Here is a 576716-nt window from a genome sequence, read left to right on the forward strand (position 1 = left end):
TCATGTCAACTGCACGGCACCCCTGCAACACAGATAGAGCCTTTTTTCAGACAGCCTTCCAACGGCAGCTACGTTATAATATGTGACCACAGCTGTTGTGGCATGGTGCCAGGAATAGCCTATCTCGTGAGCGTTACTTCCAGGGTCATTTGCTGAATGCAAGTATTGTATCCATGATTAAATCAAAAAGAGACTAGCTCAAGTTACTTTAGGGGAGGGGGAAGACTCTGATATGTTTTGTCACGGAGTGTGAACACCCAGCAGGTGTGTTCAAAAAGCCCTCACCCACCAACCTAGTTGGTGGCATGCTTCATCATCGGGCCCACCCAGTGGCACCTAGCGTGCCCCGGGTGTGCTTCAACGCCTGACTACAGCGGAGCTGGTATTTTACTGAGTGTGCGGTGAAGATAGTTAAGGAAGTGATGTTAAAACGGCTGAACGGTGGTCCCAGTACCCGAAGGTAAAATTAGACTTTAATACCTGGGCCTCCGTCAGCGGTTAAAAATAAGGCAAGGGGATGTAAGGGGCGAGTTACGACCTCTCACATCCAATGGGTCAACATGTTTCAGCCAGTGCCTTATGACTAGACTGGCTTTCTTCAGGACCTAAAATAAGTGAGTGCAAATTACCTAGTGGGGGTGTAGAGGAGACTATGTGTCTACACGCCCTAAAGTGTATCTACGTGTGAGAGGGGGATTCCCTTCTCAAGACCACCTGTACACATAACATGGAAGGACAAAACAAAAACACACAGGGAGAAGGTAGAGTCATTAGGATGTACAGTTTTACGCACATCTGATGCCGTCACTATAGCGAGTGCTGGTGGGCTATAGGCGGCTATGGTGTGATGGTATTGGTGGTACCATCACAGTGGGAATCGCACTGATAACTCGGGAGTGAGGTGATTTAAGAGACGGAGTAAAACAGGGTGCATTAGTGAAAATGCGGCGCAAGGAGGGATTCTTACGCAAGTTATTTGCTCAGTCTGACCTCAAGGTTGGGAGGTGGCAAAGGCTTGACCCTGGGGGGACAAACATTTACCATACTGATTAGGGAGACCTGTTAGGAAAGAAAATAGCGCTTACCAGGAGTCGTGATGGTGGTTTCTCATACTCACAGTACTTCTGGGTTGAGCCTGCTCTGGACCTGTAGTGCCTCCTTCGCATACCGGTGGGGAATGAGTGTTTTCCCAGGTCTTAAGTAGTCTTGTTAATTGGTCTAATTAAGTGCACCTGTGATGTGGAGGGCAATGGTGAAAAGACTCACAGGCCTGAGTCATGCTGCCTGGAGTAAGTATGGGCGCCTTAGGTGCGCGCGCGCTCTAGCGCCCTGTCGCGCTGGGAGGCATCGTTATGGGCCACTGGGGAACCACCCAGGCGCTCGCGTCTATAGTTAGCGCATGCGCGATAGGTCCAAGTGCATGCTCCTCAGGGGAACAGCCTGGAGGGTAGTGTTAGTTGTACGCGCATGCGCATTATGACCGGGCTGGTCTGCGCATGTGCGGCGTATGACGGGTGATCGCCCGCGCATGCGCGGTGTGTTGTTCACCGGGCACATTTGTTCTGGTCCATTGAGTGGACCTGGGGCATATAAATAATTTCGTTTCGTCCATTTCATGGACGTCGGGCATATAGAAACATTTAGACAAGTGTATTGTGAATAAATGGGGGACAATCTTTAGCAGTTTTCAGGAGAAAGACTGCTTAGAGGACGTAGTCGTTTCAGTGATACTGCGCCCAACCATATGTAGTTTGATGATGGGGGTAGTGTGATTACTGACGGGTCAAAGAATTCCACGGGATGGCATCATTCAATCCCTGGGTGGATGTGGAAAGGCGGTAGATCCACCGTTGTTCAGCCTGCAGTAGTTTTTGGTCATTGTCCATAGCGCCTGAGGTGATCTGCTCTATCACCGTCCATGATAGGTCATTTGGTGTGTGGCCTTCGGTGATGAAATGGTTGGTCATCTTGCTTATGTTCTTTTTGCATCTGATGGTACTGCGGTGTTCGGTTATGCGGGTTTTTATTTTCCGTGTGGTCATCCCAATGTATCGGAGTCCACATCTACATGTAATTAAGTAGATGATATTGCGGGAGTTGCAGTTAGTGTGGCTACGTTGGGTCCACATCTTGTTTGGTTCCAAATCCAAGGTTTTGGTGTGGGAGGTGAGGTGGCACACGCTGCAGTCATTGCACGGATAGTGCCCGCTGACATTGGGGAGGCCCCATATGTTGCGGAGGGTGTTGGTGGCAGGTGGGGATGGTGGTCTGGGACGGGTATTGACAAGGCGGTCTTTTAGATTGGAGTTTCGCTTGTATGCGAATCTTGGAAGGTCCCATTTCCTCTGTCCTGAAGTGATGATTTTCCAATGTTTTTTTATAATTTTCGACACCTCATTCGATGCTGTGTTATAGGTCGTAACGCAGGTGATGGGTGGGTTATCTTGGACTTTGGTGACAGTCTCGAGGAGGGCCTCCCGATTTTGGTTTCTTGCTCTTTTCTGTGTTTTGTTGATGATTGGTCTTGGATAGCCCCGTTGTGACAGCTTGTTGGTCAAGTCCATAGCCTGTTTTTTATAGTCAGAGATGTTCGTGCAGTTCCTGCGTATACGCAAGAACTGTCCATAGGGCAGGTTCTCTCTGAGGGGGCGTGGGTGGAAACTGGTAAAATCAAGCAATGAGTTCCTTGCTGTCGGTTTGTAGTACGTGGTAGTGGTCAGAGTGCCATCTTTGGCTCTGATATCCAGGTCTAGGAAGGGGAGATGGCTGTTGCTGGCCGTGCTGGTGAACTTGAGGTAGGGGTCCCTGTTGTTAAGCCATGTCAAGAATTCGTCCAGGTCGGAGTGGGAACCTTGCCAGACCACCAGAATATCATCTATATACCTGCGCCAACTCAGGATGTGGTTGATGTAGGGGTTGGTGTCTGTAGTTATGTGGCACTCTTCAAAGTGGTGGACGTATAGTCCCGCCACGCTTGGAGCGAAGACACTGCCCATCGATGTCCCGTTGGTCTGTAAGTAGAGAGTGCCGTCGTACTCAAAGAAGTTTTCTTTGAGTGCCAAGGTTGCGCATGACAGTATAAAGGCTCTTGGCGTGTGGTGTTCCCAGTTAGCAGCCATAAGGATGTCATGGAGTACTTGGAGAGTGGCATCTTGTGGGAGGCTGGTGTAGAGGCTCTCCACGTCTAGACCCACCAGCAGTTGTGTGGTAGGGTTGAATTCCTTGTTGTTGAGGACTTGTAAGAGATGCTTGGTGTCCTTGATGTATGTCGGGGTCGACTGTACCAGGGGGTTTAAGAAAAAGTCGCAGTAGCGTGACAGTGGTTCCAATAGGGAGTTGATCCCTGATACTATGGGTCTTCCAGGAGGGGGAGTGACCCCCTTGTGAACTTTAGGCACAGTATAGAAATATGGGGTTCTGGTGTTCTGTGGGCATAGGTAATCTGCTTCCTGTTTGGATATGTGCTCAGCGTCCGCTGCCCTTTTGACCAGTGCGTGGATCGTGGTCCTCAGTTCGTTAGTGGGGTCTTGTTCCAGCCGGCGATAGTTCCTGTTGTCGCTTAGTAATCTGCGGCACTCAGTGTCATAGTCCTGCTTGTTTTGGAGGACAATGCCTCCTCCTTTGTCCGCCGGTTTGATAACGATCAGGGGGTTGTCTTGCAACCGTTGTAGAGTCCTCCTATCCTCCCACGATAGGTTGTTGAAATGGTTGGTAGGTTTTAATCTCTCAATATCGTTGTACACGGCCTGTTCAAACGTCACGATTTCGGGGGGAATGGCAGAGGGAGGTGGTACAAACGTGGATTTTGGTCGCAGACCAGTGATATTGGGATTGTCGTGGACTGGTTCTATTTCTGGGATTGGTTTCTCGAAGAACGACTTCAGTTTCAGTTTCCGGAAGAATTGCGCCAGTTCCACATGTAATTTGAACTTGTCGAGTCTTGTTGTCGGAACAAATGATAAGCCCTTCTCAAGTACCGACTGTTCTTTGGGGGTCAGGGGTGTGCTAGACAAGTTGAAAACCAATGAGTCTTGTTGTTTTTGGGGAATCATTGTTTGCTGGTTCCCGCTGTGCCCTCTTTCGCCTTCTGGCGTGTATTCGCGCTGACTGGGTTCTCCTCTCCGCCCCAGTGTACTTGCGGTTGTTGTGGGTTTGTTCTTCTTCTGCCCCGTGTTCTTCTGCCCTGTCCTAAAAAAGGAATGTGTTGTCCCTGGTGGCCTGTAAATAAGGGCATTGGTCCAGGAGGGTACATGGGCGGGAATCCAAAGTAGGGGTTTTGCCTCGGGCCGTAATTAGGTGGGAAACCGTGGAATTGTCCAGGTTGACCTCCTTGCCAGTTGTTCTGCCAACGCTGTCCACGTCTGCCGCGTCCTCCTCGTCTCGCCGAGCCAGTGCTGGAATCGCTGGACACGGAGCTGTCATCTCCGGAGGTGTTGGACATACTGGTGTTTTTGTTCTGAGGGGTGTAGTCATCCTCTGAGTATGGGTAGACTTTGGCGTAATTGAATTTCTTCAAATCCTTGTCGAATTTCTTTATTTTTGCCTGAGTCAAGTATTCTTTATATTCGTTTATGTCTTTATTCTGGTCATCCAATTTCTTTTTGTAGGCGGTTATTGTGGCTTTAAAGTGACTTTCTGGCAGAAGAACACGGGGCAGAAGAAGAACAAACCCACAACAACCGCAAGTACACTGGGGCGGAGAGGAGAACCCAGTCAGCGCGAATACACGCCAGAAGGCGAAAGAGGGCACAGCGGGAACCAGCAAACAATGATTCCCCAAAAACAACAAGACTCATTGGTTTTCAACTTGTCTAGCACACCCCTGACCCCCAAAGAACAGTCGGTACTTGAGAAGGGCTTATCATTTGTTCCGACAACAAGACTCGACAAGTTCAAATTACATGTGGAACTGGCGCAATTCTTCCGGAAACTGAAACTGAAGTCGTTCTTCGAGAAACCAATCCCAGAAATAGAACCAGTCCACGACAATCCCAATATCACTGGTCTGCGACCAAAATCCACGTTTGTACCACCTCCCTCTGCCATTCCCCCCGAAATCGTGACGTTTGAACAGGCCGTGTACAACGATATTGAGAGATTAAAACCTACCAACCATTTCAACAACCTATCGTGGGAGGATAGGAGGACTCTACAACGGTTGCAAGACAACCCCCTGATCGTTATCAAACCGGCGGACAAAGGAGGAGGCATTGTCCTCCAAAACAAGCAGGACTATGACACTGAGTGCCGCAGATTACTAAGCGACAACAGGAACTATCGCCGGCTGGAACAAGACCCCACTAACGAACTGAGGACCACGATCCACGCACTGGTCAAAAGGGCAGCGGACGCTGAGCACATATCCAAACAGGAAGCAGATTACCTATGCCCACAGAACACCAGAACCCCATATTTCTATACTGTGCCTAAAGTTCACAAGGGGGTCACTCCCCCTCCTGGAAGACCCATAGTATCAGGGATCAACTCCCTATTGGAACCACTGTCACGCTACTGCGACTTTTTCTTAAACCCCCTGGTACAGTCGACCCCGACATACATCAAGGACACCAAGCATCTCTTACAAGTCCTCAACAACAAGGAATTCAACCCTACCACACAACTGCTGGTGGGTCTAGACGTGGAGAGCCTCTACACCAGCCTCCCACAAGATGCCACTCTCCAAGTACTCCATGACATCCTTATGGCTGCTAACTGGGAACACCACACGCCAAGAGCCTTTATACTGTCATGCGCAACCTTGGCACTCAAAGAAAACTTCTTTGAGTACGACGGCACTCTCTACTTACAGACCAACGGGACATCGATGGGCAGTGTCTTCGCTCCAAGCGTGGCGGGACTATACGTCCACCACTTTGAAGAGTGCCACATAACTACAGACACCAACCCCTACATCAACCACATCCTGAGTTGGCGCAGGTATATAGATGATATTCTGGTGGTCTGGCAAGGTTCCCACTCCGACCTGGACGAATTCTTGACATGGCTTAACAACAGGGACCCCTACCTCAAGTTCACCAGCACGGCCAGCAACAGCCATCTCCCCTTCCTAGACCTGGATATCAGAGCCAAAGATGGCACTCTGACCACTACCACGTACTACAAACCGACAGCAAGGAACTCATTGCTTGATTTTACCAGTTTCCACCCACGCCCCCTCAGAGAGAACCTGCCCTATGGACAGTTCTTGCGTATACGCAGGAACTGCACGAACATCTCTGACTATAAAAAACAGGCTATGGACTTGACCAACAAGCTGTCACAACGGGGCTATCCAAGACCAATCATCAACAAAACACAGAAAAGAGCAAGAAACCAAAATCGGGAGGCCCTCCTCGAGACTGTCACCAAAGTCCAAGATAACCCACCCATCACCTGCGTTACGACCTATAACACAGCATCGAATGAGGTGTCGAAAATTATAAAAAAACATTGGAAAATCATCACTTCAGGACAGAGGAAATGGGACCTTCCAAGATTCGCATACAAGCGAAACTCCAATCTAAAAGACCGCCTTGTCAATACCCGTCCCAGACCACCATCCCCACCTGCCACCAACACCCTCCGCAACATATGGGGCCTCCCCAATGTCAGCGGGCACTATCCGTGCAATGACTGCAGCGTGTGCCACCTCACCTCCCACACCAAAACCTTGGATTTGGAACCAAACAAGATGTGGACCCAACGTAGCCACACTAACTGCAACTCCCGCAATATCATCTACTTAATTACATGTAGATGTGGACTCCGATACATTGGGATGACCACACGGAAAATAAAAACCCGCATAACCGAACACCGCAGTACCATCAGATGCAAAAAGAACATAAGCAAGATGACCAACCATTTCATCACCGAAGGCCACACACCAAATGACCTATCATGGACGGTGATAGAGCAGATCACCTCAGGCGCTATGGACAATGACCAAAAACTACTGCAGGCTGAACAACGGTGGATCTACCGCCTTTCCACATCCACCCAGGGATTGAATGATGCCATCCCGTGGAATTCTTTGACCCGTCAGTAATCACACTACCCCCATCATCAAACTACATATGGTTGGGCGCAGTATCACTGAAACGACTACGTCCTCTAAGCAGTCTTTCTCCTGAAAACTGCTAAAGATTGTCCCCCATTTATTCACAATACACTTGTCTAAATGTTTCTATATGCCCGACGTCCATGAAATGGACGAAACGAAATTATTTATATGCCCCAGGTCCACTCAATGGACCAGAACAAATGTGCCCGGTGAACAACACACCGCGCATGCGCGGGCGATCACCCGTCATACGCCGCACATGCGCAGACCAGCCCGGTCATAATGCGCATGCGCGTACAACTAACACTACCCTCCAGGCTGTTCCCCTGAGGAGCATGCACTTGGACCTATCGCGCATGCGCTAACTATAGACGCGAGCGCCTGGGTGGTTCCCCAGTGGCCCATAACGATGCCTCCCAGCGCGACAGGGCGCTAGAGCGCGCGCGCACCTAAGGCGCCCATACTTACTCCAGGCAGCATGACTCAGGCCTGTGAGTCTTTTCACCATTGCCCTCCACATCACAGGTGCACTTAATTAGACCAATTAACAAGACTACTTAAGACCTGGGAAAACACTCATTCCCCACCGGTATGCGAAGGAGGCACTACAGGTCCAGAGCAGGCTCAACCCAGAAGTACTGTGAGTATGAGAAACCACCATCACGACTCCTGGTAAGCGCTATTTTCTTTCCTAACAGGTCTCCCTAATCAGTATGGTAAATGTTTGTCCCCCCAGGGTCAAGCCTTTGCCACCTCCCAACCTTGAGGTCAGACTGAGCAAATAACTTGCGTAAGAATCCCTCCTTGCGCCGCATTTTCACTAATGCACCCTGTTTTACTCCGTCTCTTAAATCACCTCACTCCCGAGTTATCAGTGCGATTCCCACTGTGATGGTACCACCAATACCATCACACCATAGCCGCCTATAGCCCACCAGCACTCGCTATAGTGACGGCATCAGATGTGCGTAAAACTGTACATCCTAATGACTCTACCTTCTCCCTGTGTGTTTTTGTTTTGTCCTTCCATGTTATGTGTACAGGTGGTCTTGAGAAGGGAATCCCCCTCTCACACGTAGATACACTTTAGGGCGTGTAGACACATAGTCTCCTCTACACCCCCACTAGGTAATTTGCACTCACTTATTTTAGGTCCTGAAGAAAGCCAGTCTAGTCATAAGGCACTGGCTGAAACATGTTGACCCATTGGATGTGAGAGGTCGTAACTCGCCCCTTACATCCCCTTGCCTTATTTTTAACCGCTGACGGAGGCCCAGGTATTAAAGTCTAATTTTACCTTCGGGTACTGGGACCACCGTTCAGCCGTTTTAACATCACTTCCTTAACTATCTTCACCGCACACTCAGTAAAATACCAGCTCCGCTGTAGTCAGGCGTTGAAGCACACCCGGGGCACGCTAGGTGCCACTGGGTGGGCCCGATGATGAAGCATGCCACCAACTAGGTTGGTGGGTGAGGGCTTTTTGAACACACCTGCTGGGTGTTCACACTCCGTGACAAAACATATCAGAGTCTTCCCCCTCCCCTAAAGTAACTTGAGCTAGTCTCTTTTTGATTTAATCATATATTAACCGGGGACATGGACTAGCTTTCTGGTCCTACCTCTCTCTCTTGATTACGCAGCAAGTATTGTATCCAAACAGCAAACCAGACAAGGAGGCAGCAATATGGCCTTCTCTGAATATCTCTTCTATTCGAATTGATACTTTAAGCAGAATGAAATCCATTCTTTTACAAACAACTGTGCCTTTAACCTCGTCCAAAGAGACGCATGATCTGCAAGTTGCAAGGACAGCGGCAGAGATACATACATTATTATCAACCAATTGCCCCGTGCATTTCGCAGAAATGTTAGGTCAAATTTTAAACATGTCTGATACCAGTGGCATCGCACATGTATTTAAGACAATTTTTTCGGGACTATTAGCACCCTTTGAAGCAGCCCTGAACATCTTCCCGAATTTGGTGCACTCTGTGTTCGGTGGCTTGCCTCTTCTGTTGGGACTCGTAGCAGGAATTTTATTTTTGTTCCTTCTGCTGCGATATGGCAAATCCAGCGACAAACAAAACTCAGGCTACCATGGAAGAAACGATCCTTGTGATGAGATGCCGAGAAAGAATGACTAAAGTACTCGGTTTAGCTCGACTAAGAGATCTGAATACCACATGGTTTCTTTCATTCAGACCAATCTGGCAAGATTGCATCTTACCTGTTCTACGATGCCTGCTATGCGGAGAAGAATGCGTGTTGGACGTCTGTCTTACACTACCATCAGCAGTACCTTTGGATATCGATACTTTGCTTGGTTCGGTAATGGCTCATGCAATGTGTTGTCCCCAGCGGCTACCTATTCTGATGACGGCATTCGTTGAGACTTCACCATTACGATTAGGTGACGGTGAGGTACGAGATGAAAGCGGCACACAGGTACCACCTTCTGTGACCATTGCTGATCTAAACAGCGACGACAGCAATGCCTCTCATGTCTGCACTATTTCTGCTTTTTCAAACTTGGTGGAACTTTCCCCTACTGTTGTAGACGAATTCTTTGCAGCCCTATCTGAGTTAATGTTCTCTCCTAACAACGAGAATAACTTTAAGCACACAGCGTTCCCTGAACACTGAATTCGACCTTCAATTTTTAAAACAGAGCTTCTAAAAAACTGTGAAACTATTTTTTGCCCTGAAAGCGAAATTATTTTTCCCCGTTCCCAAAATATTTACATATTTTTTGGCACATGATACTCCGCTTAAAGTAGAACTATTCTTAGATAACAAGATTTCTATTTTGAAACTCTAGGGACAATATTTTGATTCAGCCTCTAGCACATGTACAATCTTGTATAAATATGTCATGAAATGGTCTCCACCTTCTCTTCTGTATTAAGAGACATTTCATGAATGCAATTTTCGTGATTCATTCAGCCAATATTTGAACGTACTATATTTGCATAATCTGAATGATATCATTGCTTGAAAAGCATACAGTATACTACTCATTTTTCATGTACATACCATTTCAAATGCATTTTATGTATTTTGGGGTGGGCTGGAAAACACATGAATAGTTATATGTTTAATATTGCTTAGTATTTAGTAATGATGGACATTATACGCGGAGTGGGTGTTGTGAACGTATCTAGGCCCCTATTTAGATATTCCCGATTTATGCCCTTATGTGGTTATAACATATCATATCCTTATAAAGGCATAAGAATCATATCCATATTTAGTCATAGCCAATGCAGTCCAAATACGGCAAGGCTACTCCCATAGACTCCTAGAAAGTACAACGCGTTCTTTAAACAAACCAAGCCTCCAGCAGCCCGGGAATTCCCCCCTGCTTTTGTTTTGATTTGTCCAAGAACTCCTGGAGTCCTGAAAGAACTGTAAGTTCTTAGTGACGTCTTATGTCCAACCTTACGTCAAACTAGTCACCTTACAGGTATAAATATACCAACAGCTGCCCTAGCAAACACACGGCGGTTTGGAGCAGATCAGCTGTCTACTTGTCCGACGCCCTGCTATGGCAAGTGCCGAAGGAAGCCGACCCTCCCATTGACGCACTGAGAGAGACGCTGTCTTTTCTCCTGCCGAGAAATCCAGCCCCAGTGTTTCCAGTCACCCTTGCGGGTTGCTGGGAGATCGAGTCCTGAGAACGAGATACAAGACCTCCTTCATTCTCTAACCAAGGTACGGAGCTGATTAGATCCTCAGAGAATTCTTGATTCAGATTCTTGGCAAAACTATCTTAAACTGCAGCTCATTTACTCCTTCTCATGTACTAGGCTTAGGTTAGGTACCCCGGGGTAGGCGTATCTTAGAAGCATCAGTTGAGTACGTTTAGTCATTGTTTTATATATGTATATATTTTATCTATTTTAAACACGGTATGGCTTAGAAACTGTACCATGCTTTTACAGTATTATTTCATAATACTTCTTTTACTGTACGCACTTTACTTTATAACAAGTATTGCAATTGTGGCAACTCACTTCTCTTGCATGAGAAAGAAGACTGTTCAATAAATAACCACTTTTATTGAAAACGCCCGTCTCTCTTTTTCGCTGCGCTTCTGGTGAAACTAAGTGTGCACGATTGACTGAGTGAAATAGTTATCTATTGTTTCCGCGACTTTGGAGATATACTCCTTATTCTGGAGGGAGCAAAGTTGTCATGTTTATGTGGTTGTCAGAAACTAATCCCTTCTTGTCTATTCAATAAAGTTAACTCCTTCCTGTTCACTCGAGAAAGTTTCTAGTGACCTCTGAGCTAGCTGGCATTCATAATTAAGTCTAACATATTCAGTAGAGACCTAGTCGACCTCAGTCCTACGTCTAAACTATTGTTTATGTTATTCCAATGCGCAGAGCCTATTGGGAATATAGGAACTACACTACACAATGTCCTCGAAGAAAAGAAGAAGAGTGACAGCCCTGTCACCCCGAAAACCGGATAATCACAGGTGGGCTGAACAGACCAACAAAGGGAGAAGACCGAGGACTCACAGCCAGCCAAGAGCACACTCTGACACACCAGACAGCCACCAAGGCGGACCGACATCCCTGGATACAGCCTCATGGATGAACCGAACGTAAGCCACAGCAAGCACCAACCGCACCTCATCCTAACGCTTCCCCAGGCGACCGTCCATCCCGAGCATCGACGCGGCATCCCTGCTCCTGTCGCAGATGCCACGGGTGAAGATCAGCACAGAGTGTCCGTCCTCGCACCACCTCAAGAGGGAGTCGGCAGTGGCCCCAAGCCAGGCAAGAGAGGATCCCCACACTCTACGTGTCAAGCCGCCACAGACACTCCACCTCAGCAAGGTGGAGGCACATGGCTGCCAAGTCCCTACTGACATCCAACACTCCCTAGAAGACATCACCACCTGTCATCCCGAGTCACCACATGGCTGGCAAGCACCATCACACAAGCCATCATCACCTGCGTCAAACAACACCACTACCAGAGCACAAGTGGACTGGAGTCCTACACTGTTGCCACACCCGCCGACCAAAAGAAATAAGAAGCCACCTGGGAACCTAGCCTACTCCGGAACTGCAGCAGCGAGTGCAAGTCTTGGCCAAGACTCATCCACCCGTGAGAGTTGTGCATGTGACTCAGTAACGGCTCCTCAGCGGTCCTGCAGCTGCCCCCAGATGGCACACAAGCAGCCCCCCCAGCACAGCCCTCCTACAGTCCTGCCGCAACTCCGACAGCGGGCCTCCCCAGGCGGGAGAGCGAGAAGAGACTTTGCCCCACCGACAGGTTTCCAGTCACAGCCAACCAATTCAACAAAGATAGTCGGCCCAGCAACACCTCTGTGAAGTCTCACTTTGGGACTCCATCCATGTTCTCGACGTAACCCACTAAATGGAACTGTTAGAACTTACCACAGACCATCGCCGACGTCAGCAAAGTGGAATCCTGGCAAGGCCGCAAGACATGTCATCGTCAGCAAGCTGACGGTATGCAGCGGAAGTCTCCGAGCCAGCAGTCGTGTCCTAAGCCCTCAGGTTAAACTACGGGTGCCCGCCGAGAAGGTTCTGCTGCAAGCAACGTCACCAGCTCAGGTCTGCTGTCATCCTGCCACCTGACTCTATCTTATCTTATCTTAAGTGCAATTTGTATAGCGCACTAACACCAAAGCCTTCTTGGCGCTTTAAGACAGAGTGAGTGAGGGTGAAGCGTGAGTGGCGGGGTTTTAACCAAGGGGAGGGAAAAGGTGAGTTTTAAGCAATTTTCTGAATAGAATTCTCTATAGACTGATGGGCCCTGTGGTATTCAGTTAACTGTTTGTTTTATCCCCACAGGTTGGACTACCATTTTTGTTTGTTCCTCAATAAAGTTGGGGAGGAATGTAGTATCCTGCGAGACACGTTCTAGTGTCCCGCAGGAAGTTGTAACGCCAGCCACTCCCTCGAGGGCTGGGCACACTGCACCCCCACACCCATCCATCACGGGTGCCACGAGTGACGTGGCCCCGTCAATAAAAGAGCCCGGGTGCACGTGCTCGAGGCCAGTTTACTACACTACAGACCCAGGTGTCCGTGTCTGTCTTTGCTCGTCATGTGGGCCTGAGGCCCAACACCACAAGCATCACGAGACCATATTTTGATTCACCACTGGGTGTCACTATTGCACCGCTGTCTGCTCCCAACAAGCCGCCTGTCAGCATTCTGACAGCTTTCCCTTAATTATGTCAGGTAGCTTTGGAGGTCCAGACTTGCACGTTCTCTCGAGTATTCCTAAAAGGAAACAAGTTTCTCAAGGAGCGCATGGCTGCTAAGAAAAGTTTTCAATTTGGGAAGGCAAATGCAGGGAATAGGTGTCTGTAGTTCCTCACAGACCACCATCCCGACATTCATAGGCAATCACAGAGGTTCAGAAATGAGTTGTGCCAGGTCATTTTGCGACCCTCTGTGAAAGGGTAGTTTTCGATGCAATCTTGTTGTACAAAGGTCCCATCCAAATAGCATACTCGTTTGTACACAGGTTGGTTTGCACCTTGCTTCTTCTGGTTGGTGGACAGGGATTATCCCACCAGACCTTAGCTAGCGTCATACCTTAAATAGCCACTGGGTGTCTCTCTCGTTCCAGTGTTTGGCTGCGACTTTGGAAACCGCAGATGCTTGCATTAGTTCTGCAGCGTCAGAGTTAGGAGGGGTCAACCTCCCCTGGTATCAACCTGACCATGTCACACCCCAGTAAAACGTTTTTTCCGCAGCACCTATCAACATCCGCAAGTTCCGCATAACGTCCTCTGCTCTACATAGCCAGAAGTGGATTAAGAGCAGCTTCCTGAACTCAGAGCAGGCAGCTGCTTGGGGTGTGACAGCTGCAGGCAGCTGGTCACAGCAGCGGGCCTCTATTTCTCATGCATGATGCTCCACACCCTGCACGCGCCTACACCAATTCCAGGTGAGGGTCAGATTTACAAAGGAACCCCATTTTACGCATAGCACAATTTACACAAAGTGTGTCTCGGTTTGTGCAAAGTATGCATTGTGTGCCCAACCTACATTGCACACACACATTCATATTCATAATGTGCGATATTTGCACGAGTGGGCGTGTCCAGGGATACGGTGGCCCATTAGCAGGCTCCATCCCCTGCTTCCGCCCTCTCCCGAGCCTCCCTCTTCCCCCACCTCCAGTCATGCCCTGGAGCAGGGGCAATTTAAAATGCCTCCAATTGTGCTGAAGCATGAACATTTTTGTGCTTTAAATGGGCAAGTACTGTTGGATACTCAGTACTGCACTTCTTTAATATAAAAGGGAGAGTACCTGTACTTCACAGCACAGCTGCAACACATTTAATGGGAGTGTACCGGCACTTCCAAGGAGCAAAAGGTACTGTATGTAGTGAGTATCTGCACTTCTATATTTCATCTTAAAGCATTACCTAGTGGACAAAGAAATGACATCTGTCATAGTTCCATGGAAGGACCCTCTATAGGGCTCAGAGAATGCGCTCCCACAATCACTTGGATGATGTGAGCAGATCCCTGCCCCAGTGGCGGCTGGCATCAACGGGAAGGGCTCGTGCTAAAACAAAAACAAAAACCAAATCCAAATAAATGGGCATGCAGATATGAACTTAAAATATATTATAAGTACGCTGGGGCTTTGGAAGCCCAGTGGGGGACCCCCCGGCCAGTGGGGGACCCCCCGGTGCGGAGACTGTGGAGGCTGACGTCAAGTCCCACCTGGTTAGATTGCGGGCCCTGGTTCGAGGGCACCTTCTACCCAGTTGGGAGTGGTCCGGGGGAGCTCCAGTGGTATCCAAGTGGGACTACGTGTGGTCAATAGAACCGGCCCTACCTTGAGTGGATACCTACCATTGCTGGCTATGACGCGGGATAAAGGCAGTGACGGGGCCACAAAACATGGGCCCATTGACAAATTTCCTGGCGCCTCCGGTGGGGGAGCAGGAGCGGCAGGAGGGCAACAGGACTCCAGGCCGGACAATGCGGCTTTGATAGCCGCAATTACTCAGTCCCGGGATATGCTGGACGCGAAAAGAGGCGCGATGGGATCTGATGTCATGTTATTGCGCCAGGACCTGCAAAATGCTGTGTCTCGCATCACAGAGGCAGAGACCCGGATCTCAGGGGTGGAGGACGATGTTGCGACCCTGAAGCGTAAGGTGGCCAGTATTCAGAAGGGCCTGGCGCTCCGAGCCGAGGATGCAGAAGGGCGGGCCCGGCAGAACAATTTGCGTTTTGTAGCATTCCCGGAGGGCTGTGAGAAGGGCAACATGGAGGGCTTCTTGACACAGTGGCTGGAAGGTTGGCTTCCCCCTGATACCCTCTCCAGATGTTTTGTGATAGAACAGGCTCACAGGGCTCTCATGCAAAAGCCGCTGGAGGGGGCTCGCCCGCGGCCTGTGATTGCCAAACTGCTGAATTACCATGATCGTGACATTATTTTGAAACAGGCCACAGCTAAGGAACCCCTGCCCTACGAGAACCATCGTATCCTGATCTTTCCGGATTACACGCTTTTGGTGCAGCGGCAGTCATTCATGGCCGCCAAGGCCCGTCTCAGAGATCTTAAACTTCCTTATGCCCTGCTCTTCCTGGCCCACCTGCTGGTGGTGTTTCAGTCCTGCACTTACTTCTTTGACACTCCGGAGGAGGTATTCGAGTGGACCGACGAAACTGTGAAGGTGAGGGTGCATACGCCGCCGGGATTGGAGTCGGATTCATCTCTGAGCGAGGCACAGTCACGGGCTTCCCAAGGGACGCGCAGGAAGGGGAACTGGCGATCCCGGTCCAGGGTGTGCTCCGCTTCTGGTGATGCCTCAGGCCGAGGGAAGGAGGCTCCTGAGCAACGGACAGTGGACCCTTGACCCTTGACTTTGGTATTTAACGGACAGGAGGGGGTTGGTGTGTTATCTATGCATGGGCTTAGGTCAATGTGCGCTGCGGTGTGGTGGAGGGAGTTGTGATGCGGGTGGACTCCCCCTTGGCCTGGGGCCGGCTGAGGGTGGGCCTGGGTGACATGGGCTGTTGGTTGGGGATCCATTGGCGTAGGTCACCTCAGGTCCCTCGTTGGGGGCCGAGGGGCTCCATTGCCGCGACAGATACTTCAACAGTTTTGAGGTATGGGGTGGGGGTTGGGGATTGTGGGGGGTTTGTTCGTTATTGGGGGGGTTGTTTTGGTTGGGCATCAGTCACATGGTCGCAAAGGGTTCCGCACATCTACTATGCACACGCCTGTATGGCCCAGTGTCCGGGCTATGCTCCTGGTCGCTCCCCGATGGCAGTTCAGGCAGATAAGGCTCTAGGGCCCCGTGGTTCTCTTTGTATCCTCAGTTGGAATGTACAGGGAGTTCTGGATAAGATTAAGAGGGGGGCAGTGCTGCGACAGGTGAAGAGGGCTGGAGCCGATGTACTTTTGCTACAAGAAACCCACCTACTGGGTACCAAGGCTCTGTGTTTGCAGCGATATGGCTATCAACAAATTTTCCATACAGGCTTTGCTAGGGACTCTAGGGGGGTGGCCATACTAGTGCATCGCAGAATCCCTTACGTTCATTCAAAACAGTGGATCGACACACAGGGACGATACTTGTTTATCAGGGGTTTGGTTGGGGAGGATCCTTTGGTGTTGGGATGTGTGTATGCCCCGCCCCCTCTACAGTGGTCGCTGGTTGAGAAACTGTTTGCAGTATGGGCAGAGATCCCCGATGCGCTGTCGGCAGTGGGAGGAGATTGGAATGATGTTGTGGATGTGCTTAGAGATAGGTGCAGGCCTGGGGGCAGTCCGGCCGTAGGCCATTCTACCAAATTGTGCGATATGATTAAGGGCTTGGATTGAGTGGACACATGGCGGCACTTGCACGGTAATGGGCGGGAATACACATTTCTCTCAGCTGTCCACAAATCCTTTTCTAGATTGGATTATCTTTTTGTCCCTAGGGAGATGGTTGGTAGGGTAGAGTCGGCGGACATACTGCCGCGTGGGCTTTCGGACCACTCCCCCATCTCGGTTGATATCCGTTTGGGCAGGGGGCAGCAGCCGTTTTGCTGGCGCCTCTCAGTGTGGCACCTGCAACAGGAGGACTATCTGAGGTGCATGGGTGAGGCAATTGCTGAATACTTAGTCGAGAATATGGGCTCACTCATCAGTGCCGGGACGCTTTGGGAAGCACTAAAGCCCATGTTACAGAGGGGTGGATATTGCTTGGTGTGCAGCAGCCCGGAAGAGGCGCAGGGCGGACTTGGTGCGGACCGAGGCTGAGATAGAAGCACTGGAGCGCCAGAGGTGCATCGCGGGTGAGGGTTAGGCGGTGGGGCAGTTGCTCCTGGTGCAGCAGTCTTATGCATCTCTTCTGATGGATGAAGCGCGGCAGATATGGCTTGTGACGCGTAGTCGGATATATCAGTGGGGAGACAAATCAGGTACAATGTTGCACCGGCTGTGTCAGGGCGCATTCCAGGCGCAGACCATACTGGGGATACTGGACATGACGGGAGTCTTGATTACGGACCCGGAGGTTCTGGCTGAGAGCTTCGCCGCATATTATGCGGACCTATATGCCCCGAAAGAGTGCCTACCTGAGGAGATGGTGGACAGGTTTATAGCCAACCTGCCGCCTAGAGCGGCGTCTGATGAGGTGCGGCAGCGGTTGGAGCTTACGCTGATGGATGAGGAGCTGGGCACGGCCCCGGGGGAACTTAACTCAGGGAAGGCTCCCGGACCGAATGGGTTCCCCAGTGAATTTTTCAAGCAATATCACCTGCAGCTGGGTCCGCACTATAGGGCGGTGTTGGAAGAGGTCAGGGACCAGGGCGGCCTCCCCCCAGATTGGAGACACGCGGAGGTGGTGGTGTTTCACAAGCCGGGCCGACCCCCTGAACACCATGCTTCTTATCGCCCAATTTCTCTCTTGAACGTAGAGGCCAAAGTTTTGGCCAAATCGCTAGCAAACCGGCTCCTACCCCATATTTCAGCGCGTATCCACCCAGATCAGGCTGGCTTTATGCCCCAGAGGGCGACCAGGCACAACATTCGGCGTGCGCATGTGGCGGTGGCAGTGGTTCGCCGTACGGGGGAGCGGGCTGCGCTTCTCCTGGCGGATATGGACAGGGCATTCGACTCGCAGAGTTGGGTCTATTTGTTCACGCTCCTGCCCCGTCTTAACCGGGGGCCCCGGTTTCTGTCCTATTTGCAACTTCTTTACTCTGACCTGACGGCTTCGGTTCGAGTGGCGGGGGCAATTTTGTTCAGGTTTTCCATCGGGCGTGGCATCCGGCAGGGCTGCCCGCTCTCGCCATACCTCTTCGCCCTGGCTATGGAGCCACTGGCGGCGTGGGTACGCATAGATGCGCAGTTGCGTGGGTTTGAGTGGGCACAGGGGCCGTCCGACAGGATCGCGTTTTATGCAGACGTGTCCTGTTCTTCCTTAACCGATCTCAACAGGTGAGGGCCGCATCTCTTGGAAATCTTGCAGATATTCGGAGAAATGTCGGGGCTGTACATGAACTCTTGCAAGTCCACCCTATGGGTATTGGGGAAGCGCTCAGGAGTGGGGGATTGGGCATCTACACTGCAGGTGGCTGTGGGGGGCATTAAATATCTGGGGGTGTTTTTTTCTGAAGAACCCACAGTCTCCTGGGAGCGGAATTTAGCACCGGTCTGGGACTGCGTTCGGGCGGATCTCAGGACATGGTCCCGTATGCCACTGACGATTTATGGCAGGCCGGCCATTTTCAAAAGGGTGGCCCTACCCCAGCTACTATATAGACTGGAAAACCATCCATACCCCATCCCGCTCAAATGGTTCCGGCAGGTAAACTCTGTACTGGGGCAGTTTCTCTGGGAGGGGGGCACTGTACGTGTGGCGCTGCGCACCTGCTTTCTATCCACGTATTGTGGAGGGTTGGCGACTTCCGATATCCTCTCCTATTATCAGGCCTCTCATCTTCTGGTCTTGAATGAGTGGTGGTATGGAGACAGGGGGGACCCAGCTTACGCTCTGGAGCGCTACCTTATGGGGTCTCATACGTTGCACACTATTCTTTATGCGGCACCGTTGCGGAGGGTACTGCCATCGGCCACGCAGGTCGTAGTTCAAATCTGGAGACAAGCTCTGCGCCGTATGGGATGGTGGAATACCCTGACAGGCGAAACCCCCCTGTGGAACAATGGGCAGTTAACTGGGCACGCGACGCTACAGGGCTTCCGGGGATGGGACAGCATTGGCATCTCGACCTTACGGGATGTATTGTCTGGCACGATGCTTAAGTCCTTTCAGGATCTTTGCAAGGAATTTAGTATGCCCCGCTCTTAGTTCTTTAGATACCTCCAATTCCGTCATGCACTGTCCCCCAGCTTAGAGGGTCTGGAGTCCCTCCCTGAGTTTAGCCCCCTAGAAGCGAAGGTGTTCATGGGGGATTTGAAGACGAAGAAGATATCACGCATATATCAGTCACTAGTCACACATTGTTCCCCCACACTGCAGAAGCTCCGGGAGACTTGGGAGGAGGAAGTGGGAGAATTGGTAGAGGAAGATTGGAGAGAGGCATTGGCAGCCCCCAGGGGTGCAGCCATAGCGATGCGCCTACGTCTAATCCAATTTAAATACCTACATAGGGTTTATTTCACCAGGGTTCCGCTGTGGCAGGTGGGAATGATTGCCTCGACGGAATGTCTTTGATGTGGCGGGGAGGAGGAGACATTTCTACACACAGTGTGGAGTTGTGGATCTCTAGATCGATTCTGGAGGGGGTACTGGCCTGTTTGTCTGAGGTATTGGAGTGGGAGCTCCCACGTTCGTCACAATTTGTTTTACTACATGTGATGGAAGGGGTCGGTGGCAACGTCTACAAGAGGCATTTGCTGCAGCTAGGCCTCACATTGGCCAAGAGAGACGTGGCCAGAGCGTGGGAAGACCCACGGGCCCCATCTGTGGCGGTGTGGAAAAAGGGGTTAGATTTTTGTATGGGGCTGGAGCAGCCAATTTTTGTGGCCCAAGAATGCCAGCGAAAGCATTATATAATTTGGAAACGCTGGGCTGACTATAGGGGCCTGTGGCTTGAGCCTCCGGTGGAACCAGAGGACCTCCCGGGGATGTGATGGGGGGCCTTGACTGCAGGTGTGCAAGGGCAGCTAACTAGGTGTGTTGTGTGCGGGAACAGGTGTGAATTGGGGGGGGGGGTGGGAACAGGGGTGGGGGAGTTGGATGGAGGGAGATGGGGTGAGGGGGTGGTTGGGAGGGGGTGATGGCTTGTTAAGCGTTGCTTTGTTTATTTTTGCTGGTTCTTGCTTGTAAAACGGGTTAAAAAGTTGATTGCATTTCAGTGGATGTCATGTTTCTAACCTGCAGATGCCTCTGGTGTGCAGAGCCCTGCAAAATCTGTGCAGTCTGTCAATAAAGTCTGTTTAAAAAAAATATATTATAAGAAAACACTTACGTGACAACAGGACCTACTGCTCCGGACCTCGTTGCGCTGCAGCCCGGCCACCAGGAAACTTCCTTGACCAATCAGTGCACTGCCCTCACTAGCATGAGCGCAGTGCCCTGATTGGAGGGAGTGGCCTCATTCAGCACTCCACAGCACTCTGGAGGCCTGCACTAACTCCAGCTGGGATTAGAGGTTTCAAAGTGCGTATGTCTGGCTGGCTGTCGAAAGGGCTGGCCAAAAAGACATATGCACTTTGAAAAGTGCACATACAAGCCATCCTCCTCCCAGTCCTTGCTGCTGTCATTCACCTCAACATCATCTCCTACGCCGACGACACCCAGCTCATCCTCTCCCTCACCAAGGACCCGCATACCACCAAAACCAACCTCCAGGAGCGAATGAAGGCCGTCGCTGAGTGGATGAGGAGCAGCCGCCTGAAACTGAACTCAGACAAGACAGAAGTCCTCATCCTCGGCCCCACCCCCTCTGCCTGGGACGACTCCTGGTGGCCGACCACACTGGGAACAGCACCAACAACCACGGACCACGCATGCAACATAGGATTCATCCTCGACTCCTCCCTCTCCATGTCGAAGCAGGTCAACGCCATCTCCTCCTCCTGCTACAACACCCTCTGCATGCTTAGCAGGATCTACAAGTGGATCCCGACCGAAACCAGAAGAACTGTGACCCAAGCCCTCGTCAGCAGCAGGCTGAACTATGGCAACGCGCTCTATGCAGCGACTGCAATGCAACCAGAACGCCTGATCCTCAACACCCCTCAACGCAGCCACATCACCTCCCACCTCAGAGACCTGCACTGGCTCCCCGTCATCAAGAGGATCACCTTCAAGCTCCTCACCCACGCACACAAAGCACTCCACAACACCGGACCAGCATACCTTAACAACAGACTCAACTTCTACACCCCTGCACACGAGCTCCGCTCCGCCAGCCTCGCCCTTGCCGCCGTCCCACCCATCCAACGAACAACCTCCGGCGGCAGATCCTTCTTCTTCCTTGCCGCCAATAACTGGAACACCCTGCCTACCCTCCTGCGGCAGATCCAAGACCTACTCACCTTCAGAAGACTCCTCAAGACCTGGCTCTTCGAGCAGTAGCAAACAAAATACAGGTGATGCCAAAGGTAATTCAAATTGAAACGTAATTATTTGGGACACAGACACCGTTAATTATCTGCCTCCACCAAACATATTTATACTGATTCAATCCAGTGTTACATTTCTATGTTCATCTTATGGCAAATTTTTCTAAATAAAGAAAAAATTTAAAATGAAAAACCAAACACATAAATGATATATATTCTCTTTATGTATTAATCCATAAAGAATCGTTTTGAGATCTTCAGTATTTCAATCATACATATCAAAAGAAACACACAATATATTTTTTTATATCAATTAATTTTCAACAGGACATATGTTATGTTATTGTCATTTTTATTGCGCACAGATGCTCCAGCGAAAACTTAATCAAAACTTAATCAAGTTCAACAATCATTTACCCTTGTTCCGTGGGTTATGTCTGAAGCCCAAAAGTTGGTAACAAAAGGAAATTTTGGTAATTTCTTTTGACAACCTTAATTCCTTTTTCGAACACCAAAATTCTATATAGGAGTCAGTGAAGTACCACTAAACGTTTTTTGTGGCTCCCAAAGTCACTCTGAGCTCCTAAGGAATATATCCATTATTGCTTTGTAAATCAAAAGGGTGTCGAAATCAAATGACAAACTGTCGGCGCGTTTCGGCCTGTCAAGCAGTTTCAGGCCTCATCAGGACAATGGGCAAACAAAACACGACATATTTTGCCGCATACACAACTGATGGAAGTCCCAGCCTAGTTTCAAGATCGTATGTACAACTATATGTAATACCGAGGTATTAAACGGCCAATATCCATTTAGGCGGTATACCCTTAAATCCAAACAGTGTGGCCTCTCCGAATCACATGGTCCACCGACGGATCACTTTTCGAGGAAAGCGTCAACCGATCACGCCAAATCCAAATCTCCAGCACTAACACGGAGTATTACCGGAAGGGACGTCCCAAGGCAACCCCCGCAGCACCCCCGCCCTTCAGCGCCTTGAGACCCTCACAGGTATGTAGTGCGCTTTACAAATTCACTGATTGATTGATTGATTGATTGATTCAGCAGCTGCCCCGCCCCCTCCTGATGCTCGTTCAGAATGAGAGGATGTTAGGATGAAAAGTAAAATGGTAATGATGAATTATCATTTTATTTTTCATCTTGGGACAATTAAGTGGGGCGGCGCTCCTCCGCTGCAACAGAGGAGCCGCCTCTGCTCGACCCCTTCCTCAGGTGACTCATGGAAGTGAATGCGTACTACGGTAGAGCTCTCCTGCGACTGTGCGACGCAAGGCGCGGCAGGCTGTGCATTAGTGCCAGGTCATCCACCACATCATTTCGGTGCAAGGCCAAACTCAACCTCCAGAATCAGAATATGGTGGGGGAGGGGCGTACGCCCAAAGCAGAACAAAACAAATGCCAAAGTACTTCGACACCCACATCCGTACGCAAAATGCACCATAAAAAACATAAAAGGACCCACCTGTCTACCGTGCAGTATAATCCATCTCTAAACAATACACTAGTCTGTACTAACCTCAAGGCCGCCATCCATCACTAAACAATGCACTAATCCTGTCCCTGGAGGACAGAATAAAGTTGGAGGGTCTGACCAGGCGATAGTCTTTGTTTTTATTACACTGCACTCTTTACACTCTGCTCAGCACACCCACACCATGGACTCTCATAGGGTAATTTGAACATCCAGGAGCTCCTCTTACTACAGGAGTTGTGGCCCACACCTGGTGCGAGGGGCGCACTGTGATGAGGCACACCAGCTCAGGGTGGGCGAGGGTTCTCGTCCTAAAGGAAGTTTTCCTTTCCTTCTGTCATAAGCGTTGATTGGCAGGAGGCTCTCCTACATCCAATAGAGATTCTTGGTGTCAGGCACGGGTACATTGTTGTGTTTGCCTAGATTCTTATTATATATAGAACAATATTCGATTTCATTAAATCAAACACAAGATTGTTTGGCACATTGCACATTTGAAGGTGCTCGCATGTGTGTTAGCGAAGGGAAAGGAGGCTCAGTGAAATAAATGATTTGCCTCAGATCACACAATTTAATCAAGCGGGGAAGCTAGGATGAATTCCAGGTTTTCTGATGTCACATTAAGAAGTTCAGCCACTAGGTAGCTATATTTTTTCTCTTCTTTTTGACATACATAGGTTTATGCTTTATTTGTAATTCTCAGTGCATGAGGTTAGAGTTTTGGTGGCAGGCAGAAGCTACATGAAAGCTCGGCTTGTTTTGGGCTCGAGACTCCAGGGGACCTCGGGTTGATCCCGAGTCGGGCCGCAGGCTCTAGTCTGGCTCGAGCCTTCAAGGGCTCGCCCACCACGAAGCTGCACGTTGGATACTGAGCAGTATTTTAAGCAAATCCCCACTGACTTCCTACTCTCTTCGGATAATTGTGGAGTATCACACATGAGCCAGGCGCCTGGGGTCAACTAAGAACGCTGAAAGTGGTTTCAGACTCACTGGAGCTGGACCATCTCCCGAACAGATGGGGCAGACGGCTTGCCTGGCAGTGCCCGCACACCTGCGTGTGTTCTTGGTGTGAGTCGGCCCAGCTGTGGCAAGCCAGTACCTAAAGATGTGAAGTTTCATTATTCGTTTATTTTGTAAAGTGTGAACCAGAACCCGGTGGCGCCAGAGAGCTTTACAGAAGTGAGAGGTTCTGCCTGTTACATACAGTATTGTATAGAGAATTTATATGCCAATGTGGATTATATAAAGGGTACAGAGGAGAGGGAATCTTAAATTCAGAGCTGAAAAACAATACTTTGGGATTATGACACAGCGCAGCAGGGGAAGCATGGTACAGATGAATTTACATTTTATTAAGTTCAGAAACGTGTGCACATATGTCTCGCGTGGGTGTCCGAATATTGAAAGAAGGCTGTGGAAAACCACAGTCTGAGTGGAGCACAGCTGTAGACTGAAAGTCTCAGGAAGGTACTCAAATTAATCAAAAAACTCATGAGCTCTAAGGCATATTAGTTTATCATACCAAAATTGATCATGTTTCATATACACAAAGTATAACTCAACAATATTTAGAGATGTGCACTTAATAACAATGCATACGTAAACTTGAAAATAAAGTTCTACAATCATCATCAAACCTCACATATATGAATTAATACATTCAGCAGATCTTTCTCAAAAACAACACACTCCCAATGCATTTCGGGTTCAAACTTGAACCATTCTTCAGGGGATAAATGTAACACGTGTGTAAAGGTTTTGATTGTACATCTGCGTCCTCCGCAGGAAACCTACAACACAATGGAGATGCAATGCAAATTACAGTATGGTCAAATAGAATTTGCACTCTACAAAATGTAAAATAAAATAGGATGAAGTACAGAAAGGCCAGTGCAATACGTAGTAAGTAGAAGGTATAGCTCCTGTTGAAAGCATCATTATGTGATTAGATGGTGTAAATCACCAATGTGAGTATTCAAATGCCTCAGTGCTGTCAGTACAGTACGGTGTCCGGGCGCCGCAAAGGGGCGCCTCGCTTAGATAACGGGCCAGTGGTGTCACGAGACGGGAGCGGCTCGAGAGCTACAACAGGAGGGCGTCTGGGCCCACCCACGACACACTGAGGAGGCTGTGGAAGCGGAGAGGGTGTGGGGGCTCACCTCGGCATTGCACCCCTCTTTTTATTATTTTTTATTTTTAAACAAATTTTTATTGAGTTTTGGTAAAACATCTTACAGCCATGCATCATAACCGGGCCTTCAAAACCACAGTCCTTATCAGGATAAAAGCAACAGTTGCCCGCACCCTCTATGCCTCAACATTTCTCCCACCCCCCTCCCCCTCTACCCCCACCCCCCTTGTCAGTGTACTCCCTACCGCTTCCCCCATAAAGTAGCATAAACCTTTGTGCGGTGGTGCCCAATTCCTTCCAAGACATTCACAGATGCAGCCGTCATCCAGTCGGTGATCCAGAAAAAGTGCAAAATATGACATGGCGCCTCAGCAGGCATTCGCTCCCTGTCAGCAAGAATACGTAAACCCTCCCATGCACCAGGGTGCGCGGACCTAGCTGTCTGCAGCCCCCGTGTGTACCCCCGCAGTCCCCGCCCCAGTCTCCAATACCTGGCTCGCCCGCGCATCCATCTCATCACCCCCACCAGCTTCCACCATTGACTGAAGGTCCGCCACCAGCGCGCCCCATGCCCTGGCCACATCTAGCGCTTTGTCGTTAGAAGTGCGTATGGCTAATTGTAATCTAAGAGCCCCTTCACTATTCGCCCATTGCTGGAAACTCCCCCGCCACCTCATGAAGTTGGGGCCCCCCTTGGACTTCCAGTGCATTGTGAGCTCTCTTTTGGCCATAATCTACCCCAAATCAAAGAATTTACTTGTAATTTTTGTGGCTGGCGTGTGTGGGAACCAGAGTAAAAGGCAAGCCCCCATATCCATGTCAACTTGACGCCCCGTGATCTCATTCAAGCAGGCCATGACGTCAGTCCAATATGTACCGAGCCCCGCGCAGGACCAAAACATATGGCCAAAGTCAGCTCCCTCCGCGTTACAACGAGGACACACTGAGTGTGCTCCCCCGAAGATCCGTTGAATTTTAACCGGCGTCAAATAAGCCCTGTGTAGCGTGAAATACTGGACCAGCTGAAACCGAACATTCCGCGTTTCTTTCCAGTCCCGGCGCACGAGCTGAGACCAGGTCGCCTCCGGAATCTGCCGGCCGAGGTCTCCCTCCCAGCGCTCCCGCAACCTATCTAGAGGCGGCGGTCCAGCCATTGCCATTCTCCTGTACAGGCAAGTGATAGCCTTGAAAGTGCCAGCGGACATCGTAATGTATTGGCAGCCCAGTGACGTGGGGGGTTCCGCCAGGCCCAGCTTCCAGTGCCTCTGGATTCTGGACACCAAAGCCGCATGCAGTAAAAAGTCACCCCTCGGCAAATCAAAGGTGTTCTGTAATTCGTGGAACGGCAACAGAGTACCATCCCTATACAAGTCCCCTATCATGTGGACCCCACGTTCCTCCCAGGTGGCCAACGCTGACCAATCTCCGCCATGAGGGAGGGCAGTACACATGCCCAGAGGGATCTCCGGGGCATACGGGGTGGGAAATCCCGCTCGTTTCTGGCTACGCAGCCAGTATTGGCGAAGGGTACGCTCCTCAAGAGTGAGCTGGTCCAGCTGAAGCCTCTGTTGGAGCACTATGAAGGACAAAACATGGTGCTGTATAACTCTGCCCTGTGGGCCATCCGGGCCCCTAAACTCCCGCGCCACCGCCTGCGTGAGCCATTGCAGCTGTGCCGCCAGATAGTACCATTCAAAATCCGGTACTGCTAGACCTCCTTCCTCCTGTGATCTGAGTAGGGAGTTCAAAGCCACACGCCTCCTACCAGAGCCCCAGATGAACCCTATCACCATCGAACGCAGGGTCCTGAAGAAGGAAGTCGGAATCCACACCGGTAGTGTGCGAAAGAAGTATAGCAGTCGCGGGAGGGCCACCATCTTCAACAGCGCTATTCGTCCAGCCACCGACAGGGGAAGGGTACGCCAAAACCCCACACTGCCTCTAATGCCCCTCAGCGCTCTGCCCACATTACCCTCATATAGGAGTGAGTGGGTGTGGTAAATATAGACACCAAGGTACGGTAGGCACTCCGGTTCCCAGCGCAGTCCCTCCAGCTCCGCGGGCTGGGCGCCACGCGGTGTCAATGGGAATAAACAGGTCTTGGACCAGTTAACACGCAGCCCGGACAGTTCACCAAACTCCCGAAGGAGGGCCCGTGCACCTCGCACCGAGGTCTCCGTATCGGCCAAGTATAGTAGAAGGTCATCGACATACAGGGAGATATAATGCGGGGAGCCGCGCAGCAGCACCCCCCCCCCCAAATATTGCCCCTGCCGGGCTCGTGCAGCCAGAGGCTCGATCGCCAGTGCGAAGAGAAGCGGGGACAGGGAGCAACCCTGTCGGGTACCTCTTTCCACCGAGCATGCCGCAGATATTGAGCGGCCCGTACGGACCCTAGCAGTAGCAGAGTTCGGCATTGCACCGCTCGCCACTTGTCCCATAGGTAGGCATTTACGGGCGGTTACATTTATGGGCGGCCCTATCTGAAGCCGGAGGTCTTTCGTGGGGTGCACACCCGCTTTGAGGCCCCGGCTCTTTCAGTCTTGCACCAGTCTCCTGGGGCAGGTCTGATCGGTCATGTGGGAGACAGGGAGACCCCACTGGAGGATGGGGTCAGGAGGCTGCTTCCAAGGCATGGCTGGACAGGGGAACCAAGAGCAGCCCTGCAAAAATGCTCACACCTACGCCGTTCCCTCCTTGCACAATCGCTCTCTTTCCATCCATTCTCTCTCCTTCTCTCTCGCTATCTCCCTCTCTGATCACCTTCCCTCTCTCTCCCCCTTCCTCTCTTCTTCTCTATTAAAGCCTACCGGGTGTCTGCTGCAATTAACCTCAGGGAATTGGGAAAAGTGACGAGTCAGCAGGAGTGGCCCTGGGCTATCCAAACCGGCCTCTGAGGACTCCAGCCCTCCGGGGAAATGGCCGGGGGTGGGTGAAATAAAAGGTCTGTCTGGCCCTGCTCCAGGACTGGAGCCTGTCCGGGCCTGCTCCAGGGCTCCGTGGCCTGTCCAACCCTGCTCCAGGGCTGCGCGGCCTGTCTGGCCCTGCTCCAGGGCTGAGGCCTGTCCGGCCCTGCTCCAGGGCTGCGTGGCCTGTCTGGCCCTGCTCCAGGGCTTGGGCCTGTCCGGCCCTGCTCCAGGGCTGCGTGGCCTGTCCAACCCTGCTCCAGGGCTGCGTGGCCTGTCCGGCCCTGCTCCAGGGCTGAGTGGCCTGTACGGCCCTGCCCCGGGCCTGCGTGGCCTGTCTGGCCCTGTTCCAGGGCTGGGGCCTGTCCGGCCCTGCTCCAGGCAGCGTGGCCTGTCTGCCCCTGCTCCAGGGCTGGGGCCTGTCCGGCCCTGCTCCAGGCTGCGTGGCCTGTCTGGCCCTGCTCCAGGGCTAAGTGGCCTGTACGGCCCTGCCCCAGGGCTGGGGCCTGTCTGGCCCTGCTCCAGGGCTGCGTGGCCTGTCTGGCCCTGCTCCAGGGCTGGGGCCTGTCCGGCCCTGCTCCAGGCTGCGTGGCCTGTCCAGCCCTGCTCCAGGGCTGATTGGCCTGTCCGGCCCTGTTCCAGGGCTGCGTGGCCTGTCTGGCCCTGCTCCAGGGCTGGGGCCTGTCCGGCCCTGCTCCAGGCTGCGTGGCCTGTCCAGCCCTGCTCCAGGGCTGAGTGGCCTGTCTGGCCCTGCTCCAGGGCTGGGGCCTGTCCGGCCCTGCTCCAAGGCTGCGTGGCCTGTACAGCCCTGCTCCAGGGCTGCGTGGCCTGTCCAGCCCTGCCCCAGGGCTGCGTGGCCTGTCTGGCCCTGCTCCAGGGCTGGCGCCTGTCCGGCCCTACTCCAGGGCTGAGTGGCCTGTCCGGCCCTGCTCCAGGGCTGAGTGGCCTGTACGGCCCTGCCCCAGGGCTGGGGCCTGTCCGGCCCTGCTCCAGGGTGCGTGGCCTGTCCAGCCCTGCTCCAGGGCTGAGTGGCCTGTCTAGCCCTGCTCCAGGGCTGAGTGGCCTGTCTGGCCCTGCTCCAGTGCTGCGTGGCCTGTCCAGCCCTGCTCCAGGGCTGCGTGGCCTGTCTGGCCCTGCTCCAGGGCTGGGGCCTGTCCGTCCCTGCTCCAGGGCTGCGTGGCCTGTCCGGCCCTGTTCCAGGGCTGAGTGGCCTGTACGGCCCTGCCCCAGGGCTGGGGCCTGTCCGGCCCTGCTCCAGGCTGCGTGGCCGGTCCAGCCCTGCTCCAGGCCTGCGAAGCCTGTCCGGCCCTGCTCCAGGGCTGAGGCCTGTCCGGCCCTGCCCCGGGGCTACACGGCCTTGTCGGCCCTGCTCCAGGGTTGCGTGGCCTGTCCAGTCTTGCTCCAGGGCTGCGTGGCCTGTCTGGCCCTGCTCCAGGGCTGGGGCCTGTCCGGCCCTGCTCCAGAGCTGCGTGGCCTGTCCAGCCCTGCTCCAGGGCTGCGTGGCCTGTCTGGCCCTGCTCCAGGGCTGCGTGGCCTGTCCTGCCCTGCTCCAGGGCTGCGTGGCCTGTCTGGCCCTGTTCCAGGGCTGCGTGGCCTGTCCGGCCCTGCTCCAGGGCTGAGTGGCCTGTACGGCCCTGCCCCAGGGCTGGGGCCTGTCCGGCCCTGCCCCAGGCTGTGTGGCCTGTCCAGCCCTGCTCCAGGTCTGCAAGGCCTGTCCGGCCCTGCTCCAGGGCTGAGGCCTGTCCGGCCCTGCGGCTCCACGGCCTTGTCGGCCCTGCTCCAGGGTTGCGTGGCCTGTCCAGCCCTGCTCCAGGGCTGCGTGGCCTGTCTGGCCCTGCTCCAGGGCTGGGGCCTGTCCGGCCCTGCTCCAGGGCTGCGTGGCCTGTCCAGCCCTACTCCAGGGCTGCGTGGCCTGTCTGGCCCTGCTCCAGGGCTGGGGCCTTTCCGGCCCTGCTCCAGGGCTGCGTGGCCTGTCCGTCCCTGCTCCAGGGCTGAGTGGCCTGTACGGCCCTGCTCCAGGCTGCGTGGCCTGTCCAGCCCTGCTCCAGGCCTGCGAGGCCTGTCCGGCCCTGCTCCAGGGCTGAGGCCTGTCCGGCCCTGCTCGGGGGCTGCGTGACCTGTCCGGCCCTGCTCCAGGGCTGAGTGGCCTGTACGGCCCTGCCCCAGGGCTAGGGCCTGTCTGGCCCTGCTCCAGGCTGCATGGCCTGTCCAGCCCTGCTCCAGGCCTGCAAGGCCTGTCCGGCCCTGCTCCAGGGCTGAGGCCTGTCCGGCCCTGCTCCAGGGCTGAGGCCTGTCCGGCCCTGCTCCAGGCTGCGTGACCTGTCCGGCCCTGCCTCAGGGCAGCGCGGGCTGTCCGGCCCTGCTCCAGGCTGCGTGGCCTGTCCGGCCCTGCTCCAGGGCTCCAGAGGCCTGTCCGGCCCTGCTCCAGGGCTGCGCGGCCTGTCTGGCCCTGCCCCAGGGCTGCGAGGCCTGTCCGGCCCTGCTCCAGGGCTGAGGCCTGTCCGGCCCTGCTCCAGGCTGCGTGACCTGTCCGGCCCTGCCTCAGGGCAGTGCGGGCTGTCCGGCCTTGCTCCAGGCTGCGTAGCCTGTCCGGCCCTGCTCCAGGCTGCGTGGCCTGTCCGGCCCTGCCCCAGGGCTGCATGGCCTGTCCAGCCCTGCTCCAGGGCTGCAGAGGCCTGTCCGGCCCTGCTCCAGAGCTGCGCGGCCTGTCTGGCCCTGCCCCAGGGCTGCGAGCTGGCCTGCGGGTTCCTTGGTCCTCAGCCCTCCCAGTAGTCTTGAGGGAGCTGCCACAATGTGCACCAGGGAGATAACGTCCCTGGGAGCCCTGCCAGCCACTCGAGCCATAGATATAGGTCGAGGGCCTCTCTCCAGTGCCACGTGTGCAGTTTTAACCAATGCAAATGGAAGGTCGTGCTCTGCAATGAACTCTTTGACACCATTAAATATGAGATCTCTGTCTGCCCAGCTCTCGCAGAGGGGCTCAGACCTGATGGCTTGGTACAACTGGGGACTGGCATCGAGCCCTTTACCAGGCCTGACCGTAGCTCCTGGTGAAGCCCTACAGAGGGCAGAAGAGCAGGCGTCGTGCCCGGTCTGTGGCCCCCGCTGGGCCCCGGGTCCAGTGGCGCAGTAGCTGTGCGTGTCAGCGTCGAAGAGGTATTTCTTTACTGCTCCCTGCGGCAGTCTGTCTTCTCTGTCATCTCCCGGGACATTTATTACAGATGTGTATTTTATGTCTATTTTCCTTCGTCTTGTAATTATTATTATTTTTGTGCGTAAATGTGCATATTAGAATAAGCACACATTTTATTTAACTTGCTCATTAGATTATTCTAACTGCATAGCTGCCAAGGTTTCAGATTGCTTACGTGTGACATTTTCATAATATCAGTGTAATTATCAGTGACATTCAACAAATATGAGTGACACTTTCTCGCAAGCAAAATCAAGCGATAAAGACAAGAAAAACATATAAACATTAATAATTACACCTATTTGACTAAAGAAAAACTAAAACTGCTCCAAAGCACAAGGCCGTTGTATTTAATTTTGCAGACACCCAGCCGAAAAACGTGGTATTGGCTGGGTGTCAGGAACATGAGTTACAACTGCCCTGAAAGTTTGTCATTAACAAAAGCAATTGAAATGCTCCAAGAATCAGTTTGTTGCAGGAGCCCGTCATTTCACTTTGATGATGATGAGTGAAATGTGCTGATGGTAATACTGCATTTTGGGGTTTGTATGCCACAGGGAGGCTGGCTGGCACAGATTACGAAAGGAACTACTTTTACAGGAAGGAATTGCGACGTGTAGGCAGTGTGCAACAGTATTCATGTCAATTGCATCTAACTTGAATACATGATGAACACTACAGATCGCAACCAGAGAACTTCAAACTATTTAAAAAAAAAAGACATTTCTGACCTCTTCCTTACTGCGTATTCAAGCTTCCACGCGCTTTTCTGTGAGATGTGCAGTTGCCAAGTCTCTGCTGTGTATGAAGGCTCTCTTTCTAGGCGACGGCTCGACTGCTGTGCCCTGAGCTCTTACAGCAGAGGCCTAGCTGCAGTTTGGTTTGTCTGTAGATCTATAGGCCTGACGTGTCTGACGATGCGAGCAGGACTCTGCATCGGACTTTTGAGTATTCAGGGGAGTTGTTGGCACAAAACGTGTTACAACCTGCTCTGCTCCTTACGTTTGGGTGCTGCATGCTTTGTCATTTCAAGGCGCAAGCATCAGAGGTTCGCGTTACTCCTGGCAGACTCCCCGCGCCGATCATCTCAGTGTAGCGCCGCAGCCAGGTGGGCCATTATTCTATCACTGACAGTAGTATGCGACGAATGCTGAGTCGGGCTGCCCTGAACGCCGCTGAGTGGTCTATAATAATTATTAGTTTATTCGCAGCACGCAGCAGCTGAGACAGCACACTGGAATCATGTCATTGGCATGCCTGCACTAGGAATCCCCCGCCGCTTCTTCTCTGGCGACATCACTAGTTGCTACAGGACCGCGTGAGGTCACATCCGGATTTGTGGGCTGGCCCTGTCCCACGTGTTTAATGGGCAGAGTGTGGGCTGGAAGACAGCCTGGCGCACGGCGCCGCGGCGCGGGCGGCCCGGGTATTAATTAATTAACGCAGCCAGGCTGGCAGGCGGCTGAGGCCTCAAATGCAACATTGTAGCACGGCAGCCTCTCAGCCAGCACTTTCAGTGACTCACAGAGCTGAGGAGCACAAGAACTTATTTTAACTGTTTATGAGCCACCCTGCCGGAGCTGCTGGCAGCAAGTCTGGAGCATCAAAGCCGGCGCGCTAGCACCATCGCTGGAACCAGTTTCAGTGACGTTAAAAATGCGTGACAAAGCATTTCAGTGCGGTGTTGCGGAACACCACACTGAAATGCGTTAGTGTCACACGAGAGGCGTGACACTTGGCAGGACTGTAACTGTTGCTGCAGTGGCAACAGCGTTGGCACAAAGATCTGGGTACCATTTTTAGGTCTTGCCGAGGCAGCGCATGCGTTGTTGATCTCGACACATCACATCAGCTTCGAGCCCACACGTCACACACATTCCAGAGAGGCGTGTGCATCCCAATTGGGGGTGTACATCCAGAACTAGGCCACTCAGGAGCCATGCTGCCACCTGTCTAATTTTGCTTATTTTTGTTGTTGTTGTTGCAGTTTTATATAGCGTGAACTCTACCGAGGTATTGGAGCGCTTTACATGAGCAGCAGTTACATTACAGAAGGTCACATTATTTTTTACGTCAACACACAACCCCAGGGGTATCCAGGGGAAGGAACTATAGGCTACGGGGTCTCAATGGTGAGCTGGTCTCCAACTTACTATATGTACATAAATTAAGCTGCCCGAGAATTATATTCAATTGCATAACAGTGTCTTTCTTAGCACTACTTAATAGGAGTGGTGGACATACAAAAATGTAACAGGTTGTCCTCACACACCACCAGGTGCCATGCTTCATCATAGGACAACCCTCACTCTCCAAAAACCCGGTTTGATGGACAGTGGGCCTACATCTGAAGACAGGGAGACACTTCTAAATTAGAATGGGCCCATGTAACCAGTCTGCAATTGGGTATCCAACAAGACCGCACCTTCGACTGACCCATTTTTAGGGTTGTTTGAGAGGAGGTCAGGGAGAGGTCCACTCTCTACTTCCTGAGCCTCGTCTGTGACCATCAGCATGGTCACTTCATTCCTGTCATGATAGGGTTAAATGCGGTTTCCATGGATGACCCTCTTGGGGTTCCTGCATGTGCCAAAGTCCAGCAAGTAGGTGACCTCCCCTTTTCTCTCAAGGATAGAGTAGGACCCAGTCTATTTCTCCTAGAGTGCCCTAGGGGCCAGAGGCAGCAAAAAAACATACATTTTGACTGGTTGAAACTCCACCATTGCAGCCTTCTAGTCATACCCGAGCTTCTGGAGCTCTTGGCTGGCCTCAAGGTTTTTGTTTGCTTTTTTCATATTTATTTATTTATTTATTTATTTGTTGGTTTGTATAGCGCTTGAATCGACTCCAGGTGGAGTATCTCTGCGCTTTTGGAGCCAGTTTGACAGAGGTTTTAACCTGAAAAGAAGCTAGATCTCATTTTTAAACAGTACGGTTTTCAGTTGCCGCCTGAAATTAAGATGTTCTGTACACTGTCTCAGGGACAGAGGGAGTCTGTTCCATAATGTGGGTCCTGCAATAGATAATGCTTTGTTCCCGTGCCTCGCTTTTCTAGCACAGGGCACCACTAGAAGCAGATTATTGCTTGACCTTAGCGATCGAGTTGGAATGTAGGGGACAAATTTGTTTTCAAAATATGCGGGTCCTTGTCCATGTAGACATTTATGTATCAGGCAGCATATTTTGAATTTGGTTCTTTGCCGGATGGAAAGCCAGTGCAGCGCTCAAGGAGGGGCTTAGATGGAGTTCTTGGCGGGACATTGAGAACTAGGCGGGCCGCCGTGTTCTGAATGACCTGGAGCTTAGCCAGCACGCCTTCATTGGCAGTAAGCAACAGGCCATTACAATAGTCAATCCGACTTAGAACAAGTGCCTGAACTAACGTTCTCCTAAAGGAATCTGGTAGCAGAGGAAAAACCTTACCTAGCAGGCTGATGGTGTGGAAGCAAGAACCAGAGATGTAATTGATATGTTGTTTTAGAGATAGTTCTTGATCCAGACGGATCCCTAGGTTTTTCACTATCTGTTTGGGTTCGGGGGCTGCTCCCAGGTCATGCGGCCACCAATCCGGGGCCCATAGCATTCTGGCTTCTCCAAACAACATGACTTCAGTCTTACTGACGTTACACTGAAGGCAGTTGGAGGACATCCAGTGTGCCACTGCCTTCATACCTGATGAGAAGGAGTTTCTTACTTCAGCGGAGAGGCTTTTGAAGGGGAAGAGGAGCTGCGTATCATCAGCATAAGATACTGGGATGAAGCCATACTTGCGCATCACTCTTGCCAGTAGATGTTAAAGAGGGTCGGGCTTAGACAGGAGCCCTGTGGCACCCCTTTTGTTATCTCCACCTCCGCTGAGCGATATGCACCCATGGTGACACTCTGGGTGCGATCGGATAAGAAGCTCCTTAACCAGGCGAGGGCTTTGTTCTTAATACCAGCGTTCGACAACCGCTCAGTCAGGATGGAATGTGACACGGTGTCGAACGCCGCTGACAGATCTAAAAGAACCAAGATTACTGAGAAGCCCTTGTCCTGGTACATGTGCAGGTCATCAGTGACCGACAGAAGGGTGGACTCAGTGCTGTGTTTTGGCCTGAAACCTGACTGAGAGTAGTCCATATACTCAGCCATCCTGGAACGTAGGACAAGCAGGTAATCCACAATATCCTGCGTAGGTTCTTTGAGATGTCTCTCCAATTCTTCCTTCACAAGACACAATGGTCCCCTTACCGGGTGACCAAACAGACGTTCAAAGAGGGAAAACCCTGCTCCCTTTTGTGGCACCTCTCTGTAAGGAAAAAGTATGCATGGTAGCAAGACATCCCATTTCCTTCTGAACTTTTCTGGGGGTCCACCAATCATACATTTCAAGGTCTTGTTAAACCTTTCAACAAGCCCATTCATCTGCAGATGGTCTGGGGTAGTGAACTTCTTAGTCACCCCACACTCAGCCCACATGTATTTTAACCCCTTCCATGCAGAGGACGTAATTGTTACGTCCTTGGCTGTGATGCTGCTTTGCCAAGGACACTATTACGTTCTCTGCACACCAGTCAGAAATTCCTCTGCTGTAAACAGCATAGGGATTCCCTTTTTTTCTGTCAGGCTCGGGAGCTGGAGAAGAGCTTCTCAAGCTGCTAGAGGTATTTATTTTTCAGTGTAGTGAGGAATGGCATGCATGGTGGCCTATGTCATTACACTGAAAGTGAAAGTGAAATGAGCTGATCAACTAATTTCACTTTCAGTGGCTACATGCTTTCGGGGCTATCTCAGCCCGAGCATGTATGCAAATAGGAGCTGGTACCCTTCCCTAGTGGATCTCTGCTTGGGGATCGCCGCAGGAGGATAATCCCCAAGCAGTGATCCACCTACTAGGTACCAGGGAGGGTGAAGCAGCCCCTTGGCCAAGGGCTTTTGCTTCCCCCCACGTTTCTGGCATTATGCAGTTTTTCTGCCCCCCGGGGGGCTGATGGGGCCAGTAACCTCTAATCTTCCCCCTGGGGGGGGGAGGGAGAGCAGAAAGCACAGTAGACACCAGGGATTATTTTTATGTTGACTATTTAGGGATGGGGCTGCCCTAAATGGGCATTATAATACCCCAACCTCTCCCAAAATTGGCACGGTCTTTCTGCCCCTCCCCGTTGTAGATGGGTACAATAGCCGGATCTGCCCCCCAGGTGGGCAGAAAAGCCCACTAGGCACCAGGGATTATATCTTTTTAATAGTAGAGGAGTGGGGGCTTCCCACAATGGGCATGCCAATGCCCTCACCCCCAACACAAAAGAACAGTCTTCCTTACCCCGTGAGGCAGAAGGGGTTAGCACCCCATATCTGTCCCTGGGGGGGTAGAACGCCCACTAGACACTAGGGATTCTTTTTGTTTTAGATTTTAGAGGTAGGGGCTGCCCTAAATGTGCACTATAATGCACCCACCACTCTGAATAATGTCCACAGTCCTTCTGCCCAGCTCCTGTTCTACCGCCCAGAGGCAGAAATCCCACTAGGCACCAGGAATTATCTTTTTTTAATAAAAGAGGGGTGGGGCTGCCTACAATTAGAATGCCAATGCCCCCATCTCCCAACACAAAAGTGACAGTCCTTCGGCACCCCCAGGAGGAATATGATGGCAATTACCCCTGATTTCCCCACTGAGAGGCCAGAAAGCCCACTAGGGACCAGGGATTATTTGTTTTGAATATGTAAGGGTGAAGGCTGCCCAAAATGGTCATGCCAATGCTCCGCCCCAAACAAAAAAGGGACAGCCTTTCTGCCTGCCCTGGAGGGCAAATGGGGTTATTATCCCCGATCTGCCCCTGGGGGGCAGACAACCCACTAGACACCAGGCATATTTGGCAGTAGCCCGGATCTGCCCCCCTTAGGGGGGGGCAGAGAGCCCACTAGGCACCAGAGATAGGTTTATGGGCATTTCAGGGACCGGCCCCTTAGGCAAGGGTTGCCCCCTATTTTTGTGAACACATTTTGGCTGCTTCTGCCCCCGTTGGTGTAGATCAGCAATATGTTTAGGAACATCTTCTCCCAAGGGGGCAGAAAACCATTATACACAAACAAAAGTTTCTGTGTGTGTGTGTGTGTGAACTGGAGTTCGGCTGATGGTCTGTGTTTACTGGCTTTTGGCTGGCTGTATTTTACTGGCAGTATGTGTGGACTTGTGCTTAGCTGGTAGTGTGTGTGGACTAGCACTTAGCCGTGTGCGTGGACTGTTGTTTGGCTAGCAGTCTGCATAAATGGCATATGTCTGGCATTATGCGTGGACTGTTACTTATCTGGCAATGTGCGTGGACTTTCTCTTGGTTAGCAATGTGCTTGGATGGTGTTTGGCTGGCGATGTGCATGGATGGCACTTGGCTGGGGGTGTGCGTGGATGGTGCTTGGCTGAGGGTGTGGCTTGTGTGGTTCCTCAAGCATTTTATTACCCAGAATTCCCCACAAACCTCAAATTGTGCTAACAATTCACTCTTTCCTCACATTTCTGTGTGGAAAATTCGTCGGATCACTGCGCTGGCACAAGGTTTGTACCACCCAGCTTTTACCTTAGTCTCCTAAAAAAAAAATACCTCACTTGTATGGGTGCCCAAAGCAGAGAACCTAAATACCTATGCAATGAAAAACTGAGGGGGAACCAAAGTGAGTCCAATAGGGCAGTTTCTTCATACCTTTTTAGGCTGACAGGGCTTTGGGCAACCATACAAGTGAGGTAACATTTTTATTGGTAAACTGAGGGGAATGCTGGCTGGTTGAAAATTTGTGCTGGTGCAGTGATCTCACAACCTTCCCACTCAGCACTGTAAAGAAAAGGTGACTTTTTAACTAAATTTAAGGTTTGCAGGGGATTTTTGGAAGAAAAGCATTGGGGGATCCATGTAAGTTACACCTCCCTGGACTCCCCTTTGTGTCTAGCTTTGAGAAATATCTGGGTTTGGAATGTTTCCCAAAATGGCTGCCTTGCCCGGGACCAATAACACAGATGCCCCCTTGCAAAACAAGGTCGTTTTGTGATAGATAATTCTGATGACTCCACAATATGTTTTGGAGCCTTTTGGACCCTTTCCTGTCACGGTACTTGGCCCACCCACACAAATGAGGTACCATTTTTATCAGGAGACCTGGAGGAACACTGGTTGGTAGGAAAATTGTGTTGTCCCATTGCTCCCACAAATTTCCCACACAGAAACGTGAGGAAAATGTGATTGCTTTAGCTATATTTCAGGTTAGTAGGTGATTCTGGGTAAGAAAACGTTGGGTGATCCACGCAAACCATAGATCCCTGAACTCCCCCGGGTGTTTAGTTTTCAGAAATGTCTGGGTTTGGTAGGTTTCCCTAGATGACGCCTAGCCAGAGACCAAGAACGCAGGTGCACCCCCCCCCCCCAACTGCAAAACCAGGTTGTTTCATGATAGATATTTCTGATGTCTCCACAATATATTTTGAGCCCTTCCCTGTCATGGCTACTTGGCCCAACAACATAAGTGAGGTACCATTTTTATCAGGAGACCTAAGAGGTATGGTTTGCGTGAATCCCCCAATGTTTTTTTACCCAGAATCACCTGCAAACCTCAAATTTAGCTAAAGAAATCATATTTTCCACATGTTTCTGTGTGCACACATTTCCTACCACCCAGCGTTCCTCTCAATCTCCAGAGTAAAATGATACCTCACTTGAGTGGGTGGGACAAGGGCCTGCTACTGGGAAAGGCCTAAAACATAGAGATTGAGGGGATGGCACAGCGAGCTCAAAGCGCTATTTTTTTTAATGAGTTTTTAGGGGATTTAGCATTGGTCACCCAAACAAGTGCGGTATCATTTTTATCAGGAGACCAATGGGAACGCTGTGTGGTAAGAAATTTGTGCAGCTGCGCTGATCCCAGCCAGAAATGTAAGAGAACTGTGATTTTTTTCAGCTAAAATTGAGGTTTACAGAGGATTCTGAGCAGGAAAACATTGTGGGATCCACTCAAATCACACCTCCCTGGACTCTCCCGCATCTCTAGTTTTAAGAAATGTCTGGGATTGGTAGATTTCTCTAGATGGCCTTCGAGCCCGGGACCAAAAAGGCAGAACCAGGTTGTTTCATGAAAAATAATGTTGATGTCTCCTCAATAAGTATTGGGCCATTTCCTGTTGCAGGCACTAGGCCTACCCACACAAGTGAAGTACCATTTTTATTGGGAGATTGGGGGAATGTTGGGTGGGTGGCAGTTTGTGGCTTCCTGCAGACTCCAGAGCTTCCCATCACAGAAATGTGAGGAACATGTTGGTATTCTTTTTACAACATTTGAGGTTTGCAAGGGATATGGGTAACAGTACCCGGTGAGAGCCACAAAGCCACCACATCCTGGATTCCCTGGGTGTCCAATTTTAAAAAATGTACAGGTTTGCTAGGTTTCCCCAAGTGCTGACTGAGGTGGGGCCCAAAATCCACAGCTGGGCATATTGCAAAAAAAGTGTCTGTTTTTACTGGAAAAATGTGATGTGTCAATGTTGTGTTTTGGGCCGTTTCCTGTCACGGGCACTAGGCCTACCCACACAAGTGATGTACCATTTATATCGGCAGACTTAAGGGAATGCTAGGTGGGTGGAAGTTTGTGGCTCCCCACAGATTCCAGAACTTTCCATCACAGAAATATGAGGAAAATGTGTTTGTTTTGATTTGCAAGGAATTCTCGGTAACAGAACCTGATGAAAGCCACACCAGTTACACCATCCTGGATTCCCCTGGGTGTCTAGTTAAAAAAATGTATAGGTTTGCTATGTTTCCCTGGGTGCCGACTAAACTAGGGTCCAAAATCCACAGCTAGGTGCATTGAAAAAAAAGGGCCAGTTTTCACCCCAAAAATGTGATGTGCCCAACTTGCGTTTTGGACCTGTCCCTGTCGTGGGCACGAGGCCTACCCACACAAGTGAGGTACCATTTTTTATTGTGAGACTAGGGAGAATGCTGGGTGGGTTGAAGTTTGTGACTCTCCACAGATTCCAGAACTTTCCATTACAAAAATTTGAGGAAGATGATTTTTTTTTAACTAAGTTTGGGCTTTACAAGAGATTCTGGCTAACAAAACCTGGTGAGAGCCAAACAAGTCACCCCATCCTGGATTTCCCTGGGCATCTAGTTAAAATAAATATACAGGGTTTTTTTAGGTTTCCCAGGGTGTTGACTGAGCTAGGGACCAAAATCCCCAGCTAAACACTTTGTAAAAAAAAGGGTCAGTTTTCACTGCAAAAATGTGATGTGCCCATGTTGTATTTTGGACCGTTTCCTGTTGCGGACACTAGGCCTACCCACACAAGTGAGGTACCATTTCTATCAGCAGACTTGGGGAAATGCTGGGTGGCTGGAAGTTTGTGGCTCCCCACAGATTCCAGAACGTTTCATCACAGAAATTTGAGGAAACTGTTTTTCTTTACAAAGTTTGAGCTTTGCAAGGGATTCTGGGTAACAGAACCTGGTGAAAACCATACCAGTCACCCCATCTTGGATTTCCCTGGGTGTCTAGTTAAAAAAAAGTACAGGTTTGCTGTGTTTCTCTAGGTTTCCATGTTGCGTTTAGGACCGTTTTCTGTTACGGGCACTAGGCCTACCCACACAAGTGAGGTAACATTTTAATTGGCAGACTTTTCATCACTTAAATGTGAAGAAATGTACCTTTTCTTTACAAAGTTTGAGCTTTGCAAGGGATTGTAGGTAACAGAACGAGGTGAAAGCCACACCAGTCACCCAATCCTGGATTCCCCTGGTTGTCTAGTCTGAAAAAATGTATAGGGTTGCTAGGTTTCTCTAGGTGCCGACTGAGCTAGGGCCCAAAATCCACAGCTAGGCACATTGCAAAAAAAATGGTTCAGTTTTCAGTGGAAACATGTTATATGTCCATGCGTTTTGGGCCATTTAATGTTGCAAACACTAGACCTACCCACACAAGTGAGGTATCATTTTTATTGGGAGACTTCGGGGAACACAGAATAGTAGAACACTTGTTATTACTATTTAACTTTCTATGCATTTCTGCCTTCCAAATGTAAGACAGTGTGTAAAAAGAAGTCATTTTGAACAATACCCTCTAATTCACATGCTAATACGGGTACCCACAAATCCAGAGATGCACAAATAACCACTGCTTCTAAACTCCATATCTTGTTCCCAAATAGCCAAAAAAGGGCATGGCATGGGGGAGGCCTGGCAGCGAAAAGGTTAAGTATGCAGAACTGAAGTTTGTACCTAAGCCGGGTCTGGTGGCTCAGTGGACTAATGCATCCACTGCAGGGCTCTGTGTTCAACCTCATTGTCACAGGTTCAAATCCCGGCGGGTCCACTCAGCCTTTCATCCATTTGAGGTTGATAAAATGAGTACATTTGAGTTGGGTAACAATATACATCTGTTATTTCAGTGCCAAGATGCCCCGTTGCTGGGGTGAACATGCGCTTTACAAATACACTTGTTATGTGTGTTTGTCTGATACTACCTCCTTTGGAAACACAACCCTGATAAAAATACCAAGGATAGGCTTAACCACTGCAGGAGCAGTAGTAGTCCTCAGGGGAATGGCCTAAGGATATCTGGTGGCATGATCCACTACCACAGGTGTAAATCGGTTTCCTGATGCTGTCTGGGTGTCAAAGAGGTCAACAATGTCACTCCCAAACCTCTCAAGTATACCCCAACCACTGTAAGTGGAATTAAAGGGGGCTTTAGGTGGCTACCCGTCTTTCAATTGACTTGAAAGGTGGCACAGGTGTTACAAAATTTCTTCACCTTGTGAGACATCCCTGGCCAGTAGAATTGGTTAAACAACTTAATCCAAGTTTTGGTTTGGCCAAGATGCCCTGCTAGGGAAATGTCATGGGCAATGTTAGGAGAAATACTCTCCTGGTAGCACCAGATTCGGGGTCTCTGGCCTCTGTACAAAGGAGTTCCACCTCCAATAGGTCCTGTGGAACCACTGACACTTCCCTTTTTCTGTTCAGGCTTCCTTATAGAGCCCCTCTGGTCCCAATAGATCTGCCATGTAAGCCCATGCTCCTGGGACTCAGTTCCCTCTGGGGCTGACAAGTAGGGGTGGGCAAAGAACTCTGCTCCACCGGTGGAGTTTGCAGAGTTTTACCCAGTCAGCGCGGAGTTCCCAAAAACTCTGCGAAGTGACACGGAGCTGAGTTTCTTTTCACAAGCGGCTCGCCAACGTTAAGTTGGCGAGCACTTGCGAGTAAAAATAACGTGTTAGACCTCCTCCTGGTGAGATTTCTCATTGCGGGCAGTAGCAGCAGGTCACGACTGCTCATGTTGAGAAATCTGCCATTCAAGTTGAGGAAGCTGCCGCTCGAGTAGAATGTCTACTTGAGTGGCAGAAAGCAGCAGCGCCCTCTGGCATGAGACGTAGTGCAGTTAGTGCTTATTTTAGAGTGCAGGACAAACCCCTGTCGCTAAACATCAGTGCAAGCAGCACTACTTAAAAGACTCCACGCTGGTGGACCTCCGCAGAGCATGGCAGAGTTTTTCTGGCACTTTGCTGAGTTCCGTGGAGTAAAACTCTGCGAACTCCGCCCAGGCTTACTGACAAGTCTTCTCCCTGAGGAGAGGGTACTTGATCTGGTGTCTGTATAGAAGATGGTTTCCCGGACTTCTTTCCCATTCTCTTGGAAGGTTGGTCCATAATTTCAGGCTCCAACACTTGTTTTTCACTTTGGGTTCTACACTGTGCTCTTGTTTCTATACAGACCCATTCAGGTATACCCAGCATGGCTGCATGGGTTTTTCTTTCTTCTTCAGCCCCTGCTGAGGATGCCAAATCATAGCCAGGCAGACACTGTACAGGTAATTGCAGACAAAACCACCACCTTTTTGTGGCCAGTAACCCTACCCCATTCTAAGGACACCAATGCCATTAGATGCAACTTAGCCTGATTTGCAGCATTAAGGACTGTATAAGTCTCTCCCAGCAAGTACTGGTCTGAGGACACTAGTAGCTCAGTCACCAAGGTGACACTGGCACCAGTATCTCACAGAGATTCAACTCTAACCTCATTTATATGTCTCTGTTGCCTGTTTTTTTCCATAATACTGGTCCAGGCAGCCAGGATAGCTATATCCACTCCACCCTCTATGATCAGAGTTGTCGTCGCAGGCTCTCAGACATAGTCAGTGCCCACCTGTGGTCCCATCTGGAGACTTACCAATACATTTAATGCAGGTGTGCTAGAGGCACCCTCTTTGTTTTTACAGCTAGGGTCTCCAGTTTTGTGTCCAAGAGCCTTACAATCATGACACCAAGCCTTTTTGGGATCCCAGTTCTTCCCCTGGTACCCATCCTTAGGCAGTGAAACATTACTGGGCCCTCCCTCCTGAGTAGGTATTTGATGGCATTTAGATGACTCATTTGGGTTTTTACCTTTTTGGTCACCATATTTCCCCTGGGGGTATTTTTGGCTTCTTTCATTTGGTGACCCCCCATCATTGGTAGTTCTGGTTATCCTTATTTTGACCCAGTGGTCTATCTCCTTCCCCAACTCTTGAGAAAAAAGTAGATCTAGTCTACATGGTGCTGATGTAACTTCTCATTGTAACAATTACTCAACAGATGCTATTTCATGATTAAATTGTAAAGCACATCATAATCATGCACATTGTTACCTGTTAACCAAACACCAAGGGCATCATTAGCATGACGGGCGGCCTGCTCTGGGAAATGGGACCGCCCGCAATGCATGCGGCGGTACCGCACATACAATTAGGATGCGCCCGCCACACTGGTGGGCGCATCCTGCATTTTTAACATTGCGGCGGGCGGTGCTAAAAGCCCTGCACGCCGCAATGCCAAAAAAGCAAGTTGTGCAATTGAATCAATAAAGTGACAGGCACCGCGCAGTGCCTGCCATGTTGTACATGCAAATGCAGGGGGGTACCATAGGTACCCCCCATGTGCACTCCCAACCCCCACAATACTTGGGGGCCCGCTACGGGCCTCAAATGTGAAAGACCGCATGCCTTTCCGTGGTGGCGTTGCCGCCACGGAAAGGCACATCCCCTCAAGCATCCTGACATGAATTGCGATGTCTAACAGACACTGCCTCCATATTAAAACCTTTTCCGCCTGGTCGATGAGTCGATGAGATGGTGTTTCTGTCCGCCGGGGTCCCCCCCGCCATAGTAATGTGGCCGGGGTAATTGGCATTCGGGCGGGAGAAAATGTCAAGCGGATTGCCACCGCCTTGCGGGCGGTGGCGATCCGCCCGACATACTAATGGGCCTCTTAGTGTTTTCACTTAAACGCCTACAAATTCAACTCAGGACTGACTCTGGGTTTTTCGAGTCTCCCTGAATTTAATCTTGTATTCTTCAGGGGTGAGTCCAAAGCCCTCCATCAGGGTACCCTGCATGAGGTCATAAGACCCAGCATCTTCCTCGTTCCATGTCACAAGTCTATCCCTGCTTTTACCTGAAAACAGTTCCCATAAGAGAGATCCCCAGTGCATTTTGGCTACCTTTCTACTGATGCAAGCTCTCTCAAAAACACTAAACCACTTGGTGATATCATCACCTTCTGTATATTTAGGGACAATCACTTTGGGATTTTAGCGTTAAAAGCTTCCTCTTTCTCCCTAGTTATGATATTGCTGACACTAGAGATGGGTCCTAGGCCCATCTCTTTTCTCTGTTTGACTTTGTCCAGGAGTTGAGCTTCTAAAGCCAACCTCCTAGCCAATCTTTCTTGGACAAGCTCCTGAGGGAGCTTCTTCTGACGCAGGAGTTTCCACCACCTCCTCAGCATCTTCATATCCTAAGAGTTTCCCCTGGGAATCATCTTCATCCACTGGATGATCTCATATTCTGCCAAAAGCTTCCTACGCTTATCTTTGGTAGCATGCAAGCCAGTTTCAAGTCCATAACCCTTAGAGAAGGCCCATAGCTGGGAGTATGACAACTCTTGGGGGGTCATTAGGATGGCGGGTGGACTTTGCCCGCCAGCCATCCTCGTGGTAATAGGGACCGGCCGCCATAAGGGCGAGGGACCCATCACCAGCATTAGGATGCGCCTGCCACAGTGGCGGGCGCATCCCGCATTCCTACCATTGTGGCGGGCGGTGCACTCAGCACCGCCCGCCACAATGACAGGAAAGCATGCTGTGCACTTCCATGCACAGCATGGCAGGCAGCGCACGGTGCCTGCCATGCCGTGCATGGAAGTGCTGGGGGGTACCATAGATACCCCCCATGTGCACCCCCCACACCCCTGGAGTCCCTGGGGGCCCGCAACTGGCCCGACATTGAAACATGTCCATCATAATATGGCTGGCGGTGTCTGACAGACACCGCCACCATATTATTCCTTTTCCGCCCCGGCCACAAGGTGACCGGGGCGGAAAAGCGGCGGATGGTCTTTCCGTCCGCCGAGGTCCCCCCCGCCATACTAATATGGCGGGGGAGGAACTAGTGTGGATGTCGGGCGGATTGCCTCCGCCAGGCCGGCGGTGGCTACCGCCAGTCTGGCAGAGGCAATCCGCCCGACATCGTAATGGGCCCCTAGGTATGGTGTCAGGTCGAGCTACTGAGTTTGTCCCGTGGGTTATTCATGTTTGCAATAAAGTTCAGACCTTTTTGCAAAGTAAAGAAAAATCGTAACACTTGTCCTAACTGAAGTAAGATTTTTAAATTCTAACAATTGGTTTCAGGGACTTAACCAAGGCCATAACAGTTAATTTAAGAAATTTGGAAAAATAGACCAATCAAAAAATACAACTGGCTAAAGGCAATTTTTGGATTTATTTGTGTGGTCACTTATTGACAAAGTGGTATCAGCAAACACAAAGTCGTAGACCCAACTGATGATCCACTAATGTAGTTAGCAGGTTCTCTATATAGTGTACTAAAATGAAGTTGACTGTGCAGAGAGTCCAGTGGGCGCCAAATTGGTACACAGAGTAAAAGTAGATAATACTAACACTCTAGTTGTGGTAGTGTGGGTGAGCAGTTAGGAGTATCACAGGGTAGTACTAGCATTTGTTGTGCTCACAGAAATAATAAATGACACACAAACTGAAGAATAAATCTGAGACCAATTTGCAAAAATAATACAGATTTTTATATAATTTTTAAGACAACGAATTTTATTCTAGAGCAAATACTTTTTAAGATATGAATTTTGAAAGTTTGATAAATAATTAACAGTTGTGTGTAATTGCGCACAATGATAATTTATGGGAGAAAATTAAAAAATGCATATAAAACTCCACAGTCGGTTCTTGGGGGCTTCCCTTCAGAGTTGAAAATCGGCAGCAGGCCAAGGTGCAATGTCCCGGATTCGGCTGGGAGCAGGGTGCTGATGTTGTTGGTAGCTGGTGCACTATGAAGAAGGGTGTCACCAAAAACAGGCTGCACAGGAGGATATACAGGTAAGTCCGGGGGACCTCAAATGAGGGATCGAGTTGCAAGTGCCTCAGGACCATGGGGGTTCAACTGGTTCATCGGTACCCAGGTCGGGCGGGCTGGGTGCAGAGCAGATAGGTCAGCCGGCCTCTGGGTGTCAAAAGGTCTTTGCAGTTGGGGTCGGCAGGTTGCAGGGATAATTTCCAGACAGCTGGGTCACTCAGGAAGTGGGTCTCAGAGGTCCAAGCTGTTATTCTTTCTCACCTGGACTATGGGAACGCCCTTTACTTGGGAGCTCCCCGAATCACTATTCACAAACTCCAGATGATCCAGAACTGTGCAGCTCGCCAGCTCCTCCAGATCCCGCGCAGGCAATCTGCGAAACCAGCACTAAGGAGCCTTCACTGACTCCCTATCACGGCAAGGATACAGTTCAAGGCCATGTGCCTGGCTCACAGAGCCTTTCGAAATAATGGTCCAGCCATTACCCACTCCCTTATCACTCCCTATCATCCTTCCAGAAACCTTCACTCCAGCTTCTCCTATATCGCCACCCCAAAGAAAATACGAAGAGCTAAATTGGGCGGGTGCTCTTTCCCCTTTAACAACACTAACCACTGGAGCACCCATCCTTCCAATCTGCAGAAGGGGCCTAATCTGCTGGCATTCCGAAAACTCCTGAAAACCTATCTCTTCAAGGTCTTGCTTTAACTCCTGTGCCTTGTCTACCTGTTCCTGTCTTCAGCGCTGGAGGCCTCACGGTAGACCTGCACTATACAAATACAAATTCATTCATTCATTCTCGATGTCACTTGATAAGTGCTTGCTTCCTGGGCAGTTGGAGTCTGGATTGGACCCCTTGTCTCGTTTGCAGGTAGTCTGGTACCTCGGGTATTGCTACGGCACAGATCCAGTAGGTCCTGGTGTCCTCTCATTTGGTTGGGAGACAGATCTGACCTTCCAGAGCTAGTGTACCTCTTCCTGCTTGGGTGCTTTGTTGGATTCGCCGGGTAGCAGCAAGTCGGTAAACTGGACTCTGTTGGTTCTCTGCTGGAGTCTGCGGATTGCAAGGGAGTAGGTCCTCTACTCCAAGGGAGTTCTCTGGCAATTGACGAAGGGCTGGAGGTACTCTGGAGTTCATGGAAAGCCTCACAGTAGCAGAACAAGACAGCACATCATGATTTTTGATTCCTTAAGGTAAGCAGGCAGGGTTTTGTGTGAAAAATTCTGGAGCAGGTACTCCGTTCTTGGTTCAGCAGCTCTTTTTCGTCTGTGTCTTCTTTGTCTCCATCAATCTAAAGTTCAGGGTCTAGGGGGTGCCCTGTAAATACTAAATTTACAGGCGTTACTGGGGGAGACAGGTGGTAGCCAATGGGCTACCTACCTTTTGGGTGTCTACACCCTCTATGTGACTACTTCTTTCGGGGAGCGGACACAACCCTGACCCTAATTGGCTAATTCCTTCTCAAACAAGATGGAGGAAACTGAAAAGGTGGTTACGTATCACCTGCCCCTCCTTAGGGGTGGTGCAGGCTGAATGGGGACCCAACTCCTCTTCTAAATAATATTCCTGCCTGTCCTCCCGCCAAATGTGGAGCAGGACAGGGGGGTTGGCATCCTCCACTATCTGGAGATGCCTGGGTTGCATTTCAAAGGCAGCATCACCTTTGAAGATTCCTGTCGTGGAATGCCTTCCTGGCCGGGAGGAGGTGTGAAGAACCTCTGCCCAGAGCAGGCTTTGTTCCTAGCCTCTGAGAGTGCAGGCTCTCACCGCATGACGTCAGAAACACGTCTAGTGGTGACAGGCTGGCTAAAACTCATCAGAGACCACACTAGTCTTTGGTAGGTTTTCAGGTGCCCTCTGTGTGCATTTATCAATGAATCCAACACTGGCATCAGTGAGGATTCATTAAGACAAGATGCATGGTACCAAACATCTTAGGGTAAAGTGAAGGCATCATGGAGCTGGGGAACTCGTAATGATGAATGCCCAGCCCATGTACTCTCTATGGCTTCCCTGTGTACTTATAATATCTAAGAATGGACTCAGACACTGAAGAGTCATATATGGTGAAGTAGATATGTTCACACATGGGATAGGGTGCACCCGAGCCATAGCACTGTAAGGCCTGCAGTAGAGGTGACTTACCTATACCTGTGTGTGCCACGTCGACTGTTCGGTTTTCTCTGCACCATGACATGCAGCCTGCAATGGCAGTTTGCATTATCTTGGTGCTGCAGCCCTAGTGGACCCTCTTCAGCACCAATGCCCTAGGTACCAGGGACACCATTTACTAGGGAGTTACAGGGGTTGCTGAAGTTGTGCCAATCGTGGTACAGTTTTAGGGAAAGAGATCTGGCACTGGGGACCTTGTTGGCAGGGCCCCAGTTACTTTCAGTCGACATCACATCATGCACCAAACAAAAAGTGGAGGCTAACCATGTCAAAAGAGGCACTTTCCTACACAAGAGCATCCTTGAGCATCTTTTCATCCTGCATCCCCAGCATCAGGGCCCCTTCTTTAAAGTCTATGGCAGTCGTGATGTAAAGGCTGGAGCTGGTCTAAAAAACACTTTTGTGGCCAGGTAACTGTTCAAATCTACCCCATTGGCCCTGCAGAACGTCATCCTGTTGGATTTGGTCACCAAAGCTGGGCTGAAGTAGCTGACCTAACTTTCACAAACTTTTGAAAAGTGTCTAAACTTTATGTTGACCAATGCTTGTTTGTGGTCAAAATTAAACGTGATAACATCTTTGAAAAAGCATATCTCTCTAACACTTTGGACGATTTTGCTCATCCTGCACTCTAAAAATTTCTAACAATACACTCTATTTTAATAAATCAGAGCCTTGTTTCTTTTGTGATGTGTGGCTTTCATATTTTGTTGTTTGGTACTGTTAAATGATTTACACTGTGGTAAATAAATAAATAATTACCGGTACTATTTTTCTATGCATTAACTGAAAAGGATAGCTCAATAAATAAGAGGCAGAAATCCGTGGTATCTGAGTCATACGGGCTTTAATTAAGTGGCTCGAGCCAATGGACATCGGGTTCCATCACCTGCTAAGGCTCAGGAAGGGACAAATCTCGACCTCGATCTCAACATTTCATTGACAGCATACAATATATATAGTAAAACAGTACAGTTGCATTGAATACAGTAGGCGTAACAAGTGACAAACGGAAGATAAGAACATATGGGCGTAAAAAGAAGGCGTGCACAGGGCGTGCACGGAGGTGTGTGATGTAGACGTCACGGAAGTGTCATAAGTGGGTGTATACATGGAGGGGGCTTCATGGGCAGCTGGAACCTTTAACCTACTGGTGCGCGCAAACGGGTCATGACGTGTAACTGGGGAGAGCTGGGGGCCCTGACTTCTAGCACTAGAAGAGGAGACTAAAGTCTGGGATGTCAGAACGACCTGTACCTATAGCGTATCTGATATCTTGTGTTTGGAGTACATGTTGCTTGATTCTAAAAGTCATCAGGGCAAAGGCTACTTGTCACTAGTGCTAGTGTGTGCATATATTTCTTCATGTATTGCATGAACTATGGATCTTCTATGGGTATTAATTCAGTAATTCGCTTGCATGGAGACAGGAAGACTAGACTATAGATGAAGATGTTTATGCGGTTCGTTAGCTAGGAATGTGAAGCCGGGGAGCTGAACAGATAACTGTAGGCATAACATATTTTTGGCAGGCAGGCAGGCAGGCTAAGCCGAGCCCCGCGCTGCTTGGCAGGAAGTAAGTGAAGGGTCAGGGATGCGGGCGGGGCTGCATCTCTCGGAGTGCTTCAGGAGACTTGAGGCTTGAATCTGGTGTCCGGGCCCAGTGAGGCCTAGAAACGGGTGCATCTCGATGATTTAACGTGCACAATGTAAAGACGTTGGCAACATAGGCCTAAAAGCCTAATTCACGTTGCTTTCAGGAGGACTGGATAACTGACATACTAACGTGGGACGCAACTGTAAATGCGTCTTTATTCGGTCATATAAAGGAAATATGCATAGCGATCATGCACATATAACATATGATAGGGAACACGTAGGGACACATAACAGGGCAAAATTCGATTTTCCTCATTCCCTCCTTGTTCCCTACGTTCCCTTCAGGAAACATTAATATTCATAAGACCATCTATCTGTTCATACAGCATCATTTGCTCGTCTTTTATCTTTTGGGAATAGGACTTTGGACGTGGAATACAAGATGTAGCGCACAAGCCGCAAATCGCCGGGCCACATTGTAAACAGAGACAACAACTGAATATGATCATTACTACTACTCCTAGGAATGACAGTACTTTCCATCCCCAGGCAGATATTATACTCCAGAGCCAACCGGACCAAGTCCAGGTGCCTGGATTCTGGTGTAGCTGATGGGCTATTTTATGAAGTCTAGTTATTGCTGAATACACAGACGGTGCGTTATTAGAAATGAAAACGCAACAACTAGATCCGATGACTCTACAAGCTCCGCCCCTATCGGCCAGTATGACGTCAAGAACAAGGCGGTTCTGAAGAACAACAAATCTCATAGCAGACTGTTCTTCTGTTAAGTTACCTAGGGCGGAAGTAGTCTTATTCACTACTGCTTCAAGGGTTCTGGTTAACCTGCGTATTAATTTACTATTCTGAACAGGACCTTTGAAGAAAAAGAAACCTTTATTGAAATCTGTATACTGTTCTAATGCAGTTTCAGTCTGATCGACAATTGGGGACTCGATCTCCCTTCTATGTCTGACGTGTACTAGATGTGTATTTCGATGATAATCGGATGGGGCTAGGAAAACTGGTGGCAGTAGGAAGGCAATGTAACATGTTCCATCCCAATCTAGGGGCAAACGTACATATGCGGTCTGACCACATACAAAATAAGAATGACGTGAAGCTTTGAAAGTAGATTTCCCACTGTCACTATACTCGACCACAGTAGTACAATCACTGTGTCCTAGGTGTACTGAACCATTCTTTCTGACACATAATTCGCCTTTCACTGGTAGAACTGTTATAGAAGGCAAGTCTGGAGTGGTCTCGGACTGAACATTCAAAACCATGAGGTTAGAGGAAAAATTACCTAGATCATATACTTCATTTTCTAGATCTAACCCTGTCCTATGGGAAAGACCTTCCTTGTCTGGGAAACATGTTCTATTCATAACTGTATTCAGAAGGGACTTATCGTCTAAGGATGACGTTAACGTAAACCATGCTCCACACGAGCCATTGTGTGAAAACGGATAGGGAAAGAGTGGCGGAGCTCCCTTCACGGTCTGGTAAGGGGGGAGTCGACCACATACCCAGCAATTTGTGGCATTGCTGGTCTGATGTGAATAGTGTAACATACGAATAAAAGTATTGTTGCGCATTGCAAGTCGATAGGATAACTCGTGAGGGGGTAGTTCACTAAATGTGTGCTCTACAGTATCATTAGAGGAAAAGTGTACATGTGTACCAAGAGGAGGAAAGAATACATGTAGCATATAACTTATACATGTGATCGTAAGACTCAGAAATAACATAAACAATAACGTAACAACACATCTGCTTCGCAGACTTTTACAGTATTTCATTTTCTTGAAATTTCGTCTATCTCTCTCACTATGTGGGTCTATCTTATACATGTCAGGAACCTGTCTAACCGCTTCACCCGAGAGGGACTTAAACAATTAAACGCTGTCTGACTTACTAGACCTCAATTTGAGTTTATACTCCTGCTGCGGAGTTTTCTCTAACAGGGGAAGTTTAGAGTCAGTATCGGGGCAGTCCTTGAAAAAAGTCTTTGGACGCAGTCCATGGAAACGCTTGATGTGACTGGAGTGGAGCCAGCCTTTTCTTCCTTCCAGTTTTACGGCGGTCCTTGTGGTCATCAGAACGAGTTTTGGCTCCTTCCAGCGGGGCTCCAGGGGGCTTGAACGATCGAAGTTGCGAATCAGGACAAGGTCACCTGGAACGACCTCGTGCGGTTTCACCTGGGTGTTGTCTGGAAAGGCAGCCGCGACCTGTGAACGACAAGAGAGTAGTGCAGACATCAAGGAAGCTAGGTAATCTGTCTGCATATTACTGTCAACATCGGTGATTTTACGTGGCATAGGCGTACCCCACATGTTTGGGGGATGACCAAACACTACTTCGTAAGGTGACAAACCAGATCTGGAGTGGGCGACCATTCTCATATAGAAGAGGGCAACCGGCAGGGCTACCATCCACACCTTTCTCTGCACAGACCTTCGCTATTCGTATTTTCAGAGTTTGATTGTGTCTCTCGACGAGGCCAGCTGCCTCGGGATGTCGTACGCAATGGAACTTCCACTGGTACCCTAACAGAAGTGATACTTGTTTCATGAGTTCGGACGAGAATGGCTGTCCGTTGTCTGAATACACGACCCGAGGTAAACCATAGCGTGGGAAGAACTCACGAACCAACTGCTTGGCAGTGGTCGCGGCAGTATAATCTGAGACTGGATATGCTTCTGTCCATCTGGATAAAGCGCATACAACTACGAGGACATACTTGAAACCTCGGGATCGATCCATCTGGATATAATCCATCTGGAGGACTTCAAAAGGGTGGTCAGGAGGATGGAATCCACCTTGTTCCACGGGGACACCTTTACCTGGATTGAACTGACAACAGATCATGCAGGTACGCACTTTCTGCTTCGCTGCTGCTCGTAAATGCTTGTTAAACCAGAGGTTCTGGATGCTGTCTAACATGGCTTTTTCTCCTAAGTGTGCTGGACTATGTGCTGTGTTAATAATGACTTGAACCATAGAGTCGGGGAGAAACCATGTGGCTTTTCCCTTCGTCAACCATCCCTGATCTGTCTGGACCCCTCCTTGTTCAGACCATTTCTTGATTTCATCTGGAGTAGCATGTGTCTGTATGTCTAGTACGTCTTGTGTAGGGTCCTTAACTGTCATACAAGTCGTCTGGTCTGGAACGTCTGTCTTTGTCATGTTAACTGGAGTGTCTGGAATCTGAGCTGTAAGCTTGGCTGTTCGATCTGCCAGGTCGTTACCCTGGGAAATGGTGTCAGTGGCTTTCGTATGTGCTTTGCACTTCATAATGGCTATATCTGTCGGTAAATGTATTGCTTCTAACAGAGCTTGAATGAGGGGGCCGTGCTGGATCTTGGCTCCATGGGAGGTCATGAAACCTCTTTCTTGCCAGAGGACTCCAAAGTCGTGTACGACTCCGAATGCATAACGTGAATCTGTATATATGTTTACTTTCAGGTTCTTGGCTCGTATGCAGGCTTGGGTCAGAGCGATGAGCTCTGCTGCTTGAGCAGACAGGGTGTCAATACGTTGTGTTTCTATAACTTCAGTTTCAGTAGTCACTGCATATGCAGCTACTAACTCTCCTGTATTTGTTCTCATACATGAACCATCCACATAAAGTGTCAGGTCTGGGTCGGGTAATGCAATGTCCGTCAAGTCTTGTCTTGGCTTCGTCATGGTGTTAGTAACTTCCACACAGTCATGTGTGGCAGGATTCAAGGTAGTCGAGGGTAACAGTGTAGCAGGATTTAATATGTTACAGCGTCTGATCTCTATGTGTGGCTGAAACAGTGTCAGTTCATATCCTGTTAGACGTGCAATTGTCAAGTGCTGAGTCTGTGTTCGGTTTAAAAGAACTTCCACGGAGTGTGGAACTTGTACTGTCAGGAATCACTTTGTCTGATAGCTAGAGCTGTGGCTGCAACTGATTTGAGGCACGCAGGCAAAGCCTGGGCTACCGGATCTAATGTGCTAGAAAAATAAGCACAAGGCTTGTGTTGTCCTGCTTGGTCTTGTGTGAGAACAGATAATGCTGTACCATCACGTTCAGTGACAAAAAGTGTAAAAGGTTTACTGTAGTTTGGTGTCGCTAACACAGGTGCATTACATAAAGCTTTCTTTAACTCATTGAAAACAAGTGTATGTTCCTGGGTCCAAGGGAGGACAGTCGATGTCGCTGCCTCCTGTGTTGTTAACTGTATCAGTGGCTTGGCTAGATATGCGTACTGAGGAATCCATTGTCTGCAGTAAGAAGTGAGGCCGATAAAAGCTCGTACCTCCTTCTGTGTTTCGGGCTGTGGAAGATGTGCTATTAACTGGATACGGTCAGGTGTCAACTGTCTACCCCTCTTGGACAGCAAGTGTCCAAGGTATAGCACTTGCTGGACACAGAATTGCAGTTTGGAAGGGGTCACCTTGTGCCCCATTTCTGCCAGAAAATACAGGACTGTCAGTGATGCACGTTCGCAGTCACGTTCTGTACGGGCTGTGATCAGTAGATCATCAACGTACTGGAGCAGGGCAGTGTCAGTTGGCATGCGAATACTGTCTAGTTGTCGTTTCAGTGCTTGACTGTAAATACTGGGACTTTCTGTGAACCCTTGAGGTGCACGTGTGAATTTATAGCTTCTTCCATTTAAACAGAATCCGAAAAGGAACTGGCTGTCTGGATGAATGGGGACACTAAAGAAAGCATTCTTGAGATCAATGACAGTAAAGAAAGTAGCTTCGGAATCAATGGCAGTCAATAGGGAAGAGATATCTGGAACAACTGGGTACTGGGGTATGATACATTTATTAAGTTCTCGAAGGTCAATTACTAGTCGATAAACTGGAGGTGCATTTGGGTCAGTACGTTTAAGAATCGGGATGATAGGAGAATTACATACATTGGAGTCAGTTTCTACAACCACTCCTTGAGCGATAAGCTCGTCAATGATTTTTGATAAGGCTGTTACAGCCTCAGGTGGCAACTTGTATTGTCGAATTCGGGGTAGTACAACTCCTTGCTTCAGAGTGACACGATATGGTGTAATGTGCATACAACCTACATCAGTTGGACCTTGCGCCCATAAATGCTGTGGTACATTCAATAATCTTGGATCAAAATCTCTTAACACATAATGTCCTTTAAAATCACGTAAAAACAGTCTCACTCCTTCCGGAGAACAACAAATTACGGCACCTAATTCTTTCAATGTTTTAATACCAAGTACGTTTTCTGGACATGATTTCGTAAGTAACAAATCTGTAGTTCGGGACAATGGACCAACTTTTAAGGAAACTGGTTTCGATATTACGTTAACAATAGGCTTTCCTGAAAATCCCAGGGAAACATTTCTTGAGCCTGAGAGTGGAGCCCCTGGAACCTCGTCATGACTGATGGTAGTCCTACTTGCCCCTGTATCAATCAGAAATTTTCTGTCTTTCCCTAATACCTGACTGTGTACATAGGGACCCTCTTGATCTACAGGAACCTCGATGAGAGGCAAGCCAACCTCCCTCTCTAGGCTGTTTCATGAATACTGCTGATATTCTGGATAATCTGACTGTGCATACTGGTACATCTGCTGTGTAACGTGTTGTGTGGCAGCTATAGGCTGCGGTACTGTTACTGTCTGTTGTGCGTTCTGCGGTGGTTGCGTATTCTGCGGAACATGTTCCTGTCTTGGAGGACGCGGTCTCTCTTTCGTCTTACCAGTAGCTATGTTGTGTTTCAGAACTGCACATTCGTTTATATAATGACCTGGCTGTTTACAGTAATTGCATGTCCCTTTAACGGGAGCTGCAGAATGACTAGTTTGATTCGTACCCTTCTTCTGACTATCTGCTGGAACAGACTGTGCCACTAGTACTTTCATTTTCGTATCTTTCATACGTCTCCTTTCGTGTTCTTGTTCTTCTCTGATTCGGTTCTGGTGATACTGTAACATCTGTAGCATTTGGGACGGGGTATTAGCTTGCCAGGTACTCTCGACTTTCAGTACTCGATTTTTGACTTGTGGTAAAGAATTTTCTACTAATTTGGTAACAAAAAGATGGGGATACGACTCACTACTTGTTTTCAAGCCGCTATTAATAATGAAACATTTCTCAAATCTGGAATAGAAATCACTAGTGTCTTCGTCTTGTTTCTGTTTACAGGCTGAGATGGCATCCCAGTCTTCCTTTTTCGTGGCTAGTAATCTTGGCAAGACTTGTATTAACAACTCGGGCAATGCTTTGGCTTTTTCCCCGAGACCGGTACCAGGAACTCGTGTGTTATCTTCATTCTCTAATGCTGTCCAGTCAATCTTTTTCTCTCCCACCTCCCATTCTTTTTCTTTGAGTTTTTCATATATGCCCGCAGGCAACAGGACCTTCAACATTTTAATGATATCAGGATACGTGTATTCTCCCATACGGAGCATGTCTTTTAATTCACGGTGGAACCCTGCTGGATCTTTATCGTGACAGGGCACTAACTGTTTCATTTCCAGTAGTTCTATTTTCGTTAAAGGGGTGTAAACAAAAACGCGTTCGAGCTCACCCCCCGTTCCCTTAACAGGATGCACTTCTCGCAAAGGATTCTGTCTATCTATGTAGAATGGGGGTGGAACAGGAACAAAATGTGGAGTCAGAAACGTTCTGTATTTATGACGTTGTTCTAAGATGACATTAATCAAATCAGTACCTAGGCCTCTCCACCGGTTTAGGAGTAACTCGTCCAATACATTATATAAAGGACCTGGATCAGAATGCTGACTTTCGTACAGTGTAATGAGGTGCTGGATCATGTACATACCCACCAGTCGCTGTTGGTCTGGGGGAAGCTTCAGAAACATTTGGGCCACTATTTCGTCTGGAAATGTGGTAGAATCACTAGTCCATTGGACTGCTGACCGGGCTAGTTCCTGTTCATGCATGGTACTAAGCTCACTGTAACCTATTCGTGGTTTCAAAATTCTATCAGTCGCTTGGAATGAATGCTCAAGAGAACACTGTTCTGGTACGGGAGGAAGAAAAGCTTTCTTGCATTCTAGGCGTGTGTGTCTGTCAAAAGGTCTCGTCCTACCTACGTACGCTATTCTGTTTGGATTCTCGGTATCTATATCTTCGTCTGAAGTATCGTTCTCTTTCTCGGCTACTCTCATTGCTTTCTCCCTTTCGTGTATGTCTAGAATTTCTTTACGAATCTTTCTGTACATGGTTTCTATACAATTTTGTTTACTGTTTTTCCTTCTGCTATATTGTCACTCCATCTTGTCAGGACTTTCATCTCCTCTTTGTTTTTATCAGGATGATCTTGTTCTCTTATTAAACAATTTATCAGAAACTGCAAAATCATACCTTGAATCTCCACTTTCCTGTGTGCCATAGCCTCGTGAATACTTTCTGGTTTCTCCCCTGCTCGGATGAAATGATATATTCTGTATAGATGTTCCTTCATATCTGGCATGGTAGTCAAAAAGTTTGCAACTCGTCGTAAACGTACGGAATATAATATCATGTGATCTTCGCCTGGCACTGGATCATATCTACAATCAGTAAGGTACTTTTTGAGGGCTTCGTATGTAGCCACTTTTGGCGTGCGCTGTAATGCTGCTTCTCTTAGTGTCGTTCGTTTTACTTGAGGCGGGGTGACAGGAATACCTCCCCCTGCTCCTCCTGAACCAGAATCATCGATTAATACTGAGTGTGCCGTTGCTGGTAAAGTAACTGGTAAAGTAGGCATACGTAATGTGGGTTGGTCCTGGGGTACTGGCGGATTAGAAGGATTCCCGGGACCACTGGCTGGAGGAACAGTAATTACGTTATTAACAGGGTGATGAGGTTGAACAGGCGGAGTAGGATTCGGATTTGCATATTCTGGGACAGCGTCGTCTAAATAGGAAGAAAGGAAGATTTCAGCTGCGGTCGGTTTATGACGTAGCTTAGTCGGGACCAATGGTGGCGGTAAATTACAGGGTGTTTCCGGGGTCACCTTCGGCAAACCCTCGGCGAGAAGGGGATACATACCTTTAATAAGGGCATTTCTTTGTCTGTCTGACTGCTCTGCTCTAACTCGTTCACCTTCTTCTAGTAGTTCCCTTTCATGGGCTTTTCCTGAGGATTCCCTACTTAATTCTGCTTTCCTGAATTCTTTTTCTGTTCTTTTATGCGATTCTTTACGCCACAATTCTATGGCATCCTTCTGGGATTGTCTGGCTTTCTTTTTCCATAATGCTTCCTCTACTCTTATGATGCACTCGGCATCCCAAGTTCCTGAAACAGGCCATCTATATTTCTCTTCGAGATCTTTGGTATAATCCACCCATAAGTCTAAGTACAGTATGGCATCTAAGCCATGTTTATGATACATGAAATGTCCAGGACTGTCCCTAGGAGGGACAGGAACTGATTCTTCGAGTAACCCTTTTCTGGTTTTTATCTGACGTAACTTTGAAAACAGAGGCATATTTGAACGGACTCGAACTTGAACACAATACACAATGAACACAGTAATGCAATAGCAAAACAAATCATTCATACCACGACATCAATACACATTAATAACAGTTCGAACAGATACTACCTAGTACATTAAAAACATAACACATCAAAAACATAATACTGGAACTTCTCGAGAAGCTATGCCAGGGAACAGACTTACTAGAATTACTGGATGCACTGCTAAAACAGTACAGAACATACCGGTCTCCTAAAGAGACACGTCATACCGTATCCACCTAGGTGAACACGTCGGACCGGATCTGTGTACCCAAACCCGTCGGACCGGGCACAAATTAATGAACCCGTCTAGATACTTTCCCAGTAACGGTACTCACCAGGAAGCAAAACTGAAGGCCTCGGACTGGACTGCTACGACGTCTGGTTACTGCTACGCACTACGCATGCACCTCGGGCTTCGGAAACAGGTGGGCCTCAGGATAGCTCGGACCTTTGTGGAAAAGTAAATTTTGCCATGTTATATGTGCCTACGTGTTCCCCATCCTATGTTATATGTGCATGATCGATATGCATATGTATCCCCTATGATCGATTAAAGACGCAATTCCAGTTGTGTCCAACTCTAGTATGTCAGTTTCCAGTCTTCGTGAAAGCTACGAGTATCAGGCCTATGTAAACCTATGTTGCCACGTTTTACAGTGTGCACGTTAATTCAGTAAAAAGTCCCCGTTTTCTAGGCCTCAAAAGGGCCCGGACACCAGATTCAGCTCCTGTCTCCTGAACCCTCTCCGAGGAGCAATACAGCCCCCACCTGTATCCCTGACCCTTAGCTTACTTCATGCCTCGCAGTGCCCGGCTCGGCCTGGCTCTGCCTCTCAGTCTGCCAAGAGTATGTTATGTTTCTAGTTATCAGTCCAGCCCTCCTTCTCTGCATTCCTAAGCTACTGCATCGCATCAACAGTTTCCGTCATGATCTAGCCTTTATGTCTCCATGTAAGAGAAATACTGTATTAATATTCATAGAATATTCCCTGCACCCGCACTACATGTAGAATTATGTATGCACCAGTCTTAGTGTCTGTTAGCCTTTGCCCTGATAACTTTTGGATTCTATCAACATGTTCTCTAAACACCAGATACTAGATATGCCCTGGGTACATGTCGCTCTGACACTCCAGACTTTTCGTCTCCTCTTCTAGCGCAGAAGTCATAGCCCCCAGTCCTCCTGGTAACACGTCATTGTCAGTTTGCGCGCACCACTAGGTTAGAGGTCCCAGCTGCTCAGGTAGCCCCCTCTATGTTTCCACCCCTTTTATAACATATTCTGTTACGTTTGCATCACATGTCTATGTATCCGCCTTGTACACACCTCTTGTTACACCCACTTTATGCCTTATCTTTCGCGACTGCTACAAACTCCGCCTACTGCTACGCCTATTGTATTGAATGCCATGAAAATGTTTTAACTATATATACTTGTGCACTGTTATTAAAAGCTAGCCATTCCTTTGTCCCTGCCCCAGGCAGCTGCCATCCCATCCCCGTACAGGCTGTCCTGTTCCAGTCCTTTATGCTTAATTAAAGCCTGTCAACTCTAGCTACCTCGTATCTTGACTCTTATTTATTGAGCTATCTATTTGTATGAGTATCCTGAAAAATAGTACAGGTAATTAATTATTTATTTACCACATAATGGCGCCCGAATAGGGACTTGCCCTTTCCCCACGCGCCGGAGAAGCCACGCAGGCCCCCTGATCCTCTGCAGCCGTGACGGAACCATCCTGCGCAGCGGCAGATATTTCTGCCTCAAAGTATCCCTCAGGTCCACGGAGGAGACGGAGGTTGCGGTCCAGCATCCAGACGAGGCGGTGGAGGAACGCGGCGAGTCCCGACCAGAGCCCAAGCCGAGAGTCCAAGGTCCGAGGTATCCGGAGGCCCACCTGTAACTGAAGTCCGAAGTTCGTCCGTCCGTCGTCGTAGCAGTCCAGTCCAGTCCGAGGCCTTCCGTTCTTGCTGCCCGGTGAGTACCGTTGCTGGGGTAGTATCTAGACAGGGTCAATTAATTTGTCTCTGGTCCGTGGGTTTGGGTACACAGATCCAACACGAAGTGTCCACTTAGGTGGATGCGGGTCCTGACGTGTCTCTTTATGGGACCGGTAAGTTTCGTACTGTTTCAGCAGTGCATCTAGTCTGTTCTAGTAAGTTCTGTTCTCGAGAAATTCATGTGTTCTGTTCTCAGTATTTCAGGTAGTATCTTGTCCGAACTGTTATTCTAAATGTTATTTCATGTGTTTTCAACGTCGTGGTATGAATGATTCGTATTGCAGTTATTATTGTGTTCATTGTATATTGTATTGTGTCCAGACTCCAGTCTAGTCATGCCTCTGTTCTCAAAATTACGTCAGCTAAGAACTAGAAAAGGTCTGCTCGAAGAAGCAGTTCCTGTCCCGCCTAGGGACAGTCCAGGTCATTTTATGTATCATAAGCATGGCATAAGTGCCATATTATATCTAGATTTATGGGTGGAGTACACCAAGGAATTAGAGGAAAAGTATAGATGGCCCGTATCAGGTACGTGGGATGCCGAGTGCATCATGCGAGTAGAAGAAGCATTATGGAAAAAGAAAGCCAGACAGTCACAGAAAGATGCCATCGAGTTATGGCGCAAAGAATCTCATAAAAGAACCGAAAAAGAAATCAGAAAGTCAGAATTAAGTAGAGAATCCTCCGAAAGAGCCCAAGAAAGGGAATTAATCGAAATAGGTGAACGAGTTAAAGCCGAACAGTCAGACAGACAGAGAAATGCCCTCATTAAGGGTATGTATCCTCTTCTTGTCGAGGGCTTGCCAAAAGCAACCCCGGAAGCACCATGTAATTTTCCGCCGCCATTAGTTCCGATTAAGCTACGTCACAAACCGACCGCAGCTGATATTTTTCTCTCGTCCTATTTGGACGACACAGTCCCAGAATATGCGAATCCTGCTCCGCCAGCTCCTGTAAATAATGTGATTCCTGTTCCTCCAGACACCGGGGCACCTGTTGCAGTACCTGTTACGGTACCCCCGGTCCAGCCTACAGTACAAGTACCCGCTACATCAGTCACTCTCCCAGCCCGTACAGTACCCGTCGATGATTCCAGTTTAGGAGCCGCGGGGGGAGGTTCTCCTCGTACCCCGCCTCAACACAGACGTATGACGCTACATGAGCTAGCGTTACAGCGTACACCCAAATTTCAGTCCGTTGCAGATATCAAGCGAGCACTTACCGAATGCCGTTATGATCCAGTCCCAGGCGATGACAATATGGTTTTATATTCATTGCGTGTAAGACGGGTGACCGAGTATTTGGACACCCTACCGAATATGAAAGAAGATCTAGACAGAATATATCGTTTCATCCGTACAGGGGATGATCCAGAAAGTATTGGCGAAATCATGTCTCTAAGGAAGGCTGAGACCCAGCTCATGCTATTAAAGTTTCTAATTAATTGTTTAGTAAGGGAACAAGATTGTCCGACTGAAGATCCGACCGAAATGAAAGTCCTGACAAGGTGGAGTGATAATATAGCCGAGGGTAAACACAGGACCATCAGTAGTATAGAGAGTATGTACAAGAAAATACGTAAAGAAATAATAAGGTTACACGAACAACGCAAAGAGGCACTAGTAAGCGAGAAAGAAAGTAACTCTGATACTGAAGAAGCAGAAGACGAGAATACCGCCAGAATAGCGTATGTAGGTAAATCTAGATTTCCAGACCGACATTCACGCCTAGAACACAAGAAAGTCTTTCATCATCCAGCACCAGAACAAGGTTCTCTAGAACAAGTATTTCAAGCTACCGATCACATTCTGAAATCACGAATCGGTTATAGTGAACTTAGTACCATGCATGAACAAGAACTAGTCCGATCAGCAGTCCGATGGATTACTGATTCTACCACTTTTCCAGACGAAATAGTGGCACAAATGTTTCTGAAACTGCCCCCAGCCGAGCAGCGACTGGTGGGTATGTATATGATCCAGCACCTCATTACACTGTATGAGGGACAACATTCTGATCCAGGTCCGTTACATGATGTTCTGAACGAGTTACTCCAGTATAAATGGAAAGGTTTAGGTACCGATTTAATTAGTGTCATTCTAGAACAGCGCCACAAATATAGAACGTTTCTGAACCCGCATTTTGTTCACGTCTCACCTCCAGAAAGTAAACCATTTTACATAGATAGACAGCATCCGTTACGAGAAGTACACCCAGTTAGGACACCAGATGGTGAAATGCAACGAGTATTTGTTTACACCCCTATCACAAAGATGGAACTCTTAGAGATGAAGAAATTAATTCCCTGTCACGACAAAGATCCAGCAGGGTTCCATCGAGAATTAAAAGACATGCTCCGAATGGGAGAATACACGTATCCAGATATAATTAAAATGCTAAAGGTCCTGTTGCCCGCAGGGGTATACGAGAAACTCAAGGAAAAAGAATGGGAGGTGGGAGAGAAAAAGATAGATTGGACGGCTTTAGAAGCTGAAGACAAAACACGTGTACCAGGTACCGGTCTAGGAGATAAATGTAAAGAATTACCTGAGTTATTGATACAAGTTTTGCCAAGGTTACTAGCCACGAAAAAGGAAGATTGGGATGCAATCTCAGCCTGTAAACAGAAACAAGATGAAGATACTAGTGATTTTTATTCTAGATTCGAGAAATGTTTTATTATTAACAGTGGTTTGAAGACAAGTAGCGAGTCATACCCTCATCTTTTTGTTACTAAACTAGTCGAGAATTCAAGCCCACAAGTTAAAAATCGAGTTTTGAAGGTCGAAAGTACCTGGCAAGCTAATACTCCGTCACAAATGCTCCAGATGCTCCAGTATCACCAGAATAGAATCAGGGAAGAGCAAGATCATGAAAGGAGACGTATGAAAGACACGAAAATGAAAGTATTAGTTGCACAATCTGTTCCTCAAGACAGTCAGAAGAGGGGTCCGAATCAAGCCAGTCATCCTGCAGCTCCCGTTAAAGGGACCTGCAATTATTGTAAACAGCCAGGTCATTTTATAAACGAGTGTGCAGTTCTGAAACACAACATAGCTACTGGAAAGACTAAAGAAAGACCACGTCCGCCTAGACAAGAACAAGTTTCACAGACTTCTCAGTCACCACAGAATGCACAACAGACAGTTCCAGCACCGCAGCCTATTGCTGCAACACAGCATGTTACACAGCAGATGTACCAGTATGCACAGTCCGAGTATCCAGAGTATCAGCAGTATTCATGAAACAGCCTAGAGAGGGAGGTAGGCTTGCCTCTCATCGAGATACCTGTAGATCAAGAGGGTCCCTATGTTCACAGTCAAGTATTAGGGAAAGACAGAAAGTTTCTGATTGATACAGGGGCAAGTAGGACTACTATCAGTCATGACGAGGTTCCAGGGGCTCCGCTCTCAGGCTCTAGAAATGTTTCCCTTGGATTTTCAGGAAAGCCAATAGTTAACGAGATTTCCAAACCAGTTTCTCTAGAAGTTGGTCCATTGTCCTGAACTACTGATTTGTTACTTACGAAGTCATGTCCAGAAAATTTGTTAGGCATCAAGACATTAAAAGAATTAGGTGCAATTATATGCTGCTCCCCAGAAGGTGTACGTCTGTTTTTACGCGACTTTAAAGGTCACTATGTATTACGTGATTTTGATCCAAGATTACTGAATGTCCCGCAGCATCTATGGGCACAAGGTCCAACTGATGTTGGTTGTATGCACATCACACCCCATCGTGTGACTCTCAAGCAAGGTGTAGTCCTGCCACGAATCAGACAGTACAGATTGCCACCTGAGGCTGTAGCAGCCTTATCCAAAATTATTGACGAGCTCATTGCTCAAGGAGTGGTTGTAGAAACTGACTCCAATGTATGTAATTCTCCTATCATTCCAGTCATGAAACGTACTGATCCAAATGCACCTCCAGTATATCGATTAGTGATTGACCTTCGAGAACTTAATAAATGTATTATACCCCAGTACCCAGTAGTCCCAGATATTTCTTCCCTATTGACAGCTATTGATTCTGAAGCTATATTTTTTACAGTAATAGACCTCAAGAATGCATTTTTCAGTGTTCCAATTCATCCAGACAGCCAGTACCTTTTCGGTTTTTGTTTAAATGGAAGGAGCTATAAATTCACACGAGCTCCTCAAGGTTTCACAGAAAGTCCTAGCATTTACAGTCAAGCACTTAAACGACAACTAGACAACATTCACATGCCAGCTGACACTGCCTTGCTCCAGTATGTCGATGATCTACTGATCACAGCCCGTTCTGAGCGAGCTTGCGAGCGAGCGTCACTTACAGTTCTGTATTTCCTAGCCGAGATGGGGCACAAGGTGTCCCCTTCGAAGCTTCAGTTCTGTGTCCAGCAAGTGATCTACTTAGGCCACTTACTGTCCAAGTGGGGTAGGCAGTTGACACCAGACCGTATTCAGTTAATAGCGAGTCTTCCACAGCCTAAGACACAGAAGGAGGTACGTGCTTTTATTGGCCTTACTTCCTACTGCAGACAATGGATTCCTCAGTATGCATTTCTAGCAAAGCCACTGATACAGTTAACGACACAGGAGGCAGCCGTATCGACTGTCCTCCCTTGGACATCTGAACATACATTTAGTTTTAATGAATTAAAGAAAGCCTTATGCCAAGCACCTGTTCTAGCTACACCGAACTACAGTAAGCCTTTTACACTTTTTGTCACAGAACGTAATGGTACTGCATTATCTGTTCTCACACAAGATCAAGCAGGACAATACAAGCCTTGTGCTTATTTTTCGAGCACATTAGATCCAGTAGCCCAGGCTTTGCCTGCGTGCCTCAAGTCAGTTGCAGCCACAGCTCTAGCTATTAGACAAAGTGATTCCATAGTATTAGGACATTCCCTGACAGTACAAGTTCCACACTCCGTGGAAGTTCTTTTAAACCGAACACAGACTCAGCACTTGACAATTGCACGTTTAACAGGTTATGAACTGACACTGTTCCAGCCACACATAGAAATCAGACGCTGCAACGTTCTAAATCCTGCTACTCTGTTACCGTCAGTTACTTCAAATCCCGCCACACATGACTGTGTGGAAGTCATTAACACTATGACTAAGCCAAGACAAGACCTGACAGACATTGCTTTACCTAATCCTGACCTGACACTTTATGTGGATGGTTCATGTATGAGAACTAGTACAGGAGAACTAGTAGCCGCGTATGCAGTGACTACTGACACTGAAGTTATAGAGACACATCGTATTGACACCCTGTCCGCTCAAGCAGCAGAGCTAGTCGCTCTGACCCAAGCCTGCATACGCGCCAAGAACCTGAAAGTAAACATATATACAGATTCACGTTACGCATTCGGAGTTGTACACGACTTCGGAGTGCTCTGGCAGGAGAGAGGTTTCATGACTTCTCATGGAACCAAGATTCAGCATGGTCCCCTCATTCAAGCTCTGTTAGATGCAATACATTTACCGACAGCTATCGCTATCATGAAGTGCAAAGCACATACTAAAGTTACTGACATTATTTCCCAAGGTAACGATCTAGCAGATCGAACAGCCAAGCTTACAGCTCAGACACCAGACATTCCAGTTAACAAGACACAGACATCCACTCCAGAACAGACTACTTGTATGACAGTTAAGGACCCTACACAAGATGTCATAGACATACAGTTACATGCTACTCCTGAAGAAATCAGGAAATGGTCCGAACAAGGAGGGGTCCAGACAGATCAGGGATGGGTGACGAAGGGAAAAGCCACATGGTTTCTCCCCAACTCTATGGTTCAAGTAATTATCAATACCGCACATAGTCCTGCACATTTAGGAGAAAAAGCCATGTTAGACAGCATCCAGAACATTTGGTTCAATAAGCATTTACGAGCTGCAGCCAAGCAGAAAGTCCGTACCTGTATGATATGTTGCCAGTTCAATCCAGGTAAAAGCGTCCCGGTGGAACAAGGGGGATTCCAGCCTCCTGACCACCCTTTTGAAGTCCTCCAAATGGATTATATTCAGATGGAGCGATGTCGAGGTTTCAAGTATGTCCTCGTAGTTGTATGCGCTTTGTCCAGGTGGACAGAAGCATATCCAGTTCCAGATTACACAGCAGCGACCACTGCCAAGCAGTTGGTTCGTGAATTCTTCCCCCGTTATGGACTCCCTAGGGTCGTGTATTCTGATAACGGCCAGCCATTCTCATCTGAGCTAATGAAGCATGTTTCCCTTTTGTTAGGGTACCAGTGGAAGTTCCATTGTGTACTCCATCCAGAAGCAGCCGGTCTCGTAGAGAGACATAATCAGACCCTGAAAATCCGTATTGCTAAGACATGTAAAGAGAAAGGTGTGGACTGGCTAGTTGCCCTGCCGGTTGCTTTATTCTTCATGAGGATGGTTGCACATTCCAGATCAGGTCTGTCCCCTTATGAGGTCGTATTCGGCCGCCCCCCAAATATGTGGGGTACACCTAGACCCCGCAGTATTACAGATGTTTCCAGTAATATGTTGACAGATTACCTAGCTTCCTTGATGTCTGCCCTACACTCTTGTCGTTCACAGGTTGCCGCTGCATTTCCAGACAATACTGAAGTAAAACCGCATGAGGTCCTTCCTGGGGATTTGGTTTTAATACGGAACTTTGATCGTTCAAGTCCGCTGGAGCCTCGCTGGAAAGAACCGAAACTAGTCCTTCTGACCACCCGTACGGCCGTGAAGTTGGAGGGCCGTAAGGGTTGGGTCCATCTGTCTCATGTCAAGAAATTTCACGGACTCAGAAACAAGACTTTTAATGACATTTCTACAGACATTTCCATTTCAAAGGACTACCTGAAACCAGACTCTAAATCAGACATTCATTCAAATCCAGAACTAAAAATTCCTCTGTTAGAGAGAACTCCGCAGCAGGAGTATAAATTAAAACTCCGGTCTAGTAAAATAAGTCAGCCAGTTTAATTGTCTAAGTCCCCCTCGGGTGAAACGGTTAGACAGGTATCTGACATGTATGAGATAGACCCCCATAGTGAGAGAGTTAGTCAAAACTCTATCCGATGTATCGTTTTTCTAAGTTTTCTATTGTTTCTAAGTTTGATGGTTACCTGCACCAGTTATGCATTTCATTTATGTTTTCCAATTCCGCATGTAAATAAGTTTTCTAATGCTACAGTAGAGCACACATTTAGTGATCTGCCTCCTCACGAGTTATCCTATCGTCTTGCTTGGAGAAGTGTGGCTCACTGGTTAGAGGCGGCAGACCTGTAAGCAGAGAACGGCCCGGGACCAGGGTTCGATTCCCGACACGGCAGGGTCGTGGACCAGGGTCAGCGGACTCGATAATTCTCACCTCGGTGCCTACTCTAGTCAGAAACCACACTCGGCAACTCTGGGCATCAGCTTGCCTCATCTTCACAACAGCCCCCCCAGACTGCCGGGGATGCTTGGTCCCACCTTAGAGATACCCATGAGGGACCATCTCTCAGGGTGAGCCAGGACGGGTTCCCCAGCGGTCGAAGCGTGGAGATACTCCTCCGGGAGTCGATTCCTAGCGCTATATAAACCCACAATTATGCGCAATAACACATTCATCAGAATGTTACACTATTCACACCAGACCAGCAATGCCACTAATTGTTGGGTGTGTGGTCGACTCCCCCCTTTCCAGACACCGAAGGGAGTTCTGCCACTCTTTCCTTATCCGTTTTCACATAATGGTTCGTGTGGAGCATGGTCCATGTTAACGTCATCTTCTAATGATATGTCCCTCCTGAATAGAACATGTTTTCCAGACAAGCAAGGTCTCTCCCATAGAACAGGGTTAGATCTAGAAAATGAAGTTTATAATTTGGGTAATTATTCTTCGAATTTTATGGTCCTGAATGTTCAGTCTGATACTACTCCAGACTTACCTGCTATTTCAGTACTCCCAGTCAAAGGCGAATTATGTGTCAGAAAGAATGGTTCCGCACATGTAGGACATAGTGATTGTACTACTACTGTCGAGTATAGTGACAGTGGGAAATCTATTTTCAAAGCTTCACGTCATTCTTATTTTGTTTGTGGTCAGACCGCATATGTTCGTCTGCCCCTCGATTGGGATGGAACATGTTATATTGCCTTCCTACTGCGACCCGTTTTCCTAGCCCCATCTGATTATCACAGAAACACACATCTAGTACACATTAGACATAGAAGGGAGATTGAGTCCCCAATTGTCGATCAAACTGAAACTACTCTAGAACAATATCAAGACTTTAATAAAGGTTTCTTCTTCTTTATAGGACCTGTCCAGAATAGTAAGCTAATACGTAGATTAACCAGAACCCTTGAAGCAGTAGTGAATGAGACTACTTCTGCTCTAGGTAACTTAACCGAAGAGCAATCTGCTATGAGATTTGTCGTGCTCCAAAATCGTCTCGTTCTTGACGTCATACTGGCCGATAGAGGAGGAGCATGTAGAGTCATCGGATCTAGTTGCTGCATTTTCATTCCTAATAACGCGCCGTCTGTTTATTCAGCTATAACCAGACTTCATAAAATTGCCCATCAGTTACACCAGAATCCAGGCACCTGGACATGGTCCGGTTGGCTATGGAGTATCATATCTGCCTGGGGATGGAAAGTATTGTCATTCCTAGGTATTGCAGTAATGATCATATTCAGTTGCTGCCTCTGTATACAATGTGGCCCTGCGATTTGCGGCATTTGTGCTACCTCTTGTATTCCTAGTCCTAAGTCCCGTTCCAAGATAATTCGAGACGAGCAAATGATGCTATATGAAATGATAGATGGTATCATGAATATTGATGTTTCCTGATGGAAACGTAGGGCACAAGGAGGGAATGTGGAAAAGTAAATTTTGCCATGTTATATGTGCCTACGTGTTCCCCATCCTATGTTATATGTGCATGATCGATATGCATATGTATCCCCTATGATCGATTAAAGACGCAATTCCAGTTGTGTCCAACTCTAGTATGTCAGTTTCCAGTCTTCGTGAAAGCTACGAGTATCAGGCCTATGTAAACCTATGTTGCCACGTTTTACAGTGTGCACGTTAATTCAGTAAAAAGTCCCCGTTTTCTAGGCCTCAAAAGGGCCCGGACACCAGATTCAGCTCCTGTCTCCTGAACCCTCTCCGAGGAGCAATACAGCCCCCACCTGTATCCCTGACCCTTAGCTTACTTCATGCCTCGCAGTGCCCGGCTCGGCCTGGCTCTGCCTCTCAGTCTGCCAAGAGTATGTTATGTTTCTAGTTATCAGTCCAGCCCTCCTTCTCTGCATTCCTAAGCTACTGCATCGCATCAACAGATTCCGTCATGATCTAGCCTTTATGTCTCCATGTAAGAGAAATACTGTATTAATATTCATAGAATATTCCCTGCACCCGCACTACATGTAGAATTATGTATGCACCAGTCTTAGTGTCTGTTAGCCTTTGCCCTGATAACTTTTGGATTCTATCAACATGTTCTCTAAACACCAGATACTAGATATGCCCTGGGTACATGTCGCTCTGACACTCCAGACTTTTCATCTCCTTTGCTTAATTAAAGCCTGTCAACTCTAGCTACCTCGTATCTTGACTCTTATTTATTGAGCTATCTATTTGTATGAGTATCCTGAAAAATAGTACCGGTAATTAATTATTTATTTACCACACCTTGCTCTCTCGGCTTGGGCTCTGGTCGGGACGATCCGCCTTCCTCACCGCCTCGTCTGGATGCCGGACCGCAGTCTCCGTCTCCTCCGTGGGCCTGAGGGAGATTTGAGCAGGAAAACCTGCAGGTGCACAGTAGGGGTCCGTCACGGCTGTAGAAGGGTCAGGGGGCCTGCGTTACATCGCCGGCGCGTGGGGAAGGGGCTCGTCACTGTTCGGGCGCCATTATGTGGTAAATAAATAAATAATTACCGGTACTATTTTTCTATGCATTAACTGAAAAGGATAGCTCAATAAATAAGAGGCAGAAATCCGTGGTATCTGAGTCATACGGGCTTTAATTAAGTGGCTCGAGCCAATGGACATCGGGTTCCATCACCTGCTAAGGCTCAGGAAGGGACAAATCTCGACCTCGATCTCAACATTTCATTGACAGCATACAATATATATAGTAAAACAGTACAGTTGCATTGAATACAGTAGGCGTAACAAGTGACAAACGGAAGATAAGAACATATGGGCGTAAAAAGAAGGCATGCACAGGGCGTGCACGGAGGTGTGTGATGTAGACGTCACGGAAGTGTCATAAGTGGGTGTATACATGGAGGGGGCTTCATGGGCAGCTGGAACCTTTAACCTACTGGTGCGCGCAAACGGGTCATGACGTGTAACTGGGGAGAGCTGGGGGCCCTGACTTCTAGCACTAGAAGAGGAGACTAAAGTCTGGGATGTCAGAACGACCTGTACCTATAGCGTATCTGATATCTTGTGTTTGGAGTACATGTTGCTTGATTCTAAAAGTCATCAGGGCAAAGGCTACTTGTCACTAGGGCTAGTGTGTGCATATATTTCTTCATGTATTGCATGAACTATGGATCTTCTATGGGTATTAATTCAGTAATTCGCTTGCATGGAGACAGGAAGACTAGACTATAGATGAAGATGTTTATGCGGTTCGTTAGCTAGGAATGTGAAGCCGGGGAGCTGAACAGATAACTGTAGGCATAACATATTCTTGGCAGGCAGGCAGGCAGGCTAAGCCGAGCCCGCGCTGCTTGGCAGGAAGTAAGTGAAGGGTCAGGGATGCGGGCGGGGCTGCATCTCTCGGAGTGCTTCAGGAGACTTGAGGCTTGAATCTGGTGTCCGGGCCCTGTGAGGCCTAGAAACGGGTGCATCTCGATGATTTAACGTGCACAATGTAAAGACGTTGGCAACATAGGCCTAAAAGCCTAATTCACGTTGCTTTCAGGAGGACTGGATAACTGACATACTAACGTGGGACGCAACTGTAAATGCGTCTTTATTCGGTCATATAAAGGAAATATGCATAGCGATCATGCACATATAACATATGATAGGGAACACGTAGGGACACATAACAGGGCAAAATTCGATTTTCCTCAACACTAAGGGCCTCTTTTAATTGTTTTTGGCACAGGGCAACTCCCATGGAACACCTTTTTGATGCAGAGTAAGGCAATGCATCGGTTTGTGCGGCCTTGCATTATTCCATATCTATGAGGCCATGCAAAGCCATGCAGGGTGGTTTTGCATCACCGCATAGATATGATTGAGAGGCATGTGCCACCGAACAATCAAAAAAAGTGACGGTTCGGCGGTACAGGCCTCTTGTAACTAGTCCCCGAAGTTCCTTTGTTCAAGTCTTGCTGCTTGAATGCCATAGATACTAAGGGTTAGGCTTAAGGTTGTTCAAAAGAGCCTGACCAGACTCAATAAAGGTTTTTGTGAGTGTATTCCATGATAAGGCCAGACGGCTATAACATATAATACACCCAAATCCTCACAGTTAGTTGAAGGTGCTACATGAGAACATTCATGAATAAATTATCCAAAAAGTTGTTCATATGGTAGCATCAGTAACAATGTGTGCTATTTCCTGCAACAGTGGCTAGAGACCCAGTGTCGGCCGGCATGGCTCGCCAGCGGCGGGCGGTTGCGGGGGACGCGAGGAGGGATACAGCGGGTGGGGTGTAGCAGGGGGGTTGCACAGGGGAATAATTTTAATAAATCAGTGCCTTGTTTCTTTCGTGTTAATACTCCCTAACTTTTGAATACATGTTTTCCTAATGTCCCTAATAAATGTTTAGATTACTATAATGGCGCAAGGTGACTGGGCCAATGTTTCTTTTTACTTGCCCAGTTCTGCAGCCATTTTTTGATCAGATATTTCGTTTTATAACCCAACATTACTAAAAAGGGTGCTACCAGATTCACTGGTAGTTCTTTTTCGGCTGCTCGGCAGCAATGGGGCTTTTTTGAGGAGTGAACACAAATTTATTTTTCTAGCTGTTTCAATAGCAAGATCACTATTCTACAATTTTGTTAAACTTCTGGGTGCCCCTCTTTTGTTCAATGGCAAGGTAAATTGTCAAAAAAGAGTGCAAATTGAATAACTTTGTTGGGTTTTGGCTGTATAATTGGGATATTATGAGGGATTAGGTTTTTCATGGTTGTGTTTTTGTGTATTTATGAACTATTATCTGTGTCAAATACTTTTTACATTGCCTTTTTGTAATCTATTGTGAAGAAACGATTGAGTGGCTAATATATCACCCAAATAAAACACCATATCCAGAAAATAAATATGGTTGCATACGCGTTATTATTATTATGTCTTTTTAAATTCTGAATGAACTGTATTGTGAATTGCACTTTGCACAACTCATTATCTAGATGTTCAGTTGAATACACTTGTGACTGGTGCTTGTTACTCTGCATTACAGCCTTGCGCTTCCGAAATAAAGACAACAACATGGCGATGCTTCGACTACAGCTAATTTCCTGTTTCACTACCGAGAAGCCCCCCTGTCCCCAGAGACGTTTTAAGGCATGGGCAGAGTGAGCTCGGGCCCAGGGCCCCAGGGTTTTGAGGGCTCCCCTGAGAGAGCCTGCTCTGTTCTGCAGAGTCTTGCCCTGATGACCTTGAATCATTCTTAAACAGATTGTTTTAAGTACTGTTTGGCTTGAATTTATTTTTAATGTGGGTAATGTGTGAGAGTCTATTACAGATCTCTTTCTGAGAAATGTTGTGTTTATGTTTCACACAACATCCATCATTTTTAGTTCAAAACAGGACCTCACATATGAGAACTATGAGGGTGTCAGGGAGACTATTTGCAGTAACATTAGTGAGCTGCTGCTACTGCGTTACAATATTAAAAAAAATATCACTTTCCCTGAATATTAGATGTGCACAAATTTAGAATTTGGAGGAGTGCCACTGTGCACTGTACGTGTCCCGGGCATTGAAAGTGCTGAAATCGGATCATAAATTTAAATCTGTTCTGAACAGGGGTACCGAATTGGTTTAGCCCAGGGCCCCCAAAATCCTTAAGATGTCCCTGCCTGTCCCTCTGTCCCCGCCCCTCCTCCCTGAGTGTATCCAGCGCCCTCAAGGGACCGGATATCCCTTTGTGATCCTCCTTGCGGCAGCCGCCCACAGACGTTACATCTTTGTTAGCTGACACATTTGCTTACTTTCACATTGAAATTGCAGAAAGTAAACATTTCTTGGGTTAGCAGGCCGCAACCGGACTAATGATAAACAAATGACATGTTAATTTACACAGGGTGAATGACACCAAGGGGCAGATTTACAAGCCCCTTGCGCCTGCTTGTGCCGCCATTGCGTCACTTTTTTTGACTCAACGACGGCACAAACAATGTGGACAATTTACAACATGACACATCTAGGGAGATGCGTCACGTTGTAAAGTCCTGCGTCACATTATACCTGTGCCAGGTATAATGTATGCAGGCTAGGCGTTACCACGCAAAAAGCCATGTAGAACTGATGCAGTGAAATTTACAACATTTGATTGCATCACTCTACACATTCACGTCAAACTCCCTATGCCTGCTTAGACCAGGCGTAAGGAATGACGCAGGGCTTTTTGTATAGGACTCACCTATCTGTTGAGGCACAGTGCTGGAGTTGCATCACTTTCATGAGCAACTCCAGCGATGCATCACTTTTGGGCCAGCAGATGTGTCAGTATTTCTGACACATCTCTTAATCCTTGGGCCATGGTGCACTGTATTGTAAATACAGCGCATCCATGGTGTCGCAAGGACATTTGGCACTGGTGCAAGGAAAGTGACGCTTCTATGCAGATGCGTCAGTTTCTTGTAGATCTGCACCCAAGAATTAATAATAAGGCAATATTGGCAGGCAAGAGGTCAAGGACAGCCAAGCCACTACAATTCTGTTTAAAAGGAACGGTAATCGGTAACCCTCTCTCCTGGAGGACTGGACTACATTTAGATTAATGCTTATTATATTTCCGCTGCTTTTTGCTGAATGAGCTGCTTGCATATGGTGCCAGGTTCCACTCCTATATGGAACCTGATTAAAACTGTTTTCTGGGTCCAACCCTGAGACCTCCATCTATTCTTTGGTGCCACCAGGTGAGAAGCTAGTGCTGTCACATACGACCAGCACGTGCCAGGCTCGCAGGTTACCCGCTGGTGTCAATAATCCACGTAATCCACCTGGCAGATGCTAACCCCAACACCGTAGGCCTAAGACATCGAAGTAAGGAAAAAGCATGCTTAGCGCGTACATGCCAACATTTTAGAAGAAGGCAGTGAGAGATTTAAAAATAATAATCAGGAGAATGTATTTCCCTTGTTCACTTCTATTGAAGGAGAGGCAATTTAAGGTGGAAGACAGTCAAAAGGAAACAATTTTTGAAAAATTTGGTGTCTCCCGCCTGAATAGAGTCTAGTGGCATGTATGTAAGTGCTCATTAATTTTAAGTGAAGTGGAACGGGGCTTTGAAAGTGTGAGGCCTGGAGTGGGGGGCAGAGCTTGGAGGCTTTCAGACTTTCAGGGCCATATGTAGGAAGCCTTTTTGAGTTCGTAAATTTGCCAATTCGCAGAATTTGCCCGTTTGCGAACCCCAAAAGGGTATTTCACATGTATCAAAATCAAATTGCGATTCGGTAACCTGTTACCGAATCGCAAAAAGTGTTTTGCGATTCAGTATTAGGAAGGGGCGTGTTTAGGGCATTCCTTCCTAATACCGAATCGCATCGGTATGTATGAATGTTATGCGACCAAAATGCGGTCGCAAAACATTTACAAATGGGACCCCTTCCCTTTTGTGAATGTTTGTAAAGGCATTTTTAAGAGCAGGCAGTGGTCCCATGGACTGCTGCTTTACAGAAAAAAAGATTGCTTTATTTAAAAGCAGTCACAAACATGGTGGTCTGTTGACCTCAGCAGGCCACCATCCCTGTGATCTTTGCGATTCCTAGGTGGTCGCCAATTGAGATCTACCTCATTAATATTAATGAGATAGGTCGGTTTGCGACCCACTAAATATCGGTATATGAAACGAATGGAGTTTCATTCATTGGACATTGCGATTACCTGAAGGCGATTCTCATGGAATCGCAATTAGGTAATCGCAATTTCCAATTTTGATACATTTGGCCCTAAGCCTCCACACACAAAAATAGGAAACCCTCTCTCTGCAGGCAGTGCTGGGGTTTCCAGCTCACAGTGTGAAAAAGACTGTTCGCTGGGTGAAGAGAGACATTATAGTGTGGCACATGATTGCAGTGTTTCAGTTGGCAAATTTGCTTCTGTTGACGATCTGAATCTAATAGAAACATGCATGGGCAAAGCCAATAGGTCAGGCTATTTTAAAAGAGAACATGCGTCTTTATTGTTTGCAGTTTACTGGTGTTATTGCATGAACAGGTGAGTGGATGAATGTGAAAATTAATGTAGGAAATAGTCAATGGTTTAATGGGAAAGTGATTTTAAGGACAAATGAGTGACTGGCTCCAGTCATTGATAATTGATGGGAGTGAGTGCAACAAAGCCCACAATATATATATATATATATATATATATATATATATATATATATATATATATATATATATATATATATATATATATATATATATATATATATATATATTCACTGAAAAAACCATAGGTTAGAGACCATATATAGTTAGCTGGACATTTTATTGACATAAAACCAATGAAATTCCATATATAGTTAGTTGCACTAACTATATATCGCGCACCCGCAATCCACTGCTGATGATGTCACATATTACATCATTCATGACATGGTCAGTGACATCACTGATGACATCACTGATGACATCTCAAATGACATCACTGATGACATCACTGATGACATCTCAAATGACATCACTGATGACATCATCTAGTGTCTGTGTGTTTTTGTAAAGTTTAAATATGTTTTACATATTGAAGAATGAGTGGATGTATGGAAGACTGAGTGTGTGTGTGGCTGGCTGGGAGGTGTGTGACTCTGTGCATATCAATGTGTACTTGTATCAGTGATTGTATAAGAGAGTAAGTATGTGTTAGTATATGTGTGAAAAGTATGGTGTTCTGTGTTTAACTGTATAGATGAGGAAATCGAAGTGTGATTGATTCTTCACAGGACTGACTAGGTGTATGAGTGCATATGATAGTGTTGTAATAATGAGTGACTGTATGTATGAGTGATTGTATGGGTGAATGAGTGAATGTGTGTGTAGACATAGGAATCAGTGAGTGCGTATGTAGTAACTGGTATTGGTGTGTCATGATGTCATCAGTGATGTCATTTGAGTTGTCATCAGTGATGTCATTTGAGTTGTCATCAGTGATGTCATTTGAGATGTCATCAGTGATGTCATCAGTGATGTCACTGAAGTATGGTGTTCTGTGTTTAACTGTATAGATGAGGAAATGGAAGTGTGATTGATTATTTACAGGACTGACTAGGTGTGTGAGTAACTCCATGGATGAGTGGCAGTGTGTGAGTGTCTGCATAGGTGTATGAGTGCATATGATAGTGTTGTAATAATGAGTGACTGTATGTATGAGTGATTGTATGGGTGAATGAGTGAATGTGTGTGTAGACGTAGGAATCAGTGAGTGCGTATGTAGTAACTGGTATTGGTGTGTCATGATGTCATCAGTGATGTCATTTGAGATGTCATCAGTCATGTCATCAGTGATGTCATTTGAGATGTCATCAGTGATGTCATCAGTGATGTCACTGACCATGTCATGAATGATGTAATATGTGACATCATCAGCAGTGGATTGCGGGTGCGCGATATATAGTTAGTGCAACTAACTATATATGGAATTTCATTGGTTTTATGTCAATAAAATGTCCAGCTAACTATATATGGTCTCTAACCTATGGTTTTTTCAGTGAATTTTCAAGGTTTTGTAAATGCAAATTCCTAACTATATATGGTCTATAACCTATGGTTTTTTCAGTGAATTTCATTGGTTTTTTAAAAGCTAATATCTATAGCTGTAAAATATATTCTTTATTACGTGACGTATCACGTAGCCACGTGAGACGCCTCATGATGCGTCGCATAACCGTGACGTATCGGCTCTGCAGCGCAAACAAAACCCGTAACGTAAGCGTGCTGGAGCACGCTTACAGATATATATATTTTTTTAACCTTAATTAGACAAAATCCACACGTGCACATATCTTGAGGCCTTGCAAAGGCACATCAAACAAACAGTCCCTCCAATTTTGCCAAGTTTGCTGGAAATCTATTCCCTTAATTTTTTTTTTACTGTTTCTCTTGGTTTTCCCCTTGTTACGCTTACCGGGACGCTACCCGGTACGCGAACCGGACGCTCCAAAAACACAAGATGGCGGACTCCCGTTACGCTGCCGGTTAGCTGCCCGGTTCGCGTACCAGGAAGCGCCTCTACCACGAAAAATCGCGGGGGACTTTAATATCCCCCTCATCAATCCTAGGGGGTCAGGAGGGGTTTACCTTGCCCCCTTTCCTTCATTTCCCCCTTCTTTTTTCACCACATCTTGTCTCTCGAACCTACCGAGAGACAAGATGGCGGCCGCTCCGGACTGTTTACAATGTTGACAGCTACGCTGCCGGTTAGCTGCCCGGTTAGCTGCCCGGTGAGCTGCCCGGTGAGCTGCCCGGTTCGCGTACCGGGACGCGCCTCTACGGCGTAAAATCGCAAAAATTTGTTTTTTTTTATTTTTTGCCCCGCGGGGCACTTTAATATCCCCCTCATCAATCCTAGGGGGTCAGGAGTGGTCTACCTTGCCCCCTTTCATTCATTTCCCCCTTCGTTTTTCACCACATCTTGTCTCTCGATCGTACCGAGAGACAAGATGGCGGCCGCTCCGGACTGTTTAGAATGTTGACAGACACCGGAGAGCCAATCAGCTTCGCTTCGCGAAGTTCCGTTACGCGTCAGGTACGCGAACCGGGGCGCTAACCGGAGCGCTGTCACAGATATATATATTTTTTAAACGTTAATTTCTCAAAATCCACTGGAGCACATATATTGAGACATAGCAAAGGCACGTCGGGCAAACCATATCTACAATTTTGCCAAGTTTCATGTAAATCTATTCAGCCGTTCGAGCTAAAAGTGAGTCCAACCGCCCTATGGAAAAATGAATGGGAAAAACGCGTTTTGGGACCCCCCTTTTTTCTCAGCCCCCCCTTAACGAACCCCCCCAAATTTTCAGGGGCTGCTCAGAAACAAAATGTGCCATTTTCCTGAAAATTTCAGCCAATTCCGTCCACAAACGCCAAAGTTATTAGACATAGAATTTTCAGAAATCCCATAGAGAAAAAATCCTAACTATATATACCCACTGGCTATCGCCAGTAGGTAATATACATATATAAACATATATAATCTGCATATCTATATAAATATAAATGCATGCATACATATACATATCTGCATACATATGCATGTTATTTACATGAAAGTTTTAAAAACACTAATAAAAGCAAAGCTAAAAAGCAACCTCATTACAAATAGAATGGCTTTAACTTAAACGAGGGCGAGATCTATTGCATTTTCAATGCTTGTTTACTTTGGTTCTATCAAGAAGGCATTCAGATGTGTCACACATTTGCCATAAATTCTGAATGTTAGCACTCTAGTTGCTCATTAGATCACTGTAGTAAAGCTAGTGCTCACCAGGGAAGTCTGCTGCTAATCATGGTTTGCAGCCATTTTCCCGCATTTTTTATCCCGCAGACTTTCAGTCCGCATACCATTATCCCGCAAGGTCATTGACCTCGCATACCATTATCCCGCATTTTTTCAAAACGCATGTGCATTTATCGCGCATGCCTTTACAAAGAATTAAGTTTTAAAGGCATGTATGGTAAATGCATTTGCGTTGTGAAAACCACGATGACGAGAGAGGTAAGTGGGTTTGTGTTAATTTTTTCGTGGGTTAGTGATTGTGTAGTGTAGTGTAGTGTTGTGTAGTGTAGTGTTGTGTTAGTGTAGTGTAGAGTTGTGGTGGTTGTTTAGTGTAGGGTCATGCTGGGGGTAGTGTTTTAGGGTTTAGGGTTGTGTTGTAGTGTTTGCGTAGTGTAGGGTCATGCTGGGGGTAGTGTTTTAGGGTTTAGGGTAGTGTTGTAGTGTTTGCGTAGTGTAGGGTCATGCTGGGGGTAGTGTTTTAGGGTTTAGGGTTGTGTTGTAGTGTTTGCGTAGTGTAGGGTCATGCTGGGGCTAGTGTTTTAGGGTTTAGGGTAGTGTTGTAGTGTTTGCGTAGTGTAGGGTCATGCTGGGCGTAGTGTTTTAGGGTTTAGGGTAGTGTTGTAGTGTTTGCGTAGTGTAGGGTCATGCTGGGGGTAGTGTTTTAGGGTTTTGGGTAGTGTTGTAGTGTTTGCGTAGTGTAGGGTCATGCTGGGGTGTAGTGTTTTAGGGTTTAGGGTAGTGTTGTAGTGTTTGCGTAGTGTAGGGTCATGCTGGGGGTAGTGTTTTGGGGTTTTGGGTAGTGTTGTAGTGTTTGCGTAGTGTAGGTTCATGCTGGGGGTAGTGTTTTAGGGTTTTGGGTAGTGTTGTAGTGTGTGCGTAGTGTAGGGTCATGCTGGGGTGTAGTGTTTTAGGGTTTGGGGTAGTGTTGTAGTGTTTGCTTAGTGTAGGGGCATGCTGGGGTGTAGTGTTTTAGGGTTTTGGGTAGTGTTGTAGTGTTTGCGTAGTGTAGGGTCATGCTGGGGGTAGTGTTTTAGGGTTTTGGGTAGTGTTGTAGTGTTTGCGTAGTGTAGGGTCATGCTGGGGGTAGTGTTTTAGGGTTTTGGGTAGTGTTGTAGTGTTTGCGTAGTGTAGGGTCATGCTGGGGGTAGTGTTTTAGGGTTTTGGGTAGTGTTGTAGTGTTTGCGTAGTGTAGGGTCATGCTGGGGGTAGTGTTTTAGGGTTTAGGGTAGTGTTGTAGTGTTTGCGTAGTGTAGGGTCATGCTGGGGTGTAGTGTTTTAGGGTTTTGGGTAGTGTTGTAGTGTTTGCGTAGTGTAGGGTCATGCTGGGGGTAGTGTTTTAGGGTTTAGGTTAGTGTTGTAGTGTTTGCGTAGTGTAGGGTCATGCTGGGGTGTAGTGTTTTAGGGTTTTGGGTAGTGTTGTAGTGTTTGCGTAGTGTAGGGTCATGCTGGGGGTAGTGTTTTAGGGTTTAGGGTAGTGTTGTAGTGTTTGCGTAGTGTAGGGTCATGCTGGGGGTAGTGTTTTAGGGTTTAGGGTTGTGTTGTAGTGTTTGCGTAGTGTAGGGTCATGCTGGGGGTAGTGTTTTAGGGTTTAGGGTTGTGTTGTAGTGTTTGCGTAGTGTAGGGTCATGCTGGGGGTAGTGTTTTAGGGTTTAGGGTAGTGTTGTAGTGTTTGCGTAGTGTAGGGTCATGCTGGGGTGTAGTGTTTTAGGGTTTGGGGTAGTGTTGTAGTGTTTGCGTAGTGTAGGGTCATGCTGGGTGTAGTGTTTTAGGGTTTAGGGTAGTGTTGTAGTGTTTGCGTAGTGTAGGGTCATGCTGGGGGTAGTGTTTTAGGGTTTAGGGTAGTATTGTACTGTTTGTGTAGTGTAGGGTCATGCTGGGGGTAGTGTTTTAGTGTTTAGGGTAGTTTAGTTGTTTAGTGTATGCTAAAGGCATATTCGTTCTAAAAGTTTTCGTTATTTTAATTTGCGGCCTAATAGTACATGCGGGATTTTTTTTGCGGATTGATGGTATGCGGGATTTCGTCATATATTCGCTAATCATACTTTCTATGGCAAAATGAACCCCCTCATTTTGTTCCTTTTTAAATTAAATGTTTTAAGAGTTACCACTTTATTCCAATCAAGATGGCTTCAGGTGTGCCATACCTTTGTAATAAGTAGGACTGTTAGCACTCTAGTTGTTCTTTAGAACACTCTGGGACATTCTGTCATTGGGCTATAGTTGGGCTACATCTGGCTGATATTTGGGCTACATTTGTTTTTTTTTGTCTCTGGTGGCCATCTTTGGGCTACATTGGGCTACATTGGGCTACATTGGGCTACATTTGGGCTCCAACATATATATAGCCCAATGTAGCCCAATATATATTTTTCAAAGTTAATTTTCGTAAAAACCACTGGAGCCTATATCTTGAGACATAGCAAAGGCACATCGGGCTACCAGTCCCTACAATTTTGCCAAGTTTGGTGTAAATCCATTCAGCCGTTCAGGCTAAAAGTGAGGCCAACCGCCCTATGGAAAATTGCATGGGAAAAACACGTTTTGGGACCCCCCTTTTTTCTCGGCCCCCCCTTGACGAAACCCCCCCAAATTTTCAGGGGCTGCTCATAAACAAAATGTTCCATTTTCCTGAAAATTTCAGCCAATTCTGTCCTCAAACGCTAAAGTTATTCGACATAGAATTTTCAAAAATCCCATAGGAAAAAAATCCTAACTATATATACCTACTGGCTATCGCCAGTAGGTAATATATATATATATATATATATATATATATACAAAAAAAATAAAATAAATATATATATATATATATATATATATATATATATAATTATCCCCATCGTGGCAGTTCAGGAGGGGGGCACAGTCCAGTCAAGAGTGTCTAAGAAGTACCACAGTGGTGTTTTGGGTCCTTTTCCATAGATCTTCCAATATGATGATGGCAGTATTAGGACACATCTGTCACTACACACTGCCACCACTTATGTTCAGTATGGAATTGGTTAGAATTGAAAACTTTCAATAAAGAAACCATAAAAAAAATCTAACCATAATACACGCTAGGATTTGCCCATCACTCAGTAATCCGCAGCACAGCATATGGAAAGGTCAACAGCTGCTAAAGATGGATCTTAACAGTGCTACTTGAGCTGATCCCACAGACTGGATCATGGAGGTGGCCCTCGGCCCTGCAGGATAACAGAAGCTGTAATGTTAAAAACCTATCCACAATGTGGGGCAGACTTATGTGTGGCAAGCCACCTTTTGAATAGCCTATTGTGGTGTCCGTGCTTACATCTCCATGCCCCTCTTGTCTTTAGATGCTTTCTGAGAGGGAGCTGTGGAATCAGTTAACAGGAAAGACAGACCAGGTCCAGGTGATCTTTTCAGATGGGTTTCTTAAGAGACAAGGAGATCCCAATCAAATGCTCCAATGGCCTCAAGCCTTCTCCTCAAACATTTGAATACCCACATTCCAATATCATTGCATTCCAAAGAAACATAAACATAGAAGAAATGCAAGTAATATAATGTGAAGGGTGCCAGTATTGGTATATATAATTACCACACACCTCAACTCTACAACAAGTTAACCTTTTCCATGCGTCAAATGACCCTCGTCACGGTGGGCGTGTGCGTCGGATGGCCGGGGGCTGTCCGATATGTGCACGCATCAATATCTTGCACCGAAAGCGGTTAAAAAAGATATAAACATAACATTCTGGTTGGAAGAATAACAAAACAAAGTCCCACTGTTTCTTGTTACATCAAACCATAAATAGTCAAATGAATCAAGGATATGATCTACTAGATCACATCACTTCATCTCTCAAGTACTCAGGAACTCATATAGCTCTGTGCAACTTTCTTCTTGTTAATCCCTTGTTAGTTTTAGTTTCATTGGTTTTTGTCATTCCACTGTAAATACCACTTAATCACAAGCCTTCCTGCTATTCATAACTACTCCATTGAAGTTCCATCCTCGATGACCTTCTGTCTCAACAGTATTGGTGAATTGCTTAATAACCCAAAGAGGTTTTGAAAGTTTACCACTTCCATCCTTGCCCACTGGTGTTTTGATCAGCATCCAATCACCATTGGAAATGGTAGTCTTTTTCACAGAATTCCTTTTATCAAAGTGTCTTTTTCTGTCTCTAATTTCTCATACACCAGTCTTCTTGCATTACATTTTCCCATAACCTAAGCTCATATTCAGTTGCCCATGTCGTTTCCACAACTGTGCTACGAGACCTGCCATGGAACAACTCAAAATGAGTGGTATGTGGTGTAATTCTGTATGTCTTAACTCTTTTATGTATCTCAGCCCTCCAATTCATGATGTTCGCCTTAGCCAAGTTGATGATTTCCTTTAACACTCGATTAAATCTTTCGAGCATCCTATTAGTCTCGGGATGATAGAGCTCACATCTCTTGGGCTTTATACAATGCTCTTCAAGGAATTTTTCCATCTAACCATTGGCACACCAATATCCATGAGTAAAGTTTCAAGAAGACATCCCCTACCAGTGAGTTCCTTTCGAAATGTTGACAAATGCATGGTTTCTCTACCCCTTGTGACACATATCTCTGGCCACTTAGAAAACATGTCTTTGACCACTATAATAAACATTTCTTGACCTTCAGCATAAACTGGTCCCACAATATCAAGAGGAATCTCTTTCCAAGGACCTGTGGGACAATCCCTGATTACCATGGGCTGCACTCTAGGTTTCACCGCCTTTTCGCTTACTGCACACTGCACACAATCTCTCGCCAATATCTCAATTTGTAGATTCATACCCGGCACCCAATACGAGGATCTTAACCTCTCTTTAGTGTTGGATATTCCCTGATGGCAAGTGTGAGCTAAATGAATTAATTACTCCTTGACAGTGATAGGTGGAACTAATCTTGTCCCTCTAGACCTCAGGCAATAATTGGATGATAACTCATCCTTCACCGACCAGTTTTTCTCACACACCTCACTGCTTTTTTTCTTGGAAACCCTGCAGTTACAGATCAGATACATAACTTTTTTAAGAATCTCATCTGACCCCAATTCCACTTGTTTCCACCTCTCTTCTGAAATGATTTTATCTGCCCGAGATCCCAACTGAAAAGCACATTTTTGATTAGAAATTCACACCATCATGGCTACAATATGCTAAAAACGATGTATCAGTTAAGATCACAAAAACAACAATTTCAGCCTTGAAAAGAAAAATAAACTTTCCCTTTAAGACCGAGTAGTAATCACGGTTCTTTCCTCTGTAACACACTTCCCCTTTACTGAATAGTCAAAACACTTCCCCTTTAAGATTGAGAGGGGAAGTGGTCTTTTGCTTCTTTTCTCAATCTGGCAAAAGACACGTATGACACGAGAGGCTCCAACCAGAACATGGGACAGCGCGTTGTTCATTGCAAAAGGAGGATGTAAGACTTAACTTCAACAGTAAGTGTTAAAAAGTATGCCTTTATTCTACTCTAGAAATTAGGGGGAAATTGCCTCTGATATGATTAGTATCTTCTTGACTTTTGATCCTTCTGAAAGGCAGACGTTGATGATTCTGCTTTTTTTGCTGAAAAACGGCAGACTCCATTGTCAAAGATAGCCGCCTTCATGGTCTAAGATGGTGACTTCCATTACCTAGGATGGATTTGGGGGAAAAGGTAAACAAGCTGGACAGGCTAACTTAAATGGATACTATAGCTACAATGGAACCTGTCCTATATGTGTTTAAAATCCTAAAACTAAAAGAAAGGAGCCTAAAAGCAAGTGATTAAATAATAGAATTATGGAGGAAAACAGTCATAACATTTCTGACATTCCTGGAACAATTTCTAAGCCAAATAGTTAATAAATGATCACTGAATGTGTTTTTGGTTGATCTTGCTTATGATACATATTCATTATACATTTACAGATAAAAGCACTTGCCATAAATGTGCATTTTCATGAAATATCAATTCATCACTTGTTACATGTTCAATAATACATGTCTTCAAACTGAAATTAAAACAGGGTCTCTCTGCTGAAAGACATGAGCCTTACAACATGGAGAAGCAGTAGATTCACACATATCAACCGTTTCATCAAAATGTTGTATTTGGAACATGAGGTGATAGTGAAGTGCAATAGTGTGACATCGCAGCGGGCCGTAAAGGCGGAGGGAATCTCTTCGATCTGGAGAGGATCCTGCTGGAAGGTGTAAGCCAACTCTATGGAGATGCTGCCTCAAACTACATTTCACTGGGCCCCCAGGAGTTCAACAAAACTCTTGGTCTCCCGCCTCTAGGAGTAGGGCCCATCAGCCCACAGATGAAGGACACCAGTGGCACCAACCAGTGCCTAAAGCATCCCAACCTGTTTCAGGCCCACAGGAAGAGGTGGCCCTGTGGACTAAGCTACAAACTGAGCCTCTTCAGCCCCTTTTATATCTCATGCGAAGAGGAGATGATAACAATGCGCTGACGCATTGCCTTGGCCCATCAACATCGGGGCTGCCGTTTTTAAATTGGCAACTCAACTTAGGGGACCAGCCCAATGGTAATGCTGTTCTCTTACTGCCCCACAAGCAACCTGGACTATATCCCACCTCTGTATTAGGGATTTGCTGAGAGAAGGAGCTGTTTTCCAGTATCCCAAAGGAATGGACATGTTGTTACGGCTGTTGGGTGGGCAGCTATTAAGTATCTCTAGAAGCATTTGTTGAATGATGAATAATGAAAGCTTCTATTCTTTTGGTGTCAAATGCATCCAAATTGTTATTGATGAAAAATGAATATATATAGTAAACACTATTATCAAACTTACTAACATGCAGGCAGCAGGTGAGGGAATACAGTTCATATTATCAAGCACGGCATTAACATTATTTCCGCTTTAGCGGCTGAAAACTGCAGCTAAAGGAGCGATATTGGGCTTGATAATACGCCATAGAGAATTCCCATAGAAGCCCATGTTCACACCAAAACTTGGGCTTCTATGGGAATTCACAAGGGTGTATTATCAAGCCCATTATCGCTGCTTTAGCTGCAGTTTTCTGCCGCTAAAGCGGCAATAATGTTAAAGCTGTTTCTTGATAATATGCCCCACAGTCTCCAGGAAATAACCCTGGAATATTGGATATTTCAGCTAAAGTTGTGAACCATTCAGAGTTTGAGGTGTAAGTGTGTGCACCTTTTGACATCACCCATGGATTTAGTATTGGGGTCTTTAATTTCCGAGGTTGATCACCTCTTTCTCCTCTGCTTTCTCCTGTTGCCACACTATAGTTCTGTTCACCTCCTAGAAGGAGATGATACAGTCTCCAGCCATAGGGGCATATTATCAAGGGCCTATTGCCGCCTTAGCTGCACTTGTTTTCCGCTAAAGCGGCGATGATTTTATCCCACTATTAGCAAGCTGCAGCAAACGGGCCGTAGCGTGAGTTTTGGGGCAATAGCAGCCGTTTTTTTGTCTCAAAGCATGTTAGCAATATTTATCGCTAACCGCAGATAGCACTCCTTTTGTTATTGCTGACCTAATTTTATCGCCGGACTTTTGAGCCGGTAAGGGAAGCTATCGCCTGTTAGCAGCGTGTTGGTAATACGCGCTAACACAGCGATAGTTTCCCGCGATAGACTGCTATAAGACAAGGCGGGCTAACTGCGGTTAGCGATAATTATCGCCTTTTCTTGCTAATATCCCCCATAGTACTTCCATATCAGGTGGGATGTCTACATAAGGCTTTGTTCTGGGAAAGGTCTAGATCCATGGTAAGCTCACCTAGAAAAACGATGGACATTGAAATTAGACAGGGCACCCCGTCTGCCAGGCAGCCCACTGATTTCACCCAGACAATCCGATATTGTGTGAAACACAGTGAATCCATAAGAGTTAGCAGGTCTGTAAAATTGTCTGAGTGTGACCATGAGAGGCAAAGGAAGGAAACTGTCACTAATTAAGATATCATCACAGTGCAACCAATATGGCCACATGGGAATCCACTCGACAAATAAGTTTAGTAAGTTTTAATTATAAATTTAGAAATAGGTCAATGTAACTCAATTTCAATATAATCATATAGAAATACAGAAATGTCAGAACAAGTCCAAATCTCCTGAAGAGCTGTACACTATAGTACAAAGCAAATGACTAACTCTAAAGTTATGGTGCAACCGATCAGGGGAAAAATAATTGTCCATTAAATGTCATCAGATGGTTCTCCTTAAGAAGCATGAGCAAACTTATCTTTCCCTACACTATTCTAAAGTGGCATCCTTATTCTGAAAAATTCCTGTAAAGGTACGTAAAATAAGGAAAGAAAGGTGCCAGCAGTCAGAGTCTGTAGTAGAAGTACTCACACAAAGAGTCTAGTAGCTTAAAGCCACTCAAACAGAAGCATAGGTCTGTTCTCTGTAAAAGCCTAAGATGGACTCTCTCTCCCTCACTAAGTACAGCACATAATATTAACTGCAGTCGAGCTGACACTCCCACGTGGCTTCTTCTTTGGTAATTTTCTAAAGCTCTGGCACAACTGGATACTTTCACACCTTTCCCACATCGATAAATTGTAATCTTCTCTCGTCCTTGGTCATTCCTCTCCTCTCCCATGAGAACTCCTCGCCTCGCTAGTTACTGTGATTCCCTCGGCTAACTCCTTCTCAAACCTTGCTATCTAATAAGACAAAACTTCTTTACTCTAAATAATGAAGCTTATCCACACCTGCAGTGGAAACAAAATGAGACAAAGCATTCCACCGCGATGATTCATTCTATTTATACGTATGAATGCCAAATACTCGTTTGCACACATCCTCGTTAATAATCCCACAATGAGAAATTTTGTGGTAATTTCTCCCGTCACATCAATATGTAAATTGTCACGTAATCTTTGGTAATCAGATTCTATGAATGAATGTTTCAAGGTGGGGCACCTTACATATGCAATATCCCACTCCCATTAGTACCATTCTTTACACTGAAGATATTTGAGTGTTGACTACATATGATTATAATGCACTCCTAAGTTATTTCAGATAGGATCAAGATTACACTTCTGTAGGGCCAACAGTCTTCCTTTTGTTGGAGTATCCTGGCTGGGAGCTATCTGGATCCTCACACCTCAATAAAATGGAGGGGAAACAAAGGCACGCAGCTTGTTATCACTTCACATGTACTTAAGAGAGTTATGCTTTTGGCTTTGTTCAGTCCCTGGAAATAACAGATATGTAAGACTCTAAGAATGGCAGATGTGCTGCTCTGTCCCAGTATGCACACAAATACCAATTTAAATACCACTGTTTTGTTTTATATTTTTTATAATGCTATTCATCCCAATGCAGAGCACTTTACTTCACATATACACATTATGCATTGACAAAAAATAATATGTGTGTAAATCAATGTACAGGATGTGTTAAATAAGACAATGAGGATTATAATGTGTAGGCGTCACATGCCCTTCATAGCTCACTGTGCCATATTAGAAGGATTTAAATTTATGAACTGCAAGTAACAAAATTATCTTTGTGTCAAAAGCAGTAACCCACTTACCCATTTACGTAAAATAAAAATCTGTCATCTGCATGTTACATGCTGTGCTTCGCAGGAGACACATTAACCATCTATGCTACTTTGATTCAAAACTGGGGCTGGACAAAACACAGATCTCATCAGCAAATGTATTAACCTCCAGAGTTATTTTACCATTATTATTACCCCCTGAGATTTACCGGGCACACAAAGATCTCTGCAGCAGGTGCCTTAGCACCATAAGATATTTTAAAATGCAGACTTTGCAGCCAATTGAACAGATTTACTGCCACATTTCTCCTTGCGGCCGATGTCTTTGTGCGAGAGTTTAAAAAAACCAAATGGATACGTTGAGGTGTCAGGGTTGCGCCACTTTTTTGGCACAACCCTGACTCAAAGTCTCACTTGTTAAATCTTGTAATGCACTCATGTGTACTCGTGTTAGAACTGCTAAACATATGTCTGAGGTGTTAAGATCTGATGTCACTTCTTGTAATGTCACTTCCTGTGAGGTCATGGGCTGTGATGCCACTCTCTGTGATATCACTTCCTGTGATACCATGTGCAATGCCACACACTGTGATGTCATGTGCCATGATGTCACTTGCATACTGCCTAACTTGGTTAGTACCCCACTTGTTGTTTTAGGCCTTGTGCACTGGTTGACGTTATTTGTGTGATGACCAAAGGTTGAAGTGGGTGAGATCTACGGGGAACGCCATGCCCATGCTTTTTTCATTTTAGGAAAACAGTTCTCCGGCTTTTTGTTGAAAACACAGCTGTTCCTTAATGGTTAATGTCCACCCTCAGGTGCCTCTGTCCTGAAAGGGACAGGATGACGGACTCCTCTGCTGTGAAACAAAGAGAGACAGAGAGCTAAAGAAGCAAGCCTTCTCATGAGGGTGATGCTACCTGAAAGAAATGCATACGTGTTCAATTGGTTTTTCAGCCAATGGAAAGACAGCTCAGGTGACACTAGGGTCTATAATTAATGTAGTCGCTTGAATCTTCATTCTGGCAAATATTTAGGGGCATATTATCAAGAAACAGCGTTAACATTATCGCCGCTGTAGCGGCTAAAGCGGCAATAATGGGCTTGATAATACGCCCTTTTGAATTCCCATAGAAGCCCATGTTCTGGTGTGAACATGAGCTTCTATGGGAATTCTCTACGGCAATAATGTTAACGCCGTGCTTGATAATATGCCCCTTATTCTTTTTGAGAGATAAAGTATGGGCATTAGGAGCTGAGTTCTGGAGTGACTCCTTTGACAAATAAACATTTTCTGCACTTGCTACAGTCTGATTATGTATATATATATATATATATATATATATATATATATATATATATATATATATATATATATATATATATTTCGAAAGCACTTGTTTTTATTTTTAACAGTAAATTATTTTTCCACATTTTGAAGTAAACTATTTATACAAAGTGTAATACAGTTTTAAAATAATGCCTTACATATTCACTGTGCTTTCTGTCACACGCTGGGACTTTGTAGCGCTATAAATACACTAAATACACAAACAGGGCCCGTCCGGACGTTTATTCCGGAGAGAGAGAGAGAAGAGAGAGAGATAATGGATGGGTGGGTGGAAAGAGACAGAGTAAAGAGAGGAAAGGAGTTGGCTGTTTTGATCATTTGGCCAAGTCTGCCTTGGGTTCCCCACTTTGGCCCTGTAAACAATCGTTATTCCCCGCTGCACCACCCAGGATTCATCGATGACATTAACCAACTGAGGTCAGAGCTTCGTGAAATAAAAGAGTGAATTTTACACCAGTTCTTGAACGTCCATTTACTTTTTATTTACGATGTCTCCGCTATTTTAGATACAGTTACCTGACGGGTAAACACCAACACAATAGTTACAGAATACTTCGTCTTTTTTAGCCAAGGCCCAGTCCTCTCCACTCACTGGCCCTGCCACCATTGATGTTAGGATCACTGTTCCCATAGCTTTTTTATGCTGGTCATGACAATGTGTGATTCTCGGGGGCGTCGAACATGCACCAACAGTGTGTAGGTATATTTGTAAATGTCGTTCCTGGCCTTTGCAATAAAAAAAAGGAAATAGGGAAATCTTCACTTAGAGGTTTGTGAATTCATTGATTTCTGACTGCCGTCTAGTTTTAATTTTCTAGCTGATGGCGAATGCCATAGAATAGGAATAATCACACAATGCCACAAGGGGGTGCTATAGTGCAACACAAACCATTGTTATTTGGCAGAGCGGCACGAGAGACCTCTCACGGAAAACGTATGTGCGCCGCGTTTAATTTGTGCCGGTGATTCCAGATGTGAGTTTGTGAGTACCAGCGCTCATTTGGGGGTCGGGACTTGCATTTCCACCCGAGCACTAGAGAGAAAAACAGAACAAATGAGAAAGGGCAGGGTTCTAAGAGTCTTGTCGGTGCTCATCACTGGCAGTTCTAAAAACCAGGGGGCAGATTTACAAGCCACTTGCGCCACTTTTGCGTCACTGTTCCCACGTTAAAAGTGACGCAAAAGAGGCGCAAGGGGCTTAGACTGGTTCCATTCGAGCCTACTCTAGTTTTGCCCTCACCCTCAGAGTGAAAAAAAATCTTAATTCTACAGCTGTACCACCCTTCACCGGCCTTTGATGTAACTTCAAGGAGACGCGTTATAGTTATTTCACAGTGTCATCACTTTTAAGGTAAAGCATTTTTAATATATATAACACAGTTGCTGTTACTTATTTTTATGAAACTAACAACCATTGACAAAGTCAATAGTTCTGGCTGTTTTTAGGTGTAATGTAAGTCGTTGTGTTATATATCAGGATCATGCAATAACAGAAAGAGAGAGCAACATCCAGTCGGGCGGCACGGAATGCCAAGCACAGATGAGCAGTTTACCAGTTTAAACCAAACTCTTAATTACACTGAACACACCCCTTTGAGAGAGAGAGGCACTCCCCTATAGTTTGTCCATCCCATTTTTAAATCTACCTGAGAACGTACTGCCTAAGTGCAATTGCGAGGGGCTTGTTCCACCTACTATTTCCACTGTATTCCGCAGTGTGCCCTAGTCCCTCTATTAGTTATTAATCATGCTACAGTCTATAAGTAATCCCATTCAAAGGGGGAACAAAATGAATTACTGTGGTATGGCCTACCAGAAAACTTGCAAACTTTTTTTTTTAATATTATTAGAATTAGGTAGTGAGTTTACATCAAATAAGGGTTTTAAAGAGCAACGTGCCATTTGTAAAATCAACTCATAGCTTTACAGTCAATAAGAACGTATTTTTCACATGGCTCTAGATACTGATATGTAAATGTGCCAGCACGAATCTTACTTTGATTATTCTTCATTCCAAGCGAATCATTCCTAAATTGATAAAATGGTGTGGTACGAAAACCCTTACTGTGCACATTTAGCTAACTTACCCACTGCAATTTCAACAAACTTTAAGAATTTTCCAGTAAATCATAACTCTTCTCCCTGCAAACCTGCCGATTGTCTTCTCTGCAGTAATTACAGAGGCAACATGCCGGTGTCTTACTCAATCTTTTCCACGCTGGAAGGTGACTTCGAAATGGAAAATAACCAACCGGAGCCTTAAGAGCTTTAGCTTTGCATTTAGTCGTTCAGACCTCCAGATAGTTCTGGGGTTTTAAATGGCCATAAATTGCAATCACAATCCACGCGTGGGACCTTTTCACTAGCGCCCCTCTGACCAACAGTGATGACACTTTTTTACTACTCCCATTAATCACTCTGTTAATGCAGGTTGCAATAGAGGTCGGACCCACAATTGTTCTGCATTGAAAGTAGATATGCCCAAATCAAAATATACATGAGCTTTCTCATTTTTTCAGTCGCTTCTACCTCCCAGACGACTGCCATACGGGTTGAGTTACTATCAAGTCTCAGTTTACGACCACATTTCAAATATGCCCCTAAAATATTTAAATGTTGTCTTCTATGGACAATCTCTAGCTGGCTTTGTGCTGACAACGCCTGCTGTGGGAGATTAAATAGGCAAAGATATGCCCCTACCGCAAGATTATCTATAGTTTTATCGGCCTGTCCTCTCAAAATCACCACGTCACATGTCAGAGATGGAACATGTTTGGCTATCATGACTTGTAGTAAAGGCTTGAGTGACAGGCCCTAAAGGGCTTTCCTCAGGGAAGCAAACTCACAATTAAGGAGTTATTCCTTCTTTGTATCGCAACACACTGGTTCTTAAATGAGCCCCTTGCGTCAAATATTACCCCCAAGTATTTGTACTCTTGTACTGACTCCAGCCCAATCCCTTCTATACAGAATTTTGGGGTGGCGTACTATTCCCTTTGTCACTAGCATCATTTTTGTTTTGATTAGGTTAACTTTTAGCCCGCGTGATGAAGCGTACAGAGCAGTTGTGCTAATTAACCCCCGAAACCCCACCTTTTTGTAGCTAAGAAAGATATTATCTTCAGCGTACAAAAGGTGGGATACCTTAAAGCTGGCCACAGACGGGGAGTGCGAGTTAATGATGTTCAGATCAGGAGAAATATCCTCAAGATACAAATTGAACAAGAGAGGGGCCAAGACAGCTTTGTTTTAGGCCATTCTTTGTTGGTATTTTTTTCAAAATTGTTGTGCCTTGACCCAACCTAACTCTTGTCCATGTATCTGTGTACAATAATTGTATCCCTCTGAGGAGATTAGAATAAATTCCCCATTTTGATAGCTTAACCCAGAGGATAGTCCTCTGCACCACGTCAAAAGCAGATCAAAAGTCAACAAAATACAAGTGTAGATTCATTGAGCTTGCTTGTTAAATACTAAGTGCCAGCATTTGGATATTGATTGATGTACCAAGACCCTTAATATACCCAGTCGGATTTCTAGGCAGCAGATTTTTAGATTCCACCCTGTACGTGAATTAGCCCAGCAAACATTTAGCGGAAAACTTGGCCTCACAATCCATAAGAGCTAATAATCGATAATTGGCAGGGTCCGATGTTTGTTCAGCTTTGTAAATATTGGCCAGTATTGATCCCCTCCAGCTATCAGGAACTTCTTGACTCATCAGGATATGATTAAATAATGTTGTCAGATTCTCCCCCCAGAATTGCATGTGCTCTTTATAAAGAGCTTGAGGTAGGCCATTCCGACGACTGTTGCTGATGATTATTTCCACTGTTCTAGGACGGATCACCCTAGAGAGGTCTTCACTGGTGTTATTTTGTCTGGCTGTTTTTAAAGATCCGGTTACAATGACTGTACCCCAGTACATGCCGTCCAGGTGTTTGCTCTAGGTTTTTTCTATAATATTTAATGTCGAGCGTTGAAATTTCCTGCTGTTCAATTTATTTTTCTAGCTTCCAGAATTCTCTTTAGTCTTTGCGTTTAGAGGCATGGAGAATTTTACACCAGTACTGGTCAAACTCTATTTTCGTTTGGGACCTTGCTGCTTTTTTGTATAACATCCTTAGTTTTGGTAAAGTCTCACTCCGACGCTTGAAGATGGGTTGATTCTCAATACCCTCAGAGCATTGTTCAATTTTTTTTGGCTAATGTAAGTTGCACTGAGATGTTTCTTGGAAACCAATTCACTATTATTGTTCTGGCTGATTGGCGGGTGGCGTTTTCCTCTAATAAGAGTGTTGAGAATTGCTACCAATAGTCCAGAGGACTTTGACATGCATCTTGTAATTTTTCCCACAAATCTCAGGCTTGGTGTTCAACTTTCTCAATGCTGGCTACCGACCACTGCAGTTTTAAATAATTTTGGACTGTGGCAGAGCTCTACTGGTACATAATAGTGATAATATTTATCATAATAAAGATATTTTTCTATGTCTGCTAGTATCGTTCACGACAGAGGCAGCTCGATGCATACCTTAGCAACCCGCGCAACGCCCAAATTGTAATCGTCAGTGGGGGAGCTTACCTGCACCAGCTATGTGAACGTCCGCCTTCTCCCGTTCCATTCCAAAGCCTCTGAGATCATCTGCGGCATACCCCAAGGATCCTCCCTCAGCCCGGCACTGTTCAACATTTATATGGCTCCGCTGGCACACGTCGTCCGACTGCACGACCTCAACATAATCTTCTACGCTGACGACACTCAACTGATCCTCTCCCTCACCAAGGACCCCATCACCGCCAAAGCCAAACTCCATGAAGGAATGAAGGCCGTCGCCGACTGGATGAAGATCAGCCATCTGAAGCTGAACTCGGACAAGACGGAGGTCCTCATCCTCGTTTCCAACCCCTCAGCCTGGGACGACTCCTGGTGGCCAACGGCACTGGGGGCAGCCCTGACCCCCACCGACCACGCTCGCAACCTGGGAATCATCCTCGACTCAACGCTCTCAATGACCAAGCAAGTCAACGACGTCTCCTCCTCCTGCTTCAACACCCTCCGCATGCTCTGCAAGATCTACAGATGGATCACGACAGATACAAGAAAGACAGTCACCCAGGCCCTCGTCAGCAGCAGACTCAACTACGGAAATGCCCTCTACGCGGGAGCCAAGACCAAGCTCATCAATCGACTACAGCGCATCCAAAACGCCTCGACACGACTGATCCTCGATGTACCACGACACAGCCACATCACCCCCACCTGAGAAACCTGCACTGGCTCCCTGTCAACAAGAGGATATCCTTCAAGCTCCTCATTCACACACACAAGGCACTCCACAAGACCGGCCCAGCCTACCTCAACAGACGGCTCTCCTTCTACACCCCCAACCGCCAGCTACGCTCTGCCGACATCTCACTCGCCACCGTCCCGCGCATCCGAAGAACAACCACCGGCGGGAGATCCTTCTCCCACCTCGCCTCCATGACATGGAACACCCTCCCACTGAGCCTACGACAGACCCAAGACCTGCTGACCTTCAGGAGGACACTAAAGGCCTGGCTGTTCGATCAGTAGCGGCCCCCACCTCCCCCCCAGCGCCTTGAGACCCTCGCGGGTATGTAGTGCGCTTAACAAATGACTAATTGATTGATTGAACAGTGGCAGGCGGTAAGCATTGTTGGCACCACTCGGAGGCCTGCAATTGTATCCAGATTTTTTTTTTTCATTGGAACATATTTATGATAAAACAGGAATATGTGTTAATGGGCGAATTCTGTTATAAATCAGTAATGTTATAAAAATGTGCAATACAAATAAATATTATAATGCACACTACATTAAAGGTAGACCTATGTTCAAATACAATATAAATTAATTTACTGTTGTGGTAACGCCACTAGCTTAATCTTTTAGTACATTCTCTCATTTGCCCTCCACTTGGTAGAATTTATTTTGTTTACCTATACCCATTTGGAAATATGGAGTGTGAAGCCAAGAGAGACTATTCAAAAACGAAAAAACGGAATAAAGCAGTTTGTGGTCATTCACCAGAGCACGTGGTATACATAATATGGTGAATGGCGATTTAGCATTTGCATGAATGTACCTAGGCAATTGGAATACCATATATCACTTTAGCCAACAAACTCAACATGTAAAATATGGTGCATGAATCTGAAATTTCTCTTATTTATATGGAGCACGCCTCTTTGCTTTCCTCGAATTCTGTAATACCGAATGAATGCACCCCACTACTGAGCTTGCACATTGCTTTTATGCGTGGATAGCAGCTGGGCTTCGGGTACCTAGTGATACAAAAATACCTGAAATTCAAAATATCGAATACATAAGCTCTAAAACTATGATATCACTCATTTAACTTATAAAAAATGAAGTCATTGCAAAAGTGTTTGACATATTTAAATATGTGCGCATACTGCTACCAAATCTGCGATACACATAAGAAAGTTGTAGGAATATTCCATGCTAAGTAAGGTGAAGGAAAAATGGACTGGAGGACAAGGGGTAAGGGAGGGTGAGATGGGATCCCATTATCCTTTGAGTTTTCATCAGAGTGCCCTGGGAAAACTTCTCAATCACTGAATGAGCCCACCCTCCGTGTGAAGGTGCTTGGGTTTCCTGGCACTGATACGTAGTTGCAAAAAACAAAAAAAAGCGCCAGCCGGTAGGAAATCCCAGCTTGGATGGCTTTGGGAGGTGGACTGCGCTGTCTTCCCAGCAGTTGGGCCTCAGTGTATGTATAACTAGCGTACCCGTCGCGCGTTGCTGCAATCTCCGAAGAAAGAAAATTTAAGGAAACCCGTTATGATAACATTCAATTTACATTGTGTCATTTTTATTGAAACTTATTCATTTCAATATGGAAAACATTTTAAAGTGTCGTTTTAATTCTCTTTATTTATTCGAGTGCTTGTGGATACACGATTTGTTGTTTTTCCGTCTGGTGCGTACATCAGTATTCAAAAGATTATGAGGGCCCTGGGGGGCCGATATTTTAAAAAAAAATTATGCCAGAAACCTTCGCGGGAGTGTACGCAACAACTTCCCAAAGTTTCCTGGCGATCGGAGGAATGGTGTTTTAATTCTATTTATTTATTCAAGTGCTTGTGGATACACGATTTGTTGTTTTTCCGTCTGGTGCGTACATCAGTATTCAAAAAATTATGAGGGCCCTGGGGGGCCGATATTTAAAAAAAAAAATTATGCCAGAAACCTTCGCGGGAGTGTACTCAACAACTTCCCAAAGTTTCATGGCGATCGGATGAATGGTGTAGTAATGCATAAAGGACAGACAGACAGACAGACATACTTTCGTTTATATATATATAGATTAATAGCCCGCATTAAGGAATTAGATTGTGGAAAATACATTAACACCTGTTCAAAGCCCCAACTGTGCCCCGTTTAATTGTGTTCAATTCAGTAAACAACGAAACGGGTGTCCTGGTTGTCTTGAAAAACGCCCAAAGAACAGACAAGATTTAATTAAAAGTATGAACAACGCCATTTATGAGGAAAGACTCGATTAGCTGGTTATGTCGGTTTATTTCCCATTAAGAACAGGATACTGTGGCATTTGATAACACTGCATAAGCATACACATTGCAATGCAAAGAACCCGTGATTGCTGGCAAGACAGCTGAGAGAGCGCAAACTGATATAAATATATGAGTACATCACATTTACCTATAGAGAGCATAATTCATGAAGAGAAATGCCATGAGTGCTAATAGTATATGAAATTATATTCTAAATGTATAGCTAATATAGAGATTTAAGTAGAAGTGGAACTAATACAGAAATGTGTGACATTATATGATTTTATTAGACGTGATTATTTTGAATCTATGTCGTGTAGCTGTTAACATATAAGATGGTCTGTGGTAAAACGCAGAACGTGGTAGGCCTCAGGGCCAGAGCTGGAGCTAAAAGGGAAGGTGTTTCTTTTCACGACACAGATTGTTTAACGTTTTTGGTCATTGCATTAATGGGCCATGATTTAGAGTAATGTTTTCTAAATAATAGAATAAGAGTTTTAACATGCTTTAATTAAATGAAGAAATTGAATGCTATAACCATAATGTGAAATATTGTAGGCCTGAAATGTTTTAGCATTGATTTACACGTACATGTCTGGGCTGAGAAATGTTGCAAGCTTTTTAGAAGTCTATGAGAGTTGGGTTCTTGGCGGCAGATATCTGTCTGCAACAGGAAAGGGGGGATCCAATTATAAGTGAATGAATAGAGGCCTGTTCAGTAGACGGCCCAGACATGGAGGAGGGTTCTGGAATGTTTAAGGGGTATCAGCGGGCCGGAGAAGAGACTGAGAAGCAAGGTCAACTCTAACGTCTGAGGCCCAATACAAAGCATCATGGAAAAAGCCTGAAGTTTTGCACCACGTGAGAGGCGTTTCGCAAGGGGCGTCTCAAATGTTGTTGACTGTTTTGTATTAGGGACAGCACCCTTGGGTGGAGTTAGAGCAGAGACCTGAGGACCCTTTAGAGAGCGGATGGGTAGGCAGTGAGGGGTCATGATTGGAGAACTATAGGTTTTCACCAAGAGACTTAGAGTGAGTGACTTCCCTTGGGGGTCATTCACTGCTGACACCTTTGTTAGGTTGGGATTTGGTTAAGTAGGGATACCATCTAGAACAGGGTAGGGACGCCTAACCTGTGTTTGTTTTCCTCCAACCTAAATGAAGGAGAGATATGCGTCTATGCTGATAGCTTTGCTATTTTTAGAACTTGTGTTAGTGATTTCTGTTGCTCGTCTGAGGGCTTTTCGAGAGCACATGTATGTAATTGGACCTGTGTATCTCGTGAATCTCATTCTGAGATGCTTGTATTTGCAGCTCATTATATCTTTACAATAAACTTTTGGAACCTAGAAGTTGTCCGTGATCTTTAAGAGTAGAGTCCTTTATTGGGTGAACTAACTTGCAGATAGGTGTACTGTTTCCTTCCAAGACAGGCAATAAAGGTTCAGTCGACCAGATCGAGGTTTGGATCAATAGATATAAGGTATCGATCAAAATCTCGCCCTTTCAGTTGGTAGCTATAGAGGATGGTTGCCTTCTTGAGGACGGTGACCTAGGCCAGGTTAGCTTACCCCAAGGCCCCTAGAAATCGATGATCGGAAGAACAGCCCGCAGATGAAGATCCGGATGACGTGAGACAGAAAAAGCAGCAGTATCGGTCGAGAGTGAGTATAAAGGGTTATGCGTGTTAGATTGCGGTGTTTTTGTATTGTATCTATGTTGTAATGTCTGGCGGAGTTGAATGTCTGTAGAGTGACTGTGGAACAGGTTGTGAGCGCGCGCAACCGGTGGAAATCTTAAGTTCAAGGAGAGCTTAAGTGGTTCGGGTGTATCGGACACCCAGAGTAATTGTCAACTAGTGTGAAGGGGGTCATGAGGTACCATTGATCACCCGAGAGACCGAGATAGGGGGAACGTAAGAGTGAGTGCGTGAGTAACGGACGCTGGTCGGAAGTTACTGTGTGTGTAAGTAACCTATCAGAGAGACGATAGACATCTCGTCAGTTGTGTTGACAATTACAGATAGACTGTGGACGTACAGTCGAGAGAAGTGACCGCTTGGTCGGAAGTAGTCATTTTTCAGTGTATGAATGGGACGCATGCATAACCGGGAGACGAGTTGAGAAAGGAGGGGTGCTGCTGCGAAGCGGAGAAAAGAGACGTCAGGTGGTGTCGCGCAGTGATTGGCTGACCGGAGAAAGACCGCGCTGTGATAGGCCAGCTAGCGAACACGTCATACAGGGTCGCGACGTGATTGGCCAACAGGAGAAAGACCGCGCTGTGATAGGCCAAGCTAGCAAAGCCGCGACAGGATTGGTGGATTGTCATCAGGAAGTAAACAGAGTAGCGAGGCTGGATTTTGTGCGCATAATTATGAAGTGTTTTAAATGGTTGAAAGCGCTGTTTAAGAAAGAGAGGCGAGGATCGTATGAAGGGGAAGAAGCCCCGCCGGAGGGTACGCCAGCTCGTTATATGGCAGTAAATGTTGGGTTGCATACGATCCTTTGGATATCAGAGTGGAGTAAGATTACTGAAGGAAACGAGGAACTGACGTTCCCGAAGTACGGGACGTTCAGATTAGAGGTGTTACATCGATTGAAATCAATCATGACCTCAAAGAGACCCTTGCCTAGACCAACCCAGTTTGAAGCCCTTGAAGCATGGCTTAGGGCAGCGCATGAAAGGAATATGAACAGACGACAAGAAAGGGTGAAACGCTCGGTAAGGGCAGTGCAGGATGCCAGGTGGGATGCGGATGCTAAAAGATGGAGAGTGCATAATTTGGAAATAAATAAACTGTACCCAGTGTTAGAGGCGCCAGTAAATAAAAGCCCCCTAGAAGAAGATGATGAGAGCGAAACAGAGGACAGCCTGATAAACAGATTACTGACAGACAGGCCACCCCCGTATAATAGAGCAGGGGGAGAGGTCGAGAATACTGAAGGAGGAAAGGGGGGCAATGCAGGAGAGCATAGACCGCTTCCCAGTTCAGAGTGGGATCCTGAGCCAAAGAAAGAGTTGCTCCAGCCTAGTCAGGTGCAACAGGTAGTCGGTAGGTTTGTGGTACAAAGAGCGCCGGAAACGGAAAGCGCCACATCCTACCCATTACCAGATGCACTACAGGTACCTGTTACCATAGGTCCTATAATATCGATATATGACCAAGAGAGAGCAAAAGGGGAAGAACGGAAACGGAAAGACAGAGAAAGAGCAGAGCAGGCAAGGAGGAACGATACCACTAATTCCCCAAGTCAGATGCCGATACCCAGAGAGTGGAGCACCCCGATGCACACAGCAGGGGACCCAGGAGGAGATCCTGGGGGCCCTAGATGGCCAATGGATCTGAGGGGATCTGGACGAAAATCCTTTCAAGAGCTAAATGAGTACATGAAGCAGTGGGATGAGGCAGTGAAGGCTCAAAAGTGCATCAATGCTGCAGAAGCAGAAAGGGAAAGTCAGGACAGCAGAGCACGAACTCACTGCGGGGCTGGGGAGAGTAGCCCGGAGTGGGACTGTAGAGGGAGTAGGGGAGTCACCCATTGGGCCCGGAGTGGAGGTAGAACAGACCTGGAGAACGGGGGCCCCGGGAGTGGAGGGGTGGCGTGCCCAATACTCAGTGAAGGGGAGAGGAGGGCGCAAGAGTACAGGAACAGCTTTAAATGTCCACACTGTGTGCCCGGCACCAGAGAACTGAATGGGAGTTGTGAGAGGTCGCACCATAGTCCCTGTGATGACAGAAATGAGCGCAGCCCAGGGAATATGGGGAACCAGGAAGGATCGTATCGGATACTGAGCGATACGAGGCAAAGGGAGTGTAGCGACCAGAGGGAAATTAACAGAGAGATGTGCGGTGAGAGGAGAGAAGAAGACGAGAGTAGGCAGAGAGAGAGTAGGGATAACAGGCCCGTGTTCCATCACCTTCCAAGATCGGATGGCCGAGCATGGGACCTGGAGAGATGGGAGCAAGGGAGGCCACCCATTAATTCTCCTGAGCCCAAACGCAGAGCTCGAAGTTGGGATGGTAGGGAGACCAGTGAGCCCCCTTCAAAAGACATATTGCGAGCTGAGATAAAAGCCAAGAGACTTGATGTCTCCAGCTTAAGGTCAGATCTGGATGACATGGTAGATGGTACCCTGCCTTTAGAAAGAATGGAAATGTATGAACAGGATGAAATACTGTATATGGCAAAGGACATCACACGAAAGGCGAGAGCAGTCCATGAGAAGTTAGTCGAACTAGCAGGCAAATATATGGTGGACTTGTCAAGAACCAAAGCATTACAGGGTAACCACAGGCTACATTACTCAGATCGAGATCTAGACGAGAGGAGAACGATTGGGCTGAAAACACACATAAGGGAACTGATTACTGGAATAAGGACATGGAGGGCACTAGATAAATGGGAAGAGAGGTGGTCCAAGAAAGGGACCGGCAGAAGAAGCATGATTGGTATAACACCAGGACAGCAGGGAATAGAAGCTTACCCTTTGCGTGAAGTTGCCAATGGGAGCTATGTACATGTCCCTTGGAGTAGGGGAGATTTAGCTGCTTTTACCACATCTTTCCCCAAGTTACGAGAGAGCCCCGTGGAGTGGTACAAGCAAGTCGAGAGGTTTGTAAAGATCTCAAAAGTCCTATGGATAGATCTGAACACGCTGTTTGACATTGTAGTACCAGGAGATCTGTGGACAGCATGCAAGGTTAGCGCTGAGTGGCCCACAACGGAGCCAGAGAGAGATGCTAGGACTAATGGGCCGTCCGAGATCGTGATGGCAAAATTCGAGAGAGTGATGACTTGGCTGAAAGAAAAAGTGCCAATGCAAGACATAGATTGGGTCAGAATAGACAGAACGAGACAGGAACCCAAAGAGACAGTTCATGAATATTACGAGAGATTGCTGAAGGCGTTTAAACAGTATAGCGGCTTGGATGTAATGGATCCAAAGGACATAGGGCAATTCGTGTCCAAGTTCGTCCTGGGACTGAGACCGGATATTAGTTTGATGATTCAGCAACACTCGATTTGTTGGCAAAGTAGACCCCTAGATGAAATACTGAGATATGCCAGGTACTGCTGTGATGAGGTAGACTCCAAGGCTAAGAAACTAAAAGAGAAGCTGATGGTGGTACAATTGCAGACAGCCGGAAAGGGGGGACCGCAACAACAGCAGCAAGGGACAGGTACAGGAGGTAAGAAGCAGTACAGTCAGAACAAGGGTAATGAGGAGAGTACTACCTTTAGACCCAGAGTAGACATAGCTACCTTGAAGAAAACGACTAGGTGCCACCAGTGCAACGAGTTGGGGCATTGGAAACGCGAGTGCCCTTACAATGTAGAGATCGGAGAGCAAGAGATAGAGGAGGAAGAGGTCCGGAGCGCACCTATGAGAGGGGCGACGCCATACCAAGGAAAGGTGCTCAAAGGGGGGGGGGCTCCTCCCCGAGCCCAGTTCCCGCAACCTCCTCGAGTAGGGAGTATGGGTAAGACCTATAGACAAATGCCCCTGTTTATGGAAGGGGAAGAATGCTATTATGTGGACCCATTAACCGGACAGAGAGTGGAGAGAGAAGACTGCACCCTCGGGGCAGCCTTAGAGGTAGATCAGAGGGGACCCTATGTTGAAGCAGAAGTAGCAGGGTGCCCTACGACGTTTCTGGTGGACACAGGAGCCACTAGATCCACGATCAGATCAGCTGCAGTTCCAGACCTGCCTATGTCTGGAGAGACCATACAGGTGGTAGGGGTCGCAAACAGGAGAATAACCAGCCAATTGACAGAACCGGTACAGGTGAAAATAGGGAAGTACAGCGATGAGCACCAATTTGTGGTTTGCGATTCAAGCCCTGTGTGTCTGCTAGGAAGAGACCTGTTGTGCAAATTGAATTGTACTATATACTGTACACCTCAGGGAGTGGAGGTATTGACCAATGATGATGACGCAGATTTCAAAGTTGCAAACTCTAGAATATGCGTGGAACTGTACCCTACTTTAACAGTAGAGGAGCTTCCCTGGGACTTGAGAGAGACAGTGGCATCAGAAGTATGGGATTTCACTGGGGAAGAGATTGGATTGGTCAAAGGGGTGGACCCAGTGAAAATTGTAGTGAAACCGCATGCTGAGTTCCCAAGAACACCCCAATATAAATTGACTCCAGAAACGATTGCAGGCATAAAACCCGTGATCGAGTCCATGATTAAACAGGGAATACTGAAAGAAATCGTGGGTAGTCCATGCAACTCCCCGATTATGGGTCTGCAGAAACCCAATGGGAAATTTCGGATAGTACAGGACCTGCGAAAGATTAATAACATAGTCGTTTCATGTTGTCCAGTGGTACCGAATCCATCAGTGATACTGTTTCAGATTCCATTCCAAGCAGAGTGGTTCACAGTGATCGATCTTTGTCAGGCTTTCTTTTCGATCCCTTTGGACGAAGATAGCCATTTTCTTTTCGCATTTAAGCTGGAAAATCGCGTCCTAACATGGTGTCGTATCCCTCAGGGGTATACAGAGAGTCCATCGATCTTTAACCAGCTTTTGAAGAAAAATCTTGAAAGTCTAGTGCTGCCCCAGAAGTCAGTTCTGGTCCAGTACATAGACGACCTCCTTGTGGCGTCAGAAACAGAAGAAGCTTGCAGAGAAGACTCCATTGCTTTGTTAAATCACCTAGCTGCCAATGGGCATAAGGTGTCCCCGGGAAAATTGCAGTACTGCCTGACAGAAGTGCAGTACTTGGGACACAGAATTGAGAAAGGCAAACGAAAAGTGTCACCAGACAGGATAGAGGCGATCATGAAAATGAATGCGCCTAAGACACAGAGAGAGGTCAGGATGTTCCTAGGGATGGTGGGTTATTGCCGACAGTGGATCGTGAACTTTTCACTGAAAGCAAAGCCCTTGCAAAAACTGACGCACAAAGAGGTGAGTGATCCGGTACCATGGGACAAAGACTGTTTGATGGCGTTCCTACAGCTGCGAGAGGACCTGTGTCGCGCTCCGGCATTGGGAATGCCTGATTACAATAAACAATTTTTTCTTTACTGTTGTGAGAGAGAAGGTTGCGCGTTGTCTGTGTTGGTCCAAATCCATGGGAATGCCCGTAGACCAGTTGCTTATTTCTCGGCTACTTTAGACCCAGTAGCCGCAGCGTTGCCCGGATGTCTCAAATCCGTTGCTGCAACGGGTGTCAGCATTGAGAGATGTGAAAATATTGTCATGGGGCACCCGTTAGAGGTGTGCGTGCCACATTCTGTTGAACTGTTGATGACCAGGACCAAAACACAGCATCTGACCAATAGCAGGCTCACGCGCTATGAGCAAGTTATTCTTGCTGCAGAGAACGTGACCCTCAAGAGATGCTCTGTTTTGAACCCTGCTACCTTGATGCCACTTCCAAATGATATAGATGATGATGATGAATGTACAGACCATGACTGTCTCGATGTGACTGAACTATGCACCAAACCCAGACCCGACATCGTAGATGAGCCACTGACCGACCCAGACGAAGTTTTCTTTGTCGATGGCTCATGTGTAAGAGACGAAGTTGGGCAGTTGAGAGCAGCTTATGCTGTTTGTACAATTGAAGGAGTTGTGGAAGCAGGGTGCCTGGAAGGAGTAAACTCCGCTCAGGTAGCCGAGATTATTGCCCTAACACGTGCTTGCTTAGCAGGCAATCAAATTCGAGTCACCATCTACACCGACAGCCAATACGGGTTTGGGGTAGTTCATGATTACGGGCAGTTATGGTCTCAAAGAGGGTTCATGACTTCTTCAGGCTCTCCCATTCGCAATGGAGAGTTTGTGCGCTTGTTGTTAGAAGCATTGCAATGTCCAGCAAGTATCGCAGTTGTAAAGTGCATCGCACATACCAAAAATGAGGACTTTGTTTCGAAAGGCAATAGATATGCTGATGAAGTTGCGCGGTATTGCGCAGAACAAGGTTACTCTTTCACAGAGGTGGATGTGGGTGGAATAAATGTAAGAACTGAATTAGCCATGATACTGGAAACTGTTGATACTTGGGATGAACTGTCAACCATGCAAGAAAATGCTCCTGATTCAGAAAAGGAAACATGGGAAAAGGCAGGATGTGTAATGGGTGAGACTCATTTTTGGGTCTCAGCAGACGGCAGAGCAGTGTTGCCCAATGAGATGGTGAGTCCAATGGCTAGACTCATACATGGTCCCGTACACTTAGGGAGAGATGCTATGCTGAGAGTGTTCAGACAGACTTGGTACAATCCTAAGTTTAGAATAGCAGCAGAAGCAGTGTGCCAGCGTTGTGTGACCTGCCAGCAGCTGAATGTAGGGAAAAGAACACCAGTTGCACTAAGTCACATAGGAAGGTCTGGAGGTCCATTCAACAGAATGCAGATAGATTTCATTGAAATGCCAAGATGCAACCGCCTCCGCTATGTCCTGGTGGTTGTTTGTGTGTTCTCCAGATGGGTTGAGGCATACCCTACACGTAGGTGCGACACCCTCACAGTGGCTAAGTTACTGCTTAGAGAACTTGTCCCTCGGTTCGGGGTGCCGGCCTTTTTGGAATCAGATAGGGGAACACATTTTAACAGCGAGCTTGTGAAGATGATTTGTGTTGCACTGAATATAGACCAAAAGCTCCATTGCAGTTACCGACCAGAAGCCTCAGGAATTGTGGAACAAATTAATGGCACGATCAAGTCCAGAATAGCGAAAGTTTGCTCCTCAACGACCCTGAGTTGGCCTGATGCCCTGCCATTAGTACTCATGAGCCTTCGTAGTACCCCAGACAGAAGAACAGGGTTGTCACCACATGAGGTGTTAATGGGGAGAGCAATGAGACTGCCATCTATTCCAGCTACTGCACTGTTAAATATCACAGATGATATGATCCTGGACTATTGTAAGGGGCTGTCTGACGCCATGCGTTCTGTGTCCCTTCAGGTGCAGGCTGCAGAGGTTCCAGCGTGCCAGGGCCCTTGCCATGACCTGTATCCTGGGGACTGGGTCCTGGTGAAGAAACATGTGAGAAGAAGCTGCTTGGATATTCGTTGGCGTGGGCCCTACCAGGTCATCCTGATCACAAGTACAGCTGTAAAGGTGGGAGGCCTGCCCAACTGGATACACGCGTCGCATACGAAAAGGGTTCCAGCACCTCTGGAAACAGCTCCTCTCTCGGATGGACGTCCAGCTGAGGACCAAGAAGCCATAGAGGGGGCTAGCCAAGCTGTAGAGGTGCCAGTGGAAGCAGGGAACGAGTCTGACCAAGCTGAGGACGGTCAGTACAACAGCGAAACAGAAGACGCTACAGAAGGAGAAGACAGCTGGGAGTACGAGTCTGACCCTGACAGGTCTGAAAGAGAGCGAGAACAGACCAGAAGGAGAAGGAGTAGAAGGGCACGTGGAGAAGCAAATTGGCCGCAAAGGAGAAGTTCTAGCCTGAGGTCAACTCCAGAAGCAACCCTTCCTCCGATATCAGAAGACTCAGACCCAGAAGAAGGTGCTCAGGGCGCTGAAGCACCAGACCGAAGAAGGTCAAGAAGAGTGCGTGTGCCTAACAGAAGATACTCCACACCTGAGTGGACATATCTGGCGACAAATGTCTGTGAAACCGGAGACAGGGAGGATCCGAGCGGTGGTGGTGTCCAGTTCTGAGCCCATTATCACCGTGGAAATACAACTGTTGGTACCCGGTGTCGAACAAGAAGGGTCACTAACATTCGTGCTCCCCAGACCTCCCCGCCTCAGCAAGTTAAAACACATGTTTCTTACAGAATTGAAATTCCCCGACTTTGGTACCACGATAACAGCACATGAAGAGCATACTCTTCGCATGGAAATATTGAACTATGCTATTGAAGCTGCAACCACAAATCTAATAGTCGATTGTTAAAGGACTTTGTAAATAAAGCAAGCAGAAGAAAAGAAGATTACCTAGCGCCCAGGAAGCAGAGAATTTTAGGGAACCCCTTGAGTGGATGGAGAAGGGCTAGGGTTGTCTTTTTGAACTGTGAAAGGACTTTTTGCGAAAAAGGCTGTCAGCCTCCAGCTGTGTGGATTCTAAAGACAAAAAAGGATTGAAAGAGACTGTAAAGGAACGAGAGGAAAAGAACTTTTTTTTGCAAAGAGAAAGGGAAAAGCTAGATTGTCTGACGAAATGGAGGCCGGCACCCCGAACCGCAGAGCTAAATGTATAATAGGTACACTAATAGTAGGAGTGATAATATTAATAGCTTTAGTGGTAACAATTTCTTATGTAAAGGGACATGAGGAAGAGGTAAAGGTAACTGATGCGAATTCTGTAGTAACACTTACACCCACTGTTGCAGGTGAGAAAAGGGAAAACACTCAAGAGAAAGCGTTATTGGCTGCAGAAGCTCGCAGGTTACATGTAGACAAGTCCCAAGGAGACTTTAGGTCAAATGCTTATGCTAAACTTTTGTATGAATACGTGGATGCCATGGAGGTTAAGGATTGCTACGTCTGCATGCAGTTGCCTGCGTCTGTAGATGAAGGAATTCGATATCATCACCTCCCTCTGACATATGGCATTACATGTAGCTTATTGCTTAGTATATTTTATGAGAGAGATAGTTTTGAATACTATTTCTCCAATTATGATTCTGTGTTGCCAGAAGTCCCGAATTATAAGCAGATGAATAAATGGGATTACTGGAAGAGTGAAGACAGATTGGCCAAATTCTTCATTCCTTGGATTACCTTAGATACTTCACATGCCCGTAGAAATAACCTGACATGTAAGGTGTCCGAAGTCGAGAAAAAGTTCATAGGGCAGGTGGATGATCGTTACAGGAGACAAAAGATTTTGAAAAAATCAGGACAAGGGAAATTAGATTGGACCGAGGAAGAGAAGTCACATAAGAGAAAGGGTAGTAGTGGTCCAATAGCTTTAGATAAAGCGCAGAAAGGAAAGTTATGTCTTCACCGAGCCAAAACGTATTATGAAAATGTATACGTGGGTGAAGTTGACTGTGAACATGCTTTTAATTTAGAGTACTACACTAAGGATTTCCTGAAGGGAATGCAAGTAATTCCAAATGTGTATTTTGTATGTGGAAGAAATGCTTACGTGAGACTACCTGACAACTGGTATGGATCATGTTACTTGGCAATTGTCTTCCCCAAAATATATCATGCACAAGACTTATTGATCATTGAGGGCCAGACATCATCGAGGGGAAGGAGAGATTTAGGCGATGCAGAAATGGTTGGAGATGTCTTTGGAGCTATGTTCCCTCTTTTGGGAATAATCCTTAATGATGTTAAAATTAGACGACTGGCAACAGTTGTCGACAGGTTGTCTGCCAGCACTGCTCAGTCCTTAATGCTGGTAGAAGGAGAGATGCAATCGATAAGGGCTATGGTTCTTCAAAATCGGCTTGCATTAGATGTCTTATTAGCAAAAGAGGGCGGAGTCTGTAAGGCTTTGAAGGTTCAGGAATGTTGCACTTACATTCCAGACCTTTCAAAACCCCTTGAGAAAGTTATTAAGAACATAACTAATATACACAAAGAGATCGAAGACTTGAGTAGAGAAAATGTCTGGGAAAAGGTGGGCCACGGAATGAGTGCAGTTGGAGGGTGGTTTTCCACCTTAGGCAAAAGCTTTATTTGGTATATCCTAAAGCCTATCATCATAATATTGATCTGTGGGATAATATTGTGGGGATTGGTGAGGGTATTCAAATGGTACAGAGCAAGAAGGTCAGAAAGGGCCCAAAGAGAACAGTTGCAGAGATTGGCTGCCATACAAGATAATCAGTACAGGAGCCTGAGAGCTCTGGAAGCGCAGAGAATGCCAGCAATAACTGCAGTTTAAATGTTAGTGATGACCCCGAGAGGTCATCAAAGGGGGGAACTGAGAGAGCGCAAACTGATATAAATATATGAGTACATCACATTTACCTATAGAGAGCATAATTCATGAAGAGAAATGCCATGAGTGCTAATAGTATATGAAATTATATTCTAAATGTATAGCTAATATAGAGATTTAAGTAGAAGTGGAACTAATACAGAAATGTGTGACATTATATGATTTTATTAGACGTGATTATTTTGAATCTATGTCGTGTAGCTGTTAACATATAAGATGGTCTGTGGTAAAACGCAGAACGTGGTAGGCCTCAGGGCCAGAGCTGGAGCTAAAAGGGAAGGTGTTTCTTTTCACGACACAGATTGTTTAACGTTTTTGGTCATTGCATTAATGGGCCATGATTTAGAGTAATGTTTTCTAAATAATAGAATAAGAGTTTTAACATGCTTTAATTAAATGAAGAAATTGAATGCTATAACCATAATGTGAAATATTGTAGGCCTGAAATGTTTTAGCATTGATTTACACGTACATGTCTGGGCTGAGAAATGTTGCAAGCTTTTTAGAAGTCTATGAGAGTTGGGTTCTTGGCGGCAGATATCTGTCTGCAACAGGAAAGGGGGGATCCAATTATAAGTGAATGAATAGAGGCCTGTTCAGTAGACGGCCCAGACATGGAGGAGGGTTCTGGAATGTTTAAGGGGTATCAGCGGGCCGGAGAAGAGACTGAGAAGCAAGGTCAACTCTAACGTCTGAGGCCCAATACAAAGCATCATGGAAAAAGCCTGAAGTTTTGCACCACGTGAGAGGCGTTTCGCAAGGGGCGTCTCAAATGTTGTTGACTGTTTTGTATTAGGGACAGCACCCTTGGGTGGAGTTAGAGCAGAGACCTGAGGACCCTTTAGAGAGCGGATGGGTAGGCAGTGAGGGGTCATGATTGGAGAACTATAGGTTTTCACCAAGAGACTTAGAGTGAGTGACTTCCCTTGGGGGTCATTCACTGCTGACACCTTTGTTAGGTTGGGATTTGGTTAAGTAGGGATACCATCTAGAACAGGGTAGGGACGCCTAACCTGTGTTTGTTTTCCTCCAACCTAAATGAAGGAGAGATATGCGTCTATGCTGATAGCTTTGCTATTTTTAGAACTTGTGTTAGTGATTTCTGTTGCTCGTCTGAGGGCTTTTCGAGAGCACATGTATGTAATTGGACCTGTGTATCTCGTGAATCTCATTCTGAGATGCTTGTATTTGCAGCTCATTATATCTTTACAATAAACTTTTGGAACCTAGAAGTTGTCCGTGATCTTTAAGAGTAGAGTCCTTTATTGGGTGAACTAACTTGCAGATAGGTGTACTGTTTCCTTCCAAGACAGGCAATAAAGGTTCAGTCGACCAGATCGAGGTTTGGATCAATAGATATAAGGTATCGATCAAAATCTCGCCCTTTCACAGCTACCCCCTCGCCCCCGCAGGAAATAACTGTCTACACCAGGAACAGTGCCACAATTACACAAAGAGATAAAACCTAAGAAGCTTTTGCAGACTTTCCAAAGAGTTTATAGACAAAAAACATTACCTTCTTGATCTGATGGGATTCGCATATACATTGATTCGAGGGTCATTTTTAATATGTGTGAAGTGAATGAATGCATGTGAGGGAACTGGAACAAAAGTGGGTAGGATTCTTTTCAATCATTCCTTCTCATTAACAGTGAGGAAATCTTAGTACTTCCATGGTCCACAAATACTCAACGAGAGGTTAATTAATCCTAAATGTATGCTTATATGCCGGGTGGACAAGTTTTAACTTAAGTACGCTGCTTTTTGAGGTCTTCTTATGAACTTTTTTTTACTTATTTATTAACTTATTTGTACATAGTATTGTTGTATATGATGTGATACCTATGTCTTTTATATGGTTTTTAAGCGATAATAAAAGCTTTTGACTGACTGACTGGCTTATATGCCAGGTGGACAAGTTCAATTTAGGAAAGATTTTAAATTGTACATATCTTTTCTCCGATTTTTTTTTCTGCATGGGAAACTTGTTTCCATTTGCTGTAATTCTTTCTCATAGCCCTCCAGTAAAACAGAGCTGATTACAATGAAAATGGACAATGTTCAAACATCTTTTGGAGTAGCTCTATATACACTTTGGGACTTATTTACAAGGCCCATTACGCCACTTTTGCGTCACTTTTCCCATGTTAAAAATGACTCAAAAGTGGCACAAGGGCCTTGAAAATCTGCCCCTTTATGTTTGGGCTATCAGGGAGAACCTCTAGCCGTCCACTCTAAGCAGAAAAGCTATAGACGTGGTAGATTTTCTACTCTATAAGTGTAATTTACTCGTAGGGCCTTGGTACGAGTGGCCCAGAGCCCTTGGCACTAAATATTACGTCCCCAGATATTATAATGTTCAATAACTATCACGCATTAAAAGTTCCGCTTGTTAAATGGGGTGTAATATGCGGATTTTGGTGCTTTTAGCACCAAACTCTACATCTCTCTATATTTTCTGGGCAGATTTCTTCCAGTGAACTTTGTCTGGTTAGCACTGCCAAAATTTATCAGGGGATGTGGATTTAATCTCACCCAGTACTTTCCAGGTGCGATAAAGTCCACACAACTCCAGCGGCGGCCAGCTCGGATCGGGGCAGGAGGTGGGGCAGAAGGGCGTTCAGGGGGTTTAAAAATATATAAAAATCACTTACCTGATGGTGCGTCTCTCTTTCCTGTCTCCTTCACCGTCTTCTCCCCAGGGGCCAGAACAGAAAGCACCCCCTGAGCCATTCACAACACTAGTGATTTGTAAGCACCTAGGCTCCCCTGAGTCAATCATAATGCTGCAAGGCAGCGTTGTGATTGGTCTGAGCATTGTGGTTCGGCGCTCAGCCAGGGAATGGGAGCCTGGGCATGTTCTCCGCGCAGGCTGTAATGCTGTCTGCATGGAGAACATGCAAAGTGTGCATAAATGTTTGGCCGGCCTTTTCGGGCCGGCTAAACATTTATGCCCATCGGAGCAGCCCCGCCCCGCCTGCAAACCTGCCTTAGCAGGAAAACAAAATGATAATAACCTCGCGTTATTATCATTTTATGTTTACTTTCTTTCACTGCTTCAAAGCAGTGGGGCAATGCTCCTCCGCCTTTGCAGTGGAGCCGCCACGGCACAACTCATAAATCTGATACATGCAGTAACAGAAGTTCTCTAAACATGTTCAGAATTGGCATCTCTAAATAACCCCTAATTCTGCAACCCCAATTTACCTTGTCATTTGTATTATTGCCTGACACAGTTTTAAAAATGCCAAATATGATTTAGAAAAGATTTTAACAACAATAGGGTATTGCAGGCTTCTTTCTTGCACCGAGATCGTATCTCAATTAGATTGCTCGCTGTAGAGTGAAAAGGGTGAAGTTAGTAGTACTCTTAATTTATTCAGAATGAAATTGAATTCTAACCAAGATTATTCTCGATATTTTCAAATTTGTGCATATCATTAAGTCGGGAGGGCAAAATATTGCAATTTTTCTGAAAATCAGAATTACACAGATTGGTTTGTATTAAGCTGGAGTTATGGTATGCACAACATGACTCATCCCAAGTGCCATGCTCAGTAGACCACATTGCCAATGTCATAGGAATAAAAACGCTGTCTACCAAGAGTAAAACATGGTGGGAGACGTTAGTTATTGTAGGATCTGTGTGTTTCAAACCATAATTTGGGGTTTTAGGGGTTTGTTATATAAATTTATATATAGAGAGAGAATGCATAATGGTTAAGTGATGTATTCACGTTTTTCCTTCAATACATATTTTTCACTCTGATGTATTTTCAATTTCTCTGTTGTTTTATTGCAATTTTCGCACTTGTACTGTAGGGGTAGCAAGCGCTATAAAATACAAACCACTTTCCCTCTTCTATCCAGCCGCCTATCCTTCTCTATCCAAATAACTGAATAACAAACATATCCACTACTCAAATTACTTCATATTTCACTATACTAATTTTCAACACTAATCCTTTATGGGTTCCAGAGTAGCTTGCTACTCGCCAAAAAAGCGATTCAACACCCCATCAGGGGTAACTGGCGCTATATGAATGCAAACTTTCTTCCCCTTCTATCCCTCCGTTATCCTTCTCACTCCAAATAACTGACTAATATCCACCACTCAAATTGCTTTCATACTTCACCATACTAATTCTCCAATAATCCTTTATGGGTTTTCGGAGTAGCGTGCTATTCGCCAAAAATAAAGCGCTTCAACACCCCATCAGGGGTAACAAGCGCTATATAAATACAAACCTTTTTTCCTCTTCTATCCTTCCGCTATCCTTCCGAATCCAAAACACTGACTAACCTATCCGCCACTTAAATTACTTTCATATTTCACTATACTAATTCAACACTAATCCTTCATGGGTCCCGGAGTAGCGTGCTACTCGCCGAAAAAGCGATATGATGCCTCGTCAGGGGTAGTAAGCGATATATAAATGCAATTGCAAGACAATAGCCAATTTGTGGCGCAGGTTGTTCATGTAATGTAATATTTAAATTGAAACTGGTCATTTGCGGCTGATGGTCACTTTCCAAACTATTGCCAAAACTGAATCTTGTAACCATATGATATAGGGGGACCGATACTAAGGAGTAATCTATAACAGCATTGGATTTTACCGAGAGATGTGATGGCTGTGCTGGAATGTCCGGAGACATTCGGCCATTCAATACTTGCAAGCCCAAATGCTCTAGGTTGCTTTCCGCTTCCTTCCTCGTTGTGTCCGACCGTTGTTTAAAAACTTGAATAGGCGGAATATGCCAAATGTGGTCGATACTGTCCATTATTTGATCCCTAGGCGTGACCTGGCAAATTTTCATATTAAAATCACCAGACAAGAGAACTAAGGCCGCTGGATTCATTGAACGTTGAGATGAGTTGAAATTCAATATCATTTCAATTGATTCTTTTTGTCTAGTTGGATGGGGATACATATAAATGTTTATTATCAACAAAGGTGACACATTGATTCCCACACACCACACTTTGCAGTACCTTCACGTGCTGGGGAAAGGAAGACACCTCACGTGCTGGTCCGTAACTATACTTTGACAACACACGGAGGTAGATCTCACCCGACTTCGACTTTATTGGGAGGGAGCCCTGGGGAGGGCGTTTACAGATAGGGAGTGGGCAGCCGCCCGATGCAGCCCGACCCACACCCCCATAGCCACAGATTCAAGCAGATACAATTTTTCCTATTACATCAGGCCTACCTTACCCCAGCCCAAATCAACAAGTACTTCCTCCGCATAGATGCGGCCTGTCCCCGTTGCTGGCAATTAGATGCCGACATGCTTTGGGGCTGCTCTGTTCTGACTGACTACTGGAAGACTGTGACGGTCACCTTCACAACTTGCACCTCCTGCACCATTCCCTTGACTTGGGAACCCCATGATCTGCACCTCTTCAGCAGAAACAAGAAATATTGAGCTGCCACACGGTTTCTAGACCTGGGTCTAATAACGGCCAAACGGTTGATCACCAAGCGATGGAAATCCCCTCTGTCGCCCCACCCACTTGTTTGGCGCCGAACCCTGCTTAACTGGGCGAAAGCAAAGGGTGCGGCGCTCCGTAGAGAGGACCTGCTTGCCATTCGTATGTTCCCCCTGGCACCTCAATGGGACGCAATGCTCTCCAAACTCCTAGGGGTGGACACTGACTCAGGGAACCCGACTACACCCCAAAGGGTTATCCCTCAGGGTATATCCCCCACTGGTGTGACTGCAGACTAACGTCAACACCTGAACTGATTTAGCCCCTCTGTCTCAGAGTCCCTCTGCCACTATGTCTTGGCGGTCTTTGCCCCCCCCCCAGCTACATTGGATGCGGCAGTCCAGCCAGAACTGCCAAGCCAGGTTTTACCTGAACCAGAAACAAGCATCCTGGGACCGGACTGGGGGTGAGTATCTGAAAAGTTTCAGTGCTCCTTCCATCATCTCCTTGTGGCAGGGTGTGCCCAGACGTTGGTCCAGGGAAGACATGGCTTGGCAGTTCAGTCTGGACTGTTCCCATGAGGCACAGGATCAAGACTGATTTGTATATAGCTGGGTCTGAACTGGGGTGGCGAAGTGAGCTAAAGAACGATGAAAGATTCAACACAGATCTGTAACTAGGGGTGAGTGTCTGAAAAGCCTCAGCGCTCCGGCCATCATCTCCTTGTGTTTGCTTTCAATGATAATACACCTCAACTGTGACCGGGATGACCTTGCCTGGTTTAAAGATTGTGTTTGGCTCCTTGCCTCTTTTGTGTTTTTCTATAGCGTTTAAACTATTAATCACTCCATCCTGGATTGTGATCATCTCCAGTTGCGATGCCCTTAGCTCTCCACTGCTCTTGTTTTGTCGTGCTCTGATGCTTTTTGTCGCCCAAGATTCCCATTGAAAGGAACCCTTTTTTATTTTTGGCCCATCAGTGGAGACAGGCACTTTGAGATCTGCCAGTACTTTAACTCCTTAGGCGCTTATGACAAGCTCAGCTCGTCATGAGGCACTGTGGAGCTGTGCTCATGACGAGCTGAGCTCGTCATAACGGCTGCGGAATGCCCACACAAGGATAATTCCCCTCCTGTGCGGGGTGCTCCATTGAGTGGGCGGAGTCGTCATAAGCACATCTCCACTGTGCTGCATGACGAGCTGGGCTCGTCACGAACACTGCACGCGGCCCCCCTCCCCCCTGCGCCGCAGGGGAATTAGCCCTACGGCGAAGGGGCTAAAAGCTTTGTTATGGTCTAAGTGTGAATCATCCCGCAGGTGGGGCTGATTCGGGCTTCGAAGACCGCTTGTGTGAATACCCTTATTGTAAGTAAATAAGGCATCAAATGGATTCTTTAAAAAGTCAAATTTTCTACACGCGTTTCTTTGCTGGCTGTGGTTAGATGCTGGAGCTTCGGAGAGAGAATATACAAGCCCTTCTTCTTGTTTTACCAAGCCTGGCTCCCCCTCTGCGTCCGCTTGAGAGACATTATTTGAGGCTGAACCATTAAGCTGCTTCTGTCTCAGCCCAGTGGCTATTAGCACTCCTCTTGCTCTCCCTGAGCGCATGATGGAAGGATATCGGTGTTGGTAATCTTTATGCACTACTATTGGTGATAACTAGTTTTATGGTCTCCTTCCCGTTGGTCTTAATTGCTTGGCTCTGCTTAGTTTTACCTTATCCTTTCTGCTCTAAGACTGTCTCCCAGGCCTACTGGGGGCTTACTGGGGACCATTGCCTGCAGGCTCCTTCCAGCGCTTCAAGAGATCCCACTTAGGCAGAGACCAAGGTTAAATTCCTATAACTCCCATTACACCCACTGCTGAGAGACCAGGTCACACTAGATTGTAAACTGGGATGAGGACCAGGGCTAGTTGTGAGGAGTAAAAAAGAACAGAACTGCCACAGATCGGCAAGAAAGACAGATAGTATTGAAGGCCTTCTTACTTCCAGGCTCCCGCAAGGGTGTTAGGTCCTTGCTGCTAGTACAGCGTGGCCTATAATATTGCAGAGCAATGGCCGATGTAGCTGGAGTGCAGCTTTACCAGTGGAGACCTCTGAAGCTGCGCTGGAGCCTCGAATATTGCAGAACAATGGCTGATGTAGCAGGAATGCAGTTGTAGCAACTGTTCCTGTAGCTGAGGAGACCTCTCTGGAGTTGCGCTGGGTCTCTGGCTGGGACAGTTTTTTCTTCTTTTTTTATTTTCTGGCTCCCTTGCTCCCGCTGTACTGGCTGGACGGACGAGTGGCGCCCAACCAGCGAGACCGCAGACCGCACCTGAACATGGTCGGGCTGCCTTCGCGGACCGCCTGTGTCTCTCACTCTGCGGTCGCCAACTATCAGGGGCCTCACTCGTCCTCGTCCATGCACCCGCTGGAATTGGCAGCAGGGGCGGCTCTAGGCTCATGGCGGCCCTGGGCTGGGAGCGTAGGTAGGGGACCCCGGAAGAGGGGGTCGGGCGGGACGGAGAGCGGAGGCCAGTGAAGAGGGGGGGGTCAGGGTGTTTGGAAGTGGAACAGAGCCGAAGGCCGCCAATCCCTGCCAGGGGCCGCCACGCAAATATGTATCCATCCTCAGAGGATTATTATTTTAAGGATATATATTGGCGTGGTGGCCATTGGGGTTTGGTGGCCCTGTGCAGGTGCACAGCTTGCACATGCCTAAGGCCGCCCCTGTTGGCAGACATCAGACAGCTGCAGCGTGACCCACTAATCTGTGAAAGCAGTGCAATGCATCACAGGCTATGGGTCTCGGATCGCAGGACTCAGCTGCGAGGAGAAAGGGGGCTCAAGAAGACCGTTCGCCTCAGCTCGCTCCTCAACTTGCTCCACCCCGCGTCTCAGTCTAGCAAACTTAACCAGTTGGTTAAAGATATGGACTGCAAATGCATTGTGCTTTGCACGCGTGCCTTCATATCCCATCCTCGTCACCAAGTTTGTAGTGAGTACACCACAAATTTGTACTTGCTTCTGATACATGTATTCAGTACAATTGAAGGGAGAGCAGAACACACATCCTTCATGCAGGAAGTTTGCAGCAACTACCACTCCTTGCCTACAAGTTCTAAACAGAACAGTACATATATCATTAGGAGTGACCAATAGGCATTCATCCCTAACAACAACCTACCTAGCAACACCACATATATAAGTAAAACACTGGTTACGTGGCTACGAAAATCTGCTTTCAGTTCTCTCTTCTGGCATCTGGGGACTGGAGGCTTTTCCTCGCCATAGACGGATCCCCTGGTTTGAACCTGAGTTTGAATTTATTTTTAACACCTGTTCCTCATCCTGCAGAGACATTTTGAGGCCAGTCTTGGTCTTTATAAAGGATATTATGATAGCAAGCCCCAGAGACAAACATCAGAGATTCCTCTGTTTCCCTAAGGCACAGCTTTCCAAACTTTTAATGTTGGTGACACACCTTTTAATGAAATTTTTTTGAGGGACACGGTAACACGAGTGAGAAAAAGTAGTGGGCAAATGGTGCATTTTCAAGCAAATTTGAGAAAGCAGGAAGGTTAATAAAGCAATTGTTAATCTGGTCCAAGAAAGCCAGTGACTGGCAAAACTGAGTGTAAGCAAGGTAAGGTTTGTGCATGAAACAAGAATATAATCATGCATACATGCCCCAGTGATTTACGGCACAAAAAGGGCAGGTGCACAACCTGTCAACCCTTTCAACCACGCACAAAGTCCACCGGCTGCCTTGCTGAATATGACTTATACAAAAATCCATTCAGGAAGGGGGAATTGTGAGTGATAAAACAATCATGCAACTTATCAACCGGTCTCTGCGCATTGAACTCAGGTGGGACCACTTTCCTCCGTGCAGCGCGCCAAAAGGCAACAGAAAACAAGACGAGTCATATGTTTTCCATTCAGCACCCCCTCAATTACTTGAGTTTCTCCCATATTTCATCTCCCCTTTCAATGGCCGACTCCACTGAACCATCCCACAAATTTGTCTGCGTGGTTCTCAACCTTGATATTTTGTTAAAGCACAAAGTGACCTTTGATGCACGTGTCACAACATTTATCAGATGGCTACCACCCCAGGCATGCTAAAATAATTATGCTTATCACCTGTTTTTTCTGATATGAGCCATTGCATTTTCTGAGAGTGACTATACCAGCTACCTTGACATTGGCCTCTCCTCTGACCTCGTGAAGAAACAGCTGGTCCAGAATACAGGAGCTACGTCCATCATCTTCCTCCTCTAAGTCATCGATCGCGGCCAGCCAGCAACATTTTGGGGCATATTATCAAGGGGGTTTATCTCCGCTTTTTTGGCTTTAAAAGCCAAGAAAGTGGAGATAAAATTATCTCCCTATTACCTAGCTGTCGCTAACACCAGTTAGCGACAGCTAGGAGGAGATAGCGACCATCTTGGGCCCCACTTTGCATGTCAGTGATATTTATCACTAATGACATGCAAAGTGGGTGTGCCAAGATGTTAGCGACTGGAAACAGTCGCTAACATTGCTATCTCCTATTACCAACTTTTGGAGATATTCGCGCTAAGCGCGAATATCTCCAAAAGCTAACACCTGCCCCTGAGCAGTTCTTAGCCATGTTATCCAATGGGAGGTGGATAACATGGCTAAGAGCATTAGCTCAGTAATGCATGAATATCGCTGACTTTTCAGCGATATTCATGCATTGCGGCCGTTTTTTATCGCATTTGCGATAAACCTTGGTAATACCAAGGTTTATCTGCGATAAAAATGGCCGCAGCTCAGCGGTAAAATTTTGTCTCTAACCAAGCAATAGCGATAATTATCGCTATTGCTTGGTAATATGCCCCTTAGTGTCTGGCATTTGCTCTTAGAGTTGAAATCTGTGCACTATGCGTTACCCCAAGACCTCTCTTGGACCCAAGATAAAATCCAGTCTTAAACATAGAATCAGCTGACCGCTTTCCCTCACAACCCTTGGATAACAACATTACTATCTGCCTCACAAGTCTTCTAATCTGCTGTTTAAATCCCTCCACTAATAATTCTCCGACACAATCTTATGTTTATGTGACAAACCTGATGACATTTTTTCTTCTGCACAATTTCTGATACCTTATCAAACACGTCTGATAGATAGAAAGACACTTACATTTAAATAAAAACAAATACTTCAGCCACAGGCATGCCCTTTTAGATTGCTTAGCCCCCCAGCTCCAATCTGATACTAACTGATTTATTTTCATTAATTGTACCCGTGCTCTAGAATTCACTTCTGGATAACGTCAAGGAGGTGGATTTTCTTCTCCGTGCAGAAAAAAATAACTCTCCACTTGGAAAGGTGCAACTTTCAGAATTCCTTTTCATGGTCGGGACACTGTGTTTGGATCTTCCATCCTGTTTTGTGCAGGTCTTCTGTTATTTACCCCTATCCAGCATACAATGAAGCCACAGGAGTGGAATGTAGCGACAAAACCCCGACGGTGGTAATTTCTGCCACCCCTTTAGTAGGAAGACTCAAAGGGAAAAGCAATAGCTGGGTTCGCTTAATCAAAGAGATGATAAAGGTGTTGTATTCTGTTGGAGCTAGATAGGTAGGGGAGTATGTATATTCTTCTATCTGTTCTGCTAAGAGAAGCATAACGTTTGCTATTACCATTTCCGAAGACACAAAGAGAGGACCGAATAAGGTAAAAAACAAAAGCAAATACTTCTGTAACTGATTGGGTGCCGGGCAATTTCATAGGCACTCGAGCCAAAATTAATCACAAGTCTGATTAATCATCTGTGATCAGCCTATGGAAAAAAAATTGTTTTGCTAGGTGCAGTCTGTGTACAAAAGAACCAGGTGTATGTATGTAACACGAGCACAGACAAGCAACATTAGTAGTTTGGTGAACAATGCAGCTTAAAAGTCATAATTGCCTAGCACATCAGTTTTTTCATATATATATGTACAGCACGCCTTTCTGTCCCACCAGGAAGGCCATTCGGGGCAATTTCAATTGTCACAGCGAGTTTGCTATATATGTCCTGACTTGCACCTGTGGTCTGCGATATGTGGGCAGCACGAAGCTACAGGTGCATGTCAGGATTTTGCAACACTTGCGTGCAATAGTAAACAACGATAATACATACCCCGTGGCACGCCACTTCAAATCAACGCATAATAATGATCTGTCCCAGTTGACTTATTTCGTTATAGATGTAGTGGCCCCTCTCAATCGGGGAGGTGATAGACAGGGACTTCTTAGAAGAAGGGAGACAGAGTACATAGTGGAGCTGGATCGCAAATATCCTAATGGGCTTAACACAACTGAAGATTTGCATCATCTTTTATAAATTGTGCGTAATATGTATATAGTGAGATGCATTATATAGAAAATATCCAACATGAAATAAATCCTGATGAGGATTTTTATTTTCTTTGTTCTTCAAGGGCCGGTATGGATTCAGGGACACAGTATGCAACATAAGAAAAATAAAGGCAGCAGGTTGTACATATGGGGAAGTAATCATGCAATCATATCTATCAAGATAATGAACTGATAACAAGCTGAAAATTCGGTTAAACTCTCTTCAAACGACTATGTACATATTAAGAGAAAAAGTCACGTTTTTGTTAATTATTAAACACAAAGATTTTTTTGTGCTTTGTTGTTTTTTTAAATGTCTCAATCACTAATATATGTATTATCACTTAGGGTTTGAGTATGGAGTATAGGGGAAATGTGAAAAGAGTCAATTTATGATAAATAGTTTTTGTTCTCATATACCTAACACATAAGACCTATCGTCAACACCTTTTCTGTTGTATATATTTGTAGATAGTGTCTATATGCTTATAGTAATGTAGTATATGTAATTATGTATATATAGGAATTACATGTTTATATATATATATATTTTTCTATTTGTACATACAGTATGTTTTTATGTGGGGTTGTTGTTTGGATTTGGTCTGTAGGAGGTGCTATTATAACCCTTGTATGATGGATTGGACAAGGAGTGTCTTATGAGAACAATTTGGTTTATTCATGCATTCATGCAGTTATATATTTTCTTCTTTTTTCCTTTTCTCCTACATATTAATTGTAAGGATGGTGGGTGTCGTGAAGTATTTTATTTATGTTCATGCACCATGTGACTCACTTTGGAGGTGGAGCACTGCAAAGGGAAAAAAATGTATTTAAAGGTGTGCTGACCAGGTGTATGGTGTGTGATCAAGAGCACGAGTTGCTCGAAACGCGTCGCCTGAGAGGAGAATAAAATCTACCTTACTGCAGCCTGGGGTCCGTGTCTTCTGTTGCTGAGTGTCTGCAGTGCTGAGGACTTGGTTTCTATATGTATATATATATATATATATATATATTTGTGTGTGTGTGTTTTTATAATAGTCCACACTAACCACATTAGCAGGAACCGGATGGATGTCGTTACAACGCATGCTTTTTCCCGCATGCCTTTACAATGCAGGTTTTACAACGCAAGTCGTTACAATGACTTGCGTTGGGGGGCGCTGGATAGTGAATATTTTAATTCACTATTCCAACTCCAGTCCCCGTGGATAGTAGGGAAGGTTTTGGATAGTAAATTAAACTATTCCCTATCCTACAGCGCCCTCCAGCGCAAGTCGTTGTAACGACTTGCGTTGTAATTCCTGCGTTGTAAAGGTACTGCGTGGAAAAAGTTTCGTTGTAAAGGATGTTTACCGCAGGAACCCCATGAGAGTGTAGTTCGGAGTCCCACCCATGATGGCAGACTTTGGGCCTGGGAGACATCTTATGGCACCGGTAGGGGGCTTTGTGGCATCTTGAATTAATCCTTCTCTGCGGTGCATTGAGCAGTTGGAAGGTTAGGAGGAAGCATGCTTTTGGGTGGTAGTGCGGAAACTCAACATTGAGGCACGGATGAGTAAAGCCAGTGCTGTTCAGCAGGGCCACAAAGCAAGGTGTCTTCTGAAAACGGACCGACAGATGCATGATGACCGATAAGAGAAAGATGGTAAAGGTATGAGGAAATATTTAAATGAATTTGTTTTTAATAGGAGAGCGCTTTTCCGTTCAGTTATTGCAGTAGGCTCCCCATGAGCCTTTTAAATAATGAACATGAAGTTCAAATATTGTTTGACGTATTGGCTACTGTCTTAGGTTATTATAAGGTTTTTCTACTTGTTTTCGCCAATTTTAACTCATTTCAGTTCGATGGCACATGTAAAAAAATTGGGAGTTATTTTAAAATTTGGTGTTAGAATAAAGTAAAATTATTTCGCATAGCGAAATTTGTTAACCAATCATAGCTTCTCCAAAATAGCTGCGAGTTGAAGTTTCAGTGAGCGCGCAGGAAGTTAAAGTACACCAATAATAAATATAATCGAGAAGCCCTGGGTTCTGCCTTCTGCGCGCCTGGCCTTGTATTCATGCTGTCTGGTTCCCCGTCGGAGAGGAGCCGGCGAACAGAAGATTTAGCGATTTAAAAGTGCCCCAAAGCCTCACTACTTACCAACCGAGTGCCTGGGATGGTGGGGTGAAGGCGGCTCTGATATCACGGTGTCCCAGAAAGGCCGCGGAGTGGGGGGTGGGGGTCAATACTCAGTGGAGCTCTTGTCCACGAGGCTCCGCTCTGCAGCTGCCCTGCCTTCCGCCTTGCACGTTGCGATAACTGAGTGAGGGGGCTCAAGTCGCATTCCCCTAAGCAGACAACATCGCGTCGCGTGACGCACCTATGTGTGGGTCGCGACACAGTAACACGTCGCGCCACACAGTTTGGAAAGCTGTGCCCTAAGGAGTTAAAAATACGACACCCGTTCTTATAACATTCACCTGTAATCTGAATCGTCACGTAAAGGCCGGATACTTTTATGTACCTGTGGCAGGTGTCTGTGGCTACAGCGGCTCGTGAATGCGATTCTGCACCGTGACATTCAGCAAGCGAGTCTCCGCCAAGATTTAGTTTTAAAAAACGAGACAACTGAATGTTAATGAGTCACCAAATATATCGACTTCATAGTAACCCTGGCGAAGTCCTACGCTATGCTAGCGAAGTTTGCACTACTTTGCACTACGTGAATTGCACGTAGCACAGTGCAAACACGTGTAGCGTAGCGGTCGTTTTTTGCTTGCTCGCGTTCCTCAACGTCAAGTTGGCGACCGCGAGTAAGCAAAATGACATCCCGGTGAGACTTTTTCCTTGTTCGCGATCGCGAGTGTGGAAAATAAACCTCCTGGTGAGATTTCCAACACGGGAAGGTCAGGTTTCTCATTGCGAGTGGTCGCGTATGCTCCCGACCGCTCGCGATGAGAAACTACCAGTCCGTGTTGAGAAAGCTGCTGCTCGAGTAGAAATCCACTTGAGCGGCAGAAAACGACCGCTTGCACTGTGCAAGATGAGGTTTGCACTGATTGTACAGTGCCGGATGCTTGTCCACACTGTGCAATCAGTGTGAACAGCATTTTGCACAGTGCACTACGCAGTTCGCGTAGCTATGCGTAGCTTGCGCAGTGCGGCTGCGGAATGCCCACACAGGGATAATTCCCCTCTTGTGCGGGGTGCTCCATTGAGTGGGCGGAGTCGTGACGAGCTCAGCTCGTCATAAGCACAGCTCCACTGTAATGCATGACGAGCTCAGCTCGTCACGAGCACTGCACGCGGCCCCCCTCCCTCCTGCGCCACAGGGGAATTAGCCCCGCGGCAAAGTGTGAATTCAGGTGGGGCTGAATCAGGCTTCGAAGGCCGCTTGTGTGAATATCCTTATTGTAAGTAAGTAAGGCGTCAACTGGATTCATTAAAAGATCAAATTTTCTACACGCGTTTCCTTGCTGGCTGTGGTTAGATGCTGGAGCTTCGGAGTGAAAATATACAAGCCCTTCTTCTTGTTTTACCAAGTGCACTTGGCCTAGCTACGTGTAGCACTACTACGCAAACTACACCCAGGGTTACTTTATAGCCAATGGTTTTACAGGCTGTTCTGAGGAGAACTGGAATATTCAAATCCTTCAGCATCTTTAATTCCCGGGGCACATGTCATTCACAGCAAATACTGAGCTTATATCAATAGTGCGCCCCTCCCAGAGCTTCACAGATCACTGCTTCCAGTCCGACAGCCGGCCCCGCCGCCTGAGAATTAGTTTAAACACACGGAGATTGCCTTTCTGATTAGAAGTGATGCCATGGAGCTCCTGGTACCAGCTGCCCGTGGGGCAGATCCTGGGGACCTGGCCAACTGTACCACCCTTTCCAAGTCTCCTTGGGCCGCAAGGTAAACGTTAGTGTACTACTGGCCATGGATAATGGGCATAGGCTACTGGGCATGGAGAATGGGCATAGCCCACTGGGCATTTAGAACGGGCTTGGCCTACTGGGTATGGAGTACTGGCATAGACTACTGGGTATGGAGTTAGAGATGGGCTAAGAGAAAAAGTGACAGATTGATAAGTATCCCTCCGATATGGAGTGATATATAGTTTCAAGTTTTAAGTTTATTGTATGATTACTTACATTCATTACAAATTACATAGAGAAAGAGTTTCACAATAAAAACCATGTACATATATAGATGGGTATATCCCAAAAGCTTTAAGTGCCAATAAAAGCTGTAAATGGTTCAAATAGCATCCTTCTACTATTGGCCTTTGTCATTATTTTATGGCAAGATGTGTGATTTTCAAGGCTAGTGTGGCCCCCACTTGTGAACCCTTCTCTCATCTAAAGTGTTGGTTTATCCTTTTACAACACAAGTATAAGCATAACCTAAAGGATGATGTGAAGGAAGGTGGGAATGTGTGGAGAGGAGTATGGATCTCCTACACCCACCACTATTACCATTATATTCAGCAAGCATCTTGGTTTTTGGCACAGCCTGTATGTATCATCAGTCCTCTAAACGAGTCATACAAAAATATATCTTCTATTACTGGAGCTGGCCCCTGTCAATTGTATTAAGAAATCCTGATTACAGGAAAAAACAATATGGTAAAAGACTGCGTAGGAATATAACACACTTCTAAACCTGTTGCATTGCACTCTATGTACAGCATGCTCCTTTCGCTAGATGTCTACCTGCCCCCGAGCTGCTTATACTAATGGTGGCCACAACCTGGCTGTGCAAAGGGTGAGGGGCTTCTGTACCCTCCAATACTAATAGTGCTTTCGGGCAACATTATGAGTTATTTATAATGCAGATGCCATCCGGAAACGTTCTCAGAGCACGATATATGCCATAACCAACCAATTCCTCTCCAACAAAGGATGTACAAAAATCTCTCTTCTTCTGAAGAGATTTAATGTAAAAGATGGCATATTTCCCCTTTGCAGAAAGAAAAAGTGTTTAATGGTTGTTTTTAGGTTGAGCCTGGGCAGCGCTGGTGCTGCTTTGCGAGGCATGCTGTAATCTAGACTGTACAAAAGGGGGTGGTGATGGACGGAGCATCTGAGCCAATCAAACACTCACACCCAGTCAAAAGATCTGGGTTTGATCCATCACCGTTCTTTAGCCCACTCTGCCACCCCAGTTCAGACATGGCTATATGCAAATCAGTCTGACTCTGTGCCTCATGGGAACAGTCCAGCCCGAACTGCCAAGCCATATCTTCCCTGGACCGGAAACAAGCTTCCGAGGACCGGTTTCTGGCATACCAGCCGTCTTCATCCCGGCTTGCTTGAATCCAGTGGCAAAGTGAACAAGGGACTCACGTCTGAGCATACCCTGTCACACTTATGGCGGTCAAAGCGGTACAAAAGGGGGTGGTGATGGACGGGGCATCTGAGCCAATCAAACACTCACACCCAGTCAAAAGATCTGGGTTTGATCCATCACCGTTCTTTAGCCCACTCTGCCACCCCAGTTCAGACATGGCTATATGCAAATCAGTCTGACCCTGTGCCTCATGGGAACAGTCCAGCCCGAACTCAAATGAAATGAAAAGAAAAATTGCACTTGTATAGCGCGTAACTACCCGGAGGCCTCGCAGCGCTTGTGACTGATTGCTTAGCGCGGGCTCAGGGTAGTTCAGTAGGCTTTAGCAAACAAGTGCGTTTTCAAAGTTTTCCTAAAGGACATATAATTGCTGTTTCCTCGGATAGGGAAAGGGAGGGAATTCCAGAGTCTGGCCGCAGAATGGGAGAAAGAGCGGCCGCCCCAGCGGGCTCCGTTGACTTTAAAGGAAGTTGACAACTGGAGGGTGCCAGAGCGAAGGGGGCGAGATGGAACATAAGGCGTGACTATGGAATGTAGGATTGCCGGGCCTGCTCGGTGAAAGGATTTGTGCAGAATGCACATGGCTTTGAATTGCACTCTTGCGGCCATTGGGAGCCAATGGAGTTCCCTTAGGGCCTTCTTTGCTGACTGCCAGCGAGGCAGGTTGTAAAGTAGGCGGGCCGCACTATTTTGGGTAACCTGAAGCTTCCGTTTAACGGAAGCCGGGGCTCCCATATAGAGAGCGTTCCCATAATCCAGGCGGGAGAGTATCAGGGCCTGGACCATGACCCTTCTCGCCTGAAATGGGAGCAGAGGGAGCACCTTGCGGAGCATCCTCATTAGCCCGAAGCAGGTGGTGGCAGTCTTGGTGGCTTGGACCGAAAAGTCGAGTGATTTGTCGAGCCAAATCCCAAGGCTCTTTATCTGGGACTTAGGGACAGGGGGCAGGCCCAAACATGGTGGCCAGATGGATGCAAGGGTAGACAGGGGGGGGATTACCCAGTAGAATGATATCTGTCTTCTCCCCGTTGAGTTTCAAACAGGAAGATTGCATCCAACTGGCGACAGCCTCTAGACAGGGACCTAGGGTGTTAGACGATCCCTCCGAGTGGTCTAAAGAGACCACCAGTTGGGTATCGTCCGCGTAGGTGACAATACGCACACCAAAGGGATGGACTATCCTGTCTAGGGGTTCCATGTAGGCATTAAAAAGGGTAGGACTTAGGGAGGAGCCCTGGGGGACCCCGCACCTAAGTGGGTGTTTGGGAGAAGCCACCTCAACCTCAAAGACCTGAAAGAATCGTTCGTTCAGGAAGGATGTCAGCCATTCCAGGGCCGCGCCCGACACGCCCATGCCCGCCAGTCGTTGTAATAGCGTGGCATGGTTAACCGTGTCGAACGCGGCGCTGAGGTCCAATAAGATAATGGCAACCTTTCCTCCCTGATCCAACACGGCTCTTGCTTCTTCCGTTACTGCTAGAAGGGCGGTTTCGGTTCCGTACTGAGGACGAAAACCTGTCTGGGAGGCACGCAACAGACTATTGGATTCCAAATAGTCCGTTAAGGTGTTATTAACGTGCCTCTCAAGCAGTTTACTCAGCCACGGAAGTAAAGAAATAGGGCGGTAGTTGGCCAAGTTGCTCTGGTCCAGGGTGGGCTTTTTCAGCAATGCAACTGCCAAGCCATATCTTCCCTGGACCGGAAACATGCTTCCGAGGACCGGTTTCTGGCATACCAGCCGTCTTCAGCCCGGCTTGCTTGAATCCAATGGCAAAGTGAGCAAGGGACTCACGTCTGAGCATACCCTGCCACACTTACGGCGGCCAAAGCGGTACAAAAGGGGGTGGTGATGGACAGAGCATCTGAGCCAATCAAACACTCACACCCAGTCAAAAGATCTGGGTTTGATCCATCACCGTTCTTTAGCCCACTCTGCCACCCCAGTTCAGACATGGCTATATGCAAATCAGTCTGACCCTGTGCCTCATGGGAACAGTCCAGCCCGAACTGCCAAGCCATATCTTCCCTGGACCGGAAACAAGCTTCCGAGGACCGGTTTCTGGCATTCCAGCCGTCTTCAGCCCGGCTTGCTTGAATCCAGTGGCAAAGTGAGCAAGGGACTCACGTCTGAGCATACCCTGCCACACTTATGGCGGCCAAAGCGGTACAAAAGGGGGTGGTGATGGACGGAGCATCTGAGCCAATCAAACACTCACACCCAGTCAAAAGATCTGGGTTTGATCCATCACCGTTCTTTAGCCCACTCTGCCACCCCAGTTCAGACATGGCTATATGCAAATCAGTCTGACCCTGTGCCTCATGGGAACAGTCTAGCCCGAACTGCCAAGCCATATCTTCCCTGGACCGGAAACAAGCTTCAGAGGACCGGTTTCTGGCATTCCAGCCGTCTTCAGCCCGGCTTGCTTGAATCCAGTGGCAAAGTGAGCAAGGGACTCACGTCTGAGCATACCCTGCCACACTTATGGCGGCCAAAGTGGTACAAAAGGGGGTGGTGATGGACGGAGCATCTGAGCCAATCAAACACTCACACCCAGTCAAAAGATCTGGGTTTGATCAATCACCGTTCTTTAGCCCACTCTGCCACCCCAGTTCAGACATGGCTATATGCAAATCAGTCTGACCCTGTGCCTCATGGGAACAGTCCAGCCCGAACTGCCAAGCCATATCTTCCCTGGACCGGAAACAAGCTTCAGAGGACCGGTTTCTGGCATTCCAGCCGTCTTCAGCCCAGCTTGCTTGAATCCAGTGGCAAAGTGAGCAAGGGACTCACGTCTGAGCATACCCTGCCACACTTATGGCGGCCAAAGCGGTACAAAAGGGGGACTGTTCCCATGAGGCACAGGGTCAGACTGATTTGCATATAGCCATGTCTGAACTGGGGTGGCAGAGTGGGCTAAAGAACGGTGATGGATTAAACCCAGATCTTTTGACTGGGTGTGAGTGTTTGATTGATTCAGATGCTCCGTCCATCACCACCCCCTTTTGTACCGCTTTTGGCCGCCATAAGTGTGGCAGGGTATGCTCAGACGTGAGTCCCTTGCTCACTTTGCCACTGGATTCAAGCAAGCCGGGCTGAAGACAGCTGGAATGCCAGAAACCGGTCCTCGGAAGCTTGTTTCCGGTCCAGGGAAGACATGGCTTGGCAGTTCGGGCTGGACTGTACCCATGAGGCACAGGGTCAGACTGATTTGCATATAGCCATGTCTGAACTGGGGTGGCAGAGTGGCCTAAAGAACGGTGATGGATCAAACCCAGATCTTTTGACTGGGTGTGAGTGTTTGATTGATTCAGATGCTCCGTCCATCACCACCCCCTTTTGTACCGTAATCTAGACTGTGGCTTGCAGCACCTCCCACCGTTTCCATTTATTCCTGTTCGTGCTCTTCTTACATGCCTGGTTTTGATTCATTTGCATGCTTAATTAGTCCTGCCTTTTCATGTTTCGGACCCTCCCTGCAGACTTCCCCTGCTACATGTGGTGTTACCTTTTTTCAAATCCACCTTCCATCCTCCACTATTTTTGGGGGAGGGCTGACTGAGGCTTCTGTATCAGCATGGCGCCTGCTTCCCGGACGCCGCACTTGAATTTTCCAAGGTTAATTTTTCTTATAATCAGTACGACTGCCGCCGCACAGAGTTGTGTCTTTTTATTTTATTGTCCATCCTCTCCCTAATCACTGATTTCCCGCTCTATTTGGCGTCCCCCAACCACCTCCTGCACGTCGTTCTATTTTGGAGCTTCCTTTTTGTCCAACCTTTGACCCTTATACAAAGAAGTACTGGGGCAGATTGTTGGCAAACATAGCAGAATTTTTTTTACAATTATTAACCATCACTGTCACGACAAGCATCTAGAATTTCCATTATTTCGGAACTTCTCACTTACAGGTGTGCAAGTCTTCACCCAACTCCCCCTACCGCTGTACTTAAGAACACCTCTATCACGTGAGAGTGATGCGTGTTTACTCTGCAAAGTGGCCGTGCTGTTCGCCTAATCACTATGCATTACAGTCAGCTGGTCTCCTTCAAATAAGATGCATAGCCTAATCAAATTTGTTCCCAAAAATGGCTGTTTTGTGTTGCAACCTTGTTTTTCGAGCTTTTGTTACTGCATGAAACTGAAGCAACAGGAGCTAATCAGCAGACACCCCCTCACCTCAACCGGTGCAGACCGACGTCCTGTCAAGGGAATTTGTGTGTTGACTGGGACGAAAATTCACAAGCTTGTTGCATGTTTGTAGGTTTGGAGTGACTACAACCTTCACACACATTTTGTTAAAGCGAGACAGGGTTTTACTTATGCTGGCCGCTAAAGGAAAGCAGGGGTACACTGTGCCTACATTAACATTTCCTTGTCTGGCTATTGCTCTCCAATCGCTCAAGTTCTCTTTCAGTGAAGCAAGACTGGGCAGGTAAGCAAAATCACATTTAAAATGCCCATCCTGCTTCCTGTTAACTCTACCTAACATGAAGGCATCCACACAGCTTTACTTTCCCTTCAGAGTCCTTCCGGCATCTCCGCTCGCCACTTGTTGTCACGGTGACATTTCAAGCTTGACTCCTACATTCTTTTTTTAATACATTCGGTTTATTGATAACTTTTCAGGGTACATTACAATTCGTACAGTTCCATTGCCTATATCAGGAAAAATAGTTTCCATTTATAAGAGTAAACACCACATTTCCATCACATTACAAGTGTTTTACAACATTCAGCCACTCCTCGTCTATCCCATCCACCATGCGGCCCCCCCAATCGGGTTCTCACATGGCTCCTCCAATAATTGTTTCATTTGCCCCAGACCTGGTCCCACTTCCTGGGACAAGCCCTGCTCTCATACACTGTTTTCTCCACTATCATAGACCAATCAAGGTCCTTCATCCAATCCTATGGTGTTGGTATGTCCGGTGCTCCTCACACCTGTGCTATATTGCTCTTGGCAATTACCAGTCCCAATGTTACGCAGGTTCGTTCTTTGGTACTGAGGTCAATAGCCTCCCACGCATTTAGGAGGCACCATTTTTGGGAAGGAGCCCTTTCTACTCCCAAAACTTCACTCAAGCTATGGACAATGGCTGCCCAGTACAACAGCATAGATGGGCATTCCCACATTATGTTATAATATGTGACATCTTGGCCACACCGTTGCCTACAATTAGGGTCTGTCCCGCTATACATTTTAGCCAAAGTTTAACAGGAGTAGTATGTTCTATGTCATATTTTCAGTTGTAGTACTCAAAATCTGGTCGATATGGCCACTTCTCTTGGGGATTCCAAAGCCTCCTGCCAACCCTTGTAGTACAGGTCACCTCTATGTGTTTGCCACTGTTATCAGAGCCTAAAGAGGGGGTCAGGGAAGTTGTTGATTAACTTCAGGTAGGTCAAAGATATCCCTCTGCGGTTCATATGATCACTCAGGATTCTATCCTCTAATGGGGAAGAATCAGGGAGTTCCGTACCTTGGGGATGGCTGCCCAAAGTGCATGTCTGATTTGGAGGTAGGGAAAAGTCTCTGTGACAGATAGTATGTATTCCTGCCGTAGTGTTGTGAAGGGAATCACCCCCCCTTGACCACATTTTTGCCTACACAGTATATGCCTATCAGGTCCCATTTGTTGAAACCGGGGATTCTGCTCATGTTACCCAGACTTTCGGCCTCCCAAAGTGGAGTGATCTGTGTTATTTTGTTGTTCCATCTCATATGCTCCTGGACTGTGTGCCAAAGTTGGACTGTGATTTTTGTTGTGCCCGAAAGTTGAACATGTCGGGGAGAGATGTAAAGTGCCCTGGTATAGCCCCCTCCCTAAAACATATCTGTCCATTCTATATTCTGATTCGTCCAGCAGTCGATGAATACGAGTGGCTGATGGCCACTCGTTGTGCTGCCCAATAATATTTCCGAATGTCAGACAACACTATATCCCCATCTTATCACCTCGTATTAGCTTCAGGTATGCTATCCTTGAAGGGTTCCCGTCCCAAAGCAATGTCCTCTGTTCACTTACTTTTGTCTTTAAGTACTTGGAGGGGATTGAGAATCGCGTGTTCCGCAGTATATAGAGAAATTGAGGGAGAGCCATCATCTTGAAGAGGGCAGCTCTCCCTAATAGAGAGAGTGGTGAAGTCCTCCAGTGACCACGTCGCTCTGCAAACTCTGAAGTGAGGGTAGGAGATTACGATGGTAAAAAAGATCAAAGTCAGTAGTGATGTAGACGTTAAGGTAGTGGAAGCCCTCCGTCACAGCTTCCGCCTCACACTCTTTGGGAAGTGAAGGGAGCACTCCATGTAATACATATATGGTGGACTTCGACTAGTTAATGTTGTAACCCAAATATTTGCCAAAGTTGGTTAATATGTTAAATATTCTATGTATCGGCGTTTTGGGAGATGCTAGATAGAGAAGCACACCATCAGCATATAAGGATATTCTATCTTCCCAATTCTCAATCCAGCGTAAGCCTTCGTAAATTAAGTGTAGTATTTCGTTCCGGCATTAAGCCAGATTGATTGGGGTGTACCAGCTTTGGGATAATCTGGATCAGGTGAGTGGCGAGTAGCTTGGCTAGGCTTTTGACTTCTGATATTAAGCAGGGAGATGGGATCGTAGGATGTGCAGCTATCCCTTGATTTGCCCTCCTTCTGGATCACCACTATAGAAGCTAGATGTTGGTCTTCCAGAAGTTTCCCTCCATTCGACTTTAAGTACATATTCTTAAGGTAGGGGGCTACATCGTTGGCTGCTAATTTATAGAGCTCAATCTGGAAGCCATTAGGCCCCATCGCCTTCTCCGATTGTATGCTTCGGATCTCCAGGGCCACCTCGTCATCCCTTATGTGGCCCTCTGTTATTATTAGGGTCCTCTGAGCTGAGGGTTGAAGGGGAATGTCGGCTAGCAGCTCTCTGGCGTCCTCTCTCGTCGATGTCCCCATCAGCGAGTAGATGCGGCGGTAGTGGGTAGCAAACGCGTCTGCTATCTGCTGTGGGCCACTGAGTGCCTCACCTGCCTCTGTGATGATAGTGGTAACCATTCTGTTGGCTCACTCCCACCTGTCAGGCCAGGCGAGCAGTTTCCCTGCCTTGTCTCCTACATCATATATTTTATGCCTTCTGGCTATGCAATTGGCCTTCGCCGCATCTGTTGCTAGTTCTCTATACTCTTTCCTTTTTCGATTTAGGGTATGTTTGCCCTCAGCTGGGTTACTGTCTGTCAGTTCTACATCCAGTTATAGGAGTTCTTTTATGAGAGAGTCTCAAGTGCGGCTCTCTTTTCCTTTTTTCACCCCACCGTTTAAGAGATGGCTTGCCCTCTGATCACTGTTTAAAGGCTTCCCATAAGGTCTGAGTCAATCAAACCCACCCCACATTTTCACTAAAGTAACATTTCATGGCCCGGAGAAAACCTTTTCTCACCAGAGGGATTTTAAGGCACCATGGGTTGAGCAACACTCTCCCCCTTGGTCATGGCGCTGCTTCCGAGTAGACCACCCGAATCAGCAAATGGTCCGACATTCCCCTCGCCAGTTGATGTATCTCCCAGAAGCACACTGCTGGATCTGCGAGGGTGAGTACATAGTCTATTCCTGTAGAGACTTTTGTGTGCCCCTGAGTGGAACATAAAGAGCTGTGCTTCTGGCTATGAGTTTGCCACTGTTCACCAACCCCATGGCGTCAAGAAAGTTGGAGAGTCGTGAGTTAGCACGCAATGGGTTTCGCGGCAAGTACCTGTCCTTCTGATCTGATAGCGTACCATTAAGGTCTCCCCCGATCAGGAGTCCCCCTTCTGGAAAGTCTAAAATCACATCACCTATATCTTTGAAGGCCAGTGCGTATTGAGCTGGGGGGACATATATCGTCATTATAGTAACTGTCTTGCCATTCCATGTCCTGGACACTGGCGCGTATCTGCCTTGTACGCCCACACCAGTGCAGTCGATGGCCAGGGGGAAAGCTTTTCGCTGGAGTATCCCCAATCCTCTAGATCCTGTGGTGAAGCCCGCATGCACTACCAATTTGTATCCCAACGGTCTAGGGCCTTACAGGAATTACCAACCAGATGAGTCCCTTGGAGTAGGACCACAACTGGGGAATGTAGCCTAACGCACTGGAGTACTACTCCTCTTTTTAGCCTATCTCCCAGGCCATTAACATTCCAGGAGAGAAGTCTCAGTCCGGGATCAGTATCAGTGTTTCCCATTATCGATTTGGCATTCCCGCCGCCCACTCCTGCCCATTCCGAGGTATGGTCATGCGGTAGGAGTACTAGGTAGAGTGTCAATCTTAATTTCAAGCGTTTTATGAGGCATGGTGAATTTAATGAATCGTACCCTTGTCAACCCCTTCAAACTCATTTCTGACATCAGGGAGTGACTGGTCTTCCCTTTGTGACCCACTCCCTCTGTATCATGAAAGTAACAACAGTATTTACTTATTGTACCCCCTCCCTGCCACCCTGCAATATGAGTTTGAAACTACCCACTTGCCCCAACTATGCAGAGTGCCTGTCTCCCTATCCCATTCTGAGTCATGGCCAGAGCTTCTCAGTCAAAAACACACGAGGGTCCCTGAATATGAATGCTAAGGGGAGGAAGCAGGGAAAACACTGTAGTCAAGAACAAGAACCCCCCCCTAGAGCAAAATATAAAGAAAGGCAAACACTCTAATCTTTAATTCAAAACATCATCATTGTCCCACACAAGGAATATTGATTTGAAAAACATATGTCTATTTATTGTTATTTTCTGAAATTTTTCATTTGAAAATGCAAAAGCAATAAGGACATAAATGTATATACATACTCTATTTACATTTCAAAGACAAATGTGAAGCATGCCCACTCACAACTTCAATGCAATCACCAATCACACTCATCCAAACCATCATCAATCATACCACTCAACAATATATACAAAAATCACAAATTATAAAAAATTGACATTCATATATATACACCATTTGAAAACTACTTACAAAAAAGAAGCAACAAAACAACAAGCGCAGTCGCGCGTTTCGGAACAGGACCGATATCAACCAATCCTTCGTCAGGGCGCAAACGGATGCATGTAATTTCTTCTGTAATTTATCAGAACACCAGAAGTATACCAAGAAGTTCAAAACTATAATTAAATAAAATGCTTTTTGTAAAGTTTGCGTTGAAAAATGAAATCCGGGCTGCAGCTTCACATCACATTATTCGAACTATCGTTGTGACCAGGGGCGTAACACAGGCCCCCGCAGCCCCCGCAGTGCAGGGGGGCCTCGGGCTCCAGAGGGCCCCCTCGGCACTGCACCCTGCCCAGAGAGCTCCTGATTGAGCCTGGAGGGGGCCCCTCTGCATGCCGTGCAGGGTGGCCCCCTCAGTTTTCATTATGCCAGTGGTTGTGACTTTCCTCCCTTGATTTAGAACTACCATCTTTTGAGCCGAAATTCAGGCCTTCAGTGAAGCACCTTTTTGTCATTGTGTATCGCCTATGTCTTTCACTTTCTGAAGATAGGGATATGATCGAATAATGTGATGTGAAGCTGCAGCCCGGATTTCATTTTTCAAAGCAAACTTTACAAAAAGCATTGTATTTATTTATAGTTTTGAACTTCTTGGTATACTTCTGGTGTTCTGATAAATTACAGAAGAAATTACATGCATCCATTTGCGCCCTGATGAAGGATTGGTTGATATCGGTCCTGTTCCGAAACGCGCGTCTGCGCTTGTTGTTTTGTTGCTTCTTTTTTGTATGTTGTTTTTAAATGGTGTATATATATGAATGTCAATTTTTTGTAATTTGTTTGTGATTTTTGTATATATTGTTGAGTGGTATGATTGATGATGGTTTGGATGGGTGTGATTGGTGATTGCATTGAAGTTGTGAGTGGGCATGCTTCACATTTGTCTTTGAAATGTAAATAGAGTATGTATATACATTTATGTCCTTATTGCTTTTGGATTTACAAATGAAAAATTTCAGAAAATAACAATAAATAGACATATGTTTTTCAAATCAATATTCCTTGTGTGGCACAATGATGATGTTTTGAATTAAAGATTAGAGCGTTTGCCTTTCTTTATATTTTGCTCTAGGGGAGGTTTTCTTGTTCTTGACCAGAGCTTCTCCCCTACATTCACTATCGATATCATTGGGGAACCTGATTGTATTACCTAGTTGCATTGTGGTTCTCCTGTATCTCTGTACAAGTCAGTGTCCCTCTTCCTTGTTTGTCGTGGGACTCACCTGTGCCATATTAGTTCCTTGGAGCCAGCAACTCAGTTATGGACGAGAACAGTTGGCCATCCGAATTAGGGCCTACCCCTAACCCCTCGGAGCAAGTGAAAAACCTGGGGGTTAGATTAGATGTCAACCTGTCCTACGAACACCACACCAGAGAGGTTGCCGGCAAGTGCTATGGCATCTTAAAAAGCCTGCGCAAAATCTTGGACCTACTCCCCGCAACCAGCAGGAAAACTCTGATTCGCACTCTTGTTGCGCCTCACCTAGACTACGGCAACTCATTGTATACGGGCCTGAGTAAAAAAGGACTGCACCGATTGCAGTGTGTACAGAAAACGGCCGCTAGGCTGGCATTAAATCTTTCCAGGAAGTCCTCAGGTAGCCGTGCCCTGGCCACGCTTCACTGGCTCCCCATCCGTGAGCGCATTACGCTTAAAACAATGTGTCTGGCCCACCGCATCGCGCAGGGTAAGGGGCCTGCATACCTTCAAAAATTACTGACCATGTATCGGCCAAAGCGACATCAGAGATCCTTTGGTAGCATGCTTTTACAGGCTCCTCGTATCCACCTAGCTCATATGGGTGGCCGATCATTTAGGTACCTGGCCAGTAAACAATGGAATTCGCTACCAATTGAACTCCGTATGGAACAATCGGAGATGAGATTCAGACATAAATTGAAAACATACCTATTCCCAAAATAGGGTGCAGCTCTCTGGTGCCCCGGGCGTTACCTAATGCTTTGAGGCTGGCTAGGTCCTTCTGTCTACACAGTGCGGGGACACACTGTTTCTTGTGTAACCAGGCGCTTTATAAACTTGTTATTATTAATATTATTATTATTAACAGTTCATTCCTGTTGTTCCTCCTCTCCAAGATTCTCTCGCCTGGTGCCTTGCATCGTCTGGTTCCTTGTGCCAGTGGTCTTTTCAGCTGTCTGTCATGCTGGGCCTTGGGGCTGCTCCTCCCCACCACCCTCCACCCTTCTATCCACTCCCACACTATCTCCGGTGTCTCAAAAAACCACGGCTTGCCCTCAGCCTCGATCCTTAATTTCACAGTGAAGAGCATGGAGTATTTCACCCCCCTGTCATGCAGTACTTTTTTACTTCACTGAACGATCTTCTTTGCTTCTGAACCCTGACGGTGAAGTTAGGAGATAAAGTTATGGTACTGTGGTCATATTTTACCTGCAGTGCTCTCATAGTTGTATGCAGGATAATGTCCTGGTCACAGAAATTGAACAGGTGGGTCAGGATGGGCCTCAGTGAGGCCCCTGGTTTGGAACCCGGTGTGCCCTTTCCACCGAGAAGAATTTTGAGAGGCTTCGTAGCTGCAAATGTTGTGTTATCAGTTCCTCCGAAAAGGTCTGTTGCTGGTCTTTCTGCACGATCTGGAACTCCGATGATCCAGGACATTATTCTACTGCAAACGCCCCTCATAGTCGTGTAGCTTCGCTTCTAGAACTTGGCTGATGGTTTTCAGCTCTTTGACTTCTTGCTGTAGGATCTTTGAGTCTCCATGGAGCAATGTCGTGGTGGACTCTACAGTGTTGAAATTGTCTCTCATTTTTCTGAGGTCTGCTCTGAGTAGCGAGATCTCAGATGTGATAAAGTCCATCTGTGTTCTAGTGAAGTGCGCACGGCCATGACCACTTCCATGATGTCTTTGAAGGTAGGGTCTTTGGACTCTTTGGTTGGGCCACGGCTGGAGGTTGTGATGGCGCCGTGCCGTTGCCTCCAATGATTGGTATTTATACATCGTAAATTTGTCAAGTTTAGCTTTGTGCACTCCTCTCAGTTCCTTCCCCCAGTCACCATAATCAATTGGGAGGATTTTGCTAGTCCAGCTGCTGCCCCGGGATTCTGGGGGCACTTACCACCCCCTGACCATGGGGGCAAGCCCTCTCCACGTGGCCTGTCAGGTTTCTCCCTGGTGGGGGGGGGGGCGGTCGGGACCTGTGTTGAAGTTCCACTGCCTATGTGCCACCTTCCAACTTCTTACTATGTTTGTGGTCTTTCAGTGGAGCAGTGCTGTTCCATGCGATGTTGGCCATGGCCCCCGGGCCGCTGTTTACAGACCTCTTCACCCAGTGGGGCCCCTGTTTAAGTGCCTCTTGGGTGGTTCTGCCATCTTGCCGATCCTTTGTATCATTCCACTGGTTGGGGAGGTAACAAGCCCGCACCTGATCCCTCTGTAGGCTTTTGTCTTTACCTTATGCCCAGCAGGGACTCCACTCTACCACAATAAATGTAGGCGTGGCCCAGGCGCGCAACACCCATTTGCCTCAAATGGCTTCAGCCCCCCCATCGTGTGTGGCAGCCCGGGATGAGACACTTCCCAGCAGGGTTGGATTGGGATTAAAAAGCGGCCCGGACACTCATAAAAAAATCGGCCCATATTTGCATAATGCCTTTCCTCAAATCACTGCTTTCAGCATAATTTTACATAAAGGGGAGGGGGGGTAAATAAAAAGGCACGCATCAGTTTACACTAGTGTAACACACCTGAAAACAATTGAGGCCACTTCTGCTCAGGCCCCCTGCCCCACTTAGTATGCCTACATTAATGGGAGGCCCAGCGAGAGAAAAAGGGTGACACCTCTACCTGTTGCTGCTATACGGGAGGTAATGAGCGCCCATCTCCCTCCAGAAAGGCCACTCAGACACCCACTGGGCCGCTGGCGGTATAGTCGAACAACAGAGACACCGCCCAAATCGGCCCCCAGGCTGCTCAAAGCAGCCCTCAGCTGGAACTCGGACCCCGGCTCCTCGGGCATTGCCCGAATGCCCCCGTTACCAATCCGACGCTGCTTCCCAGGCCCGATCACAGCCGCAACTGAGCACTTCACAGGTCTTTAAAAGACTTTGTGCATGTTAATGGGGCTTTGTTTTTGTTTCACCCCTTCTAAGAGCCCCTGCGGCTCGACTCTGCCGATTGCCTAAAGATTCAGCCCCCCCGCCCGAAATTTTTTCTTAGCCCCCCGCCGAAATTTGACTCTAGTTGCGCCTCTGGCGTGGCCTACCCTTCAGGCCCGCAACACTGCCGGTCCCTCTCAGCTCCTTAGTTTCAACCGGGCGTCTGTGCCACCACCTCTGAGTTGGGGAAGGTCTCCTCCAAGGCCCGTATCTCTGTATCGGCTGGTCAATTGCACTGATCAATTGAACTGTCGGGTGGGAGCACCAACTTCAATTGTTGCTCCCTCTATCGAGACTTCGAGTGGTCCCCAAGAATTGCCTCACAGCCACCAGGAACATTTACCGCCTGCATTGGTACTCCTCCTCCACCCGGCTGCTGGGTAACCGCCTTGCCTGCTTATCGAAAGCGACACAGGTTTGCTCTCAGGGCAGCAAGGTAGGCTCTACGCCGGCCTCCGCTGTCAGATCGGGGTTTATTTCCTGCGTCTCCGGCCGTTGCTATCTCTTCTCTCTCGGAGCCCCACGAGTAATGGAGTGGGGCACTATGGGGCAGATTTACAAGCCCCTTGAGCCTCTTTTATGCCGCTGTTGCGTCACTTTTGTGACCCAGCGGCAGCACAAAAGATGCGCCATGGTGTGGGGTATTTACAACGTGACGCATCTGGGAGTTTCGTCATGTTGTAAAGCTCTGCGCCAGAAGTAGGCATTCCTACGCAGGGGGGTCGTTCCGGCGCAGGAACGCCTCTTAAAAGTGACTGAGTGAAATCTACAAGATTTCACTCAGTCACTTTTGAGCCCATGCTGCGTCAAACCCCTGCGTCTGCTTGAAGCAGGCGTAAGGATTGACGCAGCATTGTACAGATAGGGCCCCCAGAGCATTGCTGGAGCTGCGTCACGCTTGCGACAAAACTCCAGCAATGCGCCGCCTTTACGGCACAGATGCGTGACGCATCTGTGCCGTTTTGCCCCATTGTGCGCCGCATTGTAAATGCGGCGCATCCATCGTGGCAGAGCTGTGGCGCACAATAACTGGCGCATCCCTGCTGATATTAGGGATGCACCAGTTATTGTAAATCTGCCAGTATGTGTCTGATGATTCTTTGCCCCTCATCGATTGGGTTTGCGTTTCTCCCCTGTCCACAGGCGCCACGGCTCGGCCCTTGGTAGGTCTAGGTCACTCGAGGTCCCGGTGCATACATCCCGGCAGGCCTCCGACAGCAATCACGCCGTTTTAGACTTCAGGGTTAAAAATCTGCTCCGCTGCCATAGTTTCACCCAAAAGAGGGCTCTGAGGTGTCATTCTGGTTCTCGAGATTACGGATATGCTGTCGGATTACGGGGGGATTGGGCGTTGTGTCGGTGGAGCCTCTCTAACTAGCTGCCATCGAGGCTTAGCCTCGTCCCCCGGACTCCTACATTCTTGTGTCCCGGATGTGATATGTAAGTGTGCACTCCCTGGGGCTCTGTAAAAGCAGCAGTGAATGTGTAAGGAAAAGCTGCAGTCTGAATGTACGACCACGGTGTCTGCGCCAGCGGACACCCAATGTGATCATGTCTCCAGGAGCTCCCTAAATGCTTTTGGAGGTAGGTTTTCCTGATATTCGCATTTTACAGTACTCCCTCGAAATTGTTAACTTCACCATAAATGAAACTTAAAGCAAGTGGAACTTGAGCTCAAGCATGAAAGCCAGCATTGCTCTGGGTCGGGAGAATTTGTGTTCATCTTTTTTGCATTTCCTTTCTCACTTTAAAATATCTGTTTCTCCTATATATAGGTTTCAGAAACTTCCAACCCTTGACCGTTTGTCACAAATTGTGTTTAAGAAACCTCTGCACTCCACTTCCAAACGTCTCTACCTGTCTGCCTCATACATTTTTTGTTTGTTTTGTTTTTGATTTAAGGGGACTGGTGCAGTCATGTAGAAGCTTAATGACATATTGGACAATGTGTTACAGAGGTTGCGATGAATAGCCCTTCTGTTCTGTTAAGCTGGGGACATAATTGTTTATTTTTGTTCTAGTTTTTTGGTTATGTTGTACAGACTAATGATTATAGTTAAATGTCATGCTTTATTGTTTACTCTTTCCTCTCTTCTTGTTTCCTCCTTTACTATTCTTATACTCACTGCCTATCTGAAGCTGTGGTGTGAAACAGTGCAGGAGGTCAACCATCTTGGCTTTAAATGGTTCAGGGGATGAGCAAAATGAGTTTGTGTTCGTTCTCCTCCCCACTTCACTGCCTCATTGCTTTTATGTCTTCTGTCTTGTGACCAATGTCCTGCTACTTAGTTGTGGTGCCACCTCCCTTGACGGGACGCATCATTACAGAAACCTGGATGGACAATGCGTCCGATCCAGATCTTGTGGTTGCTGTACCACAAGGATACCGAGTACAAAGACAGGATAGACTCAATAAAAAAGGCGGTGGCTGGCAATATTCTCCCGCAACCTCTTTCCGGTCAGAACATATCAAATTCCCTCTTCCACCTGTGAAGCTGTTCACTTCTCCATCTTATTAACTCCGTCGCAAAATTTCAAAGGAGTTCTTCTATACAGACCCCCGGGATCACGTACAGAATTCTTGTCTACTCTTAACACATTGTTAGAACCATTAGTTATAGAGGACTCATTTACTGTACTTGGCGGTTTTAATTTTAATTTGGAAAAATTTGAAAACAAGGAAACACACACCTTACTGACCAATATGGAGACCATGGGGTTTGCCCAGTTAGTCACATCACCCACACATGAAGCAGGCCATGTATTGGATGGTATTTTCTCCAATTCTAAGGATATTCTCATCCAAGATATCCTACCACTCCGTGGTCCGACCACCATGCCATTTTTTTCAAAATAGTAACCAAAGGACCCCCCATTAAGAAGGTAGTGGAAATTAATCACGGTGTATTTAAGATCTGGAAAGATATAAATAATACACATCTATCAGCACTCCTAAACAAAACCTGCCCTGTTATTTCCACTGACCCCAACATAGCTACTGAGCAATTCAGGGACTGGATAAGCAACGCCATGAACCATCTGGTGCCTAAGAAAACCATCTCTAGAAACAGGTCTTCTCCCTCTGCCCCGTGGTTCTCGGCCACTCTAAGAGAACAGAGACAGAGGTGTAGAAACTATGAAAGACACAGGCGCAGATCGTACACCATGGGAAAAAAAAAGCGCTATAGAGAGGAGCTCGTCAAGTATAAAAAGATGATTATGGAGGAAAAGAGAAAGTTTTATACTGAGCAGATTGAAACAGCAAAGAACTCCCATAGAGAAATGTATCAAGTTGTGAGGCAATTATCCAGAAGAGCACCGGATGCTGCTCCTTCTCCTTCACAAGCGCTGACTGATGCCTTGGCCATACACTTTTTTGAAAAAGTCAACAACATTTATCTAGAGTTTTCCTCTAAAGTTAATACTTATACTAAGTCACCCAGTATTAACTCCCCTGACCACGGTCTACTGCAATTTAAAGAAGTTAATGAACTGCATATTGCGGACATCATCAAAGCAATAAAATCGGGCTCTGCCCTCGACCCTTGCCCTCCCAAAGTGCTTTCCTTGGTCACTAATTTAATTACGCCGGTGATAACCCAGATCTGTAATGCCATGTTTGAGAGTGGGATTTACCCAGCCTCATTGAAAAATACTCTCCTGAAACCGCTCTTAAAAAAACCTCATCTTGATGTAGAGGAATTGAAAAATGATAGACATATAGCCAGCCTGCCCTTTCTAGCCAAGGTGGCAGAGAGAGCGATGAACACGCAACTTTCGGAATTCATCGAGGAGTATCATCTGTTGGACGACACGCAATTCGGTTTCCGTAAGTTTCACGGAACCGAAACTGCTCTTATCAAAGCCACAGAGGATATCAGAATAATTAGAGACCAGGGAGGCACTGCAGTGCTTATACTGCTGGATTTGTCTGCAGCCTTTGACACGGTCGATCATACCATCTTGATCGACCGTGTCTCGGCGATGGGCATTCAACTTAGAGCCAAAGATCTGCTTGCCTCTTTCCTGTCGGAGAGAACACAGGCAGTTAGCTTGGGGCCATTTCAATTGGCTGAGCTGACCCTTCCATGTGGTGTCCCTCTGGGCTCATCCCTAAGTCCGACACTTTTTAACATCTATGTGTCGGACTTAGCTAGAGTAATAAAATCTTATGGGATGGGCCTTACCTCCTATGCCGACGACACACAGTTGGTGTTAGCCATAAATAATGACGGAGACAGGGTGGCAGAGTGTTTCCAAGAAGGCATGCTGGCCATCAAGGATTGGATGGCCAGTAATTGCCTTAAACTTAACTCCGAGAAGACGGAGGTAGTCATTTTTGGGAAACTATCTCCAGTCTGGTCTATCTCTGGTGGCCTTCATCAATGGGATCCGTACCTAATCCGGTCTCAAAGGTTAGGAACTTGGGAATAATATTTGACGACAATTTAAACTTTGTCTTCCATGCCAACCAAGTTGCGTCCACAGCCTTCTTTAAACTCAGAATGATAAAAAAAGTAATTCCATTTTTGCCAGAAAGTGCAGGGAAAACACTGGTCAGTACTCTGGTAATGTCATCACTGGACTACTGCAATGGACTGTTTGCAAATGCACAATGCAGGGTTATCAGAAAAAATGCAGACGGTCCAAAACGCAGCTGCTAGACTGCTTTCAAGGACCCCCAAATTCCAACCAATTTCACATGTCATTCGAAATTACCACTGGCTGGCGATTAAGAATCGCATCAAATTTAAGACCCTATGTTTAACTTATAAAGCTGTACACAATCAAGGCCCACAGTACCTGTCAAAACAGTTAGCCCCATATTGCCCCACGAGACAACTTAGATCTACGACGGCTCATCAGCTAGTGGTACCCCGTATTAAGACAGTGTCCTGGGGAGACAGACGCTTCATGGTGACAGCAGCTAAATTTTGGAATGCTCTACTACTACAGATTCGCTCCACTCCATCATTGCTTCAGTTTTCGCAAAATGATAAAAACATGGTTGTTTAATCAGTAAACTTAGCCTCTATATCCAGCACTGAATCTGTAGCGCCGAGACGCCTAAGGGCATTTGTTCGCGCTCTATAAATTTCAAAAATAAATAAATAAATAAATAGATCTCCTGGCTATTTTCTGTAATATGTACCTAGGCACACAGTGTGACTTCACTTTAGTAACCCAAGACACAGCTGTGGAGAATAATCTCCGGGGAATGGCAGGCTCCCATCATAACTGATTGTAATAAAAAACACCAAAAGCTCACACGTCCACTTCTATGCAATCGTCCAGCACAAGGTACTCTCATACACAACACTGCTACAGCTTTTGTATTAGTTTTTAGGTCTCGAGTGTATGAAAGTGCAAGTTGTCTGCTTCTATAAGACCTATGGTGAATTTACATTGGGCTTAGAGCACATCCATTGATTACCATCTTTGAGCTTTATTGTCACTGTGATTAACTTGCTTTTTATTCCTAGACCTGTGTGGGTTTCCCTTCCTCTTAGGTGTTGCCCCTCCTCTGGAGGATAGAATAGCCTGTTACTTGTGCACTTGTGCACTCACTTTTTTGAAAATTACACTTTCTGTTTTTCTAAGCACTCCATGAGGATGCATGTATTTTACAGCTAACTCTCTTGTGTATTTCTATCACCTTCCTCTGTAACAGCCCACACTGCATCAGTTTCAGCTTCATGACACTTATAATGTGGAAACATAGGGAGAGGCAGTGTTGGTGATTTAAAATCGCGTTTTTATGAAGTGTTATACCACATTATCTATTTACAACGCCAATAGCTCACAGTTTCATAGATGCCAGGCAGACAGATTGGATTGCAAATGCTTGTTTTCCTGTCGCTACTGGGACGCTCCACTCGTGGAAGGGAAAACAATTAAACAAATGCACGTTTTACAGCCTGCTGCAGGACTCTGGACAGCGACGACAGCTCGGTGAGACTGAGAGTCCCGCAGGGGCCCATTGCTAGGCCGCGCGCAGGGACCTGTCTTCACCATTTATCACGTTCTGCCTTCTGATGCATTCCTCGGGTCTGCGGCGCGCGTGCACGTGAAACCAGCTCCTCTGATGCCAAGCTGCCCGCAGAAGGGCGCTTTGAAAGCAAGGGCAGCTCAAGCACGCGCTCGAGGATCTGAAGCCGGAGTTTCTTTTTAAAAAGTAAGGCCGCTTGTTTGTTTTTTTTAATTACTTGTTTTCCTTCTTCATACGTGCTCAATGGAATTGGGCTTTGTGATGCGCCGTTATGCGAATTTACTCGCAGTGTATCTATTAGGTAACGGGCTGTCTTATCAAGCATCGCTAGAAAGCAATATCTGCTGTTTTCTGGACAAGGAACAAAACAATTATGAATATTATCTATAAAGCCTGACCAACTTCAGTCAGATTAACATATTTATTTGCCTGTGGCCTAGTTTTTCCCCGTTTACTATTAATTTAATGCAGTCATTTATGCTGCAAAACACGGTAGATTTAATTATTGTACTATCTTTTTAAAACTCGACAGACTTCAAAGAATGGCGTGAAGTGATCATGTCTCCCTCTGCGGATGCCACTGGTTTCATCCTCACGCTCTGCGCAGCGACATCATGGAAACTCTCCTAGAAGCAGCCGGACCTGTTTGGCGCCTTTGCTGGTCCCTAAGCCAGACTGTTCTGGAGACAGGGAGGCAGAACGAAGAAATTCGCAGGTGTTTGAAGGCCGGGCAGGCCCTCGAGGTAGGAACAGACGCCCGCGATCCCGGCCAGGCCCAATCATTACTTCCAGTGGTGAATAAGCAGACTGAGGGAGTGGGTCAGAGGCGGCGATGAGGCACGTGGCCCTGTTAGGACGCGCATCACACAGCGCGAGCCACCGAGTGCTAGAGCGGTGCCCAGGAGAGTTCATCAGAGAGACGAGGGAAGGAGGCTGACCAGAGACGTTTTAAGGCATGGGCAAAGGGGTCTCTGGCCCAGGGCCCCAGCCTTTCAGGGGACCCCCCATAGATCTGGCTCTGATCTCCACACAGTCCTGCCCTGCTGACCTTGAATAATTAGCAAACATACATTTTAAATACCATTTTCCTTTAATTTGTTTTTAATACAGGTAACGTGTGGGACTCTATTACATTTTGTAGAGAAATGTTGCGTTTAAGTTTTTTAACATCTATAAAAAAAAGTTCCTTTTAGCTCAAAACGGGACCTCACACATGCGAATTGGCAGTGGATCGTTGAGATTATGTGAAATAATATCAGTGTGATGCTGCTATATTACAATAATGAAAACATACATCACTATCCCTGAATATTAGATGGAAACACATTTGAAATTTGGACCAGTCTGCCTGCCTAGTGTCAGTAACCTTGTAAAAGAAGTTATGAGAAAGCTGACATTTGATCATAAATTTAAAGCTGTTCTGGCCTGGGGCCCCCAAAATATGTTTGGCCCAGGGCCCCCAAATCCTTAAAATGTCCCTGAGGCTGACTACCAAGAGGACACTGGCCCTGCTGTCGCTGCTGCTGGCGTCGTCGCTGTTCGTGGCATAATCATAGGTACGGAGATTTCCTTGCCACTTTTCATTAATAAGGTGTGTTTTTGGCAGTCTTTGACTTTACAAGAATGTTGTGGGAGAGGAACCACAAGCAAATGTGAAATGCCTTCTGTTAATAACTGGATGGAGCATGGCAGTGTTTGAGGAGATATACATGGTCGGATTGGGAAGGCGGGCACTCGGGCATTGCAGGATGGGCCGGTGCCTAAGGGTGCCACGTGGATAGGTTTTCTAAGCGCCTCTGCGACATTCCTGCCCTACCAGGTTATCGCACTTCAGCCTTTGAGGGGGATAGTGACGGAGGGGACGAGGTGGGGGGGGGCTAGCATAGTAAGTGTGACAATGGTCCTTACTGGGGGCCAGGTGTAGCTCCTTTTGTTGGGCTAATCTTACCTCGGCCCCGTGGGGCCGACTTGGCCAAGAAGCAGTATCTTGCCCCTGGCCCCTCCCCTGCCAGGCTATCACATTCAGGCAAAGGTGGATGGTGGAAGGTGGGAATATGCAGGGGCCTCGCTGGGGGGAGGGGCAGGTGATTTTCTGGCTATGGGCCATCTACATATCAGCCCTCCCCCCCTGGGAGCAACAGCAGCTGTGTCCTTTTTCTTGACCCCTTCACTGTAAGGCGCTCCCCTTGAGCCTATGGAGAGCTGGTGAGGCATTGAAGTAAGAGGAACCTTCCTGGAGGGTGTGAGTGTATTTGCATAGGCCTCACTGTGATGGAACCTTTATTGAGCTTTTATTAAACGAGAGAGGAGGTGGCGTTACAGCCAAACCTGCTGACTTTGGGAGTAAGAAACCAGGTTCCAGACCAGCGTCGGCTCAACATCCTGTGATCCTGGGCAAGTCACTTAATCTCCCGACACCTGAAGTACAAGCATTTGCAATGCATTAGGTCTCGCATTTCCAAGTGTTTAAGCTTTTGGCATTGTAAATGACAATGCTTTTTATTTATTTGTATTGATAATTAACATATAAATAAAAGGCATTGTCATTTACAGTGCCAATAGCTAAAACTCTGGAAAATGCAAAACCTATTTTATTTTAAAGAATCAGCCACCATTGTCCCACGTTGCTTGAAAAGTGAAAGCATGCATGGCACGCTGAATGTTGCAGTAAAGCATGTAGTGCTTGCAGTAGAAGAAATTAAAGAAAATAGTGCTTAGAGAGTAAGTAAGATGTACCTGGGAGGTACTCATGGGAGATTGCAAATTAAGACAAGGGGGTACTAAGGAAGGACTAACAAGCCTATAATAAATCAGAAGCCAGCATTTATGAAGGACAATGACACAAGCCAATGACAAATATGGGTGGATAGTGGGTGGAGCTTCAAGCCCAATACATGAATACAGCATGCCTTACTGAGCAGCGCATGCGCTGCCCAGGCTCGACATAAAAAGGCATGCATATCCAGCTCCCAAGTCAAGCTAATTACACCTCTCCATTCAATCTTCAGGCAAAGTATAAATTAGGCGTTATGAGGATCTAAGATAATAATTAGCGCAATGTTTGAATTTACCCATTTCAATAATTAGTAGGGCTTTCGTCCCCCTTTAAAAGAGAATCGCTTATCTAAGTGATCGCAGACAAACATTCAAAGTAGTAATTAAGGGTAATGTATTCCTAATGCCACTATCATTTTACTATCATTTTACAAATGTTCTGCACTAGTTTGGCTTCTCAATAAAGCCTCAACTCATACTAGTCCAGTTGTCTTGTCTGTGTGCTAATTCAGGGGACAATATAATGGGAACCCACATAAACCTGCTATTTTTGGTAGGTAGTTTTGTTTCCAGGAAACTTGGGGGTGAAGTTTACAGGACAGTTGTTTGTTTTCACAACTCCAAACGATAAATTGGTATTTCTGCGCTTTGTGGGGACGAAGGGAAGTCAACCGGGCATGACTAAGAAAAGCCTGGTGACACAACAGCAGTGGGAAAGGATTGCTTACTGGCGGTGGAAGTTCTGAGGTAGGGTACTTCCTGTAGCCATGGTCTTTGGTTCTCAGTCTTTTTGAGCCACCACAAAATGTCAGCCAAACAACAAGGTAAGATGGGTTATTGTCACATAAGGCCCATGGCAAGATAATTTAATTTGAATTTGACTTTGGCAGCTACTGGAAGCTAATGTATGCCTTGCAGTATGGGTATGAAAAGGCTGTACTTTTGTTTGCAGAGTGTATAAGCCTTGCTGATTAGAAGACAGGGTTTTATTGGAAAAGGGTGTGGGAGATAAAATAGTGTTGCCATAGTTTGAGCTAGATAGTACTATCTATACAGTCCCCATCTTTCTAACTTCAGAGTTCCCTGTGGGGGGTGATAAAGTGATAAATGAGACATTTTCAAATACTTTATACAACAGCATTCAGATAATTTACACCCTACTCTTCAAGCTGGTAATCCATGGCAATTTCCTGTCACCCGGTAAGAGTTGACTTACGCCTTTATTAATCTTTTCTATACATTGTACAGTAGAAGCAGAGGGAGAGTTTGTAGTTCTCATTTGGTGAAATACACGTTTACAGGCAGTTGTTCTTTCTTCTGCATGCAAACCTTAAACTCGAACAAGGTGGAACACCTTTTAATCTTTGGCATTCGAGTAAAGGATGTTTTAGGCCTACATTAATACGTGCACCATCTGGTATTTGCAGATAGAAGAATTTAAATTGATGCGTGCTGGAGCTACTTGCTGCTGACCCAATGCAAATTCATTCTATGCTTAAGTAAACCACTCAAGTGAACATCTGAGACAAAAAGACAGCAAAGATGTTCTGCCTTCAAATGTAGATACCTAATCTCCAACGAAAAAACGTCAAACAATTATTGTTTGCTTACCTCTATCGTCTTGCTTTTATTTTTATAATCCCTTCTGTGATTCAAGCCGATCTGCAATCATTGGCTTACATCACCATGTCTATCCAGAATACACTGCACATGATATCAAGCTGACACAATCCATTGTTGCAACACAGAACCTAGAATTAATGGCAAGAATAGAAGCAGAATTTACTTACAAACAGCACCTTACATTCCTGGTAGAATTAGTATGGGACCGTAGGCAATTGTAGATATTTAAAGTTTTATTTATTTTGAGTGAGAAGGATTCTATACAGCCCAGTGTGTGGTGCGGGCATGGTGGTCGCAAAAAGTGCCTCGGTCTTAGAATGTATGTTGTACACTACTCTGAAAGAGCAACACTGCACTTTCAGATTTAGGGTTGCACCTGCCTCCATAAACATGAGCTTATTGTGAATGGAATGTGTTGTCCTTTGCCCTGCACAGTCACAAAAGGTACTACTAACTCGCAGTGAGATCAGCACCTCAGAAATCTTTTTCCATATGTAATCTCAGTTAGCATCTCTGTTTATGCCCACAGCGATAAGTTGCTCAGAAGCACACACATTCGTCTTCATTCCATAGACACAGCAATCCTGTTAGTGTGGTAAAAATATAATGTATGTAAAAGCTTTCTTTTAGCGCCCAAGTTTTGTGTGCAAATCAATTGAGGGAAACTATATGATTTCTACTAAATCAAAACGGAAAATAACTAATTTATGCCAGGAATAATCGTGAACATGTTTTGGGGAAGCAGGGCTGACATTCCGCGTATGTCATAGGAACGTCTGTGCCACTCGGGAGACAACTGTGGAAGCTTATAATTAAGGAAGTGATAAAAAATAATGTTCTCACTTCTCCACTGATAGCTCGTGTCTGCAAATACTAGGAAGTGTATGCCGAAGACGCCACATGCTATTATGATGGGTGAAAACACCTTGGGGCAGATTTACGAGTCCCTTGCGACACTTTTACGCCGCCGTTGCGTCACTTTTGTGATGCAGCGGCGGCGTAAACAATGCGCCATGTTGCGACTTATTTACAACGTGACGCATCTAGGCAGATGCGTCACGTTGTAAAGCCCTGCGCTACATGAAACCCGCGTCAAGTTTCATGGGGGCGTTCTGTCGCAGGGTGGGTGTTCCCTCGTTGGAAAGCCCCGTAAAACTGACGCAGTGAAATCTACAAGATTTCACTGAGTCAGTTTTACGACGCTGCTGCGTCAAATCCTTACGCCTGCTTGAAGCAGGCATAATGAGTGACGCACCATGGTATGTATGGGTGGACCCTGTGCATTGCAGGAGTTGCGTCGCGCTTGCGACGCGACTCCCACAATGCGCCTCCCGTACGCCACAAGATGCGTCACGCATCTGCCCTTCCTTGCACCATGGTGCGCCGCATTGTAAATGCGGCGCATCGTGGTGGCGCAAGGAGGGAATTGCATGACGCATCGGTTCTGGTGCATCCCTGCTGATTTGCAGAGATGCACCAGAACTTGTAAATATGCCCACTTAAGAGGCTGGGGAATGGGAGCTGTACACGGTGCCCACTTGCCTCGAGGAAGAAATGGGGTCAAATAATTAAAAGGATGTCAAAAGGGCAAGAATTGTTGAGCAGTCCTACAAACTGTAATCATGCACTAAAAAAAATAAGCATACTGCATACAGAACAAATACACCGCATGAATGAGGAAAGAAGTGGAAAACCAATCTAGACTGGCAACCTCAGCAGAAACTACATGATCTTTCAAAGGCCCAGAATCCACCTACTCCTGGTAGGCCAAAGGAAACCAACGTTTTGAGCAGGAGTTTGCACCCCACACCACTCAGGCTTCCAAAGGCAGATGACCACCAGCCAGGCAAACCCTAGCCACGTCAAGGCTTAGACATTATCTAAGCTGGCACCATGCACATAAGAGGGTGAGAGACAAAGAACTTTGTCGTTTGCTCCCATGACAGTGCAATAGCAGGGTGTTCTAAATAATGTTACCCTCCTGCCCTCGCACCTTTATGCAAACCAAATATTGTTCTTAGACAGAGGCGGAGCCTGGTCAGTAAGATTTGAGGGGATTGGTGGGTGAGATTCATTTTGCCCAACAATCATGCTGGCATAAAATGTTAAATACATTAAATGACAAGCCAGGCGCCAGATAGAAGTTTAAAGGGTAGTGGAAAGAAAGAAAGGGAGAGGAATGCAGGTTGGCATGTGTATGAAGAGAGAGAAAACTAGGGAGCATACTACCAAGCCTGGCGATATTGGATTATCGCCGCTTTAGCGTCCGTTTTCGGCCGCTACGCGGCGATAATAATATCGTTCTATTAGCAAGCTGTTGCTAACTGATGTTAGCAACAGCTTTTAGGCGATAGCAAGCGGTTTGGGGCCCGCTTTGCATGTCAGCGATATTTATCGCTAATGACATGCAAAGTGGGCGTACCCAACCAGTTAGCGACTGAAAGCAGTCGCTAACGTCGCTATCGCCTATTAGCAAGGCAGGCGTAGCAATGGAAATATTCACATTAAGTGCGAATATCTCCAAACACTAATGCCTGCTCAGACCAGTTCTTAGCCATTATATCCAATGGGAGTTGGATATTGTGGCTAAGTCCCTGTTAGCGCTAATGTGTGAATATCGCTGGATTCTCAGCGATATTCTCGCATTTCGCCGCTAATGCCTGACATTTTATTGCATTTGAGATAAACGTTGCTAATAGCACGTTATCTCTGCGATGAAATCAGGCGAAGCACGGCGATAGAAAATAGGTCGCTAAGCTTAGTTAGCGATAATTTGCGCTAGTTGTTGATAATAGGCCCCTAAATTTCTTACAAAATACCCAACATTTTTTACGACTTTCAAAACAGAGAAAGCATGTTATCTCTTGTGTGTGGTTATGTAAAATTCCCGTTGAAATCTGATAGACACCTCACCATACATGACTGAAAAAACCTGTACCCAACAATTTATCATAAAATACATTAGTGAGGTGTAACACCCCAAACACCCCCATGAAGCTATGCCCCTGTTCTTAGATACCAGAGTCCTTTGCTCTCTCTCTATCTGTTTAGGATTTTCTGCCAGGCAACCTTCCCTTTCAATACTAGCAGTGGTTGACATTTCAAGGTAAAAGACAAAGGAGTGAAAGGAGACTTACACCATGCTCAACTAACGTAGGAGCATGGCACAGCTGTGGCAATTATGGTTTTGATTGCTCTTAGTGCAGCTTGTCTCACCTGGGAGCCTTGCGTTATTGTGTATTCAATGTGTTTACAGTAAGACACTTTGAGCAAGTGAATCCTGCTACTGCCCGAAAGTACCTGTAACTACCGGAACTGACGGTCTTGATTCACATCACTTAACCTTCGTTTGAGCTACAGGTCAGACACTGGCTGGGGAAATCGGGAGCCCAAGAACCGTGACATGGTGAAAGAAACAGAGAGCAGAGACAGCTGATCCTGTGAAAGGGGGCAGGAAGTGCAAAGGGAGGGTAGCGGCCTATTAAAGTAAATCCAGGATAATTTTTGCTTTTTGCTTCACTGGTTTATGACTTAATGTGGCTGTGGGCCTGCAAATCAGACCCACAGCCTGCTGTTCTCTCTCTAAATTAATGCCAATGCACACTAGGTGCATTACGAATTGGAACTGGTTCACCTTATTGGCCCCTGTAACAGTGTACCCCAGGTACCCAGGGCATAGGTGCTTCCAAGGCCTACCAGGGGCTGCAGCATGTATTATGCCACCCCTGGCCTGGCCTCCATATTTGACACAACTGGCTGATCACTCAGCTGAGGTACGTCGGTGTAATCACCCCTTACTTAGGTATAGTATGTCTATATCTAACTTAAAATGGACACATATGTTCCTATCAGCCACTCCTATGGAAGGCCTCATCAATCCTGGAGGCAGAGTGCTTGGAAATATGTGAGCTGGTACTCTAGCATGAGCTGAGCCTGTCTGCAGCTTTCGGAACCACGTCCTTTAGCTGTTCCATGATACTGCCATACCATATACTCAAGTGCATTATGAACCTCGCGGTTAAATGCTATCTTTGGTTTGGCTTTATCAAAACATGTCGAGTAAGGTGTCATACGAATTGGAATACTACCCCCTCGCCAGTTCTGGCAACGGGGGTAGCATTCCACCCTTCAAGAGGGACACGACATGTACATAACCTGAAACCCGGATAAAGTTAAACATGAGCCTCAGCATCACAAAATGGATGCTGCCACCACAGACACAAGTCTGACCTCCTGCTGCTGGGAGTCCTTCCAGCGAGGGAGGCTTGGACAAAGGGTTTCTTGCCTTGGGAGGTGCTAGCACCACCCCAGACAGGATTTTGTGTTTTGGGTAGGACAGGGCTGAATAGAATGAGACATGCCTGGGGCACACAAGGTGTCCCTGTGCATAAGCCAGTCCAAACCGGTGCTGGGGCTTCCCAGCCCCAGTCCTGGCGCGGGGATGGACAAAGGAAAGAGGGTGTAACCACCCCCCTTCCTGGTCCCACCCAGAGGAGGGACCTAGCAGGTAATCCGGCCCCTAGATTTGGAATAAGAGTAGGAGCTGTGTCCCAAGACTTCAGATCATCCTGAACTCGACTTGAAACTAAGAAGAAAACTGGACTTCGACATTCTGCTGCACAGAAGACTGAAGAGAATCTCCCTGTGGCCAAGGAGTGACCACCCTGTGAATACAGGCACCAACCAGCAACTCGACATCTGCTTTGCCGCCGCCTCCCGCCAGAGCCCGAGCCCAAAGCCCAACAAGACCTGGATTCCCAGACATCTCACAGCCCAATCCACAGTCCCTGAAAAGAAGAGACCCGTGGAGGCATCGAGAGACATGGGACCGGCCATCTTGAAAGACCCCCGAGAAGGTGACTGCGCAGCACCCGAGGCTCAGTCAATGCTGTGCTTTGATGTTTGGGAAGCCCCACCACCGAGCAGCATCTGCACCGAAGATCAGCCCCCCAGCATCTCCACAATCTGCGTGGGGCCCTTTTGCACTTTGCCACTCGACGCGCCATCCCGGCCACTTGCCACGTGGCTAGCGGCCATCTTGGCGATGAAATCTACAAACAACACCACTGGTCTGATTGCTCCAGACTGGCCCTCGCTTCCCTGAAAAGGAGCACCCGCTCTGACCTTGCTGGTCCGAGTAACAAGCTTTCTTCACTTCCTGCGTGGCTTGCATTAGCCAAGGCCTGTTTGCTCCAATCAAGTTGCCGACACCGCCATCAGCTAGAACCTTTGTGGGACAGCTTGTGACCGACTTCTGGACGTCCTCAACCTCTTCCTGTCCACATGGCTACGGAGGCAAGCTACACCTCTTCACCTGTTTGCACCCCACATCGCCTGGTTCCATCCTGGTTCCACGGTAGTCACTGGCTAGTGACTTTGAACATTGTCCCCTCTGCTTTCAGGTCTTCACATCTTCAGATCCACCCTTGGATCCACCGGAACTCTCCTCGACGACCCGCCTGCAGCATCTTCATCTTCAGGCACCATCGACCTGCGTGACGAAACCCGACACTACTTCACACCTGTGCACCCGCTTCCTGTGGGTGAGGTAACTCTGCAACGCCGGTGTTCCTACACTGGTACACACCTCTAGTGTCTAGGTCTAAAGTTTTGTCCCTCTAGGTCAGTAGGAAGGTTCCTTAAACAGTAACTTTATAACTTTTACACACCATTGACATTGCATTGGTGCATGCGTGTGCTTTAAGCGCTGCACCCGAGTCCCGCGGGCCTTTCCCGACTTCTTCACTGTTAGTCCCGAACAGCTCCAGCGATTCCCCAGGCCCTAGGCCTACTTCCTTTCCGATTGGTGGTTCTTATGCCACTATTTTAGTATATGGTTTAGGTGGCCCCTAGGGCTCATCCATATTGTGCAACTTTTGTATATTTAAACTGTGTTTTGTTTTAACGCATTTGCTTCTGTGCTCATAAACAGTATAGGGGATATCTGTAGTAAATAAATATATATATATTTTCAATATATATCTGTGTGGTGCCCTTTCATTTGGTATTCAAGGGGATTGTGTATGGTAAAACAGCTTGCTTCACATGCCTTTACAGAGTTTAGCCTAAGACTGCTTTGTCCACGCTACTAGGATAGCTGGTCTATAAGGTTGACTTACAACCAATCATCATAAGGGTTGCTAGGCATGGTACAAGGTGATCACTAGAACTAGTGAGCATCATATACCAGGCCAACTTCTCGCATTGGTGAGCAGCGGTTGGGATTTGAGCTTGCTGTTGTTTTACCATTACAGTCTTTGAGAGTATCATTTGAAAGATCATACAGGTACCTGTTAGGTACATATAAAACAAGACTAGTATACTTAAGTTCTACTGAACTTAGTTGTTGTAGAGGATAGGGAGTAGCACACCCTGACTACAACTACTAGATAGGTTTAGTAGGTAAACACCAGTGTAGGTAGATTGCAACATATCCACCCACACTAGAGCAATGTCTGGAGCAGAGGGGTCCACTGGACCTGTCCCTGTTGAGAGTGACCCTCCAAAGGCACCATCCAAATTTGCTATGTTAAACTTTAAAGAAATGAGGCAGCTGTGTACCTTAAGAGGTCTCAAGACGGGTCCAAGCCCTACTACAGCACACCTCAGAGAGCTTTTAGACAAGTCTGAAGCTCTAAAGACCTCCAATCCTAACCCAAAAGGGTCTGGAGAAGGAGGCTCTCCCTCTGAAGATGATAACACTGATGCCCCTGTCCCTGTCGTCCAGATAGATGAGGAAAATCAGACCACTGGAGATACTCAGCCTGAGGATGAGGAGGAGGAAGAGGAGGAAGAGGAAAGTGATTCTGATGATGAGAGACTTAGTCAGGTGCCAGTCAGGAGACTTAGCCAGGCTAACTTAAGCCAATTTGGGACTGAGTCAGGGTCAAACCCACTGAGACCCCCAAGTGGACTTAACCAGAAGTCTAGGAGGAGAAGGAATCCCTCAGGTGAATCTGACACTTCCCATGCTTCTAGAGGTTCTCATGGTCACTCCAGAAGGAGAATGACATCCCCTCAGAGGAGGGAACATGAGGCCAAAATGAGAGAGGCTGAGCTTAGGATCCAGAAGCAAGAATTAGAAGTTGCCCTGGCCCAAGAGAAACTTGCTAGAGCAAGACAGCCTAGAGAGAGTGGATTAGGATCCACTGGTGGCAGCACTATCCCTAAGGATAAAGACAGGTCCTATGACAATAGAAACCTGAGTAAGATTGTGCCCCCCTACAAAGCTGGGGATGACATCCACAAATGGATAACTGCACTTGAGAGAGACTGCAGAGTACAGCAGATCCCTCAGGAATAGTGGGCAGCCATCTTGTGGCTCTCCTTTGAAGGTAGAGGCCGAGACAGACTCCTCACAGTTAGTGATGGGGATTCTAGAAACTACCTGGTCCTGAAGAGTGCTCTGATAGATGGGTTAGGCTTAACCACTGACAGTATAGGTTAATGTTCAGAGAGACCCAGAAGACACAGACTCAGGACTGGTCTGAATTTGTTGAATGTGCCACTAAGGCTCTGGAGGGCTGGTTGCTGGGAAGTAAGGTTACAGACTATGAAGGATTGTACAATTTGCTTATGAGAGAACACATTTTAAATAATTGTCAGAACCAGCAGTTGTATCAACATTTGGTTGACTCAGATCTGACCTCTCCACAAGAATTGGGAAGGAGGGTGGACAAATGGGTTAGAACCAGAGTTAAGCAAAAGAACCAGAACCAGAACCAGGGTGGTGACCAAAAGAAAACAGACCAGAAGGGTGGGGAGCAGAAAGCTAAAGACCAGAAGTCTTCAACAGGGCCCCAAACTAATACTGAGGGTGGGTCCCAAACTTCCAAGAAGAAGAAGAAAGAAGGTCAAAGGAAACCCTGGTGTAGTAATTGTAAAAACACCTCTCACTGGACCAGTGAGTGTAAAAAGGGTGGAGCCCCCAACACTGCAGCCCCTAAGGCACCTGCACCCAATAGTACAGTCAGCAGTGTTGGTCCACAAACTAAGGGGGTAGTAGGTATCACCTTGGGAACTGAGGGAGAGTCTTGCCTAGTCAGAACCCCTACACAGGCTGTTCTGATTTGTGATGTGGACATAGATTTGTCCACTACTGTCAGCCCCAGTAATCTGGGCAAGTACAGGCAGACGCCTTTGATTAATGAAAAAGTGGCTCAAGCATACAGGGACACATGTGCCAGTGTCACTATGGTGACACCTAGCTTTGTGGACCCTGGACAATACATACCAGGTGATAATTTGTTTAGTTTTGTTTCATAATCTTTATTTCGGCCAATTAGGCCATAAAAGATACAAATAACATTGCATATGAAACAACAATAAAATTGGAATTATTATAAAACATGTTAAAACAATATATAAAAAAAAGAGAGGAAAAAAAAAATTTAGGACCAGCCATTAAGCATACTACTGTTGTCGATGTCAATACATGCAGGTAACATTTAGCATACATCCCTAGCTAGAAGGTGCCTTCTCTTATACCAAACTGACCTCAGGTACTTAGCTAGTGCAAAAACTATACAGCCAGAAGGGTCAGTCTTGAAAACCCTATATGCAACTGAACAGTTGGAAAACCCCACATTTTTACATAATGGGACAATCCATTTCTTTCTCACTTGTGCATAGGCTTTGCAAAAGAACAATAGGTGTAAGTCAGTTTCATTTTCGTGTTTACACACTGGGCAATGGGTCGGGGAAGATTCGTCCCATTTACTAGTGTAAGCCCGAACCGGCAAACTGACATACCTCCAGTGGAGATACAGCTTCCTGATCATTATTTGAAATATGACATCTAATATAGTTTCAAACCTGTAGCTGTCCTTGGTTATAAAAAAGGATACCGTTAGGGTGCCTGAACCTCTTCCGTGTATGTGTGTTGCAAGTTTACTGTCTTGATACTGGGTAATAAACTGCCTCCGTGTAATCCTAGGGCATGCTGAGAGTGGATCAGACCATAAGTTGGGTAACCCTAGTTTCCCTAATTCTTTCTTTATATAGCTTAACCAGGGAATTTTCCCAACATTTGGTAGGGTAAGAATTTCCTGCAGTTCTAGTCTGTAATTAGCTAACTCTGGTACAGACCATATCCTGCGCCAGAATAATAAAGGCAGTAATCCCATATCTTCGTCAAGGGGTCTCAAACCCAGGTCGAGTCTCATTTGCATCAAGGGAGTGCTAGGAGGAAGTGATAGGAGTTGTCTAATAAATGTATTCTCTGTAGCTACTAGATCGTGATTACACGTGTAGCCCCAGAGTTCACTTCCATACATAGCCGCCCCCCGTGCCTGTGCTCTGTAGATCTCTAGTGAGGGACCCACCGGCCTAAAAGAAGATTTATTTCTAGTGGCAAGCTTACTAATTCCACCTGCTATCTGGCCAATTTTAATTGAGATTTCTCCCGTTGGTGGTCCCACGACATCTTTTCGTTTAGGGTGATTCCCAAGTACTCGAAGGTACGAACCCTCTCTAGCCTGCTTAAACCAATGTATGGGTTAGGGCGAGTCCTAGCTGGTGGATTGAAGACCATATATTTTGTCTTCAAAGCGTTAATCTCAAGGCCATGATTTTTACAAAAAGCCTCGAAACCATTAAGAACTCGCTGGATCCCCATCGGCGACTTGGAGAGCAGCAGGGTGTCGTCGGCAAAAATAATCGCCGGCACCCTGCTGCCTCCAATTTTAGGGGCATCGCTGTTTTCAACCGCGGCCAAGTGGGCAATTACCCCGTTGACGTAGAGGCAAAACAGGGTCGGTGCAAGCACACCACCCTGTCTTACCCCCCTGCCAACGGGGAATTTGTTGGACAGTGCTCCCTCCCTTCCGCATCTGACCTGAGCATAGTTGTCAGTATGTAACCTGACAATCATGTCCAGGAGATGTTGCGGGACTCCCAAGCCAGAAAGGACAGACCAAAGTTTCCTGCGGGGTACAAGATCAAAAGCCGCTCGTAGGTCAACGAATACAGTATAGAGGCTGCCACCCTCCAACTGCACCGTTTTCCAAAATATAGTGGCAAGGCGAAAGACTTGATCTATAGTGGATACCTTACTCCTGAACCCAGCTTGATATGGGCTCAGTACTGAATTCTCTAGCATCCAATCTAGTAGGCGGTCCAAAATCAATCTGGCAAAAATCTTTTGTGGGATGTCAATTAGGCTAATGGGCCTATAGTTGGCTGGGAGCAGAGACGAACCCTTCTTGAAAATTGAAACGATCTCCTCCCCCAGCCAAGTAGTAGGCACCGACATCCCACCAAGAATAGCATTAAATAGAGCCTGTAGATAGGGGGCCCAAACCGTGGGTTCATTTTTAAACAAGTCACCGGGGAGCTTGTCCAACCCTGGGGCTTTTTCTGGAGCAAGTCTAGCAATAGCTGCCCCAACTTCTTCCACGGTAAATTTTTCCGTTTCCAGAAGTTTCACAGGGGTCAAACCTGGGACCAAGTATTAATGGTCACCAACAAGATCTACATTAGGTTGGGCATATAGGTCCTAAAATGGTCCTCCCAGACTTTAGATGCGATATTAGCCTCCATAGCCGGGGTGGGATTAGCGGAACCATTTTTGACAATCTGCCAGAATTTCCGGGCGTCTCGAAACTTGAGCGTGTCCCTCATATCCTTCCAGTTGTCGCTGTCCCATTCAATTTTAGCATTACAAATGAGGAGTTTGTACTCCGACCTCTTTGTTCTGACCATTAAGATGTTATCCTGCTGCTTCATGGCCTCCAGTAGGTCGGCCTTGGCCTTCCTGCAGGCAGAATTATACCACGGAGCACACGTCCCTTTCTTTCTTCCATCCCTTGCCCTCCGCACTGGGTTCAGAACTTCTGCCAGTGTACCACACAGCTTGAGATGAATTACCCAATTTCTCTGGAGTTCTCCTCAGACGGAAATTGGTGTAGGAGGTTATCGACTTTTTCCAGAAGTGGTACAGTCTTTGCATATAGCCTCTGTATCTCCCTAGGATTTCCTATAATTTTGGACCATCGGACTCTACGCCGATTACTAGCCAATATCATGTTCGGATCTAAGAGAATATCACCCCCCTGAATAGACATGGTAAGACCAGGGACCGAGATCTTTAGGATCAGCGCATTGTGGTCACTGTCATCTCGCTGGCTTACCCTAAAATCGATGAGTCTAGACCATTCAGACAGTTCCACAAGCACATAATCCAAACGAGAGCTATGCCCCGGTTTATTATAAGTTGCTTTGGGAGGGATATCTCCACTTAGCCGGCCATTGCATGCCCTTAAGGAATTAGCTAGGGTTAGGCACATAATTTGTGTTGCCAGTGGAGACCAAGACTTCACTGGCAAGCCCAACAGTTTAGGGATTCCCCATTGGTCATCCTCTTCACTAGACGCACCCTCTAAAAATAGTTGGAGAGGTTCGAATTGACAATTAAAATCTCCCCCCACTATGTACGGGATGCCTTGGGGGATGGTACCCAGAAACATTGCCAATTCTTCTATGGTGCTAGAGACCTTTGCTATACCCACGGGTCTAGAATATACATTAATCAAGGCCAGTTTTAAAGCGTTAGGCCATTCCAACAATACGCATTGGACATCAGGGGAATTAGTTACGAGGACCCTCGCTTTGCAACCCAGATGGGAGGCCACCCAGATGAGTAGTCCGCCATAAGGGCGTCCCTTCCCCTTCCAGTTCGCCCAAATTGAGAATGTATCGAACCCTGCCCGACGGTAGTCTTGTCTAGCCCATGTCTCCTGGAAGAGGCATACATCCTGTTGGTCAATAAAAGCCCCCCATTCCGGAGAGTCTAGTTTATTCGCCAAACCTGCCAGATTCCAAGAAACAATGGAAATATGACCCTTGTCCCGTAGGTCTACATTGGGAGAATTATTTTGCCTATTTTCTACTTGGGGCGCAGGGACCCGTTTAGCCAGGTGACAGGTCCGTTCATGGGTATGGGGAGTCCTCTTTGTAGTTTGTGGGGATGATATCTTACTTAACGCAGGGGTAGTAGGCGGTCCATCAAAGAGTGGCCGCTCGCAGTACCCATTTGGTTCCTCCCTTATGACTACAGGATCCGCCCTCTCCTCCTCTGGTCGGTTGGTGAATTTTAGCTGTCAGTCAACCATCTCTAAGCCACTATATCTATTAGTAATTGGAAAGCCTCCCCAATTATCCCTATGTGCAAGATCTCTGGGGGCAGGTGCTCCCCAGGTCCCCCAGTCTCCAATCCTTGCACGGCGCCCTACTGTATGCCAGTCACTATCGTTGTTCCAACCACATGTTGGTCCGCTCCTGGGGGGATAAAAAAAGGAGAGGCGTTTGGTTGTTATCCCCTCATATCTGTCCTGTACGTTCCAGGTACATACATAGTCAGCTGTGTGGGGATCCGCGAAATTGACCAGGATACAATCGCCCTGTACAGATTTTCTCTCATGACCAACCCAGGATACCCTAAGTACCGTCCTGATCTTACTTGTTTGGTTAGGGGGTAAAGGCCGGTTAATGTTGAGCCAGTGTTGTACTTTGTTTTTTAGAGACCAATTGGCTTCCTCCTCGGCCTCCCCTACTTTAGGGACCCCTATCATAACGACCACATAGGGACTTGCCTCAGGTGGCAAGTTTACCACTCGTCTTCTATGTGATCCTCCACCATTGTTATTCTTGTTTGGCTGCGCCATGTGGTCCCTAGTTTGAGTGTTCCCCTCTCGGGGGGGGGGGGTGACACAGGTTTTTGTCTTCAGATCTAGTGTCTTAGCAGGAGCCGAAGCAACCTTAGGTTTTGGATTGGTCACTACTGCTGGTAATTTTTTAGTAGCAGGGGCAATGGGTTTAACTGCAGTTGGATTTAGTCCCCCCGTTTTATGGGATCCCTGCGGGTTGGCTTTTTTTGACACAGCGCACAGGTCAGCTATCTGTTTTTCAATGTGGGCTAGTCTTGACTCTATAGGGGTAAGATAAAGTTTAAAGAGTTCAGCAATCCTGGGTAGGAGGGAAATGTTAACCTCATCATTCCTAACACTGATCCTATCTAGGCTATCTGGAACCTCTGCATTCACAGTGCATAATGCCTCGTTTATAGGGGCGTTCCTGTTGGGAGGAAGGGCTGTTATCTGGTTTGGAATAGAAACCTTAGGAAGCTTTCTCGGTCGTTTGCCCACCTCTCTTACTTCTTTTATTTGTGTTTTTTTAGGGATCGCTCCCTCCCTTTTCCCCTTTAGCTGACTAGCACTCAAAGCAGCAGGTGTGGGTGTGGTGATGGCGGCTAGGTCCGGGCTTATTTCCAGGTCATCACTTGATTGTGAATCTAATGAAAAGTGAGACACTGATAGATCCACCGTTCCCGGCAAACTCTGCCTATGGGCATGTACATCTACATTCGTTATTAGGGAAGTTCCTAGGGGGGCCACACCCTTAGATTTATCGGGGCTTTTGGCTGTAGCAAGGTGGCCCATAGAAGATCTTTTCGCAAAGGCAAGGTCCTGGGGTACTCTACGTTCCATCGATGAGATTTCTTGCTCGATGAAGGAATTGGCCCTTATAATAAAATTATCCAGGGTGCCAGTTTGTGGTAACCCCCCCGCTGCCATTTTACTTCTGAATGCTCTTGTGCACATAATTAATAATAATAAGTAACAATAGTTAACAATAATCTCTAATAAAAACACCCAAATATCAGGCTACGAAAATGTAAAATTTAACAATGATTAAAAGATAATACTGTGCACCTCGGCTTAGACTGAACTTGGGGGCAGAGATTAGGGAGGTGGCCCAGCCCGGCCTTACACGGTCTCTAACGGCCTCAAACGGCCCGCCCTTTGCCCGGGCTTCGCCCCGTGCTCCGTCCCGCGCGCGTCCCGTGTGCGCAGCTAATAGGTACTCCTATATGCAAAAGGGGGGAGGGGGGCAGGAAGATTCGCGGGTGCGCCTGATGGATTCGGCGCTCCGCCTGCTGGGACTCGCAGTCCCGCGCCCGCTGGACAGAAAGATACCAAAGTCAGTCACTGCCCAGTGTAATAAGCCCAGTGGAAATCCTCGCTGGCTCCAGTAACAGAGTTCTCCTCTTCTGGTCAGGAAACTATGTGAGCACAAGACGGCTGTGAGCGGCTCCGGCGAAGCGGGGGCCGCAAGCCGTTATCAGCAGCAGAGGGGGAGGGGGGCGGGAAGAGTCGCAGGTGCGCCTGATGGATTCGGCGCTCCGCCTGCTAGGACTCGCAGCCCCGCGCCCGCTGGACAGAAAGATACCAAAGTCAGTCACTGCCCAATGTAATAAGCCCAGTGGAAATCCTCGCTGGCTCCAGTAACAGAGTTCTCCTCTTCTGGTCAGGAAACTATGTGAGCACAAGAAGGCTGCGAGCGGCACCAGGTGATAATTACCTGGTGACCAATGCCAGCAATGTCACTACTACACATAGTGTGGCAATTGTTAATTTCTCCTGCGGAGGGTTAACTGGCCTAAAAAGAGTTGTGGTTAGTGCTGATCTCCCAGTTGAATGTTTGTTGGGCAATGACCTGGAGAGCTCTCTATGGTCAGAAGTTGAGTACAGGACTCATGCAGAGATGTTAGGGATATCATCACATGTCCTTGCTGTGACCAGGTCACAGGCCAAAAAGTGCCTCTCTGAACCTCAGGTCTTGGATCCTGGAACAATGGACCAAGCACCTTCCAAGAAGAAGAACAGGCGGGTAAAGGCTGTGCCTTCCCAACTGCCTACAAGTGAGGATCAGCCTTCACAGGAAGATGATCTTGAGACCCCTGAAGGAACTGTCCCTGAAGAACTTGAACCGGATCAGGTTGAGTTTCTGGGAACAGGGGGACCTTCTAGGGCAGACTTGGGGCAGGCTCAGTTAACCTGTCCTTCTCTTTAACCCCTCAGACAGCAGGCTGCTGCTGAGGCTGCTGGGAATGCTCAAGGTACCCATAGAGTGTATTGGGATGATGGGCTCCTTTATTCAGAGGGTAGAGACCCCAAGCCTGGTACAACCAGGAGGTTGGTTATACCTCTGCAATTTAGGGGCTTCCTTCTAACCTTGGCCCATGATACTCCTTTAGCAGGTCACCTAGGCCAGAATAAGACTTGGGACAGGCTTGTCCCTCACTTTCACTGGCCTCACATGTCTGAAGATACAAAGGAGTTTTGTCGCTCCTGTGTAACCTGCCAAGCCAGTGGCAAAGCAGGTGGAACAACAAAGGCCCCCCTGATACCACTACCTGTGGTGGGGGTCCCCTTTGAGAGAGTGGAGATTGATATTGTAGGTCCAATGGATCCCCCTACAGCATCTGGGCACAGATTCATACTGGTGGTGGTGGACCATGCCACCAGGTACCCAGAGGCAATTCCCCTTAGGACCACTACAGCTCCAGTTGTGGCCAGGGCCTTACTTGGAGTTTTCTCCAGAGTGGAGTTTCCTAAGGAGGTAGTATCTGATAGAGGTACCAACTTCATGTCAGGATACTTAACAGCTATGTGGAAGGAATGTGGTGTCAACTACAAGTTCACCACTCCTTATCATCCACAATGCAATGGGCTTGTTGAAATGTTCAACAAGACCCTAAAGGAATACATTACCGCAATCGATTAAAACTTGCCCTTCACTTTGGTCCTTCCGCAAGCAACTTAAGACCTGGCTTTTTAATCTGTAAACCCAGCTTCCCCTTCTCTGGTTAGGCAGTGCAGATATTTTTAGCGCCGAGATGCCCTTGGGCCTTCGTTCGCGCTTTATAAAAGCTGTTAATAAATAAATAATAAATAAATAAAGGGTATGATCAAAGGATTGCCAGAAAAGCTCAGGCGAAGATGGGACATCCTTCTACCCTGCCTTCTGTTTGCTTACAGAGAGGTCCCACAAAAGGGGGTTGGCTTCAGCCCCTTTGAATTGTTGTTTGGGCACCCTGTAAGAGGACCACTGTGTTTAGTGTGGGAAGGATGGGAGTTACCTCTCAGAAAACCCAAGCAAGACATAGTGGACTATGTACTTGGTCTCCGCTCCAGGATGGCTGAGTATATGGAGAAGGCATCCAAAAACCTTGAGGCCAGCCAAGAATTACAGAAAGCTTGGCATGACCAAAAGGCTGTCTTGACTGAGTACCAGCCTGGACAGAAAGTATGGGTGTTGGAGCCAGTGGCCCCAGCAGCACTCCAAGACAAATGGTCTGGGCCCCATACTATCATTGAAAAGAAGGTAGAGGTTACCTACTTGGTGGACCTAGGAACTCCCAGGAGCCCCCACAGGGTGCTCCATGTTAACAGATTGAAGGCATATGTTGACAGGGCAGACATGGGCTTGCTCATGGCTACAGATGAGGGGCAGGAGGAAGAGAGTGACCCTCTCCCAGACCTGCTGACTCAGAACCCTGAAGATGGCTCAGTTGATGGTGTGGCCTTAGATGGCAGCCTCACTGAACAGCAGCAAAATGACTGTAGACAAGTTTTGCAGTCATATAGACATATGTTCTCATTGACACCCAGTCAGACTAACTGGTGTACCCATGTGGTGGACACTGGTGACAGTCCTCCTGTGGAAAACAAGATTTACAGGCAACCTGACCATGTCAGGGACTGTATAAAGACTGAGGTGCAAAAGATGCTGGAATTAGGTGTTATTGAGCCTTCAGAGAGCCCCTGGGCTAGCCCAGTGGTTCTGGTCCCCAAACCTCACACCAAAGATGGAAAGAGAGAGATGAGGCTCTGTGTGGATTACAGAGGACTCAATGCTGTCACCAGGACAGATGCACACCCTATTCCACGGGCAGATGAGCTCATAGACAAGTTGGCTTCTGCCAAATATTTGAGCACATTTGATCTGACAGCTGGCTATTGGCAAATCAGGTTAGCTGAGGAATCCAAAGCCAAAACAGCATTTTCTACCCCAGGAGGTCATTACCAGTTTGTGGTGATGCCCTTTGGTTTGAAAAATGCACCTGCCACCTTCCAAAGGTTGGTGAATCAAGTCCTTACTGGGTTGGATGACTTTTGCGCAGCATATCTGGATGATATAGCTGTCTTCAGCTCCACCTGGGAGGATCACCTGGTACACCTGAAGGAAGTGCTAGAGGCTCTGCAAAAGGCAGGCCTCACTATCAAGGCCACAAAGTGCCAGATAGGGCAGAGTAAAGTTGTATACTTGGGCCACCTTGTAGGTGGAGGCCAAGTTCAACCACTGGAGAATAAAATCCAGACCATAAAGGACTGGTCCCCTCCAACCACCCAGACTCAGGTCAGAGCTTTCTTGGGCCTGACTGGGTACTACAGGAAGTTTGTTAAGAACTATGGGTCCATTGTGACTCCTCTTAATGATCTGACATCCAAGAAGATGCCCAAAAAGGTTCAGTGGACAGTAAACTGTCAAAAGGCATTCGATGACCTGAAGAAGGCCATGTGCTCTGCACCTATCCTGAAGAGTCCTGACTACTCAAGAGAGTTAATTGTCCAAACAGATGCTTCTGAGTTGGGAGTGGGAGCTGTGCTTTCACAACTTAATGTAGATGGTCAAGCTTTTATTAGCAGAAGGCTGACCCCCAGAGAGAAACGTTGGTCAGCTATTGAGAGGGAGGCCTTTGCTGTGATGTGGGCCCTGAAGAAGTTGAGACCATACTTGTTTGGCACTCACTTCAAGATTCAGACCGACCATAAGCCCCTCTTATGGCTTAATCAGATGAAGGGTGAAAACCCCAAACTGCTCAGGTGGTCCATTTCCCTACATGGGATGGACTTTACAGTGGAGCACCGCCCAGGGACTGACCATGGTAATGCAGATGGTCTCTCCAGGTACTTCCACTTAGAACATGAAGACACAACTGGTCAAGGTTAGTCTAATGTCCCTGTGTTTGGGGGGGGTTGTGTAGGAGAGTAGGGTCTGCTATCCTATGGTCACCCCAAATGTTTGCTTTTTGCTTCACTGGTTTATGACTTAATGTGGCTGTGGGCCTGCTAATCAGACCCACAGCCTGCTGTTCTCTCTCTAAATTAATGCCAATGCACACTAGATGCATTACGAATTGGAACTGGTTCACCTTATTGGCCCCTGTAACAGTGTACCCCAGGTACCCAGGGCATAGGTGCTTCCAAGGCCTACCAGGGGCTGCAGCATGTATTATGCCACCCCTGGCCTGGCCTACATATTTTACACAACTGGCTGATCACTCAGCTGAGGTACGTCGGTGTAATCACCCCTTACTTAGGTATAGTATGTCTATATCTAACTTAAAATGGACACATATGTTCCTATCAGCCACTCCTATGGAAGGCCTCATAAATCCTGGAGACATAGTGCTTGGAAATATGTGAGATGGTGCTCTAGCATGAGCTGAGCCTGTCTGCAGCTTTCGGAACCACGTCCTTTAGCTGTTCCATGATACTGCCATACCATATACTCTTAAGTGCATTATGAACCTCGCGGTTAAATGCTATATTTGGTTTGGCTTTATCAAAACATGTCAAGTAAGGTGTTATACTAATTGGAATACTACCCCCTCGCCAGTTCTGGCAACGGGGGTAGCATTCCACCCTTCTAGAGGGACACGACATGTACATAACCTGAAACCCGGGTAAAGTTAAACATGAGCCTCAGCATCACAAAATGGATGCTGCCACCACAGACACAAGTCTGACCTCCTACTGCTGGGAGTCCTTCCAGCGAGGGAGGCTTGGACAAAGGGTTTCCTGCCTTGGGAGGTGCTAGCACCACCCCAGACAGGATTTTGTGTATTGGGTAGGACAGGGCTGAATAGAATGAGACATACCTGGGGCACACAAGTGTCCCTGTGCATAAGCCAGTCCAAACCAGTGATGGGGCTTCCCAGCCCCAGTCCTGGCGTGGAGATGGACAAAGGAAAGGGGGTGTAACCACCCCCTTCCTGGTCCCACCCAGAGGATGGACCTAGCAGGTAATCCAGCCCCTAGATTTGGAATAAGAGTAGGAGCTGTGTCCCAAGACTTCAGATCATCCTGAACTCGACTTGAAACTAAGAAGAAAACTGGACTTCGACATTCTGCTGCACAGAAGACTGAAGAGAATCTCCCTTGTGGCCAAGGAGTGACCACCCTGTGAATACAGGCAACAACCAGCAACTCGACGTCTGCTTTGCCGCCGCCTCCCGCCGGAGCCCGAGCCCAAAGCCCAACAAGACCTGGATTCCCAGACTTCTCACAGCCCGATCCACAATCCCTGAAAGAAGAGACCCGTGGAGGCATTGAGAGACGTGGGACCGGCCATCTTGAAAGACCCCCGAGAAGCTGACTGCGCAGCACCCGAGGCTCCCTCAAGGCTGTGCTTTGGGGTTTGAGAAGCCCCACCACCGAGCAGCATCTGCACCGAAGATCAGCCCCCCAGCATCTCCACAATCTAAGTGGGGCCCTTTTGCACTTTGCCACTCGACGCACCATCCCGGCCACTTGCCACGTGGCTAGCGGCCATCTTGGCAATGAAATCTACAAACAACACCATTGGTCTGGTTGCTCCAGACTGGCCCTCGCTCCCCTGAAAAGGAGCACCCGCTCTGACCTTGCTGGTCCGAGTAATAAGCTTTCTTCACTTCCTGCGTGGCTTGCATTAGCCAAGGCCTGTTTGCTCCAATCAAGTTGCCGACACCCCCATCAGCTAGAGCCTTTTTGGGACAGCTCGTGACCGACTCCTGGATGTCCTCAACCTTTTCGTGTCCACGTGGCTGCGGAGACAAGCTACACCTCTTCACCTGTTTGCACCCGACATCGCCTGGTTCCATCCTGGTTCCACGGTAGTCACTGGCTAGTGACTTTGAACATTGTCCCCTCTGCTTTCAGGTCTTCACATCTTCAGATCCACCCTTGGATCCACCGGAACTCTCCTCGACGACCCGCCTGCAGCATCTTCATCTTCAGGCACCATCGACCTGCGTGACGAAACCCGACACTACTTCACACCTGTGCACCCGCTTCCTGTGGGTGAGGTAACTCTGCAACGCCGGTGTTCCTACACTGGTACACACCTCTAGTGTCTAGGTCTAAAGTTTTGTCTCTCTAGGTCAGTCGGAAGGTTCCTTAAACAGTAACTTTATAACTTTTATGCACCATTGACATTGCATTGGTGCATGCGTGTGCTTTAAGCGCTGCACCCGAGTCCCGCGGGCCTTTCCCGACTTCTTCACTGTTAGTCCCGAACAGCTCCAGCGATTCCCCAGGCCTTAGGCCTACTTCCTTTCCGATTGGTGGTTCTTATACCACTATTTTAGTATATGGTTTAGGTGGCCCCTAGGGCTCATCCATATTGTGCAACTTTTGTATATTTAAACTGTGTTTTGTTTTAACGCATTTGCTTCTGTGCTTATAAAGAGTATAGGGGATATCTGTAGTAAATAAATATATATACATTTTCAATATATATCTGTGTGGTGTCCTTTCATTTGGTATTCAAGGGGATTGTGTATGGTAAAACCTCTTGCTTCACATGCCTTTACAGAGTTTAGCCTAAGACTGCTTTGTCCGCGCTACTAGGATAGCTGGTCTATAAGGTTGACTTACAACCAATCATCATAAGGGTTGCTTGGCATGGTACAAGGTGATCACTAGAACTAGTGAGCATCATATACCAGGCCAACTTCTCACACACGGGACTCTTCGTGGTGGCGTCAAAGATCGAATTTATTGACTGCAGCCAGTAACAGAAGTCCTAGAAATCATCACGGTATGAGTTCTCAGGAGACTGCTCAATTTTACAAAGCAAGTCATCCCTTTTTATGCCAAACATTATGCTTCAGGCAAACATTCCTTGTTTACAGTTTAACCAATCACATGTTTCTACAACAAAAGTATTGCATGACGACAAACCCACTTTTCAGTTGCCCAGCCCATGATCAATCATCGGTCAAACCCAACATTCTTCTTTAGACAGGTCGAACAAACCCTTAATAAAAAAGGGCACAACCCAATCGTAAATAGACCATAAAGAAAGGAGCAGAAACAGGTGAGAGTAGGATAAGGCATATTTGTGTGCAATAAAACCTTTACAATGTCTTGTGCTCTGATCCTTAATCTTGATCAGCTAAAGGGCAGGAACTGGTTTAACTAGGTCGGCTTCAGGCAACAGGGTCAGTTCACTCAGGTCAAACAGGAGTCAGCACGAACTGGAGCTAAGGTGTACATGTACTTAAAAGACTTGTTCAGCCACAGTCATCGGCCTATGTGAGGGCAACCACAAAATGGCTGCCATAAACAAAATGGAACCCAAGGGTTCAGAACGAAATCCCTAAATACGTAGTGAATCCATCAGTCTAACATGACGAAAACACTCATACTTGCCGCGCTAACTAGTTACGGTTCGCTAATATCAAATTCATAACGAAACCATGACCTTTATGGAACGGGTTCAGAATTCACGGAACCTCACGCCCTCATTTTGCCCTTACATAGGCAATAACCTAAACTCACGTCAATCTGAATCCAGGTCTATATTCATCAGATCATCAAGATGTTGCTGGAGCATAATCCTATTACCTCTCTTGGGACAGGTCTCCTTGCACACGTAGTAGCACAGAGGCCACATATAGCAGGAGCGCACTGCACACAAAGACAGAACAGGAAAAGAATCGCTAAAGCCATCCCAATGATCATCAGAATCTTCCATCCCCAGGTCGATAACAGTTCCTAAAACCATCCAATCAACGACCAATCTCCTTTATCCACATTTATAGACTCAGAGATCTTATGTAACTTAGAAATGGCCTGGTGTACTGTAGGAGCATTGTCTGGTATGAAAACGCAGCAACTCGATTGGATCACTTTACATACCCCACCTCGATCTGCAAGTATGACGTCTAAAACCATTCGATTCTGTAACGTCATAAGGCGATCCGCGTGAAGCTCAGCGGTCAGATTACTAAGGGCACCGGCAGTTTCATTTATGGTGGATTCAACCACTCTCGTTAATTGCCGTAAGTTTCTACTGTTTGCCATAGGTCCCCAAAACGGTAGGAAACCCTTGAAAAAGTCTCCCACTTCTTGTCCAGTGGTATCTTCCTTACTGAAGACACCCCTAATGACTCTCGTTCTGTGGTAATCTACGGCAGCAGTGTACGTAGGAGGCAACAAATATGCAACATAACATGTTCCCGAAAAATCAGGGGGCAACCATGTATATGCTCTATCATAACAGACAAAATACGTGCCCTTAGCTGCTAAAAACGGTGGGGAAGTTTGGGATGCAAAGACATACGTCTGAGTACAAATACTCTTCCCTAACTGAGCTCTCGGATTCTTGCCTTTCCCTTGCAGACAAAAATGACCACAATGGGGTACAATCCAAATCGGAGGTGACCTTTTTCGTCTCTGCTTCTCACCCAGACTAATACTATATCCGGTTGCATTCCAACCAACATATGCTAATAACTCATCCTTGGGAATAGTCTTATACGTTTCGATATCTCTACTCATGTTTAAAACTTAAGGGCATAAACGAACATAGTTTGAAAAGCCCACAAAGACCCATTCTGACTAAACGGTAAAATCAAATAGGGAACACCTCTATCCGTAGTATGCGGCATAAGACCACACACCCAGCAATTAGTGATGTTCACCACCAACTGATGTTGATGCAATAACTGTATGAATGAGTTATTTACAAATTCTGACCTTCTAATCTGTTCGTGTTCAGGTAAAGTATGAAAAGAATGCAAAGAAGTAGTAGCAGGTAAAGTCGTAGGTTGGAAAATGGGTGCAGAAATCAGTTGAAGAGAAAATACAAACCAACCCACCAAAGCTAACGTCATGCTAAAAAACATCAAAAGACACGTGATCAGAAAACATTTGCTATGCATAATTTTACACAGTTTCTTCTTTAAGTTAATTTTCTCAATGGCTCTCTCAATCTCAAAAAACTCCATCCTCTAACCGATGCTGTTCATGGCGATTGGTTTTCTTCTGCTAAGGAATGCTTCTGTCAGCCCAGGGAACTCCCTTAGACCAACCAGAACCGTCTACCTTGCGTCTTCGGCTTGCACTCTCTAGTCTTTACACCGTGACCCTACAGCTGAACCCGGATGGTGGTTCACAAAAAAAATACCAAAAAAGTTTCTTGGCTGAGAGAGTTCAATTCCTGAGGGAGTTCAGTTCCAAAAATAAAAAAAAGGAATTCATTTATTTTATTAGTCCATTGTTTCTAGGACGTAGATTATAACGCTCTTCTCCAGGCCTCGTTTGAGGCTGAAACAACAGTTCAGGTTCAGTAGTTTCTAATCTTTGAGACACAGGCACAGCTTCTTGAAGGACATCGTCATCTTCTTTCTCGGAGCCTCTCTATACCAACTCTGCATCGCTAAACGGTGCAAACTTCGGCATCCTTTCAGTCTCGGAATCTGCAATACCTTCACGGACCCACTGGTCGTACGGCAGAGGCAACAGTGCTCTCTTACAATGTACGTCGTGGATCCAGTTTTTCTTCCCGGAAATCTTTACTGAAGGCCTCGTAGATAGCAGGACTTGGTACGGTCCATTCCAGCGGGGCTGATCATTCTTAGTCCGCTGAAAATTATTCACCAGGACCAAGTCACCGGGATTGAGGATGTGACCTGGGTCCGCAGAAGCTGGCGACAATTTATCATGAACCTGTTGATGTAAGACATGCAATTTAGTCGTCAAGTCATACAAGTAGTCCACTAGCATAGGGTATTCGATGTCACTAAACTTCGTTGGCCTCGGCACTCCCCAAATGTTTGCCGGACGGCCAAAGACAATCTCATACGGACTAAGGCCTATCCGGGAATGTACTGCAGTTCTAGTCGACAAAAGTGCCAACGGTAAAGCATCAGGCCATTGAAGACCAGTGCTCGCTTGAATCTTAGCCAGCTTTAACTTTAACGTGCCATTATAGCACTCAACTAAACCAGCTGATTGGGGATGATTGGCAGCGTGGAATTTCTGATGAATTCCCAACCCTTCACACACTCTCATCATCACCTTCCCCACAAATTCACTTCCGTTATCACTCCATACCGTCCTTGGCAACCCAAACCTAGGGAAATATTCTTTGACCAGGACTTTAGCAGTGGACGAGGCAGTATTATCTTTTAGGGGGTATGCTTCTACCCATCTAGAAAAGGCGCAAACAACTACAAGGACATACTTTAAATTATTGCACCTTTCCATGTGGATGAAATCCAATTGCAAAACCTCGAACGGATACGTCGGAGGAGCAAAGTGACCAGCTGGAGTTGGGGTTCCCTAGCCAGGATTATACATTAGACACACCATGCAATTCTTGACCACATTCTCCGCACACTTGGGAATTCCAGCATTCTGCCATACTGGAGCCAACAACTTACAAATCCCTTTCACACTGATGTGAGACAAACCATGTGCCATAGTAACCACTGCAAGCACGTACGCATCTGGCAACAACCATCTTTTGTGTTCTGACAATTCAACCCAACAACCAGTCGAATCCAATCTACCCGTAGTTTCTCTCCAAACATTCTTCTCACTTTCAGTAGCTTCAGCCTGTATCGATTTCACACTCTCAATCGTATCTTCGCACATTCCAACATCACCAATCCATCCCGCAGGGTCTGCCACATACATTCGACTCATCAGATTTCTTGCTGTGTCTTTCGCAACTTCATCCGCAAACGCATTACCACGGCCAACATCATCCGTAACCTTCCGATGAGCACTACACTTCACAATTGCAACTTGCTTCGGCAAAGTAAGTGACTCGAGAAGCTCATTCACCAACTGTCCATGCTGAATCTTAGTCCCATGGGATGTGAGGAATCCCCTTTCTTTCCACAAACGTCCGAAACTATGGGCAACACCAAACCCATACTGACTATCGGTATACACATTCACTCTCTTTCCTTCAGACAAAACACACGCTCTCGTTAATGCAATCAATTCCGCTGCTTGTGCTGAATTATAGCTCACTCGTGCAGTTTCAACAACTGTACTTAATGTCGTCACGGCATATCCTGCAGTCATGTCACCATTCGGAAGCTTGTAGCATGAACCATCAACCCATAACGTACCATCAGGATCCGGAAGAGGAGAATCTTTCAAGTCAATCCTACCCTTCGTCTCCTCTTCCGTCCTCAAAAAACAATCGTGCTGTTCCTGACCATCTGTATCCACAGACGTCGGCAACAATGTTGCTGGATTTAATACATTGCATCGCTTAATATGCACATGACTAGCCAAAAGTGTCAACTCATAACCCGACAACCTTGCACTAGTAAGGTGTTGAGTTTTTGTCCGATTTAATAAAGTATCCACTGCATGTGGAACCATCACAATCAACGTATTATCCATCTCCAGTCCAGCAGACAACACAAGAGTATCAAGTTGAGTTTTCAAAGCTTGACTATAATTGGAAGGTCTTTCACAATAGCCTTGAGGAGCGCGTTTAAACCGGAAGCTTCGTCCTCCTAAACAGATGCCAAAAATATCCCTACTCTGCTCAGCAATTGGAATACTGAAGAAAGCATTTTTCAAGTCTATGACTGAAAACCAGGCAGCTGAAGCAGGAATCAAAGTCAACAAAGCAGTAATATCCGGAACAACTGCAAACTGTGGCACGACAATCTTGTTAACCTCTCTAAGATCGATCACAAACCTGTAAACAGGTGGCTGAGAAGAGTCAGTGCGCTTTAGGACAGGCAAAACGGGACTGTTACACACATTACCTCTCGTTTCTTCAATCACATCCTTCTCAATCAAATCATAAATGATTGCTAAAAGCGCTCTTTCACCATCACTAGAAATCTGATATTGGGGAATACGCGGCATTTTAACATTCGCTTTAAGCGTTACAACATAAGGTGGAATCTCCAAAAGACCCACATCATTAGGACCAGTAGCCCAAAGAGTATCAGGGAGAGAACGCAATTCCGGTGGAAGCCGATCTTTAGACAAATACATCGGAGAGATCACTTTTTTACCCAATGTAAGCTGTACTCCCGAAGGAGAACAATGTAATGTTGCATGCAACCTTTTCAACAAATCCAAACCCAACAAATTCTCACCACAACCTGTCGGTAAAATGAGAGGTGCTTCCAACTCACAAGGCTCTATAGAAAGAGACAAGGGGCTAGAAACTGGATTACGAACTGGGGCGCCAGAGAATCCTACCGAAACATTCGTTAAGCCAGACAAAGGTGCGCCAGGCAGTTTAGAGTGCATGATAGAACTCTTCGCTGCACCAGTATCCAAAAGAAAAGGCTCTACCACACCCGATGTGGCTACTGCAACATAAGGCCCACTCTGATCTACTGGAACCAACACTACTCCCTCTCTTTGTCTATGGCTGTCCTAGCAATCATTATAGTCAGCATTCTCACTCTCAACATAATAGTCATCAGCATAGTACTGAGTCGACTGACCAGATGCAATTTTCTGTTGATCAAAGCAATTCATAGAATTTTGTGGGGGAAAGGAACGTTCGTTCTGAGGAAACGCACCACGTCCTCTACCCCTAGACACTTGCAGAAAACCACCACGGCCTCTCGGGGCCGGCATACCACTCGCGCGTTGTCGTAAAACAGGGCACTCATTTTTATAATTACCTTCCTCCCTAAAGTACGCACACTGATTGAAACCCAAGGGGGGTCTTGGAGGAAAATACCCAGCGTTCTGTTGCGGTCTCTGAAACTGTGGAGGTTGCTGAAACTGTTGGCGTTGCTGTGACTCTTGCTGATTCGAGCGAGGCGGATACGCCTGCTGCAAAAGAACCTTTGTCTTTAGGTCTTTAGTCTTTTTCTCTACTCTATCTTTTTCGTCCTTATCCCTATTCTCATAGTACTGTGCAGTCGCCAATATCTGGGCCGACGAGGAAACAGCCCAAGAACTCTCAGAATCTTTCAATTTATTACACAGTTCAGGAAGTAAGTTAAAGACAAACTTATCTATGAGCAATCTTTGTCCACCTTCCGTACTCATATCTTGGCCACTATGATCTATAAATGTCTCTTCAAACCTAGTGAAGAAATCAGATACACTTTCGTCCTTCTTCTGCTTACATGCTGCTAACTTGTCCCAATTTACTCGTAACGCTGGCATCATTGTTTTCATAAGATTTATAATTCTGCCAGGTAGATCTGCCACTAGAGTCTCAGGCTTAGCACCACCAACTTGTCTAGCGTCCGCAGCAGCAATATTGACCCATGAGTCACCTAATTCAATTGCATGATCCTCATGACGAATCTTTTCCCATAGAGGTTGAGGTACTACATTACCCAACAGCATATCTATATCTGCCAAATTTATGATGCATGCGTCAACTGTCTGGGACAATTCTTTGTAATAGCCAGCTGGATTCTTACGGGGATCAGGTAAAGACTGTTTAAGGGCCAAAACTTCTACTCTCTTCCTTGGCACATGTACCCATACTCTCTGAAAATGAGGCAGAACAGCTGGATTAGCGTTTGGGTCCCCTTCTCTCCAAACTGGGGGAACCTCTCTCATTGGATATTGTCGTACCTTTCTCCTAACTGCGGAATCAGGCTCAAACAGTCGCTGAGAAGGGAAATCGCTCCTCAACGCAAGTACCATCGCAACTGCTTCCTCAATTCTGGGACCCACTATCGTCCCTTTCGCAAACTCAGACTGTACATTTAGCAACTCCACTGGGACTGAATCCAAATCATTATCTTCCCATTCCTCATGAAGGAAAGTACACATAACTTCAAAAACATACCTTTGCTTGGGTGCTTCCCACTGCTGGAAAACATCCATAACTGACTCTAAGTTATACCTCGAAACATTTGAAACCCATCTGCGAGCCAAGAGATCTAACACTGCCCGTTCTTCGGGACCAGGTAGCTGACTACGCATTTGGTTACGTGCAGAAACAGGGGTCATACTCAATGACCCAAAGAAAGGAGACAAAAGACCAGTAACAGTATCAGCCATTCGTTGTCGAGCAGAAGGAGAAGCTGTCATAAGGACAGGAGACAAAGTATTTTGAGGTGATAGAAGCGTAGGGTTAGTAGCAAGAGAAGTTGAAGGTACAGGAGAATAAGTCAAAGTAGTTCCAGACAAAACAGATAGCAAAGTCGGCGGCCCCAGAGGAGGCTGTGCCGTAGGAGGAAGAACCAGCTGAGGAGGAGCCGGTAGTTGAGCAGCAACAAGAGGTTGTGCAACTGGAGGTTGCGGAGGTGCCGTAGCACTCTGTGCATAAGGGGGTGGTAGTCTCAACAAATGTGACATCAAAGGATCCTTCTCAGGGTCCTTCGTTACATTCTCAAGAAGAGATGGCAAAGCTGGATAACATTTATCAATAGCCATATTATGTTGCCTATCTGACACCTCAACTGCTTTATCTTCTTCATCCTCTTTAAACTGCCTAGCAGCTTGAATTATCGACAACCCCTTTTCTCTCTTATCTCTTTTAGCTTGTTTTATTTCTCGTTGTATGGCTTCTTTACGCCAAAGGCGAAAGGAGTCAAACATTGCCGGCCGGGCTTTCTTCTTAAATAGTTTAACTTCCAAATTATCTAGAATCTCTGTGTCATAGCTACCATGATGTGGCCATTTTAAAACACCGTCTTTCCTAGTGTATCGGACCCATACTTCATTGAACGTAATGGGACCCACGCCGTGTTTAGAATAAAGTTCATAAGTCGTAGTTCCAACTGGAGGTATCGGACATGAATCCTCCAATCGGGAATCCCTGTTACAACCACAAAAAAATATTCTCCCAATTTTGCTAAAACTAGGCATCTTCGCTCACTAATCTAGCTTCAAACTTCAAGGGATTATCTACAACGATACACTCGTAAATATACGAGACCCTCGGCTTTGGAAATTGCAATTTTCAAATCAAAACTAAGGACCAAACAAACTAAGAACCAAAGAACCAAAATCTAAGGACTGGGAGCGACCCACTTATACTTAACTGAGGTATCAGTCACGCCACCAGAAGACCCGTCTATCGTCTCGCCGTACAAAGCATCACAAATGGGTCCAAGACAGGGCGACAGTCAGGGCAGCAGTCCTTAGTAGCCGTCAGGAAAGCGGGAAGCCTCGCAGAAAAGACCTTCAGTCCACGTTCGACATGCCGGGGTCGATCAAGTGGTGGCCGTCCTCCAGAATTTCCTCACGAAGCTCCTCACGATCTTCAGGCTTGGACCGGTACCGCTGAAGTCGCCCAACGTTGGGCGCCAACTGAAGAACCGGGGGTATTTAAGACCCAGCGGCGCCAGGGGCACGGCCAAAGTCTTCGGGTTCACCTGTCTTAGAATACAGAGACACGGGACTCTTCGTGGTAGCATCAAAGATCAAATTTATTGACTGCAGCCAGTAACAGAAGTCCTAGAAATCATCACGGTATGAGTTCTCAGGAGACTGCTCAATTTTACAAAGCAAGTCATCCCTTTTTATGCCAAGCATTATGTTTCAGGCAAACATTCCTTGTTTACAGTTTAACCAATCACATGTTTCTACAACAAAAGTATTGCATGACGACAAACCCACTTTTCAGTTGCCCAGCCCATGATCAATCATCGTTCAAACCCAACATTCTTCTTTAGACAGGTCGAACGAACCCATAATAAAAAAGGGCACAACCCAATCGTAAATAGACCATAAAGAAAGGAGCAGAAACAGGTGATAGTAGGATAAGGCATATTTGTGTGCAATAAAACTTTTACGATGTCCTGTGCTCTGATCCTTAATCTTGATCAGCTAAAGGGAAGGAACTGGTTTAACAAGGTCGGCTTCAGGCAACAGGGTCAGTTCACTCAGGTCAAACAGGAGTCAGCACGAACTGGAGCTAAGGTGTACATGTACTTAAAAGACTTGTTCAGCCACAGTCATCGGCCTATGTGAGGGCAACCACAAAATGGCTGCCATACACAAAATGGAACCCAAGGGTTCAGAACGAAAACCCTAAATACGTAGTGAATCCATCAGTCTAACATGACGAAAACACTCATACTTGCCGCACTAACTAGTTACGGTTCGCTAATATCAAATTCATAACAAAACCATGACCTTTATGGAACGGGTTCAGAATTCATGGAACCTCAGAACCATGGAAAGAAAGTAGTCTGCAGTAAAGGGGCCAGTAGCCATGAAAGGACACGAATGACGACATGGGCATCATAAGGAGGGACTAAAGAGCCTAAAACCAATCAGAAGGCAGCATTTATGACACAAGCCAATCAAAAAGATGGGCAGAGAGTGAGTGGAGATTTCACAAAGCTTCCACGCTACACTGATTACTGCAGGTTCGCAAAGGGACAGCGCATGCGCTGCAACGGTAGGCTCGACCTAAAAAAATCATTTGATCTTGTGTAGTGTAACAGGTACTCATGTAAATCACTCCAATGCCCTCACCCTATGTAAAACAATAAAAAAAGCAATTAGAAAAGGACAGCAATTCATTCATGTTATCAGTTTCTGCAAGGGCCAGAGCACGATGATTAGAAAGCTCTACTCTTTATATAAAAATATCCAAATTATTTTTTAGCTTGGCTTTTCTGTCTTTGCTTAGTTTAGCTGTTAGTGACTGATAAGTAAAGCAGCATTAGAACATATTTTAAAGTGCTTTCACTTTACATTGACTGTTTAAAATACATACTGATCAAAGGAAGAAATACAGATTTTCGGTGATTTCCTTCATTTATGCACTGGCCAAGATATCAAAATATAGGTTATGCCGGTAAAAAACGTCCAAGTGGCAACCCCCAGCTAGATCTGGTATTGTGACCCTTGGGACAATTTATTTCACCTCGCCCACCTAGCCAAAAACAGTGCTTCTCGTTTTCACCAATCTTACTGATTCTATAGACTTCAAAATGCTTAGGTCATCAAACATTTCTCTAAAAATGAGTCCAATGAGACTAACAAATGATGTTTCATGAATGGGCATGATCCGTGAATATGGACCACTTTTTTTGGGGGTGCCCGGGCCTAATTGCAATCCCAGTCCAACTCTGGAGATAAACAACACATGCAGGTATGTGCCAACCCTCCCGATTCAGACGGGAGACTACCGATCGCAAGGCTAGTCTCCTGCCTCCCAATTCCTGCATGCAAAAACCAGATTCGTCGACAGGATTCTGCCGACAGGGATTAGTCGTGTGACTAGGAGTATGCACTGTCAGTAATCTGCTCCTGCAGGCCAGTGCACAGCATTTTTGTCACTCTCTCTGCCTGGTATAGCGCAATCTCTGTGCTCGTGCCAGGTAAGAAAGGAAAATATTTTTGTTTTTCTGATTTCTGAGTTTGCATTAGCACACTTGCGAATCCCATACATAACAATAGACGCAATTAAGGCCTCGCACTCAATAGAAGTCACTTAGAGAGATAGATTCTCCAGTTTAAAAAAAAGCATCTCCCACTTTCCTCTTCTAAAATGTTGGCATGCATGTATCCTACCACCTTTGTATTCCCTGGCTCAAACCGTAGGGTACAGTATTACTCACGGTACAATCCCCATGGAGACAACACAACATAGTTTCAGTTGTTTTTATTGGAGACACATAGCACAATGGTGCAAGGTTGTGTGCATTGGCACAAGGACCCCATGGCATGTCAGCACTAGAGGAGAGAGCAACTTCAACAGCAACTTTTGTTACTGCACTGCGTGGAAACTTTGTAAATCTGCCCTTTCGTTTTTCCAGACCAAGAACTTTTAGCATATAATGCCTGCCAATACGAATAACATGTAATTACCTCACCCTATAGTTCTCATTGTCTTAATCACCTTTTCTATAAATTGTTTTACATACTTGTATAACTCATTGTCTCTGTATACTATGTTTGTGGTGGGATGAGTAGATCTCTAACATCTGAAAGAGGGGCTAAGGAGAGATGAGGAGATCCATTGGAGGGTGGTAGAGAGGGAATCCTTGAAGAATAGAAGGAGATCATTGTGGTCGGGGCGTCACCAACCCTAAAGCCAGCCCTGGCTGTAGTACATTAATATCAAAGATAAGCTACACAGCAGACAACTTCAGCCTGTTAATATCAGATATGAGTTGCTGGACAACTATATTAGGTGAGCTAATGTTCACCAGAGATACATTATGTGAGTTGACATGGAAGTGAGTGGTTCTACAAAGTGTCATCAAAGTGTACATTAAAGCTTGGGCACATGACCAGTGCTTAATTTGTAAAATAATGAGTGCTGGTGCCCAAAGCATACCTTAGAAGCACACATCTGGCACAGGGCACCAAATACCCAGGTAGTCATCCTATCTCATAGTCTGGAATCCACCTTGGTCCTCTTTAATCCACAGTCAGACTCTCTGTGCCTTTTTATCTCACTCTTGCAGGTTCCTGCTTCCTCCCATGGTGACTGTTTTTTGGTCTTTCTTTTTGTCCATTTTTAGGTTGAAGTCAACCTACCAGACAGTACAGCTGTCTGGTTGCGAAAATATATCTTGTCAGCATTCTGAAAGCTTCCCTATGAGTGCATTATGCCCATTGCTTACAATTGGCTTTGAGGTTTGTAACTCACATTTCCTGGTTTTGTATTTGTTGTATTTCTTTGATTAAGGCTGTCCAGCCTGTCTTTGTCACTTCTGTAGAGCAAACCTTGTTCACCATCGCTCCCTGTATCCTTCCACAAGTCCCACTTTCTGTAAATAAGCCTTTCATTTTTGTGATTATCTTGTCACATTTGCTGCTCATTCAAAGACAGAGATTAAGGAGCCCATTATGATAGCGGGCGGATTGCCCCCGCAAGGCTGGCGGTGGCCACCGCCAGCCTGGTGGGGGCAATCCGCCCGCCATCCACTCTCGTTTCCCCCCCGCCATATTAGTATGGCGGGGGGGACCTCGGCGGACGGAAAGACCGTCCGCCGCTTTTCCGCCCCGGTCGCCTTGCGGCCGGGGCGGAAAAGGAATAATATGGTGGCGGTGTCTATCAGACACCGCCAGCCATATTATGATGTGCATTTGGCAATGCCTTTCCGTGGCGGCAATACCGCCACGGAAAGGCAGGCGGACTTCACTCTGGGGGCCCCGTGCGGGCCCCCAGAGTGAAGGAGAGTAGGGGGGTGCACACGGGGGGTACCTGTGGTACCCCCCTTCATTTGCATTTACAAAGCGGCAGGCACCGCGTGGTGCATGCCGCTTTGTAAATGCAAATGTGAAAGTGCTTTTTCTGCATTGTGGCGGGCGGTGCTGAAAGCACCGCCCGCCACAATGCCTAACATGCAGGATGTGCCCGCCACTGTGGCGGGCATATCCTAATACCACCCCCGGGACCCCCGCCCTTATGGCGGGTGGTTCTGAGTCCCGCTAGGATGATGGGCGGACTAAGTCCGCCCGTCATCATATTGACCCTCTAAATGTCCCACTGTCTTCCGCGGGAGCTTGGTGTTTACTTTTCTTTCTCTGACCTCATAGCAAGAGGATGTTTATGAAAATCTTGTCAGGTACTGGAAAAGAAAAAAAACATTTCTTGCACTCAACAAAAAAAAATAAACTTCAAATATTTCAGAATATATCAAAACTATGAAAACACAATGAAGTACATTCTTTTTGTAATTCGGAAGTGTGGTGGAAACAAACATTTTAATATGATAGAACAAATCAGTACACTTGTTGATGGCATTTTCACAGATTATCATTTGTGCGCTGTATAGTTTAATTAGTAAAATTGTATGTGCAAATTGTCATTTCAAATGAAAATGTGTTTTCTGTAATGGAAGTGAGCTACTACACAGTGCATACTCCAGACTATGCCACTCCACTCTACACCAACTCTACCACTCTCCACTCTACAACACTCTATACCCCTCCACTGTAAGCCACTCCACTCTTTGACACTCTACTCCACGACATAAGACTCCACCACACTCCACACCTCTCTATGCCACTTCACACTAGGCCACTCTACTCCACTGAACAACACTTCACAGCACTCTACTCTACGACTTTCTAGTCTAGGACACTAGACTCTATGACACTCCATGCCGCTCTACTCCAATCTACGTTACTCTACTCTACTACACCCTATACCATTCCACTCTACCCCACTCTATTCCCCACTCCTCTATAACAATCTACTCCACTCTACGCCCCTTCCCTCTATGCCACTTCCCTCTATGCCACTTCACTCTACACCACTCCACGACTTCACACCAAAGCACTCTACTCTACACTACTGTATGACACGTTATTCACTCTACGCCCCTCCACTCTACACTCATCCACTCTACACTTCTTCACTGTACTCCACGACACTCTACTCCACGACACAACACTCCACTCTTTGCTACCCCACTGCACGTGAATCCACTTTACGCGACTTCACCCTACGGCATTCTCCTCAACTTGGCTAAAACACATTGGCAAAACCAACAACTTTTGCATTTTCGGGGCCTATTATATATATATATATATATTATATATATATATATTATATATATTATATATATATATTATATATATATATGGCCACTCCTGCCCCGTTCACTGCTCCTGCTCCATTCATTGCTCCCACCCGGTTACCGCTCCTGGTCATGCCTAATCACCCCTCCTGCCCTGTCACTTCTCCTGCCCCATCACCTCTCCTGCCACGTCTCCTCTCCTGTCTCATTACTTCTCCTGCCTGGTCACTATTCCTGCCTGGTCACCACTCCTGCTCGGTCACCACTCCTACCCGGTCACCGCTCCTGCTCGGTCATCGCTCTTGGCGTTCACTGCTCCTGCCGTTCACTACTCCTGCCCGTTCACTACTCCTGCCCGGTCAGCACTCCTGCCCGGTCACCTCTCCTGCCCAGAACTCTTGCATAGACGGGACCCATTGGCTTTGCCAATGCATGTATGTAAACTTTAAGCCATTGGAAACACAATCATATAAATGGCCCTAGACGGCATCATAGTTTGATCACAAAACATGTAACAATAAACTTCACCTCAGAGAGCATTGAATACAAGTATTTTCCCCTAAACACATTGAGGTCACAGTAACTGCAGCCATAGATATAGGACACTGCACTCCAAGTGAAGAAAACATGCTCCAACTTGGGGTGTGCTTGAATCAAACGATGAAACCTGGATGTCCTTCCTATTTGTAACTCTTCCAACTTAGAGTCAGTATTTTTTTAAAACACGTCCTTGGGCCCTTGGAGTGAGCTGTGATGCCTCTGCAGCTCCCCTGTGCTTGGTGGTGGCCCCGCCTTTCTGGGGCGACCACAGCAGCAGAAACGGCGTTAGTCAGTTTCAGCCCCACGGGCCATTATGGGGCTCTTCTCAAGGAGCTTTTGTATTTTTAATAAGCGTCTCTGGCCGCTTGTTCTCGCTGCACCGCATCGCCTTGTGCAGCTCAGCATTTTTCTTTTTGTGCACTTAGTTTTTCTTTTTTTTTCTTTGGTGTGTCCGGTCTTACCCAGGCATCCCAAAGGCCGTTGCTGGTTGGAAACAGCCCAGGGAGCCCACCCCTGGCTGTACTAGCTGGCAACATTTCCCTCAATGCCCGCAGGAGCCAGCAGTTGCTCTCTTCCTGCCCGCTCTTGGTGACCACCCTTCCCCCCAGACATGGGCACGGGGAGAGGGGGCATGCCGACCACTACTCGGGGATGCGACTCAGCTTCCCCTTCACCAGGCTCGCAACACCCATTGGGCTCATGGGGCTTCAGCCCCCCCCCCCTCGTCGTGTGTGTCAGCCCGGGCGGAGACAGCTTCGCGGGCTGGCGAGCATCTAAATGCAGCCGCACCCGAGTACTTAACAGGTCTTTAAAAGACCTTTTACTTGTAAATTAGGCTTTTGTTGTGTTTTCACCCCTTCTTACAGCCAATCTGTCTATGGTTGGAAGAATTAGCCCCCCCCGAAATATTTCTCAGCCCCCTCCCCGAAATTTGGCCCTAGTTGCCCGCCTGCCCTTCACCGCTGGATTAGTAGGGCCTGGAGTTGGTGGTCCCTGACCCTGGCTTTACTTGCGGGGGCACAACAGCTCTCCCCGCTTCCTTGCAGAAAGGCGGGCCCCGTAGATGGCGGTTCCGGGCCCCCATGGCAAAAATATGGCCTGGCTGGTCAGGGTATGTGTGAAAGGTGTTTGTGTTCGTTCTCCTCCCCACAGCACTACCTCACTGCTTTTACGTAGTCTGTCATGTGTCCAATGTCCTGTTACTTAGAAGCGGTGCCACCTCCCTTGACATGACACATCTCCTGGCTATATTCTGTAATATGTACCTAGGCGCACAGTGTGACTTCAATTTAATAACCCAAGACACAGTCGTGGAAAATAATATTCCGGGGAATGTAATAAATAAAAAACACTGAAAGCTCACATGTCAAATCGTGAAGCACAAGGTACTCATACACAACACTGCTACAGCTTTTGTATTAGTTTTTAGTTTTCAAGCATATGAAATTGCAAGCTGTCGGCTTCGAAAAGACCTATTGTAAATTTACAGTGGGCTTAGCGCACATCCATTGATTGCATTTTTTAGCTTTATTGTCACTTTCATTAACTTGCGTTTTATTCGTTGCCGTGTGTGCAGTGGTCGAAGTGGGGAATAAAAAGTAGGGGAACAGTGGGTGGAGAATCAGGGGGCGGAAATAACCGAACATTTAATCAGTGGGCGGAGTCAGGGGTGTGTCTAGAAATCGCAAAACATACCAATTTTTAGTACGTTTAACATTTCACTGACCAGTTACAGCTTATAACGTTATTTAATTCAAACAATGGATAAACATGTTTATTTGAGGTTTAATTCAGGAAAAAGCAAATACTCATAGGGAATACAGGTTTATGTAGAGCGTGCAAAGTATAAGCAGGAACAATGGCATGGGCGCAAATTCAGGATGGAGAGTGTAAAAATTCAGGACAAGGGGCCACATTTCAGGACAGGAGGCCAACATTCAGGACAAAAATTCGGGGCAACAGGTATGCTCTGCAGTCACATCAGTGGATGTCATGCAGTAGTATATAAATAAATAGGCAAGGAACATAAGTAAAAGTCACTTCTCCTACCCCATCACTGCTCCTTCCCTGTCATTTCCCCTGCCCCGTCACCACTCCTGCCTGTTCACCGCTCCTGCCCATTCAACGCTCCTGCCCGTTCACTGCTCCTGCCCGTTCACTGATCCTACCCATTCACCACTCCTGCTCATGCCTAATCACTGCTCCCGCCCTGTCACTTCTCCTGCCTCGTCACTTCTCCTGCCTTGTCACTTTTCCTGCCCCGTCACTTCTTCTGCCCCGTCACTTCTCCTGCCTTGTCACTTTTCCTGCCCCATGACTTCTTCTGCCCCGTCACTTCTCCTGCCCCATCACTTCTCCTGCCCCGTCACTTCTCCTGCCCCATCACTTCTCCTGCCCCGTCACTTCTCCTGCCCCGTCACCGCTCCTGCCCCGTCACCGCTTCTGCCCCATCACTGCTCCGGCCCTATCACCCCTCCAGCCCGGTCACCACTCCTGCCCCATCACCACTCCTGCCCGGTCACCACTCCTGCCCGGTCACCACTCCTGCAAGGTCACCTCTCCTGCCCGTCACCTCTCCTGCAACCGTCACTTCCCCTGCCCCATCACCTCTCCTGCCCATTCACCGCTCCTACCCATTCACCGCTCCTACCCATTCACTGTTCCTACCCATTCACCACTCCTACCCATTCACCGCTCCTGCTCCTGCCCTGTCACTTCTCCTGCCCCGTCACTTCTCCTGCTACATCACTTCTCCTGCCCCGTCACTTCTCCTGCCCCGTCACTGCTCCTGCCCCGTCCACTGCTCCTGCCCCGTTCACTGCTCCTGCCCGTTCACCTCTCCTGCCTCATTCACCGCTCCTGTTCTTTAACCGCTCCCGCCCGATTACTGCTCCTGCTCATGCCTAATCACCACTCCTGCCCTATACATTTCTCCTGCCCCATTATCTCTCCTGCCCGTCACCTCTCCTGCCCCATCACCTCTCCTGCCCCGTCACCACTCTTGCCCGGTCACCACTCCTGCCCGGTCACCACTCCTGCCCGGTCACAACTCCTTCCCAGTCGCCTCTCCTGCACCATCACTGCTCCTGCCCCGTCACTGCTCCTGCCCCGCCACCGCTCCTGCCCCATCACCGCTCCTACCCGTCACCGCTCCTGCCGTTCACTGCTCCTGCCGTTCACTTCTCCTGCCCAGTCACCACTCCTGCCCGGTCACCACTCCTGCCCGTCACTTCTCCTGCCCGTCACTTCTTCTGCCCAGTCACCACTCCTGCCCGGTCACCACTCCTGCCCAGTCACCACTCCTGCCCGGTCACCTCTCCTGCCCAGTCTCCTCTCCTTTCCTGTTGCCTCTCCTGCCCCGTCACTTCTCCTGCCCCGTCACTTTTCCTGTTGTCTCTCCTGCCCTGTCACTGCTCCTGCCCCGTCACAGCTCCGGCCCCATCACTTTTCCTGCCCTGTCACCGCTCCTGCCCCGTCACCGCTCCTGCCCGTTCACTGCTCCTGCCGGTCAGCACTCCTGCCTCGTTCACTGCTCCTGCCCCGTTCACTGCTCCTGCCCCATTCACCGCTCCCGCCCCAGTCACTGCTCCTGCCGTTCACTGCTCCTGTCCGGTCAGCACTCCTGCCCGATCAACGCTCCTGCCCCGTTCACTGCTCCTGCTCCATTCATTGCTCCCACCCGGTTACCGCTCCTGGTCATGCCTAATCACCCCTCCTGCCCTGTCACTTCTCCTGCCCCATCACCTCTCCTGCCACGTCTCCTCTCCTGTCTCATTACTTCTCCTGCCTGGTCACTATTCCTGCCTGGTCACCACTCCTGCTCGGTCACCACTCCTACCCGGTCACCGCTCCTGCTCGGTCATCGCTCTTGGCGTTCACTGCTCCTGCCGTTCACTACTCCTGCCCGGTCAGCACTCCTGCCCGGTCAGCACTCCTGCCTGGTCAGCACTCCTGCCCGTTCACTGCTCCTGCCCATTCACTGCTCCTGCCCTGTCAGCATTCCTGCCCGATCACTGCTCCTGCCCCATCACCGCTCCTGCCTCATCACTTATCCTGCCCCATCACTTCTTCTGCCCCGTTCACTGCTCCTATCCGTTCACTCCCCCTATCTGTTCACTGCCCCTATCCGTTCACTGCTCTTGTCCATTCACCGCTCTTGCCTGGTTACCGCTCCTGCACATGCCTAATCACCGCTCCTGCCCCAACACTTCTCCTGCCCTGTCACCTCTCCTGCCCCGTCACCTCTCCTGCCCCGTCTCTTTTCCTGCCCTGTCCCTTATCCTGCCCCGTCACTTCTCCTGCCCGTTACTTCTCCTGCCCGATCACCTCTCCTGCCCTGTCACCTCTCCTGCCCCGTCACCTCTCCTGCCCCGTCACCTTTCCTGCCATGTCACCTCTCCATCCCTGTTTCCTCTCCTTCCCTGTCACTTCTACCTGCCCCTTCCCTTCTTCTGCCCTGTCACTTCTCCTGCCCTGTCACTTCTCTTGCCCCATCACTTTTCCTGCCCATTACTTTTCCTGCCCGGTCACCTCTCCTGCCCCATCACCTCTCCTTTCCTGTCTCCTCTTCTGTCCCTTCATTGCTCCTGCCCAGTTGACTCTGTGTATAACATTGACAAATTTCACAGGGTGGCAAGTTCCCCACAGTACTCTGTCTAGGGAAAGCTCCTGTGTAATCACTAACTCAGCATGATATGCTAAAGGCAGAAGGCGGCACATTGTCATTCGAAAGGGGATAATCAGCATCTATCGGAATGACAATGGGCCTGCCCCCAGTCTGTGCAAGCTCAGGGAGGTGCTGCTGTAGCCCCTGGAGTTCAACAGAAAAGTGTGAGCCGCCCCTGGAAGCTGCAAGAAAAAGTTGTTGTTTTTAAGTTGGACTATTCTTGCAGTCCCTGGATGCTTTTTTGAAAGAAAAAAGTAGGGGAACAGACTGAAATAATTTTTTTAAGTAGGGGCACGCCGTGCCCTTCCGATCCCGCCCACTTCTACCACTGCTTGTGTGGGGTTCCCTTCCTCTTATGTGTTTGTCCCTCCTCTGGCGCTTAGCCTCTTTACTTGTGTCTTTGCATTACTCACTTTTTTGGAAATTACACTTCCCTTTTTTTAACCACTCCATGAGGGTGCATGTATTTTCCAGCTATCTCTTTTGTGCCCTTCTTTCCTCTTTAACAGCCCACACTGCATCAGTTTCATCTTCATAACACTTATAATGCGCAAAAATAGGGAGAGGCAACTTTGGGCAATTAAAAATCGCGTTTTTATGAAGTGTTATAGCGTGTTATTTGTTAACAACCTCAATAGCTCAAAGTTTCAGAAATGCAAGACCGATTGCATTGCAAAAGCTTGTTTTCCTGGGCTACTGGATGGTACCCTCATGGAAGGGAAAATAATAAAATAAATGTAGGATTTACATGAATCGCTGCACAAGAGATAGCGTGCTGCAGGACTCTGGACAGTCACGGAAACTCGGCACCCGTGTAACGAAACTTGAGGGGGCGCACCGGCTAAGTACATAGAGGTCCCCCCCACGCTCTGGACCCAGCCAGGTGCTCCCAGCTGCTGAACATACACATAGCCAGAGAGGGCCCCCTGGAGCTCGGGGGCCTCTTGGAGTTGAGGGCCCCCGCACCGCAGGGCCTGCAGCTGTAGGGGTTATTGTTACACTACTGAAGCTCGGTGACAGTCCCACAGGGGCTCAGAGCTAGACCACGCACAGGGTAGGGTGACCAGATTTTTAGAAGTAAAAACCAGGACAGGGCAGACATAAAAGTAGAACTAAAGTATTTAGCCTTACTTTTATGTTTGGCTTGTCCCAATTATTCTTACTTTTATTTCTGGACTGTCCCGATTTCTGCATCGGGGAGGGGGACAGGAGTGGGTGTCTGTGTATGTGTGTGTGTCTTTATCTCCACTATCCTTAAGTAATTTCTCTGCTTCTTTCACAAAGTGCAGTGGGATATCAGGTGCATGTTTCCAGCAGAGGGGAGACTGAGTGGGGAGAAGGGCAGGGGGTCTCAGGGTAGAGGTCCTGATATAGCTAATGTTATGAAAACCCCACCCCTCCTCCCCGCTGCTGGGAGCATGCAGCCGACTTCCCTCTGCCGGCCTGAAAGAAACAGAGAAATCACTTAATGATACTATTCCTCTCAATTGTCCTTTGCAGGCTGTCTTGACCTTTCACCCAAAAACCGGGACACGTATTTAAAATTAAAGAAAGCGTCGGGACACAGGGACAGTCCTCAGAAATCCGGGACGTCTTTTCACCCTAGGACCTGTCTTCACCATTTTCTGTTCTGATGCAGTCCACGGGGCTGCAGCGCACCTGCAAATGAAATCAGCTCACCTGCGCCCTTGAGGATCTGTAGCCGGAGTTTCTTTTTAAAAAGTAAGGCCGCTTGTTTTTAATACTTGTTTTCCTTCTTCATACGTGATCTATTGAATTGGGCTTTGTGATACGCCCTTTTGTGTAATTCACTAATGGTGTCAGGCCCGGCTCCAGGATTCTTTTTTTTGGGTGGGCCAAGGGTGCATTTGGGTGGGCCACTGCGGGCCTACTTTGTAGCTTCTTGTGGTAGCCTACAAGCCCTAGATTACATCATATCTACTTGCAAACAGTCACCAGATCAATTCTGTGTGTATACAGAGCATGTGAGAGAGTTATTTGAAAGTAAGAGCAATGTCTAGACCTAAGTTCAAACCCTCAAATTCCAACAGGACAGGGTTAAAAAAAGGGCTCCCCAAAAAGTACTTATCCACTTTTCTACCATCCCTCACCTGTGCACCTTATCTCACACCTGACCTTCGGCCAGCCACGGCCCGTGGAGGGAGTTTCGGTGGGGCGGAGATGCGGGGCGGGGGAGGGGCAGGGTGGGGGTGCTAAAAACCGGAGTATGGATAATTGAAGGTAAGTAAACAATTTAATAAATAAAACAAATTTCGCAGCGCACCCTGCATCACATTTTGCGATGCAGGGCGCGCTACGAAATTCGTTTTATTAATTAAATTGTTTACTTACCTTCAATTATCCATACTACGGTTTTTAGCAACCCCACCCGCCTCTCTGCCCCACCGAAACACCCTCCACGGGCCGCGGCTGCCTTAGGCCCCAGCCCCATATCAGCCACCATCCAGTGCGACTTTCATTATTCCCATAAAGAACATTAGTAAAATCCCCTTCAAACTTAAAACATTGAATATAGCAGTAAATATAATTAGCACACACTTTAATATGTTCCACAGTTGCCCTAATGACCTGACTGTTAATTAAATAAAAACAGAAAGGCCATAACAGGACATACCTTAGCGCTAGTGCGAACGTCTTTTTTTGGTGACTCACCGATAACCTCTTTCTCCGCAGATACCATTATTACCACTCTTCAACAGTGCCCTTCATCTCTCCGTACCACTCTCTCATATGCATTTTATTTGTTGTATAGCGCTACTCATATCCGTGTAGGGTGTCACAGTACTTTACACCACGCACACATTATACAGAGACAATGAATCATACAAGTATGTAAAACAGTCTATAGGGAATGTAACATAAGCCAATGAGGATTACAGGGTGTAGGAATCACATGTCATCCATGCTGGTGCGTAGTATATTTTAAGTGGGTTTGGGCTGGGGAAGCACAAACTCAGGATTTAAAGCATACCTCAGTGGTTGAGGGTTGGATTTACTAATAAAAATGTATATCAGCCCAAACTCTTTTTAGCAACATTAAAATAATGAAAGACTGGGGATGTTCTAACTATACAGTAGCACAAAAAAGGGAAGTTCTAACTATACCATTCATGTTTGTATGCAGCTCTTTGAAGACAATTCATCGGTCACTGTACAGCTTGTCTGTATTTCAAAATTACCAACAGGCAAAGGATTGCTCTCCAGCAGGATTATTAATAACCAGTTATCTGGACATTTTTATTGTTGTCTTGCATCCATGGCCATGATAATGATGAAAACAATTTTAATGAAGCCCACACAAAGTATGTGCCTTGCTGGGCCTGTCCAGATTTAAAAAATAAAAACAAATAGTAACACATTCACTTACCTACTCCATTGGTCAAACTTTGTGTCACAGCCGGACTGACTACCGGCCAGTTTGGAATGCTGCCGAGCTGGGGGCTGAGTTCACTGCGGTGGGGGCTGATTTCGTTCATGGAGACCTGCGTATGCTTCGAAATAATTAAAGCAAAACGAATTTGGTTCAGCACACGCAGGTCTCCATGAACGAAGTCAGCCCCCAGCTCAGCAGCATTCCAAACTAGCCCCCGCTGTTCCTGCACGACACAGCCTACCTTTCTAAAAGGAGTTGGGTGATTTGGGATGGCTGTGAGAAAGAGCCCAGGCCCAATCAACCAACTCCTAAACCAGGAATTAAAACAAAGTTTGGAGCAAAGTTTTAAATTATAGTGCCCATTTTCTATTGGCCTTCATGCCCTCACTGCGAGTGCCAAGGCTCATGTTTGGGTGGACCTGCCCCCCTCAACCGCCTAGAACCGGCCCTGAATGGTGTATCTATTAGGTAACGCGCTGTCATATCAAGCATCGCTAGAAAGTAATATCTGCTGTTTTCTGGATAAGGAACAAAACATTAGTGGTGTTCCGAGAAACAATTCTGAATATCTAGAAAGCCTGACCAATTTCAGTCAGATTAACATATTTATTTGCTTGTAGCCTAGTTTTTCCCCGTTTACTATTAATGTATTGCAGTCATTTATACTGCAAAGCACTGTAGATTGTATTATTGTACTATCTTTTAAAACTCAACAGAAACAAATTTAAAACAATGGCGTGAATGCCACTGGTTTCATCCTCCAGCGACATCATGGAAACTGTCCTAGAAGCAGCCGGACCTGTTTGGCGCCTTTGCTGGTCCCTATAAGCCAGACTGTTCTGGTGACAGGGAGGCAGAACGAAGAAATTCGTAGGTGTTTGAAGGACGGGCAGGCCCCCGAGGTAGGAACAGACGCCCGCCTTCCGGCCAGGCCCAATACTTCCTCCCTGTGGTCAAGCAGACTGAGGGAGTGGGTCAGAGGCGGCGATGAGGCACGTGGCCGTGTCTTAGGACGAGCATCACACAGCGCGAGCCACCGAGTGCTAGAGCGGTGCCCAGGAGAGTTCATCAGAGACACGAGGGGAGAAGGGCGACTACCAACAGGGCACTGCCCCTGCTGTCGCTGCTGCTGGCGTCGCCGCTGTTCGTGGCATAATCACAGGTACAGCAATGTCCTTGTCTGTGTTCTTTATTAAGGTTTATCGTTGGAAGGCTTTGGCTTTACAAGAATGTTGTGGGAGAGGAACTGCACGCACATGTGAAATCCCATCCATTAATATCTGTTTGGAGCATGGCAGTGTTTGAGAAGGTAAATAACTCATGCATGTATGTGGCAACCCTCCGGATTTAGGCAGGAGAATACCGATTTCAAGGTTAGCCTCCCGATCCCTGCTTAGAAAAACCGGATTCCTCGGCGGGCTGCAGCTGACCGGGACCGGTTTCTTGCGACTTGGAGTATATGTGCACTGGCAGTGACCTGCTCCTGCAGGCGAGTGAGTGCACATTACTTGCCACGCTCTTTGTGCCAGCTATAACGCTTTCTCTATGATCCTTCCTGACAGGTGAGGAGAAACGTATATTTGCATTTCTCATAGGGGATCCAGCAGCAGCACACTTGCAAGTCCCACACATGCCAGTGACCCAGTGCAGGATTCAATAGAAGTCAATGGGAGAAATACATCCTCCCGATTATTATTTTGAAATCTCCCACTTGACTCTTCTAAAATGTTGGCATGTGTGTTTCCTTGTTAGTTTTCTTTAATAAGGTTAGTCTTTGGCAGCCTTTGGCTTTACAAGAATGTTGTGGGAGAGGAACCACAAGCAAATGTGAAATGTCTTCTCCTAATAACTGGATGGAGCATGGCAGTGTTTGAGGAGATAAACAGGGCCGGGTTGGGAAGGCGGCAGTCGGACATTGCAGGATGGGCCGGTGTCTAAGGGTGGCATGTGGATTGGTTTTCTAAGGGCCTCTGATTCATTCTTACCCTGCCAGGTCATCGCACTTCAGGCTATGGTGGGTGGGTTAGCGTGTCAAGTGTGACAATCGTCCTTACTGGGGGCCAGGTGTTGCTCCACATTTTTGGGCCATTCTCACCTCAGCCCCATGGGGCTAGTTTTGACCAGAAGCAGCGTCTTGCCCCTGACCCTCCCCCGCCAGGCCATCACATTCAAGCAACGGTTGGTGAGGGAGGGTGGGAATATGCAGGGGCCTTGCTGGGTGGCAGGTGATTTTCTCGCTATGTGTCACATACAAATCAGCATGGGCGTAGGAGACACTAAATTTCTGGGGGGGACAGGGACAACCTTGTGGACTTTCCAGTGACCCTATACAAATCGCCCATTGTGCGAGACCGTACGCGCGTTAAACGTATACAATCGCATAGTTATGAAGAGAAATATTGAGAAAGGCAGGCAAGTAGTCACAGTCTGCAAGTATGCTTTATTTTTATTTACATTCACAATAAAGACCAAATGGGAAAAAAATATGTATATGAATCTTGCATCTTCATGCACCAAGAAAACAAAGGCGGGACAAAAAAAGGAATAATAAACTAAACGCTCTTAGCGACATTCCTACATCTCAAAATGCAATCGGACAAATTTGAAATTGTTTTTCTTGCTGCAGGAATCTGTTTTAAAATTATTAACTTTATTTTGAAAAGCCAAATAATTTCTTGCGCCGTTCATTGCAGAGTCCATCATCTCTCTTATGTTGCTGCAAAGTGGAGGGCCCTTTGCAAAGGTTGACTGGTCACCTTTCTCATTGCTGCATTTGTATGTTACACTGGTACTAACAAGGCAAAATCTTTGCAGAGACTGGAGGCATGTGTAAAAATGTCAAAATTCACTGGAAGTAACTTATTCCTTAAATTATTAATTGTTCCCCTAAATTAAGAATTTTAACCAAAACTAAAGTCATGTGTTTTTCACATGTCTTATAAAAACACATGTAATGTGTGTCACAGAACATATCCAATCACAACAGGATTTTGGTTTTCTGGATCATTCTATTTTTCCATGTCAGCTGATTTCATTGCTGTTTTAGTAGTAGTAATTCGCCCCCCCCCCCCCTTCCCGGACGATGTCGCTGTCATGTCATACCTGTGAAATAAGACCAATTAAGTACGGAATGGCAAGTTTCACTGTTGTCTAAGCAGCATGCCAATACATTTAGTTCACAGCAGCACCAACCCACATGGCTGGGCTTCACCTTTGGGGCTTTTGGATACAAAGCAAGGGTGGGCAAAGGGACTAAAGTGATGAGCTCAAGAAAAAGGCCAGATACCAAGGAACAGGAAAAAGTGGCTGAATGCCAGCACAGTCCCACTTTCCTTTGCAGTGTAGGGTGTTGCAGTGACAAACAGCCTACAATAACACCAGTGTCTGTGGGGGGGCTGCTTGCATTCTTGGGTCTGTGCTGAGCACCCCCAGCTGCTCAGAGGCCCCAGCTGACGTGGTGTTATGTACTGGAGTCTGTCACCAGGCAATGTCGGGCCTAGACAGGCTGAAAGACATGAAACCTATTGAGTGCAGTGCATTGAAGGGTGAATGATGTCTGTGTGAGTGCAGGGTGAGCAGTGTGCCTGTGTGAGTCCAGGGTGAGTGATGTCTTTGTGAGTATAGGGTGAGCAGTGTGCTTGTGTGAGTCCTGGGTGAGTGATGTCTGTATGAGCGCAGGGTCAGCAGTGTGCCTGTGTGAGTGATGTCTGTGACAGTGCAGGGTCGGTGATGTCTGTGTGAGCGCAGGGTGAGCAGTGTGCCTGTGTGAGTCCAGGGTGAGTGATGTCTGTGACAGTGCAGGGTTGGTGATGTCTGTGTAAGCGCAGGGTGATCAGTGTGCCTGTGTGAGTCCAGGGTGAGTGATGTCTGTGTGAGTGCAGGTTGAGCAGTGTGCCTGTGTGAGTCCAGAGTGAGCGATGTGGATGGATGAATGCTGGCTTAGTGATGTGTCAGGGAAGGGTGAGTAATGGGTCTATGAGTGCAGTGTGACTGTGCCTATGCGAATGCAGGGAGAGAGATGTATCTGTGCAAGTGCAAAGAGACTTGTCTGGCTACTTCCAGAGATGTATTGGCCAAGATACCTCTTTCTCAAATGTGCTTAAGAATGCACTATTTGCCCACTCTTTTTTCAAAATGTTCTCGTGGGAGAACCCCCGAATCCCCCATAGGTGGTTGGGCCTTGCTCGCTGCGCGCGCTCGTCACAGTGCAGTATTTACGCCCCACCACTTTCAAATGTCACCAGCCGCCCCTGCCTTTTAAATGAAAATACACTATGAAAATTACAGTGTAGGCATAAGGTGATCACATATCATTTCACACACTGACAACTCTGAATACACAATGTAATACAGCAATGTCTAGCACCATCCCCTAAATGAATATAAAAAAAAAAACTTTTGACCTAATGTCAGATGTGTCAGTACGAATCTAGTTATACTGAAAACATTGACAGTCTTAACTCTCACAGTAGTTTAAGGAAGAAAGTCTTGAAAATTTCCAAAAGGCTTCTCAGAGTTCTTAAAGAACACTACAGCACGTCAACACAGAGCATTATATAAGTGTCCAATCTGCGGCTGGGCTGCGCCGCGCCGGGCCCGAGAAGAGACCTGCACCTGGTGTGCCCAGAGAACCAAAGGTGTGTGCGGAGCTGCGACTGTGTGAGGTGACCTGGGGCCGCGATGTATACACTCACTGCACTGACAGCATGCCAAGAACAACGGTGCGGGACGCTGCTCACAAATGGACAGTGACAAGAATGACAGAGCAGAAGGTAGCGCTAGCAACCCCAGCCTATGCGTTAAAAACACACGAATGTCCATTTTCGCACAACAATCTCCAAAATCTTTCCCCATCTTCCTACCTCGCAGATATTTCATTCACCCCTTGAAAGCCTTGTAAGCAGCCGTCTGATTAATTCCCAGTCCTTATGAGGTTAGATTTCTCACGTCCGCGCTCATAAAACTAAATCTATTTTGTAAGCATCATTCAGATAATTAGAAAAGTATCACATTTAAGCAAGAATATTGAGCCACAATGCCCGTGAATAGCCGAATTTAGAGACCGGCCTGCAAACACTAGTCTGCGGTGACATTTACACAATTCCAATCTAATAATTACAGAAACACGGCGTGAAAGGGCCCTTTGTTATCGGGAGTTATTCAAAGTGCGGAATTAAGACAGAACATACGTGGGCACAATTTAAACTAAATGTAACGAGGAGAGGGCTTTCACGCACTATAAATAAAAAAAATAAAAAAGCAGCACTGGCAGCAGAGGTGAGGGCGAGGCAGAGCCGAGGCTCAGGCTGCACTCTAGACTCCACTCAGTCACAACTTGTAAACCTCACACCCCCACCACTTTCAGTGGCGTAACGAAACTGGAGGGGGCCCCCCTGCAAAGTACATATAGGGGGTCCCCCACGCATCACTGCCAAGGTGCTAGGTTGCTTATGTGTGACATTTCAATGGCTGAAGTGTGCTTATGCGTGACTTTGCAGTGCCTTATGTGTGACACGTTGAGTGACACTTTATCGCAGGTCAAAGTAGCTGTGCCTGTGTAATAATGTTAATTTCAGAATGTCCTGAGAAACCCTGAAAGAGTGGAGAAAAGGTGTATGTAGGTAGGAATGTGCTTGTTTCCTGCAAAAGGGACAAAGCCTGGTGAGTGTTGCATGTGTCCCAGTCTAAATTATAAAAAATATAAGAAAATACCCCAAGTAGCAGGCTGGCTACACAGGGATTTTGCCAGGATACAACATCTGTAGTAAGCTCTGGTGTCACCATGTGCTGAGTTCAGCCACACATACCTGCAGTAAAAAAAACGCAGCAAGGCTGAGACTGTAACAGCTAGGGGATGGTATGACCAAGACATTACAAACACAAGGAGATGATGGACAGACACTGAAACATTTCAGACACTCACCCCCAGTCACAGATCTGGGTTGAATCCATCATCGTTCTTTAGCACACTTTGCCACCCCAGTTCGGAGCCAGCCATATGCAAATCAGTCTTAACCCTGTGTGTCATGGGAACTGTCCAGACCGAACTGCCAAGCCAGGTCTTTCCTGGACCGGAATCAAGCATCCTGGGAACGGTTTCGGGGTGTCACCCATCATCCGCTAGGTTAGCTTGAATCCAGTGACAAAATGAGCAAGGGACCCACGTCTGGGCATACCCTGCCGGCTGAGGGCAAACAAAGCAAACACAAGGAGATGATGGACGGAGCACTGAACATTTTCAGGGTAACACCCCTCATCAGCCAGGTTAGCTTGAATCCAGTGGCAAAGTGAGCAAAGGACCCACGTCTCGGCATACCCATCCCATTCGGGGTGACAAATACAAAAAGAACAATTGATGGACAGAATACAGAAACAATGTCAGACGTGGGTCCCATGCTCTCCATGCCACTGGAGTCAAGCTATCCTGGCTGAAGGGGGGTGAAACCCCGAAACTGGTCCTAGGTTGCTTGTTTCCAGTCCTAGGAATCCACCCACTGTCATCTCTCATTCACAAACAAACTGGTTGTGTTAATAATGACGTTTTTTTTTCAGGCAATGAAGTTAAATATATAAGGGTAGCACTATAACTGCCTTTCCACTTTCTGCCTCCTTTCCCACCACATACTGGAAGTCATCCACCACCATCCATATCTGGGCTCCCCATCCTCTCTCTCCTCCAGCGAGTCTGTATCTTCATGCCCAGTGTGTCAGCCGTTCAGACCTGGTGCTTTGGTGAGGAGTCAGTGCTTTTGTCACATGAACAAAGTAAATAAACTCTTGAATCTTGCCTCTACAAAGTTGATTGGGGAGACCGAGCCAAAGGGACAGAAAAAAAACAGAAGCACTCCATGAAGGACTACAAATCCTAGTGTGTGAGTGAATTCTATGTTTGATTATTTTTCTATCATTTCTTGTTGCCTCAACGAACACATTAAACAAAATGGTAACCAAAATCTAGCAATAATTGGGGTACATTGGTCCAATCACAGGCTTTTGCCCCAGTGCCACAGCACCTGCTGCACTGATTATCGATGGGCCTGCTCCTTCCTGCAGAATCCAATGATACTGGCCTATGGCCTAGTTGTGTGCGATACAAGTGATATTTGGCAACACCAAGAGAACCCTCATCCCGTGATTTCGGAAACCTTAACCCCTCCTGCCCAGATATCGGATAATTCCTGTCCATTTCATTGGCGCTCTTTTTGACTCACCCTCATATGCAATAAATAAATTGAAGTTTCATTAAAACAACTAGGAGTTTCCCTCAAAACTAGAAAGCCCAGAAGGGTTTGTTGTATGTTTGTGACATGGGTTATTACATCAATGTATTTTGTGGTTTCCCTCTCTGCCACAGCCACAGAACTTTACAGAATGTATTTTACACACGTCACGGTTACAGAGCAGTCCTGGATGTTATCGGCTTGATGAGGATGAGTAGGAGAGACAGCCCCGCTGACATCTGAGCCTGTTTATTGTACATTTGATAAAAAATATCCACAAAAGGCACGCACGGTCCTGCATCACCACAGTCCTCCCTACCCCACAAACACCCATTGGAGTTTACAGATACAACATGCAGAATCTTTGTGTTTTCCCAAAGGCACTGACTCCATTGGTTGTTCTGCAAGGGCTGGGTGACCTGTGTTCATCTGACAGCCTTTCCAGATTTTTAAGGCTCATAGTCTATTTTAGGGGCAGATACAGAACCTTCAACTTTTCACTGAACACAATTCATTGGCCATCCTATGAATATGTGCCAGCTACCTTTTACAGGAACCTTTCACATATGAAAATAAAAAATGTTCAATAAAAAAAAGCTGTGCAATATTGTAGGGGGTGGCTGTTTTGAATTGGGGTGGGAAGCTGTGAAGTATTTCCTTTGCAAATTTCTCAATTCCTGAGAAAACTATCATTATGACCAATTGTAGTTGTATGTTGGTTTTCAAGTTAAAATAAGACATTTGTCAACCAATTAAGTTGCTTAATGGAAAATTAATCTACATGCAATGCACCTTCATTTTTAGTTCTAACTACTGCTTTGAAAGAAATGTTTCCGTTTTGTGGGTAAAATGACACAAACGTTAATGAAACAAGAACCTCCTAATTGGGCAAGTAGGCCAATAATCTGAATCTACGGAGACTTTGCTCATGTAATAAAAAATGCGCTACCCGTGCTTTGATGTGCCTGAATAAAATATCAGGAAATTCTGATATCCAATACTGTCAGTATACAAGAGAATTTCGTTTCAGGCTTTGGCTTACTTGAAATTTTACAGTGTTCTGCTGCTGATTTTCAGCAGAGCCCACTGTGCAGATGCTCTGGGAGCTGCGATGGCTGACCTGCCTAGTTCCTGCTGCTGCAATCTGGGTGTTCAGTCCAGGCTGCCAACATGTGCCCTATGCTCAGAGTTCACCCAACCCTGGAGAAAGGGCTGAGCAGAGTTCTGGGCGCAGCGCTTACCTTCTCACTTAAGAGCTGGCTCTCAACATGCTGCTGATGCTGAGACAGCCGTCCCTGCATCTGGTACACGTGGTCGCCCGGGTGTGGCAGTGACACTGCTGTTAAGTTTCTGGGCTCTCAAGGCACCACCCATTACATCCTGTTCCGTCAGACAGCACGATTCAATCACAGCAGCACAGGGGTCCCGGATTCGAACAAGATGTGACAAAAGGCATGATAGAAATAAAATTGTAACAATCCGGGCCCAGAGAAGAATTCCATGGCAAACATAGTAATCTGTCTCTGGGCCGGCTTGTACACCCCTGGAAACATTTAAATGTGTAAACAGACGAGCTGTGAATGCGCACTTGCCGGAATGACTCTTCAAAGCTCCTTTACAAAGGGACAGGGGCACAAATGCGTGATTATCTTTTTTATTGCAGTGATTCGGGACGTGACTTCAAATGCCTTAGGCATGATGCTTGGCAGGGCTGGCCCACGCTGCCTACCCAGTCTGGTGCTCTTGGGCCTTCCCGTGCACAGTGCTGAAGGGGGCCCCCCTCGAGCTCGGGCCCCCCCTCGCACTGCATGGGCTGCGGGGGTTATTGTTACGCCCCTGACCACTTTCAGATGTCACCAGGCGCCCCTGGCAATGCAGTGTATCAACCCTTGCCCCTACTTACAAGTTAACCGAGCGTCAGAGCGTGTTGCTGCCTGCAGCCCTTCTGTCTTCAAGCCTGCAACAGAGAAGTCCGACGACGAGGTCAGGTCAGCCAGCAAATCAACCAGAGCACTGGCTACAGAGCCACACAAAGAGTTCAAAAGGGCAGTGGCAGGGGGGCGAGTGGCCTCTGACGTCACCTTATGCTGTGACTATCGGATCATTGGCGGCTCACAGACAGGTAACTGGAGAGGCGCCAGGTCAAGTGCAGGGCCATTGATCCGATAGTCACAGCATAAGGTGACGTCAGAGGCCACTCGCCCCCCTGCCACTGCCCTTTTGAACTCTCTCAGCGCTGATGGCCTGCCAATCTCCCTCTCAGGAGGTAGAGGGGAAATTTGTTTGACCCCGCGTCCCCCCACCCTTGTCCCCTGTGTCCCCCCCACTCCAAAATCTGGGGGGGATATGTCCCCCGCGTCCCCCACAGTTCCTACGCCCATGCAAATCAGGCCCCGCCCTCCCCGACCCCCCCCCCCCCCCCCGAGCAACAGTATCTGTGTCCTTTTTCTTGACCCCTTCACTACAAGACCTTCACCCTGAGCCTATGGAGAGCTGGGTAAGAGGAACTTTCCTGGAGGGTGCGAGTGTATTTGTATAGGTTTCACTGCGATGCAACTTATATTGAGCTTTTATTAAAATAGAGAGTATGTGACGTTACAGCCAAACCTCCTGACTTTGGGAGTGAGAAACCAGGTCCCAGGCCACCATTGGCTCAACATCCTGGGATCCTGGGCAAATCACTTAATCTCCGAATGCCTGAAGTAAACATGAATTTGATCTTGTGTAGTGTAACCGGTGCTCATGTAAATCACCCCAATGCCCTCACCCTATGTAAAACAATAAAAAAGCAATTACAATAGAACAGCAATTTATTCATGTTATCAGTTTCTGCAAGGGGCCGGAGCATGATCAGTAGAGAGCACTCTTTATGTAAAAATACCATATTATTTTTTTTAATGGCTTTTCTGTCTTTGTTTAGTTTAGCTATCAGTGACGGATGAGTAAAGCAGCTTTAGAACACATTTTAAAGTGCTTTCACCTTACTTTTGGCGATTTTCTTCATTTTCGCACTGGCCAGGTTATTAAAATACCAATCATGTCGCTAAAAAACGTCCAAGTGGGAACCTAGCCAGATGAGGTAATGTGGTCTTTGGGACATTTTATTTCACATCACCCACCTGGCCAAAAAGCAGTGACTCTCGTTTTCAACATTCTTACTGATTCTATAGACTTTAAAATGCTTAGGTCACCAAACATTTCTCTAAAAATGAGACCAATGAGACCAACCAAATGATGCTTCATGAGTGCTCTCGATCCACGAATGTGGACCACTTTTTTGGGACTGCCCGGGCCTAATTGCAATCCTAATCCGACCCTGGAGATAAGCAACACATGCATGTATGTGCCAACCCTCCAGACTCTGGTGGGGGTTACAGATTTCAATTCTAGTCTCCTGCCTCCCAATCCCTGCATGCAAAAAGCAGATTCTTCGACCGGCTTCTGCTGACAGGGACTAGTCGTGTGACTCAGGGAGTAACCTGCTCGCTCTGGCCAGTGCACAGCAGTTTTGTCACGCTCTCTCCGCCTGCTAGAGTGCTTTCTCCTTACTCCTGCCAGGTAAGACAAAAAAATATTTTTGCTTTTCTGAAGTCTGACCTTGCATTAGCACACTTGCAAGCGCCATACATGACAATAGACCCGAATAAGATCTCTCACTCAATAGAAATCAATAGGAGATATACATTCTCCCGTTTATTTTTTTTAAAATCTCCCGATTTCCTCTTCTAAAATGTTGCCATGAATGTATCCTACAGCCTTTGTATTCCCTGGCTCAAACCGTAGGGAACAGTATTACCCAGGGTACAGTCCCCATGGAGACAACACAACATAATTTCAGTTGTTTTATTAGTAGACACCATAGCACAATGGTGCAAGGGTTTGTGCATTGGCACAAGGCGCCCATGGTATGTCCGCACTAGAGGAGAGAGAAATTGCAACAGCAACTTTCGTTACTGCACTGCGTGAAAACGTTGTAAATCTGCCCCTTCGTTTCTTCAGACCAAGTACTTTTAGCATATAATACTTGCCAGTATGGATAAGATGTGATTACTACACCTTATAGTTCTTATTGTCTTAAGTCACATTTTCTATCCATTGTTTTACACACTTGTATGGCTCATTGTCTGTTCATCCTATGTTTGTGATGGGTGAGTAGTGCTCTAGCATCTGAGAGAGGGGCTAAGGAGAGATGAGGAGCGACATTGGAGGGTGGTAGCGAGGGAATCCTTGAAAAAAAAGAAGGAGGTCATTGTGAGCAGCCCTGACTGTAGTGCATTATGATCAAAGATGAGCTACACGGCAGACGTAAGCCTGTTAATATCAGAGATGAGCTGCTGGACAACTATATTAGGTGAGTTAATGTACATTATGTGAGTTGACATGGAGGTTAGTGGTACTACAGATGTTTACAAAGTGTTCATCAAAGTATACATTAAAGCTTGGGCACATGACCAGTGCTTAATTTGTAAAGTAATGAGTGCTGGTGCCCAAAGCATACATTAGAAGCACACAGCTGGCACAGCTCACCTAATACCAAGGCTGCATAGTCTGAAATCCACCCGGGCCTCTTTAATGCACAGTCAGACTCTCCGTGCCTTTTTATCTCACTCTTGTAGGTTCCTGCCTCCTCCCATTGAGACTGTTTTTCCATCCTTCCTTTTGTCCTATTTAGGTTGAAGCCAAACTACCAGTCTGGTTGCGAAAAGACATCTTGTGGGCATTCTGATAGCTTCCCTGGAAATGCATTCCGCCTAATGCGTACAATTGGCTTTGCTGTTTGTAACTCACATTTCCTGGTTTTCTATTTGCTGGCTTTCTTTGTTTTAGGCTGTCCAGCATATCTTGTCACTTCCGTAGAGGAAACCTTGTTTACCATCGCTCCTTGTATCCTTCCATGAGTCCCACTTTCTGTAAACAGGCCTTTACATTTTTGTGATTATCTTGTCACATTTGCTGCACATTCAAAGACAGAGATCGAATGTCAACTGTCTTCCGAGAGACCTTGGTGTTTACTTTTCTTTCTCTGACCTCAAAGTGAGAGGATGTATATGAGAATCTTGTCAGGTATTGGGAAAGAAAAGTTTTTTTTTCTTGCGCTCACCAAAATTCATACATTTGTAAATATTCATTAATATATCAGAGCTATGAAAACACAATGAAGTACATTCTTTTTGTAATTCAGAAGTGTGGTGGAAACATATATTTAATATGATGAAACAAATCAGTACACTAGGTGATGCCATTTTCACAGATTATTATTTGTGTGCTGTATAGTTTTATTAGTACACTGGTATGTGCAAAATGCAATTGTCATTTCAAATGAAAATATGTTTTCTGTAATGAAAGTGTGCTACCACACAGTGCATACTCCACAATATGGCACTCCACTGTACAACACTCCACTCTACTCCACTCTACTCCACTCTACTCCACCGTATATCCCTTCACTCGAAGCCACTCCACTCTAGGGCACCCTACTCCATGACACGACACTCCCCCACACTCCACGCCTCTCTATGCCACTTTACACTAGGCCCCTCTACTCCACTGAACAACACTTCACAGCACTCCACTCTACGACTTTCCAGTCTAGGACACTAGACTCTATGATACTCCATGCCACTCTACTCCAGTCTACTTTACTCCACTCTACTCCACCCCATGGCACTCCACTTTACCCCACTCTATGTCACTCTCCTCTATAACAATCTACTCCACTCTACAACACTCTACGCCACTTCACTCTATGCCACTTCTTTCTACATGGCTCCACACAACTTTACTCTACACTACTGTATGACATTTTTTTCCACTCTACGCCCCTTCACTTTATTCCCCTCCATTCTATCACTTTATGCCCCTCCACTCTATCACTTTATGCCCCTCCATTCTATCACTTTATGCCCCTCCATTCTATCACTTTATGCCCCTCCACTCTATCACTTTATGCCCCTCCACTCTACACTCCTCCACGGCTTTCTCCTCAACTTGGCTAAAACACATTGGCAAAGCCAACAACTCTTGCATAGAGGAGACCTACAATGCACGTATATTCTTTCAACCATTGACAACGCAGTTATAAAAACTGCCCTTAGAGGACATCAACATTTGATCACAAAACATGTAACAATAAACTTAACCTCAGAGAGCATTGTATAACAAGTATCTTCCCTTAAACACATTGAGGCCACAATAACTGGAGCCATAGACTTCTGACACTGCACTCCAAGTGTAGAAAACATGCTCCAGCCTGGGGTGTGCTTGAAACAAACAATGAAGCCTGACATGGCCTTCCTATTAGTGACTGTTCAGTATTTTTTTTAAACACGTTCTTGGGCCCTTGGAGGGAGCTATGATCCCTCTGCAGCTCCCCTGCGCTCTTTTTTATGTTCTTTGTGGTGGCCCGCCAATCTGTGGTGACCACAGCAGCAGAAACGGTGTTAGTTTCATCCCCCCACAGGTGATTAGAGGGTGCTTCTCAGGGAACTCGTGCATTTTTAATGAGCTTCTCCAACCGATTGTTCTCGCTGCGTCGACTCGTGTCGCGGTTTGCTTTTTGTGCACTTTGTTTTTTTTATTTTCCTTGGGGTGCTCGGTCCTACCCTGGCAACCCAAAGGCCGTTGGGAACAGCCCAGGGCCACACCCCTGTCTGTACTAGCTGGCAACATTTCCCTCATTGCCCGCAGGAGCCAGTAGCTTCTCTTTTACTGCCCGCTCTTGCGGGCAGTGTGCTGAACAACGTGATGACCACCCTCTCCCCCAGACATGAGCAGGGGGAGAGGAGGGATGCCGACCACTACTTGGGAGGTACGACGCTGCTCACTCGTCACCACTCTTTCTAGGCCCCGGATACCTGGCTTAACTTGCGGTGGAGCAACAGCTTTCCACGCCTCCTTGTAGTGATGGGGGCCCATAAATGAGGGTTCCGAGCCCGCATGGCAAAAATCCGGCCTGGGTGCTGGGTGCCTGGAGGTCTGCAGAGGGGGCTGCCGGCAAGCCCTCTCCAACAGCGAGTTTTCAGAAATAATTGTGCGTGGTGACCCCCTTGGCCTGGCGCACACCGAGGGCATTTTTCAAGTTTGCAGAGGAGCACAACGCGCTCTGTTTGCACTGGGGGTCAAAACCTTATGCTGTTTATATCCCGGGCCCTGTTTGGCTGCTTTGCATGCTCTTGGGCTTATTTACCTCCTGGTGGCAAACCCTAGTCACCGGGGCAACTGTTCTTAGGCCTTTTGGCCTCTCAGATGACGAGCTTTAGAGGAAGCGGGTTCCACTGGCTCCCTGCGCCAGCTTTTCCCTTTTTCCTCCTCTGGGACTTGTCTCCTCCTTGGTGTAGAAGTTCAGTTCTTTCCCACATCTAGTCATTAAGGAGTTAAAGGGGACCAGCTTCCATGGCCCTGGGAAGAGCCCCACTGGCTCATGTATCAACTGCAGTCAGAGTCCTTAGTACAGATGGGCATCAGGGGTTTCCTCCTTCCAGTTGCCATGACTGCTACCTCCAGTCCCGGTGTCCAGTAAAAAAACAAATTAAGAACGGGCAGCTCACACACTTACTCAAGGATCAATAGCCAGAATGACTTTTTAAAAAGTAAGAAAAACCAAAGGTGGTGATGGACGGAGCGTTGACAATACAAACACTCACCCCCAGTCAACTGATCTGGGTTTAATCCATCACCGTTCTTTAGCTCACTCCGCCACCCCAGTTCAGACATGGCCATATGCGATTCAGTCTGAACCTGTGCCTCATGGGAACAGTCCAGCCCGAACTGCCAAGACATGTCTTCCCTGGACCGGAATCAAGCTTCCCAGGACCGGTTTCTGGCATTGCAGCCGTCTTCAGCCGGGCTTGCTTGACTCCAGTGGCAAAGTGAGCAAGGGACTCACGTCTGATCATACCCTGCCCACTTAGAGGCACAGGGTCAGACTGATTTGCACATGGCCATGTCTGAACTGGGGTGGCGGAGTGAGGTAAAGAACGGTGATGGATTAAACCCAAATCAGTTGACTGGGGGTGAGTGTTTGTATTGTCAACGCTCCGTCCATCACCACCTTTGGTTTTTCTTTGTTCGCCCTAAGTTGGCAGGGTATGCTCAGACGTGAGTCCCTTGCTCACTTTGCCACTGGAGTCAAGCAAGCCCGGTGGAAGACGGCTGTAATGCCAGAAACCGGTCCTGGGAAGCTTGATTCCGGTCCAGGGAAGACATGGCTTGACAGTTCGGGCTAGACTGTTCCCATGAGGCACAGGGTCAGACTGATGTGCATATGGCCATGTCTGAACTGGGGTGGCGGAGTGAGCTAAAGAACGGTGATGGATTAAACCCAGATCAGTTGACTGGGGGTGAGTGTTTGTATTGTCAATGCTCCGTCCATCACCACCTTTGGTTTTTCTTTGTTCGCCCTAAGTTTGCAGGGTATGCTCAGACGTGAGTCTCTTGCTCACTTTGCCACTGGAGTCAAGCAAGCCCGGCTGAAGACGGCTGTAACGCCAGAAACCGGTCCTGGGAAGCTTCATTCCGGTCCAGGGAAGACATGGCTTGGTAGTTCGGGCTGGACTGTTCCCATGAGGCACAGGGTAAGACTGATTTGCATACGGCCATGTCTGAACTGGGGTGGCGGAGTGAGCTAAAGAACGGTGATGAATTAAACCCAGATCAGTTGACTGGGGGTGAGTGTTTGTATTGTCAACGCTCCGTCCATCACCACCTTTGGTTTTTCTTTGTTTGCCCTAAGTTGGCAGGGTATGATCAGACGTGAGTCCCTTGCTCACTTTGCCACTGGAGTCAAGCAAGCCCGGCTGAAGACGGCTGTAATGCCAGAAACCGGTCCTGGGAAGCTTGATTCCAGTCCAGGGAAGACATGGCTTGCCAGTTCGGGCTGGACTGTTCCCATGAGGCACAGGGTCAGACTGATTTGCATATGGCCATGTCTAAACTGGGGTGGCGGAGTGAGCTAAAGAACGGTGATGGATTAAACCCAGATCAGTTGACTGGGGGTGGGTGTTTGTATTGTCAACGCTCCGTCCATCACCACCTTTGGTTTTTCTTTGTTCGCCCTAAGTTGGCAAGGTATGCTCAGACGTGAGTCCCTTGCTCACTTTGCCACTGGAGTCAAGAAAGCCCGGCTGAAGACGGTTGTAATGCCAGAAACCGGTCCTGGGAAGCTTGATTCCGGTCCAGGGAAGACATGGCTTGGCAGTTCGGGCTTGAATGTTCCCATGAGGCACAGGGTCAGACTGATTTGCATATGGCCATGTCTGAACTGGGTTGGCGGAGTGAGCTAAAGAACGGTGATGGATTAAACCCAGATCAGTTGACTGGGGGTGAGTGTTTGTATTGTCAACGCTCCGTCCATCACCACCTTTGTTTTTTCTTTGTTCGCCCTAAGTTGGCAGGGTATGCTCAGACGTGAGTCCCTTGCTCACTTTGCCACTGGAGTCAAGCAAGCCCAGCTGAAGACAGCTGTAATGCCAGAAACCGGTCCTGGGAAGCTTCATTCCGGTCCAGGGAAGACATGGCTTGGCAGTTCGGGCTTGAATGTTCCCATGAGGCACAGGGTCAGACTGATTTGCATATGGCCATGTCTGAACTGGGTTGGCGGAGTGAGCTAAAGAACGGTGATGGATTAAACCCAGATCAGTTGACTGGGGGTGAGTGTTTGTATTGTCAACGCTCCGTCCATCACCACCTTTGGTTTTTCTTTGTCTGCCCTAAATTGGCAGGGTATGCTCAGACGTGAGTCCCTTGCTCACTGCCACTGGAGTCAAGCAAGCCCGGTGGAAGATGGCTGTAATGCCAGAAACCGGTCCTGGGAAGCTTGATTCCGGTCCAGGGAAGACATGGCTTGGCAGTTCGGGCTAGGCTGTTCCCATGAGGCACAGGGTCAGACTGATGTGCATATGGCCATGTCTGAACTGGGGTGGCGGAGTGAGCTAAAGAACGGTGATGGATTAAACCCAGATCAGTTGACTGGGGGTGAGTGTTTGTATTGTCAATGCTCCGTCCATCACCACCTTTGGTTTTTCTTTGTTCGCCCTAAGTTGGCAGAGTATGCTCAGACGTGAGTCCCTTGCTCACTTTGCCACTGGAGTCAAGCAAGCCCGGCTGAAGACGGCTGTAATGCCAGAAACCGGTCCTGGGAAGCTTCATTCCGGTCCAGGGAAGACATGGCTTGGTAGTTCGGGCTGGACTGTTCCCATGAGGCAATGGGTAAGACTGATTTGCATATGGCCATGTCTGAACTGGGGTGGTGGAGTGAGCTAAAGAACGGTGATGAATTAAACCCAGATCAGTTGACTGGGGGTGAGTGTTTGTATTGTCAACGCTCCGTCCATCACCACCTTTGGTTTTTCTTTGTTCGCCCTAAGTTGGCAGGGTATGATCAGACGTGAGTCCCTTGCTCACTTTGCCACTGGAGTCAAGCAAGCCCGGCTGAAGACGGCTGTAATGCCAGAAACCGGTCCTGGGAAGCTTCATTCCGGTCGAGGGAAGACATGGCTTGGCAGTTCGGGCTGGACTATTCCCATGAGGCACAGGGTCAGACTGATTTGCATATGGCCATGTCTGAACTGGGGTGGCGGAGTGAGCTAAAGAACGGTGATGGATTAAACCCAGATCAGTTGACTGGGGTTGAGTGTTTGTATTGTCAATGCTCCGTCCATCACCACCTTTGTTTTTTCTTTGTTCGCCCTAAGTTGGCAGGGTATGCTCAGACGTGAGTCCCTTGCTCACTTTGCCACTGGAGTCAAGCAAGCCCGGCTGAAGACGGCTGTAATGCCAGAAACCGGTCCTGGGAAGCTTGATTCCGGTCCAGGGAAGACATGGCTTGGCAGTTCGGGCTGGAATGTTCCCATGAGGCACAGGGTCAGACTGATTTTCATATGGCCATGTCTGAACTGGGTTGGCGGAGTGAGCTAAAGAACGGTGATGGATTAAACCCAGATCAGTTGACTGGGGGTGAGTGTTTGTATTGTCAACGCTCCGTCCATCACCACCTTTGGTTTTTCTTTGTCCGCCCTAAGTTGGCAGGGTATGCTCAGACGTGAGTCCCTTGCTCACTTTGCCACTGGAGACAAGCAAGCCCGGCGGAAGACGGCTGTAATGTCAGAAACCGGTCCTGGGAAGCTTGATTCCGGTCCAGGGAAGACATGGCTTGGCAGTTCGGGCTGGACTGTTCCCATGAGGCACAGGGTCAGACTGATTTGCATATGGCCATGTCTGAACTGGGGTGGCGGAGTGAGCTAAAGAACGGTGATGGATTAAACCCAGATCAGTTGACTGGGGGTGAGTATTTGTATTGTCAATGCTCCGTCCATCACCACCTTTGGTTTTTCTTTTTTTTTAAAGTAAGCCAGGTGTTTTTTTATTTTCTCTTTTCTTTCTTCATACCTGCTTTATTGGGCTTTGTGATGCACCGTTTTGCAAATTCACTAATTTAACGCCCTCTCATATCAAGCATTTATACAAAACAATATCCAACGTTTTGTGGATAAGGAACAAAACATAAGTGGTGTTCCGGTCAAACATTTCCGAATATCTGGAAAGTATGATCAACTGCAGTAAATAATATATATTTTTTCCCCGTTTACTATTTATTTAATGCAATAATTTAATACTGTGAACCACTGTACATTTTATTATTGTACTATCTTCCAAATCTCAACAGAAAAAGACTTCAAAGAATGGCGTGAAGTGATTTAGTCTCACTCAGTTTGTTCCCTTCCGCGGATGACACTGGTTTCATCCTCACGTCCTGCGCAAATACATCATGGAAAATGTCCTAGAAGCAGCCGGACCTGTTTGGCATCTTTGCTGGTCCCTAAGCCAGGCTGTTATGGTGACAGGAAGGCAGAAAAAAGAAACTCATTGGTGTTTGAAGGAGAGGCAGGCCCTCGAGATAGGAACAGACGCCTGCCTTCTCAGCCAGGTACAATCATTCCTTCCAGTGGTCAAGAAGACTGAGGGAGTGGGTCAGAGGCGGCGATGAGGCATGTGGCCCTGTCTTAGGACGAGCATCACACAGCGTGAGCCACCGAGTGCTAGAGCGGTTCTCAGGAGAGTTCATCAGAGAGACGAAGGAAGAAGGGAAACTACAAACATGGCATTGCCCCTGCTGTCGCTGCTGCTGGCATCGCCGCTGTTCGTGGCATAATCATAGGTACTGCAATTTCCTTGTGAGTTTTCTTTAATAAGGTTTGTCTTTGGCAGTCTTTGGCTTTACAAGAATGTTGTGGGAGAGGAACTACAAGCAAATGTGAAAATATGTCTCCTAATAACTGGATGGTGTATGGTATAGGTTGAGGAGATAAACAGGGCCTGATTGGGAAGACGGGCAGTCGGGCATTGCGCGATTGGCCGGTGCCTAAGGGTGACATGTGGATTGGTTTTCTAAGGGCCTCAGCTTCAATCAATCAATCAAGGAATTGTAACCGCGCTACTCACCCGCGAGGGTCTCAAGGAGCTGGTGGGGTGGCGCAACTGATGGCGATCGGGAGTTCGTTCCAAGTATTGACCACGATGTATGAGAAGGCTCTTGTGCCTGTCCTGGCTCTTTGGATGCGTGGGGTTTCGGCGAGGGCAAGATTGGGGGATCGGAGGTTTCTCTTGGGTGCGTGGAAGGAGATTCTCTTGTTGAGGTATTGGGGTCTGGTGTTGTGGAGGCATTTGTAGGTATGGGTGAGTATCTTAAAAGTGACTCTCTTCTCGATGGGGAGCCAGTGGAGGTTACGCAAGTGTTGGGTGATGTCTTCATGTCAAGGGATGCCGATGACGAGTCTGACAGCTATGTTATGTATGGTCTGGAGAGTGAGGAGCAGGATTAGTTGATTCTTGCATAGAGAGCGTTTCCGTAGTCCAGTCTGCTGGTTGTGAGTTCATGGGTGATGGTCTTCCTTGATTTGGGGGGGGTCCATTTGAAGGTCTTTCGGAGGATGCGGGGGGTGTTCAAGCAGCTGGAGGAGAGGGTGTTGACCTGTCGGGTCTTCGAGAGGGAGGAGTCGAGTATGATGCTGAGGTTTCGGCGTGGTCCATGGGGGTGGGGGGACCTCCAAGGGCAGTGGGCCACCAGGTGTCGTCTCATGCAGAGTCGTTGGCGTAGGATACTATGCTGAGTCCGTGCTGTCTGACAATGGCGGCGAGTGGGGCCATGTAGATGTTGAAGAGCGTGGTGCTGAGCGACGATCCTTGGGGTACTCAACATTTGATTTCCATTGGTTCAGTTAATTCCTGCCCTGCCAGGTCATCCCACTTCAGTCAATGGTGGGTGGGCTAGCGTGTTAAGTGTGACAATCGTCCTTACTAAGGGCAAGGTGTTGCTCCAAATTTTGGGCCATTCTAACCGTGGCCCCCTGGGGCCGGTGTGGCCCAGATGCAGAGTCTTGCCCCTGAACTCTTCCCAGTCAGGCCATCACATTCAAGCAATGGTGGGGGGGGGGAATATTCAGGGGCCTCGCTCTGGGGGGCAGGTGATTTTTTTGCTTTGGGTCATCTACATACCAACCCCACCCGAGCAACAATAGCTGTGTTTTTATTTCCTTATTCTTGACTGTAAGGTCATCTCCCTGAGCCTATGGAGAGCTGGAGACGGAGTTAAGAGGAACCTTCCTGGGGTGTGCGAGCGTATTTGCATAGGTCTCGCTGTGATGCAACCTTTATTAAGCACTAGAGAGGAGGTGGCATTACAGCCAAACCTGCTGACATTGGGAGTGAGAGACCAGGTTCCAGACCAGCATCGGCTCAACATCCTGTGATCCTGGGCATATCTCTAAATCTCCCAAATCCCAAAGTAAAAATAAATCTGATCTTGTATTGTGTTACAGGTGCTCATGTAAATCACTCCAATGCCCTCACCCTATAATAAAAAGAATTTAGAAATAAACAGCAATGTATTCATGTTTTCAGTTTCAGAAAGGGCCAGAGCATGATCATTAGAGAGCACTCTTTATATAAAAATATCCATTTTAGTTTTGAACATGGCTTTTCTGTCTTTGGGTAGTTTAGCATTTAGTGACGGATAAGTAAAGCAGCTTTAGAACACGTTTTTAAGTGCTTTCACCTTACATTGGCTGTTTAAAATATCATACTGATCAGAGAAAAAAATTCAGACTTTTGGTGATTTTCTTCATTTTCGCACTGGCCAGGATATTAAAATACAGGTTATGTTGGTAAAAAAAACTTACAAGTGGCAACCCAAGCCAGATCTGGTGTTTTGGCCCTTGGGACAATTTATTTCAGCTCACCCACCTGACCAAAAAGCAGTGCTTCTCATTTTCACCAATCTTAATGGTTCTATAGGCTTTAAAATGCTTAGGTTACAAAACATTTCTCCAAAAATGAGTCCAATGAGACTAAGCAAATGATGTTTCATGAATGGGTACGATCCGCAAATGTGGACCAATTTTTTTGGGACTGCCCGGTCCTAATTGTAATCCCAATCCGACCCTGGAGATAAATAACACATGTAGGTGTGTGCCAACCCTCCCAATTCAGGCGGGAGACTACAGATTTCAAGGCTAGTGTCATTTTTTCCAGTTCCTGCATGCAAAAAGATGATTCTTCAACGGGCTTCTGCCGACAGGGACTGGTCGTGTGACTTGGGGTATGCACTGTCAGTAACCTACTTCCGCAGGCCAGTGCACAGCATTTTTGTAACGATTTTCTGACAGCTGACCATGCTTTAGCACGCTTGCAAGCCGCATACTTGTCAATAGACCCGATTAAGCTCTAGTACTCAATAGAAGTCAATGGGAGAAATACATTCTCCTATTTTTATTTTTTTTAAATCCCCTGTCACTTGACAGAGTTTCTTTCCTTGACTGCAGCTTTTGGAGCCAAGTGAGGAGACGACCCTCACGGTCCCGGAGAGTCTTTGTGGAGAAGGTTTGCCAGATCTTTCAGTCCACAGCCTTGTGATCAGCATACAGGCAATACATGCAGTCCTTATGCCTGTCCTCCACATACAATCTCTTCTTCCCACAGGTGGAACAAGCCTTAAAAAGAGCTTTCTTCTCCTTGTCAGACATTCTAGAAGAAAACCTGAACAAATCTGAAGAAAAAACTGTTTAAAAATAGCCAAATAGAGTTGAAGTGAGCAGGGCTCAAAGGAGACTCCCTTAGCACAACGTGCGGTAGAAAATCTGAGGCTCTGCGTTTCTATCAGGAGGGTTCTATGGGGTGAGGCTGATCTGATTGGTTGTGGCTTTACTTTGGTCTCTTTTGCAAAAAGAGGTGGATATGCCACAAAAGGGAATGAGTCCTTGGCCCTTTTCTTTCTCTTTTGTTGCTACTGCTATGTTATTTTGGTTACCTAGACTCCTATTCCGACGACGGGGAATGATACAAGCTTTGGGAATCTATGAAAGTTCCAATACTGGAGGAAGAAAAAAAACGTATTTTTGCTTCTCTGATATCTGACCTTGCATTATCACACTTGCAAGTGCCATACATGACAATAGATCCAATTAAGATCTTGCACTCAATAGAAATCCATAGGAGAGATATATACTCCCTTTCATTTTGTTTTAAATCTCCCGCATTCCTCTACTAAAATATTGACATGAATGTATCCTGCCACCTTTGTATTCCCTGACTCAAACCATAGGGTACAGTATTATTCACGGTACGGCCTCCATGGGGACAACACAACACAATTTCAGTTGTTTTTATATGAGACACCATAGAGCTATATTGCAAGGGTGTGTGCACTGGCACAATGCGCCCATGATACGCCAGCACCAGAGGAGGGAGCAACTACAACAGCAACTTACGTTACTGCACTGCTTGAAAGCTTTGTAAATCTGCCCCTCTGTTTCTCCAGACCAAGTTCTTTAGCATATAATGCCTGCCAGTGCCTGCCAGTATTAATAAGATGTGATTACTACATGTTATAGTTCTGATTGTCTTAAGTCACATTTTATATACATTGTTTTACACACTTGTACGACTCATTCTCTTTTTATACTATTTTTGTGATGGGAGAGTTGAGCTCTAACATCTGAAAGAGGGGATAAGGAGAGACAAGAAGAACCACTGGAGGGTGGTAGTGAGGGAATCCTTGAAGAGAAGAAGGAAGTCATTGTAGGCCTGCCGTCACCAACCCTAAAACCAGCCCTGACTGTAGTGCATTAATATCAAAGATGAGCTACACTGCAGACAACTTCATCCTGTTAATATCAGAGATGAGTTCCTGGACAACTTTATTAGGTGAGCTAATGTTCACCAGAGATACACTATGTGAGTTGACATGGAGGTGAGTGGTACTACAGATATTTATGAAGTGTAAAATAATGAGTGCTGGTGCCCAAAGCATACCTTAGAATCACCCAGCTGGCACAGTGCACCAAGTACCAAGTCTGCATAGTCTGGAATCCACTTCAGGCCTCTTTAATCCACAGTCAGACTCTCTGTGCCTTTTTATCTCCCTCTTGCAGGTTCCTGCTTCCTCCCATGTTGACTGTGTTTTCATCTTTCTTTTTGTCCTTTTTTAGGTTGAAACCGACCTAGGTTGTGAAAAACATCATGTGGCCATTCTGAAAGCTTCCATGAGAATGCATTCCGCCCATTGCTTACAATTGGCTTTGCGGTTTGTAACTCACATTTCCTGGGTTTCTATTTGCTGGCTTATTTTGTTTTAAGCTGTCCAGCATGTCTCTGTTGCTTCCGTATTGCAAACCTTGTTCACCATCGCTCCTTGTATCCTTCCACAAGTCCCACTTTCTGGAAACAGGCCTTTAAATTTTGTGATTATCTTGTCACATTTGCTTCGTATTCAGTCAGAGATCAAATGTCAAACTGTCTTCCGAGAGAGCTTGGTGTTTCAGGGGGCGTCTCCTCCGCTAAGGAGTGGCTTATTAACCTCTGTGCTATTTTAGGATGAGTCAAAACTCTTGCACTAGACAAAACTACAATCCTTCTCCCTCTCTCCAGGAAGAACATTAATCAATGGAGTGATCTTGACATTTTTATTGTTGCCACAACATTGCTGGAGGCAAAGAATACAGCAGCAGGTGCTTTTAAAACCATAATATATGGCTCCCCCACCCGAAGTCAGTGCCCGGTGCGGTGGCACCGGTCGCTCCGCCAGAGAGCCGGCCCTGCATGTAACTATTATTGAAGCATTCTGCTTGTGAAGGTGCCGGTTGTCCTGCCTGAGTTGTGGGCTATAGTGCATGATGTGTTATGGCAACTGTGTGATGTTTATTCTTTGCCAGAGCTCTTTCAACCAAAACTTAAATAAAAGCCAATGCAAATGCTTGTAAACAATGAACGTTTTTCTGGCGGTCTCTTAATGTATTTGCTGGAATTTTCCTACATTATTTCATGCCTTCAGGATGTTATTCAGTTGTTGATCTGCAGTTACCAAGCTGCTGGTGTGGTTGATGGGAATTCACATAACAATGAAAAACGTGGCACTTGTCAGGAGCATAAATGTAGCAATCTGAAAACACTCTGTGCTGCAATAGGTAACTGGTCTGCTCGTTGTTATCTTCCATACGACCAGTAATGTGTAAAATTTCTTTCAGTGCTTGCATATTCATTTAATCAATGGCTTTTTTCAACAGCATATTATTTATATTTCCCACCATTAATTTACCACAAACTTTGATGTCTTTAATGCCTAATGCAATGTAATGGGTAATAACACTTATAAGGTTCCAAAGGCGAGTCTTATTGGCTATGTCAATGCTTGTTATTTATTGTTCTCTTTCTTCATACCTGTTGTATTGGGCTTTGTGATGCGCCGTTTTGCTAATTCACTAATCTTGTATCTATTAAGTAACGTCCTGCCAGATTAAGCTTTGCTGGAAAGCAATTTCTACTGTTTTATTGATAAGGAAGAAAGCATGGTGTTTCGGGAAAACATTTCCGAATATCTGGAAAGCCTGATCAACTTCAGTCAGAGTAATATATTTATTTGCTTGGGATCTACTTTTACCGTGTTTACTATTCATTTAATGCAATAATAAAATACTGCAAAAGACTGTACATTTGATTACGGTACTATATTTTTAAACCAAACAGACTTCAACAAATGCCATGAAGTGATCTAGTCCACTTTGCCCCCCTCTGCGGATGGCAGTGGTATCATCCTCACGTCCTGCACAGCGACATCATGGAAACTGTCCTAGAAGCAGCCGGACCTGTTTGGCGCCTTTGCTGGTCCCTATAAGCCAGACTGCTCTGGTGACAGGGAGGCAGAACGAAAAAACTCGTAGGTGTTTGAAGGACGGGCAGGCCCTCGAGGTAGAAACAGACGCCCGCGATCCCGGCCAGGCCCAATCATTACATTCAGTGGTCAAGAAGTCTGAGGGAGTGGGTCAGAGGCGGCGATGAGGCACGTGGCCGTGTCTTAGGACGCGCATCACATAGCGTGAGCCACCAAGTGCTAGAGCGGTGCCCAGGAGGGGAAACATCCTTTACCACGCGGATTTTACTCCGCTCGGCCTTTAGAACGCGTCCGTTACAACGCAAGTCGTAACCACGACTTGCGCTGGAGGGCGCTAGAGGATTAAAAATAGTATATTTACTATTCCAACACCTTCCCTAGTGTCCACGGGGACTGGTGTTAGAATAGTAAATTATACTATTCGAAATCCGCGCCCCCAACGCAAGTCGTAGTAACGACTTGCGTTGTAAGGAACGCGTTGTAAAGGAATGCGTTGTGACGGTACGCGTCGTACCGTCATACATCCTCCCAGGAAAGTTCAGTAGGAGAGACGAAGGAAGGAGGCCGACTACCAACAGGGCACTGCCCGTGTTATTGCTGCATCTGGCGCAGTCGCTGTTCATGGCATAATCATAGGTGCAGCAATTTACTTGTCAGTTTTCTTTAAAAAGGTTTGCCTTTGGAAGCCTTTGGCTTTACAAGAATATTACAAAAGAGGCTACAAGCAAATGTGAAATCCCATCTCTTAATACCTTGATGGAGAATGGCGGTGGTTGTGGAGATAAATAACACATGCAGGCAGGGGCTCAACTAAACCCGAACTTCGGGTGGGGTGGGGCTAGAACTACCAGTGTTGGTGGTGGGCTACCATTTCGCACAATAGGAACAGAGACAGCAATATAATACAGTTTTGGAAGGCCAATACATTCAGGTTTAATGCACTAATGCATGGAAAAGATATATGTCAATGCTGGTTGTTTCCTGTAGTAGCACATTAATGCCAGATCTTTTGTCTTTGCAAATGCATTCCACTGAGATACCTCGCACTGCTGGAGCTCAGACATTTTCCACCAGATCTGTGATCTTCAGGTGTCAGCAAGATTGTTGGTACTAAGCGAGTCATGTGCATGTCAGAAATGAAAGCGCTGAAGGCTTCCTGGAAAGTGTATTTTCTAATTAAAAGTAGCATGAACTGCATGATAAAAACACGTTTCCAGGGAACAAGAAGATGTGTGTGGGCAAATCTCTGATGTGCCCAATAAAGTGCTCCCACAAACATTGAGAAGTAGACTTGAGGTGTGAATAATAAACAGGAATAAAGAAAATCGTGAGAGCTTATTTCTAGCAGTCACAAAATGAGGTGAGCTCACTATCAGTTGTAAAGGAAGGGGTATCCACAGAGATGTAAAAGCATGCATGTGTTGGTATTTCTATAGCATTGACCTAACCCGAGAGCAACAGAGCATTGCAAGATGCAGGATTATATTCCTCAAGCGGTGGCCTATATTTTTTTGTTACACAAATACTTACACTAGTATCTCACATATTTCCATTTTAGGCACATTGTGATTAAGTAATTTCCTATGACTACACAATTTACAGTCAGTGCCAAAATGAATTCAAATCAAGGTCCTCAGATCGACAGCTTAGCCACTAGACCACATTTCCTTCCTTAGTTGATGATCAGAACTTCCAAAATAGCTTCACACGTTCAATTTCACCACTCCTTCTGAACACTCAGGCCCTGTTGATGTTTTGACATAGCCATTAGGCCACATTCCTCATGCTGTGTTATGAGTGGAATGAATACAAATTTGGTATTTATATTGTATTCATGGGTAGCATCTAAGTGAGTTGTCTCTTCTTTAAAGTTGAGGTTTATCAATTTTAATATATACACTGTGGTTTAAAGTTAAGTACATAAAGAGCATGCATAATGGGTTACTGTGTATTCTGGTTGAATATTACCATTGAGGGGTTCTGGTGATATCTTTGATATCTTAAGTATACAACCAGTTTCCAATTTGTTAGCTCTAAATTAATTCAATAAAATACAGACTTGCACCTAAGCCAAACTTGTACTCAGCCACTGTTTCTTTCTCTCCAAAGGAAAGAAGGTTAGACAAAGGTGCACAGATTTAAATGTGGGCATGCTGCAACAGAAATTCATCGTGGGAAGTAGTGCTGGCAGCCATATTAGTGAAGGAGCTGAATCCATGTAAAAATTAAATTCATTCTTGTTATGGTGAGTATCTGCAGCATAAGACAGTTCTGCAGGATTACGTTGAGATAGCCTGAAGGAGACCTGGGAGTAGGCGCATGCATGCAGGAAAGAGTGTGCATGCCCATAACCCTGCTGCGCCATTCTCAAAGGGTTCCTGTAGCTCAGCTAGTGCACAACGCCTGCCCCCTTAGTGCGGAGCTCATGTTCCTTCACCTGAACACCAAGCCATACACTAACGATTAGCGCACATGCACTAACAGAAGGTCCTACAAGAAATCCCTCTTATTGCACCCTTGAAGCTGACCTGCCTTCACACGCTTCATGGTGTACTTCTCCATCCACTTACTTTGGGGTTTGCAGGATATGTGAAGGGTTTACATTTGATGTTCTACATTAAAACACAATTTAAGAGTTGACTAGACCACCTTTTGCAATTTTAAAACATGGCGGCCAAGCATCTGAATGCTCAAAGAGCTCAACTCAGGCAGTGAACTGGCTTGCCACGATCTATGTCAGCGCAGGGGCTCACCGCTGTCTGTATGAGTATGAGTACGTTTGTATGTGAGTAACAGTGAGTGTGAGTGAGTATGAGTGAGAATGAGCAATTGAGAGAATGTGAGTTAGCGGGATTGAGGGAAAATAGACTAAGGCCCAGATTATCAAAAATGTTACACAGCGCAGCGCAGCACCCAAAATTGCTGTGTTGCATGAGAGGAAGAGCGCAGGAAAGCAATATACCTACAAAGATATGGCACCATCCTGCTCTCTCCCTAGCGCTGGCACACAGTTAGGCTCCAGAGCGCCTCACACACCTTTGCACTATAGTGCAAAGGTGTCTAGCATAGGTTTTGTACTGGAAGGATGCCCTTCCAGGACAAAATACTATTCTTTGACTAACTTTAAAACTTTTCGTACTTCAGATTTGTGCTGTAAAGTCCAGTACACATGCAAAGAGGTAAAATTTAGGAGAAATAAATGGATTTCTCCTTTTTAATGCCTGCTTTCAAGTGGCGTTTATTTTTTTATGCAAAGCACTGTCTGCTATTGTTAGTAAATTAGGTTTTGTGTCAAAAACCATAGGTGGTTACATGGGAACGCCCTTGTATGACCCATTGATGCCGAGTGATGCAAAGCAGCAAATTGCACTGCTTTGTGTTACTTTCAGTCAACTTTCCAGTGCAAAGCAGGATTTGCACTGAAAAGTAAATGAAAAAAAAACATTTTGCGCAGGTTTGCGTCATCCTTTGTGATGCAAACCCGGCACAAATTGGTTATTAAACAAGGTCCAAATGTGAGCGGGAATGAGTAAAAGTGAGGCAAATTTTGAAAATAATGGGGAAGCTCCTTGACGATATTAGACCCAACTACATTCAAAGATCACCAGCCATCAGTGATGCCAATACTAACTGATGAGATGTGGCCTAATGGCCTAAGCTGCCAACTTTGGAACTGGGGAATGAGGTTTCAATCCCAGCATCAGCTCAACATCCTGTGATCCTGGGCAAATCACTTAATCTCCCCATGCCTAGAAAACACATCTGATTTTGTGTTGCCTTTGGTCTGGGTTTGCTGTATATAAACCAAACTGGACAAATAAAAAGCGACAGGTAGCGAGGAACACTTTGCCCAGAGGATTGGGACTGCTACCCACGGCCCTTCTTTGCTATCCATCGACCCCGCCCCTATTTTGCCGGCATCATTTAGCATCTTCTTATGTTTTAGTCAGTACTTGGCACTTTTAGAACCAAAACCACAATTTCCTACGATTCCCCCTTGCTATTGACAGAAAAGTCTGGACCGCTGGATGGTCAATGCAATTAAAAAACGTATTTCTTCACCTTTTAGTATGTATTACCCCTCACAGGAGTAGGAAATGCTATACGAATGCAATTATAAACCAAGACAATTTGGGATTTCTGCCTTATTTGATTGGAAGCACAGGAAGTGCAGCTGCGGTCTCACATACCAACATTAATGGGCAAGCATTCTCTATATTTAAAACAAAGGGTGATCAGTAAAGCACATTGCTTTGCACAATTATAATCCCCACTATGGGGGTTTTGTCCTGGATGTTGTGAATCACCTGTGATCCCTCACCGCCTCTTTTGAACATTCTGCAAGCAGCAAGAAAAGCTGTCTGTCGAAGAAAAGAAAATATTTATTCCAAAGCACTCTTCTCCACTCATACTTTGCCCAGGCTTTTTCTGGGTCAGACACCCACATAAGTCCAGCCCCAGCTACCGAACACAATGAGGGGGGGAGGCTGAAGCCCTTTCAGCCTATTGGGTATTGCACGCCAGCATGCAGGTATGTGCCACCCCCCCCCCCGAATCAGGTGGGAGACTACCGACTTCAAGACTAGGCTCCCGCCTACCAATTCCTGCATGCAACAAAACGATTCATCGATGGGCTTCTGCCGACAGGAACTGGTCTTGTGTGACTTGGAGTACACACTGCCAGTAACCAGCTTCTTTGATTCAATTATAGATCCTTATTTTTTAGAAGAATAACCACCTCACCCTATCCTGTAGGAGGGTTTGTTACTGGTCTTTCAAAATGGATGACCTGTTTTTTTGGGTTACTTTATTGCCATGAGCAACCACAACTGCTTAACAAAACGACCAACACCGCTTACACAATTATGAAAGAAAATCACTGTTGTGTCTCTTCCAAAGATGCCTCTACCACCAAATAGAACCATTCAAAACGATTCCAAAAATGATGCAGTTTATTGAATTGTCATAAGTCGAGACTGAAAGAACAGGTGCTTCTCCAACAGGTTTAACAAGCAGAACTGTTCAATAGTCCTGGACAGGTCACAGTACTCACAGGAGTCTGGTAGAGCTGAAAGATATTGCTCTCAAATGTATAGAGAAGGATGAGAGCCACTTTGTTCCTCAAGTGCCTGCCATATGCAGAAGCCCTTTCTTGCTCCAGAATTTCATACCTGATTCCATTAACTAATCCATCTATAACTTTTGGATCTCTTCCAAGAATATTGAAGGTTGCGAAATCAGTTGCTTAATGGACATTATTGGAAACAATTTGAAGCAATTGATACTAAGTTTGTAAATGTATTATTTCTGCTGTCCCTACCTTTCCGTTTCACTTTTCCTTAATCTAATAGTTTTTGTTCATGGCTTCTTCCGGATGGTGTTCAGCCAGGGAATTGTATTGTGGTCTGTTCTGGCCATTCTGGAGGTGGTGTACCTTTCTATGACTTGTGTGATGGCTTGGGGGCAGTGTTTGAGAAAGTATTTGTTCAGGTAAGTCATGGTTGATTTGGGCGAGGTTATCCATGAGCTTGGATTTAAATGCAGTGAATGTTAGTAGTCTTCTTTAGGAGAGCTTACTTTGCATCTTGTTGCTTGGATGAGGGCCTGGGAGTTTGATTGTTTGGGGAATACTTGTGTGGTCAGACAGCATGACATAAGTTGGTTTAATGATGCTAATCTGCAAGACATTTTGGAGAGTAGTATCGAGCCCGTGGCACTTCGCAACAGATGGGATGGTGGACAAGATGTTTCAATTCAGGCTCTTACATATTCTCAACAATCCTTTTAGGCAAGCGGTGGATTTATCTTCAGCAAGTAATACTAAAGTCACCAGTGATATGGACATTTTTGGATGCGAGTTAGAGTTTGGAAAATAGGAAGACCTGGTAGGGCATAGGTGGACGACAGTCGATCATTGTTTTGTAGTTAGTGGCAGGTACGTAAGGGATGTTTGTGTATCATAACTACTCTTCTTCCATGTTAGATCTGTCTGTTCTGGGTCCCTCTGGTAAGGTTGTGAATGATTGTGGACATGTCTGAAGGCAGATCTTCCATTTAAAAACACCAGGGCCTCAGTTAATATTTTTTAAGAATAAGTCTACACAATATACAAAGGTTTGGGAGTAATTTACTTCCTCAACAAAATGGCAATCACTAGTTGGGTGGATTTCCAGGTGGCATTCTTCAGCACCAGGGGTGTTGAGAGGGACATGGGGGTTCATTGACTAGAAACAAATTAGATGCTGGGCACTATCTGTCTGCCTCCAAGGTTTTTTAACATCCTTACTCCTGATTCCTGCCTTTTTCAATACTTAAAATCCCCTAAAAAGGTTTAACTAAAGCAGAGAATGACCCTGCATTGCAGTCAGTCAGTCAGTCAAAATACTTTATTCAACTCCAATTGAGCCATAACATTTTGCACCAAACCCAATACTTTTACATATAAAATCATAAATAAATACATATTGCTTTCATTAAAAAGGGGCGTGATACAGACTTAGGGATCTATTAGGATGGCGGACGCGGGGCCGGCAGCGGCCATCTGTCCGTGATCGAAACCCCAGAAAACCGCCGGTCACATTAGCAGTGATGACCACGGTGGACCTGGACCGCTAAAATGAGGCCGGTGCAGGGCCAGGCTCCGCCGGCATGATCATGATGCCGGCAGTAGCCAGCCTTTCCGCTGCTGTGGAATCGCCATGGAGAGGCATGCGGAGAATGTCACTGGAGGCCCATTGTGGGTCCCTAATCTGTTGGGGTGGTGGGTGCACTGGGGGGTACCCATGGTCCCCTCCTACATGTCCCTGTACCAGGTGGCAGGCACTGTGCCGTGCCTGCCATGCAGCGCAGGGATATGCAGGACATGCTCCTTTTTACATCGCAGCGGTGCTGCTGGCAGCAGCAACCGCCACAACGTTAAAGGCCGCAAATGTACCGCCGCGGTCGGATTTTGACTGTGGAGCTTACTAATTGTACCGGCAGTTATGCCGCGGTCCTGGCAGGCGGTCTTTTCCCGCTACCACGGCGGTCAGGGTGCTTTCCCAACCGCCATACTAATAGACCCCTTAATATTTACTAGGTATCCTGAAAACTGTTAAAATATAATTTAAAACAGCATATATAATATCTGTGTTCTCTAAGGATAATATGTAAGTCAGAGCTGTCTCATGATTCCTAATTTTCTGTGCTAATGGTAACAGACAAAGGGATTGCCTTCTCTGGGGAGTAGAGAGTGTGCAAAATAAAATAACGTGATTAGTACTTTGATATGTAAAACCATCACATGGACAAGGGGGGAGTAAGGAGAAGCATGTGCCTTGGATTGGAAACGCTACCAGAAAGTGTATTGTTTTAAGACGTAAACTCGTCAGCAAAAATGTTTGCCTTTCATTTAGACTTAACTGTAAATAAAGTGCAGACTGTGCTTGGGGTTGCCGGTATAACTCTATCCGTTTAGGGGGTTACCCCCAGGACAGTGTATCTGGGAATAATGATAAAAAAGAATTTATAAACATTATGAGGGTATCTGGGTTTGGGAAATATTCCGGAGTGCCCATCTTTAGAAAGCTCCATGTTATATACCTGAGCCAAGGAATCTCTAGGCTGTTATCTAAATTCAAACAATCTCAGCATTTCTCTGCAAAATTGGGCTTCTGTGTTTTTCCAAATTCTTGCCCAACACCAACAACAACGGTTGCAGTTTTACATATTCTTCTAAGTAACCCAGCACAACTTCCTCATGACAGAAAAATATAGGGGTACTTTGGGGCACTGCCAGCAATCTCCTAATACATTTATTGTCTATTTTTTTGCAGCATATTGCAATTTGTATATCCCCAGATACCAGCACCAAAAGAAACAACAGACAAACATTTACTTTTAAACACATAAAGCAATTACTTAATTGGCTTATGCCTTATTCTTTTAGATAATGTAAAAACAGCTTCTATCGACCATTGCTCTAATACTTGTTTAAAACTTCCAATTAAAATGTTATTTTTTTTATTTCTTCCCCTCCTAACATAAATGTCCTCATCTTCGCTTTTTTGAGGACACACTTCATAACACATGATTTAGTGTGATTAGTTTTGAGCCCTAGATCTATCATAAATAAATTAAAAGCATCAAGGAGGGATTGGAGTCCATTTGCTGTTCTCACTATGAAAACAGCATTGTCCACATTTAGGAGGAATGGTATTTGGTGTAAATTTGCACTTGCAGTGTCCTTCCCCCTTACACAAATATTTACCGAGCCCATTAATATACAGTAAGAAGAGGAATAGGGCCAACACACACCCCTATCTGACCCCAATATTGGAGACAAATAATTCTGTTAGGTCACCATTCCTATTATAACGAACTCTAACTGATGTTTGATCATGACGCCTAGTGAGCAGTGTGATAATAGCACCATCAATACCCATCTTTGCCATAAGTGGCCATAATTGTGAATGATCTACTGTGTCAAAGACACATGCTAAATCCATAAAGGCTAGATGGACACAGCCTTTTTGTGCCTTTATGTATTTTTGCATTATTAGGGAGAGATTACGGGTCTGTTCTGCAATTCCTAGCCCTGGCCGAAACCTAAATTGAAAGTCCGACAGTGCTTGGGTCTCTGTTGCCCATAGTTCCAATTTGGACAAGATAACCCTGCCCAGAATTTAAACTGTGCTGTCAAGAAGGGAAATGGAACGATAGCAGTGTGGTTGGCCCCTGCCCCCCTTTTTAAAACTTGGCACAATAATAGCTTCCTGCGAGGTCTTAACAAGGGTCCTACTATTCCACTTCTCATGACATTAGTTATTGTGTGGTAAATAAATAATTAATTACCGGTACTATTTTTCTATGCATTAACTGAAACAGATAGCTCAATAAATAAGAGGCAGAATCCGTGGTATCCGAGTCGAATGGGCTTTAATCAGATGGCTCGAGCCAATGGACTATCGGGTTCCATCACCTGCAAAGGTTCAGGAAGGGACAGACACAAGGAAAGGGGAATGGCAGCTGCAACGTCTCATTGACATTATACAGTATATATAGTAAAACAGTACAATTGCATTGCATACAGTAGGCGTAACAAGTGACAAACGGAAGATAAGAACACATGGGCGTAAAAAGAAGGCGTGCACAGGGCGTGCACGAAGACATGTGATGTAAACGTCACAGAAGGGTCATAAATGGGTGGATACATGGAGGGGGCTATCTGGGCAGCTGGAACCTTTAACCTACTGGTGCGCGCAAACGGGCTATGACGTGTAACTGGGGAGAGCTGGGGGCTCTGACTTCTGGCACTAGAAGAGGAGACTAAAGTCTGGGATGTCAGGACGACATGTACCTATAGCATATCTGATATCTCGTGTTTGGAGAACATGTTGATAGAATCTAAAAGTCATCAGGGCAAAGGCTACTTGTCACTAAGGCTGGTGCATGCATATATTCTACATGTATTGCGTGTGCTATGAATCTTCTATGGATACTAATTCAGTAATTCTCTTGCATGGAGACAGGAAGACTAGACTATAGATGAAGATGTTTATGCGGTTCGTTAGCTTAGGAATGTGAAGCCGGGGAGCTGAACTGATAACTAGAGGCATAACATATTCTTGGCAGACAGGCAGGCAGGCCAGGCTGGGCACCGCGCTGCTTGGCAGAAAGTAAGTGAAGGGTCAGGGATGCGGGAGGGGCTGCATCGCTCCTCGGAGTGGTTTCAGGAGACTTGAGCTTGAATCTGGTGTCCGGGCCCCGTGAGGCCTAGAAACGGGGACAACTCGATGAATTAACGTGCACAATGTAAAGACGTTGGCAACATAGGCCTAAAACTCGTTGCTTTCACGAGGACTGGATAACTGGCATACTAACGTTGGACACAACTATAATTGCGTCTTTATTCGGTTATGTGGGTAAATATGCATAGCGATCATGCACATATAACATATAATGGGGAACACGTAGGGACACATGACAGGGCAAAAATTCAATTTTCCTCATTCCCTCCTTGTTCCCTACGTTTTCTTCAGGAAACATCAATATTCATGATACCATCTATCTGTTCATACAGCATCATTTGCTCGTTTCTTATCTTCTGGGAATGGGACTTTGGACTTGGAATACAAGAGGTAGCGCACAAGCCGCAAATCGCAGGGCCACATTGTAAACAGAGACAACAACTGAATATGATCATTACTACTATTCCTAGGAATGACAGCACTTTCCATCCCCAGGCAGATATTACACTCCAGAGCCAACCGGACCATGTCCAGGTGCCTGGATTCTGGTGCAACTGATGGGCTATCTTATGAAGTCTTGTTATAGCTGAATAAACAGACGGTGCGTTATTAGGAATGAAAATGCAACAACTAGATCCGATGACTCTACAAGCTCCGCCCCTATCGGCCAGTATGACGTCAAGAACAAGGCGGTTCTGAAGAACGACAAATCTCATAGCAGATTGTTCTTCTGTTAAGTTACCTAGAGCGGAAGTAGTCTCATTCACTACTGCTTCAAGGGTTCTGGTTAATCTACGTATTAGTTTACTATTCTGGATAGGTCCTATGAAGAAAAAGAAACCTTTATTGAAGTCTGTATACTGTTCTAAGGCAGTTTCAGTTTGATCGACAATTGGGGACTCGATCTCCCTTCTATGTCTGATGTGTACTAGATGTGTATTTCTGTGATAATCGGATGGGGCTAGGAAAACTGGTGGCAGTAGGAAGGCAATGTAACATGTTCCATCCCAATCTAGGGGCAGACGTACATATGCGGTCTGACCACATACAAAATACGAATGACGTGAGGCTTTGAAATTAGATTTCCCACTGTCACTATACTCGACCACAGTATTACAATCACTGTGTCCTAGATGTACTGAACCATTCTTTCGGATACATAATTCGCCTTTCACTGGTAGAACTGTAATAGCAGGCAAGTCTGGAGTAGTCTCGGACTGAACATTCAAAACCATGAAATTCAAAGAATAATTACCTAGATCATATACTTCATTTTCTAGATCTAACTCTGTTCTATGGGAAAGACCTTCCTTGTCTGGGAAACATGTTCTATTCAAAAGGGACTTATCGTCTGAGGATGATGTTATCGTAAACCATGCTCCACACGAACCATTGTGTGAAAACGGATAGGGAAAGAGTGGCAGAACTCCCTTCGGTGTCTGAAAAGGGGGGAGTCGACCACACACCCAACAATTAGTGGCATTGCTAGTCTGGTGTGAATAGTGTAACATTCGTATAAAAGTATTGTTGCGCATGGCAAGTCGATAGGATAACTCGTGAGGAGGTAGTTCACTAAAAGTGTGCTCTACTGTATCATTAGAGGAAAGATGTACATGTGAATCAAGAGGAGGAAAAAATACATGTAAAACGTAACTTATGCATGTAATCGTAAGACTCAGAAATAACATAAACAATAACGTAATAACGCATCGGCTGCGCAGATTTTTACAATAACGTATTTTCTTGGAGTTTCGTCTAACTCTCTCACTATGGGGGTCTATCTCATACATGTCAGGAACCTGTCTAACCGCTTCACCCGAGAGGGACTTAAACAATTAAACTGTCTGACTTGCTAGACCTTAACTTGTTTTTATACTCCTGCTGCGGAGTTTTCTCTAACAGGGGGAGTTTAGAGTCAGTATCGGGGCAGTCCTTGAAAAAAGTCTTTGGACGGAGTCCATGAAAACGCTTGATATGGCTGGAGTGAAGCCACCCTTTTCTTCCTTCTAGCTTTACGGCGGTCCTTGTGGTCATCAGAACAAGTTTTGGCTCCTTCCAGCGGGGCTCCAGCGGACTTGAACGATCAAAATTCCTCACTAGAACGAGGTCGCCTGGAATGACCTCGTGCGGTTTCACTTGGGTGTTGTCTGGAAAGGCAGCCGCGACCTGTGAACGACAAGAGAGTAGTGCAGACATCAAGGAAGCTAGGTAATCTGTCAGCATATTACTGTCAACATCAGTAATTTTACGTGGCATAGGTGTACCCCACATGTTCGGGGGACGTCCGAATACTACTTCATACGGTGACAGACCTGAACGGGAGTGGGCGACCATTCTCATATAGAAAAGGGCGACTGGCAGGGCTACCATCCAATCTACGCCTTTCTCTGCGCAAACTTTTGCAATGCGGATTTTCAGAGTCTGATTGTGTCTCTCGACGAGGCCAGCTGCCTCGGGGTGTCGTACGCAGTGGAACTTCCACTGGTACCCTAACAGAAGAGATACTTGTTTCATGAGTTCGGATGAGAATGGCTGGCCGTTGTCTGAATACACGACCCTGGGCAAACCATAGCGGGGGAAAAACTCACGAACCAACTGCCTGGCAGTGGTCGCGGCAGTATAATCTGGGACTGGATATGCTTCTGTCCATCTGGACAAAGCGCATACTACTATGAGGACATACTTGAAACCTCGACATCGATCCATCTGAATATAATCCATCTGGAGGACTTCAAAAGGGTGGTCAGGAGGATGGAATCCACCTTGTTCCACCGGAACACCTTTACCTGGATTGAACTGACAACAGATCATGCAGGTACGTACTTTCTTCTTGGCTGCTGCTCGTAAATGCTTGTTAAACCAAAGGTTCTGGATGCTGTCTAACATGGCTTTTTCTCCTAAGTGTGCTGGACTGTGTGCTGTATTAATAATGACTTGAACCATAGAGTCGGGGAGAAACCATGTGGCTTTTCCCTTCGTCAACCATCCCTGATCTGTCTGGACCCCTCCTTGTTCAGACCATTTCTTGATTTCGTCTGGGGTAGCATGTGTCTGTATGTCTAGTACGTCTTGTGTAGGGTCCTTAACTGTCATACAAGTCATCTGGACTGGAACGTCTGTCTTTGTCGTGTTAACTGGAATGTCTGGGGTCTGAGCTGTAAGCTTGGTGGTTCGATCTGCTAGATCGTTACCTTGGGAAATGGTGTCAGTGGCTTTCGTATGTGCTTTGCACTTCATAATGGCAATGGCTTTCGGTAAATGTATTGCTTCTAACAGAGCTTGAATGGGGGGGCCATGCTGAATCTTGGCTCCATGAGAGGTCATGAAACCTCTTTCTTGCCATAGGACTCCAAAGTCGTGTACGACTCCGAATGCATAACGCGAATCTGTATATATGTTTACTTTCAGGTTCTTGGCTCGTATACAGGCTTGGGTCAGAGCGATGAGCTCTGCTGCTTGAGCAGACAAGGTGTCAATACGATATGTTTCTATAACTTCAGTTTCAGTAGTCACTGCATACGCGGCTACTAGTTCTCCTGTACCTGTTCTCATACATGAACCATCCACGTAAAGTGTCAGGTCTGGATCAGGTAATGCAATGTCCGTCAAGTCTTGTCTTGGCTTTGTCATGGTGTTGATAACTTCCACACAGTCATGTGTGGCAGGATTTGACGTAATCGAGGGTAACAGTGTAGCAGGATTTAAAATGTTGCAGCGTCTGATGTCTATATGTGGCTGAAACAGTGTCAGTTCATATCCCGTTAAACGTGCAATTGTCAGGTGCTGAGTCTGTGTTCGGTTTAAAAGAACTTCCACGGAGTGTGGAACTTGTACTGTCAGGGAGTGTCCTAACACTATGGAATCACTTTGTCTGATAGCTAGAGCTGTGGCTGCAACTGACTTGAGGCACGCAGGCAGAGCCTGGGCTACTGGATCTAATGTGCTGGAAAAATAAGCACAAGGCTTGTGTTGTCCTGCTTGATCTTGTGTGAGAACAGATAATGCTGTACCATCACGTTCAGTAACAAAAAGTGTAAAAGGCTTACTGTAGTTTGGTGTCGCTAACACAGGCGCATTACATAAAGCTTTCTTTAACTCATTGAAAACAAGTGTATGTTCCTGGATCCAAGGGAGGACAGTCGATGTGGCTGCCTCCTGTGTCGTTAACTGTATCAGTGGTTTGGCTAGATATGCATACTGAGGAATCCATTGTCTGCAATAAGAAGTGAGGCCGATAAAAGCTCGTACCTCCTTCTGTGTCTTGGGCTGTGGAAGATGTGCTATTAACTGGATACGGTCAGGTGTCAACTGTCTACCCCTCTTGGACAGCAAGTGTCCAAGGTATACCACTTGCTGGACACAGAATTGCAGTTTCGAAGGGGACACCTTGTGCCCCATGTCTGCCAGGAAATACAAGACTGTCAGTGACGCACGTTCGCAGTCACGTTCTGTACGGGCTGTGATCAATAGATCATCGACATACTGGAGCAGGGCAGTGGCAGTTGGCATGTGAATACTGTCTAGTTGTCTTTTAAGTGCTTGACTGTAAATACTAGGACTCTCTGTGAAACCTTGAGGTGCACGTGTGAATTTATAGCTTCTTCCATTTAAACAGAATCCGAAAAGGAACTGGCTGTCTGGATGAATGGGGACACTAAAGAATGCGTTCTTGAGATCAATAACAGTAAAGAACGTAGCTTCAGAATCAATGGCAGTCAATAGGGAAGAAATATCTGGAACCACAGGGTACTGGGGTATGATACATTTATTAAGTTCTCGAAGGTCAATCACTAATCGATAAACTGGAGGTGCATTTGGATCAGTACGTTTAAGAATCGGAATGATAGGAGAATTACATACATTGGAGTCAGTTTCTACAACTACTCCTTGAGCGATGAGCTCGTCAATGATTTTCGATAAGGCTGCTACAGCCTCGGGTGGCAACTTGTACTGTCGGATTCGTGGTAATACAACACCTTGTTTCAGAGTGACACGATATGGTGTAATATGCATACAACCTACATCAGTCGGACCTTGCGCCCATAAATGCTGTGGTACATTTAATAATCTTGGATCAAAATCACGTAACACATAATGACCTTTAAAATCTCGTAAAAACAATCTCACTCCTTCCGGAGAACAGCAGATTACTGCTCCTAATTCTTTCAATGTTTTAATACCAAGTAAATTTTCTGGACATGATTTCGTAAGTAACAAGTCTGTAGTTCGGGACAATGGACCAACTTCTAGGGAAACTGGTTTCGATATTTCATTAACAATAGGCTTTCCTGAAAATCCCAGGGAAACATTTCTTGAGCCTGAGAGTGGAGCCCCTGGAACCTCGTCATGACTGATGGTAGTCCTACTTGCCCCTGTATCAATCAGAAACTTTCTGTCTTTCCCTAATACTTGACTGTGTACATAGGGACCCTCTTGATCTACAGGAATCTCGATGAGAGGCAAGCCAACTTCTCTCTCTAGGCTATTTCATGAATACTGCTGATATTCTGGATAATCTGACTGTGCGTACTGGTACATCTGTTGTGTAACGTGTTGTGTGGCAGCTATAGGCTGCGGTACTGTAACTGTCTGTTGTGCGTTCTGCGGTGGTTGCGTATTTTGCGGAACATGTTCTTGTCTAGGAGGACGCGGTCTCTCTTTCGTCTTACCTGTAGCTATGTTGTGTTTCAGAACTGCACATTCGTTTATATAATGACCTGGCTGTTTACAGTAATTGCATGTCCCTTTAACGGGAGCTGCAGAATGACCAGTTTGATTCGTACCCCTCTTCTGACTATCTGCTGGAACAGACTGTGCAACTAGAACTTTCATCTTCGTGTCTTTCATACGTCTTCTTTCGTGTTCTTGCTCTTCCCTGATTCGGTTCTGGTGATACTGTAACATCTGGAGCATTTGGGACGGGGTATTAGCTTGCCATGTACTCTCGACTTTCAATACTCGATTTTTAACTTGTGGCAAAGAATTCTCAACTAGTTTGGTAACAAAAAGATGTGGATACGATTCACTACTCGTTTTCAAACCGCTATTAATAATGAAACATTTCTCAAATCTGGAATAAAAATCACTAGTGTCTTCGTCTTGTTTCTGTTTACAGGCTGAGATGGCATCCCAGTCTTCCTTTTTCGTGGCTAGTAATCTTGGCAAGACTTGTATTAACAACTCGGGCAATGCTTTGGCTTTATCCCCAAGACCAGTACCTGGGACCCGTGTGTTATCTTCGGTTTCTAACGCGGTCCAGTCTATCTTTTTCTCTCCCACCTCCCATTCTTTTTCTTTAAGTTTTTCATATATGCCCGCAGGCAACAGGACCTTTAACATTTTGATGATATCAGGATACGTGTATTCTCCCATACGGAGCATGTCTTTTAATTCACGGTGGAACCCTGCTGGATCTTTATCGTGACAGGGCACTAACTTTTTCATTTCTAGTAATTCTATTTTTGTTATAGGGGTGTAAACAAATACTCGTTCGAGCTCACCCCCCGTTCCCTTAACAGGATGCACTTCTCGCAACGGATTCTGTCTATCTATGTAGAATGGGGGTGGAACAGAAACAAAATGCGGAGTCAGGAACGTTCTGTATTTGTGGCGCTGTTCTAGAATGACGTTAATTAAATCGGTACCTAGACCTTTCCATCGGTTCAGGAGTAACTCGTTCAATACATTATATAAAGGACCTGGATCAGAATGCTGACTCTCATCCAGTATGATGAGGTGCTGGATCATGTACATACCCACCAGTCGCTGCTCGCCTGGGGGAAGCTTCAGAAACATTTGAGCCACTACTTCGTCTGAATACGTGGTAGAATCACTAGTCCATCGAACTGCTGATCGGGCGAGTTCTTGTTCATGCATGGTACTAAGCTCACTGTAACCTATTCGTAATTTCAGAACTTTATCAGTAGCCTGGAATAATTCTTCAAGAGAACACTGTTCTGGTACGGGAGGAGGAAAAGCTTTCTTGTAATCTAGGCGTGTGTGTCTATCGGAAGGTCTCATTTCACCTACATACGCTATTCTGGTGGGATTCTCGTTGTCTACCTCTTCGTCTGAAGAGTCATTCTCTTTCTCGGCTACTCTCATTGCTTCCTCCTTTTGGTGTATACTTATAATTTCTTTACGAATCTTTCTGTACATGGTTTCTATACTATTTTGTGTTCTGTGTTTTCCTTCTGCTATATTGTCACTCCATCTGGTCAGGACTTTCATATCTTCTTTGTTTTTATCAGGGTGATCCTGTTCTCTTATTAAACAATTTATTAAAAATTGTAAAATCATGCCTTGAATCTCGACTTTTCTGTGTACCATAGCTTCGTGAATACTTTCTGGTTTCTCCCCTGTACGAATGAAGTGATATATTCTGTCTAGATGTTGTTCCATATTTGATATGGTAACCAAGAAGCTTGCAACTCGTCGTAAACGTATGGAATATATTATCATACTATCTTCGCCTGATACTGGGTCATATCTACAATCAGATCCACACTCATTGAAATACTTTTTGAGGGCTTCGTACGTAGTCACTTTTGGCGTACGTTGTAACGCTGCATCTCTCAGCGTCAGTCGCTTTGTTTGAGGCGGGGTGATAGGAATACCTCCCCCTGCTCCTCCTGAACTGGAATCGTCAGTTAATACTGAATGTGCGGCTACTGGTAACGTGACCAGCAAAGTAGGGGTACGTAATGTGGGTTGGTCCTGGGATACTGGCACATTAACAGGACCAACGACTGGAGGCACAGTAATTACATTATTAACAGGAGGTAGAAGTTGAACTGGCGGAGGATTCGTATTAGCATATTCTGGGACAGTGTCGTCCAAATAGGAAGAAAGGAAAATTTCAGCCGCGGTCGGTTTATGACGTAGCTTAATCGGGTCCAAGGGTGGTGGTAAATTACAGGGTGTTTCCGGGGTCGCCTTAGGCAGACCCTCGGCGAGAAGGGGATACATACCTTTAATAAGAGCATTCCTCTGTCTGTCTGACTGTTCTGCTCTAACTCGTTCACCTTCTTCTAGTAATTCCCTTTCTTGGGCTTTTTCTGAGGATTCTCTACTTAATTCTGCTTTTCTGAATTCTTTCTCTGTTCTTTTATGGGATTCTTTACGCCATAACTCTATGGCATCTTTCTGGGATTGTCTGGCTTTCTTTTTCCATAATGCTTCTTCTACTCTCATGATGCACTCGGCATCCCATGTTCCTGAAACAGGCCATCTATATTTTTTTCTTTGAGATTCTTGGTGTAGTCCACCCATAAATCTAGATACAGTATGGCATCTAAGCCATGCTTATGATACATGAAATGTCCAGGACTGTCCCTGGGAGGGACAGGAACTGATTCTTCGAGTAACCCTTTTCTGGTTTTCATCTGACGTAACTTCGAAAACAGAGGCATATTTGAACCGTACTTGGACTTGAACGCAATACACAATGAACACAGTAATGAATAGCAAAACAATCACTCATACCACGACATCAAGAACACATTAATAACAGTTCGAACAGATACTACCTAATACATTGAAAACATAATACTTGAATTTCTCGAAGACAGACTTACTAGAATTACTGGATGCACTGCTAAAACAGTACAGAACATACCGGTCTCCTAAAGAGACACGTCATACCGCATCCACCTAGGTGAACACGTCGGACCGGATCTGTGTACCCAAACCCGTCGGACCGGGCACAAATTAATGAACCCGTCTAGATACCCCCAGCAACAGTACTCACCGGGAAGCAAACTGAAGGCCTCGGACTGGACTGGACTGCTACGACGTCTGGTTACTGCTGCGCACTATGCATGCGCCTCGGGCTTCGGGCTTCGGAAACAGGTGGGCCTCCGGATACCTCGGACCTTGCTCTCTCGGCTTGGGCTCTGGTCGGGACGATCCTCCTTTCTCACCGCCTCGTCTGGATGCCGGACCGCAGTCTCCGTCTCCTCCGTGGGCCTGAGGGAGACTTGAAGCAGAAATATCTGCACGTGCACAGTAGGGTTCCGTCACGGCTGTAGAAGGGTCAGGGGGCCTGCGTTACATCACCGGCGCGTGAGGAAGGGGCTCGTCCCTATTCGGGCGCCATTGTGTGGTAAATAAATAATTAATTACCGGTACTATTTTTCTATGCATTAACTGAAACAGATAGCTCAATAAATAAGAGGCAGAATCCGTGGTATCCGAGTCGAATGGGCTTTAATCAGATGGCTCGAGCCAATGGACTATCGGGTTCCATCACCTGCAAAGGTTCAGGAAGGGACAGACACAAGGAAAGGGGAATGGCAGCTGCAACGTCTCATTGACATTATACAGTATATATAGTAAAACAGTACAATTGCATTGCATACAGTAGGCGTAACAAGTGACAAACGGAAGATAAGAACACATGGGCGTAAAAAGAAGGCGTGCACAGGGCGTGCACGAAGACATGTGATGTAAACGTCACAGAAGGGTCATAAATGGGTGGATACATGGAGGGGGCTATCTGGGCAGCTGGAACCTTTAACCTACTGGTGCGCGCAAACGGGCTATGACGTGTAACTGGGGAGAGCTGGGGGCTCTGACTTCTGGCACTAGAAGAGGAGACTAAAGTCTGGGATGTCAGGACGACATGTACCTATAGCATATCTGATATCTCGTGTTTGGAGAACATGTTGATAGAATCTAAAAGTCATCAGGGCAAAGGCTACTTGTCACTAAGGCTGGTGCATGCATATATTCTACATGTATTGCGTGTGCTATGAATCTTCTATGGATACTAATTCAGTAATTCTCTTGCATGGAGACAGGAAGACTAGACTATAGATGAAGATGTTTATGCGGTTCGTTAGCTTAGGAATGTGAAGCCGGGGAGCTGAACTGATAACTAGAGGCATAACATATTCTTGGCAGACAGGCAGGCAGGCCAGGCTGGGCACCGCGCTGCTTGGCAGAAAGTAAGTGAAGGGTCAGGGATGCGGGAGGGGCTGCATCGCTCCTCGGAGTGGTTTCAGGAGACTTGAGCTTGAATCTGGTGTCCGGGCACCGTGAGGCCTAGAAACGGGGACAACTCGATGAATTAACGTGCACAATGTAAAGACGTTGGCAACATAGGCCTAAAACTCGTTGCTTTCACGAGGACTGGATAACTGGCATACTAACGTTGGACACAACTATAATTGCGTCTTTATTCGGTTATGTGGGTAAATATGCATAGCGATCATGCACATATAACATATAATGGGGAACACGTAGGGACACATGACAGGGCAAAAATTCAATTTTCCTCAATTAGCGGGCCCAAATTTGCAGGAGTTGCTTATAGAGATCCATTGGCACTTTATCGGCTCCCCCAGAGCTTTCTCTGAGGGGCTGCTCTCTGTAGCTAAAACAATGTCTTCGATCTCAATTGAGTGGCTCCGAGACATGGCTGTGCTCATATCAAAGGGGAATTCTGAGTCCAAATTGAAGTTCTAGGGAGTGTGACCAAATATTTTCAAAAAATGATTTACCAAAATTGAGGTATTACTTCTTTCTTGTACATGCTTCAAAGAGGAGCACACATTAAGAAGATGTACTTTGGGTGCAGGCTGCGTGTTTGGGATATTTATGAAAAAAACACATGACAAATGCTGGCTAGACCCCTAGAAAGCAGGTAACTCCACCACGGTGATGGGTGCTTACGAATAATAGTTCATTGTGATCTACAGAGAGTGCAGTGTATTGTACCTGCAGTTTCTCAGCGAATAAAAAATTTCACCAGTTGGAATATTTCATTAATATCCACATTATTATAATGTATACGTTTTTTTGAGTCACTCTTTGCTGGTGCTCAGAACTGGCACTGAATTCTAAACACCACCACTTATGCTGCTTATCTAATTTGGAAGTTAGCAAAATTTAGGGGTCGATTCATATGTCGTTAGGAAGGGCTCCAAATCAGATTTGGGTTTGCCTAATCCGATCTGGAACCCTTGTTTCTGACCAAATTGTACACACTTTCCAACGACCGATTATGAGGCCTGGAAGCCGTTAGGGCTGACTGAATCGGTTTCGAAAGGCATTCGGACAGGTCGCGTCTTTCGGAGCTTAATCATACAGCTCTATGGACACGGTTTCCGAGCACGATAGTACGATGACTGATTCGGACAGCCATTCCCATTCGGGTTTCACCGGAATTAATCGGCTGCCGGAATCTGTCTTTGGGGCCCATAGCAGGTTTCACCCCCCTTTCCAACCATGCACAGTGTGGTAGGCACCATGTGGTTCCCCGCACAGGGTACAAGGGTTTCCCCAGCCACCCCTTTCTTCAATGGGAGCCTGTGTTCTCGTTTGGAACACAGGCTCCCATTGAAGTCAATGAGAGACTGGCCGAATCGGATCACTGACATAATATCGACCTCAAAAATATCGAGATACCAAAATATCGAGTCTAAAATATCGAGGGACAAAATATCGACTGCCTATCTTCAAACAGGTAAGTACTAAAATATCGACTCCAAAATATCGACTTACAAAAATATAGACTGTAAAAATATCGATTTTTTTAAATGTCTTAAAATTAAGTTAAAAATAATATATATAAATATATTTAATATAAACTTAGAAATAATTATTAAATAAATGTAATATTAATAAATAATTAATATAAATTAAAAAATTATATCACCAAAAATAATACATATATATATATATATAAAAACATATTATTAAATAAACATATTAATATAATATAATTTAATTTAATTTAATTTCATTAAATTAATTTAATTTAAATTTAATTTTACTTTAATTTTACACTGTACCCCTGTACCCCAAAAACCCAAAACTGACCCTGAACCCTAAAAATACCCCTTTATCCAAAAACTAAAAAATGACCCTGAACCCTAAAAATACCCCTTTACCCAAAAACTAAAAACTGACCCTGAACCCTAAAAATACCCCTTTACCCAAAAACTAAAAACTGACCCTGAACCCTAAAAATACCCCTTTATCCATAATCTAAAAACTGACCCTGAACCCTAAAAATACCCCTTTACCCAAAAACTAAAAACTGACCCTGAACCCTAAAAATACCCCTTTACCAAAAACTAAAAACTGACCCTGCACCCTAAAAATACCCCTTTACCCAAAAACTAAAAACTAAAAACTGACCCTGAACCCTAAAAATACCCCTTTACCCAAAAACTAAAAACTGACCCTGAACACTAAAAATACCCCTTTACCCAAAAACCCAAAACTGACCCTGAACCCTAAAAATACCCCTTTACCCAAAAACCCAAAACTGACCCTGAACCCTAAAAATACCCCTTTACCCAAAAACTAAAAACTGACCCTGAACCCTAAAAATACCCCTTTACCCAAAAACTAAAAACTGACCCTGAACACTAAAAATACCCCTTTACCCAAAAACTAAAAACTGACCCTGAACCCTAAAAATACCCCTTTACCCAAAAACCCAAAACTGAGCCTGAACCCTAAAAATACCCCTTTACCCAAAAACTAAAAACTGACCCTGAACACTAAAAATACCCCTTTACCCAAAAACTAAAACTGACCCTGAACCCTAAAAATACCCCTTTACCCAAAAACCCAAAACTGACCCTGAACCCTAAAAATACCCCTTTACCCAAAAACTAAAAACTGACCCTGAACCCTAAAAATACCCCTTTACCCAAAAACTAAAAACTGACCCTGAACACTAAAAATACCCCTTTACCCAAAAACTAAAAACTGACCCTGAACCCTAAAAATACCCCTTTACCCAAAAACCCAAAACTGACCCTGAACCCTAAAAATACCCCTTTACCCAAAAACCCAAAACTGACCCTGAACCCTAAAAATACCCCTTTACCCAAAAACCCAAAACTTAAATTTAATTTCCAAAACCAATTACTTTTATTTACGAAGTAAATTTTATTTAATGGTCAATTATTAATTAATTAACAAATGTAATTAATTAACATATTTAATTAGTTATTATTAAATTACTCCCCACCCTATCCCCCTATAAACTCACAGCCCACTACAGAAATTAATTTACTAATTATTATTTATTTATTCTTTAAATATTTATAATTACCAATTATATTTTAATTATTTACCAAATAATAATTAATTAACAATTATTATTAATTTACATATTTAAATAATTAAATTTAAATTACTTCCCACCCTATTCCCCTATAAACCCACAACCCGCTACAGAAAATATTTTACGAAAATGTAATTATTGATCAATTAATAAATTATTATTAATTACCAATTTTATTTTAATTAATTGACAATTAATAATTAATTAACAATTACTATTATATTACAGATTTAATTAATTATATTTAAATTACTTCCCACCCTATTCCCCTATAAACCCACAACCCGCTACAGAAAATATTTTACGAAAATGTAATTATTGATCAATTAATCAATTATTATTAATTACCAATTATATTTTAATTAATTATCAATTAATAATTAATTAACAATTACTATTATATTACAGATTTAATTAATTATATTTAAATTACTTCCCACCCTATTCCCCTATAAACCCACAACCCGCTACAGAAAATATTTTACGAAAATGTAATTATTGATCAATTAATCAATTATTATTAATTACCAATTATATTTTAATTAATTAACAATTAATAATTAATTAACAATTACTATTATATTACAGATTTAATTAATTATATTTAAATTACTTCCCACCCTATTCACCTATAAACCCACAACCCGCTACAGATTTATATTACACAATTATTACAAATTATAAAACACTTACCTTATTTTTGATATTTTTGTTGTCTATATTCTATCTAGTCGATATTATGTCTAGTCTATATTTTTGATTCGATATTTTGGCTATTAATATCGATAGTAATCGATATTTTTGTAGTCTATATTATGTCTGGTCGATATTTTGTCTATTCTATATTTTTGCCTCGATATTATGTCCAGTCGATATTTTTTGGTCAATATTATGTCTGTTCACCGGCCGAATGGCATCTGGAAGCATCCAAATCGCTCGGTCAGACTCCTCCTCTCTGAGTCGTCCTGAAAGCATTCCGGAACCGATTCAGTAGGAAAGCTTTCTGAACAACATCAGAATCAACCCCATATTGTTTAATTATTTAAAATACATTTAAAATGAATTATGCCTGCTGCACACGACTTTAAGGCTTTTGGTGGCCTGGAATAGTCTGAATTGTCACTCTTGTAGGAGTGTGATGGTTAGTAGTTGTGTTGGTACTGCCATTGGCAACGCTGGCAGAGAAAATGAGAGGTGCAACCATCAGTGGCTCCCTGAGAAAGGCCCTGACACTTAATTTCTATTGAACAAATTAAGCACTGAGGAAGACATGTGCCAGGAGTTGCTTTCTATTCATATCAGGTTGGTTTGGATGGTATTTTACCAATCCAGAACTGTAATACTGTGCCTGGAGTGGTCAAATACTTTTGTCATTGTACAGCCCACCGTGGATGGCACTGTGCTAATTCTATGCTTCAAGGCTTTGTGGTAGAAACTTGCAAAATACTTTGTCCCTTTCTATCTTGGAGTGGATGGCAATGTGCTAATCCTTTCCTTAAAAACTTTCATAGAATAGCAGACATTTGTGGTGAGCAAATTCAGAGTGTCGCGGGTGTTTTAGGGTGCTCTACATAGAAGTTGCTGTCCACCCAAACTTGGGAACTACCTAGAGTTCTCTGCTTCTTTTTTGTATAATTCCACATGCTCCACCTGCTTAGCAAAATCTTCAAGTGGATTCCCATCAAGTCCAGTAAAATAGTCCCCATGCGCTCGTCAGCAACAGACTCGACTACGGCAATGCACTCTATGCTGCCACCACCCAGAAACTCCTAAAGAAACTGCACAACATCCAGAATGCCTCCACCAGACTCATCCTGAACATCCCAGGCTGCAGCCAAATCACCAGCCACCTGAGACATCTTCACTGCCTACCTATCAGCAGAAGAATGACCTTCAAGCTCCTCCTACACGCCTACAAAGCCCTTCCAAAACACAGGACCTGAGTGCCTCATCCACCGCCTCTCCTTCTACACTCCATTCAGACATCTCCACTCTGCTCATCTGGCCCTGGCCACTATTCCACGGATCCACACGACCACAGCTGGAGGAAGATCCTTCTCCTACCTTGCTGTGAAGACCAGGAACTCCCTGCCTCTGCACCTCAGTCAATCACCATTGCAGCCACAATTCAGGAATTATCTCAAGACCTGGCTCTTCGACTGAACCACAGAACCTTTCCCCCCACCCCGCTCAGCACCTAGAGACCCTCACAGGTGAGTTTATAAGGAACCTGATTGAATGATTGATAATATATGTGGCACTCTATGCCTGAAAGGGTACTGTTTTGACTTATACTGGGTGCTCCCTTATGTCTTGCCAAAGCTAAACCTTTCTGAAGAGCTATAATGATAGCAAAACAGGTGTCAGGGGTTGTTTGTGTTCATTCCAGGTTGGCTTGGATGGTATTTTACCAATCCAGAGCTGTGATACTGTGCCTGGAGTCGTAAAAGGATTTTGTAATTGTACAGATTAGCGTGGATGACACTGTGCTAATCCTATGCTTAAAGACTGTGCTGTGGAAATGGCAAAAGATGTTGTCCCTTTCTATCTCAGGGTAGATGTCACTGTGCTAATCCTATGGTTAAAAACTGTGATAGAAAAGCAGACATGTGAGTGTTGTTGGTGCTGTATGGTGCTCTATACAGGAGCTGCTCTCCAACTAAACTTTTTTTTGTGTGTATATATATATATATATATATATATATATATATATATATATATATATATATATATCTATATATATATATATATATCTATATATATATCTATATATATATATATATATATATATATATATATATATATATATATGTATATTCACTTAAAAAAACATAGGTTTCAGGCCTTATATAGTTAGGAATTAGCATTTAAAAAACCATTGAAATTGCTCCTATATTGTTAGTTGTACTAACTATATTTCGCGCACCCGCAATCCACTGCTGATGATGTCACATATTACATCATTCATGACATGGTCAGTGACATCACTGATGACATCACTGATGACATCTCAAATGACATCACTGATGACACATTGTTTTGCCCTTGGGGGTCCTTTTGGGACCCCCTGAGAAGGGCTAAAGGTTTGGGGGGTCTCTACCCTGCCCCATTTTCGTGTTTTCCACTCTTGTTTTGGGCTCTCTTGTGCCTCAGTTCTCCTGAAAAAGAAGATGGTGGCCAACACTTCCTGGTTTGGACAGTTTGGAATGTTGACAGTCGACTGCCAGCCAATCAGATACTCGCTCGCGCACGTAAGGGTACACACCGTACGCGTACGGTGCGCGTACGGTGAGCGCATATAGATATATAATTTGCTCAAATTCAATTTTCTCAACAACTACTGCAGGGATTTTCACCAAATATAGAAAAGGCACTACTGCATACCTGTCCCTACCATTTTGCCAAGGTTGGTGTAATTCCGTTCGGGCTGTAGCCGTGTCTAAAGGTTCCATAGAAAATGCCATTTGAAACATTTCAAATTCAATTTTCTCAAGAACTACTGGAGGGATTTTCACCAATCATAGCAAAGGCACATCTGCATACCAGGCCCTACCATTTTGCCAAGTTTGGTGTAATTCCATTCAGCCGTTTGGGCTGTAGCCGTGTCTAAAGGTCCCTATGGAAATTAACATGGGGAAAACAAGTTTTGGGACCCCCCTTTTGGCCCCCGCTTCACGAATCCCCCCCGAAACTTTCAGGGAAGGAGCAGAGCGGAGCTGGCCAAAATTCTGGAAAATTACACACAGATTCCTCAATTGGCGCCAAAGTTATTCCCAATAGAATGTTGAGCGCATATAGATATATAATTTGCTCAAATTCAAATTCTCAACAACTACTGGAGGGATTTTCACCAAACATAGCAAAGGCACATCTGCATACCAGGCCCTACCATTTTGCCAAGTTTGGTGTAATTCCGTTCAGCCGTTCGAGCTGCAGCCTTGTCAGAATGTCCCTATGGAAATTAACATGGGGAAAACACGTTTTGGGACACCCCTTTTTTCTCGGCCCTTGCTTGACGAATCCCCCCGAAACTTTCAGGGAAGGAGCGGAGCGCTGCGAGGCGAATTTAAGGAAAATTACAGGCAGATCCCTCAATCGGCGCCAAAGTTATTCCCAATAGAATGTTCGGAATTTCCTATGGTAACTAGGTCCTAACTATATATACCTACTGGCGACCGCCAGTAGGTTATATATATATATAAATATATATATATATATATATATATATATATGTATATATATACATATATATATATATATATATATATATATATATATATATATATATATATATATTACCTACTGGCGGTCGCCAGTAGGTATATATAGTTAGGATTTTTTCTCTATGGGATTTTTGAAAATTCTATGTCTAATAACTTTGGCGTTTGTGGACGGAATTGGCTGAAATTTTCAGGAAAATTGAACATTTTGTTCCTGAGCAGCCCCTGAAAATTTGGGGGGGTTTCGTCAAGGGGGGGCCGAGAAAAAAGGGGGGTCCCAAAACGTGTTTTTAACATTGAGTTTTCCATAGGGCGGTTGGCCTCACTTTTAGCCCGAACGGCTGAATGGATTTGCACGAAACTTGGCAAAATTGTAGGGACTGGTAGCCCAATGTGCCTTTGCTAGGTCTCAATATATGTGCTCCAGTGGATTTTGAGAAATTAACGTTCAAAAAAAGATATATATCTGTAACAGCGGACCAGGCAGAGCTCCAGTTCGCGTACTTTTCGCGTTACGGAGCTTTGTGAAGCAAAGCTGATTGGTTCTCCGGCGTCTGTAAACATTCCAAACAGTCCGTAGCGGCCGCCATCTTGTCTCTCGGTAGGATCGAGAGACAAGAGGAGGCCAAAGCGAAGGGGCAAATGACCATAAGGGGGCATAGTAGATCCTCCCTGACCCCCTAGGTTTGATGTGGAGGTTTTAAAAGGGCCCCGCGGGGCAAAAAAAAAAAAAATAATAATAATCGAACGGCTGAATGGATTTGCACGAAACTTGGCAAAATTGTAGGGACTGGTAGCCCGATGTGCCTTTGCTACGTCTCAATATATGTGCTCCAGTGGATTTTGAGAAATTAACGTTCAAAAAAAGATATATATCTGTAACAGCGCTCCGCTTCGCGTACTTTTTGCGTTACGGAGCTTTGCGAAGATGATTGGTTCTCCGGCGTCTGTAAACATTCCAAACAGTCCGTAGCGGCCGCCATCTTGTCTCTCGGTAGGATCGAGAGACAAGAGGAGGCAAAAGCGAAGGGGCAAATGACCATAAGGGGGCATAGTAGATGCTCCCTGACCCCCTAGGTTTGATTTGGAGGCTTTAAAAGGGCCCCGCAGGGCAAAAAAAATAAAACATTTTTTTGTTTTTTTGCGTGGGGAGCGTCCGGTTCGCGAACCGGGAAACGTTCTGGGGAGCGTACTTTGTTGAAAATTAGTGAAAAAAGTTAGAGTAAAATAATAATTGTGAGTGATCAGATGTAGGGTAGCTCTGAGAAGAGCTTTTGGGTTTATGGTACATTTAGGTACTTATAAGTAGGTACCAATGCACATTTTTAAATTCAGAATGAAAACTCTGTTCCCTTCATCTGAGAAGTGAACTCCATCTGCTCTGTAGATATCTTGCATGTAGTAACGCAAGTTATTGTTGTACAAGGAGCCCATTCCATGGTCTCTCATGTAAGCTGAAACAGATTTGTTTACATGCTTCCTCGACTTCTCAATTTGTGGACAAAATTGGTTCGACCACCTCCATTTCTGTCTTTGGCATATATTTGAATATACCAAGGCAGTCTGAGGAAAAAGTGCCATCAATTGCTCAAAGGTGTCCTTTAAAAGCATTTCCAGACCTACCCCAGTCAAAGTGCCCAAATCATTACCTCCACAGTGCACAATTAACAGGTCAGGTTTTGGCAAATGCATAAAGGTTTTCACCAATGGTATCAATTGGTGACATTTTAATCCTCTGTGGCCAAACCACTTAATTTACACATCTTGTAAATTGAGGTTAGGTAAATTCCTGTTCTCAGCGTACCTCTGAGCCCAATAGATGTAACTATGTCCAACAATCCAGACAGAAAACATGGTGAGAGAAGGTTCTCCTGCAGTCAGATGAAGTGTGGCAATGAAATGGCAGTTGAAAAAATAAGAGTGTAAAATGAAAAAAACTGTGGAGTTTCTGTGTTAATGAAGCAGTAAGAGTGATTGGTGGATTTTGATTACTGAAAACAGAAAGTTAGGGTGCATGGATGAGTTCTTTGAAAGATGTATTTTGAGTGGTGAAGAAAAAATCATTAAATGAAAGAATGCACTGGATATGCAGGTGCACTGAGAGTTCAGAGTTCAATTGCAACATTGTTGTGTGAACTTGCAAACACCAGAGGTCTTCCAAGAGGTGGTTGCTATGCAAAAAAAGCAGAGAGGGCAGAGGGGGGGAAGGGTTTTGATTTGAAAAAAAGTGAGGGAAGAGTTTTGATTGGGTGACATGAGAGATATGTGTGAAGAATTACAGCATTTCTGTGCTTTTGATAGCTGCAGACTCTGGAGTGCATACCTTTTGCTCTGCTGAAGACAAATTGGTGTGTTTCTGAGACTGTTTTGAAACTAAAAGTATTTGCTTAGGTGAGAAAAGATTTCTTTAATTTAGATAGAGAATAGTGTGCTTTAAGGAGAAAATTATGAAGAAAGTTGTGTTTTTCAAATGTTGCTTTGTGTCAAGTGTTTTACAAATAGATTTTGTTTCTTTGAGAAATTGTAATTGGAGAAAATGTGAAGTATTAGTACTGACAGGGTTTTTATGTGCATAGGAGCTGTGGAGTGTTTTCAAATTATGACTTGTAAAACGTTTTTGAGGAAAAGGAATGGTTTTAATATTTATGACAAGGACATAATGGTGTATGCTTCTTTATAAGGCAATTGAGTGTCTCTGATGTTATTTTTTCCAGTTTAATGTAAGACCTTTCCCTGTGGAGCAAATTGCTTGTAAATATGGTCCCACCTCTGCATGGCAAATTTAGATTTTGAATGTTTGCGTTACATAGCCATGTTAAAAGTGACCCAAGCATGCTGCAAAGGCAATCAAAAAACGCTTTCATGTGTCTTAAGGACATTTTAAGTCATTTCCCCATGTGGAGTGTTTTTAAATTATGACTTGAAAATCGTTTTTGGGGAAAAGGAATGCTTTTAAAATTTATGACAAGGACATAATGGTGTATGCTTCTTTATAAGGCATTTCAGTGTCTCTGATGTTATTTTTCCAATATTAAATTAAAAGACCTTTCCCCGTGGAGCAAATTCCTTGTAAATATGCTCCCACCTGTGCATGGTAAATTTAAATTTTGACTGTTTGAGTTACATAGCCATGTTAAAAGTGACCCAAAAAAGTTGCAAAGGCTTTAAAAAAACACTTTCATGTGTCTTGAGGACATTTTAAGTCATTTCCCCGTGGGCAGTGTTTTCAAATTATGAGTTGAAAATCGTTTTTGAGGTAAAGGAATGTTTTTAAAATTTATGTGCGCCATATGCCTCCAAATTTCTTTTTCAGGGGTGCAGCAGGGTGTTCTTGAGAGACCCCTGCACCCTCGAAAAAATTCCAAATTTGCGATGAGCTAATTGCTAATCGCAAATTGCACCTTCATTCCTATGGGTCTCCTGCTCCATGGAAATGAATGGGTAATTTGCAATTAGCAATTTGCTCATCGCAAATTAGGAATGGTAAAGAATCGCTATTTATTCTTTAAAGTTCGCTATTTAGGAAATGCAAAAAACTTTGATGATACATATGGCGGTTCATCTCTAACAAGATAAGAAGCTTAGGGATAGATTTATGATGACTGGCGCATCACCAGGGATGTGCCAGTCATCCTGCGTCGCTGTTCCGACACCCATGGTGTGCTGCATTTACAATGCGGCGCACCATGGGGCAAAAACAGCACAGATGCGTGACGCATCTGTGCCGTAAAGGTGGCGCATTGCTGGAGTTGTATCGCAAGTGTGATGAAGCTCCAGCAAGGCTCAGGGGTGCCCCTGTCGTAGGGTTTCTGTTCTCACACAGAACTAAGCACAGAGGATTGGAACCTCCGCGAATTAGGGTGCCCCAAAACTGACCTTAGTACCCAAAACCACTTAACAAGCTAGCTACAGTGTCACATTGGATATAACAAACTCCCAATCTTTAGACAATTCAGAACATGAACTTACAGTACCTCAGGATACGTGGAACTCATGAACACTCGGTCGTTATATATTCATTACAAACGAGAACATGAGTTAAGAAGAACACATGTGCATTTGAAATGTTTATTTACTAATGCCGTCTTCTCAGGCGTAGTATCTTAGATAATACAAGTACACATATTATCAGTAGCAAAATTACCAGCATAGTTACTAGTAAATAAAAAGCGAATGGTGACAGTATGTTAACATGCTGTAAATGAATAAGAGTTAGCAACACTTATATTTCACCCTCCCTAATACACATATTATATTATTTGTTAAGAAGGTCTCTTTGGGTTGGTTTAGGGCGGGCCCATACCTTAGTGTCCTAGATTTGAAGGAATCACATCAGCATACACCAGCTCTCTCTTCATGTGAACCGCATCAAGTGTTGTGTATGTGTGTTCGGCAAAGCAATATAAAACGCGCCTCATGCCCAGAATTGGCAGAAGCTGCACTTATGTTATGACTATGAAGTCGTGGAGATCAGACCTCATAACAATTCTGTATCGTGTTGTTCTTGAAACTTCAGCACTCGCTGTACAGATATAGTTTAACAAGCAAAGCAGATAGTAGAGCAATAACATATTATTCTCATGTAAACCACGATGAACTACTAGGTTGAAAGCTAAAGCAACAACTAAGTGTCGTGTGCAGAAGTTGCAAAAAAGGAAAAATGGCGTTTAAACCGGTAATGAGCCCATGCTAACTTAACACGGTGTAAAGATATCCAGGATCTACATGACACCCCCCCATGATCCGGAAACGAACTGAATAAGATAATAGAAGTGCCATCTCATGAGAGCAGATTGCAACTTTATATGTGCACGGTCCACAAGGTAAAACATTAAAAACTAGCAAAATTTAATGCTAAAAAAAAAATAAAACAGCCAACTACTTTATCGAGGCTTAAGCCAATAGGCAAGCTAAATAATAAAAACTTGACAAATACGTCAATGAATTGTCAATGAAATGCTAGTACTCAGCATATCAAACATGAAAAAGGTCTATGACATAACTGTGTATGCAAAATAAGCTGCAACAGCCTCCAATAGGAAGTCACCGTCTTCATCCGAAAACAGTTCAGCCATCCAACTTAAAAGCGGAAAAGAACATACGTGCTCTCCCAGGACCGGATCCTCTATCACCATCAGAGGACAGCTCGGTGGGTTTTCAAGAAAGCTCTGTTCCAAGAAAGACTGTGTTGCCGCCAGTAAATTCCAGGGACCAATTAGTCCATGCATCAATGCCACAGCCATAATCCTTTCGCCAGGACAAACCAACTCGTGAGTAATGATAGGACTCATCAGCTGATTAAAGTCGACGTCAGGAGAAACCGGTCCGCAGAGACACAAATCAATGGCCCAATCGAAATCACAGGTCAGGCAGTGAAATACAGGCTGGACACAGGTGAAGTAGGAGAATCGAAAAGATAATCCATATGCCGTGCTTAATATCGCCAACGGCATTGTGCCATAATATTCAAGCATGCGATTGCGGAACAGCGTCAGCAGCTGCAGGGCGGGACCTTGCACAGGAAGGACATCCATATTTAAAAATGTAAAAAAGCACAAGAGCGTCCGCTGCTAATGCAAGTAAAACTGGGAATCCACCAAACAAAGTGGAAAAAATAGAATGAAAGAAAGCAGGGATGACTCCAAAGATTTTCTCAAATGAAGTCACGAGACCACTGCTAACAACTTTAAAAAAATGTGCCAGGTCCTTTGTGGAGGACGCGTTAAAGATAGTCCGAACCATCTCGCTGAAATGCAAAGGCGAATCAGTATTTAAAAGGGCCTGCACCTCTGTACGGGTGTTCGCTATGTGAAGCACGAAAGTTTCACGGGCCGAACTCAAGGCCACCTCTCTCTGAGACAAAAGAGCCCTTATTCTTGCCATGCCGTTGAAATCTGCACCCAAGGTTGGTATTTGTGGCCAGATTGAAAACTCCCTATGTTCATGTGTGGGAGGAAATAGAACATTTCTGCAGCAAATAACCCGTTCACTTACTGTTACGATAAAAGGAATACTTGTAATTAACCCACAACAATCTTCATTATTGAGCATCAAATAACTACCATTTTCCAACAACTTGAACGTGGGGATGATAGCAGGAACTGGCGTGCCTTGCAACACGCAAGCCATATTTGGTCGGTCTTTGTTGTATGAACCGTGTAACTGTATGTGCCTACACATTAGTGAATGATCTGGCGTCTCAGTGCATTCCTCTCCATTCAGATAAACTTCTTGGTCATCTTTGAAACATTTGTATGTGTATGGAAGCGACCAGACCTCATGAAGAAAACCACTACCTAAAGGTTCATAACGACCTATTAGTACATATTTCATACAATTTGAAAACTTATATAAAGCAAAAGGCAGCGTTATTAAACCGTGGATAAGGCATGTTGCAGCATTGGCCTCTGCCACTGAAAAAGGCAAAGATTCTAACCTTTCAATATGTAACATAGAAAAGGAAGCATCACGCATTGACAGCAAGCGTTGTTTGTTAGTCAAATTGAATGGGGCAAATAAAGAAGAAACGTTCATGTATCCCCAGGGAACTTTACAATTTTTCAGAGTTTGAAGGGTCCAAGCAAATTGCAAGAATCTGAACTACGTTGCCAAAGCAGCCAACCTTTTGGATTTATACTGGAAATGTTAAAGGAAGAATTACGGAGTAGGGCCTGTAAATCACTAATGGACAACCGAGTAAAATTACTCCAACCATCATATTCCTCTAACTCCGGGATAGTAGGGGTGTTTAATTTTTTAGAAGTAGCCAATCCAAAGCATGTGGTCTGGGAAATTGTTTCATTCAGAAACAACATATGATTCGGGATGAGACATGCATGGTGCAAAGCCTCAGTGCCTTGTACCTGCCAGGTTTGTGAACCCCAAACTGATGTAGATCCTGGATATCTTTACACCGTGTTAAGTTAGCATGGGCTCATTACCGGTTTAAACGCCATTTTTCCTTTTTTGCAACTTCTGCACACGACACTTAGCCTATGTGCGTCAAGACGTATGCCTGCTTCAACCAGGCGCAGGGTTTTGACGCAGCTTTGTCCTATCTGATTGTAAATGCGGCACACCATGGGTGGCAGAGCAGCGGTGCACATTAACTGGTGCATTCCTGGGGATGTGCTAGTTAACATCAATCTGCCCCTTTACATTTAAGTATGTGCAGGGGACACAGAGTCGGTGAGGCTTATCCAAGGTTAAGAAGAGATGAGTCCTGTTCACTGAAAAATTGGACATAGGCTTCACCTCCTCAGGATCGCTGGACATGGCTAAATAATAGCTGCAAAATGTTACTCTTGTTAAACAATTTTACTATTATAATCTCTGAGATTTGTCTCTTACTCTGCAACATCTCATTGTTGTTATCTTTCTTTAAAGATAAAGACAACATCAACATGAGCGACAATCAGCAATCAGTTGATTTCGACCTCATCATTGAACTCGTAATTGAAACATCAGTGGATGTTGATCCCTTGGATGATTTAAATCCTGAGGATGAAGAAGAACGTGATGAGGATGCAGATTTGTCAGAATTGTATGACATAGGATGGGAAGCTGACGTGCTTGAGCCTATGGAACTATAAACATTTATTTAAAAAATTTATAACAAATAAAAAGTAAAAATGTAAACCGTTTAATTTAAAAATAAAGACACCTTCAAAAACAGGTTATGTGTAGTGTCTTCAATAAAATATTAAAATATGCTCATAAAATTAGATCAGATGCACATATAAAACAGCACAGGTAAAATGAATATAAATTCCATTTCTTTTCTGCTATTTCTGTATTCTAAATTTGCCAAGCACTAAAAAATCTTCTATGTAAAAATGTTAAGTAGTGTGTTAAGTTTTTGACGACTGTTATTGATTTACTGTTGGGTAATAGTGGTTAATAACATGTTTGATTATATTTTACCACAGATTCAACTGCAGATCATTTGAAGATTTCAGCATGCCAACCAAAGAAAGACTGAGAAAGGCTGCAAAACGTCAAAGACAGCAGGTCAATGAAAAAAAGCAGCAGTCCTCTAACAAAAATATTTGTCAAGTCACCAAGAAAGCACCGGGTAAGAGTACAAAAACATTCATAAGAAATATCTGTAGTAAAAAAAATATTACTACAGAAAATGTTTCAGTCCAGAAAAGGAGAAGCAATTCAAACGGAAAGAAAAGGCCAATGAAAAATGTTACTGCTAGAGCAAGAGATAACTCTGTGCATGATAGTAGAAGGAAACAACAGTTTAGGGACATTCGTAAACGAATGTTCCGCAACAGGATAATTGGCAATTTGTTAAAAAATATTAAGAAAGGTGAACAGAAAGTGGTTTTTTATAAGAGTAAAAAATAGTTGAGAAAGTCATTGATCAGGCATTTGAAATTTAACGTAAGTTATTTATTTTGATAATCAATAGAATTAGGAAGCTAAACAAGGCAATTTATGATTTCAAAAGAAATAGTAGATGGAAGAGAATAGTTAATCGTAGTAATTTTTGTGAAGTTTTTTCTGGAGAATGGATGCATAGTTCAAGCTCTGAGGCATTTTTTAATGAGGAGAGTTATTTCCAGGATAATGATTTGGTGCATGCAGTTGACACCAGTGGTCGAGCTTATGAAGTGAAAGATGGTTGTCCAGTTGAAAAAGAAAAACTTGTGACAACAGAGATAGAAGAGGTGTTAGGTAATGAGGTTTTAGGAAGACGTCCTAAGGGTCCTGTGTACACCTGGAAGTGTAGTAGTATTTGCAGTGTACGACAGGATTCCATCAATTTGCTTTGTGATTTTATACGGTCATTTAATAAGAAAAGTTTGAAGCAGAAAATAAAGTTGTTGCAAGAATTAGATCCTTGCAGAGTGAGAGAAGTGACAGGTTTGCATGGGCATTCACTGGCTTGTCTTTCCAGGAGAGTATGCCAGAGTGTTTTTCATCATTTCAGGATGCTAGCAGTGCATCATAATAAAGTGAGGAAATTACTTAGAATGTTGTATTATGCTAAGAGTCCAGCAATTATGCTTAAACAATTATGCGCTGCTCTTTTGCATGGTTCTGAAATAGATGTGAAGAATATATGTGAAGAAATTGAGTTTTGTTACTTTGGAAGTAAAGAGGAGAATGTTGAAATTGACCAAGAAGAAGAGAGTAATGTGGAAGATAGTGTACAGGTTTCCAGTACAGATAATTTCCAGAGGGAAATTGCAACGTTTGAGGTGAAATCAAGTGAGAGGCCAAATTTCACTTGTGTGTGTTGTCGACGCACTTATTATAAGAATCAGACTAAGTTAGTGGATTTATATGCAAAAAGTGAAAGGGAAAATAATAGTGAATGGAAGGATTTTACAACATACTTGATGGTAGAAAATTGTTTTGATTTGGGATTGGATCAACGTGTGTGTACTTATTGTTGTAACAAATTAAATCAAAACCAGATGCCTGCTAGAGCAGTTCATAATAATCTGGAATTGGTTGAGATTCCTTCTGAATTGAAGGATTTAAATACTTATGAATCTATTTTGATTCAAAGTATCCATCCCTTTCAGGCTATTGTAAGAATGGAGCCAAAGACAGGGAAATTGCCTCCATCAGATTTACAGAGAGGATTAAAGGGAAGAGTTGTTTATTTGCCTCTAGATTTGAAGAAAAACATTAACACAATTGGAGTAGAAAAAGTGGAAGAGGAACCTCTGGTTATCTTAGTTAATGGGGTTCCGACAAAGAATAAGAAAATATGGCAAGATTTAGTGGATGTTAGGAAAGTCAAAAAGGCAACATTGTATTTGAAAAAAAAATAATAAATACTATAAAAATGTATATGTTGCAGAAGAGGAAGTAAGTGAGGAAGAGGATAGCGATTTGTGTGCTGGTCAAATTGAGAAAGTAGAACCCTGTACTAGTGAAGAAATATATGAACATTATAGTGTTCATCCTTTGCATTCCAAGGAAGTCATGGGGAATGCTATTGAGTTGTTTCAAATGAAACAAGCCAAAGGGAGTCCCATTAGTGTTTGGGAGGAAAGTTTGGAAGCTCGGTGTTTCCCACAGCTTTTTCCAACAGGTCAGGGAGGAAGATATGATGAGCGACCTCATCAAATTCCTGCTTCTGAATACCGGACTTTGCGATTGTATGCAGGAGATGCTAGGTTTCGACAATGCATTCCCTATTTGTTTCATCTCCTGTTTGAAAGCGATCTGTCTGGACTGTCATATGCAGTGAACCACATCTTGAAAAGTGGTAAACACATGCAAAACATCTCGGCAAGTGACTTTATGGATAAAGTCAATGTCCAAGACAGTATTTTGGATTCTCACCTGATTAATCTCATGGCGTGTCAGCGTGGTACTAATGAGTACTGGTACCGTCGTCATGGTGATTTAAAATGTATGCTGAGGAACTTAGGAACTCCCACATGGTTCCTCACTCTGAGCTGTGCCGAGTATGGCTGGGAAGACTTACTTGAATTTCTACGAGAGGCAAATGCAAACATCGAAAACATCGAATTCAAGACACCCGGAGAACTGTGCTCTTTGGATCCAGTCAATGTATGCAGGTACTTCAATCATAGATTTGAAGCTATGATGTCTTTGTATGTATACTTGTAAAGCGCACTGTTACCTCGTTACGTGGCGTCCTGGCGCTGTATACCGCTGGGGAACCCGTCCTGGCTTTCCATGTGAGAGGGCACCCCATGGTGAAGCCAGGCATCCCCGGCGTTGCTGGGGCCGTTGTGGAGATTAAGCAAGCTATTGCCCAGAGTTGCAGAGTGGGACCCATGGTTAGCGTAGGCACCTAAGCGAGAATTATCGAGTCAGCGGACATTGACCCAAGACCCTGCCGCGTCGGGAATTGAACCCTGGTCCCAGGCCGACCTCAGCTTCAGGGTCTGCCGCTTCTAACCAGTGAGCCACATGTCTTTCATCATGAATAAGAAGAATCCACCTCTTGGAGAGGTGTTGGATTTCTTCTGGAGAAAGGAGTACCAAGCAAGAGGTGCTCCTCATATACATATGCTGCTGTGGATCAAGGATGCACCTAAATTTGGAACGGATCCAGAAGAGTCAGTGATGAGTTTCATACAACAGTATTCTACGTGTGCTGTTCCAAACGCAAAGGAGAAGAAAAGCCTAAGAGAAAAAGTTCTACGTTTCCAAAGCCATCGATGTGGAAAGTACTGTCGTCGTAAATTCCGAAACAAGGACAAGTTCTACACCAAATGTCGTTTCGGCTTTCCACGACCGGTGATTTCTAAAGGAAGAGTAAACAGTTTGATGTCTTCGCTGCGACATAATGTGATGAAGAAATCACCTAAAAACACATACAATTTGAAGAGGAACGAAGAGTCCAAGTACATCAACGACTACAACCCGGTGATTTTGTCCATGTGGAATGCTAACATGGATATACAGTTTGTGGCTGATAACTGTATGGCTGTGGCTCGGTATGTGACATCTTACATCACCAAAAAAGAGAAGACAGAATTGAAGGATATGTGGGAGGACATTTCACATGAAAAGAGCCTCAGCAAGAAGTTGTACAGTTTCAGTCTGAAGATGTTGTCGCATCGAGAAATCGGAGCTTACGAATGCTCTGACCGGTTGTCTTCAGCAAGTCTCTATGCCAAGTCCAGGAGTATCGTTTGGGCGAGTCTTGGTCTTGCTGCAACGCGTAATCGAGTTCTGAAACCTGTGCGGGAAATTGAGTATTTGGCGGAAAAGGAGCCAAACAGTACCGACATTTTGAAGACCAACATGTTGGATACATATTATCCAAATCGAAGCAAACACCTCGACAATGTTTGTCTATATGAGGTTCTTCAAAATTACATATTCAAGAGGAACATCAAAGAAGATACTGAGAAAGGAGTGTATGCTGTAATAGGAAGTGAGGGATGTCTGGTCAAGCAAAGAAAATGCCACTTGGTAAACCATCGAAAATTGAGTGGCGAATCTCCTGAAAAAAAGGAGTTTTTCTATTTAGCACTTTTGCAACTTTTCAAGCCTTGGCGTGCAGAAGAGGAACTGCTTGGAGATTTCCTCTGTTACGAAGACTCTTTCAATGCTGCCAAGGAGACCATAGAATGTCCTGCTTTTCCCAAATATGTAGAAATCTTGAATGCGGAAATTGAGCAGGAAGCAACGATTGCAGCCGAGATTGCCAGAGACAGGACCTGTTATCGAAAATGAAGCTGCCACTGCTATGAATGAAGTGGAAAGAGCCATGGCACATGCTCAGGAGGATGCGGTTAACTTAGAAGAGTTGGAAAGACAACTCAACGTTGAGCAGAGGAAAATATATGACGAAGTTACCATGCAAATTGATCATGGATTAAGTCATGACAAGAAAGAGTGTTCATGTACGTCGTTGAAGCCTGTCCGACTGTACGTGAGTGGAGAAGCGGGAACTGAAAAAAGTTTCCTTATTAAAGCAATTTCATGCTATTTGCAGGAAAGGACAGAGTCATCGCTGTCTTGTGTTGTCACCGCTCCAACTGGACTGGCAGCACATAACATTAAAGGGATTACTTTACATCGTTTACTGATGCTGCCAGTGGAGCATGACAACAGATTACAATATCACAAGCTATCTGGAGATGCTTGTTTTGAAGTTTCAAGAATCTTGAGGAAAATGAAACTTCTTATCATTGACGAAGTAAGCATGGTTTCCAATGTCATGCTTGCGTTTGTGCATTTGAGAATGCAAGAAGTTCTCAAAACAGAGTATGATGTGTTATGTGGTGGCAAACACATCATTGTTTTCGGAGATCTTCTGCAGCTGACACCAGTGAAAGGGCAACCTGTGTTCAAAATGCTCACGCATGAAGATACCAGGAAGTGCCTAGGGAGCATTGGCAACGTCAATATATGGTTAAACTTCAATTATGCTGAACTGCATGAAAATATGCGTCAGGCGAAGGATGAAGTTTACAAGAGTATTCTACAAGATGTTAGAATTGGAAAAGTGACCGAGCATGGGAAAGAAGCTTTACATGCACGATTACTGTCAAATTTATATCCAGAACAAGATGTTGTGCCTGAGAATATTTTTCAGAAAATTACTGAGAAGAAATCTGGAATATGTTTGATGCCAACTCTTGCAGAATGTGCCAAATTCAACAACAAAATGTTGCATTTGGAAAAGCAGGAGATTGTGAAACTAGAAGCTATTGACAGAGTAGAGCATATGGGATCAACAATTATTTTGTCTGAGAATTTGAAATCAAAATTGGATTCATTAGAGAAGACTATATCTAAAACTGCAGGTTTTGAAAAGACTCTGAATGTGTGCTTGAACTGCCGTATAATTTTAAGAAGGAATTTACATGTTGAAAGAGGTCTGGTAAATGGATCAATGGGTAATGTTGTTGATTTTGTGAAATACAGAAATAGAGATGGAATTGAATTTTTAAAAATTAAATTTGATGGCATTGAGGAAGTACAGGTAATTGGTCGTTGCTCTGCTAGATTTTTGCTTGTAAAAGACTTATATGTTCGCCGTAAGCAGTTTCCTGTTTGCTTGGCATATGCGGTGACAATCCATAAATCGCAAGGTTTAAGTGTAGACAGTGCATTGGTGAATTATGGCAGTTCTGTGTTCAAGGAGGGTATGGCATATGTGGCATTGTCACGAGTTAGAACTTTATCGGGATTGTACTTGATTGAGTGTGATGTCACAAACATTTGTGCGGATCTAGATTGTGTTAAGGAATACAATAGGTTAAGAAGAGAGTATGCGCCACATTTGCCTCAATATCCTTTGTTTGAGAAACGTGTGGTAGGCCGGAAACGAAGAAATGTTACAAATACTAGGGAGGTTGCAGCAAAAAGACGAAAAGTCGATGAACCTGAAATTATAAGCAGAAACAAAAAGGATTCTGTTGAAGATGTTGTTGGTTTTCAATTTGAAAACAGTTCTGGTGTCAACTGCTATGCTAATGTAGTGGTTAATGTTTTGTTTTCTCTAGAAAATGTAAAAGAAGAGATTGTGGTCAATTCTGATCAAAGATTTTGCAGTTTGTTAAATTCTGTGTTAGAGAAATGTAGCACAGATAGAACAAAAATAGAAAGTGTGTCTGAAATTCGAAATCTGTTAGACAGATGTTCAGGCCAAACACAATTCTCTCAAAATATTCAGCAAGATTGTCAGGAGTTTTTAATGTATATACTTGATGTATTGCATGCTGAAGGTGTAGATGTAGATCACCTGTTTGGGCTTTCTTATCAATGGCAGCATGACTGAGAGAACTGTAGGGTATCAAGTAGTACTAGTGTAGACTCAGAAAGATTTATATATTTAACTTTGCCAGACAGTAAATCAGTCTCTTTTAATAAACTAGTAAAAGCAGCTGATCACAACATGGAGTGTAGCCAATGTAAATCTGAAATGATGTCCACATTATTTATACGAACATATGGCCAGTATGTTATTTTTGTGTTCCAACGATGTAGGCCTGATGGAACAAAATTGACAACTTTAATTAAAAATTTTGTGGCTTCACAGTTGTCAATATCAGGAAGGACTTTTGTAACTGCAGCAATTATATATCATGACGGTCCTTCAATAACATCAGGACATTACACAGCTTATTTAAAGTCTAGAAACGGCTGGTCATTCTGCAATGATTCTGTTTTAATTTTCAAAAAAAAATTGCCGTATGACCTTAAAAACTCTTACCTGGTGTTTTTAAAACCAAAATTTTAGGGAAAGAATCTCGGGATGTGCTCTGAGGAATTTCAAGAAGTTCTAATGGCTCCTACACGATTTGGCCTTGAGGATAAGTGTAGTACAGAGACATAACTTCTTACCATAACACTGGATGTCATGTTGAAATAACTGCACTTTGAATGAATTCAGAAAAACTGTTTCTTTTTATAAGCAAATTCAAGCAGCCAATCAAAACATGGAGTAGAGGGAATGTAAGTCTGCAATGCTGTCTACTGTTTTATATTGCTTTGTGATTAAAAGTGATGTAGAGAATGTAATAATTGTAGTAGTCATAGAGATAGTGTAAGTCTGCTTCATAGTAAGCAGTATCAGTGTCATAGGAAATGTAGAACATGAGTGAGCAAGAAAGGTAAGATATTAGTAATCCAGGATTGTGAAAATGATCTTCAACATTTTAATTCTGAAAGTTGCGGAAATACAACATGACGGGATTGGCTTACAAGAATTCCAAGAGTTATAAATGGCTCTGACACGATTTGGCCTTGTGGAAACGTGTGGTAGAGAGCGAGAAGTCATTTATTGTATGTAACATGTTTTTGAAAACGATGGAGGTTTTCTTTCAGAAAGTGGCGGGTTGAAAGTAATAACAGCACAACAGAGTGTAAGCTGTTCATAGGACATCCTTCGCCGTCATGGAAAGTAAGTTAACTTTAAGGAGTTCTGAATTCTGATTTGTTATGTTGTATGGGTTTTTTAAACACAATCATTTTGATTGTGTTTTTTTTTCCCCGCTGTTATATGATGAATACCTTCAAGTCACTGTTTTTAGTGAAATTTGATACATTCTGAGAACAGCAAAAATAAACCATTTAACATGTATAATTAATTCTGTTCTGTTTGCATTTATGATGTACATGTAGAACTGTGTAGGAGGCATGGAGAAGGTGAGGCTTCTGTAAGTGTCAAAGTTGTTGCATACAGTGCTCATATTCTACGTAGTCTTTCATATGATAGACTACATTTCCACAATGAGATACCTAAGCAAAAGAAACACAGGTGATATGATTGTGGAATGAGGAAAAAAAATTGCACGTTTTTCAATTATATTACCTGTGTTTCTTAACATTACACATCACATTGTGTAGATGAGGTTTAGGCCTGTTCCTGGAGACAGAGGAGGTCTAACATTTGTCCAAGAGTGCAGTCGACATGACACACTTGGTTGGTAGGCCTGCACATGTATTTTCTTCTCTGTATTCTTCAACACACCTAAATTTCATCTGCAACTCTGAGTAGGACTTACCTGAAACAAATCTGTGAATAGGTTACACCTTATCGGCATCTTGAAACAATGATTTAAAATGTTAGGCTGAGATTTATGATGACCGTGCGCCTCATTTACTCCCCTGTGGGTCACTTTTGTGTAAAACATGCACCATGTTGCAAGATAGGTTTCAGTTCATCTCCAGCAAGATACCATCACTTTGAAATGTATATAATTAGCACTGTGTAGGGGACATGCAGAAGCTGAAGCTTTTCTAAGTGTCAAAATTGTTGTATACACTGCTCAACTTCTGTGTACTGTTTGATATGGTAGACTCCATCTGCACTATGAGATACCTAAGCAAAGGCAACACAGGTAATGTGATTGTGAAATGAGGAAAATAAACTCCACATTTTTCAATTACATCACCTGTGTTTCCTAAGTTTACGAATGACATTGTGCAGATGACGTTTAGGTCTGTCCACGGACACAGAAGAGGTCTAGCCTTTGTTCAAGAGTGAAGTGGACATGACTTACTTCATTAGTAGGCGTTCACATGTATTATCTCCTCTGTATTCTTCAATAAGTGTAAATTTGATCTGCAACCCTGAGTAGGCCTCACCTTAAACAAACCTCTGGATAGGCCACACCTTATTGTCATCCTGAATCAATTATTTAACATGTTAGGGACAGATTTATGATAGGTGTATGCCTCTTTTGCGCCACTGTGCGTCACTTTTGTGACGCAGTCACGGTTGAAAAGATTTGCTATGAGGGGACAAAATTATAAAATGATGAATCTAGGCAGATGTGTCATGCTGTAAAAAAACAATGCCACACGAAACCGATGCAGCAGTCATGCAAAAGATGCACAATGTTGCAAGATAGGACTCACTTCATCTGCATCAAGATACTATTAGTTTAAAATGTATATTTTTAGGACTGTGTAGGGGCATGGAGAAGCAGAGGCTTCTGTAAGTGTCAAAGTTCTTGAAAAACTATTTGTCCTTCAATCTTTTCCCTTGTTTTTTCTAATTTATTAAAAACATGTTTTAATATTTTTCAAATGTTTGTTCTCTCTTTCACAGATTTTTTAGTATAAAAAGAACAAATGACTAACTTAACGACAATTATAAGGTAAATGTTTTGTACTCTTTTTGTTATATTTCTATCACATTTAACTTCTATTACTTCCACTGCTTCATTTCTTTAAGAATCACTTTCCTGCCTTTGCTACTTCCCTCATTCCTTTCTCTATTACTTAATTACTCTACTCCTTCACTATTTTTCTTAGTCCCTCTCTTCTCATACTTCTTCACTCTTGGTCACTCACTCTGTCTCTATTACTTTCACTGTTTCTGAATGATCTAAAATTTTTTTTTTAAAAAGAATAGTAAGTATAAGGGAAGGAAACAGACAGTTATGTTAAAAGAAAGACAGCTATAGGGAGTAAACTAGGGATACTGTTACCCGCAATCCTCTGCTGATGATGTCACTGACCATGTCATGAATGATGTAATATGTGACATCATCAGCAGTGGATTACGGGTAATAGTATCTCTAGTTTACTCCCCTATAGCTGTCTTTCTTTTAACATAACTGTCTGTTTCCTTCCCTTATACTTACTGTTCTTTTTAAAAAAAAAATTTTTTGGGTTCGCTCCCGGTTCGCGTACCGGCGAGCGAACTGGGAAGCGAACCAAGAGAAATAGAGGTTGGCAGAGTTCCAAATATTCTACCAATTTTTTAATAACGGGGAGGTAGTTCTGAAAAGAACTTTTTTTTTATTGTTTTTGTTGTTTTATATTTTTTTTATTATTTTTCTGAACATTTTTTTACTTTTTTTGAATTTTTCTGAACGGTTTTATATTTTTTTTGGTTTTTTTTGGGGGGAGGAAACGAAAACGATTCATTGTAAAGGGCTCAACAGGAGCAACAAAAAAAAAGAATTTATTGTTTGGGGCGTTTCGGACAAACTGGAAGATGATTGTCAATAGCTCTGTTGATCAGAGTGATGCTACTTTCTCTGTAGCAAATGAATCCATTGCAATGTACGCAGATTTGTTTTACTTCCCCAAATCTCATTTGTATATTTGGCACCATCTCCCTGCCCTCTGGTCCCGTCACTTCCGGTACAACAGATCTTCTGGCCATAATAGGGGGATTATCTAGATCGTTACGAAACTGTGCAGCACTGTAGTTGTTAGGATGCCACCTAGTCATATGGCGATGCATTGTGTAGTTTCCGTAACTGTATTTCTTCTCGGTCCCTCTGGACAGTCTATCTTGACATATAAGGCAAGTTACGTATCTTGCATTTACTTTTTTCTGGCCTTTGGGAATTTAAAAAAATTGCCAAATGAAGTTTTCTTTCCGGTGAGACCTCCTGGGCTCCTCAGGAAAAAACACTCTCTTCCTGCTCTTCCTCCTCTTCCTCTTCTTCCTCTTCTTGCTGAATTATAACTTCAGCAGGTGGTCCTCTCTTCCTTGGATGTGGTGGAGGTGGTGGGGAAGCACCAGCTGAAGCTACTAAAGAAGCCATTGCTCACTGGTAACAAAGGGTCTTTCTCTCACAAAGATGAAAGTCAGAGTGAGGAAAGAAGGAGGGGTTTTCATCATTTGGGAAAAACAATAGTTCTCAACCAATGAAAAGTGTTAATTTTAGATTACATGACCTAGTCTTACATCATTAGGAAACCAAAAGTGAAATGAACCAATGAAAAGTGTTATTACCAAGTCACATGACCTGCTGTGTTTACGTTACGCGCTTTGCGCCGCCTCCCGGTTTGCTTCCGTGAACCTGCGCTTCGCGCCTCGGTTCGCGTACCAGTTCGCTTTCGGGTACGCTAACGTAGCACGTCATATGACGTATCACGCGATTACGCGAAACGTCATGTGGACGCGAGGCGTCACGATGTTGTTTTCTAACGCGGCAGTTGCGCTAAAGGAACGTTTACCGGTTCGCGGACTATTTCGCGGCATCAAGGTCAGCTAACGGGAAGCTTCCCGATTCGCGAAGAAAAAAAAATATTAAATTTTTTTTTTATTAATAAACATATAAAATATATTTTTGGATTTAAAGAAGAATACATTTTACAGCTACAGATATTAGCTTTTAAAAAACCAATGAAATTCACTGAAAAAACCATAGGTTATAGACCATATATAGTTAGGAATTAGCATTTACAAAACCTTGAAAATTCACTGAAAAAACCATAGGTTATAGACCATGTATAGTTAGGAATTAGCATTTACAAAACCTTATTTTACTCACACAAAACCATTGAAATTCCATATATAGTTAGTTGCACTAACTATATATCGCGCACCCGCAATTCACTGCTGATGTCACATATTACATCATTCATGACATGGTCAGTGACATCACTGATGACATCACTGATGACATCTCAAATGACATCACTGATGACAACATCCAGTGACTGTATGTTTCTGTAAAGTTAAAATATGTCTTACATATTGAAGAATGAGTAGATGTATAAGTGTCTGGACGAAGGATTTAGTAGGTGCATGACTGAATGTATGAGTGAGTGATTAAATGTGTCTCACTGAGTGCATGGGTTAGTGACTAAACTGTCTTAATTTGTGCATCATTATGTCTTTTGTTCTGTAAACTGCTGCATGTGTTGATCAGTAGCTATATGAGTAACTATATGGGTTATTGATTGATTGCCCAAGTATTTGTATGGGAGACTGAGTGTGTGTGTGGCTGGCTGGGAGGTGTGTGACTCTGTGCAGATCAATGTGTACTTGTATCAATGATTGTATAAGAGAGTAAGTATGTGTTAGTATATGTTTGAAAATGTAAGGTGCTCTATGTTTAACTGTATAGATTAGAAAATGGAAGTGTGATTGATTCTTTACAGGACTGACTAGGTGTGTGAGTAACTCCATGGATGAGTGGCAGAGTGTGAGTGTCTGTATAGGTGTATGAGTGCATATGATAGTGTTGTAAAGATGAGTGATTGTATGTATGAATGATTGTATGGGTGAATAAGTGAGTGTTTGTGTAAACATAGGAATCAGTGAGTGCGTATGTAGTAACTAGTATTGATGTGTCAATGGTTTAAAAAATTATACTCTGTATTTAACACTGGGTGTAACAGAGGTTATATGAAAGTGTGAGGAGATGCATTGTATTGTCACATGAATGATATCATCAGTGATGTGACCAATGATGTCAAATGAGATGTCATCAGTGATGTCATCAGTGATGTCATTTGAGATGTCATCAGTGATGTCATTTGAGATGTTATCAGTGATGTCATTTGAGATGTCATCAGTGATGTAATCAGTGATGTCATTTGAGATGTCATCAGTGATGTCATCAGTGATGTCATTTGAGATGTCATCAGTGATGTCATCAGTGATGTCACTGACCATGTCATGAATGATGTAATATGTGACATCATCAGCAGTGAATTGCGGGTGCGCGATATATAGTTAGTGCAACTAACTATATATGGAATTTCAATGGTTTTGTGTGAGTAAAATAAGGTTTTGTAAATGCTAATTCCTAACTATATATGGTCTATAACCTATGGTTTTTTCAGTGAATATATATATATATATATGTATATGCAGAAAATGTATCCACTAACAAACAATGGGATATGGACGAACTCCTCTGTGAGTTATTCAAAGAAAACTTTATTGGAGCGTTTAGAGTGTCAACGTGTTTCAACTGCTCATGGCAGCCTTGATCACGACAGTGTGCGCCATCTTCAGGGTGCCATAAATAATGGCGTGTAACAAACATAGAAAACATTTGCAGGTTAGGAGAAAAGGTGTGATAGACATTAAACAATTTCAATGATATACACACTAAATGAAATGGTATTCACTTATATCATTTCTTGTAATTCATTATTTCATATTTTCGTTTTTTTCCAATGTGAGACACTAAAATGCATAATGCCACAATAAGAAACTCCTGCTGAATATTTACAAATAGACATCCATTCAAATTTCAGTGCAAGTTTAGAAAGATGCAGCTTGCTAAATGTTTAGATGATGGACAATGTTCATCCCTATAGAAAGTATTTCATTAGGAATTGTATATATAAAAGGCAGGTAAAAACATAAAAGCAATTACAAGTGAAATGCCCTTATCTTCACATCTCATTTTAAAAAAAGTCAGTCTAATATATATATATATAGTGATTCAAATGTATAGATCTAAATTCGCATAGGTTATCCATAAAAGAATCACATAATAAAATATTATAAAAGTTCCTAAAATACAATTTGGGTCAGAATACACAATTCAGTCATACATTTAAAATAGACAGACACGGATCAAGGGATAGCAACCAAAGTCCATCTAAAAGACATGAATATAGTGCTAAAATGTAAGTAATATTAGTTATTTAGCATAAAAACATAGACTGATATAATCTGCCAAGTATGCCCAACTATGTCATTACACTTGAAATAGATTTTATGATCAATTTACAGTACAAGCAGAGATGTGCAAACATCGCAAATGAAAAAACATAGCATAGATGAAAAGGTCAATAGAAAGAGGAGAACCTGATTCAGGGGTATGCAGAAATAGATTGTAGGTGAATGGTAAACAAAAGTAAGTCCTACAATCGTTACCCGTGACAGTGTATTTTAAACACAGTCTGGTACTCCTCGTTACTCAGCCTCGTATGGTAAAACCTCTAACTGTGTGTTGAGTTTGCTATTATGGATGGCATTAGAAATGTAAACAGATACTGTATGGCATAAAACCACATTGTCAAGTTTACAGATAAAGGTAAAGGCATCCTTATAATGAATACGTTTTTTTACCAAAAACAATGGTTGCAATGTTTGAATTCTAAGATCTCTATAAAATGTGCAAAAAAGAATAACGTGCTAACTGCATCGGTTAGATGTACCATCACATGGGCATTTAGGTAACTTCTGGGACCAGACCCCCATTTTAGGGAAAGCAACCATAAAGCGAAAGGTGCCTATTCGCGTTCTAGTAAGGTAGAATCTATGTTATGTACTTTATAATAGAAGCAGATAACTCTGAATGCTTTGTTGTACATAACCTGAAAGATATGTAGACACAGTAGATTTAAGGCTCTCTCTAGAATCCATGTCGCCCACTCTTTTCCCAATAAATATAGCTTTTAGTTCTTACATGCTGTACTGTAGGACACCAGCAGGATCCTCAATACTAATGGTCCCATCCACTTTATTTACAAGGCTCTTTACGTATAGCAGCCATAGGATTTTCCCTCTGTGTTCGAGGGTTAGGCAATCTCTTTGGTACATTTAGTGCCAGCTTTACTCAATATGCTTTGCCAAAGAGTGATGGGACTTGCCTGAATACTGTGAATACTGTGATCACTAGTTCATTGTGAACTATGTATATTGAAGTTGAGTTGGGCACTGCCAAAAGACTGCCAAGGAAAAAGTTCTCCTGTGTCTGTAGGAGGGAACAATTCATCAGGCCCCACAAAGAGGCCGCATAGTTGAGACTGGGTATACTTTTGCTTTTATATAGGGTCAGAAGTTATCTGATAGGTTTTTCCCAATTTTGGCTGCGAATCTGAAGAGGGGTTTTTAGAAATTTCAGTTTTGCTGCTTCCAGCTGTGGCCCCCAGTGTCCACTACTAGAAAAGTGTATGCCCACGTAAGTAACATTTTCAGTTTCAGCAAGCTCCTCCCCCTTAATGTGGTGGGTTCTCTTTTAAGCCCTCCCATTCCCACATATCATGGTAAAAGTTTCCTTTAGGTTAATTTTCTTGTGAAGGCCGTTGGCTGTTCTGGAGCTCAGCACCACATCGCCTGCTTACAGGAGGACTGTGATTGGGCGTTTACCTACACTGGGAGCATCCGCCTTACCCTTTGTATGGACTCATCCACCAAATTGATACATAGCGAAAAAAGGATGGGGGCAAGGACACATTCTTGTCGGATCCCGTGTGTAACCCTGAGGCGTGGAGTGCATTTGCCCCTTGGTCCATAACGTACACATGCAGTTAAATGTGCATACAAGTGTGACAGAAATGTGCCAATCTCTATAGAGGTGCCCATCTTAACCAATGACTGCCACAACTTTGCGTGATTTACCAAATCAAACTCACTGCTCAAATCGTCAAAGCATAAATGAATGTGTCTCTCTGTAGCTAAAGTGTATTTACTGATAAGGAAGAACAAAAGTTACTTACCTGTAAACTGTGGTTCTCCAGTATTGGTGTCTTTCATAGATTCACATGCTTGAATATTCCCCGTCGTCGAAATGGGAGTCCCACGGTACATAAAATAGCAGTAACATATGCATGTATACATGAAAAAATTATAAATAAAATATACATACATATACTGTAATAAAATGTAAATTCTAAAAGTACCATAGAACATAATAGGCCCATTGAAAAGCCTTAGGGAGAACTCACTTTAGTAGCATATTAGTGTCATTATGTGTTGGTCCACATTCCAGCCAATCAGGCTGTAGCCTCCTCTAGAACCTTCTCCTCAGAAGCCCAAGTCCTCAGATTTTCGTAGCACAAGTAAGTAAAAGTGCCTGAGGAGAAGAGAGCCTCTGAGGGGAGGATGAGAGGGTCGCATGTGAATCTATGAAAGACACCAATACTGGAGAACCACAGTTTACAAGTAAGTAACTTTTGTTCTTCTCCAGTATTAGGGGTGTCTTTCATAGATTCACATGCTTGAATAAGAGTAGAAAGCAGTAAATCATCACAGAAGTCATAAAGGAGACATAGCAAGCAAGTAAGGTAATATAGCAGACAATATGCAATAAATACCAAAATATTATTAGAAAAAACCTTTATGACTGGAGGCGGGTAGCAACAGAGGCTCACCTTTACTGGAAAAGATTCCGCAGCACCGCTTGACCTACTGCCGCATCCGTGGTGTCTGTTGATTGCAGGCAGTAATGTTTAGTGAAAGTATGGCTGCTCGACCAAGTAGCAGCTCTGCAGATCTGTCTTAGGGGTACCCCCGCAAAAAGGGCAGCCGAAGTAGACACCGCTCTAGTTGAATGAGCACGAACTGGAGCAGGAAGGGGCTTCCCAGCCCGTTGGTGGCAAAAGGATATGGTAGAGGATATCCACCTGGTTATGGTCTGTTTGGTAACAGGTTGTCCTTTGCAAATTGGGCCATACGCCACAAACAATTGATCTGACTTTCTGACTTTTTGCAGTTCGTTGAATGTAGAATTTGAGACAACGTTTCACATCTAATGACTGCAATGACCGCTCAGCTGGAGGAAAGAAAGTTTTCAGGATTACAGGTTCGTTGAGATGAAAGTCACTGGGAACCTTCGGGATGAATTTAGGATTAGTTCGCAATGTCACAGCTTCATTGGAGAATTGCAGGAAAGGAGGCTGTATGGTAAATGCCTGGATGTCACTGACACGTCTTGAGGATGTCAAGGCGAGCAAGAGAGCAATTTTCCATGTGAGAAATTTTAGACTTGCAGAGTGGATAGGCTCAAATGGAGGTAGAAATAGTTGAGACAAGACCAAATTTAAGCGCCAAGCAGGTGGATGGCGACGGATAGGCGGAAACATCCTAAAAAGGCCCTTGTAAAATTGCTTAATGATTCTCGAGGAACATAGAGATGTGGAACCATCATGGCGGAAGCGGGAAATCGCCGCCAGGAACACTTTAAGAGTTGAGTGTGACAGTCCTGATTTCGCCAGAGATAAAAAGAAAGGTAAAATCTGTTCAGGTTTTGCAGTCATGGGGTCCAAATCTTTGGTGCGGCACCAGACACAGAAACGCTTCCATTTTAATTGGTAGGTTTTTATGGTGGATGGAGCGCGAGCACACGCTAGCACCTCCCTGCAGTCCTCATCGATATTTAAAAGTGCAAATTCATTGTACTCAGGTTCCAGGCATGGAGTTGGAGGTATGCTGGATCCGAGTGACAGATTTGTCCCTGCTTCATTGTGAGGAGGTAAGGTAGTGGATGAAGCGGTAACGGGTCAGACAGCGAGAAGAGGAGCAGGTCCGTGAACCATGACGCCTGGCTTAGTGAGTCCGCCAGAACATTGGCCACACCCGGCACATAAATGGCTGTGAGATGAATTTGACGTTGAATCGCCCAATCCCATATTTCTTGTGCCAGTTGTGAAAGTAGGAGAGACCTCGTGCCGCCCTGCTTGTTGAGGTAGTGCATGCTGGTGGTGTTGTCCGTCCTCACCAGCAAAGTGTGTCTCTGCACTAACCTCTGGAAGGACTTCAGGGCTACGAAAATCGGCAAGAGTTCTAGGCGATTGATGTGCCAAGTACGTTGGGTCGCTGTCCACTTTCCTTTCACAGACATGCCGTCGAGATGCGCTCCCCATCCCTCGAGAGACGCGTCTGTTGTAAGCGTCAGAGTTGGAGGTTCGTCTTGGAAGGAACGGCCCGCAGATATGTTTGGAGGGTGAGCCCACCACTCCAGCGCTTTCTGGATGCGAGGTGTTAGAAGGACCTTGTCCTCGAATGACCCTGACACCTGTTTCCACTGCTTGTCTAATTCCTCCTGTAGAGCCCTCATGTGCAATCTGCAATTGGGGATCAGTTGGATGCACGAGGAAGCCATGCCAAGGAATGATTTGAACATTCGGACAGAAACGTACAGTTTTGATTGTAGGAACTGCACCATCTTTACCATACGGTCCTGCCTTTCATGGGAAACAAACACTTTCCCCTGCGGAGAATATAGCGAGGCTCCGAGAAAATCTCGCCTTTGAGACGGATGAAAGTGTGACTTCTGGCAATTGATTGAAAGCCCCAAGGTTTGGAAGAGGGAGACGCAGACTTGAGTGTGCTGCTCCGTTAGGTGAAAAGTTTTGGCCTTGATGAGGCAGTCGTCCAGGTATGGGTAAAATTGGACACCTTGGAGACGCAGGAAGGCAGCTACTGGGGCTAAGATCTTGGTAAAGACCCTCGGTGCTGATCGAAGGCCAAATGGTAAGACTTTGAATTGGAAGTGTAGCTGTCCGACTGTGAAGCGTAGATACTTCCTGTGTCTGGGGTGAATTGGCACATGGAAATATGCGTCTTGGAGTTCGATCGTTGAAAAAAATTCCCCTGGATTGAGATAATTCAGAATTTGAAGCAAAGTTAACATCTGAAAAGTTTTCGAAATGATAAATTTGTTTAGGGCCCGTAAATCTAAAATTGGACGCTGTTCCCCCGACTTTTTCCTGACTAAGAACAATCGGGAATAAAACCCCTTGCCGCGTTGACCTTGCGGCACAACCTCGATGGCTCCTTTTTTGATCATCAATTTCACCTGGGCCAAAAGTTCTTTGAGGTGAGGTGAGGGTGGCCCCGAAGGTGGACGGGTGGGAGGGAATTTTGTGAACTCCAGGGTTTGTCCTTTGGAGATAACGTCTAAGACCCATTGGTCGGAGGTGATTTCGGACCATTTGCCCAAAGTATTTTGAGATGCGACCTTCAAGATTCACAGGCGGCAGGAGAAAGGAACTGGGACTGTCACTGTTTTTTATTGCTTGAGCCACCTCTGTAAGTTGTTTTCCGTTGGTATGGTCTCGTGGTGGACTGACTTTGGGATTGGTAGGAACCCCTCTGTTGGTTATCGTTGTAGGTGTTGTATGAACGATATTGACCTGATCCTCGAAAAGTAGAGGAACCTCCGCCTCTACCTTGCGCCCCCCGAAAGGGCCGTTTTTTGTACTGGAGGATAGCTAAGGACTTTGCCGTGTCGGTGTCCATCTTTATCGACTCCAGGGCATCATCTACGTGTTTGCCAAACAAAGAATCCCCGTCGTATGGCAAGTCAAGGACCTTTGCTTGTACCTCTGGACGGAAGGTGGTAGACTTCCACCAGCCTTGACGCCTCAAGACTGCAGCCCCAGCCAATTGACGGAAACCCGTGGAGGAGATGTCGAGCGCGCAATCAATAATTTCATATGAAATTATCTCTCCCTCCTGAATAATGGCCTGTGCTTCTGCACGGACGGCATCGGGTATTTGAGGAAGCAGTGCGGCAATCTCGGACCACATCTGGCGGTCGTAACGGGCCAAAATTGCTAAGGTATTGGCCGCTTTAACCCCTTCGACACTCATGACGAGCTGGGCTCGTCATGAGGTAGCCTCCTCGCACGCTCATGACGAGCCCAGCTCGTCATGAAACATGGGAATGAGTAAATCCCAGCGTACGGGCGGAATTCCGCCCGCACTAAAGAGGTTAACAGTGGTAGCTGCCATGGTCGTAATTTTTTTACCTATAGAGTCCAATTTGCGGCCTTCCTGATCCAGAGGAGACGTGAGTGGTGTAGCAGGATTGCGGGATCTTTTCTGTGCTGCTTGAGTTATAACAGAATCGGCCTTTGGTTGTGAAATCAAACAGGCAGGGGAAGTCGGAGGAGCCTTGTACTTCTTTTCCAATCTGGGCAAAACTGCAGGTACAGAATTCGGATGTTTCATTAATTTAAGGCCCTCCTGCCAAATATGGTCAATGATAGGTATTGTGTGGGTTTGTCTTTGCGATACGTCCTTAAAATCGTATAAGAAACATTCACTGTCATCTTGTTGTCCTTCGATTGTGAGATGAAAGCGCTTCGCAGCACGGACCATCAAATTATGGAAATTTGCAATGTCCACTGGAGGCGATGCTAGTGGTGAGGTGGGCGGAGTGGAGGGTGTGTGAGCCCTGTAATCATCCCACTCATCCATATCGACGTCATTGTCGTTGTCACCCGTGTTGTGAGGGTCAGGATCCTCGTTGTCAGTGTCTGGACGAGCACCCCCTGGTGACGCAGGTGCGACAGGTGCAGGTGCTTGAGGAAGTAGTGGTTGAGGTTGTGGAGGAGGAGGTGGAAGCACTGGAGAGGCAGGCGTAGATGGTGGGAATCTACGGTTATAGTCATCGAGCATGAGCTGCAAGTTCGTGACCAAAGACAAAGGTATTTGGGTAACCGGCTCCGAAGTAAGTGGTTCAGAGTCCTCAACTGGAAATAAATCGTTCCCATCTTCGACGTTATGCACTTCGTCACCCTCATCACTATACTCCTGACATTTAATGTTCAAATCAGATGGACTAGATGCCTGATTGAAAATTTGCTCCACCTCTGAATCATTTCCGGATTCTTCCTCACCAGACTGAAACAATTGTTCTGGAAGATGAGTCCCACTTCTCACTGGACTCAGTTGAATGAGAGGAACTGTTCGTAAAGAAGAAGCAGTCACCACTGTAAAAGTGGTAGCTGTGGCTAAAGGTTGATGAGACGACAACGAGCCCGTTGACGTCAATGCGGCAGTCTTAGAAACAACCTGAGGCGTCTGTTTCGTCGTCATTGATGAAAGTGGTGCTGAAATCGAAGGTTTTTTCTTCTTCGTCGACGAAGATTTCTGTTCCGTCGATGGGGCCGTCGACGAGATTGGAGCCTTACTCATCGACAATGATGTAGACGTCGACGGAGTCGTCGACGAAGATATGATGGTCGTCGACGGAAGCACCGTCGACGAAGCAGCCGTCGACGATAAAGGGCCCGTCGACGAGTTGCTTTTGGACGACGATTTGGTGGTCGTCGACGAGGTTCGCGTCGACGATGACTTCTTTAAATTGGAAGCGTAAACTGGACATATTGCAAATATCAGTGTTCACAGTGAAATGGAGAAGGACATTTGATGACTTTAGTTAACATATTTACTCAAAATGTGGAATTTGGACAGTCCCCGCCTGCATTACTACACCTTATGTTTGTGAGACTTGGATATAGGCCTACCAGAAAGTTAAGGCTGATAATGGTTTACAAGGATATGGGAGTATAGCATTTTTATACTGCCTAGAAAGTCCTGCATCGTACGGAACATCTTAACGTAATTTACTGTTTGACTAATAGTTTCTTGAAATCATGCTTTGTCCACCCTATTTAGTAAGCTTTAAAGAATACTCTAGTTTGCATCTATCAGTATTGCTGACTTATAACCCCTTTTCTCTCTCAGGTATGACTCCTGAATATTATCTCCAAAATAGTGTTTGCCCTTAATATTATGGTCAAAATATCATCATTTGATTGGAAAAATGGGGACCCCTACAATATATTTAGTTTGCTATTCGTAGGGAATTCGTGAACAATTTAGGGAAAGGAAAGGTCTAGCAAACTCAATATCTATATATTGCCCTAAAACATATATCTACTACCGAACACTGTACAACATTAAGAGGAAAAATTCAGAGACACTATTATATCCAAAAAACATGTTCTTATTTTATTTCATATTTTAGTTTTTATACTTATTATATTATTGATTTTTTTAGTCTCATTTTTTCTCTCTTGTAAAAATTACATCAGGTTCATATAGGTTGACAATCAATTACACATAGTGAACATATACTGAATAAACAGTGCAAATCAACAATAAAACACAAAACAATATACAAAAGTGCTATACGATATAACCAGTCGGTGGAAAATTAGATGAAGGCAATGCGGTGGAATGGAACTACGCGCGTTTCGGCCAGATGGCCTTCGTCAGGTGACCGTCATTCATACGTTACGAACATAATCACGTGTAACATATACCTAAACAACAAAAAAATAATAATGTATATATAAATTACACATAAATATCATAACAATTAGTGCTGTCTTTTACTTTATGTACAGTGACTGTAGGGTCAGGGATTACGACTATACAGAATGTTTATATATCAAGCTATCTATTTACTCTATGTTATACTATGTTGCCTATTATTTAAAACATTATCATATTATATCAGGTTTATATGGGTTTATTTGTTTATTCATTCCATTGTCAAAACTTAGTTTCTGGTGGATATCTCGTTGTATATCTAAATTGGAACATTCATCCTCATAAAATCCATTTTTATTAAAAAAAAAATTCTGGTATCCAGTATGATGTATCTAACAATTTAGATGCTTCATTTCTACATATTCCCAAATGAAGAAGACCAATAGAAAAAGAGAAGAACAGTGAACAAACCAGGAATAGCTTTGGGTGGTGTAGAGGTGGTATTAAGATTTACCAAGTTATGCAAAAGACAAATATTGTACTTACATAGAATAAGACTGATGTGGCATATAAAATATTTGTTTCCTATGGATGTCAAGTGTCTTTTAGCGACGACGACTCTATTTACAAACTGCAAGACAAGCATACGATTTTATTTATGCACCAGGAGAATTATTTGATTAAACTATAGGCGCTAACAGATCTATCTTATAGATATACCTGATAACTTTTCTTTCAGTTCTCCTTGTTGCTGGCGTTATCTTGGAACGCTCCGAAGTTTAGTTACAATTTTATATATATTCGTGGAGGGTACTTCTGATTGTTTGTATCTATGTTGGCCTTGGAGATGGAGACAAAGTAGATGGCATTTGTATGATAGATTGCTACTATACTTTTTTTAAATCATAAGATATGTTTTAATAATATCTAGTAATGTTCTAATAACCAGTTATAAAACGTGTTGTCTCTGTACTAGTAATTAACGTACAGCGCTGGATGGAATTAAAGCTATACCACTTATCGTTTGAACATAAATTGTCCAGTTTTTTACCCAAAACATTTCTGAAACTTATTTTTATCATACCTTTGATATATCTTCCTCACACTTGTCCTTCTTTTATTGTTCCTAAAATGAGTCACAATGTAGGGACATCTGTTTCTTCTTTGCACTAACGGAAACAGCAGACAGTATTTTACGAGCTGATTATAAATTATAGTTAATACTCCTCGTATATTACGTTTACTTCGATAATTATTACCTTATATTAGTCTTTTATTGATCTTGTCGGGTAATTCATTAATTTGACGTACGCGGAGGGCAGGTAATCTAGAATATAGGATGGGTACAGAGAGATCGTTAGTATTGTCCATACCCGCAACTTCTTCACAGATAAAACGATATGTTGTTTTTGTCTTTAACCTACAACCATACCCTCATTTTGATGTAGCTCTGGTTTAGTATGGGATCTGTTTTAACGTCGTCTCCAGTTCTGTCGGTCAAGCAGTCTAGTTTGAGAGCTCAATATTTATAGGGCAGACGTGCCTTATTAGATTGCCGCTAATAGTTTACAGCTGATCTACGTCTCCACTACGCATTTTTCTGACATATATTCCTATAGACGGAAGTGTTTAACTCCCTACCCGTATGTGCTTCATAGATATGAATGATGGACTAATCAGTAGTCCTTGTTTACAATTGTCGTACTCCAAATGAAATGGAAAATAGACTTCCGTAGTTTGATTTATTTATTTAAAATGTTTAACAGTGGGGGCTATTTTAGCAATATTCTGTTTTATATTGCGATGGCTTCTGATGTTCTCAATTATGGTAGATATGCTTGCAACTTATGTACCAATATCACCAATTATTATTCCGTATTACTACTGTACCTCCACATATCACTACGACCCCATACTATATGTATCTATCTATTTCCCCCCCAAAAAAAATTTCAATCAATTTAATTATAGTTTAACATTATTTATGGCAAGAAAGAAGTCAACGAATCCTCATTTCCTTTCGTATTGCTTTCACATATGTTTTAATCATGCCATAAATTAATTTTCTCTACAGACAAGTCTATATTTTAGATCCAGACAAAAGCAATCTCAAATAATTGCTTGTTGCCAAGGAATTTCAGAGTTTAAACCTGATCTTGCGGTGTCCAGAGTAAAAATCCAATATACTTCGCGTTTTCGGCGAATTTTATCTATATTGATGCCAGGTTTAGCCACAATTTTTTCTAACACTATCCACTGTATTTCTTCTGGTTTGTGATCATTTTCAATAAAGTGAGCTACTAGGGGAGCATTCAATTTTTTAGTTCGAATTGCTGACTTATGCTCAGTGACTCTAGTGCACACTGACCGTGAAGATTCCCCAACATATCCCTTATGACAGGGACAAATAAGTAGGTAGATAATGTTTGTAGTTTTGCAATTAGTCATACCTTGCAGGGGGATAGGGAGTTTATTGAACGTTCATTTTTTTGTCTCTATTGCTTGTGGACAGATTTTACAAGTTCCACATTTGTAGTTTCCTATTATCGGAGCCCCGGTAATTATATTTCTTTGACTTTGGTCTTTCGTTGTTATCATCCTTGATCTGACCACTATGTCTTTTATGTTTTTTTTTTTTTTTATATGCAAAGAGTGGTTTTTGGATTGCTTCATTACTCATTTTGTTGATGTTAAGGATATGCCAGTTAGAGTATAGGATTTGGCGAATCTGATTATTGAGCTGGGAATGTCTTGTTACAAACACCAAACTAGCATCACGCTTATCGTTGGTGCCTGTAAGGAGGTGCTCGCGATCATAATATCTTGCTCTTTTATATGATTCGCGTATTAATCTATGTGGGTAGCCACGTTCTACGAATTTCTCCTTCATTACAACAGCTTTCTCATCATAGTCAATTAATCGGGTACAATTCCTCCTCAGTCTAAGGAATTGACTGAAGGGAATGCTATCATTTTGTGATGTGGGATGAAAGCTGCTGTAATGAAGGAGTGTATTTCGGGCGGTGGGTTTAACGAAGAGGTCCATTATCAGTTGTCCTTCATGATGTTTGATCCTTAAATCCAAGAATTCTATTTCTGAGTTGCTTACTTTTTCAGAAAATTTTAAGTTCGGATCACAGACATTGATCCATGATATGAATTCTTGTAAAACATCTTCATTGTTATCCCAAATGAAAATGATGTCATCGATATAACTTGACCAGTAAAATATCGATTCAAAGAATGGTGCCACCTTGTTAAAGATATATTTTTCCTCAAAATGTGCCACGTAGATATTAGCAATTGTTGGTGCGCATGAAGCGCCCATACTGACTCCTTTAGTTTGTTTATAGAGTTTCCCTGCAAATTCGAAGATGTTATTTTCCAGAATGATGTTAAGGCAGTCTAAGATAAAAGGCATGTTACAGTCAATATTGAACGACTCTATAAACCATTTTGTGGCTTCTATGGCACCCTTACAGGGAATGTTAGAGTACAAACTCTCTACGTCCAATGTCACCATCCATTGTCTATGGGCATTACATTTTGTGCCTTCAAATTGGGTAATCACATGTCTAGTGTCCTGAATATATCCTAGTATTTTTCCAATATGTGGACGCAAGATTGCGTCTAGATATTTCGATATTGGTTCAGTCACACTTCCGATGGTGGTGACAATTGGGCAAAGGGGCGGGTCCTGTTTGTTTTTGTGTACTTTTGGGATACCATATATACTGGCCATTTTTGGATTATCTACATTCATAAACTCATATTCTTTTTGACAGATATCACCATTGTTTAAAGCTTTTGTTATCAATTTGGTGATTTTGTTTTTGATTTTGGTAGTAGGGTCCCTCTGGATATTGGTATAGAACTTGGTGTCGCTGAGCATAAGTTCCATTTTTTCAATGTAGTTGTTTGTATCTAGGATAGCGATTCCACCCCCCTTATCACAGCTTTTTACAGTTATGTGGGTAGATTCCTTGAGTTCCAGTAAAGCTTTGTATTCATCAATGGAAATATTATAGGGAGTATGTGGTATGTATTTAGTGATATTTTGTAATTTGGACATTACAATCTTTTCAAAAATTCCTATTTCAGGATCTATCTGATCTAAAGTTGGAGTGAAGACCGATTTCGGGGCCAGACCAGATTTATTTTGTTCACGAATATCACATTCCCTGTTAGAAAAGAAGCTCTTTAGTCTTATTTTTCGAAAAAAGGTCATCATATCATTAAATAACTCAAACTTATTCAACCCTGAATGGGGAACAAAGGAGAGTCCTTTTGATAGCACAGCAATAGTGGCAGAATTGGTGTTATGGCTGCTCAAATTGAAGATAGGTATTGTTTTTACTGTCTCCAATACCTCGCATTTCTTGTTTCCAGATACCGATCCGTGTTCTGCGGATGGTCCTGGAAATGGGGTTGATATTGACCTTGGGGTTGGTATGATTGGTTTTGTGGATATTGTCCTTGAGGCTGATATTGTTGATTTTGTTGGTATTGCTGTTGAGGCCGATATTGGGATCGATAGTTCGGTCTCCAATTGCCTCTCTGTTGGCGCCTCCCTAAAAAAGGTCTATATCCTTGGTTAGATCTAAAACGATTTCCTCTGGATTGATATGGCGACATACTAGAGTTGCTCCCTGAGTCTGAAGAATTGGAGAAGGTTGAAAAGTTTTTTGATCTAGATTCTCGATGTGTATCATAATCCTGATCAATTTCATCCGGTTGGCCATAAAAATTATCAGCCAAATATGGATATACCTTTTCCCTACTGAAAAACCGTAGGTCTTTTTGTAATTTATCCATTTTTCGTTTAAACAAGTAGTCCCCATATGAGTTGAGATCCATCTCAATGTCCTCTAGCTTTTTTTTGATGTCTATTATTACTGTGGAATTTTTGATCTTATCCTCAAGTACTGTAATTTCTTTAGCTAGTTCATCAAGTACTTCTTTCACAGTTTCTACTATAAGCATCATATGATCCCTGGAACATCTGTTGGAAATAAGGGACCAACATTCTAAAAAGTGCTTTAGATGGACAAATAGGCCAGGGATATTTTTGATTTGAAGTCCCTGGGGGATAACTCCAGCTTTAAGATAGTCTAATATGAATCTACCATGGAGTTCAATTCTTTTACTTTTCTTTTTTAAGGCCAATAGTTTTAGTAACTCTCCACATTGCTCATCATTAGATGTATTTCTATTTTCAAAACTCACAGATGATCCCACCATAGAGGCAAATTCTTTGTCGCTAAACCCATATGATTTTAATGTGGCCATGATAGGGTCTAAACGGTATGATCTAATTTTGTAAGGCAAATGGTAAATGTATTACTTGAAGTAACTTTCAATATATAATAGTAACAGAAAAACAAAAGGGATATAGAATGAAGGAGAAAGGGAATAAATGTAATATAAGGTAAAAAAGAGAATAGAAAATATATGACAGGGTGTAGAGGCTACAACCAACGCTTATGGACAAACTAAATTGGATGACATTAAAGGCAACTAATATAGTAACATAACCTTAACATTGCTAGCTTGGCTGGCTAACTAAATAATTACAATGATGAGGCAAGAATTATAAATAACCCCTCATGGACCGGCCACGAGTATCTATTGATTGGAAAAATGGGGACCCCTACAATATATTTAGTTTGCTATTCGTAGGGAATTCGTGAACAATTTAGGGAAAGGAAAGGTCTAGCAAACTCAATATCTATATATTGCCCTAAAACATATATCTACTAGTGAACACTGTACAACATTAAGAGGAAAAATTCAGAGACACTATTATATCAAAAAAACATTTTCTTATTTTATTTCATATTTTAGTTTTTATACTTATTATATTATTGATTTTTTTAGTCTCATTTTTTCTCTCTTGTAAAAATTACATCAGGTTCATATAGGTTGACAATCAATTACACATAGTGAACATATACTGAATAAACAGTGCAAATCAACAATAAAACACAAAACAATATACAAAAGTGCTATACGATATAACCAGTCGGTGGAAAATTAGATGAAGGCAATGCGGTGGAATGGAACTACGCGCGTTTCGGCCAGATGGCCTTCGTCAGGTGACCGTCATTCATACGTTACGAACATAATCACGTGTAACATATACCTAAACAACAAAAAAATAATAATGTATATATAAATTACACATAAATATCATAACAATTAGTGCTGTCTTTTACTTTATGTACAGTGACTGTAGGGTCAGGGATTACGACTATACAGAATGTTTATATATCAAGCTATCTATTTACTCTATGTTATACTACGTTGCCTATTATTTAAAACATTATCATATTATATCAGGTTTATATGGGTTTATTTGGTTATTCATTCCATTGTCAAAACTTAGTTTCTGGTGGATATCTCGTTGTATATCTAAATTGGAACATTCATCCTCATAAAATCCATTTTTATTTAAACATTTTTTCTGGTATCCAGTATGATGTATCTAACAATTTAGATGCTTCATTTCTACATATTCCCAAATGAAGAAGACCAATAGAAAAAGAGAAGAACAGTGAACAAACCAGGAATAGCTTTGGGTGGTGTAGAGGTGGTATTAAGATTTACCAAGTTATGCAAAAGACAAATATTGTACTTACATAGAATAAGACTGATGTGGCATGTAAAATATTTGTTTCCTATGGATGTCAAGTGTCTTTTAGCGACAACGACTCTATTTACAAACTGCAAGACAAGCATACGATTTTATTTATGCACCAGGAGAATTATTTGATTAAACTATAGGCGCTAACAGATCTATCTTATAGATATACCTGATAACTTTTCTTTCAGTTCTCCTTGTTGCTGGCGTTATCTTGGAACGCTCCGAAGTTTAGTTACAATTTTATATATATTCGTGGAGGGTACTTCTGATTGTTTGTATCTATGTTGGCCTTGGAGATGGAGACAAAGTAGATGGCATTTGTATAATAGATTGCTACTATACTTTTTTTAAATCATAAGATATGTTTTTATAATATCTAGTAATGTTCTAATAACCAGTTATAAAACGTGTTGTCTCTGTACTAGTAGATAACGTACAGCGCTGGATGGAATTAAAGCTATACCACTTATCGTTTGAACATAAATTGTCCAGTTTTTTACCCAAAACATTTCTGAAACTTATTTTTATCGTACCTTTGATATATCTTCCTCACACCTGTCCTTCTTTTATTGTTCCTAAAATGAGTCACAATGTAGGGACATCTGTTTCTTCTTTGCACTAACGGAAACAGCAGACAGTATTTTACGAGCTGATTATAAATTATAGTTAATACTCCTCGTATATTACGTTTACTTCGATAATTATTACCTTATATTAGTCTTTTATTGATCTTGTCGGGTAATTCATTAATTTGACGTACGCGGAGGGCAGGTAATCTAGAATATAGGATGGGTACAGAGAGATCGTTAGTATTGTCCATACCCGCAACTTCTTCACAGATAAAACTATATGTTGTTTTTGTCTTTAACCTACAACCATACCTTCATTTTGATGTAGCTCTGGTTTAGTATGGGATCTGTTTTAACGTCGTCTCCAGTTCAAGCAGTCTAGTTTGAGAGCTCAATATTTATAGGGCAGACGTGCCTTATTAGATTGCCGCTAATAGTTTACAGCTGATCTACGTCTCCATGACGCATTTTTCTGAGATATATTCCTATAGACGGAAGTGTTTAACTCCCTACCCGTATGTGCTTCATAGATATGAATGATGGACTAATCAGTAGTCCTTGTTTACAATTGTCGTACTCCAAATGAAATGGAAAATAGACTTCCGTAGTTTGATTTATTTATTTAAAATGTTTAACAGTGGGGGCTATTTTAGCAATATTCTGTTTTATATTGCGATGGCTTCTGATGTTCTCAATTATGGTAGAAATGCTTGCAACTTATGTACCAATATCACCAATTATTATTCCGTATTACTACTGTACCTCCACATATCACTACGACCCCATACTATATGTATCTATCTATTTCCCCCCCCAAAAAAATTTAAATCAATTTAATTATAGTTTAAAATTATTTATGGCAAGAAAGAAGTCAACAAATCCTCATTTCCTTTCGTATTGCTTTCACATATGTTTTAATCATGCCATAAATTAATTTTCTCTACAGACAAGTCTATATTTTAGATCCAGACAAAAGCAATCTCAAATAATTGCTTGTTGCCAAGGAATTTCAGAGTTTAAACCTGATCTTGCGGTGTCCAGAGTAAAAATCCAATATACTTCGCGTTTTCGGCGAATTTTATCTATATTGATGCCAGGTTTAGCCACAATTTTTTCTAACACTATCCACTGTATTTCTTCTGGTTTGTGATCATTTTCAATAAAGTGAGCTACTAGGGGAGCATTCAATTTTTTAGTTCGAATTGCTGACTTATGCTCAGTGACTCTAGTGCACACTGACCGTGAAGATTCCCCAACATATCCCTTATGACAGGGACAAATAAGTAGGTAGATAATGTTTGTAGTTTTGCAATTAGTCATACCTTGCAGGGGGATAGGGAGTTTATTGAACGTTAATTTTTTTGTCTCTATTGCTTGTGGACAGATTTTACAAGTTCCACATTTGTAGTTTCCTATTATCGGAGCCCCGGTAATTATATTTCTTTGACTTTTGTCTTTCGTTGTTATCATCCTTGATCTGACCACTATGTCTTTTATGTTTTTGTTTTTTTTATATGCAAAGAGTGGTTTTTGGATTGCTTCATTACTCATTTTGTTGATGTTAAGGATATGCCAGTTAGAGTATAGGATTTGGCGAATCTGATTATTGAGCTGGGAATGTCTTGTTACAAACACCAAACTAGCATCACGCTTATCGTTGGTGCCTGTAAGGAGGTGCTGGCGATCATAATATCTTGCTCTTTTATATGATTCGCGTATTAATCTATGTGGGTAGCCACGTTCTACGTTCTAGTCGTCGTCGCTAAAAGACACTTGACATCCATAGGAAATAAATATTTTATATGCCACATCAGTCTTATTCTATGTAAGTACAATATTTGTCTTTTGCCTAACTTGGTAAATCTTAATACCACCTCTACACCACCCAAAGCTATTCCTGGTTTGTTCACTGTTCTTCTCTTTTTCTATTGGTCTTCTTCATTTGGGAATATGTAGAAATGAAGCATCTAAATTGTTAGATACATCATACTGGATACCAGAAAAAATGTTTAAATAAAAATGGATTTTATGAGGATGAATGTTCCAATTTAGATATACAACGAGATATCCACCAGAAACTAAGTTTTGACAATGGAATGAATAAACAAATAAACCCATATAAACCTGATATAATATGATAATGTTTTAAATAATAGGCAACGTAGTATAACATAGAGTAAATAGATAGCTTGATATATAAACATTCTGTATAGTCGTAATCCCTGACCCTACAGTCACTGTACATAAAGTAAAAGACAGCACTAATTGTTATGATATTTATGTGTAATTTATATGTACATTATTATTTTTTTGTTGTTTAGGTATATGTTACACGTGATTATGTTCGTAACGTATGAATGACGGTCACCTGACGAAGGCCATCTGGCCGAAACGCACGTAGTTCCATTCCACCGCATTGCCTTCATCTAATTTTCCACCGACTGGTTATATCGTATAGCACTTTTGTATATTGTTTTGTGTTTTATTGTTGATTTGCACTGTTTATTCAGTATATGTTCACTATGTGTAATTGATTGTCAACCTATATGAACCTGATGTAATTTTTACAAGAGAGAAAAAATGAGACTAAAAAAATCAATAATATAATAAGTATAAAAACTAAAATATGAAATAAAATAAGAAAATGTTTTTGGGATATAATAGTGTCTCTGAACTTTTCCTCTTAATGTTGTACAGTGTTCGCTAGTAGATATATTTTTTAGGGCAATATATAGATATTGAGTTTGCTAGACCTTTCCTTTCCCCAAAATATCATCATTGCCAAAATATTGTGGGAGAGAATAGAGAGGGTATGTATATCATTCTTTTATGTTTCAAAATAATGTTGGTGTTTACAATATAGTATTCTAAAATATCATAGTATTTAATATTCTGTTATTTGCAAAATGTTAATATGAATGAAAAAGCAGAAACATGTAGGCATATTTTGTGAGTCTCCAGGCAAAAGCAATATGAGAAACCACTGGCAGAAAAATATTTATAAATAAGGCCGTTGGCTAAGGGTCATTGCCTCATTGCACAGCCTAATGTTATAGTTCTAAAAGAAAGTCTGAAGCAGCTGTTTTCTTAACATCAGAGTTTTTGTGCAAAGTAACATGAAATGGTTCAGTGTCTCTAATCCACCAAACTCGCAGGTACATAAGCCAGAAGTGTCCATGGTCATATCCCAATATTTTATAGAACCAAAAACAAGTAATATTCCCAGTGTAAACTTTCCATTAAGGGCTCTCATGGACTCAGGCTGTACCAACTCCAAATACGGTTTAAAGATCTTTGAGGCTTTCAGCTTCTAATAAAACTTTAGTCAGCAATCAATCTTGGTGAAGCTCTGGCAAGAATTCATTAAATGTTTCTAAAAGTTATCCTTAATAGTTATGAGGTTGGACTAGGTAATTAGGTCAGAAATTTTCCAGTAACCCGTGCATCATATTGCGTTCAAAGTGTGTTTAAAGTGTTGCTGTGATTGTATTTTTTTCCAACCATTACAAGTTCAACCATCATTCCAATTATATTTGTGCTGTTTGACTAGTCTAGAGTCTACCCCAGTAGAGAAGATGTTTAAGGCTGATTATAAACTCAGTGCTATACAAGCCATCTTTGAGTTGTAAAACGTCCAATGGAGTACCAGAGCCAAGGTGCAATAGAGTTCGGAGGAAGTGATTTTTGATCTGCTGAGGTTTGTTGACCTGTATATGGCTCCATAGTTCAGCCCAGTATGTAGCTGAAGTATCTGTTTTCTAAGACTAGTTTAAATGGGGTTCCTCTAGTATTGGGCTTATAGCGAAGGACTGCACTTGTAGTCAGGCTGATAACAAGGACCCTCTTTTCCCTTTGTTTAAAGCATGACAAGTGAAAATGGCGAGGAGGTTGACTTGTGCACAGTTCATTGGTATTCCCCCTCATCTCACGTATTTGTCTGAACTGGTTTCTGTGGGAGAAAAACTTTAATTACCCCTCATCCATGCTTTTCTGAGATAAGGCTTTTTATCATACTATAATGTATACTTGGCTGCCAATGAAGTATCTTGTGTATGTGTGTGTGTGTATGTGTGTGTGCATGTGCATGTGTGTGAGTGTGAGTGTGTGTGTGCGCACACATGTTAATTATTTTCTTTCCGTGTTTTGAGAGCCATCAGGGTCACTTACTACTAGGGAGGGGTGAAAGTTCTTACACTTTATAATGGAATCTTGATGCCCCTTACCTTTATAGTGGACATTTGGTCTTCAGGGGCATAATTCAGGTCGCTGCAGCGTCTGTGGTACAGGGGGGTCCCGAACTATGCAGGAAGCCCCCAAATTTGGAAGGGTGCCCCCTTTCAGCCACAGGCCAATGAATATTTGTGAGATATGGGAGACTTGTATCCCTCATCACATTCTGCAGGAGGGTGGGGCTATAATTTTGTCATTGCCTTGTGGTACCTTGTGGTGGAGACTTAAGGTCCTTTCCATTCAAGAAGAAACCCTTATAAATATTTGACTTGAAAAAGAGCTCTTGACATCTTAGCCCTGTGTGAGTGACTGATGTCCCTGCTATCCAAACCTTGTATCCTTGATCTTACTCATATCCATAGTCAAATGTTATCTAAAACATTCAGACCTCAAACGTATCTATAGTAAAAGCCCACCCCATTACACCAGTCTTGACTCCACCACCCATGCAAAAAAGAGGAGGACTGCAGTCGCGAAGACCTCTTCCTCCAGAATTTTACCTCCAGCCCTAGTATATGCTTGCAACCTGTTGTAGAGTATGATGCCAAGTAAATGCAAATAAGTCCTGCTGACTGAGCCTAGAGGTTTCTTAATGTTTGGGAAAGTATCTTATTAAAGTATTGAGTGCATTAGATTCCATAGTCTTGGGTGACGTCTTGTGTCTATTACAGTTGAGAACTTTGAGGCTAAGCACTGTAGGGCAGAGCCTCTGAGGTCCACTACTGAGCATTTCATCTTTTGCCAACAGGTTTCTCGAGGGCCTCTGACTTGCATCTTGTCCAGCAATGGATCTCCTAGGATGGTTCTTGAGTGCTCCACGACGGGCCAGCAGTGGGTGCCTCTGTGTCACCTTTTCCTGTTTGTGCATGGCCGTCCTGTACTTGGTGTGCTTGAAGACGGGACTCATGCTCCAGGATAGCGCGATGAGGAATGCCCACCAACAGCATCACATCAAACCTATGGCAGTCTCCATCATGAAGATCCTACGCAACATTCACACCACATCTGGAGGCAACTTAAGTGTTGCTTCTGCCAGTGGATACATTAATGTCTTTTCAAGTGTGACCTCTGCACCTGAGCATCACTACCCTACGGTTCCAGAGAAAAAGACAAGTAAAACTCCTGTTAAATCGGGGGGTGGCTGGTTTAATGGAGTAACTCATTTTTCCCATGCGCTAATGAGTGTTTTGTCAGGGTCGCAACATGAACCAGAAAGGCCCAGCTACTGGCACAATGCCCCCAGGAGGTCCTCCCACTGGGCAGTGTGGGACGAGACGATGTCATCCAACCAACTCAACAAACGTTTACAGAAGGTCTTTCTCAGCTACAGAGCTATGAACAAGTACAACGTAGTGCAGGGGGATCTCAAGCGGGGAAGTAACAGGGCCCAGCCTGCTGGGCATGAGCTGCTTTGCATGCTAAAAGAAAGAGCAAGTGTGGAGGCACTCCAGTCACACCAAGGACCACTTGACACAGTGGAGTGGGCAAAATACCTCCCTGTCCAAAACCTCTCAGAAGAGTTGGGTCCCCTGAAGAATTGTGCTGTGGTCTCATCAGCTGGGTCCATCCAGAGGTCCAGACTGGGCAAGGAAATAGGTAAGATGTGCAGATGAGTTCTGGAATCTCCTGTGAATGCTCCCAGTTGTGAGAACAGGTCTGGGCCACGCAGCCTAATATTTTGCAGCCAAAAACGCAATCTAGATTTAACTACAAAGTCACTGAGCGTGCTCCTGGTCGGATCCCTCTGCCTTGCTGAGTTAAATGCATAGAATTTCCTGCAGGTGTATTTACCACCCATGTTCCTGCAGCTAATATTCCACCTGCACATTATAAATAGATCTTCTGTTTATAGGGAGGCTGGTAAAACGAATCCATGAACAACAGAGCCCTCTGATGCAAAAGGATAGCACATCCAAAAGGGAAAAAAGTTTTCTAGCACAATATAGAAGATTTACTATTGCCCAGCAATTTGATAAACTCCACGATATTGACTACCAACATATCATCAAGAAAGAAAATATTTACCTCCGTATGTATGTCATCTGTGCAGTGCTTAGTAATAGCAGAACTGCAGTATGAAGCACTGTAAAAATATAATAATAATCATCATCATAATAATCATAATATTAATCAGTGTATTATTACAATTATCATTGGTATTATTATTACTGTTATAATTACTTACTAGCACCTATCTTTACCCTCCCATGGATATGACAAGTGTGATTCTAAAAGTGCTCTAATCATACCTCCACCTTTCAATCCCACCCCACCATTCCAGATGCCCATGATGCAGTTTTGAGGTTTAACGGCGCCCCCGTGCTCCGATATGCAGACGATGTGGGAACGAAGACGACTCTCCGTTTAATCAACTCCCAGGTAAGGTGGCATGGTTACTGAAGTGTCAGAAGTAGAACTACAAATAATTTCAAATAACTTCTACTTTATCGTAAAGCTTCATGGAGCTGTGGGAAAACAACCCAACAGGTAGCGTCAGAAGAGACCTTTTAGGAAATAGGCAAAGTAGGCTCTGGCCCAGGGCCCCTATCTTTATAGGAGCCACATTATTTAGTATCACAGCAGCCTCAGGCTGTCTGTAGGTTTCAACCAACCAGTTTAATTACATACTTTCTTTTTTTAGACAACCCAGGCTTCACAGTTAGAACGACCCCCACCTGAGATATAGAGAGGGATAAAGAAAAATACGTTTTAGATTCTGGTTGGATTCTGCAAGTACTTTACCCTTTTAAAGTGCATAGAACCAACTCAACTTCACAGGCCTTTGCCTTTATGCAGCTTGTGCCACTTACTGTGCCGTAAAGATTGGCATTGTGTGCTCTCCCTGTGACTGCATCCTTGTGGAGCTGCTGCCAGACCAGTGTGATAATAGCCTGAAGCCACCTGACTCCGAATACCAGTCCCATGCAACACAGGCAGAGCAATGAACAAAAGCACCCATCAGGACCATCTGCCTGAGTGGTCCTGATAGACTAGCTTCACCACATACACATTTTGGATATGCTTGGTTGGACCACTAGTCTTTCTGCTCTTCTGGCACAGTCCACCTGGAGACCGCTTGCGCCGAGGTAGGGGCTGATAGTAGGCAGTGTATAGTCAATCAATCAATCAGAGTACTTGTAAAGCATGCTACTTACCCGTGAGGGTCTCAAGGCGCTGAGGGGTCTGGGAGCCACTACTGCTCGAAGAGCCAGGTCTTGAGGAGTCTTCTGAAGGTGAGTAGGTCCTGGGTCTGCCGTAGGTGGGTAGGGAGGGTGTTCCAGGTCTTGGCGGCGAGGTAGGAGAAGGATCTGCCGCCAGAGGTTGTTCGTTGGATGCGGGGGACAGCGGCGAGGGCGAGGCTGGTGGAGCGGAGCTGGCAGGTGGGGGTGTAGAAGCTGAGTCTGCTGTTAAGGTAGGCTGGTCCGGCGTTGTGGAGTGCTTTGTGTGCGTGGGCGAGGAGCTTGAAGGTGATCCTCTTGTCGACGGGGAGCCAGTGTAGGTCTCTCAGGTGGGAGGTGATGTGGCTGTGGCGGGGGACGTTGACGATCAGTCGGGCAGAGGCGTTTTGGATGCGTTGTAGTCGTCGTAGGTGCTTGGCTGGGATTCCTGCATAGAGTGCGTTGCCGTAGTCCAGTCTGCTGCTGACGAGGGCCTGTGTCACCGTTCTTCTTGTTTCGGTCGGGATCCACTTGTAGATCCTGCGGAGCATGCGGAGGGTTTTTTAGCAGGAGGAGGAGACGGCGTTGACCTGTTTAGACATGGAGAGGGAGGAGTCGAGGATGAATCCTAGGTTGCGTGCATGGTCGGTGGGTGTCGGTACTGTTCCCAGTGTGGTCGGCCACCAGGAGTCGTCCCAGGCTGAGGGGGTGGGTCGGAGGATGAGTACCTCTGTCTTGTCCGAGTTCAGCTTCAGACGGCTGTTCCTCATCCAGTCAGCGACGGCCTTCATTCCCTCATGGAGGTTAGTTTTGGCGGTGTGCGGGTCCTTGGTGAGGGAGAGGCTGAGCTCGGTGTCATTGGCGTAGGAGATGATGTTGAGGTCATGTTGGCGGGCCACTTGTGCGAGGGGGGCCATGTAGACGTTGATCAGCGTCGGGCTGAAGGAAGAGCCCTGGGGGACGCCGCAGATGATGTCGGTGGCCTCAGATCGGAAGGGCGGGAGGCGGACGCTCTGTGTTCTGCTGGAGAGGAAGGACGTGGTCTAGTCAAGGGCCTTCTCTTGGATTCCGGCTTCGAGGAGGCGTGTCTGTAGAGTGCGATGGCAGACTGTGTCGAAGGCGGCTGACAGGTCCAGGATATTTTGTCGTTGTCTAGTTGGCGCCTGATGTCGTCTGTGGTGGTGATGAGGGCTGTCTTGGTGCTGTGGTTGCGTCTGAATCCGGACTGGGACTGGTCTAAGATGTTGTTGTCTTCCAGGTGGCGGGCCAGTTGCATGTTGATGATTTTCTCCATGACCTTCGCCGGCAACGGGAGCAGGGAGATGGGCCGGAAGTTCTTGAGGTCCTTGGGGTCCGCCTTGGGCTTCTTGAGGAGGGCGTTGATTTCGGCGTGCTTCCACCTTTCCAGGAATGTCGCTGTTTCGAAGGAGATGTTGATGACCTTCCGTAGTTGGGGTGCGATGGCAGCATCTGCTGTGTTGAATACGTGGTGTGGGCACTAGTCTGACGGAGATCCAAGGTTCCACTGTCCAAGTGGAGCCGCTGCTGGGTCAGTGCAGTCACAGCCTAGTTCCATCTTACTCAGACTCCCCGTTTCTCACAGAGGAGGAGTGGTAGTGCAGTAAAGAAAGAGAACCCTCTATATATACACAGGCTCCTAAGGTGAGGCACCAGTCCATTCGCGCCACTTTCAGCAGGTTTGCTCAGGTGTTGGACTTGGCCCTTCTGTCAGGTTCACCCCTGAACTTTTTGACTTTTAATGTTACATCAGTATAATGGTTTCTGGTCTTTGCGCACTTTAGCACTGTGGCGCAGTGTAAAGTGTGTGCGCTCTCTGAGTGCATGTGTGAGATTGGCCTGCCCTCCCATAGGAATGCATGGGGAATGTGTGTGTCCATGGTAATTCCTGATGCGTGGGGAGTGCAAGGTTGAGTTTGGTATATGCGGACTCGTGTGATTAAATGCTGCGCGGTGATGTGTGCAGCTTTAATGTGTCTAGTGTGGAAGTGCCACTTCTAGAAGTTGGCCTGCCTGTGCAGTAAATGTGATTTGACTGTCTGGCTTGTGATTGGCTGGAGCTGTCTGGTGTGCCTGGCTCCAGGAGTCAGGATGGGTCTGCCCCGGTGGTGAATGGGGAGATCTGCATGTTGATGAGAGGGAGGGGCTGCACATGGGACATGAATAAGGCTGGGCTTTCCCTCCACAATGGTGGCTCCGCCCCCTGTGGTGCGACTGATGTCCCTGGCCTGTCCTGTGAATAGGGAGAGGGGCTGAGTAAAACAAAGTGCTCCAGAACCAGCTGCGTCTGGTTTGCCCCCACCCTGCACCCTAGAGACAAAGGGATTTGGTGTATAAAAAGAGGCTGTGACCTCATGTTAAATGCTCTTGTTTCCTGACTTGAATCTACCAGGGGAGTGCTGCTGCTGGGGCCCAGGGGAAGTGTTATACAAAAACGGGTTAACCCAAACAAGTCACTGGGACCGGGGTGCTATATGGTATATTGAAAAAGGGGTCCCAGTGGGAGGTATCTAAAATACACAATAGACTTAGAACAAAGATATCTCATTCATTTTTCTTTTTAAACACACTGTTGTTTAATCACAATGTGTCATTCACAAATGCATAAATTCCTTCAAAAGTGCAATAATAAAGTGCCCCGGGGAGAAAAAGGAGAGGAAGGGAGGTTGTGTGTGAGAGGAGGGATGTGCAACAATTGGTCATACTGCAAGCAAATCTTGTCAACACATACAAGCGAGTAAAATACACTTAAAATTGGCTTCAGAACACTGAGCCACAGAATAAAGATTGAGCAATTAATACTCTGCAGTTACATAAAACACCATACTACCGCCGCTAATGTTTAGTAATCGTAGTGTTGGTTGCGTCGGCTGGTGTATAGTTCTAGCCGTCGACGTTTCGACCCCTATGCATACAGGTAGGTGTACATTAACCTTAGAACGGGGTCTTCATCAGGACAAGGGGGACCCAAGCGGGCGTGTGTTTCTGTGAAATTGAAGTGAAGTCTGTGTTATTATACATATGTAACAATGAATTAAAACCGCGCTCTAGGCGCCACAAAGACCAATAAAACCAACAGTTGAATAATCACCATGGAAAGTTGGGCCATCCGTCTCTCAACAAGGACAGGAGAACGAGAGGAAACCTGTAAAGACAGGATGGAGGGGTACTTTAAGCACATTAATTCAAGTACCCAAGCGACCCCTATAGCGTGGATCAATGACGGTAACTTATGTGTAAATTAGAGTTATCTGGTTCCTTGAGGTCAAATTCGGATAGATGCCATCATGGTCATCTCGGTTCTACAGAGGATGAAACAAACACACAAGGGCGTGTAAACTGCACCTACTACACGCACTAATCAATGGACAAAATACTCCGCCAAGTAATTCCCAATTACTCACTTGTCCACGGAGTTCAAGAAAAAGGGCATCCTATCCCTTAAAATCAGTCTGAATCCATCAAACATACTCCGACACTACAGACAGGGATATAACCAAACCATGCCAGTCAATAAATACTCTGGCTACGTCTATGCATACAACTGGCCACGATATCTAGGGTCAACAGTATAACCACATTGCAGACTTACATGCACGGGCCAATCTGTCGCCGCCGTGCTTCCGGGTCAAGGAACCGCAGCCGCGGTCTTCGCACACTGCAAAAACCAATTGAAAAAATGGGGGCAGTCAGCTAGGCGTTCACTCACTCAATTACAGTATGTATCCGGTGTCACCACACCCCACGGCGTTCTTACCTCTCCGTCTATTCTGAAGGACCAAACCGCATACACGCTCCTCCGTCAGCTAAACTTTTAGAATTAGCCACCGCATCCAGCGATTGTATTGCTGGTGCGATCACGTGTGCTCTGACGTCACGTGATGGACATAGAAAAAAGACTCCATGCACTACCCAAAACTTTATCTATGTGTAGGTGCATCATAACGTAAGAGTGTGTAGCAAAGTTATTTAGTTGTTATGCGCCATATTACTGGGGGAAGCTACGACAAACCATATTCAATATCTTTCCTTTAAAACGTTTTAACAAAGTGGAATTTTTGTTAGCGTGATTAAATTCTGTCTTATGGTACAATTTTGATCGTCACGTACCTCTCGGACAGGAGGGTATAAACGACATCCATAAAATACATTTTGGAAAAAACGACAATATTATTAGGATTATTATTCAGTACATTTGAAAAGCTGAAACACGTACATTATGGTTGCCGTGCACCTCTCATGCAAGAGGGTGAGGCGATAGTCATATAATGTGTCATCCACTGAATAACAGTATTAATCGGGAAAAGATTGCGCTCCCATTATAGACGCCGCGCACCTCTCAACCAGGAGGGTGAGGCGACAGTCACAGAATTCATAGATGTTATTATCAAAGTTTCTAGGCATGAGGGTAACAGAGATATTCATATGATGTATCAAACCTATTCCTGTAGATGTAAAGATACGTTTACCTGCCTAATCTGGCTAATTGAGCGTGGCTACTATCTGCCTCGTTCAGGCCATTGTTGATCGAGTCCAAATTGCCATCCATTTGGACTCACGGATGTTCAAGATTGATGCTATGGGCCCAGTGTTTATTAATGATCTTCTTAATATCATTACTCCTAGTGGAGAAAGTGGTCACACAGATCATACGCTCAAGGGTCTTATGTTCACTCTCTGTGGGGTCAAGTAACGTCGCCTGTGGGTTATACCAGGCTCTCTTTCGGGCTTGTTTCACGAGTCTTCCTGGATATCCTCGTTCAATGAGGCGGTTGGCAAGGTCCTGTGATTCTGTCATATAGTCGATTTTTCTTGAGCAGTTCCGCCGAATCCGTAGGAACTGTCCTACCGGTAGATTGTCTTTGAGGCCCCTGGGGTGGTGGCTTCCATACTGCAGGAGGGAATTACGTTCCGCAGGTTTCCTATATAGAGTTGTTTGCAGAGTGTTGTTTTCGGAGAAAATCGTGATGTCTAGGAAGGCGATCTGTTCTGAACTTGATTGAAGTGTGAACTGAATGTCAGTGCTTCTTTCATTCAACCACACATGAAAGTTCGTCAAATCTGCTTGAGTCCCATTCCAAATACATAGCACATCATCGATGTAACGGACCCAAAGGTCCAAATTCGTGCTGAAGGGGTTAGAATCGCTGAAGATAAACTTTCTCTCAAAATCATCCATAAAGATTGTGGCCAAATCTGGGGCAAAAGTAGCCCCCATCGCCACTCCCTTCGTTTGAAGGAAGAATTCCTCTTCAAACATGAAGAACTTCTTCATCATTGCAATTTGGAGCAGCTCTAGGATGAAATCAGTCGGTACCGGGACTGGTGCGGTTCTTTGATTCAATGCCCTCTCCATGACTTCAAGTGCCTCCTGTTGCGGAATACTAGTGTACAGGGACACTATGTCACAAGTCACTAACAGTTGTCAATTGGGATCGAATGGTCGTTGATCAACCAAATTAATTGTCTGTGTCGTGTCCCGGAGATAAGCTCTGGTTTTATTGGCTATTGGTTTTAGAAAAAGTCAATATATTGGCAGAGTGGTTCAAGCATCGACCCACAGCCTGACACAATCGGACGTCCTGGCGGGTTTTCCATGTTCTTATGTACCTTGGGTAGGGTATAGATTGTGGCCAGGCGTGGATGACTTTGGTTAAGGAATTTAAATTCTTGTTCTGAGACAAAACCCTTGTCCACTCCCCTTTGGGTGACTCGTAGGATCTCAAGAGCCAAGTCTTTTGATGGATCCTTGCCAAGTTTCCGTTAGCTAATTCCGTCCATCAGTTGCCTGTACAGTTCCTCTTTATATTTGCACACATCCTGTACCACGATCGCCCCACCCTTATCTGCGGGCTTGATTATCACTTCCTTGTTGTTCTTCAAGGTGGCCAGTGCTGTCTTTTCAAGTTTACTCAGATTGAATTTGGTATACTTTGGTAGATTCAGGAGTTTGTCTATATCTCGTATCACCACATCTTCAAAACCCAATATTTTATTGCTCATGGCATATGTAGGCGAGAAGAAGATTGAGGGCTCTCTCAGTCCTGTAATCGAGGTCTTTGGTTGTATGGTGGAATTCCTGAAGTACTACCGTAAGCGGATCTTTCTGAAGAACCTGTACAGTTCAGTTTTCAGTTGGAATTTGTTGGGTGGTGATGTTGGAACATAGGACAGGCCTCTGCTCAGAACCTTAACTTCGTCCTCTTTCAATTCATATTTGGAGATGTTCACCATCGGATTGGATGTCCTGGCCCCCTGGTTGAATTCAGGATTTTCTACCATCGGTAAACCTTCCTCCTCGTGGATATCTCCCCGTGGTTCTCTGGTCGGAAAGTCACCTGTTTCTGGGCCCTGCCTCTGCCTCCGTCCCAGTTGGCGGCATTCGACTGTTGTCCCCGCTGCTGTCCACAGGCCCAGTTGTTGCCTCTTCCCCGAGGTGGTCTCCATTGCCCCTGGCCTTGGCCTAAAAAAGGATTCTGTTGATAGGCAAAGTCTTGGTACTGGTAATTATATCCAGTGCTCGGGCCCACCTGTTCCGATTCACTCCCAGAACTGTATGATGAATCGGAGAAGGTGGTGAAATTCCTCTTTCCTCTGTACCCTCCGCTTCCGCGGTTGGTGAACCGCCCTTGTTTGTCTTGTTTATAATACTCGGGCTGTAGGTACGGGTACACGGTCTTCTTATCAAATTGGTGTAGGTCTCTAGCCAATTTTTCTAATTTTTTGGTTTGAGTAGTTACATCGAAATCTTTCAGGGTAGCGTCCAATTTATCTAGAGCATTCTTAGCAATGGTAAGTGTGCTATCACCACTAATCTCCGCTCTTAGTGCTGCAATCTCCCTTGAGAGGACCTGTACCTATTCTGCCGCCGTCTCTACTCCCAGCACCATCCAGTGCCGGGAGCAGTTATTCGCCACAAAACTAAATCCCTCCTTAAACTTGGGCACATCCACGAAGATGGCCGGTTCAATCTTAATTTGCAGGCCCACAGGGATGATATTTTCTTGGAGGTACCTTGTTAGTAGATGCACATGGAGGCGAGTTCTAATACGTTTCTTTTCTAGCCTTTCTAGCCGTGAGATTTTATCGTTTAATGTAAAGTCAATGTTTGGTTCTGTAGTTGAAAGAAAATTATTCGAAGGATTCTGTATCAATTGATTTATATAATCCTCTGTATATGATAATAGTTCGTTCTCAAACATGGTATTGCTTGCCTTAGTCAAGCTTCAAAAAACAACCTTACAGGTGTGCACCTGCTCAGAGAGTGTTATACAAAAACAGGTTAACCCAAACAAGTCACTGGGACCGGGGTGCTATATGGTATATTGAAAAAGGGGTCCCAGTGGGAGGTATCTAAAATACATAATAGACTTAGAACAAAGATATCGCATAAATTTTTCTTTTTAAACACACTGTTGTTTAATCACAATGTGTCATTCACAAATGCATACATTCCTTCAAAAATGCAATAATAAAGTGCCCCAGGGAGAAAAAGGAGAGGAAGGGAGGTTGTGTGTGAGAGGAGGGATGTGCAACAATTGGTCATAGTGCAAAAAAATCTTGTCAACACATACAAGCGAGTAAAATACACTTAGAATTGGCTTCAGAACACTGAGCCACAGAACAAAGATTGAGCAATTTATACTCTGCATTGACATAAAACACCATGCTACCGCCGCTAATGTTTAGTAATCGTAGTGTTGGTTGCGTCGGCTGGTGTATGGTTCTAGCCGAGTTCTTGAACCACTCTGCCAATATATTGACTTTTTTCTAAAACCAATAGCCAATAAAACCAGAGCTTATCTCCGGGACACGACACAGACAATTAACTTGTTTGATCATCAACCGTTTGATCCCAATCGACAACTGTTAGTGACTTGAGACATAGTGTCCCTGTACACTAGTATTCCGCAACAGGAGGCACTTGAAGTCATGGAGAGGGCATTGAATCAAAGAACCGCACCAGTCCCGGTACCGACTGATTTCATCCTAGAGCTGCTCCAAATTGCAATGATGAAGAATTTCTTCATGTTTCAAGAGGAATTCTTCCTTCAAATGAAGGGAGTGGCGATGGGGGCTACCTTTGCCCCAGATTTGGCCATAATCTTTATGGATGATTTCGAGAGAAAGTTTATCTTCAGCGATTCTAACCCCTTCAGCATGAATTTGGACCTTTGGGATAATTTTGGACAATTGTTGCACACCCCTTCTCTCACACACAACTTCCCTTCCTCTCCTTTTTCTCCCTGGGGCACTTTATTATTGCATTTTGTAAGGTCAATGTTTGGTGCTCTAGTTGAAAGAATGTATTGCTTGCCTTAGTCAAGCTTCAAAAAACAACCTCGCAGGTGTGCACCTGCTCAGAGAGTGTTATACAAAAACGGGTTAACCCAAACAAGTCACTAGGACTGGGGTGCTATATGGTATATTGAAAAAGGGGTCCCAGTGGGAGGTATCTAAAATACACAATAGACTTAGAACAAAGATATCGCATTAATTTTTCTTTTTAAACACACTGTTGTTTAATCACAATGTGTTATTCACAAATGCATAAATTCCTTCAAAAATGCAATAATAAAGTGCCCCAGGGAGAAAAAGGAGAGGAAGGGAGGTTGTGTGTGAGAGGAGGGATGTGCAACAATTGGTCATAGTGCAAGCAAATCTTGTCAACACATACAAGCGAGTAAAATACACTTAGAATTGGCTTCAGAACACTGAGCCACAGAACAAAGATTGAGCAATTAATACTCTGCAGTTACATAAAACACCATGCTACCGCCGCTAATGTTTAGTAATCGTAGTGTTGGTTGCGTCGGCTGGTGTATAGTTCTAGCCGTCGACGTTTCGACCCCTATGCATACAGGTAGGTGTACATTAACCTTAGAACGGGGTCTTCATCAGGACAAGGGGGACCCAAGGGGGCGTGTGTTTCTGTGAAATTGAAGTGAAGTCTGTGTTATTATACATATGTAACAATGAATTAAAACTGTGCTCTAGGCGCCACAAAGACCAATAAAACCAACAGTTGAATAATCACCATGGAAAGTTGGGCCGTCCGTCTCTCAACAAGGACAGGAGAACGAGAGGAAACCTGTAAAGACAGGATGGAGGGGTACTTTAAGCACATTCATTCAAGTACCAAGCGACCCCTACAGCGTGGATCAATGACTGTAACTCATGTGTAAATTAGAGTTATCTGGTTCCTTGAGGTCAAATTCGGATAGATGCCATCATGGTCATCTCGGTTCTACAGAGGATGAAACAAATACACAAGGGCGTGTAAACTGCACCTACTACACGCACTAATCAATGGATAAAAGACTCCGCCAAGTAATTCCCAATTACTCACTTGTCCACGGAGTTCAAGAAAAAGGGCATCCTATCCCTTAAAATCAGTCTGAATCCATCAAACATACTCCAACACTACATACAGGTATATAACCAACCCATGCCAGTCAATAAATACTCTGGCTACGTCTATGCATACAACTGGCCACGATATCTAGGGTCAACAGTATAACCACATTGCAGACTTACATGCACGGGCCAATCTGTCGCCGCCGTGCTTCCGGGTAAAGCAACCGCAGCCGCGGTCTTCGCACACTGCAAAAACCAATTGAAAAAATGGGTACTTGAATTAATGTGCTTAAAGTACCCCTCCATCCTGTCTTTACAGGTTTCCTCTCGTTCTCCTGTCCTTGTTGAGAGCCGGACGGCCCAACTTTCCATGGTGATTATTCAACTGTTGGTTTTATAGGTCTTTGTGGCGCCTACAGCGCGGTTTTAATTCATTGTTACATATGTATAATAACACAGACTTCACTTCAATTTCACAGAAACACACGCCCCCTTGGGCCCCCGTGTCCTGATGAAGACCCCGTTCTAAGGTTAATGTACACCTACCTGTATGCATAGGGGTCGAAACATCGACGGATAGAACTATACACCAGCCGACGCAACCAACACTACGATTACTAAACATTAGCGGCGGTAGCATGGTGTTTTATGTAACTGCAGCATATTAATTGCTCAATCTTTGTTCTGTGGCTCTGTGTTCTGAAGCCAATTCTAAGTGTATTTTACTCGCTTGTATGTGTTGACAAGATTTGCTTGCACTATGACCAATTGTTGCACATCCCTCCTCTCACACACAACCTCCCTTCCTCTCCTTTTTCTCCCTGGGGCACTTTATTATTGTATTTTTGAAGGAATTTATGCATTTGTGAATGACACATTGTGATTAAACAACAGTGTGTTTAAAAAGAAAAATTAATGAGATATCTTTGTTCTAAGTCTATTGTGTATTTTAGATACCTCCCACTGGGACCCCTTTTTCAATATACACGGGGCCCAGGGGAAGGCTTGCCTCCCTAGGCCCTGCCTAGCCCCTGGATGCCCTGGATACTGGAGGACTTCTTTTGGACCCTTCTGCCTTGCTGGAGTATTTCCAGGACCTTGAAGAGACTCTGGGGGCTGCCCAGCACCTTGGGTGTGCTGGCTTTCATTTTTTCATGCCCCTAGCTCTCCCTGCGCTTTGTACCCCTCTGGGAGCACTTTATTTTAGCTTTGCAGTGCTGAGCTGCTCTCTGTCCTGAGGGAATCCCTGCTGTATGGATTCCCCCGAATTCAACCAGCGCGGGTGCCCACCCCGCTTATTTCGATGTTTTAACAGCAGGAGCCTACCCTGCATTATGCCTGCACTAATATTGCTAATTATGGGTGCCCACCCCGTTTCTACTTTTTTTTTTATCTCGAGGGTGCCCACCCTTCATTTTGCACAAAGAAAATGACTGCCGCGGCTGGGCCGAACAACCGGAAGTCAGGCGGCCGGACCCCTGGAGCCGGGCGGGACTTCCGCTTTCTTCCAGGAAGTCCCGCCTGCTGCCGCGCTCTGATTGGGGGAAGACTGCCCCGGAAGAAGGAAGTCTTGGAGCCTCACAGGCTCCATCTAAAAAAAATGCCCCGGTCCGAGATGGGGGACCGGGTGAAGACTGGCACGTCGAGATGACGGAACTCTCATGCGGTGAGAGAGCCCCGCAATGACCGCCGCCTGTGTTTGGAGATGGGCGGGCGGGGGGGCGCGAAGCACATTGCCAGTGCCTGCCCCCCCCCTGCACAGTGGAAAGTAGTGTTGCCGCCGGAGCCCGGTAAGGAGAGGGCTCGGGGTTCTTATCTCCGGGTGCGGCCCCCCCGGGCAGCGGGCTGCCCCAGCAGCGGAGGCAGCAGCTCTGCGAGCCAGATGGTTCCACCGATGGGGGCATCATGAATATTGGCGGAGCCAGTACGCTGTAGAGGACTCCCCATTATTTTGAGAGCCTGAGGGCTCACACATGTGCAGTATGTTCGTTCTGAGCCTGCGGGCTCCAACAATGATGGCAATGTTTATTTACAGAGCCCACGAGGCTCCCAGGGGCGTTGGTGTGTTTAGGGCCCCCGGAGGCTCCACCATGGGGGCATGTTTTCTTTCCGGAGCCAGTGTGCTCCATGGGGGCAAATTGATTTCTATCCCCAGTGCTCGCCCTTGGAGCAGAAGTGTTTGTTCCAGAGCCTAGAGGGCTCCAAAATGTGCCATATGGATTTCTAGAGCCAGAGGGCTCCAACGGTTTGGCGCAATATTCTGGAGTGCTAGTGAGAGCCCAGGCCACAGTTTGTCATCCTCAGCTGCCCAGCAATTAGTGGGCAGCTGCACCGTTTAGGCATTCCTTTCTAGGGACATGTACTTTGCATCTAGCAGTGAGACGCACTCCTTCGCCCTATCTTGGCCTTCCACAGCTGCGCAGCACTTAGTGCCAGCTGCAGCGTTTAGGCGCCTTTCTATTGTCCTCAGCTGCCCAGCAAGTAGTGGGCAGCTGCTACGTTTAGGTTTTGGCGCAGTGGCGCAACCTGGACCTTGGTGTGAGTTATGTGCTAATGCTTTGGGTGTTAGGAAATGTACTGTGTGTACTATGTTTTGCACACCCTGTGTTCTGATACCTCTAGACATATGTTTATGCTTAGGAGGTTGTTTTATCTAGTATAGGTTATGCTAGTGTGTTCATGGTTCCCTGCGTGATATATGCCTAAGGTGGTTAGGGTTGCGTAGGAGGTACTTACCTGCTTACCTGTTACCAGTGGTTACTGGTTGTGTGCTACATTTGCTATTTGGTGCTACAATTGTTCTATGTTCTAAGAGATAGTTCTACCAAGTGCTTATTCCTGACAGTGGTCCATGTGGCCCTGTCCTATGTACATAATCCCCTGTAAATTCTGCCCATACCAGTTGGCACAGTGTAAAGTGTGTGTTTATTATCTAATGTGTTTGGTATAATACAAAGGCTATTTTTATATATAAACCTTGTGTGGAGTTTCCTTTTGTGGGGGGCCTGGGATGTTGTTGCTGGGGGTGCATGCGCAAATACTTTACACATTGCCTCCGGGATAAGCCTGACTGCTCGTGCCAAGCTACCAAGGGGGTGAGCAGGGGTTATCTTGGCGGGTGACTTCCTTGCCCTGACTAGAGTGGTGGTTTGAGCCTGGCTTTGGCGCCAGCCTTAGCCAACCAGAAATCCCCATTTCTAACATTGGTGGCAGCGGTGGGATCAGATTTTTGTTTGCACAGTACCACAGCGACAACTGGCTCCACAACAAAACTCTGCATTTTTAGATAGTCACATAGAAGGGGATTATTGTTCTTAAGTTGGTTCTAAAAATGTAATTTCTTTGGAAATGTGTTTCTTGTGCGCTGTGAGTTAGGTGTCACTAGCTCGGGAGGGTAGATCATCCCCTAAGTGCAGTATGAGTTTTCTGGATTCACCAGTAAGGGTGGGATCCAGTGGTGGCAGCAAAAATGTGTCCAGTGCATGTGTTCCCCGTCCAGTTCCCGGAGTAATGGTACCTGTGTCACGTGGTGGTCAGGTTGACAAATCAGGGGCGGTAGAAACTGTTTTACCAGTCTGGGGGGGAGTGTGTGTGGATGAATGGTGTGTTGCACTGGCTGTGGGTGTGAATTCTCTGAGATGGGGAGCTTGCTGAATAATTGGGTGTGAGTTCTCTGAAATAAGGAGCTTGCTGAATACAAGTGGTGTGAGTTCTCTGAAATAAGGAGCTTGCTGAATACTTTGGTGTGGGCTAATGTTTTAGCTCAGACACTTAGGTTCCTTGTGTTAAACTTTTCTCAAGAATGTCCGCCAAAATGGAGCCTGCTTTTGATTTCTGTGGTCTGTTTAGATACAGTATGTTAGAGTGGGTAAGGTTCTGTGAAGAGAGAGACATAGAGGTGGGAGTGATTCCAAAAGGAGTGGCTGAGGTGTCTTCCAGCCCAGCGTGGTGGAAGAGGTTCAGAGTAGCCCAGTTAGGTCCTGGTGTAGGGGCTCACGTCCTGTCTCAGAGGAGAAGGAGTGGGTGGGACTGCATGTCTCCAGGTGCCCGAAACCCAGTCTCAGGGCCTGGATTGTTTCTTAAGGGAACATCAGGTCGGGGGCCTAGGCTTTACTAATAGGTCATTTGAGGAGCATCTCCCAGAGTGTCTGGAGAACGTGGAACCTCTGTAAGCAGGGTTCCAGTAGTACTGGTGTCTGGCAGTACCGCTCCAGTTGGTAGGGTGCAGAAGTCCAGATGGACCAGTGGGTCAGGGGCCAGCCAGAAGGGTTGTGTCGCCGGGGAGTGACCATGGTGATGCCACTTCTGTCCTGAGTGACAGGCAGACTTGATACACGACACATTAGTTATGTGTCACCCTCAAGGAAGTCCTGGTCCGCCAGGCATCTGACCAAAGGGTACGTCCCTTGGTTGGAGAGCCAGTAGCCGGTGGTTCCGGATCTGGACGTAAGGGCAACTGTAAATAGTGTCCTGAAGTTACAAGAAGAAACTTCTGCCTGAAGAGAAGGAACAGAGTAAGCTGTATGGAGGAGTACTGTCCCTGACCCGGGGGATTGGCCTGCAGTGGTTGACTTGCTGCTGAAGGAGAAGAGATAGTCTTAGACTTTATTTTCAACTTGTAGAAGTCCTGGTGTGCCAGGCATCTAACCAAAGGGTAGCGTCCCTAGGTTGGGGAGCCAGGTTCAGGTGGTTGCCTGTCCTGGATGGCAGGCCGACTGTAGCCAGTGTCCTGGCCGGTTTGTCTTCTAGGGGGTACCACTCCAGTTGGAAGGGTGCAGAACTCTGGAAGGGGGTCAGAGGGAGTCTGACCCCTGTGCATCCGGTGAATTTGGATCCCAGGTGGTAGACCAGTTAAGGGAGCTGTGACCTCGCCGTCATAGGCACCGCACTGAGCAACGTCCGCCTCGAGCCGTGCAGCCTCTGCCGCTCGCCGACTCCGTCTCGACGCTGTCATGAGCCGCAGCCTGCGCCCGACTGGCAGGGCACCGCAACGTGCAACGCCTCGCTACACCCTCTTGTGCTGGTCTGACCGCGGTCACTGCTGCTGAGGGAGTAAGGTCCTAAACTGGTGGGAGAGTTGTGTTCTGGAGGGTGCTTCTCCTGGGAGAGTGGGCAACCCCAGAAGTAGAGGTAGGGTGGGGCAACGAAGAGGGTTGTCTATGATTGAACCATAGTAGTGGAGTGCATGAATTAGCTGAAAATAGATAAGAAATTGAGAGTTTGGTTCGAGCAGGCGGCCCGAAATTATGTTTGGCCGGGAGCCCCCAAAATCCTTAAGATGTCTCTGAGTGACTTTGACAAATTGAGGAAGGCGTATGTTATATGCAAGGTAAAATTCAAATGTACTCCACAGCCAAATGCTAAGCAATGCATACAATAGCACAATTGTATATTTGCAAGAAACGTAAGCAAATCTATCTATCTTCTATTTATATATATAAAAACGAATGTATGTCTGTCTGTCTGTCTGTCTGTCTGTCTGTTTGTCCTTTATGCATTACTACGCCATTCATCCGATCGCCATGCAACTTTGGAAGGTGTTGAGTACAATCCCACGAAGGTTTCTGGCATAATTTTATTTTAAATATCGGCCCCCCAGGGCCCACATAATCTTTCGAATTGTACGCACCAGACGGAAAAACAATAAATCGTGTATCCACAAACACTCGAATAAATAAATAGAATTAAAACACCATTCTTCCGATCGGCATGAAACTTTGGGAAGTTGTTGAGTACACCTTCACAAGGGTTTCTGGCATAAACATTTTTTAAATATCGGCCCCCTAGGGCCCTCATAATCTTTAGAATTGTACCCACCAGATGGAAAAACAACAATCGGGTATCCACAAGCACTCAAATAAATGAAGAGAATTAAAACGACACTTTGAAATGTTTTCCATATTAAAATGAATATGTTTCAATAAAAATGACACAATGTAAATTGAATGTTATCATAACGAGTTTCCTTGAATTTGCTTTCTTCGGAGATCGCAGCAACACGTGGCAGGTAAGCTATTATTTTATAAATCTGCTCATTCTGAGTCCTTTGCATAATCTGAAACTGGGTGCATACAGTCTTTGGTCCCAATTTCACATTTCATGTGTGGCATAATTTGTGCTCAATCCCGTGGCATTTCCCTGTGCAGATCCTATTGGTATGTCAAAATCATGTCATAAAGGGGGTAAAACAAATGGTCTTAACGTGCTGGGAAACCAGAACTGCACATTATTCCCCATTTCTACATTGCAAATTCGTAAAACTCAGAATGATCTTTTAAAAGCTTACTTTATGGCCGGTATAAATGTATTGTTCTATATTGCTTTTAATGGTTCTGGTAAAATGATAATAAACAATAAGTAGATGGCTGAGCAGTTTGTGTAATGTCATTATTAACCAAGCTGACATCATTGGCCCATTAGACATGTTATCTGTTATGTACTGATGAAGCTCTGGGCCAACGTTTACAATCCTTAAAGTCAACGGACTTTTGCTGTAGCCTGAGAATGAAAGGGGTTACCGAAAAATTGTAGTTCCATGGACAGTGTGACCAATGTGACTACATATTGAGAGTCTGAGTCCGTATCTTGAGTTTCAAAAAGAATTTATTATAAGCTTAATGCCAAAGTAATATAAATCAATGCCAACGCATACTGTAGATACACATAATTAAGGAAGACCAAATCGACATACAATATTGGTCCTTAGCAACAAAGAACAAATCAAAAGTTCTGTAATTGCAAAACAGAACATTAAGAATAAAATCCTGATGAGTGGATGAATGGTTTGGATCTTCTCCGCATACGTGGGAAAGAATTTCAGAATCTAGCTATCCCTACACTAAGTTAAGAATAAAGGAAGCTATACTAATTCAAAAGCAAAGAAAGGTGTCGGCATCAGAACTTCTGTAGAAGGTCTGGAAACAAAGGATCATGCAGAGAATAAAGCCACATGATCAGAAGTCAGGAGAGATCTGTACCAATGTTAAAGAACAGTAGATGTTTAAGCACCCAGGCTAATGTGCTGCATAGCTAAATACATATAAGGTCCCAAAGGCAAGACCAATTGCATTGCAAATGCTTTTTTTTTTAAATTAGCACTTTCACACCCATTTTTTTTTTTACTGTCCCAAGTGGCGTGCCTCATCAGTATATAACATAATTAAAGTAAATGATGCCCACATCATTCCACTGGAGCACATGAGTTCTGGCGCTTGTGTGCATCAGTGGAATGACACAACTGCCATTGTGCCTTTTTATATTTTTTCGTTTGATGGGGCTTCACAGCCAATAGGCCCTAAAGGCAAGACCTCCTGTCTTAGCCAATGCTTGTTATATTACTCAGTGACTGAAAAGTCCTTGCTTCTTTATGGCAGTGCATGCTACTCAGATGGTCACAATAATGTACATGTTTCTCCGATAATTATTAAAGTCACCTTTGTATTAGAGAAATACATTTGAAGCTTGATTAGAATAGTTAGCTTCACCAGCTAAATCACATAAAATGAGCACTGAAAGTGCTAACTTGAGACAGGTCACAGCCACAGTTTTGGGCTGATTGGTGTCTTAAATAGTTGAAGAGTTGGAGTAGCAGTGCTTTACCACCTTAGACAACGGTTAATGTTTGTCACTGGAGGTTTAGAGGCATGTGTCGGTTTTGACTGGGCATGTATCTGCGTTTGTTGATGTATCTAAAGTAAATAAGCATTGGTAAATGCTTTAGGTTTTGCTTATGTGATTGATAATAAGCTGCTTTTTTGTTGTAAGTTGTAGCTTGGTGAGCAGGTGTGCAATATAAGTTACTGAAACTCTGTGAAAGTGTTATGACTTGTTTATTGAGAAAGACAATATATTGTGCTGTTACTGGTGGAACTATAAACTGGGGAGATTAGCTAAAGGGAAGAGGACAAAGAAAAAAAACATTCCCCCAGACAAGTATGCTTGAAATTGGTGCAGCCTGGGGAGATTAGGTAAAGGGAGGAGGAGAAACCAAACAAGCACAGCGCAGGCGATGTGAGAGCAAAATGTAAAATGCGTGCTTACACAAGGACATTAAATAAAAGACATTGGACGAACTAAAAACATGCAGCCATCAAAAGTATTCTGTTTTTAAAACATTAACCTATCTGACGGCATCTCACGGAAGCCTGAAACTAGCAACAAACTTAAATCCAGTGCACGTTCTGTTAAGTCTAGTCAAGGTGCAGCAATGCACTTAGGGATTCACTATATTAAGAATTAATGGTATAGACGACAGATAAAAGGTCACTATGTTTATCTGCTGACCATGTGGCTAAATGAAAACATGCATTAACAGTGAAAAATGTGACACCAACAGTATTAGTATTCCCCTCGTGAAGTGCTGCACTAATGCTGCACTAATGACCAAAGCACTCACACCTGCATCATCTCGACTGCAGTGAGCGTATGTTGGGCGCACATCGCATATAGTCAGAGCTTTAATAGAAATGCTTTATAAACAAATGAATCTAGCTGCATGTCACTGTCATAAAAATTTCCCTGCCCACCTTTCTATGCAGAACACAGAATTAATAAATCAATGGCACTCTTTAGTTAAAAGCTACCAAGGGATGTCAGTTTATGATTAAGTAACGTTCTGAAAGCAATCCTTAAGAATGTCAGGGCATATTATTGAGGACAGTGTTAAAAGTATTGCCAGCTTGGCGGGACCGTATACCACCTACGTTTCACCAATGGTTAGCAAAGCTGTTGTCTGTCTATAATCTTGAAAAAGCAATTTATACTAAGAAAGGGGCAAACGCTAGGAAAATAGGGAAGGAAATTTGGGAACCTATCCAAAGATGGAGAAATATAGATCCAGGGTAGGATGTATTCATGTTTTTTATGCTTTGACTGTATCTGATGAAGGTTGGCTGCAACTGTAGTGTGATTGCCTACACTGCTCTGATCTGTATAGCTTATGATATGTTATTGGATTATATGATTAGGATTAAGTCGTTATGTTGTTTTAGTGTATATGTTAAAAAAAAAATATTATCTCTTATGCAAATGTGTGCCCTGTACAAACATAAAATGGGGAAAAAACTCTAATAAAAAATATTTTTAAAAAAAAGTATCGCCACTTTAGCGGCAGGAAAATGCTGCTGAAGCGGCGATAATGAGCTTGATAATATGCCCTTGAGAATTCCAATAGAAGCCCATGTTCACACCAGAACATAGGCTTCTATGGGAATTCACAAGGGCATATTATCAAGCCCATTATCACTGCTTTAGCGGCAGTTTCCTGCCGCTAAAGCGGCGATCATTTTAACGCCTTTTCTTGATGTCATGACAACATGTCAGAGAAGCAGAAAACCGTTTGCTGCATCTGTCAGCATTAGCAATATTCACTTCCTTATAAAGAAAATATTGCAGCGCTATGGCAGTGATAACAGCAGAAAACCTGAGGAGTACTGGGCTTCTTGAAGTGGAAGCTTTAGCAATACTGGGTAAACTTGTGAGAAGAAAGGATCATGTAAGAAGCAGTTTAGCAACAGTGGAGCAAATCCTTCTTTGCTCCAGGCAGAGCTGCTCAGATTCAGTCCAGAACAGCATCCATCCTTGATACAAGGGTTATGTGTAGGCACATGGCCATATTTCCTTTGGCACAGCAGGGGCCATTCTTGTTTACATAGGGGAACGCATTGAAAATGCAATAGGTCTCGCCTTTGATTAAGTTAAAGCCATTTGCTTTGCTAATGGTATTGTATAGCAAAGCAAATGGCTTTAACTTAATGAAAGGCAAGACCTATTGCATTTTTAATGCTTGTTTAGGACTTGTGCCCTGGGTGAGAGAGAGGTAATTTAATTTTCTGGCTACTCCTAGGGCTCAGCTCATACTGTTGAAAATGTGTCCCCACAAGACCCACCATAAAAATGGGCCCCACACCTTAAGCCGTGCCTTCCACGCTAAAACACTACCACCTCCCAGCTGCAAAAATATGCCCTTTGCCGATGGCAAGCAGTTCTACCGCCTGCGGGCCATGCTAGCAGGCATCCTACGAGAAAACCTGCAACTGCATTTACGACGTGAAAATTGGAGCACTCAAAGGTGAGGTGATTTGCGCGTGATGGGCCTATTACCACCAGCGCTGTTACAGCCAGCACCCGCCGCAGAGGAACGTAGCAGCCCGGGATCTGGGATGTCATAAGACACAGTGCTGGCGCCCATCCCCGCGATTGACAGCGCCATTACTGTTTCTAGACGCTTGACAGCGCCATTGCTGTTTGTAGATGCTTGACAGCGCCATTGCTGTTTCTAGACCCTTGGTGCATTTACATAGCAGGCGCTCCAGAGAAAATAAAACGTATCAGTGAAAGGAAATTAAATGAGCGATTCTTTTTAATAGAATGGCAAGCACATGTTCCTAAAGTTTTTTGTTTTTTTAAGTAGTTTGTAGAGAATGTAGAGAACAGTACTTGGTACTGGTTCAAATAGTTCTGGTACTATTCACCCGTGGGAGCTTACTGCACCTGTGTCGTTTCAAGGCTCAGCATTATAGTGTGAAGTGCAACACAGCCTACACTTCCTTCCAATGAACTAACTAGCTGCAGACATACGATGCATCAGTGGGCTGTGAAGGCCACAATCGAGCCCTCAGTGGTCCCCTTAGGACCTCGGGTTCTTTCCGGTTGGAAGTCCCTCTGGCAGCACACGGCCGGCTGCAGCTGCACCCTGGCGTGACGTACCCTTCAACCCACCATGTGCAGCTGCACTCGCGAGACGCACGCTATGCATTCGAGGCTGCGATAATCAGCTGTAAACATTTATCTTACAATAAACAGGCTGCTGTGTATTCAGGGCCGCGTCCTCTCCGGGTCGAAAGATGGAGAAGGGCAAATATTTGGAAAGGACTGCACTAACAGATATACACAAACGAATAAAATTTTCTTTATCTGGATAACGCACTATTAGTAATACCTCCACAAGTGTCTAACGTGCACCATGAACAAAATGGCTCTTAATCTGCCAGAGCATTCTGCATCCGACCCCTGTTACTCAAAGTTATGTGGCCTTTTACATTAAGAGACTCGAGGATCCGAATCACAATACAGTTTTTTTATGCACAGCCCGGTAAACAGTTGAAATGTGTGATCACAGTTTAAAAACAAGCGCTCACCAGGCAGCCGTGGTTTATTTTTGCATCGCGCCTTCACTTTAAAGTGAAAGAGAGATGCAAAAATAAACACGCGGCGGAGCTTGTCTTTATGGGGCCATGTGTTTGAAACACATGGCCCTATAAAGATAAGAAAACGTTTGCGACGGGAGGAGGGTGGGTCGGCCGAAAGAGCCTAAAGTATACATCATAAAGAGCGCTTTTCCAATGGCTGGCCACCGTTTAGCATAAATGGTGACGTCAGCCAATGGAAAAGAGGGGCGGGGCTTAAAGCCCTTTACTGAAACTACCCAAAAACATAAAATCTCGTCGAGCGGGCTGCGCATGTGCGCAGCAACGCTAGCCGAGACCTAAAAAAGTGTCCCACTGCAGAAAACAACACGAGGAGGAATTCAAGATGGCTAATACCACAGTCAGTGGTGGTCAGGGAGCACAAGCAAGATGAAACATTTTATTACAAACCGTTAATCAATTTAGGTCCAGTGGACAGAGTGAATTCTGTTAAGCTGAACTTTCCGCATTCCTACTGACCGGGACCAATGTGGCCAAAATATCTCCAGCAGTCATTTTAATTGGAACATTACAAATTGCTTCTGCTGGCATATGGTATGCAGAAATCCAATTAAATTCTATTCATAAAATCCCCTGTGTTCCAGTTGCATCTTGTAAATGCTTCCTAGTGGCAGCAAATTATGTTATTGCTGTCTATTGATTTTTTAACAGAAGTTTCTGCTGTTTTTGTGATACAAAACCCACATGACATAAATGGATTGAGTAGAGACCTTTCGAAACTGATTGAAGAGAATTTCCAGGGGAATGCTCCTTCCTTACTTAGTTTTCATAGAATATTCTCTGTCTAGCATAGGAACAAGCAAGAGTGATACACCCAATGAATACTATTTCTGCCTGGTCAATGGAAAGCACAAAGCGTTGTATCTTTAGACCACAAGCGATGAGTAAAAATATTACATCCAGTTTCAGGCTCTACTGGCCAAGCAGCCGAGGATAGATTTAGTGGCTAGGTAAGAACTACGGCAGAAGAGCATGAGATGGTTAGCGGAAGAGTCTTCAGGTGAAAGATGGAACTGCTTTGGAGAGGCTTACGCTCACAAACTCTGGTCGTTACCACTTTCCACAATGCACAGAGAGAGGCTTCACAACACAAATCAATAAAAGTTATGGCCGTAATTGGCAAGATACTGACCAGGAGTGCATAAAGCGATGCTGCTGTTATGTAGGAGTGTTCATAGACAACATGATGAATGTGTGTATAAAATGTAATGCTGCTGCTATCGAGGACAGAGAGTAGGCAATAATACGCTCGACACAAGTGCACAATGGGCCGGTGTGGTTTTCTGAGAGCGCTCAGAGAGACAACAAACTGAAAACGAGTGCACAAAGCCCTGCTGGAGTCTCTGGGAGTGCTCAGAGACAACAAGCTGTACATGAGTGCGCAATGTTATGATGCATTCATAGGCAACAAGCTGCTCACGAGTGCACAGAGTACTGCAGTCGCTTCCACGGAGAAGCCGTAGGCAACATGCTGAATTTGAGTGAACGATAGTATGCTGGTGTTGCTCTAGAGGACACCATATAGGCAACAAGCTGAACACAAAATAATGCTCCTGCTTTCTTGGAGAAGTCATAGTCAACATACTGAATTTTAGAGCATAATAAAATGCTGCTCCTTTCTGAGAGAATTCATATGCAACATGCTGGGTGAGTTCAGGGTGCCATGCTACTGTTATTGTTGGAGCGCTGAGAGTCAACAAACTGGCTAAGAGCACCACAGACTCTTCAGGGGTACTATTTACAGCCTATTTCAGAATCTGTTTAGGATGAGTTTGTAGGTATGGCAAAGGGGGTACAGGGTACTGGGTGGATAGTAGGAATTGCTCTGCTCATGATGCCAGCGTTCTGAAATAATTTGTTTCTTCGTCTTTTTCAAAAGAAGGTTGAGAATCACATTCAGATTCAGTTTCCTTTCCTAAACCATGTTGGCAATTGCATTTAGATTAAGTTACATGTACTTTTAGATCAACCATTCCATTCCATTCCATAAATGTTTTAATTCGGTGATAAGACCAAAATTAAACTCAAAATAACAAAGACCCCTCTTCATTTAAAATATGTGACACGTTTATCCTAGCAAGAAACAAAAGTTAAAAAATTCAAAACTTCCCAACACAGAAAAACGAGATGAATCTAGCAAGACCCATCCAAGACATAAGTCTCTGAAAACACATAGTCTGCTCGGAGGACTCGTTGACATTTGAAAGCGTTTCCTCCCTACACGTACACCACTGCCTTATGATCCTTTTGAAAAACTATTCAGCCCAACCAACCTCATTTCCCCTCCATCGCTCAAACACTATCGAACAAGTTACTTACCTTCGGTAACAATATATATGTAAGAGACATAGATTAGTTATGGATTCCTCACCTTAGAATTTACCCCAGATGTGAGACTGGATCTGGGGACTCTTTCTTCAGCAGTAGCCCTGCGCGACGTTGGGTGGCGTCAGTTCACTCCGCATTCGTCGTTGGCGTCGCGGTTGCCAGAATGATGTTGAAAATCTACTTAGATGCCGGCCCTGCCTCGCTGACGTCAGTTCTTTACACGACATTCCATGCCAGAAGCGCAGAGCCATGCATGACACTGACCACTGGTGCACAAAACTAGGGCCCTGAAAGGAAATCCCTTACCCTAGAAGTCAGTTCGCAGAACGGGAGGATGGGTGGGGTGGTGAGGAATCCATAACTTATCTATGTCTGTTACAGATATATATTGTTACCGAAGGTAAGTAACTTGTTAATTTGAAAGAGACAGTTAGTTATGGATTTCTCACCTTAGAATAGATACCCCAGCAATACCAACCCCGGAGGTGGGTCTGCGAACCAAGTTCACATCAGAAAGTCCTGGAGAACTGAATGGCTAAAGAAGTAGTCTCTCCGGACATGGCTATACAGGCAGTAGTGCTTGGTAAACGTGTGCAATGAAGTCGACGTAGCTGCATGGCAGATGTCATTGAGGGGGACTCCACATCCCAAAGCAGTAGTGGCTGATGTCGGCCTGGTGGAATGAGTGCGCAACCCCACTGGAGGTTACTTTTTCACTAAGGAGTAGCAGATTTGTATGCAAAGAATGACCCATCGAGAGATGGTTCGGTTTTGCACAGCCTGACCTTTCTTGGCACCCACGTAGCCAACAAAGAGCTGATCATCCACCCTGAATTGTTTTTTGTGATCCAGATAGAATGAAAGTGCACATTTTGTATCCAGAGGGTGGAGCCTCTCCTTCTCTTTAGAAGGATTCAAAGGCGGAAAGAAGGTTGGCAAGGTGATGGTCTGTCCTATGTGGAAAGAGGTAATCACTTTCGGAAGGAAAGAAGGCTTAGTGCGAAGGACAACTTTGTCTGAATGAACAGCCAGGAAAGGTGGTTTTTAATAAAGGGCCTGAAGCTCACTTACCCTGCACTTTGCACCTTCCCACTTGGAGTGGTACCCCCTTCCAGAATTGTCAGGGTGCCTGTAGCAGGTGGCCTGCACAACTCGCCCACCAGTTCAGGGGTTCTATCCTGCAACTGTGATATCCTGAACCTGGCCCTCCAACGTAGGGTCTAAACCCTCCAGTTGAACCGGGGTCAGAGACGAGGACTCCCTCTCTCTACACCCCCTTCCAGATTATTGCACCCTCCCATCAGGGGTGGTACACCTAGAAGACCAACCGGTCAGGACACTGTGTACAGTTGTCCCACCCTCCAGGTCAGACAATACTTGAACCTGGCTTCCTAACCCAGGGACCATCCCCTGCGGGTGAACACTTGCCCGGCGCACCAGGACTTCCTTGGGAGCACATATGCCCCCCCAGGGGTGACACATAAATCATGTATCGTGTGACAATCTGCATGGTGCAGATCTCCCAACTCCTGTCCATCTGACAGTGCATGAAGATCCCCCAGGACAGAAGGGATGTTACCATGGTCGCTCCTTGGTGACTCAGCCCTTCTGGCTGGCCCCTGACCCACTGGTTCTTCCACTGGGGACTCTTTCCCCCTCTCACCCCCCACTCTGGACTTCTGCACCCTCCACTTAACAGTGGTACTGCCAGTCACTAGAACCAATGGAGGTCCACTTATAGACACTCCTAGCTCACCTGACACAGGGAGATCTCCCTCAATGGACGGTCCATCAGGACAGACTAGGCTCCCCGCCTGGTGTTCCCTTAAAGAACCATCCAGGCCCTGAAACTGGGGTTCGGGCACCTTGGGACACGCAGCCCCACACTCACTCCGTCTCCACTGAGACAGGACGTGAGCCCCTACACCCTTCCCACTAAACTGGGACCGAGCTGGGCTACTCTGAACCTCTTCCACCACACAGGTCCTGAAGATACCTGAGCCACTCCTTTTAGGATCACTCCCCAATGAGTGCCTCTTCAGACCCTCTTGCACGCAGCAAGAGGTATGTCTCCTGTACAAGCTCCCTGGGATAAGAGAACTCACACTCCAACAGGTGTTGGCACAGCTTTGGAAAACAGGAACTTACAATATGCTGTCCCACAATTGAATCACACAGCCCCCACAGGGGTTAACCAAACTATCCTTCACCTCTCCATACAGTGCCTCGCACACATACTCCACACCACTCTCTTGAGATTGGCAAGACAGTATCTGACTGTCTCTGTCACTCAAACCACACTCTTCTGGGCAGTCTTCACACTCACATACCAGGACTTCAACCATGGGGGAACCCCTCTCCCTGCACCTTTCATCTAGAGTCAGTAGAGTGTCCACCCCACCACTAGGACCATGAACCCCTGCATCAGTTTCCCCATTTACCTCAGATATACTGTGCACTACTGGAGCTACCTCATGTCCTTGAACCTCCTGGTGTATGTTAACCCCCTCCTTCAAGTCAGGCGCCAAATCTCTGGGTGTATGTACTAATCCCTCCGCATTAGAAAATTCAATTTTGCTGCCACCATCTAAGCTGGACTCCATCTCCAACTCAGCAAAGCTCACTTCCTGAGCTACCCAAATTTCTTCTTCTTGGGCTAAGGCCCTTTTGGCCTAATCAAGCTGTCTCAGCTCCTCATCAATCTCTCTCAGCTTGTGGTCACAAGCCAGAAACCAGTCATCTTCTTCTGTTTCTTCCTCATTTTTAGAGAACTCCTCCTGCTTAGACTCAACTGGCAGTGTTGCCTTCCAGCGGGGTAACGTATACTGAAATAGGGTTGCCCCTGGATCCTCCCTGGACCTTCTCTTCACAAGCAGCCTTCTTTCCTTGCAAAACACACGTAACTCCTTCATTGTGTAGACAAACATGTGCCAGAAGCCGAGTTCCATTTTGCAAAACTAACCGGAGTCATAATATCACAAGTACTTCCAGGAGGACACCAGAAAACAGAAAAACAGTATGTGGCTGAGTTGGGTCTGCACTCAATAGTAGTGTACACCCATCACTGTATATGAGTCACAAATGCAAGTCCAGAATTCTCACCGCTGACCACCAATGTTAGATTTGGGGGTCTCTAGTAGGCAGAGGTAGGTACATTTGACCAAATAGGGACCCTTGCGTCTAGTCAGGGTAAGGGGCTCCACTCCTAAAATAACCCCTGCTCACCCCCGTGTTAGCTTGGCACGAGCAGGCAGGCTTATCTTAGAGACAGTGTGTAAAGCATTTGTGAACACACACAGTAATATAATGACAGCACTACAGATGGATACCACACAGGATGTATATGAAAAATCAATATTTTTATATAGACTTAACACAAGACCACAAACGACAAAAAGCCACAATACTGAACTTTAGAATGGTAGAAATAGCTCAGTTCTCTTTAGATGGTAAATGCGACACTTTACGTTCAATGTACCTTTGCATGCATAACGCTATACAACGAAAGAGTTTCAGGGAAGGTGATGCGTCGGTACCTTACACACAAGAACCGTGATGCGTCGGTTCCCTACTGCTGCGTAGGGGACGGTGATGCATCATTTTTTCTCCGAGTGGGGAGGTGATGCACCGGTTTCTTACTGTGCTTCATTGGCGATGCGACCCACAGCGCCGTGATGCGATGACGATCCGATTCACTGAAACAAAATGGCGTCTTCTTCTTGATGCGATAATGACGAGGCGATGCATGCATGCCCGATGGCGTGCGGCGACTCTGTGAATCCACTGAGCCGCGACAGGCCCTGCGACATGCTTCTCCGGTGATGCGACGGTGTCTGCTGCCACGGCGACACTCTTCTCCGGTGATGCGAGGTGCTACGGTGATGTGCTGCGACAGTGGCAGCAGCGGCACCCTTCTTCATTGATGCCACGACAGCGGCTGCTGTGGCGACATGCTTTTTCCGGTGATGCGAATGCATCTGCTGCGACGGTGACACTCTTCTCCAGCAATGCGAGGCGCTTCGGTGATGCAATGCGACAGCGGCGGCACCCTTCTTCAGTGATGTGATGACAGCGGCTGCGGTAGCTTCACACTTCTCCATGAGTCGGGCTTCCAGCTCCCTGCGACATGCAGTCTCTCAGAAGGCCCAGCACAACAGTAGGCACTTCAAAATCCCAGCAAGGGAATTCAGGGGAGCTGGTTGGGGAAGTCTGTTCAGCAGGAGGCAAGCTCAATCTTCAAGCCCTTGGAGATCCTTTACAAGTTGATGAAAGTACCACAAAGCTCCTTTCTCCTTTCTTTGGCAGTCAGACAACTACTGCAGGCCAATCCCCCAGACAGCACTCAGCTTAGGGATGGGCTCCTCCTTCAGTTTCTCTCTGGTTCCTCTCCTCAGCAAAGGTTTTTCTTGTTTACCAACAGTGATCTAAAGTTCTGGAGTCTGGGTCCCCATATTTATACTAGCAAATCCTTTGTCCTCGGTAGGCAGAGGGTCCTGTACCAAGTCCAAACCAGTTCTGTGCAGTACTGGAGCTCTTTGTTGTCAAGACCCCTTCATTCCTTTGACAGTGTGGGCCAGGGACATCAGACGCACCACAGGAGGTGGAGCCAGCATTGTGGAAGGCAGGCACAGCCCTATTCGGGTCCCAGGTGCAACTCCTCCTACCCTTCTACATGTAGATAGCTCTATTAAGCCCTGTGCTGACTCACCCTGTCTCCTGGAATCCTCGAGCCCCTGTCACTCAAACTCCAGACAAGGAATATACAACCTAGCAGAGGCAGGCTTGGACAGTTAGGCAAGAAAATACCTACTTTCTAAAAGTGGTATTTTCAAACACAGAATGTTAAAACCAACTTAACTAAATGATGTATTTTATCATTCTGAGTTCAGGCTTACTAAACTCGAATTTCTGCCTAGTTCCCTGAGTCAGTTAGGATTATAAGAGGTTGTAATCAAACTGCCCATTCTGGCCTATGGGGAACAGGTAGCCGTGCAATAGTGAAAAATGAAAATGGCTGTAATTCACTATCAGGACATGCCATACACATCAGGGCAAGTCCTACCTTTTACATGCAATGCACCCTGCCCTTGGGCCTTCCTTAGAGGTGACGAATATGTAGAAAAGGGAAGGTTTAGGGACTAGCAAGTGTGTGTACTTCCCCAGTCAACTTGGCAGTACTAGACTGTACACAGGCTCTGCAATGACAGGCCTGATACACACTTTACAAGCTGCTCCGGTGGGTGGCACAATCAGTGCTGCAAGCCCACATGCAGCATTTAATTTACAAGCCCTGGGCACACGCAGTGCACTGCACTAGGGTCTGACAGTAAATCAAATAAGCCAATCAAGGAGTCACTAACCTGTACATCAATTTACAATAGGGAGAGCATATGCACTTTAGCACTGATCAGCAGTGGTAGAGTGCCCAGAGTCATTAAACAGCCAATAACAGATCAGAAAAAATACAGGAGGAAGGCAAAAAGTTCAGGGATGACCCTGCAAAAAGGGCCAAGTCCAATATGCACCATTTGCAACCTGTTCAGAAAAAAACAGAAGACACAGGACCAAGGAATTAGTTTAGTCCAGACTGGAGGAGATTAAGGCCTGAACAGCTGTTTATATACCGATACGGGCACATAAGAGAGGGCATTGCGATTAGAACATAAAAGAACTAAGCATTTGGCTACCCTGGCCATAAGCTGCAGGGTGAAAGATAGACTAGAATCAGGCAACACACCCAGATTTGTAATGCAAGTAGTAGAAGTCAGAGATGTAATGCAAGCCCAGCGGAGTGGGGTCCACAACCGTTCAGAATCCCCCAAGTCAATCAGGGGGGCCCTTAGTGCCCTAAGGCAGATGAATAGCTGTGAGATATGAGAGACCCGGGGGGGCCTTTTCACATTCTGTAGGGGAGCCAAATCATTTTGCATTGTGCCACTGTTTGGAGTAGGTAAAGGTCTGAATTTGTCGGGCTACCAGTTAGGACAATTGGATCCAAAAAGGAAAATCTCGATCTTGTCAGAGTTCTCCATCAAAAAACCGCCATTCATGCACTCAGCTACCATCCATGCACAGAATCCATAAGATCTAATCAAAGCAACAAAGGGAGCTATATATATGCTAAACAGAGTGGCAGTAAGGGGTGATAACTGATGAACACCGCAAGAGAGATTGAAATTACCTAAATGACTGGGGGACAAGAAAACACAATTAGATCACTCACAAAAGATGAATTCATCCCAATGCCAGACCAGCGACCCCAAAATCCATCATGTGAGACTATGTCAAATGCTGAGGGGATGTGAAAAGGGACTGAGGAGTCCGATCCGCCCTGGTTCGATATGATTCTGAAGTCCTCAACTACGGCTTAGAGCACAGTCTTCGTACTATGAAAAGAACAAAAACTAGATTGAGTCTCATATAGCAGCTAGTTGCCTTCCAGATATGCTGTTAACAAATAATTTACATATCTTTGTATTAAATTGGTCTGAAATGGCAATAATGAGATGGGTCTGAAGTTAGAGAGAATATTTGGGCCTATGGAGGATTTCTTGGCAAGGGAAATTATAAAAGCTTGCTTCCAGGTGATAAGAACTTCTGCCTCCCTGAGGGATGTATGCAAATTTCCAGAAGCTTTGGAACTATGAGATCTTGGGCCAGAACTAATATTTGTGGCAGCCCGTAGCAAGAAAAGTACTCAGCTGTACTTTATCTTTGGGCTACAATGTTCAGAAGGTGTGCCAGACATCCAGTAGTTAGTAAAGTGCTCAGCTCGCTGGCAATTATCAGATCCTTCCGGTGCTCCAATGGAAGGTTCACAGGGTGAGCTCCCAGCAAAGTCCTCCTTCCAATGCCACCCTGCAGGGGATAAGGGCCTGGGAAGCACCTGTGAGCTCTGATGGATCCCCTCTGGAGTCTTCAGTGCTGCATGCCGGGTCCAGAACATCGAACATTGCTGATTTTGGCTTTCAGCAACCGATGGCACGGAAATGTGTGCAGCCCTCAAGATGTCGGAGAAGGGCTGTGTCTAGCGGCCGAGAGAGACCCATTGACACCGGAGGCCTGCTGTCGAGAGAGGCCCGGAGCCTGACACTAACGGCAGGAGCGATGGAGTGGCAGGAGAACCCTGCCAGCGGTGCATCAAGGGCAGACCCTGGGCTGTGGAGGTCAGGACACAGTGGTGCTGTGGGTGCTTGAGCCCGGCGGGAGACCTGACTTCGTGTCATGGATCCACGTGTCGCCCCCTTCCCACAGCTGGAGCCCAGCACAAACTTAAGATCAACCCCGGGATCCTGAATGACACCTCTGCCCACCACCACCAGGGCTTCTACCCCTACGGCCATCTCCAGCTTGGGGATCCCTCCAGTCCCAAGATCACCGCCCATGAGTGCAACAGCACCCTGAAGACCTGGCTGAACACCGGCAAGAAGATCATGCTCTGTAAATATGTAATATATAATTCTCCAACCCTAATCACTTATTAAAATGTAATCTTGAGTGAGTTTGCAACTTGTATATATTTAACTCAACCACTAGTATGTGTAATAGATTTTTGTCGTACTACCATTCTTATGTGAGTTTAGAGTTTATCTGTTTGCATCTTTTCTGTTATTCATGTACACTGAAATCCTAATGTAATGCAACTGATTCTATTGTAAAGCTCTCTAACACCTTCGGGTAAAGTTCACGCTATATAAACACACATAAATAAATACAATTCTGACAATCATCCACTAAATTGAAAAGGACCAGACTCAGCAACAAGTCATAACATTAATTTGCAGCTTGGCAACCTCAGTATCACTACTTTGAGGATTGTTCCGGTGTCAACCAAGGGAGGAAGTTTAATGCTAGTGCTGTCAAAGTCCAGTACCAATCTTGTGATATCATCATCTTCAGTAGTTTATATCTACCGCATTGCCTCCATCGATACATGTCTAATGTTTTGTTGGTTCTTTTAGTCATTTTGAAATGTATATATGAATATCTACACCAACATCAATGTTTGAGATTAAATCTGTACATTTACATGATATAAGATTGATATAGGAAATACTGATTTAAAATTATATCATATATTTTTACTACAAAAAGCTCAATTAATAAAATGAATATATTTTTTCTATCATTTATGTGTGACAAGTCTTATCAATGTGGGTTATAATTATCTAAATAATCCAGTTCTCACCTAGTCCTTTATGCGTTTACGTTCAACCGTCTGACTGACTTAGCTATAGACTTTTTCTAAAAACTAGTAATTTTCCCTGTGTATAGCAAGTCTATTCGATATACAGGGGTCCTCATTTTTCAAAATAAAATCATCATCTTCAGTAACAAGACTATTGCTGAGAGAGAACTTCTTCACGCCTTTGGAAGAACATGCAGGAGAGCTGCTGAATGATCCCATTACTCATTCTGTGTCTCATATTGCAATGTTTGCCAAAAGTCCATCTTTCTTTTTCGTGCAGGATTCCAGGATATTGAAATGATCAGCAAAGTGTCTGTAAATGGTATTTCTGCCACATGCTTTGCAAACCCTTTGAAGGGCCAGGCAGTCTCGGGAGTTGGGAAGACAGTATCCATAGCAGGTTTTGCCCCTGTCCTCTTTTGATACTGGGTGGCAAGAGTCGTTGATGCCACATATCAACCCTGATCCACTGCTTGAGGACCCACATCATGGTCAGAATGTCTTCCAGCTTTCTCGGTCTGTCAAGACGTTTTTCTTTGAAACTGGACAGGGTAAAATTAATGTACAGGCGGTGTGACCTCCAGGAAGTGAACTGTTTCTGAAAAATGCATGGCGAGTTTGCTTAGTAATGGTCTAGCCTTTTGCTGAGAGGTACCAATTTGGTCATTTTCCAGTCTAGAAGGAACAGGTGGTGTCGCTTGCACATGAAGGGTTAAGCAGAATTTTGGCTACAAAGAGTTTTGTTCATCAGCAAGTCTTGTTCCCTTTTCTTAATTGATTGGTAGAGTACATGTTTGGCAATTGTCACACTTGTTAGTATACCTGAGTAAAGGTAAACGTAATAAGCCTTTGCAGATGTCTCAGATCCCTACTGGTGTGGGGGGAAATATGTTGCTGTTGATTCCTTTGCATGACCCCCTCACACCAATATCTTCTGGCAATCATGCATGGGTATTCCTGGTTCCCCTGCCTCCTAGTACTGGCGCTGCTGTTGTAACACCTGCTCTTAATCACATATTCTCAACAAACAAAGCTCCAAAGGTTGTGAAATCAGAAAAAATGTCTCCCTACAGCTGGAAAAAATTATGTGTTTGTGCTAAGTTCATGGCCTCCTGGCATGACAAAGTAACCTCAATTAAATGGTTTGGTTGAGTGTTTCATGGTCACATGGAAGAATTGGTACACAGACCTGGAAGCCCAGACATAGGGTCCGATTAGGATGGAGGATTTTCCGCCTCCTCCGGGCCGGCGGAAGCCACATCCGGCCCGGAGGAGGCGGAAAATCCTCTGCGGAGTCACCAAAGACCCACCGCCGCATTACGATGGCTGGTGGGTCTTGGTTTCTGTCCGCTGCTTTTCCGCCGCGGTCGGATAACAACCGCGGCGGAAAAGCTCTCATTTGGCTGGCAGTGTCTATCAGACACCGCCAGCCAAATTAGGAAGCATTAGTAAACATGCTTTTCCGCGGCGGTTTTTCCGCCGTGGAAAAGCATGTGTACTTTTGATTTTGGGGGCCCGTTGCGGGCCCCCAGGGTGTAGGCGGGTGGGGGGTGCACATGGGGGGTACCTATGGTACCCCCCAGTATTTACATGCACAAAGCGGCAGGCACCGCGCGGTGCCTGCCGCTTTGTGCATGTAAATGTTACACATGCACTTTTAACATTGCGGCGGGTGCTGCTTGAAGCAGCACCCGCCGCAATGTTAAATATCCAGGATGTGACCTCCAGGGTGGCGGTCACATCCTAATTTGCACGGAGGGACCGCCGCAGCCCATGCGGACGGTCCCTCCACCTCTGGGATGGCGGAACGGACGCAAGTCCGTCCGCCATCCTAATCGGCCCCCTAGTGTGTTATACCGTACTCTAGGAGAACTTTCGTAACACTCCTCACATTATTGCTGGTTTCAGCTGAACGACGGTTTGAGAGAAAGGTAAGGGCAAGGATTCTACAACACTTCTCATCAACTCTTTGAAGCTGCTCACAAGTGCAACCAAGGTATTTGCTGAGGAATACCAGACTGTGCTGATAAAAGAAGAGCAAGTAGTTCATTTCATCTCTGTCATGGTAATATGACTTGGAAAGATCCCATAAGGGTGCTTAATTTGTAAAAGAATAAGTATCAGTGCGAAAGTTTTGCACAGAAGTAGTAGCCCGCACTATTGAATGTTGCAGTGCCGAATACCAACACTGCATAGTCTTGATTCCACCTCACACTGCTTTCATCTAACAACAAACTCTCTCTGCCCACTCATCTCACTCTTTTAGATTATTTTTCATAACTGCTTTCTTTCTTTGCAGCTGTTTTTTCTCTTTCTCTTCCCCCTCCTTTCCTCATTTTATTTTGTTATTTTCTCTCTTACTCTGGATCAAAGTCTAATGAGGAAAAATGAGTGACAGTTCCCAAACATGAGTACTGGTGGACTCCACCTGCTACTAGAGCTCATATTAAGCTCTGGCAATCCTCCATTTGACCACCATCGATTTCTTATTACCAATGTCTTGAACAGGGGTGGGCGGAGTTTGCGGATTCGGACCTCGCGGAATTACGCGGAGTAGCCCAGTAGAACTTCGCGAAGTTCTGCTCTACCCACTTGGCACGATTTTGAGCAGCATAGGGTCTCAGTGATTAGTGTTTCTTTTCTACCCATGCTCTTCAGACATGCCTTAGCAGCGCCTTAGCAGCGCATGCGAGCCCCATCTTCTCCAGGACAGGGCCAATCCAACGGCAAAGTCGACCATCCCCAAACCTACAGCCCTCGAGCCCTTCTACCATCTCCGCAGCAGCTCCGTCTGTCCCACTCAGAGGCCCGTAGCAGCTCCATGACTTACTCAGTCATCGCCCAGTAGTTGGTGAGTTAAGTGAATTGGGTGGAGGTCAGATGAGAGAGTGGGTCATATAATATTTCATCAGTGCATAGTTTTGTTTGTTTATGCTGCTGATACTGGACACTTCGAGGGCAGGGGCATTTCTCACGCTGGGGCAGGTGTGTTCTGTAATACTGCTGTGTTTTCTACTCTTGCTACTTAATGCAGTATCTCTTTGTATTGCTCATAAGAACTGTTTTAGTATTATATATTATGTTTCTAGCTTGTTACTTACCGTAAGGCTCGAAGAAGGACTAATGCACTTTGCATGACTTCAAAAAGCAGTGTATGATTACCGATCTTGAACTCGTCGTAATCCTGGCTCCCAAAGGAAGGGATTATTGCTTTGCGGTGGATCTGGTGAAACACAGGCTTCCGTTCCTTTCCGCCCTCTTCTAAAAACAGGCAACTCCCGTTAGCTTCTCTGCAAATGACAATACCTTGCCAGGAACCTAATAGTTCAAATTCCGGAGCCCTGAATTTCCGAAATTCATAAGTTTTGGATTGCGTCCCCATCAATGCAAAGTGTAAAACCTTCTTTTAAAAAAAGTAAAAAAACAACTAGTTTCCAGTAGCTTCAAGAACAGTCACTACATATGGCTGTTTCGCCTTCTGGTAAAGTACCCTGAGACTTCATAACAGCCTTGTCACTTGTTATTTGATTTTCATGCATATTGTAGCTTGGTGGAAGACAGGGATATTTCTGCTACCTGACCACAGAGGTTGCTGGAGCTGCGAGGAAGGTCTCTGGGCCTGCAGAGTCAATAACAACAGTGCAAGGGAATATCTGTGGTTAGGGTAGGGGTAGGCGTGGGGGAAAACTCTACCATGCAGCGGAACTAGTAAAATATCCCTGAGATCGAGGTCATCAGCCAGAAGGGACAAGTGTTGTTTCACCTGGAAAGTGTTGAGGTCTTTAGCCAATCTAGGCATAACTTCCCAACACTATAGGATGTCACCACCCCTGTGTGTTCTTTTTGTACATAGCGTAGGTCAGGCCTGCTAATCTTAAACCCTCAATTGTTACTCAGGAATCAAGACTGAGATTTGTCCGTGTATAGTGGCCAAATCAACCAACCCTGCTGATCGGGGTCTGATGTATTATACCATCCATTACGGAGAATGGCATCTAACGTATCCTCACTGTATTTTGTGTATTGTTTCTAATTTTCAAAGGCAGCAAATATGGGAATGCGTGGTATGTTAAAATCTTTTGCTTTAGCCAAACCAAGACAGGAAGTCTGTTCCACTGTTTTAATCAGGAAAATCATTTGATGTGGTATGAGGCATGCTCTAAAAAATAAGCCTCTTTTCCCTGAACCTGCCAATATTTTGTTCCCGCGATAGATTTTGTGTCTTTTGTGTCTTTCCAAAAGTCGAAACCCTGTATAGACAGTTGGTAAATAAAGGAAGCAGAGTAAATCAACTTGGTGTTTGTAAGCATATTCTTCTTTGCAGGTGTAGGTGCAAGTCTATAGTAATAAGAGACTAGGCCTGATGTGTCAAAACCAGAAAAATATGCAAACTCTTGTGCTAATGTTTTCGAACTACCCTTTGGTGGTGGTGTGCAGTGTTCCCATTGGGTGTAATTGTAAACAGCACGTAGAATACTAGCTTTGTGTGAAAAATGGAGACCATAATGTTGATGGCAGGACATATCACCAAAATTACTTGTACAATCATATAATTTCTCATTAGAAAATGCTGCAGATTGCTCTAGTTCTGAAAGCAAATTATGCAGAGTTTCAATGTGTCAATAATCCGAGAATGTAACTGAGGTGATGATATCATTTAAAGAAATCTTAAACAAATACAGGATTTGCAAAAGTTCAGTAGGACCATATGCTTCATACAATACCCTGTCCCAAACTATTCCATCCGGAACTGGAACCGTTGTAATGTTCACCAGGGACAGGTCTCTCAATTCATGGTGCAATTATGCATGAGGTTTGAGTACCAAGTTCACATGTTGGACTGCAGAACATTCTGGGATATAATGTCCTTTCGGAATTTGGAAAAAGACAATTACAAACCAATCCAGAGAACCAGGAAAAGTAATCCAATGGTAACCCTAAGATGTATCCAGGGAGCAACAAGGTATGTATTTTTCAGCCAAAGATAGATGGAATAAACTTGTAGCTTGAAAGGGGGGATGGTGTTGGCAGTTCAGGTTCACTTGGATCCAATGAAAAGTCGTCATAATGCATGAAGCAGCCAGATGCCATTCGGTCTATTTTTTGGCAGCTCAGAGAGGTTTTGTAGAACTGGGAGATGACTTGATCTGTGGCATGTTGACATAGACGTCGTCAAGTTGTCAAATTGAAATTTCTGTACTCGTTGACTGTACAGTTGTCATTGTTTCAATAGGAGGAGTATCATTTCACTATTGTTAAATGCTTCTCGCTGGAAAGTGGAGTCTTCATTTGATAATAAAGCTTCCATTTGAACTTGGTGCACGGTAGCGAGAGGAGATCAGCGGCTACCCAGGAGCCCACGCGGCCTACTGTTGTGAATCGGCTACATAGTGTGGTTTGTTCAGATTGATGGAGACAAACCTTTTGTCTCAGTGACCGGCAAGAGGAGAAAGAAGTACAGTTCTGGTACCTTCGACAGCCAGGACTGGTACAGGCCCAAATTCTATCATGCCCATTGTTTTTCTCTGACCTGGTCCCCAGTCTTCAGGACTCAAGTAGGTCTTGCTGATACTGCTTTCACTTCTCCAACAGTGGTACGTTTCACTTGGACATTGCTTTGTAAAGCTCTGTATTCTTTTAGGTACTGTAAACCATCCAAACCATCATTGAGGTCACATGGAGTTCATACACCACTGTGCTGACACTCTCGAGGTCTGGTACCCACAATCTCACCCCAAACAGGATCTCATATGGCATACAACCCCCAGGGATTTTCCTGGCATGATGTTGAGTGCCCTCTGGATCCCATATAGGGGATTGACCCAACTGCCACCCAAGCCTAAAACCCTAGCTGTTAAGGATTGCTTTAAGTCCTGGTTCTTCCTCTTACTTATAGAATTTGCCTTGGTATGGTAGGGGGAGGAGTACCGCAAGGTCACACCCAAACTTCCCAAGGCTTCTTTGTAAGCCGGAGAGCTAAACACCGGATCCTGGTCGGAATATAGTTTGCCAATTGCGTATGTCCCGATAAAGACTCACAAATCCTCTATAAAAGTTCAAGGCGTCAGCCAAGTGCTGGGGCCAAACTCTTAGGGATCTAGAGCATGAATCTACTGCCACCAAGATGTACTTGTACGCCCCGTCTGAGTGCAAAGGGCCGGAGTGATCCAAATAGACACAAGCAAGAGGGTTGTCTGAGATCAATGAAGGTGTTTGCGGTGGACGTGCTACGGTGGAGCTGTTCATCTGCTGGCAGATGTTGCATTTAAGGACAAAGTCCTTGGTCTATTTAGTGAGACCTGGCCACCAGTAGCGCTGCTTCAGTAATGAAACTGTAGCAGTAATCCCTGCATGTGCTGAACCCAGACCCTCTTGTGCACCTAGTATCAATCCCAATCTGTGATCAGTGTTTGGTGTTACTCTATCCCCCACTCTTGGAATCTGAGCATACAGAATATTTTGAGTACCTAACTTGTAGGAGCACTTGAGTGGAAAGCATTTCGGTGGCGATGAGCTGTTGCGCATGGCATTGATAGTTATCATAGTTGTTCCATCTATTTTTGTCCTAGAACGAGTAATTGCAGCAATGGCAGCAGTTAGCACTGTTGCCTTGGTGGCTTCATCCACTACTGAATTCCCTACAACATGAAAACCAACACGCTGATGATTCAATGTATGAATTACATGAGCCCGTGGCAGGCCTTCTTTCAGCTTCGCCACTTCCCAAAGCATCTGTGCTTGATTGTATAACCCTTCGAATATCGAAACCCATTTTGGCACCAATAGTGAATATATTCATTATAAAACTTGACACATTAAAATGAATCACACACAATAAGTGTGGGGAATTTGTGATTTTTATTTTATAGTGCCAGTATCAGGGCTTTTAGTTCTGCTAACTGCACTGTGCAATCCCCTAGGTACTGTGTGTGTGGTATTCTCGGAAGAAACTTTCCGTCTCCCATGAGCCCTTTTACAGTTGCGCATGCAGCAGAATATTGCTCTTTCGATCCTACGGCAGTTTGAGCAGATCCAGCCATATAAATGATACTTTCATATCGATCTAGAGGCATAATTTCATTTGACAGAGGATACTCTTGTTTGTACTGCAGGAATGCTTGTGTTTGTAATGTAGCTTCAAATCTGTAATCTACATCTGTTGCAGTGAGAGAGTTAGCCCATTGAATCCGTCCCGGACGTAGAACCTTAGGATTCGGAATGCTTGCTTTAGTAACCGCCTCTAGGTTCAGTACTGGGGTAACAACAATTATGTGTTTTCCCTGAGCCAGAGCTCTCTTTCTCATTACTGTCGTCTGTACAGCTGTGTACAGATGTGATTTGTATGTTATAGGTACCGTACCACCTTAATTGAAAGTGATGTAGGTATACCATGTTGGTCCAGCAACTATGCAAATCACCAGGTTAGTAGTGTTGACACGAGTGTGTAAATGCCTTGAAGTGAGCATGTCAGCTTGTACGGAACGGAAAATGTCAGTATGTTCCTGTGTCCAGTGTTGTACTGAAAAATCAGGTCTTATTAAATCATAGGTTGGTTCTACCCTTTCTGTGTAATCCAAAATGTACGTTCTGCCAAAATATAAAAATAAAAAAATTGATTTTATTAATTTTTTTGCAGAGTTTTATATAGCGCGAACTAGACCCGAACCGAATCAGGTATCAGAGCACTTTACATAGCACCAGTTACGTTACATGAGGACGGACACACATTCATTTTAGGCACGGGGAGATTAAGTGATTTGCCCAGAATCACAGGAGGTTTTGGCGTCGTTACCGAGACTCGAACCCAGATCCCCAGGTCCGAGGTCGAGCGCCCTAGCCGTTAGGCCAACTCCTCTCCCCAACTACGGATTTTAGTCTCTTTAGAGTTGTTGGAGGTTGGAGCAATGCACATTTTTCAAAGAAATGTGTTGCTAGGATTTTGCCTTCACTGATAACTCGTATCCTAGAAACAGGACACTGAGGTGGGCCATTTTTTAAGTTAAATTTGTAGCCCAGGTAAGCAAACCCCACAATTATGTTGTTCACTATAGCCAAATGTTCCATTAATTTGTCGTCTGTCAGATAAATATCATCTACATAGGACACTGTCTCCTCATCAATACTTTGAAGTAACTCTGTTACCCGGGCAGAAAACAGCCCAGGGCTATTCTTATACCCTTGTGGCAGGTGACAAAATTGCCAATGAGACCCTTGTGCCAAAAATGGCTTCAAATATCTACTTCGAGGTGCTATATTCTGACAAAAAAAAATCCATTTGCGATATCTAGTGTTGTTTTGTATTTCTTCTGCACGATGTTATGCATTAGTGCGGCACTGTGTGCATTCTGTACTGCAAATGTGCATGTTGACGCATTCAAATGTCTATAACCTATAACAAAATGATGTGAATTATCTGCTTTCAATACAGGAAACAAAGCATTATTCATAGATGAAATGCAAGTCTTTATTACACCCTGGTACTCAAGTTGATCTAAGATCTCTCTGACTTGTTTCATTGCTTCATGTTTAATCGGGTACTGTCTCTGGGGTTGTGAGATAATTTTTTAATGGAGTCACATGATGAGGAGACTCATCATCCCAACCAACATGATTGCAGTACAGAGCAGGCACTAAAGCTGATGCCCACTCCTGCACGAATACATTTTTAACTGATTCTGCTACGAGGTCGGAGAAAGCAGGTAAAATTACTTCTTCCCCCTTTGGGCAATCTATTACGAACTAAGGTGGCCAATCATTTTCCGCCAAAGAATACGGTGACCATGTGTCAGGTCCTCCGAAAAGAGACCCTTCACTTCTCCTTGTATGTCTCCTTCTATCTGAGGCATTTTTCTATGTAAACTATGTGGGACACTTACGCTCGGATCAGGTGTTTCCACCATGACACACTCACTCAGCGCTACTACTTCCAAAAAATCCATTATGATCTGGCGAGCTATTGTGACTTCTGCTGTCCTACATCGTCACGGCCCATTCCCTGTTAAGAAGCAGAGTCCTCAGCAGCCTGGGCATTTCTGATCTTTATCCCTGCTACTTTTTTATTTTTAAATTGAGGTTTCGTAGTTTTTGTTTATCTTCTTGTTTGATGATGTAGTCTGAAGTGTAATGTGTCTCTCTTTTTGGCTCCGTTCACTCTTCTGATCTTTGCTCCCATCGTCCTCTGCTCTCTGAGGTTTTCTCAGATTGACCCTGAAAGGAACGAGAGGAACATGTTTCATTAAACTGATATCTGTTAGGCTTTCTAATGTTATCACAGTTTCTGAGATTGTATCTCTTCAGTGTGCTCCTGTTGAGGAGACCCACTCCGTGATTGTTGTTTATTTTGTTTATTATTTTTTGTGTATTGTCCCATTTCTTCTTGGAAGAATTGGGTGCTTGCTTAGAGTTATCCCTTTCAGAATTACTCTTAATCACTGGTTATCCAAGTCTGGGTCCCAGATTATCTCTTCCCAAGGAAGCGCATGTTTCTGAGATAATTTTAGGTAAGTCCCTCTCCTGTTGTATAGGAGAGAGTTCCCTCAGGCTTTGGTGTATAGCCATCGTGGCTGAATTCCATTTTATGTTACTTAACATAATTGCAGAAACCTGGGCAAAATTGCCTATTAGTTTCAACTCTAAGTGCAGGGCAGGTTCTGCCCCGTACTCATTCTGTAATTGTTTCAATATATCTGATGTTACCGCTAATGAAGGGGTACCATGAGTTCTGGTGTAAACGGCAGCAAAGATTGTACCCAAGAATAGAACACCTCTGTTCTGAATGCTTTGTGTAACTAAACCATGAAGCCACCCGTTGTTGGGAGGCCATGTTGTAATAATTTCATAGTCACTGGCTGTCAGCAATTTTCTGAAATATTTAGCGCATCTGCTTGTACTTCAACGTCCTCTCCATGTTCGGTCATTGTAAACATTGAAAAGGTGTTTTGTGAAAATTAATGTATTTGAGATTTAAGTTTTGATCAATATGGGAATATTCTTTACTTCTTCAAGCTTCATAAAACCTTCAGCCAAAACATAGAACGTACCTACTCAGCTGAGGTGGTTTCCCTATTACTACTACAGATGTCTCTGGTTTAATGTGAATAGAGGGTATCTAAGAAAGCACTACTGAACTACTCATATATGACTGTTAAATAAGTGCCTAACCAACGTTTGCAGCGCCATGTCGTGTAGTTCTTACTAATCCATACAATCTGCGCATTGTTTGGGCAACATAAACTAAGGGCTTGGTGGGTGTCAAGACTGATTCTGGACACCACCGCAAGATATGTTGGCCTATAAACCAGCTAGCTCACAGTGCCACTGTAAACCCCCCTAATCTACCAGGGAGTGAACAGTTTCTGGCAACCACTAAACATGACAACTTTGATTCCTCAGGAATCATGGAAACAGTACAGAACCTTTCGCTCAGTCACTCATGCTCACTTGTTCCCAGAGAAATATACAAAGACTACACAGTCGGACGTTTTCAATAATATTTATTGAACCAATGTCATTCTTTCATAAAATACGTGTGCTGCAAATGAATAGGATTATTTACAACAAGGGGTGGTGATGGACAGAGTCTCTGAATTAAGCAGAGTACTCTCACCCAGTCAAGAGATCAGGGCTAGATCCAACACCGTTTTTTAGCTCATTGCACCATCCCAGTTTCAGAACCTGGCTGTATGCAAATTAGTCTGTCCCTGGCCCAGTGCATCATGGGAACAGGGCAGACCAGACTACAAAAGCCAATTCTTACACTGGGAAGGAAACAAGCTTCCGGGGACCGGTTTCTGCCATTCAAGCAAGCCGGGCCGACGAGGCTGAAATGCCAGAAACCGGTCCCCGGTAGCTTGTCTCCTTTCTGGTGAAGAATTGGCTTGGTAGTTTGGTCTGCCCTGTTCCCATGATGCACTGGAAAATAGCAGGATTAAGGAAAGAGAAAGAAACAATGAAGGGGAGGAAGAAGTCAGGATTAAAAGCATCAGCCCCAACATTGATAACACATAGACCTGTCCAGGCAAAGGCAAAACTTCCCATGCCCCTTAAAACCCCGAGAGTGTCAAGGAAAAAGAAGACGCATCGGGAGGCAACAGAGATCCCTCCCCCCACCCGCATGTCAAGACAAAGAGCAAGGCCAAGGGAGGAGCGGTCTACTAATCAAAGGACGATAAGACCACAGATACATGATGAACCTAATAGGAGAAGCAAAGGTCGGAGAGGAGGAAGAACAAGCATCAACCAAGGGAACGAAATGAATAAGAATCTATGTGAGAGTGTAGAAAATAAATGGTTATTCCTGGACCTGATAACAGCTGGGAGGAAAAGGAAGTTGACAAGAATCACAAATCCCCCAAACAGAGCACAGATCCTATCCGCATTTGCAAAATGCGGCAGCCTGAGAGGGATTGGTACTAAAGACCTCCAGCAGGTTGGTTTCGAAGAAAACAAGCAGGGGAAGGAAATAACAAAAATCACCCTATATTCTGACCTGGTAAAAAGGGCAATCCTGAAAGCCTCAAATGAAATAATGCAACAGGGAATAAGGATTATCCCCGAGTCTGAGACAAAAACTGCGAAAGAAAATAACTTTTTAAAACAGCATGCGGGGCTCCAGAAGAGACAAGTGACCCTCTACAAAGAATCAAAAGGCGACCGAAGTGCGCTGAATATTGTAATCGAAAACTCAGGCAATGTCTCTTCATGGGGTAACTGGTCGTTATATAACACCCCTGAGGGGGAAAGCATTGAAAGAATTACAATGGATACAGAGGAGGAAGGTGGTTTGAGTGACGTCGAATAGGATGAAGGGGGTTCGCAAGAACTAGGTCTCTTAGCTTGGAATGTAAACGGGCTAGGCAATAAACAAAAATGGGAATATATAAAGGAAACCATAATTAAGGTAGACATTGCCTGCTTACAAGAGACCTGGTTATGCGACGATACCCCAACTTTGGTCGGGTATGCCCAGATTAATCAACCTGCCATAAAGAAAAATCGCGGGAGGCCGTCTGGGGGCCTGTTGACATTGGTATCAACAAAAGTAATGAGGGAAATAAAACTGTTGAAGACAAAATGCAAATGGGTCCAAGCAAGTAGGATCGAACTCTTGACGGTGGATCAAAATTATAAAATGTTGATTTTATTAAATGTATACATGCAGTGGGAAAATGGGGAGGAGTATGAAAGAGAAATGAGATTTTCTAAAAAGGATGTAGACTGTATTCTAGAAAATTATCCCGTAGACACATTAATGATCCTGGGAGATTTCAACCATAAACTGAACCCAAAAAAGGCTGACATTTGGAACAGGGAACAGTTAGAGGCATACGGTATAAACCCGGCAAGGTTCCCAGCTGGGGAAATAGCGAGACAAGACCGTGACTTAATAAATATGTTAGGAGGCAGGGGCTTCCATTGTGTAAACGGAAGAACAGAGACTGATACACCGGCGGAAAAAACATTTATCCCAGGGCAACAGAAGTGCCCAATTGACTATATTTTTTTACAGGCCTGGAACTTCCACCAGATTAGGCACTTCAAGGTAGACCAGAAAGAGGTGAGCGACCACAAACCCCTACATATTGTAATAGCGGGGGGCAGGAAACTACAGCGAGAAACCGTGTCTAACCAGGAGGTGGAGTATCCTAAACGAGTGACGACACGTTTAACAGAGGAATTTGTAGAAAAACTGAAGGCCACGCAAATAAAAATGGCCCCCGAAAACTATGAGAATAAAAAACTGGAATGGTTTATGGTAAAACTAGAAGAACTAGTTCAATGCCTTGAGATAAAATTAAAAGGGGATAAGCCGATAAAGGCAAAACAATCAAACCGTGGTAAAGGGTTCTCTGTGGCATGCCAAAATAAAAAAAGAGAGATAAGAGCAGAACAAAGGAAACAAAAAAAGAAGTTTACACAAGAGAGACATGACTACCTAACTAAGCTGAAAAAAGAATTCAAGCAAATGGTACTGGTAGCAAAAAGGTCACACAAAGATAAATGCTGGCTAGAACCTTTAAATGCCATAGAGAATAAAAATCTAAGGCAATTCTGGCAGCTAGTAAAGGCAGCAGCTGGATCATCAGAGGGCGAATTAAGCTGTGTGGTGAGTGAGGCAGCATGGGATTCCTATATAAGAGAATTGTACGGGGCGAGGGGGCCTAGAGAGGAGATGGTGGCCAAAACTTGGCAAGGAATCTCAGAAGATCTTCTAGTTAACTTTAACGAAGAACAAGTCGAGCTCACAATAAAAGATCTTAAGTTAACCCGAGCAGCAGGCCCAGACAACTTACCTGCTATAATTTTGAAGACCGAGGTCAAATGGTGGGCTAGATTCCTCGCAAAGATGTTCCAGGTAGTGCTAAAAGAAGGAGTAATACCCCCAACCTGGAAGGGGGCCATAATCAGGCCGATCCATAAGAAGGGGAGCAAAGATGCGCCAAAAAATTATCGGCTGATTAATCTCCTAGATATTGGAGAAAAAGTATTCGCTAAGATTGTCCTAAAACAACTGAATACATGGGTTGAGGCGCGCCAAATAATCCCCATAGAACAGGGCGGTTTTAGACCGGGCCACTCGACAATAGACCACGGGTTTGCCCTATGGGCGATGGCGAGGAAGTCGACGGAACAAAATGGCAAGCTATGCTGTTGTTTCGTCGACTTCAAAGCAGCCTTTGACTCTGTGGATCGAGTTAGCCTATGGGATACATTAAAGAGGCTAAATATCCCAAAAGACCTTCTCACTATAATAACAGAACTCCATAGGGAAAATTGGGGGCAAGTAATTAAAGACACTGGGGGCTCCCTAACTCCCAAAATACCCATCGCCAACGGGCTAAGACAGGGCTGCGTGCTGGCCCCCCAGCTATTTTCGATTTTTTTGTCAGATCTACCGGCACACCTTGAGGTGGAGGGTAGTGCCAGCCCCAAAATGGACGGAAACAAGATACCCTGCCTATTGTACGCAGATGACCTGGTGATAGTAGACCAGACCGAGAGAGGACTTCAAAGGAAGCTAAATGCTTTCAATACCTATTGTGTCAACAAATTCTTAACCATCAATCTGGACAAAACTAAAACCCTATGCTTTGGGAAAAAGCCAAGCAGATTCAGTTGGTTCATAGGGGACCTCAAACTAGAGTCAGTAGATGAGTACCGATATTTGGGTATCTGGTTTGACAGGTCTTTAAACTGGTCTACTCACCTGGAAACGCAAAAAGCAAAGGCACTCTCCTCCATATGTGGCCTAAAAAGGTTCAATGGGGACTATGGCGAGAAGTCACACCGACCATTACTTAGAGCCTTTGACGCAATGATCCCCCCGCAAGTTTTATACGGCGCAGAGATCCTTTATTTGAGCGGTAAGGGATCTTGGGACATGATAGAGGGAAACTGCATAAAAAGGCTCCTATCCCTTCCTCAATCTGCAATGATACAAGCCATTAGAACTGAATTAGGTACAAAGTCCTGGGCGACATTAACCCAGATGGCTGTGATCAGATTCTGGAAGAGATTAGACGACCCCGAAAGTACAAAAGTAGCTTATTGGTGTCGCAAAGAAATTCAGAAAAGCGAGTTAAAATGGGCAAAGTCCAGCAGGGAAAAATTGAAGGGAATCTGCAACGCACTTGAGATCGATTTGGATCTGAGTTCATATCAAATCCTTATCTCTAAATGCGATCTGAAGCAAAGGGGGAAAGAGGTCTCGAAATCAACTGATATAGGTTACCTAACTAAGAAAAAATCGGTGGCACATATGATAAATGCGTGGCCCCAGGAAAACTGGTTCCCATACCTCGATAGATTACCCAATCGGGGCCTCAGGCAAGAGATACTGAGGCTTCGAATTGGGATCAACCCATGGGTAACAAACAGAGACCTCAATATAAGAATGCTAGATGAGGAAGGTCACTGTAGGTGTAACTTGGGAACCAAGGGTGATCTGATGCATTTCCTGTTAGACTGTGCGGTACTCTTAGAATATAGGAAAAGGTGGCTGCGCCCAGTATTTTTAAAATATGAGGTAAAAACAAGGTTTCAGGCGGCCAGCCTCCTATCTGAAATCCCCTACTTGGATACTGTGATAGCCCTCGGGAAATTCCTAAAGGAGGCCCTGGGTGCGCTGAGGGCCAAAGAATAACTCGCATTACTGTATTTTGATTCTAGCGGAAGGGACTCTTGGAATGATAAGAATGTGTATAGGTTTTAACATTTGCATATATTTTTTGTACTTTTGATAATGGTGTGTATGATATTTTAATGGACAAGTTTTTAAAAATAATAAGTGTATGATTTTATGACGCATACTCCACGCGGCGTTTTACTCACTGTATTGTTTAAAGACTAAGGTCATAATAAACATATATTTTGACTTGACCATGATGCACTGGGCCAGGGACAGACTAATTTGCATATAGCCAGGTTCTGAGCTGGGATGGGGCAGTGAGCTAAATAACGGTGATGGATCAAGCCCTGATCTTTGGACTGGGTAAGAGTGGTCTGCTTAATTCAGACACTCTGTTCATCACCACCCCCTTTTCTGAATCGCAAATGAATAGGAGACAGAAGCAAATAAACGAGATTACAAGCACCAACAGAGTAATCAGTAGATACATTTCTATCATGGTGCTAAAGCAAGGAATATATGCAGGCATATATGTAATGCGTAATCTAACATACTGCAACGATGCTGACCCTACTCTAAGTGTACCTAAAGTGTGTGTAGAGCCAAAAATCCCACAAGGAACAATCCAACCCCATTACCTAATTGGATAGAGTGAAGTACCACGCCTTGGTCTCGAGTTGGACACCCCTCACAGAATGTCAGACCGGTGCGTGATGATTTCTCAGCATGTAGGGTCCTTCGGTGTCAGCACAAGTGCCTCCTCTACCAATCTATCAGGATGCCTATTATTCATAATAAAAAGCAGCCTTCATGATGTGCGCGGTAGATTAGTGATGTCATAGATATGTTGGTAGAGCTGTTGCTCCGTGAAAGAAGATAGGACAACTTTTGTACCTAGTGCGTAGAGAGGCCTAGTACATGATGTTCAAAACATTGTGATAATGTTGTGCGATGCGTAAACAAAGTCGTTTCAGAGAAACAAAATCCAACATTGTTGTGCATAAAAACATGTGCAAAAGGTCACTGCTGAAAATATATTTTCTAGGACAATGTAAGGAATAAACTGCCTCACTACATGGGCCTAACTTGGGAATATAGCAAGAGGAGCACATTCCTTGTCTCCTCATCAAATGGGATGGGGTCAGTGAGAGTTGCTGACCCCACTCCATTCTGGGTCAAGCACCACTGATGGACAGTCAGTCAGTCAGTCAGTAATAATGAAGCTCCCTGGTCTGAGTCTATCAGTGACGCTCTCCCTCGTCATGAGGGAAGGCTCACAGAAACCTTTGCTGGGCTAAGTAGGTCATGTGTACCCAATAAGGCTGTGGTGAAACTTCCCCGTACCTGAAGGGTTGAGAGGGTACCATGTCGGAGTATGATCTCCCATGTTAAAACATTAATCCACAAAAAATACTCCAATTGACCAGCATGTGGTCAGTAGAACAGATGTCTAACTGTAAAATGGGGAAACAAATCTAGTGTAAGGATATACCTAACTCAACCTGAACGGGAGCAAGGAAACACTTTTTGTTTAATTACCCTCACACACCCTAGTGGTGTCATGCTTCATTATCGGGTCACCCTGGCACCTACAGGATGGGGTGTGCTCAACCACAGTGTTGGGAGCTCTTGTGATACGTGAAGACCAGGGGGATTAAAGATTAAAAACCTCAGGCAGGCCCCTGGTTTCCCTTTATTCTTGGGTCTGTAAGGGTTGTTAAAAAATTCTTAAAAAGCGGGACAATGGGAGTGTTATGGTCCTATGACCCTAGTGCCAACATGTTTCAGTCCTGGGCTGGCCGTGTAGGTCCTGGACTTTCTTCAGGGCAAAGATTAACCCCCCCTGGGAGATACAGGAATGGGAGTCCCTATCCTGTCAGTCAAGCGAGGGCAGAGTAGCTGCTCCTCATGTGTATATAAAAGAAACTTGAGCCGTTATGTGTGATTCTCCATCCTCTTTGGGGAGGAAATATGGTCCGCATAGGACCGGTAGGCTAATTTGGGTGGTCTTATTTTAAGGTCCTGCCCGGCTTCTCAAACCTGTTTTGTCCCGGTCCTCCGCTGGTGCCAAGCAATGTAAGGAATAAGCTGCCTCGCTACATGGGCCTAACTTGGGAATACAGCAAGAGGAGCACCTTCCTTGTCTCCTCATCGAATGGGATGGGGTCAGTGAGAGTTGGTACCCCACTCAATTCTGGGTCAAGCACCACTGATGGACAGTCGGATCAGGACTTAATACTGAAGCTCCCTGGTCTGAGTCTATCAGTGACGCTCTACCTCGTCATGATGGAAGGCTCACAGAAAACTTTGCTGGCCTGAGTATGTCATGCCCTCCGGGCTGTGAAATATTTAGCCTGGCAGCCAGGTGCTCTCTCATTTAGTGCATGTACAATTCTTAGCTTCCTGACCCGAACACGAAGAGTGTCTGTTAGGCTGACCTTTGCTCAGCGTAACAGACACTCTTCCTGCAGTGTAAAAAGGTGGAGGGGCAGACCCCGCTGCCTTTAACGACGGGACGCTGATGGTTCAAGTCAAGGCAGGATGTAGAGTCATCACAAAACACTCTGTGCTCAGCAGTGACACCAGTTCAGCTGGAGAGACAGGGCCTCATTCTTCATGGGATCAAAGAGGAGAGAGCCATGAAGAGGAGCAAACGCAACACTGGCCTTCTCCTACAAAATCCTGCTAATTTAATCTAAAAATACTGTACCTAGTGTCTTTAAACATACACAGTAAAGTTCTGTTCCACTTCACCTGCACTTGATTTCCATGTCAGTATTTTGTTGGTCTCTGCAAAGGCAAGAGCCTGATAAATAAACTGTTTTCTAGTGAGACTGCTTAATAATAGGAGTTTTCGGGGCTCAGAATGGCACCACTTGGTGACAAAATGTAGAATACTAATTCTTTCCAGGATGGGAAGTTACTGTAAATTAGTGGAAAGAAGAAAACAAGTTACTTACCTGTGGTTCCCCAGTATTGGTAACTTTCATAGATTCCCATGCTTTGTATCATTCTCCGTCGTCGGAATGGGAGTCTCGGTAACAAAAATACCATAGTTGTAGGTACAAAAGACCAAGGAAAAAGGCCTAGGCCTCATTCTCTTTTGTAGCATATCACCCTGGCCGCCAAGACCTGGAACTCCCTCCCGACCGACCTGCGCCTGACCCAAGACCACCTCTCCTTCAGGAAGAAGCTCAAGACCTGGCTGTTCGAGCAGTAGCAGCACCCCCCCCCCCTCCCAAGCGCCTTGAGACCCTCCGGGTGAGTAGTGCGCTCTACAAATGCCCTTGATTGATTGATTGATTGACCCTCTTTGTGTAAAAGAGACCAAACTTAGGCCTCAGCCAATCAGAAGTGCCTCACCCCTTAGAAACTTCCTGAAGGAACCTCAGTGCCTCAAATTTTCGTAGCCGTTGTGTACTGAGACACCATATCTGTTTTAGGCTGAGCTTTCCTCGGGGAGGTGGGTGGGCGCATGGGAATCTATGAAAGTTACCAATACTGGGGAACCAAAGTTACAGGTAAGTAACTTGTTTTCTTACCCCAGTATTGGAACTTTCATAGATTTCCATGCTTTGTATCAGAGTAGCAAGCAGTTAGCAATAAAACCACATTTTGCATCATCACAGTATAGCAATAGACAACATGACATAAAGATACAAAATGTGAAAGAAGGAAGGTGGGAAAGAAAGGGAAGCTCACCAATCACTGGAAGATGTTCCTCAGGAGAGCCTGTCCTACTGCCGCATCATCTTGTTGTAAGGACTCCAAGCAGTAATGCCTGGTAAAGGTGTGAACGCTGCTCCAGGTAGCAGCTCTGCAAATGTCCTTGATCTGCACCCCCGCGAAGAGGGCTGTTGAAGAAGCCACAGATCTCGTGGAATGTGCTCGAATCTTTCCAGTCAGAGGTTTCCCTGCAGCAGTGTGACAATGCAGAATGGCACTCGTGATCCATCTTGAAACACCTTGTTTAGATAATGGAAGGCCCTTGCTTGGACCCCCAAAGGCAACAAACAACTGTGAGATTTTCCGAAAACCCTTAGTGCGCTCCAAGTAGAATTTCAAGCACCGTTGCACATCCAGCGAATGCAATGCTCTCTCTGCCGGTTGAGGGAAGAACGCTTTCAGAATGACCGGCTCATTCAAGTGGAAGTCTGAGGGAACTTTAGGCATAAACCTCGGATTAGTTCTCATGATGACAGTGTTTCTCTTGAATTGAAGGAAAGGTTCTTGGATAGTCAAGGCCTGCAATTCTCCAAAACGTCTAGCCGACGTGAGAGTGAGGAGGAGAGCCAATTTCCATGAAAGGTATTTCATATCAGAACGATGGATTGGTTCGAACGGGCCCTTCATGAGTTGAGAAAGGACTAGATTCAGATGCCATGTCGGAGGAGGCGGTCTCACTGGTGGATAGACTCTGAACAAGCACTTTAGAAATTGCTTGACAATTCTGGAAGACCACAAGGAGGGCCCAGACCCAGTCCTCCTGAACCTTGATATTGCCGCCAAATGGACCTTAATCGATGAATGGGCTAGTCCGGACTTAGCCAGGGACAGCAGATAAGGAAGGATCTGATGAGGCTTTGAAGCGAAAGGATCAATGCGTTCTTTCTTGCACCAGCAACAAAATCTCTTCCACTTAAGACGGTAAGTCCTGTTTGTAGAAGGAGCTCTTGCCTGAGAAAGGACCTCCTTAATCTCACTTGATATGGGTAGGTTCATAAACTCTCGCTGCTCAGGAGCCATGCAGTCAGGTGTAATGACTGCGGATCTGGGTGGCAAACTTGTCCTTCAGACATCGTGAGGAGATCTAGTAGAACCTCTAAAGGAAGAGGAGGAGCTATCGACAGCAGATGGAGTTCCGTGAACCAGAACTGCCTCGGCCAAGCCGGGGCTATCAGGATCATCTTGCACGGCTCCACCTTGATCTTCCTGAGGAGCCGTGGGATCAGAGGTATGGGAGGAAAAGCAAATGTCCTCAACCATGCTATCGAAAGTGCACTCCCCAGAGAACCTCGATGGGGAAGCCTGCTTGCATAAGACCGGCATTTCTTGTTGATCGGAGTGGCAAAAAGATCGATCTCTGGTCTGCCCCACTGGCTGAAGATCTCCTCCAAAACTCTCTGATTCAATTCCCATTCGTGGCTGACTGAGGATGACCTGCTCAGTCTGTCGGCGTTTTCGTTTAGGACGCCTGGCAAGTGTTCTGCCTTCAGCGAAATCCTCTGAATGATTGCCCATTCCCAGATCCGCTGAGCTTCTCGTGACAATGGACGAGATCTGGTTCCTCCTTCCTTGTTCAAATAGTGCATGGCCGTGGTGTTGTCCATCCTGATAAGCACTTGTGAACCTTCCAGGCGAGGAAGAAAAGCTTGCGGAGCCAGTCGTATCGCCCTGAGTTCTAACAGGTTGATGTGGAGGCGTTTCTCCTGGGGCGACCAATGACCGCTGACATGCAGGTCTTGCACCACTGCCCCCCAACCCTCCAATGACTCGTCCATTGTTACCACTTGTGGGGACTGGTCGCTTACGAAGGATAGACCTTGGGACAAGTTGTCTTGATCTGTCCACCACAAGGCCGCTTCTTTCATCCTTGGAATGACCGTCACTCTGTCCTCGAATGAACCGTGGACCTGCTTCCACTGGTTGTCTAGTTGCTCCTGCAGAGGACGCATCCTTAGTCTGCAATGGGGAATTAGTGGAATACACAATGAAATTACTCCCAGAAGAGACTTGTAGTGGCGTACTGAAAGACACTTTTTTATTTGTAAGTCTTAGGCCAACGCCTGTAATTTCATTCTCCTGTCTGGAGTAGGGAAGGCTCTTGAGAGCTTTGAATCCAAGATGGCTCCCAGGAAGCGAGCCTTTCTGGACGGGACCAGGGAAGACTTCTCGTTGTTCAGAGTGAGCCCCAGATTCTGAAACAAATTGGTACAAGCTTGAACAGCCTCCAGTGCTGCCTCCCTGGACGGAGCTTTCAGTAACCAGTCGTCCAGGGAGGGGAAGACCTGAAAATGGTTCCTTCACAGGAAAGCTGCTACTGGCGCCAGCACCTTTGTGAAAATTCTTGGGGCTGAGCGGAGTCCAAAGGGTAAAACCCTGAACTGAAAATGGCTCGTGGCTACTGTGAATCGCAGAAACCTTCTGTGTGCTGGGTGAATCGGAACGTGGAAATACGCATCCTCGAGATAAAGCGTGGCCATGAAATCCCCCGGGCTGACAAGCTTCAAGATGTCCTGGAGGGAGACCATCCGGAAGGACAGGGTGATGAGATAGGTGTTTAGCTCCCTGAGGTCTATAATGGGGCGCCACTTCTCTAGCGTCTTCCTCACCAGGAAGAACCTGGAATAAAATCCTTGCCCCCTTTGATTTGAGGGGACCGGCTCTATCGCTCCCTTCCGGAGCATTTGTTGGACCTCGAGCCGCAGGAGACACTGGTGTTTTGATGGAATGGCTGCCGGGGGCTTGGGTGGAGGGATTTGCGTGAATTCCAAGGTATGCCCTTTCCGAATGATGTTGAGCACCCAACGGTCCGATGTTATCCTGGACCAGTTGTGAAGGTATTTGGTGACCCTGCCTCCAACTGATGATCTCTTGAAGGAGGGTCCAGTAGGAAGAGCCAGAAGGCCGCTATTGGAGCTTGGACGAATCTCGTCTCATCCAGCCTGTTTTCCCTTATTGTAAGGCCTGGAGTAGTTGGTAGACTGGCCTTGCCGCTGCTGATAAGGCTGACGGTATTGCTGGGAACCTGAGCCCGTGGTGGAATAGCATTGTTGTTGAAAGGAACCTCTGTAGTTACCACCTCTACCTCTGGATCCCTTAAAAGGAGACTTTCGCTATTGAAGGGTCCCCAAGGACCTGGCAGTCTCCGTGTCCTTTTTTATTTCTTGCAGAGTGTCGTCAATGAGTTTGCCGAATAATGCCTCACCATCAAAGGGAAGATCCAGGACCTTGTTTTGGATCTCAGGCCCAAACCAAGTAGCTTTGAGCCATCCTTGGCGACGGAGGACTGCCGCCCCAGCCAATGAACGGAACGCCGTCGTTGCAATATCCATTGCACAGTCAATGATTTCCATCGACGTTGCTTCTCCCTCCTGCAAGATCTTCTTTGCCTCAGCCGTAGACTCCGGAGGCAGCTGGTCAAGGTAGGGGGCGTCATCACACCAAAGCTGGCGGTCGTACCTGCCCAAGAACGCTAGGGCATTAGCCGCTCGCACCAGCAAACTTGCCATCGACGAGAATCTCTTCCCCACATTATCCAACCTCCGCCCTTCCTTGTCCGGAGGAGTTGTTAAGGGAGCAGAGGGGTTACGGGATTTTCTCTGCGCTGCCTGCGAGATCACAGAGTCTGGTCTTGGATGACCCGTTAAGGCTGCCGGTCCATCATCGGGTGCCTTGTATTTTTTATCCAGACGCGGTAGCACAGGGACAACCGTCGCCGGGTTCTTCATGGCTTTTAGGCCCTCCTTCCACAAATGATCTACAATAGGAATGGACCTCGTTGATTTCCTAAAAGGTTCCTTGAAATCATACAAGAAACAATATGTAGTAACCTTAGGCATGGCTAATTTGAATCTTGCAGCAGCTCTTTCCATCAGCTGATGGAAGCCCCCAATGTCCGTTGGCGGGGAATCCGCCGGATAATATATTCATGATATTCAGTATTCGGAATAGAGCCATGATCCGACTGCTGATCCTCATCCAAGGAATCATCATGGGCCTGCTGTAACCTGGAGGAATCCTGATGGAAGGACATTTGAGGCCGAGCGAAAACTGGAGTCGGAAAAGTAGGCGTCACTATTGAGGCTGAAAGCCCTGCAGGTGTAGCAGGCATTGACGGAACCGGAATAGGCCTACTCGCCTTAGATTTATAGTCCTGCAGTATCTTATGCAGATCTTGGAGAAAAGAAGATGACACTGAAACCATTTCTTGCTCAGAATGGTGTTTAGCGACTGGGCCGACTGATGATGATCAACTTCCTCGTGGCCGTATTCGCCCTCAGAGTCAGTGTCTTGGCATTTGACTAGAAGTTGGGAGGAACTATTGGCATAGCTGTACGAGTCCTGGTCATCCTCCTCTGACTCCCCTTCTTGAAAAAGCATGGTTGGTAGTAGGGGAGACACACTCCTCGGAGAAGTCATCTCTGGTGTGATTCGTGTCACTGAAATGGTAATCCTTTTTTCAGAGGACAGTATCGTCGACGGTTCTGGCGTCGGCGGTTGGATACGCGTCGACGAGATCGGGGTCGATGAAGTCGTCGACGATGAAACCGTCGTCATGCCAGCCGTCGTCACTGTCAAAGTCGTCATCCTCGACGCCCTCGTCGACGAGACCGTCGTCGCCGACGTCGTCGGCGGCAAGAGTATAACTGTTGTCGTCGGCACCGTCGTTGTCGGCACCTTTGTCGTCGGTACCTTCGTCGTCGGCACCTTCGTCGTCGGCACCTTTGTCGTCGACGTCTTCGTCGACGGCACCTCCGTCGTCGGCGTCTTCATCATCGACGTCTTCGTCGACTGCAAATTCTCCGTCGACGGTGAAGAAACCGCCGTCGACGGTACCTTCGTTGACGAAACCCCGGTCGACGGGCTCGTCGACGACATCAATCCCGTTTTTGATTTTTTTCGTTGTCGGAACTTCCGCCGTCGACGTCTTCGTCGTCGAGGACTTGGAACTCCTCTCAGAAGACTGGGATGAAGGCTTTTTGAAGGCTGTGACAGTCTTCTCACCTTTAGAAGGCGTTGAAGGTCCTACCCTCTCCTTTACACCTCGGTGAGGAGATTTGCTGGGACTTGGGCTCTCAGACTCACTGGGGGTCTTTTTTGAGGCCTTGGAAGATCTTTCCATAGAAGGAGAAGAGGAACCCCTACCCCTCTTCACTGACCTTCTTAAAGAAGACATCGACGCTGCATCCTCACTGTCACTAGAGACAGTCTCCTTCCTGGATTTCAGCTTCTGGAGCCATGTCAAGAGTCTACCCTCACGGTCCCGGAGGTTCTTGGTCGAAAAGGTGCGACAGATCTTACAGTCCGCAGCCTGGTGGTCAGGATAGAGACAATAGATGCAGTCTTTGTGCTTATCCTCCACAAAAAGCCTTTTCTTGCCACAGGTGGAACAAGGTTTGAAAGGGGCTTTTTTCTTCTCCATTTCTGACATCTTGGAAAGCAGCCAACAATCCTGAAGTGAATCTGAAAGATTCTGAAGAAAAAATCCTGAAGTAAATCCTTTGAAGAGTAGAAGTTGAGCAGAGCTCTAAGGAGACTCCCTAAGCACAACGTGCGGTAGAAAATCTGAGGCACTGAGGTTCCTTCAGGAAGGTTCTAAGGGGTGAGGCACTTCTGATTGGCTGAGGCCTAAGTTTGGTCTCTTTTACACAAAGAGGGTGATATGCTACAAAAGAGAATGAGGCCTAGGCCTTTTCCCTTGGTCTTTTGTACCTACAACTATGGTATTTTTGTTACCGAGACTCCCATTCCGACGACGGGGAATGATACAAAGCATAGGAATCTATGAAAGTTCCAATACTGGGGTAAGGAGCTTATGCATCTTGTGTTGTCTGTGTCAGACTACTGGGTTTTTCTACCTACACTCAAAAGTGTGTTTTCACACACAAGAACCTTGATACAGATATGCATGCATGCAGACACAGAGACAGATCCATGTTTGCACTGCACAGATTTAGACATTTGTTCACGAATAATGCGCTGTAGTTGATCCACACTACTGTCCCATGAACATCAGTAGCTGCGCTCTATAGTTGATCACATTTCAAGTCCCGTAAATATAGACCCTGATGTGCTGTGTAATTAATTGGCAGGTGATGGCCACTGAGAGCCACAGGTTCCTGGACAATCCTCTATATACCGATGGGATTCTGGTGGCTTGGGATCCTGCACCGTACTCTGCAAACCTCAATGAGGTGAGTGGCCTTCGCTTACCTTCTGCTTGAAACCAGTCTAGGATACAAATGCTGTGGTCCAGGCTTTACTCTTATTTTCTTGTAGGTAGCTGGAATAACAGGATTGGGCAAAACAAAAGAAGTTGGATAAAATGCTTCAAATATTCTCAGCCACTTGTAATTACTCTGGGCCGCCTTCTAGACCATTGTGTTGTTCACTTGTGCCAAAACAGACAAGGACTGCCATATGCAAAACAGTCTTGGCTCTACCCCAAAATGGAAGTAGTGCTTGACCTGCTAGGCCGTGGCCCATCTGAACAGAAATGCAAGCAACTCCAGACAAGCTTCAGTCTTGTTAGCAGCAAATAGCAGTTTGAGTCCTATGGCAAAGTAAACTATGGGGCCCACGTCTGGGCATACCAAATGAACTTAGAGTACTCACTGAAAATAACAGAAAGAGATGAATGAAAGTGCCTGAATTAATCTCAGTCGCTGCTTTGTCAAGTGGTGTTACTGCAATAGGAAAAAGCATTAACTCGCAGGCCTCATGTGCATTGGTAGAGATATGCAGGGATATCAGAACGGGAGTGGCTGGTATCCCAGCACTGCAACAGTAGTCAGTGTGGTATGCAGGCATTTTTGCCGCCTACACTGCATCACCTAATTAAGAAGTCTACAGCTAGAGGTGGGGAAATGCCCGTGATCAGGATGGGGAGGGGATCAGGGGCACGGAGGGGGCACCCCCTTAAAAAAAAAGACAAAACGACAGTTACTGAGGGGCAAACACTGGTGTCGAAAGTGTGTCATGTTTGCTCCGCTGTGAAATATTTGCAATTCAGCAATGAGCTATAGATCCTGAATGGAACGTTGAGTGATTATGGGTATCGCAGGCAAAAGAGATGCACTTGTAGCCACCAGATACAATATAGCACTATTTGCTGCCAACTGTTGAGGGTGAGGTGGGTGATAATATGCTTTTGACACTTTCTTGTCCTTTTTGACCATCAGTGGTTTAAGAAGCCAGATTACCCAATCTTCACGCGATACAAGGAATACAGACAGAAGCATCCGAACCAACCATTTTACATCCTACACCCCCAGGTCCAATGGCGGCTGTGGGATATCATCCAGGAGAATGCGGCTGAGCCTATCCAACGGAACCCACCTTCATCAGGATTTTTGGGTGAGAATGGATAGAACAATGCAGGTCATTGCTCATCTGTGATGGCATTGAGGGGTCTTGGGTCTGGGAAGGGCATTATGGAAGTCCCAGCATATGAAGAAGGAGCTGTCTCTGAGAGTTGAGTGTCTCAAGCCTATGAGTAGAGATGGACATCTTGTATGAGTTGGACAGCTTATGTGTGCAAATGATATCTTAGACTAAGGGGAGGAGTTTAGAATCTTGGGTCTGCAGCACCAATGGGGCGATTTTACTGGGACTATGAATTGAGATCAGCATTTTTGAACTATTTATGAGTTCACCATGATGACGGGTAGGGGGAAGGGGGAGTTGGTCTCCAAGTCTTATGAAGTGAAGTTCAGAGTCTCATGTCATTGGGAATTTCAGCATCGCAAACATATGGGAAAGTTGGCTTTGTTCCACTCTGTTAGAGGTCAATGCTAGCTTTCTATGGGCAGGAAGAAGTTTGGTCCTATGACGCTACAGACCAATGAGGCCATTTTTGTAAGAAAGTCGGCACCTCGTGAAAATGGGGTAAGATGAGCGTGTATGATCCTTTGGGGAAGCTGGTATAGTGAGGCATATCACAGTATATGTGCAAAGTTCTGGCTACTGGGCATATGAAGTGGAGGGGCTAATGGGGACAGGATGTCTTTTACCCACAGGAGTCTGGGAATGTTGCAGTCCAAAGCAAGGAGGAAGTTGGATATTAAAAACATTTAGTGGTGGCTAGCATCTAGTGTCATCTCTGGCCTATGGATGAGCAGGGCACAGGGATAGACTGTCACACAATTATGTCCTACAACGTTTGATGCTGCTTTGTGTGAGTGGAGGTCCGCTGTACCGACCACTCCGATGCAGCTTTTGGCCTGTGTAGAGGGGCACATGCAGGTCTTACTCTGTGTGTGTGTGGAAAACAGCTGAACTCGCTTTTGGGTGATGAACCCACTTTGTGTGTATGAGAGATGACTGAATTGTTCCTCCTGATGCCAATCCTTCTGGCTGTGTGTGTGTTTGTTGTGTTTCTGCAGAGAATGTCTGAGCTTTTCGGTAGCTGGCAAGTTTTTAATATGCATTTCTGGGGGGAAAAATTATGTTAGCTGTTTGCTCTAGGTGAGGTTTACATGCCTCAAGAATAACACTTTGTGTGACACTTCATTGAAGCAAAAAGGTGGCACAATGCTTAGTTGGCCAGCCTCATTTTTAGATCTAGTTTGACCAATAGTTCTCATTTATTTTACAATGGGCTGTGGCTGTACCCAGGGGAGTGTTTCTCTCACATCTCACTGCATTTGCTTGTTTGTGGATCATTCTTCTTCCCGTGGAGTACCTGCGTTGCAGTTAATGCATAAGGGACTATTTTACATTTCAATCATAAACTAAATCATGATATATTTAATACTGTATCTCATAAATAAATTGCATATAGATTTTTTTATTTCGTATTTTCACAACAGCAGACTGTATATATATCCCAATGGATACTATCATAGGAACTGAGATCCCCTGGGGCCTGAATACGGATGCTGAACTGCATATACATCTCTAAGTTTCTAAAATCTACTGCTCCGAGTCACAAGACCTAAAGAAAAAAGAAAAGAGGGCAAGGAAGAAACACCTAGACCCCTAGACCTCATGGGGGGGGGCTCCCATGGGGACCTCCCAGTGCCAAAAAAGCATTTTTTTCAAAATGTTTAGGAGGGAGTCACGTTGGATCCACGAATCCTGCTGAAATAAAAAAAGCACCAACTACCACGCTTTGTTTATTATAGGCCCCCGGGTGGGCCAGGTCCCGGGGCATGTGTAAATAAGTAGAAGGGGGCACATGGGGCCCCCCTCCTAGAATGCTTAAAGTTCCAGAGATCACCACCTCCCCATAGCATCTTTCTATATCTATGCGGGGTTGCCCTCGCAGCAACACGAGTGTCCTGGGGGCCACCACCTCTCCGGGGCTAATGTTTGAATGGGCCAGGGGGTCTGCGTGGCCCCCCGCAGCCCTGGCGACCATCACCACCCCTGGGCACACTGTGATTTTTTTTTTAAAGAAATGCGAGGGAGGCCCTACGGCCTCCTCCACTGCCCGAGCACCGTCACCTCCTCGAGGCACAAAAACAAAAATAAAGGGGGTCTGCTGCAGACCACCAGACTTGGTGACCACCACCTCCCCGGGGCTTACCTAACAAAAGAGGGGGCTACACTGCCCCCCTCCAGGAGCTCTGGTTGGCCCTGGGGTCCACCACCCCCCACGGTCGGCTCCAGCAATGTTCAGGGGTGCCCACCCCTGCGACATTATAGTTTGTTATGGTTTGGTGGGAACACCGCTCCTGTCAAGCCATAGCAAACTCGGCTCTGCTTTAGGCAAGCTAGAGCTCACAAATGCTCTCGCTTGCTGAATACTGAGCATTTGTCTGTTTCCCTGCCTGCTGTGAAGCAGGCTGAGAAACAGATATTGCTTTTGGATCCAGGGAGCTGCATGTTCAGCAGCTCCCTGGTCTTAAAGCAATGCCGGCTCCTGCAGGAGACGGGCAGCCGGCAGGGACCGTGCGGGCCTTCAGGCTCCCCTGCGGTCCCCAACATTGGCAGTGGGTGCCCTAGGTTGGGTCTAGGGCACTCACACTACAGGCCGGGCCATGGGGGATGGTGTCCACTGGGCCAAAATTGGCCTGGGAGGGGGACCGCATGGCAGTGAGGCCAGCAGCAATAGGACGAAAGAGCTCAGTACAAGATAAAGAGAGGACGAAATGCAGTGAGGGCTCAGTAACAGGTGCTGATAAAGGAAACATGAGATGATACCATGTCGTTTTTAAACACAGAAAACAGAAGGATTCCAGCAGTGACAGTCTCCCCCCACCATGCAACAGAATGTTGTAGCCTTCTTTACATGCCAGCCTCTTTCTTTGTGCATTCCCCATGCCGACACACTGCACACCTGGCCCATGGGACTTTGGAAGGGATGACCTGTTGCAGGGTCAGGCTGGGACCAAAAATCGACCTGGGCACCAACATATTTGTTGCCCCATTAGTGAATTATAAATCTGAAAAAATGGCCCATGTTTGCAAATTGGGACAGTTTTAAACGTGTTGTATAAGTGTCTTGCAAGGTAGGGAAGGCTGCATGGTTGAGAGTTTGCTGCAGGTAATGTTTGTTTTAATATCAGGGAAATCAACAGAAAACACCAGCCCATCGGACCCTAAAATAGGCCCACAAATAGCCAAAGAAACAGCCCGCACACCGACCTATCAGCCCAGCCCACTGGATGCTGTCTGATTGCCCTATAGGCCAGTCTGACCCTAACCTCTCACGGTCTTCCTCCAGCCATCTTCACAGTGCATATTTTGGCCGCTGGGTTTCCAACTCTATCCCCCATTACCCACCACCGAGTTCATGTCCTTTCAGTATCTTCTTCATTGGGTGGACAGTTTACCATCACCCACAGCTCAATGCTGAAAAAAAATCTTTGCAGCAGGTGCACAGCCTAATGAGCTGTTTTACCATGACTGGGTCTTTTTAGTTTCAGAGTACAAACGCATTTCAGTGACTCACGTGTCAATACACCGAGTTATCTTACTGGGATTCAAACCTGTGACTTTCAAGTAGACCAGCACTCTGCAGTAGGAATATTGACCCATTAAGCTGCATTATGGCTATTAAAGCCTGTAGCAAACAGCTTACACACAGATCTCACTAGCGCTAAGTGACTAGTTTCATAACGCAAGACTCTCACGCTTCTCTACTCCTTTGCTTCTTTATTTAGTTTTAAACTTCTAGGGCAGCAGCTGGTCGTGACACTGCTCTGGGTGGTTGTTGCTTCTTACTGATGCATGTGGTTGTCTGTCTCTGCACTGGGATGCCAGTTTGCAACAGATGTGAGTAGATGGTTGTCGTTGATTTCCTTGATGTGACCGCTTCTTCCTCTGGTCTTGACGGTTGTTCATTGTTGATGTAGGAGGTTTGGTAAAGCACCTACCACTGATTGGTGAGGGAAGCTTGCACTTCTAATACCTATTTGATGCTTGCTCTCTGTGGTTTGCACACGCTATGCGCTCACCCATTCATCAGTCCTTCCAGATACTCACTCACGGATTCATGCATTGGCCACTGGCCCACCCATCCATTCATGCACTCGCTTATCCATGCATTCATTCCATCACTCATTCAGCCATCCACATAAACAAAATGGAAAATCATTTTTTTTGAACAGCCAGACCTCTTGGCTTTATCAATTCTTTGTATATATAATTGCCTGTGGTATTAGCTCCATTACTTGAAGTGGCATTGACCTAGCAAGGGCACTTGACAAACAAACATTGGCAATGCCAATAAGTCTCGTCCTTGCTTTAACAGTAGCGTGGGTGTATAGTAGGTGTAGATTTAAATAGGTTATTGAAAATAAAATTGACTTCAATGTTTTGCTGATTTATTGATGCATGATGGATGTTATGTTACAAGGCATATTTGGTTTGCCAATGCTCGTTTCTATTTTGTAACATGGATGTTATTGGTGAACACAGTAAAATGGTGCAGTTAACAACATACCAGAATTTATTTTAAAGTCATTTATTGTTTTCAAAGCCCATGCTCACCCGTTCTTAAAAACTGAACACAAAAAAAATTGCATCCAGTTTGGGAAAAAGATGTAAGCACCTTGAGGAGAGGCGGTGTCCTGCTCCACCTGAAGTGTGCTTGCTAAACCAGAGAAGCCAGGTTCTAGGTCACATGGGCTGTGTACCTTCTGTTAAATTAGTTTTGAAAGTCAGGAGCAAGTGAGGTTGTGAAAAGGCATCACAAGTGTGGTTCCATCAGGTTATTCTAAGAACAGCTTATTCCTTGGCGGCAACCCTCACATGGGCACAATCGGAAGCGGGTTGTGAGCTGGCTTTTGACTTGCTAACAGTGGTGCTTTCTTCAATGGGGTGTGGGGCCTCACCTCCATGTTTGTTTTGTTACCCCGGAACAGTGGGCCCCATTGCTGCTGCTTGATGATTGACAGCTGCAGAGCCACCTTGAGGTGAAGAGTGCATGTCCGGTTGGACGGGTGCCTTGCTCTGACCAGCCCGACATGCACCCTTGAACTCTTGCCTACCTCCCCAATATAGTTTCATGTGTCTGAGTTAGGCCTAGAAAGAAACATTGGCATTTTACATGAACAAGGGGCGCCCCTACCCTTGCCTTCACTTGTCAGATAGACTTTTGACACTCATTTGCATTTGTGACGATTTGGCTTAATTTCCAGGAAACACCGATCTTGCTGACACGAGTCAACTTCGCCAGAACACAATTGCATTGCCTTGGCACTATGTACAAGGCTTACATGAACTTTTTGCAAATGTGTTTGTTTTTTTTCGTCCCGATGGTGACACAGCTATCTGTAGCACACAAACAATGGCAGCCTGAGCACAATCTCAGCCCAAGACAAGGATGCCTTTTTCTATGAATAAACATCTGTTACTGGGTGTAGTCCGAGGAGGCATTTCTGCTGATATGGAGAGGTCTCTACAGGCTGATGTTTTTAACCAGAAGTTAACCTCTCTGTGAGGGGTGTCCAGCTCGTGACCAAGACGAGGTCCTACATTCTTACCCACCAGGTAAGTGGGTTGGATTATTCAGTAAGGGGATTCTTGGCAGAACATGCACATACACCCTAGACATGTAGGTTAGGGTTCGCATAGCAGGAATACACCAGATTGTCATATTATGTTGTATGATTGCATATATACTTTGTTTCAGCACAATGATGGCACTTTTTGTTTTACCCACTGTCCTGATACTTCTCATAACTCATCTGCTTCTGTCCATTGATCCTTGCAGCTCATCCATACTAATATAATAAAGAGAGAGCCCAAACCTTTGAGGCGGGTAATCTCAGGAACCACAGCACCAATCACAACACCCAATACAGCGTTGGAAAGGGCAGTTGCAGCAGAAGGACATAGGCTATGCAGACGCCCACCATATACATTTAAAAGGTAAAAGAACCGTGCCAGCAAAGTAGTCCCTTGTGGGCGTGTCTGCGTTGTGCTGTGGGCGTGTGCTGGGGGCGTGACAAACGCTGGGGGCGTGTGGTACGTTCCGCCCTTCATGCCATGTCTCATATCGTGTGCTAATCCCACCCTGCTCCCTTTAAATACCCCTGCACCCCTGCACCCCATAATGATAACCCACCCTTACTCCTTAAAATACCCCAACACCCTTAAACACTAACCCATCTTAACCCTATAAATATACTCTGTACCCCAAAACCCAAACCTATCCCTAAACCCTAAAAATACCCCAAAACCCAAACCTAGCCCTGAACCCTATAAATACCCCTGTACCTCAAAACCCAAAACTTCCCCTGAACCTTAAAAATACCCCTGTACCCCAAAACCCAAACCTAGCCCTGAACCCTAAAAATACCACTGTACCCCAAACCCACCCCTGAACCCTAAAATACCCTGTACCCCAAAACTCAAACCTAGCCCTTATCCCTTAAAATACCCCTATACCCCAAAACCCAAACCTACCCCTGAACCCTAAAAATACCCCTGTACCCCAAAACCCAAACCTAGCCCTGAACCCTAAAAATAACCCTGTACCGCAAAGCCCAAACCTAATCCTGAACCCTAAAATACCCTGTACCCCAAACCTAGCCCTGAACCCTAAAAATACCCCTGTACCCCAAAACCCAAATCTAGCCCTGAACACTTAAAATACTCCTGTACCCCAAAACCCAAACCTACCCCTGAACCCTAAAAATACCCCTGTACCCCAAAACCCAAACCTAGCCCTGAACCCTAAAAATACCCCTGTACCCCAAAACCCAAACCTACCCCTGAACCCTAAAAATACCCCTGTACCCCAAAACCCAAACCTAGCCCTGAACCCTAAAAATAACCCTGTACCGCAAAACCCAAACCTACCCCTGAACCCTAAAATACCCCTGTACCCCAAACCTTGCCCTGAACCCTAAAAATACCCCTGTACCCCAAAACCCAAATCTAGCCCCGAACCCTTAAAATACCCCTGTACCCCAAAACCCAAACCTACCCCATAACCATAAAAATACCCCTATACCCCAAAACCCAAACCTAGCCCTGAAACCTAAAAGTGCCCCTGTACCCCAAAACCCATACCTATCCCTAAACCCTAAAACTACCCCTGTACCCCTTAACCCTAAACTATATCTGAACCCTTAAAATACCCAAACACCCCAAAACATATACCTCAGTACCCCAAAACATATACCCCTATACCCATACTTACCTTATCCAAACATTAAAATAAATGAAATGAAAATGAAACTTATATAGCGCGTAACTACCCTGAGGCCTCGCAGCGCTTTAGCCAGGACCGTTCTGACAACAGGATAGGGCGCTAATAAGCTTTTGCAAACAGATGAGTTTTTAGTTGTCTCCTGAAAGTCAGCAGATTGTTGTTCTCTCTCAGGGCAAGCAGAAGGGAGTTCCACATTCTGGCGACATTGTGCGAAAATGAGCGACCCCCCCAGCGGGCTTTTTTTATTTTGGTCGTAGTGGCCAGGTGCAACATGCTGGATCGTAGGGCTCTAGAAGGAGATTAGGGAATGGCCAAGGGAAACATTATGGATGGGCCTGTCTTGCGAAGGGCCTTCTGAGCCAGGCACATAGATTTGAATTGTATCCTGGCTGCTACCGGAAGCCAGTGTAACTTCCTCAAGGCAAGTCTGGTCGACTGCCATCGAGGGATCTGGAAAAGCAATTGGGCTGCACAATTTTGGGTAACCTGGAGCTTATGTATTGCGGCCAGAGGGGCTCTAAGATAAAGTGCATTGCCGTAGTCCAGGCGGGAAAGGATCAGAGCCTGAACCATGATTCTCCTCGCCTGGAACAGCAATAACGGGACTTTCCAGAGCATTTTCATAAATCCGATGCAAGTAGCAGATGTCTTGGTTGCCTGGACAGTGAAGTCGAGTGATCTGTCTAACCAGACTCCTAGGCTCTTTATCTGGGGTTTGGGGGAGGGGGAAGGACCGAGACAGGGGGGCCAAATGGGAACCAGATGGAAGGTGAAGGGTTCCCCAACAGCATAAACTCCGTCTTTTCCCCATTTAATCTAAGGCAGGAGAGCTCCATCCATCTGGCGACCGCCTCCAGACAGGTCCTCAAAGTGCTAGACGACCCCTCAGCATTGTTCAATGATACCACAAGCTGAGTGTCGTCTGCATAGGTGAGTATACGGACACAAAATGGATGGACAATCTGTGCGAGGGGCCTCATATAGACATTAAAAAGTGTGGAGCTCAGGGCAGAGCCCTGAGGCACCCCACAACTGAGTGGCTGTTTGGAAGAAACAACTTCTTCTTCGAAAACCTGGAAGAAGCGTTCCTCCAGGAAGGAAGTGAGCCATAACAGAGCCGCGCCCGACACTCCCATGCCACTAAGACGATGTAATAATGTGGCATGGTTAACCGTGTCGAACGCTGGGCTAAGATCTAATAATATAATGGCCGCTTTTCCTCCCTGGTCTAATACGATTCTGGCCTCCTCAGTAACTGCTAATAGGGCTGTCTCCGTCCCATGTTGGGGGCGGAAGCCCGTTTGAGAAGTACAGAGCAGATCGTTAGACTCAAGATGTTCCACTAAGATGTTATTAATGTGCTTCTCAAGCAGTTTGCTCATCCATGGCAACAGAGAAATGGGGCGGAAGTTGGCTAAATTATTCTGGTCTAGGTGGGTTTTTTTTAAGAGTGCCTTGACCATTGCACATTTCCAGGATTTTGGAACAACACTTGAGGTGATTGAAGAATTTAAAACGTCCAGAATTGCTGGGCGAATTAGCTCCATGACCGAGGTAAGGACAGGTGGCGGTGCAGGGTCCTTAGGAGAGCCAGAGGTGACTTTTGGGATTATTTTGTCCAGCAAGACCGTATCTAAGAGAGTGAACTTTTCCAGTGTACATGGGGGGAGTGTGTTGGGGCTTGCTACTGTTGCAGCCTCCAGGTCAGTAAGGTCATCAGTGAATGAGGAGTAGATGGTCTGGATTTTTTGATAAAAGAAAGATGCTAGGCTAATACAGCGGGCAAGTGCCCCATCTAATGGTGTTTGTTCGGGGGGGTGGGGGGGGGGTGATCAATGACTTTGCTATTCAAAAAATTTCCTTGGGGTCATTGGCGGCTAAACTAATTTTAGGCTCATAAAACTGTGCTTGGGTTGCCTTAATTTCAGTTTTATAGTGCCTGATAGCGGCTCTATAGTCTGTCTTCCTGCCCTGTGTGCGATCTTGTCTCCACGACCTTTCCAATTTACGGCATGAAAGCTTCATGTCCCTCAGTCTCGGGGTGTACCAGAAGGCTACTTTTCACCTTCTTATGCAGTGTAAGGCTTCCTTCAGGAGAACTGAGTCAAGGGTGTTATCAATCCATTCATCAAAGTTGGCACTGGCTATGTCAGGACTGGAGGACTTCGGAAGCTCACGTGCTGCAAGTGAATACCCCCACTCAGTGGAGGGGAGTTTTGACCACTTCCTGCCCAGGTATTTTTTAGGTTCCTGTGCGGAGAGAGGGGACTCTGTGATCCAGGTGATAGGTAACAGATAATGATCAGTCCATGGTAGTGGAATGGGAGGTTCAGTTTTTAACGTATCAATGTTACTGAACACATGGTCCAGGAGCTGACCTTTATTATGTGTTGGGAGAAAACCCTTTTGAATCAAGTCAATTGCTTGAAGATTCAGCCGGAGGCTGTTGGCTGCTAAATCCTGTTGATCATCTAGATGGAGATTTAGATCACCTAAAACGGTGAAGTTGGCCGAGGTAATTGCTAGATTGGCAGTTAGGTCTGCTATATCTGATGTAAATTGACCTGGCGCTCCAGGAGGTCGATAGACCAAGAGGCCCGAGAAGGAGTTTGTGGGGGATAATTCTAGGGAGAACAGTAGGCTTTCACAGGCTGGTAGGATAGTGGGGGTCAGACGGCATTTAAATCTATCTCTAGAGATGATAGCCAGGCCGCCTCCTCTACCCTTATTACGATCGAAATAAAAACATGCTTGTGAGAAGTTGGCCTGATATATGATGCTCACTAGTTCTAGTGATCACCTTGTATCAGTCCAAACAACTCTTATGGTGATTGGTTGTAAGTCAACATTATAGACCAGCTATCCTAATGGTAGCATGGACAAAGCAGTCTTAGGCTAAACTCTTTTGCCATGTGAAGCCAGCTGTTTTACCATAATATAACCCCTTGAATACCAGATGAAAGGACACCACACAGGTTGTTATGAAAATAAACAGTATATGTATTAATAACAAACACCTCTGAACTCTTTATGAGGTCAGAGGGCTAAGCACATGACAAAATTACAATGCAAACCATATACTAAGTAAATGGTATAAGGAAATCGATAGAAGGAATGGAGCTGTCCAGAGGCTGTAGGATCTCTGGGACTACACTATCCTAACTTTAGGTAAGTAATAGGAGGCCCACGGGACGCATGTGCAGAGTGTGAACTCACACGCGAGATGCGTAACAACGTCTATGGACAGTACAGTTCAAGAAAAAGGTGAGTACGGACAATCCTGACTGGTTAGGACTAAAACGACTGTGGAATTTGACACTAGGAGAGTTAATCTACCCTTGAGCACCGAAATGCTCTTGTTACCTCACCCACGGGCTGCGGGTGCATAGGTGTCAAAGTGTGTTGGGTTTCCACGTTGAAGTCTATGGAGCCTTGAAGAAAAGATGCTGCAGGCGACCAGGAGGAAGATGTCCGGTGTGATCCAAGGGTGGATCCGAGATGTTGAAGACCTGAAAGCAGAGGGGACAGTGTTCAAAGTCACTAGCCAGTGACTGGAGTGGAACCAGGAAGGAACCAGATGTCGTCGTCGCGATCAGGTGAAGAGTGGACGCTTGACTCTGCAGCCATGTGGACCAGGAGGTGTCTTCGACAACCAGGATGGAGGCACGAGCTGTCCCATGCAGGCTCTCGCTGTCGGCGGTGTCGGATCCGGATTTGGAGTCAACAGGCCTTGGCAAAGGCAACCCACGCGGTGAGTGGAACAGGCGTCTGGTGCGGACTAGGAGAGTTCGGGGTGCCCCTCTTTTGGAAGGGAGCAAGGGCCAGTCTGGAGCAACCAGACCAGCAGTGTAGTTTTCAAAGTTCGTCATCTAGGAGGTCACTAGCCAGCCGGCAAATGACCAGACAACGCATTGGGCAGCAACCAAGCAGAAGGGCCCCACGCAGATCTCGTGGAGGCTGGAGGGCTGATCTTCGGTGCAGTAGCTGCTCGGGGCTGGGGCTTCTCAATCCCCAAAGCACTTGGTCGAGTTTACCTCGGAAGTTGTGCTGGAAGCGAAGTGCAGTTTCTTTCAAGATGGACGGTCCCACATGTCTCGTCGCACCCACGGATCTCAGCTGTGCTGCAGATGTGAGTTGAGGTCGGAAAGGTCTGGGAATCTGGGTGTCGTCGGGCTCTGAAGTCTGGATCCTCGAGGGAAGACGACAAAGTGAAGCCGCTGGACGCTTGATGGTGCCTGCAGTTGCAGGGTGGACACTCCTTGCCCACAAGGGAGATTTGTTCAGTCTTCTGTTGTAGAAAGTCGAAGTCCAGAGTTTCTTCTTGTAGAGTTTCAGTTCAGGATTAATCTAATTTGGAATGGGACCAGCTCCTACCTTTATTCTCCTAAAGGGGGCTGCACTACTGACTAGGTCCCTCCCCTGGGTGGGACCAGGAAGGGGGGAGGTTACACCCCCTATCCTTTGTCCGGTTTTGCGCCAGAGCTGGGGCAGGGATGCCCCAGCAACTGGTTTGAACCGGTGTATGCACAGGACACCTTGTGTGCCCCAGGCATGTCTCATTCCTTTCAGGCCTCCCTACCTCAATACACAAAATCCTGTCTGGGGTGGTGCTAGCACCTCCCAAGGCAGGAAACCCTTTGTCCAGGCCTCCCTTGCTGGAAGGACTCCCAGCAGCAGGAGGTCAGACTTGTGTCTGTGGTGGCAGCATCCATTTTGTGATGCCAAGGCTCGAGTTAACTTTAACCGGGGTTCACAGTTACATACATGTCGTGTCCCTCTAGAAGGGTGGAATGCTACCCCCGTCGCCAGAATTGGTGAGGGGATAGTATTCCAATTCGTATGACACCTTACTCGACATGTTTTGATAATGCTATACCAAAGTTAGCTTTTAACCGCGAGGATTATAATGCACTTAAGAGTATATGGTATAGCGTTATCATGGAACAGCTATTAGGACTTGGTTCCGCAAGCTGCAGATGGGCTCAGCTCATGCCAGAGCACCACCTCACATAATTCCAAGCACTCTGCCTTCAGGATTGATAAGGCCTGCCATAGGAGTGACTGGTAGGAGTATATGTGTCCATTTTAAGGTTAGATATAGGTATACTATATCTACAGCAAAGGGTGAATACATCACCTTGCCCCAGCTGTCGAGCAGCCAGTTGTGTCTGTTTAGATGGCCAGCCAGGGGTGGCATAATACATGCTTCAGCCCCTGGTAGGCCTTGGGTGCACCTATGCCCTGGGTACCTAAGGTACACTGTACAGGGGCTGATAAGGTGTCCCAATACCAATTGGTAAATGCACCTAAAGTACATGGATGTCAATTTAGAGAGAGAACAGCTAGGCTGTGGGTCTGATTAGCAGGCCCACAGCCAGGGAAAGTCGTAAACCAGTGAAGCAAAAAGCAAAAATCTGGGGTGACCATAGGATTGCAGACCCCACTCTCCTACATAACCCCCCTCCCAAACTTAGGGACATTAAACTAACCTTGACCAGGTGAGTCTTCCTGTTCTAAGTGGAAATACCTGGAGAGACCATCTGCATTGCCATGGTCAGTCCAAGGTCTGTGCTCCACTGTAAAGTCCATCCCCTGTAGGGAAATGGACCACCTAAGAAGTTTGGGGTTTTCATCCTTCATCTGATTTAGCCATAAGAGGGGCTTATGGTCGGTCTGAATCTTGAAGTGAGTTCCAAACAAGTATGGCCTCAACTTCTTAGGGGCCCAAACCACAGCAAAGTCCTCCCTCTCAATAGCTGACCAACGTTTCTCTCTAGGGGTCAGCCTTCTACTTATAAAAGCAATGGGCTGGTCATGACCATCAATATTCAGTTGAGATAGAACAGCTCCCACACCCAACTCAGATGCATCTGTTTGGACAATGAAGGTTTTGGAGTAGTCAGGACTCTTGAGAATAGGTACAGTACACATGGCCTGCTTCAGGTCATCGAATGCCTTCTGACAGCTAACTGTCCACTGAACTTTCTTTGGCATCTTCTTACTTGTCAGGTCATTAAGTGGTGTCACAATGGACCCATAATTTTTGACAAACTTCCTATAGTAACCAGACAGGCCCAAGAAAGCTCTGACCTGTGTCTGGGTGGTTGGAGGAGCCCAGTCCTTTATGGCCTGTATCTTTCTCTCCAAGGGTTGAACCTGACCTCCACCCACAAGGTGGCCCAGGTACACAACCTGACTCTGCCCTATCTGGCACTTGGTGGCCTTGATAGTGAGGCCTGCCTTCTGCAGGGCCTCCAAAACTTTCCTCAGATGGATCAGGTGATCCTCCCAGGTGGAGCTAAAGACAGCAATATCATCTAGATATGCTGCACAAAAGTCATCCAACCCAGTGAGAACTTGGTTCACCAACCTTTGAAAAGTGGCAGGTGCATTCTTCAAACCAAAGGGCATCACCACAAACTGGTAATGACTACCTGGGGTAGAAAATGCTGTCTTGGCCTTGGCATCCTCAGCTAACCTGATCTGCCAATAACCAGCTGTTAGGTCAAATGTACTCAAGAAAGTTGCAGAAGCCAACTTGTCTATGAGTTCATCTGCTCGAGGTATTGGATGGGCATCTGTCTTAGTGACAGCATTGAGACCCCTGTAGTCTACACACAACCTAATCTCTCTCTTACCATCCTGGGTGTGAGGTTTTGGCACTAGAACTACAGGACTAGTTCAAGGGCTCTCTGAGGGTTCAATGACTCCCAATTCCAACATCTTTTGAACTTCTTTCTTTATGCAGTCCCTGACATGGTCAGGTTGCCTGTAGCTCTTACTCTTGACAGGCAGACTGTCACCAGTGCCCACCTCATGGGTGCACCAGTTTGTCTGACTGGGTGTCAGTGAGAACATTTGTCTAAAGGATTGAAGAACCTGTTTGCAATCCTCTTGTTGATGTTCAGAGAGGCTGTCAGAAAAGACTACACCATCTACTGACCCATCATCAGGGTTCTGAGTGAGGAGGTCTGGGAGAGGGTCACTCTCTTCCTCCTGTCCCTCATCTGTTTCCATGAGCAAGCCCATGTTCTCCCTGTCGACAAATGCCTTGAGCCTGTTTACATGAAGCACCCTGTGGGGGCTCCTGGGAGTTCCAAGGTCCACCAAGTAGGTGACCTCTCCCTTTTGCTCAATAATGGTATGGGGTCCAGACCATCTGTCTTGGAGAGCTGCTGGGGCCACTGGCTCCAACACCCACACCTTCTGTCCTGCATGGTATACAGTTAGGACAGCCTTTTGGTCATGCCAAGCTTTTTGAAGTTCTTGGCTGGCCTCAAGGTTTTTAGATGCCTTCTCCATGTACTCTGCCATCCTGGAGCGGAGACCAAGTGCATAGTCCACTATGTCAAGTTTAGACTTTTTGAGAGGTAACTCCCATCCTTCCTTCACAAGACATAGGGGTCCTCTTACAGGATGCCCAAACAGAAGCTCAAAAGGACTGTAGCCAACCCCCTTCTGTGGGACCTCTCTGTAAGCAAACAGTAGGCAGGGTAAAAGGATGTCCCATCTTCACCTAAGCTTTTCAGGTAACCCTTTTATCATCCCTTTGAGGGTCTTGTTGAATCTTTCAACAAGCCAATTGCACTGTGGGTGATAGGGTGTGGTCAATTTGTAATTTACACCACACTCCTTCCACATGGCAGTCAAGTATCCTGACATGAAGTTTGCACCTCTGTCAGAGACAACCTCCTTAGGAAACCCCACTCTGGAGAAAACTCCAAGTAGGGCCCTGGCCACAACAGAAGCTGTAGTGGTCCTAAGGGGAATAGCTTCTGGATACCTGGTGGCATGATCCACTATCACCAGTATAAAGCTGTGCCCAGATGCTGTTGGGTGGTCCATTGGCCCAACAATGTCTATCCCCACTCTCTCAAAGGGCACCCCCACCACAGGTAGTGGTATGAGGGGGGCCTTTGTGGTGCCACCTGATTTGCCACTGGGTTGACAGGTGACACATAAGCGACAAAACTCTTTAGAGTCCTCAGACATATGAGGCCAGTGAAAGTGTGGGGCAAGCCTGTCCCAAGTCTTGTTCTGGCCTAAGTGACCTGCAAGGGGAATCTCATGGGCGCTAAGGTGAGAAGGAAACCTCTAAGAGACAAGGGGATGACCAGCCTCCTAGTAGCACCAGGTTTGGGGTCTCTTGCCTCAGAGTATAGGAGTCCATCATCCCAATATACTTTGTGGGTACCTGTAGCATTCCCTGCAGCCTCAGCAGCAGCCTGCTGTCTGAGGGGTTCAAGGGAGGAACAGTCTAACTGTGCCTGCCTCAAGTCTGCCCTGGAAGGTCCTCCTGTCCCAAGAAACTCAACCTGTTCAGGCTCAAGCTCTTCTAGGACAGTTCCTTCTGGGGTCTTTGGGTCAGCCTCCTGTGAGGGCTGATCCTCAACCTGAGGCAGGGGGGAAGGCTCAGCCTTACCCCTACTGCTCTTCCTCTTGGGTAGTGTCTGGTCCTTTCTTCCAGGATCCAGCACTTGTTCAGCTGGGCATTTCTTGGCCTGTGACCTGGTCACAGCAAGGACATGTGAGGAGAGACCTAGCATTTCTACATGAGTCCTGTACTCCACATCTGACCACAGTGAGGATTCCAAATCATTGCCAAAAAGACAATCTACTGGGAGGTCTGAACTAACTACAACCCTTTTGAGGCCAGTTACTCCTCCCCAGGAGAAATTACCAACTGCCATACTGTGATTGGTAGTGACATTGCTAGCATTGGTCACTAGGTAATCTGAACCTAGCATGATCTGGTCAGGGTCCACAAATGTTGGTGTCACCATAGTGACACTGGCACATGTGTCCCTATAGGCCTGAGCCATTTTTCCATTGATTAAAGGCGTTTGTCTGTATTTGCCCAGAGTACTAGGACTTACAGTAGGGGTCATATCCATGTCCCCAGTACAAACAAGTACTGCCTGAGTAGGAATTCTGACTAATTCAAAACCCACCTCAGTTCCCAGGGTTAACCCAACTATAGCCTTGGGAGGTACACTACCACTACTAACTGTACTAGGGGGTGCAGGTGTCTTAGGGACAGTAGTGGTAGGAGTTTGGCCTTTCTTGATGCACTCACTAAACCAGTGAGTCTTACTTTTACAGTATTGGCACCATGGTTTCTTAGGACCATCATTCTTCTTCTTTTGGGAATTCTGGGACCCACCCTCCTTAGATTGTTGGGGCCCTGTTGAAGACTTCTGGTCATTTTGCCTATTCTCATTATTACCCTTCTGGTCTGCTTTCTTCTGGCCACCACCCTGGTTCTGGTTCTGCTGCTTGACCCTGGTTCTGACCCATCTGTCTGCCTTCTTTCCCAATTCTTGGGGAGAGGTCAGATCTGAGTAAATCAGGTGCTGATGCAACAACTGGTTCTGACAATTATTTAAGATTTGCTCTCTCATAATTAGATTATACAATCCTGTGTAATCAGTAACTTTACTTCCCAGTAACAAGCCTTCCAAAGCCTTAGTGGCACAATCAACAAAGTCAGTCCAATCTTGAGCCTGAGTTTTCTGGCTGTCTCTGAACATTAACCTGTACTGTTCAGTTGCTAAGCCAAACCCATCAATCAGTGCAGTTTTCAAGACTTGGTAATCATTAGCATCCTCATCTCTAACAGTGAGGAGCTTATCTCTACCTTTGCCTTCAAAGGAGAGCCACAATATAGCTGCCCACTGACTCTGGGGTACCTGCTGTACTTTGCAGGCTCTCTCCAGAGCAGTTATCCATTTGGGGATATCATCTCCTGTCTTATAGGAGGGCACTATTTTACTCAGGTTTCTAGTATCAAAACCCCTTTCTCCATCCCTAGGGATATTGCTGCCACCAGTGGGGACTACCCCACTCAACTGTTGCTCTCTGGCAAAGGCAAGTTTCTCTTTGGCAATGGCAAGTTCTTCCCTTTCAATCCTCAGATTCACTTCCCTCATCTTTGCTTCATGCTCTCTTCTCTGAGGGGATGTCATCCCTCTCTGAGAAGATGCCTGAGAGACATGGGTGTGAATAGATCTGTTAGAGCCTCTGGAGTGAGATCTAATTCATCTATTCCCAAGGTTAGGCCTGCTTGAGGGTGGTCTTGGGGTTCCCCCAGTACCATCTTCATGTAGGCTTAAGTTGGCCCTGGTGAGTCTGTTGACTACTACTGGACCTTTGTCTGCCTCATCCCCAGAGGACTCTTCCTCCTCCTCCTCCTCCTCCTCATCTACATTCTCTGTTCCAGGGGGATTGGAGTCAGGATTACCTTCTAAGGGGGGCATGCTCCCATTTGGATTAGAGGGGCCTGGGTTAGAGGCCCTTCTAGCATCATATGTCTCTAAGAGACCTAACAGAAAAGGAGTGGTAGGGTTAGAACCCAGTTTCAATTTCCTGGAAGTACACAATTGTCTCATCTCCTGGAAACTGAGGGCTGCATATCTGGAAAGGACCTGTGGAGGGTCACTAACCACTAGGGGAGTCTCTGAAGTCTCTCCATGGGTAGACATGCTTTCTAGTGAGGTGTAAGTTATGCACCTACCTACACTATGGGTTTTCCTACTGATCCCTTGCTAAGAGTTGTAGTCAGGGTGTGCTAGGCCCTTTCTACTACAACAGCTGGTTCACTAGAACTCAGAGTATTTCTAAGCTTGTTATATGTACCTATGGTACCTTATGTGATCTTTCAAATGATATTTCAAGATTATATTTGGTAAAAACAACAGCAAGCTCAAATCCCAACCGCTGCACACCAATGTGAGAAGTTGGCCTGATATATGATGCTCACTAGTTCTAGTGATCACCTTGTATCAGTCCACACAACCCTTATGGTGATTGGTTGTAAGTCAACCTTATAGACCAGATATCCTAATGGTTGCATGGACAAAGCAGTCTTAGGCTAAACTCTTTTGGCATGTGAAGCCAGCTGTTTTACCATAATATAACCCCTTGAATACCAGATGAAAGGACACCACACAGGTTGTTATGAAAATAAACAGTATATTTATTAATAACAAACACCTCTGAACTCTTTTTGAGGTCAGAGGGCTAAGCACATGACAATCTCTTAGGAAAAATACGATAAGTTGCACAAAATTACAATGGTGCCCTAAGGCACGGCAAACCATATACTAAGTAAATGGTATAAGGAAATCGATAGAAGGAATGGAGCTGTCCAGAGGCTGTAGGATCGCTGGGACTACACTATCCTAACTTTAGGTAAGTAATAGGAGGCCCATGGGACGCGTGTGCAGAGTGTGAACTCACACGCGAGATCCGTAACAACGTCTATGGACAGTACAGTTCAAGAAAAAGATGAGTACGGACAATCCTGACTGGTTAGGACTAAAACGACTGTGAAATTGGACACTAGGAGAGTTAATCTACCCTTGAGCACCGAAATGCTCTTGTTACCTCACCCACGGGCTGCGGGTGCATAGGTGTCAAAGTGTGTTGGGTTTCCGCGTTGAAGTCTATGGAGCCTTGAAGAAAAGATGCTGCAAGCGACCAGGAGGAAGATGTCTGGTGTGATCCAAGGGTGGATCCGAGATGTTGAAGACCTGAAAGCAGAGGGGACAGTGTTCAAAGTCACTAGCCAGTGACTGGAGTGGAACCAGGAAGGAACCAGATGTCGTCGTCGCGATCAGGTGGAGTGGACGCTTGACTCTGCCGCCACGTGGACCAGGAGGTGTCTTCGATGACCAGGATGGAGGCACGAGCTGTCCCACGCAGGCTCTCGCTGTCGGCGGTGTCGGATCCGGATTTGGAGTCAACAGGCCTTGGCAAAGGCAACCCACGCGGTGAGTGGAACAGGCATCTGGTGCGGACTAGGAGAGTCCGGGGTGCCCCTCTTTTGGAAGGGAGCAAGGGCCAGTCTGGAGCAACCAGACCAGCAGTGTAGTTTTCAAAGTTCGTCGTCTAGGAGGTCACTAACCAGCCGGCAAATGACCAGACAATGTGTTGGGCAGCAACCAAGCAGAAGGGCCCCACGCAGATCTCCTGGAGGCAGGAGGGCTGATCTTCGGTGCAGTAGCTGCTCGGCGCTGGGGCTTCTCAATCCCCAAAGCACTTGGTCGAGTTTACCTCGGGAGTCATGCTGGAAGCGAAGTGCAGTTTCTTTCAAGATGGCCGGTCCAACGTGTCTCGTCGCACCCACGGATCTCAGCTGTGCTGCAGATGTGAGTTGAGGTCGGAGAGGTCTGGGAATCCAGGTCTCATTGGGCTCTGAAGTCTGGATCCTCGAGGGAAGAAGACAAAATGAAGCCGCTGGACGCTTGATGGTGCCTGCAGTTGCAGGGTGGACACTCCTTGCCCACAAGGGAGATTTCTTCAGTCTTCTGTTGTAGAAAGTCGAAATCCAGAGTTTCTTCTTGTAGAGTTTCAGTTCAGGATTAATCTAATTTGGAATGGGACCAGTTCCTACCTTTATTCTCCTAAAGGGGGCTGCACTACTGACTAGGTCCCTCCCCTGGGTGGGACCAGGAAGGGGGGTGGTTACACCCCCTATCCTTTGTCCGGATTCGCGCCAGAGCTGGGCAGGGATACCCCAGCAACTCGTTTGAACCGGTGTATGCACAGGACACCTTGTGTGCCCCAGGCATGTCTCATTCCTTTCAGGCCTCCCTACCTCAATACACAAAATCCTGTCTGGGGTGGTGCTAGCACCTCCCAAGGCAGGAAACCCTTTGTCCAGGCCTCCCTTGCTGGAAGGACTCCCAGCAGCAGGAGGTCAGACTTGTGTCTGTGGTGGCAGCATCCATTTTGTGATGCCAAGGCTCGAGTTAACTTTAACCGGGGTTCACAGTTACATACATGTCGTGTCCCTCTAGAAGGGTGGAATGCTACCCCCGTCGCCAGAATTGGTGAGGGGATAGTATTCCAATTCGTATAACACCTTACTCGACATGTTTTGATAATGCTATACCAAAGTTAGCATTTAACCGCGAGGATTATAATGCACTTAAGAGTATATGGTATAGCGTTATCATGGAACAGCTATTAGGACTTGGTTCCGCAAGCTGCAGACGGGCTCAGCTCATGCCAGAGCACCACCTCACATAATTCCAAGCACTCTGCCTTCAGAATTGATAAGGCCTGCCATAGGAGTGACTGACAGGAGTATATGTGTCCATTTTAAGGTTAGATATAGGTATACTATATCTACAGCAAAGGGTGATTACACCACCTTGCCCCAGCTGTCGTGCAGCCAGTTGTGTCTGTTTAGATGGCCAGCCAGGGGTGGCATAATACATGCTTCAGCCCCTGGTAGGCCTTGGGTGCACCTATGCCCTGGGTACCTAAGGCACACTGTACTGGGGCTGATAAGGTGTCCCAATACCAATTGGTAAATGCACCTAAAGTACATGGATGTCAATTTAGAGAGAGAACAGCTAGGCTGTGAGTCTGATTAGCAGGCCCACAGCCAGGGAAAGTCGTAAACCAGTGAAGCAAAAAGCAAAAATCTGGGGTGACCATAGGATTGCAGACCCCACTCTCCTACAATGCTTTTACCATTCATGCATTTACAACGAATTTTGTAGTAAATGTATGTGTGGTAAAAGCATATCAAATGTAATGCCATGCGTTATAATGGCATTGCGGAGTCATGGTACTTTCGTAATGAAAGTATGCAGAGTGATGGTATGCGGAAAGAAAGTTGCGGAATAATGGGTGTTTACCCTCCCCGGTAAGTACATTGGTGGCACGGCGGCCCACATCTCCAGCAACATATTTTTTCACCACCTATTTGAAAAATGCACAGGTCTCTCTCATTGATGGCCAGCACCGACATAAACTTTTAGACACACCTTCCGCCACAAGTTCTAGAATTGCAAACTTTAGAGCTGGGGAGCTACGTTCGAATCTCGGCATCAGTTCAACATCCTGTGATTCCAGCCAAATCGCTTTGTCTCCCCGTGCCTACCACAAATGAATGTGTTCTTCTGTAATGTAAATTATGCTCATGCCATGTTTTTGAGTTCGCGCTATATAATATTGCAAGGAAAAATAAAGTAGGGAAACTCGATTTCACACACTACTGAACGCGCACTCTTAAGTGGGGGAAGAGGGGGTAAGTGGTAGAGGGAGAAGTGATGGACCAGGAGTTAGGGCCGAGTTTAGAGATGGGAGAGTTTGAGGTCGGGGGGGGGGGAGAGAGAGGGGTGGCATGATTCAGAGAATATGGAGAGAAAGAGTGCAGGTCAGAGTAGAGGGCAATAATCCTTGAGGTGAGGATTAAGGTAAAATACCTAGCATAATATTAAGTAGACAACCAAGAGAAATAGAGCATCAAATGAGGATGAGCAGGGAACTCATAAGAAATATGTAAAGCAAAACAATAATATACGTCATAAAGATTATATAAAAGGAAGGATATATCTTATTAAGCAGTCCAGGAGTTAGGGAGTTAGAGTTTGGCGTGGAAGTAAAGCAAGTCAGATAAATACAACAATAAAGTAAATATCTAAGCGATAAATTACTAATGTACATATAATGGCAATATAGGTTGTAGAGGATAGGTCATAAGTCAGTTGAGGAGGGGGTAGGGATAAGATGAGGAATATATTGTCAGTAGTTTTTAGAGAGGTTTGGTATAATAGGGAGGTAGAGGAGAGGAAGAATGAGGCAGAGTGTAATAATTACCAATTTTGATTACATCAAAAATAGGAAGGTAAAGTGGGGTAGCTTCAATAAGAGTGAGGTTAAAAGTAGACTACAAATGGAAAGGTCAAGAAGAGGAGGACAGCAGAGCATGTATATAGAGTATTAATGCGTAACAGAATATCAGAGTTCACAGTATGATTACTGACAGGATTGAGGGTATTGGGGGCGTAGCTTATGTATAAAGTCCTTGTGGTGGAGTCGTTCCAATATGGCCACCCGATTTGGGAGAGTCTTATAGACCACTGCGAAGTCCTATGTCTTTTTCCATTAACTGAGGGTCTCCCGGTGTAGTCCTATTTCACTTTCTAGACAGCCTTTAAAGTGTTTTGGTTTCACAAGGCTTGCTGTTAAGCTTTGATTACAGTGAACAGTGGCGGGGTGGGGTGGGCCCCTCACTCTTGTTATTGTTGTGGTCAGCCATTTTATCAATCTGTGACCAAGCGATGCTGCCAGCCATGTTGGTGTAATGCTGTAAACCGCAAATGTCAGAATAAAGTAAAATAAGTAAAATAAGTAAACCAGTAGCAGTAAGGTGACCACGACGTTTCACAGAAATCGTAGTCTGACCGTTGAGATCTAGCTGCAGGCTAGGTCAGGGACACCTTTTGCTGGACCTGTGCTGTGTGGCAGTGGTTCGTTACCCCTCCGTTTCCCCGAATTTCAATAGAGGGAGTGAGAGCGAGAACAGAAATCTTCGCAGTCTCAGCGTTGTTGTGGGCCGAACGGAGGGGGCGGGGCTTAGGAGCGGCTTTCTCCTCTGAACCAAATGGTGTTTTCACCAGTCAGTCCGACCCCAGCAACCCTCTATCGGCGCTGCGATCTGGGGAGGCAGGTCACGTAGCCGCCGGGAGAGCCTGACACGCTTGGGGCAGACGACAGATACATACAAGGGCCCCCTCCACCTCGGTAGGCGCGGAGACCGGGCGCGAGGTGCTCTCAAAGGACTGCGCCAACACTAAAGTGGTGAGGGGCGAGATCTGCCCCGTAGAAGTCAATCCCGTACCTTGCATCAGGACAGGAGGGGCCAGCTCCCACAGCGCCCAGCCTTGCTGCCAACACTCCAGAGGTTGACGGTTCTCGTTTCTGCCGCAGCGTAGGTCGGCTGCAGCCCCGGGCTATGTCAGGGGTCTTGATCAAGTCGCTCCGAAGGTCGCGTCTGACCGGAATGGGAAGGCTGAGTCCGAATTCCTTAGCGTTCTTTCACCCGATTTTCAGGCGAGTGCCGTCCTGAACCACAGCAGTCCCGTGTCAGAGTCAGTGGGCAGGGGACACAACCAGTCAGCTTAATCTTATCCGATGGTCAGCACAGCATCCGAGGTGACTGCTGGACTGCCTTCAAACTCAGGGGTCCGTAATCCGGTAAGATGAGACTGTTGGTAGAGTGCATCCAGTTACTTTCATGAAGTCGGTTTCTCAGGATGGCATACGCTAAACCGGGATATTTCCAAAAAGGGGATCCCAAGCGTTAGGAGCTTCGACTAAGAGCTCCTACCAGTCGGCCATCTTGCTTTTCCCTTCTAAGCACACCCTCTCCTTTATGCTCCCCCTCCCATGGACTCCCACGTCCCTTCGCCCTCTAACACTCACCCCCTGGTAACCCCCCTTTCCAACATCACACTCTCTGTTACGCACCTCCCTTCCTCTGACTCAAATACCACCTCTCCTCCGATCTCTCCTCGTCCCCTCACCCCACACTCATGCACCCCAAACGTCTTTAACTGCCCCCATACCTCCTCAAACATTACTCCACTCACACACCCCCTTGCTCTCCTCAAGAACCCATAATCTTCCAACGACGCCAATTCCTACTGCCCACACACCATTTCCACTTAACTGCTTGCCCAAAAGTATTACCTCCCCCACATCCACCGCCTATACACTCTCACTCTCCAATAAAGATCCTCCCCCACATTACAACTACTCCCCCCTGCCCCCTCCTGGTTTTCCTCCCCTCACTCCTCACTCGATCCCCCCTCGAAACAATCCTGACCCGTACAACTACCCAACAAATACGGTTCAACCAAATTCAATCCACACATTGATGCCCCTTTACACTGAACCTCTCCTTTCATCCCTCGTTTCAGAACTCTCCTCACTCAGAAGCGCAATCTCTCTCCTCACTAATGCCATCGCCTCTACCCATACCTATTCTCCGATCCCCTCCCAATACACCCTATCTCCGCTCATTAACACCAATCCCAACCAATCAACTCACTACCCCCAAACGAGATTTCCAACATCAACACTCCCCCGCTCGCTAATAGCTCCTCAACCAGTTCCACACCCGCTCAACCTTCCTCAATCGTTCCACTCCACAATGCCATCTCGCCCCCATCCACAACTTGATACTTACCTAACAACATCTGAAATTAAAACTTCCACAAACTTACCTTCCGCCCCCTGTTCACCCCCATCCACTACGCCACTTATTCATCAATCTTCTTACACTAAACACACTACTCATCAATCTACTATCCCAGTTCTCCTAGGTACAAGCAGAATCCCCCTTCTTCCAACTTCCCCTAGACCTCCCAAACAATTGAGACCTATCCCCCCCTGTCTGCCCTGTCCCTCAACTCAACAACCTGACCCCCCTCCCCTACATTGCATGCTGATCAACTGCCGATCTGCCTCCTGCCACGCCACTGAGATTGCTGAAACCATTCTCAGTGAAAACATCGACATAGCATTTCTAACTGAAACCTGGCTCACCGCCCACTCCCGTCCGATCCTCGACTTGCTTATTCCCCCAGGTTACTCTATCATCAAGAAAGATAGAATAGAGCAAACAGGAGGAGGCCTTGCACTCATTTTTAAAGCTGAAAATAACATCTCGCTTGCCGAGTCTCAAGACTCTTCATCCTCTGAATACCTTTGCGCAGATCACTTTATGCACAACTCCCCCACCACTCGGCTGCATACCATCTATCACCCCCCCCCCCCCCGGAAATTGTATCTCTTTTACTGAAGAGATGTCTGACCTTATTATCCAAGCATCTCTATCACACTCTAAGAATATCTTCCTTGGTGACTACAATGTCTACTGGAACAAAAATGATGACCCTGCTGTCATCACATTTAAAAATACCATGGGCACCACCAACGTGACCCAACTATGCCATTCCCCCACTCACAACAAAGGTTCCACCCTAGATGCTATCATAACTAGCAACGATCTGGCCTCCCTCTCTAGTATACTTCCTGTCGACTGGTCTGATCACTACCTCATCCTCTTCAACATGAACAGACCCACTAATCGTCCCGCCCCCATCAACACCCTTCCTAAGAAACCTACACACAACCTTCACCTTATTCCTCCTGGTGAACTGGAATCCACTATTAAAACCCGATTACTTCTCCCCCCTCTCTCTGACAGCACCAATGACCTAACTAACCATTATAACAACTCCATTCTCGAAGCACTTGATGTAATTGCTCCAATTAAACTCAAACAACAAAAAAAGCAACCCTCCCAAATCCTGATTCAATTCTGAACTCAATAATGAAAGCCGGTCCCTTAGACAATCTGAACGTGTTTGGAGAAATCATCCCACCGCTGACAATCTGGTCCTCCTCAGAACTGCTAGAGCCCAATACAAAAAACACATCTACAACGAAAAAGCCTCCTTTCTCCGGTCACAACTTGACCAGGCTACAAACCGACCTAGAGAACTCTTTAGCATTGTTAAAAAACAAACCTCTACTGGCCCTCCTAAAATATCAGCCTCTATTGACAAATGTGAAGAAATAGCCAGCTTCTTTATTAACAAAGTCAATAAGATCGAACTTTCCTTCTCTTCTCTCCCCCCTCACTCCAACCCTCCAACAGACAACACACCCTTCCTAACACTCCTAAGTCACTTTCGTCCACTCTTCCCACTCTTCTCGACCCATCTCTAACCCTTCCTGCCCTCGCACATCCACACCTCTCTCCTAATGGACTCACAACCAAAAACAATGCTTCATGGAGTGAATTTAGTCCAGTTTCAGAGTCATCGGTCATTAACATCATCACCAAACTCAAACCTTCCTCCCACTCAAAAGATCCTCTTCCCGCCCATTTGGTCCAAGACCTCAAATTTACCATTGCCCCTATTTGGACCAATATCATCAATTCCTCCCTTGCCACTGGTTGTGTCCCGGCCTCCCTTCAGCTTGGTCAAATCTCTCCCATCCTGAAAAACACCTCTGACGACCCAAATGAACAACTTACGCCCTATCTCTAACCTTCCTTTCCTCTCTAAAGCCCTGGAAAAATGTGTCTTATCACAACTGGAGAACCATATCCTCGCCTTCAATCTCCTCGATGTTTTTCAATCTGGATTTAGAAAAGGCTGTAGTACAGAAACTGCTATGTTAAATATCACAGACGACATTCATCGCTCCCTTGACAAAGGTGAATCCTCACTACTAATCCTCCTTGACCCTTCTCAACATTCTCAAAGTTCAATTTGGCTTGGAAGGCACTGTACACAAATGGTTCTGCTCATTCCTTCAAAACAGATCACAGCAAATCAAGCTTAGCCACTTCCTTTCTAAACCTCAACCTGTCTCCCTCGGTGTCCCTCAAGGATCTATCCTATCCCCAACCCTCTTCAACCTCTTCATGGAACCACTCACCATCATTCTCAAGCAAGCTAAAATAAGTTACCACTTCTATTCCCGACGATACCCAATTATACTACAAGATCAATTCCCACAACGACATCCTTCACCTCAATGACACCCTGACTAGAGTACAAGCCTGGTTCCATCTCAACCATCTCAAACTGAACCCCAAAAAAACTGAAATCATTCTTTTCACCCCCAAAAACAACACCCTTCCCATCCAAATGTGGATCGATGATATCAAAGCTCTCAATTGCTCCCTCTCCACCTCTAATTCTGTTAAATCCCTAGGCATCAGCATCGACCAGAATCTCAATCTCATCCCCCACATTAAAAACGCAGCCAAAAGTGATCTTTTCACCCTTCTCCACCTCAAGAAAATCAAACCTTTCATTCCAGCTGATGATTACAAAATCATTGTCCAATCGCTTGTCCTCTCCAGGATTGACTATGGTAACGCCACTCTTGCCGGCACCCCTAAAACCCATCTTGCACCGATTAAATCTGTCCTCAATCTAGCTGCCCGACTTATCTCTGACTGCAAAAGATTTGACAACATATTCCCCGTCCTCAAAAATCTTAATTGTCTCCCAATTGAAGGAAGATCCGCTTACAAAACTGATTGTATCACCCATAAAGCTCTTCACCAAAACACCCCCTCCTACCTTGCAACCAAACTAAAAAAATCAGGTTGCTCCAGGTCCCTGAGAAGCACCAACTCCCTTCTCCTGATCCCACCCAGACTAAAATGTCAAAAAACCCAATCCCGTGCATTCTCTGGTTCCTACCATTTGGAACTCTCTCCCCAAAGACCTTCGCTGCAACCCCTCTGACTCCCTTTTCAAAAAAGAACTCAAAGTACTTCTCCACAACAAATATTGGGGTATCTAACAATACTGTCACTGAGCATGTCCACTCTTTTCTCCTCTCATATCCCCCCCACCACGTCTGAATGCAACACTATATCCCTTGTGAACTGTTTCGCCTATCTGTAATTTACCTTCCTTTTATTCCCCCCTTGCAAAATACGTATTGCAATACTGTATCCCGCTGCTAATTCTGCACATATTGTTATTCTATCTTATGTTGTCTATCTCTGTTGTAAAGCGCTCTGATACTCCAGGGTCCAGCAGCGCTATATAAAACCCTTGGAATAAATAAATAAATAAAGTGCATCAGAGGTGCACTGTAAATTAGTGCGTTTCACAGGCCTGTCACAGATAAGAAATGCTATCAAAACGAAATCCTACAAAACAATATACTACTGGCCGGCAGCAATTCATACCCGGACAACGTCGGGACGGGCTGCTAGTATATTCTATACAAGAATCACGTTGTTTCAATAAACATTGAAAACATCCCTCTGTGTATTCTTTGTATATTTCTCTGAGCAAAAGAGAGCACGAGTGTATGAGCAATAGGTTCTAGATATTTTACCATGGTTCCCGAGGGAATAGGGTTGTCATGTCCAGTGGTTTTCAGAAATGTTCACATTCTGTCTAGGTTTAGGGGGCTTATGATGGCACTGTGAGCCAGCTGGTCTATGGGGCAACATATTTTGGGGCGTTGCACAGAATCAGTCTGGCACCATCCCAATGTTTATGTCATTCACAAATGCGCAGTTCCTATTGATTAGTGGAAACTATCTGTCAGTAGGATCCTGGAGGATTGCTGCCACAGCCCACAAGGCTCCAAACGAGAGCTGGCAGCACTTGACCGAGTCAATCCTTGTGCTGCTGTCTTGCTGTTTCCTAACACAAACAGCAAGGGAACAGCGTCTAGATTGGGTAAGGAGTCGCGTGGTGGGACAGGGACTGGAGGGAGGCCACAATTTCAATACTCGTGACCAGCCTGGAGGCAAAGTTACAGGTCATGGGTGTTCAGTACTGAGAGGGACGGATGGTGATTGTTGCAACTTTAGGTGCAGCATATTATAAAGTGCTTTATACTGAAGAGCATTGGCAGAAAGGCGGCACACTACCCTATGGTGAGTACTCGGTTGGAAGAGTGTTGATTTACAATATGGTCTATGCGAGAAGAGATTAAGTGCTGCATTTGATTTACCAGAGAGGTCCTTTCTTCCCAGACTAAGTGCTCCATGAAGTGGAGTGAGAGATAGACCTACAGTCTAAGCTCGACACAAGGAGTGCCCTTATTAAAGACAGCCAGGTTATGTTCTCTATCGAATCTGCCTTTGAATTACAGAGGACCAACTCTAGGTTCCACTGGATGACAGGCATCCATGCTGAATGCTCTTTCGGGTGCTCTCAGGTGCACTATAAACAGCTGCAGGCAGTGTTTTAGACCGCATAAAGGTCAGTAGGAATCACTGTTTCACTGATTAGTATTATGTACCAGCTGAGAACCTCAGCCCATGCATTCTCCAAGGAGAAAGTTCCTTAATATGATAGGGAATTGCACTTTCCCACATTTGTGCATGTCTTTACTGACCAGTGGAGGCCCCTGCTCAATCTGCATGCTTTAATGGGCTGGCCCAGCGAGAGACTAGGTATGACACCTCTGCCTCTTTGGTCAAAGGGAGGTAATAGAGGCCCTTCTGCCTCCGGAAAGACTGCTCAGGCCCCTATTTGGCTGGTGGTGGCATCTGATATGAATGGGAAACATCCTTTACGACGCAACTTTTACCACGCAGTGCCTTTACAACGCAGGTTTTTCAACGCAAATCATTACAACGAATTGCGCTGGGGGGCGCTCTAGGATAGGTAATAGTTTAATTTACTATCCAACAGCTTCCCTACTATTCACGGGGACTGGAGTTGGAATAGTAAATTAAACTATTCACTGTCCAGCACCCCCAACGCAAGTCTTTGTAACGACTTGCGTTGAAAAACCTGCGTTGTAAAGGCATGCGTAGTAAAAGCATGCGTTGTAACAACGTACATCCGATATGAACAGCACAGATGCAGCCCTAATTGGCCACCACACTGCCCGAAAAAGCGACTGACACTGACAGCAGCTGTCCTTCACTCCTTTAGTTTCAAGAGCATAAATACAGCAAGGGTACACATCTGTTTCCCAAGGCACACACACTACCCTTACAAGCCATTTAGGACGCACACCTTTCCATCCATTTGTAAAGGTATATCAATAAATAAAGAAATATGTGAGGTACTCAGCATTGTTATCCCAAAGTCTGTTGTGAAGATCTGAGGTTATACTGAATAAGCAGCTACCCACGTCATTAACATGTAAATGTAGACGTACTTGTAAAAACATGTGAAATCTCTTTATTGTTTTCATAACTTCTCTTCCACAATTGTTTTATTAACCTGCTTGGTTTCACAAATATGCTTGACAATGCACCATTTGCCCACTATTTTTTCAAAACCCCCTTTATGACAACTGGACTCGCTCGCAACCGGCACTCACCACAAACTTTTACGTCACACCACTTGCAAATGTCACCAGCCACCACTGCTTGCTAGGAGAGTATACTGGAAAGAGATCGTTTTAACAACCTTGAATCTAGCAAAAACAGACCCCGGTTAATGATTCAAAGAAGTCCCGAGCTGTACTCTCCAATATGCCTAGTTCATGTTACCATGCCTCACTGAACCTGGCTTGTGGCCTCTCGCTCCTGGGTAGGCACAAAATATGTTTGCCCATATCCTAAAGAGATGCGAGTCAGCGTAACCCTTCCTTGCGAGCCAAAGCTATCCACGGGGGTGTCGATCGACAAATGTCCCTTAAACGTGATTTTAAATACGTTCGTTGCTTAAGGTAAAAAGAAGACAGACAAGTATGAGGGTAATTGACATGAAGACGCATCAACATTGTTTCACTAATACATTTTCATTCAGAAACAATGAGCGGCCACTCTGTGAATGGCATTAAAAAGATCCAAGGAAACTTAAAGTAGCTTTTCATGAAGAGTTTAATGCATGAATCAGAGTTGAAGCACAGCACATCATAACAGGTTCAGGTACAGGTATCATAAAATCAGTTGGCCTGGAATCTGGAACCCAGGATGTAAGATGCAGGCACGCATCATACATTCCAGGCAGCAGATCCAGACAGGGAAAGGCAATGGGACAGAACAAGGCAGAAAGAAAATACTACAGAATGCAACACATCTTACCCCTAAAAAAAAACATTAATCCAGATATCTGCTGGGAACACACTTTTGCCTATTGGAAACTTTAACTCTAGAGGCAACTGAGGAATCTAGATGAACAGAACTGGGAGAGGGTAAAAGAGGAAAAACATCAGGTCTCCTCAGGCAAATACCCTGAGTGGAGGAAGGAGAGAAACGTACATTTTCAGGATTGCAAAACTTAGCTACTCTGCGGACGTTCCATACCCTACCGTCTTGCGTGGCAACGCTATTTTTAAAGACTTTAACTATTTTGATAGGAGGGTAAAACTTAGAAAGACCCTTGACGAGAAAGCCAGGCTTTCTAATTCGTACCCAATCCCCCACCACAAAGTCATTATCTTTAGCTTTCATTTTGGAATCAAACAAGGTTTTCATTTGTAGTTGTTTGTTTTCAACCCGTTTGGCCACAGCAGCAAGGTCACAAACAGAGTTATTTACATCAAGTTTTACATCAAGTTTTTTAATCCACCAGGGACATATATCAGAAGGAGGCTCCCTACCCTTAAGGAGCTTGAAGGGACTAACACCGGTAACAGAGTGGGGGGTGATACGATATGTCCACAATCTTTTCCTCACAACATCCACCCAGTTATCATCCGAAGACTGCACAACATTCAAACAATCCTTAAGAACACGGTTAAAGCGTTCAACTTGGCCGTTTTCCCTAGGCTCATAGAGAGAGGTGGTGTAATGTTTGATACCACAAGCACTGAGGAATTTCTCAAAATCATCTGACACAAGTTGAACACCATTATCGGTGACACAGGTTTCAGGAAATCCTTCCCTGGCAAAGACTTCCTTAAGGAAAAGAATGACCGATTGAGAAGAAACAGAACTGACAAACTTGACTTCGGGCCACTTGGAGTGGTAGTCCACCAGAACTAAAGCATACCGAGCATTAAAAGGCAACTGTTTAAATGGACCAGATATATCAAAACCCACTTTCTGCCAGGGAAAGGTGGGCCAAGACACAGGCTTGAGAGGAGCAGAGGTCACATGAAGCATCTTATCACTGTTAACGCAATGCGAACAGTCTCTCACCAGCCTATCCACCATTTTGTCCACTCCCGGCCACCAAAAGCTCTCCCTAATTAGACGTTTCATCGATGACATGCCGATGTGACTCTGGTGAGCGAGAAGAAGAATCTTCTCTTGTAAGGATTGAGGTGGAATTAATTTACCAGACTTGAAGAGTAAACCAGAAAACACTTCAATTTCCGAAGAAACCTGGCAAAAAGGAGCTATATCTGGAGAAATACCCTTATGGGGTGGCCAACCATTCCTGACAAAATCAAACAGATGTTGGCAAACCACATCCTTGCCAAGTTCAAGAAACCATTCATCTTCCGACAATGAAATAAACTCCTTGGAAACACAATCTCCAACAGAGGCAACCACATCGAGGTCAATATCCATCTTTGGAGACTCCTCACAAGGAAACCTTGAAAGAAAATCAGCAGTCACATTACATTTACCAGGAACATACACAATTTCGAAATCATACTCTTGAAGGCGTGAGGACAAACGAGCTATACGCGCAGTGGAGTTCCATCCACCTCCAGGAGATAAAATCCCAACTAAGGGTTTATGGTCGGTACGTAGTACAAAACGATTTCCCCAAACATAATTCCTGAAGTGCTCAACAGCCCAAATGCAGGCCAGAAGTTCCTTTTCAATTACGGAGTACCTTCTCTCCGTGGGAGACAAAGTCCTCGAGGAGAAGGCAACACACCACTCATCCTTACCTGATGACTGACTTAACACACTACCAATGCCATAAAGGCTGGCGTCAACAGTAATAATGCACTTTTTATTGACACAAAAGGACTTTAAAGTAGGAGCATTAACAATTTCCTCTTTGATTTGTTTAAAAGCTTGTTCCTGTTTCTCTGACCAAATGAATTTAGCTGAACTCCTAGTAAGTTCTCTGAGAGGTTCCATTTTGTTCGCAAAATTTTTGATAAATTTGCTATAATACTCGCAAAGTCCTGCAAAAGAAAGTAACTTTTCCTTGTTGTCTGGGGAAGGAGCCTTAACAATAGCATCCACAAGGTTTTTTTTTGGTACAACTCCATCCCCTGAAAGCGAATGGCCCAAATAGTCTACTGTCTTACAAAAAAACTTGCACTTACTAGCTTTGATGGTCAAACCAAACTTCTCCAACCTGGAACAAACCTCCCTAAGGTGACCATCATGCTCAGAGATATTTTTAGAAAAGACAAGAATATCATCTTGAAAGCATTTGACGTAGACATTCAGATCCCTGAAAATGTGATACATTGCCCTCTGGAAAACAGAAGCGGCTGACGCTAAGCCGAAAGGCATTCTTCTAAACTGAAACACACCATGGGGAGTGATGAAGGCGGTGAAATGTTTTGAGTCTTCCGTGAGCTCTATCTGGTGGTATGCAGACCTAAGGTCTAAAGTGGAGAACACACAGGCACCATCAAGCATACATAACATTTCATTTATGTTAGGTAACGGGTGACAATCTGTAACCAAACATTTATTTAACGCTCTCAGGTCTACACACAACCTAATAGTTTTGTCGGGTTTAATCGCCAAAACAATAGGCGAAACCCATTCGGAGGATTCTACCTCTTCAATAACACCATCTTTAACCATGTTGTCAAGCATGACTCTGAGTTCCTCTCTGACACTGATGGGAACGCCCCTCAACTTCTGCTTCAGAGGCACAGTATTAGGTTTGACTTTGATTTTATGCATAAAACCAGTCAATTTCCCAAGTTTCTCGGAAAAGACATTGGGAAAGGCGATAGATATCTCTTTAGACATGGATGCTAGATCATAGTCCCCATCAGTTATAGCAAGAACACATACAGGATCCTTTAACCTAGGATTTAACGAGATCCCCAACTTAGCTTGGTCCCGCCAACCTAGAACATTCACACCTTTGGACGCTACATACATCTTGATGATAGCTGAATTATTTTTAACTATAATGGGGACTTCTTTAAAACCAATAAAACTGATCTTGGAAGTATCAAAATTGTAGGCATCGATATCAGGTTCACACAAAGAATTCACATCAATTAAGTTACCAAATGACTCCACACAGTAATCATGAGTGATTATGGTCCACGGTGAACAGGAGTCTACCATAAGTTCAAGAGTTTTACCTAGTATGTTCACTGAACTCTTAGGAGGAGGCAAAGTATCTGCAAGTGTCACGTCGAACGAAGATTGTATGGAAATTACAATACCAGACTCTCTGACTAGCAGATCGTCACTCTCTCTCTCCGCAACATAAGACACATTACTATTAGCACGTCTGGGAGTGGCATAGGAAGGTTTCTTGTAATCATTAACTGGCTTAATCGAAGTCTTACAATATTTAGAAAAATGTCCAGTGCGATTACACTTATTACATTGTCTATTCAGAGCAGGACACTGTGGAAAAGAAGCTATGTGATCCGGACTTCCACACCTAAAACAATAAAATTGTTTACCTTTGCCCTCGTATTTGTTAGAACTTTGAGTTTTAACATTCACAGTGCTAACCTCACCAGTGGATGTGGACGGGGCAGATTGAACAGAGGCTTTGTCTAAAGATTTGATCCATTTGTCGGACTGTTCTAATGCTTTAGCTGTACTAATGGCAGTTTCTAAACTAGGATCCCCTAAAATCCATAACTGCTCCTGTACTTTTTTGCTTTTCACATGCACCACTATTTGGTCTCTAATCATTTCGTCGGTTATAAGACCAAAATTGCAATGGAGAGAAAGTGCACGTAAAGCAGTTAAGAAATCATCAAAGCACTCATTCTCATCTTGTACTCTGGTATAAAACTTGAACCTGTTTAAGGCTACACTGGTTACTGGTTTAAACCTTCCCTCTATTCTGTGTACAGCCTCATCATAAACATTAGAATCCCCACCAGATCTCACAGGAGGTAAAGTTCTAAAGACAAGTTGTCCTTCTGAGCCAAGACAATGTAAGAAAATGTTCTTTTTCCTTTCCGCTGACATCCTTTCGCCATCCATGGCTTTAAGGTAAGTAAAGAATTCCTCTTTCCACCTAGTCCAGGGGATGGGTGGATCTCCTTTGGTTTGCAAAAACTTTGAAGGTGGGTCAAATTGCATAGTGGCTAGAGAAAGTAAGGGTACTTCCTCCAATCTTTAACTAATGAAAAAAAATTATCACCAAATAATAATAGACACAAAACGAATAACGTAAATAGGGCTTAACAATAGTTCTTTAAGTGGTACAGTCACCAGTTCGAAGAGAAGAGAGAAATCCTTTCCTTTGAATTGAATGAAAATGCGGCAAAAGTACTTGAAACTGAAATCAAAACGATAATAAAGATAAATCTGTTATTATTTTCCCATCCGGCGTATATATACAGTTTTATTTTACCTTCCGGCGAGTAGAAACGTTTAGGAAGCCTCGACAATGATTCTTATGCGTTGCCGTGTATTCCGTTGTTATGGCAACCAAGATGGCGCTGAGGCGTGCAGCGTGAAGGCAGGAAGAACGCGTCACGTGATCACGCAGCGCGTGATGATGACGCAGCGCGTGTAACGAAGAAGCCTCACAGCGCGCGTCTGCAGAGGAAGTCTCGCGCAAGCAAAGCCTCGCGCATGGAGAAATGTCGAAAAAGGCTTGAAATTGAATAAAAGCAGTTTTATACTTCACCGGATCGCCGGAGCAGAAGCGCAGGAAACATCCGGAGGAGCGCTGAATAAAACGGTAGAAGCGATGCTTTTTGAAGAATCTTTGTAGTTTTCTGTTTTCAGTTGGTAAAACGAAAAGTTTTAAAAATAGGTAGGAAAACACTGGTAGCTCGTAAATTTTCGTAGTTTCGATGTAGAAGCATTAACCAGTGCTGTCAAGAAGAAAAGGTTGATGAATATGTATTACAGGTTTCTTCCTTAGTACGTAGTTTCAAAATGAATAATTCTGCTCCTGTGCTCCAAGGATGGTGGCAGAAATAGTAGGGTTTACCTCGTCGCCAGTAAAAAGATCCAAGGAAACTTAAAGTAGCTTTTCATGAAGAGTTTAATGCATGAATCAGAGTTGAAGCACAGCACATCATAACAGGTTCAGGTACAGGTATCATAAAATCAGTTGGCCTGGAATCTGGAACCCAGGATGTAAGATGCAGGCACGCATCATACATTCCAGGCAGCAGATCCAGACAGGGAAAGGCAATGGGACAGAACAAGGCAGAAAGAAAATACTACAGAATGCAACAGGCATCTGTCAGGAAAGCACAATTTGGTGAAGGCAAGTCCTCCAAACCTGCTGTTACTCTTGGCACCTTAAACTTAGAAGAGGTGATGGTGCTCTATCTCTCCTTCCCCATCAGAGCCTTGGCATTGCACACACACAACTAAATGTTCTGAGGCTGAATAACCTCAAGTGTGCATGCGCAGAAAAAGCAAAACAAGGAAGGCTGTCGGCGTGTGGAACCTCTGGGACAGAACAGCAGGAGCTGTGGGTGAAGCTTGGAGATGGGCAAATGGTGGTTTCCATGGCAACAAGCTTTTATTACAATAACAAAGGGGTGACGGAGGCGAAGGAGAATTTGGGAGGGGCTTCTCATGTGGTGGCTGTATTTGTATTAGGTGGTCGCATGAGTGGTCTTCAATTCCAAATCCGGACGATTACAAACAATTTATACATTTACTCTCAAACCCACTACACACTCTTATATACTTGGGTTCCTTAACATTATTTGTAAAATAAAATACATGTGTGGGACCTGTTGTGAAGTTAGCACACCAGTAGTTGGGAGTGGGAGGAGCTAGGGGGCCAGAGGAAGAGGAGGAGTGGACGCAGGAAATAGTTAGTTAGTGTAGGGACAAGGCAGGGGTAAGACGTGGTGAATAAAGCTCCAGTTTACATGATTACTTGTGTCTGTGCTTATTGTAGCAGGATGCTACAACTGGCGACGAGGGTGGGATAGATGCCAGCCCCACTATGCACAAAGCGCTGAGAAGACGGCCTGCCGAGCAGCTCTGAAAACGCTGCTGGTTGCCGCCTGGAGATCAAAGAAACGAGCGCCAAACTGCGCGAAGGCAAAGCAGTCTGTCGCGCTAAAGATAGCCTCACGCTGGAAGCGTGTGCCCGGTGTGAAGCGCCTGTGTGTGCAGGGATCGGGAGCCTACTCCGACCCTGTGAAGTGCCCAGAGCGGTAAGAAGAGTGTCCCTGAAGTGTGGACGGCGTCCACAACGTGCCGCCAGCAAGCGCTGCTGCGAGAGCTGAAATCCGAGCCCGGGAGACATCGGACGTCGGAAAACCTCACGCCTGATGCGTGAGGTTTGGGAGGTCATCGGCGAAGACAACCGGGAACTGCGGAGGCGAGCCGGGAGCCCACCCCGATCTCACCTGTTGTCCATGGTGACCGTGGAGGAGTGAATCCTGGCGTGGACTGCCCCAGAAGCCGACCGCCGGTGAGTCCTGAATACCCCGAGTGAATGAGCCTGGAGAGCTAGCCTCGTGTGTGCCTGCAGTGACGGCGGCCATCTTAAAGTCAGGCGCCTGAGAAGGACAACCCTGTGCAATGCAACGGCGGCCATTTTGAAGTCAGGCGCTGGGAAAGAAAACAAGCATTGGCGACTGAAAGAAACAAGCATTGGCGACTGAAAGAAACAAGCATTGGCAAAGAGAACAAGCATTGGCGATTGAAAGCAAAAACAAGCATTGGTCAAGTAAACAAGCATTGGCGACTGAAAAGAAACAAGCATAGGCAAATTAAACAAGCATTGGCGAAGCCAAGTGGGTCAAGTGAGATTGCTGAAAAATGGCTGACGAAGACGACGTTCCACTGCTACCAAGTGGATCGCTCTTGCGGGCACCCGCACCTATCAAAGTGACAACGGAAGGAAACATGGGCCCCAAGTGGCAAGAGTGGCTAGAAGAGTTTGAGGATTACATTGAAGGTTCGGATATCACTGACGAAAAAAAGAAGCTGATTGCTCTGCGCAACCTGGCGGGGCGAGAGATAGTCAAAATACTCAAAGACCTTCCTGCCACCGACGTGGATACTTATGTTAAAGCATGCGAGGTTCTAAATAAAAAGTTTCTTCACAAGCGAAATGTAGACTACGAACGCCACACATTCCACTCCGCGAGGCAAGGGAAGGATGAGCCCATGAGTGCATTCATGGTGCGTCTGCGGAGACCAGCCAAATACTGTGAATTTGATTCTTTCTCTACAGATGCCGCCATCAAATCTCAAATAATAGATGGATGTCATTCGGATCAACTTAGGAGGCGCCTGCTGAGAAAAGCACATGGATTGGATGAAATAGAAGAAATGACACGAGCTTATGATCAGGCGGAGAAGTACGCAGCCGTCATGGAAACGGAACACAAAGGGAGTCATGAACAGGTGCGACGTGTGCACGCCAAAGATAACAGTCGAAGAAGCTCAAGAGACAAACAATGGAGGTCGCACACGTCTTCCCGTCAAGAGCAATCAAGATATCAACGTCGAGAACCATGGACGAAGGAGAAACGATCGGAAAGAGTGAGAAAATGCTACCGATGCGGGTATGATTACCGTCATGTGGACAGCTGCCCGGCCATGGGCCAGAGATGCCGGAAGTGTGGTCGAACTAACCACTTCGAAGCAATGTGTGGGGATTACAATAAGGAAAAACGAAGTGGCCACACAGGTACAGCACGAACTGACACACGAAGCAGAGCCCCAAGAATGTCGCGGTCCGACACTCGAAGACACCATGCGCGAGCTGTCCAAGATCAGACGGAACAGTCCTCTGGATCGTCACATTCTAGCAGGGAATCACGTCGATCTCGGTGGGAGAGGAGGTCACCTTCCAGAGAATCCAGACCGTCGTCCCGAGACTCTGCATACACTATTGAATACCTGAATTTGGCAGCAGATCCGGACCAGCTCAAGAGATACCCTCGGCTGGACATCAAAGTTGGAAATCACGACTCAAAGTTTGTGCTAGACTCTGGTGCATCCTTAAACTACATTCCAGTCACCGAATATGAAAGGATGAGTCCACGACCTTCTCTGACATTTGCACCCGTGAGAGTCTTCACGTGGATGGCTAAGAAGCCACTTCCCTGCCTGGGGAAGTTCTCAACGACTCTTACACACGACAACACAACTATATCAGCGGTCATCCATGTTATCAAGGGCCCTGAAGCAGACTGTCTTTTGAGCCTACCAACCGCTGAACGGCTCCACCTGGTAGAAATTCTTTTCAAAGTCAGCGACATCCGAGATGTGACTCGCCTGTTTCCCAGATTGTTTCAAGGATTGGGCAAATTGAAAGACTGTCAAGTGCGACTGCACATCAATGAACAAGTCAGGCCCGTCGCCCAGCACCCTCGGCGGGTACCATTTCATCTACAGGCCGCTGTTGAGGAAGAACTCCAAGATTTGTTAGCTGCGGACATCATCGAACGCACTGACGGCCCGACCCCATGGGTATCGCCAGTCGTCATCGTCCCAAAAAAGGGCACGGCCGACAAAGTCAGACTCTGTGTGGACATGCGCCTGCCCAACACTGCAATAGAACGAGAGCGACACCCGGGGCCACACTTGAGCGACATGATCGCAGCACTTAATGGAGCCACTGTGTTTTCCAAATTGGATTTGAATAAAGGTTACCATCAATTGGAATTGGAAGCGGGGTCTAGATATATCACCACCTTCGCAACCCACCTGGGGTTGTTTAGATATAAAAGACTGAGCTTCGGTGTGTCCTCGGCGGCCGAGATATTTCAAGAAATGATTCGGCAAGTCATTCAAAATATTCCTAACACGCTCAACTATAGCGATGACATCCTTGTCTATGGTTCTGACGTCCGAGAACACGACATTGCGCTCAATCGTGTCTGCCATGCCCTATTGGCGGCAAACTTGACTCTGAACAAAGAAAAATGCGAATTTCACCAGGCCACGCTGAAGTTCTTCGGTCATATCTTTTCTGGTGCCGGCATGAAACCTGATCCTGACAAAATTGTGACCTTAAACAACACCAAGAGTCCCCGAGATGTCAGCGACCTCAGGTCGTTCCTTGGAATGGCCAGTTATTGTGCTCGTTACATTAGGGACTAAGCTACGATCAGCCACCCCCTCTGCATGCTAACCAAACAGGGTCAGCCATTTGAATGGACTCCCCAATGTGAGCAGGCATTCAAGGAAATCAAGAAAGCGGTGGAATCAGCGAACCACTTGTCATATTTCAACCCAAAGCGAAAAACTGAAATAACTGTAGATGCCAGCCCCGTGGGACTTGGAGCGATCCTGGCACAATATGAAAATGACTCAGATCAACGCCGCATCATTGCCTACGCGAGTCGTAGTCTGACTGAGCCGGAACGAGCCTACTCCCAGCCCGAAAAGGAGAGCCTAGCCGTAGTATGGGCATGTGAACATTTTCATGTCTTTATTTATGGCAAACATTTCACTCTAATTACAGATCATCAAGCTCTCATCACCATTTATGGAAACCCAAGATCCAAGATGCCCCCGCGGATTGAGAGGTGGGGCCTACGGTTACAGGAATATACCTTCACTATAATTCACAAACCAGGGAAGTCTGAAAATCCAGCGGACTACATGTCCCGGCATCCTCTTCCATCGTCAGCTTCCAAGTCCTCCATCGCAGAAGAGTACATTCATTTTGTAACAGACCAAGCTCTTCCTCCAGCTATCCCTATGGAGACCATTCGAGAAAGTACAGCACAGGATGTCATCCTGCAGAAAGTCCTTCACAAAGTCCGCAACAATCGATGGAGGCACGATCCTCAGGACGATAATGCCGACTCTCTGACCCAACGTGAACTACAAGCCTTCCGGCACGTGAGTGGCGAACTGTCGGTCACGACTGATGGCATACTGTTGCGTGATCAGAGGATTGTAATTCCTACTCAACTGAGACAAGGAGTGGTTGCTCTTGCACATGAAGGGCATCGAGGAATAGTGTCGACCAAACGAGCACTAAGGGAACGAGTGTGGTTTCCGTTCCTCGATCAACTAGTGGAAGCCACCGTGAAGGATTGCCATCTCTGTCAACTCACTAGCAAGAGCGATCCTCCAGCACCATTACATATGACCACCCTGCCCAGTGGTGTGTGGCAAGAAATCGCCATAGACTTTTATGGACCTCTGTCATCGGGCAAATATGTACTGGCCATCATTGATGAGTATTCCAGATACCCCATTGCCTGTTTTGTGCCATCCACGAACACTGCCAGTACTCTTAAAGTACTCGATGAAGTCTTTGCAACGTGGGGAGTTCCCAAGATAGTTAAATCGGACAATGGGCCTCCTTTCAACGGAAATGACTTTGCAGCTTTTGCGAAACACTTAGACTTTCATCACCGCAGGATTACGCCCCTCTGGCCACAGGCAAATGGGACAATTGAGAGATTCATGGCCACACTCAAAAAGACCTTCCAACATGCCACTGTGGAAGGGAGAGACATGCAAACAGCACTCAATGAAGTCCTTCGAGCTTATCGTACAACTCCTCACGCAACGACTGGCCAATGCCCGGCGACCCTCATGCTGGGACGCCCCATGAGGAATCGCATTCCAACGTGGGATGGAGCCTTAGAAGCATCATCATCTGAGAAAGACCCGCGTGAAATAAGAGCCATTGATGAACGCAACAAAGGAAAAATGAAGGCCTACGCAGACCACCGGAGAAGAGCGAGGTCATTATCATTACACGAAGGGGACCATGTTATCGTCAAGCAGGAAACGCAGAAAAAGACTGACTGTCCATTCAAGGACGAACCATTGGTGGTCACAAGAAGGAAAGGGACTATGGTGACTGCAGAGTCCGAACAGCGGCGAGTCACGAGAAACATCTTGCACTTTAAGAAACTGCCACAAGACACTTCAAGAACCATGATGAGTGAAACGGACAGTCCCAGAGCGAAAGAACCGCATTCAAATGATCATGAGAGCACTGCTCCGATCATTGAGACCCTGAGTACCAATAGTCCGAGAGCCAGGTCACCACGACCTCATCGTGACGTACGTCCACCCAAGAGACTGATCGAGGAGATGGACTGAGAAGTCAGTATGTTTTGTTTGTTCTGTCACAAAGGGGGGAGATGTTGTGAAGTTAGCACACCAGTAGTTGGGAGTGGGAGGAGCTAGGGGGCCAGAGGAAGAGGAGGAGTGGACGCAGGAAATAGTTAGTTAGTGTAGGGACAAGGCAGGGGTAAGACGTGGTGAATAAAGCTCCAGTTTACATGATTACTTGTGTCTGTGCTTATTGTAGCAGGATGCTACAGGACCCTCAGTGTCAAACAAACATGACCTACCCTCAAAGCATTTAAATCTACAAATCATAACACGAGCGCTTTGACGCCTCATGAGGCTAAGAAGCGCTATATAAATGCATTTACATCTGACTTCCAACCTATTTGCTTAGGGCCCGATTCACAGAACTAACTTAAGACAAAATCCTAAACTTACTACTTTTGGTATTCACAGAAGTTAGGATTTCGTCTTAAGTTTGTCTTAAAACAGACTTAAGACAGACTTAAGACAGACTTAAGAGAAAATCCCAACTTAAGTCTGTCTTAAGACAAATTTAAGACAAAATCCTAACTTCTGTGAATACCAAAAGTAGTAAGTTTAGGATTTTGTCTTAAGTTAGTTCTGTGAATCGGGCCCGATGTTGGTAAAGATGAATCCATTCTATTTGAAGTATTAATCACAATTGCCTTGTTCAGAGTAAAAATGGTGTACATGCAGTGCTGTACACCAAATGCGATGCAGTGCGTGCAACGAAATTCGTTTTATTTATTTATATGTTTACTTACCTGCTAAACTCCGTAATCCATACATTACTGCCCCCACCCTGCCCCTCCTCCTCCCCACGTCACCGCCCAGCCAGTACTCCCACTACTGGCCGCGGCTGGCAGTACACAGTGTTCCCGACAAGCTTGGGTACTTCAATAGAGGAAAGAGCCCATTATCCCAAAAAAGCAACATCCCACCATCTAACCAAAGCAGCTCGCCCCACCATGCCCAACACAGTGACAAATCACATATACAAACATTCAGCCAGAACAGATGCCTAAGCCTTTGACTAGACGAGGTTGGCCGATATAGTTTTAGTAAACAAACACGGGTACTGTCTGAAGAGACTTCGCTGAATCGCACTCAATTTTAAAGTGCTGTGGCATTTAGGCACTAGATGGCTATTTGGTCTAATATGATACAATTTATTTAGGTACGCAATGTAAATACACCCGATGAAATAGGAAATTTGGCAAACTGGCTTTATGTAAGCCCAAGGAGCAGTCGAATATGTGACATTTTATAACTGTTTTAAAATATATCGAAAACACCCAGTAGTATTAAATATTTCTTTTAAAAAGAATATTCTGCCCAAAACCATATACTGCAATGGCATACATCAATTTAAATGCCTAAAATCTATTACACATATTCTAGAACACATTCAGAAAAAAATATTTCTCTGCTATGTCACACTTTTGGGGTATATGTACCCCTATTTACTTAAGAAACAGGGACAGCAGTAACAATTTTAGACAAACATAGAGATCCAAAACACGTATTGAAGCTTGACTTTCTTTTTATTCCAAAATTTGACTTCCAGTAAAAGTTCCCAGCACGCGACTTGCCAATACATGTTTCGTCTTACAAAGACTTTCTCAAGGTGATATGAGGCTTGTGTCAAGTGTACATCCGTACAAGGTGCGAGTTCCAATAGTGAACAAGTAATTCACAGGAGCTTTCTCTGATAAATGTATAGAAGGCCGCTCAATGATAGGCCAAAATATGGTAACAATGTATTCCTCCATCAGTCCTGGAAGGTGAAGTATGAGCCTGAGCATACAATAGTAGTTGTCCCAATCATCAAGGAAATTACTTATTCAGAGCCAGATATGATGCATAAGTGGGTCCTCAGTACTCTCCCAATTGAAACATAATATGTAAATCGGACAAGACCTTGATAAGTCCCGACCTTAACGAAAAGAGTCCACACGTAGATTCCTCATCCTCCATATTAAAGTCAGGACGCCTACTACCAATTTTGCCTGCGCTTCAAAGGTCAAGGCATTATGGATCCAGACACCTAAATATTTTACCACCGCCTTAGGCTGCAGGGGTAGCCCCGAGACGAGGGACACCAATGGTTGCCCTAATAGTGGATTCCTCTTCCTAAAAGATGGATTTCGGATTTACTTGAGTTCAGTTGTAGGCAATTGGCCGCCTTCCACTCTGCAACAGCCACCATGCCGCTTTGGAATTTAGCCAGACCCAGAGTAGGATTGTTTGAAAGACAGATCGCAAGCTCTGTAACATCAGCATATGACACCAGCGTGAGCCCCTGGGCTTTCACAACCTGAGCCAATGGTTGAATATAAATGTTAAATAGAGTAGGGCTTAGCGAGGAACGCTGGGGAACACCATGTCACAGAGTGTGTGAATGAAAACTATGTGGGGGGTAAACAACCTGAGAAGATAGCTCAGAGAGAAAGGATAAGAACCAGGCTAGTGCAGCTCTGCCAATACCAATCTCTTGTAAACGCAGAAGTAAAATATCATGAGACACGGTATCAAAAGCTACGTTTAAGTCAAGCAGGATCAGAGCAGAGGATCTGTTTCATCTAGGGAGCCACGGAGATGCTCAGTAACAGCAAGGAGAGCCGATTCGGCCCTGTGCCGTGGTCTGAAACCATTCTGAGAAATGTCCAGAATTTTGTTAGTCCCCAAGAAATTCTTAAGATGGTGTTAATATGTGTCAAAGTGATTTTAGAGAGAAATGGCAGTAAAGAAATGGGATGAAAAGTTTCTGGTTTGGAAGCATCCAAAGCGAGGTTTTTAAGAAGGGAAATAACTTTGGCATGCTTCCAAGAAGCTGGTACAGATGCTGATGTCAAGGAAAGACTTATCAGCTCAAGACAGAGTGGGAAAGACAATCCTGAAATTTAAGAAACAGATCCGGCTTAAGGGGGTCAGCTGGTGAGCCTGATTTGACTTTGTTACAGAGAATCTGTAGCTCTTCGAAGGACAGCAGAGAGAAAAGGTGGAGGCGTGGCAGAGGTAGCTAGAATGAACCTCTAACCTTAAATGATTAGTATAAGACGTAAAGTTGGAATAAATATATTCTACTTTACTAATAAAATACTTTGCCAGTTCCTTGCATTGGACTTTAGAAGCTATAGAGGGCTTAGCCGCAGATGCAGGTTTCCTGAGGCCATTGAGGAGGGAGCAGATTTTTGCAGAGTTACTACTGTTTTTTATTTCATTTGCAACATACTAGGCTCTAGATTTCTAAATCAGTTTATGATATGCCTAAATGGTTGCTCTGTAATGTGTTTTTATAGAAGGATCACAGGAGCGTCTCCAGGTGCATTCAAGACCTTGTAGTTTTTTTCTGGCTGAAATCAGTGTCTCTTTGAACCAAGGGCTGGCATGTGTTCTCTTACTGCAGGTCGATCTGACAGGGCTATACATGTCAAGAGGATGAGTAAGCTAGTCATGGAAGGGACTATTTGCTGCCTCAACACTAGTGGGCACTGGATTCGAAGAAGATCTAAACTAAAAATGTGTTAGAATCGAGCTTGTCCCATGGGTGTTTAGAAATAGGGTCAGAGTAAGAGGGCTGTTTAAGGCCTTCGAAGCAGATGGACATAGAAATCAAAAAAATTATCTGTCTAAGTCACAGGGAGAGGGATATAGACTTTTAACAGGTAAAAGTTGGAAAAGACAGGGTGAAGGAGGTGCCAAGCTGAAAGTGTGGCATCAGAGACACGTTGCATCATCTGGCACACTGCAAGATCATCTAAAAAATTGGTGATATCGCCATCTTAGCAGGCATCCAGCTGAAGATTAAGATCACCAACAATATTAAAATTAGCTGACTTCATGGTCAGTGTGATAGCCAAATTAATTAGAGCCTCCTTAAAGGATTTGGATGGGCCAGTAGGTAGATAAATTAGCAGCCCCAAAAGGTAAAATTACTATTAAGCGCAATTTTAAAGAAAGCACTTTAATAGTCGCAAGTACAGGTCTCTTTAAAAATACTGCGATGCCCCCACCTCTACCGCTACCTCTATTAAAGTTCTTCAAAGCATAGCCTGGGGAAGAGCAAGAACGGGCTCTGCTACGGTGTCCTGGGTAAGCCAGGCCTCCATCAGAAACACATATCTGGGGTCTGATCTTGAATCAGGTCAAACACCTTGGCATGGTGCTTGATGATGGAGCAGCAGTTCAGATTGAGGTGCTTGTATTCTGTGGCCCGGGGGTACAGCTCAATAGTAGGGCCAACATTGCTGGTCTTAAAGCCACAGAGCTTGCAGTGGAAAGCTTGCCCATCTGGGACCCAGCCATGATTATTGCAACATTTAGGGCGAGTTCTGAAAGAATGAAGCTCCATCTGAGAGTAGACAACCTGTGAGCATTTGTAGAGGCATAGTGTTGGTAGAGCCTGCCTCAGGCACTCCTTTGTTATGCCAGTGGTGCGCTCGCTGCACGCTTGCATAAAGTTCCTGGGGGGTTCAACAGGCTCCTCCCGGGCTTGCCTATGATTGGACAAAAACAATCAATCAGTGCGAAGCAATGCCGTCAGGCAGAGATGCCTACAAGGTACTTTATAAAGAGTCAAAAGGTCGCAATACAATAATTAGCAGCAGCGTCTGATAGAGATATTCTAAATCAACAGTCTAAAAAGCACATATAAAACATACATCTAAAAGAAATGCGTTACTTACCTGTAACTGCAGTTATCCAGTATTGGTGTCTTTCATAGATTCACATGCCTAAATCATTCCCCGTCGTCGGAATGGGAGTCCCCGGTAGATAAATAAAGTAATGTCCCATAGACATACAGATAAATAGGCCTAAAGGCCTCACATTAGTAACCTATCTCTGTCCTTTTGTAGAAAGGACCAAACTCTAGAAAATAGCGAATCAGCTGTCACCTCCCTCTAGAACCCTCTTGGAAGGAGCCTCAGTCCCTCAGATTTTCGTACGCACAAAGCTAAGTAGGCGTGTTACTGAGATAAGTAGGTGAGCCCTTCCAGGGGAGGCGGGAGGGTTGCATGTGAATCTATGAAAGACACCAATACTGGATACCTGCAGTTACTGGTAAGTAACACATTTCTTATCCAGTATTAGGGGTGTCTTTCATAGATTCACATGAACAAAGCACATTTCGGATGGTATAGGATATGCAGGTCATTAGATAACAACATATCAAACAAGTGATAGAAACATGCATTTGCAAGCGAGAGATACCACCAAATTATACAATAGAGAAATGTGAATACATGAAAAGGATGGAGGGATGAAAAGAAGGCTCACCTCTACTGAAACAGATGACGAAGTACTGCTTGTCACACCGCAGCATCCTTCATGAGTTCTGTATCCAGGCAGTAATGCCTAGTGAAGGTATGTGGCGACTTCCATGTTGCCACTCTACAAATGTCTATTACCGGCACTCCTGCAAAGAGCGCCATGGATGTAGATATTGCTCTGGTAGAGTGGGCTCGCAGCCTAGATTGCAGGGGCTGCCCTGCCAGTTCATGACAAAACGAAACAGCTGCAGAAATCCAGCGGGATATACTTTGCTTGGTGAGTGGAAGACCTCTTCTGGGTCTACTGTAAGCTACAAATAGCTGATGAGACTTCCTAAAGGTTTTTGTCTTTTCAATATAGAATTTAAGGCAGCGCTTAAGATCTAGAGAGTGCAACGACCTTTCCGCTGCCATCGTGGGATTCGGGAAGAAAGAGCGTAAGACCACCGGCTCGTTGAGATGGAAGTCCGACGGGACTTTTGGAATAAACTTTGGGTTTGTCCGCAAGATTACACTATCCTGCTTGAATTGCAGGAAAGGCTCTTGTATTGATAAAGCTTGAAGCTCACTCACCCGTCTTGCGGAGGTGAGAGCAAGTAGAAGGGCTGTCTTTCAAGAGAGGTATTTCAGGTCAGCCCTGTGTACCGGTTCAAAGGGATGCTTCATAAGCTGGTTAAGGACTGTGTTCAGGTGCCAGGTAGGTGGCAAAATGTTCACAGGGGGAAAGGTCCTGTAGAGTCCTTTTAAAAAATGTTTGACCAATCTGTTAGACCACAGAGAAGGGCCAGTAGGAGATCTTCTGTAACGGGATATCGCCGCCAAATGGACCCTGATGGACGCATGAGCCAGGCCTGAGTTCGCCAGATGGAGAAGATAAGGCAATATTTGTTCAGGAGAGGAAGAGAAAGGATGTATACCTTGATCTCTACACCAGATGCAAAATCTCTTCCTTTTCAAAGAGTGTGCTTTATTGGTGCTATCAGCCCGAGCCAAGCCAAGATTGCTCTACATTCTGGCGGGATAGTCAAGCTTTGAAATTCTCTGAACTCAGGAGCCAAGCGGCTAATTTGAGTGAGGCCAGATTCCGATGCTGGACTTGCTGGTTGCACATCGTGAGTAGAGATGGGAACCTCTTCAGACGCATCGGCGGTTCCAAAGATAGATGGAGGAGTTCCGTGAAGCAATGTTGGCGGGGCCAAGTTGGGGCTACCAGAATGTATGTATGTATGTATGTATGTATGTATTTGAGCTTGTAAAGCGCACTGCTACCCGTCCGTAGGTTTCCTGGCGCTGTATAACTCTGGGGAACCCGTCCTGGCTTTCCCTGTGGGATGGTCCCTGCTGGGAATCCCCAAGGTGGAGCCAGGCATCCCCGGAATTGATGGGGCCGTTGTGAAGATTAGGCAAGCTAATGCCCAGAGTTGCCGAGTGGAACCCCTGATTAGAGTAAGCACTGAAGCAAGAATTATCGAGTCCGCTGACCCAAGTCCACGACCCTGCCGCGTCGGGAATTGAACCCTGGTCCCGGGCCGACTTCTGCTCCCGGGTCTGCCACCTCTAACCAGTGAGCCACACTACTCCACGAATGAGAGTACAAGGCTCCGCCTTCAGCTTTCTGAGGACCCTGGGAATCATTGGAAAAAGTGGAAAGACGTACGCAAAGACGTTGCACCATGCGATCAAAAATGCATTCCCTAGGGACCCTTTCTGGGGATGCCAATTTGCGAAGTGTGGGCATTTGGTGTTGGACCTTGAGGCGAACAGGTCGATCTGAGGAGTACCCCATCTTGAGAAAATTTGATTGAGGATTCCTTGATCCAGTTCCCACTCGTGAGACGTTGTTCTCTGTCTGCTTAGTGAATCGACGAGCACATTGTCCATGCCTGGAACATACTCCGCCCGAAGAGATATATTGTGTCCGATTACCCAGTTCCAAATTTTCTGCGACTCTTGAGAGAGTGTCATTGAGCGAGTCCCTCTTTGTTTGTTGAGGTAGTGCATCGTCGTAGTGTTGTCTGTACTGACGAGCACTAGGGAATTTTTGATTCTTGGAAGGAAAGCTTGCAGGGCGAGAAAGACTGCCCGTAGTTCCAGGAGATTGATATGGAGCCCCTTTTCTAAGGGGGACCACTTCCCACTTATCTGTAGCTCTTGGAGGAAAGCTCCCCAACCTTCCAAGGAGGCGTCTGTCGTGAAGACATGTGGTGTAGCCTGAACCAGGAATGGTGAGCCTTGAGAAAGGTTTCGAACCGATATCCACCATTGAAGGGCCTTGACCATTTGAGGAGTGACCTCCATGCGATCATCAAAAGACCCTGTGCATTGGACCCATTGTTTTGCGAGTGCCTCCTGGAGGGGGCGCATGTGTTGCCTGCAGTGAGGTATCAAGAGGATCCATGACAACATCATTCCCAGTAGGGATTTGAAGTCATGAGCATAGCCAGTGTCAAAAGCCTGTTCTTTCTCTCTTGAGATGGGAAGGCTTTCTTTAGTCATGTGTAGAGAGTTGCACCTAGGAAATTGATGTGCTGCGAAGGTAGAAGGACTGATTTCTCCCAATTGAGTGTGAGTCCTAAATGATTGAAAAGCGTTGGAAGACCTGGTCGTGCCTTCCAAAGATGGAGCCTTGAGCAGCCAGTCGTCCAGATACGGAAAGACTTGATGATGGTGCTGCCTGAGATATGCAGCAACTGGGGAAAGACATTTCGTGAAGATGCGAGGTGTAGACTTGAGCCCGAAGGGCAGGATGCAAAATTGAAAATGTCTGCCTGCCACTGCAAACCGTAAATATTTTTTGTGATTTCTGTGAATCGGGATATGGAAGTAAGCGTCCTGAAGGTCCAGGGACGTCATGAAATCTTCCTCTTCCAGCAGTTGTAAGACCTCCTGGATCGTCACCATGCGAAACGACTGCTTCTTCAGGAATTTGTTCAGGGCCCTGAGGTCCAAAATTGGTCTCCACTTCTTCTCTTTTTTCCGAATTAGAAAGAAGCGAGAGTAAAAGCCCCTTCCTCGTTGAGACGGAGGTACCTTTTCTATTGCCCCTTTCTGGAGAATAAGAGAGACTTCTCGTAGAAGCAGCCGTAGATTTTTGTGATTCATTGGGCGGGGAGGAGTTTGGGGTGGAATATGCGTGAATTCCAGAGAATGGCCGAATTGAATCTATTGAAGGACCCAACGGTCCGTGGTAATCTTTCTCCAATTTGCTAAGAAATTGGAAATTCTTCCTCCAATTTTTGATGAGGGAAACGAATCTGGGACTGGCTGAAGAGACAGGTCATTGTCTACGCCCATTGTTTTTCCGCTGTCCTTTACCACGAAAGGACGACTTGCCATAAGAAGATTGTTGCCCATGTTCCTGGCGTTGCTGATATTGGGGTCGACTCTAGCCTGAAGAGTATGAAGACCTGTATTGATAGTTTCCTCTATAAGTGGACTGTCCTCTTCCTCTAGACCCACGAAAGGACTGGTTCTTGTACTGGAGAGTACCCAGAGCCCTAGCGGTGTCCGTGTCCTTCTTTATATTCTGTAGTGCTTCATCAATTTTGGAGCCAAAGAGCAATTGGCCATCATAGGGCATATCCAATATTTTCGTTTGTACCTCGGGACGAAAGGAAGTTGCTCTTAGCCACCCTTGCCGTCGCAAGACAGCTGCTCCAGCCAGCTGTCGGAAACCAGTTGTAGCGATATCCATCGCACAGTCTATTATTTCTGATGCTGAGGTTTCACCCTCTAGTAAGATTTTCTTTACCTCCTCTTTGGATGTATCTGGTAATTCCGATAGATATGGGGCTATATCTGCCCATAATTGTCTATTGTAGGGCCCCAAGAGCGCTAAGGCATTGGCTGCCTTCACCGTCATTGCAGTCATTGAGGAGAACCGCTTCCCAATGTTGTCTAACCTCCTGCCTTCCTTATCCGGAGGTGCCGATAATGGGGCAGAAGGATTTCTGGAATTCTTCTGTGCCGCCTGGGTCACCACTGAGTCCGGTTTTGGGTGTCCTATCAAACAAGCCGGTGCAGTATCAGGTGCTCTATACTTTTTATCCAATCGAGGTACCACCGGAGTTACGGAGGAAGGGTTCTGCATGACTTTAACACCCTGAGTCCATAAATAATCAATAATGGATATTGATCGCACTGCTTTCTTGAGAGGTTATTTAAAATCATACAAGAAACAGTCTTGTTCTTGAGAGACCATTGCTATTTTAAAACATTGAGCGGCCTTCTCAACTACATTATGGAACCCTCCAATGTCGCCTGGTGGAGAATCTGCGGGCGCAGGCACTGGAGACGCGGGAGAGGGAATTACATAGTCATCCCTGTCATCATGCCTAGATTTAGTATCTTGCAGTTCTCCCTCTTCCTGCTGTTCTTCCTCTTCCTCATCAGAAGTCCTCAAACCGCTCAGGCTGAATATTTAAAGGTGGAGGCTGTGGTCTTGGTGAAGGAGATACTGTAGTAGGTGGTAGAGCAGGAGACTCTGGAAACCTCTGTTTGTAGTCTTGAATGAGGTACCTGTGGTGATGTGTTGTTCATAGTAGCTCGTGACATCAGTCAGTGATGTAATTTAGGGTGTTGGTCATGACAAGTTCTGGGGGATTCAGTTACTGCGTATTTGCCTGGGCTGTGCCAGCTGGGGGTGGCTCTCTGTTCCTGGAATAAACTGCATTGAATCCTCATCACATCGTCTGACAGTCTTCATTTCAATGGCGACAGAGGATGGGATATTCCCTTTCACATTCTAAATCAAACAAGGACTTTGGAGTCTGAATTTCAATTTCATCGTAAGTCCAGCGTTTTTTTTTTGCCTTCACAAACGTGAGTACATCTTCTCTTTTACTAGTCCCAGGCATCTAATTTAAACTTAACAGAGAGCCGTACCCGCCTACATTTATTTATGAACATTCTTCTAAAGTCGATGTACTGCTTCTTTCCGACTTTAATTATTGTCAACGTTGCTTGACACATCCTGATTTTGCTGCAGTATTTGGGCTGTTTCCTGCATTTTGAGGCATGAAGTAACCAATTTGGTGAGGAAATGTATTCTTTTTCACATCTTTAAATCAACTGACTCTCTCACGCGACCAACGCGTTTAATTACGATAAAGTCACTCGCGCACAGACATTCACTCTGCTGGTTGTCCTGACAACGCATCTCATTACGGAAAGACTTCTAACATCGCACTGCACACTGGCTGAGTCGTTCCTCGAGCAGGTTGTTATGACAACGCATGTCAAGCATTTCTTAAGTCTTTTTCACTAACCTTGGTGATTTCTGAAATACCGCGCTGACATACACAGCATCTACAAGTGTGTATCAAGCATTTCCTCTTCATCTCGCAGTGTTGACGTGCAGACGAGCAGACGTCATATCAATTCATGTCATTCAATATGTTTCGTCATATCAATTCATTTTATTTTTTAGTTTGGCATGGTTTTTTTTCTACGTAAAAAGGAGAGGTTTCTATATCCTACAGTGCAATCTAGTGACCGAAGTTTGTATTAAGCCTAGGATTTAAAGATCTCTACGTTTAAAGACTTATACTTCTGTGATACACACACAATTTTTTTTTGTGTATCACTGTGATATATGTGCAAATTCCGGAGAGTATTACTTCTGTGATACACACACAATTTGTTAATTAACCGAATTTTTGTCTATTTTGGTGAAACAACTCTTCTATATTATTTTTTTTTCTCTTTTCTTCTTCTCTTTTTCATTCTATTTTCAATATTTCTTTATCTAAAATCTTCCTTCTTTTATCAATATTATTTCTTTTAATAAAGTATTTTTCACTCTACAGGTGTTCAATTAAAATGCAGAGCGTCATTCCTCCAGCACCTTTTCTACAAGAACCAGGTGATCCACCTCTGGAGTGGAAATTGTGGGTCAGATCCTTTAATGCATATTTAGGTGCTATTGATGGTCTAAGATATAGACCGGAAAGGAAAAAAAATCTCATGTACTATCATTTAGGTGTTGAGGGACAAAATATCTTTGATCACTTACCTCCATATGTACCACCTGAAGGTGAGAATCTGAATGAGTTTGACCAAGCTGTCGCGCAGTTAGATAAGTACTTTAATAAAACTAAGAACTTGGTAGTTCATAGGTACAAGTTCTTTACAAGAATGCAAAAATCTGATGAAAGTATTGACAGTTTTATCACAGCTTTAAAAATTCTAGCTTCAAGATGTGAGTTCGAAAATTTCACATCTCAACTTATAAGAGATCAACTTGTTGCACGGTGTTATTGTAAGAAAACACAACAAAGACTACTCACATGTAAAGATCCTACATTAGATAAGGCTGTTGATATTGCGAAAAGCATTGAGACTTCAATGGATTATGTCAAACAACTTTAAACTGCATTATCTAATTCTACTGTTTCTGGCGCAGTCTCTTCTAAGCAACAAGTTTCAAATACCAAACTTCCTACTCCCTTAAATGATAATACCACTCGAGGTTATGTCAGAAGACCGTATGTGTTTAGAGGTGGCAGAAACTTTGTGCAAAGTAGACAACAATTCAATTCAAGAATGTTTTGTTACAGGTGTGGTTGATCTCAACATGTTTCTTCTTTCAAGAACTGTCCAGCCTCTAATCAGCAATGTGGCCAATGTGGAAAAATGAGCCATTTTGCAAAGATATGTATGAGTGGTAGAAGAAAAAATGTGAGATGTGTTATCAATGAAAGTGATGAGCTTAACCATAATGAACAAGATGTTACTAATCAGGATTATGTTGTTGTAGCCAAACAACATTCTAACAAAGAAGAAACATTCCATGTTCCTGATCCTGAAGTTGATGTTTATATTGGAAATAGTCATATTCAGCTTCTTTTTGACACCGGGGCACGCATCACTATTGTTTCTCAAGAAAAGTTTTTCAAATTTTGGAAAGACAAAAGTTTATTACCACCAGATGTTCTTACTGTGGCTTTCGAAGGCAGCAGAATTGAATTGCATTTGCTAGGTTATTTTTGGGATAACATTACAGTATTTGGAGTAACTATCAAAGGAAAAGTATATGTAGCAAAAAAGGGTGTGAATGTTCTGGGTCTTCTGCATCAAGCTGAATTTCGTTTGACCATTAAACCCGGTCAAGCTAATCCAGTTATGATTGACCAAGACAAAAACCAGAAAAACATCAATTTAGTATCCAATTCCCATATCCCCAGTGTTTGGGAGCATAAATTTAGCAAAATTTTGGAGGATCGCCTGGGTAAAATAACTAATTTTCAACATTTTATTAAAGTGAAAGAAAATGTCTGCCCTGTTAAACACAAATTACACAATGTTCCTTTAAGCATCAGGAATGATCTTTCGAAACATTTACAAACATTGTGTGATCAGGGAATTATTGAAAAAGCAGAGTCCACCCTCTGGCTTAGTCCCATCGTTTTAGCCAAAAAAAGGTCTGGGGATTTGAGAATGTGTGTGGATTTGAGAAGCCTCAATGAAGCCATCTGGGTTGATGGATTTCCTCTTCCTCGCATTGAAGAACTCATTGCTAAAGTTGGGTCATCTTCGTGGTTCACAAAACTAGATCTTAAAGCAGCCTATCATCAGGTTGAACTGCATCCTCAGTACAGACATCTGACTGCTTTTGTCACCCCGGATGGAGTTTTTCAGTTCTGCAGGCTTCCCTTTGGGCTAGCTTCGGCGGCCACCGTATTTCAGAGACTCATGACTGAAATGTTTAATAACAATCCCAATGTAGTAGTCTTTCAAGACGATATTCTTATTTTTACCAAGACTGAAAGTGATCATGATATTGTAATCAACCAAGTTTTTAGCACTCTAGAAAATAGAGGAGTTACTTTACAGAAAAGTACATGTATTTTTAAAGTAAAGGATATTGAATATCTTGGCCACATTATTTCTGAAGAAGGCATCAAACCAAGGCCAGGTTTAATCAGAAGTATTGTAGAGGCGATTGCCCCGCAGAACAAAGAACAACTAATGTCCTTTCTTGGTCTCTGTGAGTTTTATGCAAAATTCATGAAGGATTTTGCCAAAACCACAGAATGCATCATGGAATTACTAAAAAAAGGAAGTGTATAAATATGGTCTGAGAAATGTGAGAAAGGATTTCAGTCTATTAAAGAGCATATTGTCAAAGCTCCTGCTTTACAAGCTTTTGTAGAGGGTAAACAGACAGTTGTCACAGTCGACGCTTGTGAATATGGATTGGGTGCTGTTTTATCACAGTAGTCTGAAGGAAGAGAACACACAGTAGGTTTTGCATCCAGGACGCTTCGTCCTGTTGAGCGAAAATATTCAGTTATCGAGAAAGAGCTTCTAGCCTGTGTCTGGAGCATTGAAAAATGTAAGTCTTATCTATGGGCCAGATCATTTATTCTTAAGACTGATCATCGACCTCTAGTTGACATTCTGTCTGGAAAGAATGCAAAACACACTACAGCTCGAGTAGCTAGACTATCTACAAAGCTTTTAGAATATACATTCAGTGTTGAATACATTCCTGGTGGAAAAAATACTAGGGCTGACTGTTTATCTAGACTACCAATTGAAGATGCAGAAGAGCAGGAATGGGAGAATGAAGTTAAAGAATGTTTTGTAGCTCATATAAGTCAAGATAGTTTATCTTTTGCAGAAGATAGCTGGGTATTAGAGGTTGATAAAGATACTATACTCAAAGAAGTTGTTTCTCTAATTAAAAAAGGATGGCCAAAAGAAAAATGTCTTTCGCCTGAACTACAAATGTTTTGGAAAGTAAATGATGAACTTTCAGTAGAGGGTGGAAAAGTTGTCAGGGGCAATAAACTTTTACCTCCCTCATGTTATCGTGAAAGAGTTGTGTTAGCTGCACATTCTGGTCATCTTGGCTCCACTATTACCAAGAGAAAAGTTAGAACGGACTTTTGGTGGCCTAAAATGGATTCCCAGACAGATGATCTAGTGAAACAATGTTCACGATGTAATAACAGTGATAAGGTACTGATACTTGAAGGTGTAACTAGTTCTCCTGTTCCCCCTCCTGAAAGAGCCTGGCAGAAATTAGGTATGGATTTTTTGGGACCATTTCATGTTCTTCCTTCCAATTCAAAGTATTTTCTAGTTCTCATAGATCATTTGTCTAGATGGGTTGAAGTAGAACCTATTAACATTCCTAATTCTAAATGTGTAATTAACTGTTTGAACTAACTTTTTCTCAGGGAAGGTTATCCCGAAGAGATTCTTACTGACAACAGTGTGCAATTCGTTTCAGAAGAAATTAATTCTTTTCTATGGGCTTGCGGAATTAAGCACACTAGAACTCCACTTTACCACCCACAGAGCAATTGCAAAACAGAGAGGTTTAATAGAGTTGTGGTGGAATGTGTACAAGCACCCTGTAGGTCAGGATGCTGTGTATTTCAAGCTGTGAAAGATTTAATATGGTCGTATCGCACTTCACCTCATGTCAGTACTAAGTTTAGTCCTTTTGAACTTATGAGGGGAAGAAAAGCTCCCTCACAGGTTTACCCTTTCTGGATGGTGAAATCATTCCATCAGGATTGCGACATGAAGTGCATGTGGGATTCTGCCAATATAAAGTCTACTGAAATGTGTTCAAAAAATTGTGAGACCACTACAAGGAAGATACCCCACGAACTTTGTATTGGTGACTGGGTTAAAATCAAGAATCCTGTTTCTGTAAGAAAAGGGTTGTCAACATTTTTAAATTCTCAACAGATTGTGGATATTCGTAAAAATGCAGTCAAATTGTCAAATGGAAATTGGTGGAGCACTTCTCGTGTTCCTAGAGATCCGTGTTTTTCTTCTGAAGTTGATAAAAGTAACAACAAGGTTGTGAAAGGTAGTAGTAACACAAGAATGAGCACACGAATACATAACCGACCGCGATATTTAAGAGACTATGTTTAGTCAAATGAATAGATTCAATGAAAATTTGGTTGAAGTTTATGCAATGTTGTATTCTCTTTTCTATCTTGTTATATCTATTTTTTTAACATTTTTTTTTAGTTATTAAGGGGGAGGTGTGGTGATGTGTTGTTCATAGTAGCTCGTGACATTAGTCAGTGATGTCATTTAGAGTGTTGGTCATGACAAGTTCTGGGGGATTCAGTTACTGCTTATTTGCCTGGGCTGTGCCAGCTGGGGGCGGCTCTCTGTTCCTGGAATAAACTACATTGAATCCTCATCACATCGTCTGACAGTCTTCATTTCAGTACCTTAAGTCAGTAACTAAAGAGGCTGGAAGGCAAACCATAGGTTGAGGTGGCGGATGATATTCCTCCTCCTGATCCTCATCTTCGTCCGAACTTTGGCATTTTACATTAAGTTCCGAAGGACTTGTAGCCTTCTGAAACATGACCCCTTCGTCTGAATCCTCCTCTTGAAGAAGACATGCTGGAGGCAGTGGTTGAACTCTGCTTGGTGATGTTAAAGCCGGCGTTAACGCCTTTTTAGTGATTCTTAGGCATACACATGTGGTTTGAAGGCCAGAATCCATCATCGTCGACGGCACGGTCGTCGACGGTGGAATGTCGACAGGTGTCGTAGAAGGTGAAGTCATCGTCGACGGGGCCGCCGTCGCCGGTGGAGACATCCCTGACGTCGACGATGTGTTCGTCGACGGTATCTTCGCCGATGGTGCCGTCGTCGACGAGCCCTTCGTCGACTATGTTTTGGTCGATGGTGCCGACGTCAACGGTATTGGCTTCGTCGTCGAGGTTGTCGCCGATCCCGTCGTCGGCGAGGCCAGCATCGACGGTGTCTTCGACGTCGACTGTGTTTTCTTGATGGCTATCGTCGACGACAAAGTCTTACCTGCCGTCGATGATGGGGTCGTAGCCGTCGACGAGGATAATGACGATGATGCCGTCGACGTAGAAATAGTCGTCGACGTAGATACATGTGAAGCAGTAGACACAGCTTTTCTCGACGATGAAGATGTCGTTGACGATGCCGTCGTCGACGGTGTCAAAACAGGCTTTTTGAAGGTGTGAACTTCCTGAGAGGAAACCTTCACAGAAGTTGCCTTAGAGAGAACCTCTGTAGACTTCTCTGATGTCTTCTTTTGAGGAGGAGCCGTAGGGCTAGGAGAAGCCACCCTTGGTCTCTTTAGAGAAGATCTTGAAGAGACTGAAAAACCTTCACTTTCCTTAGAAGATTCAAAGTGGTCCCTGTCTTTCAGCCTCTGGAGCCAGATTAAAAGGCGTCCTTCACGGTCTTTGATGGTTTTAGGGGAAAAGGTATGACATACCTTGCAGTCTTTAGAGAATGGTCCGGATACAGGCAATATAGGCAGTCTTTATGCTGGTCATCAACATGTAGACTTTTCTTTCCACATGAACCACAGGATCTAAAAAGACCCTTTTTTGGTGTGTCAGCCATGATAGTATCAGCAGTCACAGAAGAAATAGGGTAAGATATCCAAGAACACTGGAAACCAGTTGTGAAGAAAAATCTGAGCAGAGCTCAGAGGAGACTCCCTTAGCACAACGTGTGGTAGAAAATCTGAGGGACTGAGGCTCCTTCCAGGAGGGTTCTAGAGGGAGGTGACAGCTGATTGGCTCTTTTCTAGAGTTTGGTCCTTTCTACAAAAGGACAGAGATAGGCTTATATCTATTTGTCTATGGGACATTACTTTATTCATGTACCGGGGACTCCCATTCCGACGACGGGGAATGATTCAGGCATGTGAATCTATGAAAGACACCCCTAATACTGGATAACAATAGTTAGGCAAGAGATGAGCGTGTCTGCTCTGCGGCTCGCATAAAGTACCCGGTGAGCTCAACAGGCTCCTCCCGGTCTCATCTCTGATTGGACAAAAACAACTAATCAGCGTGAAGCAATGCCGTCAGGGAGAGATGCCGACACAGAACTTTTAAAAGAGTAAAAGGGTTGCAACACGAGAATTAGCAACAGCATCTGACAAAGATCATCTAAATCAGCAGTCTAAACAGCACATCTAAAATATACATCCATAACAGTAGTAAGGCATGAGACGATCACGTCGATGCTGCAGCTTGCATAAAGTACCCCAGGGGCTCAACAGGTTCCTCCCCGGACTCACCTCTGATTGGAGAAAAACAACCAATCAGTGCGAAGCAATGCCATTAGGCAGAGATGCCGACAAGAAACTATAAAAAGAGTAAAAAAGTCCCAACACAATAAGTAGCAGCAGGGCCTGACAAAGATCACCTGGATCAGCAGTCTAAACAGCACATCTAAAATATACATCTAAAACAGTAGTCACTACCACTTACATACCCATTCACACATCCATACCAACACTCACATGACTACTCACTCACCCATACAGCCAGTCACACAGACACTAACTCTCCAATACACCCACTTATATACACATTGACAGTGCAATACAGCTACTCAAACACCTTCTCACTTACCAATGCATCCACTCAAACAGCCACTCACTCACCCATACACCCACCTACACACCCAGTCATTCACCCATGGAGCCACTCACGCAAGTACTAACTCACTGATACAGCCACTTGCACAACCACTCACCCACCCATACATCTACTCACACAAGCACTCACTCATACAGATACACACTCACTCATGCAGTTGCTCGCACATCCACTTACTTGCCCATACAGCTGCTCACACACCCACTTACTCAACCATACAGCCACTCACCCATTCATACAGCCACTCACCCACCCATACATCATCACACACACACACTCACTCACCCATACAGCAACTCGCACACCCACTTATTCACCTATACAACCACTCACACACCCGTACAGCCACTCAGACAACCACTCACACACATATTTAGACACTCGCACAGTGTTATGTTAGAAATAGTATCACTCATTAGAAGAACAAAAAGAATAGCATTTAAGTTATGCAGTAGCTTAGTATATATCTTTAAACCTACTCTGAAATGTTTACAAAACATATACACTCAATGAATGATGTAATCAATAATGTCATTTGAGATGACATGAGTGATGTCATTGACCTTGTCATGAGTGATGTCATTAACCTTGTCAGGAGTGATGTAATATGTGAGGTCATAAACAGTGCATTGCGGGGCGTACGTTATAGTTAGCTCAGGTAACTATAACTGCTGAATTTCAGTGGGTTTGTATGAGTGAAATCTGAGCCTAACTATAACGCTCTGTAATCATTGGTTTGTTCAGTGAATTTCTAAGGTTTTAAAAAAATTCTATTAAAAATTCTATTTCCTAACTATAACAGCCCTGTAACCTTTGTTATTTGTGTGAATTTCTATGGCTTTTTAAATTGTATTTGCTTAGTGTAACCTGTGACCTTTGAGAGTAGGTGTGTGAGTGGCTGTATAGGTCAATTAGTGGGTGTGTGTGGCTGTATTGCTCTGTGAGTGGGTGTGTGAGTAGTCGTATGGGTCTGTAAGTGGGTATGTGGTTTTGCAGATGTGTGAGTGAGTGTGTGAGTGGTGTATGGATCGGTCAGTGCATGTTAGTAGCTGTATGGATCTGTGAGTGGATGTGAGAGTAGCAGAATGGGTGCATGAGTGGGTGTGTAAGTGTCTTTGTTGGTTTGTCAGTAGCTGTGTGAGTGACTGCAACAGAACAGAACCTCACCTCCTCCTTTATCCTATAATTTCTACCTAACTGAGGTATTTATTTCTGGTTAATTACTAAGAACTACCTCATTAGTTACATGCACAGTGTGTATTCCACATTAGATCTGCATAATGGACAATGAGCAAATATTTACAGTGATCTTGTGTGCGTTTCATAAACATTAAGGATATAAGGTATGTGATGAAACTCAGTTAAGCACTACCCAGGGATACATGGTTTATATTGCAAAGCAGTGTGCAGCTGACAGGGATACAGCATTTATGATATAAACGAGAGAGCCTCTGACCAGGATGCACATCTCTACTGGCGATCAGGAAGCACCTGAGTAGAAAAACCAGTGTCTATGTTGGAAATGGGTCAGCAGAATACAAAATCTCGGGGTTGCAGCTGTTCAATCAGGTATTGATTCAATTGGTCATGAGCTTGAAGGACACTTACAAACAGACACATTTAAAACATTTGTATAAACTACAGAATGTAGACTGCGCACCAAATCATGGAAAAGTGGCATAACACTAATAATGTATTGTACTAATATTGTATTGTATTTGTTTATACTGGAGATTTAAGCCTGTATAACACATACTAAGGCTCACTATAAATGCAGTTAAATTCCATTAGTTAAACTCAGAAACCATGCAATTTATACCATGATTAAATGATTGCATTTTGGGACAGAATCAGTGGATGCTTCCTGGCCCTATAACATGCACCTAACCTACACTATCACAGTATAGCAGCCTGTCAGGACAGGTAAGCCCAGCCTGACAGATGTCACAGACCTGTTATACAGTGCTGCGCCATTTCAACTTCTCCACATAGAGCACAGTCAGAAATGGGCCATCTCGAGCAAGGTGCCAATCTCACAGCAGCAGCAGCATGGCGCAGACCTCGTAACTTCCCTTCCAGGGATGGCATCTGGTGCGCCTCGTCGAGCCTGCTCAAGCGGCATCCGTGCCTCAGGAATGGTGCCTGCCCCTTGCACATGGCAGTCCTAGTTCCAGATTTGCCTTAATTGAATGTCTACGTCCTCTGCTAAGCACACAGTGTAAACCTTCCCCACCATGAGCCACAGCCAGTTCACTTTCTAAATACCTACCAACTGTATCATTCCAACCTCCTTCCTAAATGCTGCAACATTCACCCTTCTAGGGATAGTAGGCAGACTACAAACATGACGTCACTCCTTTTCCTTCCACCCCAGTCCAGCCACATTGACAATTTTGACAGCTCAGGCTTTGCAGAGACCTGTTGGCTTTGTTCAAGGTTGGAATTGCAGAGGAAAACACCACGTGTTTTTTCCTTCAGCAAGCTCAGACAGTTAGGATCATTTGTCATTTACAGAAGTGGAGCTTCAACGGGGGCACCGGCTATGTTTATATTTGTAAGTGCTTCCCGTTGAGGTTTAATTTCTATTAAATGAGCATCAGGGCCACGAAGGAACCGCATCTGCCCATTATCCAACAAGAGTCCACAGTTTTACACAAAATGTGTACCTGACCGGAGTTCTTTCTACTGGTTAATTAGTAAGTGCTACCTTGTTGGGTAAATGTGTAGTGTGTATTTCACACTATAGCTGGGTAATGGGCCACTAGGAAATGTCTCCTGTGACCGTGTGTGTATTTTGGCAAAGTTCTTATTCCTCCTGCGTCTTTAGCCAGAATTCTGTGATAACATGAATCCTCCTATAGAAGAGACAACAAGATGAAAAAGAGGTAAATTACCACCAAACAAGGACAAGGGTCCTTCCTCTTAAATATGAAGTAAGTGCTTCTTTGTTTGATGGAGATGTCCTCCAATGCCTAGGCATCAAGAGCTTGTCACCAAAACTGGTGGAAAACGCCCTGGGGGGACTTTCGGTAAACTGTCTATCATCCTGGCAAAAGGCAGGTAGACCCTTCCATACTACTAAGGTGAACAGGGCAAAATGGACTAAGCTTCCAGGTTGTTTGCACATTTGCATACTTGTAGTGATTTAAAGGGATAACCATGGACCCTGCTCTCACTAGGACAAGACAAGAAAGAACCCACTCGTCATGGTCACTACAGATTGAGCTCCAATAGATTAACGATGGATTTACCTCAATGAAGGTTTTGAGATTCATTTTTAAAAATGAATTGCTTTGCCTTCATCAAGCCCAGAAAGTTAGGATCATTTGTTCTTTACAGAATTGATCCTTCATCTGGGGCACCTGTTTATATTTGTAAATGCTTCCTGTTGAGATTCAATTTTTGTGAAATGAGCTTAAGGTCCAGAATGCCCGCTCAAAACCTAGTGGGGAAGTGGGGCCACATGACCCCCCTTCCGGAGCTAATTTTGACCCTGGGGATCCCATCCCATGGGGCCCGGCCAAACATTAATATGGGAGAGAGGCCTGCCAAATAATGGAAGTGGGTCACGCGGGCTCCCTCCCGGGCTGATTTCAGCCCTGGGGATCCAATGCCCCAGGGCCTGGCCTCTTGCTCCTAGGTGCCCTGGAGCCCACCCATGGCATCCAGCAACCAATGTTGGGGACCACGGGGGGAGCCTAAATACCCTTTGGTCCCTGATGGCTCCCTGCCTCCAGCGGGAGCCAGCATTGCTCTCACATGTAGGGAGCAGCATAAATGTGGGAGCAATTGTGCATCTGTAGAGAAACAGATGCAAACTCCTCTCCCAGTGAGCAGTTTTCCTGTTCCCGCTCACTGGGAGTGGAATTGCTGTTTGCTTTCGGTTGGCAGGAGCTGTCAAAGCTTCCACCATGCGACAGCTATGTCCCGGGGTGGGCACCTCGGGACATAGGGAGCCGGCTCTGGAATGGCGTTACCCAGGGCCATTAGTGGCTCCAAGAGGGCGGTTGTGCTGCCCCCTCCTTTCATTTTCCATGGCCTGCCTCAGGGAGGGGGTGGTGCCTCGGGCCAAGAATGGCCCTCTCCTTCTTTTAAGTTACAAAGCCCTGGGAAGGTGGTGGTCCCTGGGGCCGTACATGGCCCGGGAAAGGGACTGGTCGTCCCCTTCCCTCTGTTATATTCGTGGCCCCAGGGAGGTAGTGGCATCCCGGGCCCTTAAAGGCAACAGAAAAGGGTCTGCGTGCCCCCCTCCTTTTTTAGAATAAAGCCACAGGAAGGTGGTGGTGACCAGGGCTCATACGTGCCTCTAGAGGAGGGCCTCACAGCCTTTCTGTTTTTTTTTTTCATCAGCCTACCCAGGAGAGGTGGCTGTCCGTGGGGCCAAGATTGGCCATGGGGAGGAGGGGTCTTGTGCGTCACCTCCCCTTATTTCAATTGTAATGAAGCAACCTTGAATGTCTAAACAAGCGTGAGAGACCATGCTTGTTTTTTTTTTTACAGGAATTCACAAATCTGTCGCGATTTTACCTGCAAAAATAAAAAAAATACTTTTCTGCCCTGGCAGAGTCCTTAGGGGACCCCAGGACCAGGACTTGGGGGTCAAGATATTCCTACTCTTTCCCATTTTCTTTATTTTTATGTTTTGTTTTGGAACTCGGCTGAGGGTGAGGTCCAAGATGGCTGCCAACAATTCCTGGTTGAAGTGTTGGCAGCCAATCAGAACTTTGCATGAGATCGGAAGGATTTGAAGAGCGTCCGTGCCTCTAGATATACAAATTTGGATTTTTTTAATATCTCAAAAACTACAGAACGGATTTACATCAAATAACAAAAAGTTTACTTTCTGGACTAAGAGATACCTTTCTGCCAAATTTGATGTAAAACGTCCAGCAGTTCCGGCTGTATATGTATTAAAAATCCCTATGAGAATTAACATAGGGAAAACACGTTTTGGGACCCCCATCTTCTTTGCCCCGCTAGATTGATCACCCTGAAACTTTCAAGACAGCAGCTAAAGTGAGCATCATATTAGTTTTGAAAATCTCGTGAAGGTTCGTCAAACGGTGCCAAAGAGTTAATGACAAAACAAAAAATGCCTTTCCTATGGAAATATATATATATATTCCCTCTCTCTCTCTCTCTTGCTCTCTCTCCATTTCAGTGCTCTCTATACTCTGCAGTGCAGTCTTGTCTCACAGACACTTTACCCTCGTCCCGTAGGATGTTCTCACCATCACACACGTCACACATTTTTTTAACAATGCTCTCTTTTCTCTATCAGTGCACTTCACACACTCTTTTTAAGATTCACAGAGCCATTCATGACTAAACATTACCTTTTCTGTAAAGGATGTTTAAACTATGGAATATTTGACCTATTACTCTGAGGAAAAGAGAGAACGATTTACCATTAAGAAATAATTAGAGACACCGTTTCCTTTCCTTTCTTCTTCTTTAGTTGTGCGTGCATTTTATTGAACCAAAGTAGAAAGGCATTTAATACACCTTGGTCACCAGCAGGTAGTTATAGTTAGGATCTAATTTCCATAGGAAAAGCATTTTTTCTTTTGCCAATATATTTGGCGCTGTTTGACAAACCTTTGCAAAATTCTCAAAACTAATGGGGCACTTAGGTCAGCTCCTGTCTTGAAAGTTTTGGGGTGATTCGTCAAGCATGGGCCAAGAAAAAAGGCGGGTCCCAAAACAGTTTTCCTCCATGTTAATTTCCATAGGAAACTGTTGACGCAGCCACAGCCTGAACTGCTGAATGGAATTACACCAAATTTGGCAGAAATGTAGCACTTGGTCCAGAGTGCACTCTTTTTGTTAAATGGTGTAAATCAATTCAGTAGTTTTTGAGAAATTTAAATATTTAGAGATATCCATATATAGATGCAAGGGATCCACAAACCCCCAGTCCGATGCCCCCACACTGCCCTGGGGACCACCACCTCCCCGGGGCACTAATAAGAAAAGTTGGGGGTCTGTTGTGGACCCCAGGGACCACCACCTCCCTGTGGCTTTAAACATGTTGAGGGTAGCTGAGGCCCCCCCCAGGAGTCCTTCATGGCCCTGGGGATCGCCACACCCAGGTCCTGCTCCAGTAATGTCCCGGGGTGCCCCAGGGACATTGCAGTTTGCTATGGCATGGCGGGAGCACTGCTCCCACCATGCCATAGCAAACTCTGCTTTGCTTCCATGAAGCGAAGCAGATTTGCTTTTGGGCAAATGGAGCTGCATGTTTGCAGCTCCTTCTGCTCAAAAGCAATGCTGGCAATCGCAGGAGGTAGGGAGCCGGTAGGGACCGTAGGGGCAGTGTGGTAACCCATGCAGTACCCAATGAAGAGGACGAGCCGTGGGGGAAGGGGTCCCCAGGGCCGCAAATTGCCCAGGAGGGAGTGCCACTCAGCCCACCCCTTTTAAATTTTCTTTTTTTTATTGGAAGGGCCCCGGGGGATGGTTTTTCTGGGACAAGTATTGGCCTGGGGAGGGGGGGGTCCGTGCCCCTCTCCTTTTAAATGGAAAAACAAATTAAGTGGCCAAGCCCCGGGGAATGGGGTCCCTGGGGCAGAAAAGGGCCTGAGGGAGGTGATCCGTTCGGCCCCACTCTCATAAAAAAAAATAGTTAAAAAAACAGGCCTTGGGGGATGGGGTCCCCGGGCCGAATTCAGCCTGGGGAGGGGGGCCACACGGCCCTGTCCCCTTTGTAAAAATTATAAATTTAAAGGCCTAGCCAGGGGGATGGGGCCCCTGGGGCATATATCGGCTCGGGAGGGGGGCCATGCGAAGTCCCTCCCTTTTTATTTAATTAAATATAAAAAAATTGGGTCAGGCCAGGGATGGGGTACCCAGGGACCAAAACACCAAGTGAAAAGAGGCTTCACAGGCCCCTTTCCTAAATTAAAAAAAATAGACGTACCGGCAACTCACCGGAAGCCCCGCCCCGCCCCTATCACCACTACTCTGCACCTTACTTCCTCTTTCTGTGCCTTTCCTCCTCTTTCGGCACCTTTTGTCCTCTCTTGTCTTTTTCTGCACTACTCCTGTCTCTTTCTGCACATCTCTTGTCTCTTTCTGTTAATCTCTTTACTCTTTCTGCACTTCTCTTGCCTCTTTTTGGACTTCTCTTCCTTCTTTCTGCATGATTCTATCTTTCCTGTACTTCTCTTGCTTCTTTCTGCACCCCCCTTGCCTCTTTCTGCACCTCATATATATACAACAGGGGTATATCCAAATGACCCTTTAATACCTGGGTATGGGACGTATTTTTATACAATCAAAAATAGGTATCAAAGGAAACAATACTAAACACTTTGTTTCGAGTAGAGCAAATTTAATTACTCTCTCAGCAATTAACATTATTCATAGTGAATGTATCTACATTAGTCTGTCACACACACAAGGCAATGACGCCTATCCAAGGGAAAACAATTGACATAAATCACAGTGCGTATATACAGTACACACATAAAACAAATAAAACAAATAACAATAACCCTACAATGATTATTTGTACAAGTGTCTCCCTATACTTCTAGAAGAACCACTAGGAGGTAATCTAAAGTTGCAACACTACATGGCAATTCTCCTGATTAGCCTGGTTCTAGTAAAACATAACAGTTCCAAAAAGATCACTATTATTCCACGACTCCTCCACAGAAGTATCGATGAGACCACATTTCGGCCTGATCTTATTTGGCCTCTTCAGGACAGGGTTTAATACCATAATCTTAAAATCAACCAAAGATCATGATACTTTTCTTCCTCTTTCTGCACTTTTCTAGCTTCTTTCTGCACCTCTCTTGCTTCTTTCTGCACTTCTCTTGCTTCCTTTATCACTTCTCTTGCCTCTTTCTGCACTTTTCTTGCTTTTTTCTGCACTTCTCTTGCTTCTTTTGGCACCTCTCTTGCTTCTTTCTGCATCTCTCTTGCCTCTTTACGCACTACTCTTGCTTCTTTCTGTACCTCTATTCTTTCTGCTTTTATCTTGCTTCTTTTATAACTTCTCTTGCTTCCTTCTGCACCTCTCTTGCCTCTCTCTGCATCTCACTCTTTTCTTTCTACACTTCTTTTGCTTCTTTCTGCACATGTATTGCCTCTTTCTGCACCTCTCTTGCCACTTTCTGAACCTCTCTTGTCTCTTTCTGTACTTTTCTTGCCCCTTTCTGAACTCTTGCCTCTTGCTGTACCTCTCTTGCTTCTTTCTACACTTCTCTTGCTTCTTTTTGCACTTTTCTTGCTTCTTTTAACACCTCTCTTGCTTTTTATGCATCTCTCTTGCTTATTTCTGCACTTCTCTTGCTTCTTTCTGCACTTCTCTTGCCTCTTTCTGCACCTCTCTTGCTTCTTTCTGCACTTCTCTTGCTTATTTCTACAAATCTCTTGCTTCTTTGTGTATCCCTCTTGCCTCATTCTGCGCTTCTCTTGCCTCTTTCTGCATTTCTCTTGCTTTTTTTCTGTACTCCTCTTGCCTCTTTCTGTACCTCTCTTGCTTCTTTCTGCACTTTTCTTGCTTCTTTTATCACCTCTCTTGCTTCTTTCTGCACCTCGGGACATAGGGAGCCGGCTCTGGAATGGCGTTACCCAGGGCCATTAGTGGCTCCAAGAGGGCGGTTGTGCTGCCCCCTCCTTTCATTTTCCATGGCCTGCCTCAGGGAGGGGGTGGTGCCTCGGGCCAAGAATGGCCCTCTCCTTCTTTTAAGTTACAAAGCCCTGGGAAGGTGGTGGTCCCCGGGGCCGTACATGGCCCGGGAAAGGGACTGGTCGTCCCCTTCCCTCTGTTATATTTGTGGCCCCAGGGAGGTAGTGGCATCCCGGGCCCTTAAAGGCAACAGAAAAGGGTCTGCGTGCCCCCTCCTTTTTTAGAATAAAGCCACAGGACGGTGGTGGTGACCAGGGCTCATAAGTGCCTCTAGAGGAGGGCCTCACAGCCTTTCTGTTTTTTTTTTATCAGCCTACCCAGGAGAGGTGGCTGTCCGTGGGGCCAAGATTGGCCATGGGGAGGAGGGGTCTTGTGCATCACCTCCCCTTATTTCAATTGTAATGAAGCAACCTTGAATGTCTAAACAAGCGTGAGAGACCATGCTTGTTTTTTTTTTACAGGAATTCACAAATCTGTCACGATTTTACCTGCAAAAATAAAAAAAATACTTTTCTGCCCTGGCAGAGTCCTTAGGGGACCCCAGGACCAGGACTTGGGGGTCAAGATATTCCTATTCTTTCCCATTTTCTTTATTTTTATGTTTTGTTTTGGAACTCGGCTGAGGGTGAGTTCCAAGATGGCTGCCAACAATTCCTGGTTGAAGTGTTGGCAGCCAATCAGAACTCTGCATGAGATCGGAAGGATTTGAAGAGCGTACGTGCCTCTAGATATACAAATTTGGATTTTTTTAATATCTCAAAAACTACAGAACGGATTTACATCAAATAGCAAAAAGTTTACTTTCTGGACTAAGAGATACCTTTCTGCCAAATTTGATGTAAAACGTCCAGCAGTTCCGACTGTATTTGTATTAAAAATCCCTATGAGAATTAACATAGGGAAAACACGTTTTGGGACCCCCATCTTCTTTGCCCCGCTAGATTGATCACCCTGAAATTTTCAAGACAGCAGCTAAAGTGAGCATCATATTAGTTTTGAAAATCTCGTGAAGGTTCGTCAAACGGTGCCAAAGAGTTAATGACAAAACAAAAAATGCCTTTCCTATGGAAATATATATATATATATTCCCTCTCTCTCTCTCTCTTGCTCTCTCTCCATTTCAGTGCTCTCTATACTCTGCAGTGCAGTCTTGTCTCACAGACACTTTACCATCGTCCCGTAGGATGTTCTCACCATCACAGACGTCACACAGTTTTTTTAACAATGCTCTCTTTCCTCTATCAGTGCACTTCACACACTCTTTTTAAGATGCACAGAGCCATTCATGACTAAACATTACCTTTTCTGTAAAGGATGTTTAAACTATGGAATATTTGACCTATTACTCTGAGGAAAAGAGAGAACGATTTACCATTAAGAAATAATTAGAGACACCGTTTCCCTTCCTTTCTTCTTCTTTAGTTGTGCGTGCATTTTATTGAACCAAAGTAGAAAGGCATTTAATACACCTTGGTCACCAGTAGGTAGTTATAGTTAGGATCTAATTTCCATAGGAAAAGCATTTTTTCTTTTGCCAATATATTTGGCGCTGTTTGACAAACCTTTGCAAAATTCTCAAAACTAATGGGGCACTTAGGTCAGCTCCTGTCTTGAAAGTTTTGGGGTGATTCGTCAAGCATGGGCCAAGAAAAAAGGCGGGTCCCAAAACACTTTTCCTCCATGTTAATTTCCATCGGAAACTGTTGACGCAGCCACAGCCTGAACTGCTGAATGGAATTACACCAAATTTGGCAGAAATGTAGCACTTGGTCCAGAGTGCACTCTTTTTGTTAAATGGTGTAAATCAATTCAGTAGTTTTTGAGAAGTATAATATTTAGAGATATCCATATATAGATGCAAGGGATCCACAAACCCCCAGTCCGATGCCCCCACACTGCCCTGGGGACCACCACCTCCCCGGGGCACTAATTAGAAAAGTTGGGGGTCTGTTGTGGACCTCAGGGACCACCACCTCCCTGTGGCTTTAAACATGTTGGGGGTAGCTGAGGCCCCCCCCAGGAGTCCTTCTTGGCCCTGGGGATCGCCACACCTAGGTCCTGCTCCAGTAATGTCCCGGGGTGCCCCAGGGACATTGCAGTTTGCTATGGCATGGCGGGAGCACTGCTCCCACCATGCCGTAGCAAACTCTGCTTTGCTTCCATGAAGCAAAGCAGATTTGCTTTTGGGCAAATGGAGCTGCATGTTTGCAGATCCTTCTGCTCAAAAGCAATGCTGGCAATCGCAGGAGGTAGGGAGCCGGCAGGGACCGTAGGGGCAGTGGGGTAACCCATGCAGTACCCAATGAAGAGGACGAGCCGTGGGGGAAGGGGTCCCCAGGGCCGCAAATTGCCCAGGAGGGGGTGCCACTCAGCCCACCCCTTTTACATTTTCTTTTTTTTATTGGAAGGGCCCCGGGGGATGGTTTTTCTGGGACAAGTATTGGCCTGGGGAGGAGGGGGGTCCGTGCCCCTCTCCTTTTAAATGGAAAAACAAATTAAGTGGCCAAGCCCCAGGGGAGGGGGTCCCTGGGGCAGAAAAGGGCCTGAGGGAGGTGATCCGTTCGGTCCCACTCTCATAAAAAAAAATAGTTACAAAACAGGCCTTGGGGTCCCCGGGCCGAATTCAGCCTGGGGAGGGGGGCCACACGGCCCTGTCCCCTTTGTAAAAATTATAAATTTAAAGGCCTAGCCAGGGGGATGGGGCCCCTGGGGCATATATCGGCTCGGGAGGGGGGCCATGCGAAGTCCCTCCCTTTTTATTTAATTAAATATAAAAAAATTGGGTCAGGCCAGGGATGGGGTACCCAGGGACCAAAACACCAAGTGAAAAGAGGCTTCACAGGCCCCTTTCCTAAATTAAAAAAAATAGACGAACCGGCAACTCACCGGAAGCCCCGCCCCTATCACCACTACTCTGCACCTTTCTTCCTCTTTCTGTGCCTTTCCTCCTCTTTCGGCACCTTTTGTCCTCTCTTGTCTTTTTCTGCACTACTCCTGTCTCTTTCTGCACATCTCTTGTCTCTTTCTGTTAATCTCTTTCCTCTTTCTGCACTTCTCTTGCCTCTTTTTGGACTTCTCTTCCTTCTTTCTGCATGATTCTATCTCTTCCTGTACTTCTCTTGCTTCTTTCTGAACCCCCCTTGCCTCTTTCTGCACCTCATATATATACAACAGGGGTATATCCAAATGACCCTTTAATACCTGGGTATGGGACGTATTTTTATACAATCAAAAATAGGTATCAAAGGAAACAATACTAAACACTTTTTTTCGAGTAGAGCAAATGTAATTACTCTCTCAGCAATTAACATTATTCATAGTGAATGTATCTACATTAGTCTGTCACACACACAAGGCAATGACGCCTATCCAAGGCGAAACAATTAACATAAATCACAGTGCGTTTATACAGTACACACATAAAACAAATAATAAAACAAATAACAATAACCCTACAATGATTATTTGCACAAGTATCTCCCTATACTTCTAGGAGAACGACTAGGAGGTAATCTAAAGGTGCAACACTAAATGGCTATACTCCTGATTAGCCTGGTTCTAGTAAAACACAACACAGTTCCAAAAAGATCACTATTATTCCACGACATCTCCACAAAAGTGTTGATGAGACCAGATTTCGGCCTGATCTTATTTGGCCTCTTCTGGACAGGGTTTAATACCATAATCTTAAAATCAACCAAAGATTATGATCTCTCTAGCGCCGGTAAATATCACAATGACCCGGGTTCCGTCACTCCTCTCAGTCGGTCAGTATGCCCGCTACTATTTTTGCTTCAAGACATCATCCATGCCCAAGACTAATTCCACGGGGTCAGTAGATGCTTCGGAAGCACTGACAAAATCAGCCGGCAATTCCTCGCTGGATCGACGTCTCAGCGTTTGCTGGAGTGTAACAGCCGCTTTCTGCACCTCACGCGCTTCTTTCTGCTCTTCTCTTGCTTTTTTCTGCACTTCTCTTGCTTCTGTCCGAACCTATCTTCTCCTTTCTGCAACTCTCTTGCATTTTTCTGCATTTCTCTTGCTTTTCTCTGCACCTTTCTTCCTCTTTCTGCACTCCTCTTGCCTCTTTCTACACTTCTCTTGCTTCTTTCTGCATTGTTCTTGCCTGTTTCTGTACCGCTCTTTCTCCTATCTGCACCTCTCTTGCTTCTTTCTGTACCTCTCTTGCCTCTTTCTGCACTTCTCTTGCCTCTTTCTGCACTTCTCTTGCTTATTTCTAACCCTGGGCGAAGCACTACGCTACGCTCGCGTAGTTTGCGTAACTTCGCACTACGCGAACTGCGCGTAGCACAGTGCCAACATGCGTAGCGTAGTGCAGCGGTCATTTTTTGCTTGCTCGCGATCCTCAACGTCAAGTTGGCGACCGCGAGCAAGCAAAATGAAATCCTGGTGAGACTTTTTCCTCGTTCGCGATCAGCAACATCAAGTTGCCGATCGTGAGCGTGGAAAATAAACCTCTCCGCAAGATTCTCAATGCGGGGAGGTCAGGTTTCTCATTGCGAGTGGGCGCGTATGCTCGCGACCGCTCATGATGAGAAACTACGAGTCCGCGTTGAGAAAGCTGCTGCTCGAGTAAAAATCTACTCGAGCTGCAGAAACTACAGATCGCACTGTGCAAGATGCCGTTTTCAATGATTGCACAGTGCCGGATGCTTGTCTGCACTGTGCAATCATTGAAAACGGCATCTTACACAGTGCGAACATGCTACTAAGCAGTTTGCGTAGTGCTATGCATAGCTCGTGAAGTACACTTTGCGTAGCAACGCGTAGCACTACTTCGTGAACTACGCCCAGCCCTACTTATTTCTGCACCTCTCTTGTCTTTTTCTGCACTACTCTTGCCTCTTTCTGTACCTCGCTTGCCTCTTTCTGTACCTCTCTTGCCTTTTTCTGCACTTCTCTTGCCTCTTTCTGAACTTCTCTTACCTCTTTCTGACCTTCTATTGCCTCTTTCTGCACCTCTCTTGCCTTTTTCTGCGCTTCTCTTGCCTCTTTTTGCATATCTCTTGCTTTTTTCTGTACTCCTCTTGCCTCTTTCTGTACCTCTCTTGCTTCTTTCTGCACTGCTCTCGCTTCTTTCTGCAGCTTTCTTCCTCTTTTTGCACCTTTCTTCTTCTTTCAGCACCATTCTTCCTCTTCCTGTACTTCTCTTGTGTTTTTCTGCACTACTCTTGCCTCTTTCTGTACCTCGCTTGCCTCTTTCTGTACGTCTCTTGCCTTTTTCTGAACTTCTCTTGCCTCTTTCTGTACTTCTCTTACCTCTTTCTGACCTTCTATTGCCTCTTACTGCAGCTCTCGTGCCACTTTCTGTACCTCTCTTGTCTCTTTCCTACTTCTCTTGCCTCTTTCTGTACCTCTTTTGCCCCTTTTTGAACTTATCTTGCTTCTTTCTGTACCTCCCTCTTTCTGCTCTTATTTTGCTTCTTTTATCACTTCTCTTGCTTCTTTTTGCACCACCCTTGTCTCTTTCTGCACTTCTCTTGCTTCTTTCTGCACCTATCTTGCTTCTTCTATCACTTCTCTTGCTTTTTTCTGCACCTCTTGCTTCTTTCTGCACCTCACTCTTTTCGTCCTACACCTCTCTTGCTTCTTTCTTCACCTCTCTTGCTTCTTTCTGAACCTCCTTTGCCTCTTACTGCACCTCCTTTTTGTTTCTTTCTGTATCTGTCTTCTTTCTGCACCACTTGTGCCTCCTTCTACACTTCTATTGCCTTTTTCTGTACCTCTCTTGCCACTTTCTGTACCTCTCTTGCCTCTTTCTGCTCTTCTATTTCCTCTTTTTGGACTTCTCTTCCTACTTTCTGCACTGTTCTACCTCTTTCTGTACTTCTCTTGCTTCTTTCTGCACCTTCTTGCCTCTTTCTGGACCTCACTCGCTTCTTTCTGCATCTCTATCGCTTCTTTCTGTACCATTCTTCATTCTTTCTGTACCTCTCTTACTTCTCCTTCACTTATCAGGCTTCTTTCTGTACCTTTCTTCCTCTTTCTGCACTTCTCTTGCCTCTTTCTGTACTTTTCTTGCTTCTTTCTGCATTTCTCTTGCCTCTTTCTGTACCTCTCTTGCTTCTTTCTGCACTTCTCTTGCTTCCTTTATCACCTCTCTTGCTTCTTTCTGTATCTCTCTTGCCTCTTTCTGCATGACTCTTGGTTCTTTCTGTACCTCTATTCTTTCTGCACCTCTCTTGCCTCTATCTGCACCTCACTCTTTTCTTTCTGCACTTCTCTTGCTTCTTTCTGCACATCTCTTGCCACTGTCTGAACCTCTCTTGTCTCTTTCTGTACTTTCTTGCCGCTTTCTGAACTTCTCTTGCCTCTTTCTCTACCTCTCTTGCTTCTTTCTGTACTTTTCTTGCTTGTTTTATCACCTCTCTTGCTTCTTTCTGCACCTCTATCGCTTCTTTCTGCAATTCTCTTGCCTCTTTCTGTACCTCTCTTGCTTCTTTCTGCACTTCTCTCGCTTCTTTCTGCAGCTTTCCTCCTCTTTTTGCACCTTTCTTCTTCTTTCAGCACCATTCTTCCTCTTCCTGTACTTCTCTTGTGTTTTTCTGCACTACTCTTGCCTCTTTCTGTACCTCGCTTGCCTCTTTCTGTACGTCTCTTGCCTTTTTCTGAACTTCTCTTGCCTCTTTCTGTACTTCTCTTACCTCTTTCTGACCTTCTATTGCCTCTTACTGCAGCTCTCGTGCCACTTTCTGTACCTCTCTTGTCTCTTTCCTACTTCTCTTGCCTCTTTCTGTACCTCTTTTGCCCCTTTTTGAACTTATCTTGCTTCTTTCTGTACCTCAATTCTTTCTGCTCTTATTTTGCTTCTTTTATCACTTCTCTTGCTTTTTTTTGCACCGCCCTTGTCTCTTTCAGCACTTCTCTTGCTTCTTTCTGCACCTATCTTGCTTCTTCTATCACTTCTCTTGCTTTTTTCTGCACCTCTTGCTTCTTTCTGCACCTCTTGCCTCTTTCTACACCTCACTCTTTTCTTCCTACACCTCTCTTGCTTCTTTCATCACCTCTCTTGCTTCTTTCTGAACCTCTTTTGCCTCTTACTGCACCTCCTTTTCGTTTCTTTCTGTATCTCTCTTGCTTCTTTCTGTACCTCGTGTGCCCCCTTCTCCACTTCTATTGCCTCTTTCTGCACCTCTCTTGCCACTTTCTGTACCTCTCTTTCCTCTTTCTGCACTTCTCTTGCCTCTTTTTGGACTTCCCATCCTTCTTTCTGCAACGTTCTACCTCTTTCTGTACATCTCTTGCTTCTTTGTGCACCTCCCTTGCCTCTTTCTGGACCTCACTTGCTTCTTTCTGTACCTCTATCGCTTCGTTCTGTACCTCTCTTCCTTCTTTCTGTACCTCTCTTACTTCTTCTGCACTACTCAGGCTTTTGTCTGTACCTTTCTTCCTCTTTCTGCACTTTTCTAGCTTCTTTTTGCACCTCTCTTGCTTCTTTCTGCACTTCTCTTGCTTCCTTTATCACTTCTCTTGCCTCTTTCTGCACTTTTCTTGTTTTTTTCTGCAATTTTCTTGTTACTTTCTGCACTTCTCTTGCTTCTTTCTGCACCTCTCTCGCTTCATTCTGCATCTCTCTTGCCTCTTTACGCACTACTCTTGCTTCTTTCTGTACCTCTATTCTTTCTGCTTTTATCTTGCTTCTTTTATAATTTCTCTTGCTTTCTTCTGCACCTCTCTTGCCTCTTTCTGCATCTCACTCTTTTCTTTCTGCACTTCTCTTGCCTCTCTGTACTTCTTTTACCTCTTTCTGATCTTCTATTGCCTCTTTCTGCACCTCTCTTGCCTTTTTCTGTGCTTCTCTTGCCTCTTTTTGCATATCTCTTGCTTTTTTCTGAACTCCTTTTGCCTCTTTCTGTACCTCTCTTGCTTCTTTCTGCACTTCTCTCGCTTCTTTCTGCAGCTTTCTTCCTCTTTTTGCACCTTTCTTCTTCTTTCAGCACCATTCTTCCTCTTCCTGTACTTCTCTTGTCTTTTTCTGCACTAGTCTTGCCTCTTTCTGTAACTCGCTTGCCTCTTTCTGTACGTCTCTTGCCCTTTTCTGCACTTCTCTTGCCTCTTTCTGTACTTCTCTTACCTCTTTCTGACCTTCTATTGCCTCTTACTGCTGCTCTCGTGCCACTTTCTGTACCTCTCTTGTCTCTTTCCTACTTCTCTTGCCTCTTTCTGTACTTCTTTTGCCCCTTTTTGAACTTATCTTGCTTCTTTCTGTACCTCAATTCTTTCTGCTCTTATTTTGCTTCTTTTATCACTTCTCTTGCTTTTTTTTGCACCGCCCTTGTCTCTTTCAGCACTTCTCTTGCTTCTTTCTGCACCTATCTTGCTTCTTCTATCACTTCTCTTGCTTTTTTCTGCACCTCTTGCTTCTTTCTGCACCTCTTGCCTCTTTCTGCACCTCACTCTTTTCTTCCTACACCTCTCTTGCTTCTTTCATCACCTCTCTTGCTTCTTTCTGAACCTCTTTTGCCTCTTACTGCACCTCCTTTTCGTTTCTTTCTGTATCTCTCTTGCTTCTTTCTGTACCTCGTGTGCCCCCTTCTCCACTTTTATTGCCTCTTTCTGCACCTCTCTTGCCACTTTCTGTACCTCTCTTTCCTCTTTCTGCACTTCTCTTGCCTCTTTTTGGACTTCCTATCCTTCTTTCTGCAACGTTCTACCTCTTTCTGTACATCTCTTGCTTCTTTGTGCACCTCCCTTGCCTCTTTCTGGACCTCACTTGCTTCTTTCTGTACCTCTATCGCTTCGTTCTGTACCTCTCTTCCTTCTTTCTGTACCTCTCTTACTTCTTCTGCACTACTCAGGCTTTTGTCTGTACCTTTCTTCCTCTTTCTGCACTTTTCTAGCTTCTTTCTGCACCTCTCTTGCTTCTTTCTGCACTTCTCTTGCTTCCTTTATCACTTCTCTTGCCTCTTTCTGCACTTTTCTTGCTTTTTTCTGCAATTTTCTTGCTACTTTCTGCACTTCTCTTGCTTCTTTCTGCACCTCTCTTGCTTCATTCTGCATCTCTCTTGCCTCTTTACGCACTACTCTTGCTTCTTTCTGTACCTCTATTCTTTCTGCTTTTATCTTGCTTCTTTTATAATTTCTCTTGCTCGCTTCTGCACCTCTTGCCTCTTTCTGCATCTCACTCTTTTCTTTCTGCACTTCTTTTGCTTCTTTCTGCACATTTCTTGCCTCTTTCTGCACCTCTCTTGCCACTTTCTGAACCTCTCTTGTCTCTTTCTGTACTTTTCTTGCCTCTTTCTCAACTCTTGCCTCTTGCTGTACCTCTCTTGCTTCTTTCTACACTTCTCTTGCTTCTTTCTGCACGTTTCTTGCTTCTTTTAACACCTCTCTTGCTTTTTCTGCATCTCTCGTGCTTCTTTCTGCACTTCTCTTGCTTCTTTCTGCACTTCTCTTGCCTCTTTCTGCACCTCTCTTGCTTCTTTCTGCACTTCTCTTGCTTCTTTCTGCACTTCTCTTGCTTCTTTCTGCAACTCTCTTGCTTCTTTGTGTATCCCTCTTGCCTCATTCTGCACCTCTCTTGCCTTTTTCTGTGCTTCTCTTGCCTCTTTCTGCATATCTCTTATTTTTTCATGTACTCCTCTTGCCCCTTTCTGTACCTCTCTTGCTTCTTTCTGCACTTTTCTTGCTTCTTTTATCACCTCTCTTTCTTTTTTCTGCGTCTCTTGCTTCTTTCAGCACTTCTCTTGCTTCTTTCTGCAGTTTTCTTCCTCTTTCTACGCCTTTCTTCTTCTTTCAGCCCCATTCCTCCTCTTCCTGTACTTCTCTTGTCTTTTTCTGCACTACTCTTGCCTCTTTCTGTACCTCTCTTGCCTCTCTCTGCACATCGTTTGCCTCTTTCTACACCTCTCTTGCCTCTTTCTGTACCTCTCTTGCCTCCTTCTGCACTTCTGTTGCCTCTTACTGCACCCCTCTTGCCACTTTCTGTACCTCTCTTGTCTCTCTCTTACTTCTCTTTCCTCTTTCCGTACCTCCTTACCCCTTTTTGAACTTATCTTGCTTCTTTCTGTACCTCCCTTCTTTTTGCTCTTATTTTGCTTCTTTTATTACTTCTCTTGCTTCTTTTTGCACCATTCTTGTCTTTCTGTACTTCTCTTGCTTCTTTCTACACCTATCTTGCTTCTTTCATCACTTCTCTTGCTTCTTTCTGCACCTCACTCTTTTCTTACTACACCTCTCTTACTTATTTCTTCACCTCTCTTGCTTCTTTCTGAACCTCTTTTACCTTTCGCTACACCTCCTTTTTGTTTCTTTCTGTACCTCTCTTGCTTCTTTCGCATCTCTTGTGCTTCCTTCTGCACTTCTATTGCCTCTTTCGGCACCTCTCTTGCCACTTTCTGTACCTCTCTTGCCTCTTTCTGCGCTTCTCCTGCCTCTTTTGGACTTCTCCTCCTTCTTTCTGCACCGTTCTACCTCTTTCTGTACTTCTCTTGCTTCTTTCTGCATCTCTCTTGCCTCTTTCCTGACCTATTTTGCTTCTTTCTGTACCTCTCTTGCTTCTATCTGTATCTCTCTTCCTTTTATCTGTACCTCTCTTACTTCTTCTGCACTTCTCAGGCTTCTTTCAGTACCTTTCTTCCTCTTTCTGCACTTCTCTTGCCTCTTTCTGCACTTCTCTTGCTTTTTTCTGCACCTCTCTTGCTTCTTTCTGTACTTCTCTTGCTTCCTTTATCACCCCTCTGGCTTCTTTCTGCATCTCTCGTGCTTCTTTTTGCACTTCTCTTGCTTCTTTCTGTACCTTTCATCCTCTTCCTGTACTTCCCTTGCCTCTTACTGCACCTCTCTTGCCACTTTCTGTACCTCTTGTCTCTTTCTGCACCTCTCTTGCTTCTTTCTGCACTTCTCTTGCTTCCTTTATCACCCCTCTGGCTTCTTTCTGCATCTCCCTTGCTTCTTTTTGCACTTCTCTTGCTTCTTTCTGTACCTTTCATCCTCTTCCTGTACTTCCCTTGCCTCTTACTGCACCTCTCTTGCCACTTTCTGTACCTCTTGTCTCTTTCTGTACTTCTCTTGCCTCTTTCTGTACCTTCTCATGCCCCTTTTTGAACTTATCTTGCTTCTTTTTGTACCTCCCTTTCTGCTCCTATTTTGCTTCTTTTATCACGTCTCTTGCTTCTTTTTGCACCTCTCTTGCCTCTTTATGCACTTCTCTTGCTTCTTTATGCACCTCTCTTGCCTCTTTCTGCACCTCTCTTGCCACTTTCTGAACCTCTCTTGTCTTTTTCTGTACTTTTCTTGCCACTTTCTGAACTTCTCTTGCCACTTTCTGTACCTCTTTTACCTCTTTCTGCTCCTCTCTTGATTTTTTCTTCGCCTCTTTTGCTTCGTTCTGCACCTCTTTTGCCTCTTTCTGCACCTCCCTTTTGCTTCTTTCTGTATCTCTCTTGCTTCTTTCTGCACCTCTCGTGCCTCCTTCTGCAAGTCTCTTTCCTCTTTCTGCACCTCTCTTGCCACTTTCTGTACCTCTCTTTGCTCTTTCTGCGCTTCTCTTGCCTCTTTTTGTACCTCTCTTCCTTTTTTCTGTACCATTCTAACTCTTTCTTTTTTTCTTGCCTCTTTCTGCACGTCTCGTGCTTCTTTTTGGACTTCTCTTCCTTCTTTCTGTACCATTCTACCTCTTTCTGTACTTCTCTTGCTTCTTTCTGCACTCTTGCCTCTTTTTGCACCTCACGCTCTTCTTTCTGCACCTCACTCACTTCTTTTTACACCTCTCTTGCTTCTTCCTGCCCCTTTCTTGCTTCTTTCTGCACTGCTCTTGCTTCCCTCTTCTCCTTTCTACTTTTTTCTGCACTTTATCTTGCATCTTTTATCACTTCTCTTGCTTCTTTCTGCACCATTCTGCACCATTCTTGCGTCTTTCTGCACCTCACTCTTTTCTTTCTGTACCTCTATTGCTTCTTTCTGTATCTCTCTTGCCTCTTTATGTACCTTTCTTGCCTCTTTCTGTACCTCTCTTGCTTCCTTTACCTTTCTTGCTTCTTTATGTACCCCTCTTGCCTCTTTCTGTACCTCCCTTTTGCTTCTTTCTACCCCTTGTTTGCCTCTTTCTGCACTTCTCCTGCTTCTTTCTCTACCTCTCTTGCTTCTTTCTGCACCTGTCTTGCTTCTTTTATCACTTCTCTTGCCTCTTTACAGTGATGTTATAGTTAGGAATTAGCATTCAAAAAACTTTAGAAATACACTGGAAAAAAACACAGGTTTCAGGGACATTATAGCTAGAAAGTAGCATTTAAAAAACCTTAGAAATTCACTGAAAAAACCACAGGTTTCAGGGATGTTATAGTTAGGAATTAACATTTAAAAAACTTGAGATATTCACTGAAAAAAACACAGGTTTCAGGGATGTTATAGTTAGGCTCACATATCACTTGTATAAAACCAGAGAAATTCCGCTGCTGTAGTTGGCTGAGCTAACTATAACTCGTGCCCCCACAATGCACTGCTGGTGATGTCACATATTACATAACTGATGATATGGTCAGTGACATCACTGATGACCTCTCAAATGACATCACTGATGACATCATCCACATAACCTCTGATGCACCTACTCACACCCCAATATAATCTATCATACACCCACTCCAAATTTCAGACTACCATTCTTGAAACCATTGACAGTCCAATACCAGTACGTAAATACCCACTCTCTGACTCATAGGTCTACATACCCATCCACTCATTCACCCATATAGGCACTCATGCAGCCAGTCACTCACCAATACAGCTGCTGAGATATCCACTCATATACCCATACAGCCACTCATATACTGACAGTCAACCACAGAGCTACTCACACACCTACTCACTCACCCAAACACTCAATCACCAGCCACTTACTTACCCATACAGAAACACACACATTCTCATTACTCATACAGATATTAACAAATACCTACTCTCCATACAGTCGCTGACACAAGCATGCACTCACCCATACAGCCACTCTCACAATCACTGACTCAGACATTCAATCTCTTATATACTCCTACACTCACATATACTGCCTTTCACATATGCAGTTACTCACCCATATACCACTGAGACATCCTTTTACTCACCGACAACGATACGCACACTCACTCGCCTATTCAGTTCCTAACAAATGCATTCATGAACCCAGGGATTCACCTACTCATACATCCATGCACAGGAGTCACACACCCCCTCACCCACCCACACTCAGGCACCCATGCATGCACTCAGACAACTAATCAAAAACCCATATAAACACTCATGCACCTACTCACCATGCAGCCACTTGCACACCAACTGACAGACTGAAACACACATTCCCGCAGATTAGTCACTCTCCCATACATTCACTAAGAATGTTTAATGACTCATTTATACAGTCAGTCACGCACCCACTAAATCATCCATACAGACACTCATACACCCACTCATTTTTCGACACAATACACTTTGGCATATATATTTATATATATATATATTTCATATGAAAATCATGCCAAAGTTGCAGCATAAAAAATCCCTCCATTTGAAAAAGCAGGTTAAATATGATTTTAATTCATGGCAGGCAGTGGAGATAGTGCAGCATTACGCGTTTTGACCGTAAGACGGTCTTAATCATATGCAGTCCCGAGGGAAATCTGTTTACAACTTAAATTTGCTGAGATAGTAGACAGCAAGAGAAGACACAATGCACACACACTGGATTTAAAGTAACCCTTTTGCAATATTTTCTTCATTAATAAAAGCACTTTGCAGTCAGAGCTCTCTTTGTAGTTGTACTTCCCATATGTCAATTGCGTAGTGCAGTCATTTCAAACAAAGTTCAGACTCCGATATCAGTTATATCTGTAATCGGACTGCAATATCCGTAGTGCTTTGCAATAGTGTTTGAGAGTGCGACATGGCGTCCACAAAGGTTGCAGTAAGATAAAATGTCAATGTCATGAGAAACAAATTGCTTATCTTTACTTGTATTAAGGAATAGGTCCATGTCATCCTTACTTGTATCAAGGAATAGTTCCATACATATTGGTGGCAATCGCTTCTCACTTCATTTCAAAGATGCTCAGCCTTATGTTAGGGATTGTTTGGTATGCATCTGACCTCCAAACTGCCTGATTTGCTTTGCCTTTCGTTTTGCAAAGTACGAAATTTGACCTCCACAAACTCTGGCTACCTCAGAATGTTTTATATATATATATATATGACTGAGCTGTTTGTTGGGTGAATAAACAGTATACTGCGAAAAAAGTTGGTCCATGCCTTGTAATTCACTGGAACGGTGGAGCGCTGCGAGGTATTGCAGATATATATATATATATATATATATTTTTTATGCAATGACGGTAAAACCTGGAGCGCTCAGCAGCGGGTGCATGCGAGGGATCAACCGCAGATCCAAACCTTTTTTAGTACAAAAATAATTCGCAGCACTCCGGAATCATAGATGACTGATTTATTTAGCAAACTCCCACAATCAGTCTGTCACACCGACGCGTTTCGGGCATACGCCCTTTCTCACGATGGGTGGCACTACTTTTGCCTCTGTTTTTAAAGAGCTATGCAATTACAATATGTATCCCATGGAATTCTGGGATACGTAGTTTTAAAAACATATATCTTTACAGTGACACCTTACGTGACAGAAAACGAGTAATTATTCAACATAATTTAGACACAGAGTTGCAGTGTACTGCTATTTCACTATGTTACATTTCAAACATCAATTTTTGGTATAGTACCTTATGCATATTCTGAATTGTACTTATAAAACAGAGACTTGCAGGCATTTAGCCTTTGTCACTTACACTTGACGTTTCAATAATCATACCAGTTATTGATTTTTGCTTTCTTAGGTATAGTACCAATATATTTGTAACCAATGTGTATGTTTTAGATCGAATTCAAACATAAATCCCAACAGTGCTTTGTGTATATGTCCATTATCATTGTTATCACTTGAGACACAGAGAAAAACATAGTATGCTAATGTCCGTTCTCAATTTATAGGTGTACAAAAAGTTCTTCGTCCAGGTTCATCCCTTTCGGGGTCTTGGTTTTCATACGAATAATGTACCTTGACTCTAACTGACGTAGTTTTAGTTTTCGGTCGCCCAGTCTTTCATTAGCTTCTATGTTGTCAATTCCAAAAAAGCACATCTTTCTCCAGTCTCCTCCTTAGCAGTCAAGCATGTGCTTTGCCGTGGCATATGTCAGGTCTCTGTTTTTCACCGCTCTTATGTGCTCAAGCATCCTCTTTTTTAGGGTACAGATTGTGCTCCCTATGTACATGTGTCCGCAGTCACATTGAATAGCATATACAACATATTGCGTAGTGCAAGTTATTTTTGTCTTTACCTCCACAAGTCGTCCTTCCGGGTCTCTGAAGGATTTGACATTTTTGCCAATTTTGCAGGCTTTGCATCGTCCGCATTTGTTAAATCCATTTTGTTGTCTTTCCAACCAGTTATCGGTTTTGTTACTTGGGCTTTCAAAATGGCTTCTCACAAGCATATCTTTCAAAGAGGGTACTCTCCTGAATGTTAATTGGGGTTCCTTTCCTAATACTTTCTTTAAATCTGCATCCTGATGTAGTAGTGGCCAGTATTTTTGTATACAACCTCGTATTTTGTGTGCCTCCTTACTGTAATTCAATATTAGCCTTGGTATTTCAGTTTTGTTAGTATTGATGCCTTGAGGTTTCTGTATTAGAATTTCCGACCTTGTTTTTTGCTTGATGTTTTCCATATTTCTCTGCAAGATTCCTTTTCTGTACCCCCTAGCCTCCAATCTGGATGCACATTTGGCGATCTGAGAGTTGGCTTCCTCTTCCTTGGAGCAGTTTCTCTTCATCTTAACAAATTCTCCAAAGGGAATGTTATTTATTACAGATTTTGGGTGAAAGCTATCGGCATGTAAGATGCTGTTTGTTGCCGTGCTTTTTCTGAAAAGTGTCGTGTTGATCTGGTTGTTCTCAATATAAACTGTGATATCCAAGTAGTCAATCCTACTTTTACTCGTATTACAAGTGAAGGATAATCCTACATCATTATTGTTCAATTTGTTGAAGAATTTCTTGAAATCTGCTTTTGTTCCATTCCATATCAGGAAGAGGTCGTCGATGTACCTCGCCCAAAGCATTATTTTTTCCAACTCTACTTGGTTCTCTGGTCCCCACGCTATCTCCTTCTCCCACCAACCCATGGTAAGGTTTGCATAGTTTGGGGAGAAGGAGACGCCCATTGCACATCCACATAGTTGTTGATAGATGTCGTGATTGAAAAGGATAATGTTATTGTTCAAACATATATTCATCAGGGTTAGTAACATGGCAGAATGTTCTAATTGCGAGATATTCCTCTGTTTCAAGAAGTAGGCACAGGCATTTAGTCCTATTGTGTGTTGAATTGATGTGTATAATGACACAACATCTATTGTCACTAATAGGAAGTCTGGGTTCCAAGTTATGTCTGATAGGATGCGCAAAAAATCCCCAGTGTCCTGGACATATGAAGGTAGATTTCTTACCATCGGAGCTAAATACTGATCCACATAACGAGAGACATTTTCATAGATTGAATCACAAGAAGATACTATCGGCCTTCCCGGCGGGTCTATCAGAGTCTTGTGCACCTTTGGCAAAAAGTATATTGTCGGTATGGTTGGATTTTCTTTCCAAAGATATTTTCTTTCCTCTTTATCCAGCAACTTTTGGTCATGCCATTCATCCAACATATTTCTCAGTTCTTTCTGCATGATATTGATTGGATTGGATGTGCCACTTTTCCTTCATCCTGGAAATGAAGTTAATCGGGTCTTAATTTGTTTGCATAGTTAGTGACATGAGAGACCCAATATCTGGAACATCAGGGTATTTTAATCGCAATTTAGTCCAGACTGCTGCTCTAATTTTATCAAATGGTTCCCCATCGTATGCTGTGTCGTTCATAGTTATCAGTCCTCTACTGATGCTTGTGAAAATTTCTTCTGCTTCCCCTCCCATTAAGGAAATTAACAAACTTTTCATATCGCCAACCCCTGGTTTGGTGCCTGTAGTATTTTTCTCTAGAGCCACTATCCATTCGCTTGCACCCTCAGTGAGGGGCGGGAGATTCTTTTTAATGGCTTCCTTCTCCGCATAAGACCAGCAGTTATATATGGGGGGGTCTTTTGCTGTTTTGTATATTAGCGGCATCTGGCGGCTAATCCCTACACCTGGGAGCTTTGGTCTTGTGGTGTCATATCGTATGGCGTATTTCTGCCAAACTTTGAGACTGGCTTCCATATAATCATAGTCCCAATCCTCATCCCCTGCACCCTGCAGTATACATTCTACTTCAGTGGCCATATGCTGAGGGTCGAAAGACCCTTCTCTTGGCCAGGGGATCATCTGCGGGGCCAAGGATTCTGTCCATCCAGCCAAATTATCAGTGAAGGGGATGACAGCATAATCTGAATTCTCGCCTATCATCACTATTTGGTTGGGAGTTAAGTCCTTGCCCCGCAGGGCACATTGCCTGCTGAGGAACATGCCATTAGTTGGTCTAGTTCGAGTGTTCCGCATGGAGGCGGTGCCAGTGACCTGGTAGTTAATGTGAGCGTCCGTGCCAGGGACATCGTATGCGATGTCCTCTGGTCGTCCGTGTGTTCCTAACACTGCAAGTCTTTGTACCTCTGTTTTCCTCTTTTTCTTGGTCCCGCCCACAACCCCCGAGTTTTGGAAGTCCTGATGTTGGTAGAATGGGTTTGTTGATGTGTTTGTCCCATTGATGGCGTGTGGCTGGCTGGAGGAATTTGTCATGGTTGTGGCGGATGGTGGGGCAAACGGTCTGCTGCAGGTGCGGGGCGCCGTGGGGGTTTGTCTGGGGGTGTAGGCTGGACCTGAGTTGTCTCATCCGTCGTATGTGTGTGGTCTGGCGCAGCTGTCAGGCGGCAAGGGGAGGGGGACCTATGATACTGCACTTCCGGCCGTCCTTCATAATCTCTTATGTCCCGAGAGGGACCCGCACTCGGCAAAGGTGTGGATGGAAAATGGACTGTCTGCTGTTTACTATGACTTAGTTCCCCCATCCCTCCCATGCTTTCAAAGATGTCTGCCTGTCCAGTGAGTTGTCGCGAAGTGTTCATTGTTGCATGGGTGTTTGGTGAATTAAAGTGGGCAAACTTGAGGGTCTCGGACAATCTGTCACTTATCTGTTCTAACTTCAGTGAGGCGCGTCGGACCACCAGGGATATATCGTCGTGTTCAGGGCTGGGTGGCCTTTCTCGGATGAACATGTCTGTTCGGGCCTTTTCATTGGGACTGCACTCTAAGCTTTTATTGAATTCTGTGGCTGTTCTCCAGTTGTCATAATGGACTAGATATGGCGCTGGCGGCCCCTGTACTTCTCTATCCTTATTCTGTTGTTGGACAGTGGCGAATGTGATCAGTGGCTCGCCTGTGTTTGGACCGCAGAATGGCATGTGGTCTCGTGAGGTGGCCTCCTGCTCCGGGGGTTGTGGAGAATTGGTGTCACGGAGGCTGTTCAGATCGGGGTAGTGGGGGAGTGCTTGGCGAGGCGAGTCGGATGAGTGGTGAGATGATGTGCATGAGTGCTTTGATGAGGCGACGGACACATTGTTGGTCGCCTCCTCTTCCTCCTCAACAGGCAGGACTGAGACAGAAGTGGGGTTCAGTTGTAGCGAAAACTGCGCATTTATTTGCCCTGGTAGCCCTGGCACCGTGGCGTGCAAAGTTGGACTGCCACTGGTGACAGGTGTACCAGGTGGGGGGCTGACTGGGGCTGGAGCTGATGTGGGTATGATGACTGGCACTGTAACAGGTATTGTTGGGTCACTGCTGGTGCCGGGTGGTCAGTCAGTGGCAGGTGGAGCGTGTTCGAGTGTGTTAAAGAGATCCCTTGGGAGTTGACTATACCTCACAGTTGCCATATTATTAGTTGTACACTGTAAGTCCAGTTCTTTATTTTTGGCGGATACTATTGCGGGATACATGCCACTGGCTTGATACGGTGGGGGCGCAGGAGGGACAGTGGGCCGGGTGGCAGTGTGTTCTGGCGTATTGTCCTCTTTAAAGATACGCCAGAGACTTAAGGTGGCCTTCCTTTTTTGTAATTTGTTGCCAGAGTATTTGGTGTCTAGGAAGGTGGTGGCGTGCTCAAGGACATTTACGTCAAAAGATCCTTCTGAGGGCCATGGAAAGTTCATATTCCTAGTTAACTTGTGAAGCTCCCTACAATGTTTGAGTATGCGCTGTTCCTGGCTACTAAACATTTTCAGGACATGTTGGAGTGGTGTTGCCATAATGAAATGTTTGTGTGGAAGCAAATTAGGCTCTGTAATGGGGGCGATGCGGTCTGTGCGGTCCTAGAGGTCACGTATGAGTTCACCTGCTACTGCCTCAAGGATGCAGTCATATATGGCGCTTTGTAATTCAATATTCTGGAAGGGAGTGCACCTGGGGAAAAGGAGTTGGCCTCCAAAGCAAGCGTCAGCTATTTTAGATTGATGTGGGTGTCTGGGGAAAACGCTAGATAGGACTGTCGGTCCTTCCCAACTGGCAAGGCGCAAAATAAAATATATATAATATCCAGTGGGTGTCTTATACACAGTGGAGTTCAGTATCCTATTCATAAAATTACTCAATGCATATGCTGTTGCTGGGCAACAGTGTGTGGGATGCAATCTGATGTTGGACTGGAGGGACAGACAAACCCTGCCTGGGTGTTTTCAGGGCTACAGACGTGGGGATGCAGATCTCTGATAAGTTCCTCTCCTATTTCATTACAGACAATATTGTAGAGTATGTATCTTAAATCTAATTCGTCCGGTCCTCTGTATCTTCCTTCTGGGGATAAGTCAGGGACTTCAAGATTGTGACGGGCAAAGGTATAGCGAATTTTGCTTTGCAGAGGGTTCCATGGCCAGGAGGACTCGAATACGGTGGGTAGCTCTAGGCCTGGGGATAGTAGGCGGATCCGTATGTAGATCCACTCTGGTGTTTTATGCACTGAAGTGCCGAATATTTGTTTCTCGTATACTGCCTGAAGAGCCTGCATGTGGCTTGTCTCCTGTGAGCGACAAGCAGGAGGTGCACGGGTGGGGTAAGAACTGCTATGAGCCCTTACTATGGCCTCGGTGGGGCGTGAAACTGTTTGTGCGGGAGAGCCTTTACTGCAGGCTATGCGGGGCGTGAAAATGCTGGTGCAAGAGATAGGGTGACTTGGCGAGGGTAGGCGTAGTCAATATTGAGTGCCTGAAATATTGTGAGAAGGACGGAACTCATAAGGGGTGCGACATGGATGAAACAAGATGGTTGGCCGTCAGAAATGCCTACAATGTTATTGTTGATCAGGAATATCGTGATATGGTCAGTGGTATGATTACTCATTCCTTTATGTGAAGTTGGAATAGTGGGATGAGTTCTGCAGGTGTGGCAGAACGCAGGGGCCACAGTATGTTATGGGTATTCGGACAGTAGTGCTCTTAAAAGGGGTGCTGTATCGTTTTGAAAGTGTGTGTGATATGTGTATGAGTTGGAGGCGGATGTCGGGGGTGCGTCTGGTCCTTTCCCTTCTGGCGGTGGGAAGAATGCTACTTCAGATGCTGCACCTGACTGTATGGAGTCTACTGAAGACTCGTCGTCAGTGATGAGAATGGGAGAGGTAGCAGGGTTGTTTGGATAGCCTGGGTATCCAAGGGGAAGAGAGTGGGGGGCAGACAGGGTGGACGAATCAGAGGGCTCTTCTGTATATAGCTGCTGAGGGTCGATAGTGTCTGGAGATGGTGGGGTAAGAAATATGTCTGGGAAGATGTCAAGAGATTGGGTAGATATGGTAAGCTGGGTGCCTGGCGTAGGGGTAATTCCTAAAATTGCCCAGGCGTCTGTGAGTATAGTGCGGAGTTTGTCGTCAAGGGAAGTGAATGTGTTGGTAGCGGTATTGTGAATTAATTCAGGCCTGCCGTGGGAGAACTGAATAGTGCAATGAAGAATATGTGGGGGGGTGCTGGACATCACTGAAATAAGGACAGCTGGAGCATTACCGGTGTGGGGGGGGGCAGAAACAGGGAGGCAGGGGCCAAGACGAAAAACAGTTCTCACTCCTCCTCTTTTGGCACTCAGTTGCATGCGCAAGTGAGAGGCAAAAGAAGGTAGTGGGAGTGGGTGAAGGGCGAGGCACGGGTAGTCAGTTAGTGGATGCGAAGGCGAGACTACCTAGCTAGAGTGCAAAAATAAGGGGGATGTCAGTGAGGATGCACCCCGGCATTGAGAGGGCTGGAGAGAAGGGCGGGGCAAGGAGGGCACTGGGGCCAATATCACGAGCACAGCTGCAGAGCCTGTTGACATAAAGAACGGCACAGAAGCAGCAACGGTACCGTGAGCACAAGCAGTGATATTGATGACCTGGAAGCATCAGACATAAACATAAACAGGAAGCACAAAACATAAACAGGAGACAGAAGGCAAAAACAATGAGAAAGGTATTTTTAGATGGAGCAAAAAATGCTAATTTAAAAGAAAAAAAACATGATGTAGTCAGCAAATGTCGTAGGTGAAAATTTAGCAGTGAAAGTGTGTGCATGCGTCAGTATATGAAAGCAGGAAATGAAGGCACGGGTGAGGCATTGTTCACAGAAGGCAGAAAAGGGAAGTAGGAAGTGAGGCAGTAACGCGCTGCACAGCGCAGAGGAGAGGAGGGCTGGGTGACGAGCTGGAGAGAGAGAGATGTTAGAGATGCACGGAGAAGTAGTGAAGGAGAGAGAAAAGGCGTGTTGTGTTCAGCAGATGGGGGCTGTGGGAAACCGGTCTTTAATATCGTGTGGGGTGAAGTGCCATGCGGGGAAGTGAGTCATCGTGGCAGGATGCTGTCGACATAGAGCACATAGCCCTTCCTCTTCCTGTGCGCGCAAATTGCAAGCTGACAAAGGCAGTAGGTCTTGCCTTGTCGTCCCTCCGACAATGAAAAGTGTCAGAGATACAACAATGCCTAGTCCATGAACTAGAATACCCAATCCTTGCAGAAACAAATCAGGAGAAGAAAGAAGAGGAGAAATGAATTTGGGAAAGGCTGTGTTCCTAAAGGACATAGTTTAATTTTGAAAGCATGAGAAAAAACATTAAATGATGTCTGTATATACAACAGCATAAGGAAGAGGAAATGACATTGTTATGAATAAAAAATGGAAGCGAAACCGGAGTGTAAGACAGTTATTGTACAAGGAAATCACACTGAGTATAAGCACATCAAATCATCTGTCCAGGAATTAAAACCCTGGACCCCATACAATCCTTGAGCTGCTGAGGGAGTATAAACCTAGAATCTATCGAGGAATTCCACCTCAATGCTATGCATGCGTGGGACCCAAAACTAAGTTTATTCGGAAAACCAAAACCGACCCATGCAGTAACAGGATGCTGAGGGTGCGTAAATATATAACCGTAGGAGTACACCACAAAATCTGTCAATCCCTCCGGGCTGTAGAACCGGCAGGGGTACGGCCAACAGGAGAAAGCCACAAATTAACGGAGTTGGAAGGCAAATTTCTGAAACCACAGGAAACACTGAACCACATGCGAGAAAACGGGTACTTTAAATTATAACTGGTATTTGCGAAAAAGCTACAAAGTGTGACCACACAAAGATAGAGAGATAGGGGATAGAGGGTGCAATTCCTGGCCAGACAGAGTGCCGACAGCAGTGAAGATGCAGCAGAGAGGCCCCAGAGAACCTGCCCCCGCTGCTCGGACCCCAAGGGCAACTCAAGGGAAAACCAAAAAATCCTTGACTTACCCCTTGGCCAGCAGAGGAGACCGGACCCCGTAGCACAATGCGCTGCTGCACTCCAAATCCAATGTCGGCAGTATCTTGGCAGGATCAACTTCGTGGTACGCCAGCTGACAGAGGGTAAAGGGTAGAAGAGGCCTTCCCGAGCCTCTTTTAGGGTGTGGTCACGCTTACTGTGGTCTGGATAATCGTCGCAATCAGGCACTGCTAGAAGGAAGAGAAATGACGTGAGAAAGATAGCTGGTCACGTGGTCGCCAGCTGACAGAGGGTAAAGGGTAGAAGAGGCCTTCCCGAGCCTCTTTTAGGGTGTGGTCACGCTTACTTTGGTCTGGATAATCGTCGCAATCAGGCACTGCTAGAAGGAAGAGAAATGACGTGAGAAAGACGGCTGGTCCCGTTGGAGTGGCATGTTTTATTTATCACAAACATATGTGTATCCATAAGCCATAATGCTAGAAGTTACTCTTAAAAACTCTGGCTTCACTCTGCCAGGAAGTGTGCTAGGAATCTATTATTTCTAAACGTTATTGCGATGCAAACAGAAGTGGCTATTCATAAAAATACGACTTTTCTGTGTAAGCAGGAAATGTTTACGAAGGCTTCTAACTGTTCGAGGAAGTACGTTGCCTTTACACAATGTCTCCGCCGAGAACTATTATTGCAGGTTTAAACATTTTAGCAAGAATAAAATGACAGTGGTTTAGATTCTTAAGAGGCATACTACAATTCCAGCTTAATTATTCAAAGTACACTCCTATCAGGCCTAGTGCCTAGAAGCACCTGCCTAGGGGAAAGAACCCTAGCAGATCTAATGTTTATCTAATGCTGAAAGATACCTATGACTATTGCAAGGAATTGGGTATGGATGAAAAAATATTTAGCAAATTGAGATAATTAAGAGAGCTTAAGCTACTATCTCATTCAGGAAGGCATCACCTGGAAGAGCAGGTTTTGCAGGTTCCTAAATCAGAAAGTTCAGTCGACTGGAGAACAGCCCAAAGAGTCAGCTTGGAAAGTTCTGCCTTCTAAATGTGATGGTAGATCCCTTATACCTCAAAATAAGGAACTAACACTGTCCTGACGTATTTTGTGACGCAGGTGGCTTTCACCACATTTGTCCCAGGACAGTGGGGGCCGGTCAGGTGTCCTAACAGTTGGTTGGCCATGCGAGAACATTTTGTTCTGTACACTATGGGCTAGAACATTTTGTTCTGTACACTATGGGCTAGAACATTTTGTTCAGTACATATTTCTAAAGATGTACGTGTGACCGGAAACTTACGTTTTAGGCGTTAGTTTTGTAAGAAGCTTGTGGCTTATTTCAAAACAAGACTTCAGTGGAAAGTCCCTGAGATGTGTCAATCTGCCTCTGCGCCAGCTGAGCCTGGTGTACGTGTGTGTGTGTGTGGGCGTTGGCCTTTGTGGAAAATTACTACTTCACATTAAGCCAATTTACCATGTTATTTTCTTAGTGCAGCAGAGGAATCAATTTTTAACATTATTGAGGCCTAGTGCATTTTGTTAGCCCAAGACATGTCTTTTATGTCTCAGCCTTGGGTCGACAACCCCTGGATTCAGGGAGTTAGTGGGATTTAACAAATGCGGACGATGCAAAGCCTGCAAAATTGGCAAAAATGTCAAATCCTTCAGAGACCCGGAAGGACGACTTGTGAAGGTAAAGACAAAAATAACTTGCACTACGCAATATGTTGTATATGCAATTCAATGTGACTGCGGACACATGTACATAGGGAGCACAATCTGTACCCTAAAAAAGAGGATGCTTGAACACATAAGAGCGGTGAAAAACAGAGACCTGACATACGCCACGGCAAAGCACATGCTTGACTGCCAAGGAGGAGACTGGAGAAAGATGTGCTTTTTTGGAATTGACAACATAGAAGCTAATGAAAGACTGGGCGACCGAAAACTAAAACTATGTCAGTTAGAGTCAAGGTACATTATTCGTATGAAAACCAAGACCCCGAAAGGGATGAACCTGGATGAAGAACTTTTTGTACACCTATAAATTGAGAACGGACATTAGCATACTATGTTTTTCTCTGTGTCTCAAGTGATAACAATGATAATGGACATATACACAAAGCACTGTTGGGATTTATGTTTGAATTCGATCTAAAACATACACATAGGTTACAAATATATTGGTACTATACCTAAGAAAGCAAAAATCAATAACTGGTATGATTATTGAAACGTCAAGTGTAAGTGACAAAGGCTAAATGCTTGCAAGTCTCTGTTTTATAAGTAAAATTCAGAATATGCATAAGGTACTATACCAAAAATTGATGTTTGAAATGTAACATAGTGAAATAGCAGTACACTTGCAACTCTGTGTCTAAATTATGTTGAATAATTACTCGTTTTCTGTCACGTAAGGTGTCACTGTAAAGATATATGTTTTTAAAACTACGTATCCCAGAATTCCATGGGATACATATTGTAATTGCATAGCCTTTAAAAACAGAGGCAAAAGTAGTGCCACCCACCGTGAGAAAGGGCGTATGCCCGAAACGCGTCGGTGTGACAGACTGATTGTGGGAGTTTGCTAAATAAATCAGTCATCTATGATTCCTGAGTGCTGCAAATTATTTTTGTACTAAAAAAAAAAAATATATATATATATATATATGGCGTCTGTGCAGGAGGGCTGTGAACAGCCCCGGCTTCACTTCGCGGCTCAGGCATGTCGCAAACAATCCACAGAAACAGTTGCCTGTCGAAGAAGGAAGCCTCACAAGAAGATTAAAATCTGCCACATTTATTCATGGAGGACACAGCATGGGGAAAACGCCAACTTGCTGCAAAGTACAGACAAACCATCACCTGCACAACAAAGTTTGTAATATATGTCATCCAATGTAACTGGCATCTAATACATAGGAACCACGATCTGTATGCTCAAAAAAAGAATCTTCGAACATATCCGGGCTGTAAAAAATAAGGACATTTCTTATGCCACAGTGAAACACACGATGGTGTGTCAAAACAGTGACTGGAGAGCAATGCACTTCTTTGGAATCCACATCATATAAAACCATGAAAGAGGGGGTGATAGGATCAAGAAATTACGCCGAATTGAATCTAGGTACATAATCAGATTAAGAACCAAAACCCTTAGTGGGATTAACAATGATGTGGAGTTATTTGTACACCTGGATTGAGACACCTGAATTCACTGAACTTCTTGAATATACAAGATAATCCAAAATATGGAAAATACTGGGAAAAGAGTACTAATCCGCAAGAAAAGGAACTGCATTTGAGCTACACAACAATTACATACTAAGGTCCAATCGAAAGAGAAAAAAGTCTCTGGTGATGTACTAAATATATTATAAATGTGCAATTTCGAATTTTACAATGATAAATCACTGTATGCAAAGTAATGAATTTCACCTTAAAACTGACAGATTTGTAAATATTGTACTGGGAAAAGGGAACTAATCCCCAAGAAAAGTAAACTGCATTTGAGCTACACAACGATTAGACACTAAGGTCTAACTACAGCCCACGCCCATCACAGGGCAAATCATTGTGGGCTCTGTAGTGCGTCCATAAAATGACAACCTGAATGCTTTGCCCTGCGATGGGCGTGGGATGAAGTTAAAATCTGTGGGTGTGTCCTCCCGCATTTGTCGAGCCTCTGAGGAGGAAGCAATCTAGCTTTGAAACGTGTCGGGCTTTTTTGACATGTAGTAATGCCATTAGCGCTGTGAGATGTTTACCTTATTTGCTACATCAACTTTTTCGAGTGCATTTCTAAGAGTGGGGCACCTGGAGCAGCTATATATGAGCAAGGGAAGTTGTTCCGGAAACGCGTTGAGTGGGCTGTGAATAAAACACCAGTTATTTGAACGGAGTTGCTGGCCTGGACGTCGTTCTTTTACAAAGTGTGAACGATTTTTGTGAAATACTTGGGATTGGCGATCCCGTCCTGGACCGCCGCTGCTAGTGGCCATCCATGCTTCATCGCCGACTTTTTCGTTATATATATATGTATATATATATATATATATATATATATATATATATATATATATATATATCCCAACTTAGTCCAGTAATGTTTGCATCGAAAAATAACTCACTGGTGCCGTGGCCTCTATTTCAGACGGTGTTTATTAAATCAAAGCAACGGGTGCCCAACGCGTTTCGCTGTTAACTTCACAGCTTTTTCATGGGTGTCACTTTTACAAGTGAGTGCATATTTAAAGGTGCAGAGAGCAGTTTCACTTCCTCACCATAAACATAGTAAACATACTTCGTTGCAGTTGATGTTTATAATTTTGTTTGCGTGAACTCGGAGAAATGTTTAAAATAAACACTTATAATTCAATTCCTTGTCGCATTAAAGCATTACAAAAACGAAAATTCACACAATTCCACTTATTGTACATCTTTTAAAAAGTTTTTAACAAGTTTATTATGTTTTTGAAACAGAGAGAGTTAAGCAATTTTGTAATAGATAGTATATATGTCTTTTTTTGTTGCAGAAGCCATCGAAATGTTGAAGACTGTGAACGTTGGAGGACTTTATGAATATTAGCTCACTTGAGCAGGATTTCTTAGTTTAAAATGTTTTTGACAGTAAGGCTGTAGTTTAAAAACTGATATGATGTAAGGCAAAAGTACCATTAATGCATCACTATATTATAATAATATATATATAATATAATAATAACTTGTTAAAAACTTTTTAAAAGATGTACAATAAGTGGAATTTTGTGAATTTTCGTTTTTGTAATGCTTTAATGCGACAATGAATTGAATTATAAGTGTTTATTTTAAACATTTCTCCGAGTTCACGCAAACAAAATTATAAACATCAACTGCAATGAAGTATGTTTACTATGTTTATGATGAGGAAGTGAAATTGCTCTCTGCACCTTTAAATATGCACTCACTTGTAAAAATGACACCCGTGAACAAGCTGTGAAGTTAACAGCAAAACGCATTGGGCAACCGTTGCTTTGATTTAATAAACACCGTCTGAAATAGAGGCCACGGCACCAGTGAGTTATTTTTCGATGCAAACATTACTGGACTAAGTTGGGATATATGGGAGTGGCGTCCCTGCCGTGCTGCCCGCCGCGGAAGTGGCTCGGAATTTGCTGAGTTTACGTGTGGATATATATATAGGAAAGCGGCAAATCACACTTCCAGTCATAACATCACTGAACGCCAGCGATCGGCCCTGATGGATCTGATCAATGATAAAACTCTGGTGACAAAGCCCTCTGATAAAGGGGGGAATGTGGTCCTAATGAGCAGGGACCAATACAAAGAAGAAGCACTGAGGCAACTCGCAGATAAAAAATTCTATATGGAATGTACATCTGCGACATATCAACAAAGTATCAGACAATATGAGACATTAATACAGAAGTGGTACAGCCTCAAGATGCTGGGAAAAGATGAACATCTCTTCTTAAGGAACAATACCCCCATGACACCCACCTTCTATCACCTCCCCAAATTACATAAGAGCATGAACTGTCCTCCTGGTCGCCCACTCATCTCATCCATTGGCAGTTTAACAGAAAACATGTCACGTTTTGTAGATAATGTATTGTTTCCTTTGGTGGTGAAACTAAAATCCTACATACGGGACACCAAAGATTTTCTAATTAAAATCCAGGAGTTAACATGGAGCCCTGGATATCTGCTAATGGTACTGGATATTACCAGTCTATATACACGCATAGAACATGGGCGAGGACTAGAGGCTGTCAGATATTTTCGTGAACAGCGGCAAATGAGATTCGCCAGACACAATGAAATGATCATTGAATTTGTTGAGTTCTGTCTGACTCACAATATCTTTCTTTTTGAGGACCAGCTATACATCCAAAGGTCCGGTACGGCGATGGGCACCTGCTTCGCCCCCAGCTATGCAAAGTTGTTCATTGGCTGGTGGGAGGAGCGGGTGCCTAGGAGCTGTACAGTGGGTCAAGACACTGGGGAGGTGATTTGCTGGCCCCGTTACATCGACGATTTGTTTATTGTCTGGAACGGTGGCATGAATACAGCGGAGGAATTCATTAAGATATTGAACACCAATGACCTCGACCTGCACTTCTCGGGTTCGGTTAGTCCGGTGGCAGCGGACTACTTGGATCTGAGAGTGTTCGTCGAGGAGGGCCATCTGCATACCACCCTCTATAGGAAGGAAACTGCTGGCAATTCGACACTCTTTGCCAGCAGCAGCCACCCTCCCCAGCTAAAAAACAGCATTCCCTACGGAGAGCTACTTAGACTCTGAAGGAACTGCTCAAAGGACTCTGACTTCGAGGCGGCTGCTTCGGAATGTCTAACATGCTTTTCCATCAGGGGTTATGGTGAGAAACTACTGAATAACACACTCAAGAAGGTCAGAAGGGAGGAAAGGGCGACACTCCTGGCTACTGATAACCATGCTGTAGGCAGAGAGAATAAAGCCACAGGGAACGGAGGGAAGTTCCGATTGATCACCCCTTACTCATCAGGTGCCAAAGATTTAAAAACTATGCTCAACAAGAACTGGCATATACTACAAACAGACAGCACACTTAAGGAGGATTTACCGGCCCATCCCCTAATTACATTCAGTAGGGCTAGATCACTTGGGGATATGTTGGTCTCCAGTCATCTGGAGAAACTGACACCCAAAACTAACACCTTGAAGCAAATGGCGGGATTCTTTCCCTGTGGCCACTGTAAGGCCTGTACAGGTAGTAGAAGAGTGTTATCATACACTATACCAGACACGGGTAATACAGTGCCCATTAAGAAATTTATAACCTGCAGTTCCCAGTTTGTTGTATACTGTCTGCTCTGCCCGTGTGGCCTCCGCTACATCGGCAGCACAATTAAAGAACTCAAACTGAGGGTATTGGAACATCTCCGGGCAATCGAGAAGGTAGATACCGCATATCCGGTTGCCCAGCATTTTGCCGAGGAACATGACAAAGATCGCAACAAGCTCCAATTCTTTGGGTTGGACATTGTTCCACCTAATGTTAGAGGAGGCGATCGATTGAGAAGACTCCGCAGGTTGGAATCAAGGTACATTATAGACCTTTCCACGAAACACCCGAGAGGACTTAATAGTGGGGAGGAATTGTCATTCCACTTAGGCAAGTGAGATTGAAACAACTATATCACCTCCTGGAAATGGTCTATTACTAGCATGTGGTCTTTGCCCTTGATGTCTGTTGGTATGCCACGTACTGTTTAACTGCATTCTTTGATTGCCATGTATATATCTCTGCACCTTTCTTTGTACAGTTGGATCTTTTTTGATCTTTTTTTATCCTTTTTGCCGTTTGCCCTGCACTTATTTTTCATCTACAGAGCTCTTGCAGGGCTCATGACATGTAGATATGTATGTATATATGTATATATGTACATATGATGATTTATACTGTTATCATTATTATTATTATTATTTTTCCGTAACTGGCTGCACCATTGTTCTCAGTATATGTTTTGTGCAAGAATCATGAGTAGACACTTTGCACATAGGACACTAGCCGATCCACGGCTTTATTGAACGTCACAATTAATTGACATCTAATAATATTTATATCCTCCTATTGGATTTAACACCACTCCAAAATGGTGCCCTCATTGGTGTGCGAGGGTTGAGTCCTATGTCAATGTCAATGATTGCCTAAAACTTTATTAACCTGCTGTTTGTTTGTCACGAGTGACACACTGACGAAGGCTCACGCCGAAACGCATCTTGTGCTTTTCCCCAAATAATAAATCACCGTGCATCTTTATTCCTTGAGTGCTGCTTTCTTTTCTTTTCTTGTCAACCGAGAGGAGTTTTGAGCGAAATATATATAGACCAGCGAGCAAGGCGTCAGGTACGCCGAAACGCGTTTGATTAGGCACGGTAATGCACTTTAATTAATTGAAAAAAATAAAGATTCTCAGCGGCTGCTGAAATTGAAAAGAGTCCGTCTCTCTCGTTGTTTGTGGACGCCGTATGGATGTTGGCGTTGAGTGTGGAATCAAGATATATAATAATTTTAAATAAATGAGGTGTTCTCCTGACCTGTGGCGTGTGCTCCTCTGCTTTCTCTCGGAGCAGAGAAACCTTGGATTAATATATATATATGTATATATATATATATATATATATATATATATATATATATATATATATATATATATATATATCTTCCTTTCGACTTCAGCCCACGCTTTGACATCCAGACACTCTTGGGCGGTGCGTTCACGGTACGTCGGAGCCAAGCTGTTAACAATTACATCCAGTATCTCCAAAGGAGACAATTCCGTGCGCACTCATAATTACTGAGTCAAGTCAACTTGATAATTTTTAAAGATGTGATTTATTTAGCATTCTTCAGCATACCAGTAACCCTCTACGAGTTTTAATCTTTACCAAGATCTTGCTCACGAAGTCGATAGTTCCACAAGAGTTATATTCTTCCATTTTTTAAAGGCATCACATTGGTAAAAGTCATTGACATCTCTTCCTGTCTCCCACACAAGGTCATTATGGTTAATGTAGTGCCCCAAAATAGCGTTATATTTTTAGCTGAAGATGAAATACACCCAGAAAAAAAAGTTAATCATTTGCATCATGTTATTAACATCAACCATTTATCGCGGTATTATTCATCGTATTTACATATTTACACCTATAAGCAAATTCGCTCATGTTCGCTCGCTGCCATTGTAACATCGGACCTCGGACCTGGGGGAACCGGGTTCGAGTCTCGGTAATGTCGCCCAAAAACCTCCTGTGATTCTGGGCAAATCACTTAATCTCCCCGTGCCTAACAAAAACTGAATGTGTGTACTCATGTAACGTAACTGGTGCTATGTAAAGCGCTCTGATACCCAGTTCGATTCGGGTCAAGTTTGCGCTATATAAAACACTGCAAAAAAAAAAAGTGAACTTTAATAACTCTTTTCATGCGCATGTTCGTAACACCGCTTCTATATCGGTACAGAAGCACATTTTCATTGTGATGATGGCTACACATTTAGACTATCTTTTTCCAATGTTACCCCAAAATTGGTTTTCAATTGTAACAATATTACCCTCCAGTGGGTATTTAGCCTGCACCTTTATGTAGCGGTAACAATTGTAAACTACATGGCATTTTGCAATTATAGAGACTATTATGCATCAATATAACCTACTCATTTAATTATTTCTAACCCTCCAGTGGGTAACTCTCTCTCCTATTCCACATTCATTTGCTTTTCATTCAATTATACGTAAATTGTTGCATCATTTACTATCCAGTTCATACTGAAATTCATATGGTACTGGTTGATAATGTCATTCTTGATCCTTAATCCAATTTAACATAAATTTAGTGTCCAGCTCCATAACCCTTCACCTTCAACATCCTGCGCATGCTACGCAAGATCTTCCAGTGGATCCCCACCGAGACCAGGAAGACGGTCACCCAGGCCCTCGTCACCAGCCGACTGGACTACGGCAACACCCTCTACGCCGGAACCACCGCGAAACTCCAGAAGAGACTCCAGCGGATCCAGAATGCCTCAGCAAGACTCATCCTCGACATCCCCCGACACAGCCACATCTCCGGACACCTGAGAGACCTGCACTGGCTCCCGGTCAACAAAAGAATCACCTTCCGGCTCCTCACCCACGCACACAAAGCCCTGCACAACCAAGGCCCAAAATACCTCAACAGCCGCCTCAACTTCTACACTCCCACACACCAGCTTCGATCGACCAGCCACGCCCTCGCCGCCGTCCCCCGCATCCGAAGAGCCACCACAGGAGGAAGGTCCTTCTCCTACGTGGCCGCCAAGACTTGGAACTCCCTCCCGACCCATCTCCGCCTGACCCAAGACCACCTCGCATTCAGGAAGCAGCTCAAGACCTGGCTGTTCGAGCAGTAGCGGAACCCCCCTCCCCAAGCGCCTTGAGACCCTCCGGGTGAGTAGTGCGCTATATAAATGCACTGATTGATTGATTGATTGATTGAATAAACCTTAAAATATAAAATTGATATAAAAACAAAAAAGGATATTTCTTGAGAGGCAGCAATTCATTATATCTAATATTAACATTAAGTGTAGTTCATATTTATAAGTGCGAATACAGTTCTTCGTCCTGATTCAGGCCATTTGGAGTCGAAGAACGAAAGTTCAAAATGTGTCTTGATTCTTTTTGCCTTAGAATCTTTTCTCGGTCTCCACCTCTGGGATGTTTAGCCACTGCTTCCACTGCATAAAAGATCAAATTTTTCCTGTTGCCTCCATGTTCCTTCTCCATGTGTTTTGCCACAGCGTTTCCCCTGTCATTGTTTACTGTGGCTCGTACATGTTCAAGAATCCGTTTTTTGAGTTCACATATTGTGCTGCCTGCGTATTTTAACGCGCAGGCACATTCAATAATATAAATTACATATTGGCTTTTGCAATTTATTAGTTGTTGTATTTTCCACATCCGTTTGTTGGCCATACGAATCTCCTTGGTGTTTTTTGCAATGGCACATACTTTGCAGTTAGTACATTTGTAGAAACCTCGAGGTTTTAACCATGTCTCCTGCTTTTTTGGGGGATAAAATGGCTGTGGGTCAGTTGATCCTTTAGGTGCATAGTTCTCCGATATGTAATTTCTGGGTGATCTCCTAGGAGATAGTTCTCCGATATGTAATTTCACATGTCTTATAGGATGTTCTCACCATCACACACTTCATACATGTTGTTAACAATGCTCTCTTTCCACTATCAGTGCACTTCACACACTATGTGGATGATGCACAGAGCCACCCATGTCTAAGCCTTACCTTTCTTGAAAGGTTGTTTGAACTATAGAATATTTGACCTCTCACACTGAAGAAAAGAAAGAATGATTTACCATTAAGAAATAATTAGCAACGCCTTTTCCCTTCCTTCCTTCTCCTTTAGTCGTGCCTGCATTTTATTGAACCAAAGTAGAAAGGTATTTAATACACCTTATTCTCTTTAGCATCAAGAGGCAATTTTGTTCCTTTCAGTGCACACAAGTGCATAACATAATGTGCTATAACATACTCTATGCACATCTCTAACAGCGCTCTCTCTTTTTTCAGGAATTTTCCTGATGCTCTCCCTTTGTGACGTGGTACATGTGTACGAGTACCTACCTTCACGCCGTCAGACGGATCTCTGTCACTACTACGAGAGGGTCCATGATGCGGCCTGCACCCTGGGTGCCTACCACCCACTGCTGTTTGAGAAGAATCTGGTAAAGCGCCTGAACCAGGGCCCAGACCTGGACATCATCCTACATGGCAAGGTGACTATTCCTGGCTTCCGCACCCTGAACTGCTCCCGGGCCAGTGTCTAGGACAAGTGGAACTTTGAGGAACATGACACAGGGCCTTAAGGGAGCCCAAAACCATGTGATATCAGGTAACCCACTCTAGAACCTTGAGGACTTCCAGAAAGGAAGCCAGGAACAAAAGGTTCTGTAGCACCTTGAGGCCTCTCTCAAGGGGACCCAGAAACACTATCGCACCATGGAACCCATTGCAGTGCCTTGAGGGCTACTAGAAAGGGATCCAGAAACAGTGGGCTCGAGGGGACCCACTGCAGCACCTTGAGGCCTTCTAGAAGGGGAACCAGAAACAATGGACTCTGAAAAACCCACTGTAATGCCTTAAGGACTCTTGCAAAGGGACTCAGAAACAGTAGGACACCAAGATATCCAGTGCAGCGCCTTGAGGACTTCCAAAAGAGGTCTGGATTGGAGTATGTGGCCCCAGAGGACTTAGACAGTGCCGGTCAAATGAACTAGGAGCCACTGGGTTGAAGTTACCAAATGACTCACTCAGTGATTGAATATCAAACTTAAAGGGGGTCTGAGAATTCCAATGATGATGACGGCATCTTACCTTTAGGTCTCCGGGAAGTATGGGAGCTGTCTACCTGCAGTATCATCTGAGACAGGCTAACTTTGCTGAGGTTTGAGCAGATGGGCAGTCTAAAGACTGGTGAGGCGCTCTTTAAAAAACATAAAAGTGGGCTTTGCTGTCCTTGCCCGTAACAGCCGAATTCGCATGAGGAGGTGGCCCGACTCGCTGTTGCCGTTGTGGCCATTAAAATACACATCTTGACCCTCCGGTGCTTACAGGTCCTGGGTAACGACCTATCCAGTTGCAGCCCTTACGAAGAGTGAGAGAAGCATCATATTTCCTGTATTTGAGATCGTCACACAACAGGACATTTCACATGGCCTAGGGGCAGAGACACGGTCTAGTCTGGGCCTAGTCCTCACTATTCATCAATGCCCCACTGGGGGGGCAACTATCATTCCTTGGAGAAAAAGTGTTAAAAATAACATCAAACCTCAAGGATTTTACATGTATAGTAAGAGAAACTGTGTTTACTACACAAGATAAATAAAAGCCCTGTATCATTTCATCAAGTTTACAGCCACATTTTTAATTTGAATTTATTGTGTATGTTTGAGGAAGGTGACACCCCTTCAAAAAAGTGGGTAACATACTGTAGAGAGTCATATGAGCTGGATGGAGCACCTGACCAATTCAATAGTGCTCATGTTATATAAATCCTGTATTTGATCTGGGAACACAAAGGTCCAGTCCAGTCTAGTCTTCACCTCTGAAATCCCCTGAATTATTGTCGAAAGTCAAATATACGTGTCAGCTTACATTCCCAGAAGCAATGGCCAACACACATCAGGTTAAGGCACCATTCACAGATGCCCACTTGGCTTCAACTTTCTCCAGAGGCTGCACTCACCTAAACAAACTGATTGAGATTAAAGGTTCTATTGCGCAGATGACTTCGGCTTTGTCTGTAACCAATTCCGAGGTAGAATCCTTGCAAAATCATATCAGCTCTTTTCAGAAGAGATTAATAACTGTAGAGGGGAGACAGATGGATGTGGAATCACGTCTAGACACTATCCTGGATTCGGGTAAAGACATCTAGTACGTCCAGCAGAAAGTCATTGACTTGGAAGACCACAGTCGATGTAACAATGTCAGGATTATTGGTTTACCAGAGCACATTGAAAAGGATGATTTATCTAGCATTTTGCGCACCTTGATCCCTGACCTTTTGAGCCTCACCTTCAATCCACCATTGGAATTCCATAGGGCTCATAGGATCAGCTCGAACTGCACAGTAATCGATCTTCATCCATGCCTTGTCTTGGCATGTTGTGTACGGCATCAGTATGCCAGATTGATTCTCCAGGTAACCAAAAACATTTTACTGAGACATGAGTCTACAATGCATGATTAAACAATCCTCTTTCTCCTGTGTGCCAGACGTTTCATTAGTATGTCACATCATCATGGGGGATTTGTAGATCACTTGGTATACTGTTAATTGATTTAAGTTCTAAATGAATGTACTTTTGTCTATGGTGAGAGGTTGAGGAGTCAGAGAAGGTATTGCTGTGAGGAATTTGATTGCAACGCTTAGATTCTGCTGTGATATGCTCCCATTTTGGTCCTTTGGAGCATCCTCTTTTCTCTGCAGCCTCATCGCCTTACCAGTTCATTATTTGTTTTGGCCAAATGAGGTTTTCCCATCTAGCAGGTGGCCTTTCTCCCTTCGGTATCCGTGCCTCTTTTCACAACCCATTTACAGGTTTAATTTTTAAGATCTATCACAGTCCCTTCACAGCTCCAGGATCTTGTCCCATTATAGGCGCCAGCTTTTCCATTCTCACTGAGTGTTTCAGTAGTATTAATTGCCAACCACCTTTCCCACTGTGTGCACCTGTCCCTTTTCCCCATTTCCCTCTCCCTGTCTGACAGTCAATCTTACCCTTTGGCACTTGCCTCACGACCATATAACACATATTAATCACATGGCACATCTCCTGCAGCAAAGGTCATCAAAGGTAGTTTCCTTGAATTTGCACGGTTTGACACATTTTATCAAGCAGAGAAAAAACTCACTTTTTTAGGTCATCAAAAACCTAAGAATGCCCTCCATCAAGAAGCTCACCTGTCTCCAGCAGAGTATGACAAGTTACGGAGAGTCTAAGTGGGCCGGGTTCTTCATGCAAGCATCTCTCCCACATCACAGGATCGGAATGACACAGGTGGTCCACTTAGGAAACAACGCATCTTTATACTTCTTCTTAAGGATCTCTTGTATATAATTCTTTACACTTGATCAGATACAGATGGCAGCTATGTGTTTGCCAAGCTTTCTATAGAGGGAATGACAGCTACCGGAGGCTCAGTGTATGCTCCACAGACCTCTATGTTTGGGTTTCTTTCTAAAATCAGTAGGTTACTGACTTCATTTGGCACCTCTCTAATCATCATTGGAGGAAGCAGGAATGTAGCTCTTGACCCTTTTTTGGACAGATCAGGTAGGCAGGACATATATCATGATGGGGACCATTTTGCTTTACGTGTTCTAATGCAAGATCATGCTCTTTAAGACGCTTGGAGACTCCTGAATCCACAAGGAACAGATTATATTTTCACCTCTTGCTCCCACAACATTCGTACTCATATTGACTACTTCCTTTGCACCGCCTTTGCGACTCAACACTTAGTAGATGTGAACATTATTCCTTACAGGATCTCAGATCATGATCTTATAGATCTACACATAGACTTGAGATTGCATTTACCACTGCGAGAATCTTTGGCGCCTAAATGCCTCTCATTATAAAGATCATGATTCAAAATGTCACTTCACAGAAGACGTAGAAAGGTATTTGGAGGACAATAAGGGCTCATTGACCTTGGCACAGACACTGAGGGAGGTTGGGAAAGGCATGCTAATGAGGGATTCGGCGATGATCAAATGGAGGCTTACAGACTCTAGACAAGAGCTGGAAGCATGGGTCATATCCCTGCCTACTGTCTATAACTAATCTCCAAAATCGTCCCTTCCCTGGGAGCCTCTGCTGGCTAAATATCAACTGAATACACACTGTACTACAGAGGTGGAGAAATGCCTTATCCTTATATAACAGACACTACAAAGGGGTGAGAAGGCAGGTAGGCTTTTGGCTCTGCCAACAAGTCTCATCCCAAATGATTTCCGCCATCTGAGATGCGGTGTCCCATCTCATCACCCACCCAATGGCAATATCGCAGAATTTCAGAAATATTATGAACGCCTTTACACAGCTCAAACACATACAGCAATAGACACAACATCTTCCTTTTTTAATTCCATTAAAATACCAAGGCTATCGTCTACACAATCTGCGCAGCTGGAAGGTACGGTCACCGCGGAGGAAAGCACATCAGCAGTCTACGCTATGCCATCCGGGAAGGCTCCCATGACGGACGACCTTCCAGTGGAATTTTATATGGCCACAAAAGCTCATATTGTTCCAATTTTGTTCTCAGTTTATCATGAGGCCCTAGTTGATGGTCACCTCTCAGCAGACTTTCCATGGACTCGATTGTCTGTGCTTCCAAAACCAGGCAAGGATCCCCTGGAATACTCAAGCAATCACAGAATTTCATTGTTAAACATGGATGTTAACATTTTGGCAATGGTTTGGCCATGCACCTGAGTAAGGGCATCACAACTTTTATTGATTCTTCTCAGGTAGGCTTTGCTCCCAGACGTCCCTCAACTAATCACTTATACACTCTATCACATATTGTGTGGCAGGTGAGAGAAGCGCTGGAAGTGAATGTCCTCCTCTCACTTGATTCCGAAAAGGCTTTTGATTGTGTAGATTGGGGTTATCTCTCTCAGACCATGGAAAGGGTGGGCATAGGACATGATTTCCTGACACTACATAGGGGTATGGACGGAGGCGAGGGCAAGGTCGGCGGATCGTAGCTGGCGAGTGGAGGTTTAGAAGTTGAGGCGGCTGTTGAGGTATGCCGGTCCGGTGTGGTGGAGTGCTTTGTGTGCGTGGGTGAGGTCCCTCAACTAATCACTTGTACACTCTATCACATATTGTTTGGCAGGTGAGAGAAGCGCTGGAAGTGAATGTCCTCCTCTCACTTGATTCCGAAAAGGCTTTTGATTGTGTAGATTGGGGTTATCTCTCTCAGACCATGGAAAGGGTGGGCATAGGACATGATTTCCTGACAGGAGGCGATGGCAAGGTCGACGGATCGTAGCTGGCGAGTGGGGGTGTAGAAGTTGAGGCGGCTGTTGAGGTATGCCGGTCTGGTGTGGTGGAGTGCTTTGTGTGCGTGGGTGAGGTGCTTGAAGGTTACTCTCTTGGTGACAGGGAGCCAGTGCAGGTGTTTCAAGTGCGGGGTGATGTGTATGCGTTGTGGGATGTCGAGGATCAGCCGTGCAGATGCGTTCTGGATGTGTTGGAGCCGTTTGAGGAGTTTTGCTGAGACTCCTGCGTAGAGGGCGTTTCTGTAGTCCAGTCTGCTGCTGACCAGGGCCTGGGTGACCGTCCTTCTGGTTTTGGTGGGGGTCCACTTGTAGATCCTGCACAACATGCACAGGGTGTTGAAGCAGGAGGAGAAGACGGCGCTGACCTGCTTTGTCATGGAGAGGGTGGAGTCGAGGATGACCCCTAGGTTGTGTGCGTGGTCGGTGGGGGTGGGTGCTGTTCCTAGCGAGGTTAGCCACCAGGAGTCGTCCCAGGCCGAGGGGGTGGGCCCGAGAATGAGGACCTCTGTCTTGTCTAAGTTCAGCTTCAGTCTGCTGTTTCTCATTCAGTCTGCGACAGCCGTCATTCCCTCGTGGAGGTAGGTTTTGGCCGTGTGGGGGTCTTTGGTGAGTGAGAGGATCAGCTGGGTGTCTTCTGCATAGGAGATGATGTTGATGTTGTGCAGTCGGGCGATGTGGGCGAACGGGGCCATGTAAACATTGAACAGCGTGGGGCTGAGGGAGGAGCCCTGGGGTACGCCGCAGATGGTCTTGGTGGCTTTGGAGCGGAAGGGAGGGAGGCGGTCGCTCTGTGTTCTGTCGGATAGGAAGGAGGTGGTCCAGTCCAGGGCCTTTCCTTGTATTCCTGCGTCATGGAGGCGTGTGCGTTCGGTGTGGTGGCAGACTGTGTTGAAGGCGGCCGACAGGTGGATAAGGGCCGCGGTTTCCCCGTCGTCTAGAAGGGTTCAGATGTCGTCTGTGGTGGCTAGGAGGGCTGTCTCGGTGCTGTGGTGGCGGCGAAATCCGGACTGGGATGCGTCTAGGATGTTGTTTTCCTTGAAGAACCTGGTCAGTTGTATGTTGACGGCCTTCTCTATGACTTTCGCCGGAAAAGGGAGCAGGGAAATGGGACGGAAGTTCTTGAGGTCCTTGGAGTCAGCCGTGGGTTTTTTCAGGAGGGCGTTGATTTCTGCGTGCTTCCAGTCCACCGGGAAGGTCACCGATTTGAGGGAGCAGTTACTGGCCTTCCAGAGTGGGGTGCGATGGTGGTGCTGGCCCTGTTGAAGACGTGATGTGGGCAGGGGTCTGTCGGGGAGCCGGAGTGCACGGAGTTCATGATTTTGATGATGTCGATGTTAGCCCAGGCGGTCAGGCGGTTGGTGTGGGTGACGGTTGTGTGGGTCTCGGAGATAGCTGGGGCAGGCGTGGTGATGAAGCTGTCGTGGATGTTTGCAATCATGCAGTGGAAAAAGGTGGCGAGCGAGTCGCACAGTTCTTGTGAGGGGGGATGTCGATTGCGCTGGAGGTGGAGTTGGAGAGTTCTTTCACGATGTTGAAGAGCTCTTTGCTGTTGTGTGCGTTGTGGTCTAGCTGGTCTTTGTAGGAGGCTCTCTTGGCAGCTCTGATGAGGTGGTGGTGGTTGCGAGTGGCGTCCTTGTGCGTAGTGCGGCTTTCCAGGGTTCGTTCGCGGATCCAGATCTTCTCTAGCTACCGGCAGGTTTTCTTGGATGTTTGCAGGTCTTTGGAGAACCAGCTTGCTTTCTTCCTGGTGGGGCTAGTGGAGGGGTTCTTGATGGGGGCCAGGGTGTTGGCGCAGTCTTCTATCCAGTGTCTGAGGTTGAAGGTTGTGTCGTCTGGGTCGGTCGGTTCTGCTGGCGGGAGGTGGGCAAGGGTGGCGTTTAGCTGATCGTCGGTGACTTTGCTCCAGTGGCGACGGGGCATCTGTTGGTTGCGGTGGGGGGGTGACCGGTTTTCAAAAGGTGAAGTGGATGCAGCGGTGGTCGATCCAGTGGAGTTCGGTGGTGTGGTTGAAGGAGACGTGGGTGCTGGCTGAGAAGATGGGGTCCAGCGTGTGGCCTGCGGAGTGGGTGGGTGTCATGACGAGTTGCCTAAGTCCGAGGTTGGCGAGGTTGGAGATCAGGGTGGAGGAGTTGAGGTCGTGGTGTTCACAAAGTTGGAACTTCCATATTTTCAGTTACGTTCAGTTAGTAAATACACATAATGCCAACTATTCTTGTTTGGGTAGGCACAGGGAGATTAAGTGAATATTTCATGAAAGCATCCCCGCAGCCGCAGGCTCAGACATTTGTCACGAACATTACATATGCAGTCCGTTGGATGACTGTGGTGTAATAAAAGCATAGCAAGTGTAGCACTCACTACCGCAGCTGTATTCATCTCCAAGCTATGAGTACTGTGACCATATGCTGTAGCTTTAATGGAGCATAGACTTTTAGTCAGTATTTCTGATCGGTCCGCTTTTAGTTTACACTTGTCGCAGTCACATTCTCTTGAATTTATTTGGAAATATGGTGCCTGTAGGAGCACTTGCGGATTTGTTTTCGGTAAACCGCAAATTTACACTTAAATACATACTTTTATCACCAAGCATACGCTGTGAGGACGCTATACAGGGCTGCTCCCCCCACAACAGGCCTCTCGGATTCCGGGACATTCCATGGCATGTACATGACGCCGACGGCATTCCCGTTCACCAAGCTTCGTACTCCTCGGCTGGTCCTGGATGATGAGACCTTGGTAGGCCCTGCAGGTCCCTATAATCCTGCTGAACTCTGCTGTTGGGCACTCTCGTAGGCATGTTGTGGCAAGTACTTGTGGGCATCATGTGAACAGGACACTGATGGCCTGTGAGACACCTCCTCCTGTGAGCCCTAAACTGTCTGCAAATGGTCCCACAAAAGTATTTTCTAAATCTGCCTAGCATGTTTTTTTGTTTTTTAAGTTGCATATGTAATGATACAGTTCTACAGAGGAGATAGGCTTTTATTTTTTAAAGTTGTTAGCACGTGCTGGCACACAGCCTGCACCCTAAACCACTGTTCTTTCTCTGTAAAGTGTAGTTTACATATGCCAATGTAAATGTGACACACTATTTGCTAATTCTGGCCTTTTAGCCAACAGGCCTTACGAGAAGCAATTCTATAAGGAACAGATTGCAGTGTACTGTGGGGTTGAAATAAAGCAGTGTCCCTGGAAGCTATCACACATGAAGAGGCAGAGAGGTGGTTCACTTAGCAACCAGGAAGGGGGGCAACATGTCCCAGCCCTGCTTTCTCATGACATAACAATGCTGAAAACAACCAACAGTGCTAGAAGTGAATTGTACAAGTCTTGACTGGTAGTCACATCATGCTATGACCTAAATAGGAAATTCATTTCTTAGCAGAAGTACAATATGTTGATGGCTCCAGGTACAGATGTTTGTCAAAAAATAGTAAAATAAATGAGAAAATGTGCATATCTGAAATGTCTTCTGGGGATTGGAATGTCATTCATTCGCCATCTTTGCATATAATGTAGTATTGAGTATTTTTTAGTGGGAATTAACTTCATGTGTTTACCAAGAGGCAGTTTCTTCTGTGAGTGACTACTTTGGCCTGTCCTGGCTTTCTAGCCATGATCACTGTGCATTCTGGGACTCGTGTTTTACTTTCGTCATAGGCAGACTGGCTCTTAACTTCACCAGGACATCTCCTGTTTTGTCAAGCTGCATTACAATCCTTGGAGCTGGTTGTCTGTCAGTTAAGGGCTTTCTTTGCATTCCTTATTAGCATTAATAAAAGTAAGTGTTTCTAAAGGTGGGTTGTGGATTTCACCTTCTATGGTGTCGGTCATACCTGCCAGTCACCCCAGTAAATAAAAGCTGACCCCTCTTTTGCACCCGTACACAGCTCATACACAGTACGAGTAACTGTGGTTGCTGGAACCATCCCAGTCCCTTCATGGCTGTACCTATTAAAAAACAACTGGACTTCTGATCTATTGGCATCTAATTTCACAATGGAACCTGGCCATAGGGGCTACCGTGTGCATCCTCGCCCTCTGTGCTCTGCAGAACAGCATAGCAGCCTGTTCCTCCTGCCCATGTCCCACACACCGGACACAAAGTGTGCATTCCTCATCTCCCAGGACTGCGCCCTCTCTCCAATGCGGACAGATGTCTGGGCTGCTGCGTGCTTGCTCCCTCCTCCCTAAACAGGGTTGCAGCTCTGCTATCATCCTCCGCCCCCTCTGGGGGAGGATGATAACATGCACCCGTCATACACTGCTCAGCACTGCGGGACCATACCACTCAAAAAACGGGACCGTACAATAGCTTTGTTCACAGCTCCGAAAAGGACAGCACTGCTGTAGGTGTATGCATCCCTCGCGAGGCAGGGGTCACTTCATTTTGTCATACAGCCTCCATCCTATTCCTACAAGTACTGCCTGAGTTTGTTCGATCATGGGCACCAGGAAAGAGGCAGTTCCCTGCGACTCCCCTCTCTCCCCCTGCACCAACAATGCAGTAATCATCTATTGGCATTACTAAATACACACGTGCTGGCAAAGCTGGTTGTATACAGTTCTTCCTTAGCATACTCGTGAGATGTAATTACTGTGTGATGAGAAGGGGCGCTCGGATGATGCACGCGCAACTTGTTTGCAGCAGCAGGAAGTCGGAGGGCATCATCCACCCCTCGGAGAGAAAACAGTCTGACAGCACTGAGAGGAGGGAACGGGCCAGCGTATCCACTCCACAAAGTGCATGTACTGCCGGTGTTCGGGCAGCTGGTACTCTACAGCAGGGCTGAAAGGATGCTCTACAGACACGTTTTCCAAACGTGTCCCTCCACCAAATACACAGACACATGTATCACAAAGACTTGCTGGCGGGAGGGCCTTCTTACTGAGGCACTTGACTGAGGATGCCCACAGGGATTTCTCAATGGGTGCCAAGATTATACCACTATCTGTGGCTCGGGTGGGGTGAAGCAAAAACAGACTTCACAACGAAACAATCCCTGGGGACGGGCGAAAACCCCTCCCGGATGCCACAAAGCTACAGCGGGATGTGGCTTCCAAACAGCCCTGCCCACTGCCCCATGAACCCCTGAACCTAGCACCCACCTCACCACCGCCACTGTTGAAATACACCTCCATTTTGGGCCAGGGATCCTCCAGACACACACACAACCACACACACAACCACACACACACAACCACTCACACACAACCACTCACACACCACCACCCGTCAGTGCACACTTTCACTGGGCACAAACACCACCAGCCGTCAGTGCACGATTCCACCAGGCACACACCACCAGATGTCAGTGCACGCTTTCACCTGGCACACACACACCACCAGTTGTCAGTGCATGCTTTCACCAGGCACACACACACCACCAGCCGTCACTGCACGCTTTTGCCAGGCACACACCACCCGCCATCAGTGCACGCTTTCACCAGGCACACACACCACCAGCCGGCAGTGCACACTTCCACCAGGCACACACCACCAGCCATCAGTGCACGCTTTCACCAGGCGCACACACCACCAGCCGGCAGTGCACGCTTCCACCAGGCACACACACCACCAGCCATCAGTGCACGCTTCCACCAGGCACACACCACCAACCATCAGTGCACACTTTCAGCAGGCACACACACCACCAGCTGTCAGTGCACGCTTCCACCAGGCACACACACCACCAGCCGGCAGTGCACACTTCCACCAAGGCACACACACCACCAGCCATCAGTGCACAATTTCTACAGGCACACACACCACCACCCATCAGTGCACTCATCAATTGTTAACACATCCACAATTAACTATTGCAGCAATCGCATTATGGCGCACTTTACTTTTAAACATATTCATCTAAAGCGCAGCATGCCATCATTGCTACAAAAATAAATACACATTTTTCTGGCCTACAATTTATGGACTTTTGTTGCAATTGGTGTTGCAATATTTAGCAATGCCAATAGCTCAAACTTAATTAATGCGAGACCTATTGCATTGCAAATGCTTGTTTAGAATTGCTGCTGTATAGCAAGGAACACTCCAAATTAGCAGGGGGAAGGGAGGGCGAGACCCTCATCACCTCCGCATGGGGGTAATCAGAAGTATGCACAATATCAATGTCAGGGACCACAGTTCATCCACCTTAGACGCAGCTCTCCAAACATATGGGGTAATGGCTTAGCCCCCCAGTGTCAACCCTCCCGCTGGGATTCTCACTGGGAGCACAGAGGAAAGAGACTCAGGTGACAAGCAGGCGCCGCAGCACCTATAACGGTGAGGCACTGTACCTCACCGTTCCAATTATTTCTACTGCGCTCCATGCATTACCACAGATGTTGTTCTCAACTGTCCTCCTCACCCCTGTGAGCCCAGGCCCCATCCCACCTTAGGGCTATGCTCCGCCACACTGGGCACATGTAGGGATAGCGTATAGCGTAACAGTCCTTTGTTAATGTTCTTAATGTGAATGTCATACTTGTATTGTGTCAAAAGGGATAATAGAGTGCACACCAGTTAATTCCTTTTCATCAAGTAGTTTGTTATATGTTCCTTCCATTCGCGTGCAAGCCTGGAATCGTGGTCTGCCCCAAGCCACGTACTTGTTAAACACATGAAAAAAATGGAGCGACATGGCACCCCATTACCAGACGCACAGCGTTGCTTTAAGCATGACAACATTTACACAAGTTGTTCCAGTTTCACCAGGTTTTCATTCCGTTTTCATCAAAAGTTTCTCCTTATTCATTGAGTGGCAATGATTTTTTTTTTGCAGGGTTTTATATAGCGCGAACTAGACCCGAACCGAATCAGGTATCAGAACGCTTTACATAGCACCAGTTACGTTACATGAGGACACACTTTCATTTTAGGCACGGGGAGATTAAGTGGTTTGCCCAGAATCACAGGGGGGTTTTTGGCGTCCTTACCGAGACTCGAACCCAGATCCCCAGGTCCGAGGTCGAGCGCCTTAGCCGTTTGATCAATGATTAAGGATTATCTACGTACACTGCTGGCTTCAGGATAAGGCCCGTTGGCATTTCTGCTGCTTTTAGGATACAGCAACAACGTAAACGTCTCTCTTGTGTCAAAGCATAAGTAATGAATACAGAGAAACTTTTTATGAAAACGGAATAAAACCTGGTGAAACTGGAACAACTTGTGGCAATTTTGTGATGCTTAAAGCAACGCTGTGCGTCTGGTAATGGGTTGTCATAATTGTATTCTGTCCATGACAAATAGTGCCTCATATGATGTTTACTTTAGTATATATATTGTGGTTAGAGTTCAGGTCATTCACTGCATTTCTTCTCCATGATATCCATAGTTGGGCAGCCAGATGCGGTTAGGATTCCCTGGAGATCGGGCCTGCAGGAAGTAGGCTCCTGCATTTTTATTGCAATAAACTACTTTTGTGAGCAGTCCTGTTGCCTCCTGGTGTTACATTCATCAAGACATATCCCCAGTAGGCTGCAGCCACTAGAGGCACGTTTTGAAAGCGCAGGGCTGCTCCTGGTGCCCCTGTCACTTGCCGCAGCTCCCCGAAGTTAGTAGCAGTGCCCATAGGAATGCTTCAAAGAACAAATTAGAGGGAGCGAGAGAGGGATGGAGAGAGCAACGTGAGATACAGAAAATGATGGATGGGTGTGTAAAGCCTTACAAGGACACACGAGGTAGGTAAGCAGTATCCTTTATTAGAGCAGGCAGGTACCAACTCCCCTTCTCAGTAACTGCCTCCAACTGTCACCCTTACCCCGTCATTCTAGAATCCCTGCTAGAGCCTGTGGCATTCTGTTACCTAGAAACCGGTAACCAGGATACCACATCTCCCTTCTTTACATTAGAAGATCTTAAAGTTTGTAGCAAACCTCACAGAATATAACACTTGAATCCAGAGTACAAAACAAAATGGAAACTGTATAACATGGTGTCCACAATTACAGAAGTAGAGCATTAATGAGAAGTAACACATACAAACTAGAAAACTCAAAACACAACACGGTATTCCATAAGGGAATCCATTATGTAGGCTACAATGTAAATATTTAAAGTTAAATTTACATAGCCTACATAGACATATAGTATGCTGTAGTTACACCCCCATCCTCTTCCTCACAAAGCAAATCACATAACAAAACTTCTAAATTTCTTTGGTGAGAGTACGTCTGCCCTTGCGTGTCATAGTTACGTCTTTAGAACGATCAGGAGATTGTAATACTGGCTCCGACTGGTCACGGAGATGTGGCACACCTTCTCTGGTTGCATTTTCCCTTGAAGCAGACACAGGTATAGGGGCATCATCTGGATTAATATTTGTCACCTCTTCCCACATCCATTTCATAGAAGTTGAAGTATCATCTTTTCCTCCCTTTACAATCTCACAATACGGAATTTTATTACACTTTACCATTCTGCTATGATGCCATATCTTTTTGTCACTCAATTTTGCTGATCTGGAATATGCCTCAATTACTTGCAACGGTGCAGAAAATTTGATTTCTCCCTTCCTGGTTTTGGATCCTAATTTTACTTTTACCCATTCTCCTGGATTCAAACATACATCCTTCGTTCCATTTTTTAAAATCAAAATAAGATTTGTATGTTTCATGCATTTTCCTCAATTTGGACTTCACCCCAGCAGGTGACCATTTGCCACAAACTCTCATTTTATTCCATGCTACATTGTCCTTAATAAACGGTTCTCTGCCACTTAGAATACTAAATGGGCAATAACCAGTACTGGTGGGATTAATTCTTAATAGATTAATAGTGCTATGGAGTTTTTTAATACAATCTTTCCCCTCATTTAAGGATGCTTGAACGCTTCATATGATGAACCTGGTAAAGCGTCCCAGGATTCCGTTCCCAGCTGGATGATAAATCGGCGTTCTTTTCCCACAGATGCCATTCATATTTTGAAACTTCTCAAATTTCTCGGAAACACATTGAGGACCATTTTCACTAAGGATGGATTTAGGAATTCCCTCCTGTAAGAACACATTTTCCCCAAAATTCACAACTAGTTTGCTCTCACGCTTGTCAGTCATTTCTATTTCAGGCCATTTAGCATAATTGTCTATGGCAACAATAACATGCTTGCAAAGTCCATTGTTATCCTCAATCGGACCTAACAAATCTATGCTTAATTCCTCCCAAGGATATTCAGGAATTTATCTGGAGCCTAGAGTTGGTCTTAGAACGTGTTGCATCTTGTCAGAATTGGCACAAAGTGTACACTGTTTTACAAACTTCTCAACATCATTGACCAATATGTTGACAACCCTTTTCTTTAATTTGACAATGCCTTAGTGTCCCTTATGATTTATTACTAGTACCTTTGTTCACAAATTCTATGCAACTACTAATCTTTCACCCCCGAAAACATGATTAGAGTTGTCGATAGACAACTCTTCTTTGATCTCACACAACGCTCTAAACTCTTCCTGTAGATCGTTTTTGCTTGGCCATCCTTTAACAATAAAATTTGACATTTTACACAGCATGGCATCTCCACTGTATTCTAGATCCCTGTCTTCCTTCAAAATGTCATTATTCTTTTCTCTGATGACAGCTATCCTAAAATCCTCCCAATCCTCACCAATTACCTCACTGCACGGTAAGGGGGATCTACTAAGGAAATCAACTACTTGATTCCTTTTCCCTGGAAGATACTCCACCTCATACCTAAAGTCAAGTAATTTTAAAGTCTTCTTCGCTATCCTAGGCCAAGCTTTAACTATCCCTTCAGGAGTCAGAACCTTGACTAAAGGTTTTTGGTCGGTCTGCAAGGTGAATTGGGAGCCTATGGTGTAAGGAGAGCCTGAATCAGGAACTATTTGTAATTGTACACCACCGATAAATATGTCACACTTCGGCTTCTTCTTAGACCTAGAACTTATGTCTAACACCACATTCTCACCATTTCACATACTCTCACTGCATAAAATCCCTTAATTGCCTGAGGACTCATTATTCTCTACTTCTTCATCATCTCTGTCCTCTACACACTTCATGTATTTCTTGTTCCCTTTATTCAACTTCCTCCTGCAAACATTTGCAAAATGGACAACAATCCCACAAAATGCGCATTTAGATTTCACCGCTGGGCAACACCAATCTCTGGCCATATGCCCCTTGTTACCTCACCTGAAACAAGAGGGACGCTCGTATTCCCTTCTGATTTGTTAATAACTATTCCTATACCTTTCTTGCGTTCAGCCCTGTACGTGTGCCTATCACTCTTCTTCCCTTCTATTTTAGGATTTGATACATTACCAATTGTTTCGTCCTCACCATTGTTTTTTTTAAAGCCACTATGGCACATCTTTTAGACATTTCACCCTTCTTTACAATATTTATATTTTCATTCAGGAGGCATTTCCACACACCCACAATTTTTCTTGAATCGCTGCATTTTTGGAATGCAATACCATTTGATCCATGATAAAATCGTCATGCAAAACACCAAATTTACAAGTAAGAGTAACTGCATTGAAAGTGCCGTTACGCTCAGACCACCCGTCTAAGGCCTCTCGCAGTCGGCCCTTATCATGGAGGCCCAAGCCAAAATTGCATTCATGACTACAGATTGAGGTTGATTGTACGTTATTGTTAACTACTTGTGAAGGCTTTCAACATACACCTATTGCCCTGACGAAGTTCATTTCCGTGAACGAAACGCATTGGCTTATGTCTGTTTTCTATTGATTTGGATTTATTTGAATAAAGATGATACCAACGAAGTTACTGATCGTGCTTCATTATTGAATACCACTATACCCTGGTATTGCACCGCTCCATTGCTTTACTGGTTTTGGTTCCCGAGCAGGTGGGTTGCAGCCCTCAACGGAGGCTGCAGGAGCAGGTTTTGCACATCAACTAACCAACTGATATTTGATTATGCCTGGGGTGACCACACTGAGGCTGGTGCGGCACTTGGAGTCTGACGTTGGATCTTTGTTCCTACCAAATTTACAAGTCGCAGCTAATTTCTTTAACAGCACCACATAATCCTCTAAAGACTCAGGTTTAGCTTGTTTCCTTTGAAAAAAAATACTTGTCACTGTCTACACACACACTGTTGGGTGATAATGTATGTCTACATCATCCAGTGCTTCCAAGAAAACATTAGCGGTCTCTGTGGGCCTTACTTTTTTTTCCATCTAGTTATACACTCATGTCCCTATCCGGACCTAATCTGAGTAGGATAATTTTCTTTGTCCTTGAAGGTGTAAACTCATCTTTATCTTCTTCTTCCAGGCTGCTACATAATTTAGAGAGTACTCTCTCCAATCTGACCATTTGAGTAAATTCACCCGTGAGAAGAAGAAAGGATACTGGTGGTACAAGACCACAACCCTGAGTGGACATTTCACATAAATAAATGGGTTTGCTTAAAATGATGACTAACTAATTCCTACAACCACTTCAAGATGAAAGAGAAGAGAAAACTACACAAAAGGCAACACTTTTACAATGTTATGTAGATGAAAAGGAGTAGACTCCTTGCAATCCTCGAAAATACATAAGAGTAACTGTGGGTCTGGGTAAATTGAAACCCTAATGTAAGTCTCTAATGATGTAGACCCTCACCTCAGTGCATCCAAAAAGTCAATGTGGTATGCAACAGGACGTCCGCACAATGTGTCAGGTTACCATCAGTTAACCAACCTATACCGCCCTGTCCATCATTTGGACCACTACACAGAGTGGAGAGTCCTCGTTGTAACCACTTCACCTGGATCTAATCGTGAAGTGAGTGGGACCTACTAAGATGTAGGTTATGGTTACTAGAAACAGTACATGAAGGAAAAGTGGATAAGAGAAAGTGCTCAGTTAAAATTGGAGAGTGAACGTAAAAAACACTTTATTCTATGTGCGTGCACTTCCAATAGATAAAAACATGATTAGTGCAAAGAGCCAGTAGGTTCAGCAAATAACTACTGGTTAGGTGTATAGGTCGACATGTTTCTGCAGTTTTTTATGATCCCAAAGGTATCTACTGCTTCATCAGGAATGGTTGTAACTTTGCTACTGTTTCAAAAAATAGGTGCAAGTGAGAAAACTGTTCAGTTTTCTCACTTGCACCTATTTTTTGAAACAGTAGCAAAGTTACAACCGACATGATTAGTGCAAAGAGCCAGTAGGTTCAGCAAATAACTACTGGTTAGGTGTATAGGTCGACATGTTTCTGCAGTTTTTTATGATCCCAAAGGTATCTACTGCTTCATCAGGACCGGTTGTAACTTTGCTACTGTTTCAAAAAATAGGTGCAAGTGAGAAAACTGAACAGCTCTTTGCACTAATCATGTTTTTATCTATTGGAAGTGCACGCACATAGAATAAAGTGTTTTTTGCGTTCACTCTCCAATTTTAACTGAGCAGCTTCTCTTATTCACTTTTCCTTCATGCTCTGTTTCTAGTAACCATACCCTGCCTACCCTACATCATAGTAGGTCCCACTCACTTCACGATTAGATCCAGGTGAAGTGGTTACAACGAGGACTCTCCACTCTGTGTAGTGGTCCAAATGATGGAAAGGGCGGTATAGGTTGGTTAACTGATGGTAACCTGACACGCTGTGCGGACGTCCTGTTGCATACCACATTGACTTTTTGGATGCAATTAGGTGAGGGTCTACATCATTAGAGACTTACATTAGGGTTCCTCTTTACCCAGACCCACAGTTACTCTTATGTATTTTCATGTTCTGTTTAGGGGGTTGTAACTGTTGTGGGGTCTTTAAATATTCCCTCGTACCCTCCCTCCAGTGGTTGTTTTTTCATCCTTGCAATCCTCCCCCACAACAAGAACAGTATAAAGAGAAAAGTGTAACACACAGTACAGTAAACTTTTTCTGAAACTGAATTGCTGTCCTTAAGGTGTATGCCCCACTAACCACAAAGTACCTCATGAGCATGTCAAGATACCGGTGTGTGTGTCACTGTGTGTGTGCACATAATTAAAATCAATTACCATGCCAAGTTGTGCACATCACCAAATGCGCGTAGATAAACAAAGCTGTGAATAGTTACCATCCAATGGTGTGCACATCACCGAGTGCGCAAATACGAGTCGACGGATCCTCTCTTCAGGAAGACAGGCATAGAAAATGCAGCGCGAAACAAAATGCAGTTGCGTAATGTGGCGTGCATGGCGACGCTTTGGGGTCGTCAAGGTAACTTACACATTGACGCGCATGCCAGACTCCCAACGCTTAGTTGCTAAGATGGCCACAGTTTGTTGTCTCACGTGCTTCCTTCTGTGATGATCCTAGGCCCCGTGCAGCCTAAGCCTCTCTGCTGCATGGCTGACTACAGGCTTGCTGACTTACGCTCTTCCTCACACGATGATCCCTAGTCTCACACAGCCTCATTGTCTCAACTGACTCTCACCGCTTGGCCCCAAATCCTTCGGGAACATGAAACATGAATCAGTTGCGGTGCCTAAAGTATCCCAGGACACCGGCTAACCATTCAACATTCACCAGCTCTTCTCCTCTGTTTGCTCTCCACACTGGGCAGAAACCAAGACGAACAAAGTTGGTGGAAGGAGTACACTGGATCAGAAGCAGCCTTGAGTACACCACGAGTAGCACCAATCCCATCCTTGTCGCCAAATGTAAAGACTTCCGAAGACATACAAGGTAGGTAAGTACTTTACTTTACTTTGTGGATTTGTAGAGCGCAAACTAATCATCCCCAAGGGAATCTCTCGTCGCTATAGGAGAAGGTAAGTATGGGCACACCCATCTAGAACAGCCATGTCTTTAGAAGTTGCTTAAAGCTTAATAGCTCGCTGCAGGCCCTGATGTTTAATGGCAGTTTATTCCAGTGGCTCGCAGCTAAATAGCAGAAGGCTCTACCACCCTTCCTTATCCTCTGTATCTTCTGAATACACAGAAGATTGGCGTTGCTAGATCTTAATTGCCGGGCCGGTTGATACCACCTGAGTTTATTGTTGAGATAGACAGGGCCTTTCCCCTGTAATGATTTGAAGACCACACAGAGCATCTTTAAGATAGCTCCTTTCTTCACCGGGAGACAATGTAGCTGGTTCAACAAAGGGGCCAATGGGGTCCATGCCAGCTTGTTGAGGGTGAGGCGGGCTGCAGTGTTCTGCACTACCTGCAGCTGTGATAGTAGATCCTCCCTGGCACCCACCAGCAGAGAGTTACCATAGTCCAGCCGACTCACCAGGAGTGACTGAACAAGGGTTTTCCTTTATGACAAAGGGATCCAGGGAAAGATCTTCCTGAGCATCCTCATTGTGCCAAAACACGTGCCAGACACTGTCTTCACCTGCTCCACCATAGATAATTTATCATCTATCCTGATGCATCCTTTATTAGAGCAAGCAGGTACCAACTCCCCTTTTCGGTTATTGCCTCCAACTGCCACTCTTACCCCATCATTCTAGAATCCCTACTTGAGCCAGTGGCATCCTGTCACCTAGAAACCAGGATATCACTGGGTGGAAAGAGACATAGTGAAGAGATAAAGGGAGTGGGCTGGTTTGAGCATTTTGGCCAGGTCTGCCTTTGGTTCCCCACTTTGGCACTGTACACAGCAGTTATTCCCTACTGCGCCACCCAGGATTCAGCTCTGTGACCCTGGTTACACACACAGGCATCTGCAGTGATCACATTAACCAATTGAGGGCAGAGCTTCATGAAATAAAAGAGTGAATTTTACACCGGTTATTTAACGTCCATTTACTTTTTATTTAAGATGTCTCCATTATTTTATATAAAGTTACCTGACGGCTAAACACCAACAAAATAGTTACAGAATACATCGACCTTTTTAGCCACATCTTTGGCCCAGTCCCCTCCACTCACTGGCCCTGCCACCATTGCATTTAGAATCACAGTTCCCATAGCACTTCACCGCTGGTCATGACAATCTGTGACACTCGGTGTAGTATCTGTATTCTTGCTTTCATATATACTATTTGTTAGACCTGTCAGTCCTAGGGTGGTCTTACCCCATTTTTACCTTTGTGCCTCATTTTTGCCACCATCTTTTTGTTGGACCTAGGCCTCTGGGCACCTTACCACTGTGAACAGTGCGGAGGTGCAGGTGCTCTCTCCCAATAGCATGGCTGCCACAGGCCCCTGCTACTGCGGAGTTGCCATTGAACATACACTCACTAGTAGTTAGGAGCAGGCTGGGACATACTGTTACTGTCTCTTTGCCGTCCCACCTTTTTGAGGTACTGAAATTCTGAACCCGTTCCATAAAAGTCGTCGTATCATGACGATTTTGGTAGCATCAGACCGAAAATGGCGAGTGTAAGGTGTACAAGTATTTTCGTCATATTCGAGTGACGAGATCACTGTGAAAACAGTGTTTCCTTTCTGAACCCTCGGGTTCCATTTTGTGTACGGCAGCCATTTTGTGGTTGCCCTCACATAGGCCGATGACAGTGGCCGAACGAGTCTCCAAGCACACGTGTACTTTAGCTGACTTCTGAATTACCTGAGCAAGCGACCCTCTTGCCTGAAGCCAAACTTGTTAAGGCAGCTCCTTTCCCAGTAGCTGATCAAGATTGCTGATCAAGACACAAGACACCATCAAACCTTTTATTACGCTCGGCTATGTCTTATCTTGCTCACACCCGTCTCTGCTCCTTTCTTTATGGTCCGTTTACGATGGGGATGTTCCCGTTTTTATGGTGGGTTCGATCGACTTGTCTGATGAAGAATGTTGGGTTTGAGCAAAAATTGATTGTGGGCTGGACAAACTGAAAACTGGGCTTGTCATCATGATTCTGCGTTTTTTGTCGTGAAAACATGTGAATGGCCAACTGTAAAATAAGGAATGTTTGCCTGAAGCATAATATTTGGTATAAAAAGGGATGACTAGCTTTGTAAAGTTGACCAGTCTCCTGAGAACATACACCGTGTTGTACTTCTAGGATACCTGTTACTGGCTGCAGCCAATAAATCTGATCCTACCTAGCTGTCATTCTATGTTTCTGCTTCATGAGGCACTTCGGGCATTCCCATACGCGTCACCAAGAAGTTTCTGTGTTACTGTAGTCTGAGACAGGAGAATCCGAAGTCTTCGGGTGTGTCCCCTGGCACCGCTGGGTTCTAAATAACCCGGTACTTCATTTGGCGCCCAATGTGGGGCGATTTCAGCGGTACCGGTCCAAGCCTGAGGTTCGTGAGGAGCTTCGTGTGAAAATTCTGGAGGAAGGCCAACCACTTCATCGACCCCTGTATGTCGTCGTGGTCCGAAAGTCTTTGCTGCGAGGTTCCCCGCTTTCCGACGGCTATGAAGGACTGCTGCCCTGACTATCGCCCTGTCTTGGACCCTTTGATGATTTAGAGAGCGAGACGATAGACGGGTCTTCTGGTGACGTCATCGATACCTCAGTTAAGTATGAGTGGAGCGTCTCCCAGTCCTTAGTTTTGGGTATCCCCTTGGGATCTTTGATTTGGAACTTGCAAGTACCAAAGCCGAGGGACTCGTGTATTCACAAGACTATCGTTTCTTGATATTCCCTTGAAGTTTGAAGCTAGACTAGAAAGCGAAGATGCCTGGTCTTAGCAGACTTGGAAATTTGTTTTGTTGTGGTCGAAATAGGGATTCCCGATTGGAGGACTCGTGTCTGGTTCCTCCAATTGGAACTCCAACCTATGAACTCTATGTGAAGCATGGCGTGGGCCCATCACATATAACGAAGTGTGGATTCGTTACACAAAAAAGGACGGTGTCCTACAATGGCCCCGATATGGTAGTTTTGACACCGAGATTTTAGATAATCTAGAAGTTAGACTCTTCAAGAAGAAAGCCCGGCCGGCGATGTTTGACTCTTTCCGCCTATGGCGAAAGGAAGCCAAACAGAGAGAAATTAAATTAGCGAAGAGGAATGAAAGAGAAAACGGTATTTCGGTAATGCAGGCTGCTATACAATTTAAAGATAACGAAGAGGAACAAGCGAGTGAGCAGTTGCATAGGCAACGTAAACTGGTGATTGATAAGTGTTATCCAGCTTTGCCGCTTCTTCAGCAAGATGCAGCGAAGGAACTTGAGAAAAATCCTTTAATGTCACAGTTATTGAGTTCGCCACCTCCTTATATGCAGAGTGCTACAGCACCTCCGCAACATTTAGTTGTGCAACCTCCGGTTGTTATGCCTCCTGTTATTCCACAGCCGCCAGCTCCTCTTCAGTTGGCTCCTACTCCTTTGGTGCAGCCTCCTCATGGCCTGCCACCGACTTTGATACCTGCTCCGCCTTTAGTTCCTATGACTTTTTCGCCTGTCCTCGCTGTTTCTTCTGTTCCTGCTCCTACATTAACCTTTTCTCAATCTGCTTTATCTCCTGTTCTGTCGACTTCTCCTTCTGTTCGACAGAGAATGACTGATACTGTTACCAGTCTTTTATCTCCTTTCTTTGGGTCATTAAGTATGACCCCTGTTTCAGAGCGTAAACAGTTGCATAGTCAACTGCCTGATTCTAGAGAGCAGGAGGTATTGGGTCATATGGTGCATAAATGGGTTACTCGCCCTTTAAGATATGACATAGATTCTGTCATGCATGTCTTCCGTCAATGGGAAGCACCAAAGCAGAGCAATGTTTTTGATAAGATGTGTACTTTCCTTCGTGAGGAATGGGAAGATGGTGATTTGGGACAGACTCCGCCTGAGTTGTCCCGTGTACAGTCCGAGTTTGCGAAGGGAACTATAGTGGGTTCCAATGTTGAGAAAGCAGTTGCGACATTGTTGTCGTTTAGAAGTGAATACCCTTCTCAGTCGTTGTTTGAGCATGATCCTTCCGTTAGGAGAAAGGTGCGAAAATATCCAATGAGAGAAGTTCCCCCAGTTTGGAAAGAAGGGGATCTAACCGCTAATCCACCTGTTCAGCCTCATTTTCAGCGTGTTTGGGTACATGTTCCATGGAAGCGAGCTGAAGCCTTGGCTCTTAAACAGACCTTACCTGACCCCCGTAAAAATCCTGCAGGTTATCATAAGGAATTATCACAGACTGCAGACTCATGTGTTATGAATTTAGCTGATATAGACATGTTGTTTGGAAATGTGGTCCCACAGCATTTGTGGGGTTTGATTCGTCATACGGATCATGCGCAAGAGCTAGGTGATACTTGGGTTAATATTGCTGTTGCAGATGCGCTACAAGTTGGTGGTTCTAAACCTGAGCCTTTAGTAGCAGAACTCCCTGGTAAGATCGTTACTTATATGAAGACTTTAATGCCGGCTATGCGAGTAAATTGGGATAAATTGTCTGCCTGCAAGCAGAAAAAGGATGAAAATGTGTCTGATTTCTTTACCAGGTTTGAAGCGACATTTATTGCCCATAGTGGTCAAGACATGAGCACCGAAGGTGGCCAACGGTTGTTTGTTGATAAATTTGTGCACAACTTGCTTCCCGAGTTGTGTGAGAAGTTGAAGGATTCAGAGAGTTCTTGGGCCGTTTCCTCATCAGCACAGATATTGGCTACTGCACAGTATTATGAAAATAGAGATAAGGATGAGAAGGAAAGAGCAGAGAAGAAGACTAAAGAGTTGAAGACAAAGGTGCTTTTACAGCAGGCGTATCCGCCTCGTAGTAGCCAGCGTGATTATCAGCCACCTCAGCGGCTTCAGAGGAACTCGCAACGGTTCGAGTATCCTCAACAGCGTTTCCCTGTAGGCCCTAATCAGTGTGCATATTGCAAAGAAGAGGGTCATTTTAAGAGTAGCTGCCCTGTTTTGTTACAGCGCACGAATGGTGTTTTTGGTGTGAGAGGTCGGGGCGTTCCACAAGCTCCTAGAGGTAGAGGACGTGGAGGTTTCCCCCAGAACGCGCGTCCATTTCCTCCTCAAAATTCAATGAATAGTTTTGATCAGCAGAATAACGCGTCTGGTAGGACGACTCAGTACTATGCTGATGACTACTATGCAGAAGGTGAGAATATGGAAGGTGATGATTGCTAGGACAGCCATAGACAAAGAGAGGGAGTTGTTTCAGTTCCAGTAGATCAGAGTGGACTTTATGTTGAAGTGATTACATCAGGTGTGTCTGAGCCTTTTCTGTTGGATACTGGTGCTACGAAGAGTTCTATTATGCACTCTAAACTCCCTGTCGCACCTTTGTCTGGCGAGACGAATGTTTCAGTAGGTTTTTCTGGCGCCCCGGTTAGGAACCCGATATCTAGTCCTATGTCTCTTTCTGTTGGAACTTGTGAATTCGAAGCACCCCTTATTCTGACAACAGGTTGTGGTGAGAACTTGTTAGGATTGGATCTGTTGAAAAGACTGTATGCGACATTGTAATGTTCTCCTTCGGGAGTACAACTCACATTGGGTAAGAAAGTGGTCTCCCCGATGTATTTGTCGAAGGATAAACTTCCGGCAGAATTGTCATCTCTTCCTGATATTCTGTGGGCTACTGGTCCTAATGACGTGGGTCTTTTGGAAATACCGCTATATGTTGTGACGTTGAAAGCAAATGTAAAAATGCCACGTATTCCCCAATATAGGATCTCTAGTGAAGGTGAAAGGGTACTGCTAGCGATCATTCATGACCTGATTGAGAAAGATGTAATTGAAGAAACGAGAGGTAATGTTTGCAATAGCCCTGTTTTGCCTGTCTTAAAACGCACTGACTCTTCTCAGCCACCCGTTTACAGGTTTGTGATCGATCTTAGAGAGGTGAATAAAATCGTTGTGCCACAATTTCCTGTTGTTCCTGATATCACTGCCTTATTAACTATGATTCCAGCTTCCGCCACTTGGTTTTCAGTGATTGATTTGAAAAACGCCTTCTTCAGCATCCCAATTGCCGAGGAGAGTAGGGATATTTTTGGATTTTCTCTAGGAGGTCGAAGCTTCCGGTTCAAGCGCGCTCCTCAAGGCTATTGTGAGAGTCCATCAATCTATAGTCAGGCTTTGAAAACACAACTTGATACGATTGTTTAACCTGATGGTGCTGCTCTTATTCAGTACGTCGACGATTTGTTAATCGCTGCAGATACTGAGGAGATTTGTAAAGAAGCCACCTTGTCGTTGTTACGTCATTTGTCTAATTTGCATCATAAAGTGTCTCTTTCGAAATTACAGTATTGTCGACAAGAAGTGACCTACTTAGGTCATTTCTTATCGAAGGAGGGAAGAAGATTGACCCCAGAACGAATTCAAGCAATTGCAAAAATTAGTGTGCCAGTTACACAGAGAGAAGTGCGTGCTTTCTTTGGTATCACGTCATATTGCAGACAATGGATACCGAATTTGTCCCTACTGGCCAAACCTTTGGTGGCATTAACTTGTAAAGATACACCAAATCCTCTCCCATGGTCTGATGATTGTCAGAAAAGTTTTTCGGAATTGCGCGATGCATTGTGTTTGGCTCCTGTGTTGGGTACCCCCGACTACAGTAAGCCCTTTACACTGTATGTCTATGAGAAAGAAGGATGTGCATTGTCAGTATTGACACAATCTTTTGGGGACAAGCAGCGTCCATGTGCGTATTTCTCGTCGACTTTGGATCCGGTAGCTAGAGCGTTGCCGAGTTGTTTGAGAGCTACAGCGGCAGCAGCTGTTTCTATTCGGCAGTCTGCTGGTTTGGTGATAAACAATACGTTGATCGTAATGGTTCCACATGCAATGGACACTTTGCTAAACAGGACCAAGACACAGCACTTAACTAGTGCTCGGTTGTCAGGTTATGAGTTGACACTTTTAGCGAGTCATGTGCACATAAAAAGATGCAACACGTTGAATCCAGCTACGTTGTTGCCGATTGTAACAAAGACAGATGTTTCTGAACAGCATGATTGTTTTCTCAGGACAGAGGAAGAAACTAAAGGGGGAGTAGATCTTAGGGACACTCCTCTTGTGAAGTGCGATGGTACCTTATGGGTGGATGGTTCGTGCTTCAAGCTTCCGAATGGTGATACGACTGCGGCATATGCTGTGACGACTTTGCACACGATTGTTGAAGCTGCACGTATCCCACATAATTCAGCTCAAGCAGCAGAATTGATTGCACTTACGAGAGCGTGTGTATTATCAAAAGGAATGAAAGTGACCATATATACTGACAGCCAGTATGCGTTTGGTGTGGCTCATAGTTTTGGACGATTGTGGAAAGAGCGTGGGTTTCTGACTTCGCATGGAACCAAGATACAGCATGGTCAGTTGGTAAATGAGCTCCTTGAGTCACTTACTTTGCTGTTGCAAGTCGCGATTGTGAAATGCAGTGCACATAAGAAGGTTACTGATGATGTTGGTCGGGGTAATGCGTTTGCTGATGAAGTTGCAAAAGAAACAGCAAGAGATGTGATGGGTCGAATGTATGTTGCGAGCCCTGCAAGATGGATTGGTGACGTTGGAATGTGTGAAGATACGATAGAGAGTGTGAAGTCTATTCAAGCTGAAGCTACAGAGAAAGAATTGAGTGTGTGGAGAGAGAGTACGGGTAAATTGGATGCGAATGGTTGTTGGGTTGAGTTGTCAGAGCATCAGCGATGGTTGTTACCCGATGCGTACGTGCTTGCAGTGGTTACGATGGCGCATGGAATGGCTCACATCAGTGTGAAAGGGATCTGTAAGTTATTGGCTCCAGTATGGCAAAATGCTGGAATTCCTAAGTGTGCAGAGAATGTGGTTAAAAATTGTATGGTTTGTCTGAAATACAATCCTGGTAAGGGAACTCCAACTCCAGCTGGTCATTTTGCGCCTCCAACGTATCCGTTCGAGGTTTTGCAGCTAGATTTCATCCACATGGAGAGGTGCAACAACTTGAAATACGTACTCATTGTTGTTTGTGCCTTTTTGAGATGGGTAGAAGCATATCCCCTAAAAGATAATACTGCCTTTTCCACAGCGAAAGCCCTTCTCAAAGAGTTCTTCCCTAGGTTTGGTTTGCCGAGAATGGTTTGGAGTGATAATGGGAGTGAATTTGTGGGTCGAGTGATGAAGAGAGTGTGTGAAGGGCTAGGAATCCGCCAGAAGTTCCATGCTGCAAATCACCCCCAATCAGCTGGACTAGTAGAGTGCTATAATGGCACTCTTAAACTAAAACTGGCCAAGATACAAGCAAAGCTCTGGCCTTAAATGGCCTGATGCTTTGCCATTAGCACTTTTGTCAACTAGGATGACTGTACATTCCCGAGTAGGACTTAGTCCTTACGAAATTGTGTTTGGTCGCCCGGCCAACATATGGGGAGTGCCGAGGCCGACGAAATTCAGCGAAATTGAATACCCTATACTGCTTGATTACTTGTATGATTTGACGGCTAAATTGAGTGTTTTACACCAACAGGTTCACGATACTTTGCCTCAGGCTTCTGAAGATCCAGGACATGTCATCGATCCTGGATCGTGGATATTAATCAAAAACTTCCAGCGGACAAAGAACGATCAGCCCCGCTGGATCGGCCCATACTTGGTACTTTTGTCCACGAGATCTGCAGTGCGAGTGCAAGGAAAAAAGAACTGGATCCACGGTGTACACTGTAAGAGGGTCCCTTTGCCTCTGCCGTACGACCGGTGGGTCCAGGAGGGTTTTGCAGATTCTGAAACTGAGACTGTGCCTCGTTTTCTGCCTTTCAGCGATGCACGTTTAATTGGGACAAGTTCTGAGCGTGAAGGTGACGACCTTTTGCAAGAAGCCGTGCCACCGTCAGTTCGAGTGGACACTACCGGGCCTAAACTCCTATTCCAAGACCAGACGTTATCTGGAAAAAGCCGTTATAATTTGAGACCAAGAATCATGGACAAATAAAAAAAATTCTTTTTACTGCTTTTTTTAAAGTTCAGCTCTCCCATCTGAGAAACTGTTTTGACCGATTTTTGTTTTTCGAACCGCCATCTGGGTTCAGCTATAGGGTCGCGGCGTCAAAGTCTTTGGAGTGCAAGCCGAAGACACAAGGTCAACGGTTCTGGTTGGTCCGTGGGAGTTCCCTGGACTGACAGGCGCATTCCTTAGCACGGAACACCCTACCTCCGCGAGCAGCAAGGTTAGAGGATGGAGATTTTTGAGATGGAGAGACCAGCCAAAGAGATGAATTTTAGAGCCAAACTGTGTACAATAATGACTAGAAAACGTTTTCTGATATTATGCATTTTCCTGTTGCTTAGCATAATGATGTTTTTAATGGGATATGTTTTATTCTCTTTTCGAGTGACGTTTGTACCCACTACACAGCCCATACCTCCTTCTACTGTTTCCTTGCATTCTTTTCACCCTCTACCTGAACATGAGTCCGTTAGAAGATTAGAGTTTATCAATAACTCCTTCGTTCAGCTTCTACACCAACACCAACTAGCAGTGAACACGACTAACTGTTGGGTGTGTGGTCTTATGCCTCATACTACTGATAAAGGTATTCCTTACCTAGTCCTGCCATTCAGCTATAATGGTTCTGTGTGGGCATACCGAACGATGTTCATCTATGCTCGTGAAGTCCACCCCCTACGTTCTGTGAAAGACAACCCAAAGAATAGCGCTCTAGTCAAGGGAATAGTCGACATGATAAAGGGAGCTAGTTCCTATGAGGCTATCCCGAAAGATGAGACACTAGCGTATATTGGATGGAACGTGACTGAATATGGAGCGAGTCTGAGCGAGAACCAGTGAGCAAAAAGATCCTCTCCGATTTGGATTGTACCCCATCAGGGTCACCTATGTCTGCAAGGTAATGGCAAGAATCCAAGAGCTCAGTTAGGGAAGAGTATCTGCACTGAGGCGTATGTTTTTGCGTCTCAGACTTCCCCATCATTCCTAGCAGCTAAGGGTACCTATTTCATCTGTTATGACAGAGCATACACATGGTTGCCCCCTGATTTCTCGGGCACATGTTTTGTCTCGTTCCTGTTGCCTCCCACCTACACAGCTGCGGCAGATTACCACAAGACAAGGGTAGTTAGAGGTGTCTTCAGTAAGGAAGATACTGCAGGACAAGAATTGAGTGATTTCTTGAAGGGTTTTCTGCCGTTTTGGGGACCTATGGTTAGCAGCAAGAACATACGGCAATTGACGAGGGTGGTTGAGGCCACCGTAGTTGAAACTGCCGGTGCCCTTAGTAACTTGACTACTGAGCTCCAGTCGGATCGTCTTATGACTCTTCAGAACAGAGTTGCGTTAGATGTCATACTTGCAGATCGAGGTGGGGTATGTAAAGTGATCCAATCAAGTTGCTGTGTTTTCATTCCAGATAATGCTCCGAAAGTGTACCAGGCCGTTTCCAGACTGCATAAGATCTCCAAATCTATACATGTGGATAAAGGAGATTGGTCGTTGATGGGATGGTTCTGGGAACTGTTATCCACGTGGGGATGGAGGATTCTGATGGTCATTGGGATGATCTTAGCCATTCTTTTCCTGTTCTGTCTGTGCGTACAGTGTGCTCCTGCTATATGTGGCCTCTGTGCTACCTCGTGTGTAAGGAAACCTGTATCAAGAGACGTGCTAAGTAATAGGATGAAGCTACAGCAACATCATGATGACCTGATGAGTATAGACCTGGACTCAGACTAACATGGGTTTAGGTTATTGCCTATGTAAGGGCAAAAGGAGGGTCTGAGGTACTGAAATTCTGAACCCGTTCCATAAAAGTCGTCGTATCATGACGATTTTGGTAGCATCAGACCGAAAATGGCGAGTGTAAGGTGTACAAGTATTTTCGTCATATTCGAGTGACGAGATCACCGTGAAAACAGAGTTTCCGTTCTGAACCCTCGGGTTCCATTTTGTGTACGGCAGCCATTTTGTGGTTGCCCTCACATAGGCCGATGACAGTGGCCGAACGAGTCTCCAAGCACACGTGCACTTTAGCTGACTTCTGAATGACCTGAGCAAGCGACCCTCTTGCCTGAAGCCAAACTTGTTAAGCCAGCTCCTTTCCCAGTAGCTGATCAAGATTGCTGATCAAGACACAAGACACCATCAAACCTTTTATTACGCACAGCTATGTCTTATCTTGCTCACACCCGTCTCTGCTCCTTTCTTTATGGTCCGTTTACGATGGGGATGTGCCCGTTTTTATGGTGGGTTCGATCGACTTGTCTGATGAAGAATGTTGTGTTTCAGCAAAAATTGATTGTGGGCTGGACAAACTGAAAACTGGGCTTGTCATCATGATTCTGCGTTTTTTGTCGTGAAAACATGTGAATGGCCAACTGTAAAATAAGGAATGTTTGCCTGAAGTATAATATTTGGTATAAAAAGGGATGACTAGCTTTGCAAAGTTGAGCAGTCTCCTGAGAACATACACCGTGTTGTACTTCTAGGATACCTGTTACTGGCTGCAGCCAATAAATCTGATCTTTGACGTCACCAAGAAGTTTCTGTGTTTCTGTAGTCTGAGACAGGAGAATCCGAAGTCTTCGGGTGTGTCTCCTGGCACCGCTGGGTTCTAAATAACCCGGTACTTCATTTTTGTCCCATAGACAGACATGTAGAAGCTCCTGGAACCTTCCAGCCCAGGGAGGAATTATGCTTTGCCGCCTTTCAGGAGGGTCACCTGACCTAGGGGTATAAGAGGGAAGGAGCTAAGCATGGGCGGATCTAGCGGATCTCGCGTATGCGAATTTGCGTATTTACAGATTCGCAATCCGCAAAATCCGCGAACTCTCGCGGATTTGCGGATTTTTGTGTTTTTTGTGTTCGCGAGCGTTCGCGAGGATTTGTGGACCAGTTCGCAATTGCAAACTTACTTGTCGGCTCGCAACGGCCGCGACTATGTTGTTTCTACGTCTGGTTTATCATCACAGGTTCACAGCACCCTCTGTTTCACCACTGCCACCCTCTGGTACACCCATGCCACCCTCTGGTACATCCTCACTGCCACCCATTAGGTTTGTTTATCACTGTAGATTATGGGGGTGAAAAAAAGCAAGGACACCTGCCATGCTTCAACTGCCATGAATTAATTTGGGGTTGATTAATGTGTCAGTGATTTTGAAACTTCCAGTCTGGCTGGCACCTGCTTCCTTCCTTATCTGTAATTTGCTTTCTGTTGCAGTGAAAGCAAGCACACCTGCCCTTCTTCAACTGCCATGAATTAATTTGGGGTTGATTAATGTGTCAGTAATTTTGAAACTTCCAGTCTGGCTGGCACCTGCTTCCTTCCTTATCTGTAATTTGCTTTCTGTTGCAGTGCAATTTTTTTTCACATGACCTTTATGTTCTACTTGTAGCTATTCTATGAGCCTGCTGTTTGGGTCATAGCAGGGTCATAGAATAGTTGCAAATAGGCAACTGAACTCTGGAGGGGCCACTCAGGAAGCACTAGAGTGAATGGTTACTAATGTTAAGTTTGAACTTTTGCACCTGCTGATTGCTTTCAGTCTTGCAAAAATCGTTTTTCTGCAATTTCGCGCGATTTGCGGGGCGCGAATCCGTGCGAGATCGATTTCGGAAGCCGCGAATTCGTGCGAATACACTATTTTTTTTTGCGGCGTGTATGTTCGCGTGATTTTGTGCGTGTTCGCAAGGCGCTTGTAGCAATACGTTTGCGAAGTTACCCCTACGGTCGTACACGGGCGCGGCCATCTTGTTTGCGTGACGTAATTCCGTTTCCGCCCGCTATGTGTAATCTCGCAAAGTGTGCGGCTCGCTAGTACAATTTCGCGCGTGATCGCGAGGAAAATCTCGCGCGAACTTACCCACGCGGTCGTCAACGGGCGCGGCCATCTTGTTTCTCATTCATTGCTATGGTTCTGGGCATGCTTTTTGTATCCTCTCTGAATCTCTGCCATCCTTTGCTTGTTTGAAGTTTTTTTGAGCTATTTTACTTATTATCTATCCCTCTATTTTTCTAGCTCTATATTTTTGTGTTTTCTGCTACTTTTTGTTAATTTTAAACTACTTTTTTAAACTCTTTTCTTTTCTTCTTCCCTATTCTATTTCTTCTTTATTATTTAACTTCATTTCTGCCCAGACCATGGTAAAGGGAGCCGGGAAGCATCCTGAGAAGGGGAAGGGTCCCGCACCCCGTGCCCGGCTCCCGTGCGGGCGTTTGAGGGGGGAGACAGTGACAGCCCGGGAGATTTTTAGTGCGGAGGAGGTGGCCGCACTAATATTCCACGTCCAGCGCCGCCTCCCCAAGACCATCCTGGGAGGCGGCAAGATCGCAACCGGCTACGGCATCCGGGAGCGCCGGAAGCGGTGGGAGAAGGTGTGCCGGGCCATGTTTAAACTCTCTGGGGTCCGGCGCACTTATAACCAGGCCACCCACCGCTGGACGGATGTCATGGACCATGAACGCGACTTGCTGGACGTGCTCGGCGTAGAGGTCCCCGGGCTTGGTGAATAGTAGTAGCTATTTCTAGCTATTTCATCACTACTCTGTTTTATCCGGCTCTGTTATTTGCAAATCTTTGTTCTTTACCAAGAGCAATAATGCTGCCGATTACATTGTAGGTAAATTATATTTCAAAATCTTCTATGCATTTCAGGTGCACTGCTCTCCTTCTCAGTAGCCTTGCTACTATGCTTATTTCTTTTGTATTTTGTGTTCATTTCATTGGCCTGCTAAATTATGTATGAGTGTAGTGTAAAGAACTGCGTAATGCTAGACACTAAGGGTCATATTTTCAATTACCGGCGCATCCCTGCAAAGTAGCAGGGATACGGCAGTAATTGTGCGCCATGCCACCACCACCACCCATGGGCCCAAAACGTCACAGAAGCCTTACGCATCTGTGCCGTAAAGGTGGCGCATTGCTGGAGTTACGTGCCAACGATGGCGCAGCTCCAGCAATGCTCTGGGGTGCCCTATCTCCCCAATGCTGCATCAAGCCGTACGTCGGCTTCAAGCAGGCGCAGGGTTTCAGTCACGCATCATTGTCCTAAAAGTGACTGATTGACATCTTGTAGATTTCCCTCAGCCACTTTTAGGATTCGTTCCTGTGCAGGAACGCCCTCCCTTGCGCCGGAACGCCCCCTGATGGCCTCCTGACGGACTGCTGCCTGCCAGGCCTAGGCAAACCTTTTTAGTAGTCTGTTTAGTGAGTTACATAGGAACTTTCAAAGTCAACGGTCCGCAAATCAGACAATACGAATAACGTAGTAGTATACCACATGAGATTGGTCAATATATCCCGTGGAATAGTTGTCTATCTATTTGCTATTTCGCCACAATATTTTGTTATTGTTCTTTTGAAATGTTTGATTTGGTTGACAAATATCATCCATGTTTTCTGGTCTTTCTTTCTTTCATGTTGTACATCAGCTTCTCCTAGGGGCAAGAGGACAGAGGAGGAGGAGGAGGGTGCTGTTCAGGAAGATGCAGGCCAGGATCGGGCAGGCGAGGGCTCCTTTGCTGGCCCCAGTAAGTTTTAATTTTAATATAGAGTACCTATTTTTTCCTAGCGTTCCTCATTCGATTTTTTCTAAATCGTCTTTGATCTTCTTGTAGACTGGATCTAAAATCTTATCCTGCCTCGACTATGACTCCCTGTGGTATTACTAGATTATTCCTATTAGTCTGTCTGTGTAGCTAACTAAGATTGCCCATTTGGCAATTCCATTGGACTCCCATTCTAGTCAGCAATAGCTCTATGCACTGAGTGCAGTCCTCTGGGATTGTCCATAATGTCTTTTCAAGTCTTGTAAATGTTTATGCTTTGACAATTGCCAACAATAAAAAGGTGAATGACCACCAAGAAAGAATAACATACTACTTTACTTTTGGTTTGGATAGGAGGACAATCCATTCTACTACTGTTGCAGGGACAAATCTGCACAAACGGAACTATGAACACTAAATAGTGCATTGTTTATCAATTAAAATAGGCGCAGGTAGACTTTCTTTCCACATACCTCAGTGATATCAGACTTTGAAGAACCCCCAATCTCCTTACTGACTAGATAGTGTGGCAGAGTCATTTAGCTCCCAAAGTCACCGATGATTGATCCCCAATGATGATTAGATTATCCAACGCAGGACAAGAGTACGGAGTCAGAGTCAAGAAGTGTCAGAGGCACTCATGCTTGCAAAAATTCCAAAACATTTAGCTCATCCACTGTAGTCTGGAGGACCAAAAACCACAGAGTCTATTTAAGTTTAAACGCTTTATTAAAAGTAAACACATTTATGAAAATCATCTTTGTCATAAAAGTAAACGTTTAACTGAAAATGGAAAAGTGCTTAGTGCTAACGATTAATTGGACACATTTCTTGTGGTCGAGCTGAGCTCTCACCTGGTTTGAACTTGAGCTTGACCCTGATCGTGTTCTTAGAAGTCAAGCTTCTGTTAGGAGAAAAAGTGGTGTGTGTTAAAAATAAAAAGCAACTAAAGCAAGCATTCATCAGTTGTGCCAAAAAGTGCAGCAAGACAACAGCCTTCCCTGGAAAAAGGGACATTTTTACTTTAGAGTAGACAGTTACAAATTATTACATTGTCTTTCGTTTTTTTAACATTTCTTTATTCCTCCTAGACCAAATATTATATACTAGTGAGTGGTGTATTCTAACATTCTTAAATGTACTTTGTAGGTGTAACATCTGGTGGCGGGGCCAGCGCGGAGGTGGTGGTGTTGGACGAGGACTCTGGGGAGGATGCGGTGCAAGTGCCGGACGTTCCTGTGAGGGTTCACACGGTGGTGGCGGGAAGAGGTAAGCTATATATTCCTTACTTATTGAGATTGAAGACTGCATAGTGTGCTTTCTGCACGGGTGTATTATAAATCAACCAGGTAGTAGCCTCCTCTAAATGTACTTCGACTTAGCTGTGAAGTTTTTGGTGAGAAGAATCCCAATAAGATCTTAGATGAACTGGATGGAAGTGATGAACGAAAAGCGAAAGAAGGGTGTAAGTAAGTGTGGAAGAACGAGAAATTTTATGATGGCTGACAAAGAAGAATGATATGTGTTTGCTTGGTCCCCGAGGTGGCTGGGAAGGAAAGAATATGGTATGGTGCATGGCTGGGTCAATGATGAAGCAAGGATGGGTGGAAGGAGAACAGCCTGGGTGGGTGAAACAGAAACTGTATGTGTGCATATACTTTGAACGAATGGATGCCTGAAGCATGGTATTATCTGACTCTTAGATAGCATATGTGTATCTAGAGAGAGTAGATGGTCACTGGATGAACTAAGTGTTACCTTGAAGAGCATGTAACAACGCACCCGCACGTCCGTTCCAGTGTAGGGAAGGCAAGGAAAAGAAGTTGTAAATTTTTCCAAAAACTACCATGAATAGTAGCAGTAGTTTGTATTGCAACTGCAAGCACAGCATATATCCGGTTATTACGGTGGACACTCCGTACCTCTCTTAATAACTTTAGTTTAGTAGTAGTACGTCATTCATGTGTGGGTGTATCACTGTTCACTCAATAATAAGCAAAGCACCTAAAGTCATCCCATATGTCATCAAATACATCCCATGTGAAGTGATAGATAATCAAATTAGTTAGCTTCTTCATTTTCCTTTTCTAGTACTCATTTGCACTGTAGGGTGAAAGCTAAATTAATTAAGCAGTAGCCCTTGTAACAGAGTATTCTCAGTGCCACCCGTAATAGAAAAGTAAGAGCTTCACCACCTGCATGTACTGGACAGGTACAGTAGCGCAAGTCTGTCTCACTCATCATGGTGTGCGTCTGTTTTTCTCGGGTGCAAGTTCACTGCGCTGGCATTATGCCGGCTTGCATAAGATAATGTATCAATTTTCCTAAACAAGAGAGAAGAAGAAGAAGAAGACTGGTGTACTGTCATAGTCGACTGTAATGGAAGTCCATAGTGGTCGTAGAATTTGTTCCTTAAACTCCCACTAATGTTAGAGCAAGGATGAAGAAGTGGGAGGTTAGATAGATACTGTCCTCAATAGTTATGTACTGTGCTTTCAATTTGCTACTTGTACTGTGACACAACTTTCTGCTCAATCACTTTGTGTTATTAATGTTAAGGAGCATTGGTTACAGACTATGTCTTTCTTTCTTCATATAGTTGCTCCTTCCAAATCAAATCGACCATCACGGAGGGAGCAGGCTCGAATGGCCCGGCAACGGAGGCTGGATGCCACTGTCGCCGAATATCGGTGGCCGGTGGCCCTGGAGGAGGAGGACACGCAGTCAACCGGTGGAACCACAACATCCTCCACTGGGACAGCTGCATCCTCCTCCGTGCCCCCACGGGCTGCCAGCCAGCGCAGTGCTCCAGCGGTACGGAGCCGGGCTACCAAAGCCAACCACCACCGCCAAGCAGCAAAGACACCAGCTGCCCCCCACGGGAGTTGCAAGGCACGCCAGCGCCGCTTAGGACTCAGAGTGTCCTACCTGGAGCAGGAGGTCCTTAGCTACAAGAACTTGGTGGAGGGCCTCCGCTTCGACCATGCCACCCTCCGCAAGGAGTATGATGCCCTGGCCGCTAAATTCAACAGCACCCTCCCGTAGTGTAGTGTCCCTTGCCCTTTTTTTAGAGACTTTTGGGGGGTGGGATTTGGGAGTTGGGTTCTTTTTGGGACTTTTGAAAGACAATCGTTGGGGTTAGGGAGGGTCTTGAGGGAGATTATTTTGTATGGGCTACATAAATATACTTTTTTTAACTTCATCTGACCATACCTGTTTTTTACTGCTTTTGAGTCTGGTGGGTGGGGGTTTAACAGTAAGTTTGTTTTCCTGAAGAGTCCTAGGACTTTAGTAGTACTACCGTCAATCTCTCGTCTAGTCCTAATACTCCATTATACTACCTCCCACCAAACGCTTATCTTACCTGGAATTTGTGTTTGAAAGTAGGGCTAGGCCCAGGGCTGGCTCCACGGGAAATGGGGATTAAGGTTGGCAATCCTGGGCGGATGAAATGTCCTCATTGCGGTGGTACTAGTGGTGTGACACAGTGGCAGTTGCATGCCTATGGAAAAAAAGAAAATGAAACCTAGTTTGTCCTTACTGTAGCATTACAACGGTTACGTACGATAGAGAATATAGCAGGTGACAGTACACTAGAACAGTGCCACAATGTAGCCTAACAAATGGTAAAGTATTGCAAGTATAACTAGTACTTGCGTTGAATTTATTTGACATTGGCTCCTACTACTACAAGAAATAGTACTGAAGCTGAGTAAGTCTAGAATATATCCTCGGATTCCTTCACCAGCCTGTTGCTATGACCTTATCCTCCCCAGCAAGTGTGTGGAATTATTGATGTCATTTAGTCACACATCAAGCAAAACCACACAGCCCGGGGGAAGAGGGTTAGGGTTTAGAAAATGGATGGGAATGGGGGGTTCTTTTTGGGTAGGTTTTGTTGAGAGAAGAAAAAAAAAGCACAGCATGGACAAACAATAATTGAAGATAAAGAAATCTTTGGGTACAAAGCTAACCACAAATCTTTTAAGTGACATAAAGGAAGTGCATGCCCTACTGCATGCATTGTTACTGAAAAGTAAGTAGTACTAGAATGCGACAGTACAGGGCTGCAGCGTTTTCACTAGCCTATCTCTGCACTCAGAGAAACACTTCTTATATTACATTAGGTTTAAAAATTAGCCGAAGTAAAACCTATAGAATGGCTGTAGGGATCAATTTAGAAGCAGAGAGAGATCCAAGAAATGCAGTCACACTCATAGAAGAAAACAATGGATACTGTATCTGTATGTTGTTGTTGGAGTTGTCCTGTTGAATTTGGTAAGTAAGTTGCATGCAGCAAAAATTCCTCTTATTAGCGGCACTCCTCCATTCCAGCTGACGCTTCGTCCATCAATGTTGGTGACCACTGACAGAAGACACCCTGTCCACTGCCTGCCTGGCGGATGTTGAATTGCGACTCGTTAATGTGAAGCCTGACTCCATCTTTTTCCCCCATTGCACAGACTGAAACCCGGCCTGTAATTATTGAATGGAAAACAGTAAGTGCTATTACAATACCACTGATAAATAAATATAAGGTATGTACGCTGTGTTGTCCAATTAGTCACACTTTGATTTTCGTAATAGACAGTACAATATTTTGGAAAGTGCGTAGTCTGTCTGAGTCACCTTTTGAAGGATAAATAAGTATGGCCAAATTAATTTAGCGGATCTTTCCCCTCAAGCTAGGTGTACTGTAAACTGTGTTTTAGAACAAAATTAGACCTTCCCAGGAATGCCCCAAGACCCGCCAACCCACCCGCAAAAAAGCACGATAACACCCCCAAACAGCCAAAAAGCAAAATCTCATACTTACAATATCTCTCGGCCTTCGGTCCAAACGCGCTGTGCAGCTAGGTCATCATAATCATAACTCCTGTTTTCCACCACGGATTTCCTGAAAAGCAAATGCAATCAAGATTAGACTGTCGCAGCAGTGCTCCGACAGAGACCCCGAAACACACCCACAAACACCAGGAAGCCCCCCAAACAGGCCCCCGAAAACGCTACATTGAGCAAGATGTCAGGAATAGCAAAAAAAAATTCTTCATGGATTTTGTCCAAACCACTTCTATCCGGTATTAGACCTTCCCAGGAATGCCCCAAGACCCGCCAACCCACCCGCACAAAAGCACGACAACGACAACACCCCCAAACAGCCAAAAAGCAAAATCTCATACTTACAATATCGCTCGGCCTTCGGTCCAAACGCGCTGTGCAGCTAGGTCATCATCATAACTCCTGTTTTCCACCACGGATTTCCCGAAAAGTAAATGCAATCAAGATTAGACTGTCGCAGCAGTGCTCCAACAGAGACCCCGAAACCCACCCACAAACACCAGGAAGCCCCCCAAACAGGCCCCCGAAAACGCTACATTGAGCAAGATGTCAGAAATAGCAAAAAACAATTCTGCATGGATTTTGTCCAAACCACTTATAGCCGGTATTAGACCTTCCCAGGAATGCCCCAAGACCCGCCAACCCACCCGCACAAAAGCACGACAACGACAACACCCCCAAACAGCCAAAAAGCAAAATCTCATACTTACAATATCGCTCGGCCTTCGGTCCAAACGCGCTGTGCAGCTAGGTCATCATCATAACTCCTGTTTTCCACCACAGATTTCCTGAAAAGCAAATGCAATCAAGATTAGACTGTTGCAGCAGTGCTCCCAGACCCCAAAACTCACCCACAAACACCCGGAACCCCGCCAAAGAGCACCTCAAAGGCAAGCAAGTCAGCAAAAACGGCAAGAAATTTCCGCCTCATATTTGGTCCAAACCACTTTTATCCGTTATTAGAGCTTCACAGCAATGGCCCCAGAGCCCTCAACTCACCCGCAAAGAAGTAGAACACCCCCACAAGTGCTGAGTGTTTCTTCATTGGGCGTAATCCAGCCCTCTGCTTTGAGGGAAATAGGAGTCTGGAGGAGGAGGATAGAGGAGCATGTTCTTCTGAACTTGTGAACCTGAGGAATGTAGACTGCGGCACCTTCAAATCAATAAGCAAACAAGTGAAGACAGTTCTGCTGATGGGCTTGTTTTTTTGATTAGGTGATTAAAGTTTGAATTAAATTAACTGTGCAAAACAAAGAAAGACAGACACACAGGAATAAAAGTGAATAAGGACGAAAAAGAAAGTTATTGATTCATTGTCTCATTTTCAGGGCTCGGTGTCAGGGAATAAGAATAAGAGTTCGTCATCATACTCTGCAAATTCAGGCAGGATGCGGTCAGTGTCACTGAACAGAGAACAAATTCCCTCATCTACGTTGCTGTCCTCCTCGTCTTCATGCGGCGTGGTTTCTCGTACTTTGTAATCAGGTGGTATGAGGTGCTGATTCATCTTTATCATTGTTAACCTCTCCACATTTTTGGGCGAGAGGCGGCTCCGTTTGGGAGTTACAATGCCACCAGCAGCACTGAAAACACGTTCAGAAGACACACTTGCGAGTGGGCAAGACAAGTAGTTTATAGCTAGGTTGGAGAGCTGTGGCCACAATTGTTTTTTCCCATGCCAATACTCCAATGGCTCATCATTAAGAAAGACCTCTGTTGAGTCATTCAGATAGTCCTGCACCATCGACTCAAGGTCCTCAACGGTTCCTCCACTTTGCTTACTTTTTGCTGTGCCTGTAACCTTTTTTCGAGAACCATACCCAAGCCAAGATAGCCAATCCTCTTCAGCAGCCAATGTTACTCTTGTGTGTGGTGCAGATGATCCGGTTGCCGGTGTCTTTAACGGCTGAGAGGTCACTTGTGACACAGCCACAGGTGCAGAAGTGGATTCTTTTGACTGGGGATGGCCTGCTGATGCTGATGCTGATGTACTGCCTTCTCCTTCAATATCCTGCCGTTCTTTTTCAAACCTCTTGGCTGACCTGGCTAGCCAAAGTTTGTACTTTTTAACATCTTCATCAGCAAAAGGAAAGAATGCTTGGCCTGCCAGCGCCTTTTTGTAGCGTGGATCCAGAATAGTAGCACAAATGTAATGCTGTTCTGAGTTGATCATTTTAAGACGTTCATCACCACGTAGGCCCTCTAATAATTTCTCCGACAAAACAAAAGGGTCTTTGTTTTTTTCATCTTTTTCTAACTCAGAAGACACCGCCTTCAGTTGGTACTCCAGCATGCACAACAATGGGATAGCTTTTCCCAAATTACAGTCCTCCTTGCTGACTGCACGCGTGAAGACCTCAAAAGGACGAAGCATTTCTGTCATGCTTTTAACTATGTCCCATTGCGCCGCATCCATCCTCAGGTCCTTCTGAGCTGTACCCTGTTTTAAGAAATAGTGATCGAGTACCGTATACTGCTCATACAGACGCTCAAGCATGTAGAAGGTTGAGTTCCAACGTGTTGACACCTCCTGGATGAGTGCTTTCACTGGCATTCGATGTTGATGTAGCAGGCTCCTCAGATGCTTCCGGGCCTTAAAAGAATGGCTGAAATGGTTGCACATTTTTCGGCAGGTAGCCATTACCTCGCACGCTGGACTGTCTTTATCACTCAAGATTTTTTGAACTACCAGGTTGATACAGTGCACCAAACACGGCACTCTGAAATAGTCACCCAGCGCCATGGCCTTAACTACATTGGCGCCATTATCCGTGGAAACATAACCAATCTGGCGTTTTTTTGGGGACAGCCAGTGAAAGACCTTTTTGTTAAACTCGTCCAAAATGTTTCGTGCTGTGTGACGTTTCTCCAAGCCAAACATGGCTAGTGTTGCATGTTTCCGAGCAGCTTTAAAAACTTGGTCCGGGTCAACACCTGCGTTTAGCTTTGCTTTAATCCCTGAAAAAGAGACCCAGTGTGCAGTGATGCACATGTAATCAGCGCCTGCGCCACTGGTCCACATGTCTGTTGTCAGATGTATAGTGTGAACAGCACTCTTCTGAAAAGCTGCCCCAATCACCTCCAGCACATGTTCATGTAGTGCTGGAACCGCAACTCGGGCAAAATAGAACCGGCTAGGAACCTTCCATTTAGGGCAGAGCGCTGCCACTAATTCTAGAAAACCTACCGCTTCTACAAAAGAAAAAGGGAGAAGGTCCAGAGCTAGCATTTTAGCCAGCTTAGTGTTATACAGACGCGTCAGTGGGTGGTTGCGTTCATATGGCGCGTCTGAACAAAACATGGTTCTAATGTTGCCCTGGACCAAGCATTTACGGGATGATAATGACTTCGTTGACCCAATTTTGCTCGCTGGTGAACTTTTTCGCATTGGTGTCTCACTCGCTCCAACACTCTTAGTGTGCCTCACATGGGGTGTGCTGCTGACAGGGGTACTGGGTGTAAGTGAAGTGTTTGACACGTCTTCTTCCTCCTCGTCATCATCAGATCAAACATCAACGTTTTCTTGACTTCCAATTTGGGCTTCCTTGATCTCCTTCAGGTGCGCAAACCATGGACAGCGTGCTGTCTCCTAAGATGACCTCTCTGGCCTCTGGTACCATAGTTGGTACCAAACTTACCACGACTAACTGCAAGCTTACAAATGCTACAAATGGCGAACTTTTCTCTTTTTGGGCAAACAGTAAAGAAGTCCCAAACTGGGGACTTGAATTGTCTGTGGGGGCAGGAGGAGGCGGCGATACTGGTGGTGGTGGTCATGCTGCTAATGCCAGATGAAGTGGAGGATGTGGATTGCCGAACTTTAGTACGTTGTGCACTTTCACCGCCACTAATTAAGGTCGAGGTGGATGGAGGTCCCTTCTTGCGAGAAAGAAATATGGAAGCGGTACGAGTTGGTGTACTACTTAACTCAAATGATTGTGGTGTTTCCACTGCCTCCTCGTCGACAACATCATCATCATCACGCTCAGCAGCTCTTCGGGCTAGGGTCAAAATGTCTGTTTGCTGCATGCCCGCTGGGGCTGCAGTGACCTTTATGATGACTGGGTCGTCGTTGTCAGAGTCTTCATCAGCAGCAGTATCCGCCACTTCTTGTTGAGCCTCATCACACTCCATAACTCTGAGACTTTGGACGAGCTTCCTTTTACGCTTAACTACCTTTGTCAGATCATGGTGTGCCTCACTCTCAGACGGCAGTGGTGCTGGTTCCCAATTTTGATCCGTATCATCAGAAGGAGGTGTGCTTGAAGAAGATGTGACACCACCCTTGATCTCTTCCTTGCTAGGGGTGTGGAAGACAATGAATGATCATCAGGAGGAGTGGCTTCCTCAAATGATACCTCGCCTTGATTGTCGATTTCCTGATGTGCCCCTACTTCGGGAGGAACAACTATTGTGGGCACTTGTGACCCTCCATGCACCTCTGCTTGCGCATCTCCTTGCGCTGCCTCTCCTTCCACATGTACTTGGGCTTGTACTTGCACATGTGGTTTTTGTTGCGGCTGTGGTTGTTCAACACTCGTCAGATGAGTTACAACAACCTGTGTTGATTGAGGGACATTGCTGCTACTTTCTTGCGATGAGCCAACATCACTGGTCGATGGTGATTGAACAACTAGACTAAGTGCCTCTGCAGCAGTGAAGGGCTTGGACTTAAGTTGGCGTGGTGGTGGTGGTGGCACTGAGCACAATGGAGCGGGGGTGCTGCTCCCAGCTTGGTCCCCAGCAGATCCCGCTGCTGCTGCAGGCATACTTTTTTTTTACTCCCAAAAAAAGGGGCGGCCGGCACACCAGTCTCCTTGGTAACTTGCTTCTTCTGCTCCTTACTGGCAACTTTCTTGCTAGAGGAGCTACGGGTAACTTTTTTTGGGGCCATCTTCTTCAGAGCAGGTCAGAACAGCAGGCAGCAGTTGCACGAGTTGCAGAGTTGTCTGTGTCCAGACGTGACGTCGCGTGACGTTATGCTGCACACACACACCGCTGCAGGACTTCTTCCTGGCACTGGTGGTTCTCTTGATTCTTGTGCACCTAAAAGCAATGGAAGACAGAGGAACATCAGTTCAGTTATACACCCCAAAAAATCGAAAAACACAGAAAAATCAGCACAATCCCATGCAATCCATGATGTTTACATTCAAGACACCCCACAGAAAGACTAGGCCCATGCAACACTCACTACCCCTGGGCATAAAGGTTGAAAGCTAAGCAAAAAGGTTGCAGACCTAAGAACACTGCCTGCATTCAAAATGTCCGCCTGCCTCCCAGCACATGGCCAGGGCCTGCCTGTTGCAGCACTCAAAATGGCCCCCACCCACATGGCCAGTCCCCATGAACACCCCACAAAATGGAAAATCACACAAAAATCAGCACAATCCCAGCCCATCCATGGCCTCAATGGTGTTTAAATTCAAGAAGACACCCCACCGAAAGACTAGGCCCATGCAACACTCACCACCCCTGAGCAAAGGGCCCCACCAGCAGCCCCAAAAAACGACAAAAAACCACAAAATTCAGCACAATCCCAGCCCATCCATGGCCTCAATGGTGTTTAAATTCAAGAAGACACCCCACCGAAAGACTAGGCCCATGCACCACTCACTACCCCTGGGCATATTGGATGAAAAGTAGGCAAAATAAGTGCAGGCCTCAGACACTGCCTCTCTTCAAAATGGCCCCTTGCACCCCAAGCACATGTTGCCTGTACCAGCACTCAAGATGTCCACCACCACCACCCACATGGCCAGTCCACATCAACAGTACACCCCCAAAAAAACGAAAAACACCCAAAAATCACCACAATCCAATGCCATCCAGGATGTTTACATTAAAGAGAGTGAGACCCCACAGGCACACTCAGTCCATGCACCACTACCCCTGGGCAAAAGGCCACACCAGCAGCCCCAAAAAAACGACAAAAAACACAAAAATCAGCACAATCCCAGCCCATCCATGGCCTCAATGGTGTTTAAATTCAAGAAGACACCCCACCGAAAGACTAGGCCCATGCACCACTCACTACCCCTGGGCATAATGGATGAAAAGTAGGCAAAATAAGTGCAGGCCTCAGACACTGCCTCTCTTCAAAATGGCCCCTTGCACCCCAAGCACACGTTGCCTGTACCAGCACTCAAGATGGCCACCACCACCACCCACATGGCCAGTCCACATCAACAGTACACCCCAAACAAACCGAAAAACACCCAAAAATCACCACAATCCAATGCCATCCAGGATGTTTACATTAAAGAGAGTGAGACCCCACAGGCACACTCAGTCCATGCACCACCACTACCCCTGGGCAAAAGGCCACACCAGCAGCCCCAAAAAAACGACAAAAACCACAAAAATCAGCACAATCCCAGCCCATCCATGGCCTCAATGATGTTTAAATTCAAGAAGACACCCCACAGAAAGACTAGGCCCATGCAACACTCACCACCCCTGGACAAAGGGCCCCACCAGCAGCCCCCATAAAACTACAAAAACCACAAAAATCAGCACAATCTCAGCCCATCCATGGCCTCAATGGTGTTTAAATTCAACAAAACAGTTGCATCATGCACCCCTAACCAACCCTGGTCCTACAGGATACTGTGGCTGCCCACAATATATTTTATTTAATGTTCTGAAAAAGTTCCAAAATTGAAGTTGCAGCAACTGTAATGCCCCAAACAAACTTACTTGTGAAAGTTGATTTCTAATCCAAAAGTGATCCAAAGAAAGTCAAAAAGGCCTCAAATCCAAATATCCAGCAGCACCCACAAAAAGTAATCCTTCCAGGTCAAGGTCCAAATGAAAGTGACCAGCACATGAAGAAAGCACTGGGAGGAGCCTGCTGGACAGGAACAGGAAGTTGGAGACTGTGGGGCACTTCCTTCCTCCCCCCCCCAAAAATGGACTCCTTGCAAAAACAAAGTGCATGCAAATGTCAACCTGAGAAGTGATTCTGATACAAATCATAATTTTCTGAAGGTTTATGCTGTTTGCTGGTGGATTTCTTGTGCAGAATTGCAAAATATCTATTTCGCGAGTGCGAGATTGTTCCTGTCCGCCGCACTTACATGTTCGCAATTGCGAACTCTCGCGAGGCGTGCTGTGCAAGGTGGCAAGCCGCGATTACGTATTCGCGGGCGCCAAACTCCCGCGAGATCCCGCAGCAAGATCCAAAATGGCGCAGCACTTGCAAAATATGATCGAGAAAAACAACTCGGCAAACTCTTAATGACGGAAAGTGAACGCCATGCACCACGCCGCGCGCCGCAATATTGTATCACCAAGCAAAAAATCCGCCACGAGCGAATTCACGGATTTTCGTCAAATTCGCGAGAGTTCGCGGATTGCGAATTTGCCGAAAATCCGCAAAATCCGCGAGCGGAACGGATTTTACGCCCATGCTTAGAAGGAGGGAAACCTAACTAGTCAGTCGGGGCACCACTGAACCTGGGGGAACCTCTGCCGGAGGGGAACCTACACTACTGAGACTGACTGAGCTTAGGTCCTGCTTTACCCAAGATAGCTAAGGGACTCTGCCAGCCTGCTGACCTTGCCCAGTGAGGGTGTAACCCAGGAGACCAACTCCAGTGTGCTGCAGGAAACCATCCTGCCTTTTATGCCTGCCAACTCAACTCCCATCCTTCCCCCAAGAATCTGCAACTAAGACCTGCTAACAACTAGCGCTGAGACTGAAGCGCTGGGGACCCTGCGAGCGCTGCTGCTACTGGGGGATCACCAGGTAAAGCGCTGTGACTACCAAGCGCTACATTGATGGAACTGTGCCCCCCAGCGCGCTTTGACTTCCAAGCACTATCCTGAAGGAACTGTGCCCCTTAAGCGCTTTAGGAGTGGATTCTGCTACTTGTTGCCAGCACTGATTCCCCAGCCTGCTCATGTGGCAACCCAAGCGCTGTGTGAGTAATAGCGCTGCAGGCCCCAATCACCGCCGCAGCCCCGGTACCTGCGATCTAGTGCTGTGCTTGTGAGAGCGCTATCTGTTGAAGATCACCGCCGCAGCCCAGGCGTCGCGACATCCGAACCGCTGTGTGCCCAAAATCACCGCTGCTGGCCCCTGCGCTGTTGAAGGAGAAGCACTGCGTCTGATATCAACGGTGCGGCGCCGCGAGGTTGGAAGTGCCCATGCTTAGAGAGTGTACCTGCATAGGAGATGTTATTGAAATGTTTTGACGTTATATTCATGCCCCTGAAGTGTTACCTTGATGACTAAGCTTACAGGAAATGTTGCCCTTAATGTCCCTGAATAGCAGAATTGATATTTTTAGTGAGTTGATGCCTAGGAGGTGTTGCCTACCCTAGCTTAGTGACTACGAAGTGTTACCTGCCTGAACTACAATTAGATAAAGAGTATTGGTTTATAAAAACAACCTGGTGTGGTGTCACTCAATTGCGTGCGAGTTAATGTCTCAGTGTGAGTGTGTGCTGCACCACTGCTTTACACACTGCCTTCGGGTGCCTTCCTGCCTCGCGCCAAGCTACCATGTCTGAATTGGTGACCCCAGTGCTAACACTATTATTAATGCCTTGCTCCTTTACTGTATTAATGCATTGCTCCTTAATTACCACCATCAAGTACATACAAGGTGGTAGAAATTTCCGAGTGAATTGCCTTTCCCGCTTACCTCTGCATTCTAATGATAACACTGAAGAAAACTACGAATGCGTAGTAGCTACTATTGATGCAGCATCTTCAAGTGATGGAGTTATTTCAGAGAGGGATTGGGTAGAGGCTACCTCTCAAGATGTCATTCTGAAAAAGGTTGTAGAGTATAACATATAAGACTGGCCTCCCATTCGTAATATTCCTAATGAATTGTAGCCATTTGCTCAAAATATCTTCTGAATTTTCTGTTGAGAATTATCTTTGTATTAGAAATGGTAGCTTTGTACCTCCATCATCTTTAAGGCGAAATATCGTTCAAATTGCACATGAGAGACATTTGGCCATCACTGCTACCTGTAAGAAGTTAAGAGAGGACTACTGGTGGCCTTTCATGAATGCACAGGTTTCATCTTTTGTAGATGTGTGTCCCTATTGTGTTGTTTCCGACAAACATTGGAAAACCATACAAAGTCCACTACACCCTGATCCTTTACCTGAGAAACCAAGTTGCATTGGACTTCGCAGGACCTTTTAATTTACTACCTACATGCAATAAGTTTTGGATTGCAACGTATTGACTATTACTCCAAATGGATTTATTTTTTGTTTTTCGAATCGGCTTCTACTCAGTCTGTTTTAAGTTTTCTGAAGTAAGTTTTTTCTTTGGAGAGCACCCCCAGAGAACTCATACCAGACAATGGCACTCACTTTGTTTCGTCATCCATGAACACGTTTCTCATAGACTGTGATGTCAAACATCTTCAAGTTGCATTATACAGCCCTTCAGCTAATGGACTGGTAGAGAGAACTAACCGGTTCTTAAAAGAAGGTATTCGGACGGCGCTCTCTTCTGGTATTGATGTTAAGCTATTTCTTAAAGAAAAAGTAAATGCCTACCACACTACTCTGCATTCGACCACTAGCTACACTCCTTTCGAATTACTAAGGGGGAGAACAAGTAGAGCTAAGAACTTACTTTCTTGCTTAGAGGTGCAGACTAACTTTGCAAACAAAGAAATAACACCTATATCTCCCATGCATAACAAAGCACTTTTAGTACAGAAAAGTCAGAAAGAGTATTGACACCACCAAACATGTTGGAGACAGGGATTTTGCTGTGGGCTCTTGGGTCCTTATAAGAAAACCTATAAGAGTAAAGAAAGGAGAGTTATTTTCACTGCTCCAAGTAAAATTGAATGGACAGGAAGGGGGGCATGTTATTGCAGGGTAAGTGATGGTGGAATATGAGGAGACTGGTGCCTATTTCTGAGGCACAGGCTCAGATCTATAATGAAACAATGGTACTGTGTGGCGAACAAGACTCCTTCCTATTTGAGTCTACTAGTTCTGTTGGTTCTACTCATGGTGCAAAGACAACAATCAAGCTTACCTTTGTGTGGTTCGAGTTATCATTGCTCTGTAACTGATTGCAATTATCCTCCTACCTGTAATTTCAGCATTGATGATATATATGATGGAGATTTTTATCGATAATATAAAACTGGACTGTACCACGACCTACCCCTATTTAGGTATACTTTTTGATTCCACCCTCTCTTGGAAACCGTCCATTGAAAGCAGATATCTCCTATTTTTAAGAGCGGCCTCCGCACTGATCGCCTTTTCCCGTAAATTAGGTAAACCACCCCCTAAAGAGCTCTTGCAAATATATTACGCCAAATGCCATAGCGCAGCCTTATATGGCTCTGGGGTATGGGGTTATGTATCAGTGGCCAATTTACAAAGGGTAGAAAACATCTTCATCCAATATCTCTTGGCCGTTCCCCAGTCCTCCCCAACCTATGCCTGCCACATAGAATTGGGCATGGACTACATTTCTGATCACATAAAAACCCAGCCAATACTATTATGGCACCGCATTTGGACGATGGAGCAGTGCCACTTAACTCATGATTTAATTGAAGACTGTTTGGCTTTGGATAATTGGTCGAACGTACCATGGTTGTTATATGTACACAACTTCTTAAACGATCTGGATCTTTCTAAATATTTTAAAGAATCGGCATTATTAAAAACTATCACTAGAAAGGCCTTACGATTGTTGTGCTTATCACACCTGGGGGAAATTCGACTGGCTCAAGAATCCTATAAAGTCACAAATAGCCATATTTTAACAATTCAATGCTCTTTGGGTATTCAGCCATATCTTACTTTCTGTTTGACTACTTATGAGAAGTACTTGTTGACTCGGTTCAGACTTAATTTGTTGTTTCGCTTGGTTTTATTTCCAGGAAATATTCAAAAAGAATGCACAAAGTTCCCCTAGGGAGTGATATTAGAATAGAAGAAAAATTAGTAATCCTTCCTCTCTCCGAGTGTGGTTGTATGTGAAAATCAGGGGCAGGTGTCCCTTGTCGGAACTAGGGATGCCTCACACAACCGGCTGGTTTAACGACTGCTGTCATATCACCAGCCAATTGTCACGTATCATCATCGGCTTCCTGCTCCTACGTCAAGCCGGCGCTGCAATGCCTGACGGGTAGCACTTAGTGCTACACTTTTACGGAGATCTTTTGTTCCTGGCCGTTTGATTGAATGGGTGTGAGGGACCCAAATGGTAAAGTAGTGAGCGTGAGGTGAGGTGTATTAAAAAAGGTTAGTTTAGTCTACTCTGGACACTTTATTCATGTAGCTAACTACCTTGTTTAAAATAAGAGGGGTATGGGGACTCAACCAAACTATGGGTGGCAATTCGTCAGGACCTAAATAGTGCTCATAAACTAGAAAAGAGCCCTGGTTGGGCTGAGGAGTCAAGCAGATACAACCTGAAGGGTCAGAGACCGGAACAGGGAGAGTTCATGTGTTGCAATCCGCCCCTCAGTAGCTGTAGAGGGTCCCCATAGACTGCTTGGGTGGGACCAACGCCCTCAACCAATAATCTTGGAGGCGCGAGGAAGTTACCTCTGCACCTAAGCCCACATCACCGGCACGGCTCGGTCGCGAAGCAGCTTGTAGTGCGGTCATAGTTCTCAGCGCCCATTTATCCCAGTCGGTGATCGTGGTTAAGGGCGTGTCAATTAGTCGGTTGCTAGGATACGTCTCAAGCGGGCGCGGACTCCCAAGTGTATGGAGATGACGACTTGTATGTGTCATCGTATCTGTCCAGGCGCCATATTGGAATGGGATATAGAGTTAGAGGTACAGAATATTTATAGGATGAATATGTAAAAGCAAAATCCATTGTGATTCCCAGATCAATTATCGAATATCGAAACTGGCATCAAGCGTTGAGGGTTAGCGTAGAACGGGCATTGGATAGCCGCCCTGGCTTTTGATGCAAGTATAACCCTGCCTCACATATGGAGCGCCATTTTGGAATGGGCTGGCGAGCCAAAATCGGGCGCCCTTGTTGATTTCCTCGTCACTATTTGCGGAGTATAGGAGTCACAGGGATGTGTTCCAAAGCTCCAAGTAAGATACCAGAGGCGATGGGGGAAATATAACAATTGATGTTTGCGGAGTTAGTTCACCGCGATCACTGTGGTTATTGGGGCACAGGTCGTGTTGGTGTCATGAAGGTGTCCCAGACCCCCAGTGGGGAAGGTGGTCTTTAGGGGAGATGGAGAGAGAGTGTGTGTGGCTGTGTGGCTTGCACATCTCTGGGTTCTTGGTCATGTCTAAAAGGCTTTATACAACTCACGGTATGGTGTATGATCATGTGTGTCATGGACCATGCTCCATGTGAGAGGGTTCGGGTGGAGGAGTGGTGGGCATTCCTCTCAGTGTGTCTAGGAGGGGTTTAGGACATAGAGAGGGGTAAAAACAAGGCAAAAGATATCAACCCCTCCGGGGTGTGGGCATGCTAGGGTATGTAGTCAGTGCATCTCTCACATAACCAGGGCATATATCTTGTATAGGGGTATTCAACACCAATGGCTGAGATATGATAGCCCAAAAAGGAAAATCATCTAGTTAGTGTGTTCCATGGGACGGAATCATTCAATCCCTCAGTGTCTAGATGTAGGCGGTGAACCCATCTCTGTTCAATTCTAAACAGAGCCTGCTGATTTGATGAAGGATGCCACTCCAATATCACCCACTGTATGTCCTCTGCGACATGGCCATGTTGCTTGCAGTGTTCATACAGGCCAGTATGAGTCTTATGGCAGCGGATATTACTGTTGTGTTCCATGATGCGTGTCTTAACTGCCCGTGTCGTCATTCCAATGTACTTCAGGCCACAGGGGCAAGTCAACATGTAAATGCACTTGCTGCTGTTGCAGTTGGTATGTCTGTTTAAGTGCCAAGTGAAAGTATCTGAGAATTGGACAGATTTCGTTTGTGTGGTTTGTGGGCAGACGACACAGTTGCCACATCGGTAATGCCCCGTCACCGGGGGCAGGTTCCAGAGTGTGTTCTGTGGGCGAGTACTAGTCTTTTTTGGACGGGTGTGGACCAATTGATCCTTCAGGTTGGTTGTTCTTTTGAAGGCGAAACGTGGGAGGGGGATGTCCAAATTTACTGAGGTCAGTATACCCCAGTGTGAGTTCACTGTTTTTTTAATGAAGGAGGAATTCTTCGTATAGGAAGTTACACAAGTAATCAGATCTTCTTTTTCTTTTGTGTGGGTTTCTAGGAGGGATTCCCTGTTATTGTTAAGGGCTCTCTTCGCTGAACGTCGCAGTAGTCTCGTCGGGTACCCCCTCTCTTGGAGCTTGTGTTGTAGAAGGTTTGCTTCCTGTTGGTAATTGGAGGTAGTGGTACAATTTCTGCGGAGCCTTAAAAATTGCCCGAAGGGCAGGTTGTCCCTTAGTGCCCTTGTGTGATGACTATTATAGAGCAGGAGGCTGTTTTTATCGGTCTTCTTTTTGTAGAGGGTGGTCGAGATCTCTGATGGGCCCAGTACAATGGTAAGGTCTAGGTAAGGTATGGAGTGTTCAGAGATGGTTCCTGTGAATTTCAAATATGGATCTTGATGGTTGATCCATGTGCAGAACGCATGGCAGCTAGTCCGGTCTCCTTTCCAAAAAATCAGGATGTTGTCTATGTAACGGCGCCAGAGGGTGAGGTTTTCACGGAATGGATTGTGTTCTGGAGGATAGATGTAGAGTTTCTCAATTATTATTTATTATTATTATTTACAAGGATGAGCTAAAAGCTTATCATGCTAACTGTAAACGGGCCAAAGCTGCTTACATTACCTCTACTATCACTTCAGTGCAGAATTGTCCTCGGACTCTTTTTGCTACTGTTAATAAACTCACAGGTGCTGATACTGTCCCTGCGTTGCCGGCTTTAGATGGTAAACATTGTAATGCTATTGCGGACTTTTTTATATCGAAGGTTCAGGACATTCATCAATCTTTAACTTCCCTTCCACCTCCCACTGATCCTTCTCTACCTGGCTTCTGCTGTAATGTCTCTGTCCCTCCCACTGAGTTTCTGCACAACTGGAAATTATTTGATGATGTCTCCTTCCTGTCGTGCTTAAAAAGCATTAGGTCAGGATCTCCTCGGGACCCTGTCCCAATGAAGATATTGAAACAACTTGACCTCGAACCACGTAGATTCCTAATGAGGTTACTTAACATCTCTCTCAGTGAATCTCGTGTTGAACAGGATTGGAAACATGCCATGGTCGTTCCCCTACAAAAGAAATCTGGTGTGGACATTACTAACCTGGCCAACTTTAGGCCTATATCCCTGCTGCCAGCTTGTTCTAAAATATTAGAACGCCATGCCAACCTTCAGCTAAACGAGTTTGTTGAAAATACGGGATATCTTCACCCATCCCAATCAGGCTTTCGCGCCAATTATTCCACCGAATCCGCACTTCTGGGGGTGACTGAGCGACTCCGACACGGTATTGATAGTGGTGAGACCTTTGCGCTTATCCTTTTGGATTTAAGCGCGGCTTTTGATACCGTGTCGCATTCCATTCTATTGGAGTCCCTTCACTCCCTTGGCGTTGCTGGATCTGCGCTTGCCTGGGTGGCCTCATTTCTTAATGAGCGCACTTTTCAGGTATTTTCAACCAAAGCTGAATCGGCGATCTGTTCATCTGCTTACGGCGTTCCTCAGGGGTCTATATTGAGCCCTTTGTTGTTCAATATCTACATCAGACCCCTTGCTACTATCGTAGAGGACGCCGGTCTGTCCATATACTCTTATGCAGACGACACGCAGATTGTGTTTTCCCTGTCTGGCAGTAGGTCTCAGGACACCTCGGCCCTTAAAATCGGCCTTTCTCGGGTTGCGGCCTGGATGCAGGTTAATCTGCTAAAACTCAACGGTGATAAGACTGAGGTCATCATACTTGGCAAACATAAAGATCTGTGGGGCCCTAGACACTGGCCCAGTGACATGGGTCCACTGCCTACCCCCGTGCCAGTTGTTCGTAACCTCGGCTTTCTAATCGACGAGAAACTCTCGATGCGACAACAGGCAACTAAGGTCGCTGCAATCTGCTTTAATACCTTACGCTGGTTGCAGAAGATCCTATGGATGTTGCCTGAGTCCACTCGTTGAACTGTTGTTCAGGCTCTTGTAATGTCCCGTATCGACTATGTCAATGTGCTCTATCTAGGAGCCGATAGAGCTACAATGAATATACTCCAGGTTGTGCAGAACTCAGCTGCCCGCCTTTTGTGCAATGTTCCACGAAGAATGTCTGCAACACAAGCCCTGTGTGACCTTCACTGGTTAAAAATTTCTGACCGTGTGGCCTTTAAAACCTTGTGCCTTATGTTCAAAATTCGTCAGGGTTCTGCTCCCACTTACTTGCACAATCTTGTTCGGCCTTACCAGCCTAGTCGTCCTCTCAGGTCATCAAATCAAGCCAATTTTGTAATTCCTAGAATTCGCTTGGCAAAAATGGGAGGCCGCTCTTTCGCCCATTTGGGGCCGAAGATGTGGAATGCTCTTCCGTTGGTGCTCAAAACGGAGACCAATCTTTTTGCTTTTCGCAAAAAGTTAAAAACTTTTTTGTTTTAGTTGGTCACTGCTTCTGCTCATTCCTTGTTTTGGCAATTACCTATCTTTCTTCTCTAGTCTGTCCCTGGCGCCGGGAAACCCATTACGGGTAGCTGAGCGCAATACAAATTCAATAAATAATAATTCTCAAAGGCGGCCATGTAGATGCAGGCTACACTCGGTGCGAAGGTTGAGCCCATAGAAGTTCCACGGATTTGATGGAACAGTTCTGATTCATATTTGAAAAAGTTCTCTGTAAGGGCTATGTTGGCTAACTCCATTGTAAAAGATACCGGAGTGGGGGATGACCATTCTTCCAATCTCAAAGTAGACTCCACTGCCTCTAAGGTTGCCTGTTGGGGGATGTTCGTGTAAAGGGCTTCCACGTCTAAGGTCAGTAGGAGGTCAACATCTGTTCTTCCATCCACATCATTTATCAGGCGGAGGACATCCCTGGTGTCCTGGAGGTAGGAGGGAATCTTTTTCACTACTGGTTGTAGGAAGACATCACAAAACTGGGACAGAGGTTCCAAGAGAGATCCTATTCCGGAGACAATCGGTCTGCCGGGGACTGGGGTGATGCCTTTATGGATTTTTGGAAGAGTGTAGAAGTATGGTATTATGGGTTCAGTTGTGATGAGAAAATCGGCTTCCTTCCTAGTGATCCACTCGTTAGATTCGGCTTCAATCACCAGACTCATGATGGTGGTGGTCAAGCGCTTGGTGGGATCCACAGGCAAGGGCCTATAATGGGTGGTGTTGGAAAGTTGCCGTCTACATTCGAGATCGTAGTCGTGGTCATCCTGTATGACTGTGGCACCCCCCTTGTCTGCTTGCTTGATGACAATCGTGACATCATTACCTAATGTGTCTACGGCATGTCTTTCAGCAGTTGTCAGGTTGTTGAATTGTTTGATGTTAGGTTTCTTTTTTAGGCTCGCCAGGACCGCTCGCTCAAAAGTGAGGACCTCAGGGGGAACCATCCCATCCGTAGGGGTAAAGGTGGAAGGTTTCTTAAGACCGGTATCCTGGCTGATTGACTCAGGTTTGCCCTCAAAAAAGGCTCGTAACCGTATTTTCCTAAAGAGACTCTTGATCTCAATCATCTCTTGGAAGCCGTCTGGGATGGGTGTGGGGACAAATCCTAGTCCTTTTTCCAGAACGCTGGTTTCTACAGGGGTCAAGGTTCTCGATGAGAGATTGACAATTAAACTCTTCTCCCTCTGGTGGTGTAGCTCCGAGTTTCCATCATGGTTGGTGGTGTCGGTTGGTCTGACCACTGTACTCCCTTCTGTCCTCATCTTTTCCGCCCTCTTCCTCTGCCTCAGCCTCTGCCTTGAAAAGGTGGCGGATTAAGAGGGTAGAATTGTGGTGGACCTTGTGGAAAAAAGGGATATTGCCATGGGGGTGCCATGTGGGGGGGACCCTGAAACATGGGTCCTTGTTGGTATCCTTGCTGCCAATGGGGATGGTGTTGTATCCGGTTGTTCCTGGGAGCTTGTCCTCCACTTGAGTCACTGCTCGTGGATCCTCGTCTATTGCTCTCTTGGAACCTCTGTCCCAGTTTTGTGATGTCTTCCTACAACCAGTAGTGAAAAAGATTCCCTCCTACCTCCAGGACACCAGGGATGTCCTCCGCCTGATAAATGATGTGGATGGAAGAACAGATGTTGACCTCCTACTGACCTTAGACGTGGAAGCCCTTTACACGAACATCCCCCAACAGGCAACCTTAGAGGCAGTGGAGTCTACTTTGAGATTGGAAGAATGGTCATCCCCCACTCCGGTATCTTTTATAATGGAGTTAGCCATCATAGCCCTTACAAAGAACTTTTTCAAATATGAATCAGAACTGTTCCATCAAATCCGTGGAACTTCTATGGGCTCAACCTTCGCACCGAGTGTAGCCTGCATCTACATGGCCGCCTTTGAGAAACTCTACATCTATCCTCCAGAACACAATCCATTCCGTGAAAACCTCACCCTCTGGCGCCGTTACATAGACGACATCCTGATTTTTTGGAAAGGAGACCGGACTAGCTGCCATGCGTTCTGCACATGGATCAACCATCAAGATCCATATTTGAAATTCACAGGAACCATCTCTGAATACTCCATACCTTACCTGGACCTTACCATTGTACTGGGCCCATCAGAGATCTCGACCACCCTCTACAAAAAGGAGACCGATAAAAACAGCCTCCTGCTCTATAATAGTCATCACACAAGGGCACTAAGGGACAACCTCCCCTTCGGGCAATTTTTAAGGCTCCGCAGAAATTGTACCACTACCTCCAATTACCAACAGGAAGCGAACCTTCTACAACACAAGCTCCAAGAGAGGGGGTACCCGACGAGACTACTGCGACGTTCAGCGAAGAGAGCCCTTAACAATAACAGGGAAAACCTCCTAGAAACCCACACAAAAGAAAAAGAAGATCTGATTACTTGTGTAACTTCCTATACGAAGAATTCCTCCTTCATTAAAAAAACAGTGAACTCCCACTGAGGTATACTGACCTCAGTAAATTTGGACATCCCCCGCCCACGTTTCGCCTTCAAAAGAACCACCAACCTGAAGGATCAATTGGTCCACACCCGTCCAAAAAAGACTAGTACTCGTCCACAGAACACACTCTGGAACCTGCCACCGGTGACGGGGCATTACCGATGTGGCAACTGTGTCGTCTGCCCACAAACCACACAAACGAAATCTGTCCAATTCTCAGATACTTTCACTTGGCACTTAAACAGACATACCAACTGCAACAGCAGCAAGTGCATTTACATGTTGACTTGCCCCTGTGGCCTGAAGTACATTGGAATGACGACACGGGCAGTTAAGACACGCATCATGGAACACAACAGTAATATCCGCTGCCATAAGACTCATACTGGCCTGTATGAACACTGCAAGCAACATGGCCATGTCGCAGAGGACATACAGTGGGTGATATTGGAGTGGCATCCTTCATCAAATCAGCAGGCTCTGTTTAGAATTGAACAGAGATGGGTTCACCGCCTACATCTAGACACTGAGGGATTGAATGATTCCGTCCCATGGAACACACTAACTAGATGATTTTCCTTTTTGGGCTATCATATCTCAGCCATTGGTGTTGAATACCCCTATACAAGATATATGCCCTGGTTATGTGAGAGATGCACTGACTACATACCCTAGCATGCCCACACCCCGGAGGGGTTGATATCTTTTGCCTTGTTTTTACCCCTCTCTATGTCCTAAACCCCTCCTAGACACACTGAGAGGAATGCCCACCACTCCTCCACCCGAACCCTCTCACATGGAGCATGGTCCATGACACACATGATCATACACCATACCGTGAGTTGTATAAAGCCTTTTAGACATGACCAAGAACCCAGAGATGTGCAAGCCACACAGCCACACACACTCTCTCTCCATCTCCCCTAAAGACCACCTTCCCCACTGGGGGTCTGGGACACCTTCATGACACCAACACGACCTGTGCCCCAATAACCACAGTGATCGCGGTGAACAAACTCCGCAAACATCAATTGTTATATTTCCCCCATCGCCGCTGGTATCTTACTTGGAGCTTTGGAACACATCCCTGTGACTCCTATACTCCGCAAATAGTGACGAGGAAATCAACAAGGGCGCCCGATTTTGGCTCGCCAGCCTATTCCAAAATGGCGCTCCATATGTGAGGCAGGGTTATACTTGCATCAAAAGCCAGGGCGGCTATCCAATGCCCGTTCTACGCTAACCCTCAACGCTTGATGCCAGTTTCGTTATTCGATAATTGATCTGGCAATCACAATGGATTTTGCTTTTACATATTCATCCTATAAATATTCTGTACCTCTAACTCTATATCCCATTCCAATATGGCGCCTGGACAGATACGATGACACATACAAGTCGTCATCTTCATACACTTGGGAGTCCGCGCCCGCTTGAGACGTATCCTAGCAACCGACTAATTGACACGCCCTTAACCACGATCACCGACTGGGATAAATGGGCGCTGAGAACTATGACCGCACTACAAGCTGCTTCGCGACCGAGCCGTGCCGGTGATGTGGGCTTAACTTCCTCGCGCCTCCAAGATTATTGGTTGAGGGCGTTGGTCCCACCCAAGCAGTCTATGGGGACCCTCTACAGCTACTGAGGGGCGGATTGCAACACATGAACTCTCCCTGTTCCGGTCTCTGACCCTTCAGGTTGTATCTGCTTGACTCCTCAGCCCAACCAGGGCTCTTTTCTAGTTTATGAGCACTATTTAGGTCCTGACGAATTGCCATGACGGCATGAAACATGTTGACCTGATCACCAATGAGGGTTGAACGGGTCTCCCACCCATAGTTTGGTTGAGTCCCCATACCCCTCTTATTTTAAACAAGGTAGTTAGCTACATGAATAAAGTGTCCAGAGTAGACTACACTAACCTTTTTTAATACACCTCACCTCACGCTCACTACTTTACCATTTGGGTCCCTCACACCCATTCAATCAAACGGCCAGGAACAAAAGATCTCCGTAAAAGTGTAGCACTAAGTGCTACCCGTCAGGCATTGCAGCGCCGGCTTGACGTAGGAGCAGGAAGCCGATGATGATACGTGACAATTGGCTGGTGATATGACAGCAGTCGTTAAACCAGCCGGTTGTGTGAGGCATCCCTAGTTCCGACAAGGGACACCTGCCCCTGATTTTCACATACAACCACACTCGGAGAGAGGAAGGATTACTAATTTTTCTTCTATTCTAATATCACTCCCTATGGGAACTTTGTGCATTCTTTTTGAATATTGTCTGATGGGACACGCACATTGGACCCCTTTAAATATTGTCCCGCCCCTGTCCCTCCTTTGTTGATTACCTATTTATTTCCAGGAAGACAGGATTGGTCAATTCCCATCACCCAATGTCCCTGTGACGGCACTTCTGTACAGTCTAATATACATACATTATTGTTTTGCAAATATTATGAAGTACCACGTAAACGATGGATTTTTCCCATCCTATTGTCCCTTGGCTTGAGAAGATGCCGTCCTGCCTTTATGGCATTACAAACATTAGACTTAGCATCAAATGCCAAAAGTATAGCCATGTATTTAAAAAACTGTCTGAAAATCCGAGCTACCCTGGAGGCAAATGGTAATTTTATAGATCAAACAGTTCACCATTAATATGACATGCTTGACTTTGTAGTTCTTATCTGTATGAACTATAGTATGGATGTAAGGCTTTATTATCACCCATTTTATTTAATATTATTCTTTGTGTATATGAAACTGTTTATATTGATTGTTGCTTTTATGATTTTATATTGTTCTAAAATCGAATAAAGCTTTCTACTACCATTACAAGCTCCACAGGTACATTCCACTGAGAGGGTTTCAAGATTACCTGTTCGTTTTGATGATTATGTTTTGTCTTAAGTTTTGTTGTGAAGAGTCGGATGATGTAGTATCCGTATTCTTGCTTTCGGATATACTGTTATTAATGCATTGCCCCATTACTGATAGTAATGCTTTGTTCCTTTAATTATTGTGTTCTTTCCTATTGTCAGTGTTCTGATTTTCTGTTCGAACTTGGGGCCATATTACCAAGAAGTGTGTTAAAAAACGCACATTGCACATTTCCCTATCGCCGGATTTTATCACCGCGTTAGCGCTTCATTATCAACGCGCAACACGTAGGCGATATTAAATCCGGTGATAGGGAACATTAGCGCGTGAAAACAAGCGTTGTTGTCATGCGCTAATGTGTGCCTTGATAATATGGGGGGTGGATTCAGCTTTATGATCCACAACTCATTGTTATCAATGCCTAACACCTGATCTGAGCAGGCGTTGGGAGACCACCTGCGATAAACGAGTTTATCGCAGGTCTCCTTCTCCCAACGCCTGCCTTGGTAATAGGGTGTTACCTCCTCCAACCACATTTTACATGTGGTTGGACGTGGGAACGCCCACTTTGCATGTCATTAGCGATGTTTCTCGCTGACATGCAAAGTGGGCTTGAGGCAGGCGTTAGCATGCCCTTGTTAATAGGGCGCTAGAAGCCGCTTTCTCGGGACAATTCGCCGAAAAAGCGGCGATACTGCACCTTGGTAATATGGCCCCTAGTGATCAGGAGGTAGGCACGAAGAATGCCTGGCTTTCCTCCGCTGTGGTTCTCTTTATGCCATGGGTCCTACTTTTGAATTTTCTATGAAAATAAACTACGAAATACATTTCCTATCAAGAAAATCTGTCTCCGTCATTCCCAGTCTTACCCCGATACAACACTCGGGGTCATCGAACATGCCCTAACAGTGTAGGTATCGTTTTTAATGTCTTTCCTGGCCTTTGCACTAACAATAAACAAGGAATGGAAATCTTAACTTCGAGGTTTGTGAATTATTTTTTTCAGAATGCTGCCTAGTTTACATTTTCTAGCTGATGAGCGAGCGAAAGCCAAGCAATGGGGGAAATTACACAATGCCACAAGGGGGTGCTATAGTGCAACACAAACGATTGTTATTTTTAGAGCGGCTCGAGAGATCTCTCACGGAAAACGTGTGCGCGCTGTGTTTAATTTGTGCCGGTTGATGTGGGCACTAGCGTTCATTTGGGGGTCCGCACTTGGATTCTGACCCCGAGCACTAGAGAGAAAAGCAGAAAATGAGAAAGGGCAGGGTCCTAAGTGAGCCAAGTCTTGTCGGTGCTCTTCATTGGCAGTACAAAAATTAAAAGAGGCAGATTTACAAGCCCCTTGCGCCACTTTTGCGTCACATTTCCCATGTTAGAAGTGAAACAAAAGTGGTTCAAGGGGTTTGTAAATCTGCTCCCAAGCGCTTAGACAGGTTCCATTCGGGCCTACTCTCGTTTTGCCCTCACTCTCGGAGTGAGAAATAACTCTACAGCTGTACCACCCTTCACCGGCCTTTGATGTCACTTCAAAGAGACTCGTTATAGTTATTTCACAGTCTCATCATTTTTTAGTTGAAGCATTTTCAGTATATGTAACACAGTTGCAGTTACTTATTTATGTCATGAAACTAACAACCATTGACAAGTTTTTTCTGTTTGTATCTTTTATGTAACTCGTGTAATCCCAAGTCCTTATGTATCGCAACTGGTTCTTATGTAAAGCGCTCTGACACCTTCGGTTAATGTTCGCGCTATATAAAATCGCTTTAAATAAATAAATAAAAAGCACAGCAGAGTAGCTAACAGTTTTCGGCCAGGCCCTTAATTACACTGGGTACGCCTCTTCGAACGAGAGACACCCCTCTCGAGTGTTTTCATTCCACTTAAAGCTCCGTGAAAGGGGGAAAACATTAACAGACCGTCTTGGTATTCAGATACAGCGACTGTCGGCTACGTCAGAGGCAGGTTCAGAAGGAAAAAGTCCTCCTGACCCCCTCCATCCCTCCCCCGCTCATATTTATAAGTAAAACACTGGGTACGTGGCTATGAAAATGTGCTTTCAGTTCTCTATTCTGGGCGCCTTTCTCACCATAGAAACTGGGACACCATGGTTTGAACCTGAGTTTGTATTTATTTGTGACACCTGTTCCTCATCCTGCAGAGACATTTTGTCGCCAGTCCTGGAGTTTTTAAAAGTTTATTAAGAAAAGCAATCTGTGACCAGTGCTCGAAATGGAAAAATATAAGTGCTTGTTTCTGAGAAGTGCCGGTATTCTCCAATAAAAGTATTACCTCTCGAAGTGCCAGTACTGTACTCTCCAATAAAAGTATTACCTCTCGCTTGAGAAGTGCTGATACTCTCCAATTAAAAGTATTACCTCTCTCTTGAGAAGTACTGATACTCTCCAATTAAAAGTATTACCTCTCGCTTGAGGTGCTGGTACTCTCCAATTAAAAGTATTACCTCTCGCTTGAGAAGTGCCGATACTCTCCAATTAAAAGTATTACCTCTCGCTTGAGAAGTGCCGATACTCTCCCTCTCAAAATAAACAAGCATTTACAATGCAATGGTTTCGCCTTTGGAAAAGTTAGAGCTATTGGCATTGTAAATGACAAATTTTGTATTTATGTGTTGGTTTTGAAAACAGATAAATAAATGGCATTGTCATTTACATTGCCATTAGCTTAATCTCTCGCAAATGTGAGACCTATTGTACCCTCCGCACTAAACTCGTGTTCAAAAAGGATTTTAAAAATCTACTTCTGGGCTTATATGAATGAACGGAGAACCAGTGATTTATCTAATGGCTCTCTAACTAAATAATTTTACCGGTTTAAAATAGAGCCCTCCTTCGAGCCCTTTTTGAATGAATTAAATCCTCCCTGAGGTATAAAAATCCAACCTCATAGAATGATATAATGCTCAAGCATGTATCTTGCATTCTTTATAGACACTCGTCTTATATGTGAGGCAGCAAAACCAATACATTCTAATGGAAATAAAAATGTTAATGTTTTTACGTTTAGCCGGTTTAATTCCGTTTGGAATAGGGGGCATTGTACGCCTTCTTTAGTGCTGCAAGGGGCCATGTAAACTCAAGGCCTGACAGAGACCAACTCGTGTAACATAAGGATTGATTGTTTATGGACATATAATAAAAGTGTGAGAGGGAAATTTAAAAGAATGTGAAGGGAATTGATGACTACGCCGGCTTTAACACGTGATGAAATCATAGTGAGAATACGAGAGAATCTGAACTAGGCACTTTGGGAAGGAATCAAAGCCTATTTTGCCTTTTGTGTTTGGATTACCTCAGCTTGCAATTTTGCCCTGAAGAAGTCCCATGTGAATTAGGACGAAACAGCATAGGCTGTTTTTCTGGATCTATTGTCCTGTTTTGACTAGCCACTAGTAGACGTTTAAATAAAGATGGCAGACAGAGGCGGGATTAAGCTCCATACTGTTTACAAAAGTTTTCGCCTGCGCGATACTGCTTGCGCAGTAAACGCCAGGCGAAACCTAAAAACGCACTCTGATCTAGAGAAAGGGTGACCCAAAGCCCACAATATATATGGTAATGTATAGGAGACACAAAGTATCTGAAAACATCCAGCTAAAGGGATCTTTAGGGCAGACCTAAAACACACCGTAACTGCAGCCATGGAATACAACAGACAACGAGCATAATTTATTGATGAAGAGAAAAGTATTACGCCTGTGAGCTCTGAAAAGTTGAGAAACTATATTCTCACTCTAGTAGTGAACACCTACAAACGAGCTCAAAACATGTACAGAAAAAAAAGAAAGAGACTACTTTTTGGGAACAGACTTCTTTTTCATCATCAGACTTTGATCCACCACAAGAGAGAGAAAGACATAAAAGGGGGAAAGAACGAGGAAGAGAAGTCGGAAAAACATTGAAACCATTGATGAAAAAATATGTAGGAGTTAGATAAACTCGCGGGGTGGGTGTGTATCATGGTGGTGGATGAGCGAGTCAGGATGAGAAAGCCTTGGTAGTCAGCACCCCAACTTTCGTTTGAGCCAGTTGCCGGCTTCCGAGCCAACTCTGGGCCCGCCACTTTTTGTTTTACAAATGAAGCGCTGCTGCGTTTTCCAACTGCGTTGCCAACTATGGTGCAGCAGGTGCAGCGGCTCCGGGACCCAAAGGAAATAATGGAAATCATTGTGCTCCAAATGTAGCTGGAATTTATTTTGCTAGCATGAGGGTCGTTGTACACTTGCTAATGCTACGCCACTGTATAACGCAGTTAAAAAAACATTAATTACTACATTCCCACTGTTCTACTCAAGAGGGCATTGGTAACATTCTTGTAGTCACACCATCATCGCCTACACAAGCCCGACATGCCAGTCTAGACCGACAACTTTTTAAACGTGGCAGAACATTCTACGTTATCTTGCTTTATCCACACAACCGAACCACTTCAAGCTGAACTGCTCACCTTCTCTCTTCAGTTCGCGCCTTCCTCTGCAAATACCGCTCCAATGCCAGCTGTGCCAAGCGCAATTCAGGAGATGGCGATTTGCAACTCCTCAGTCAAAGTGAATGCCGGCACTAAACAGCTTAAGACGCGATTCTCTCCTTTAGAGGCGCCCCCACATCGCTTACTCCTCCCACCTCCTTGCTAAAACCAGCTCTAAACTACTGAGTACGCCCAAGCATGTCACTGCAGGCTGCCTATCATTGTAAGATTACATTCTTAAGGAAAACCCGACGAGCAAGTTTTCGTCTCCCTCCCCCTTCCTCACAAGGAGCGTACAATCACGTATGCCTTTAACTCAAGCGTCTGTTTGGGAAGTAAAATGAAAATAGTTCCCATGATCATCGCGTAGACCATCATGGGGAGGATGGGGTTAACTATTGTTTAATTATGCCCGTGTGTTAAGAGCCTTCTTAAATCGTGGCTCAAAACGATGTGTTTATGCACTCAATAAGACACCATACATGCAGTCACTCCTTGCTTTCACACATCCATTCATCCATTCGCCGATATATCCATTCCTAAATATTTCATAACTACGGGAGCTCCATCCCCATTCCTTTAATATGCCGTAAGCACGAGGGCGAGAAATCTCCACCCCTTAGTGTGTCATAAACACACGAGGGGTATATATGTCCGCTCTATAGTGTGATACAACCACGGGGACAATGAATGTTCACCTCCATATGCCGACCCCATAGTGTGTCACAAACACGAGGAACGCAAAGACTTAGCATTAGCACAAAAACAACGTAAACATGCCTAAACAGACACAGACAGGGAGAAGCATGAGGCGAGATAGACGTACAAAGGTAATAGATATTTGAAACAAAATGCTGCATACCTACTCCAACAGAAGACACTCCGAAAAAGCGAAAAACATGACCGAGAAAAAAAAAGAAAAAAACACGCCCACACACGTCCACTGCCGCATGACGTAGGGAAAGGGGTGGGATGAGTAAAAATCGCGGGAACGCCCACGAATCTGCTCCGGCAATGACGGGCAGATCTGTCTTCCAATGGCTAGTCTCCATTTATGGAGCTAACCAATGGAAGACAGAGGCGGTATTAAGCTCCATACTGTTTACAAAAGTTTTCGCCTGCGCGATACTGCTTGCGCAGTAAACGCCAGGCGAAACCTAAAAAGTGCAGGTACTCAGTACTGGCCGCTACAGACGGGAGACAAATGGAAGGACACGCAGTGTAGATTTATAACAATCAATTATCCAGAAGGGAGGGCCTCGTCCAGCCGCAACGGTTGACAAACAGCTGTGTCGCTTTTAACTGCCAACGTACCTCCAACGTTCCATGACGTCAGACCCCACCAGGAATCTCGCGTGAGCGCTCCCAACGAACGCGCTCGAGCGGTTTGAGAAAAACGTCTCCTTCAAAGAACACAATGAGCAAAACTAAATTTGAAGTTGCCAGACTTACAGTCTTCAAGTGCTTGAAATCAGTGGCGTAACGAATCTTGAGGGGGCCCCCCTGCAGGGTACGTGAAGGGGCCCCCTCCGGACTCAATCTAGTGCTCCTCAGCAGAAGTGAGGTGCTGACAGTGCCCCCTGGAGGGTGAGGACCCCCCGCACCGCGGGGGCTGCAGGGGTCTGTGTTACGCCCCTGCTTGAAATCTCACCGGCAACAAAATCTTCGAGCTCCGTAAAAAAAAACCCCTAAGTTTTAAATTTAGTAACACTTCAGCTCGGCACTCAAACTCCTCAAATTAACCAAAACACTCACAAGTGACGTGAAGAGGTTACTGTAATGTCCTGTGGGACACGTTCTAGTGTTCCGCAGGAAGTTAGACCTCCAGCCTCTCCCTTGAGGGCTGGACACACTACATCCACACAGCCATCCATCACAGGTGTCACGAGTGACGTGACCCCACTAATAAAAGGGCCCGGGTGCACGTGCTCGTGGCCAGTTACTGTACCCAATCTCCTGGTGTCCGTCTCAGTCATTCACGGCATGTGGGCCTGAGGCCCAACACCACACTGGCGACTAGGCGGGTCTGCCCCGCGTGTTTGTGGGCGTAGACGCTGCAGTTCCTCACTCTGGAGACCAAGCCTGTTTCCGCCATATACGACAGCCAGCTGACGGTGGAAAAGAGGAGAGGGACTGTGGAAGCATGGACACTGTTGTTGGCCCTAGGCAGGACACACGGCGAGTGGCACAGGCGCTATCGGCGGAAGGTGGAATACACCGAATGCCGGTTCCACAGGTCAGATAAGCACTGCCTGCATCACCCTGCCATCCAGCACCAAGTGCCGTCAGGGCGCAACAAGAATGGAGGCTGCACCTGCCCCGATCGGGGTTTAACTCCGATCAGAAGAATCAGCTGCCGCAGGTCAATCCAGGTAGACTCCACTCCATTGCATGTAAGGGGTATCAGGATGACCCCACAGAGCAGCGAGTACGAAAGAATCCTGCACCCCCACCAGGCCTGAAGCGCACCATGAGGTGCGTACCGGTGTCTCCAGCGCTCCTACTGACTCTCAGCACGACTAAGCCAGCAGCCGCCCCACCTGGCGACACCCTCCCTGTAGCGCAGCAAGGAAACCACCATCAGTTACTCACTCCGCAAAGACTGCTTCCCTCGCAGCAACCCGCTGTGCGATCCTGCGGGCCGCACCTGCCCCCGGTAGCGCCCGCACTTGAGTGACAGTGACGAAGGCGCTCATCGTGCAGCGGCACTGGGCACAGCAGGAGAAACTGCCTACCCTGCACTGGTCCCGGACATTGCCTGTGAAAAGGAGAAGCCACAAGCACCGCAACACCCGTACCTAAAGCAGCCATCTGCGTGGAGGTGAGAGTGGCAGCCCTGCAGACGATCCAGTCTGATGCATCCGCGCAGAAAGGGGGCCTGAGACTATAGAGCCCTCCCGCGCCCCTGACAAGAACAGAACTGAGCAGTCCTGTCAAGTATCACGCATTAGACGTGACACTAACGCATTTCAGTGTGGTGGTCCGCATCACCGCACTGAAATGCATTGTCACGCATAATGCACATCATGAGAGCTGTCATAGAAAGTGCGCTGTAAACAGTGTGTTGCAGCTGGCGGCGTGCACCAGTGCTTGCACGGACTGCTCCTGTAGGCTTGGGAGCCATCGTAGGAACTCAGGCTCAGCCTCCGAGAGTGGCAGCCAGTGCTGCTACAATGTATCTTTTGTTATTGTTGCAGGGCGCGCAAAGGCTCTGAGTCACCAAACAGCCTGGCGCCATAGCCCGCCCAGCGTTCAGTGGTGGGTGATAGGAGGACGTCATCACGTCACGTCCTGCTTCCAGAAAGTGCAGCCGGGAGTTTTTAAATATTGTTAGGACTCCCTCTGCTGCTGACTGGCCCATCTGCTGAGTTTTACTCACTTGTTCGTGGTGACCGGGGGAAATCATGGTGCTGCTTGGCCCCTCAGCACGCTGCTGTTTGTACCACTCACTCAGACTGATCTGCCCTGCTCTCAGGTAAAAGGTTTGAATTCCTGTGTTGCGGCGTGTCTGAGGTCACTGTCAGAAATAAAGATAGGCTAACCAGCAGGCGAAACACGGACCAAAACACCAGGGCATTTTGAAGCGCTGGCAGGACATGAACAAACTATCGATCCTCACTTTAAAAGTATATTGGTTCCTCTCTTCATGACAGCATATGCAGCCTGATTCATCAAGCCGAATTGCGCTCGCAAAGGGCCAGAATCTGAGAATCTGGCCCTTTGCGAGCGCAATTTTTGCATTTGGGATTCATCATCCCAAATGCAAAAATCGGTAATTGCTATTTCGCTAAATTGCGAGGAATTACATTTAAGGAATCTCTATTTGAGATTCCTTACATGCAATTCATCAACCATTTTAAATTGCGAAAATGCAATTTTGGGCCGCTATTTACCGAGAGGTCAGACCTCTCGGTAAATAGCAAAAACTTAGAAAAATGCTTTTAAAAGCATTTTTCTAAGTTGCATGTTGCACACACACATGTCCTTGGGACATGTGTGTGCGCAACACCTGTTTCAATTTGCATTTAAGGGGCGCTACAGGGTGTCCTTTGGACACCCCTGGCACCCTTTAAATCGCTATCTTATTTGCGATTAGCTAATTGCTAATCGCAAATAAGGAATACTCCCCATTCATTCCTATGGGCCTTTTGGCCCATAGGAATGAATGGGGAGTTTTTCCTTATTTGCGATTAGCAATTTGCTACTCGCAAATAAGGAATGTGTAGGAATCGCTATTTATTTAGCAATTCCTACATGAATACCGTTTTGCGAGTCCTTAATAGCGATTCGCTATGAATCGCTATTAGGGGCTCGCAAAACGGCCCGTTGATGAATAAGGCTGTAAGAGAAGTAAGGACATTGTTTGGATTCCAGCTGCTTCATTCCCATTTAGATGAAAAATTGGAAATATGATTATTTTATGAGTACACCTCACATTTCATAGCTTCACCTGCCATTAATGTGTGTCCTTCCCTTCTTCCACTCTCTTTACATTTCACCTTTCAAGCCCTCATGTACAAAATACCTACAGCGTTCATAACATTTAATGAATTCAGAGACCATTAGTTCACCATCATCATAGTGACCGAGTGAGTGAGATAGGTATAATTGAATCCTGCTGACCACATCACTTCTAGCTACTTCCGTTTACACAAGGTACTGGCACGAGAACACAAGGTACTGGCACGAGAGCTACAGAGAGGTCTCCATTTATTTTCAATATAACACTTTCACCAGGTATTCGGCTGCAGGGTTGGGGATTATCACCTTCAGCAAAGGTTATGAAGAATTTCTGTTTACCTTCACCCTCCGGCATTGTGACATCATTTTCACTCTAGTCAAAACCAGCCAAGCTGGAAAATATACCGTGAACTTTCTTACACAGAAAGTTGCACATTTTCAGAATTTACCTCTAGAAGTTGATCTTCTGAAGAGTGTTATCGCACAAGTGGCATTGCAATAAGCCTTCGCATGCTTTGCAAATTTGCAATTTTCAATAAAACGCTGATTGTTGAAGGAAAAAAAGGAACTTTGCAGCAATACGATCATTGCAAGATGTTTTCGCTGGATGTTATACATTTCAGTCATTTTAACCTCTGCTGCTTGAAACACTTTAGTCTGTGCATCAGTGCATGTAATTTGAACCAGGTACGCTTGGGCCTGTTAAGTGGTCACCCTCAAGACTGCACCTTTTGTATGCACAATGACCATTCTTTTCTTTTGATAAACAACACCTTAATAGAATGTGACAGGATACACTACAGGTGCCAGGACACTCCTCTTGATTCACAATGTTCAATTTCAACCCATCTTCCGGCTTCTTGCCTCAAACATGGCCGCTCTCCAGCCACGCGCCCTGGTTCAGGGCCAGAGCTCCTGGAAGCAGGAGGAAGCTGCACACTGGACTGATTTGACATCCAGTGTGCTCTTGTTTCTGGAAAAGGGAATATAGCAACTGCATTTCGGAAGTGATGTAGAGGACAGCAGACCGAGCGGTACACGACCAGGCCCGGCTCCAGGAATTTTTACTTGGGTGGGCCAAGGGTGCATTTGAGTGGGCCTCTGCGGGCTCGATTTGTGGCATATATTCTGGGCAGGCCTTCTTCAGGGCCCTCCTTTATCTCTTCTTAGTCTTACAAGGACCAGTAAAACGCACTCTTTTTCAAATCTCTTTCTAAATATTATTACTCTCAAAAAGTGTTTTTTCCATGTAATGTTCCTATGATGGGAAGAGGAGGTTTCTGAGGTGGGAGTATCAGGCAAGTGACACTTCTCGGGCTCCCTCTGTGCGAGCCTTCAGGGAGAATCCCTCTTCATTACTACCTCCACCAGACTCCGGACTCTGCAACACACTCCCTTACAGGCTTGATTATCCACTAATCCTCTCCAGTGCACCTTATTTCACAGCTGACCTTGGGCCCCAGCCCCATATCAGGCACCATTGGGCTCCACTTTAATTTTGCCCGGTAAAAACATTAGAAAAATCACCTTCAAACTTAAAACATTGAATATAGCAGTAAATATAATTAGCACGCACTTTAAAGTATGTTCCACAGTAGCCCTTATGACCCCACCTGCTAATTAAATAAATAAAAACAGAAAGGCCATGACAGGGCCGGCTTCAGCTCTGTTGCGAAAGTCTTTTTTGGTGCCGCACCAATAACCTCTTTCTCTGTAAATGCCTTTACCACCACCTTCCAACAGTGGCTCTCATCCCTCCATGGCCCCCCCTTTTGACCTCCTCCTCGGATTCCCTCACTGCCACACGCCACAAGTGCCCCTCATCTCCCCATAGCCCCTCCCCTTATGACCTCCCCCTTGGATTCCCTCACTGCCACCCTCCACCAGTGCACTCCATCTCTCTGTAGCCCCTCCCCTTCATGACCTCCTCCTCAGACTCCCTCACTGCCAACCTCCACCAGCGCCCCTCATCTCTCCCTAGCTTCCCCCTCCACCCATGACCTCTTCCTCGGATTTCCTCACTTCCACCCTCCAACAGTGCCCCTCATATTACGTAGCCCCTCTCTCATATGCATTTCATTTGTTGTATAGCGCTACTCTTATCAGTGTAGTGTGTGCCACTACTTTACACCACGCACACATTATACAGAGACAATGAATCATACCAGAATGTAAATCAGTCTACAGGGAATGTCACATAAGCCAATGAGGATTATAAGGTGTAGGATTCACATGTTATCCATACTGGTGGGAAGTATATTTTAAGAGGGTTTGGTCTGGGGAAACACAACCTTAGGATTTAAAGAGTATTCCATGGGGGTCAGCTTTACTGACAAAAATGTATATCTGACAAAACATACTCATTTTAGCAACCGTAGAATAATGAAAGACTGGTGCAGTTCTAACTATATCACAAAACAAAAAAAGCAAAGTTCTAACTATACCATTCATGTTTGTATGCAGCTCTTTGATGACAGTTCATTGGTCACTGTCCTATGTTAGGATTGTAACTTCTGAACGCCAAGTAACACAAGGATCTCTGTGACAAAGGCAGTAACCCACTGAGCTATCCACATAAAATACAGTTCATCTGCATTTAAAAACTACTAACAGACAAATGATTGCTCTCCAGCAAGATCATTAATCACCAGCGTTATCTGGACATTTTGTATTGTCTTATTGTTGTCCTGCATCGGCCATTGATAATGATAACAAGCATTGGCCTAGCCAATAGGTCTCGCCTTTGGGACCTTATAAGTGTTTAGTTATCCAGCACAATATCCTTGATGCAACAACATCACCTGTTGCATGGCTAAACACTTATAAGGTCCCAAAGGCAAGACCTATTGGCTATGCCAATGCTTGTTTCTTTTGCTTTGTTTTTCTAGATGAACAGTGATATGCAGAAGGACGATATTATGGTAACATGTTTATTTTTTGTGCACTTCATGTAATTAAAGAGCGTTATTTTTAATATTACTTATGTTAAACTGATATAAATATATTTTGCAACAAATATCTTACTGATTTTTAGTGTGTTTCATTTTACAATACAGATTCTACTTTTATTCTCCACCCTTGCACCCATCCTATCTATTTCATATGAAAAAGCAAAATACCAAGGATATTTGAGTATTGTGGGAAGGCAAGCGTGTGACCATGTATTAAAAGGAATAAAGTACACCCTGGCATACATTAATGCAATATTGCAAGTTACCTCCACAACCTTATAAAGGAACTTTGCCTTCAGCCTCATTCTTCTATATGGTCATGGGACTTGTCTGTAACTTGCTAAACCCTTAACATGTTCAGTAGGATTATTTTTCATCCAGCTTTTTTCATTCATCAGTCTGTTGTTGTGTTATTCAGATTTTTACTGCGCCCACTACAGCTGTCAGCCCAATTCAGCCACGGGATAGCTTCACTGTGAACAATGCCATTTGCTCGAAACAGAGCCTAAACTCACCCAAAGTAGTTCCGTTAAGTGCCAGTGACTGCTGCGCAACTGTGTGCTTTCTCAGACCAAACATTTTTGCTTTCTGCCAATATTAATATTTTAGACTGATGAGGGCCTGCCAACTTCCCCAACACTAGATTTCGCGCAATTCTTAACAGATCCCTTGAAAATTAGAGTCGAGATTAAAATTAATCTGGAAAAAAAGTTAATACTGCGACTAGGAAAAAACAATTCGGAGGCAATTTCGCTATTAAAACGAACATAGGCTTATAAAACGGTAACGTCCGTATCTTATACTGCGCCGACTTATTCACGCGTATGCTATAAAAAATACAGATGAGCGAGCCCTGTCAGTTTATAACAATCACTGCTCCTGCACACACATCACCAACCCGATATACTCTAAATAAAAAGCTGTGCATTCAGTGACCCCATTCGACCACTTGAGGAGTGGGATCCTAGCATGCAACAGACAACTTGGGTTTGATGCACTTTACTGTAATGTACAGTGCTTTCTGAAAGTGCTTCGGTGCAGGTACAGCGCATGCATAAGGTGCTGTAATAGGCCCTTTGATTCCCAGCTTATCTAGGAGTAACGAGATTTTTAGCATCAAAATCAGGTACTTAAAAAAAAAAACACAACAAAGCAGGAGTACACCTGGGCTTCGTTCGAGAGGCACAGAGTGCAGCTGGCAGCCCCCATAACCACGGAAAGCACACACAACGAAGCACCGGGTAATAACATTTAACTTTCACCCAGCCACATCTCTTAACTGAACTGCTTTCTGATCAGGGCTGCCACCTAATCCTCCCTAGGACTTTAGGAAAATTTGCCGCTATTGCGTGGACTAAGCGTGGGCGTAAAATCCGCTCCGCTGGCGGATTTTTCGGATTTTCGGTAATTCCGCAATCCGCGAACTCTCGCGGATGTAGCGAAAATACGCAAATCCGCGCGCTGCGGATTTTTTGCCTGTGTTCGCACTGCTCGCGGTCCGCGGCGCGGGCAGCAACAATCTCGCACTCGCGAAATTACAAAAATTACAATTGGGGAGGGGTGAAGGAAGTGGACCAGTCTCCAACTTCCTGTTCCTGTCCAGCAAGCTCCTCCCATTGCTTAGTCCATTTCCTGGCCACTTTGAATTCGATCTTGACTGGGAAGGATTACTTTTTGTGGATGCTGCTGGAGATTTGGTTTTGAGGCCTTTTGGATTACTTTTGGATTCGAAATTTGATTTCACAAGTAAGTTGATAAGTTGATGTTGTTTGTTTGTGGTGATTTTTTGTGTGTGTTTTTCGACTTTTTGGGGTGGGGTTGGGGGCTGGCTATGTTGGTGGGAGGCCATTTTGAGGCATGGTCCTGCAGGTCCTGGCCATGTGGATGGGGTCAAGCGGCCATTTTGAAGTCAGGCAGTGTGCTTTGTGCCCTAGGCCCACCCAGTCTGCTCTGATTTCTTTCATTATGCCCAGGGGGCCTAGAACTCCAGCGGATTACCCGAAAATCGGATTTTAAATTTTTTTTTTTGCCTGTGTTCGCACTGCTCGCGTCCCGCGCAGCAACAATCTCGCACTCGCGAAATTGTAAAAATTACAATTCTGCACATGAATTGAAAATTACCAGGCTTAGTTATGGGTGCATGCATGATACAACTGTTTTGTTGAATTTTAACATGATTCTGGCCAGGGCATGGATGGCATTGGATTGTGGTGATTTTTGAGTGTTTTACGACTTTTTGGGGTGGTGTTGGGGGCTTGCTATGTGGGTGGGGGTCATTTTATTGCCTGGTCCCGTGTGGGTGGGGGTCTAGGGGCCATTTTTAAGCCAGTTTGTGTGCTTTGTGCCATAGGCCTGCACCCAGTGTGCTGTGATTTTATCATGCCCAGGGGGCCCAGAATCGGTCTGTTCGTGGATTTTGCTGGTTTTTCGCCACGTTCGCGTCGTGAAACAACAATCTCGAACTCGCGAAATTGCAAAAATTGCAATTCTGCACCAGAAAACCACCAGCAGGCAGCATAAACCTTCTGAAACTTGATGGATGGCATTGGATTGTGGTGATTTGATTGGTGTTGTGTTTTTTGATTTTTTGGAATAGGGGTTGGGGGCTGGCTATGTTGGTGGGGGCCATTTTGAGGCATGGTCCTGGCCATGTGGATGGGGGTCAAGCGGCCATTTTGAAGGCAGGCAGTGAGCTTTGTGCCATAGGCCTGCACCCATTTTGCCTTGCTTTCACCCATTGTGCCCAGGGGGAGTCAGTGGTACATGAAACTATAACCCTCTCTGTGTGTGCTCTCTTGGATCAATGTTAAATTCCTGTTTCCCAAAAATTTAGCAATTCTTAATTTTGAAATTTCCATATTGTGTGGTGTGCACGTGTGTATTCATAAATGCCTAATTGCAAACTATTTATTGAAGCGCTACATATGCAACATATATTTACTGATGTTCCTCTGTCTTCGTTTGCTTTTAGGTGCACAAAGTCAATAACTCCGCATCATCGTTGAGCATCAGTGCCAGGAAGAAGTCCTGCTGCGGCCTGCTGTTCCGACATCTGAAGAAGATGGCTCCAAAAAGAGGTGCCCGTAGCTCCTCTTGCAAGAAGATGTCTCTACTAAGGAGAAGAAGAAGCCAGTGGCATCACTTACCAAGGAGACTGGTGGCTCGACCACTAAATTTTTGTGGAAAAAACAAAGGCCCACCATGAGTGCTGCACAGGTAGCCTGTTTAGTGGTTCAATCACCAACGACCAGTGATGTTGGCTCATCGCAAGAAAGTAGCAGCACACCATCAACACAGGTTGTAACTCATCTCACAAGTACTATTCAACAACCAAAGCCGCAACAACAACTGCATCGGCTACTAGTACAAGCACAAGTACATGCACAAGGAGCTGGCCGAGAAGGAGCTGGCCGAGAAGGAGCTGTCCGAGAAGGAGCTGTCCGAGAAGGAGCTGTCCGAGAAGGAGCTGGCCGAGAAGGAGCTGGCCAAGAAGGAGAAGGCCGAGAAGGAGAAGACCGAGAAGGAGAGGTCCATGGAGAGTTGCAAGTAGAGGTCAGTGAAGAGGCCCATGTAGCGGCGCATGGAGCGGTGCAAGTGCCCACAATGGTTGTTCTTCCAGAAGTAGGGGCACAGGAAGAAATTGACTTTGGAGCCGGGGTATCATGTCAGGAAGACGAAGGCACTCCTCCTGATGATTCATTTTCTCCCAGCTCCCCAGCAAGGAAAAGATCAAGGAGTGTGTGTAGAAGTTCCTCTTCTAGCCCCGCTCCATCAGATGATCTGGATCTAGATTGGCAACCATCTCCGACGTCTGAGAGGGAGGCACACCATGAGCTGCGAAAGGTATCAAATGTTAAAAGGAAGGGCCCCGGAAAGCTCATACTTATGGATCCGAACGTCGGACTTGATGAAGTGGTGCATTCTGATGTTGTTGAACAGGATGACAGCAATGACCTAGTCATCACACACGTCATTCCAGCCACACCGGCCATGCAGCAGACAGACATTTATACCCTATCCCGACGTCATGCTGAGCGTGACCCTGGCGACGTGGCACTGGTAGCACCACCAACGCAGTCAAGTAGTACAACAAGTTCAACAAAACCTACAGCTCCCATATTTTCTCCCCAGAGGGGGACTCCATCCAGCTCGACTCCCTCAAGTAGGGTTGCTGCAATAATTGCACAACCCAGTAGATGTCTGCAAGGCTCATCCACCACTGCTTCATCTGGCATTGGCAGTATCATCTCGTGCGGCAAAACCAGAAGTTTCCAGTCCCCAGTTTGGAACTTTTTTAGTGTCCATGCAAAGTATGATAACATAGCCGTTTGTTGCATTTGTAAGACTAGAGTTAGCCGTGGTAAGACTGGTACCAACTATGGAACCGGAGGCCAGATAGGTCATCTTAAAAGAAGGCACGCTGTCGAATGGTTTGCACACCTAGCAAACATCAAGGGAAAGCAATCCCAAAGGGCAAGTGGCCAAAATATACCCATACTAGGTGTTTCATCTGAAGATGACGGGGAGGTAGAAGAAGCGTCAGACATTTGTCCGGTTGCACCCAGTACCCCTGGCAGCACCACACCCTCCGGAACACATAGGAGGCACACTGAGAGTCTGGGAGACACACCAATGCGGAAAATGTCAACACTGAGCAGAAGTGGGTCGAAGAAGGCATCAGCATCATCCAGTAAATTTGTCCAGCGCACCATTATAAACATGTTCTCCTCAGATGCGCAATTTCAACACAACCACCCAATTGTACGCCTGTATAACACTAAGCTGGCTAAAATGCTAGCGGTGGACCGTCTCCCTTTTTAGTTTGTCGAAAATGTGGGTTTTCTTGAACTCGTGGCAACACTGGCCCCTAAATGGAAGGTTCCTAGCCGGTTCTATTTTGCCAGGGTTGCTGTTCCAGCATTACATAAAGAGGTGCTTGAGTTGGTTGGGGCAGCTTTGCAGAAGAGTGCTGTTCACACTATACACCTGACAACAGACATGTGGACCAGTTGCCAAGCCCTTGATTACATGTGCATCACTGCACACTGGGTCTCTTTTTCAGGGGTTGCAAAACAGATAAATGCAGGTGGTGACTTGGTCGAGATTTTTAAGGGTGCTCGTAAACATGCAACATTAGCCATGTTTGGTATGGAGAAACATTTTGGATGACTTTAACAAAAAGGTCTCGCAATGGCTGCCCCCAAGAAATTGCAAGGTTGGTTATGTTTCTACTGATAATGGCAGCAATGTAGTTAAGGCCATGGAGAACGGTTACTATTTCAGAGTGCCGTGTTTGGCGCACTGTATGAACATTGTCGTGCAAAAGTTCTTGAAAAAAGAACTTGCAGTCGACAAAATACTGACCATCTGCAGAAGAATATGCACACATTTCAACCATTCTTTTAAGGCCCGGAAGGAGCTGAGGCGCCAGCAAAATGTACGTAGAATGCCAGTGAAAGCACTTATCCAGGAGGTGGCAACACGTTGGAACTCAACCTTCTACATGCTTGAGCGTCTGCATGAGCTGTTTCCAGTAGTCAATGAGTATTTCTACAACCTGGGTGGTGATACGACAGAAATGATGCTAGCGGTGGAGCAATGGCAGCTAGTTAAAAGCCTGACAGACATGCTTCGTCCTTTTGAGGTCTTCACGCGTGAAGTCAGCAGGGAGGACTGTTCTTTGAGCAAAGCTATCCCATTGTTGCTGAAGCTCGAGCACCAAGTCAAGGTGGTGTCTTCAGAATGAAAAGATGCTGGAAAGAATGAAGCATATGAGTTGGCGCAGAGATTATTACAACGCCTAGTTAGCAATAAACGGCTTGTAAATATCAAGAAACAACAGCACTACATTTGTGCTACTATTCTGGATCCACGTTACAAAAAGCCATTGTTTGGCAAAGTAATAATTCCTTTTGAAACATCAGATGTTACAGAGTACAAAGATTGGCTAGCTCAGTCAGCCATTCGTTTTGAAAGAGAGCGGAAGGAAACTGTAGGAGAAGACAGTACTACTAGTGAATCAGCAGGCCATCAGGCGTCCCAAAAAAACACTTCTGCATCTGTGCCTGTGGCAGAAGTGAGTGACTTTTCCTCTGACCCGTTAACCACACCAGCAACCGTATCATCTGCATCAGGCCCAGGCGATATGTCTGAAGCGGATTGGCTAAGTGAGCTAGGGTTTCCTTGTCCCAGAAAGGACACAGAAGTGCAAAGTACAGGAATCCGGGAGAACATTGTTTCAATGGTGCAGGCCTATCTGGATGACTCAACAGCGGTCAATATTACTGAGGACCCATTGGCGTATTGGCATGGGAAAAGAAACATATGGCGAGAGCTCACCAACCTGGCTATCAATTACTTGTCTTGCCCACTCGCAAGCGTGTCTTCAGAACGTGTTTTTAGTTCTGCTGGTGGCATTGTGACTTGCAAAAGGTCCCGCCTCTTGCCCGCAAATGTGGAGCGGCTCACCATGATAAAGATGAACCAGCACTTCATACAACCAGATTACAAAGTCCGAGAATGCACGCAGGAAGAAGAGGACACCGACCTACCTGAGGAAAGTTCTCCTCAGTTACCAGAAGTACTACCGACTGAATTTGCAGAGTATGAGGACGAGTTCTGCTTCCCTGACAGCGAGTTCTGAAAATGAGTCAATGAATCATTAACTTTATTATTCGTCCTTATTCACTTTTATTCCTGTGTGTCTGTCTTTCTTTGTTTAGCAAGTGCTTCATCACATTCACAACAAAACTGTAATCACCCAATCAAACAACAAGCCCATCAGCAGAACTGTCTTGATTTTGATGCCGCAGCATTCCTCAGGTTCACAACAGTTAGTTGACAAGAACTCAGTCCTGGTCGTCTATCCTCCTCCTCCAGACTCACCCTATCCATTTCCCGTAATGCTGATGCCTGGATTCTGCACAATGAAGAAACTTACTTTGACGAGTCCCCTAAAGAGGGAGTGGAAGTAGTGAGTCCTCATTTAAATACATTTTGCTAAGTGTGACTTTTTTTCCCCGATTTGCTTTTTGGCTGTTTGGGGGGTGTCAAACTTGTTTGCGCTTGGGTTTACGGGTCTTGGCTGGGCCATTGCTGGCAAGGTCTATTAAGGGATGAAATTGGTTATGCATTTACTTTGGAAAACATTTGGCCAAATACACGTGAACGTTTAGGCGTTATTATTGCTCGCTTGCCTGTCTTAGGGGTGCTGTCTGTGGGGCTTCTAGGTTTTTGGGGTCTGTGAGCACCGCTGCCACATTTCTAATGTTGATTGCTTTTGTTTTGCAGAAAATCCACGCCGGGAAACTCCAGTTGGGGCCCTGCTGCAGAACGGTTTAGGACACTGTGAATTCCAGGTGGAGCCAGCCCTCAAACACAAATTACAGGTAAGATAAGCGTTTGGATGGGAAGTAGTATAATGGAGTATTAGGAGAGGCGAGAGAGTGACAGTGGTACTAGTAGTAAAGTCCTAGGACTCTTGAATTAACAAACTCTGTGACAGGCATTTACTTTGGAAATCATTTGGCTAATTACACGTGAACCAACACGATGACAGTGTTCAATAAAACGAACTTACTGCAAAACCACCACCCACCAGGCTCAAAAGTAGTAAAAAACAGGTATGCTCAGATAAAGTTTGAAAAAGTATATTTTTATATCCCTAACAAAATAAACTCCCGCAAGACCCTCCCTAACCCCAACAAATAAATAGTCCTTCAAAAGTCCCCAAAAACCCCAACTCCCAATTCCCACCCCCCAAAAGTCTCTAAAAAAGGGGCAAGGGACACTCTAGGGATGCATGGTGTTGACTTTGGCCTCCAGGGCATCATGCCTTAGGGCAAGGGCATCGTACTGCTCCCGGAGGGTGGCGTGGTCTAAGCAGAGGCCCTCCAACAAATCTTGATATTCTTTCAATTTCCGGACCTCCGCCTCCAGGTCTGACACTCTGTGGATTGCACGACGCAAGCGAGCCTTTAGAGTACTGTGAGGGGCAGCCTTTGCTGCTCGGCGGTGGCGTCTGCCAGCACGGCTCCGTTTCGCCGGAGCACTGCGCTGACCGGCAGAACGTGGGGTCACGGAGGAGGATGCAGATGTCCCATTCGATGTACTGGACTGCGTGTCCTCCAGTTCCACCAGTCGCCGATATTGGGCAACAGTAGCATCCAGCCTCTGTTGCCGGGCCAGTACAGCCTGCATACTCCTTGTTGGTTTTGATGTTTTAGTATGACCAACTATATGAAGAAAGAAAGACATAATCTGTAACCAATGCTCTTTAAGAATATGATTAACACAAAATGATTCAGCAGGAAGTTGTGTCACAGTACAACTAGCAACTAGCCAGCGCAGTACAAAACTATTCAGGCCAGTATCATGGGCGTCCGCAGGGAGGGGCAGGTCCATCCAGTGCGGGCCCAGTGACAAATTACAATATGGTAATTACAGCAGGCTGGGACCGACAGACAGATAGAGGAAGAGACAGGGACAGAGAGAGAGGAAGACAGAAGGAGAGAGAGAGAGAGAGGGAGCCAGAGAGTGACAGAGGGAGGGTGAGGGAGGGAGACAGAGAGAGAGAGACAGCGAGGTAGAGGGAGACACAGGGAGACAGAAAGAGGGAGACAGAGAGAGAGAGAGAGAGAGGGAAACAGAGAGAGGGAGGGAGACAGAGAGAGAGGGAGGGAGACAGAGAGAGAGGGAGAGAGACAGAGAGAGAGACAGAGAGAGAGAGAGAGAGAGAGAGAGAAAGAAAGATGTGTGTAATGTGTATGCCAGGTCTGGTGGCTCAGTGGACGAAGGCATCCGCTTCAGGGGCATGAGTTCAACCTCATGGTCATAGTTTTTTTTGTTGCTCTAGATCCACCCCCCTCCCCCACTGACCCTGCCCCCTTCGGTGCGGCCCTTGGCCACAAACCACACTGTCAATTTGGCCCCGAGAGAAAGTTTGTGAGGACCCATGCTCTATAACCACATCCTCCTGATTTAGATTGAATTGTTTTTTTCTGGCATTTTTTGTTTTTCCCTCTGTTTTAATGTAGTTGCCAGGTCGTCTACTGTGGTGCCGCACAAGATTTTTCTCTTCCCCCTATGGGGTTCTTTGTTTATTTAAGCTCTATGTCGTGTTAGATTTAAAAAAAATGTATGTAATACTTGTGCTCAATCATGTCAGGAGTAGGACTCAGGAGATGGTGATGATGTTGCACCCCCCCTGGAAACATTTCATAGTATTTTCGTAGTTCATCCAGTGACCGTCTACTCTCTGTAGATACACATCATATGCTATCTAAGAGTCAGATAGTACCATGATCCAGCTTACCTGTACCCGCCACCACCACTGTCTGCTTCCTCACAGTCTGTTCTTGGGCCATTTGCGTCGCCTCCTCCCCAGAGCTGTCCTCGGAGTCGATCACCACCACCACATCCGAGTTGGCCCCGCCACCAGATGTTCCACCTACAAAGTAGATTTAAGAATGTTAGATTACACCACTCACTAGTATTTGGTCTAGGAATTAAGAAATGTGAAAACAACAGAAAAAGTAATTGACTGTCTACTCTAGTCTAAAGTAAAAATGTCCCTCCTTCCAGGGAAGGCTGTTGTCTTGCTGCACTTTTTTGTCACAATTGATGAATGCTTGCTTAATTTTAACACACACCATTTTTCTCTGAACAGACAGAAGCTGGACTTCTAAGGACAAGAGCAACATCAACTTCAAACCAGGTGAAAGCTCGGCTCGACCACAAGAAATGTGTTCCATTACTCATCAACTCAGCACCAAGCACTTTTCCATTTCCAGCTAACTTTATTTTAATATATGTGTTTACTTTTAATAAAGCTTTTAAACTTGAATAGACTCTGTGGTTTTTGGTCCTCCAGACTAGAGTGACTGAGCGAAAGGTTTTGCAATTTTTGCAAGGAGGAGTCCGTGCCGCTGACACTACCAGGTTTATACAGTGTGCCAAACACGCCACTCTGAAATATTATTACTCTGGTCTTTGGTGTCCATAGTTCGGTTTGTGGAGAATTGTCCCGGCAACAGTAGTATTATGGATTTTGCTCCTATCTAAACACTATTTCGAAAAAATTAAATTAGGAACGCTTGGGAAACAATAGGTCTTCTATATTTAAATGAAAACTTACTGGGGCCAGCAAAGGAGCACTCGCCGCCCTGGCCTGCATCCTCCTCCTTTGGAGCCACAGCATCCTCCTTTTCCGTCCGCTTGCCCCTGGGCGGACCTGACGTACAACATGAAAGAAAGAACAGAAAACATTGATGATTGCTGCTTGTCGATGTCCTTGTCAACCAAATCAAACATTTAGAAAGAACAAGAACCAACTATTTTGCGAGGCGCACAGCTGCCTGACCGCCACCCCCCACCCCCCCACCCCCCTGCGTGGGAACGCACCCATTGTGGCGCAGGCCCAGGCCTTAATGTGGCACATCTCCCTAGATGCATCACGTTGTACATGACTCGCAGGGATGCGCCACGTTTACGTCGCTGTGCGTCAGGTAAGGCAGCGTAAATGTGGCGCAAGGGGCTTGTAAATCTGCCCCTTTGTGTCTAGCATTACGCAGTTCTGTAAAATACACTCATACATTACTCAGCCCAATTAAATGAACTCAAAATAGAAAACAAATAAGCAGTGGCACCGCCACAGAGAAGGAGAGCAGTGCACCTGAAATGCACAGAAGATTTTGAAATATTAATTTACCTCTCCTATCAATGTAATCGGCAGCATTATTGCTCTTTGTAAAAAAGTTAAAACAAACATTTGCAATATAACACACAGAGCAGGAGAAAAAACAGAGTAGTGAGTGATGAAAAAATTACTACTACTATTCACCAAGCCCGGGGACCTCCACTCCCAGCAGGTCGAGCAGGTCGCGCTCCCGGTCCAGGATATCGGTCCAGCGATGGGTCACCTGATTGTAGGTGCGCTGGACCCCCGAGATGTCAAACAGGGCCCGGCACACCTGCTCCCACCGCTTTCGTCGCTCCTGGAGGTTGGTGTAGCCACCAGCGATCCTGCCTCCTGCCGCGATGGTCCTGGGGAGGCGGCGCTGTACATAGAAAACGAGTGCGCCCACCTCCTCAGGGCTGAAGATCTCCCTGGGCACCACCATTTCTGCCCTCAAACGGCCACACGGGAGCCGGGCACGGGCTGCGGGGCCCGTCTTGGGCAGCTTCACAGCTGGCTTCACCATGGTCTGGGCAGGTGTTAGCAACAAGGAGACAAAATGAAAAAGAATAAGACTAGGGAAGAAGAAAATAAAAGTTTAAAAAAGTAGTTGAAAAGTAAACAAAAGTAGCCTAAAACACAAAAATATAGACCTAGAAAACTAGAGGGATAGAAAAAAAGTTAAATAGATCAAAAAAATATTTAAAACAAGCAAAGGATGGCAGAGATATAGAGAGGATAGAAACACCATGCCCAGACACATAGGAATGAATGAAAAACAAGATGGCGGCCCGATCACGTGCGCGTAAGTAAGTTCGCACGCGATTTCTCTCGCGAACTCGTGCAAACTTGCATTCGCAAGGCGCTCATTCCGCGAGATTACACATAGCGGGCGGAAACGGAAATACGTCATTCAAACAAAATGGCGGCGCCCATACTCAACCTTGGGGTAACTCGCACGAGTTCGCGGCTTCCACGGTCGATTTCGCACGACGCCGCGCCTCGCGAATAGCGCGAAATTACCAAAAAACGAGTTTTGCAAAACCAACGAGCAGGTGCAAAAGTTCGAGCTCATCATTTGTAACCATTTCCCTGTAGTGCTTCCTGAAGGGGCCCTCCAGAATCCGGTTGCCTAGTTGCAACTATTGTGTGACCCTGCTCTGACAGTCACAGAATAGTTAGAAGTATGCCATTGCATCCTGTTAAAAAAAATTTACATTGCAACGGAAAGGGAGCAGACAAGCAGGTGCCAGCCTTCATTAATGTCAGTTGGGGCAGGGCAGGTGTTGTTGTTTGCAAAACTTAAAGCACTTAGCAGGTGTGCTTTGCTTTGCCACAATAATGTACACTCACTGGTCAACCAGAGGGTGCTGTGATGACACCGAGGGTGGCATGGGTGTGCCAGCCAGAGGGTGGCATGGGTGAACCAGAGTGCCAGTGTTGACAGAGGATGGCAGCGCTTTGCTTTGCCCCAATAATGTACACTGGTGAACCAGAGGGTGCTGTGATGACACAGAGGGTGACATGGGTGAGCCAGAGGGTGGCATGGGTGAACAAAGAGAGTGCCAGTGGTGACAGAGGGTGGCAGTGATGAAGAAAGCCTTGCAAACAGGCTGGGCACGTAGAAACAACAAGTTCGCAAAACTGGCGACCCGACAAGTAAGTTCGCAATTTGCGAAATTGTACAAAACCCTCGCGAACTTGCAGAAACCCGTGCGAACACACACCCAAAAAAAATCCGTAAAATCCGCGAGAATTCGCGGATTTTGCGGATTTTCGCAATCCGCAAATTCGCAAATCCGCAAATTCGCGGATTGCGAATCCGCAAAATCCGCCCATGCTTAGCGTGGACCTTCTCCAAAAAAAAGACGACTTGATACATTTACTGAGACAAAATGGTGAAAAACGGTGGTGAAAACGGGGAGTGTCCTTCAACACTGGAGACTCCTGGTTTACCTTTGTTCCATCTCTAAATGGAAAATGTAGCCTCATTAACCGGTAAATGGTCGTTTAAAGTCCTGTCAAGTGCTCGGGTGCGGCTGCGATAATCTCTTAAACTGTCTCTGTGTGTGTGCGACTGGGAAGCTGTCTTGGCCCGGGCTGACACACACAAAAGGGAGGGTTGAAGCACTTGAGCCCTATGGCGTTGCGCGCAGCCTGCCTCAAGCCCTCACTGCGAGGGCCAAGGCTCCAGTTTGGGTGGGCCTGGCCCACCTGCTAGAACCGGGCCTGTACCCGACCCAAGAAACTGTCTCTTTCAGAATCAACACTAATGAAAACAAGCATTGGCATAGCCAATAGGTCTCGCCTTTGGGACCTTATAAGTGTAGCCATGCAAGGATATTGTGCTGCATAATTAAATACTTATAAGGTCCCAAAAGCGAGACCCATTGGCTATGCCAATGCTTATTTTTTCTTGTAAGTAATGTTAATATTTTGACTGCTGTATATCGATTGAGCATCACTTACATTGAAACCCGCTTGAATGGCATAACACGTTCCATGACAAATATTTTTGTAAATGAATACACAAAAGGCTAGCAATGTCTTAAAAACAGACACCTGTCCGCCTGGACAGCTGTTCCTTTCTTGCACAGCATGTGACGTGTCCGCGTAAATCAAATGTATCGGACATTGCTTCTCAGATGTCACACCCGTGTTTGATAAACACATTCGAAAGTCTCCTTTATTCCAACGTGTTACTGTTAAGTACCTGACACTTAATTGTCAATCCTTGTACTGTAAGGTCTAATACATTTTGTTGCAGATAAGTAAATCTGTGAAACTGTCAGAATGCGTTAATTGGTCACTGGCAGCTTTGGTTACTAGGCGGATGCGTCACCGCGCCACCCGCGCGCAGTGCTTCACCCTGTGTCACCGAGTTTGTGCCGCAGCCGGTTCTGCCAATGAACCCGATGCTCCTGCGAGAACCAGGCTTATGGCCGCCTCTGTGAACAGTGCTGCCCATTCATTATCGCTGCACGATGGGCCTTTGCTTTCTTTCACCTCTTTCAGAGAGCAGCTGAAACACACGCATTACCATTCTTTTCATGCCCCTGGTCTGAACTCATGGGCATAGGAAGTTTGGGGGACGCGGGGGACATATCTCCCCCACCCCACCCCACCCCCCCAGATTTTCTAGTGGGGGGGACAAGGGTGAAGGGGAAGAAATAACTTACCCTCTCTCTCCTATTAGTTGCTGGGCCATTGACACATAAAATCACTAGTGCTTTGACGTGCCAATGGCCCTGAACTTGACCTGTGAGTTTACCTTTTTGTGTGCTGCAAAGCTCCAGGAATCATTTCACACCTCGTTCTCCCTACCCCGGCTGCCTGCAGTCTGCACTTCAGGACAAAGGGAGAGAAGTCGTTTGTTTATTGCTGTCTGCATCCTGCTCTTCCCCAGCACCGACCTGACCTTATTCACAATACCTGCGCAATTCAGTCTCTCAAAGGCTACTGTTCTGCTTAAATGTTTTTAAACAGTTGAAACTCACCCTGGAACATTAAAACAAATTAGCATTAGTCATAGTCCAAGCACGCATCTGGGTTACGTTGTGACAGATGTGTTAGTCTGTCCTGATACTTACACAAATAATTGAAATACCACTATTTTGTCTTGTTTATTTTATAGCGCTACTCAACCCCATCCAGGGTGTTGGAGCGCTGTACATTACTCATACACATTATACTTTAACAATAAAACGTGTGTAAATCCTTTTACAGGATGTGTTCCATAAGATAGTGAGCGTTACAAGGTGTAGGAGTCACATGTGCTTTATTTATTAGGTTACGGTGCAATATTCGAAAGATTATAATGTATGAAACGCAAGCACTTAAAGGATCTATTTGTTAAATGCAGTAACCCACTTACCCAGCGACATAAAATATAAATCTATCATCTGTGTGTCACATGAGGTGCTTTGTGGGAGACATATTAACCCTCTCTGCTACTCTGAATAAAAACTGGAACTAGACAAAATATTTTAAAATGCAAACTTAGTAACCAATTAAGCAGAACAGATTTACTGCCACATTTCTCCTTGTTGTCGATTTCTTTCTGGCAGAGTTTGAATTAATAAATGTCTAAGTGGAGGCCAAGATCTTGCGCCGGTGTTGCATCACTTTTTTTGACCCAGCTCCAACGCAAAATCTTATTTGTTAAATATTGAAATGCGCTCACATGTACTCATGATAGAACCATTTAACGTATGAGAGGTCATAGAATCTGATGGCATTTTTGTGATATCACTTCCTGCGAGGTCATGTGCGATGTCGCACACTGTGATGTCACTTACAATGACACATAAAAATCCTTCAAAATAATCAGGTAAGTGGCACAAATATACACTGGTTTCCATGGGGAGACCAAACCATAAACTAAGAAAGTGGAATGCGAACTACAAAGGACAACAGAACTTGGATCAGAAGACACAGAGTTGCTAGGGAGACAAGGAACCACTCAAGGTAAGTACCCAGGAACCCCACAGAGGCTGTGGGCAAAGTGGAAACACAGCTGCATGCCCAATGGAAGTCAATGGAGAAGTCGCAGTTGCAATTCTAAAGAATGACCCTTCCCAGAGGACCCCGTAAAGACCCTTTGTAAGACTGGAAGTTGGAGATGCCCTGGGAACCAGGTTACTTTACACCAGAAAAGCCGGGTGCATAGGGGTGATGTGACGTTGGAACCTGCCTTAGACAAAAATGGAAGACTCCGAAGATGATACCTCTGGGGAGGCCTGTGAAGGAGTCCAGTGGAATCCAAGAGTGGATTTTTGAGGAAGAGAACCTGCAATTAGAGGTGACAGTCTATGCCACTCAGAAGTGACCAGGAGGCACGGAGGCACAAGGCCCACCGATGACGGGAGGTTGAAGAGTGAAGACTGTGACATTGTTGCTGCAGCTATGAGAACCAGGCAGCATTGAGGAAGACCAGGAGCCAAGCACGAGCTGTCCCATATCAGGTTTTGGTGTTCAGGTGGTCGAAGTCCAGTGGGAGCAGAAAAAGCCTTAGTAGCCGTGACATTGTTGCTGCAGCTATGAGAACCAGGCAGCATTGAGGAAGACCAGGAGCCAAGCACGAGCTGTCCCATATCAGGTTTTGGTGTTCAGGTGGTCGGAGTCCAGTGGGAGCAGAAAAAGCCTTAGTAGCCGCAACTAGCGTGGTGAGCAAAATGATGCAAACCTTGGGACTCAACAAGTGTAGGAGAGTCAGAGCAGGCCAGTGCAAGCAGGGGAGCCCACTGAAGCAAAGGAATATCCTCAAGAGGACCCACAGGCCAAAGGCACAGAAGTTGCAAGAGGACCTCAGGCAGCTCACCTAAGATGGAGACCCACGGTGCAGAGGATGCAGTGAGGATGCTGATTTTTAAGGGATGAGGTGCTAGAAGCTGGTGCCTCTTATAGCCTGAAGATTTCTAGAGTGCAGAGTCAACAATCCTTGGCAATGAAAAGTCAACATGGTGCACAGGGGTCTGGTCCCAGCAGCTTTAACAAGGGATAATGTCCTCACAATTTCAGAGAAGACAGGTCAGGCCTCTAGAGAGCTGCAGAACCACCACCTGTGTTGCTGGACCTTGGGAAGTCTGCAGTATGACCGGTCAGCTTTGTTGCGGTGCCTGCAGATGTAGGGAAGTGACTTCTTCACTCCAAGGGAGATCACTTTGGATGTCCTTGATGCCCACAGGCCTTCTGGAGACCCTGGATGAAGCACAGAGACAGAAGACGCATAAGACTTGAAGAACAGGGAAACCAGGAGCAACAAGAGTCTTCCTTGATGCACTCTCAGTTCCAGTCAAAATCCGAAAAAGTCCAAGCATCCAGATGTTTGAAGAATGTTTTGGTTTCAGAAGTGAGTCTTGTTCCATGACGAATCTGAGGACCCACCCACAGGGGAGCCCCTAGGGAAAGAGTTGGTACAACTTTGTGGTTCCTCTCAGAAGAGGGGCTGGACAGAGGGGAGGATGCTCCCCTGTCCTTTTTCGAGTTTTGCACCAGAGCAAGAACCAAAAGTTCCTGATCTGGCTCAAACTGGAGTATGCATGGAAGGCATCAAATCTGCCCTTCAAAGCAGTCTGGTGGCCCTGGAGGGCACCCCCACCCCAGCCCAATACACTAAGTTCTGTCTAGGAGGTGGTCACACTGCCCAGTGACAGAAAACCTATTGTTCGGCCTTTCCCTGCTCAAGTTCAGCTCAGCAGCAGGAGGGCAAAATCATGTCTGTGGTTGGCAGAAGCACAAGCTTGCTGGCAGACCCTGAAATGCTATTATCAGGAGTCTGTCCCTTAAGGAGTCCCCCAGTACATGGGATCATACTTCCAGCACTGGAATCGGTTGCTGGGGTATGATTCCATGATGTTTGATTACTCTAGGTAATATCCTTTTAGAGGAACAGCATCCAGATTTGCTTGATTGATCTGACCGGGCACTGTTGCTGGACCTCTTCAAAAAGCCCTCTAGTCCCCTTCTTTGATAGACTGATACCAAATATGACCAGGTTCAGTGCAGCAGTATATAGTTAGATATCTTGCAATAACTGATGTCCACTATATACTTTAAAATGGCTGACCACACTTACAAAGCCTGGAAAATCGTCTCTGGGATTTGTAATGGTGTCCTGCTCATCCTCAAATTTGTAACCAAGCACCCTGCCTACCATAGGGGTGACTTAAGTGCAGTGACCTCAGCTATAGAGAAACTTAGATCTGTCATGAGAGGTGCAAGCAACATCTCACAAAGGCTGCAATGGCAGGCATGTAGCTGGAGTTTAAGTGGCCTCTCATAGGTGGCACATGCTGCAGCCCACGGGAGCACCCTGGTGTACCCATGCCCTGGGTACCTTAGTACCATACACTAGCAACCTACCAGGGTACACCAGTAGCCAATTGTGAATTCACCAAAGAACTTACCAGAGCCAATTTCGGGGAGAGAACACAGTTGCTGGTGTCCTGATTAGCAGGATCCCAGCAGACTACAGTCAAAACACACTTACACCAGGCAAAAATTGGGGTTAACGATGGAAGCAGATCCTACTTACCTACACAACCCCCCACCAAATGTGAGGACATGAGATAGCCTTGCCCAGTTGAGTCTTCTTTTTCTAAGTAGAAATATCTGGAAAGTCCAGCTGCATTGGCATTGTTACTCCAAGGTCTATGTTCCACTGTATAGTCAATCCCTTGTAGAGAAATAGACCACTTCAAAAGTTTAGGGTTTTAATCCTTCATCTGTTTAAGCCATAAGAAGGGATTGTGGTCTATCCGAACAATGAAGTGAGTGCCAAAGAGGTATGGCCTCAACTTCTTCAAGGTCCAGACCATACTAAAGGCCTCCTGCTCAAGAGCTGACCAACGCTTGTCCCGGGAAGTCAACCTTCTGCTTATAAACGCTACTGGTTGATCATGGCCCTCTGTATTAAGCTATGACAATACTGCACCTACCCATATCTCAGAAGCATCTGTCTGGACAATGAATGGTTTGGAGTGGGACCCACTAACATTCCCTGCTTCCTCAGCAGCAGCTTGCTGTCTGAGTTGTTCAAAAAGGGGCAGGCCTTCTGCTCCAGACTCAAGGCTTCCCTGGAAGGAACCTTGCCCCAGTAGGTCTGCCTTATCAGGGCTAAGCTCCTCTGTGACAAGGTTCTGAGATCCCGCCCCCTCATGAGGCTGATTCTCACTCGGAGACTTAAAGGAGGATAAATATTTACCCTTCCTGCTCCTTCTTTTGGGAGCAGGCTGGTCCATTATTCTCAAGATCCAGGGCTCCCCTAGTGCCTAACGTCTTGGACTAAGCCCAACTGACAGCAAACACACAGACTGAAATCCTCATAAATTCTGGATGAGTCAATTACTCCCCCTCAGACCAGGCTGACGTTTCCCAATCTTTGCCCAGTAGGCAATCCACAGGTAGGTCTGAGGATACCACAACTCTCTTTGGACCAGCTACCCTTCTCCAGATTAGATTAACAACTGCCATGGAATGATCTGTCCTGCCCATTGATGAGAGGCTGTTGTATGTACTTGCCCAAGTTAGTGGGACTTACAATAAGGGTGGCAAGCTCAGTGCCACCATCACAGACTAAACCAGTCTGAGTGGCTGTTCTGACTAGGCCAGAACCCACTTCAGAACCCAAGGTTAACTCAGCTAAACTTTTGGGGGCACTTCTACTACCAGTGGTATTACTAGGGGCACTAGAAGGTTGAGGGGTAGTGGTAGCTGTATTGGTGCTAGACTTAGAGCAATTGGCATCACTTTGCCTGTGGCCTTTTTCCTTACACAAATAGCACCAAGGCTTTGTGTTGGAGGAGGAAGAGGAATGGTTACTACCCCCAGAGAAAGATTTTCGGGGACCTTCAGAAGACTCTTTTTTTCTTTAGATTTCTCCCCACCTTTCGCCTGGGCCTTAAAAGCACCTTGCCTCTTCTGATGATCACAGCCACCATGAGACTTTTGTTTCACCCTGGTACAGACCCACATGCCTGCCATCTTTCCCAATTCTTGGGTAGAGGTCAGATCCGAGTCCACCTGGTACTGGTGCAGGTGCTGATTTTAAAAGACACACAGATGATGGACGGAATGCAGAGCAAATCAAACATTCAACCCCAATCATTAGATCTGGGTTAAATCCATCATTCCTTTGCTCACCATGCCACCCCAGTTTAGATCTAGCCATATGATAATCAGCCTTGACTCTGTGCCTCATGGGACCAGTCCAGCCCAAACTGCCAAGCTAGCCCTCCCTGGACTGGAAGCAAGCATCCTGGGACCAGTTTCGGGGCATAACCCCTCATCAGCCAGTAACACAGTGAGCAGGTGCTGATTTTGACAGTTATTAAGGATAGCTCACTGATAAGTAAATTGTACAGTCCCTCATAATCATGCACATTACTTCCCTGAAGCAGCCTTCTAGAGCCTTAATAGCACTATCTACAAAACCTACCCAGTCTTGAGTTGAGTACCTTCTGTGTGTCCCTAAACTTAACCCTGTATTGCTCAGTGGTTAACCCAAACCCATCTATGAGGGCAGTGTTCAAGACTTTGTAATTGTCTGTATATTCTTCCTTTACAGTCAAGAGTGTGTCCCTACCTTTCGTAGTAAATGAGAACCACAGGATAGCTGCCCTCTGCCCTTGAGGAACCTTCTGAACTTTACAGGCCTTCTATAAAGCAGTAATCCACTTATGAATGTCATCACCCTCCTGGTAAGGAGGGACTATCCAGCTCAAGTTCCCAGTGTCAAAGGACAGTTCCCTAACTCTAGGTGCACTAGTGCTACCACCATGGGATTGTAATCCCAAATTTTTCCTAGCCCTCCGGACTTTTAGGGTTTCCTTGTCTTGGGCGCACTGTTCCTACTTGATTCTGAGCAGGTAGTATTCCCTTTCTGAAGAATCTTCCCTCTTGCTGTAGATGTAAGTCCACATTGAAGTGGCAGATTAAGTAGACTTAACTGAGGAGGACCTGGACCTCCCCTGACCCCTTTGTACCCTCCCAGGAGGAATAAAGGGGTCCTACCGCTAAGGCATCCCTCTGGGTCAATAGAAATATTCCCTGAGGGACTAGAGTTCTCCAGTAAGGGGTCTTCAGAATCCTCCTGGACATGCTCAGCAGCAGAGTCATGCGTTTTGGACACCCTTGGCTCATCTTCTGGAGCGTCACTACCTATATCCCATTATCCAAGTTATCCTGCCTATATGACCTTTTTTCTTGGTAGCAATACCTATTCCCCAAAGATTGCTTCACTGTTAATACCCAACTCTCCAAATGTCATTTGTAAATAAATCATCATAGTCTTGAGCAAGGCCTCCACACCTTCAATCATTGTTTCAATTAAATGCCTTTTTTTTGGGCTCGAATAATCCTAGCATGAGGCATATTTGCTAGTTTTGAGTATTTTATATCGTTTTTGTAAGCCTACCATATAACAAAGTTTGTAACCTTCCACCCACTGTATTAATTTGTATGCTTCACACACAAACACTATGTTTCTTGTGTTCATTACTAACAACTCATATTTGAGCTTTGCCATACACCTCATCCTGCATATCTTACCATACCTATCTTCTGTGAGCATCTCATATGTGTCTCGCCTCACAATGCACGGTTTCTTTTACATTGGGCAGCATCTTCCACACAAACACAGTACATCTAATTTTTTTTAGCATCCCACACAAGGTTAATTATTATTGCAAATGAATCTCATGGGGCTTCTTATACGTTTGTGCAAGATAATGTGGTTTGAGTACACTCTACACTCATAACATACATCTGCAATAAAGCTTCTCATAGATTAGAGAACACAAGTTTTGGTATTGTGTTGTATATTTTGCAATGCATTATGGTTTCCTCCACCCTCCAGCCTCAGGAATGCAGGCAATAAACTTCCACTGTTTGAGAAACCATTCTCGCTCCTCTTCTTGTGCCCTGCTAAACCAGAGTTTTCCAAAATGTATCTGACTGAATTCAATATTCAAACAAACACACAGAATCCTATACAATACTATTAGACCTGCCAGCCTTAGGGTGGTCTTCCCCCAAACTTTTTGGCTGCTTACCTCCTTTTTCTGCTGATTATTTTTGTTAGCCATAGGACTCTGAGTAACTCATCACTGCTGACCAGTGTTATATTGCATGTTCTTCTCCCATAAACATGGTAATATTGGTGTATACACAACTGGCAAATTTTATTTACTTGTAAGTACATTGTGCAGTGGTATACCATATACCCAGGGCCTGTAAATTAAATGCTACTAGTGGGTCTGGAAAAAGAACAATACAAAGGCCAATACTGGACTTGATTTAAATGTATTCACACCATAACCTTTATGAACGAAACATATAGGTCCATTTTTACTTATGTCACTAATTGAATTTTTATTTTTCAATAGTCGAACATTTTTAGTTTTTCAGATAAATCATGAAATATTTATGCATGAACAAACATTTACAAAACTGTACAAATCACAAAAAACAGAATTACATATATATACAAAAAAATTATACACATTCTACCAACAACATTCACACTTCAATCATACCAATATACAAAAAAAGAGGCAATAACATAGTGGCCCTTTGTCAAACCAAACTAATCCTATAACCATAGAAATGGTAATGTTTCTGTACATTCACAATTTTGTTTTATCATAGATGTGTATTTGGATGTAAATCCTTATTTACAAAAGAAACAAAGCAGTTGTTATTTCCAGTTGACAAAGAGTCCAGTCAGGTCGACGTGTTTCAAACCCCTAATTGTGAGATTCTCATCAGGACCAACACTTTTCTACAACAAAAAACGACAATGAAACACCATTTAGAAAATCAATTTGCACCAAGTCACAATAAAGTGAACATGCCACCAGTCGGCACAACACGCCATACCTTATCAATGTAGTCTGGCACCACTGCCCAACATAGAAGCGGTAGGTAATCACCAATTTCCAATATTCAGCTAAACAGAAAAACATAACATAAGACGTCGTCTCACAGACAATATTTACAGAAGTGCAAGGGGCTTTCAAATAAAGTGTTGGCACTAACCTGTTTTTTGTGTATGAAGGCAAAATGACCTAATGGGGGCAGAAAAACGGGTCAATAACTTCAAATAACCAAGTCTGGACACCAAGCGTGAGCCCAGGGGTTAACAAACCCGACTTACCGGGCTGGCTAGAATGTATGCAGTCAGTCTCCCTTGTCTTTCATTTTCGGTTTGCCGCAAGTCTAAATAGTCCTGCAAAAGCAAGGCAATGGATCCGCAGGGGGAGCGGCGCGAGACGTCTCCCCCTGCGGATTTCGCGCATAATGGTAGGGTCCAGGAGCGCGCGTTAGAGAGAGCGTCAGGGAAATAGCATTGCGTAGTTGCTGAGGAGATTAGGCGCAGGGAGTGTAGTGAGGGGCGTTTAGTTTTCTTAGCGTTTTCAGGTAAATTAATAGGTAGTGTTATAATAACGGAGGCTATTTAACCAGTCTAGGGGTATTTTTGAAAATGGAAATGAGCGCCCAGCTGATAGCAGCGCTGAGAGTGATACAGCAGGAGGGCAGGGAAGACATGTTAACGAAATCAGCCTTTGACGAGATGATGCCTCCAAAGCGCCCACCACAGAGGCAAGCGGCGAAAGGTGTGAGGTACGCAATTGAAGCCTGTAAACCGGCTTAGGTCAGGAAGCAAAGGGGGCGTGCCCGCTCCTTGAGTGCTGGGACAGATGAGGTTTCGCGTCATGGCGAAAGGAGTCAGATGGTGCCAGCGAGAAGAGCGTCGTCACTCACACGACAGAAGACAGTGGGTGTTTTAGATAACAGCACACGCGGACCTGAGGTGAATATGCTGGTGGCGGGACCCCCTTTGAGAGCTGCTACATGTGGCACGCAGGTTTCCCTGAAGAGAAAAGGGAAAGAAAAAACTGTAAAGAAGGTAGCCCTTAAACAGGATGGTTTGAGGGAGCAATGTGTGACATTATCCCCCTACCCCTCGAACAGTATTCCTGTCAGCGAGTCAATGGGGCTAGATAATGGAAAGAATAACGCAGGTCAGAGGTTTTTTATGAGAGGGGGGTCGGGGTCGTTGGTGGCATATTCAAGTGACAGTGAAGAAGAAGAAGGGGTTTAGGAGTCACAACCCCTGCAGGCCCCCCAAAGTAAAAAGACGCCAGTGCAGCCATATCAGAATACTTCGAATTTTCCCATGTCTTTGGTTGCTGGCCTACAGTGTTTCAGCATGACGCAATGTTACAAAGGTCACAAGACATCAGTGAATCTGAGGCAGAGGAGGAGTTTTCTGTGAGTTCAGACACGGACGAGGACTTGGAGCAGGAGCAGACACAGGACACATTACGGGCAGAACAGGCGGGCAAGCGGTGGGACATTCAATATATCTTTCCACGTGCCCGCCCTTCACCTTATGATGCACTTTATGATAAGAGTAAACCAGTTAGGAGCGAGGACAGACAGTCACACTGGGTTGAGCGCCCCATGTGCAAGGAAATCTCAGCTAGAGTTCCGGCTCCCAAGGAGGTCGTGCATACCTCATGAGTACCACGCGACGTAGTTGAAGCGCAGATGGTTGGGGTCAAGAATGCGCCATCTGTTCAGGCGGCTGCCCCTACCGTGTCATGGTATAATGCGGAGCTTGGTAAAGTATGCGCTAGCGAATCTAGAGCGGATTTTTTGCGAGCAGATAAGTCTCAGGAGCGGAGCGCTGATCTGTTTTGGTCCACTTTCGATGGGGGAGTGGGGGATGGAGCTTGCCCAGGTTCTAGTGGTGGGGGTCAGGCGAGAGGTGAATTTTGTCAATCAACAGAGGGTCAGGTGGGTCGCGGAAAAAAGGGCAAAAAGAGTGTACATGCTAAACAGAGTGGTAGGGGGATAGTAGGTACAGACGTCAGGGTTGGGAGGGGGGCAACAAATTCTTCTTTGTTGTTTCAGAAATCCAGTGCGGATTTGGCGGTCGTGAATATGACCCCACGAGACTATCAAGAGCGGATGTCTCCGACCGAATTGCAGCAGCGAGCAGGACAGCTACCATGCGGTAAGCATCAGTGGTGGACGGTGTGGGAGGAGGGTAGGGATGACAGGGGGATTGTACGAGAGATACCAGTGGTGCAAGTGGTTGGGAAAGACGGCGGGAGGAAGGTTTGTTCAGGTGAGTGGGTTTTACCTCAAGATTTGCCGGTTATAACTGGAGGGAAGGATCGGGTTGCAGCATCAGAACAGTTTCTCAACGTTAGACAGCGGCTGCCGTATATGGGTTTGGCGATGCCGCTGGGGTCCCATTTGTCAGAAAAAACTAAGCAGCGAATATGGAACCATGAATTCGTGGACATATTCAAATTGCTGCATCGAGACTTGCAGGCCAAAGAGGGTTCCAAAGAGGAGGAATGGGAGTTAGCGCGACGTCCCAGGGTGCCTCGTACGATTGAGAACTGGACCTCTGCCTTCTTGATCTACGCGAGCATTTATTGTGAAAGATACCCCGAAAGGTCTGTTGCTCTTTACAAATACATGGACATAGTTAGGAAGGCGCAGTTACACTTTGGGGGATACTCTTGGCTTAACTACGATGAGGAGTTTCGAGCCCGTATTAGTATTTGCGTAGAGAAGCCTTGGGGTGACGTAGATTCGGAGCTTTGGCTTCAGTGGATGTCCACATCACATCCATCAGCTATGACACACACTGCCAGTGGGTTGCCAGTTCCCTATCGGCCCTTTCTATGGCGCCCCGCTCAATCTGGAGCGGGTGCATGGGGAAGAGGTGTTTCATCGGGTACAGGCGCCTGTTGGAATTTTAACAGAGGAATGTGCAACAGGCCCTTGTGCCGTTTTTTTTTTTTTTATTTTTTTTTTTTTTTAAAAACCTTTATTCGAGCAAGCAGAAATGTACAAGGATGGGCCTACAACCACACGGGCCAGCCGCTAAAAAGGAGGAGACACATATCACATATGCCCGCAGTGGTAACCGTCAATCAACAATGCAATACTCCACTTTATATACAGGACCAAAACAGGTTTTATATATATGAAAGAACAAACATACAGAAAGGCGAGAGTGTATCACTGAAGGTCAGCTCAAGGGACGCAAGGGGGGGGGACAGCAGCGGAAGTGCAGTAGTAATATCCTAAGCACTAAGGAGTATGGAGTGGGGGGGGGGGGGAGGGGGGCAGAGATCAGGAAGAAGAAGGGGGGAAGAGCCGGAGACACCAGCTCAGTCCCCATATAAAGATTCCGGGAACGCTAGCCTAAGGAGATAGGGTAATCTCGATAGTGTCCACAAGGGGAGGAGTACAAATGTCGCCACGGTATTCGTTCCATTGACCCCACACCTTCACCCATGCCCTGGGTCTACCCCATGCCACATAGACAGTTTTCTCACGGAACATGGACCAATCCATATTATCCTCCCATTGCGAGAGGGCAGGGGGCCTGGAGGCCCCCCAGAGTTGCGCAATATCTCGCTTCGCAATCATATAGCCCAGGGTAGCCCATCTAGTCTGTGCCACCGAATAGTCCGTGGGCTCCCAAACATTCAAAAGACAGCGACGAGGTTCCGGTCGCAAGGATATCCCTGTCACCACAGTCATCAGATCAAGCACGGCCACCCAATAAGCAGTCACCATCGGGCATTCCCAAAGAATATGCAGGAAAGTAGCACGCAAACCACATCCACGCTTACACAGTCCATCGGAGGAAAAGCCCATCACCACCAGTCGCGGTCCCGTCACGTACACCCGATGAAGGATCTTCAATTGGACCAGACGGAGTCGAGCCGGTATAGCCACCTCCTTCGGAGAGGAGAGGGCCGATTGCCAATCCTCATCATCAAGTTCCAACCCATCTCCCATCCACTGTTCCCGAAGTCGGGCCAATAGGTCAGTCCGATTGTTAATCAACTTTTTATAGATCAGGGAGATAGTGCTATCAGGAAGATGTTCGTCAAGGATACGGTCTTCAAGTGGGGAAGAGTCAGGCGGAATCTCACCAGGAGCAAACACCGAAACCAAAGCGTGCCTGACCTGTAAATAACGAAAGAATTCCCGACTACTCAGGCCGTAGTCAGCCTGGAGGTCCTGAAACGGGCGCACAGAACCCTTAGAATATACATCCCCCACTTTAGAGATCCCAATCAAGTCCCAACGGTCAAAACCCTTGGAAGACCAAAGACCGCCCAGACGTTCCGAAGCATAAAGCGGCGTCGCCAACGTCAAGCGATCCTCCCAGCCCAGGCTCACATTCGCAGCACGCCACACTGTCAAAGCAGTCAAAGTAGGTCCCACAAGATGGCGCCCAGCGGAGCGGGAATAGAGCACTCTATTAAAGTCACCTCCCGGAAGCTGAAGTTTATCCATCTCAAACGCCGGATTACGACCCGGAGAGAACATAGCGTGATTAATAGCGGACAGATGGGAAGCCCAGTAGTATCTCTTAATATCGGGGAGCGCCATGCCCTTGTGCCGTTTTAAACACGACTGTTCCCATTGCGGGGGGCGACATCCGCTCACGCAATGTAATGCCCCAGCGGGAGGTTTCAGTGGGCATAGAGGCAGTGATCAACAGCGGTTTCCAGAGCAGAGTAGTTGGGCAGCGAGAGGTAGAGGCGCCCCTTTCCCTCCTTTCCCAAAAGGCGCCTACTCCCATTAAATTGAGTAGCTTAGTGCCTTGGTTAGAAAGATATCATGATAATGAGGCAGCATCCCGCTTGTTTTGGGGGTTTCAGGAAGGTTTCAAATTAGGGTATCAAGGGCCTAGACAACAGCGGTGGGCGGACAATCTGCGTTCAGCTAAAGAGATGCCGGAGGTAGTGTGTAAAAAACTGAACACGGAAGTTGGAGCAGGGAGGATAGCGGGCCCTTTCAAAGATTGCCCTTTGCCCAATTTGATTGTGTCCCCTATTGGGGTCATTCCCAAGAAAACTGCTGGTGAATATCGTATGATTCAGCATCTATCTTGGCCAGAAAGGGGATCAGTCAATGATTTTATATCGGAAATGGACACTGCAGTATCTTACACGACGGTGGATGAGGCAATGGAACTAGTGACGAAGATGGGCCAAGGAGCTGAAATGGCGAAATGTGATATTCAGTCCGCTTTTAGGTTAATGCCAATTCACCCTTCTGACTTTGAATTATTGGGGATGTTTTTCCAAGGACACTATTTTGTAGACAGGGTATTGCCAATGGGCTGTGCGGCCTCTTGTGCGCTTTTTGAACTTTTCAACACTTTCATACAATGAATTTTCTCTCAGACATATTCTGAGGGTGTCTGCTGTCATTATTTGGATGATTTCCTTTTCATAGGAAAGGCAAACACAGGACACTGTAAAGAAGCGCTGTTGAGTTTCCAGTCACTTGCTGAAGCTCTGGGAGTCCCTTTAGCACCAGACAAGACCGAAGGCCCGGTCACAGTACTAACGTTTTTGGGCATTGAATTGAACACTATCCATATGACTGCACGCCTTCCTCAAAACAAGATTCACGAGATTAAGGCTTTTATCCTCACTGTTTTAACCGCAACTAAGATTGAGGTGAGACAGGTGCAGCGCTTGCTGGGTTACTTAAACTTCGCTTGTCGAGTGGTGAGGGCGGGAAGAACGTTTTGTAGACGTTTAGGCATGGCTTTATCTGGTGCATATCTCCCACACCACAGAGTTCGAGTGACAAGAAACATCAAAGAAGATTTGCGAGTATGGCTGTGTTTTCTGGACAATTTTAATGGCATTCCTTTACAATTTGTGCATGACAATTATTTATGGCAAGTTCAAATCTATTCTGATGCGGCGGGGTCCAGTGGATTTGGTATTTTCTGGGACGGGCGGTGGTGTGCAGAAGGTTGGCCAGATCATTGGAAAAACCATGGACGAAGCATCGCCTTTTTAGAGCTTTTTCCACTGATTGTAGCATTACTAGTGTGGGGTCAAGAATTTCAGAACAGGTCGGTGTTATTTCATATTGATAACATGACTGTTGTGAACCTGATTAACAACCAGAAAGCGAAAGATGTTAGAGTGTTACAGTTATTGAGAATGTTCATGCTGTTAAGTTTACGATTTAACATGATGTTCAAAGCTCGACATGTCCCAGGGGTTAATAACTGCATTGCCGATGCTCTTTCCCGATTTCAGTGGCAGAAGTTCCGCGAATTGGCGCCGGGGGTGGATATCTACAAAACAGAAGTCCCACACAACCTTTGGGTCCTAGGGGAGTGAGGATCGTTCAGCTAGTCGAGCAGTCCATTGCCCCTTCAACTAGAAGAAGTTATGTGCAAGCATGGCAGGAGTTTTTACAGTACAAACAGACATTGGTAGGAGCGGTGTCCGTGGGGGACGTTACGGGTGGTATTTGTGATTTTGTGCTGACTTTAATAGACAAAGGTTTGTCGCACACTACAATTGCAGGAAAATTGTCTGGTTTATCCTTTTACGGTCAATTGTTGTGGGGTTTTGACCCGGTGGATGACCAGCTGGTAAGAAAAATGTTGAGGGGTTTACAAAGGGGGTCCGTGGGTTTACGGCAACCAAGAGCTCCCATTACGTTTGAATTGTTGCAGAAGTTGTTAGGACAATTGGGTTTGTTTTGTTATGATAGGTGGGAGATAGGGCGTTTTAGGTTAGCTATGATTTGGATGTTTTTCGGGGCTTTTAGGGTCTCGGAGGTTTTGGGAGTTGGCAGTGAGAGAGGTCTGTCCAGTGCAGAGATTGCATTACGAGAAAATAGGCTGGGGATATGGGTGAGGAAGTCGAAAACAGATCAACAAGGCCGAGGCGCTTGGGTTTTTCTAAATAGTAGTGGGATGGCAGAGTGTTGCCCGGTGCAGGAGAGGGTTAGTTTTGTGGCGAGAGAACAAGTGACAACAGGCCACATCTTCATTCATAAAACTGGTGAGAAAATTACAAGTTCCCAATTTTTAGCAGTATTGAGAAGGGCTCTGACATACTTGGGGGAAAATCCAAATTCATTTGCCACACACTCTTTTCGTATAGGGGCGGCTACAGAGGCGGGACGATTGGGCTTGGGTGTGGACGTGCTAAAACGCGTTGGTAGATGGAAATCTAACAGTTACAAACGCTATGTGCGCAAATAAAATTATTGTTGAGTGTTTGGATAAGGGCGTGTGGCAAATTTTTCTTTCATTTCAGGTACTGTGCGGGGTGCAAATTCGAGGTTTAAACGGCAGACCTGGATAGTAGGCCATTCGTTCGTAAAGTGGGCAGCCCTCTTCGCAGAAGAGCAGATTTATGGACGTTCACTAGGTATCCCTGGTGCGCAGCACGAAGTAGTCTGGAAGGGTAAAGGAGGCATGCAGTGGGACGATTTGATTCCTACATTAACGCAAATGTTTCACATGCGAGGTTGTCCGGACCAACTTATCATACATGTAGGTGAGAATGATTTGGTTAAAATGTCAGGATTGGCGCTCATCAAACGCATGCAACTTGATTTAACGGTGCTAAGGATGAATTGGTCGACCACTCGCTTGTTTTGGACTGAGTTCATATACAGACAATCTTGGCGTCAGGCCAGGTCACATGCAGCAGTGGAGAAGGCCAGGCGGAAACTCAATAAAGCTATGCGGGTATTTTGTAAAGTGATGAAGATTGGGGTTTTACAACATAACAACATCTCAAGTAGTGAGAGTCATCTTTTTCGTGATGACGGAGTCCACTTGTCTCAGTTAGGCATGGCATACTATTTAGTTGAAGTCAGAGACATGCTAGCGCAAGAGCTACAAGTAAATCTTTGGTGCAGTTCCAAATTATAAAGTAGGTCTGTGTTTTTTCTTGGGGGTGGGGCCAGGAAAACTCTTTGGTTTTCCTGGGTGGCGTAAAATCCCCAGGGAGGAGGAGGCTAGAGCGGGCTCCTCCAGTTATTAGTTAGATAGGGGGAATTATACACAAAAATGGAGGGGAAAAATGAAAGAAAATGTTGGGGAAGTTATGATGAGTTCAATACAAGAAAAGAGATGGTTTGATGGTTTCGGTTTAAAGTCTCAATTTATGATGAAAGGAAATAAATAAATATAGAAATGGTTTCGGTTCAAATGCCAAATTTACATGTTTGATGATCTGTTGGGAAATTTATGAATTACATATCCTGAATAAAGTGGCCTTTTCTGCTATAAGAAAGCGAGTGGTCTCAATTTGTGGGCGATGGATCCGCAGGGGGAGCGGCGCGAGACGTCTCCCCCTGCGGATTTCGCGCATAATGGTAGGGTCCAGGAGCGCGCGTTAGAGAGAGCGTCAGGGAAATAGCATTGCGCAGTTGCTGAGGAGATTAGGCGCAGGGAGTGTAGTGAGGGGCGTTTAGTTTTCTTACCTTTTTTCCCACCCACCCTCCCAAAAAAAAAAAAAAAAAACATGGGAGGGGAGGGGACACATTCCACGTTTGCTTGGACAAAGAATGCAACTTTTTATGTGTTTTATACGGTATGTATCTATATGCATTGGTATCAAGTAGTATGAGCATTTATGCGAGTATTTGCATATATATCCATATACTTATATGGGGGTTTTGCCACTTCAGGATGCGTTTCCCATTACAGATGGCTAGAGGCGTAAAATCCCCAGGGAGGAGGAGGCTAGAGCGGGCTCCTCCAGTTATTAGTTAGATAGGGGGAATTATACACAAAAATGGAGGGGAAAAATGAAAGAAAAAGTTGGGGAAGTTATGATGAGTTCAATACAAGAAAAGAGATGGTTTGATGGTTTCGGTTTAAAGTCTCAATTTATGATGAAAGGAAATAAATAAATAAAGAAATGGTTTCGGTTCAAATGCCAAATTTACATGTTTGATGATCTGTTGGGAAATTTATGAATTACATATCCTGAATAAAGTGGCCTTTTCTGCTATAAGAAAGCGAGTGGTCTCAATTTGTGGGCGAACACGGGGAGTAAGCATCTATAGCTGATATAAAAGTTCTAACCAGTCAGCTCAAGAGAGCCTAACTCGTACCTTAGACGGATGCTCCGGTCGCGTCTCACAGTGTTCAGCAAGTATGCTATACTCACGGGATCCATCCTCTATTTTTACCTGGAACCCGATTCCGATCACGTGATCGGCAATTGCCGTGATGGATCTTTTCTTTTAAAAAAAAACTTTATTGCATGATTACTCAGAGACAGAAACTGACACGTAACTAGACTGCTGCCAGTAATTGCGCTGAAAGAGAGATAACAAAGGTGGGTGTGCAGATGGGATGCGCATCCTTTTAATACACCTTACTGAGGCTTTTTAATGCACCTAACTGAGGGCAAGGTCAAATGAATCTTATAAGTCTAACAACATCCTGATAACGGAGTCGTGAAAACTAATAGAACTAGATTGTCTAATCTTGAAACAGTGACGATGGTTCTGAAAAGTTCTTCACAATCAGGGATTCATCCTCAGTATCTCTGAGATTTCATTTAGGCCATTTACTGTGGTGTTATATTTTATTATGAGAAATGCCTCGCGTTGACTTAATCTCCCTTCAGTATCTCCACCTCGTGGATCTTTCTCAATTTTGGACAAGATAGTCCATCTTAAATCGTTTTCAGTATGTTTCAGCGTTTGCCAATGTAAAACCAATGGCGCTTTGGTGTTGCATTTTTTATCCGTGATTTGTGCTGTGTGATACGCTGTTGTGCCTCCTGCGTTGTCTTTCCTATATACTACTTAGGGCATGGGCACATGACTCCGTACACTACATTTCTTGTCTGACAGTTGGTAAATGTTTCATGCTTCCAGTGAATGCCATTGAATGTAAATAGAGACCCTTCTTCCGTCTGTGTACAACATGAACAGGTTCCGCATTTATGGTGCCCTATGACTGGGGGTAAACCCAGCATACCTCTTAAAGTGGGTTTTGGAGTACTAGGCAGTCCTGTCCTAACAATGTGATTGGCCACACTTTTTTCTTTCTTAAAAGCGAAAAGGGGTAAATCATCAAAGTCGCTGTGTAAATCCTTAACCAGATGCCAATTTTGTCTAACCAACTTACGCAGCTGGCGAACTTGAGGTCCAAACGTAGTGACACAGACAACTCTGTTTTGCTCAGGGCGTCTTTTCTTTTGGAGTAACGTATCTCTAGGCACCCACCAGGCTCTCCTTACTGAATTTTTTAACAATTTCTTAGGATATCCTCTTAGAATTAGCCGTTCCGTTAATTCATTAGCATGATGGAAATACTCATCCTTATTTGAACAATTTCTTCTTCTTCTAAGGAGCTGTCCAAATGGTAGATTTTGTTTGAGACTTACGGGATGATGGCTGGTAAAATGAAGTGCTTTGTTTCGGTCTGTGGGTTTACGGAAGAGTGTAGTACCCAGTGTCCCATCCACAGCATATATTTGTACATCCAAAAAGTTGATTTTATTATTGGATGAATTAAAACTGAACTGTATATCTATCATTCTCTGATTAATCCAAACCATGAATTCATTCAGCTTTTCTTTAGTACCAGACCAAATCATAAATACATCATCGATGTATCTCATGTATTTCGTGATATATTCTGCATATGGATTCATATTGTAAATGAATTTATTCTCGTAAAGCCCCATGAACAGAACCGCCAGTTCTGGTGAACTGATTGTGCAACACACACAAGTAGCTCTTTAAACATGTCTACGGTCTGCCATTGAAGAGTCTGTATTTCTTTTTACTGCCACGTCGACTTGGTATTAAAAACTCCTTCCCAAGCCTTAAACTTCTCTTTTATTACACATAATCACTTCTAAAGTAGGCCCTTGGTAGCCCATAGGGCAGTTTGCTATGTTACTAAAAGTTAAGGCATGTACTTTTAGGTTTTGCATGCCTATGTAGTGAAAAACACCTACATTCACTTTTCACTACTGTGAAGCATAATCCTCTCATAGATTAACATTGGGAATTCCTATATACTTTCTTTTAAGCTGTAATTCATGGTTAGAAAGGAGTAGCTGTGCCATGTTTACATCTTTGGAATCACAATGATAAATCCTCTCTACTGGCGAGGTTGGATTTCATATTACTATTTTAGATATGCTACTTTTACAAGGTGGACATTTCTCTGCTCTTACAGCTGCGTGTGCTTGTAGCTTGTCTCCAATAAACTCCAATATTAATCCAATTGCATTTTGAGGTTTAGGAATGTCACAAAGTTTATTCTTCCTTTTTTTCGTCCCATCTTTGTTAATTGGTGCATGAAAATGTAAGGTTCAAAAACATGTTTTTCACATTTGGTCTAATTACTTTGTGAATGTAAATAATAATTAAAGCATACTTGCAAACTGTGACTACATGCCTGACTTTATCAATGTTTCACTACAAAACCATGCGATTGTATTAGTTTAACCGAGCGTATGGCTCCTAGACAATAGGCAATTTGTATAGGGTCACTGGGAAATCCCAAAAGTTTGTCTTTGTCCCCCCCAGAAATTTAGTGTCTCCTACGCCCCTGTCTAAACTGATGCCTGATTGTCCGTTTCCATGTTGGTGTGCTCCCAATTACGCTCTCGCCACTATCTTTGGTTTTCCAATGGCCCCAAATCTCAACTGCGCTATTATCTAGGTCAGTGGGGAAACCCGAGAGATGGCAAACCCTGAGCCAAGGACAGAGGGCCTCGTCTGTATTTACTGTTATGACATCGCTCGTCTTCTGCCAATGCTGCCTTTTTTATCCATTCAAGTAATAAAAAAAAAAGATTTTATATACTTGCACTTTCATTTTATATAGCAAGGCAAGATGAATAGTCTTTTATAGAGCCTCATTCTATGTGCTAACAGACAAGTCAGTAACTTCCTTCCTTATTTTTGTTATTCCTTCAAACAACTGCACACAAAGGCACTTGACCGCTTGAAAGCGGACCGTGCCGTAAAATAAATAAACAAGAGGTAATAAATGCCCTACGGATCTAAGGACCAATTAAATCCTGCTCCAGCGGTGAATGCTTACAAGAGCTAATAAATCAAGTGCTTGGTGGGTGCGTGTGAAAGCTCCTATCACTACAAAGGAGACGCCAGAGAGGAGACACCATGCAATTGCACATCACCTGTCCGGGAGCGCACATGGTTTGTCTCACTTCGCGAACGAAAGCGGCAACAATAGAGTCTTGCCAAGGGAAGCAGCTGCACTGCGTTCGCTAGGCAAGACCTAACAAGTAACATGTTGAGAGGGGTGAGGGTCTAGAGCCCCAGGCAGAAGGAGGAGTGGGAGGGGCTGCAACGCTTCATACCTGCTACGGAGCTGAAGCTGAATTAACGGAGAGCAATGAATTTGGCAGCTTTAGTGATGCTAAAAACTGAGTGCGCTGGTGTGCCTCTCTGCTGATCCCACAAAGCAGGGGCTAGTATGGTGGTCTCCCGAAGCCCTGTGCTGGGCAGAGGAGAGTGCCTGGCATGGGGATCTTCAGAATAGCAGGCAGACCACAAGGAAATGACCGAGCCCAGAAAGGTTTGGAGGGCGAGGTCTGCTGCACGGAGAGCAGAATCGAGCACTGCAGTTTACCTGAAGCAGGAATAAAAATAAAACACAAGTGGAGCAAGGGTGTTGTAAATGTGAAGGAGATAACAGTGTGATTTACAACCCAATTTACAGAAAGTATTGTAGGGAAGCCAAGCTCAAAGCAACAATGGTCTGCAAATGAAAAGGGAGCTTTACCAGAAACAAGCAGAAACCAAGAAAAAAAGTCCCCTAAAGATCACATGAACATGTCAAAGTGTAATGATACAGTAGTTAGTCCCTGCTGTGTGGGATGAATGAAAGAGAAAAGGAGGGACAAAGAGGTGTGACTGACCACTAGCAAGCAAGGATTGTTAAAGGACACTGCAACAAACTAATCAGATGGGTTTAAGCCCACAAGAGAAGTACATTAAAGTTTACAAAAGGTTGTACGCTTATGCTCGACCTAATAAAATATACAAGAGGTCTTACGCTTACACTCGATCTAATAAAGTATACAAGAGGTCGTACGTTTACGCTCGACCTAAAAAGAAACTCTGACTACAGATCCTCGAGCGTGTGCGCAAGCTGCCCTTTCTTTCAAAGTGCCCTCCTGCCGGCAGCTTGGTATCAGAGGAGCTGATTTCATGTGCACGCACACTACCGGCCCGAGGACTGCATCAGAGCGTGGAAAATGGTGAAGACAGGTCCCTGTGTGTGGCTTAGCAATGGGACCCTGTGGGAATCTCACCGAGCTTTTGTGGTCGTCCAGAGTCCTGCAGTAGGCTGTCTCTTGTGCAGCGATTCCTGTCAAATGTACATTTGTTTTAATATTTTTCCTTCCACGAGTGTACCGTCCCAGTAGCGCCAGGAAAAAAGTAACCAATAGACACTTTCTTTCTTTTGCAGAGGGCAAATGTGCCATCTTATACATTAAATACTGCCAACATTATAAATAACTCATAATGTTGGCTGAAAGCGCTATTAATAGTGGAGGGTACAGAAGCCCCCTCCCCCTTTGCACAGCCAGGTTGTGGCCACCATTGGTACAAGCAGCTCTGGGGCAGGTGGACATCTAGCGAAAGGAGCATGCGGGACATGACAGGTTTAGAGGTGTGTTATATTCCCGAGCAATCTTTTACCATATTGTTTTTTCCTGTAATACAATTGACAGGCCAACTCCAGTAATAGACGATGTTTTTTTATGTATGACTCGTTTAGAGGACTGCTCACACATACAGGCTGTGCCAAAAACTAGGCTGTATTCGGAAAATTAGTGTAATAGTGGGGGGTGCAAAAGATCCATACTCTTCCCCACACATTCCCTCCATCCTTCACATAACCCTTTAGGTTATGCTTATACTTATGTTGTAAAAGGATAAACCAAGGGATGAGATGAATGAAGGGCTCACAAGTGGTGGCCTTTCTAGCCTTGAAAATCAAACATTTTGCCATAAAATAGTCATAAAGGATAATAATAGTTGGATGCTATTTGAACCTTTTACTGCTTTTAATGGCACTTTAAGCTCATCTATATATGTATATATCACTTTATATCGGAGGGATACTTATCAATCTGTCACTTTCTCTCTTAGTCTGTTGTGGTTCTATCTAGGACCCTAATTCGATATTCTGAAGAACCGGGTTATTAAGAACCCAGCGGTGCCAGGGGACACACCCAAAGGATTCTCCTGTCTCAAACTACAGAAACGCAGAAACTTCTTGGTGACGTCAAAGATCAAATTTAAGTCATCCCTTTTATACCAAATATTGTGCTTCAGGCAAACATTCTTTATTTACAGTTGACCAATCCCATGTGTACACGACAAAAAGCATTGCATGACAAACCCACATTTCATTGTCCAGCCCACCATCAATTATTGGTCAAACCCAACATTCTTCATCAGACAAGTCGATCGAACCCCTAATAAAAATGGGCACCTCCTCATCGTAAACAGGCCATAAAGAAAGGAGCTGAGACAGGTGTGAGTAAGATAAGACATAGTTGTGTGCAATAAAGGTTTATGGTGTCTTGTGCCTTGATCCATAATCTTGATCAGCTACTGGGAAAGGAACTGGCCTAACCAGTTTGGCCTCGAGCAACGAAGTCAGCTTGCCCAGGTCACACAGCAGTCAGCTAAAGGTGTACGTGTCCCAAGGACTCGTTCGGCCGTGGTCATCGGCCTATGTGAGGGCAACCACAAAATGGCTGCCGTACACAAAATGGAACCCAAGGGTTCAGTACGGAATCCCTGATTTCATGGTGATCTCGTCACTCAAACATGACGAAAACACTTGTACATCTTACACTCGCCATTTTCGGTCCGCTGATACCAAAATCGTCATGATACGACGATTTTTATGAAACGGGTTCAGAATCTCAGAACCTCAATTCCCGATTTATGCCCTTATGTGGTTATAATAAATAATATCCTTATAAAGGCATAAGAATCATATCCGTATTTAGTAATAGCCCATGCAGTCCAAATACGACAAGGCTACTCCCCTAGACTCCTAGAAAGTACAATGCGTTCTTTAAACAAACCAAGCCTCCAGCAGCCCGGGAAATCCCCCTGCGTTTGTTTTGATTTGCACAAGAACTCCTGGAGTCCAGAAAGAACTGTTAGTACTTAGTGACGTCTTATGTCCAACCTTATATCAAACCCGGCACCTTCCAGGTATAAATATACCAACGTTGCCTTAAGCAAACACACGGTGGTTTGGAGCAGAGCGGCTATCTACTTACCAGAAGCCCAGCTGATGCGAAAAGCCAAAGGAAGCCTCCCCTCCCTTTTGACGCACTGAGAGAGACGCTGTCTTTTTCTCCAGCCGAGAAAATCCGGCTACGGTGTTTCCAGTTACCCTTGTGGGTTGCTGGGAGATCGAGTCCTGAGAGAGAGATACAAGACCTCCTACATTCTTTTACCAAGGTACGGAGCTGACTAAACCCTTAAGAGAATTCTTGATTCAGATTCTTGGCAAAAACCAACTTAACTTAAACTGCAACTTACTTACTCCTTCCCACGTATTAGGCTTAGGTCAGGTACACCGGGGTAGGCGTATCTTAGAAGCACCAGTTGAGTACGTTAGTCAATGTTTTTATGTATGTATATATTTTATCCATTTTAAAGTATCACATGGCTAAGAAACCATATCAATGCTTTTACAGTATTATTTCATAATACTCCTTTTACTGTACGCACTTTACTTCATGATAAGTATTACATTTGTGGGAATTCATTTCTCTTGCATGAGAAAGAAGACTGCTCAATAAATAACACCTTTTATTGAAAACGCCCGTCTCTCTATTTCTCTGCACTCTGGTGAAACTAAGTATGCACGATTGACTGAGAGAGATAACCGTCTATTGTTTTCACACGACTCTAGAGATATACTCTTTATTCTGAGGGAGCAAAGTTGTCATGTTTATGCGGTTGTCAGAAACTAATCCCTTCTTGTCTAAATCAGGAGGGTTAACTCTTTCCTGAACATTCGAGAACGTTTCTAGTGACCTCTGAGCTAGCTGGCAAAACTAATTAAGTCTAATATAGTCAGTAGAGACCTAGTCGACCTCAGTCCTACGTCTACACTGCTGTTTATATTATTCCAATGCGCAGAGCCTATTGGGAATATAGGAACTACACTACATGGCGCCCAACGTTTGGTAAGGCGATAATCTAACACAAGACATTAGAGTAACTCAGTCGTGCTTTTTCACACAGACCCCTTTTCCCGTAAAAACTCCAATAGACGTCTGGAGTGGGTAAAAGGTTAAAATCCACCGGAACTTAGTATGAAGAGATTCCTATGTATTAGTTTTTGGTTTAGTCAACGTTGAAGGACACAGTGCTCCAAAATATTGTGCACCTAATCTTTGTTACCTTGAAACTTGCTCTGCAACAACAAAAAACTTTCTGTCAGTAAAATGCCGGAAGGTGACGAAGAAAGAGATGATTTAGCATCTCAACTGTTGTTAGATGACACAACTCTCCAACAGAATGACCCGAATGTTATCATCATTCCGGTTAATGTAAGAAGAACTATAACTCTAAAACGTATAGAAAATGGACTATCACCGAGAGGTGGTACAGTCATATTCGTGGTAGAGGCCCATGAATATCGGCAGACAGAGGTATTCTATTCATGGATACATTTTCCAGCAGCAAACGCTGTGACACAAGATTTCCACTATTACAAAATAGAGGAACCTCCAGAGGAATACGTTCCTTTCGAGGACGTTGAAATCCCACTGACTTACACCTGCTCTGGTTTAATGGCGCCCTAAAACATCAAAATCACATTACCAGGCTCGGTCCATTAGTTAGACCAGGAGCCACGTGGCCGGTTCTAGCCAGCCACACACCACATCCAGACATTGAAAGAATGTCAGAACGGGAACTTGTAGCTCAGCTAAAACTACTAATTAAAATACATAGACAGTTGGTTCAATATGTTATGAGGACTTCAACAGTCCAACCAGCAATAAGAATTCCACAACAAACCCCTCAACAGGGGAACACAAATAAAATCACACCACAGAATATACAATCAGCGATTAGCAAAATACCCGCAAAACGGGAACAAATTCCATTCTGGTTAGCACAAAAAATAACTCAAATAGAGGCAGTATTTCCTGATACTACACCTCATGAGAAACACAGAATTCTGACTATCTGCCTTCCAATGGGGATCGCACCACATGTGGAGGACTGTGACACTTGGGGCACAGTCTTTGCTCCAATTTACACAAAAACACATGGTGTCCCGTCTGTGGCGGTTATACCAGACGTACTAAGACAGATTCAAAATGAATACGGTCCAGAACCCGCTTTAACTCTGGGTATGAAATTACTGAAAGACTTCAAGCAGGTCTCAGCTATGTTATTAGCCAACATAAAAGGAGAAGCAGCATCTGAGGCGATCCGCCAGAAATTGAAAGAAACAGATATAGCAGAACAACCTTTTGAACTTGCCAGAATCATAGAAAAATCCTATGGAGAACTAGGAAGAGATAGTTTGGGTGGGAAACCACTAAAACCCCAACTAATTGAAAATCCTGAAAAAACATTTATTAAAAATAATCTAAACACTCCAAAAAAGAGTTGGGATGGTAATAAACAATCCACTCCCAGAGAAAAACGTTTTCAGTCCAGAGGAAGGTCTCCTCAACGGAGAGATAGATCTCCAGAACGAGGAAACAAGTCTCCCCAAAGGGAGCCCTCTGAGAAAAGATACAACCTTAGAGATAGGGATAAATTGAGAAAACCTGACAGATATCAAGATATTGATACACGTCCCTCTCGATCTTTTCAGACTTCCTCACAGAAATCGGAAAGAAGAGGACGGTCAGAACACAAGGAAGAGCACGTCCAGTCCTGCTCATCAAAGTAATAAATTACAATTTCCAAAAAAGAAGGTAGCAAGTATTAGAATAAAACATGCCGAGGATACTGAGGACTCAACGGAAAAACGGAGAGTGGGCCCAGACAATGCTAGACAGCGCAGCAGAAGTGACCATAGCTCGCAAGATCCTGATGAATCTTCTGGAGACAGTGGACACGAATGAATACATTCAGGTGGAAACTGCAGACACCAGAGTTAGCAAACCCCATAAATTATACGAGATAACATTGCGTATAGAGGGAGACAAAACTAGGAAAGTAAGGGGTCTCTTTTGGGACAACTTATCTAAAGGCTATGATATCCTGTTAGCTGAAAAAGACTGGCCACCAGAGTTTGTCAGGGAGTGCCCTCATGGCGAAGAAATGATTATGCCTGCCTTCTCAAATCATATTCCAATTCATAAAAAATACACATTTGCAAGAAAATGGGCAGTAGCCCAAGCCCCTGCATTATATAAAAATCATGTAGGATGGAATGAGGATTCTCCTCCTCACAAAATCCAGTTAAAAAGTCAACCCACTGCACAACGGCAGTACCCAGTTAAACAAGAAGCTAAAAAACAAGTCAGGGAGATCTTAGATCAACTTGAATACCAGGGGGTGATTGAAACATGCACCTCACAAATGAACAATCCTTTGTTTCCTGTCTCCAAGCCAGACGATTCATATCGTCTAGTTTTGGACTACAGACACTTAAACTCCTGTTGCAAAACATTTGCAGTACAAAATTCACACAGTGCAGCACTAATGAATAACATTGTGCGCAAAAAATATAAAACGACATTAAATATCTCTAATGGATTTTTTTGTCAAAACATAGCACCGGAAAGCAGGTATTTGACCGCTTTCTCAACAATGGGGTAGCAAAAACAATTCTGTTGACTCCCACAGGGATTCAAGAATAGCCCAGGATTATTCGCAGCAAGGGTAACAGAGTTACTACAAATATATGATGATGAGGCATTATCCTATGTCGATGACATCTATCTCACCGATGATGACCTGTAGACACACTTGAAAAGAGAGAACACCATAATACTTGGGTTCGCAGCTGAGGGGTATAAATTCAACTTTAAAAAGTCACGAATTGCTCATCTAACTGTCCTGTTTTTAGGATATGAATTATCAAGTGAAGGCAAAAGCCTAGCAGACAACTTCTTAGAGAAGTGTGCTGTACTCCAAACACCAAAAACGCTGAAGAACTTACAATCAATACTAGGTTTCCTGAATTTCGGAAGAACATACATTCTAAATTATGCAGGGAGGGTTAAACCGCTCTATGAATTAATAAAACCTGATTTCAAAACAATCAATTGGACTCAGAAACATACAGAAATTTTAAGATCATTGCAAACAGACATGTTAGCTAAAACAAAATTGCAAACTCGCGAAAACGTACGCAACCTTGTAATCCGAGTCATCCCTGGAAGATGCGGATTCACATACCTAACCTCTAATGAAGGAGAAACGGTAGCAATAGCTTACAAATCTCACTTGTACACACAAGTTGAAATGAAATTCAGTTCAACTGAAAAGATCCTAATAGCGGTTCAAACTGCTGTAGTAAAAGAAAGAGCCCAAGGCAGGAAGATAACTGTTTTAACAGCAGAATCAGCCCTTGAGGCAGTAACAAGACCATGCAATCTGAAAACTGTGGCATTAGATCCAAAATGGATACAATGGGAAAATTATTTTGCTGCAGAAGACGTGAAGCACTGTTTTGACCCGAAAATGAAATAACTAGAAAATCTAGAATATGAACCAGAATATCCTCTGCCAATCGAAATTCTGCATCTCGAACAATACACATGTGTAATTTACATGGACAGATTTGCACAACACTACGATGTAGAGAGAAAATCTTACAACGCAACGTGCGCGATTGTTAAAGGTCGCTGGTGCTTTGGTAAATTCAGACCGATAATCACCAAAACTGAATCACTCAGAAACTACTCAGCTCAACGAGCTAAAATAAGATCTTTAAAGATGGCGCTTGAAAATGCTGATCGCGAATTCCCCACACTAATAGTGTGTGATTCGCATTACTGCGTCCAGTCAACAATAAGAACATGCAGTCCTGGATTCAAAATGGTTACAAAGATGGCACATGTGCCACAATAAAGCATAAAAAGCTATGGGAACAAGTAGTTCTTTTGCAGAAAAAACTACGAAAGACTCACGTGATACATACACTGAGTCATCAACGTGATGGCGTTCACGTTGCAGGGAATTCATTTGCTAACAGAGCCACAGCGGAAGCGGTTTAACCGGCTTCCGTAGCCACAAAAAAGTGTTCTAAAAAACAAATAGACGGAGAAACCATGCTGGCGGTAAAAGCGTCTTTAAAAGGCGACTATGCAGCATTACCTCTCGGCTATCCACTCAATAAAACATACATAATAGATGCGAACTCCATTCCTTTTGCTCAAATCCCTGGAGTGTGGGACAGAGTAATTACAAACACGAACCGGAGAATCTTCTTGATTGAAGACGGACTCATGGGATTGGGTCTAAGGCACCAAGAGATCGTGAAATCTCTAAAAGAATTACAATCAGAATACTGGTGGCCGGGGATGAGCCTGCAAAATTACAAATTGCAAATGGTTGTCCAGACTGCAACAGAGATCGCAGTTGTGAACCGGTCCAGACTACTGCCAGCACACCGTTATTAGAAAGCATCAGGCTATCTATACGCAAAAATCCAGCAGGAGAAATGCGTTCCCATAATTATTAAGACTAGATTCACTTAAAAATGTAGACACCAGCGCTCGGCTGGCGCCAGAACTGTTATACAAAGATTTGCAAGTCTTTATCGGCACATATGCAATTGGCATGCTACATTCTGACCAGGGTCCTGCGTTTAGCTCTCGGGCTTACAAGGAGGCCATGGCCAGCATGGGCATTGCATTGCGGTACTCTTCTCCCTTCCATCCCGAGGGAAATGTGATAGTGGAAAGAAAAAACCGGGACATAAAGCAATCTATAACGGCGAGGGTATTAGGTTCGGGTGATGGGTGGGTCAAACATTTAACAAGTGTCCAACGTAGTCTTAACAATCTGCCAAGAAATTCTCTAAAAGGTATCACTCTGTACGAACTATTGTTTGGTACTAGAATGCACATCCAGGACTTAGATAGTCAGACTTCAGTGGTAAATAAAAAATCCTTTGATACCAAAGATCATTTGGCTGTTTTACAGGACTTAAATGAAACAAGAAGAAGTCTGAGTAATATAAAGTTAAAGCCAAAGCCACTGAATAAATACCACCTGTCCCAGCAAGACCTGTCTGGATTCCAAAGATTTGGGATCTAGTCAGAGAGAAGATCTCGGTGAAGAAGGAATTTGGGCCTTCTTACAGAAAAGCAGTACCTGTCTTAGCTGTCAGCGGAACAAGATCAGTTGTACTACCGCCCCTTGCTGGTAAAAAGGAGAACCGAGTTGTATCCATCGACCTGGTAAAACCACAATCATGTGGCCAATAATAAGTAGTAGACCCAGTGGACTCCCAAGAAATAGCAGAAGACCAAATCTTGCTACAATCCAAGAGGTTCAAACTGAGAGACTAATCACATTTGATAAACCTGCAGTGAATAAAAAAGGACTATGAAACAAGCCATGGAACGTGTGCCTTTTGAAACCCAAATTGCAACAGTTCGTCAAGAAACACCTGTCTACAACGATGTAGCCTCAGACTATGCTAATGAAACAAAGAAAAATCCAAAAGCAAATGAAAATCTGGAAGCAATTCCAACAATTGACAGAACTGCATCTGGCTACTTCATCAATTTCAATGACTTTTCTGATGATCCAAGCGAGCATGAAGAAACGCCAGCAACAAAAACTTTCAAAGAAAAAATGACTGAACTTTTTCACCAACTAAAAGAAACATATCTTATTTCACCATGGATTGAATTTTGGATTGTGTTAGGTGTACTTTTCCTCCTACTTTGGCTCATCATGGTTCTATGTTTGGGAAAATTCATTGAAGGAAAATATAGTACAATGGATACAGCAAGCCAGAACATCAACTTGGTCCTAAAGCCTCACAAATCCTCTCACATCGAGAAAAGAGAACTGTCATCAGTGAACATCACAGCCAATCCAATACCTGGTGGGGTAGCATGGGACAAAACTGACTATGAAATTTATGGCCCGATTGAGCTCTTGAAATATCCACAGCAGTTTAAGGTTTCCTTAAGTGACTTTGTGACACCAAGTACTTTCTCTGATGATTGGGACTTTGAAAATATTAATAATATGATGTCAGATTTAGTAATGTCAGCTAAATTCACAGAACATGATTATTTACAGGGTTCATCAAATTATGAAGAGTTGTATTGTTATAATCATTTTAGTCATCACTATTTGCATACATCTGCTCAGCCTAGAAATGTTTTTATTTATAATCAATGGGAACATTGTCCAACTCCGCCAAAAGGCAGCTCAAAAACATTTATGAGAAATTCCAATACTTCTCAGGGTTTAACAACAGTGATCCAGAAATGTTTTTTTTTAAAAATGTTAAATAAGACAGGAATGAAAACAATGTTCACAAATACTAAACTGATTTATTCTGAAAAATGTAATGACAAAATGTCTACATTTGGTTTTGAATTTTGGAAAAATAACATTGAAACAAAAAACCATCTGGGGTTCAAAAGAATGGCAGGTACAAGGTCTGGAAGGATTATTTAGAGCCTGCATGATCCCAGAACAGATAACATTCCTGAATGAGACAATTCAGCAAACAACCTGTCTTGGTTTATCCAAGATAAAGGACTTAAATAAACCGTCTATTCTGAAGCCAATACCTGATAGTAATAGCACTACAGATGTTGAGATAGACGTATCCCATATTTTACACCAAAACAGAACAAATCCTGTTTGGAAAAAATGGTTGATCTGGCCCACAGACACTAATAACTGTCAAAATAGATTCCTGAACAAAATACAGGGGTTAAAACAGAACAGGCCAGACCCAAGATACTCCCAGAGACAACATCCAGGGATAGTTACAACATACAGTGTAGGGAAACTATGCCTTGAGTGGCTACAGAAATCCACACTGGCTGAAATTAAGCAACACTTGACTTTACTTAAAGACGGTGCTGACTTGCGTGATTTCATACTGGGACCGCGCAAACAGCGTCAAAAACGTTTCATATACGCCGGTATATACGCTGCTTACAACGAAGCTTGGAAAGTAACACAAATTGAAACTGCAGAAAAAATACGAGAAATTGATCGTATAAATTTGGAAAAATCACTTTCTGTAGTGGACAATGGGTTAACGACTCTGTCCTCCAGAATATATTCACTGGACAGCATTGTATCATCTGCTATTGATATAATAGAGCAGGACTTACTAATGTTACAACATGGTCAGTTCCAATTGCGTTCTATTGTACAACTTGGCTGGACGTTGCAAAATATGCGTTCAGGCTACGTGCCATGGCTTCTAATCAACATAACGTCATTATTTTCTATCTTTAACCTTACTGATAAACAAATCAGTTTGGCACAAAAAGGAGCAGACTATACGATTCTGAGCATTGAAAAACTTGAGCGATTACCATTGACAATGTCAGAGAGACCTGTCATTGAATGGATAATACACGGAACAATTACAATTCCGATAACGACTTTCCAGTTTAAGTATTGCCAAAAATATATACCAGCAGGCCTGTATGAAAGGTTGGGTAAAGAATACATCAAGTCAACATGGAATTTACCTTATACACACAAATGTTATAGTGAAGGAAAAAAGGATGTATTTCTTAGTGGTAATAATTGTAAAAAATCACTAAGCGGTACACTTTTGTGTCAAGGTATTAACTTACATGGAGCCTGCGAAGGTTCATCAAATAACCTTTCATGTCACCTGCATGGCACTCCTGCAACACAGATAGAGCCATTCTTTAGACAGCTTTCCAACGGCAGCTACGTTCTAATAAGTGACCACAGCTGTTGTGGCATGGTGCCAGGAAAAGCCTATCTCGTGAGCGTTACTTCCATGGTCACTTGCTGTATGCAAGTATTGTATCCAAACAGCAATCCAGACATGGAGGCGGCAATATGGCCTTCTTTGAATATCTCTTCTATTCGAATTGATACTTTAAGCAGAATGAAGTCAGTTCTTTTACAGACAACTGTGCCTTTAACCTCATCCAAAGAAACGTAAGATCTGCAAGTTGCAAGGACAGCGGCAGAGATACATTCCCTATTATCAACAAATTGCCCTGTGCATTTCGTAGAAATGTGAGGTCAAATCTTAAACATATCTGATACCAGTGGCATCGCACATGTATTTAAGACAATTTTTTCGGGACTGTTAGCACCCTTTGAAACAGTTCTGGGCATTTTCCCGAGTTTTGTTCATTCATTTTTCGGCGGCCTGCCTCTTCTCTTGGGACTCGTAGCAGGAATTTTATTTTTGATCCTTCTGCTCCGATATAGCAAGCCAAGCAACAGACAAAGCTCCAGCTACAATGGGAGAGACGATCCTAGCTATACGCTACCGAGACAAAATCACTAAAATCCTCAGATTAGCCCGGCTAAGCGATCTGAACACAACCTGGTTTCTTTCATTCAGACCAATCTGGCAAGATTTCATCTTACCTGTGCTTCGATGTATGCTATGCGGAGAAGAATGCGTGTTGGATGTCTGTCCTACACTACCATCAGCAGTACCAATGGATATAGATACTTTGCTAGGTCTGGTAACGACTCATGCAACGTGTTGTCCCCAGCGGCTACCTATTCTGATGACGGCATTCGTTGAGACTTCACCACTACGAGTAGGCGGCGGTGGAGTACGAGATGAAAGCAGCACCACACAGGTACAACCTTCTGTGAGCATTGCTGATCCCGACATCGATGATAGCAATCATTCTCACATGTGCAAATTTCAACTTTTTCGAACTTGGTTGAACTTTCACCTGATGCTGTAGACCAATTTTTTGCAAGCCTGTCTGAAATTATGTTCTCTCCAGTCAACGAGAATAACTTCACGATCACACAGTGTTCCCTGAACTCTGAATTCGGCCTTCAGTTTTTGATAAACAAAACTACTGAAAACATTTGGAACTATTTTTTCCCCTGAAAGAGAAATTATTTTTTTCCACTTCCAAAATATTTACAATTTTTCTGGCACATGGTAATCTGCTTAAAGTAGAACTATTCTTAGAGAACAGAGCTTCTATCTTAGAGATACTAGAGACAATATTTTACTTCAGCCTCTAGCACATGTACAGTAATGTGTAAATATGTGATGAAATGGTCTCGACCTTCTTTTCTGTATTTAGAGCCATTTCATGTGTAATTTTTGCAATTCATTCAGCTGATATTTATATGCATTTAACTGATTGATACCACTGCTTGAAAAACATACAGTACCAATACTCATTTTCGTGCATTTACCATACACCATTTCAAATGCGAATTATGTATTTTGGGGTGGGTTGGAAAACACACATGCATCGTTATATGTCTAATATTGCTTAGTTTTTAGTAATGATGGACATTAGTACGTGGAGTGGGTGTTGTTTTTCTATCTAGGACCCTAATTCGATATTCCCGATTTATGCCCTTATGTGGTTATAATAAATAATATCCTTATAAAGGCATAAGAATCATATCCGTATTTAGTAATAGCCCATGCAGTCCAAATACGGCAAGGCTACTTCCCTAGACTCCTAGAAAGTACAACACGTTCTTTAACCGCATCGCTGCGGCGGCTTTTCCCGCTGTGCGCGGCAATTTTAAAAATACTGCATTACATGACGAGCTCAGCCCGTCATGAGCGCACTGCAGGTTACGCTCATGACGAGCTGAGCTCATCATCAGCCTGGAAGGGGTTAAACAAACCAAGCCTCCAGCAGCCCGGGAAATCCCCCTGCTTTTGTTTTGATTTGCACAAGAACTCCTGGAGTCCAGAAAGAACTGCTGGTTCTTAGTGACGTCTTATGTCCTTACGTCCAACCTTACGTCAAACCCGGCACCTTCCAGGTATGAATATACCAACTTTGCCTTAAGCAAACACACGGTGGTTTGGAGCAGAGCGGCTATCTACTTACCCAAAGCCCAGCTGATGTGAGAAGCCGAAGGAAGCCGCCCCTCCCTTTTGACGCACTGAGAGAGACGCTGTCTTTTTCTCCAGCCGAGAAAATCCAGCTCCAGTGTTTCCAGTCACCCTTGCGGGTTGCTGGGAGATCGAGTCCTGGGAGAGAGATACAAGACCTCCTACATTCTATTACCAAGGTACGGAGCTGACTAAGCCCTTAAGACAATTCTTGATTCAGATTCTTGGCAAAAACCAACTTAACTTAAACTGCAACTTACTTACTCCTTCCCACGTAATAGGTTTAGGTCAGGTACACCGGGGTAGGCATATCTTAGAAGCACCAGTTGAGTACGTTAGTCAATGTTTTTATGTATGTATATATTTTATCTATTTTAAAGTATCATATGGCTAAGAAACCATATCAATGCTTTTACAGTATTATTTCATAATACTCCTTTTACTGTACGCACTTTACTTCATGATAAGTATTACATTTGTGGCAATTCATTTCTCTTGCATGAGAAAGAAGACTGCTCAATAAATAACACCTTTTATTGAAAACGCCCGTCTCTCTATTTCTCTGCACTCTGGTGAAACTAAGTATGCACGATTGACTGAGTGAAATAACCGTCTATTGTTTTCACACGACTCTAGAGATACTCTCTTTATTCTGAGGGAGCAAAGTTGTCATGTTTATGCGGTTGTCAGAAACTAATCCCTTCTTGTCTAAATCAGGAGGGTTAACTCTTTCCTGAACATTCGAGAAAGTTTCTAGTGACCTCTGAGCTAGCTGGCAAAACTAATTAAGTCTAATATAGTCAGTAGAGACTTAGTCGACCTCAGTCTTACGTCTACACTGCTGTTTATATTATTCCAATGCGCAGAGCCTATTGGGAATATAGGAACTACACTACAAGTCCATCTCTAGCTACGCGTATCTGTCTATGCATATCTCTGTCCTTCTGTGTAAGGAAATGGGCCAATAGTTGTGTGGCCTGCACAAGTAATGGGTCCTTATACGCCCTACACTGGGAACCAAACACCCCGTTGTTGCACTTGACTCTCTCAGGGCAGTGAAGCAGAGCAGCCCAAGATCTACTCGGGGAAGGTGATGTAATGGCAGCTGCCAGCTATGGGGGTTCGGGGGGGGGGGGAAACCCCAGCGGATGGTGGCGTTTCATCGTTGTTCTGTTCAAGCTTTTAATTCTAGTCACTGACCTTGAAATCAGTTGCCTCCAGTATTGCCGCTGCCCTCCAGTGCTCGGATCACGAAAGGGGGAATACAAGATGCGCCCTTTTAAAATTCTCAGCCTATGGGTGTGATGGTAGAAATCCAGCAGGTAAAGTTGATGTTAAAAGCAACGATCCTTCTATTGAGGCCACTCCCCCCGGAGTAAGTTGAGGAGAGAGAGCCGGTGCAGCAGGCTGGAGGTATATTTATTTTGGTGCAGCACTGAGGAGGGGGCTGCATCCGTGGCTGCCTGTCAAGCAGGCTCTTGGGCAGGAGAAGGTCCAGGGAAAGTTGACGAAGGACACAGAGACAGAGACTATGGAACTTTGAGTCAGGGATGAGCTTTTCCCCTAGAAGAGGCAGTGAAATTTGATACCAGTTTGCTCGCCGCACCCTCGAGGCATTTCAATGGGATCACTGAAACAATATCGATGTCAAAAATATACAAGAATATCGAGGTAAAAATATAGAATACAAAAATATCGACCTCCTATCTCCAAACAGGTAAGTACAAAAATATCGAATCAAAAATATCGATGTAAAAAATATAGTTAGTCAAAATATCGAATTTTTTAAAATGCTTTAAATTAATTAGAATTTAATGAAATAATAAATATAATTAATTTAAACATACTTAAAATACTTAAATAACCTTAAAATTAATAAATAATTAATGTAAGTTAAAAAAACCCATACAAATTGATTTGTTAATACATATATATTAATAAACGTAATATTAATAAAGAAATGACAATATTTTAACCGTAGGATAGCGGAAAGGGTAAAATGTACTATTACAACTCAAGTGAGTGCAACAGTAGGGAAAGCCTTGGATAGCTTAGGGGTAAAAATTACTATTCCCACTCCAGAGAATGCAACAGTAGGGAAAGCGTTGGATAGCGGAAGGGTAAAAATTACTGTTCCCACTCCAGAAAGTGCAAAAGTAGGGAAAGCTTTGGATAGCGTAGGGGTAAAAATTACTATTCCCACTCCAGAGAGTGCAACAGTAAGGAAAGCGTTGGATAGCGTAGGGGTAAAAATTACTATTCCCACTCCAGACAGTGCAACAGTAGGGAAAGCGTTGGATAGCATAGGGGTAAAAATTACTATTCCCACTCCAGAGAGTGCAACAGTAGGTAAAGCGTTGGATAGGGTAGGGGTAAAAATTACTATTCCCACTCCAGAGAGTGCAACAGTAGGGAAAGCGTTGGATAGCGTAGGGGTAAAAATTACTATTCCCACTCCAGTGAGTGCAACAGTAGGGAAAGTAAAGATTTAATATATTAATAAAAATTAATTAAATATCAATACAAAGAAAATATAAATTAAAATTAAAACCCATACAAATTGATTTGTTAATACATATATATTAATAAACGTAATATTAATAAAGAAATGACAATATTTTAACCGTAGGATAGCGGAAAGGGTAAAATGTACTATTACAACTCAAGTGAATGCAACAGTAGGGAAAGCCTTGGATAGCTTAGGGGTAAAAATTACTATTCCCACTCCAGAGAATGCAACAGTAGGGAAAGCGTTGGATAGCGGAAGGGTAAAAATTACTGTTCCCACTCCAGAAAGTGCAAAAGTAGGGAAAGCTTTGGATAGCGTAGGGGTAAAAATTACTATTCCCACTCCAGAGAGTGCAACAGTAAGGAAAGCGTTGGATAGCGTAGGGGTAAAAATTACTATTCCCACTCCAGACAGTGCAACAGTAGGGAAAGCGTTGGATAGGGTAGGGGTAAAAATTACTATTCCCACTCCAGAGAGTGCAACAGTAGGGAAAGCGTTGGATAGCGTAGGGGTAAAAATTACTATTCCCACTCCAGTGAGTGCAACAGTAGGGAAAGTAAAGATTTAATATATTAATAAAAATTAATTAAATATCAATACAAAGAAAATATAAATTAAAATTAATTACTAATTTATTATTACATAATAATTAATCAATTACAAATACAAATTAATATTAATAAATACAATTATTTACCTATTAATACAAATTAATTACCTATTAATGAATTCATTAAAAATAAATACCAGTTAAATAAAAATGATTTACTTAATTACAATTAAATTACTTTCCACCCTTTTCCCCCTATAAACCCACAACCCACTACAAAAAATAAATTAATAAAATTAACTTAATTATCAAATAATCAATTAATAAAAATAAATTACCAATTAAAAATTAATTAATTAATCATTAATTAACAATTCAAACTGAATACCAATGAATAAATTAACATATTTAATTAATTACAATTAAATTACTTCTCACCCTACTCCCCTATAAACCCACAACCTGCTACAAAAAATATATTAATTAAATTAACATAATTATCAATTAATCAATTAATAAACGTTAATTACCAATTAAAAATGAATAAATTAACAATTAAAAAATAATTAACAATTAATTAAAAATAAATACCAATTAAAAAATTAACATAATTATTTACAATTAAATTACTTACCACCCTATTCCCCTATAAACCAACAACCGGCTATGTAAAATAAATTAATAAAATAAACATATTTATCAATTAATGAATTAATAAAAAATACATTACCAATTAAAAATGAATTACCAATTAAAAATTAATTAATTACCAATTAAAAATTAATTAACAATTATTTCAAAATAAATACCAATAAATAAATTAACATTTTTAATTAATTACAATTAAATTACTTCCCACCCTATTCCCCTATAAACCCACAACCCGCTACAGAATTAGATTACGCAAAAATTAAATAACAAAAAAACTTTTAAAAATTTGATATTATTTAAAATTCGATATATTTAAATACCTATATTATATACTTCGATATTTTGACTTTCTATATTTAAACAATCGATATTACTTACTTCGATATTTTAAGTTTCTATATTTCAAAAATCGATATTACTTACTTTGATATTATGACTTTCTATATTTTAAAATTCGATATTACTTACCTTCAATTCGATATTTTTAACCACTATATTCTGTCCATTCGATATTATGTCCATTCTATATCCATTACTCGATATTATGTCCATTCTATATTGTTCCTTCAATATGTCTATTCACCATTTCAATAATCAGCTTTTTTGATGTGTCCCTATCCTACGTAACACACCAGCCAAGCAGTATAATTGAATACCATATGATAGTATAACATATGGTCTTAAACAGAGAATACCACATACCGTACTATAATATAGCATAGCATAAAGAAACGGAAAGCAAAGTATATGCCATATGATAATTTAGCATAGCACAGCATAATCTAACATATAACATACACAATCAAAGCTTAGAACAGATGACAATTTAGCATCCCTGGCCTCCTAGTGGAGAGGGGGGGGGATGGAATTTGAGGGACAGAAGGAAGTATGGTGAGAGAAGGAAGAAAAAAAAGCAAAAAAAATAATAATAATAACTTTCCTGGCTTGCACGTCCTCGCTCCTACCAATCTTCTTCTTCACTCCAGCATGAGCTCAGCCAACTCCCTGTGGAAAAGTAAATTTTGCCATGTTCTGTGTCCCTACGCCTCATCCATCATATGTTATGTGTGCATGACCAATATGCATATGTTATTCCCCATGTCCGATTAATGACGCAATTATAGTTGTGTCCACCTCTGGTATGTCATTTTCCAGTCCTCGTGAATACTACGAATATCAGGCCTATGTAAGTAATGTTGCCACGTTTCTCAGTGTGCACGTTATTTCATTATAAAGTCCCCGTTTCCAGGCCTCAAAAGGGCCCGGACATCAGATTCAGCTCCTGTCTCCTGAAAGCCTCGCTGAGGAGCAATACAGCCCCCACCTGTATCCTCGACCCTTCACTTACTTCCTGCCTCGCAGTGCCCGGTGCAGCTTGGCTCTGCCTCTGAGTCTGCCAAAAGTATGTTATAGTTCCAGTTATCAGTTCAGTCCTCCTCTTCTGCATTCCTAAGCTACTGAACTGCATCAATAGTTTCCGTCATTGTCTAGCCTTCTCGTCTCCACGTTAGAGAAATACTGTATTTAATAGTCATTTAGTATTCTTCATCACGCACTACATGTAGAATAATGCATGGTCCAGTCTTAGAATCAAGTTAGCTTTTCCCCTCATGACTTCTAGTTTATATCAACATGTTCCCTAAACATTAGATACCAGATAGGGTTTAGGTACATGTCGCTCCGACCCTCCAGACTCTAGTCTCTGCTCCTAGCACCGAGTTCGTAGCCCCCAGCTTCTCCTAGTAACACGTCATTGCCAGTTTTCGCGCACCATTAGGTTAGAGGTCCCGGCTCCTTAGGTAGCCCCCTCCTATGTTTCCGCCCATTCATGACATATTCTGTTACGTTTGCATCACATGTCTATGTATACTCCCAGTTACACCTCTTTTTACTGTTATCTTTCGCGACTGCTACGCGTCACGCCTTCTGCTCCACCCACTGCTACGCCTACTGCAATGTAATGCTATGTGTTCGCGCTATGTATATATGCCTGTGTTTTGTTATTGAAAGTTAGCGCGCTCATCCCAGACCTAGCCCCAGCAGCTGCTGGGCCTCTTTTCCCCTGTTGGGCCCCAGTTGTCCTGCTGGGCCCTGTCATTCTGTTCCTATGCAGGTTGTCCTGATCCTGTCCTTATGCTGTAATAAACCTGCAGAAACTCCTACTACCTCGAATCTTGACTCTTATTTTATTGAGCTATCTGTTATGCTATAAGTCTAGTCAAAAATAGGGTATTATTTATTTATTTACCACATAATGGCGCCCGAATAGGGACTTGCCCTTTCCCCACGCGTCGGTGAAGCCACGCCGACCCCCTGACCCTCTGCAGTCGTGACGGAACCATACCGTGCACTGGCAGATATTTCTGCTCAAGTATCCCTCAGGCCCACGGAGGAGACGGAGGAGGCGGTCCAGCATCCGAACGAGACGGTGGAGGAACGCGGCGAGTCCCGACCAGAGCCCAAGCCGAGAGTCCAAGGTCCGAGGTATCCGGAGGCCCACCTGTAACTGAAGTCCGAAGTTCGTCGTCCGTCGTCCAGTCCAGTCCGAGGCTTTCCGTTCCGTGCTGCCCGGTGAGTACCGTTGCTGGGGTAGTATCTAGACAGGGTCACTTTAATTGACTCTGGTCTGTGGGTTGGTGGTACACAGTCCCACAAACGAAGTGTCCACTTCGGTGGATACGGGTCCTGACGTGTCTCTTTATGAGACCGGTAAATGTCGTACTGTTACAGCAGTGCATCCAGTAACTCTAGTCTGTTCCGTTCTCGAGAAAATTCTTGTATTTCTGTTCTCAGTATTTCAGGTAATATTCTGTTCGAACTGTTATTTATAATGTTCTTTATGTATTTTAATGTTGTGGTATGAGTGTGATGTGATTTCGTGAGTTTATTGTGTATTGTATTTTGTCCAGATTACAGTTCAGTCATGCCTATATTTTCCAAGTTACGTCAGATAAAAACTAGAAAGGGTCTGTTAGAGGAAGCGGTTCCTGTCCCGCCTAGGGACAGTCCAGGTCACTTTATGTATCAGAAACATGGCATAAGCGCCATATTGTATCTAGATTTATGGGTAGAGTATACCAAACAGTTAGAAGAAAAGTATAGATGGCCCGTATCGGGTACATGGGATGCCGAATGTATCATGCGAGTAGAAGAAGCATTATGGAAAAAGAAAGCCAGACAGTCACAGAAAGATGCCATCGAGTTATGGCGTAAGGAAGCTCATAGAAGAACGGAAAAGGAAGTCAGAAAGTCAGAATTAAGTAGAGAATCCCAAGAACGAGCCCAAGAAAGAGAATTAATCGAGATAGGTGAACAAGTCAAAGCCGAACAGTCAGACAGACAGAGGCATGCCCTTATTAAGGGTATGTATCCTCTCCTTGCCGAAGGTGTGCCAAAAGCGACCCCAGAGGCATCCAGTAATTTCCCGCCACCATTAGTTCCGACCAAGCTACGTCACAAACCGACCGCAGCTGATATTTTTATTTCGTCCTATCTGGACGACACAGTCCCCGAGTATGCAAATCTTGTCCGCGCTCCGCCAGTCCCTGCAAATCAGGCACTTCCCGCTCCTCCAGACACCGGAGTACCTGTTACGGTACCCCCGGTCCAGCCTACAGTTCCACTTCCCACTCTGCCAGGACGTAGAGCCTCAGTAGACGACTCCAGTCTAGGGGCCGCAGGAGGAGCTACTCCTCAAACCCCGCCGCCACACAAGCGTTTATCGGCACTCGAATTACATGCTCAAGCATCACAGCGTACTCCTAAAAGTAATAAGTCTGTTACAGAAATCAGGCAAGCCCTTAACGAATGTGTCTATGATCCAGTTCCAGGCGAATATACTATGGTTTTATATTCCTTACGTGTAAGGAGAGTGACCGAGTATCTAGTCACCTTACCGAATATGAAAGAAGATCTAGACAGAATATATCGTTTCATCCGTACAGGGGATGATCCAGAAAGTATTGGCGAGATTATGTCTCAAAGGAAAGCCGAGATTCAGCTCATGATATTAAAGTTCCTGATCAATTGTCTAATAAGAGAACAAGATTACCCGTCTAAAGATCCTGCCGAAATGAGAATCCTGACAAGGTGGAGTGATAATATAGCCGAGGGTAAGCACAAGACCGTCAGTGCCATGGAGAGTATGTACAAGAAAATTCGTAAAGAAATAATAAGGTTACACGACCAGCGTAAAGCAGCACAAGTAAGCGAGAAAGAAAGTATCTCTGATCCTGAAGAGGAAGAGAACGAGAATCCCGCCAGAATAGCGTATGTAGGAAAATCCAGATTTCCAGATCGCCATTTACGTCTAGAACACAAGTCTATTTTTCATCATCCAGCACCAGAACAAGGTTCTCTAGAACAAGTATTTCAAGCTACCGATCACATTCTGAAATCACGAGTCGGTTACAGTGAATTAAGTACCATGCATGAACAAGAACTAGCCCGATCAGCAGTCCGATGGATTACTGATTCTACCACTTTTCCAGACGAAATAGTGGCACAAATGTTTCTGAAACTGCCCCCAGCCGAGCAACGACTGGTGGGCATGTATATGATCCAGCACCTCATTACTCTGTATGAGGGTCAACATTCTGATCCAGGTCCGTTACACGATGTCCTGAACGAGTTACTCCAGTATAGATGGAGAGGTCTAGGTACCGATTTAATTAGTGTCATTCTAGAACAGCGTCACAAATACAGAACGTTTCTGAACCCACATTTTGTTCACCCCCAGAAAGTAAACCATTCTACATAGACAGACAGAATCCGTTACGAGAAGTCCACCCAGTCCAAGGGGCGGGGGGCGTAATGCAACGAGTGTTTGTATACACTCCGATTTCAAAGATGGAACTTC

At 45.2% G+C, this 576716-nt stretch overlaps 1 protein-coding gene across 8 annotated transcripts; it reads left to right on the forward strand.

Moving 5' to 3' along the window:
* Positions 1 to 31064: 31064 nt before the first annotated feature.
* On the forward strand, positions 31065 to 450412 carry LOC144799967 (beta-galactoside alpha-2,6-sialyltransferase 1-like). 8 transcript variants are annotated; one of them, XM_078671614.1, is made up of 6 exons: positions 31065 to 31295; positions 287519 to 288366; positions 289052 to 289149; positions 345969 to 346070; positions 347058 to 347232; positions 449080 to 450412. In XM_078671614.1, the coding sequence occupies exons 2-6, from the start codon at positions 287556 to 287558 to the stop codon at positions 449334 to 449336; spliced, it is 1443 nt and encodes a 480-aa protein (XP_078527740.1). In that variant the 5' UTR covers positions 31065 to 31295; positions 287519 to 287555; the 3' UTR covers positions 449337 to 450412. The 8 variants fall into 8 exon arrangements, with proteins under 8 accessions (XP_078527740.1, XP_078527743.1, XP_078527745.1 ...); XM_078671612.1 differs by lacking the exon at positions 31065 to 31295 and adding an exon at positions 84997 to 85092; XM_078671615.1 differs by lacking the exons at positions 31065 to 31295; positions 449080 to 450412 and adding exons at positions 84997 to 85092; positions 399949 to 400073.
* The last annotated feature ends 126304 nt before the right edge of the window (positions 450413 to 576716 follow it).

Source organism: Lissotriton helveticus, chromosome 12 (assembly GCF_964261635.1).
Source record: "Lissotriton helveticus chromosome 12, aLisHel1.1, whole genome shotgun sequence".
Lineage (NCBI taxonomy): Eukaryota > Metazoa > Chordata > Amphibia > Caudata > Salamandridae > Lissotriton > Lissotriton helveticus.

Bases quoted from the DNA above. Each gene is read 5' to 3' on its own strand.
- LOC144799967 (XM_078671614.1), top strand. From the start codon at position 287,556: ATGGATCTCCTAGGATGGTTCTTGAGTGCTCCACGACGGGCCAGCAGT. The intron at 288,367-289,051 runs GTAAGATGTGCA...CCACCATTCCAG, and splicing joins CAGACTGGGCAAGGAAATAG to ATGCCCATGATGCAGTTTTG. The intron at 347,233-449,079 runs GTGAGAATGGAT...CTCTTTTTTCAG, and splicing joins ACCTTCATCAGGATTTTTGG to GAATTTTCCTGATGCTCTCC.